At 40.1% G+C, this 500,751-nt stretch overlaps 1 protein-coding gene, 2 long non-coding RNA genes and 2 pseudogenes across 4 annotated transcripts; 3 read left to right on the top strand and 2 right to left on the bottom strand.

Moving 5' to 3' along the window:
- Positions 1-22,240: 22,240 nt before the first annotated feature.
- LOC101333563 (cytochrome b-c1 complex subunit 7 pseudogene) lies at positions 22,241-22,571 on the top strand (annotated as a pseudogene).
- A 13,006-nt stretch (positions 22,572-35,577) lies between these two features.
- NR4A3 (nuclear receptor subfamily 4 group A member 3) lies at positions 35,578-75,350 on the bottom strand. The gene is made up of 8 exons (XM_033858341.2): positions 74,789-75,350; positions 71,379-71,552; positions 68,155-69,119; positions 64,425-64,554; positions 63,790-63,962; positions 53,932-54,131; positions 51,531-51,709; positions 35,578-38,847 (listed from the first exon to the last, which is right to left on the bottom strand). The coding sequence occupies exons 3-8, from the start codon at positions 69,115-69,117 to the stop codon at positions 38,600-38,602; spliced, it is 1,893 nt and encodes a 630-aa protein (XP_033714232.1). The 5' UTR covers positions 69,118-69,119; positions 71,379-71,552; positions 74,789-75,350; the 3' UTR covers positions 35,578-38,599.
- A 1,879-nt stretch (positions 75,351-77,229) lies between these two features.
- LOC109552347 (uncharacterized) lies at positions 77,230-478,077 on the top strand. Of its 2 annotated transcripts, XR_012332608.1 has the most exons (8): positions 77,409-77,865; positions 98,565-98,681; positions 156,083-156,233; positions 379,685-379,747; positions 390,062-390,242; positions 443,167-443,371; positions 475,073-475,276; positions 477,975-478,077. It is a non-coding gene; the product is annotated as an uncharacterized lncRNA (long non-coding RNA). The 2 variants fall into 2 exon arrangements; XR_012332607.1 differs by lacking the exons at positions 77,409-77,865; positions 443,167-443,371; positions 475,073-475,276; positions 477,975-478,077 and adding exons at positions 77,230-77,359; positions 396,837-397,148.
- On the bottom strand, positions 94,186-94,778 carry LOC101333841 (transmembrane emp24 domain-containing protein 2 pseudogene; annotated as a pseudogene).
- On the top strand, positions 266,264-278,483 carry LOC141278894 (uncharacterized). Its single transcript, XR_012332295.1, has 3 exons — positions 266,264-266,344; positions 266,442-266,495; positions 278,445-278,483. It is a non-coding gene; the product is annotated as an uncharacterized lncRNA (long non-coding RNA).
- Positions 478,078-500,751: the final 22,674 nt, after the last annotated feature.

Here is a 500,751-nt window from a genome sequence, read left to right as displayed (position 1 = left end):
TAGCCCACTACATTTTGCAACTTTTTTGTCCATTTTCCTCTGTTCTTCTAGGAATTTTATTGGTGGGCTGGCCGGGTGTTCTTACCTCTTTACACCTGTAGAAACTGAAGCTCACAGAGGTTGTGCCTTCTCCATCTACACCCCCCTCTGAGGTAGACGGCACAAGTCTTAATTGTAACAGGCACAGAAACTGAAACTCAGACAAGTTGTGCTTTTTCCCAAAAACGGGTTGAACCAGTGTCAACCCAGTGCCAGTATCCTTATCCCAATTTTATAGATAATGATGCTAAGCCTCAACAAAGAGTTCTAGTGACTCACTAGCAGTTCAGCCATGTAGTGACACAGTTGGAACTTCAGCTGGGTTTCCTAATTCCCTTTTCAAGTTCTTCCAGCTGATACCAATGAACAAACGGTTGGCTTTGAAGCCCTGTCCAGGTCACAAGTCCTCCTCCCTGGATGGCCTGACTTCCAGATCCAGCCTTTTTAATATGCGTTTGTGAATATTCAGATGACTTGCTCAGAACGTATCCACTGATGGTACTATCCTTAGAAGTCATAAGGATATTCAAGCCATAGCTAAGGAAACTCAGCTCTTAGGGTCTTCCAGTGGAGTGCGAGTAGGGGTAGAAATTGTGGACCAATGAATATTAGGGGTCTGTAAGAATTGCCTTGAAAGGTAATTTCTAAAATAAAGCATAAAATCTGCTAAGCGTTTTGGATTTTCTTTGTGAGTATAATGAGTGCTGATTTCTTTTACTCTAGGAATGAGGTGTTTATAAGATTTTAATTCTAAGGAGAAAAATTAAAGTATTAGCCAATACCATGGGAAAAAATTTTTATGCAAGACAAGAGCTTACTGTTGTGGCCTCTCCCATTGCGGAGCACAGGCTCCGGATGCGCAGGCTCAGCGGCCATGGCTCACGGGCCCAGCCGCTCCGTGGCATGTGGGATCTTCCCAGACCGGGGCACGAACCCGCGCCCCCTGCATCGGCAGGCGTACTCTCAACCACTGCACCACCAGGGAAGCCCCAAAACAAGAGCTTTTGAAGTAAAGGTCATTCAAGTTAAGCTCTGAAAAAATCGACCTCAAGTACACTAGGGAGATGTGACACTCAAGGATTCTAAACTTGAACCTAGCCTTCTAGGTTATTATACATATGTTTGCTGTAAGTTAGGTGTGTTCAAGGTAGCTAAATAGAACGTTTTAATCTAACAGTTTGTTAGCTTTATAATCTTTAAATATTTAGATATATGGTGTGTGGACCTCTTTTTGTACTCTTGCCTGGGCACTGAAATTGTTAGGAGCAGGCCTGCTGCTACTAGCCAACATTTTCCTGAGGTCCTAACTGAACGAGGAAGGCCAAACAAAACAAACAGTAATAAATAAATAAATGGAGAAAAAGAAAAATATTCTTTTTGGATATTATGATTGCTTACTTGGAAAACCCAAGGAATGAATTGAAACACGTTCAGTAAAATGGCTAGAGCAATAGCTTTCCTAAACAGCGATCACCTATTTAAAATTGTAATGGGAGAAAAGATCACTTTCAAACAGCAGAATCTAATTTGTGTCTGTAAGGAATTGTGGGAGCTATTTGAAGAATTAAGAATAATAGCTAAATGGAGTAGGGGTGAAGGGAGGGATTTCCAAGAGGCACGAGGAAACTCTGGGGATAATGGATATGTTCATTATCTTGCTTGTGGTACTGGTTGCATGGGTGTATATATATGTTAAAACTTACCAAATTATACACTTTAAATATGGATGTTGTTTATGGTATATCAGTTATACCTGAATAAGGCTGTTTCTTGAGGAAAGGTGTATATTATCATTTGCTTAGAAAGTAGCAAATTCTTGGAACAGGCTAAGGAAACCATATATATTCACTCTATGAATTAAGACATAATTTTTCCAGTATTATAGAGCAAGTATATGGAGAACCTGAGAATCAAATTCAGATTTGGCGCAATAATATAGACCTCCTAGGTTGTCTTCCTGGTCCATTCCTCTTCTGGGAACTGCTTCTCCCCACCAGATCTGCAGGCTATCAGTTATGAGCCTCTGGCAGCCATTTTATACAGGCATGGACCCGTGCTCCTGACCATAGTGAATTGGTCCAGGAGCAGACCCCTGACCCAAGCTGGAACAATAAGATACCTGTTCCAGGAATCTGAGATTGGGACCAGGATTCTAGCTTTAATATGGCTTGTTTCTTGAATGGAGAAGGTGCTCACAGCAGAGCTCCTGGTGGCTGTGTTTTTGACTCCATAGACCCTTGAATCAGAGGAAGCCATGCTGCTCATGATCCCACTTGAAATTGTGGAGAGATGATTGTATGTATATCCTAGGCTATGTTGTTAAAAAATGTGGGGTTTTTTTTTTTGTTTTTTACTGTAGGTCATGTTCAAAAAATATGTAAAGCCACTACCTTCACTAAGTTCTTTCTCTAGCATATGAACTATTGAAATATCTACTGCAGTTCTGAATGCATTCTATCTTTGTGCATTCTAACATTCCAACAATCTGGTGAACTGAGATGAAGAAAGGTTAAAAATAAAGTGATAATAGTGGTTACCTTTAATGTGGGATTAACTGGGAGAGAGCATAAGTAGCTTTCTGGGGTGCTGGAAAGTTTCTGTGTATTGAACCGTTGTGATTACATATGTGAAAATTCATCGAGCTGTACACCTAAGATTTGTGTATATACTTTGTGTGAGTTACACCATAATAAAAAAGGAAAATAAAGAGCTAGTAATTCTTGATTTAAAACAAATAAAACCTCTTAGTAGACAAGGAATATATACTTCCTTAATAGCATTTCTCTCTACTACCTGTCTCTGAAATAGTGGTGAAATAGCAGCAGTAATCCCTACCCTTGTTAGAGACCTTCAACCTTTAGAATATAAAATGAAAAGCCATGATAGAAAGAGAGGTAGGTGAGAATGATTAGATGCACAAAAAAGAAACAGAGTTTGCAGCACATTCAAATTCCTGGTTCCAGCTCATTCCTGAGGCTTAGCTTAGACCTAGAGTGGCTTAGCATTAACCACTTAGGTCTGGTTAAACCCCAAAGCCTACTAATCCCCCACCCTACCCCAGCTCTCACCCTGCATTTTCTTTAATTGCTTAAACTAGCTCAGGTGAACTTCTACTTTCAATCAAGAGAGTTCTGTTATCAACACAAAATTCCATTTGTTTCTATTATCTTATGATATCATTTTAAACTTACACATAGTGTTCCCTGGCTTTAGTACTTAAACCTTTCCACTTTCTGCTTTAGTGGCTCCTGCCACCACACACTTACACCATTACCAAACAATCTGTTCATATATATTAAGATTATAGAGACCTTACATCAAACCAAAAGGAGTGAACTCTGCAGGCAAACAGTAACACTAGAATTCTCTGCTTATCAACCATTCACTACTTAGGAATTTGATAACCATTTAACACGTAGAATAGCTTAAATGCCCAGACATCTCTCTAAAGACTCCTTCCCCACCTTTTTGTTCTTTTAATTATCTTAATAATTCTCAGAACTTAGTGCTCCCAACAGTTATTGCACAAGGTAGTATTTATAAAACCATGCTTAAAAGACTTTATGGATGGGCTTCCCTGGTGGCGCAGTGGTTGAGAGTCCGCCTGCCGATGCAGGAGACACGGGTTTGTACCCCGGTCCGGGAAGATCCCACATGCCGCGGAGCGGCTGGGCCCGTGAGCCATGGCCGCTGAGCCTGAGCCTCCAGAGCCTGTGCTCCGCGACGGGAGAGGCCACAGCAGTGAGAGGCCCGTGTACCGCAAAAAAAAAAAAAAAAAAAAAAAAAAAAAGACCTTATGGGCAATTTAAGCAATTTTCAAGAGTAGTTTTAACATGGTAATTTTTGCTTTATCAATGACTTTAATTCATACCCACACCCCTTACCATCCAACTCACCTTCAACAAAAGATGCAATTTCATACTATGCTTGCAACTAAAACACAGTAAACTTACTTAGCATTAAAATCTTACTAAATATTGTTTAAACTTTGGCAATTTACAAGGCACCTTGAATTTTGTAGTACCTTAGTATTGTCATGAATATCAATTAATATCACATGATAAATATACAAATGTGCAAGTTGATATATTTCACATGCACCCAACCTTTCTTTCTGACTTTAGCTCCCATTATTCCTCTTCACTCATCCTCTGCTCTAACCAAATTGAACTCAGTGTTCTTCATCCCAATCCTATTCCCAATCCTACCTGCGCCTTACACCTGGAATATTCTCCATCGATTGCCCCTCCCTCTCTGCACATTCAAATCCTACTCATCTTCCCATGTTCACTCCAAATGTGACCTCTCGTAATTTTTCTAGAATTTCTAGATTTAAGGCCTCCCTCCTCTAAACACCCACCTTAATAATCCGATGTTTTTTTGATGCATCACTGTCTGCATTTTATTATAGTAATTTGGTGTGTGTTTTGTTGCCACCTCCAGTGTTTTTCACCCTTTTCCTTGTCATGACACAAATAGAAAATGGTATTTATAAGCAAAACTGAGAGAGAAAGCTGTTCTCAGCCTCTGCCACTGGCTCAGTTGCACTGGGAGCTTGGAAAGTTAACGCTTCCACACACCTATGACACAGTCAAGCACAGGGGTTGAGAAGCTGTCTTGTACCATCCCACGTTAGAATATAAGCTTCCTGAGGACCGGCTCCATGTTTGCTTATCTCAGTATCCACCTATAGATTCTAGTTCGATACCTTGTACCTGTAATAAATGAATAATTGGATAAATGACAAAGCACTATTTAAATTTGTTTTTACAGAGTTCTGAGGGCTTCCAGTTTCAGCTCTGACTTGTAAAGAACTTGAAGGTCATCACCCCCATCCGTACAACAAGAAAAAAGACGAACAAACTTAAAGTAAATTACCTTTCTTTGACTCATAAAAGAATTGAGGTTCAGGGCAAACTGCCCCTCTCCCCGAAATCTGGAGAGACAGGCAAATACAGAGAATCGCAACTAACATTAGCTTATCTGAAACAGAAGTCCCTGGAGCCTTAAGCTGGTGGAAACATTTACATGATAACTTTGACAAATCCTTGGAGGTGGAGTGTGGACTAGTGTGAGAGTGAGAAACTCTTGGGGCCTGCAGTCTTAGGGGGGAACTGCATACATTCATGAGCTTTACCTCCAGGAAGCTCACCAGGTTCTCATGGTGAAGAGCCAAGAAAAAAAACTCATGTTTCTGGCAGAGGAGGAGAAAATAAACTATGTTGAAATATATTGAGCCTTCTCTATAACAAAGGCCTACATAGCCAGAGACGAATGGCAGGGGAGAGTGGAGATGCTGAGAGAGGTTTGCATTACCCAACTGCAGCCCCTTCTAGACTTCCTGTCTCTCCTAGGGCAGGGAAGTGGCTGAGAAACACTTGTGAAGGTCAAAGCCCAAAGACACAAGACCACTGAAAGACTGAAAATTAATCATAGGTAAATCATAATTATTGAATGCTTCTGCACCCCCTACACCTTAGCACCATATCTGCAGGTCTTCAGAATAATCACAGCGGATTAGAACTGAAAGAACTGCAAGGTGCAGTCTCTATATAAGGAGTTTTTAGGAGAATCCAGACCACAAGGATGCTAGAGGAAATTGAATTCTTATACCTACTGCAAACATTAAACACAGCCCAGCTCCTAGCCAGATTAATGTAAAACCTCACACCAAAAGCCTGTTCACCTCAGTTCCCACTACCTGATACAACATGTTTGGCTTTCAACAAAAAATTACAAGGCCTATTAACAGACAAGAAAAGGCACTGACTAAAGAAACAAAGCATGGATCAGAATCAGACTCAGATATGACATAGATTTTTGTAATTATTAGACAGGGAATTTAAAATAACTGTGATTAATATGGTAAGGAGTCTAACGGAAAAAATTGACAACATACAAGAACAGATGGGTAATGGAAGGAGAGAGATGGAAACTCTAAGAAAGAATCAAAAGGAAATGCCGAGAACGAGAAACACTCTAATGAAGATGAAGAACACCTTTGATGGGCTTTTCAGTAGACTGGACATGGTCCCAAGGAAAGAATGAGTGTGTGTGAAGATATAGCAATAGAAACTGCCCAAATTAAAATGCAAAGGAAAAAAAAAAAAGAACAGAACACCTAAGAACTGTGGGACAATTTCAAAAGATGTAACGTATACATAATTGGCATACTAGAAGGAGAGGAGAAAGAAAATGGAACAGAAGAAATATTTGAAGTAAAAATGGATGAGAATTTTCCAAAATTAATGACCAAACCACAGATGCAGGAAACTCACAGAAAACCAAGCAAGATAAATGCCAAAAAAATCTACACCTAAGTATGTCATAGTCAAACTCAAAAAACGCAGAGACAATGGGAAAATCTTGAAAGAAGTCAGAGGGAAAGAACATCTTATGTATAGAGCAACAAGGATAAGAATTACATCTGAATTCTTGTCAGAAACCATGCAAGCAAGAAAAGAGTGGAGTGAAATATTCAAAGTGTTAGGAAAAAAAGAATCCGACAAAACACAAACCTAGAATTTGATATCCAGCAAATTTATCCTTTACAAGTGAAGGACAAATACTTTCTCAGATGACCAAAAAAAAAAAAAAAAAAAAAGTGAAAGAATTCATTTCCAGCAGACCTGCTCTGCAAGAAATGTTAAAAGAAATTCTTCCAGGGAGGAAGAAAATGTAATAGATTACAAATCTGGATATGTAAAGAAAGGATGAGCCCAGAAGAGGAATAAATAAATTTAAAATAAAATATTTTATTTTTCTTCTTCTTACTTGGTCTAATAGATAACTATTCAAAGTAATAATAGTAACAATACATTGGGTAAAATAAATGGTAGCAATGTTTTAAGGAATAGGAGGGAGGAATTGGGAAAACTCTGTTTAAGGTAACTGAACTACCCATAAAGTGATAAGTGTAATATGAAAGGGGACTTAGATTAGTTGAAATATACATTATAAACTCTAGAGAAATTACTAAAAAAAAGTTTAAAAAGAAGTATAATTGATACACCAGAGAGTGCAAAAAGGGGGCAGGAGAGAAACAAGTACAAACAGAAAAGAGTTATAAACATGGTAAATATTAAACCAACTATATTAATAACCACTTTAAATATGAATGCTCTGAATACACCAATTTTTTTTGTCAGCATGACTGTCTGAGTGAACAAACAAACATGACCCAGCTATATGTTTTCTGCAAGAAACCCACCTTAAATATAAAGACACAGAAAGGTTAAAAGTAAAGGAATGGAGAAAGATATACCATGCTAATGCTAATCAAGAGTAGCTATATAGAGACTTCCTTGGTGGTCCAGTGGTAAAGAATCCGCCCTACAATGCAGGGGACGTGGGTTCGATCCCTGGTCAGGGAACTAAGATCCCACATGCTGGGGCAACTAAGCCCGAGTGCCGCAACTACCGAGCTTGCATGCCTCAACTAGAGCCTGAGTGCCGCAAACTACAGAGCCCACGCACTCTGGAGCCTGCACACCACAACTAGAGAAGAGAAAATCCACACACCACAACTAGAGAGAAGCCCATGCACCGCAACAAAGGTCCTGTGTGCTGCAACTAAGACCAGACGCAGCCAAAAATAAATTAACTAACTAACTAAACAATAAATAAATCTTCAAAAAAAACGGAGTAGCTATATTAATTTCAGACAAAGCAGACTTGAGAACAAGGAAAATTATCAAGAATAAAGAGGGACACTTTGCCTAATGATAAAGGGGTTAATTCTCCATGAAGATGTAACAATCCTTAATGTGTATGTACCTAACAACAGAGCACCAAAATACATGAGGCAAAGCCTGATAGAACTGCAGGGAAAAATAAAGTGCCTTGCAAATAGAGTATGAGAGCAACAAAAATTAAGTTCATGAAAGTTGCCATTTCTTCCAGGGGCAAAAATGAAGTTCATGAAATTTGCCATTTCTTCCAGGAGCAGCAGGATTGTCATAGAAGAACTAAGAGAATATAACAACAGTGCAAAATGATTTCCAAGATACCAAATATTTCTAGATTCCTGTTGGAGAACCTGCCGAGGCTCTCTTTTACAGGATTATAGAATCTATCCTCAATCCTTTCATAACTGACACTCTCACCAGTAAACTTTTTAATCCTCCAACCAGCAGAAATACATTTAAGGGATTGGAAATCAACAAAATTCACAGAGTTCCACCCTCCCTCTTCTCAGCCCAGCAAGTGCCCAAATGTCATTGTCACACCCTTTAGGGGATTTTTTTCCCTTTTTTAGGCCTCAATGGATTACAGAAGCTTTTTGAATGGTATTTATATTTCCTCTAGCCAAAGACACTTAACTGTAATATTCCTTTGGTAGATTATTACTAAAGAAAGAAATATTGCTTGCTCCATGGAAATAAACTGATAGGTTCAGCAACTTTCACTTTGCTTATATAAATGAACGCTTCAGATGATAAATGTTTCAAGCCTGAGCAAAGGGTTTTAAATATGGAAAAAATGTTCCTGAATCCCTGTACTTTAACATTGCAGGACATAAATTGTAAGTTTGAATCTTTCTAACATCTGGTAAGTGCTTTCACATTCATTCAATCAGTCAGTCTGCACAGCCAATAGGCCAGCCACTGTGCTGAGTCCTGCTGATTGAAAGTTTAAAAAGATCTCATTTCTGTCTTCTAGGAGCTCACCTTCTGGAGGGAAAGACAGACATGTCAACGAATACAATACAGTTAACAAGCCCTTTTAAGCTATCCCTACACAAGTGCTATAGAAAGAAGCACAGAGAAGGTGACTTCAGAGTTTGGTCAATACATAGGAATTATTAAAGAAGGGAGGACAGAGCATTCTGAACAGACAGAAAATATGTAAAAGGCAGAAAGAATGAAACAAAGGTATGTTCAGGTCCCCAGAGTGCAGGTCCCAGGGGCAGATAAGCAGAGAAGGTTGCCTGAAGATAGGATGAGTAACTACCTCAAATGTATTTTCCAAAGTTCATGTTGATCATGTTCCTATATGTTTCAGATCTGGTCATGGCACTAGTTACTTTTAAACCTTTGTTGTGGCCCCCTCCTTCTCAGACACGCATCATACAATCTTACACACACTTATGATTTCTTGTGGGGGCTTCTGAGGCTCTCCAAGTTTTAATTTCAATTTCCAGCTTCATAGCCCACCATTTTCTGAAGCTCCATAAGGTTCCTCTAATTTCCTAATATCCCATCCACTTTCTTTCTTCTATGCCTTTGCTCAAGCTGTTCTTTTCTTTGGAATGTTTTCTGCTTCCTTTCCATTGATCAAAATTTTACTTCTCCCTGAAGACACACCTCAAATTTCTTCTCTCCAGAGAAACCTTCCTTTATCCCCCCCCACCACCTGTTCCCACAGTACCTTGATTTAATTTTACTCTGCAGTATAGTTGTTCACATATCTGTCCTTCCAACCAGAACAGAAACTTCTTGAGGGCAGGCACCTTGTGTCATTTATTGTGTGTTCCCAGCACATGCCCTGGAATGTGGCATTTGATAATATTTGTTTTCAATGACATGTGTGTCTCATCACCTTTGCAATCTGGTTAGTCTTCTCCAGTTTCAAAACTGAGTTCCTGCAGCCACAAGCCTTCTTAAAGCTATTTGTCACTGAGGGTGAGATCAGAGGAAGAATAAGAAAACCACCTGAGGCATACAACAAAGTCACTTGGGGATCTTTAAAAAATGTAATTGCCTGGTTCCCACCTTCAGAGATTATGATTTCATTGGGCTGAAGTGGAAACCAGGCATCAATATGTTTTTTAAAGTTCTCTGGATAATTCTTAAGTGTGGTCAGTTTTGAGAACCATAGACTTAAAGGGCAGGTGAGAAATAGTTACTAGGCCCCATATAGGAATTAGAATAATTTCTAATTCATTTTTCTCAGATGGTGATGCTTTTCCCAGAAAAAAACATAACTAAAGGAATGGGGCCACACAGTTTACGTGAAATTGACTTTTTTCCAGAGAAATCTTTGCCACAAGGAGTCTGAGTTTCTGTAGGAGGAATCACACGTTGGACATGATACTTGCCTACACGGTCCTGATCAACTTGTCTAGAGAATCCCGTTGAACTGAAATAAAAATGCCAGGCATCAAACCATCAAATGAGTAAGAAAACTTGAGAGTTCCCAGTTCTCATGAGAGTCCCCAACATGGATACCCCCTATAGCCCTCAGTGGAATGGGGAGGACAGAGCCAGGTACCATGGGGAGGATCGCATGTTGCACAACTCCAAGGGCACAATGCACATTGCATTCCAGATGAAGGGCGCTTCCTGGAATTGGGTAATGCCACATCTTGGAGCAGGGCTTTCCCTGTCCTCTCAGGAGATTTCCGGTGGTGGCCTCCATCTTGCTTCTTCTCCCCAGCCTTCTTCTGGCTTGGAACTGTTACTCTGAACCAACGTGAGGAATGAAGAGCCTCCTCACCAAAATACTTCTGCTGGAGTCTTTTCCTACCTGATGATGTCTTCATTGGAAATTCCCGTAAGTGGCAGCTCTTGTCAACACAGCCTTGATCCACCCAATGTGTTACACTATGCTGCTGAAATCCACAGAATTGGTCCCTAAATCAGCCACTGCAGGAAAGTTTTCAGAAAGGGTGTCAGTTCCTTCTCAGCTTTGCCACCCCTTTTCTTTTTCCTTATTAGAGTATCCACAGAGAAGGAAAGTACGTATTTTATTTCTAGATTTTGGCTGGGTTTTTTTTGGGAGGCAGGGAATCAAATTGAACAATCTAAAGGCAAAGAAGAGATAAATTGAAGCTGTACAGTCCTCTCGTGGAATCCAAGGGGGATTGGTTCCAGGACCCCCACAGATACCAAAATCCAAGCAGGCTCAAGTCCCTTATATAAAATGGCATAAATGTAAATGCTATAGAAATAATTTAAAATAGAATGTAAATGCTATGTAAATAGTTGCCAGTGTGCAGCAAATTCGAGTTTTGGTTTCTGGAATTTTCGGGAATTTTTTTCAAATATTTTCAATCCGTGGTTGGTTGAATCTTTGGATGCAGAACCTGAGGATACCAAAGGCCGACTTATTATTTATAAAAAATTATCCCAGCATCTGGCAGAGAATAGGGAGCTGAAAAAAAATGTTAGTTTCCGTTGGAGGATGGTATGGTGGTGGCAATGGGCAGTGTTAATCTACAGAATGGCTTTCACTTTTTATGTTTTTAGAGAGTGTGGGGAGAGCAGCAGGGTACTCAAGGTAAAGGATTATTTTCTCCTTAAATGAAATTGTTGTGAGAATGAAAAAAGAAACAGATACTTACCATAAGAAATTTTGCAAACTGTAACACCGGATATAAAACATATGGAGTTATTATTGTCATAAGAGATGTGCAAACCAAATGCCACCAGGATTTGAAGGGGAGGAAGAGACCACATCCTGCTGTGGAAATCAGGAGGAAATGGCATCTACCACTTAATAAAGACATACCTTCTACAAGACTTCGTTTCTGCATTGTAGGAAGGTCCATGATCCCTACTCAGACCAAAAAGCAAACTGGTTGTGAGAATACTTTTAAAATCTTTGTATCTGCACTTTGTTAACTGTAGAGCACTATACAAATGCAAAGTGATGTTACTGTAGCTGTTATTGGTGATGGAGATGCTATCATTATTATTGACTTTGAAGATATCGGTCAGCATTCAACAGGGAAAGCTATCAGAGGAAGGCCCTACAAGTACAGAAATGAGGGCTGGAGAGGTTTCTGCCAACTTTCTTGGCTGGTTTAGAGTTCCTCTACATAACATCGTTGAGTGTCTGTTGATACCTACTCTGTCACAAAGGCCTGTGACAATGTTGGTTAACACCATATTGAATAAGAAATGCTGTCTGCCTTCAGAGAGGTCACCTTGATTTGGTTTTGATATTTGGCCTCAAATATTAGATTAAGACATGTATAGTTAATTTATAGGCCTTGGAGAACTCCTGAACTTTTTAGAGCAGAGGAGTGACATGATGTGATTGCATTTCAGGTATTCCTGACAAAATGCCCAGTTTAGCTTTCAACCATCAGGAAATATTTTAGGTTAGCAGATGATTGAGCTCCTCCACCCCCAGGCTTCAGAATCTAGAATGTTGTCCCCCTCTAAATAGACCTTTCCCCCCTCCCAAACTTTATGAATTATGGAACTGATTGTTTCCTTCTTTGCAACGGCTGTTAAAAAGCCTAAGTCAAGTTTAGCAAGTGTATCGGACTTCAAATCATGAATGTGAATACTCACTTCAGCCTTTTCTTACTTTACCCACATTTGTTTTCTTTTTAATCCTTCCCTTGCTTTTAAAATTTTTTTGTTGAATTTAGAATGGATAAACGACAAAGTCCTATTGTATAGCACAGGAAAGTATATCCAATCTCCTGGGATAAACCATAATGGAAAAGAATATAAAAAAGAACGCATGTCTACATGTGTATAACTGAGTCACTTTGCTGCACAGCAGAGATGGGCACAACATGGTAAATCGAATAAATTGAATAAAAAATAAATTAAAAAAATAAAAATTTTAATTGAATTATATGTAGTTTTGTAAACCATCTTCAATCCTTTCTGGAATAAGGGTAAGTTATAAATAGATAAAGATCATTCTTATTTTTAAATTTCTTATTCAATTAACTTCTGGTGAAGAGTATTTGAAATGTCTCCTGGGGAAATTTGCATGGATCAGGCAGATTGGAAAAATAACATTTACAGGCGTTACTTTCTGGTTCTACTGCTGATCTCCTAACTTTTAAAATTTGGTTTAAGTCCTGTATAACATAGCACTTGAACATAATGTGAATCTATTGGTAGCTGAATATTTTTGCATTTAGAGTTAAAGTTTGAATTTTGTTTTCAAAAGAATTTAAGAAAAGATACAAACATAAGACTACCTAAATCTTTGTTCCTGTGTGTTTAAAAAATTCTATTTAAGTTTAAATAAAAGAGCTAAGATTTATAGCCTATCAGAGCATTAGAAGATAAAATCTGTTATCCCGATTAAAAAAAATCATACATATAAAAATGCATTTGAAATGGAATGAAACCTGTTCTGTTACTAAAAGATATTTGTAATGCTAGAATTACATTGCTAGATCAGAAGAAAGGAAGATATAGAAACGTCTGTATGTCTTCCTATATTCAATCTCCCTTATCATTTTAAACTTGCTTTTTTAAAAAAAAAATTTATTTATTTTGGCTGCATTGGGTCTTTGTTGCTGTGCGCAGGCTTTTCTCTAGTTGCAGCGAGCGGGGTCCACTCCTCGTTCCGGTGTGCGGGCCTCTCATTGTGGTGGCTTTTCTTGTTGTGGAGCACGGGCTCTAGGCACGCGGGCTTCAGTAGTTGTGGCTCAAAGGCTCTAGAGCACAGGCTCAGTAGTTTTGGTGCACGGGCTTTGTTGCTCCGTGGCATGTGAGATCTTCCCGGACCAGGGCTTGAACCTGTGTCCCCTGCATTGGCAGGCGGACTCTTAACCACTGCGCCACCAGGGAAGCCCTAAACTTGCATTTTTAAACGTTCAAAAGCAAGACAATCTTTAAGAATTTGAAAGTATTAAGGACATTTTCCTCCATTAAAAAAAACCCTGTTTACCTAGAGTCTGTCATACAGAGTGAAGTAAGTCAGAAAGAGAAAGACAAATACTGTATGCTAACACATATATATGGAATTTAAGGGAAAAAATGTCATGAAGAACCTAGGGGTAAGACAGGAATAAAGACACAGACCTACTAGAGAACGGACTTGAGGATATGGGGAGGGGGAAGGGTGAGCTGTGACAAAGTGCGAGAGAGGCATGGACATATATACACTACCAAACGTAAGGTAGATAGCTAGTGGGAAGCACCCGCATAGCACAGGGAGATCAGCTCGGTGCTTTGTGACTGCCTGGAGGGGTGGGATAGGGAGGGTGGGATAGGGAGGGTGGGAGGGAGGGAGACGCAAGAGGGAAGAGATATGGGAACATATGTATATGTATAACTGATTCACTTTGTTATAAAGCAGAAACGAACACACCATTGTAAAGCAATTATACCCCAATAAAGATGTTAAAAAAATAAAACCTTCAAAAAAAAAAAAAACCCTGTTTAGAGATTGCTTTCAGAACCAATTTACAAGACCCCTAACTAAATCAGTTTCCTTGGTTTATGTGTAGACCGTTAATCTCTGCATTCCTCACTTCCCTACCCCCTCATTCAATTGAGTAGGTGATCAAGGTTCATCCTTTTTTGTTTCTAATAGACTTGATTATTTCTGAAAACGTTAAAAACCCATTCTCCAAAGGGCAATGCCTTTCTACCTGTAAAGACAGAAAGTAAACTTCAGAAGAGAATTCTGAAAGTGGAATTAGAGATGTTCCAAATGCAGGCAATATTATTAGAACTAAAACATTACCTTCAGGGTGACTGCAGGAGGTAGACTGGGTGCATGGTCAGGATGGACTCACTACTGAGCTTTACCCAGACTTCTGATGAACGAATAACTGCTGCTACCTGAACTGATTTGGAACATAGAAAGAAAATTAAGTACCATCCGGTTGACTTTATGATCTAAATTTGGGTTTATCTTAAATCTGATAAACCAATACATAAATGTATCTACTAATAACGTAGCCTGGAACGTGAAGGATGAACTGGTTGAATGACTGATGCATTTGTAGTGAACTCATTTTACTTCCTGGTGATCACTGCGTTCTTTTCTATGCTCAATAATCTGCCTGAATTTTTCCAGAGGTTTTCGTTAGACTCACTTTTCCTGTCTTTGAAGGCTCAAATAATTTCTCTATTTAGAAAGTCAAAATATATGATTATTTCTGGTGTTCAAGCACCTCTTCTCATCTCTGTGACACCTCAGAGGATGATAAACAGTGTCTGTGTTTCTTGTACATTGTGGAATAGAATTTATCTCGGTCTAGAGATTTGAAGTCACACAGAGTATTTAGAGCACTCTTTCTTCCTCCTCATTTATCTCGAGCCACAGTTCTCTACTACTGTGGTTGGTCTTGACTCTTTTGATTTCCTATTATGCTTCCATTTGCACCAGAAGAAAATGGACATGAAGTTGAAAGTGAATATAAAATGTCAGAACTAGAAAAGCTATTAGATCAAATTAAGGTAAAGAAACAAGTGAAGGATTTGATGTGTCTTGTTCCTTGTGGAGACAAGTACATTGGACTTTATCAAAGTTAATGCTATTAAACATTTGAATCATGTGCTAATTCACCTTATGGTGAATCTATGCTTATGTGCAGCAGACTTTTGATAATAATTTGGCTTTCTGTGTAGATCTGTCTGTAGATCACAGGTAGAAATCAGAGGATCCAAGTTCCTAGTTATAAGTTAATAAACAAGCTTCCTGGTTTATATTTCAGATTTTGTTAGTAAGCATTCACCTGAGAGAGAGAGAGAAATCCTCTGTCACCATGCTACAAAATCAGGTTCCCGAGGTATAACCCTGGAACATGGAGGTACTGCCACTTTAAGGCTTCCCCAGGCACCTAGCAACTCTTCACCACGGGGCACTTTGATTCCTACTTGTTGCTAGTTGTCCACAAACACCTGCTCTATAAAGACAGTCCACCTCTTGGTTTGCAAGGCCAGAAATGAACACGGCTACTTCTTAAGAGGCAATTACTGACCACGATAGACCTTTTACTCTTACGAGCAAAAGCTGGAATCCTCCCATCTGTTAACACCTGTTAATCTTCTGAAATGCACCATGGAACAAAGACACTTGTTTTTTTCTTTAGACACATGATGTGAAAATCCATTTTTACAGCCATGCAATTGTGTGGGAAGCTTCAGAAATAAAGATTACAACAGAGTCCCTTCCAAACCTTTTAGAGATTCTTCAGACGATGATGAGAGTTTGATGAATGTTGATGAGAGTTTGATACATGTTCCAAGGACTGAACTGTGGGCCTTTTCAACAAGTAGGAAAAAGGATCAAAAATGCCTAAAAGCCCTAACACCCGTTTTTAAAAAACACTGGCAAAATATAACTATTGAAAAATACAACTTGGAACTTAATCATAATTAAGGAAGCACCTGAAAGGAAAGTTGCTTGACAATTTTGAGTTACTCTCCAACTAAAAAATCTGTTTAATGGACTTTAAAATGATTTTGTATTTGTGTTTAAGAAGTATGCATTTTTTTACAAAAAAAGAAGTATGCATTTCTACCTGGTTTGGCAGTTTAAGTACCAGGCCCTAGCCAGAAAAAAATCTGAAGTGACTAAGGCAGTGCTTCTTAAATAAGAGCAAATTTGAGCTGCCATCCCAAATCACTACCATCTCTTCTGGCAAGACTAGATTAGCACTGACTCTCATCTGATGAAGGAGTCACCTCAAGCTTGGAAACAGCCAGTCGGGATCATCCAGCAAGTACAGGGTAAAACTGAAAAAAGATCCCAGAATTCTGTTCTTTGGCCAGTCCATAGAGAATGGAGAATCTTGTAGAGTTGATGTCATTAACACTTGGATACATTTAAGAAGAGAGAATGACTCTAGTTTCTTCTCTGTCTCTTTAGCTTAGCTCAAAATAACCAAGCACTTGCCCTTACTGACCTCTAAAGATCAATTACTGTTATCTGTCTTACCTGCTCTTGCTTTACATCTCCTCTTTGTTTTATTCAGCTACCTGACTTTGGTTCTGCTTCTGGCCATTTGGAATTGGTGTTTGAGCTTAGCCTCTGTTCCTTTAGACCCTGGATTTTCCTAATGGATTCCAATTTGGTTTATTCTGCTGGCTTTCTATGCGCTGGGCTATCCTAGTTCTTGCCCTTCTGAATCTAATTTCCAGCACAGTCCACTCAGCTGGCTGACCGGCTGTTTTCTCTGTGTGTTCGAGAGTATAAGTGAGTGTAAGGGGGGCAGGGGGAGAGTGTGTGCACAATTTGGATAATCACTCACTAAAATGAGAGAGAGACAGAGAGAGAGAGAGACAGAGAGAGAGAGAGACAGAGAGAGAGAGAGAGAGAGAAGGAGCTCTAAACAGAAGCAAGGGGAGGGGGGAAGTTATGCATTTGTTACTCCTTATTAACCATCCTGAGGTTTGAGGCAAATTCTTAATTGTTTACTTTCCTGCCAAGAATTTTATCTCAGCTCTCAGATTTTGCTGCCACCTGGTGCTAAAATGTTCTAGGTAGTGATGCCTAAATAGTTTGACAAACTCCAGAAGTATAACCTAGACTCAGAGATAACACAAATTAGGATACTGGATGCTTAACATAATAAATAAAAGATATAACATTGAAAAATCCTTAATTCAATATCATATAATCATTTAAGAAATGAATGTAGTATACCTGTTAGAACAAATTTATAAGAAGCAATAGTAGTAATTACTATGTAGGTCTGAGATGTCACCATCTCTTAGAAGTATGGTCCCCATTTGAGCTGTCACTCCTGAATATGACAGAATACTTAGTGTTAATACACATTAACAACAAATAATTTCTCTCAGTTAATGTCCCCCCTAATTTAAAGTGGGAGGGGGCATTTAACTTATACTCTTTGTAAGTCAAGATTGGCTAAATTTGGGGCTTCCCTGGAGGCGCAGTGGTTGAGAATCTGCCTGCTAATGCAGGGGACACGGGTTCAAGACCTGGTCTGGGAGGATCCCACATGCCGAGGAGCAACTAGGCCCGTGAGCCACAAATACTGAGCCTGCAGGTCTGGAGCCTGTGCTCCGCAACAAGAGAGGCCGCGATGGTGAGAGGCCCGCGCACCGCGATGAAGAGCGGCCCCTGCTTGCCACAACTAGAGAAAGCCCTCGCGTAGAAACGAAGACCTAACACAGCAAAAATAAATAAATTAATTAATAAACTCCTACCCCCAACATCTTAAAAAAAAAAAAAAGATTGGCTAAATTTGCCCAAGATTTATTTGTTTCACAGAAACTATTCTCTCCTTTTATGGTCTTCACTGGTCTGCTCTTTCTCCCCATTCTTCATCCTGCTACTATGGTTCTCCATTGCTTCTCCAGGCAGGATTTGCTTCTGTTGCTCCTGCTTTTCCATAATTATGTTTGTCCCTGTTTTCCACTCACTGTTGAAAGTAGTTTTTCCTTCCAGCTGATAACATATCATGCAGCCAACTTTTCCAATTCTAACTTTTAAAGGAATGCTGTCCTATTGGACTGTCAAATAGAGCTTTGCTCATTTAGCTTTTGAGTCCCAGGTGTGAAGGGATGTTAAAAGAATTCCCCCAAAACCCAGGCAAGAGAGCAGTTTGGTAGTGTCATCCATCTGTGGCAGATTATATTTTCTAAATGTGACAAAAAGAATAACCCCCATTCCACATACTCTTATTTACAATGTGACTTTGACAGTCCTCCCATAGAGAAGTGGAATCTATGTTCCCTTCCCTAGAAACGGTGGATTTGTGGTTGAAAGAAGCGACACTATGTGACTTCCAAGTTTAGATTATAAAAAAGAATCATTTCCCTGCCCAGTTCTCTTGAGAGACTCACTTTTAGAACCCAACCACCAAGCTATGAGGAAGCCCAAACTATCTCACGCTGAGACACCACATGGAGAGATCACTTGTATTTTTTCCAGCCATCAGCCCGCCTGAGGTCCCAGCCACAGCCAGCATCAACTTTGAAGACACCTCTAGATGATCCCAAACCCCAGCTATCAAGTCACCTCAGCATTCAAGCCTTGCTAGATGAGGCCCCACACATCAGAGACCAAAAACAAGCCAGCCTTGCTGTTCTGTGTCAAAATTCCTGACCCACAGAAACCAAGAGTATAATACAATTATTGTTTTATGACACTGAGTTTTGGGGTGGTTTGTTATACAGCAATACTGACAGAAAAAGTATCCTCTTCAGTGTGTTCCTCATAAGTCGTGAGCGGGTACCCCAAGATGGGTGCAGATCCCAACTCCCCTTTATCTCATACATAAGTTTCTTATCATCTTGAAGCATCTTTCTTGACCAGAGCTTGACAGCCTTCATTTCTTGTTTTCGGGGGTCTTACTTCTGGTCAGAAGCCCCGCTATTAATTTCAGAGACTGTTTCTCCATTTCCCCCAGAAGATCTGGGCCTTCACTGTAAATCCTTTTGCCTCACTCCTTTCTGACCCATTTCTCATGTTACCTATCCTTGATTTCTCATTCCATCATCTACTCCTGGAATCCATATCTTCTTGGGATGAGTGCCAGTAGGAATTGTACCTTTACAGAAGAGACTCCAGCCTACCCAAAGGAGTGTGGCCTCACCTGCTGGTTCCTACAAAACAATCATAGCATTGATAGCCCAGTATCAGTATTTTCTTGATTGTTTTAAAATTTATTGAGATATTACTATATGCCAGGCATTGTGCTAAACTCTGTACATACTCATTTCAGTCCTCTCAACAACCTTATAGAGTAACAACTATTATCCCTCCAATTTTAAAATAAGGAAAATGAAGAACAGAGAAGTTAGGTAATTTGCTCAAGGCAAGACGGCCTGTAAATGGTAGAGGGGGGATTCAGATGAAGGTGATCTAACCCCAGAGCCCATGCTCTTAACCACATGTCCCATGTACAAGACATTAAACAGCTGGCATGCATCAAACCAAGCCCAGCTTTTAAGGACTATTCCAGGGTGAGGTGAAGACCTTACTTACATGTCCCTCCTGCCTTTCTCTTCCTCACAACTTCCTATTTCTGCACGTAAGGGCACATGCATCGCTACAGGAGTAAGCAACCACTGGATGTAAACATCCAGTTTAATTGTCTACAAAGAAAATAAACATTTCTCCAAAAAGAAGCAACAAAATCTGTAGATGCATAATTTTGGCTGCTAAAACCTAGCCAGGACAATTTATATTATACCACAGTCATTTAGCTTTTTAGGCTAAAATATCTGCATTCAGGTTACACAACAGATCTTCCCAAGAAAAACAGGTAGAAACTTTGGGTAACTAAAGGGCCAGTTCAGGACTTTAGCCTCCTGAGACAAAGGACAATCTGCCTCAAAGTGTATTCTTGCAGGGCAGAAACTGCTCACAGCAATTTAATAATAGTGCTTTGCATTGGTTTCCGCCAATATAACAGGGGTGTAGCAGGCTTCCTGGGAGCAGCTATAGCTGTTGCTCCAGGCCTACTATTGAGACTGCACTCAGCATTTTGATGTATTCCCACTGTAGGTCCACCTCTTTCATGCATGGATGAGAAATGAATATTTTACCGAAAATCCCGTGGGACTAGGGGAAGAGGTTCTATATTGAAAAATTATATTTTAAACATTAATAAAATCTGTTAAATATCTCTGTTCTTTCCCCAGTTTTCCATTGTGGACAGCAGCTCTCTTTTCTCTTCAAAATTCTTTCCCCTCCCTCCAGAATTATTCTCTAAGCTCACACCCCTCTTCAGTCTCTCATTCCAAATCAACACCAAAAATACTGGCAGAAGTTGAAATTGGATGCCTGCAGCACTATAGCTCCACTCAGTGTGACTGTGAAGGACAGCGTTGAAGAGAAATCTCTTCGGTGGTCAAAACTCCAAGCAGTACACCTGGTTGGTTAACTTGCCTGGAAGGAAGATGAACAAAAGTATTGCACTACATTAATTCATGAGCAAATCACTAAGAGTTTGGATTGGAAGGAAGATGACTGGAGAATTGGAGGCAGTGAGTTCTGGAGAAAAGGTATGAGGATAGACCTCTTTGAAAGAGCACAGAATATGATATTCGTGTCCCAGGTGAATGCTAACCAAAGAGCAAGATCTTAATCAGGTAGACAAGATGACCTGTTTTGTGGATGTCAGTCAGCCTCTTTCCCCAGTCACTCCTGTCCTTGACCAAGGCATTCATAAATAAAGTGGCCATGGCTACAGGGATAGAGGTTGTCCATGTTGCTGAGTAAAGAGCCAGTCTGGTTACCTCCACTACTGAGTCCCTAACTGCCAAAAGCAAAGACCAACACCAGTCAAATATATGACATTGTTTCTCAGTCCACATGGCATCAGGCTGAGTATACAGAGCCATTTCCATAATAGAAGGGAAAGTGTATTGTTCTTACTAGAATAGATACTTACTTTGCATATGGATTTGCTTTCCCCTCCTCAGTGATTCTTCCCTAAACACCCATCTATGTATGGACTTACAGAAAGCCCTATGCACCGTCATCGTATCCCACAGAGCATTATTGCTGACCAGGGAACTCACTTTACAGAAAACGAGGGCAATACTAGTCTTCCCATCACCTAGAAACAGCTCACTTGATTGAATTATGTAATAGCCTTTTGAAGGTTCAGTTTAGTGCCTGATGGATGGCAAAACTTTGCTCTTCAGGATAGATGAAGTGGACTTTGTGTATCTTTTGGTTAGGAGAGGGTTAACATGTTTTCAGTCATGTGAAGAGTAGTTTAATCATGTTATACGAAAGCATGGTCTCGTTGATGGTTTTATTTGGAAATTAAATATAGTTAAAGAGTGTGTGTAGACACCAAGTTGACAAGGGATGAACTATGCTGGATTGTGATATGTCAACCTGGATGAACTGAGAACTGCATTTCCTAGAATTCCATTTTTTGTAGGAGTTAGAGGTGGCTAAGAGAGGAACTTGTGCTAAAGGTCTGAAAGGCTGAAGTCAACACTTTCTGAGGGTTATTGTGGTCAAATGTGGTGATGAACAGATACAGAGGTGCCTTGCAGGTCCATCTTGTCTTTTCCCATTAACATTTAAACATGTCTTTCCAATCTTTAAAAATCTCTCCCTTAACCTCATGGCCCCTTCCACACTACTTTCTCTTCTTTCATGTTGTGTCCATTTTCACCTTTCTCCTCAATCCTCTGCTACTGGCCTATCACATCCTTCCCCTTAAAATTGCTCTCACTGTTCTTCTCTCTATACTCATTTTTTCCCCTGGATTTCTATAACTATTATATGCTGATAGTGCTCAAGAATATATCTATCCAGGTGTCTCCCAAGTTTCATACCTGCATATTCAGTGGTCTACCCAGCGCCGCCACCTGGATGATAGGCACCTACAACTCAGTGGGTCTATAACTAAATGTGTCCTATTTCCCCTCAAAACTATACCTCCTTCATATCTCAGTGAATAGCACTGTCATCCAGTCAGGTGCCCAAGTCAGAAAACTGTCACTCTCTTTGCTTAGGTTTCCTTTATCTTTTGCCTGCAATGATTATTGCAACAGTCATTCTTCCTCAAGTTGCGAAGCTCCAGTTCAATAATACAGCTAGGTCTCGGGTCAAAATGGCGAGCAAGCCTGCTGTTGCAGCGTCAAGCAAATGGCTGGAGGGTATTTGAAAATGGTATTACAATGCTGCCGGGTTCAATAAACTGGGCTTAATGTGAGATGATACAACATATGAGAATGACGATGTAAAAGAATCCATAAGAAGGCTTCCTGAGAACCTTTATAACAACAGGGTGTTCTGCGTTGAGAGCACTGGACCTGACCGTGAGGCAGCAGATCTTGCCTAAAGAGCAGTGGACAAAATATGAGGAGGATAAATTCTACCTTGAACCATATCTGAAAGAGGTTATTCGGGAAAGAAAAGAGAGAGAACAGGCAAAGAAATAATCATGTAATTTAAAAATCTGTGGATGCAACCATTCTCAAAGTATTTTTATGAAGTTGGTTAAACCTGGAATATACAATGTGGACCTATCTGGGCTGTAAATGTATTATTTTAAATAAATGTCTATAATAATTATAAAAAAGTAACACAACTATAATGTGCCATACAAACACTATGGTTTATTTTCAGTACAGATGCATCTTAACCCTGAGAATGTGGGGCAATAGATCTCCATTTTATGGGAGAAGTTGCAGCTGATAGTGGGCTGAGATGAACAAAAGGAAAACATGCTTGCACGATAGCGAACATTGTCAGTGTGTTAGACCTGGTGACAATGCTATTCTTTCCACAAATATTCATTAATTTCCTACCATGGACTAGGGACTGTGCCTACAGGTTATGCTTCCAGGGCATTGATTCACTGTGTACTTTTTCTGGGTCCTGCACATGTAGGGGATACCAAGATGAAAAAGTCATGGTCCCTGTGCTTAAGGGGCTCTCAGCTCTCTTCGTCATGACCCACGTCAAATGATATCTCAGATGGCCCTTTCTAATGCTGAGCTCCTCCCACAAAGAGTGCTGCAGTAAAATTCCTTCCAGGGCCTATTATTTTCAAAGAATAAATTAATTTCAGAGGAAAATAAAGTCAGTCTAGAGGCATAAGTAGGCTGTCGTCCAGATGCAAGGATTCTGGAAAACCACCACCAATTTAAAAAGCTATATGCAAGGATTCTTTCTTTGGTGACACATAGGGACCGCCTCATTGGGACCTAAGCTAAACTGCAAGCAATCTCAGTAGTGAATTCAGCCTTGTGCTCAGCCCTTTTCCAGAACCTCTGGCTTAATTATGAGAAGAAAACCTATTTATTCTGAGACATCACCACTTTGGGATAAATTCCTGGAAGCCATCATAAAAGCAAAGGGAAGATCTTTCTCAGAGTCTCTTCTCTGGATTTCTGAGAAAGAAGTGTTTCGTATTTAGCATGTCAAGTTGCTTTTCATTTCAGTCCATGAATTTGCCCCTTATTTAATTCGCTTTGAACTTAGTTCTCCCTGTCCATCCAGAGGCCTGGGTCTCCTATGGGAGGGTAATTCAACCTTTCTCGTGTCTTCCTCAGATATCATCTTTCTCTGAGCACATTCTTCACATTATTAGTTACAAAATAATAAAAATAATAATATTTATATAGTACCTTACATTTCACAAAGCTCTTTTCATGTGTTTTAGTTCATTTAATCCTAATAGATCACAGAAAGGCAGAGCCATGAGGAACCTGAGGTTCAGTGAAAAGTAACCTAAGATCACATAGCTGTTGGATGACAGACCTCACAAAGAACCCAGATATTCTAACTCACATCTTCTTTCAACTATTTCTCCCTATATTCATCCAGTGGCCAAAGTCATTTCTAGCCCTGATCCATTTCATTTCATCCTTCAACCATTTATTCTGAAATCTGAACAAAATTATGTTCATACTGGGAGCCAAGGAACACTGATGTCTCTCCTGGGGATGAGCTTGGTTGTAGGGACCCAGGAAGCCCCCCATAAGCCAGGACTACCAGGACCTACCAAGAACAAGAAAATGCAGGAGTTCTCCTGAGGCAGGGGTTCTCCACTTTGGCCACACATTGAAAACAGCTGGGGAGCTTTAAACACTACTGAAGCTTGGGTTCTAGCCCCAGAGATTTATATTGAATTGGTCTTGGGGGCAGCCAGGCCATTAGAGGTTTAAAAACTCCCCAGCTGATACTAATATGCAGCCAAGTTTGGAAACATTGCCTGAGGGCTTCCACGTGTTTACCTGTTCCTTGCAGGACCTGTGGACTCATTCTCTTTCTCCCTTTGCTAAATGCTTATTACACCAATCATATACCGTTGTTTAATAAAATCTAGAAAATGCAAGAGGCAGGATCAAGATGGTGGAATAGGAGGACCCTGAGCTCACCTCCCCACAACGAACCCATCAAAACTACAACTACATATTGAGCAACTCTCACTGAGAATGACATGAAAACTGGCAGAATGACTCTCCTACGACCTAGGCTGTAACGAAAGGACCACGCAGAGTCCGGTAGGAGGGAAGGAGAAGTGATCCAATGAGGACCTGCACCCCTCGCGGGTGACCCAGAACAGCACAGGGATATCACAGGTTTGGGGAATCCTCCCTAAGGAGTGAGGGGTTCGAGCCCCATATTAGGCACCCCAGCCCTGGGGTTCAACACTAGGAACATGAGCTGGTTTGAAAAGAAGTGGGGCTTACCGGAGGGCAGTAAGAAACAGAGACTCTGCTCTTGAAAGGTCACGTGCACAAACTTGCTTGCTCCCAGTCCCAGCGTGGAGGCAGCTGTCTGAAAACTGCCTGAGGGCCTGCCCCCCACCCCATGCCAGGCTCCTGTTCCGCCGCTGCTCCCCGCTAAGGCCGAGGCCACCACTGCCAGTGAGTGTGCTCACACTTGGAGGGAGATGAACCAGCTTGGTGTGGCCCTGCCTCTAGCCAGGCAGGAGCCCGCCACTGCCATCAGGAGCTCACACTGGGGAGGGAGCAGAACCAGATGAACAGCGTGTCTCCAACCCCTTCGGTTCCAACACCTCTGACCCCAGCCCAGCCTCTAACCAAGCTCCACACACTGGGGGAAAAGTGGAACCAGCTCAGAAGTGCAGCCCCAAGCCCTCAGGCTCTGACCATGCTCCCAACCAAGGTGGAGACTCCATCCCACTGGGGAGAAACCCAACTTCCTCAGGGCTCCTGCTCCAGCCCCTCTGGCCTTGGCCCCACCCACGATAGGGCGGTGACTGCCTTTGAGCCTAGGAGAAACTGGTGCTGGCACCTGGCTCTCTGCACCCAGCCCCGCTGATTCCAGCCCTACCTCCCATCAAGGTGGTGGCTGCCAGCGCAGGGGGGAAGACATGGCCCATGCTCACTTCAGATCCAGCTCTCCCACTAAAGCCGCTGGAGACACGCAGACTGCATAGGGACCCTCCCACACAAGGACATGCCTTCAAGACCAGGATAGGTAACTGTTTCACCTAATTTCATAGAGACAAACAGAGAAAGGTAAACAAAAATGAGAAAACAGAGGCAGATGTTTCAAATAAAAGACCAAGATAAGGTCCTTGAAAAAAAACCCTAATGAAACAGAGACAAATAATTTACCTGATAAAGAGTTCAAAGCAATAGTAATAAGAATGCTAACTAGACTTGGGAAAAGAATAGATGAACAGAGTGAGAAATTCAACAAAGTACTAGAAAATATAAAAAAGAACCAGTCAGAGGCTGAATACAATAACTGAAATGAAAAATAAGCTAGAAGGAATTAATAGCAGATTAGGTGATACAGAAGAATGCATAAGTGATCTCGAGGATAGAATAGTGGAAATCACCCAGTCGTAACAGCAAAAAGAAAAACAAATTTAAAAAAATGAGTCCCTCTGGGACAACATCAAGCATACCAACATTAACATTCAAAACATCATAGTGCTGGCACAAAAACAGACACATAGATCCTTGGAACAGAAGAGAGGGCCCAGAAATTAACCCATGTACCTATGGTCAATTAATCTATTACATAGAAGACAAGAATATGCAGTGGGGTAAAAACTGTCTCTTCAATAAGTGGTATTGGGAAAACTGTACAGCTACATGGAAAAGAATGAAATTAGAACATTTTCTCATACCATCTACAAAAATAAACTCAAAAGGAACTAACATGAACTAAAGACCCAAATGTAAGCCTGGAAACCATAAAACTCTTAGAAGAAAACATAGACAGTACACTCTTTGACGTCAGTCTTAGCAATATCTTTTTGGATCTGTCTCCTCAGACAATGAAAACAAAAGCAAAAATAAATAAATGGGACTTAATTAAACTTAAAGGCTGTTGCACAGCAAAGGAAACCATTGACAAAATGAAAATACAACATACTGAACAGGAGAAGATATTTGCAAATGATACGTCTGATAAGGGATTAATAACAAGCTCATACAACTCAATATCACAAAAACAAACAAGCTGATTAAAAAAATGGGCGGAGGACCCGAACAGGCATTTTTCCAAAGAAGATGTACAGATGGCCAACAGGTACATGAAGAGATGCTCAACATCACTAATCATCAGGGAAATGCAAATCAAAATCACAATGAGCTACCACCTCACACCTGTCAGAATTGCTATTCTCAAAAAGACAACAAATAACAAGTGTCAGTGAGAATGTGGAGAAAGGAAACCCTAGTATACTGTTTGTGAGAATGAAAATTGGTATAGCCACTATGGAAAACAGTATAGAGAATCCTCAATAAATGAAAAATAGAACTACCATACGACCCAGCAATTCCTCTACTGGGTATATATCTGAAGAAAACTAAAACACAAATTCAAAAAGATATATACACCCCAATGTTCATTGCAGCATTACTTACAATAGCCAAGTTTTCACCAATAAATGAGTGGATAAAGAAGCTATAATGGAATATATATTAATATATATATTATGGTATATCCTTAAAAAAGAATGAAATTTTGCCATTTGCAGCAACATGGATGGTCCTGAGGTTATTATGCTTAGTGAAATAAATCAGACAAATACTGTATGTTTTCACTCATATGTGGAGTCTAAAAATTAAAACAAATGAACGAATATAACAATACAGAAACAGACTCATAGTTATAGATAACAAACTAGTGGTTACCAGTGGGGAGAGGTGTGGGGGAAGGGGCAAGATAGAGAAACGGGAATAAGTGGTATAAACTTCTAGGTTAAAAAATAGGGGCTTCCCTGGTGGCGCAGTGGTTGAGAGTCCGCCTGCCGATGCAGGGGACGCGGGTTCGTGCCCTGGTCCGGGAAGATCCCACATGCCGTGGAGCGGCTGGGCCCGTGAGCCATGGCCGCTGAGCCTGCGCGTCCGGAGCCTGTGCTCCGCAACGGGAGAGGCCACAACAGTGAGAGGCCCGCGTACCGCAAAAAAAAAAAAAAAAAAGAATCCACCTGCCAATGCAGGGGACACAGGTTTGAACCCTGGTCCGGGAAGATCCCACATGCCGCAGAGCAACTAAGCCCACGCACCACAGCTACTGAGCTTGCGCTCTAGAGCCCGTGAGGTACAACTACTGAGCCTGCGTGCCTAGAGCCCATGCTCCGCAACAAAGACAAGCCACAGAAATGAGAAGCCTGCACGATGCAAGGAAGAGCAGCCCCCACTTACCGCAACTAGAGAAAGCCCGTGCGCAGCAATGAAGAGCCAACACTGCCATAAATAAATAAATAAATTTAGAAATAAATAAATAAGACACCGGGATGTAATGTACAGCACAGGGAATACAGCCAATATTTTATAATAACTTTATATGGAGTATAATCTATAAAAATACTGAATCACTATGTTGTACACCTAAACTAATATAATATTGTAAGTCAACTCTACTTCAATTTTTAAAAAGTAAGAAAAAGAGAAAGAAGTAAAAAAATCTAGAAAATGTAGATTAATCTTTGGAGATTAACCATAATTATTCCACAGAGAAATAAATATTGTTAACAATTTGTTATATATCTTTCCAGAACTTATTTATATGTATATGCACATAAGTAAATAAACCAATACTCTTTTTAAATCAAAAACTACCTGGGTAAACTCATTGAGGAGTCTATGAAATAATGCTAAAAATAATTACAACTAGCATTTGCATAGCACTTTAGAGTGGCTAATTCTCACATGAAAAAATAAGAACTAATTACCAATTATTCAGCATCCTTTTTGAGAATCAGTGTGCCAGGTGCTGAATTAGGCATTTACTTTAGTCCTCTATTTGATATCTCTCATAAAGTCTGTACAGTCCCCATTTTACAGATTATCTAAGTCTCAATGGAGTGCCTGAGTTCACCTGTTAAAACATGGATTGTGTCATGGTTTTACTCAGCACTGTATCTCAGAGAATAGCTCAGTGCCTTGCACTGTGCCTCGCAGAGAGTAGGCACTCATACATAGTTAATGGATGAAGGAATAATTAAATCACATGTCTTTTCATTAATTCATACTGCCTCTGATTGATGCAGAGAGGCTTTCTCCAGAGGAGATTTACTTCCTGGGCCTTCATTCTCTGGCAATGATTGCTCACTGAGTAGGGATTTGAAGGCTCATGGAAATGTGTCTATGTTATATTCATTATCTAGGGCAATGGTTCTCAAACTGTGGCCCCTGGTCCAACAGCGTTGGTGTCACATGTGACCTTGTTAGAAATGCAAATTCATGGATCCCATTCCAGACCGCTGAATTAGAATTTCTGGGCACGAGTCTCAGGAAGCTGTGCTTTAAATTAGCTTTCCAGATGATTCTAATGAACGTTAAAATGAATGTTAAATTTTGAGAACGATGGGGAATAAATGAATTTCTTCTTGTCCTGAGACTCACAATAATAGTATAGCTTGGCTGATTGGATGGATGGAGGAGGCATTTACAGAGATTGGGAAGACAGGAGGGGCATGTTTGGATGGAGATTGGGGTTTGGTATGTTAAATTTGGAGTACCTGTGGGATATACAGGTGAAGCTACATGGAGGCATCTGCAAGGACTGAGTTAGAGATATAGATTTGGGAGTGGTAGTTGAAGCCACAAATAAGAGTACCCAGGATGGTGGGAAGCACTGGAGAAGAGGAGGGCCATTGAGTAATAGCATTATTTAAGGGGAGGAGGGGAGAGGTGCTCAGAAAAAGAAGAATTTGAGGACAGTCATTCTTCCTTGTGAGTGACTTGCATCGGAATGTTTGTCTCATCTTCCCCTCTGGATTATAAGCTCTTTAAAGCCCGGAACTGTGTAAATTTTAATAGGTCCCTCAAACAAAAGTACATTGCTGCATAGCCTGTAAATAATCAATGAATTCCTACCAGGATTCTGCTTTGCAGAAATCCAATGTGATCAGAGCCATGAGCAAGATGTTTCCCCCAAAAGACACATATATAATTTCCCAATGGACAGTGTGGCAGATTAAAAATAAGTGAATAAATAGAGGGCATCATGTGTAATCCACTGATATCTATGCTAATCACATTAATCAGAGTGAATTAATTACACCTGAAAACATGAAAAGTTAAATTCCTTAGAAAATCAATTCATTAAACTCATATTGGAATGCACAGTCAACAACCTCCATGTTTAGAAACTATCAGCATGATTTGTGGCAACTTCTGATTTACTAACGAAACTGCTTAAAACATTTTTAAAGGCAATTGTAATTACTGTCTGGTATTTGATGGAAAGAAATCTTGTCAGCATTGTCCCTTGTGTGTCAACTGTCACAATTTTCTAAAAATTTTGAGGTGAAAAATAGGCAGGCTCTACTATTTGCTAGCCTCGATTAGGGTTAATTCAATGTGTGTCTGCAAATAATAGTGTTTAATGTAATCTCTCTAATTACAGATAAAACACATTTTCAGTCATGCTCATCACTGACAGTATTTTGGGATAAGTTAAACTGACAGCTGCTTTCTAAAGGGAAGGGAAAAAACAAACCTTCCTTGGGGTTGTGTTGATTTTCTCTCTCTCTCTCTCTCTCTCTCTCTCTTTGGATTGAAGTTCAGAAAAATGTGAGACTAGACACTTTGGCTCTAGATACCAACTTCAAAAATCATGACATAGTCTATCTCTTGGAAATTCGATGTGGTTTCCATCTCCCACCTCCATCAATGAATATCTAACTTGAATTCACTAAGTAAGCATTTCTAAGGGTTTCTGGTGAACCAGGCACTGTGCTAGGTACTAAGGATGATTCTACCAAAACTACCCTCCACAATGGCTTCATGAGCCAAGTCAAGCTTCCTACTACACTAGCCATGATAGTTACAGTGCCACTATATTTACAGCCCCTTCAGATTTAAACTATTCAGGTCACAATATTTTCTGAAGGGTCAATGCATGTTCCTCTTCAACCACAGTTAACTGATGGGGTAGAGAGATGGTTCTACTTCTAGAGCAACACCAGAAATAAGGATGACATCAGCAGTACAGCAAGACAGTCCATTAACAGAGCTAAGCAAACAGAACTGGGAACCTGAAACCAGAGCTAATGTAAAAATTGGCAGAATTGGCAGATATCTTGAGGAGGTCTTTGGACCTCACTATATGTGGAATAGGGAGTTCAAAACAATCCCTTCTAGATCCTAAGGAGAAGAGGCCCCAGCTAACATGTGGGTTACAATACCAATCAGACATATTCCAGGACCAGCCCTATGTACTAAAATATCACCTATTATGATACTACTCTTGATTCTTCTCCAAGCTGAAATTTCTACCCATAAAGCCACTTTCTGGGGCCAGACAATAATAAGGTTGTCTCTAGAAGGCCACTGTCAAATCCCATCTGGAAGGAGAGAGTGGCATATAGGACATAGTACCCAGACGACAATTTCACTTATATCCCATTGACCAGAACACAGTGCCAAGACCACCCCTAGCTGCAAGGAAATCTGAGAAATGTGTTTATCCTGAGTAGCTATGTGCCGGGCTAAATAGTCTATTCCTACGTAAAAAGGTTTGACAGTTTCTTATGAAGTTAAACCTACCCAGCAATTCCACTCCTAGGTATTTACTCTAGAAAAATGAAGCATGTTCACACAAAGGCCTGTAGGTAAATAGGCAGCTCTATTCATAATTGTATAAAGCACAGCATGGTGCCATTTTATAAACACTGAGTTAGCAAAAATAAAAAATCCTGATGAATTCAAGTGTTGGGGAAGTTGTAGAACAGATGGAACCCTCATACAGTGTTGGTCAGAGTGTAAATTGGTACAACCACTTTTGAAGAATATTGGTATATCCAGTAAAGGAGAAGATTTGCATACCTTATAACCTAGCAATTCTACTTCTTGGTAATCCTAGAGCAGTGATTCTCAAACTTTAGCATGCATCATAATCACCTGGAGGGCTTATTAAAGCACAGATTCTTAAGCCCTATCCCCAGAGTTTCTGATTCAGTAGGTCTGGGGTGGGACCTGAGAATTTACATTGCTAGCAAGTTCCCAAGTGATGCTGATGCTACTGGTCCTGGGACCACACTTTGAAAACCACTAGCCTAGAAAAATTCTCGCCTATGTTTATCAGGAGATGTGTACAAAAATATTCCTGATATTATAGCTTGTAATAGTAAATACATGGAAACTTAAATAACAACTTAAATAACAACTTAAAAACAACAACTTAAATAACCATTGAAAGGACAGTGAATAAAGAAATTATAATGTATTAAAAGAAGTACTACAAAGCAGTGAAAATTAATGAATTAGAGCCATATGATATCATGGATAAATATATTTAAAAAATTGAAGTATAGTTGATTTACAATGTTGTGTTAGTTTCTGGTGTAGAGCAAAGTGATTCAGTTATACATATACAGATTATTTTCCATTATAGTCTATTACAGTATACTGGATATAGTTCCCTGTGCTATACAGTAGGACCTTGTTGTTTATATATTTTACATATAGTAGTTTGTATCTGCTAATCCCAAATTCCTAATTTACCCCTACCCTCTTCGATAACCATAAGTTTGTTTTCTATGTCTGTGAGTCTACTTCTGTTTTGTAAATAAGTTCATTTGTGTCATTTTTTTTAGATTCTGCATACAAATGATATATATTTGTCTCTCTCTGTTTGACTTACTTCACTTAGTATGATAATCTCTAGGTCCATCTATGTTGCTACAAATGGCATTCTTTCATTCTTTTTTGTGGCTGAGTAATATTCCAGTGTGTGTGTGTGTGTGTGTGTGTGTGTGTGTGTGTGTGTATGTATATATATACCTCACATCTTCTTTATCCATTCATCTGTCGATAGATAAACATAATTTTGAGCAAAGAGAAAAACAAGTTGCAGAAGAATATATACCTTATGATACAACTAATATAAAATTTTAAAAGTGTAACTCTAAACAGTAAAATGTTTAGGAATATATACATATGCAATGATAAACCAAAATTCAGGCTGTTGGGGAGAAGAGGGCAATACGCTTAGGGAAGCACAGAGATTCCAACAGTTCTAGAGTTGGGTGGTAAGTTCATAGATGTTGGTTATAGTATTGTTTTGTATGTATAAATCATTTTATAATTATTTTTTGGTCTTAAGTCAGTTTCATTTTTTGTATATATGAATTATTTTACTTTTTTCTTTTCAATCGGTTTTATTTTTCCAATTTTATATTATTTTAGTTTCCCATAGAATCTCTTGGCAATGTAGGAAGCAAAAATGCAAATACATAAGGATGTACTCTTTATTTTTTTTTAAATAAGAAGAAAAACCTAAGTATGTTCACATGGACAATGAAACATATGAAAGCAGCTATGTTAGGTTAGTATATTTATGTGTCTTTTTCAATATATACTTAAAAACACCTTTGTATAATTCTGAACAATTGATTAGAAACTGGCAAGAAAAATGTTCAAGGATGAAATGATCAGGGGGAAGAAATTAGGATTTTAGGAATAAAAGGTGGAAAGTGTGTTAGGAGACTCATGTTCAATGGGCAAAATGAAGGCCAGGCTGCTGGGAAGAGAACAACCCTGAGATGGTCAAGGACTGTCTGGTTCTCTGCATTGCTCCAGCAACTCTCTGCAGGGACAAGGAAAGCAGATTATGGGGATGATGAGACTGGTCTTTGTGGGTTTACTGAACGTGGTCAGAAGGGAACAGAGAGGAGGTTGTAGAACCTGAAGGAGGACAACCTTTAAGCTGTTGACTATAGCGCCTCAGTGTAAGTTTTAAATCAGCTGGAAATTGGGAAGTTGGCTGGGGCAGGAAAGAGTTGTGAGGGGTTGAATGATTGCAGTCCACGCTGAGTATAGAGAAAGAACATTTGTGTTTAGAGGGGAAAGCACCAGAAAGGGATTCCAAAAGCGAAGCAGGGCTTCATTATTCCAAGGCTCTGTGGGTCTAAGGCTGGTGAGGGACAAAGTTAGAGTACCTGGAGAAAAAACGGTAGGGGACATGAGTCAAGGAATCTGAAGAATTAGTAGGACAGGTGATAAATTTGACAGAAAGAGAAAATGAGGTTGTGTCACTCTATAGGCTAGTAGCTCTGGTGCTTGGGTAGAGTTTCTTACCACTTGCTGATGAGCTGGGAACTGAGGGTAAATGCTCTCTCTGCTTCAGAGAGGAGCAGGGGTCTAAAGACCAAGCACCAGGAAGACTGCCAGGGGTTGCAGAGCCATATTGACATGTATTCAAATCCCATGGGCTCTTGGGCAAGGTACTCACCCTCTCCTAGCCTTTTTTCCCTATTTTCAGACAGGGAATAATGACACCTTCTCAGAAGTAGTGAGCATTAAGTGTGATCATGTATGAGCATATCTACTGGAGTATCTGGCACACATAATAGATGCCTAATAAATGTTGAGTCTCCTCTTCTCCTTGAATCAAATGCCCTTAGAGTGCCAGCCTGGAGGATGACCAGCATCATAGCAGTTAATCGGGTAAGGGGCCAGTGATCCTTGGCTCCCAGTTGGAGCCATGAAATGAGCAGAGTTAAAAAAATAAAACAGGAATGAGTGTGCTTGCAACACTAACCAAACAGAACACACAAACAAAAAGTATTGTCTGTTAGTGTCACAACTCAGCGATGACCCTGAGGAATAATTTTCTTAAATATCTTTTGAAGAATTTTGTTCATGGTGAGGGGTGTCACATAATAGAAGGTGCAAAAATCCTCTGACACATGCTCCAACATGGATAACTCTTGAGAACATTATGTTAGGTGAAATAAGCCAGACACAAGAGGACAAATACGGTGTGATTCCACTCATATGAGGTACCTAGGGTAGTGAAATTCACAGAGACAGAAAGAAGACTATTGGTTATAAGGGCTGAGGGAGGGAGGAATGGGGAGTTATTGTTAATCGGAACAGAGCTTCAGTTTTGCAAGCTGAAGAGTTCTGGAGATTGTTTGAACAATATGAATGTACTCAACATCACTGGATACTTAAAAATGGTTAAAATGATAAGTTTTATGTGTGTTTTACCGCAATTTTTTTAAAAGTCAACAATTAGCTTCTTGCGTTATCTTTGTGCATTTAACTTATGCAAATTCAACTGAAGGCAAATAAATGCCCCTTATCTAGAACTGATCTTCCTTGCCTCCCTCCCCATTCAAACCAAACTTTTGCCCCTAGAGTCCCCGAAAAAGGAGCTTCCCCAATCCCCCTTTCTTTTTTCCCTTTGGGCCAAGCACCTATATTTGAATTTGTATGCAAGACGGTGCTCCGCTGTATCTCTCATTCTCTTCTTACTGTATTTTATAGTTGAGGAAATGAAGGCACTGGCAAGAAGCAGGGAGAAGGGTTTGGCTCCTAGACCACACACAGCACTTAGAAAATACTTTATGCATGAACTAATGAAGAAAATCATGAGAGCTCCCACGTTTCTAGTTTTGAGCTATCAGTGCACACACAAAAAAATATTTGTACTAACTTGGAATATGTGTTTGGGGTAGAGCTGAATAAAAGTTGTATTTGCATTGCCCACAGAGGGGTTTCTAAGCAATGTAGTAGTAATGGCTTCAGCAAAAAGGCAGAGAGTACCAATCAATCTTTGCGAACTCTTTCACTGATTCTTGTAAATTCTGGTTCACAAACAACTGATATCCTGTCATCTTGATATAGAAATAAATCCTTCATACCCCTAAATGATAAGTTTAGGCAACAGATTGTTAGCTCCACTTATGTTATATACAGTTGAAAGCAAAAACTTCATACACTGTGCATGTTTGTATCTCCTCAAAGCACCCAACTGTGCTTTGCCTGCAGGAAGTAGTCAATAAATGGTTATTGAATTTAGAATGTCTTTCTTCCCAATCAGTGAGGTTTAATATGTTTCCAATTCAGAATGCCTATTAATTTTTCAGTATTAGTAAGCCTTTTAAAAAATCCATTTGGGATATGTTTAAGAGTTCACAGCAAATACCATTATATAAATGGTTAAGAAAATACTGTTAAATGAAGCGTGCTTATTCAACACACCAGCAGCCATTGATAAAATGTAATTTAATTTAATCATTTAACTTTACATCGTTAATGTACAAGAGCATTTCTTTCAAACACAGGTTAACACACACTAAAGAGCAATGCTGTTAGAGGAGCAGAGAAACTTTGGAAAACTCTGCTCTCTGAAATGAAAGCAAGGCACTCTCCATTAACAGCTGGTGGATTCCTGATTTCCGCCCACAGAAGGCATGTTCGCACTGAGAGAGCTCTCCCACAAGGGAAGAATCACCTGCTTTAATTCTTGCTGTCCTCATCTGAGCTAGTTTGGTCATCCACTCTGTATGAACTTGTGTGTCAACATTAAGGTAAAAAAAGAGACTTGAATTGACAGATGACTTGGTGGAGGGCGCTCATAGTTGTAATAACTATGGAAGACAGAAGAACACTAGCTATAATCTTTATTTTCAGCACTAGTGTCTGGACCTATCACTAAAAACCTTCATTCCTTCCAACCAATCAATATCGGCTAAAAAGTCTTTTCCTTAAATCTGATGGGTGTAAAAATGAAAAGTGACAGCATTTCTCTAGGGCTCTGTTTTTTTGTTTTGTTTTGTTTTTCCTTTACAGACATGACAAAAAAAACAAGGATTAACATTCCAAGACTAACAGTGCACAAAAGGGTTATATGTATGCACAGTATTTCTAATTTATCCAAATTCATTTTGAATTTGGTCTGAAGCTACCTTGTATGAAACGTTAGCTTTCCTGATATTTAATAATGTTTTTTATGTCTGCATATAAGCTAAAAAAATTACTGCAAAAGTACTACTTTTTCATGGTAAAATGTAAATAAATATTAGTGGTTATTTCTAAAAGCCTGTTTCCCTATAGGTGCAGTAAATTAAGTAAAAAGACCATGGAAAGAAGAATTAGGTCCTAGTCTCGATTCTGTTACCAGCTGTCTGACTTGGGTAACTCTTTGCCCTTTGCTGGGCCCCAGTTTTCTCCTCTATGAATTTCAGGGTGGGTGGACTAGTTGACAAGTCAGGCCCCTTCTAAGTCTAACATTCCAAGATCCTAACATTCCAGATCCTATCATCTTGATATAAAAATAATAATCTCTCACAAAAGCTCACACAAACATAATACATGATCAAATATCAGAATGACTCTTGGAAAAAAAACATATATGATTTGCTATCTCGGCTATCCTTTGCAGCAATTAGGCAATTCATTTGGCATTTGTTTGATTGTATAATTTAATGACAATATAAACAGCATAGTTTTGTTCTTTTTCCTTTAAAAAGACTAAAGCAAAAATGATTTAAAGCTAACAAAAACTACTGTGACATCAGTTTGACATTCAAAGTTTGTTTCTTAGCAAAATGGCCAAAGATATTTTGACTTGATACAGAGTATATAATATAAAGGCTTTTAGACCTAAAAATCTTCAAACATTATTTGAATTTAGCAAAACATAAGCAAAATTTTAATATCAAAGTGCTAAACAGTACTGCCTTAAAAGTCACTGCAAATGAACCATAAAATAACCGCATGGGAAGTAACATTTATTGTACAAATGGTTAATAAAAAGACACATTATAAATATATATATGTAACCTGCTATATTTATATATATATTTGTTTATTTAATTTCTAATTGGTGTATCCAAGTTCACTGTGAACACCCCATTTAAGTATTCTGTAACTCAGCTTCCAGGAGCTGGTGGTCTTGCAATAAATACAGGCAAAGCTATTACAATACAACGTGCATACAAATGTTTATACAAATAAGGACACTATGCAACAAATTATCTCATAATAATATGGCATTAACAGTATAAACATACAAAAGGGAGTACGAACACGGAATGTTGAAACGCAGCCCACTAATCCTTTCTAAGTACTTACATTCACACTATTTTTTTTTTTATAATAAGACTTGCTTTTTCTCCAAAATTGTCTCTTTAACCGATAACAAAAATTAAATTATATATATTTTAAAAACCTTATTATCCCTGGTGCTTACCCTGTATGATCCATTCCTACTCATTTGCATGTTCTCATCTAGGGTTCAAACGCTTAAAACTCATTGAATGCTCCTGGGCCTTCTGAATGAATGTGTCAGTCAGTTTCTATAATTGAAGAAAGTTTAGGGAACTCCGGCTGGATTTACCGAACATGACAAAAAAAGCTGTATTCAATCCATCTTATAATCTGAGCCCCCTTTAGGACAGTTGGACAGTCAGGGCAGGGATCTGTATCCATCAAGAATGGCCTAAATTCTTGGATGGACCATACCTCAGAAGGGTTCTAAAGGGCAGGTGGACAAAGCCTCTACTAGGAAAATTAGCATGTGTCATTTGCTAACATGACTGCCTCCTTTCAATTTCCATATAAAATAAAGGAGAGTTAATAAACAAGACTTAGTAAGACAGCACTTTAAAAATTGCACTTGTATATGGAAGCGAACAGCCATTATCATTTTGCTATGTCTGATTTATAGGTAATCCTCCATCTTTCACCATTTGTTAAAATAAAATAAGGAAGAAAGAAATTAGGAAGAGGGAATTTCTGCTTTGTTTGCACCACATACGTACCCTTGATACAAGAAGTGTACTCTAAAGGGATCAATCTCAAGACACATCCTACCCTGGCAAACAACCCTTGGTTGTTCTTGTTTTTAAATACAAACCAACTATAATTGTATTCCCCAGAAAGAGTTTTAAAACAGTTATTATTATTATTTTTTTTTCCTGCTGGGATAGCATTGTCCAAAAGTGCTTTGTTAGCAATTTCTTAGAAAACCCTCACGAACTATAACCCGCCACACCCCAACCCCAAAGCCTAAATATAAAACACAACCCCAACACAATACTCTGCAAGTTTTCTGGCTTTCAGTTGTAAGGAAAAGTGCCAGAAAAAAAAAAAAAAAAGTCTTTCATTTCTACAGGAGCTTGCTTTTTCTCTTAAGGAAGGACAGAAAATGGTAGGTGTCCAGACCCATCCCTCCGCTGCTTAGCAAGCGGCTGCTAGCGGATGAGGCAGCTCCCTGCTCAGGCTGCTCCTGTTCAGAAAGGCAGGGTATCCAGGAAGAGCTTGTCGATGATGGAAGGTGGAGACACCAAGTCTTCCAACTTCAGGTAGAAGATGCGCTGGAGGCCCAGGGTGCAGATCTTCCGCAGTTCTACCAGGGCACGTAGGACCTTGGGCTCAGTGGGCTCCAAAGCTTGTCCCTTACTCTGATGCTCTTTTAAGCTGCTTGTGATCTTGTTGCATAGCTCCTCCACTCTCTTTGGTTCTTTTAACCCATGTCGTTCTGCAGAGGGTTAGAAAAGGATAGAAAAATTTAGGAGGCAGTTACATCTTAAAAAACCCGGAATCCCTGGACTTCCCTGGTGGCGCAGTGGTTAAGAATCTGCCTGCCAATTCCGGGGACACAGGTTCGAGCCCTGGTCCAGGAAGATCCCACATGCCGTGGAGTAACTAAGCCCGTGAGCCACAACTACTGAGCCCGTGTGCCACAACTACTGAAGCCCGCGCACCTAGAGCCTGTGCTCCGCAACAAGAGAAGCCACCGCAATGAGAAGCCCACACACCGCAACGAAGAGTAGCCCCTGCTCAACACAATGAGAGAAAGCCCGCGTGCAGCAACAAAGACCCAACACAGCCAAAAATAAATTTAAAAAAAACCCAAACAAACAAACCCTGAATCCCTGAGGCCTGCGTCCTGTTCTGCCAGTTGGGATGGCATTTTACAGTCAAAGTGCCCTCCCTCTTAGAGGTAGTTCATGGCCTTTGGTATTAAACAACAACAGGGATTGAATCCCAGTCCTGTCACTTACTCACTGTGTCCCCTTGAGTAAGTCTCTTAACTTCTGAGCCCCAGTTTCCTTATAAAATGAAGATAATAATCATACCCAATTCAGGGTTTCTGGGAGGATCAGCTTGAGCGTATAATGCAGATGAAGTACACAGTTCCCGTCACAGAGCCACATTGAGTGAGTAACAGGGTGGTTACTATTTTGCACACATTATCTGACTGAGGTCTTACAAAAGCCCCATCAGGAAGCAACTCTTTTTCAGAGTGAAATGGAAACACATCCAGGCAAATGAAAAAATGTTCCCATCTTGACACACTGGGTTGGTAAGTGTGGCTGTAATTTCCATTTGTTAATGCAAAGGCTGCCCTGCAAGACCTGATACAAAGCGCATTCTTGTATTTTCATGCTAACCAGCTGGAGAAGAATCCAGATTTTCTTTTCCTTGTTCTCCCAGCCCCATACTCCTATTGACCTACACCTGGCACACACCTACACCTGACCTACACCTGGTACAAAACACACGTTCCTCTGCTGTGGAGACGGAAAAGTCAAAGAGAAGAGAGGAGGCCCAGAGGAGATGGTGCAAGCATTTTATAATGTGGCAAGACATGAACACCAGTATCTTATATTTTTATAAAATAATATATAAATAATCCCCATGTTAAATATTATGATCTCTTATTTTGTAAATAAGGTTAAATGGTTTTCCCAAAGTCACACAGCTGCTAAAAGCTGGGATTTGAACCCAGTCTCCTGAGGCAGACTCTGTCCTCTTGCTCCAGAGCAATGTTGCATCTCCTTGCAAACAGAAAGAAGCATGACATCCAGTACAAATCAATTTGCTCTCCCTCAGCATGTAGATATCAGAGTCTCTTTCTGAGAGAAGAGAAGGAGAGAAGACCTTGGCCCCTGTTATCTTAGTCAAAGTTTTCATCTCTTGGTATATTTACATGTAAAATAATAATTCTTGAGAGATGAAAGATCTCCATCCAATGGGAAATCAAGTACTAGTTTTTAATTTTTCCTACATTAATTTTTTTTTTAGTTGGGAATATTTTTGTTAGAAAAGTTAATTCCCCAAATCATCGGAAAAATGAAGCAACTATCTAGACACTTTTTTTTTCTCTTGCCCTAAATAAAAGGAGGCCCAGGAACCAGGAGATCTGCATTCTTCTCCAGCTTGGCTAGTTGTGTATGACTTGGGGAGCGCCTTTCTCTCTAGAGCCCCTATGAAAAGGAAGAGATTGGATTTAATGACCTCTAAGGTCCCTTCCAGCTCTGATGCACATTTGTATATATTTGTAATTATATTAAAGTACAACCATGAAAATTGCCAGCAGCATCTCAGTGGGCTGTAACTTACAGGTCTCTCATCTCAATGCAACATAATATAGAGAAAAGGTGACTGAACTTGGAGTCAGACAGACCTGGGTTCCATTTTTGGTTCTGTTACTTACTAATCATGTGACCTAATTGCTCTAAGGCTCAACATCCTCCTAGGAAAATGGAGATTAAAGGGTGGTAGGTACACAAGTCTTTGTTGTAGTCTTCTTCATTCTTTTCTGTGTTTCTTAAATATTACACAATGAATTGAAAGAAAAAGTATGATTATAATAAAGCTCGTCTCCATGGTTTATTGTGAGGTTCAGCTAAGAAGATGCTACATAAAAGTGTTCTGCCAACTGTAGAGTGCTACATGCGTGGCACAGTCAGCCCCTAAGACAATACCTGACACATGGCAAATGGCTGGCAGCTGCAGGGTCAAACAAAGGAGATAAAGTCCCCTGACTCCCAAGCTTTGCAGTGCAGGATTTTGCTTTCCCCTAGGAAGCTATTAACTAATCAGGCCAGGTGCAAAGCTGTCCTCTATGGTTTATCTTTACTAAATACATAGTCCCCTTGTTTTAGTCTCAGAAGAAGCACTCAAGAGTGAACTTCAACTGCAATGGTGCTCTGCCTAAAGTTTTATTTTCCCCCAAAAGCAAAAAAGCTGGCTGCAAATTTGGCAGTAAATTTCAAGAGCTATAAAATGTTCGTAGCCTCTGACCAAGTAATCCCATTCTTGGGAATTTATCTGAAGAAAACACTGAACAGAAGAATAAGACTATATGCATGAAGACATTTGGGGTAGCATTACCTATTTTAAAAAATGGAAAAAGATAAAGGGAAGAAGAATAGGGGAACTGTTAAGTGAAAAATGGTATGTTCTCATAACAGAAGATTCTGTAGACATCAAAAAGGACAAATATGAAGGCTGTGAAGCGACATGGCAAAATATATAATATCACATTAAATAAAGATTAGAATATAAAATGGTATCTAAGCTGTGATTCCATCCATGTAAAAAGTATTTCTGCATGTAGAGAAGGATGAAAGGAAACAGAAAAGTGAAAATATTCATGAGATTGTCAGATAATTCTTTTCCTTTCTTTTAAATATCCAGGTTAATGCTATTGGTATAATAAACAATGTTAAAATAGAACAAACTGGGATTTGGTCCTCTGAGAACCCCTCTAGTTGCTGTAACACGATCAGACAGTCATCTTGCTGATAGCAAATTCTATTAAATACTGAAATATATCAAATTAGGTTCATAATGCAGGGAGAGATGCTTTTCCCAGAATAAAATACCGATCCATTGATTTAAGCTTTCCCTTCCTTTCTGTGCCTCATGCCTTGCACTATATTCAAGATCCCATATTCATTATCAGGATAAAGAAACTGAGCAATGTGTGGGCTGGATTTCAGGAGTGGGTTGATTATGGAACCTTGTAACCAGACTTTCTCATGGCCAAACTCACAGAAGGTGCCTCGGAGTTTTCCCTGCTCTCCAACCAGTTGTGACTGCTCGATAACTATGGCAACCATTATTTATTCAGTGAATTCAAGTGGAGATCGATACCTCCTGCCAGCTGGATCAAGCCTAGGCCTGGAATTCCTTGAGGAATTCAGAGACACTCCTGTTAGAAGCCAAGGGCACCTTCTTTGTTGTTTTGAACAGCTACTGGATTTGTGGCTTCTTTACTCCTTCAAAAGGGCTGAGATAAAATTCAGTCTCCAGGCAAACTACTGCCAGCAGTCAGCAAGATTTTCAAATCTCTTGGGAGTCACTAAGTGTCTGGGACCTTCCGAGTAATTTGAAATTCCTTAAAACCCCAATCACTGGCATTTTAGTTTGAGGGACCCCCTTTCATCTTGCAGCTTGGTAAACATGGCTGCAGAGCTGACATACAGAGAGTTCATAAATTCTAGGGGAAATCAGACATTCGGATTTTCCCCCTCCCTAGAGAATTATATACAGATTTCAGCTTAAGATCTTTGTCCACCACTAAATAAAACAAACTTCTCAGTATTTTTTGCATTTTGATCTACAACATTTTTAGCCAATACTTCAGTATTTTAACTCAGCTTTATGTACTCAAAACTTTAAAATACAACTTATAGAAATGGTTACATAATGGATTTATATGTCATAACCGTAGAATACATGAATTGGAAAGAATTTGAGTTATTTAGTTCAAACTTTCTCCTAAGACAAGAATTCCCACTATGAGATACCACAAAGACAGTACCTGGCACCAGCTGGACTGGCAGTTCACTATTACACCCTGATAGTAAAAATATATTTAATAGCACTTTACATTACATTTTTACCTAGATTATTTTACTGCACCCTCACAATAACCCTGTGAATTAGGCAGGACAAAGATGATCTTTATTTAATGAGTAAGAAGGCTAAGGCACAGAGAGTTAAGTGATTTGCCCATTGGTCAAAATGAACCAGTGGCTAATTTCCTTCACACCAAGTCCAGAGATATTTCTATTGTACCTGGTTGCCTTGAGCACTGTTAGAATGTTCCTCCTCTTCCTGAGATTAACTCAGCCTCCCTGTAACTCCCTCCTACTTTCCGTGTACGTAATTAGCTAATTGACTAATTGCTTCTTTCCACAAATATTTGAGTATGTATTCTGTGCCACGCAATGTTACAGCCACTGGGGTTAGAGCAGTGAACAAAGCAGACAGACAACAGACCGCACTCCTACCCTGCGTGCTGTTAGTACTAAAGACAGTTAGTGTCTAAAGACACTGCTGGGTTCCTGTTCATTCTGGCTATCCAGGCCATAGACATCTCTGCTAGGAGAGAGAGGAAGGCAGGCAGGGGGGAGGAGGAGAGACGGGAGGAAGGGAGGGAGAAGGGAGGAAACAGAGAGAGAGCGATGGAGAGAGAGGGGGAGGGACTGACTGAGTGAAATAATAAAGCTATTTAGGTTTGTGTTCATGTTCTTCCCTCTTCACCTAGTTAACATCTATTCATCCTTTAGATTGCAGATCAAATAATTCTTCAGGGAAGCTTCCCTTTTTACTCCCAGTCTAGATCATGTTCTCCTATGGCATTTTCTCTATTTTTTCCCTTTGAATGATATCAGGTTGAAATCAGATATTTTTGCGACAATTGCCTCCTCCTGCATTAAATGTAAGCTCCATGGGGGCATAGACTGTACTTGCTCATCATTGCATCTCCAGCACCAAGCCTACTACATAGGAGATACCCAATAAATACCTGTTAAGTGCATATGTTAATGGAGGGACCCGTAAACTATATTAAATGAATACTAAACAGGTGGGTTGCTCAGAATAAATATGCAAGCTGGGAGTTATTAAGAAGCTAACAACAGGAAAGAACTTAACAAACTCTAAAACCTACCACATCAGAAGCTTTGGAACCAGGTTTCCTGGATGTAAAGCCTTGCTCTATCACTTATTCGCTGGGTGACTTTGGGTCTGTTTCCACATTCATAAAATAGAGCTAATAATGGTACCTGCCTCATGAGTCGTTGTGAAAATTAGATGAATTAGGACATGTGAAGTATTTGGAACAATGCCTGGCATACAGTAAGTACTTAATAAATATTAGCAAGTATCTTCCACATCCCCAGCTCAACTTTCCCTTCAACTTTCCTTCAAATCAGCCACTTCTGAGTTGGCCTACTAATGATTCCACAATCCTCCCCGTCACTCTCCCAATCATCTCTAACAATTTTTCTCCCCGGCTCATATTTAATCCACTGCAAGAACTCTGATTATTATCTCTGCAATGTTCCTTGCACCTATCTTCTCTCAGTCTCACTGCCTCTGGACCAGGTTTTCAATATCTGTTACCTATGTTGTTTTAATAGCTTTTGACTGGTCTCTCTGCTTCCCATCTCTGCTGTAACCCACCTCAGGTCCTTCCAAATCTATTTACTAAAGAACATTAAACAGATAACACAGGCAGAGGCCTTGGCACAGTGCCTCGCACTGAGTATTATAAAATGGTAGTTATTGTTAATTTCATGGAATCCTAATTACCAGTAGATTCCCTTGTCTTTGCTACCCAAGTGTGGTCCCTAGATCAGCAGCACCAACATCACCTGGGAGCTTGTTAGAGTCTCAGGCCTTGCAGAGACCTACCTAATCAGAATCCTCAGTTTAACAAGATGTCCAGTGATTTGCATGCACGTGAAAGCTGGAGAAGGTCTGTTATAGTCAACCCCAGTCCCCATAAGATGTTTGACCCAGTCTACAACTAACGTTCATTTAGTCTCTGTTTTGTAAACCTCACTCCCCAAGGCAGGAACTCACTGTCCATGGCTGCTTATTCCAATTTGAAATAGTTCTGTCTTTTAGAAAGTTTTTCTTATGTTGAGCTAAATTTTGCCTTCCTACAGTTTCCAGGTCTGCCTCTTAGACCCACACAAGAAATGCCAAATCCTCTTCCTCACGGCAAGGATCAGGGGATGAGGAAAGGGGTGATGATACCATCAGGAGCCTCAATAAGGAAAAGCAACTTCTGATTTTGAGCAGGTCTCCACACAGGCCAACCCAGCAACAGCAATAATACAGGTCCAGCCAAAGGAGAAGGAGAGGCGAGCAACTGGGGAGAGATGTGTGTGTAACTCAAACACCAACTAACAAACAGAACTTCCTGCTCGGAGCTCTACTTCTTTCTCTGGGAAGTCATCTCACTGCTACTTCTCATGTCATAATAACATCCTTTACTGACAGGCAGTCCCAGAGACACTGAGCCCACGCTGATCAGGAAACCACAAGTCGGTCAGCAACCTGTGCTCAGGCTGTGATAGTGCTTTTCAGTCAGTCTGTCTGTCTCTGATCTATTAGAGCAGGTGTCTGTCTCCCCAGGGAGACCACAAACTCTTGGAGGGTAAGGGATTTTATGCCTGGCACATAGAAGATGCTCATTAAATATTACTGAGTCAATCTGAATTGAAATAAGGTAGTTCTCAGGAATTCTAACTATTTTCTACTAACAAAGTGGTGGGCTAAAAATAAATAATTCAGATTTTCCTAATTTGGGAAACTTTCTGCTATTCACAATTAACCCATTCATTCAACCAATATTTGCTTTGTGCCAGACACCTTTCAACGCTAAAGTAATTTTAAAGATGAATAAGACTCTCCCTGCCCTCAAGAAACCCTGGGTCTAGCTGGAAAAGAAAGACACAAAGAAATTGCTTAATGTGATGTGCGTAAACAATTGTAGGGATGCATCAACATTTTTATGGATTCTTAGAACAGCTAGCTCTTCCTGGAAGTAAAACTCCTACCATTTAGGATAATAATAGTAAAGGTTTGTCTAATCTTTTTTTCTGCAAAGTATACATTAGCTCATTCAATCTTTACAAGAAACCTACAAGTAGACATTATCATCCCTGTGAAAAACGACAAAACTGAGATTCAGAGAGGGTAAGGAACTTGCCCAAACTTGCAGAGCTAGGAAGTAAGCAGGGTGAAGACTTGAACTCAGCTCTCCAATCTCCAAACCTCATGATAACCTTTCTCCACTACCTTTTAAAAAAAACAGTATGGCCCTGCCAAGTTTTACACTTAGTTTTCCTTGCAATGTAGCCGATGGCTATATGTGATATAAAAACAGAGTAACCAGGTAACCATTTAGAGAGAACAGTGGAGCTCTGGGAAGACAGGTGGTAGAGGGTGTGGCAGGGTCAGCCACCTGCCAGGTTCTGCCATGTCACTGTTTCATTGCTTTCTGCCTCCTCCTCAGTCTCAGAATTCATGTTCCAATAAGACAAAGAAAAAGACTACAGAAAGAAAAGAGCATTTTCTACCTGACGGAAGACATGAGTAGGGAAAGAAAGCCACGGGGAACATTCTTTTAGTGTAGTGTTTTGCAAAATGGCATTTGGGCACTCAAGTTCCCTCCACCATCTGGTCCAAAATTGCCTTTCCAAAATTATTTCCCTTTTTACTATATGGGAAATGCATTTTACTCTGAGGTTAGGTCATAATTCTAGGCCATAAGATAAATATTACATAGAATCAATATTTTCTCCTGAAAATTCTTTACATTTCCCCAAAGTGCAGGACACACTCTCAGCTCTCACCACCAGAAGCAGAGAGACCATGGCCTACAGTGGATTCATGTCTTCTCTCTCACGCTCATTCAAAGACATAAAATCATCAAATGTAATAACTTGTACTCTTTTAATGTTTCTGTTCTTTCTACTGAGATTATATATAGGATTTAAAAGATACATAATGCAACTCCACCCTACTTGCTTTTCCCCAAAATGTGTTGAAGTGTTCCGCTGCCATGCCCTTGCTATGCTGTTTCCTCCGTCTGGAATGTCCTTCCTCTAAATGGTCTCATTTCTTGATACCACCTCCTTGGGAAGCTATTCATGACCAGCACCTCCACTTTTCTTCACCTGCAAAGTGCTAGCAGTAGTCTGAACTTCCCCTGCACTTTTAAGGACCTGAGCACTCACCACCACACACTGAGTTCACTACATCATCATCATATATGACTTCCTAGCAGACCATACACTTTCTGACAGCAGAATTCACACATGACTCATCTTTGCATCCCTAGGGACTGCCACCATGCCCCACATATAGTAGGTCTTCAGTATTTACTCAGTGAATGGATACTTATAATATAGTAATTCCACACTAACTTTCTATTTGGGGGGCTTCTTACTTGTTATACATAATTAACTGCAACTAGATACCACCTCATTGATATTCCATCAGAAGCAAAGCATTTCCATTACTGCTATGTCAGGAATATGTCACTGGAAAAGGGTAGATGAACTGGGGACCTAAAAACACTTGACAACCACAACTGTGGGGAATTCCCTTTCACTGTGCGAAAGGAGAGTGATCTGAAAGAAACCATTTCCTGCCCCACCTCACCACCTAGTTTTTCACCAGGGCACATAAAGAGAGGTGGAGGAAGAGGAAAAAAAAGAATTAGGAAACAAAGTCATGTTTGTACAAACTACCAATATTGTCCAGATTCTCAGAACCTTCCTGGAAAGCAAGACTGGTTAAATGTTTAAGACCCCATTTCCTTTTCATGAGTTCTGTGTGGTTTGGAGCAGAAGATTTTGGGATGAATTTTCTGCTGTCAATAGCCCAACTGATATTTGACAAGCACCCTTTATGGTCAATGGAGCTTATTTAGAAGTCAAGATTTCAGGGTAGGCCATATTCAAATGAAAATTAATATCCACAACAATGTGCACTGCTGTTGCTCAGGCATTGCCTTTGCTGCCATTTCCTGATGCTTTCACACATTTCAAACCCCCTCCGAACCAGCAAATCACAAAGAGAGTTCTGCGAGATCCAGAAATGAGAGAAGAGGCCTTCTTTTTCTTGTGTGTTATAACCACAGCACCTGTAACACCCAGCTCTGCACAGGCTGCAGGACTGAGCACAGGATCTGGATACAGCCCATCAAGGACCGGGCCCATTGTAAGTGCCCAGTAACTGCAGCTGAATTCCTTTAATATCGCTGTCCTTCTTTGAGCCTCTCTCAAGCATCCAAAGAGATATTCACCAAACACACTGCTTCTAAGGCCACCACCTGATTCCTCATGACACTGAGTTTGATTTTGGACCACCTAGGGTTTGCAGAAGGGGCAGGCGTGTGCCTCATTTGAGGGAGTCCCTGTTACCATCCCTCCAGGGTAGTGGATAAGTGGATAAGTGGATAGTGGATAAGTGGATAAGAGTGCTTATTCTGAATCCAGTTTAGCTACATCACAAACCTAATTTTCTGTAATCCTTACTGCCACCAGAGGCAATAGATATTATTCCCCCCATTTTACAGATGGGGGAACTGAAGTTCAGAGAAATGCATTTCTCAATAGTACGTACTTATTAAATACGCGATCCCAGATTCTAACCTGGGGATGGTGGTCTCCAAAATCCTTGCAATTTCTGCCATGCCAAACTGCTTCCTCCCTGAGCATGCCTCTACATAGATAGGCAGTGGATGAGCATATAACTGCCGGACACACAGTAAACTGGAGGCAGAGACAAGACTAGCAACCACCTTCTCCTAATTCCTAGTTTGTATTCTGTGCACTGAACTGCCGATCTCTCCAGGTTGGGATTGCCTGGCACCCACCCGCATGCTGTGACCTCACTGTTGTCTATTAATTTCTACTTAAAGGGTAAAACAAAAAAAGATGTAGGCCTCGGGCCCTCCTCTTAAACCACAACTCTCACACCTGGACTGGCCTTTTCCCTCTTAGTCTCTTTCCTGCTAAAATCTGTGCTCAAAACCAGCCGTCAGGGTAGACCTTTCTAAAATGCAAGCCTGGCCATGACGCTCATCTCTGTGGATCCCCCACTGCTCTCAAGATAACCCCCAATCTTCTCACCTAAGTGTAAAAGCTTCTTCATGCCCTGCCCCACCCTAACCTATCACACCGGTCTCATTTCCCATCACTATTTTTTTACACATTTCCTTCCTGAAACGTGTGGCAGCCATATTTTCAATGGCTTTAGCACATTTTTATTTATGCCTAGAATTCTCACTCCTTCCATTTTAGCCTGGAGACATCCTAAGCTTTTATCAAAGACCAGCTCACATTACCTCTTTTTTTTTTCCCCTGGTTTGGACATATTTACTTCTTTTTAAAAAATTTTTATTGGAGTATAGTTGATTTACAGTGTTGTGTTAGTTTCAGGTGTAGAGCGAAGCAAATCGGTTATACATACACATATATCCACTCTTTTTTTAGACTCTTTTATGTTACCTCTTTTGAGAAGACCACCCCCTACCATGGGTCTCTTAGCACTTTGTACCCACTCTCACATCCCCACCACAGCACTCAGCACCTTGTATCACATGGATTCTTTTGCATCTTCTATCTCCTCTAGGGATGTGTGTGATCATCTCTGAAAGCCCACTGACTTGCAGCAGAGTACCTAGATCAGGGGACACTTGTTGATATACTAGACTCAAAACCCATTTCCATAGAGACATGGCAATGTGCTGGCTTTATTCACGGAAAGCAAAGGTTGGCTCTACTTTTTGTGTCTGTTTTTCTAAATTAACTAAATTTCATACTTTCTAGTTTTGAAGGTTTAACTGTCCTAGGAAGAGGTGAATGGTTTTAAAATTGAACTGAAGAGCTTTAGTTGAAAGGTAGCCTTTGAGCCAATTTCATTTCAGTACTGCTGGAGAAATATGTCTGTGCCTTAAATGGGTTTATTTTCTTCAGGTGCTCCCTTACGTTGCCATTTGAAAGCCCCCTTAATCAAATCCATACTCTTGGAGACAGAGTTTCTTTTTGTTTTGTTAATGGCTCCCTTGGAAGTCTCTGGAACCCTCACAAAAGAAGGGAGTTTCTCATCTAGCATCAAAGACCAGGAGGAGTCAGGTTCCACTTGGAATACTAAGGGAACATGCTAGTGTCCTATTCCTCCCACGGCGCATGCTTTTACTCTTCTTGACCTTCACGTAAACCATTAAATGATGAACCAGCTTAGCCTCTTAAGGTACTCAGACACATCTCACTTTAGCTAACAGATGTCCCAAGAAGGTGCATATAGACAATGCATCAGAAAGAAGGCCCATCTGTGCCACAGGATGCATCTGGTCCTCTGTGAAACTCATCACCTGCCTGAAAAACATGTTTTCCACGGCCAAGAGTGTAGCAAGAATCTGAAATTTAATCCTCAGTCCAACGGCCTAGCCCGTACTTGGGTCTGACGAAAAGGATGGGAGGTGTACCCCTGGTCTGGCTAGCCTCTTCTGGGGCCTCCATCTACTGTCACTGTCTCACCAGGCCCCTGTTTGATCAAGAAGGATGAGATCGAACAGGAAACTCTGAAAGGGTAAAGGGGCAAAGGGGAGCTGGGGCCTGCGGCCTCCAGCAGCCACAGGGAGATGGTATCCCCTCTCTTACCCACTGTGCCTTTCTCTTTCTCTCTCATTCTGCCTTGGAATCCTTTATCTCCCGAAGGATAGAGAGGGAGAGACACATAGGGGGAGAACGGCATAACAAAGAAGTTGAATATATTTTAGGCTTCTGCTATTAACCCTTCAAAATCGTTGAGTTAAACCATTTTTGCTTTATATGAATATCCATTTTCCTCAGTCCTCTGCCAATCAAACTTGCTAAATAAAGCTGTAAATAAATAAAGGTGTATTTTATGTGCGTGCAGTTCTTTGGTTTTACTTTGGGTTACTAGCCAAGGGCTGGGGAAAGGGGAAGACTTGCCCCTCTGCCCCACAGGAACAGGCTGGTTAAGGTAATCTTCCTTCAAAACTCCCTGTAAAAATAACCCTGAAGCAGCGAGTCCAACTGCCCACAGAGGTCCTGTGGAAACTTAGATTTTCATATATTGGGTTTGTTGACAATAACCAAATAGACTGGGAATCCTCTTTCCTGGAAGTTCATGACAATAAGTTGCAGGTGTATGTCTCTTGTTTTTTTTTAAATTAATTAATTAATTAATTTTTGGCTGCATTGGGTCTTCATTGTTGTGCACGGGCTTTCTCTTGTTGCGGAGCACAGGCTCTAGGCGCATGGGCTTCGGTAGTTGTGACTCGTGGGTCTAGAACGCAAGGCTCAGTAGTTGTGGCGCATGGGCTTAGTTGCTCCGCGGCATGTGGGATCTTCCCGGACCAGGGCTCGAACCCTTGTTCCCTGCATTAGCAGGCGGATTCTTAACCACTGCGCCACCACGGAAGTCCCTGTCTCTTGTTTTAAACTAGGGTAAACAGCAGATTTCAGCATAGTGGCAATCAGTTTCCTAATTTCTTGTGTGTGTGACAGCCAAAGCCAGAATCTACCATAAGCCAGGAAAGGAGAGAGAGGGGGACACAGTCCCTTCAAGTCACGGCAGGGTGGTGCTTACCTGTGATCATGCTCAGTGCTGACAGGCAGGCTAAGGCTTGGATATCAAGGTTCAGGCTCTGCAAACTTAAAGAAAAGTCTTTAATGGAGTCGAGCCACTCCCCAAATCCACGAAGGCACTGAAGTCGATGCAGGACAAGTCCATTGCAGAATACAAACTTATCTTCAGCAGTGTTTGACCTACGAGAGAAAGTCGTGGTGGGTGAGGGACAGAGACACATTAAATAGGTCTGTTCAGTCTGTCCAGTGGGATAACATCATAACACACAGGCACCCACACAGTCTTGGGGCAGCGTCCAAAACCCAGCGTGGTGCTGTGAAACCTGCCCAGACGCCCTCCATGAACAAGACTGTGCTCCTGGGATAAACAACCACCACCAGGTGCCTGCTGACTTCCCTGGGGAGCCTCAGCCCTGGGGATGCTCAGGGTAGGGCGTCTGCTCTCTTATGGCTACAAGCAGTTGCTGGCTCATCCTGGGACTCATGGATGGTGGGAGTGAAGCCCAGTGCCCAGTACTCTCTGCAGTGAACACGAGACTGTTCCCTTCAGTGCTCCTTCGCACTTCGCTCCTTCAACTTCCCTTTCCTGTCCTTAAATGTCAAAAACTGATAAGGCCCGAGGCTAGACACTAAAATTCCATTGTGCAGACTCTAAAAACACCAAGTTCCTGCAAGCGCCAGAAATCAATGACAAACTAACAGTGGTCTAAAATAAAAAGAGTCCTTATTTTGTATTACATTCTCTGCTTTAGACAGTGGGGCTGTAGAGGGTTGCTTCTCAACCCATCCAGATAGTTTATATTATGTCCATAGCCATCCCATTCTTTTCTAATGAAAGGTGCCCTGGAACTTCTAGTGAGCACCACTTCGCTGTGGGGCCTTGGGCACTCCTTTAATCTTTCTGAGTTTCCTCTTCCTTATCTATCAAACAGGAATTATAATTGCTACCTCCAAAGAATGTTGTGGGAATTGAATGAAATAAAGGATTTGAAAGCTCATGCACAATGCCTGGTATACAAGAGGCCAATGAGTGTTAGGTGTAACTAATTCTGAATTCTAGGTGGTCCTTACCTTACGCATAAATTCCTTTAATTTTCAAATCTCTTGCCACATATTTCTCTCTCTTGGCCTTCTTCATTAACAAGTTAATGTCTCTTTAATTGTGCTTCTTGGATGAACAGCTTTATTCGTTCATTCACTCAGGAAGTATTTCCTGAGCACAAAGCCTGTGCCGTTCCTTAGCCAGACACTGGAGAACACCTGGTAAATAGGGCCTCTATGATGCCTGCTCTCATGGAGCTTATCACCCACTTAATCCTTTGCTGCCTGCCTAATAGATGGTAGTCACATTGCTGGCTCAGCGTGGCTCCTGCACACACAGGACTGTAACTATGCTAACCACTGGCAGTCTGGTAGTAACTCCACCTCAGTCTCTCCCACAGATCCCTCCACAGAGGGAGGCACGGGAGCGAATGATTCACCCTCAGGGTTTAAAACCCAGACCTCAGAACACCGGCATGAGAATCGCTGGAGCATGACTTAAAAATGCAGATTTCTGGACTTCCTTCAAGGTAGATCCAATCCGAAATAGCTGGGAACGAGGCATGGGAATTTGCACTTTAAGTGAGAGTTTCTGGTAGTATGGTATGAAACTGGGGAGGGGGTGGTAGGGAAGACAAAGAGGGGAAAGGTGATGATTTTTCCTATAAAATTGGTAACATGTTGGTACCATCTCCTATAAATATATAACTAAAAGGAAGGAAGGAAGATGAAATTTAAAATGCTAATGTGGACTTTAAGAGAGAAGCTTAGATCCCAGGTTCTAGCTTTTAGAAAAATCAGTTCCTCTTTGTGTTTGGTGTCATTGAGTGTCATAAGTTGAACCAAATCTTTTGACCCAGAAGCTATTCTCTTGGAGTAAACACTGGGGGTTGAGAAGCTGTGGGAACTCTTCAGCACCCCATCTGGTGTATGAGAACAGCAACTTGTTAAATAGAAACTTGGGAGGTAAATGCAATGTTCAAAGCAAATACTTGCTCCCAGGAAATACTTTATGCACCATGAGAATCTTCCTGGAATCACAGAATGTGAGCTACAAGGGGCTTCAGAGAACACCAAATCCAACATTCTCATTTTACAAAGAAGGAAACTAAATTTCTGGTGAGGCAAGTGACCTGCTCAGGGTCTTAGAGCAAGTCTGTATTAAAACTGAGACTAGAACCCAGGAGTCCCGGCTGCCAGCCCAGGGCTCCACCCACTGCTCAGTTTTTTAATGCCTGGTCAATATTTCATATGTCCACCTTGAGCAAACTTTTCACTGCTGACTTAGTTACAAACACAGCAGGTTTCAAACTTCTTCAAAGGAAGGAGTGGACTGAGGAAGATAAAATAAAAGTAATTACCTGATGGAAAGTCTGAGAACAAACAGCTCCAAAAAGGCTGATTCTATAAGTAATGTCTGATCTTCTTTGGGGAGATCAGTAAATCCGGGAATCTTTTCTGCCCAGCTTCTAGATACGTCAATGGAGGCTGTTAGAAGGTTGTAGAACTGTTGTACATGCTCGGCATCTGTGCCTGCAGCGGCCTGGTCAGTGGGACAGTACTAGAATGCAAACCACAGATAGCGGCGTTATCTCAATCCAACAGGGATAACAGCATCATTTGCAGCTTGGCTCTTCCAAGATTTTCAACACCTAAATCCTTACTTTTAGGTGCCACAGTTTATAAAACCTTTTTGCATTCACAGTCTCATCGGATTCTCACAATAGCCCTGTGACATAGATAGAGTGGATTCTGTTACCACTTAATAGGCAATGAAATTTGCTTAAGTCCCATTAGTGCGGTGGTTTTCAATCCTGACTGCAATCATCTGGGGAGCTTTAAAAAAACACTCATGTCTGGGTCATATCCACAGAGATTCTAATTTAACTGGTCTGGGATCGGGACTGGTCATCAGGAATTTTAAAAGCTCCCCAGGTGATTCCAAAGGGCTGCTGTGTTGAGAACCATTACCCCAGGGGTTTGTGTCTGCATGGGCCTCCAGCATCCACAGATTCCCTAAGGCACAGCTGTCTCCAAACAAGATGCTTAATTAACCCCTGGTTCTCAAACTGTGGCCCCTGGCCCAGCAGCATCAGCAACACCTGGGAATGTGTTAGAAATGAAAATCTCCAGCTCTGCCCCAGACCTACAGAACCAGAAGCTCTGGGTAGGCTCAAGAAACTGTTTTATCAAGATCTCCACGTGAATCCTCATGCACAGTGAAGTTTGAGAATCACGGAATTAACCAATACGAGAAGATGGATGCTTGCTGCAGGTGGATTTCTGAGAGAGAAAACAGACAAGGAAGGGGTCGGGGAGGAGTGTGTCCTTGGCAGGGCCCAGGCAGCTGTGTGCCATCAGACTCAGGGCTCGCGGCTACTAAAATTCATCAAAATTAAATGCAATTTAAAATCCAGTTCTTCAGTCACACTGGCCATATTTCAAGTGCTCAATAGTCACATGTGTTTAGAACACTTCCATCACAGCAGAACACCCTATTGGACATCATTGATCTAGAGGGCCCCGGGAGAAGAAAGGTACAAACAGGGATAAAGTCTCGACACGGCTTTTAGATATGCTGGTAGAGTCTGGGTTTTGCTTGAGTCACTGGAGTCAGGCGGGAAAGATGGATACAGCGAGATAATAATCAAGGGACAACCAACAACACAGAGACTTAGGAGATGTGCAAAAACATTCATATAAATATGCACATCATTGCCTTCGCACGAAAACAGCTGAGTGTGCTTTTGTGTCTCTGTTGATATCCTCAAAGGGCATGGATTTTAATCCTTATTTTACAGATGAGGAAACTGAGGCTCAAAGAAGCTTGGAAAGGTTAATACACTTTCCCAAGCTACATAACCAACAGTGGTACAGCCAAGACTTAAACATGGCTCTGTGATTTCCAGTCCTACACCTCCTAGCTGTTAATAGGTCTGATGTTACTAGCTGGTGGCCTGTAGGATAGTTTTAAAAAGGATTTTGCTTTGCTTTAATTGGAGTTCTCCATGTATGTATTCATTTGGTCCCATATTTTGTCAACACAGTGACTGGCACATAATTGACGCTCAATAAACTGTTGTTGAATATTGTTCCATGAAAGAACAGTCAGGGGAGTGCCTAGGTTTGCAACAATACTCTAACCTGGCTGGAGGACAAACGGCCAATAAGCAGCCAAGTGCTCACTGTAGAACTACACAGGTGTGAGGAAATGAGGCACTTGTCTTAATTGGGTCTTTTTTTTTCTTTGTGTTTTCCCAAGAGGCATCATGAAATAACAAAAGAAACATCAGACAAGGAGCCAAGCTACTTTGATCCTAGATTTGTCTAGCCTCCTAATTTGTGAAATAATGTAGCTCTGCTGCTATAGTTATCTGGGGTAAATTACTTCATTTTTCTGAGCCTCAGTTTTCTCCTCTGTAAAATGGGGATAATATCTTCCTTAACATTTTGTTGTGATGATTAAATGTGATAATACATGCAGAGGACCTGACGCATAGAACGTGTTTAACACATGACGACAGTGATGATACTGATAACAGTTTTGATACTTGGAGTTATCACTGTCCCTCAGCTTCCATATTTATAAAATGGGGGAAGGGGTTGAATTGGAAGGTTTCTAATTTTCAGCCCTGACTTTTTCTAGGATCCCATAATATCAGGTCCAGTTCAAATCCCTGGCTCCTCTGTTCCCAATAATCTACCCAGGGCCTGGATTCTGTGAAGCCCTGGATGTTCTGTGTTGTAATGGACCATGGAAGCAAAGTCCAGGAGAAGGAAGCAGTCATCCTTCCCACAGATATTCAAGGATGACAGCATGATACTGGTGTCATAGACACTCCCCACCAGTTCCTTCCAGCACACATACTATTAACTGGAGGAGAGTGGAAAAAAAAAGATTTTATTTTTAAACTTTCTCTTCTTATATGAATCTAATTCCATATGCTCTCCAGGGGCAGGATGAAATTCAGGGCAGTACCACCTTTAGAAAGTTGACAGCACTACATGTGAAACTCCCAGGTAATTCAGAGTTGAGGAAAGAATGTTGGATCAGGCGGTAGGTCATGGGGACCTCCTCCAGACTCTGGCACTGACTTGCTGTGCAGCCCTAGACAAGGCACTTAACTTCTCTGGGTTTGTTTCTGCCTCTGAAGCTGGAAGTGACTAGACTAGCTGATTCCTTCTGGCTCTTGCATTCAGCTATCTTTCTGTTACTGATTTCTAGTTTAATTCCTTTGTGGGATTGACGGCAGACACCGTATGATTTCTATTCTTTTAAATGTGTTAAGGTGTGTTTTATGGCCCAGATCATCATCTATCCTGGTGAATGTTCCATGTGATGGCTTTTGCATTTGATGATTCTAAATGTTGCTAATCACACCAGGTGTGACGGTATTGCCTAGAATTTGATACTGATTCAGCATTGTTGTTTTAAAATAGTGTGTTAAATGGAGAAAAAAAGACTAAAGAATGTCAAGGAATGGGACCTAACAGCTAGCTCTCTCCTGCACTGAAGTCCCTGAAACCATGGCTCACAACTCAATAATCTCCCTGCTTCCAATATTTGCTCAGAATCCTCCAGAGCACTTAGCTTTCCCCCAGGGTCCTCTGCAGGCCTCCACCCCTGCTGGGCTCACATTTCATGCATCCTGCACACAGGGAAATGCAGTTGCTGCCTGTGTGTGCTGTTTTCTCTGATAGAGTCCAGCAGGGAGGAAAGCCAGCAGGCCCTGTGTGCCAGACTCCAGCCAGACCCTCTGAGCTTCACCTGCAGCGATTCTGGTTCATGTTTCAGAATTCTGGAGCCAAACTGGATTCAGCCTGAGCCACCAGTAACTTGGGGGTGACTGGAGGGTCAGCATCAACTGCTGGGGGGAAAAGACAAATCAAGTATCCCCTCTACTGAACATAAGATTTAAAGAAACGGAACAAAACATTTTAGAGTCTTTCTCTGCCTGGACTAGCAATTTATAAACACCTCGCTAAGGAATACTGTACGTGGAGTTGGAAGAACCAGACCCCTATCTCTGCTTCTGTGCTCCCCTACATCCCTCTGTCTCTGGGATAAGCAGCTTTGGGGTTCACCAAAGAAAAATCTAGAAATACTTGTTTATTGATCATTCTCATCAGACATAGGCCCAATAGAGAAAGACTTTAAAAATGAATCTTTTTTTCCTATTTATGCTTTTTATTCCAGCCTATATGAATAATCAATAATCAGGTTTTACCACTAGTCAAAGACACAATATTGCATTTACTGATAGCTAATGTCTAATGCAGATTTCTCCGAAGCACTTAGATTGAGAAGCTAGAGCTGCAAAAAGCAATGAATACTATTTAAACTAAATTGAGTTGGCACATTTCAAATGGCAATACCATGGCTATACAGGTCAGATTTCAGCCACAACCTAGGCCTAAAATAAGTTATTTGGGAATTACGTGAGACCCTTGGTGAACACCAGCCCTAAAATTTAGCAATGTGATGTTTCATCGCATTTCACAGAGTGGAATCTGCTATTTACTCTTCCTCGGTGTCAGTCCAGGCTAAATATGTAAAATGTCCTAAGAACACTTTGTTTCCACTTAGAATGTAACTTATCCCTGGGTCCTTATATTTCTTTATATTTTAGATGTTATCATTCTATGAGCCAAACTATGTATACATATTCTTAGGTTCTTACACTTTAAAAAGTGACACTTTAAAAAGTGGCAATGAATATATTTTATCCCCAATTTTTTCTTTTCTGATCTAATTGCCTCCCCTCTCTAAAAAACCAAACCAAAACCAAAAAACCCTCCTCTCCTCCCGTCAATGGCATCACTGCAGTTATATATTTGTTTACTTTCTGTCTCCTTCACTTGCCTGTAAGCTCCATGAGGGCAGGAGCTGCATCTTGTTCAATAACGTGTCCACTGCTCTGGAAGAATTGTTAAATGAATCAATGACTTTCTGTTAAACTTATCTCTATTGCTCATTCCTTCTCAACCCCAAGAAAGTTGGGATACAGGAGCTACGAGGTAAAATGGAATTGTTCTTATTAAACCATATCGATCGTCCTCAAGGCTTAGTGTGCCAAAGAATCCTCCAAGGTCCTCTTCAGAATACAGATTCCTGCCTGCCTTCCCCCGTCCCCCAATTCTGAGTCAGTAGGCCTGCCTGTGGCCCCGAGAATCTGCATTTGAAGCAAACACCCTGACTCCTTCTGATACATGCAGTCTGCGCACCACACTTTGGGAAATGCAGACCTGTACCCATAGGGGAATCAGAGGGTCAGGGAAGGAGAAGGCTGGAAGGGATCATGGCAGTGCATTTAGTCCAATCTCCTCGGCCTTCAGATGAGAAAACTGAGGCCTACAGCGGGGCAGAACTTGCCTGAAATCATCTAGTGAGCTGGTGGCAATTTGAGAGGGTCTTCTGAGTAGCTTCATGAAAGCACCCTCTTTGCAGAATCTTCATGTTGTTTATTTTGTAGGTTTAACACGTGTCAACCATGTTGTTTCTTAGGCTATCTTGTTAACATATTTAAATGCCACTTGCTGGTGCCTGGTTTTATCTGGGCAGTATCTCTTGTATTTGGAGTCTGTTACTATACTAAGTGACACCCATTACCAGAAAACATCCTAGTTTGCTGGAAAATACTTGAAATGACCAACTAATGAGGATGGGAAGTGCATTTTCTCATTAGTAATTATGCAGGCTCTGAAGACAAGCCCAGTATCTATATATACTTGTAATGCTCCATTAAAGGCAACTGTGGGGTACAGAATAGCAACATTTCAAGGAGAAACAAATCAAATGTGACGTGTTTTGACTGCACTGATATACAATGATCTGAGCTCACTTTTGAAGGAGAGAAGTTTGGCCCAAAGGAGAAGAAAAGTTCCCAGAGCCAGGAACGCTTCACAGAGTGAAGAGCCCTCTTTCTGGCCTTGAAAACCCCCTTCCCTCTGTGACTTGGAACAACTCCTCACCCCCCTTTCCCACAAACGAGGAAAATGCTCACTTACTACCTTAAAGGCACATAGGCAGGTACAAGATTAGAACATACCTGCCTGGAAAACATTTTCTCATTTCTCTGATTCACTGGGGGAAGGTAGCATCTTTAATAAATTGTTTTGGTCAAGCCAATTGTCTGACTCAAAACTGACAGGGCATATTCTTCTTTAAAAGGTAAAATTATGTATACCACTATGATATAGACTAGGCAGGAATAAATGAAGAAGAGACTTTCATTTTTCACTTTATTCACTTCTAAATGGTCTGCCTTTTATAAATTACTCTTATTGTAATTTTTAAAATCTAATAAAGCTTCTATTAAAAAAAACCTAGTATATTGCTATTAAACAGAAGTGGCAGTATGGTGAAAGAGAAACATATTACTTTGAGTGATGAGATTTGGGTCTAACCCTAGCTCTGCCACTGACCTTAGGCAAGCCACTTAGCCTTTTTAAGCCTTTATTTACTCTTCTGAAATATGGGTTTTGGATTAGATGACCTCAAGATCACCTCCAGTTCTATGAATTAATAAATAAAAAACTTTAAGGAGAAGGTAATATGAAAATTGAATTTCAATGAATGACATTAAAAAAATGACTGAAACCATAAATTGTACCACATAAACTGGGTTTAAGTGAAATTATGTAAGAATGTACGTGATGGTGCCTGGCTCAAAGTAGGCATTCAATAAATTCATTTTGCTTCATTCATTTTATGTTAATTTTTTTTTTTTAAAGAGAACGAAGCAAATTCAATCTTGTGAAGTAACAAGCTGTTTAACAACACATATTCTTATATGTATATGTATATATATTCACTTGCATTTAGGGACAGTAAGGTAAACCCTAGAATCATAAAATCTTAGCATTGGAAGGAAATTATTATCAGTCAAAATAACCTCTCTCCTTGTGAGGAACCCTGTTATGTGTTCTCCTTAGTTTCTTCTTGTGTTGATGAACTCACGCTTCCACAGCAGCTCTTGTAGCAAGGAGAGCTCTTCCTTGTCCTCAGAGTGAGCTGGACGGGCCCCCTCCTTCACTATCTAGTTCTGCCCTAGGGAGCAACAGTCCTCTTGGCAACAGGGCCAAAGTGTGACCTAATCCTGCCGAATCTTCTCCCTTTCTGTCTACGTATTTCCATTTCCTCCAACCATCCTTTTCGAGTTTCCAGAAACAGTGTATCCACATACACTGCATCCTCTTAAATCCCAGCTTGGAACTGAACTCCACCCTTGAAGTGTGGACTGACAGAGTCCGTGGGACACCATCAACTTGGCTCTAGTCCCATGCTTCTACTACTGAGGCCTAAGCTAATTTTGCATCCCTCCCTTCCACTGCACACTTGGTTGGTTCTTACTGAATGTGTATGGAATAAACTCCTGAGATCTTCTTAACATGAACCACTGACAGGCCAAGGCTCTCCCATTTAAAAATATTCTAAATGCTGAGCTTCACACTTATTTTTGTGACCTTTCTTCACGATGGTTTCAGCCCATCCTGTTCCAGCTTGTCGAAATCACTCTGAATGTTGACACTGACATCCATCATATTAGCGATCCCTCCCAGCTTTCTGTCATCTGCAAATGTGATCAGCATGCCTTCTCTGCCTTCATCCAAGTTTTTGATGAAAACTCACTGTATTTTATTAAAAAAAGACTTTTAATTTAATTGATTTGGGTCCAATTTTTGATAATTTTGTAAAGCTATCTAAAAGCAGGAGAATCCAAGCTATGAGGTTCAACCCAATTCCAAAACAATGCAATTAAAATAAATACGCTTTACAAAATTGAGCCAGGCCCCAAAGGTAGTATCAGTGTGACCCAGACTCTGGCATGGTCAATCTGTTATTTTGGGCAAAGCTAACAATTAAATTGGATAAATGTTTGTTGATGAGGATGATGACTCTAGCCTAACACCCTGAATGGTGCAGAAGCAAGCAAACACAGTGGATTGATTTTTCACGGTGAGGCAGTTCCCATCTGGGACAACTCAAAGTACGGGGTAGGGTTTGCTGCTGAATAACTAATTAGGCCATGTAGACCAATAATTGGATAATTTGGGCCCCCCCAACCCACCAAATCACTTCGTGGACTAAACCTCTGGACTGGCCATCAATAGTGATTTCAAATGCCCCAGAACAAGGTCAGATTGTGTGCTGTAGCCTCAGTGAAGGCAGTGCCAAGAAGCTTCATTAATTCAGATGAATTGCATAAGGGAAGGCCAGAGTTGGCTCATGGAAAAGTTTTTATTCCCAAATGCTTTTCTCTCACCCACTCTCACTGAAACCAGAGATGCAAGGAATTATGGTTTTAAGAGCACAGACTTTGGGGGCCAAATTGGGCCCACTTGGCTTCTAATTCTATCTCTGATACATATTACTAGGTGACCTTGGGAAAGTCAGTCCTTTAGCCTTTCTCAGTTTTAATCTCATCTATGAGAGATCATAACACTTACCTTAGTGGTTTTGCTACATAGCACCTGACATGTGTAGTGTTTATACTCATTAGAACATTCAACAAAGGATAGAATAAGAAGTTTTGGTCAAGGAGATAACATACAGGGCACTGTGCTAAAGCTTTGACAAGTATCATCTTATTTAAACTTCCCTGGGAAGTTAAACCCTGGGAAGTAGATATTATTATTATTACGCCACAACACAGATTAGGAAACTGATGCATTAAAAGATTTAATCAGTTGCTCAAGATCACCCAGCTAGTACATGATGGTGTTGGGATTTTAATCGAGGCCTGCATGGTTCCAAAACCTAAGCCCTTAATCACTGCATTATTCTGTTAGACTATTATTTGAGACTTGACTTCAGTCAAGAGATGCTACTTGTAATCAGAGTAAGAGTCCTCAACCTTTGATGCTAAGGGTCTACCATGCTTCTCATATGAAGTCTTGTGCTCAAGTGTGGAGAGGAGGCTTCACAACCTAAAATGAGGGAGGGGATGAGGGAAGGAAGATCACAGCAGATATACAAATCACCCCTTCACTTTCGTCAACATTGCAGCCTAAAAGAAGGGCATATGGCAGACACTCTCACACTCTTGGCCAGCTCTTCAACCAGAAGTTTGAAATACTGATTGGACCTGGAGAGGGCAATCTGGTAGCTGCTGCCAAGCCAAATCAACCAACTGGGGATCCCTGGACTGGTATCTCTCTTATCTGTGCGTAAACTGTATTTCTAAGTTTTCTTGTCTTACGGTGGGATTAACCATTCGTACAGTTCATGCTTCTTTCAATGGTTAGATGAGACAAAGTACCACAATGCCTAGCACATAGAAATTGCTCAATAATTGAGATCTTTTTCCTTTCTTTTCTTCTTGGGTGAGACCCTGTCTTACTAGAAGTCTGCTTTTCTAAGTCTCTTTTAAAACTGCCTTCCAGTAATGTTTATACCTTTGCTCCGAAAATCCTTCCTCATCATTCTTTGTGTTATCCAAATTTCTGGGAAATTGCAGGGTTTAAACTGATGATATTTTACTATATCCCATATGAAATAAAAGTGTTAATACATTTTGGTTGGCTTAAATAACAACACTGGTAATCATTTACAATTTTCAAATGTTTTCTCAACCGTCATTCCTGTGTGACTGATGTTCAAAACATCCCTCTGAGGTTAAATATTGTAATCATCTCCACTGTAAGGATGAGAAAGCCAAGAGCAGGAGCCAGGTGACACAGGCAGGAAGCAGCAGAGGCAGCATTCCATCCCAGTCCTCCTGACACCTCCCGATGTCAAGGCCAGTGTTTGCTCCTCTCCATCAATGGTTTAATCCCTCAGTATAAGCACTAGGTCAGTCAATGCCGGTGCAATTGGGTAAAATGTTTAAGGATAACTTGAAGCTTACCCAGATGGTTTGGTCACAATATGGAAAAAAAAAGTAGTCACTTTGTCTAAAGCATGAAAGAAATGTACAAATTGTAATTCACCTGTGCAAATTTTCGTTGGTACAACCATCAGGAATCCTGCAACAATGGGTATGACAGGTGCAGCACTGTCAGGGTCATTTGTTAAGGCATTTAGAGATTCAATAAGGCAAAAATTATTTGGTGCAATGGATGCACTGGAATTGTTAAGTGAAGTGAAAAATAGAGAAAAGGTATGAAAACGGTTGAGCACAGTGCCAGGCACAAAGTCATTCAATCCATTCTTATTACTATTATCATGAACAGAGACCCTGATCATTCATTCAAGAGCAAGACATCATAAAACTTACTCTGGAATAATCGAGATCTCTGGGCGTTGAGTCTGTTAAAGCTCGGACGAGGGCATTCATCATACAGATTGGAGGAGAAGGTGGAGAGGGCTGAGAGGCTTCCTGCTGTAATGGGCTCTTTGGTTTGGAAGGCAGCCGACCTCTCCTCCCTTTCAGACTATCTGTACGGACGACTGATACCGAGAGAAACAAACAAAAAATGTCTTCAAAGATATCCATGAACAGCCATAAATCACGAAAAGGAATCAAAACACTTTACAGTTGAGCAAATCATTAATGATACCAACCATTTAAAAGTGGCAATAAGTTTGGAGTAATAGCCACACAATGATTTAATGAGAGTTGAAACGAGCAGCATAAAAGCCACCCCATACTTACATTTGGTAATGAATTAGCCCTAAAAGTCTCCTTCTCAAATAGAACAAAGATGTATGTACACAGGCTCTCTATTGATTTTGAGAAATTAGAATAAGTAGACCTCAGCTATTTTTGAATGTAAATACACACCATAAAAATAAAATGTTGAAAAGAAAGGGAAACTAGGAAACTTCACCATTCTAATGTAAACATTAACTTTTTCAGTGATATCTGAGAATATTTATAAGCAAGCTGGACAAAAAGCATTATATCCATACCTTCTTTAACCATTCCGACACTGAGACACTTCTGAAATCGACAGTACTGACATCGGTTTCGACGTCTCTTGTCTACAGGGCAGTTTTTATTTGCCAGGCAAACATATTTTGCATTTTTCTGCACTGTTCTCTGAGGAAATACAATACAGAGATAGTCAACTAATAGTTTCTGGAAAGAGGTAGGACCTGACAAGATGTATTTTAATTACAATGTGAAAAGCGACAGTGCAATTTGTATAATTAGATAAATTTAATTTCCTAACACGCTAGCCTGCAGGAAAAACAATTTTATTAGTGTTAGCTGCTGACAATGAAAATCATCTCGGATTGTTCTGAAGCAAGTCTCAGGAGACACCCAAGTCTGAATGATAAAATCATATCTGAAATTACCAGGTCAACATATCATACCTTGGAGGATTAGATTATCTTCACTTTTAATATCCCTTTGGGAACAATTTTCTACTTGTTCCACTCCCCTGATTATTGCTGACCTTATTAAAATAAAATCAAAATGATCTGGGATGTACTTTGCTGGATATCACTATTGTAAGTCAAATATCACAGAAACTGGCTTTGTTCCCCAATAGAGATGAAATCATAAAAAGCAAAAACGAGGACTTGTCTAGTTATAACGTATAGGAAATAATGTTTTAATGCAAAAAAATCACTTAATCAGCTTGTATAGTGTATTTTATTTTTAAAAGAATGGTAAACTGTCCATTTCTCATTTTTGAAAGCAAAATCGTAAAACGGGATACTAAAAACCGCTATCACATCCAAGAAAGAAAAAAAAATACCAAACAAACAAAAAGAATGAGATAAAAGAAGGAATATGAGAGCCATATATTTTCAATGAAAATTCCCATTAATTGGTTATTTCATAAATGACTATTGACACAGACATCAAAATAGCCATACTGTAAAAGACGTATCATAAAACTTGGGCCTGGTTATAAAATAATGTTGTATTCTTCAGAATCATGTATAATTTTAAAATGAAACATGAAGAAATAATAAAGGATATTTTATGCTCCAAATATAAGAGAATGCTTGATTTTTTTAAAAAAATTAAAAACATTTGTGCAAATGGATGTGTATTTACCACTCATTCAGGAATTACCTGAATCTATTCAACTCCAAATAGAGCAGAAAGTTGGAATTTATTTGGTAAGCCTGGGCTGCATAAAAAAAAGAAATCCAGGTAATTTGGGACTGGTGATCTATTTTGTGTCTAAAATTCTAAATAGATTTACTTTCTATCTTTTTTAATTTTCAGCAGTTCTCAACCCCCTTGTATCAGTTTTCACTCTATCACCTTTTAATTTCATTTTAAGAGATCATTCCTAAACTGCTTATATAAAATTTAAAGCCAGATACATTTTCCCTGCTTTAGCAGGTGATTTTAGTTTAAAATGCAAAATTTCCAAAACACAAACATACTTCTGAGGTTTCCACCATTTAAATTCGCAGCAGTTTGTAAGGGTAGGAGACTTGTGTTTCCTAAATGAAGCTCTCTTTCATTGAACATGAAGTAATTAAAAAAACTCTATTTCTTGCCATCGTCCTCAAAGATATCCCAGTTTCAGTGCTGGTGGCATTTTGCTTCAGGTATACGTTTTCCCAATAACCTCAAACCTTCCTCACATTTGTGTATGCCTGCACAATAGTTTAAGGACAGGGAGAGATCGTTATGGTTCAATCACTGAATTCCCATCATTAACTGCACTTCATGTCACATTTTTAAAGAATTCAATTTAATGGTAGAAAGCCACTGGGTAAAACCTGCTCCCATTCCCTTAATTAACAGATCTGTGGGGTGGTTCTCCCTTATCCTACCCCTACCCTTTCGAGTATAGATTTGTTTTCAAGATATTGCTGCTGAAGAAGGATGCTGTTGGGGAACACTTAATTGACATTTGTAGATGAGGAATGTACCACCACTCCTGTATTTTGGTCAATTCAGGGGTGATTATATTTGTGGATTACTTATACTTCTCTTGTTTTTCTTTCTTTTTCCCCTTTCAGCTGCCCATTTCACTGCCTTTCAGCATTTCCGCTGAAATGCTGTAAAAAGCAAATCTGCTAAAGGAATGCAGTTACTTGAAAGTAAAGCTTGAGTAGTTAAGACAGAAAAAAACGGCTAAACCGATGGTTCTACATTTAAAACATCATAATCCTGCATACCTCCTGTATGGCATTTAACATACTGCAAAATCCTTCCACAAGCATTTTCTCATTTATCTGCAGAAATTAATCACATGATTCCTATCTCCAGATCAAAAATAACTGTTGCTTGTTGGTATGTATACCAATGCACACATGTGCATTTTTTTAATAAATGTTTCTATTTTCATTTATAATGAACTATTCTTTTATGGCCCTTTAAAGCTTATAAAGTGCTTTCATAAACATTTCTCTCATTTAATACTCACAGCCTTTCTCTGAAATTTATTCACCTGATAGGGAAACTGAGGCCTGGAAGGAAGTGTCATGCCCAACATCATAAAATTGGTAGGTGACAGATCAAGGACTCCTATTTGAGTGTTCTGACTCCAATTCCAGCATGCTCCCAGATACATCCTATTGGCCTCCCAAATCCTCATTATCCAATCAGCATCCAGCTTCTCCTCTCCCTCCACCCTGCCCAGCACTGAAGGCTAGGAAGTGATTATTGAGCATTCAGGGGTTTGCAAATGCCTGACATAATAGCCAGGGGAGTGAGGAGTGGGGAGGGTGGCACAGAATTAAGTGTCTGAAGAAGTCTGGGAGTCAGTAGCAAAAACAGAGCTGCAAGAGAACAAGGCCTGTTCCCCCTGAGTGGTGAGAAGAGCACTGAACTCAAGAGTCAGGAGAAACCAGCTGGAACTGTCCCCATGTGCAACTAAATCACCTCTCTAGACTTCAATATCCTCCTGGGCAAAATAAGGGGGAGGCTGAAGACCCTCCCACTATAAAATTCTCCTTTGGGTCTCTGAGATAATGAAGAGTGTCCCCACTCTGTGTGGTACAGAAGATGAGACCCCAGCTACTATCTTCTACAGAGCAAGCTGCCCCAAACTGCATCCACCAGCTGCCCCTGTCTATTCTGCAGCTGCAGAGCTGTGAAGAGGCATGCACGTTGAGGTCATGCAAACATGAGTTGGCATCCTGCCTCCATCTCACTCTCTGAGTGTGTGTCCAGGGGCAGTTAACCTCCCTGAGCCTCCATTTCCTCATCTATGAAACAAGGATAATTAAACATTCAAGACGCTGTTAGTAAAAATAGCTAGTGGGTGACCAAAATTCAATGTCAGTTCTGTTTGAGTCTAGAGTCCTAGCTCTTCCTAGGAGGATTAAATGAGATACAAATACCCAGGGCCTGGCACACAGACCCTATTCCCTCAGACATCCTGGATGGACAGAAGAGGAACACAGTGAGGTGTTTGCATTTTTGAGGTCACAGATCCCCTTGCGAATCTGCTGAAAGCTCTCTCCAGAAAAATAAGCAGGAGGTAACGCCAAGTCAGGAAGTTCACAGCCCCCTCAAGCCCGTCTGGGCCTCCTGTAATGGACGTCAAGTTAAAAAGCCCTGAGAAAGTGGGTGTGAGGGTGCTAGGAAAGGCTTCTGAAATGCACAGTATAACCAGTACACCTCTCAAACCGGGAAGGGCCCGCTTAGACGCTCACTTGAGCGGGTGTCTGGGGAGGCTGGCTGCTGAGGGGAGAGGGAGCCGGAGGGGCGAGTGCTCACCTTGAAGAAGCCCTTGCAGCCCTCGCAGGTGCGCACTCCGTAGTGCTGGCAGGCGGCGTTGTCCCCGCACACAGCGCACGTGCCCTCGCCCGACGCCGAGCTCCTGTTGGGCGGCGACGGCAGGCTGGGGCTCTCGCCCAGCAGGTTGGATGCGGTGGGGGAGGCCGTGAGGCCGAGCGGCGGGAAGGCCAGCGCGGCCGCCCTCTTGGCCAGCGGCAGCCCATACGGGTGGCCCTCGAGCGCAGCTGCCTGGCTGCCCGCGGCGGCGGCGGCGGCGGCGGCGGCTCCCAGCGGCAGGCTCAGCGCGGCGGCGGCCGTCGGGTCGTATCCGAGGTGGTGGCCGCCTGCGGGGCTGGGCGCGGGCGGGTGCGGCGGCGAGGGCTTGAAGGGGAAGAGCGGGAAGCGCGCGCCTGCCACCGTGGGCACCGCCTTCATCGGCTGGTCGAGCAACGGGCCGGGTGCGATGCAGCCCTGTGCCGAGGACAGCGTGTCCTCCCACATCGCCCCTGCCTGCTGGGGGAAGCCCGGCGTGGTGGGGGTGGACGGCGGGGACTGCTTAAAGTACATGGAGGTGCTGGGCAGCACCTCGTCCTCTGGGCCGGAGGGGGGTGGAATGGATGGCTGCTGCTGGTGGTGGTGGTGGTGGTGGTGGTCATGGTGGTGATGGTGGTAGCCGTGCGCGCGGCCCTCCTCCATCTTGATCAAAGGCCGGGGCCCCGACGGCTGCATCTGGTACAGGCAGGAGGGCTTGAGTTCGTAGTTGCTCGAGTAGCCCTCCATGAAGGTACTGAAGCTGGGCAGGGACGTGGTAGCCGTGGCCGTGATCTCGGTGCTGCCGAGGTCCATGGTCAGCTTGGAGTAATCAGGATTCATGATCTCCGTGGTGTATTCCGAGCCATATGTCTGTGCTGCATAACTGGAACCTGGCGGTGAAGGGCTATACTGGGCTTGCACACAGGGCATATCTGCAAGGGAGAGGAAAAAGGTCTCTCAGAAGCAAGTCGGCACTCTTGCTAGCTAATAGGTAGCAATGGACTTGTCGCTCTCCAATATGGGAAATAGAGAGGAAGTGACATTCTTTTCACCTTCTAGTATCATAGACTTAGAGTCCGTCCTTCCTTCCTCCCTCCCTCCCTTCCTTCCTTCTTTCCTTCCTTCCTCCCTTCCTTCCTTCCTTCTTCCCCTGGGAAGAAAGTTGAATCCCTGACAAACTGCCAAAGGGGCCACAGGTTGCCAAAACCCAGCCTCCTGAGGATTTCTGTGCTCACCTTCCCTCCCTTGCCCTGTCCTCCACTATATCTGTGAATTTTGATGTCTTCCCTCATAAGCCCAGTCGTGTTTTTAAAAGTGGTTTTGAGCCCTAGAGATTAAATGAAGTGACCTCGGCCACAAATTGGGAGGACAAGAAGAAATCCAGTGAATGCTGTGTTGGTTTCTTTTGGGTGAAAGAGACTACTCATCCCCCAAGTCACACGTTTTGATTTGTAAACCTATGAGTTAGTAAAAGAAAGAAAGAAAAAAAAAAGGTGTCCTACATGGGACTTACTGGCCCAGTGACATTCTAACATTTTATCAGTGCCAACTGAGGCTACCCACACACATTGTGGCTGCTTTCTCCCACCCTCTCCCTACTCCTCCAAGAAAGGCTAGCAGCCTGCTCAAACTGGACCCCTGTTGATGATTTCAGCCAGCTAGGTGGTGAGGTAGGAACGTAGGTCCAGGAAATGGACTCGGGGGAGTTTGCACCATCTGCAAAGAAAAAGATCAGCAGCTGCAACAGAACACCCACCAAACCTGCTCTCTGCCATGTATGCTATATATATATGTGTGTGTGTGTGTGTGTGTATTTTCCCCCCCATTCTAAGAAATAAAATATATCAGTGGCTGCTTTATAACAGTAGTTTACAGTTGTCATAATAGGTTAGTTATCTACATATTTTCTTATGACAGAAGAATTAGCACCCCTAGAAAAGAAAGCAGTTTCTTAATAGGTTTAGTTTCTCTCAGCCCCCAAAGCAATGATATCTGGAGTGCTTACTATTGTTCAGAGAGGTTGAACTGGATGAGAAAGCCCTAAGAAATATTGGATCTAGTGGATAATTTATCTAATTATTTCCCTTTCTTTATGGCTAAATATAAATAGTAAACTGGGCAGTTTCTGGTGGTTGGTTTTTCTGAGCCAAAGGAAAACCACGTGCTTAGCGTGTCTTTGGAGTCTATGGTGTAAAAGGTGTGACTAATAGAAAAGTGAATACTTAACATCTCCTTTGACATCTTTCTCTTACCCACATTTCCAAATCTGATTGAGTCATACATGTATGGGATGAAATCTTGACTTGTAGAAAGGTGTTGAAGGCCTGGTGGAAGAAGCAGTGATGAGGAGAGGCCAGTTCAAGCCTTTATTTTCCGAGCGCCCTACAAACACTCATTAGTTTGAAGTTAAAAGAGCACTTATCCTGCTGTCCAGTTGTTGGGGTAAAATGAAAGGCTAGTCATTTAAAAGAAAGAACACTGCCTGATGTTTCATTTGTTCTCCTCCCTTGAATTTCTCCATGAGTCTTTTCTATCATTCTTCTTTGCCAATCCCTACCTATTGCTCTTCTTTTTGTCTTTCTGAGGTTTCCAGATAGAAGATGAGCTTGCTGGGACTGAGTTCTATTTATCTGCATCTCTTTGGCCAGGCACCTGGTATCCCTTTACCAAATGCATAAAGAGGTATTACAAGCCAAACCTGCAATCCTTTCTTTTGCCCAAATCAAATTTACTCCTTGGTTTTCAGCTCAAATGCTTTCTCTCTTTCCCTTTGAGCTTCAATAATCCAAATGTCTGCACCCAAATGATTTGCGTTTTATACAAACAAAAATGCTTTGCATTGTTCGAAATGATCCCATAACTTAAATGCATTAGCATTAAAAATAGAGCAAATATGAAGACATTAAAATGTATAAAAGATCCAAATCTGTTGGTGTATTTGCATTTTTCTCAGGAAAAATATCTTTGAGCAATACGATTAATTTAATTTGGCTGCTCCACTAGGTAGCAACAGGGTGTGGTATCCATAGGAGATTCGTGCAAGGAAGCCACCTGTGCCGTGAAATTCGCGGCCAGCAGTCACTCGCTGTCCTGGCGCTGGGCAAGTCGACCAGCCTGCTTGCTGGGTATGTGGCTCCCCCACCCACATATCCCAGCCCGGGAGGAATAAGGGGTCGTGCCTTCAGACCTACCTGGAGGATATCTTGCGCGCTGAATGGTGGGGCTGGGGGTCTCTCCAGCGGAGGCTGAGAGTGGAGGAGGCGGGGACGTCCGGCGGGGCGAAGCGGCGGAGGTGCTGCCCGGCTCCGCTGAGGGTCCAGTCTCAGGGCTGGGGCTTGCCGGGCTGCGCTCTTCCGCAGTGGGCTCTGCGGGCACCAGGAGAGAAGACAAAGGTCACAGTGAGACCACGCTGGGTCACCGCGGCCTGGACTGGGCGTACGGCGGTGAGGGTTGAATAGATCTCTAGAAATGCATTAATTACAAAAGAATTAGAAGGGTAAGAAAGCAGTGCTTAAGGTGACCGGAGTCCCCGGGCAGCAAGCATCACAGCGCCTTGGGGGAGCCGAGGAAAGGCTGCCCGCGCTCACCGCGGTTTTGTGGTTCCCGAACCGAGGCTAAAAAAACGCGCAGCCAGTCGTCGCCCAGAAATTAATCTATCTGCCCCCACAATTGGTTCCAAGCTAACGATGTCATGAAAACCGAAGAATGGAGAACACTTGAGGAAGGAGTTCCGCCCGAATCGGAGTCTGTGAGTGTGCACGAGCGGAAAATATTTTCCAACTTCACCCGCCCCCACCCCTCAAATACAAATTTTACACGTTGCATAGGAAAGGCACAGGGTACGGAACGAATGCATGAATGCCCCGAGGAATTAAGAAAGTCTGCGCTTTTCATTCTAAATGCTAATGGAGCTTCGCCTCTATTAGCCGCGAGTTTCGGGGGCCAGGGGTCAAGCAAACAAAAGGACACAGTGGAAATAGGCCGGCGCTGGAAACGAGGCACAAGGCGGTTGGCGTTTGCCGCTGGTGGTGAGAGGGGAGGGAGGCCCCCTGCGCCCAGCGGGCGGTATCCCAGAGGGTGGGCGACTTCGAGGCTCGGGGCCATCCGGCGACCCGGAGGGGGGCACATTCCGGAGGGCGCCGAGAGCGGCTCTGGGGTGAGCGTCTCTGCGCAAAGCCTTAGCGAAACTTTGTAGCTAGAAGCTCATTTCGGCGGGCCTCGGGTAAGGATCCCACGGCCCCAAACTCCGGCCTATAGCGCCCCCTTTGCCCGCACCCACTCGCAGCTTAACGGATGGGAACGGGGACTCGAAAAATAAAAAACCCCAAACTACCAAAATTCCAAAAACCTCGGGGGTGCGCGGGCCGCGGGTGTCGGATAAGTTTCGTCTCCCGCCGCCCCTGGGCTTGCCTGAAAGGAAAGAGGGTATCGGAGCCCCCAGATCCGGGGAGCCCTCGACGGCCAGGAAATGGGGGATTCCCTTGCCATCCCCAACCCCAGCCCCAGCTGATACTACAGAAAGCCTGCGCTCGCCCTAGCGCAGTCAAGGGCGGATCTTCCCACGGCTGTAGCTTGCGCTTCCCGTCCCTCCCGCATCTTCAGTGGGAGTCTCTGGCAACCTCCCACCACCTCCTCCAGGTGCCCGCATTCCCGCCCTTCACCGCGGCCTTTCAAGCGGAGTCTTTCTCCAAGGATAGGCCTCTGACTGGGGTGGGCGAGGGTAGCGTCTTCCCAAGGAAGGGGCTCCCCTCGAGCGCCCGGCGTTCACGGGGAAGAGCCACACCGCACTTCCTACAGCCGCCGAGCCGAGCGCCCCTCGGCTCTCTCCGCCCCCTCTACCCCCCCGCCCCGAAACGACCGGTTACCTAGGCAAAGCCTCAGAGCCTGGAAACACGTTGCTCCGCTCCCGCTCGCGGCCGCCGCGGCCGGGAGCACGGAGCCTCGGGGTTGTAAATTAGGAAGAAATAACTACCTCTGTCAAAGCCCCTTTCTTTCTCGTGGGCAGACGAAAGGAACACCCCCGTGTTCCCCTCCCCGTGGTGAAGTGTGTGAAGGAAACCGTGAAACGCACCATTGTGACCGGGGCTCCTCCACGGAGTTTCCAACCCTGGGGAGCGGGGGCGGAGGTTGGGCGGGGGCAGGAGGAGTGGAGAAGAGACCGACAGAAAGGCAAAGACAGAGATTCTCAGAAAGACAGAGGGAGAGGAGACAAACCGCGGGGGAGAATTTCTGCGAGCGCACGGTCCCAGGGAAGCGGGGGTGGGGGTGGGGGGTGGGGGTGCGGGGGCAGGGAGCGGGTGTGGAGGCTGCTGTGGCCTAAGAGGTCTTTGATATTCACATTACGAGCGTCTTGCTCGGATAAGAGAACTCGAATAAACTCAAACTTCATTCATTGTGCTCAGCAGCCGCGTTAGGCAGCTGTTCCTTTCCCTAGCTCAGTTCTATAAAATATTTCTCCGTCGTGGGAAAAGAAGATTCAGGATTGGATTCGCGATGAAATGACTGAAGGGCGCCCTGTACCTCTCTCCTGGCACCCTAGGGCTCTGGGATAATAGCCCGAGATTTCTGATTACCCAACTCCTTGCAGCTCTTCCCTCTGGAGAATCCGTGGGCATAATAAATAAATGACAATCTCCAAGAACGTTCTTTGGAACGAAGGGACAAATGCTTTCTCCCTCACGACTGACCCAAGCTTCCAACAGGTTCGAGAGGTGCCTTTGGAAGTCAGCCTCCGCAGGCTGCGCCCGCTTGACCGCTCTCCTCTCACCACCGAGAACTTTCATTTCTATGAAGAGTAAAACACTACGAGCAACTTCTCCAAAAGCGCGAGTTCTGTCAGTTAAGAGTAAAACACGCCTCTCCCATACCGACTCAAGGCCCGGAGGAGAGGGACACCGTTCCCACGCGTGTCGGGGCACTGGGGTCGGCAATTACACCCGATTACCTCCGAAGGGAAAAGTGTAAACGGGCAAGTCGGCGACGCCAGGCAGACGTGCCTGGTGGAGCCCCAGGCTCATTTCAATACAATAAGCCACATTCCTACAATTACGCCCTCTTTCCTGAGATCCTCGGAGCGCCGCTGCAAACTCCGGCCGCTGCTGACCAGGCCCCTTCCCTCCCAAGCTTCCTCCCAGTCAACCGTCTCGGAGTCACCATTAGGCATATTAACTTGGACCCACCGGAGCCCCTATTTTCAATCCTAGTTAAAAGGCAGGAAAATTACTGCCGTTCATCACCGGAGCTGCAACTCCCTGCCGCTGCCGCCGCCTAGAGCATCATTACCATGACAACTAGAGCCGAAATACCCTGAATTACATCGCTGGAGCTGCTACTGCACAAATCCCGGTCCTCCTCTTTGTTAGAGGCTTTTCGCCTCTTTGGGTAGGGAGAGGAATCCCACAAGCTCCAGAGATCCCCGCAGGCCCGCTACGGGGGAAAAGTTTCAGATCAGAACCCACCGGCGACTCCGCGAGCAAAGCCTGAGCGAGGAGGCGAGGGGGGAAAACCCCACACTCAAAGTTGTCAATTTCAGAAGCTAAGCTTCCCAGCGCGCCAACTTTTTAGCAAGTCCCCCTATTAACTGAGCGAATCTCATACGTACTTGAGTGCTGTGGCGGTTCCGTCTTTAGAGCGAGTTTCTAGAAAGCTGCCCCGAAATCTGCACTGGGGGCGGCGGGGGGGGTGGGAGTCACAGTTGCTGTCCCGGAAGGGCTGCGGTGTAGAAGTCCAGCGGCTCCCAGAGGCAGTGAGCTGCTGGCAGGGGATGCTGCGATCCCGATTCATGGGAGAGCGCCGCCGAGGGGTTCCGCGGGCGTCCTGGCTCGGGCCGCGACCAGGGGGTAGGATGCCGCTTCTGTTCCCACCTCCACAGCCACCGCCGGCGCTGTCAGCGTTGCAAAGTGAGACCGGGAGGGGCGTCCGCCTGCCGCGCAGCGCTGCACCCGCGAGGGCGCAGGGTGAGAGGGGTGTGAGCGCGCGGGAGAGAGTGGAGTGTGTGTGAGGAGCGTATGTGCGCGCGTGTGTCTGTGTGTGCGAGTGAGGGAGCGGGTGTGAGCTTGTCTGTGTGTGGGGAGCGGAGGAGGAGCAGGAGCTGGAGGGGTGGGGGGCGGGAGGCAGGAGACTCCGCTCTCCCGGCTGCGCGTTCGCTCTCTCTCTCGGCACGTCATTTATGCCACAGGAGCCCTAGCGGCCTCTCCATAGAGTGCCTGGAATGCGAGACGTCAATGTGACGCCATGGGACGCTACGTCACCCTCCTCCTCCCTCCCCTGGCCCAGCCGGTTCCGCGTGTGCGAGGGAGGGGGTGTGTGTGCATGTGTGTGCGCGCGCGCGCGTTCCCCGGCCATTTGCAGGGTAGCGCAATGGAAACTATGCCGCGCGGCCAGTCCCGGCCCGGGGGCCTTTCGGACCCGCGCTGCCAACCCGTTTGCAACCGCGCTGCTTGCCCGGGCGCTATTCTGTAAGAGGGTGCAGCGGCCCGCCCGCGGGTCAGGCGGGACCGCCCAGCTGTCAGACTCGGGTGGAGTAGAGTTGGAGGAGTGCTACTGGCGCGCCTCCGAGGCTGCCCCGAGGCAGGGAGCCAGGGCGAGGGGGTAAGAGAGAGGACAGCTCTTCCGAAAGGGAAGGCTCAGCCAGCCAGCTTCTCCGAGTGACCTGGCAGCGGGTGCAGGAGTCAGGCACCAGTCCGAAGACTCCCCGAGGTGCTGCTCTTTCCCCAAGCAACAGTTCTAAAGCTGTTTACGTCTCTCTGGCTCCCTGCGCCTAGGCTAATCTCTCTCCTCCTCCCATCATTTGCTGGGTGCGTGTTTTGCACAGGGATACCGATGGCTCTGGGAAGATAAGGTTTTATTTCTTTACACTTAAATGTGGGTTTCCTAACTGGACTTTATAACCCAACTAAGTGCACATCCGTCATCCGCGCGCGCTGCAGCAGAAGCTACTTATTGTGTGTAAAACAAACACACGTGTTGAACAGCTGAGCGGGTCTGACTTGCAAATCACCCCCCTCCCATCAGAAATGTAACTCTCAGCTCGCACTTTCACTTTTTGATGGTTGTAGACGGGCCTACCCTCCCACCTCCCAAATTAAACATTTCGAAATCAGTCAACAGGATTTATTAGTCAGTCCCTCGCTACGGGATTTGCTCTGGTCTCCTGGGACACATTTGTTATGAAATGGTGAGCTGAAAGCCTGGGCGATTCTGTTAGGGAGAGCAATTTCTTCCTGGAAGTGATGAATTTAAGTGTGAATTTCTTGCTGAAAACAAAAACAAAATTTTATCAGAATTAAAGTCTCCTAGTTCCAAAGGTTGCAGCTGGGTGAAAACAACCTCTTTTAAAAATGATTTTTTTTGAGAAGGAGAAAGTATTTGAGTGAAACAATGCAGACAGACATGGTCCCCATGTGGTCCGCTTGAATCAGACGTGACATTTATGTCTTTGACCTGTTACAATCTTTGCGTGTGTGTGTGGGGCGGAGCACACAACTCAGAATTGAAGGTTCGAGCTACCACAAGAAACTTGGAAACAAAACTAGAATTATACATATGCTATGGGTATATATTTCTTCGCCTCCACTTCCGCTTCAGACAGGGTGGTGTGGAGAAGACCTGGAAGGGTACTACGAAAGTTGACCTAGCGGACAGGAACAGTGCCTCTGCACTGCCACGGGTTCCAATCCAGTCTCACAAAGAAGGAGGGCGCTGCTACATTGCATCCATTCAAAGGCGGGCGGGTGGGGGTAGCAGGACCTGGAGCCGCGCGGCACTGACGCACGCGAGGCGCGTGATTGACGCAGGCAATGTTACTAAATTCGGCGGTTGGCCGGGCCCCGCCGCCGCCGCGCGCGGCAGATAGCGGAGTAGGTTCCCCTCGATCACCCCCGCCCCTTCTCCATTCAGAGCAGCTCTCGGCCGGGCCGGGCGGGGCGGGGCGGGGCGGGGTGCGCGCGGGGCGGGGCGGGGTGCGCGCGGCCGCGCGGGGATCCGGCCGCACCAAATATAGTCGGGCCTGGCTATTTTTAGCCGGGCCTAGGGCGCCAGCTCGCCGCGTGAGGGGGCGCCCAGACCCCGCGGGGAGTGCGGAGGGGGCGGGGGCGGAGTCGCCATCTTGGACTCGGCTCGACCCAGTCTGGTGACCGGCGACGCTGGGCCGGGCTCGGCGCAGGGGGTCGGGGTGAGTGGGTGTGAGCTGTGGGATAGAGTGGGACGCGCGGGCTGTGACTTGAGCGGACGGCGAGTCAGGGCGCGGCGCCTGCCCTCAGTGGTGGCGCGGGGGAGGGCCCGGGACGCGCGGCCCACGGGGCGTGCGCGGGTGTGGGACGGCGATCCCCGCCAGCCGGCAGGCCCAGCCGTCCAGCCACCCCGCGGCCCGGCCAGCCCCGAGTCGTGTGGGGGCGGAGCCGCCCGCGGCCACCACTTCCTGAGAGCCGGGGATACCCCTCCCGGACGTCACGGAGGAGCCGAGGCGGCGGTGGCGGCCCGGGGCTCATCTTGCACTTGCATCACGGGTGCAGCAGCAGTTGCTCTGCTCCTTTGTGGCTTTTTCCCCTGTTGAGTAACTGCTTTGTTAAATGAAAATACCATGACGGGCCAGTGTGATCACCAGCTCCAGACCTCAAAGAAAGTGAAGCTGTCAGGCAAGAAGAGGGAGACTCCCCTAGCCGGCTGCGATGGTATCTGGTGGGTGGATGTGTAGAGAAGCACTTGACAGTTTCCACGTATTACTTCTTGCCTAACTTTTCACCCCCAAGAAGGTTTAAAAATAGTTTTATTTCCATGCTGTAAAAATTTCTTATGTCCTGCACCCCACCCATTCCCCCTTCAATTTGAAATCGCGTGCAGAACTGGAATCACTGAAAAGAACAGTTATTAGGTACAGTTTTTAGGAAACAGAACACCTTTCAGTGAATTTGTTGAGTAAACTACATTTTTAAATGTTAGTATGTAAAAGATCCTTGCCCACTGAAGGTACTTATAAAGCTTCTAGCTAAGTTTGTTTATATGAATTGGGTTTCCTCAGTGACCGTTTCAAACCGGTTTCCTTATTTATGTTACATTAAAAAAAAAATTCCATCCCTGTCTGAATATCTCCAGGTAAAGCATTTCTCCCTTTGACTCTTTGAGTGAATGTGACTTTCTGGACGTTTATGTTGATTATATGCTTCCCTCGCCTCTTTTTCCCCTCCTCTGCCTTTTACGTCCTTTTCTTCCTGAGTATCGGGTCACCAATCTTTGTTCCTTGACTACTGTGAGGCTGAGGGCTGTTGTCTGATTGCACTGAGCCAATCAGCTGGCTTAGTACTCCTCTGGGTAGGAAGCTGGACTGACTGTTGGAGAGGTTCCAGTGGTCACTGATAAGTGGCAACATTTTTGCACTCAAATGGAAAGTCATGGAAGCAGAGACAAGGCTCTCTTACAAACTGGGACACCATCCTCTGCTTAAACCTAGGGCTGTAGTCATATGCAGTTCTTTAGGTGACCTCAAACCAAGTGAATCGTTCTCTTTTTCAAATTAATATCTATTGTTCTATACTGTTTCAAAAGTCTGATTTACTAAAAGTCAGGCATAATTTTCTGTAAGGCTTATGTAATATGACCATTTCAGTAATATAAAATACCTTTTTGATGACAAATGAAACAATACTTTATAATTAAATCTCTTCTTTTGGGAAATCAAATAGAATAAGACTATCTTAATCTGTGAAATGTGGAAAACTTAACCTGGTTTGGTCCTTTTTCTAGAAGAGGGACATTCATGTGTGGCCTAGTTTACACCCAAAGCAAAGAAAGCAGTTAGTTTCTGCTTTCATGATACTTATGGCAGCCAATCTGTTAAAAATTCTTTCTATGAAGTAACTATTACAGATTCACTTGATAATTATCTTTCATTTTGTTTTGGTTTTGTAGGTGTAGTCTGTCTGCAAGAAAGAAAGTGCTCTTTCTCTTGGAAAATAAAATATAAATTTGGGGGAAATTTATTGTGTGTGATATAAAGCAGTTACTTTAACAAAATGGGATTTAGAATTGCTTTAAAGACTCTTCTGATTAATCACTGACATAAATCTTGTTGATTTTGCTAATATGTAAAGAATGATGATGAGTCTTGCTGATACAAAAATTGGGTGAGGAAAGGTGAAATGAAAATTCCAAGCCAGAAGTTGTTACCTAAGGTGAAGATAGGAAAGAAAATTAAAAGACTTGTGTGTAAGTCCATGTTTTCCTGAATCACTATAGAAGTTCTATACTACATTTAAGATATGTATATAAAATTTGGTAGCTTGGGCTGACATTGACTTATACACTTAAATTACTGGGCTTAGTAACATGGGACAATGGTAGTAGTTTTCTGTCTGACCTACCTGCATACTATCCCTTCCTTATCAATTCTATCATTGCCAGATTATTCTTCCTAAAATACGGCTTTTGTTATATCACTCCTGGGCTCAAAAGTCTTCAGCAGCTGGATATGTCTCCAAAATAAAACCCCAAAGCCTCCACATCCTGGCCTCTTTATTTCCACAGAATTTTCCTATCCTAGTCAAACTGTTATCCTCACTTTTCTTCAGACATCCTTTTACCCTTCCACATTTGTTCATAGTTTTCCTTTTTATGGCATTCCCTTCTCTGCTTATTGAAATCTTACCCTTCCTCTAAAACTAGTTCAAGAAATGAACTCAGATTGTGCTTTAGTCTTTCATAAAGTCCTTATTTTACTGCCTTCTTTTTGTGCTCTTGTGTCCGCAGCTTATTGCCCTGTTGAACTATAAGCTTCAAAAGCATGTCTCACATATCTTTGAAATTTCTGTGGCACCTAAGTTTAACAGAGATAGTAAATATCCATAAAATATTTCCCATCTAAATTTGAATATGAAGGAGAACAGGCATAATATAAGTTAACCAGTTATATGGATTAGGATATTTTTGACATGAGTGGTTTGTTTTCTTTACCTCAACTTTTAACACTCCTGATTGAGTATAGTGCCCACCACAAGCCCAGCCAGCCACATGGTGATACAAGGAAATTGCAGCTTGGCTTGTACCTATTATAGCCGTGTAGGAAGATTTGCTATGATTTTTTTTTTTTTTCCCTGACAGACTTTTGGTTTGACTTTTCTACAGTCTTTCCCCCTCTATGTGTACTTTCACTTATGCTGCTTCCTCTCAATGAAGAATGGGATGCTGTAGGCTAGGAAATGTTAATATCAACTTCTTTTGGGAAAATTTCTTAAGGTTTAAAAAATTGAGAACCATGGCACCTATGTATAACCAGTTCAACACATAAATTCTTGAGTTTCTTTTCTAAGATATGTTTAAATAGATTTGTATAACACTACATATATGCAGAAGTAAACTAGGCAAAGAGATTTTGGAATTATGATTTCTTAGAAGTTTTAGAAAAAGGCTCATGTGAATTAGAATATTAATATTTAACAAGGAAAAAGTAAATAATAGATCAGGAAAGACTTTCTGTGTTACAGAAAATTTTAGAAAAGAGTAAAAACCAGAGAAGGAAAGATTACCTAATAGTATAAGTGCTAATATTATTTTTTAATCTCATTAAATAATATTTTTCTATCCATTAATAAATAACAGGACAGGCTTGCAATCTGGTTAAAAAGATAGTTTATTTCTTAGTCCTGTTTCCCCCAGTCGTTGGTAAACTCTGGAAGGCCACAGTGATTTGGGAGAGAAAAGTTATTACGCATGTGTGATAAATTCAGGATATTATTTATGCCTATGAAATAAGATCTGCATTTTAGCTAGGGTTGATGGAGCAAGTAAATATCTCTCCACATATAACTACATAGCCCTTTCCTATCACCCAACTCTGGGAAAAAAAAAAAATTGCCTCACATGTACAAGATCAGTTCCTTCAGCATATTCTCCAGGAGTGGGATGCTGTATTTTACAGAAAGCACTAGATTGCTTCTCAGAGGCCTGAGGCTGGTTTTGCTGCCATGAAGCTGCCCAACCTTGGGTAAGTTAATTAATCTTTTGCGGGGGGCCTAAATATCATCTGTAAAAGGATAATGTTGGGCTGACTGTATGATCTTTAAGGATCCTTTCAGGTTCTAAAGTTGAATGCTTTTTAAGGCTGGTTAAATGTAAATCATGAGTCAGCTCTGGCCTGGTCTCCTGTCACTACTTGATTGCTGTAGTCAGGAGGTTCAGTAGCTCTTTTGTATACTATACAAATATTTGTATAGTATACAGATTTGTAATTTGTAGTAATATTATATTAAACTTCTTTGGCCTACTTGATAAATAACTGTAGCCACTGAGTGGGATCTTGGTGGCCTGAGAGTGTTAATGTATTGCCAGCATCACAGCCTTGTCTTGTCCAGAAAGTGGAAACAAGCAGAAACCTGGATAGTCCAAAAGTCATTTTATATTTAGCTTTGGAATTTGTTTTTGTTCATTCATTTGAATGTGGATGAGTCACAAATTGACTTCATACAAATTAATAAACTTTCATTGGAATGGATACTGTTGTTTGCTCCTCCTGCTCTTTTCTGATTCTCACTGCATGCTAAGCATGAATCATTTCTTCTTAAATGTAGCAGCTGAGGCAGAACTGTCCTTTTTGCTTTTTCCTAGAAAAGGACTGGTGATGGTGGGCTTGTAAGTCTTTACATCCTTTTAGAGTATGAACAGATAGAGAAAGTGAAATATTGAGAAGGCAGGTCAAAAGGAAAGTACCAAGTAGGTATTAAGTTGGAAATATGTTAGCAAATCAAACAGGAAGAATACAATAAATTCTGTTTGCAAACTTGCTGGTTTGCTGTTGGATACATTTTTATGGATAAATGAGAGCTGACTTTATAGGCATTGGGAAATACCCGAATCTTAACACATTGCAGATTTATGTATTATCTGAGTTAGGTTTGGATAGTAAAAACATGGTTTGTCCATTAATTTAGGGCTACTTTTTAAATGCCTCTTCTACGTATTTAGGTATCTGTTTTCTTACTTAGATCATGTAATTAGTAACTGATTCTAATTTTTTGCCATAATACGTTTTTCATTATTTGTTACTCATGTTTATAGTTCACTACTGGAAAAATTCTTCCCTGATATCTGTTCTGAATTAGTTCTCTTTTCCGGTTATGTTTTCCTGTTTTATCAATTGTAGTGATGAGAATAGAAAGCCATATTTTAAAGATTTATATTGATACTTTTTAAGTTTAGTAAAATTATTAAATTTTACTCATTATTTCTAATTTCTGAAAATGATTGTCTTATTTTAAATTCATGCTAAGTCATTAATTTCACTTTTTAAAAACAACAGGATAACCTGTATACAATTTGAAGTCCATTTACCATAGTTTCATGGCACTTTATAGTTGCCAGTTAACTTTTTAGCGACTTTTTATATTTAAATTTTTTGTGTGTGAGAAGCTTCTATTTATCTCAAAATCCTTTAAAATGCCTTTTTGTTTAAATTATCTTGGACATATTTATTTGGGAGGATGAATTTACTGAGCCCATGGAGCAGTTCTTGGCACAGAATAGGTGCTCTGTAAACATTTGATGAATGAATGAAAGCAGTTTTCAAGAAGCTTTATTCAAAATATTCTATTTTCTTTATCATAACCAGCCTTGTGGCCTTATTAACTTTTCTGAGAGAGTTTCACTCAGGGGTTCAGCATGAGAGAGCAGCAGAGAAGACCTGCTGTACATCACTGTGCTGCTGCTTCTGAACCGCCTGTCTCTCCATTGCGACTAGACTACAGACACATCTAGTTGTCCATATTGAGGGCAGTACCCCTGAGTCACAGCACTCTGATATCTGTGTTTGAACTAAAGAATTCAAGTATCCTAAGGAATTATATCACCTTTTGATCCTAAACCTCCTCAAGAGTTAATCTCTGGCTTATCTCTTTATTTCGATGTGGCACTTTTGCTCTGATACTTTCACAAGATGGTGTCCTTCCCTCTTTTCTTTACTGTCTCTACCCTGGGTCTGTACAACCTGTTCATTGGTAAGTTCTTCACTTCTAGTCATCAGATTTCCTATTGTAACCCTCACTTTGCTTTACAGTTCAAGGCCTCTTGTCACTTGTCTACAATCTATCACCCATAGACTGAGGGACATAAATGTAGAATATTATCTAGGAACTCAAATTATATTTTCTAAACATTTAATATATTAAATCTTAAGATTTAACTTTTGAAAAGGTAATGCGTTCACATGATTCAAACAACAAAATGTTCAGAAACAAAAAAGTTTCCCTTCCACTCCTGTCCACCATCTACTCAGTTCCTATCCTCCTAGAGTTTTAAAATGCATACCCAAGCCAATACAAATATAAATTCTGTTTTCCTTTCCTTTTTTATACAAATGGAAGCTTCTGCTTCCATTCTGCCTTTTTCACTCAACAGTGTATCTTGGTGTTCTTTCCATAACAGTGGAAAAATATATGAGGTATATTTCATTTTAACAGTGTGTCTTGGAGATCTCTTCCACATCATTGTGTGGCTATAGCATCATTTATTTAATCAGTACCATATTGATAGACATTTGGGAAATTTTCAATCTCTTGCTATTAGAAACAATGCTGCAGTAAATACTTTTGTTACATAGATTATTTCACACTTGTACAAATATATTTGTAGGGTAAATTCCTAAAAGTGGAATTGTGGTCAAAGAGTGTATCTCATAGTGATTTGACAGGTCCTACCCTTCATAGAGGCTGTATAATTTATACCCCCATCAGAAATGTATAAGAGTGCCTGACTACCCGTGTTCTTGCCAACAAAATGCGTTATTGAACTTTTGGATTTTTTCCAATCCAGTGGGTGAAAATTGTTATCTTAGTGTGGTTTTAATTTTTATTTCTTTTTAACAGTGAGTTTGAATATATTTTCATATGTTTAAAAGCCATTTGTATTTCCTTTTCTGTGAAGTATCTCTTATATTCTTTTCTTCTTTTGGGGGGGGGCGGTCATTTGAAAATCAACTTGTAGCTGATGTTTATAATATGGAGGTTTGCCCTCTGTAAAATGAGTTGCATCATCCCCCCCGACCCCAGTTTGTCATTTGTCTTTGCTTATAGTGTTTTGCCATGTAGATTTTCCCTAAAATGTAGTTGAATTTGTCAGTCTTCTCTTTTATGACTTCTGGGTTTTGTGTCATAGTTAGAAAAGCCTGCCCCACTACAAGGTTATAAAAGAATTCTCTCATATTCTACTACTACTTTTTTTTTTTTACTACTACTTTTATGGCTTCTATTTTACACTTAAGTTTTTTGATGCATTTTTCTTAGTGTATGGTGTGAGACATAGGTCCAAATTTAATTATTTTCCAAATGGCTACTCAGTTGCCCCAACACCATTTGTGAATAGTCCCTCTACATTGTTTTGCTTTTTAGTAGAGACAAATTGATTCATCTACCTTGTTTTTTCACACCTTCTTTGCTGTGACTGAATATAAATGCATTTCTCTGTTTTCCTTCCTATAGAATGCCTTCTTTAATGGCACAGGTGTCTTTGCCTTCTACCCTGCTACCTCTCTGCTTACCTCAGCAACACCAGCAGCCTGACAGCCAGTTAATATTTGAATGAATACAGGCTGCTCAGAAAGCTCTCCAGGATTTTCCATGGAGCAATAATGGGCTAAAAAGAAATCTTAACTGTAATCAGGTTCCTTCGAAGACTGTTCAAGCCAGAGATGTCTTCTAACTCTCTCTGGCCATGCTAACCAGCTATTCTAGAAGCTGAAACCCACTACCTGGGTCTTTTACTCCTGCGGCAATCCAGTTCAGATTGCTTCTTTCCGTGCAAATTCACATCATCTGCTACCTCTGCTTGTCTGACAATATGGGATATTACCCTCTATAATTTGGGGTGGGGAACCATAATATGCCCAAGAAGTGGTTTGGATTCCCCATCATGCAGTGGCCAGCTCCAGAACCTCATTTACTGGGAAAGTGATTGTGGATGAATGATTTGGGGAACATACATCCTCAATTTGAACTCCAAACAGATTAAGTTTTTCATCTAGGGAACCTGGAGAAAACCCAGCATTGTTCTACCTAGGGGAGAGTGTCCAAGCAGGCAGCTGAAACTGAATTTACTTGATATCCTTACTAGCACTTTCTAAGCTACTTGGGTTAGTTTTATAGCTCCTTGATAAACACTTCCTTCTACTTTGAAACATTGCCCCAGGTGATGTTTCTCTTTCAGACTTGCCTGTTGCTTATTATTGAACCTTTTTTTTTTGGGAGGGGTGCTATTTCTTATCTCTGCATTTAGACTTTCCTCTGATGCTGGTAGTATACTCCGTCCAATACCAATTTGACTTAAAGTTATTTTGGCCAAAATCAATTTTGTCCAAATACAATTTAGTTGAAAGTAAACTGGTCAACTGGACAATTTGGTTAAAACAATTATTTGGTGTGAATATCCTAAGTTATTAATTTTTGAGTAGTGATACTTTTAGTATATTATGGGGTGTTTAAACACTTTTGGTCCGTTTTCTAGAGATTTTTCTAATTTTTCTTCTTTTATATTTCAAATTAATTTTCAACTACAAGAGTACTTCGTTGCTTGTGATACCAAAAGGTTAAGACAACCTAGCTGCCCAACAATAGCATACTTGGACAAACTCGATCTTAACTACAAGGCAATAAGAGGTTAATTGGAATAACCAAAACATTGAGGGATGAGATAAAAACATGTTTCCATTATTGTTTTTTTTCCCCTCATTAAAAAGGCAGTGTATGTGCAGTACAGGACAGTCAGAAAAATGTAGACGAGTAGAAGGACAAAAGGAAAAAAAGCCATAAATTAATTTACCCAAGAATAACCACTGTTGTCCTTTTCTGTCTTTTCAAATGCATTTTATACACATAAACTCTGCATACTGTTTGTAATCTGCCATTATTTAAGCATTCTCCAATTATTGATTAATCACCTTTGTCCAGGTTTAGGCTTTGGTTCCTTTCTCCCTTTTGACCTGCAACTGTGGGCCAGTCCACTTTAATTGGGAATAGATTGCCATTCTCTTTTTCTTTCTGTCCCTGAAGCCTGCTGAGATCCACAACTAGCCTGGGCCCCAAAGACACCCCCCCTGCTTTATTTAAGTTAGACAGTTTGTAAATTAAGCCATTCTGCCAACCCTTTCTATATATTTACAAAAGGGTCCCTGTGGAACGCTCTGATTATCTATAGAATAATTTTTGGAGTTCATACTTGATGTATATTATGTGTATAAATATATAAATTAGATGGGAATAATAAAGAGAGGGTAGGAATTAGATTGGCTCCTGACTAAAATAAAAATAAGGCAGAGAGATCCATTGTCATTGGAGGGAAATTATTTAAATAGATTTTCTCTACATCAGAGTTGGCAGATATGTGCTATGTGTTGTGCGCAAACCTGAGTACATGGTAGACATCACTAATCAGTCATGGCACTATTACTTATTGGATCCAAACTCATCTTTGGATCTTTCTTGAAATGGGATTCTAAGTAGCTGTACCTATTGGAGTTGCTGTGACAAACCTATTTACCATTCTTGCTCTAAAATATTGCATTAAAGTTTTTTTTTTTAAAATAGTGGATTGGCCAAGAAAATTGTAATAAAATGTTTTATAACTGATAAAAAAGTTTATGATGGCAAATATGGAATGTCAGCAAAGAGTAATTATCTAAATTTTGGGCAAAGCACATGCCTCATCGTTAAAATCTTGGAAGCAACATAATAAATTATAGGTTTGTTATGGAGTGAAAACAATGTCACAATAATACTCAACATTATAACTTGCCCATGGTATGGTCATAGTGATTGACTACCCAGCGTTAATTCTACCCTAGATGATGAGTCTAAGCAGTCATGGTTAATCCCATTTCCTCTGCTAACGAAGGGTTAGGAATGGCCTGTAACCTATTTTGGCCAATGAGATGTGAAGGGAAGCCTGGTGGAGGGCCGGGGTGCTTCTGGGAAAGGTTTTCTTGACCCTAAAAAGAGATAAAAGAAAGAGATGGTGCCTCTTCTTCCTCTGATGCTGTTATGTCTGAATATGATAGCTAGAAAAGCTCAAGACATCTTAGGGTAATGAGAGAAACTAGCTTTGGAGGAAGCTGATCTAGAAGATGGCAGAACAGAGAGAGGAAACCTGAGCTCTTGATGACCTTGCTGAACTTCTGATTGTATTGTACTTGGTCTGCCTTACCTCTGAACTTCCAGGTCTGTGAGATAACACAGTTCCTTATTGTGTAAGCCAGCATTATCTGGGATTTTGTCACTTGCAGCGAAAAGCATTCTGAGTGGTATACTCACTTTGTCCCAAGCAGATTCATGTCAAACGGTTTTGATTTTATTATGATAGATTTCCTTTTATTGGGGCTCTTCCCTCCCCTTATGGCTTCAGAAAGTGGGTGCAGATTTTAACTGGCCAATTCTTGTCTCAGTCTTCTCTAAGGGCTTCTACCCTTAGAGGTTCTTCACAGAAGAACCAGGGTTCTTCACAGAAAGCAGCAAGGAATCAGCCAGCCGCCATCATCTCTTCTGGAGCCTTTTTTTAAAAAAACATTTATTTATTTATTTGGCTGTACCAGGTCCTAGTTGCAGCACATGGGATCTTCGTTGCTACATGCAGGATCTTTAGTTGCAGCATGCGGGCTCTTAGCTGCGGCATGTGGGTTCTAGTTACCTGACCAGGGATCGAACCTGGGCCCCCTGCACTGGGAGCATGGAGTCTTAACCACTGGACCACCAGAGAAGTCCCTCTTCTGGAGCCTTTTGGATCATTTGACTATCTGGTGGTGTGACTGCTTCTTTTTGTCATTCATTTGTTCTTTTCCTGATTCTGATTCCTCGATGCATCTTGGTCCCTGTTCTTGCATACTTAGCATCTTATGCCTGGCCTCAAAATTGTTTAATAGATTTATTTTCATCTCTTCCTTCTCCCCTGAGCCTCTCTTTTCCTTTATCTCTCTCATCTACTCCTGTCTCACTTTGTGAATTTATGGCCAGTGGGGGCTAGTCTAAGACGTGTATAATCTTTGCCAGAAATAATAGTGAGTTAAGTAGTCACACAGCTGTTTGCTCTAGACTGGTATGGCAAAAGTAAGAGTAGGTCAGTCCTCAGTCCATTTTCTCATCTAGTGCCTATAGAACAGGTAGCACCAGAAATGTCTAGGGGTCAGGGCACTTGAGTCTTCATTATGGCTTCACTATTGGCTACCTGAAATCTTGGGCAAGTCACTTAAAGACATAGAGTTTCTTCTTTGGAATTTGTTACTAATTGTTCAATTCTTTTCTGTAGTTTTGTTGTGATTCAAATGAAATAATGTAAACATGGAAAATGAAAAAAAGCCTTTTTCCTGAAAAAGAATAAGCGAGGTTGGTTGCATTTTCTGATTTTTTTCAGATGAACTAATGTCAAAGTCTCTAGAATCAGCTCTGTGTATCTTGTTTGTTGGTAAAAAGGCAATGAAATAGGACATGGGACATAATTGTACAGGTAATCAGGGATTGAAGTTGATATTTTAGTGGTGGCTTACAGCCTGAAATAAAAAGAAAGGGCCACACAGTATGAAGGGGAAATAAAGGTCAGGATGTTGATCTTGAGGCTAATTTCTAGTTGAACCAGAAATTCTGGTAAGCCAAATTAGGCGAAAGAGAAACCAATAGAAGAAACACCCCCCTCTAGTGGCGAGGAGCCAGGTTCTACACTTGGTTGCTAAGATGGGTGACTGGGGAATGGACAGCTTCTTAGGATGTTTTTTGTTTCTTAAGAAGTATGCTGAGGATCCAGAGTTAAAATTCTTAATGAAGATCGTTAGTTCCAGTTTTCATGATCAGGAGGATTAGCACATTTCACAGAATTAGTAGTATTTTGGCAGTCTCACGTGGGATCCGATTGTCTGAAAAATGTAGAGGCTAACGGTTGTTGGAAGAGGTTCGCAGTTTACTTTTATGTAGGTCATTTAGAGACCAGAGAGTTAGGAAACCATTGTTAGTAAATTTCTTATTGATCTGAAGTGATAATAGTAGGTACCTTTATAAACCCATTTGTAGGCAGGTAAAGCCTATATTTAAAGTTATGGATAATGCCATAGAGTAGTATTCATCTGTATTTCTACAAAATAATGGTTGTGGATTTCCTAAGTGTAACTTTTTTTTTTTTTTGCGGTATGCGGGCCTGTCACCGTTGTGGCCTCTCCCGTTGCGGAGCACAGGCTCAGCGGACATGGTTCACGGGCCCAGCCACTCCGCGGCATGTGGGATCTTCCCAGACCGGGGCACGGACCCGTGTCCCCTGCATCAGCAGGCGGACTCTCAACCACTGCGCCACCAGGGAAGTCCCCTAAGTGTAACTTTTGATTTGAAATTTTTAGTGATGATCCTGAGAACCAAGTGTTTAATTTACATCTTGGAAGTGATTTAATTTCTACTTATGGAAACGTAGTGAAGCATGTTAAAATAACTTACTGCCCACAATTCAGTGGCTTGGTAGGGACACCTAAAGGACATCTCATCTTAAGGATGTGTGTTATTGATAATAATAATTGCAAGTGATTATTACATTTACAAATCTCAAAAGCCCATTCAAGGTTTTACTGTTTTGAACTTCTGTTTGGGAAAAATTCTTTTAAGTTACTCTGAAGAGACAAAATTTCAAAGAATAAAATGTTTATGGTACTCTGTGTTAGATCTAAGGAAAATTTGAATATCTTTCAATTCTGATATAGAAAAGAATGATTATGGCACAAGAAAATAAAGACTGCATCATCAGAGTACTATTTATTTTTAATGTCAAACTCTTGCACTGAAGGAAAGAAATGTTTTTTTTTTGGTTGCGTTGGGTCTTTGTTGCTGCATGCAGGCTTTCTCTAGTTGCGGCGAGCGGGGGCTACTCTTCGTGGTGGTGCATGGGTTTCTCATTGCGGTGACTTCTCTTGTGGCGGAGCATGGGCCCTAGAGCACGTGGGTTTCAGTAGTTGTGGCGTGTGGGCTCAGTAGTTGTGGCGCACGGGCTCTAGGGCACATGGGCTTCATTAGTTGTGGCTCACAGGCTCAGTAGTTGTGGATTGCAGGCTCTAGAGCGCAGGCTTAGTAGTTGTGGTGCACAGGCTTAGTTGCTCTGTGGCATGTGGCATCTTCCTGGACCAGGGCTCGAACCCGTGTCCCATGCATTGCCAGGTGGATTCTCAACCACTGCGTCACCAGGAAAGTCCCCTGAAGGAAAGAAATTTGAAGCTTGCAGTAGAACTAGCCTCTCAATAGTTTGGAATATGTTTGATGATGTTTCTTGTGAAGTAAAAATGGAAAAATTCTCTAGAAAATATAAACTCGTACATGGATAAAGTGAGATTATAGAGTTATAAAACTTTTGTGCATAACTTGTGGAATGATATCCTTAGTTTATGGTTATACTTCATAAATATACTTGATTTCAGGAAAGGTGAAACTAGGTCTGGCAGTAGATCAGGATCCACCTATTGGGGAAAACCAGAAAATAGGAGGAAGAGGTTATTAATGATTCATTCTTAGCCAAGAAAAATTCAGTAAGGAATAATTAAGGTCAGCTAGAGAAAGAATTATGATTGTGTTAAGTGAGTTCACAGATATTATTGAAGGCAGATCAGTTAGAACTGATTTGTTAATGTATATGGGGGCAGTAAACCAATTAGATGGTCTCTTTTCTAAATAAGTGTGACAGTAGTAGAAGATATATGGAGGGAAGTGAAATGGATAAGGTTAGTGGTAATTAGACCTTCATTAAATCCTAACACTAAAGAGGTACTATGTATATTAGTGATAGTTTAATTCTATAAATAAAATTTAATATTAAAGATTGATATAGGGCTTCCCTGGTGGTGCAGTGGTTGAGAGTCCGCCTGCCGATGCAGGGGACATGGGTTCGTGCCCCCGTCCAGGAGGATCCCACATGCCGCTGAGCGGCTGGGCCCGTGAGCCATGGCCACTGAGCCTGCGCGTCCGGAGCCTGTGCTCCGCAACGGGAGAGGCCACAACAGTGAGAGACCCGCGTACCAAAAAAAAAAAAAGAAAAAAGAAAATTGATATAATGTTGGCATTGCTAAAATTAGACAAGTGCTGATTTATGTAAAGGGTTGCAGCAAGTGGGCTTGAATAAAGAGCCTGGGCTCCAAACCTCATTAAATTCCAGATAAAGTATAAGAATAATAATTCATATTTGTAAAGGATTTTACAGTATTCTGAATGTTTTCACCTATATGATCTCATCTGATTCTTATCAGAACCCTGGGGGATAGCAGCACAGGTTTGATTATCCCATTTTTTTTTTTTTTTTTTTTTTTTCGGTACGTGGGCTTCTCACTCTTGTGGCCTCTCCCGCTGCGGAGCACAGGCTCCGGACACGCAGACTCAGCGGCCATGGCTCACGGGCCCAGCCGTTCCACGGCATGTGGGATCTTCCCAGGCCGGGGCACGAACCCGTGTCCCCTGCATCGGCAGGCGGACTCTCAACCACTGCGCCACCAGGGAAGCCCTTGATTATCCCATTTTTACAAATAAGGTCATGGAGGCTCAGAGAGGCTAACCAACTTACTAAAGAACAAATAGGGACTGAATGACAGGAGTGGGACTTCAACCCATGATTCCTTACCAAAATGCCTTTGTTCACTGTATTAGCTTCCTATGGTTGCTGTAACAAATTGCCACAAATTGGGTGGCATAAACAACAGATATTTATTCTCTCATGGCTCTGGAGGCCAGAAGTCTGAAATCAAGGTGTTGTCAGGGCTTCACTCCCTCTGGAGGCTCTAGGGGAGAATTCATTCTTTGCCTCTTTCACCTTCTGATGGCTGTTGGCACTCCTTGGTTTATGGTCACCTCACTCCAGTCTCTGCCTTTGTGGTCACATAGCCTCCTCCTTCTCTATTCTGTGTCTTTTCCTCTTATGTCTGTCTCAAATCTCTCTTTGCCTTTCTCTTATAAGGACTGATTCTTATAAGGACTGACTTTAATACTCCACTTGTTATTGGATTTAGGACCCACCTAGTAAGCCAGGATGATTTCCTCATCTCAAGATCTTTAATTACACCTGCAAAGACTCTTTATTCAAATAAGGTAACATTCACAGTTTCCAGGCATTAGGACATGTACCTATCTTTTCAGGGACCACCAATTCAACCCACTATATTCATTGTATGCCATTTAATTTAATATCTTCCTTTTGGATTCAAGAAATAATCTTCTGTCTGAAGGTGGGCAAATGGGCTAGGGAATTTTTAGCTAGTATACAAAGAGGAACATTTAAAATATTTCTGGTTGGTGTTAAGTGCTTAGTAACTAGAGTTGAACTGATTAACACGAGTTCCACCGAATCGTTATGCTAGCTTTGCATTTGCAGAACTATAAAAAAAGGGACTAAATTAAGTTAAAGTAGCACATGACTATTCATGATTAACAATATTAAAAGTTAGCTTTTTTTGTTTCTTGTGTAATTGGACTAAAAGGTGTGTGTGTATGTTTTGGTAATGGCTTAAATCAGTAGGATAGGTTTCTTACCTTACGTGGGCATTCTCATTTGGGTCATATAAGTCAAGATCCATATATGTAAACTCTTTTTTTTTAGAGAATTGTTTACTTACTGAACCTGGGGCAGATTAGATACACAACCAATTGTAAATTTACATCTTTTAACTCAATTTTGAAGTGTTTTCACACGCGCACACAAACTGGAATGCAACAGTTGTCCTAAGGTAAAACACAGTCACCTGAAACTGTTGCAAGTATTTTCACCCAAGGTTGAAAAATTGTTTATCCTGAACATGAAAACCTGTAACAAATTTAAATTAATGATATAAAACTCATTACTTGTAGTTTTCCCCTTGCAAAGATCCAAAAAAAAAAAAAAAGCGCAAGTAACTAATATACATCGGTCACAACATAATTCTGGATCATCCCCACACCAAAACTAGATGCTCTTTTAATTTTAAACCCATCATCAGAGAAAGTCATTTCGTTTTATACAAAACAAAATTCAAAAGAAAAGAAAGACCCAAGTAAAACAAGAAAGAAAGAAAAACAAAAAATAGAAAGACCCAAGAAAAACAAAAACAAAAACCCTAGTACTGACAGTGATGTTCAGTACCCTAATTAAACAGTGACCAAAATGCCACTGATCAAAAGTGAAATAGTGGCTGTATATCACTGCAAAGAAATCCAAGAGGCTTTAGCCCTTTGGCATCAGAAATCCAGATTTTTTCCTAGTACTGAATGCATACCTCCTACGTGCCAAGAGTGGAGAAGTGGATGTGCCAGCACAGAAAGAAAAAGAGCTACCGTTCGCTGAAACACCTAGAGAATTGGTTTTAATAGAGACTTCTTACACGGTTAGGCAGAAACCAAAAAATGGTTATTAGCTGCTTGTGTCAACAATTTTAACTGGAGGTGACTGAGTTCTAAGGTTCAGAGTAAAACTTTAGCGGGAGGAAAGGTTGTTGGTTAAAGACTTATCTTTAATGCAAAAACAAGGTAGACAAAGTATGAAAATACCACCTGGTAGCATCCTCTAAGTCACAGGGCTCTGCCATTTTCGGCTGGACAGAAAATGTCAAGATTCAGATTGTTGTTTCTCATAAAGATTCAACAAAATGAATCTTTAATGACTTGAACTGCAGGATTAGGGATCCCAAGAATGCAGTCATTTTAGTAAAGTGCTATCAGTAAAGTACTATCCTGAACAAACTGTATTTTATTATGAAAGCAAAAGGAAAGAAGATATAATAAGGACTATACACCTATATTCAAATTACAGTGTCTGAGTTCTGGAAAGACCTGTATAATGGAGGAAGAATTCAAATACGAAATTATGCCAATCAAATTTTCACTATAATTTTCCTGAAAAAGTGTTTTTCCCCAATATCTATTAATCACAAAGAAACATAAGCTGTGAATGTACAGTTCAGAAAATAAAAACATAGAAACTAATGACATTATTATGCCCAAGATATTTGGTAAACAGTGAATTATGAGTTTGGGACCATCAGGAAAAGGCTTTTTAAACAACCCTCCGGACTACAAAAAATCTCTTCAGGTAGTAGATCCGTCCCAATGTCATGGCAACTAGAACAAGAGCTTCAAAGACGGACCAAAGGACCACTCTGCTGTTTGTGCTGTCATTGACTGCTCTGTGTATTCTCTCCCGAACTTCCATGTATAGGAATGCTTTACAGCTGTCATTGCCACTGTGAGCTCATTAATCATTTCTACTAGCTTGTTCTGGTGAGCTTCTGTTTCCATGTCTTGTCCTTTTGGGGCCTCCCCAATATCAACGGTGAACATCGCTATCTTTGGAGTCATGTTGGACATTCTATTGCTAAAACAAAACTTATATGTTCCATCCATGGGAGCAGCAAATGTGTATTTCCAACTGGACTCCCAGTCTCCTTTATAAATTCATTTATTATTAGGCCCTGTAATCTCCATGTCGATGTCCAGGAAGCTGCCATCAGCCACCTCGAAGATGAGGCCCATCTTGGTGCCCAAGGTGACCTGCTCAAAGAAGCACTCCTCGGCATGTGCGTCGATGCTGACAAAGTAACCCGAGGCTGTGGCCACGAGGGCGGCCAGGAGCTCAGCGAGTGCCACCATGATGGGACTGGGGCTGAAGCCAGGACCGGGACTGCATCTCCAGAGCTGCCGTTGCTGCTGCCACTGCTGCCTTCTCCACAATATTGTGGGGGTTTTTTTTCACATTTTTTTTAATTAAAAAAATTTTATACAGCAGGTTCTTATTAGTTATCTATTTTATATATATTAGTGTATATACGTGAATCCCAATCTCCCAATTCATCCCCCCCGCCCACACTTTCCCCCCTTGGTGTCCATACGTTTGTTCTCTACATCTGTGTCTCTATTTCTGCCCTGCACACTGGTTCATCTGTACCATTTTTCTAGATACCACATATATGCGTTAATATACGATATTTGCTTTTCTCTTTCTGACTAACTTCACTCTGTATGACAGTCTCTAGGTCCATCCACGTCTCTGCAAATGACACAATTTCATTCCTTTTTATGGCTGGGTAATATTCAATCATATATAGGTACCACATCTTCTTCATCCATTCCTCTGTCGATGGGCATTTAGGTTGCTTCAAAAGTAAATGGACTGGCTATTGTAAATAGTGCTGCAATGAACATTGGGGTGCATGTATCTTTTTGAATTATGGTTTTCTCTGGGTATATGCCCAGTAGTGGGATTGCTGGGTCATATGGTAATTCTATTTTTAGTTTTTTAAGGAACCTCCATACTGTTCTCCATAGTGGCTGTATCGATTTACATTCCCACCAACAGTGCAAGAGGGTTCCCTTTTCTCCACACCCTCTCCAGCATTTGTTGTTTGTAGATTTTCTTATGATGCCCATTCTAACTGGTGTGAGGTGATACCTCATTGTACTTTTGATTTGTATTTCTCTAATGATTAGTGATGTTGAGCAGCTTTTCATGTGCTTCTTGGCCATCTGTATGTCTTCTTTGGAGAAATGTCTATTTAGGTCTTCTGCCCATTTTTTCATTGGGTTGTTTGTTTTTTAATATTGAGCTGCATGAGCTGTTTATATATTTTGGAGATTAACCCTTGGTCCGATGATTTGTTTGCAAATATTTTCTCCCATTCTGAGGGTTGTCTTATCGTTTTGTTTATAGCTTTCTTTGCTGTGCAAAAGCTTTGAAGTTTCCTTAGGTCCCATTTGTTTATTTTTGTTTGTATTTCCATTAGTCTAGGAGGTGGGTCAAAAAAGATCTTGCTGTGATTTATGTCAAAGAGAGTTCTCCCTATGTTTTCCTCTAAGAGTTTGATAGTTTCTGGTCTTACATTTAGGTCTTTACTCCATTTTGAGTTTATTTTTGTGTCTGGTGTTAGGGAGTGTTCTAATTTCATTCTTTTACATGTAGCTGTCCAGTTTTCCCAGCACCACTAATTGAAGAGACTGTCTTTTCTCCATTGTATATCCTGGCCTCCTTTGTCATAGATTAGTTGACCACAGGTGCGTGGGTTTATCTCTGGGCTTTCTGTCCTGTTCCATTGATCTATATTTCTGTCTTTGTGTCAGTACCATATTGTCTTGATTACTGTAGCTTTGTAGTATAGTCTGAAGTCAGGGAGTCTGATTCCTCCAGCTCCTTTTTTTCCCTCAAGACTGCTTTGGCTATTCAGGGTCCTTTGTGTCTCCATACAGATTTTAAGATTTTTTGTTCTAGTTCTGTAAAAAATGCCTCTGGTAATTTGATAGGGATTGCACTGAATCTGTAGATTACTTCAGTAGTATAGTCATTTTCACAATATTGATTCTTCTAATCCAAGAACATAGTATATCTCTCCATCTGTTCGTGTCATCTTTGATTTCTTTCATCAGTGTCTTATAATTTTCTGAGTACAGGTCTTTTACCTCCTTAGGTAGGTTTATTCCTAGGCATTTTATTCATTTTGTTGCAATGGTGAGTGGGATTGTTTCCTTAATTTCTCTTTCTGATCTTTCATTGTTAGTGTATAGGAATGCAAGAGATTTCTGTGCATTAATTTTGTATCCTGCAACTTTACCAAATACATTGATTAGCTCTAGTAGTTTTCTGGTGGCATCTTTAGGATTCTCTATGCATGGTATCATGTCATCTGCAAACAGTGACAGTTTTACTTCTTTTCCAATTTGTATTCCTTTTATTTCTTTTTCTTCCCTGTTTGCCATGGCTAGAACTTCCAAAACTATGTTGAATAATAGTGGTGAGAGTGGACATCCTTGTCTTTTTCCTGATATTTGAGGAAATACTTTCAGTTTTTCACCATTGAGAATGATGTTTGCTGTGGATTTGTCATATATGGCCTTTATTATGTTGAGGTAGGTTCCCTCTATGCCCACTTTCTGGAGAGTTTTTGTAATAAATGGGTGTTGAATTTTGTCAAAAGCTTTTTCTGCGTCTTTTGAGATGATCATATGGTTTTTATTCTTCAATTTGTTAATATGGTGTAGCACATTGATTGATTTGCGTATATTGAAGAATTCTTGCATCCATGGGATAAATCCCACTTGATCATGGTGTATGATCCTTTTACTGTGCTGTTGGATTCTGTTTGCTATTATTTTGTTGAGGATTTTTGCATCTATATTTATCAGTGTTATTGGTCTGTAATTTTCTTTTTTTGTAGTATCTCTGGTTTTGGTATCAGGGTGATGGTGGCCTCGTAGAATGAGTTTGGGACTGTTCCTTCCTCTGCAATTTTTTGGAAGAGTTTGAGAAGGATGGGTGTTAGCTGTTCTCTAAATGTTTGATAGAATTCACCTGTGAAGCCATCTGGTCCTGGACTTTGTTTGTTGGAAGATTTAATAACAGTTTCAATTTCATTACTTGTGATTGGTCTGTTCATATTTTCTATTTCTTCTTGTTTTTTTAATTAAAAAAATTTTTTTGGCTCTGTTGGGTCTTTGTTGCTCCGTGCAGGCTTTCTCTAGTTGCAACCAGCGGGGTCTGCTCTTCGTTGTGGCGTGCAGGCTTCTCATTGTGGTGGTTTCTCTTGTTGTGGAGCAAAGGCTCTAGGTGTGTGGGCTTCAGTAGTTGTGGTGCATGGGCTCAGTAGTTGTGGCTCGCAGGCTCTAGAGCTCAGGCTTACTAGCTGTGGCACACGGGCTTAGTTGCCCCACGGCATGTGGGATCTTCCCAGACCAGGGGTCGAACCCACGTCCCCTGCGTTGGCAGGCGGATTCTTAACTACTGTGCCACCAGGGAAGTTCCCATGTATGTAAACTCTTTAAAGGAAGGGGCTTGGTGTGTCTTGTTCACAGTTAGATCCCCAGTGTAGTTCCTGACACATAGGTGTGCTCAAAGAATTTGCTGAATGAATGAAATAACTTTTTATGACACCCAAATCAGGCAGCCACAAGTCCTATACTGTTTCACTTTTTGTAGAGTCCTGAATAACAGTAATACTGTAGGAGAGTCCTCACTGACTTCAAGAGATTCTACTGTGAGTCCATTTACTTTTGACAGAGGCTACAACTTTTTCTTCTCTGATAATCTTCGCTCTAGGCCAAAAACCTGTTGTCATTGCTTTGTTCACATTAAACAATAATCAGTGAGATTCCTTTCACCCATCATTTCACTTCTCACTAGCATGGACCTCAGGTACCACTAGAGGCATTCTGGTGGGCTAGTCCAGCCAGCTCTTCAGGTCATTAGTGCCACACATTAAGCTCTGGGGAGGGGGCAGGCTTTTGTCCTCTCAAAAGTGTGCAGAGTTTTGAGTCTCTGATATAGCTTTCAGTGTTAACAGATAGGAATTGGGTGACTCAAATGATGTGCCAGACCTTCTGTGTGTTATCTCAAATACTGCTTCCAACCAACCTCAGAAGCTAAGTACTATCATCATCCCTGTTTTACAGAAGCGCAAAGAAGTTAAATACTTGACCAAGTTCACACCAAGATCTGAACCCAGGTAGTCTTACTTCAGAGCCTACGTTCTTATCCGTGCCCATTGCCAGCCTCGTGCTCATTCATTTGTAAGTAACCTGTGCTTTCTTTCTGAAAGCTTATATTTTTTCTTTATTCTTAAACTTCAGAAGTTTCATGAGGATATATCTATATGTATGCCTTTTTTCAATTATCCTGACTGGCAATCAGTGAATGCTTTTGTTCTGACAACTCTAGTCTCCTCCTGAGGGTAGTTTTCTTGTATTGTGTGGTTTTTTTGTTTTTTTTTTTAATTCTGTTGTACTGTGTTTTGATTATTGCTTTCTCCAGTATGGTCTTTGCTCTCCCTCTGGAACTTCTTTTATTTCCGCTTAGGCCTTCTAGGCCTGCCTTCTGTTTCTATTTTTTTTTTGTTTTTTTCATTCAGGAATTCCATTTCTTTTTATTTTTGCCCTGGATAGTGTGTTAACTCATTCACTTGCTTTTCCAGATAGCAAATTTGTTCTTCAGAAAGGTCTCTTCTACTTTTTACTTCCTTAATTGAAATTTAAAATTTATAAATCATGTTTAAAGAATTTCCCAGTATATTATTTTGTTCTGGTTATTTTTTGCATTCAATATCATATAAAAATACCATAACCAAGTAAACCCAATTTATTTTAGAAATGTGAGGCTATTTCCACATTAGGAAATATTAATGCAATATCTCACTTTAATATTTAAAAGGAAAAAATCTTAGGGTCATTTCCACAGACATTGTAAAGGTATTTGATAATCAATACCCATTCTTGATTTAAAAAAAAGAAGAAACAAAAAACAGCTCTTGGTAATCCAGGAAATGAAGGATACTTTCTTAATAGGCATTTTCATACTTAACGTTGAAATACTTAAGCAGCATTTCCCATGTGTATTCCTCTGGACTGTGGATCTGGTGTTTTATATAAAAAGGGGTTTCTTGGTATATTAGTTAGCATAAAGCAAGATATTATAACAAACACCAACATTTTAGAAGCTTAATGCAATAGAAATTTATTTCGCCCTCATGTAATAGTCCAATGTGGATGTTTCTGGTTGATAGACAGTTTTTCTCTGTATGGTGATTCAGGAACTTGGGTTCCTTGCATCATGTGACTCTCTCTTTCCCTAAGGCCTTGAAATCTTCTGTTTCCAGCTGGTAGAAAAGCAAAGAAAGGGTGGAAAATGCATATTCTCTTCTCAGTTTCTGTGGCCTGGATATGACACACATTTCTGTTCACATTCCTTATTCCATTTACCAGACAAGTGACCTCACCTGTCTGTGTGTGGTCAGGGAGGGGAATGGAAAATAGTATCTTGCTGGGCAGCCACAGGTAGGGAATAGCCACAGGTAGGCATTCTCATTTGTAACTGGCAGGAGTAGAAATTAGGACCGTCTGAATGGAGGACACTATGGTAATATCTATGAAATTAAAAATATACATATCCTTTGACCTTAAAACTCCACTTCTAGCAATTTTTCTGCAGATATATTCACAAATGTGTGCATGTTTACATTTAAAGGATATGTCTAGTAATACTCTAATAGCAAGAGGTTGGAAATATTCTGAATGTCCATCAAAGGGTACTAGATGAATAAGTTATTATATATCTGTATAATGGAACACTTTGCAGCCATTAGGAGGAACAAGGCAATGATAAGTATACTGCCTAAGGGGAGAAAAGCAAGGTACAAAGCTGAGTGCATTGCTGCCATTTATTTAAAAAGAGAAATATATACACTTATGCTCATATATTCATAGACTACTTGTGGAACCGTCACAAGAAACTGGTAACAGTGGTTGCTTCTGTTTAAAACTATAAGATAATGGGGGTGGGGTGGGAGGGAGACATGCTTTTACTGTGTACTCTTTTTGTGATATGCACCTTTTAAATATAAAAGTCAGTTGCAGAAGTATAGTAAATAACATGGAAAGATGGTTGTAATATATTGTTGCCTGAAGAAAGCTGCTTACTGAAAAGAATGTAAAATATCTTCTTATTTTTATAAATAAATTAAAATTTTAAATGGCATATACTAAAATATAGTGGTTTATTTGTGGTTTTTGCTTATCTGTATTTTTTGATTTTTTTAATAATGAACATATATCACTTTTGTAATTTTAAAAAATTATGAAAATAAAAAAAGAAATACAATGAAAACTTTTCATAGGAGTCCCAGTTAACCCTGCCATGAAATCTTCCTCCATTTTTCCTGTTAAGATTAATGAATGCTTCTTTTTTGCTTTCGTGCTACATTTTTCATAAATTTATGACACTTTGAATTGCATTATCATGTACACATTTGGCTCACCTACTCTGTGCATTCTTTAAGGGTCTGGATCATACCAGATTAATCCAGGTATCCCTGTCAGTGCCAACAACAGTGTCTTTCCCATTAACAGGTGTGCATTAAATATTGAGTTGGTGCTTAAAGCAGGGAATACAGTGAGTAAAGTGGTTGTGAATTTTGTTGCATGATGCAGCCTGTATTTAATACTGTATCAGATCCACTGACTCTTTAGTAATGTCAGTGGCTTATTGGGTGGAGTGCAGAGTACATGGGTCAAAAGGTTTCCTTTCTAAAATGATACTGGTTGCCTTCAGGGATCACTGTCTCTGCATCATAAGTTAGTGTGGGCCTGTTATAGAAATTTATGTAGTAAAAAAATGACATAAAGTTAAATAAATGTAAGAGTAATCAAACTGCTGATGACATAGTCCCTGATCTGATACAGGTGAGACACTCCTATCAGCTTGGTATTTTAATTTTAGTGCCGTTTCCTCCTACTTTTCAGACTATTTTCCTTTCCCCATTTCTATCCTTTTGCTACAATCCTCCTTGTACACATCCCTGTATTTTTGATGTGATCATCATGGTTTGGTTATGAATGAATGAGAAGAAATGCAAATAGAAGAACTGGGAGTGGATAACATTACTTGCAGCAGTAAGATTTTTTTTTTAAACATCTTTATTGGAGTATAACTGCTTTACAATGTTGTGTTAGTTTCTGCTGTATAACAAGGTGAATCAGCTATATGTATACATATATCCCCATATCCCCTCCCTCCCATCCTCCCTATCCCACCCCTCTAGGTGGTCACAGAGCACTGAGCTGATCTCCCTGTGCTATGTGGCTGCTTCCCACTAGCTATCTGTTTTACATTTGGTAGTGTATATATGTCCATGCTACTCTCTCACTTCGTCCCAGCTTACCCTTCCCCCTCCCTGTGTCCTCAAGTCCATTCTCTACGTCTGCGTCTTTGTTGCTGTCCTGCCCCTAGGTTCATCAGAAACTTTTTTTTTTTAGATTCCATATATATGTGTTAGCATATGGTATTTGTTTTTCTCTTTCTGACTTCACTCTGTATGACAGACTCTTAAGTCCATCCACCTCACTACAAATAACTCAATTTTGTTTCTTTTTATGGCTGAGTTATATTCCATTGTATATATGTATCACATCTTCTTTATCCACTCATCTGTTAGTGGACACTTAGGTTGCTTCCGTGTCCTGGCTATTGTAAATAGTGCTCTGATGATCATTGTAGTACATGTCTCTTTTTGAATTATGGTTTTCTCAGGGTATATGCCCAGTAGTGGGATTGCTTGGTCATGTGGTAGTTCTATTTTTAGTTTTTTAAGGGACTTCCATACTGTTCCCCATAGTGGCTGTATTAATTTACATTCCCACCAACAGTGCAAGAAGGTTCTTTTCTCCACACCGTCTCCAGCATTTATTGTTTGTAGATTTTTTGATGATGGCCATTCTGACTGGTGTGAGGTGATACCTCGTTGTGGTTTTGATTTGCATTTCTCTAATGATTAGTGATGTTGAGCATCCTTTCATGTGTTTGTTGGCAATCTGTATATTTTCTTTGGAGAAGCGTCTATATAGGTCTTCCACCCATTTTTGGATTGGGTTGTTTGTTTTTTTGATATGGGCTGCATGAGCTGCTTGTATATTTGGGAGATTAATTCTTTATCACTTGATTGGTTAGCAAATATTTTCTCCCATCTGAGGGCTGTCTTTTTGTCTTGTTTATGGTTTCCTTTGCTGTGCAAAAGCTTTAAAGTTTCATTAGGTCCCATTTGTTTATTTTTGTTTTTATTTCCATTTCTCTAGGAGGTGGGTCAAAAAGGATCTTGCTGTGATTTATGTCATAGAGCATTCCTATGTTTTCCTCTAAGAGTTTTATAGTACAGCAGTAAGATTTTTTTAATTGAAAATTTCTTGAGAATAGATTTGATGATCTGGGTTCTCTGCAATTCCCAGTTTTGTTGCCACAGTGACCTTATCCTCTCTGTTTGTTTCCTATGTTCTAGTTATAGAGGTTTACTTATTATGCTCCAAAGGTTCCTTCTAGGGCCTTTCCTCAAACCTTTTCTTATTGGGAGGTCCTCTGCATGTATCCACTGATCCAAGCATTACCTTCCCATGAAGAGCCAATTCAGATGCTGCCTCTTTAAAGAAGTCACTGCAGACCTTCCCAATGTGTTTCACTCTTTACTCACTCTACCATTAAATTGTTATACCTCCGTTAGAGCACTAATTATAGTTTACTAATGTGTTCATTCTATACACATTCATTGAATGCCTACCACACATATGTTGTTTTGGGAGCTAGGATAGGACACCACTACTGCAGTCTGTCCTCAGGAAGCTTACAGTATAGTGGAGGAGACAGATGAGCAGGACAGTTGCAGTACAATGTAATAAGTGCAGCGAGTGTGTGCAGGATTCTGTGGGAGCACAGAGAGGGAGCATCTAATCTAGCAGGGGATGGGGATTCCAGGTAGATTTGAGTTGGACAGCATGTTGTAGGTCATGGAGATATGAAATGTCTTGTACTTCTGAAGAATGATAAGTAGCTCAGTTAGGCTGAAGTGTGGATGGGGGAAGTGGCAGGAGATGAGGCCAGAGAGGCTAGAAGGGGTAGAATCCTGATGGGTCTTTTGTGCCAAGGTAGGGATATGAGCTTTCTGAAAGCAACTTAGAGCTCCTGAAGGATTTTATGTGGGGAACATGTGAGTAAGCCTTAAATTCTGTGAGTTTCTTGAGGGCAGGAATCAAGTCTTATACATCAGTATATCACTTTAGCATCTAATACAGAGCTTAATACATAATAGAGGCTCAGTAAGGTAGAATTGGATTTGCTGAGTATTGCTCCAGTTTTTTTTTTAAAGAATCGATTTATCTGAAATAATAATAGTGTTGAACACTTTTTGCACTCCATCAAGTCTGCAACCACTATCTTACTTAATCTTTACAACTATGGTCTGAGGTAGGTATAGTAGCTTAGAGGGTTTAAGTGAGGGAACTGTAGTATAGTAGTTAAAACTACTTAAGTTTGAATTTCAGCTCCTCAATTTACTAGTTTTGGACCTGAAAGTTACATACTTGCCTCAATTTCCTCATCTGATAATGATGATAATGATAATAATGTTACCTACCTCATACCTCATAGGGTATTGTGAGGATTCATGACACATGTAAATACATGTAAAGTGCTTGATTCTGTAGTTGCTAAGTGATTGCATGCTCAATAAATGTAATTCTTAGCTATTAAGAAACATACCCCAGAGTCACATGAGCAATTAGTGGTGAAGCCCACAGTGAACAAGGCAATCTTATTTCAGAATCTTTACTATACTATGTTATAACTGCTTTTGTGGTTATAGAGAGATGATTAAAGATGGGTTCTAAGCAGTGGAACAAAATGAATTTCATTCAACATGGGAAATACGATTTAGGGTAGGGAATTCTTCTTAGGGGCTCTTCACATTATCCCCACTTAAAGAACTCTTCTTTGCTACCTTGCCTGCATATAGGGACTTACGTGAGAAATACATCTCTATAATTTAGGTAAATGACATTAATTCCAGATTTATAATGCACATGGCTAATGAACCTGAAGAATATCTTACAAAGGTCTCACTCTCGGAGTTGACCTACTAGTGCTGACACCTGGAATACCATGTCAAGTCTTGTTGCTCTGTTCACCATCTCCATACTCCCTAGATTTTTCCAACTTTAGGAGCCAAGTGGGAGTCTTATGTTGGAGGATGTTGTGCAAACCACATGCGTAAAGAAAATAATTTACATTTTTCCTTTCTTAGCTTCTGGAACATCAGTGATTCCATCCTCCCACTTCTATTGGGCAGAAATTGAGGTATTCTCCTTATGGTCCCTCATCTTCTCCAAAATCCACCACCACCACCACACATACACACACACAAGCACACACACAAACACACACACACTCTCTCTCTCCTTGCTATACATGTCACAGGGATCCAGCGTAACTACTTTTTTCTGACTCAAGGACCCAAGAATATGCAAAGTCTTTGGTAATAAAGGAGCACACCAACATTCCACCTCCATTCCTACCCTTTCCACTCATGACTGTATTTTAGCTTTCTTTTCTCTGTTTCTTTGCTCACCATTGTATCCCTCTATCCCTTGCACAATGCCCAATGCCTGGTATATAGTAGGCATTCAATAAATAGTTTTTGAAAGAATAAAAAAAAACAAGATGCATTGTATATTCAGTATCTTAATGATATTCAATTACAGAAAAATGTGCAAAAATATTGCCTTGCTTTAAATGTTTTATGAGAGCAGACTGTTCTTAGCAAGTGGGCCCCACCTTCACCTCCACTGCCACATTAGAGCTCCCACAACTTCTAGATTTATTCAGTTACCCTGAATATAGCTCTGGTGGTAAAGAAACTGAATGGATGCCCCACAAATTTGGGAGGAGATCTCCGGGTTGGAGGCAGGTCTATCTCCAATGGGATTGGTTATTTTTTCCAGGTTCTTTTGCAATTTCATGACTTCACAATGGAAAAGTTTCCACAGATTTAAGTTCATCAGGGAAATAAACAGATCATAGGAAGACATACTACTTACTGTTAGAAAGGGGTAGGAGAAAATAATCTGAGGAAAGTAGAAGATGTCCAGAAAGCCCAAACAACCCACTTTTTAGGTCTAAAGCCTCCTTGGAAATCACTGGCTTCCACAGACTTCCATCCTGGAGGGCAGCATATCTAATTCTCTTAGTTTCCAGTTTTTGAACCCCTTGCTTACATCGTCAGTTATATTTGAAACTGTAATAATCTTTTCCCCTTGTTTTCTTTCACTTCAACCCTCGCATATACCTTTTCTCCCACCACCCTGATAACCTGATAACGTTTTAGAATTTTAATTAGTTCAAATTGGTTGACATCACTTGTTTATCAGGGTGCTAAAACCTGAAAAATTGTAGCTGTAGATATCTGGGACCACAGTCCAGAATAAATAACCTTCATAATTCTGGTACCTATAAAGAACTCAAATATAGGTAGACAGTGATACTGAGGCAACTCTCATTTCACTGGTTTCCTAGGAAAACCTTTAGAAATGCGAAACAGAGGCTTAAACTTTAGGACCTTATCCTTGCCTGAAAGTCCAGACTTATGTTAGTCTGGGCCATGATGATGCACCAGTAGACTGTCCAGACATGTTCAAAGCAGTCAAACTGGTCCTTCAGGACTTTGATTGGCCCTGGATTACAAACGATGTACTGCAATATGCAGAAACACTCAATCTGTGTCCAAAGATGAAGAACATCTGAATATCTGCTACTAGAGACCAAGTATCGTGTGTGTGTGTGTGTATGTGTGTGTGTGTGTGTGTGTGTGTGTGTCTGCCACGTGGAGGTCGTCTCCAAGACTTCAAGAGAAAGTGATACTCAGGCTTGAATTTGGTGTCCTTCACACATAAATCTCGTTCATAGCTTGCTCTGTCTCCAAACCTCCTTAAGAAATTAGAAAAAGAAGACCAATTAAACCCAAAGCAACTCAATAAAGAGCAGAAATAGAAAAATAGAAAAGAGACAATTAATAGAGAAAATTAACAAAGCCAAAAGTTTTTCCTTTGAAAGTACAATAAAATTGATGAACTCTTACCATGACTGATAAGGAGAGAAAACAGAAATTACCGTAATTAGGAATGAAAGCGGAATATCACTATAGATCATACTGACATCGAAAGATTAATAAAGAAATATTATGGAAATTTGATGCCAGTAAATTCAAGAAATTAGATGTTTTGAAATTTCTTTAAAACACAACTTACTAAAGCTAATACAAGATGGAATAGAAAATCTGAATAGTCCTATATGTATTTAAAATTTTGAATGTGTGGTAAAAAACGTTCCTGTGAAGAAAACTACAGGCCCAGATGGTCTCTCTGGTGAATACAATCAAACATTTAAAGAAGCAATAATATGAATGTTAAACAAATTCAGAAAATAGAGGAGGGAACATTTTCTAACTCATTTTATGAGGTGAGTATTATCCAGATACCAAAACAGAAATAAAAATCCTTAAAAAATATCATCAGGTTGAATCCAGGACTGTATAAAAATGTTAATACATCATGATCAAGTGGGATTAGTCCAGGAAACAAAATTGCTTAACCCAAAAATTAATGTATTTCACATTTTAACATAATAAAGGAGAAAACCTATATAATCCTTTCAATACATACAGAAAGAGCATTTCACAAAATTCAATAATTTTTGACTCAGCAAATCAGGAATAGAAAGAAATTTCTTTAACTTGTTGAAGAGCATCTATAAAACACCTGTAGCAGCCTCGTATTTAGCACTGAAATATTGAAAGCCTTTCCTCACGACTGAGAAAAAAGTATGGATGTCCTCTCTTAGTACTTCTATTTAATGTTGCACTGGAGCTCCTAGCCATTGCAATGAGGCAAGAAAAAGAAGTAAAAGATATAAAGCCTGCAAAAGGCATAATTCTGTACTTAGAAAATCTTAAGGAATCTGTAAAACAACTACTGGTACTTATAAATGCATTTAGAAAGACCACAGAAACAAGTTCAATTATATTTTTATAGATCAGTTGCAAACAATTGGAAAATGCAATTAAGAATATAATTCTATATCAGAAAACCCCGAAAACCATAAAATACTTAAGAAGTAGATCATCAACACCAATGTAAAATCAAAAACTATAAAGCTTCTAGAAGAAAACACACACTTGGGTTAGGCAAAGATTTCCCAGAGAGAGCATAAATAGCATTAAATAGAAAGGAAAAAAAATTGATAAATTGGAATTCAAACCTTTTGCTCATCAAAAGTTACCACAACAAGAAATGAAAAGGGAAGACACAGACTGGGTGAAAATGTTTACAATATACATATCTCCTGCAAATCAATAATAAATAGACAACTCCATACAAAATGGGCAAAAGACTTGAGCAGGTAGTTCATAAAGGAATGTGTACAAATAGCCATTAAGCACATTAAATTACTTATTACCATTAGTCTTCAGAGAAAATGCAAATTAAAATTACAATGAGGGGCTTCCCTGGTGGTACAGTGGTTGAGAGTCTGCCTGCCGATGCAGGGGACGCGGGTTCGTGCCCTGGTCCGGGGGGATCCCACATGCCACGGAGCGGCTGGGTCCGTGAGCCATGGCCGCTGAGCCTGCACATCCAGAGCCTGTGCTCCGCAACGGGAGAGGCCACAACAGTGAGAGGCCTGCGTACCGCAAAAAAAAAAAAAAAAAAAAAATTACAATGAGATACCATTTCATATCCATTATAATGGCTAAAATTAAAAAGATAGACAACACCAACTGTTGGTGAGAATGTGGAGAAACTGCCGTTAGGAGTACAAAATTATACAATCATTTGGAAAATATTTGGCAGTTTCTTGAAAAATTAATCATATACCTGTGCTGTGGCCCAGAAATTCCACTTCTAGGTATTTATCCAGAGGAAATGAAAACATATGCCCACAAAAGGACATGCAAAAGAATATTCACAGCAACTTTATTTATACTAGCTCCAAACTGGAAAGAACCCAAATATCCATCAACAGAAGGATAAATTATGGTATAATTCATATAAAAGAATACTACTCAGCAAGAAAAAAGAATGGACTACTGATATATGCAGCAATAAGAGCAAATCCCCCAAACATCATGTTCAGTGAAAGAAGCCAGACACAAAATAACATACTGAATGATTCTATTTATATAAAATTATAGAAGAGGGAAAATTTATGTTGATAGAAATAAGAACAGTGGTTGCCTGTGGGGGCATATGGTAACTTTCTGGAGTGATGGAAATGTTCAATATCTTGATTGGTGTGGTAGTTACATGGATTGGTACATTTATCAAAACTTATCAAGATGTAGACTTAAAAAAATAAAAAGATGTACACTTAAGGTTAGGCATTTCATTGTATGTATATTTTACCTCTATACAAACCAAACCAACAGTTAGCTGTATGCCATTATAACAGTGAGCAAGGGGTGTTAAATTTGAAGTTGGGCAAAAATTATAGTAAAGAACGAATGGGTGGTAGTACCATCAGACATAGATTTCAGGGCAAAAGCATTATGTGAAATATTAAATAAAACAAAGTAATGCATTTTGTAGTGATAAAAGGTAGAATTTATAAGAGATATTTATATCTGGAGGGTACAACACTGAACTATATAAACCAAAATATTGCAAATACTAGGGGGATTTGAGATGATCACAGTAACTGCAACTCAGTAATTGAGAAGATACATGGATAAAGAAATGAGGATATATAAAATTCAGTTGAGAAAAATTAATGATATATATTAAACTCTATGCCCTAACAAAGAGACAATATACATTGTTTCCCAGTGTCCATATTAAACATTTATAAAATGTGATTATATAATGGGCCAAATAGAAAACTTAAATTTCTAAAAGCAGAAAATGTATACGCCACAGTCTCTGACTACAATACCATAACAATGAAATTGATTAAAGCCAAAAAATCTAAACTCTTGAATAAATCAAAAAACATTCTCCTAAATCACTTTTGGGACAAAGAGAAAATGTATATATTAATGACAATGAAAACTGCTCCTAAAAACTTAAGGGTATGGCCAAAGCAGTACTTAGCAGATTTGTTGCCTTAAACATATAAATATATGAAAAAGGGAAGAATAAATGATTGATGAAATTAGAAATAGAACAATGAGGATGTTCTATTAAATGAGGATGTAGGAGATAGAAACAAAGTTAAATGCAAAAATTACAGAGTTGGCAAACATAAAGGGAAATGATAAATCCATTTAATCTACTGAGAAAAAGCAAACAAAACCTCTAACTAAGGCCAAAGAAGAAGAAAGGAAAACCAGCACCACAGAATTGTAAATGAGCATGAAACCACAGAGGTGAGGGAGATAAGTCACAAGTGAACATGATGCTCATTTTCAAGCTAATGGATCTGAAAGTCATGATAAAATGGATGGAAAAAAAAATCAAGTTTCCAAAATTAATTAAAGACCTGCATATACCAGGACCCGTAGAAGGAATTTTAAAGATTGTCAAAGATCTATTCCACCCAGAAAGCATGAGGCTTTGATGATTTTATGGGTAATTCCTGGAAATGTTCAAGGAAAAGATATTTCTTTTGTTAAGTAAGTATTTTAGATATTAGAAATGTATAGAAATCTCCTCAATTCATTTTTTGAAGCAGACATAATTCTGATACCTAAATCTGACAAAACTAATGTACACACACAACTGTATCAATCTAACCTATGAAAATCGATGTAATTAAACATATTATACTATAACCATGTAATGTAGGGCTTATTTGAGGAATTTATGGTTAGTTCAACATGAAATTTATTAATGTAATTCATTATATTAAATAGGCTAAAAGAGGAACAAACACGATGCCAGAAAGGCACTTAATACAATTTACTATCCATTATTGATAAAACTCTTAGTAAGGTAGGACTTACTAAGGAGATTTTCTTAACATACTAAAGCCTAATCATGAGAAACTAAGAATAAACATTTAATGATTAGAACTTAGAAACATTCAATTAAAGGTGCCATATACCACTGAAAATATTTAACATTATTATGGGGGTTCCTAGCCATTGTTTTAAACAGAAAAATAAGTATATATTTTGGAAAGGAAAAGACAAAATTATCATTACCCAGAAAATACTTAGGAAATATAAGCAAAACAAATGAAGAACTTTTAGAATTAATATGAATTTTTGATAGGCAGTCTGGTTAGTGTGTGTGTGCCCATATATATACATACATATCATATCATATATACACATGTATGTGTATACATATATACATAATGCATGTTGGTTTCCCATGCATATATGAACCAATACAAACTAATAAATGCCAACACAAACCAGCTAGAAAATTATATAGAAAAAAAAGATTTCTTTCACAATTGCAATAAAAAATAGAGACCAAGGAATTAATTTAACAAATATGCAGGACTGTATGAAGAAAGCAACAAAACTTCCCGAGGGCAGGAGAAGACTTGAATAAGTGGAGAGACAGACCATATTTCTGGATGAAAAGAGTCAAAATGATAAAAATGTGAATTTCCTCTAAATTACTCTATAACTTCTAACCAAAATAAAAAGGACAGGTTTTGGGAATTCAACAAAATGATTCTAAAGTTTAGATGGAATTACAAACATTTAAAAATATCTAAAAAATATTTTAAAAAAGTAATGAAGGGAGACTTGCCCTGTAAGTTATTAAAACATATGGTGAAGGTATGATTTGTTCTGTGTGGAACTGGTTCAGAAATAGATACGCAGATCACAAGAGTAGAATCAAAAGTCTAGAAACAGTCACAAGTGTATATAATTTATTAGCATATAATGAAGTTATAAATTCATTATAAATTCATGTAACAGGAAAGATGCTGTATTATAAAGAAATAGCATTGGGTGGGTACTAGTTAATTACCTAGGAAAAAGCATTTTGGAGCTTTCCTGTTCCAATTGCTCTGAAGATGTCAAATTCCTCCAACTTACAATATCTTTTCCATCCTCTGCAGTCGCTTCCAATTAGCTCCATTACCTCTTTGTCCAAAATTTCTTTCATATTTTTTCTTGGACTTTATCTTTACAAACCAAACCAGATATCTTTATCTTCTTCCTCACCATCTATCTTTCCCTTTCCTGGATCTATTTCCCAGCTGGCAATTCCCTCCCTTTCCATTGTAAGACCTCACAAGTCCTTTCGGCTTCACGCACCTATCTACCTTAAAAAGGCCTTATTGGAGGATTGGACAAAACAATCTTTTCTTGAGGCATGTTGAGGGATGTGAGTGAATGTGGTTGGTTCTCATTAGACAACTGCAGAACTTTCTTTGTGGTCTAAAGGAGAAGAAGTGGTAATACTCAGGTGTTATCACCATGTGAGTTACCAAAACTGTGGGTCATTCATGAATTGGAATGCATTCATTACAAATGGAACCAAGATAGTGATTTTCAGACTGCTGGGGTCCTATTAAGATGGCTTTGGGCTTCCCTGGTGGTGCAGTGGTTGGGAGTCCGCCTGCCGGTGCAGGGGATGCGGGTTCGTGCCCGGGTCCGGGAGGATCCCACTTGCCGCGGAGCGGTTGGGCCTGTGAGCCAGGGCCGCTGAGCCTGCGCGTCCAGAGCCTGTGCGGACCCGGGGCCACGGCAGTGGGAGGCGCGTGTAGCGCAAAAAAAAAAAAAAAAAGATGGCTACGAGGCTGCCAGAGGTGGACACAGAGTAGGACTCACAGACAGGTGTGACTCCTTAATTATCCTTTAAGCAGAGCAATATTTGTATATTGAGGGTTCACATAAAATTTTGTTTCAGGAAAGGTTTTTGCTACTAAAAAGTTTGAAGATCACTTCTCATAAAAACAATTAAATAATAAATATGTTCAATAGAAAACAACTGATTTAAAAAGCAGCATGATTTGTAAATTAAAAAAATACATAGGGCTTCCCTGGTGGTGCAGTGGTTGAGAATCCGCCTGCCGATGCAAGGGACACGGGTTCGTGCCTCGGTCTGGGAAGATCCCACATGCCGCGGAGCGGCTGGGCCCGTGAGCCATGGCCGCTGAGCCTGCACGTCCGGAGCCTGTGCTCCGCAATGGGAGAGGCCACAACAGTGAGAGACCCGCGTATGGCAAAAAAAAAAAAAAAAAAAAAAAAATACATGGCTACAAAAAGTACTTAACAGTAGCTATATCTGGTGGGAGTGAACAATTTTATTTACTCCTTTTGCTTATCTTTATTTAAAACATTCTATAATGATAACATATTACTGCTATTTGTTTTTATTTTCATACTTTTTGAGGTATAATTTAGACACAGTAAAATGCACAAATTTAAGTGTACAATTTTATGACTTTTCATATATGTATACACTCAGATCAAAATATAGAATATTTCTAAAACCCTAGAAAGTTCCCCCATTTCCTTTCCAGTCAATAACCCCATTCTCTATGTCCCATCAGAGATAACCACTATTTTGACCTTTTAGATTTGATTTTGCCCATTCTTAAACTTCTTGTAAATGTAATAATACAGTATATACCTTTTGGGTCTGGATTATTTTGCTGAACATAATATTTTGAGCTTCACTAATATTGTATATAAGTAAGCTTTCTTTAAATTCCTGGTTAATATTCTATTTTATGACTATCCTACAATTTGTTTATCCTTTCTTTTGTTAGACATTTGGGTTATTTACAGTTTTGCTATTGGGAATAAAGCGGCTCTGAAAAATCTTCCACTATTTTATTGGTGGGTCTATTATCCACTTCTCTCGGGCGTATACCTAGGGATAGGATTATAGGATATGTGCATCTTTACCTCTTCAAGATTTTGCCAAATTTCTCTTCAAAGTGGTTGCATGAATTTACATCTCAATGAGGAGTGCTTGAGAGTTGACCATTCTCTTTTCCCTCTACCACTATAAAATAAACAAACAAGGCAGACTTTTTAAATGGAAAAACCAAAGCTAAGCCTGGGGGAATGTGGTAAAACCAACTCGCATCTGATTCCCCGTTGAATCCAAGAGAAACATGCAGAGAGCAACAGCAGGTCTTTGGGTCAGTAATTGTTCTTGGTGTCTGTGTGTGTCTGGGTTGCAAGCCCAGGAAGAGTATGGGAGACAGAGTGAGGGGTGTAGAAAGCCAGTCTCAGGAAAGGACTACAGACATTAGAGAAGAGGTCATTAGTTCACAGAGGTTCCCCAGTGAACTGGTTAGGATTACAGCTCTGGCGGGAAACCAGAGGATCTAGTGTAGAGGGAGTATATTCCTGAACCAGCTGTGTGCTGAATGTTTGGGTGATTCAGGTTTCATTTGATGTTTACACCAGCATCAAGGTTGCTGTTGCTTTGCCTTTCTGGGCACACGGGGTAGGAAGCTCTTAATGTGCCACTAAATCTGGGCTGACTTGAACCTGCAAGTAGAAGAACTTACAAGCAGATAAGGCAGAGCTGATACAGACAGAGATGCCAGTACCCCAAACCCAGTGTACTGTTAAACCTAATCCTGGGGCACAGTCTGTGTATCAGTTTTCTAGTCAGGAACCTGTCTAAGTGCATGGGGGAAGCTGGGACTGTAAATGTGCTAGCCAGGTAGGTGCTGCTTGCCAAGACAAGTGGGACCATCTGAACTAAATAGCTGTTACTGGGTCCTAATAACAACAGTGAGAATAAGGCCAAGTTTTCACGTATGACCCCTCCTACAGGTTACTCACCTTGGTCTATTTCATGGTCAGAAATTTGTTACTGATGACCCAGATGACAGAGTTCAGCTGATTCTGACTGTACTTCCAACATATATCTTGAATCCTTTTGCTTCTTTCCACTTTTATCACCATCACTTTAGTTGAAACCACCATGATATATAGTCTTCAGTATATTCCAACAGCCTCTTTACTGGTCTCCTCCTATCAACGTCTGCCCCCCTCATATTTATTCCACACAGCATTACTCATCTGATCATATTATCCCCTTACTTAAAATCATGTTGGAATTTCCAGAGTATATATTTGAAGGTGGATAATATGGACACAAGAAAACATGCCAGTTTGGGAGATAGAAGACTTAGGTTCTAATCTTGGCACACCCGCTAGTTAGCTGTATGACTGAGCAGCCCTTTCCCTATCCCAGGTCTCAGGGTTGTTTTCATCTGTAAATAAAAGGATTGGACCAAACTAGGAAGTTTCTACGGGCCATTGTAGGTCTAACATTCTGTGATACTTTGTGGGACTGATTCAGAGGATTTTTCTTGAGTTCTTTCCTGGGATGGAGAGAAGTGAGACCTTAAGATTGTATTTCAGTCAGCTCTCCTATCTTTCTTCTCAGAGATGGCTGGCATCTTTGAAGTTGTCAGACAGTTCCCATACACTGAGCATAAACCGTTTGAAAATGTTTCAAGAGAATTTCCCCATTTCAGCAGGTATGCCTCAAGGACTGAGAGTTCCCTGTGGTTTCACACTGCTGATATAGGCTCTTGTCAAGTTCTCTGTGCTTCACTGCATACTATATCTTAGGGTTGTGTGGATTCGTAGAAGCCACCCGATCAAGGCCTGTTGGTAGGTAAGTCCTTCAATTCCATGCAGTGCTGCTGCCATCTTTGTAGGATTCTGACCAAGTGGTGGACACAGACATGTACATTTGTCTAGTTACATTTTTAAAGTGTAAATCTCATGACATAGAACTATAAACACTTCTCTGTTTAAATATGTTTATATTTGAAATTTCTCATTCTATCTTTGCAATTTCCTATGAATATTCAATTTTTTCAAAATTGAAAAATAAGTCTTTACAAGGTGGTTAATAGGACTCTCTAGGGCTGATTCCATAATGTCTTCCATAATTGTCTGAATTGGGACTTTTTTTTTCCTAAAGCAAATGTAGATTACCTGACAATGCAATGGCTTTCATAATTTTGACTATGAAGTCTGTTTCCAAGGAATTTTCAGTTGAAGGCTCAACCCACACATTCAGTGGCCTGTGTGTTTATGTTGTGTTTGATCAGCAGCAAGGCCAGCCTTAGCAATAGCACTGCGTGTGCTGGTCTTTCTGGGTCCTTGGATTCCATGCCAGGTCCTACCTTTCTTTTCTCCACTTCCAGGCTCAGCCCTCTGTAGCTCTATGCAGACAGAGGGTTGTGGAGTGCCCTGGCCAATGTCCCTCCCAGGTCTCTGAGGAAAGAATCCCCAAATGACCACTGGGAACATCTCTCTCCACAAGCCCCGGTGGTCATTTGGGGATTCAGTCGATTTAGAATCCATTCTTCTCTATATCAGGGTGGAGGGTGTCAAGGGATGAGGAGAGGTTGCTGAAGGGAAGAGGAAAGATTAATGGCCCCTCAAAGATGTCCATGTCCTCATGCCCAGAACCTGTGAATACATTAGGTTATGTGGCAAAGGGGAATTAAGGTTGCAGATGGAATTCAGGTTGCTCATCAGCTGACCTTAAAAAAGAGGGGTTATCCTGGGTTATTCTGGTTGGCCCAGTGCAATCAAAATTGTCCTTAAAAGTGGAAGAGGGTGGCAGAAGAGGGGAGTCAGGGAAGGAGATGTAATGATGGAAGCAGGATCAGAGAGGTGCTATGTTGCTGACTTTGAAGATGGAGGAGGAGTCCATGAGTCGATGAATGTGGGAGACCTCTAGAAGATGGAAAAAGCCAGAAAATGAATTCTCTCCAAAACTTTCAGAAGGGAATGCACCTTGAATTTAGTCCAGTGAGATCCATGTCAGAATGTCTGACCCATACAACTCTACAATAATAGATCCGTGTTGCTTTAAATCACTGACTTTGCAGTAATTTGCTATACCATAATAAAATACCAATATAATAGAAAACTAATATGCTACTGCAGGATACAAGGTCTCAGAGTAAGAATTGATTGAAGGATGCTTGGGGTTTAGGGATTAGAGAAAGAGTCCTGGGGCTGGGTGGAATGAAATCTGAGACAGGAGGTAGTCATTGGGAAGGACAAGTAGCCCAAGGTTTAGGGGCATGGTCTTAGGGAAAGGACAGTGCTACCAGGAGGGATTGAGTTAAGAATTGGGTAAAGAGAGTTTCAGCTCAAGCAGTCAGAGAAGCAGTTTTGGGGATTTGGAGTACATGGGTAGTAGCATAGAGGTGAGACTTGGATGGGCAAAGTGTATGTGGGAACAGTGGGTTTGTATTAGTCTGGGTAACAAAAAAAAAGGAGTTGAAAGGGTACAGGGCTTGGAATCTAGGAGTCTGGATTTTAGTCATTTTGCTATCTGAGCTGTTTGACACAAATCTCCTGGGTGTCAGTCTTCCCATGTGTAAGATGAGGGGCTCAGAATCTCAGATTGCTTCCCAGATTCAAATAAAAATTACACGATTTGGTGAAGGACCTTAGTGAGCTCTTTACGAGTAACCTGACTGTGGTTATGGCGTTTCAGCTCACTGTGTCACTAAGTCAATATCCTTGGACATAGCTCAGTGCAGTGCATGTAAATGACGGTGGATTTTGGCTTCCCCCTTAGCAGAATAACTTTGCTCCACTTCTGAGTGTTCATCGTGTTACTTCAAAACATAGAAATAATGACCTTGGCACACACACGTCTCCTCATGATCAAAATATCTTGTATTTACAGATTTGTATGTATATGATATTTTTTATGGGGCAGGTTCGAAGTCTTCTCAAACTGCCACCTCTGATTCCTTTTGGGGTAGGCAGGTAGTAGCCATTGTGAAGTTGACCAAATAGAGACTCACAGGGATATTGATCCCCAAATCTCTCTTAATTCTTAAGCATTAAGTATTCCAGAATCCTGAAGTACTGAATTCAGTAAAAATGTCTTTGCATTCTCTTTGATTTTGTACACTTTTCAGCTTCTCACAAACCTTTTACTGACAGAGCATCGTAGCATCTGCCAGTGATAGGGCAACCAGAGGGTTTGGCAGCTTGTGGGTGGGAGTTTCAGGGTTTGGGGACTTGGCGGCAGTTAGATTGGGCTGTTGGTGTGGGAGGATGGAACTGTGTATTGATGATGGTCTTGGCTTTTTCTAAATCACAATTGCATCATATGAGATAGCTGAATTTATGTTGAGCTTTACAAAAGTCTCCTGGGAAAAGGGCAAAACTGGTTTTAGTGCGTAAGAAATTTATTTATGGCAATTATGGTACCAAACTGAGACTGGAGACTGTTGAGAATCTGGACCAGTTTCTGGTGGAGAAAAAAAAAAGCCATTTTACTTTTTAAAGTAGGAATCATATAGTAGAATCACTTTGTAGTTACAGTGAATTTTGAAATTCTTCTTGTCCTTTCAATAGGGTGACAGGCTGGATATTCTTGTCATACTAATTCAGATAAGGATGGCTTCTGGAAAGAAATATGAGGGGAAAAAAAGGAGAGTGGAAATAAAATGGCCAGCTCCCAAGGAGGTAGTTTGAGGATGTCAAAGTACGGTTGGCCAGGTTTCTTATGACTCATCTGCGCAGCAGAGCCACATGACTGGTCCTCCTGGAAACACAAGGTCACAGCTTTCCGTAGTATTAAGATGACTCACAGAGAAGGGGGCTGTAGGTCCCATTGCAGGTTTATCTGATGTGCAAAAATGTGACTTATGTCTTTAGTTTGACTTGATTTTTTTAACTCCTGGTGCCCGGATTTCTAGTGATAGAATGCCATGGAAGGGAAATTGTATTAAGTGATTCTTTTTTAAACAAGAAGGTTAGAAAACTAGCGTTAGGTACTGGAGTACCTCAGGCATCCTTGCACATCGTGCTCTAAAGTGGTAAGAATCTGGCAGGAGTTCTTCCAGTACAGTGTGGTGTAATGTAATTGATCTATCAACAGCATAGGTGGGATATATTAAGCACTTTAACTTTTTTCCAGTCAATTCTTTCTACTAAACTCTGTAGAATCTTCTTTTCCCTTCCTTTAATGGCATCTTAGTTAAGTATCAAAACATTCTGATCATTTTTGATGCATAAGCTCTGTCCAGTGCAGTTTAAAACTCCAGTATCATATCCAATTTAAAACTTTCCCCATAACCATTGCTCAAGGGACCCAAAAAGTGGGCTGGAGGGGGATTGGAGAAAGAGAGAGGGAGAGAAGGAGAGGGGCAGAGTGAGAGTTCTAAGATATCTTCTCTTTTACTCTCTGTCAAGTAGACCATCTAGGATTGGGGCTAGGGGTGCTTGGATAGAGGATAGAGGAGGTAACAACAGTCCTCTCTACTTGACCACCTGCCAGTTGTGGGAAGGTGCCCATCCATACTCACTCTGGTCACTTTGGTCTTATCTGCTTCTCGCAGCCTCTGCTGACGAAATGGTCTCTACATGATGGTTTCTTGTTCAGGCCAGCCTGGTCCACTCTGTCAACGAGGACTTCCTTAGAGAGGGCAGCCCTCTTGCGGTCCATATCTTCAGTCCTCTCACTGGTAGAGTGTCACCTCACTTGTCCTGGGTATCTGGCTAGCCCTTTTAGTTTCTTTGTCCCTCCTCTGTTCTGTAGTCCTTTCTGTGGACCGATGGAAACCACTGAGGTTTTCTTCCATACATTCTGCTGTGAAAATGGGGTGGAGGTGCCACACATCCTTTCTTCCCAGGATTACTACTCCACTTTCTCGGTGTGCTGCTACACGGCTACTCCAGGAAGCCTCTTGCCTTCAGAACTCTACAGTGAGAAGTGAGCACAAGTCTCTGTGTTCAATTACACGCCCCCGTCTTCAGGCCAAGCCCTCCCTAGAACCCTCTCACCAGGCTCCCCTCTGCTCTACTCATGGCGCAGTGAGATGCCAGCAGTCTCCCTTTCTGCAAGTTACTCCCAACTCTTGGAGCAGCACATCCCTCCTCCCTCCAACAAACTTGGCATTTTAGGATAGGGAAAAGGCAGTTTCCTCACAATGAGTACTATACTCTCTGCAAGGATGGGGACCCTGATCACTCTGCTCTCCCTGCCCAGGCTTCTTACATGGACTGGGAAAAGGTGTGAGGGTCAGTGGATTGCTCTCTGTCATAGTGTTGGTTTTGGCTACTAGTAAGCCTCGAGGGAAGGTGTCTGCCCCGGAAGGTGTCTGCCCGTTTTTGATACGGAGACTCAGTGTCTGTAGATTTCGTCAGTAGATCGGTATCAGTTCTGGGCCACAGGAAAAGTTCCACTCAGCATCCCGGCATGCTAATATCTGATTTTATATAAGACTGTATTTTCCTGTCAGTCAGTGGCCTTTCAGTGTTATGTGATGGTATGGTGTTTTGGTTTTTCTTGTTTGTTTGTTTGTTTTGTACCTGTCAATTCTTTTTACTAGAAAAGACATAGAAAATAATGGTTTATAAAAAATAAGGCTCTATTTACTTCAGTAGTGACTTGTTTCCCAGGAGATATTTGATTTCCTTGGCTAGATGCCATACATACAGTAGGACTTTGCATTTACATTGTATTATAATAGGGGTTTATTCTGGAGGTCAAATCACGGTCTTCATGACGTGCTGTACGTCATAAAAGCCCAGGGAGGCAGTAGGGTGTGTGCTGGAGTCAGATCAGCTTGGCTAGAATCAGCAGCTTTGTGAGGCTGATGAGTCACTTAACATCTGCCTCATAAGCAAAATAAAAATACTGCTGCCTACCCACGTAAGAGGGTTATGAGGCCTCAATTGAATAATGTATGTAAAGCACTCATGATTGCCTGGATCATAGGAAGTATATAATAAGGTTAGCTACTTTTACTATCTTTATGGTATAGATAATGCCATGTTATCTTTATGAGTATATGATTCCACTATAATTTGAAGAAAAACGTATCAGCTTGGGTGTGGGGGCGCTGACACTGGGAATTCTGCTAGATATAAGGAAGTTTCACGTATATCATGTTAGAGGGAAAAGGAGTCAAGTTTAGAAGACTAGACAGCAGAGGTTAGGGACTCCATCTAAAAGACGGGGAGATACGAGATCAGGGAGTAAGGGCAAGGTGTGTGGAGAACTAAAATTTAGGCATAACACAGCAAGGATAAAGCTTGGTAGTTATGCATTTGAAAGATATAGTCCAGAACACATCTCAGAGGGTGGGCGACCTGGGATTGTAGGTTGGAACAAACCAGCTTGGGGTATGAGAGAAGGTAATTTCCTGTGGCATTTTTTTCTTTTTGCCAGAGGGATCCCTTAAATATTTTTTCCTGTGATCATCAGGTCTCATTTCCTCTGTTAATTTCTTTTCTACTAACTCTGGTAGGGGTGAAGTAGAATTGAGCATTAAAAAATTATTGCTAATTGGATAGGCAAAAAAAAATCGTATTCAAATTTCTACTTTTTGATAAATGGAGTTTAACATATAACCCCTTATATGTTAGTTGTTTGCATTTCTCCTTTTGTGAATTCTATATTAATGCCATTTGTAATTTATTGAAATTGTAGGGTTTTTCTTATTAATCTTTGCATGCTCTTGATAGATTGACTCAGTCATATTTGCTACAAGTATTTTTCTCCACTTGTATTTATCTTTTAACTTTTTAAAACTTTTTATTATGGTAAATTTCAAATGTATATATATATATATATATATATATATATTTTTTTTTTTTTTTTTTTTTTTTTTTGGCGGTACGCGGGCCTCTCACTGTTGTGGCCTCTCCCGTTGTGGAGCACAGGCTCCCGATGCTCAGGCTCAGCGCCCATGGCTCATGGGCCCAGCCGCTCCGCGGCATGTGGGATCTTCCCAGACCGGGGCATGAACCCATGTTCCCTGCACCGGCAGGCGGACTCTCAACTACTGAGCCACCAGGGAAGCCCTCAAATATATATTTAAAAAAACCCAGACTATAATGATTCCCCGCCATGCACCCATCACCCAGCTTCAGTACGTATCAATTTCTGACATTCTTGTTCATCTAACTCCACCCACTTCCCATTTACTTCCACCCACTCCTCCCCACTTGAAGTTGTTGTTCTTTATAGTTTTTAAATTTTTAGGTATAGTTTATATACATATGCACAGATCTTAACCATTCAAATTGGATAAATGGATGCATTTGAGTAAAACATTGACAGGGCTAAGAATCACACCCAGAGACTCTGGGGGAAAAAGGATAATGCCCCTGCCACTGCCACCTACAGAAAGAACAGAAAGAGCCAAGCAGGTGTCTCACATCCTGAGTCTCAGAGTCACTGAACCAGTGCTGCATAAAGTCACACTGGACCCAAGGAAGCAGGGGATCAACATGACTTGGGTTTGTCTTGGCTGGGACAGGGCCTGCGTCAAAGGACAGGTTCTTAAGTAAACCCGGATTTTGATTAAAGGCCTTGGGGTCTGGAGGAGGCCACCTTCTGCTCTTCCCCCAATTGCAGGTTCATTTCTTTCTTCTTTCACTGTGTGTGAAAAGCAGATCCTTTTGGGAGAATGTCAAGATGGGGGCGGGATAGGCCAGGCAAACACTCTGAGCTTGGTACAGTGGGGGCACTTTGCACTTGTCGGGTATATGGAATCAGCAAAATGAAAAGGCAGCCTATGGAATGGGAGAAAATATTTGTGAACCATATATCTGATAAGGGGTTAACATCTCCAATATATAAGGAACTCTTATAATGCAATAGCAAAACCAAATAACCTGATTAGAAAATGGGCTAAGGACTAAAGACATATAAATGACCCATATGTACATGAAAATATGCTCAATATCACTAATCATCAGGGCAGTACAAATCAGAACCACAATGAGATATCACCTCACACCTGTTAGGATGTGTTAAAGATAACAAGGATAAGTATGTGTTAGGATAACTTAAAAGATACAACTGTTTACAAGAACGTGGGAAAAGGGAATCCTTGTACACTGTTGGTGAGAATATAAATTGGTACAGTTACTACGGAAAACAGTGTAGAGGATCCTCAAAAAATTAAAATAGAACTACTATATGATCCAAAATTCCACTTAGGTATATAACCAAAGGAAATGAAATTAGTATCTTGAAGAGATATCTGTACTCCCATGTTCATTGCTGCATTATTCACAAGAGCAAAGATATGGAAACAACCAAATGTTTGTTGATTGATGAAAGGATAAAGAAAGTGTGATACATATAATGGAATATTATTCAGCCTTAAGAAAGAAGGAAATCCTGTCATTTGCAGCAACATGTATGAAACTGGAGGATCTTATGCTAAGTGAAAAAAGCCAGACACAGAAAGACAAATATTGTATGATCTCACTTAAGTCCAAAAAAACCCCACCAAAGCCAACAACAAACACAAAAAGCTGAATTCATACTGACAGGGAGTAGAATGGTGGTTACCAGAGGCTAGGGGGTGGGGGAAAGGGGAGATTTAAAAAAAAAAAAGTAAAGAAAGTAAAGAAAGTAAAATGGTGCTTGCCAAGGGCTGTGGAGAGGGGGTCATGGGCAGTTATTGTTTAATAAGTACAGTTTCAGAGTTGTAACATGAAAAGAGTTTGGGGGATGGATGGTGGTGATGGCTGTACAACAGTATGAATGCACTTAATATCACTGAACTGTATACTTAAAGATAGTTAAGATAATATATTTATGTTATATGTATTTTACCACCATAAAAAAATTGAAAAAAAGAAAAAGTTGACACAGACCTACTGGAGAACGGACTTGAGGATATGGGGAGGGGGAAGGGTGAGCTGTGACAGGGCGAGAGAGAATCATGGACATATACACACTAACAAACGTAAGGTAGATAGCTAGTGGGAAGCAGCCGCATGGCACAGGGATATCGGCTCGGTGCTTTGTGACCGCCTGGAGGGGTGGGATAGGGAGGGGGGGAGGGAGGGAGACGCAAGAGGGAAGAGATATGGGAACATATGTATATGTATAACTGATTCACTTTGTTATAAAGCAGAAACTAACACACCATTGTAAAGCAATTATACCCCAATAAAGATGTTAAAAAAAAAAAAAAGAAAAAGTTGGAAAAAAATGTGTTGAAACATAAAAAAGGGGCACCTATGTTCAGACATTGCAGAAATTAAACAGAAAACAGAAAGATATTATGGCAGAAAACAGTTTGGTGTTCCCTCAAAAAGTTAAACGTAAGTTACCATATGATCCAGCAATTCCACTCCTAGGTATATATGAAAAATAATTAAAAACAGGGACTCAATTCGGTATATGTACACCAATGTTATAGCAGCATTATTCACAATAGCCAAAAGGTGGAAACAACCCAAGTGTCCATCAACAGATGAATAGATAAAATTTGAAATGTACATAAAATGGAATATTATCCAGCCATAAAAGGAATGAAATTCTGACACTGTAACATGGATGAACCTTGAAAACATCATGCTCAGTGAAATAAGCCAGACAAAAAGGGACGATACTATATGACTCCATATATATAAGGTATACAGAATAGGCAAATTCATAGAGCTGAAAGTAGAATAGAGGTTACCAGGGGCTGGAGTGAGAGAAGGAAGGGCAGTTATTGCTTAATGGGTAGAGTTTCTGTTTGGTATAATGAAGAAGTTCTGGAAATAGTGGTGATGGTTATATAACATTGTGAATGTACTTAATTCCACTGAATTGTACACTTAAAAATGGTTAAAATGGTAAATTTTATGTTATTTATATTTTGCCACACTCAGATTTTTTTAAAAGAAAAAAGGTGTAAGAATCTATTACTTTAAAAACTCTTACATGATTTTTAAGATGACTTCCATGACTCTTTTCCAATGTACATTTTTTACATATAATTATATTTTCTTCTAGGTATTATAAAGTTCAATTTGTGCATATAACCGTTATTCATCTAAAATTTATTTATGGGCTACAGATATAAATTTATCACAGCATTATTTACTGTGTATTATTTCTCTTCTGCACTGATGAGTGGTCTTTATTATGTATTAAACTTATATATAATAAGCCCTTTTTATGTGTAAATTCTGTTGTTGATTTCAAGAATATCAAAGGGACTTTTACCTCATTGTGTTTTGAGTATGGAAATGTGGATGCTGAGCTTCTGGTTGTGTATTTACCTAAGACATCTCTTTTGGGTATCATGTTAGTGTAAACTCAGTGTTTTTAGAATATAATTATCAAGTGACACTCTAGCTCATTCAAATTTATTTATTAGGCTTTCTGCATATGGCCAAAACTCAACATCAGTGGTGTTGACAAGAAACAATACATATCATCTTCAGTTTCATTAGCAGGGAGAGATGAATTAAAAAAGAAAATCTGCTTCTATACCATTTGTAGAGCCATTAGTTGTTATTGTGTCATATTTGTTCTTATAAGTAATGCCCTTCTACACTATCCTTCCAACTGGGCAAATTTAATTTTCCAAGTGAGAAAAGTCACCCTCACATCAATCTCATGAATATAATGCCTAGTGGTGAATATAATTTTTCCATTATCAGCCTCATTCATCACACTAAGGTAAGTGGTCAGAATTGTGAGGTTGAACATGGCAAAGACTGGTAAAGATTCCTCTAGCTTAATTTCACTAACAGATTTTATTTTTTCACTTTAACTATGATATGTCTAGCTACATATAGGACTGTGTTTAGAGGGTATATATTTTCAATATTAAGCCACTTCAGATCTTTTTTAGAATACTTTAATTGAAACTGTTCATCAATTGTCCATTTGAGATGCTGGTCTCTGGGCTGCTTGCTTAATGATATTGCATCTGAGTTTAGTAACTGTTAGATCACCCTGGGGTGTTCAGGCTCATAGAATGGGGGGCTCTAGTACTATCATGTCTTTTTGGGGATTTGACCATCCTAGAGAATTTCTACTTCCCTTTGGATTCTTTTTCTCTTACATCTAAGGGATCCAAAGAAACATAGTCTCACTGTTTATTGCTACTGAGTACAGCATCAAAACTTAGTTGATTTTTTCTTAAATTTTTCTGAGCTTCCTTATTTTCCTGGTGTGGTGTGTACTGATTTTTCTGGACCTGACCAAGTGACCAAACCATTCTACCTCCTCTTTCATTCCAGTGAAAGAAGCATAATACTAGACAGAGCAGGAATCCCAGTCCCAGTAGGTTAGGAAATCTGGCTGAGGCTTGATTCATGGATTCTGTGGAGGAAGGATATTTTATTGGAGTCAGTGCCTACAGATTTGGTAGGTTACAGGAAAAGCAACAGAAGGTTTCTGCGTAAAACAGGCAGATTTTTATGGAGTTTAGGAATCAGACAGAATTGGTATTTGAGATAGAGCTGTTGAGTGTTCAGGGATTTAAGTAGAAATAGGCACATATTTATGGAGCTTTGGCTATTTTCTAGGATTCATGGAGCAGAGAGGTTTTTATAACTTCATCTATGTATCAAAGCCTCCTTTAGTAGGTTCAAGACAGAATGGAGAAACAGACAGAACCTAATGAGCAGTATGAGCTGTACTGTCCAAGCAGCCCAGGAGGAATGGTTCCCAGCTCTTGGGGATATAACTGTGATTGGGCTCCTAGGCTCTGGCAAAGAAATGGCCAGAAGGGCGGCTAAGCAAGTAATGAGAGGGATGCATTGCTTCATAAGTTCAAATCTTGCAATTATATTTGATCTAGTAAAGAAGAGTGTTTTTGTTTTGTTTTCTCCTTTGTTAAGGGCTTACTCAGCACTCTATTCCATTGAAAGAGTCATCAGTTGAAGCTGAAAGGATCAGGTCTCAGCAGGGTCAAATCCCAAGAAAGGGCAGTAGGGATGGGATCCCAGGATTAGAGACTGAAGAATAAGGGTTTGAAGTAGAAAGGACTGCAGTACTTACATTAAAGTGGGACCATCAGCAGAATTAAGCAAGGTTATGCCTAATAGGCATAGGGTAGTAGCAATAAGAAGACAGGACTTTGGGAGACATGGATCTTGTTCAAGGTTTTGATTTTTAGAAGAAAAGAGTAGTATGTATGATGTAACATATAACCCCATATAACATAAAAATTATCCGTTAGATTCATCTAATGGATAATTTAAAGTAAAATTCTGTCTCTATTCAGCCGGTAGCAGTCCTGTGCCAGTGGAAAAAAAATGGTCTCTAGAAGATTTAAGTATTAATAATACAGGTTAAAAGCTAAAAAAAAGCCCCTTCAATATCACAACATATTTGTGAATATTGTTTGTAAAAATTTATAAAATTATAAGTATGTATTACACGCTTAAGACACAATATCTCTCATCTGTGTATCTAACCATGGGTGTATGTATGCATGTATGTTTATGTATGTATGCATGTTTATAGTATGAATGTTTAGATGTATGTATGCACATACGTATGTATGTATGCACGTATGTTTATATATATGTATGTATCTAGCTATAATACAAAATTAGCTTGATTCCTTTCCTGATGTTGTGCTTTTATTTTTGGTTTGCTATTTGTGCTAAATGACTCAGAAACGGAAGTGAAAAATCATTTTACAGTTTGACTAGATTTTTTTTTTCTGTCAGGGTTATTGTAATTCTTACATAATATGAATACAAACCTCTGAATTCTTATTTGATGTCTGGTGCTAGCTTTCTGTGTAAAACAACAATACCAGCCCCCTAACTTCCATGCCTCTCTAATTATATGTAAACTAGTTTAAGATCATCAAGTACAATGATTCATCACTCCAAGGTGCTCTGCGAAAGCCTACATTGTTATGAGACTATTGTTCCCTACTGAATATATTTATTTTGAGCTTTGGTTAATTTTTTATTTTTAACATAAGCTCCAGATCTTTATCTGTACTTATTATGTAAGAAATAATAAACACTTGAATGCAGTTATCTACTTAAAAATTTTACTTCTTATGATAAAAAACAGAAGGCTACTGCATTCTTAGAAATGTAAGTTTAGATTTATTGCTATCATGATCTACAGCATCATCATCATCATCATCATCATTGTCATCGTCTGTTAATATTGGTTGTTAACCATTTAGTGCATGGATTATTGTAAGTTCCAACAGCATTTACAAATAATATATATCAAATAACAGAGCGCTTGTCCTTAGAAAAAAGAGAGAAAAATGAGTACTGGTCAAAATTATAAGAAGTTCTTAACTTTCAGATGGGTTGGTTGTCAAATTTTGTTTTTAAGGTAGTTTGTTTGAACTGGGAGCCCTTTTATTGATTGATCGGTGAACAATGTTATATGTGGGGTATATGTATCCAGTTTTGCTCCCCAAAACCGATTCAAGAATTGAAACTCTGTGTATTTAACCCTATGATAGAGTATCTGAATGTGGGTCTGTTGGTAAAAATTTATCAAAACTCAATACAGAGCCTTCTACCAGAGTTGGTGGAGAGTAATTCTTCTCTTTCTGCCATCTTTACCTACACCCCTAAGGAAGACATGAAAACTTATTTATGCCTTCTGTTGTGGGTTGAATTGTGTCCCCCCAAAAGATATGTTAAAATTCAGGTACCTATGAATGTAACTTTATTTGGAAATAGGGTCTTTGTAATCAATTTAAGGTGAGGTCATATTAGATTAGGATGAATTCTAGTCCACTGACTGGTGTCCATATTAGAAGAGGGAAATCTGGACACAGAGACAGGAAGAATACCATATGACAATGGAGGCAGACGTCGGAGTGATGCGTCTACCAACCATAGAGTGACAAAGATTGCCAGCAACCACTTGACACTAGGAAGAGGCAATGAAAGAACCTTCCCTAGAACCTTCAGATAGCACATAGCCCTGTTGACACCTTGATTTGGACACCTAACCTCCAGAGCTGTGGGACAATAAGTCTCTGCTGTTTTAAGTCATCCAAGTTTGTGGTAATTTGTTTTGGCAGCCATAGGAAACAAAAATACAACTTCTAAATAAATAAAACTTGACCATTAGAAATTTCTCTTTCTGCTCCACAGTAATTGAGAATGGACTTATTACTAAAACAAAACTTGACATGTGTTAAGGACCAAATGTTCGTGTCTCCGCAATATTCATATGATGAAATCATAACCTCCAGTGTGATGGCATTAGGAGGTGGGGCCTTCAGAAAGTAATTAGGTCATGAGAATGGAGCCCTCATGAATGGGTTCAGTTCCCTTATATAGGTACCCCAAAGAGCTTTCTCTCCCTCTTTTCACCAAGTGAGGATATATGAGAAGACGGCTGTTTATGAACGAGGAAGTGGGTCCCCACCCGACGTTGAATCTGCTAGTGCCTTGATCTTGTACTTCCAGCCTTCAGAACTGTGAAAAATGAATGTTGTTTTGGCCACCAGTCTATGGTATTTTTGTTATAGCAACCTGAACAGACTAGGCATGCTTAAGTTTGTGTGTGTGTGTGTGTTTGTGTGTGTTTTAACTTTTATTGGAGTATAGTTGATTTACAATGCTGTGTTAGTTTCTGCTGTACACCAAAGTGAATAAGTTATACATATACATATATCCACTCTTTTTTAGATTATTTTCCCACATAGGTCATTACAGAATATTGAGTAGAGTTCCCTGTGCTATACAGTAGGTTCTTATTAGTTATCTATTGAATATTTTATATACAGTAGTGTGTATATGTCAATCCCAACCTCCCAACTTATCCCTCCCCCTCCTATCTCCCCTGTTAACCATAAGTTTGTTTTCTACATCTGCGACTCTGTTTCTGTTTGGTAAATAAACTCATTTGTACCATTTTTTAAAATTCCACATGTAAGCGATATCATATGATATTTGTCTTTCTCTGTCTGACTTACTTCACTCAGTATGACAATCTCTAGGTCCATCCATGTTGCTGCAAATGGCATTATTTCATTCTTTTTTATGGCTGAGTAATATTCCAGTGTGTGTGTGTGTGTGTGTGTGTGTGTGTGTGTGTGTATCACATCTTCTTTATCTATTTGATATGTGGTTTAGATTGCCATCTTAAAATATAGTTGTGGTGATAATATTTAATTACTATATTGATAGTGCTTTTAAAATATAACTTATTTAGTTCATTGAGAATTTTAAGATATGGACAATACATAGTAAGTACTATAATTTGTAGAATTACTATGACAAGATATGAATATATGAAAAATACTACACACCCTGTACAACAGAAACCTGTACATGTCAATTCTTGCTTTAAGTAGAGAACACATACTAAGTAAGGATAGATTAGATATAGTTAAATTTTCAGAAGATTCTTACATTTACTCCTCTACTATTTTTTGCAGTTGAAACCTTCCTAAGCTCCAAATTTCCACAGTAGCAGGAGTCTATTGTATCTGTAGGGTTCCCCCTCCCTCCAAAATGATCTAAGAATCTAGGGACCTTAATGAGTTCAAAGAGGCCAGTCATCTTTCCAAATACCTCTCAGAGAAAGAAAGAGAAAGAATTGGAAAATATGATTAGTCTTCTGTTGGGTTCCAATTTTCGTCTGTCATTGTTTCTATTGTCTACAAGTTACTGGTAACAACAGGTCCTCATGGTCATATGCATCTTTTTCCACTCCTGTGATGATGCAGTTTCTGGTCAATAACCCAGTGTTGTGTTTCACACTTGGACCGCAGTACTTTAGTTCACACTCATTGGTTAAAAGCATGGGCTTGAAAGTCTGACAGTTCTGTGTATGAGTCCGAGATCTGCCACTTACTGTGTGGCCTTGGAAATTTACTTAAACTCACTAGGCCTCCATTTTCAGAATCATAAAGTGGTTATACTATTGTATCTTCCTCATACACTAGTTGTAAGAACTGAATGAGAAAATTGCATATAAAGTATTCAGTACTTAGGAAAGTGCCTGGCACACAGCATTATTGATAATAGTGAAACAATGACTAAGTAACAGAGGGTCATATCTATATGTTTATGAAGAGATTTAATGATGTGGAAAAATGCTTATAATTTTAAGGGCAAAGAGAGGAATAAACTTATATATAGTGTGTGATTTTTAATGTGACAAGGAGAGCGGTGGTCACCAAACATTCCATTTTATGTCCTTGACATTTCCATCCTTCTCCCTATAGCTGTGTAACTTGTTCCAGACAGTGGGCTGTGGGTAAAAGTTATGTGCCACTTCTGGGCTGAAGTATAGAAGATGTGGTGTAAAAGATTCCAGCTGTTGCTTTTTTCCCAAGGTGACTGAAGAGGTCATATGTTCCAGATGCAAATACAGGATGGTGGAGTTTCCTGATCAGCCTGGGTCCTTGATGGACAAAGGTCCTTGCTGACCCATGATGGACAGGTAGCTTGAGTGAGAAATAAGCTTTTGTTGAGTTAGGCTACTGGGATTTGGGGCTTAATTTGTTACCACAGCATAATCAGGCCTATCCTGCCCAATACTCTTTATTAAAATATTAAATGTTTAAATATAAAAGACTTGAAGGCAATTCATCAAAATTGTAAAAGTGGCTACTGTTAGATAGTATGATGTGGGTGATTTTAATTTTCTTTAAATTTTTTTATGTATAAAAAATCATTTTTTTTGAAGGGAGGCAGTGATGTACTTAGTTCATTTTAGAAAAATTTTGATCAAAACTGGTTAGATTAGAGCCACTGACTCAAAGGGTAAGTTTTAAATATTTAGAAACAACTTATCACTCTCTAGAATTGACAACTGAATGAGGATTTAGTATAGATTAAGGGTTAACAAGCTACAGCCTGTGGGACAAATACGATCTGCAGCCTGCTTTTGTAAATAAAGTTGTATTGGAATACAGTCACAAGCATTGTTTTAAGAACTATTGTCTGTGATATTTTAGCTATAGAATTGCAGAGTTGAGTAGTTGCAACAGAAAACACATGGCCCACAGAGCCTAAAATATTTACTATCTGGCCCTTTTCAGAAAAAAATTTCCAACCCTTTGTGTGGTTGTAAACTCTGAATAGGGCCAGAACTAGGATGAGGAGAGTGAGGAAGTTGCCTAAGGTGCAAAATTTAAAGGGGCACCAAAAAAATCAGTAATCAAGATTAAATAACATTTTAATGCAATTTAAAAAAATATTAATGAGAAAAATCCATGATGAACAAAATGTCAAAATTTTAAACAAAGTCAGAATCAGTAACAATACTATGCCGGGCCGCATTGGAGCCTGAGGCAATACTAATCCTGTCTTTATTTAGAATTTTGATATTTTGTTCATCATGTAGGGCGGAGGGGTGCCCTAAATTCCCTAGCACAAAGCTTAGCATATAGCAGGCTTGTAGTAAGTTTTTTCATTGATTATGAATTCATTAGCCCATGACACTACAGAAGAAGACTTAGGAAAACTGTGTTGAGTGAGAGCCATTTGACCTAGCTGTTCTGGTTCTTATGTACTTATGTGCTATGTCTGTTCAGCAGTTTGGTGCACCAGCAGATATTGGCCGATAGGTTTTGCCTTAGTCCTAGACCTGTGGGCGCCATCCTAATTTATATGACTGTTTTAAGGTGGTATTTGGGGGATTTATTATGCTTTAAGCATAATTTTGAACATACTTTTTTGAAATTTAGATTGTCTGTAAAGACTTGCATGTACAATCTAAATGCTTGACGTATTACTTTTTTTTTTTTTGCGGTATGCGGGCCTCTCACTGTTGTGGCCTCTCCTGTTGCGGAGCACAGGCTCCGGACGCGCAGGCTCAGCGGTCATGGCTCACGGGCCCAGCCGCTCCGCGGCATGTGGGATCTTCCCGGACCGGGGCACGAACCTGCGTCCCCTGCATTGGCAGGCGGACTCTCAACCACTGCACCACCAGGGAAGCCCTTGACGTATTACTTTTTAGCCAACCATTTCTGGCATCTTCTTCCATTTCTTAGCTGATGTATTCATCAGATAGACAAATCTCATCCTCTCCTTCCAGGCTTTTCTTGTAATATCTTCATTCTGACTGGAAATTGGAATGTCCATTCCAAAAGCCAGATTTATTGGGATTCTAAGCCACATTTTTCAGAGTTCACAGGTTCGAGTACTGTGTACACTTGAACTTTTCTCAATATGATATTTGGATGTAGCTGCTCCCAAGGAACGAACATTATACTGTTTACTCTTTGGCACAGAGACCTCCGTTGATCAGTTCAGAGGCTCGGACTAGGAGAGGGAATGTTCACCAAATACCCACTATTTGGGAGAGAGGGATAAATTTTGGTAAAGATTGGGGAAGGAAGCACTATGTGAGTGGATGCTGAAGTTACATGATGGTCATTAGACAAAACATTTTAAAGGGAGTATAATAAATGTAGAAAATGAAAACATACATTTAGCTTACCATTTAAAATCAAAATAAATATACCCAAATGGACTACCACTCAAATGCAAAGAGAAAATTATTCATGAAATTCTGATAAACTTACAAATAGTTTAGTCTGAAGTTACTTAAAATGTTAGCTGGCATTTTGTTAGATGTCTTTGTTACCAGACTTCTGTTACCTAGAGGTAGAATTTGTAGTTCTTCAAGTAAGGAAGCAGAGGAAGAACAAGAAACATACTCCTTCTTCACCTTAGTTCTTTTATGTGGATGGGGAAAGAGGCAGGAGAGTAGTAGGAGAGAGAGAGGGAAAACCCAGAAATGAAGTTTGAGGAAGGGAAGAAGTAGAGAGTGAGAGGGAGAGATTAAAGGAGAAATGTGGAGTGGAGAAGACGTAGAGGGTAGAAAGAGGTTGTGAGGAGGGAACAAGAGACAGGAGTCTGAGTGTAATAGCTCCATTTTGAGTAGTAGTCGGAGGTGATATGATGGAAACAGAGACTTAACCTTTGCCAGTGGAGACTCACCTGATTCACTATTTACTGTACAAGTGCCCTGCAAATCAGTGGTATAAAGAGGGGGAATAATTCAGGTCTGGTGCCATTATGATGATTTCTTCTAAAGGTACTATCTGAGGTTTGAGAAAATCCCTGGTCTTATAATAAAATGAACTAAGAAGAGCTAAACATTTATCAAGGACACATAGCAAGATCTGTGAGGAAGTTGCCTGAGAATTAAGACTTCTAACACTGCAGTTATTCCCACTATCCTAATTTTCCTTTTATTTTTCCAGTTTTCTGACATATATTTTGGTGAGGCCTGCCTGTAGCATATTCTGTGGTATGTGAAAAAGGGGAAGGGTTTTTCTGAGGAAAAATTCACTGTTCTTTTAAACTTTACCTTATGGAATTGGTATCTTAATTTTCTCTATTTTTAATTTTTTTTGAGAGAAAACTTGATCTTCTTTTATGCAGAGGCAGTTTTCTCACATTCTGAGTCATGTGGAGAGACTTTTTCTACTGTTGACATTATTTGTTTTCTTTATTATTATTATTTAGAAAGAATAAAAAGAATATTTCTTAGTACATCCTATAGCAGCTAGTCACATACTTTGTTTACAGAGGGTTCTCAATAAGAATTCACAAAATTTAAAATTTTAAGGTCTTTATAGACAATGGTATATACAAAAAGGTTGTTTTTCTACCTAAAATTTATAAGAATTGTTTGCATTTAAGTCAACCTGCGTATCTGTTATATATACATATATATATATATTTTAAAATATTTATTTATTTGGCTGCACTGGGTCTTAGTTGCAGCACACGGGATCTTTGCTGTGGCATGCGGGCTCTTAGTTGCGGAGTGCGGGATCTAGTTTCCTGACCAGGGATCGAACCTGGGCCTTGCATTGGGAGCATGTAGTCTTAACCACTGGACCACCAGGGAAGTCCCTCTGTTATATTTTTATTTTATTTATTTTTATTAATTTTATTTTTTTGCGGTACGCGGGCCTCTCACTGCTGTGGCCTCTCCCATTGCGGAGCACAGGCTCCGGACGCGCAGGCTCAGCGGCCATGGCTCACAGGCCTAGCCGCTCCGTGGCACGTGGGATCCTCCTGGACCGGGGCACGAACCCGCGTCCCCTGCATCGGCAGGCGGACTCTCAACCACTGCGCCACCAGGGAAGCCCTGTTATATTTTTATATCTGAATTTTACTGCTGTTTTTATCTTTATATATATATATTTATTTATTTATTTTTGGCTATATTAGGTCTTAGTTGCTGCAAGCAGGCTTTCTCTAGTTGCAGTGAGTGGGGGCTACTCTTCGTTGCGGTGCGCAGGCTTCTCATTGCAGTGGCTTTTCTTGTTGTAGAGCACGGACTCTAGGGGTGCAGGCTTCAGTAGTTGTGGCACGTGGGCTTAGTAATTGTGGCTCTCAGGCTCTAGAGTGCAGGCTCAGTAGTTGCGGTGCACGGGCTTAGTTGCTCCGCGGCATGTGGGATCTTCCCGGACCAAGACTCAAGGCGGATTCTTAAGCACTGCACCACCAAGGAAGCCCATGGTTTTATCTTTTTAATTTAATTTGTATCAAAAAAGGAATCTTCTCTGCCCACAGCCTTGCTCCCAAGGTGTCCCAAGGTGTCTCTGAACCTGCTGGCCTGCCCATCCCCCATGTGACTAGTTCATATCTGATTGGAATTGATGGGCATCTGATCCAAGTGTAGACAATCTATAGGTTGTTCTGTGGCATATCTGTGATCCAGCATGAAAAGGTGGACTAGGCCATCTGGACTCTGTAGGATTTGGAACTGGGAAATCAAGAGGTTGAACCAATTAGCAGTGGGGACAGAAACTGCAAGGACGTGTTGAGAGTTGCCAAGGTTTGGAAGGTATTGGGAGTGGTCGTATTGTGCTAGCTGAGACTATGACGGAATGGAAACTGAATAACTAGAGGAAGCAGGGCAATAGAGAGAAGGGAAACTGAAAAGAGAAGCAGAGACACTGACAGAAAGAGTGGTTGAGTGTTAGAGCTTTCTTGTTTTCTGACAACTCTCAGTTGATCAGTGAGTATCCTTTGAAATGTTTTCTTTTCTTGAGATAACTTGAGTAGATCTCTAGTCTTTCTAAGCATATAGGTATTTTGGGGGCCATATTATGAAGAACTTTGGATGCTAGGGCAACACGTTTTTAATTTTCTAGGCCAGGGATACATATTAACTATTTTTGAGATGCAGAACAGTGTCATTAGAAGTGTGTTAAATGAAGATTAATCTAGAAGGAGTATGTAAGAGAGATGGAGAAACTGATTTGGAAAGCTATTACAATAAGATATGTGGGAGGTAACTAAGGCCTTGGATTGAAGGTATGATAGAAAGAAGGTAAATGAGTAGACAGATATAAAAACATAACAAAGGAAGAGTCACTAACACATGGTAATTTATTGGCTGTAGGGGGCAAGGAGAAAGAACATGTCATAGTTGGAGCTGAGATCTTACGGCTTGGAGGTTAGAAGTGAGTAATGTGATTAAGGGAAATAGGGAAGTTAGGAGGCTGGCTTGTTTTGGGTTGTGGAGGCCCAGATAGCTGTTTAGTTTCGTGTCTGTTCAGTTTCAGGTGTTGATGGGAGGTACTGTTTAGTTCAGCTTAAATAAGTTTTATTGAGTTCCTACTACGCTGTTCCTGGCACTGATGGTGGAGGTGGGGGATTGAAGTTCAAGAATGTATAAAACATGGTTTATGCCTTTGAGGAGCTCCTAGTGTTATGAATGAGATTGTCTGTCAGGTAGAGACATATGTGTGGAGCAGCTTGAGAGAGAGCTTTTGGACTGGAGACCCAGATGTTAAAAGAGCCTCAAATACCTAGATTATCAAAAGATAGAGTAAGGGGATGTAAAGAGGAGGTCCAAGGGTAAAACCATGGGGAATACCTGGTGTCAGAGGGCAGGAGAAGGAAGAACAAGGGGGAGGCATGGCCAGGACGTTCTTAGGAGAAACAGGATAGTACAGGATCAGAAAACCAAGGGGAGAAAGGGTTTCAGGAGATTCAAAGTCATCCACGGTGTTAAATACTGCAAAAGCTTTAGAGAATGATGTTGGATTTGATGTGTAGGAGGTCATTGTGATCTTAGAAGGCATTTGAGAGTAAGGGCTAGTGAAGAAAAGTAGGAAGCAAATGTAGACCACTCTTCTAATAATTTGGGTATTGATGAGATGATAAGAGGAGGAAACCTGGGGGAAAAGGCAAGGTCAAGAGAAGAATTTTGTTTGTTTATTTTTAAAGACTAGGTCTATCTGAGTAGGCAGAATAAGACATGACTGGTCAGGAGAGATTAAAAAATTCAAGGAGGAGAAGTGAAGGAGCAAAGAAGTAAGGAAACGGCAGGAGGTTTGGGATCAAGTGTACAGGTGAAGAGGATAACCTTATCAGAAGGAGAGACATTTCATCCTGGAGCCAAAGATTAAAAGGAGGAATACAGTTTACAATACAAAGGAGTTCAGAGAGGAAGAGAAAGGAAGTAACAAGAAAAATACCTCAGCTGTATTCTATTTTCCTTGAATATTAACAGGCTAGAAGTAGAGTCTTGTGATTGGGGATTTTAGGAACAGAGAGGAAGAGAAAGTTTTTGGAAGGCCACTAAAGGGAATGGAACAGGGAATTGAGGTGAATGAGAGGATTTTTGAGTGGTAATAATGAGACGAATAAGGACGAGGAGGTGAGAGATGAATGAAGAAAATGAAAACTATTTCAAATAGTAGTACTCAAAGAATTTCAAAGAGTTCCTCCTGCCCCCACCCACACTATTTTACAAATAAAGAATTTAATTCCAAGCAACTTACTCATGGATCTGTTGGAGTTCCAACCCCCACTCCTTCTTTCTGCATGAAAAGAGATGTGACAATTGATTATAAGGTTAATTTAGGGAATTGGTTAAATGTGAAATCTGTCTAACTCTGGAAAAAATATAAAATTGACCCAATCAAAGATCAGTGCTTTTGTATGTTGAACAAATGTGATAACTGGTTAGTGAGTCACGGGAAGTGATTCAGGAATATTCCTTAAACTATAGTGTCTGTGCTGGGTAAGAATATTTTTTCAAAATTCTAAATAATTCTGATTTTGCATATAAATATTTAAATGTTTGATTTTATACAAAATGACTGCTAATTAACTTATTATCTAAAAGAAACTCAGTTGTCTTGGTGCCCATTCTATAATGAAAGACCAGTTTTCAGTGTGAAGGCTACAGTCGTAGAAGGTAGTCTGGAAAAGTATGATACATTCAGAAGTAATCAATCATCTTAAGCAATGGAACAAGAACATTATTTAAAATGTTTTAAAAATTATTTAATTTATTCCAGATCTCAAGACTTTAGTCCCTTAAGTTTCTATAAATCTTCTTAAAGATGAGACTGAATTTCTGAGGACTTGTGTTTTTCAGCAGAGCTCCAAGAAAGGTTGAATTCCCTTAAAGGTAGTAGTGAAGTAATATTCTTATTTGTCTTTGTGGACAGGATCAAATAATAACTTCATATTGAATTTCAATAGTCACCATCAGGGGGCCTGATAAAGTGATCACATCACAATTTTTCTGTGTCATTTTCCTGTGTAATTTTAATAGCCACAGACAGAACAGACAGAATTGCCACAGCAAAAGGTAGAATACTCCTGGCTAGAAATTCTCTAGACACGTTTTTTTGGTTGTTGAAACTAAAAGCGATTTTAGAAAAAGATGGAAGTTTTGTGTTTTCAAAGCGTGTTGTGATTGTTGGTTACACTTTATCCTGCTGTGACAGCAGATGGGAATGCCATCAGTGATGTCCATAGGCTTCAGCGTGAAGTGGGGTCAGTGATCGTTTTGGCCTCTTGCCCAGGAGATGGAATGGAATGACTCAGTTTTATTGGTTGAATTCCAAGGAGGCCTCAGAAGAGCCCTTCACACTGAACTGGTACTCAAACCTTTAACACTTTTCTGAATTGGTAGAACTTGTCCTTGGGGTAGAATCAAAGCCAGTGATATTACCTATCCCTAAGCGCGCACGCGTGTGTGTGTATGTGTATGTGTGTGTGTGTCTGTCTGTCTGTCTATCTGTCCACAGCTGTTGGCAGTCCATACTCATAACCCCACAGCGAGACAGCTGGCCTCTGACCCTTACTACCTCTTAGGTCTCACTTTAGGAGGGGTTTTTCTGCATTTCAGAGGTATTCCTAGCTAAAGAATCTGGCTTCTATGATGAAATATTGGGTGGTTCTGTGGATGAAGACTTGGTTTGGCAGGTCAGTCTCCCTATCTGACTCAAAAACTTGGACACTGTCCATGGATGTCCTTATTGGGCCACATTCTAAAAAGAGTGCCCCTCTTAAACCGTCTGAAGGGTAAGCCAAGATTGCCTGGGGGCTACTTTTCACTGGATCTCAAGTTACTTTAACTCCCCCCTAAATCTGCTCTAGACACCTTTTAGTTCACTTCAAATTTCTGCCATCAAGATTTCCTTGGTACCTGGCTTGTGCCATCCCATTTGCTACCTCTGTGCCAGGGATTCTGAACAACTTTACAACGTACAGGTAAGGATTCTCAAATGGGAAGGCAGAAGAGCTATCCTGGCCCCCATGTTCTGTGCCCATCACTAGGACGGCACATGGTGGAGCTGGAACTGGTGTTTCTACCGCCACAGAACCAAAGCTGTTCTTTCTTTTCAACCCAAGGCTGAAGTTCTTTTCGAGTATGACAACACTTATGGTGGTGGATTTATCAGCTTTCTACACCTCCTGCAGGAGCTATCTTGGTTCTCTTTAATGAGAAAAAGAGTGGTGTTTAATTTTTCTAGAATGACAGCTGTCACTTTAGCATGCTCATATACACAGCCTGTACCAGCCCTCAGTAGAAGAGGCAATATAGCATAAAGCAAAGACCACCACAGACAGGCACTGGAATCAATAAGATCTGGGTTTGACTTCTGGCTCTACCACTTTCTAACTATGTGACCTGGAAGAAGTTGCTATAAGCATTATTTATCCACCATAGGGCTGTTGTGAGAATTAAATGAACTAACGTATGTACAGGTCTTAGCATAGGGCCTGACACATGATAGGTACTCAATAAATGGTAGTTATTATTATCATTATCATTGATCTTCCTGAACATGGGGCATAAATCTTTCTGAAATTTGACAACCAGGACAGTTATAACTTTGTTTTTTGGAGAAATGGCAAGTAAACACTATCCTCCCAGGCATATTTTGATGAGTCTGAATATATTGCAAGGCTGTTTGGCATCTGCACTCCTTGGCCATCTTCCAACACCCATTGAACAACATCTTGGATGACTGCTGGGACTGAGGAATCAGTCTTCTTGGGTGACATGATATACTTCTATGATTTACTGTCAACAAAAGTCCGTTCTTTGGATAGTTTTTACAAGCCTCTTATAGTATCTCAAAGTCAACTATGAAAAATGTGTATTTGAGAACTCAAGGGTGAGACTCATTTTTCCCTTCAGAGATTTTCCAAGTCAGAGAGGTATATCATGTTAGTAAAAGGGTGGTTGGCTTTATGTCCATACCCAAATGTTACAACTATATAATGTAAACAATTCTACCTGTCATTGAAGCCACTGATATCAGTCCACAGGAAGTTTGGGGACCTACCTTTCTTACTGCCATAGAATTCTCATGCCAGAGTTTTTGTTACTCTTTATGGCATTCAGTTCCATAGTAGCCGTTACTTGCAGCCCTGCTAAGTCCCTTCAAATCACTGCAGCTCTCATATCATGGATGTCTTCCATGACCTGGGCAAAATGCGGGCCATTCAGAAGGGCCTTCAGGACACTCTCTAGCTATCAAAGAACTAGTACAAGAGGTTAGCCCTTGGCCTTCAAGAAAAATATCTGTGTGGGTTATGCCATCTGTCTATTTCTATACCCATTACCCACTTGAGCTGAAAGCAGAATATTTCCACTCAAGGTCCTTGGAGGGGGTTGCTCTGTGGAAGGTCATTACCCGCCTCTAAGTGAATCAACCGTATCTTCTACTGTATATGTGTGTGTGTGTATATATATCTATATCTATATATCTATATCTATCTATATATATACACACACATATATATACATATATTTAATGTTTAGCTATTTATATTTTTTCATATAAAAATTTTCCCTGTATGTCCTATGCCAATTTTTCAACTAAAGTACAATTTTTCTTATATTTTTAATTTTTATAAACCAGAGTATTTTCTAATTGAGAAATAGGCCAAAGTAAAAACAAGTTGGGTACAATCCAGGCCTCTGTCCTAGGGACTCCTCTTTTTTATTCTGCACACTCCCCTAGATTATTTCATCCAATTGCATGGCTTGAATTACCACCTTTCTTCTCATAGTTTCAAATCTCTTTCTCTAGCTCAGGCCTCTGTCCCAGATGATAAACATACAAGTTTGAGTGTTTCCTGGGCAGCTTCTCCTGGACTTACCACAGGAAACATACTATGTCCTAAACTGGGCTCATTGTTGCCCCCTTACAAACATTCTCCTTCTATATTCTTGATCTTGGATTGTGGCACCAACATATTCAGCTGGGAAATTGAAACCCTAGTCTCTGCCTTTTCCCTCATATCCAAGATTCAAATCCTATTATTTCTTTTGATGAAATATTTTAGAATGTCTCAATTTGGAGCATTCATTATTTACCCCATGAATTAATATAATATTCACCTATAATGGTTCTCCTTAGCTTCTGGCCCAGATCTCTTCATTTTATCTCCTCAGTGCTTTCAGCAAGATTATTATAAAATGTAAAAACTGCAAATATGATCATTTTTCTTCTCCCTCACCCATTCCCAACTAAAAAATCTTCAGTCTTCCCATGTTTTCAGAATGAACATCTAATTAGTTAGCATGAACTATAAAACCCTTTATGACTCAAGCTCTGCCAACTTTTTTTATTGCCTCTCTCACCGCTCTCCCATTTGTATTCTCCATTCTTCTAATAGTTAACTAATTGGCATTCTCCTGCTTGTTCAGACCTCTGTTTTTGCACATACTCTTCCCTTATCTACAATTCCTTTACTTACTCCATCCCCTTAGTGAGCTCATGATGCTCTTATTGACCTCCTCCCTAAAGGAAGAGTTAAGTTTTTCTTTCTTTCTGTGCCTATGGGTGCTGTATTACTTATATAATAAGCATTTATTGAGGATTTACAATACAGGAGAAATACAATGCAGTAAATCTATCCAGAATAGATTTATTTTGGATTAAAATTTAGTCTAACCACTTAAGAGTAGGATAGATTACTAAATTTTAGCCAAAATACCAACCTAATTCCTGTTTGATTCAACTGTTCCTACAAATTCAAATTTTTGATTTTGATTTAAAAAATCAAATTCCTGGTTGATACAACTATTTTCCTCCAAATCATTTATGATATGCTGATGTCGCTGTAGAATAAATATAACCCATCTTTAAGGTAGTTCTTTTTGTTTTAATCAAATAATGAGTTTTAAAGTTGTGACTAACTTCCGTCTTTTTACTTACTTATAATTTTCTCAGAAAGTGGGAGGTTGAGCTTGTTAGACTACACAAAATCTTGTGTGGTATTTTGGCATATTAGTTGAGGAGAAGAAGCATAAGGATAGACTGGATTAAGGGGATTAGGATTTGGTCTGTATTGCACTGGGTGCTTTGTTAGGTATGGGAAGTGAGGAGCTGGGACATTTTAGGACTAATATTACATATCTAAAAATCTTATCTAGAAGAAGGCAGTGGAAAGAAATCTGTTTCCACATAAATAAGCTTTTGCTCTCATCATCACATGTTAAGTGTTTTCCCTAAATCTTTCTCTTCCTTTTGGCCTCTTTCTCTTCCTTCACCGGAATAGGTATTTTGGGGCTCAGGTTATACTATTTGTAGTAAATGTCTGTTATTTTGTCTGCCCACCAGGTTTCCCTTTTCTCCTGGGAACATCATCCACCCTTTCTGGGACATACTCCTTTTTTCACTCTACGCAGTTGATTTGAATGTGAGCTGCTATGTTCTTACAGACCTTGCACCTGGTCACAGTTGACGGCAAATGGGTGGTCAGAGCTAATCATTTGGGTTTTTCAACTAGGGACTACTCAAAGTATGGGCTGTTCTTCTCTGGCTGTAAAGCCGAAATGAAGTATGGTAGCTGCTGGCAGCCATTTTCCTCATTATATTTTTGCAGCTAGTTTAAATGAATAAAATAAACTTGCAGAAAAAAGCAATGATGAGATAGAATATCCTGGTGGGACTCACGTTTCTGGTTCCAAGGTTGCTTATATTCAAGTCTCTGTCTTTGTGGTCCACCTGTAGTCCTGCCCTTCTTGTAGCACCCAAACCAATACATTCCTCCTTTTGCCTAATTGAATTTAAGCTGGGTTTCTGTTACCTTGCAACCTAAAGAGTTGCAACTTTTCTCATCCTTCCTCTCTATAATCTGTTCCATGCATTTTGTTAATATTATTTTATTAATGTCCTTAAGATGTTAGATGACTTGTATTGATAACACTTTTGCCGAGTGTACTATGAGTAGTCCAAGTTAACAATGTCATTAGAAAATCAGGTAGAACAAGTGAGATGATTTAAGAAGAGCTAGAAGATTGGTCAGGAGGGCTGATTCACATCTAAGGCTGGTCAAAATTTGTTCTCTAGAAGACAGAAGACCAGAATCTTGTCTAGAAAAAAATGGAAAGACCTGGGGTTTGAACTCTGAAGTTCAGATAATCTAGGGGAAAAAAAAAGATTGTCAGAAGATTATAAGCACTGATTTAGAATATGGGGAAGTGGTAAGTATTGTTTTATAGAAATGTTTACATAGACCAGGGGTTTTCACATTTGCCTAAGAGAGCTTACATCCCAGGCTCCAGTGTCACCACCTCTTTCTTTTGTCCCTCACCCAGGGGTGGTAGTGGCTTCCTGTTGTTGCTAAGCTCTGAGTTGCTTCACTGTCCTCTGGCTTATCGGCTCATCTGTCACTTGTATAACCAATTCACTGCATTGCCTTCCCTCTTCTTTAAGTACTTAGAGTGGCTCTGTTTTCCTGTTTGAGCCCTGTCTGTTACATAATATAATTGAGAGGGATCATGGATGGAACATTTTTATTCTTTAAACTGAGGACAGATGTCCATTTTCTGAAAGAAGGTAACTAAGATTCAGAAGCTGAAGTTTGCCTGGAAGTTGTGGGCATGTGGCAGGGGGATGACCCTGAGATTTCCTAGCCCTGAAATGAATGGGTTCAGGGCAAGGACACCCAGGCGACAAAGTGCAATGGAAAAAAATGTATATACGTTCATTACAGCACTTAGCATTATGGTAATACAGTCATCCCTCAGTATCAAGGGGAATTGGTTCCAGGAACCCCCCATGGATACCAAAATCTGCAGATGCTCAAGTCCCTTATAAAAAATGGTTTAGTATTTGCATATAACTTTTGCATATCCTCCCATATACTTTAAATCATCTCTAGTCTACTTATAATACCTAGTACCATGTAAATTCTATGTAAATAGTTGTAAATACAAGGAGGAACACCTCATAATGTTAAAAGTTTTAGTTAACCAGGAAGGTATATAAATCTAAATTTATATGCACATAATAACAGCCTCAAAATGTATAAAACAAAGAATGACATAACTAAAAGAATACACAAATTCAAATCAAAGATATTTGAAAACTCCCTTCTCAGTAAATGATAAGCCCTCAAAATTTTCAAGGCTATACTTGTACATCTTCTCTTCAGAATTTTAAGATCAGTTTATCATGCTCCAACTTGCTTTGGAAAAAATTTATTATCAGCAACTTTATTTCTACATCTGTTAAAGATCTGAGAGATTCTAGTGAGGGAGATGCTGAGCCCTGGCCTAATGGAGGTGGAGGTGCAGAAGGAAGGCACAGATAGACACAGTAGAGACACCCTGTCTTGAAGATGTCACAGTTTAAATGCCTAAAGATTTTGAAGGACCATTAAATTATCGGAATTATTTTCCTTGATGACTCAGGTGCCCCACCAAGGCTTGGATACCCCACCTGGCTTCCTTGTTTACTGACAGGTAATAAGTAGCTTGCCAAAGAAAGGAAAACAAAGTTTACTATTCCCAAACTGTGGTTTTTCTTCTCTCTCTCTCTCTCTATTTTTTATTTTTCGTATCTAAATCCTGTTTTTGCTGTGTTAAGAGGACATGAAAACAATCTTGATTGATTTCCCTTGTATACAAGCAAATTATAGGCTAATAATTATACTTCTTTGAGTTGACAGATCATTATAGCTTTAAGAAACTGCTGTGATTTCAACTGGAGCTGGTAACTGTTTCAATTAAAAATTATTTCAGTTATATAAAAAATACAATGTAAATGCTATATAAATAGTTGCTGGTGTGCAACAAATTCAAGTTTTGCTTTTTGGAACTTTCTGGAATTTTTTTTTGAATATTTTTGATCCAAAGTTGGTTTATCTGCGGATGCAAAACCCGTGGATGTGGTTGGCTGACTGTATAGTTATTTTAACTGCATAGTTCAAATGCAGCAGATTGAGATCCATCCAAAGCTCACAGTCAGCCAGAGCTGGTGAGTGGGACTCATCACCTTGTTTGCTTGTTCTTTCTATTATGATTTTCCTTTTCAACATTGTTTCCTTCTGGTAAGTAGGTTTGATCCATAAGGGTTGATAAAGGTGTGCAAGTAGAAGTGCTGGAGGTGCCACAAAAGTACTACGCTGGATGTGTAAAATGCTAATTCTCTGTAGTGGCTGATCTGATCAAGGAAATAAATGGTATAAGCCAGCAGTCCAGTAGGGATTGCTGGCAATCCTCTCAAAGGGAGGTGGTGAAGAGGAGAGGTTCTATAGCCAGCCTGCCTGGTTCCAGCCATGGCCCTGCTGCTTTCCTGCTGTGTGTCCTTGTGCAAGTTAAGTGACCTCTCTGCCTCACTTTCTTGATCCATAAAATGAGTGTAATCATAGTACCTACTTCATAGGGTAATTGTGAGAATAAAATGACTTAGTACCTGTAAAGCTCTTAGCACAGCTCTGGGCACTTAGTAAATGTAAACCATCATCACTGTCATTATGAAGGGCTTCAGAAGCCTCACTGTAGCCTAGGAGGAAGTAATCAACAAATGTCTGAACAGGTGTGGTAAGAAATTATGGCCACAGGCATGTCATAAGTTCAGGGACTTTGAAGGGAATGAAACCATAATTGTCAGTCTCTGATGCAGGAAATGTGCCTTCATGCAACCCCTGCGGTAATGTCCCTCTACAGTGCTGATAAAATCATGGTCCCTTTTCTAGGAATGCATTCCACTTCCTAAACAGGATTAACCTGGAGGTCGTTACTAGATTTTGGAGACCCCCTTAGCTAGAAGATTCTCAGGTTGTAATTTTGTAGTAAATACATCTTTTTTATTGTGGTCACCCAGCATTCAAATTCACTTTCTGTGTTTGTGGAATCTTGTGTAGACTTGGGGAGAAGCAGAGCCCACCCATGGCGGAGGCCAAAAAAGCCAGTTATTTTTTTCTCCCTTGCAGCTTAAGTTTAGACTGACTAACTTCAGCCATAGTCTCCTGCCCAAGAATTTGAATCTGCGGTGAGTTACCTAAAGAAGCAGGGACAGTTTAGCATTTCTTGTGGTGGTGGTGGTGGTGGTGGCTGTGGCGTCCAGTGTCCAGTCCAGTGATGACTGTCAGCAGTTTTAGCAGAGTTCCCTAAGCTGTAAGTGGTGGTGATCCAGCTGTGCCACCCAAAGTTCAGCGGTGGTGGCTGAGCACCTAACCAGGCTATTCCTGGCATGTGACCTTGTCAGTGGTTCTGGTTACCTATATTTTCCTGGTTTCTGCTTATATTTTGAGCCTAGTTCTTCCATCTTTGTGTTGATTCTGTGAATTACCCAGTAGTTTTCAGTGAATTCTCTTTTTTTTTTTTTCCAGTAGCCAATGTCAACCTTATTGTTTGCAACATGAAACTCTGCCTAATGCACTGATTTTCTGTGATCCACTGATACCTACAACTACAGTGGCTGTTTCTTTTTCTTTTTTTGAATACATCTTTGTTTATTTTATTTTATTATTTTATTTTTTTGACTGCACAGCACGTGGGATCTTAGTTCCCCGGCCAGGGATCATACCCACGCCCCCTGCAATGGGAGGGCGGATTCCTAACCACTGGACCACCAGGGAAGTCCTGTACAGTGGCTGTTTCTTTATGTCAGAGCCAACGTATTGATTGTAGGAAAATCTAACCTTTATCTGTTGCAGTCCTTTAAGTCTCAATTTTTAAAGTATAGACTTTGTGAACCCAGACATAACCAACTGTGTTTCTTGTCAGAAATTTGCCATGGTACTACAATATGCGTTACGTTTATCCAACTCATTTCAATTTATCAAACACCTACTGAACATTTACCTTGTGCTAAGCAATGGTTAGATTTTAGAGACACAAAGTCAAATATGACAAGGTCCCTCCTTGCACGTATTTAGAAACCTGGCTGTTTAATGTGTTACATCATGGTGAGATTTGGGCAAACCAATTCAGCTATATTCAAAGGGGGAAAAAAAAAGAAAGAAGGGGTAAGAGTAAGGCAGTGTGACGTGGTGGTTAAAATCTTGATATAGAAGTTTGACCAGCCTTGGTTCATATACAGGCTCTTATTTGCTGTGTTAAATAGGACACATTACTTAACCTATCTAAACTTCAGTCTGTTTATCTGTAGGGGTAATACCTATATCCTCATATTATTTTGAAGTTTAAATGAGATAATGGAATAAAGTGATTAGTCAGAAATGTATGTTTTCTTCCAGTATGGATAAACTAGTTTTAAATAGAAGTAGACAATGTTTTCTGCCTGTTTTTCTCTACTTGATGATGGTTAGCAGAATTTTAGTAAGAATTTTCACTATTTGCTATAGTAGAACTGACTTGTATGTTTCAAAAGTCATTTATGATGCATGAATCTCCCCTCTAGCATTTTTTTCCCCCCCGAAGACCAAGAAAAATGATTCATTTACTCAACTGCTGTCTGATCTTTTTCCCTGAGTGTACCTCTTTTAGACGCTGATCATTAAATTGTTACATAGATTCTTCAGCCCACTTAAAAAATGTGTTATAAAAAGGGTTTTATTGCCTTTGGAGTCCTTCTCAAAGTACTTTTCAAATTATATTTGGTCTAGTTTTCAGTTTATGGCTAACCTGCTATGTTTTGTGGGCTTCCTTGTTTTCCTTAAATGGGCTAATTTTCTATTATTAAAAATTGTTTTTTTAAAACCTCCGTAATTGTTGTGGCCATCAATCAGACAAGGTTGGAGTTTTGTTTGTTTATTCTTGGAAGAGTTTTTAATTGAAAAATTTTTTTTGTTGTACTCCTTTTCCAATCTTATATAAACTTTATTTTTGGCTTCTGATGAGGTGTTTGAAAATAGTCTCCAGACTTCTATTTTATTTTCACTTTTCATTCACTTCTGTCCCCACCTCAACATCTGCATTTGCTTCTGTTGAAATCAGCACAAATGATACCAAACGAGGGGTTATAGACTGAAGTTCTAAGTGCTGGGACAGCTTCAAAGTTACTGTGTGACCTTGGTTAGGTCATCTGACTGCTTTGGCCTCCAATTTCCTCATCAGTGTAATGAGGGGAGTTTATTCATTTATTACACAAGTATTTATTAGGCACATATTATATGGCAGACACTGTGCCAAATGCCGGAAAAATCTGCAATGAGCAAGAGTCGAGGTGCCTCCCCTCATGAAATGTACATTCTAGTGCTGTTAAATTATCAAAACTTCAAGGCCCTTTTGAGTTTACAGCACTGTAAGTATAATGATACTTCCACTTAGTTCCAGTTCTCTTTTGAATCAAATAGAAAAAAAAATTGATATGTGTGAAGTTCGTTTTGGCTTTTGGACATTCCTTTGACTTAAACACCTTTCAGTTTGTCCTACAGGGTGTTCCATGGAAACCAGATGAGATGCTCTCTCCAGAAAGGATTCAGGTCCAAAGCTGCCTACTACATCCCCCTCTTAAAGTGAATCTTAAAACGCTTTTGGAAATACACTTTAGATCTCTGCTTTCTGAAGCACGTTAAAAAAAAGAATTACTGGAATAGTGACCACTGACCTTTATTTAGTTGTGGGAGTCAGTCTCAGTCAAAGAGGAAATGAAACTTTTCTTGGTTGTGGCCAATATGAAAATACTTATTGAATTATAAAATTGTATGCAGTTATAAGACCATAAATCTCTTTACTGGGGATCAGTAATAATAATAAATAATAACGAATAGTAGAAAATATAAATTTTATTATTTGGCTGACAATATGGTATGTGACATATGCCTTGGAAAAATAGTGGACTGGTAAACTTTTAAACTTACTTGCCAATGGCTTATTAGTGTTACAGGAATTATCACAATAGGAGTCCTTAAAAGAATATTTAAGCCAAGTCTTCTTTCCCTTCATATTCCATTTAATTTAAAGTGGGCTATTTGTGGGATGATATATGCCAGGTAGTAAGAAAAGGTTGGAATTATATTGAGGTAATTTTGGAACTATTATCAAAATGGAGCCATCTGAAATGATTGTTTATAACAGATAATGGCTGTCAGGAAAAATAAAATAGAATGAAAGATGTAAGCAAAGTGACAGAAAATAACTGATGAGCTGGTGGAAAATCCAGAAACATCTTGCATGAAAATCAACTCATAACAGAGTTTTGCTTGATTTTATGGGAAGAAATTAAGTAGTAAATATTAACTTTTGTCTGTTTCTCAAATTCTATCTTAACCAGGATAATAATTCTTGTTTCAACTCTCAATTATCACACTTGTATCTTTTCCTGTTCATGAATTCATATTAAATTTTCTTAATATAATGGCTCTAATTTCATTTGTTTCCTTAGATTAATCTTCTTACAGTTCAGGAACAATAATCACAGTTACTGAATCATGGTTCATGTATATACATATTTACACACATACAAAAATAACCATAAAATAACCATAAAAGAAAATAGAAGTCGTGCCAAAAGAAAATTGGAGGTAAAGGGCTATTAAGATTTCAGAGGAAGGGGCTTCCCTGGTGGCGCAGTGGTTGAGAATATGCCTGCCAATGCAGGGGACACGGGTTCGAGCCCTGGTCTGGGAGGATCCCACATGCCGCGGAGCAACTGGGCCTGTGAGCCACAACTACTGAGCCTGCGCCTCTGGAGCCTGTGCTCCGCAACAAGAGGCCGCGATAGTGAGAGGCCCGCACACCGCGATGAAGAGTGGCCCCCGCTTGCCACAACTAGAGAAAGCCCTCGCACAGAAATGAAGACCCAACACAGCCATAAATAAATAAATAAATAAATATAAAAAAAAAAAAGATTTCAGAGGAGGGAAAGAGTACATCCAAATTGGAGGAAAAGGGGAAAATTTGTGCCTCAGATTTGTACTGGCCTTAAAAGGCAGTGAAATTAGGGCCTTCAGAGATGCAGGGAACACCTTCCAGGTGGAAGGAATAGTAGCGCTATACAGTGGAAATTATATTGGCTTGGAGTTAACTGAATTTTGGTTCAGTTTTCTCTCATTCCTAGTTTGACCGGTAAAAATTGGAATAATAACATCAAAACCTTGCTATAGGGTTGTTGTGAGGTTTAAATGGTATAATCCAGAGGAAATTCTTAGTAAAGTTCCCGGCAAAAAGTGGGTACTTGGGCAAAGACCCTCCCTTCCTTTTTCATGTGAATGCGGAGGCCATTCGATGCCAGGCTAAAGAGTTTGCTGCAGCTTTAATCCTGGTTCTACCATTTACCAGCTGCATGACCTTTGGCAAGTTATTTAACCTCGCTCAGTGTCCGTTTTCTCATCTCTAAAACTGAGCTAATAATAGTATCAATTTCACAGGGTTGATTAAGGAGTGAACAAGTTAATTAATGTAAAGGGTTTATGAAATATGTGGCACAAAGGATGTACTTGTTAACTATTGTTATTTTTCATTGGCCCTGAAAAGCAAGTGGAAGTTTTTGAGTTGGGGGTGGGGGAGAGTGACTCAATCTTTTCTTTAGAAAAGTCAATGTGTTGGTGGTTTATGAACAGGAATTGGGTGATGAGGGATTAGGGAGAGACCAAAACAGAGGAAGAGTAGTTAGGGGATTGGTAAACGCTCAGGATCAGAGACACTGAGAGCCTGATGAATAACGGTGGTAGCAGGAATGGAGAGGGGCTAGTCACTTAGACTAGAGATGTGCACATGAATTACCTAGGGATCTTATAAAAATGCAGGTTCTGGTTCAGTAGGTCTGGGTGGGGACTGGGATGCTGTGTTTATAATAAGATCCCAGGTGGTGCCAATGATGCTGGTTCATGACCACATTGAATAGCAAGGGTTTTGAAGGCAGGATAGGAGCCCTCAAAAATAGGAGGAGTTGACAGTTGATTGACCCTGGGGGGAGGAGACAGAGGGATGGTGAGTTTTCAATAGAAGGAGCTAAATCGGGAAGGAAAATGATGAACTTAGTTTATCATGCTTTTAGAAGTTTTAAGAGATAGAACAGTGTAATGCCCAAGAAGTAGATTTTTTGTCAGAAGACCTGAATTAAATCCTGACTTCAACAATTACTAGAAAGATGACTTTGAACTTCAGGTCTCCTTCTTCATCTCTAAATGGGAGACTACAATGACTACTTCAAAGGATTGTTGGATAGATGAAATACATTGTTGTGAAAACTTCTCTCATGGTGGCCAGCACCTAGGTGGCACCTACTGAATAAAAATGAAATTTATAGACTTTATGGAATTTATGGACTACTCCAGCTCCTCACAAGGCTGATCTAGGTTTTAACATATATGTTTTTTCCTACAATGTGCATACTGGTACTTCAAATTGTACAGTAATTTGACAGCCTTCTGAACTTTATGTTTTCTAAGTATTCATTAGATGACATAATTTCAGGGGATGTGAATGCCAGGATTGGCAGCGGGTCCACCAGAGCTACATCCATCAGAAACCTGCAATTGTCTAATTCTTCCTTTTAAGGCACTTCTCCAGGATAAACTGTCTGAATCAAAGAGGAAAATATCTTATCAAACCCATTTATAATCATAGTCCAATAATGGTAAATGGCAGGCTATGGGATAAATCCGTGGACTTTCTCTTAGTTTTCCAACCAGAGGCAGCATTATTGATGATTGAAGAATTAGTTCTTCAGAGCTTATCTACAACCTCGACTTGGATATTTTAGACTGGTTGAAAGTAAATATTTTTCTCTTAAACTTAATCTGAACTTTCAAAATGTCCTTGCATCTGTCCCTACATGTAACTCAATCAGTGAGATTTTAGGAATGAAGTTAAACTGAAGTGAAAAAATAAATGTATGACAACAAAGAATTTATGGCACATATTTTATTCTGGAAGTCTTCATGAATAACTATTTATAATATTAACAAATTGTGATTATACTACTATGTCGCTGGACTATTCAAAAAACAAGTGCTTTTATTTCTTGCTTTATAAGAGAGATCAGAAAGAAAAAAAGTTCCAGGCCATATTATCAAGATATTATCTCAAATATAACTGAGATCAAGTCATCCAAAGAGTCATTAAATTACAGTTCTTTTAAAAACAACTTGTCCTTTTCAAAAATTAAATTATTCTGGAATATTTTGGGCTTGACCACAGGGACACCAACATTCCACATTTGGGGACTTTATCTTCCTTGATATCACTTCAGGATGAAGAAATTCAGAATCATGTGCATGGGTTGATTACTAAACCAATCATTTCGATTACTACTTCGCCTCTCTGCATTTTGTTGTCCCCAGTGTTCTCCATAGCCAGAATCCATTATTTTCATCAGCTCTAAAAAATCCAGTCTTTCAAGGCTGAAAAGAGCTCCAGAAGAAAATTTCTGCTGCCAGAATTATTTTGATCTTGCTTGAGTAGTTGGCTGAAGCCCTTGCCAACCTATTTACCTTAATTAACTCCGCAGGTATGGTTCCCTCATGATGATCTCTAAGTGTAGTTGACTCTAGATTAAAAAGGGGAAACCCTCCATCTCCTGAAATCACAGAACCATTAAGGCTCTTGGAGACTTCCTCAAAATAACATCACATTTTTTTCCCTTAAATTGAAAGACTAAGTCTCAATCTAATAGCTTGCTTGCATAAGGAGCTAACCAGCTCTAGGTATAAACTAATTTTTTACAGATAATGGCTATTAAAATATTTGTTATATGAGTAGATTCTGTTATTTATCTCCTCCAGAGAATACCTAAGACTTTGTAAAACCTTTATATTTTATAGATATATTATTTTTTCCTCCTTAAATCTCTTTCTGTATCTAACCAGCATCCATCCAATAATCTGAACAAGGAACCTGGGAGTTATCCTGGAATCCTCCCTGCCCTTCCCACATCCATTCAATTCCCAACACTTGCTGACTTTTACACCCTAAATGTGTGTTGGCTGCCCTGTCGATCCCTCTGGCCATGTCTTGTCCAGGCCCTCACACTCCTCTCTGGGCTTTCACAGCAGCACCCTAAGGGCTTTCTCTGCCTTCAGTAACTGGCCTCCTCTGATTTACCCTTCAGGGCAATATATTTAAAATCCAAATTGATCAGGTAACTTCCTTTCATTGGCTCTCCATCATCCGCAGTAAAAAGAGACCCGAGCTCCTTGGCATAAAATATAAGGCCTCCCCCAATCTGGCTTTTTTTAAATGAGCTTCTCAGGTTTATTTCCTACAAGCTGCTCACTGCCTAGCACTGCATGCTACAGCCCGGGGCTCAGCCTCAGCACTACTGACATTTGGGGCTGGATAGTTCTTTGTTGGGGGGCGGGGCTATCCTGTGCCATGCTAATATGCTCAGCAGCATCCCTGGCCTCTACCCACTAGATGCCAGTGGTACTCTCTTCTCCCAGTTATGACAACCAAAAATAACCCCAGACATTGCTGAAATGTCCCCCAGGGGACAAAATTGCACCCTGGTTGGTAAGTAGGAGTTGGATAATGAATCACTAAATCTTTGAACACACCAACCTATGTAGTGCCTCCACTCCTTTGTTTTTCTTGTTATTTGTTCCTGGAAAGCCTTTCTCCTTCTTTGCCTAATGCAGGGAGAGAGGAAAAGATTCTGTCCTTAGATCCTCTCCCTCATTTGTTTCCTCTGAAGAGGAGGGACTAGTGATCTGATTCATCAGATTCCAGGACACATTGGAGAACAGGTGAGAGCATTCCTTTGAAAGGACTGCATATGGGTATAACCCACTCTTCAATTTTTAAAAAAAGAAATGAACCAATAATGCATGAATCCATGCTTATAAAAATTGAAACAGTATAGAACATAGAATTGAAAGTGAAAGCTTTCCAGGGTCAAAGCATTCTAATTAAAAAAAAGAAAAGATTTGATATATACTGCCCCAACACTATCAACACCAGACATCCTCCCCCTTTGTGGCTGTGGCCTCCTCAGGGTTCCAGGATTGTGTATGGAAGGCAGAGGCTAGGTCGGCTCACAAAAACACAAAACTATTACTTCTTCTTCTTTTTTTTTTAAGTTATTTGTCCAAGGTCAAATCACTAGGATCTCTCAGACACAGAGTGCTTTTTTTTTTTAAGAAGATGTTGGGGGTAGGAGTTTATTAATTAATTAATTTATTTTTGCTGTGTTGGGTCTTCGTTTCTGTGCAAGGGCTTTCTCTAGTTGTGGCAAGTGGGGGCCACTCTTCATCGCGGCGCACGGGCCTCTCACTATCGCGGCCTCTCTTGTTGCGGAGCACAGGCTCCAGACACGCAGGCTCAGTAGTTGTGGCTCACGGGCCTAGTTGCTCCGCGGCATGTGGGATCCTCCCAGACCAGGGCTCGAACCCGTGTCCCCTGCATTAGCAGGCAGATTCTCAACCACTGTGCCACCAGGGAAGCCCCAAAACTATTACTTCTTGATGCTTGCTAGGGTTATCCGAGCAGGTGATTCACATTTTGGGTCTACCTAACTCAAAGAAGGACATTTCAACAAAGCATCTATAGGCCGCATTCTTCTTCCATTCCTTATCCAAATCCTTATAGTCCTTTTCCCTACCATCCGTGTAAAAATCCACAAACCATAACAGTCAGAGCTGTTATCAAGAAAGACAGACACTTTTTGCCATTTTAAATGTACAGTGTTATAACCATCAGTCCAAAGACAGCCCCAGAGATTCTGCTTCACCTGATCAATGGTGAGCCCTGGGGTCTGTATTTTTTCTTTTTACTGATTCCCCACCCCCAGACGAGTGATGTGCAGCCTGGTGTGGAAGCCAGAGACTGAAGAATGCAAGTTAAAATGTAAAAAGATGCATCCAGGTATCCAGTGTTTTGACAGCTGCGTATATCACTTCATGTTCATGTGAATATAGCATGGAGTAGTAGCCACACTTAAAAAATTCCAAGTTTCATAAATTCTTATAGCAGTTGGAAGAAAAGATGTCTCTATATGCCTATGTCCTAAATACTGTGCAGGCCTTAAAAACAAACTAGGTAAAGAGAAAATACCTGCGAGGCCTCTTTATTAATATAATGAAAACATGCCTGATGGTGGGGAAATATAGCGATTTTCATAAAGGTTTCCAACTACGGGAACAAAGGGTGAAAGAAATCCTTTCCACACAAGTTTAATTCTAGAGACTCCATCCTTTACACAGGGAACTTAACCCTTTCCCCTAATTCTGTTGATTATTATTCTTTTTCAGCCTTCCTCAACACTTAAGATCCCACGGGAGGTCACTAGGAATGGTGGGGGTGAAGTGTTCCTAGTAGCAGAAATGAAGATGAGAGAGTGAACTGGAAAAACGCTTTAAAAACTCTAATTGAGACAAACCTGACTACAAAATTGTGTCTGTGCTATGATTACAACTGTAACAATTCTGTCTGCATATGGACAGGGACTGAAAGGGAGCATAAAAAAAATGTAAACAGTTTGGTTTGTAGGATGGCAGAATTTTGGGTGGATTTTTCTTTCTTTTGAGCTTTGTCAATGTTTTGGTAATGTTTTGCAATAAACAATACTAGAACAGAAGCAGCTGAACCTGCTGACTAATTATTGTTAGAAAGAGCAGCCTAGCCTCAACTCATCGGAGCTAAAATCGCTGCATTTGGCAGATGCTCTCCAACGTTAAAGTGGATCATATCAGCTAACCTTAACAAGCAGTCGACTCCTTCTGGTCCAAAGGAGCATTTTAAAAATCATTTTATTTTATTTATTGCAGCTAACTCATTCTGGCAGGCACACCAAGTATTAGTTCGGTGGGGCCCATAGGAGGGTGTTTCATTTTGTTGCTTTTCTTTTCTTTTTTAAAAATAGTTGAAATGGTTGATGGGTTACACCTGTCCTAAGAAAGGTCTTGGACCAAATCATCTGCAGTATAGTGAAAAACTCAGGGTCCTTAAGAGTGTCGAAGTATGTGAGTGGATTCAAACTCCACTTTAAGGGAAACGCTGATGTCACCTGCAGGAACCCCTGCAGCTTATCTTTGAGTAGAAATGGAATGGCAAGGATACAAGTCAGTTTCTTCAAAAATTGACAACAGAATGTCAGCCTGACTTCCTGCACATCTGGTGTTGAAAGCGTATGGATAATCAACATCAAAGACTATTGGCACTTCAGGCACTTGTCAGCGAATTCAGTCCTGAAGTGACTTTAACTGTGCACTTGCCAAAGGCTCACCTAAGACACCTAATATTGGAGAGAGACGATTTAATGAACGGGTGAGCTCTCCATCCCTCTTCTAGGGACTCTAATCTCTGTTCTTGTGATTCGTTGTAGTATCAGGAAGCAACATATCTGGGCTGGACAACCTCTGTTCCTGATAGAAATGCTCTCACCAAGTTAAAAATCTAGTGTTACGCTCTGCGCCTTTATGAGATTCAGTTTAAGAATTATCTATTGGAACATGCTTTTGCACTTTTTTCTTGCAAATATTGCTGAGGATGTTGTACCTCATGTTACCTAAAATCTGTTGTTAAAAAAATTAAGTGATAACATTCCTTCTGGATTTAGAACATTAGCTTTGCTTGTAACACAAGTTAGAAACCAGGTGTTTGTCTTTGTGCCTTAGGTACCGGGAAGCTCATGCTTTATCCCTAGAACTCCTCCAATGGCAGTTTTGTACAGATTGGAGGAAGTGGTGAACTCAGATAGCAGAGTCAGGCACAAGAAGGAGGATATTATTTGGTGCCCATTCAGTTGTTGTGCCTGTTACGGCTTAGGTAAGTACAACACTATCAATTTTAATGATCTCATTAGAATTTTTTTCTCCAAGAATTTGCTGTTCCTGAAGTGCTAGATTTTCAGAAAGGAAAAAATGCATTTCATTTTCTATAAATATCAAAATTAATTACTCATTGTTATAACTAATCATTAAAATTCAAAATTAGATGAGAACGTTCTTAATAGATTTTTTTAAGCCTTGAAGAGGTCCATTTTATTATAGCATCTACAGCTCTACTATTTGTGGAAATTATGACATAAGGTTCATAATTGAATTAAGCCAATACCTTTGCCCAAATCCTAAGAAGAAATTAATAAAAGATGGTGGGTAAAACTATGGTATCTTATTAGGAAAAGTGTAGGCAATTGAGTAGAATTGTTTTTGTAGATCTCACCCCAGTTTATCTAGTTGGAACATATTCATTCATTCACTCATTCGTTCTTTCAGTCATTCAACATGCGAGTCTAATATGTTCCAGGGGCCATTTTAGGTCCCAAGGATACATCAGTTAACAGAACAGATAGAATTCCCTGCCTTTATAGAATTTGCATTCTAATGGGGAGGGGGGAAGACAGTCAGTAAAACAAATAAAAAATATATGGTGTAACAGTTGGTATTAAGTGCTGTGACGAAAAGTCAAGAGGATAAGGGAGAGATAGGGTGCTCTGGGTGTGAGGGTGGAATTTGCTATTTTAAATAGTGTGACCAGGTGGCATCTGAGCATAGATCGGAAGGAGAGAGTGATGTCTCTCCAGGAAGAGTTTCCATGCAGAGGGAACAGTTTGTGCAGAAACTCCAAAGCAAGGTTGTGCTTGGAGTGTTTGAGGAAAGTGAGGCGACAGATGTGGCAGGAATGGAGGATGGGAGGAGAGTGGTGGGAGGCCATCGAGGGATGAGGGAGCCAGAGCATGCAGGCCGTTTTAAAGGGCTTTAAAAATGAGACGGGGAACAACTGGAGGGTTTTGAGTGGAGGAACAACATGGTCTGACATGTGTTAAGAGCATCATCTGGTTGCACTCTGGAGAACAGACTGCGATGGGGAGATGTGGGACCAGTGGGAGCAGGAAACCTAGCTGGGAGATGATGGTCATTTGGACTCAGGTTATAGTGGTGAAAGTGGGGAAAAGTGGTCAGATTCTGATTCTGTTTTGAAAGTAGAGCCACTAGGGTTGCTGAGTATTAGAGAAGGAGTTAACGAAAGAGAGATGAGTTTTTGGTCTGAGCCAGAGCTTCAAGAAATGCAGTCTGGAGTTTGCCGTACACTGGATGAGGAAGACTGTGGGAGGAAGATCAGGAGTTTGGTTTTGGACAGATTAAGTTTGAGACGGTCCAAGTGGTAATATCCAGTAGGTAGTTTGATAATATAAACATTAACTCAAAATTAATATTACAGTTACTAGAAATATTATATATACATATGTAGAAATAATATATTATTAATGATATTATTAACTTTTAATATGTTTGTGGTACTACATTTTAAGAGAGACACTAACAAGTTAAATATATTTTGAAGAGGATGACTGAGACGGCAATCACAGGAAACCATACTGGATAAGCAGCCTTTGAAGGAAATGGAGATGTTTAGCATGAAGAAGAGCGGTCCTAGGGTAGATGTGTTTCTTTACATGCTGGAAGGGCTACCTTGAAAAGGGAGAGCAAATGAACTTTACCTGTCATTCTCTGAGATGGATAGAAGTTATAGGAAGCCCGGTTTCGGGTCAATGTAAGATTATACACATGGACACATTTTTATGAGTAGAATTTCTGTGTTCTTCTGCAGCAGGATGGATTCTCTTCTGAAGTAGTGATGGCTTATTGCTGGAAGTATTTGACTGGAGAGCTGCTGAGGATATTGTAGAGGGGACTGGATGGAGGGTTAGATTAAGGTTCATTTCTTTTTGTTTCTGTGTATTTTTCCTAGGGACCAAAGTATGCCATGTACCAATGCACCATCATGAATATTTTTTCTTGTATTGTGTTTTAAGATTTCATGGGTCTATGAGTTTCTCCCAAATTAAACTATAAACCTCTTGAGGACCAGGACATGTTTTTATTCTCTTTGTATTCCCTGATGCACTTGGTACAAGATTTCGTATATAACGAGTACTCAGAAAAATACTTTTTGGTTGAATAATTTTGCTTCCAAGGCATCCTTATCCAAAATGCAAACACTACCGGGAAGGTGAGTTCATACCAGCCTACCACCTTATTGTGGCTGAATTGACAGGACCAGTTTAATCCTTGAAATTCTGAGGGTCTGGAGTGGAAGAAGGTTGTCAAATGAGGAAAAGAAAATTCACCAAAAATTCATCTTTGTCTATGGCTGATTCTGCCTGCGTATAAAGTCTACCTAAGATGTCAACTGTTGTGGTATTGGAGTATTAAGAATATGTATTCGAAAAATGGTACTGATGAACCTATTTGCAGGACAGGAAAAGAGATGCAGACATAGAAAATGGACTTGTGGACACAGGAGGGGAAGGGGTGGGGGGGACGAACTGAGAGAGTAGCATTGACATATATACACTACCATGTGTACAATAGATAGCTAGTGGGAAGCTGCTGTATAGCACAGGGAGCTCAGCTCGGTGCTCTGTGATGACCTAGAGGAATGGGATGAGGGTGGGTAGGAGGGAGGCTCAAGAGGGAGGGTATATATGTATACATATAGCTGATTAACTTTGTTCTACAGCAGAAACTAGCACAACATTGTAAAGCAATTATACTCCAATAAAAAAAAAGGAATGCATATTAGAGTCCAAAATATCTGAATGATATTTTAGAGGTTTGGAAGAAGTAAAGAATGTCCAAGACAGTTACGTCTTCTGCTTTCAGAGAGTACTTCCAACAGTGAGAAAATCTTGTTAATTCATGTCTCTTACTTCTATAGACTTCACAGAAAACTAGTAGCAGAGGTTCAATGAGTTCCTTGCCATAGAAGGTGTTAAATTACAGGATTAATAACCACTCTTAAGCCAGCCATCCATTCATCCACCCATCCAATGAACATTTATTGAACACATACTATGGGCTGAACAGTGAGGGGTTCCGTGAAGGACTGTAATCTTGAGGCGCTCACAGGTGAGTAGGAGAACCTATCTAACATTATGGTACACTGTGTTAAATACTGTGCATTGGAAAAACAAAGTTCCATGAGGTCAGAGAGGAAAGAGCAGCTAACTTCTCGGGGAAGTTGGGAAATTCTTCCTGCGGCAAATGCCATTTGAACTAGCAAAGGTTTTTTGTGATCCACCCTCAACGCCCCCAACCCAAGGCAGTGTATTTCTCTCTGCTGTCTTCCTGTGGCACTTGTTACCTGCTTCTGATTACAGCAGTGCCCTGTTTATTGCAATTATCTGTTTACTGTCTACTTCTCTGCCTGGCCAGTACTCTTTAGTGCCAGAGACTTTGTCTTATCATCTCTGTCCCTACCCAGTATCCGACACAGGTCGAAAGTTGTTTGTTAACAGACTCAAAATAAATGAATCTTGAAGAATAAGTTGAAATGTGCCAGGTCCAGGAGGAGGGAGAAGGGCGTTCAAGACAGAGGCATGAACCTGTGAGAAGTTATGGAGGCGTCTAAGGGTATAGTGTGTTAGGGAAATGGTGAGTGGGTTTGGAAGACTGACATGGAGGGAACATTCAGGGGAGGGTTGGGAGATGATGACTGAGGAGTGAAGCACGACATTCTCATGGCTCCACTGCAGGTGAAATGACTCAGTCAAAACATAAAGCATTTTAAAAACCATCAAGCAATATATGTTGCAGCTGTCCCTGACCCCATCTCCAGCCTCTGGACTCTGGTCTCTCTCCAACCTTCACTCTACTTTGAGCCTCACTATCCCTTGTGATCATGTTTGCTTTCTTCTGAGGGTTTGCAAAGCAAATTTTGCATTTTAGTTGTAGGTTTAACTACATTCTATTTATATCTTTTATCCCATGGACAGAGAAATATCCTTTGTTCCTTATTGAAATGACTTGATTGCATCTACTTTCTAAATTATTCCATGAGAAATTAAACAGTTCTTTTTTTTCAATCATTCATTGTTCCTAGTGACTGGCTTCATCACCATCCACCCAGTTTCCCCAGCTAGAAATCTGGACTCTATCCTAAGCCCTACTTTTCCCAAAGTGCTCTCTTCTGATCAGTATTAGGTCTTCCTAGTCTAATGTCCAAATGAATCTGAACTTTGTTTTCTTCTCTTTATTCACATAGCCTAAGTTCAGGCCACTTTATCTCTCACTGGATTATTGAAACAAACTCTTAAATGGTCTCCCTACCTCTACTTTTCTGTTTATCTCTGTCTATCTGTCTACCTATCTATCTATCTATCTATATCAATAAAAATCCAGCCACTGCAGTTATGTTTCTATTTTTTAATCTAAAAATTGTAAAATACACATAATGCAATATTTACCATTTTAACCATTTTTAAGTGTACAGTTCAGTGACATTAAGTACATTCATGTTGTTGTGTTACCATCATCACCATCCATTTCCGGAACTTTTTCATCACCCTAAACTGAAGTTCTAAACCCATTAAACACTAATTGTCCATCTTCCCCTTTCCCCAGGCCCTGGCAACTACCATTCTACTTTCTGTCTCTGTGAATTTCACTACTCTAGAAACCCCATATAAGTAGAGTCATACAGTACTTGTCCTTTTGTGATTGGCTTATTTCACTTAGTATAATTTCCTCAAGGTTCACCCATGTTGTAGCATGTGTCAACATTTTTGTCCTTTTTCAGGCTTAATAATATTCCACAGTATGTATATACCACATTTTGTTTATCCATTCATACACTGATGCCTATGATATTTATTAAATATTATTACTCTTAGAACTTTACTGTAACTTGTCCCTGTTACTCTCAGGATACAGCTAAAAGGCTTTACTATGGTTTACGGGGCCCCCACCTAACGCTGCAGCTTTCATTCTATTTATGTCCCCTTACACTCTCCACTTCAGTCAGGCGACCTGGCCTTTCCTCCATCTCTTTCACATCTGGGCCTTTGTCCCAGCTTCTTCCTCAGCTTACGATGCCATTTTTCAGGATGAGCCCAGCTTTTACCTCAGGACTCAGCTCAAGACATCACCTCCTCCAGGAAGCTTTCCTCCTCTCATCCAGGCTAGGTTAGGCATCTCCTTTTTTGTGCTCCTGGAATCCCCTGGAGTTCTCTCTACCAATACTCTTATCATACTTAGAGCAAAGACAGTGTCTTATTTCCCACTTCATTCCTGGAGTCTAGTATATTTTGAGCGCTCAGTTCATTTCTGTGGAACAAATGCATAACCGTGTGGGCAAGTATCTGGAGTCATGGAGGAGGTGGGCACTGAGGCAGAGGCCTGTGTGAGTGACTAACTCAAGGCCACCAAGTGTGAGGTCATTATCCCGTGCAGGCTGCCAAATGCTGACCGCCTTCATGCCCGTGGAGCCACTGGATGAGGCACTGGGTGCACACGGTAGAATGACGGGTATGCACTGAGATGAGCATTCCCAGCCCTTAACTGAGAAACCGGTTAGGTGTTTTGGTACTTTCGGCATAGTTTTAATCTTCTGCTCTTTTGGTCAATGTGCTTACACCCTTCCTGCCTCTATTCTCCACCAATTCTCCTCCTCACTCGCCTCCCCCTACTCTGAACTTGGAAATAAATTCATATGTTTAGGTCACTTAAACAGAAACGAGACTTTATTCTGTGAAGAAAGTGTTTAGTTTGTAAAAGGATCAATGGGCTATTTTGGATCAAATAACTGTGTTTTCTTTAGCCATTTAAAATGGTCTATTTTCATTTTTTAAGCCATTGCCTTGTGAAAGGACCCAAGAATATCCCCAACTTAGTGTTAGATCCCGTAATTACATTTTCCCATTTTGAAAGCAGTTATGCAGTCCTTACAATAGAGTCAACGCGGCTAAAAATAAACTCCAGGCAGTTCATATTAACTGGGTAATAATAACAGGCAACAAGGAGGCTCCCTGTCCAAATATGATGAAAACAGGAAGTTCATTACACAAGCTGTTCTTTCCTGATAGATCTGAATTCTTAAAGCCTTAACTCAAAAATAATCTCTTCAGGTTAAAAATAAAAGCAGAGAGTTGTCTCTTACTTGTGGCTCAATGGAGATGATAACATTGTAGCTAAATAAATCCACACAGCCATGGGTAGACTGTAACTCCAGATCGCCTGTTTGGAGGAGGAAGGAGGAAGTTTGCAGACCCCTCTCCTGGCAGACAGGCGGCTGGATGCATTTGCCCGGGGGTTTACTGTTTTCTTACCCTGGCACAAGCTGCCAAGGAGATATTGCTTTACTTTGGTACGGTGGCAGGAAGGCAGAAAGGCTTCCGGTGTGGAAAGCATTTTTATTTTTCCCTGGGGAGAAAATGGATGAACAGAACACCCCCAACTTTAAGTGTCTGCCAAGTATTGTAAATTTCAATCCTGGTTTCTCAGGGTGAAGTGGGAATGAGGCCCAAAGGAGGAGGATAAACCCCCTTCCTTATGGAACTCCTTTTCTCTAGTGAGTGTCACTGATTGTAAAGATTCAGATTTTCATGATTAAAACAAGGTGAGCGTGGAGGAAAATTTCAATTTATGCAACTAGAATGAACCCCACCAGCTCCCTTCCTGAAACCAAGTCCCAGTTCTGCAGGGTGTCACTGGACGCAGTGAGGGGGCCCGTGACCTTGCTACCCGCCTCCTCTTTGGGAATCTCACTACTTGTTACCACGGCCACCAGTAGGGTCACCCTGCTCCAAACAGTCATCACATCTTTCCTTAATTTCCTGTAACATAGTGGAGACCAGGTTGGAAGTTTCAATAAAGACTTGGCTATAGGATTGAGGTGGGGAAGAGAATGGGAGTAACAAAGGGTTGTCAATCACAGAGAGTGACAAGTGCACCGGTCTGGCTCAGCAGATGCAGTTTTCTCTCCCCAGGCTAGGTCAGTAGCATCTGCAGGGTTTGCCTTGAGCAAAAGAGCATGCTTGGGGAGTACTCACCTTGCGAATGTTCCCAGACCCTCCCAGCTATTCTTATTCCACTTCATGGTGGCTGTACTCCATCTTCCTGGAGAGTGATCTTTGTTTCTTCAACTGCACAACAAATCTCGGAATACGTGCATCCTGGGAAGGGGGTTCTTGCCACTTTTGAAGTGATAACAGATAGGGCCAGTCACAGTAGGCATCAGGAGGGCCGTATTGCCAAGGCCTCACATTTAAGAAGAGTCTTACATGTAAACTTTTGATGTTATTTCCAAATGGGATTAGCATAGCCACAGACATACACTGATCTAATTATATTTTTTAAAAGGTATCACACATGACTTTAAACTCTATTCTATGACCAGATCACATTGGCTATTGGGTACGATAAATTTTGTAAGTTGTAAACCTGCAGGTAGCACAATTATATTGGACTGTATATATTTATTGAGTGTAAACATTTAGAATATATCACAATTTTTGGAATGCTCTTTTGGAATTTCTTAATTTTTCTAAAATACTGCCATTCTCAGGAATTGGAAGTGGTCTGGCCTCTGAGAGGCCCTGACCATACACCTTCTCTACCTGCGATGCTGCCCATGGGGAGTGGTGGACTTCTGTAAGAGAAGGAGGGAGGTTTATAGAGATGCTCTCTCGTGGTGGATGAATGCAGTGGTTCTTAAACTTGACCTGTGCGACAAAATCTCCTAGGAAGCTCATTAGAAATGACATACGATGAACTGAGAATTTCTGGCCCAGACTCAGATCTTGACTCAGGGGGTTTGAGACTACTCCTTGAAAAGCCCTGCAACAGATTGTAGAGGAGCTTTTGGGGGAAGGTCAAAGGGTAAAAGAGGTCCCGTTTGGGAAATAAATAATGATTCCCTCTGGGGACAGTGAAGACTCTGTCAGAGAGAGAGGTTCCCCCGACTAGGATCAGTAAGGAAACAGAGCAAAGAACCTGGTAGTTGAGAGAGCAGAGGGTAGGCAGGGATGGCTGTTGAGCCTGGGTGCAGAGAGCATGGGGCACACTGGGGAGACGTTTGAATGGGCAGACCAAGGGATAGACAATTATGTCAGAGGGACATAGGAGGGAACAATTTCTGGAGACCTCACTGGAGAGAAGTGGTGAGAAGACCTCAGGGTAGAGCCAGCATGTCCCAGAGGGTTGGAAAGCTGAGCACGAATCTGAAGAAGGGAGTGGAGGCTCTGGGCTTGGTGTAGCAGGAAGCCTGGAACCAACCACTCCCTCCACTAACTGTGAACAAGCTGTAATCCTCCCCACAGTTCCCTTAGCTAATACATGGACAGTGAAGACCGACTTCTTATGACATTTTGATTGATTTATCTTTTGTAAAAACAAGAGAGTATTAAGAGTACTGAGATAGCGGAGGGAGCTGTCTTAAGCTGTGGGGTAAGGAGTGTTTTTATAGATACTTGAGTTATGGTTTGAGCTAAGTGAAGTGTGACATTCCTTCATAGATCAACCTGTGTCTCTCATACCATCAGCTTCTGCCACAGGGTCAATATTATACATTTAAAATTATAGTTTAAACATATCCATTTCATTTTCATGGTCAACTTACAGCTCACAGTGCTAACAAATCCAAAAATTCCTCTATGTTACTTTTGTCCATTCCAAGAACCTACCACAGAACCCTTCCTATGAGTAATAAGGGAAATATAGCCACTCTTCATATGATTAAATAATTATTGGGCTTTCTTTGGTTTTAAGTATCAGTGATCTTTGCTACATGTTTTTCTTAACTTTAAATTTCACTTCTTTAATTTTCACTGCTGATAGCAACTGTGCTCCATATTTTGAAGTTATCTGTGTAGCAACTTGACTATGAGCCATTTGAGCTAACAGTACAATTCTCAAGCTTTCTGGATTGCAAAGCTCTATTGTTTCTTGACTTCCACATATTATCCATTTTTTCCCTAGTGGAACAACATTAATAGATTACAGCGAAAAGCTGTAACAACACGACTTCTATTTTACTTCTGTTGTGGCCATCACAGGTAGTGGTCTCCAAGGTATAAAAAATAGAAACCAGAGTGTTAATAGGGCTTTGAAATCAAAGATAGTTGTTGGATATGTATGTGTGTTTGTGTGGTTTGTGTGCAGAAAGTCAAAAGATAGTCTACTTTAATTCAACAAATTTATTTATTGCCTGAAATATGCCGGACACTGTTTCAGTGCTGGGAATATAAGAGTGTACTAAGCACTGATCCCCATTCTCAGGGAACTTACATTCTCATAGGAGGAGACAGATAACAAAGGAAGTGACAGGAGGTGGGATATGTGTGCTGTTTTAAAATAGGGTAGTTAGAGAAGGCCTCTGTAATAAGTGACATTTGAACACAGACTTGAAAAGAGTAAGCAAGCCTAGTAGATATCTGGGGGAAGAGCTTTTTTCGTGGAGGAAACATAGGTACAAAGGCCTTGATATAGGAGATTGCAGAGCATTTGGAGGAATATCAAGGAGACAAGTGAGAGTGGAGTGGAATGGATAAGGGGGCAGTGAAAGAACTTAAATTCAGAAAGTTAGCTGGGGAAGATCATTTAGAGTCTTTGAGGCCATGGTAAAGACTTTGGAATTTTTTTTCCCTTGGTGAAATGCAAAGCCAATGGAGGGTTTTATTTATTTTATTTATTTATTTTTTGCGGTACGCGAGCCTCTCACTGCTGTGGCCTCTCCCGTTGCGGAGCACAGGCCCCGGACGTGCAGGCTCAGCAGCCATGGCTCACGGGCCCAGCCTTTCCGCAGCATGTGGGATCTTCCCAGACCGGGGCACGAACACATGTCCCCTGCATCAGCAGGTGGACCCTCAACCACTGCACCACCAGGGAAGCCCCAATGGAGGGTTTTGAGCAAAGGAATGACGTAAACATTTTAACAGGACCACTCTGTCCGCTATAATGGGACTGTGTTAGCCTGAGTTTCCTAGAAGCAGAGCCTGAGATGAGGATGTGCATGTGATTTCCAGAGAAATTGGTAGGGGGTGAGGGAGCGGGCTAGAAAGGAAGGAGAATGGCAAGAATGTGATTTTGGGTTCTGCATAGTAGCTTCAGCCTAATCCCATGGGGAGCTGTGGAGCATAAATATCACCTTAGAATTTTTCCCACTTGAGACAAGGGAGAGAGGCTTTTTACCTTCACCCTGGTTATTGAGTAAAGACTCTGGGGAAAGGTATGGACAGTGTAAATTCCAGGCACTTCCAGGTGTGGTAGCTTCCATTGCCCAAGTGCAATTCTCCCTGATGCGCCCACAGCAGCTGAGGGAAGGGCTCACCAACCAAACTGATAAAAAGGATTCCAGAGGGCCTGATTGAGCTATTAGCAACTTCTACATGGAATAAGGGTGGAGTAGAGATATCAATTAGGAAGCTAATGTAATACTCCAGAAGAGAGTTGAAGGTGGCTTGGACTAGAGTGTAGCAGTAGAGGTGTTGAGAAGTGGTTGGATTCCGGAAAACTTTGAAGGCAAAGCCCAAAAGATTTGCTAATGGATTACCTATAGCATGTGAGAGAAGGAGAAGAATCAGGGACGACTCTAAGATGTGTGGCCTAGCCATTTATTGAGATGAGGAAGATTGTGGGAGGAGCGGGTTTTAGAATGGGGTGACTAGAAGCTCCATTGGAGACATATTAAACTGAAGATGCCTCGTAGATGTCCAGATTAAAATATCAAGGAGGAAATTGGATATGAGAGTCTGAAGCTGTGGAAATATGTTTCAGTTCCTAGGTTCAGATGACCAGCTGCACATGATACTAAAAGAATGTGCATATTTGTTTGAGGTGGCACTGTTGGAAACTTTTATTGGGCTTCTAAGGATGGATGTGGAGTGAGAAAGCTGTAATTAGTTCCACTAAACCCCAAAAAGAACAAAAGGTAAATACTGGACATTATTGGTCAGTAAGCTTGATGACAACTTCAGCTACCATTTCTAAAACATATCATTAAAGAGATGATTTTTGAGTAATTTACCAAAAGCTCTGATGATTTAGAGGTAACATGGATTCACAAAGAACAAATCAGACCATACTAGCTTTACTTCCATTTTTGAAAGGTATACTTAGGCAGAGAGGTTTGGGAAATTCTGTTGTCTTAGTATATCCTGATTTTTATACAGTGTTTGTTAAATTTTGTTGTCATATCCTTTTGACAAAAATGAAGAAATGTGGGCCAGAAACTAGCTATAGTTATACAGCTTTCTAAGTGGCTAAGCAAGAACAAAGAAGGGTAAACCCTTAGATTTTTTTTGCTACCAATTAAGTTTTTATATTACTAGGCCCTTTGCTAAGTCATCACTTTTACCAGCAGCTTAAATAAAAAGCTAGAAAGCATATACATAATCAAATCTGAAGATGACATAACCTGAGGAAAACTAGCTAATATCTCGAATTACAGAATGGAAGCTTAAAAAAGGAGAAACCCAAACTCACAATCTGAAATTTAATAGAGATGGATGCAGAATAAAGCAAACACTCCATTTTACAGGTTGTGAAAGATCTCCCTTCACAGCAAAGAACAGAATTCATAACTTTTTATTCAGAGGTTTATTTTTCATTAAGTCATTTGTGGCATTAAGTTAAGACTGCAGGCTTTGGAGCCATCAGTCTGGGTGAGAGTCCTGGCTCTGCCATTTACCAGCAGTATGATCTAGGGTATGTTTCTTAAAATCTGTGTTTTATTTTCCTTACCTGGAAGAGGAAGATGGTGATATTAGTTCTAACTAATATTGTTAGAATTGTTGTAAGAATGAAACACATGTAAAGTACTTAGAACAGTGCCCGGGACGTATTAAGTGCTCAGTAAATAACTAATATAACTTGTTCAGCGGTGTGATCTGGTTGCTAAAAAGGTAAAGCCATTTCTCTGTACGATGGTAGAAATGAGGTGTCAAAGATAAAGGGAAGCTCATGGCCCACTGTACTCTTTACTGCTGGGATTTTGTTCAGTGCTGGGTGTCTCTAATTAAAAAAGTGTCTTCAACCTGTGGGAGAGTGAGTGCTAAAGGTGGTCAGGGTATAGAATCATGCCAAGTGAAGAAAAATTGAAAAGATGGGGGTAGAGAACGTGGCTTCTTCTTTTGGAGAAAGATTCAAAAGCTGAATTAAGGCTTTCTTGAAAAATTTGAAGGGTTGTCATGTGGAAAAGGAATTAGATAGAGTCCCTGTGGCTCTGGAGACAGAACCAGGAGCAAAGAGTAGGAATAAAAAGGGATAGGGTGGGGCACAGAAGTATTTTAACTTTTTTATGGGCTGAGGGATGACAGAAGCCTGTTTGAGCTCTGCCTCTAAGTTACTGTATGATGTCAAGTCTCTTCTGCTGCAGGCCTCAATTTCATAATCTGTGAAATCAGGGTTTGGATTAAAGTGCTGTAAAGGGGAAATTATAGTTGGTCTCTCAATGGGCTGTCTTCCTAGACAGTGGGTTTCCTGTCAGTGGAAATGTTTCAGTAGAGGCCACAAGATATATTAGACATTATTGTATTTGATTGGAATTCAATCTAAATGACATCAAAGATCTCTTGCAATTCTGATTCTAGGAAAAAAAATTTTTTTGTATGTTTAGATGGCCTATCCATCCCCATCCTCAGCCCTTAGCCCTACTTTCTTGATGGAGATATAGACTCTTAAATGATTATGTAAGAACTCTATTGATTAGACTGAAGTGTGATTCTACTCCATTCACATGAAAACTCACAGAGAATTGAATGACTTCCTGAAACAACTCTGTACTAATTCCCTTGGTGCCTAACATGTTGCAGCAGAATTTCTATCATTTCTCCCATTCTTTGTCCTGAAAGTGGAAAAAGTGAAAAGCACCCACAAGTCACAGGCTCCATATTGCACAGCCCCTAGATTCATGGCTTTGCCTTGAGAATTTGCTGCTGGGGGAGGCTGGGATGTGCAGCTGCGGGGTGGGTGCAGCAGGGAGGGAGAGGCTGAGCACAGCAATGGCAGACTTGACAGAAGCCGTGAGCAGCAGAGATGTGGGACACCATCATCTGTTGCCTGCAGCTGCCAGGCTGACTTCATTCTTTTACGGCAAATGTTTATTGACTACTTATCACGTGGAGGACACACGACTAGGCACTCTGAGGGACACCCAGGAGTAAGACACACAGCCACTTTCTGGCAAGGAGTTTCTAGTCTGTTTGGAAGATAATTACCAGCTAGCAGCAAACACTTTATATAGTACTTCATTGTTTGCAAAGTGCCTTCAGGCAAATCATTCTCTTTTCAAAAGCCTGTGGGATTAGACCCTTCAAGTACACTCACAACAACCTGTGGGGTACTGTTATTCCCACTTTTCAGACGGTAAATTGTGGCTCTGGACATTAAGCTATTTGTCTGAGATCACTCATTTGTGTTGTCTGAAGTGCCCTTGCTGTTGTTGAAGTAGACCTTGGCACATCTTCTGACTCTAATTCCAGTGTTCTTTCTACTACATTACACTAAAGAAATTTAAAAACCAATATATAGATTATAGTATATATCAAGGGAATTGCCTGGGTAAGATGTGTTATAGGAATTCAGGAATGCAGATCATTGTAACTGGGTACAGAAGGAAGATAGGACTATGGAGATGGGTTAGGGTTTGATTGGTGGAGAACAAGGGAGGGTATTCCAGACAAAGCAAATATTTTATCAAAGGTGGGAGGTAAGAGAGCAGAAATGTAAGGAGATGTTCATGGGGCTGACATGTTTTGCCACATATTTATGCTGTGCATAACTCCAGGGGTATCATTCACATAGACTGTGATATAGACAGAATTTCAGGGGTCGTTCAGTGCACAACCTGCACAGTAGTATGGGGACAGCCATGAATGTCTGTATCAGTGGAACTGAGTTGGAGAGTTTAGTCAAGAAGTCAGATAGAAACCTGGAGAGATGAAAAAAGACTGATCATGGAGAGATGAGAGGTTTAGGGTAAGGGTTTTCCATTTTAAGCTTTGAATAATTTTAAACCAGAGAAGAGCCACAATGAAAGCAATGTTTTGAGAGATTGATCTGAGGATATACAGATTAAATTTGAAAGAAGAGAAGTTGGGGATAGGAGACCCATATAATATTTTGGTCACCTAAACATGAGGTCAAAAAGGGTCTGAACAGTGGTGGTGGCAATGGGAAGACAAAGGAAATGGCAAACATGGAAGACCTTCTTTCATTAATTCCACAAATGTTCTCTGAGCTTTTAGTAAGTGTAAGGCAATGTGCTGCATGCCAGAGATTTAATAGTGAGCCAAATAGGCATGACTCTTGCCATTCTGGAGTTTATAGACCAGTGAGAGAGTCAGAGATTCATCAAATAATCACACAAAGATTAATTACGAGCTATAATAATGCTCTGAAGGAAAAGTATAAGATGATATGGGAATGTATAGCAGGGTGGAATCTGATCTAGTTTGGGCCACTAGAAATCAGGAACGTTTTCTCTGAATAAAATAAATTTTTTTTGAACTGAGGCTGAAGAGGAGTGAACTGCAAAGGGAGGTGAGGAAAGGGAGAAGAGCATTCTAGACAATGGGAACAGCATGTGCAAAGGCCCTGTGGTGGCAGGGGACATGCATCCAAAATGGTGAAATGTGATTAGTAGGGTTAGTCTATGGCAAGAAAGTAGAGTGCTGACATGAGACTGAAAAGAAAGGCAGGGGCAGATAGTATTGGATCCTTTGTTTTTATTTCAAGAACAGTAAGAAAACATTGGAATATTTTAACCTGGAGGTGACATGTTCAGTTTTGCATTTTGAAATGGATACTCTTGCTGCTGTGTGGAGAATAGATGGGGGATGGACACTCAGGGAAACTGGTAAGAGCCTACTGCAGTCATCCAAGAGAGAGATCCTGGTGGATTGGACAATGGAGATGTCAGTGGAGAGAGAACACTATGAAAGAGGACTTACCAGGACTTGACTGACAGGATGTGGATGAAAAAATGAGAAAAATAAATCAGCAGTCAAGGTTTTGGAAAGAGAGTCTTACAGCCTGGTGATACAGTTAAGGGATATTATAGAAAATGGGGGTGGTGATGCTGGCTTGATAGGCAGTGTTGGGGGCATGATGGGTTATCCAAGTGAAAAGTAAGCAGTAGGATCTGAATTTAAAAAAGAGAGAGAAAAGGATTGCAGTCATAAGATTGGGAACTATTGATAAAGTTGTGGTAGTTAAGATGTGAGTGGAGGGGTCTGCAAGTGGGTGGGGGATAGTGAAGGAAAGTAATAGAAGGTTCAGGAGTTGAATTGTGTAGAGCAGCACCACTGGGTAAGGCGAACCTACAAAGAAGTGGTCATCGAGATAGAAGGGTATGATTATAAGAACATCAGAAATTTAACCACTAAACATTATGCTTTTTTATTACAACCTCATATATACTTCCCTGAATTAAATAACAATAGACATCTACCAGGAAAAAAATTACTCTGTGCACCGCAATGCTATAGTCCCCATAATGTGGTTGCTTTCAGAGTATAATACTTGTTTAGGGATGGTTACAAATCAAGCTGAAGCCTAGGGCCTCCCCAGCCCTGCATCTACTCATCACAGGCAGAAAAACTACATTTAGGTTGTAGCTTTTGTTAGTGAGGATTGTGGTTCAGAATAGGATTCTGCAAGACCTATCCATTTGTAAAATAAATAGACCAAAGACCTAAAATCATCAAAACACTTTTCTTTGGCAAAAATAATAAGTAATCTGCTTCTATATTTAAGTCACAGTGTGTTCTTGTGACCAAAGAACACCAAACTTCCATTCTTATTCCAAATGTCTCTAAAATCCAGCAACACTAGTCTCAGCCCTAATAAGCACATTAAAAATGAAGTTACCAACTTTCTCTGCTGAACTTTTTCACTCACTTACACGTTTGCCCAAAGACTTCAGTTCTGAAGGATGGTAGCATGCTCAATTTGTGCCAGCTCTTGTCAGGAGTTATGGGCCAAACTGGTTATTTTTGGATATGAAATCAACTTTAGCCTGGCATCAGTGACTTAATGCACTTGCGAGACAAAACATTTAAGTGAAAGTCAATCGTGTTCCCTTTTTCAGAAAGTCTTTTGTGAGAGCAAAGATCAGGTGGCTTCTTCCAGCCAAGATTATATTCAAAGTTGAGTATTCGAAAGACAAAATGGAGAAGTTCAAGTCAATGAATTGGGTAATTCATTTATTTTATAGTTAGTTGAAAAATTAAGGTAAGACATCGTTATCGCCTCTCTGCTTCTATGCACAGAGGGGTGGGTGTGAAGAATCATTCCTTGATAACCCCCTTATAGAGTTTTGAACCTGGTGAGTCATCTCTGGATCACTGTCCCATAGTAAGGTGGTAAAGGTCCCTTTCTTCTTGTAGTGTCCCTGGGATTTGTCTCACTCTGTTCTCGGAGTTTATTCTGGAATGCTACTTCTCCCACTCCCCTGCCAAGATCTGAGGCCAGCGTTTCAGCTGGGTAGGGGTGACCGCTCCTCCAACCTAAGTGCAAGGGGTTCATGGAAGTATAAGGAGAATCAAGCTCTATGTATGCCAGAAGTCAGTGCAGAGCCAGGACTTTAGAAAAAGTTTACATTTTTATAAATTACATCTAGGGAGGTACCACCTGAAATATAAACCTTTAGCAGCATTTATTAACCTTTTAAAAAATTAAGGTATAATTTATATAATGAAATGCTCAGATCTTTAAGTTCAATCAGTTTTGACAACTGCCTACCAAGACATAAAATCTTATCATCAGCCCAGAATGTTCGCTCATGCCCCTTGCTGGTCAGTTCCTATACTCACCCTTCAACTATTGAGCTCCTTTCTATCACCATAGGTTAGTTTTGTCTGCTCTAGAATTTCTCATAAATGGAATCGTACAATATGTGCTCTTTTGTGTTTTGTTTCTTTTACTGAGCATAGTATTTTCAAGATTCATTCATGCCATGTGTATCACTAGTTCAGTCCTTTTTATTGCTGAGTAGTGTTCCATTCATTGAATGTACCACAGTTCTAAAAAACTTCCTTCCCCTGTTGATGGACATTTGGATTGTTTCCAGTTTGGGGCTACTATGAATAAAACTGCTATGAACATTCTTATATAAAGCTTCATCTAAACATACATTTTTTACTTCTCTTGGGAAAATAAAAATATCTCTGAGTAGTGTTTCTGGGTCGTAAGGTAGGTAAATGTATTTTTAACTTTTAAAGAAACCGCTAAGCACTTTTCCAAAGTTGTACTATTTTACTCTCCCACCAGAACAAATGAAAACTTAGGTTTCTCTACATCCTCTTCAACATCTGGCATTGTTGATGATTTTTTTTTTTTTTTTTTTTTTTTGGTACGTGGGCCTCTCACTGTTGTGGCCTCTCCCGTTGCGGAGCCCAGGCTCCGGACGCGCAGGCTCAGCGGCCATGGCTCACAGGCACAGCCGCTCCACGGCATGTGGGATCTTCCCGGAGCGGGGCACGAACCCGTGTCCCCTGCATCGGCAGGCGGACTCTCAACCACTGCGCCACCAGGGAAGCCCGATAATTTTTTTTTTTATTATTACAACCGTGTGTGTGTGTGTGTGTGTGTGTGTGTGTGTGTGTGTGTGTGTGGTCTCTCACTGTATTTTACTTTGCAGTGGTATCTCATTGTATTTTACTTTGCATTAACCTGATGACTAATGATGTTGAATATTTTTACATGTGTTTATGGGCCATTTGTGTGTCTTCTTTTGTAAGCTATCTGTTCAAGTTTTATGCCCATTTAAAAAATTGAGTTCTTTGTCTTTTTATTATTGATTTACAGGATTTATTTTTATGTTCTAAACATACTTTCAGATATATGTATTGTGAATATTTTTTCCAGTCTGTGGCTTGCCTGTTTACTGTCTTGATGGTGTCTTTTGAGGAGCAGTTTAAGGTAATACCATTTATCAATGTTTATCTTTCATGGTTCATGCTTTCTCTATCCTTCTTGAGAAGTTTTTGCCTACCGCAATGTTGTAAAGATTTTCTCCTAAGTTTTTTTTCCCCTAACTTTATTGTTTTACCTTTACATTTAAGTCTATGACCCATCTCTGCAATGATATTTGTGTATGGTGTGAGGTAGGAGTCAAGATTCATATTCATTCTCCTCTCTCTCTCTCTCTTTCATTTGCTGGCTCACACTTGCTCTCCCTCTCTCTCTCTCTCAGTTTTGGTATGGATATCCAGTTATTCTAACCCAGTTATTGAAGGTATTTTCCTTTCTCCACTGAATTGCTTTGGTGCCTTTTGATTATATGTGTCTATTTTTGGATTCTCTATTCTATTTCTAGTCTTGTTTACTTTTCTAAGTGTTGGTAATGATTTTGAAATAGGAATAGACTGAGATTCTTAGGTATATAGAGGTGTGTGTGAATTAGAGTACGAGTCCCATAGTAACCATCTTTTACCACTTGAAGATTTTGTGTGTGTGTATTTAGTGAACACAAGATCACTTATTTGATTCCCATGTGAGTGCCCAGGGGAAGTGGTTACAAAGAGCCAGAGTGTTGCTGTGTTTTGGCTTTTGTATACTTGCTGCTTACAGCAACATCTTTCAAGATTGAGATGAGTTCAGACAAAGATTAGCTGATTTGAGAGCAGAAACAGAGGGAATAGAGAGAGTCTAGAAATGTAGGGCCTGGCAGGGTTGGAAAAGCCAACTATTCCTGAACCCAAGTAAGCTGCTGTCTTTCTACTCAAGCCTATTATTTCAAATGTTTGCAGTGTAGCTGCCATGAGTTGAAAGAGGTAAAATCTAACCCATACGTGATCTTTTGCAATTAGTTTAAAAATTCAGCTGAATTCTTCTTATCCGTTACATGGTACCCAGTGTCTCTTCTTCTCTTGCCTTGGCTCAGATGAGGCAGTTCTCCTGTCCTGGCTCTCCTAGGAAGGTCCTGTCTTTCCTTAGAATTCAGGTTGCTTGTTTGTCTTGCAACTGCAGCTCTCTGTTGGTTCAAGAGAAGTTATGATTTGTAGCCTGTCCAGCTTTTTATTGTTGTTAGGGTTGGACTGAGCTCTTTCCAGCTTTTTATATCCCAGGTAGAAACAGAACTACCAAGAGGGTGATTTATAAATGTATTCTTCACTCTGTAAAATAACTTTTTGTAATATTCCTTTGAATCGCAATTCCTATTACCATTCCACTCCCCATTACCACTCCAGTGTCTTTCTCTATTGGATCTTACTCATCTGCCTCTATACCTCTGGACCACAGCTCCTGGAGGGTATGACTTGGCATTTATTTATATTCCCAGTCACTTGTACAGAACCTGGCACAACTAAAAGACCCTGTTTGTTGATTAACTGATGAATGGAATACCTTGACCAATCTCACTTCACAGATGCCTATCTGTCTTTCAAGACCAAAAGCCATGTCACCTCCTCTGAGAAAACTCTGTAAGTTCCCTTAGGAAGAGTTAGTTGCTCCTACTCTGTGTCTCTTAATACTTTGTACATTTCTCCACTGGCATTGTGTATGATGATAATTTTTATATCTTTTAGTCTAGATTGTGAATTTGTTGGGAGCACAAACCAGTTCTTAATCTATATCTTCAGGTACCTAGAACGATGTGTGGTACATATAACTATGACTCTATTAAATGTATACATAAAATGGGTTTTCTAAATGTCTTTGTTGAATGATTATACAAAATGGGTTTATATTTATGCAACTTTTCTTTACACGATTAATAGCATAAAGAAATGCACTTGTAACAGGATGCGTATATGTGTATGAGTATGTTTTACCTCCTAGTGATGTAGATAGTTGCAGAATTTGCTTAGGGCAAAGATGGAAATCATGTGACATCTCTGCCACCATTTTCTGCTTGTGTGCCTGTGGCAGACAAACCGTTTCAGGTTTGTTTTTCCTATTTGATCTCAGGTACAAACTCAACACCCTACCTTCCAATACCAGCTCCACCAATGGGTCAGATTTGGTGCATGAAGTAAAGATTATCTTCCCTTCCCTATTTTAAGGGGCTCCTGAGGCAACAAGCTGGGAGGTCACCTTTGATGCCCTTGCTGGATTGTACCTAGAGGAAAGATTCTAATAAGCTGCATACACTTTGCAGATTCCTGTCTCTCAGAACTTAATCACATTTGCATTTGGCTATGATCAGACAGTGGAAACACAAACTCCAAACTGTCAATCAACTTGGGCTTCTTTTCCAACTTTTCCTAAATCAATTTCTTTAAAAAAATCATTGAACACCAAAATTATACAGCTAGTTTTTAAACAATTACAATGTTTTATGTCTATATACTTCATTATAGTTGGTAACGTAGAATTGTTAACTGTTGAAAATATAGTTTAGGAGGTGTGCATATGAATATGTGTATGAGTTCATGCATACATGTGTGTAAACTGAGCTATTCATGAGATTTGGGGGAGAAAAGAGGGAAGATATTTACTGAAAATGTATTTTTTATATAGTCCGGTTTTTACCTTTAAATATCAGTAGAAAAATTTCTGAAGCATATAGATTCTGGCATGTAATTTATCTTCAAAACAGAAATTAAACCTAACCAGTTATAAATTTGAGTTTCTTTCTGAATTAACCATGTTGGCATTACCCCAGCTACCTCCTTATGTTCACATGGTTGCTTCCAGACTCTATGTAGAATTTTATGCCTCTGTAGTATCAAATTTGTTAAATGGCATATTTTTATATCAGTAATTTTTATAGCATATTGTTATTCCAGACTTTTACATGCCTCTAATTTATTCTTAACTTCAGTATAGCAGTATTGATTTTTTTTCTTCTAAGTTTGATGGTATGAGCACTTTAGTTGTGATTTAGAGTCATTTAAACACCATCACTAATTTGTACTTCATTTCCTATTCTTTCGCAAACTTTAGACATTTGAACAGGTACAACAGTAAATATTAATGCTCCTCAAGTTTCTCCTTTATATCTCTTTGGGAGACATTTAGATTATTTCTTAATATGATTGAAATAAATGTTTCTGATAACCTTGGATTGTTCATGATACTTAAATGCAGGATGGTAAGAACAGTTTTGATTGCAAATCAAATAGAACCCGGTGCAGTTTCCTTAAATGATATTCCCTCTTCTTAGTCCCCTAATAGTGAGTAAGTTGGTCATGATGTTTCTCTTCTGTAGAATTAATATCAATGCCTTTTATAAAATGAGGTCATTGGGTTACAGAGTTGGCCTTAAGAAAGATTTTGTGACAGTGTCCTTTCTCAGCTATCTGGGTACCATGTTTCTGTCAGGATTATGGTCAAAGGTAACATGGATGAAGAAGACTGGTGAGGCATGTTTTGGTTGCTATGTAAAGCAAGGTTCACAAGTGCAGCAATCATAAGATTGATTTTTTTCCTTGGATATTTTGTTTGCAGTTGAGATAAGCTGCCACCAGGTGAATAGTGGTATCTTGGTTATCTGGCCTATGGTCCAAATAGCTTTAAGGGAAGACCTGTTCATAGTATCCATTTTCTGTTTCAATTGTATCATTTTATTATTGGCACAAAATTATAACCACATTAATGAAAATAAAAATAAAGATGAAAAAAATTAAACTAAAAATCAAGTGTCTTTTCTTTTCCCTTGCTGGTATTTTGTTTGTATCCATTTAAAACTATAATTTGTGTGTAGTTGTAAACATAGTATTTTTTTTCTATCTATCTACCCACCCACTCTATCTATCTATCTATCTATTTATCTCTAATTGGTAAACATAGTTTTTGATATGTAATCTTCTATTCTAATTTTAAAATAACATATCAAAAGCGTGTTTACATGTTGCTACATAGTATAATTTATAATGGTAATTTCAATATGCATTTTCACATCAGTATATATTCTTTTACCTATTCAATGTTGACTATATACAGGGCTTCCCTGGTGGTGCAGTGGTTGGGGGTCCGCCTGCCGATGCAGGGGACACGGGTTTGTGCCCCGGTCCGGGAGGATCCCACATGCCGCGGAGCGGCTGGGCCCGTGGGCCATGGCCGCTGAGACTGCGCGTCTGGAGCCTGTGCTCCGCAACGGGAGAGGCCGCAACAGTGAGAGGCCCGCGTACCGCAAAAAAAAAAAAAAAAAAAAAAATGTTGACTATATACAAAAATTTATAAGTAACATATAAGCTATAAAGAATCGGCAAATAATGAACACCCATATGCCTATTATTCAGTTTAAGATAAAGAACATTACCATTATCTTTGAAGGTTCCTGTGTGCCTCTTTCTTATCCTGTTTATTACCTCCTGGAGGTCACATGACCACAATCCTAAAATTTGTGTTTATTGTAACTTTGATTTTATTTATAATTTTATCACATATTTGGTTGTATCCTTAAATAGCATATAGTTTTATGAATATTTTAATCTATATTTAAATAGACTCATACTGAATGAATTTTCTGTGTATTTTTTACACCCGATATTAAGCACCTATGTTTTTTTCCATGTCATTGTGTGTTACATTGCATTCATTTGCATGATGTAAATTATTCTATTATATGAATATACCACAACTTATTGGCCATGATGAACATCTGGGCTTATTCCAGTTTTTTCCCCATTATAAATGGTAATGTAAAAAATATTGTAATACACAATTTTTATTATAATTGTTCAAGAATTTCTTTATGGTGTATATCTAAGAGTGACTCTGATGTGTCATAGAGTGACAAATAATAGGTAATTCCAAATTGTTTTCCAAAGTGGTTGAACCAAATTACACTCCCACCAGCAATGTGTAAGAATTCTGGTTGTTTTACACCCTTGTCAAAATTTGATATTGGCAAACGGTATAATTTTTGCTACTCTGGTGAGTATAAAGTGCTTCTCATTGGGTTTAAATATGCAATTTTCAAATTGATGGTGAGGCAGAACATCTTTTCATATAGTGTATCTTCTAGTGAAGTGCTTTTTCAAATCTTTTGCTTGTATTTCTCTTGGGTTTTCTTTTCCTTATTGGTTTGTAGGAGTTCTTTATATGTTCTAGATATTAATTCTTTAGGTTACATGGGTTCAAATATCTTCTCCCATTCTGTTTTACTGTCTTTATGCTGTCTAGTGGTAAACAGATAATATTAATTTTAATGTAGTCAAATTTATCAAAATTTCTTTTAAGATTTGTTCTCTTTGTGTCTTGTTAAGTAAAATCTCCCCCCTCCAAGGTGTTAGGAGTATTCTCCTACATTGTCTTCTGAACATGTTATAGTTCTATCTTCCACAGTTATGTTTTTCATAGTTTTTTTTTTTTTTTTTTTTTTTTTTTTTTGCGGTACACGGGCCTCTCACTGCTGTGGCCTCTCCCGTTGCGGAGCACAGGCTCCGGACGCGCAGGCTCAGCGGCCATGGGTCACGGGTCCAGCCGCTCCACGGCATGTGGGATCTTCCCAGACCGGGCAACGAACCCGTGTCCCCTGCATCGGCAGGCGGACTCTAAAACACTGCACCACCAGGGAAGCCCCACAGTTACGTTTTTAACTCACCTGGAATTGACTTTGTGTGTGATGTGAGGCAAAAGTACATTTTCTTTCTTTCTTTTTTCTTTTAAATAAAGATAACCAATTGTCCCAGCACAATTTATTAAAAATTCATTCTTTTCCCACTGATTTGCAGTACTAGCCCTATCATAAACCAAGTTTCCATATATGTGTGGGTAAATTTCTGGGATATATAATCTGTTTCTTTAGCTAATTTGTCATTAGGCCAGTATCATATTTTCTTAATTATGTCAGCTTTATATGAAGTTTTCATATCTGGTAAAACAAATTTTGTTTTTCTTCAGGAATGTATTGGCTAATCATGCCCCTTTATTCTTCCATGTAATTTTTAGAAAAAGTTTGGCAAAGTCAATGAGAAAAAACCTGCTGGGATTTTATTTAGAACTTTATTGAATTTATAAATTAAATTAGGAGAAACGGACATCTCTGGAATACGGAGTTATCTAGTCCAATGAATGTGGAATATTGTTTTCATTATTTAGGTCTTCTTGAATGCTTTTTATAATTTTTTTGTTATAATTATTCACTTGTTTTATTTTTTCAATTCAACATATAGGTGATTATAACATAGAGTATGTCTTTGTCTGCCTGATATATTTCACTAAGCATAATACCCTCCAGGTCCATCTGTTTTGTTGCAAATGGCAAAATTTCATTCTTTTTTATGGCCAAGTAATATTCCATTGCATATATATACCACTTCCTTTTTAAATTTTAATTTATTTACTTTTTTACATCTTTATTGGAGTATAATTGCTTTACAATGGTGTGTTAGTTTCTGCTTTATAACAAAGTGAATCAGTTATACATATACATATGTTCCCATATCTCTCCCCTCTTGTGTCTCCCTCCCTCCCACCCTCCCTATCCCACCCCTCTAGGTGGTCACAAAGCACCGAGCTGATCTCCCTGTGCTATGCAGCTGCTTCCCACTAGCTATCTATTTTACGTTTAGTAGTGTATATATGTCCATGCCACTCTCTTGCTTTGTTACAGATTACCGTTCCCCCTCCCCATATCCTCAAGTCCATTCTCTAGTAGGTCTGTGTCTTTATTCCTGTCTTACCCCTAGGTTCTTTGTGACTTTTTTTTCCTTAAATTCCATATATATCTGTTAGCATATGGTATTTGTCTTTCTCTTTCTGACTTACTTCACTCTATATGACAGACTCTAGGTCCATCCACCTCATTACAAATAGCTCAATTTCGTTTCTTTCTATGGCTGAGTAATATTCCATTGTAATATGTACCTCATCTTCTTTATCCATTCATCTGTTGACAGACACTTAGGTTACTTCCATCTCCGGGCTATCGTAAATAGAGCTGCAATGAACATTTTGGTACATGACTCTTTTTGGATTATGGTTTTCTCAGGGTATATGCCCAGTAGTGGGATTGCTGGGTCATATGGTAGTTCTATTTGTAGTTTTTTAAGGAACCTCCATACTGTTCTCCATAGTGGCTGTACCAATTCACATTCCCACCAACAGTGCAATAGTGTTCCCTTTTCTCCACACCCTCTCCAGCATTTATTGTTTGTAGATTTTTTGATGATGGCCATTCTGACTGGTGTGAGATGATATCTCATTGTAGTTTTGATTTGCTTTTCTCTAATGATTAATGATGTTGAGCACTCTTTCATGTGTTTGTTGGCAGTCTGTATATCTCCTTTGGAGAAATGTCTATTTAGGTCTTCTGCCCATTTTTGGATTGAGTTGTTTGGTTTTTTCTTATTGAGCTGCATGAGCTGCTTATAAATTTTGGAGATGAATCCTTTGTCAGTTGCTTCATTTGCAAAAATTTTCTCCCATTCTGAGGGTTATGTTTTGGTCTTGTTTATGGTTTCCTTTGCTGTGCAAAAGCTTTGAAGTTTCATTAGGTCCCATTTATTTATTTATTTATTTTATTTCCATTTCTCTAGGAGGTGGGTCAAAAAGGATCTTGCTGTGATTTATGTCATAGAGTGTTCTGCCTATGTTTTCCTCTAAGAGTTTGATAGTTTCTGGCCTTACATTTAGGTCTTTACTCCATTTTGAGCTTATTTTTGTGTATGGTGTTAGGGAGTGATCTAATCTCATACTTTTACATGTAGCTGTCCAGTTTTCCCAGCACCACTTATTGAAGAGGCTGTCCTTTCTCCACTGTACATTCCTGCCTCCTTTATCAAAGATAAGGTGACCATATGTGCGTGGGTTTATCTCTGGGCTTTCTATCCTGTTCCATTGATCTATATTTCTGTTTTTGTGCCAGTACCATACTGTCTTGATAACTGTAGCTTTGCAGTATAGTCTGAAGTCAGGGAGCCTGATTCCTCCAGCTCCGTTTTTCGTTCTCAAGATTGCTTTGGCTATTTGGGGTCTTTTGTGTTTACATACAAATTGTGAAATTTTTTGTTCTAGTTCTGTGAAAAATGCCAGTGGTAGTTTGATAGGGATTGCATTGAATCTGTAGATTGCTTTGGGTAGTAGAGTCATTTTCACAATGCTGATTCTTCCAATCCAAGAACATGGTATATCTCTCCATTTACTTGTATCACCTTTAATTTCTTTCATCAGTGTCTTATCATTTTCTGCATATAGGTCTTCTGTCTCCTTAGGTAGGTTTATTTCTAGATATTTTATTCTTTTTGTTGCAATGGTAAATGGGAGTGTTTTCTTGATTTCACTTTCAGATTTTTCATCATTAGTGTATAGGAATGCCAGCGATATCTGTGCATTATATTTGTAACCTGTTACTTTACCAAAGTAATTGATTAGCCTAGTAGTTTTCTGGTAGCATCTTTAGGATTCTCTATGTATCGTATCATGTCATCTGCAAACAGTGACAGCTTTACTTCTTCTTTTCTGATTTGGATTCCTTTTTTTCCATTTTCTTCTCTGATTGCTGTGGCTAAAACTTCTAAAACTATGTTGAATAAGAGTGGTGAGCGTGGGCAACCTTGTCTTCTTCCTGATCTTAGTGGAAATGCTTTCAGTTTTTCACCATTGAGGACGATGTTGGCTGTGGTATATGGCCTTTATTATGTTGAGGAAAGTTCCCTCTATGCCTACTTTCTGCAGGGTTTTTATCATAAATGGGTGTTGAATTTTGTCGAAAGCTTTCTCTGCATCTATTGAGATGATCATATGGTTTTTCTCCTTCAGTTTGTTAATATGGTGTATCACGTCGATTGATTTGCGTATATTGAAGAATCCTTGCATTCCTGGAATAAACCCCACTTGATCATGGTGTATGATCCTTTTAATGTGCTGTTGGATTCTGTATGCTAGTATTTTGTTGAGGATTTTTGCATCTATGTTCATCAGTGATATTGGCCTGTAGTTTTCTTTCTTTGTGACATCCTTGTCTGGTTTTGGTATCAGGGTGATGGTGGCCTCGTAGAATGAGTTTGGGAGTGTTCCACCCTCTGCTATATTTTGGAAGAGTTTGAGAAGGATAGGTGTTAGCTCTTCTCTAAATGTTTGATAGAATTCGCCTGTGAAGCCATCTGGTCCTGGGCTTTTGTATGTTGGAAGATTTTTAATCACAGTTTCAATTTCAGTGCTTGTGATTGGTCTATTCATATTTTCTATTTCTTCCTGATTCAGTCTTGGCAGGTTGTGCATTTCTAAAAATTTGTCCATTTCTTCCAGGTTGTCCATTTTATTGGCATAGAGTTGCTTGTAGTAATCTCTCATGATCTTTTGTATTTGTGCAGTGTCAGTTGTTACTTCTCCTTTTTCATTTCTAATTCTATTGATTTGAGTCTTCTCTCTTTTTTTCTTGATGAGTCTGGATAATGGTTTATCAATTTTGTTTATCTTCTCAAAGAACCAGCTTTTAGTTTTATTGATTTTTGCGATCGTTTCCTTCTTTTCTTTTTCATTTATTTCTGATCTGATTTTTATGATTTCTTTCCTTCTGCTAACTTTGGGATTTTTTTATTCTTCCTTCTCTAATTGCTTTAGGTGCAAGGTTAGGTTGTTTATTCGAGATGTTTCCTGTTTCTTAAGGTAGGATTGTATTGCCATAAACTTCCCTCTTAGAACTGCTTTTGCCGCATTCCATAGGTTTTGTGTCGTCATGTCTCCATTGTCATTTGTTTCTAGGTAATTTTCTATTTCCTCTTTGATTTCTTCAGTGATCACTTTGTTATTAAGTAGTATATTGTTTATTCTCCATGTGTTTGTATTTTTTATAGATCTTTCCCTGTAATTGATATCTAGTCTCATAGTGTTGTGGTCTGAAAAGATACTTCATACAATTTCACATTTCTTAAATTTACCAAGGCTTGCTTTGTGACCAAAGATATGATCTATCCTGGAGAATGTTTCTGAGCACTTGAGAAAAATGTGTATTCTGTTGTTTTTGGATGGAGTGTCCTATAAATATCAATTAAGTCCATCTTGTTTAATGTATCATTTAAAGCTTGTGTTTCCTTATTTACTTTCATTTTGGATGATCTGTCCATTGGTGAAAGAGGGGTGTTAAAGTCCCCTACTGTGAATGTGTTACTGTCAATTTCCTCTTTTATGGCTGTTAGTATTTGCGTTATGTATTGAGGTGCTCCTATGTTGGGTGCATAAATATTTACAATTGTTATATCTTGTTCTTGGATCGATCCCTTGATCATTATGTATTGTCCTTCTTTGTCACTTGTAATAGTCTTTATTTTAAAGTCAGTTTTGTCTGATATGAGAATTGCTACTCCAGCTTTTTTTTGGTTTCCATTTGCATGGAATATATTTTTCCATCCCCTTACTTTCAGTCTGTATGTGTCTCTAGGTCTGAAGTGCGTCTCTTGTCGACAGCATATATATGGGTCTTGTTTTTGTATCCATTCAGCCAGTCTGTGTCTTTTGGTGGGAGCATTTAATCCATTTACATTTAAGGTAATTATCAATTTGTATGTTCCTATTCCCATTTTCTTAATTGTTTTGGGTTCGTTATTGTAGGTGTTTTCCTTCTATTGTGTTTCTTGCCTAGAGAAGTTCCTTTAGCATTTGTTGTAAAGCTGGTTTGGTGCTGCTGAAGTCTCTCAGCTTTTGCTTGTCTGTAAAGGTTTTAATTTCTCCATCAAATCTGAATGAGATCCTTGCTGGGTAGAGTAATCTTGGTTGCAGGTTTTTCTCCTTCATCAGTTTAACTATGTCCTGCCAGTCCCTTCTGGCTTGCAGAGTTTCTGCTGAAAGATCAGCTGTTAACCTTATGGGAATTCCCTTGTGTGTTATTTGTTGTTTTTCCCTTGCTGCTTTTAATATGTTTTCTTTGTATTTAATTTTTGACAGTTTGATTAATATGTGTCTTGGCATATTTCTCCTTGGATTTATCCTGTATGGGACTGTCTGTGCTTCCTGAACTTGTTTAACTATTTCTTTCCCCGTATTAGGGAAGTTTTCAACTATAATCTCTTCAAATATTTTCTCAGTCCCTTTCTTTTTCTCTTCTTCTTCTGGAACCTGTATAATTCAAATGTTGGTGCATTTAATGTTGTCCCAGAGGTCTCTGAGACTGTCCTCAGTCCTTTTATTCTTTTTTCTTTGTTCTGCTCTGCAGTAGTTATTTCCACTATTTTATCTTCCAGGTCACTTATCCGTTCTTCTGCCTCAGCTATTCTGCTATTGATCCCATCTAGAGTATTTTTAATTTCATTTATTGTGTTGTTCAGCATTGCTTGTTTCATCTTTAGTTCTTCTAGGTCCTTGTTAAATGTTTCTTGCATTTTGTCTATTCTATTTCCAAGATTTTGGATCATGTTTACTATCATTATTCTGAATTATTTTTCAGGTAAACTGCCTATTTCCTTTTCATTTGTTAGATCTGGTGAGTTTTTATCTTGCTCCTTCCTCTGCTGTGTGTTTTTCTGTCTTCTCATTTTGCTTATCTTACTGTGTTTGGGGTCTCCTTTTTGCAGTTTGCAGTTTCGTAGTTCCCGTTGTTTTTGGTGCCTGTCCCCAGCGGCTAAAGTTGGTTCAGTGGGTTGTGTAGGCTTCCTGGTGGAGGGGACTAGTGCCTGTGTTCTGGTGGATGAAGCTGGATCTTGTCTTTCTGGTGGGCAGGTCCACGTCTGGTGGTGTGTTTTGGGGTGTCTGTGGCCTTATTATGATTTCAGGCAGCCTCTCTGCTAATGGGTGGGGTTGTGTTCCTATCTTGCTAGTTGTTTGGCATGGGGTGTCCAGCACTGTAGCTTGCTGGTCGTTGAGTGAAGCTGGGTGCTGGTGTTGAGATGGAGTTCTCTGGGAGATTTTCGCCGTTTGATATTATGTGGAGCTGGGAGGTCTTTTGTGGACCAGTGTCCTGAAGTTGGGTCTCCCACCTCAGAGGCACAGCAGTGACTCCTGGCTGCAGCACCAAGAGCCCTTCATCCACACGGCTCAGAATAAAAGGGAGAAAAAGTAAAAGAAAGAAAGGAAGAAAGAAAGGAAGGAAGGAAGGAAGGAAGAAAGGAGGGAGGGAGGGAGGGAGGAAGGGAGGAGGAAAGGAAGGAAAGAAAGAAGATAAAATAAAATAAAGTAAAATAAAATAAAGTTATTGAAGTAAAAAATAATTATTAAGAAAATAATTTTTTTAAAAACAGAAAAAAAAAACTGGACAGATAGAACCCTAGGACAAATGGTGGAAGCAAAGCTATACAGACAAAATCTCACACAGAAGCATACACATACTCACAAAAAGAGGAAAAGGGGAAAAAATCATAAATCTTGCTCTCAAAGTCCACCTCCTCAATTTGGGATGATTCGTTGTCTATTCATGTATTCCACAGATGCAGGGTACATCAAGTTGATAATGAAGCTTTAATCTGCTGTTTCTGAGGCTGCTGGGAGAGATTTCCCTTTCTCTTCTTTGTTCTCACAGCTCCCGGGACTCAGCTTTGGATTTGGCCCCGCCTCTGCGTGTAGGTCACCGGAAGGCATCTGTTCTTCGCTCAGACAGGACGCAGTTAAAGGAGCAGCTGCTTCGGGGGCTCTGGCTCACTCAGGCCGGGGGGAGGGAGGGGTACGGAGTGCGGGGTGAGCCTGCGGCGGCACAGTCCACCGTGACGTTGCATCAGCCTGAGGCGCGCCGTGCGTTCTCCCGGGGAAGTTGTCCCTGGATCCCGGGACCCTGGCAGTGGCGAGCTGCACAGCCTCCTCATAAGGGGGGTGTGGATAGTGACCTGTGCTCGCACACAGGCTTCTTGGTGGCGGCAGCAGCAGCCTTAGCGTCTCATGCCCGTCTCTGGGGTCCGCGCTTTTAGCCGCGGCTCGTGCCCATCTCTGGAGCTCCTTTAAGCAGCGCTCTTAGCCCCTCTCTTCGCGCACCAGGAAACAAAGAGGGAAGAAAAAGTCTCTTGCCCCTTCGGCGGGTCCAGACTTTTCCCTGGACTCCCTCCCAGCTAGCCGTGGTGCACTAACCCCCTGCAGGCTGTGTTCACCCTGCCAACCCCAGTCCTCTCCCTGCGCTCCGACCGAAGCCCAAGCCTCAGCTCCCAGCACCGCCCGCCCCGGCTGGTGAGCAAAGCCTCTCGGGCTGGTGAGTGCCGGTGGGCACCAAACCTCTGTGCGGGAATCTCCCCACTTTGCCCCCCGCACCCCTGTTGCTGTGCTCTCCTCCGCGGCTCCAAAGCTTTCCCCCTCCGCCACCTGCAGTCTCCGCCCACGAAGGGGCTTCCTAGTGTGAGGAAACCTTTCCTCCTTCACAGCTCCCTCCCACTGGTGCAGGTCCCATCCCTATCCTTTAGTCTCTGTTTTTTCTTTTTTCTTTTGCCCTACCCAGGTATGTGGGAAGTTTCTTGCCTTTTGGGAGGTCTGAGGTCTTCTGCCAGCGTTCAGTAGGTGTTCTGTAGGAGTTATTCCACGTGTAGATGTATTTCTGGTGTATCTGTGGGGGGGAAGTGATCTCAACGTCTTAGTCTTCTGCCATCTTCCCTTCCTCCCCCACTTCTTCTTTATCCATTCATCTGATGGACACTTAGGTTGCTTCCATCTTGGCTATTGTAAATAATGCTGCTATGAATATTAGGGTGCATATATCTTTTCAAATTAGCGTTTTTGTTTTCTTCAGTTATACACCCAGGAGTGGGATTGCAGGATCATATGGTAGTTCTATTTTTAGTTTTTTGAGGAATCTCCATACTGTTTTTCACAGTGACTGCACCAGTTTACACTCATACTAACAGTGTATAAGTGTTCCCTTCTCTCCACATCCTCGCCAGCATTTGTTATCTCTGGTCTTTTTGAGGATAGTCATTCTGACAGGTGGGATACCTTACTGTGGTTTTGATTTGCATTTCTCTGATGATTAGCAATGTTGAGTATCTTTTCATGTGCCTACTGGCCATTTGTATGTCTTCTTTGGAAAGATGTCAGGTCTTCATTTTTTAATTGAGTTATTTTTGTAATTGAGTTGTATGAGCTGTTTATTTATTTTGAATATTAAACCCTTATCAGTCATAACATTTGCAAATATTTTCTCCCACTCAGTAGCTTGTCTTTTTGTTTGGTTGTTTCATTAAGTCCCATTTGTTTATTTTTGCTTTTATTTCCTTTGCCTTAGGAGACAGATCAAAAAAAAATTGCTATGGTTTATGTCAAACAGTGTTCTACCTCTGTTTTCTTCTGGGAGTTTTATAGTTTCTGGTCTTCTGTTTAGGTCTTTAATGCATTTTGAGTTTATTTTTGTTTATGGTATGAGAAGATGTTCTAATTTCATTCTTTTATGTGGTGCTGTCCACTTTTCCCAGTACCACTTATTGAAGAGATGGTTTTTTCTCCATTGTATATTCTTGCTTCCTTTGTCATAGATTAATTTACCATAGGGGATAAGTTTTCTGTGCTCTCCGTTCTGTTCCATTGATCTATGTGTCTGTTTTTGTGCCAGTACCGTATTGTTTTGACTAGTGTAGCTTTACAGTATAGCTTGAAGCCAGAGAGCACAATACCTCTGTTCTTACTTCTCAAGTTTGTTTTGGCTATTCAGGGTCTTTTGTGTCACTATTCAAACTTTAAACTTATTTGTTCTAGTTCTGTGAAAAAGGCCCTTGGTATTTTGATAGGAATTGAATTGAATCAGTAGATTTCCTTGGGTAGTAAGGTCATATTAACAATATTAATTCTTCCAATTCATGAACACAGTATATCTTTCCATCTGTTTTTGTCATCTTCAGTTTCTTTCATCAGTGTCTTATAGCTTTCTGAGTACAGGTCTTTTACCTCCTTAGGTAGGCTTATTCCTAGCAATTTTATTCTTTTTGATGTGATTTAAATAGGATTAATTTCTCTTTCTGAGAGTTCATTGTTAGTGTATAGAAATGCAACAGATTTCTGTATATTAATTTTGTATCCAACGACTTTACCAAATTCATTGATGAGCTCTAGTAGTTTTTTTGGTGGCATTTTTAGCATTTTTCATGTATAGTATTATGTCATCTGCAAATAGAGACAGTTTTATTTTTTCCTTTCTAATTTGGATTCCTTTTATTTCTTTTTATTGTCTGATTGCTGTGGCTAGGACTTCCAATACTATGTTGAATAAAAGTAGTGAGAGTGGGCATCCTTGTCTTGTTCCTGATCTTAGAGGAAATGCTATCAGCTTTTCACCATCGAGTATGATATTAGCTGTGGACTTATATATTACCTTTATTATGTTGAGGTATGTGCCCTCTATACCCACTTTCATTTTTTTCTTTCTTTCTTTTTCTTTTTTTTTTTTTTTTTTTTTTTGCAGTATGCAGGCCTCTCACTGTTGTGGCCTTTCCTGTTGTGGAGCACAGGCTCTAGAGGCGCAGGCTCCAGACGCGCAGGCTTAGCGGCCATGGCTCATGGGCCTAGCCGCTCCGCGGCATGTGGGATCCTCCCGGACCAGGGCATGAACCCATGTCCCCTGCATCAGCAGGCGGACTCTCAACCACTGCGCCACCAGGGAAGCCCTATACCCAGTTTCTGGAGAGTTTTTATCATAAATGGATGTTGAATTTTGTCTAAAGCTTTTTCTTCATCTGTTGAAATGACCACATGATTTTTATTCTTCAGTTTGTTAATGTGGTGTATTACATTGATTGATTTCCAGATATTGCACCATCCTTGCATCCCTGTGATAAATACCACTTGATCACGGTACTATGACCTTTTTAATGTATTGTTGGATTTGGCTTGCTCATATTTTGGGAGCATTTTTGCATCTATGTTCATCAATAATATTGGCCTATAATTTTCTTTTTTTTTTTTGTGATATCTTTGTCTGGTTTTGGTATCAGCATGGTGCTGGTTTCATAGAATGAGTTTGGAATTCTTGCTTCCTGTGCTATTTTTTGGACTAATTTGAGGATAGGTATAACTCCTCCAAATGTTTGATAGCATTCACCTGTGAAGCCATCTGGTCCTAGACTTTTTGTTGGGAGTTTTTAAATTACTCATTCAATTTCATTACTGGTAATTAGTCCATGTTTGTGGGGTTTTTTTGCAGTTGTTTTCTTGTTGTTGAGTTTTAGTCTCATAGCATTGTGATCAGAAAAGATGCTTGATATGATTTCAGTTTTCTTAAATTTATCGAGGCTTGTTTTGTGGCCTAGCATATGATCTATCCTGGAGAATATTCCATGTGCACTTGGAAAGTGTGTATTTTGCTGCTTTTGGTTGGAATGTTCTATATATATCTATTAAATCTGTTTGGTCTAGTGTATCATTTAAGGCCAGTGTTTCCTTATTGATTTTCTGTCTGAATGATCTTTCCATTGATGTAAGTGGGGTGTTAAATTCTTCTACTGTTATTGTGTTACTGTCAATTTCTCCCTTTATATATCTGTTAGTATTTGCTTTATGTATTTAGGTGGTCCCATATTTGGTACATATATGTTTACAATGATTATATCTTCTTCTTGGATTGATCCTTTGATCATTATGTAATGTCCTTCCTTGTCTCTTGTAACAGTCTTTGTTTTCAAGTCAGTTTTGTCTATTATAAATATTGCTACCCTGGCTTTCTTGTGATTTCCATTTGCATGGAATAACTTTTTCTATTCCCTTGCTTTCAGTCTGTGTGTGTCTTTTGATCTGAAGTGAGTCACTTGTAGGCAGCATATATACGAATCTTGTTTTTGTATCCATTCAGCTACTCTATGTATATTGATTGGAGCATTTAGTCCATTTGCATTTATTTATTTAAATTTATTTATTTAATTTATTTTTGACTGTGTTGGGTCTTTGTTGCTGAGTGCGGGCTTTCTCTAGTTGCGGTGAGTAGGGGCTACTCTTTGTTGCTGTGTGTGGGCTTCTCATTGCATTGTCTTCTTTTGTTGTGGAGCATGGGCTATAGGCATGTGGGCTTCAGTAATTGTGGCACGTGGGCTCAGTAGTTGTGGCTCATGGGCTCTAGAGCGCAGGCTCAGTAGTTGTGGTTCATGGGCTTAGTTGCTCCACAGCATGTGGGATCTTCCCAGACCAGGGATTGAACCTGTGTCTCCTGCATTGGCAGGTGGATTCTTAACCACTGCGCCACCAGGGAAGTCCCAGTCCATTTACATTTAAAGTAATTATCGATATATATGTATGTATGCCATTTTGTTAATTGCATTTGTTAATTGCTTTTGAGTTTTTTTTGTAGTTTTTTTTTTCCTTTTTTCTTTTCTTCTCTTCCCTTGTGACTTGATGACTGTCTTTAATGTTATGTTTGGTTTCCTTTCTCTTTTTTGCTATTATTAATCTATTATAGATGTTTGGTTTGTGGTTACCATATATATATATATATATATATGATTATATATAATATATATGTAATATATATGATTATTTTAAGTTACTGATCTGTTAATTTCAAACGTATTTATTCAAATGTATTTTAACAACATGCATTTTTACTTTCCTCCTCTCACAATTATTGTTTTTGACATCATATTTTACATCTCTTTGTTTTGTGTATCCCTTAACTGCTTATTGTGGATATAGATGATTTTACTGCATTTGTCTCTTAACCTTCCTACTAGCTTAGTACATGGTGATTTACTACCTTTACTGATGAGCTTTTTCCTTTTGTGATTTTCATGCTTCTGGTTGTGACCTTTTCTTTTTTGCTTTTTTTGCTTTTTTAACATTTCTTGTAAAGCTTTGATGGCGCTGAACTCTTTAAAATTTTTCTTGTCTGTAAAACTTTTGATCTCTCCATCAAGTCTGAATGAGAGCCTTGCTGGGTAGAGTATTCTTGGTTGTAGGTATTTCCCTTTCATCACTTTAAATATATCATGCCACTCCCTTCTGGCCTGCAGAGTTTCTGCTGAAAAGTCAGCAGATAGCCTTATGGGAATTCCCTTGTATACAACCTGCTTTACCTGCTGCTTTTAATATTCTTTCTTTATCTTTAATTTTTGCCATTTTAATTGCAATGTGTTTTGGTGTGGTCCTCTTTGAGTTGATCCTGTTTGGGATTCTCTGTACTTCCTTGGTTTGGAGGGCTTTTTCCTTTCCCAGGTTAGAGAAGTTTTCAGCTATTATGTCTTCAAATATTTTGTTTGCCCCTTTCTCTCTCTTCTGCTCCTGGGACCCCTATAATGTGAATGTTAGTATGCTTGACGTTGTCCTATAGGTCTCTTAAACTGTCCTCATTTCTTTTCATTCATTTTTTTTTCCTTTAGCTTCAGTGATTTCCACTGAAGTAAAATCTACTCTTGTCTTCTAGCTTGCTGATCCATTCCCCTGTATCATTCAGTCTACTGTCGATTCGTTCTAGTGTATTTTTCTTTTCAGTTATTGTAGTCTTCATCTCTGTTTGGTTGTTCTTTATATTTTCGAACTCTTTGTTAAAAAATACTAACTTCTCACTCTGTTCATCCATTTTTCTCCTGAGTTCTTGATCATCTTTGTGATTATTCCTTTGAGCTGTTGCTCACATAGATTGTTTGTCTCCACTTCAATTAGTTCTTCTTCTGGGGTTTTATCTTGTTCCTTCATTTGGAATATGTTCCTTTGTTGCCTCATTTTGCCTGACTTGCTTTTTTAATTTCTCTGTATCTGGTAGGTTGGTTATGTTTCCCTATCTTGGAGAAGTGGACTTCTGTAGGAGATGTCCTATGCGTCCCAGCAGTGCACTCCCCTCTGGTCACCAGAGCCATATGCTCTAGGGTGCCCCCTATGTGGTCTGTGTGGGTCCTTCTGTTGTGTCAGGCTGACTACTGTGGACGTTCTGGTAGGTGTAGCTGGCCCCTGGTCCTGTTGGTTGCCAGACCCTGCCTTGTGCAGAGGCTGCTGGCTGCTGGTTGGCAGGACTGGGTCATGAGGTGGCGTTTGTGGAACCCTAGGGGGCCCAGGGCTAGTGCTGGCTCACTGGGAGGCGGAGTTGGGGTCCAGAAGATCCTGGGGTTGGTGCTTGCCCACTGGTGGGTGAAGCCAGGTCCTGGGGCTAGTGCCGTCTCACAGATGAACAACGCCAAGACCTGGGGACTGGCTGCAGGGCCCAGGAGTCCCAGAGCTGGTGTTGGACCACTGGTGGGTGGGGCTGGTTTCTGACACAGCTGGCTGCAGAATCTGGGGTGTCCTGAAGCTCGTGTTGGCCCTCTGGTCAGTGGGGTTGGGGCCCAGTGTGTTCCAGGGCTGGTACTGGCCTGCTGGTTGTTGGGCTGGGTCCTGTCAGGGCAGGCTGCAGGGCTGCAGATATCTTGGGGCTGGTGTCTGCCCACTGGTAGATGAGGCTGGTCCCAAGGCTATAGTAGACTGGCTGGGTGGGGCCAGGGCCCAGGGGATTCTAGGGCTGGTGCCTGCCCACTGATTGACAGAGCTGGGTCCCAGGGTCTCTGGCTGCAGGGCCCTGGGGGTCCTGGATCTAGTGCCTGTGCACTGGTGTGTGGGGCTGGGTCCTGGGCCTTCTGGTCAGCAGGGCCATGTCCAGGGCAGCTGTGGGCTCAGGGTGCTTTAAATCAGCCTGTTTATTCTTATTTTATTATGCATTTTGTGAATTTTGACTCTGATTTGTGCCTTGGAACTTTGGGTAAACTCTGAGACTGTGATAAAGGTGGTTTCGTTCACAGAGGATTTTCATTTATTTTTGTCAGGTGGCTGGGGAGTAACAGGTGTTTGTATGGCAGGGACATTTTAAGGTAAATTCTCACCTTGAGATTTATAAATATTATTTCTTTGAAACCTATCAAGTAATATAAATTTAGGTTGCAAACGTGAGTAAATGCTGGTTGTAATTACCAGTTCTCAGGGGAGATTTAAGTTTTGTTACTCTACTCATAATGAAGGTCTCATACAAGAAAGTTTCTTTATATGTTCTTTGAAGGTGGGAGTCAGTTTATTTTGATTTATCCTTACCCTGGTGGCATAACCCTTTGAGATTTCAACTTTATGGGAAGAGTTGTCCATTAGATTTCCATCCTAGAACAATCCTCATGGGATTGTGAAAACCTAAAAGTCAAATTGAGCTGATTTGGCAAATATTGTCATGATGAAAATGAGCTTTAGCACTCTCTTTTCTTCTCTGAGTTTTTGCTTTCACTTAGTCCTTGGATTGGGTATCTTATTTTCTTATCATATCATAAATTAATTTAAGAAGATATAAACATTTTTACCTTTCAGTTTTAGTTTTATTTTTCTAAAACTGGTGGTCAGTTGTGGTAATTTTTTTAAAAAGTATTATTTTTAAATCTGATTTTATTTATTTATTTATTTTTTGCGGTACGCGGGCCTGTCACTGCTGTGGCCTCTCCCGCTGCGGAGCACAGGCTCCGGACACACAGGCCCAAGCGGCCATGGCCCACAGGCCCAGCCACTCCGCGGCATGTGGGATCCCCCCCGGACCGGGGCATGAACCCCTGTCCCCCACATCGGCAGGCGGACTCCCAACCACTGCGCCACCAGGGAAGCCCTATTTATTTATTTTTTATTTGTTTATTTTTGTTTTGTTTGTTGACTTTTGTTTGTTTGTTTGGCCATGCTGTGCAGCATGGGGATCTTAGTTCCTGGACCAGGGATTGAACCCATGCCGCCTGCATTGGAAACGTGGAGTCTTAACCACTGGACTGCCAGGGAAGTCCCTAAATCTGATTTTAAATGACTGCATCATATAATAAAGTAGCATGTGAACATATCATCATTTATTTTACAATTAATATTTTAACATTTTAAATGAACTCATTCATCATTGTGATGTACCACAATTTACTTAGCCACTCCTCTTTTATTGGGCATTTGCCTTGTTCCTCATGTTTCTCTACTATAAAAATATTATGACGAAAGTTAAAAAATACTATATGTGTGCATGGTTCTCGTATGCCATGATGATTTTCCATTTTATTATGTAGGTTATGGTGACACATATACCTATTTTGAGTCAGGGAGTGACATGGTCAGATTTGCATTTTAGCAAATCTGTGAAAAATGAAAGAGTGAAAGATGAACTGCAGGTGGTTGAGATTAAAGACAAAGAGATTCATAAGGAAGCCATTTGACTAGTCTAGGTAAGATTTGATGAGGATATGAACCAGCCCAGAAGCAGAGGAAATTTAAAAGAGGGTCTAGGGTAGAATATACTTGGGGTTTTAGAATTTAGTGAATCATTGAATGAAAGGGGTTGGGGAGAAATATCAAAAGGACTCCCATGTTTCTGGTTTGAGCAATTTAGTGGATGGTAATATTCTTCACTAAAATAGGAGATACAGAGAAGGAACAGATTATGGGTACATGTATATGTATGTTGAGTTTTAAGCGCCTGTGGAGATATTCACCGGGCCTTTGAATATTTGTGTATAGAGTGGTCTGGCCCGGAGATAAAGATTTGTGAGGCATGAAGGAGCATGTGGTAGCTGAAATTTGTATCTTGAATGAGACTGTGAGGAAAAATGGCTTAGGGTAAAACCAGGGGAAGCACCAATATTTAAGAGGTCAGAGGCACAGCCAACGTAAATGAAAATATAAGACTCATTGTTCAAAACACAGGAAAAAAGTGCTGCATAGCTTTTTCTTTCATCTGTGGTTTCTCTCTTGACATCATGGTGGCTTTTATTTGCTGTTTAATGTCATTCCAATAAAGAAAAATTAAAACTTTTAAATTATTAGCATGAATTTTATCATTCATCTTTACATTGTGCAATGCCAGTTTTTTTAACAGCTTTATTGAGGTGTACTTTGCGTACAATAAATTCACCCATTTAAAGTGTGCAGTTCCGTGGTTTTTAGTACTTTCACAGAGTTATGCAACCGCCACCACAATCTAATTTTAGAACATTTTTCATCATCCCAGAAAGAAATCCCCCACACCCATTAGCAGTCCCAATTACCCCCTCCCCTAGCCCTAGATAACCACTAATCTGCTTTCTGTCTATAGTCCTGTCTATTCTGTCTATTTAATACAAATGGAATCATATACTACGTGGTCTTTTGTGACTGGCTTCTTTCAGCAACGCCAATTTTAAATGCAAATATCAGAGCATTTAGCTTGTATGTAGAATTACTGAAATAATACATTTCATATTATTTCATGGCTCATTTATGGAGGGTGCCTTGAGCTGGGCAAAAGAGACAAATTCAAGCCAAACTCAGGAAGGTTGAATGAAGGAAGAGAGGGAATTCTCTTCCTTCCTCCCACCTTCCCATAGAGCTGGCTGAAGGAGTACTTCTGGGCAAGGGGATGCTTGTGTGTCAACTGCAGGCCCTGTCCCACGATATGGGTACTCATTTGCTTGGGCCTGAAGAATGCTAATTCCTTCTGTCAATGTGGACTTTCCACACCACGCCCTGGCCAATGGTGGGTTTTGGGAAGTTAAGCCAGTCATTTCCTTTATGCATGGTCTCCTGCCTCAACTCATGACAAATGGGTGGCCCCCAAGGATCTTCAGACCTCTGTGCCACAGCACAAAAAAAGACCTGGATGGGGGTACCAAGAGTTTCGTGGGCCAAGACTCAGCCTCCAGTTGGTCACCTGCCACACATGCCATGGTGCTGCTGGTGTGGCACAGGAATGGAATGTGTGCCCAACCCTGATCCTCCCAGTATGGTGCCCAGGCCTTTTCCAGGCTCAGGGAGTGGCAATGGTCATGGGATAGAGGTAGGGTGAGGGAGGCCACGCAAGGGGGCATGGCAGTGGGCGGGGAAAACCATCTCTGGGAGGTAGAAGGAGGCGGACGAACATGAGCTGAGACTCCAAGCCCAGTGCGTGTTCCATTGTCCCATTGGACTTAACTTACCAAACAGAAATTCCAAGAGAAAATTATTCAGAATTTCAAGACAGTGACTATAGTATATTAAGCTCCAAGCAGGGGCCCTTCTGAACACTGAGTTTTGTGCAACTGCATCAGTCTCACTCCATGAAGCTGGTCTTGGCCAGAGAAATGGAAAACTCAGAAGCAGCAGAAAGATAAGTATGACAGACGCTATGAGAGTGATGTCAAAGAAGCTGATGGAGGAAGATGTTCCAAAAAGATGATGAAACCAACAATCATTGCAAGAGAAAAGTGTAGGTAAGAAAAAGACTGAAAGCTATCATATGACAGTACTGATGACTTTGCTGAGATCAATTTCAGTGGAATGGAGTGGGTAGAAGCCAGATTACAAGGATTGCAGAGTAAATGGGAAGTGAAGCAGTGGAAACAATGAGTGGTGAATTGTTCAAGAAACTTTGTCTGTGAAAGGAAGGGATAAGAGTAAAACTCTGAGCAAGGGTCTAGAGCAGGGGGTTGTAAATGACAGCCTGCAGGCTCATCCATGGCCTGGTTTTGTAAATAAAGTTTTATTTGAACTCAGCCATATCCATTCATCTACATAGTGTCTTTGGCTGCCTTCACACTACAACAGCAGAATTGAGTAGTTGCAACAGAGACCATATGTCCTGAAAGCCTAACCTATTTACATCTGGCCCTTGACAGAAGGTTTTTCTCCCCTGATCTAGAGCAGTGGTTCTTAAAGTGTGGTTCCTGGACCAGCAGCAACAGCATAACCTGGGAATTTAGAAATGCAAATCCTTGGGTCATACCCCAGACCTTTTGAATCAGAACCTTTGGGGTGGTAAGCAGCAGTCTATGTTTTATTAAGCTTTCCAGGTAATTCTGATGTACCTTAAAGTTTGAGAACCACTGGGATAGAATGCAGATGGAAATATTAGCTTTTCATGGGAGGAGAAAACCTCTTATTCTGAGGCAAAGGGAAGGAAAAAAAGGATGGATGGGATGCATGAAGCTGAGTCCCGCTCATTGGGTTCCATTCACTCCCTGCACTATCTCAGGTTTGTAGCATCCTGCTTTTCCAGATCCCATATTAGACAGAAGCAACCAGGACTGATTTCCAAGTGACATGTGCAACACCACCTAAGTCTGAAGTTAAACTTACAGCAGGGGGTAGATTTCAGTTTAGGTTATTGAAGGCAGCTCTATTCAATTGTAAGGTGAGGCAGTCCCAGGAGAACTGCATGCACACCTATCTGGAATGCCGTAGAAGCCATTCATGCATTGTATAGGTACTTGGATCTTATGACAGCCTCTTAGGTCTTCTCCAATCTAAAATTATATGATTCTTGCCTATGGTGAGCACTGTTTTCTAATCCCTGATTACATAGTTTATCTAGAGTCAGAATCCCTTCTTGGAACACATTCTGGTCTCCAGAGCTCTTTCCTTCTTTCTAGGAGTCAGATCACCCCGAGTTGTTCTCAGCTGCCTAGGGTTTAATTAAACCAGCTAGTTGGGGAATCCATTGGCCACTTACAGACCAGTCAAAGGGCAAGGACAAATTGTTCTTTTCTAATTGACCTTCTGTTCTTTGCTAAGAATTCCTGTCACTATTTAGTGAACGATTCCTGTGTTCTGAAAAATTATGAAAGTGTGAAAGCCAGAGTAGGTCCTGGATCAGCAGTATACTTTCTACTTGCCTCAATGATTGTCTCTTACACTGCGTGAATTAGTAATTTAAACTCAGTTGAATCCTTAGGAAATCTGTTCACACAGTTCCAATCTCTTATACATTTGCTTTCTGCTATATGGTTAGAATTACTTTTTCTGAAAGAGCCAATGTGTTTTCAGGTATGAGATGCCTGATTTCCAGGCTTTTTTCCCTCTTGCTATGCTCATTATGAAAGAACACCAGAGAAAGAGATAGAGGGTATTCAGTGATGAAATAAAGTGGATAAACCTGATGTGTCCCGTTGGGACCTATGGGCTCTGAGGGTTTCCTGAGAGCTCGCTTCTAGCGTGGAGGGAGGGCTGGTGGCCCAAGAGGAAAAAGTAAAGCAGATAGTGATCTAGGGCCAGGAGAGGTAGTAGGGAGGCTCCAAGGGTCTCCAGTTGCTAATCAGTCACTAATCCCTTCTAAAGGAGCACACTCTGCCTCAATCCTAGCTGTTTTGGGAGACTTTAGAAGCTCCCTTGGAATGCTCAGGATGATTGAAATTATGGTTCTGAGGCTTTGAGAAACATCATTAAAAACATTTTGTTGAGAGGCCAAGAAATAAGTAAAATGTTATTGCTTGTCTGAATGAACATTTTTGATGGACAGGGTGTGTATGTGTGTGTGTGTGTTTTATAATAGTTGTATTTTCTATTTGGTTAATTGTCTTTTATGACTTTGTGTTTTCTTATCAATTAGTTTCTCAAACAACAATGATATGATCTTTCATTTTGCTGTAAATATTTTTCCCAGTTGGTTGTTTGCACTTTTATTTTGGCTATGATTTTATTTATAGAGTTAAATACCAAGTAGTCAAGTCAGTTTTTCTTAAATGTGAAGGTGGAGAAATATGCTCACCTGTAGGCTAAAGGAACTCCCTGTGTGCGGGAACTTCCCATGTTGTAGGAGTGCTGTAGTAAATGTATAGTATCCTGGCATGGGTAGAACTGCCATCTCTGGTTAGGGAGAATGGACTGAAGAGATCAGAGAGGGTCACATTAGCTGCTATTACTTGGATGTTAATCCCTTAGGTGCCCAGTTCTCAGAGGGTTTTGTCAGATCCTTCTTAAATAAGGTAGCATTGATGTCTTTCCAAGCTTGACTCCTTGTGTATGGTTATGGTTAAGAAGACAGAATGACCACTGTCCATTCCAACTTATCAGACCTGCTGAGGCCCTGGCACAGTCTGTGCCCTTGTATGAGGAAGAACCCTCCTTGCATGCTTAATGATGGGCAACTAGCATGATGCTCTGTCTAAGCTGCAGTAATCCTAAACTCCTTGACCACTTAGCTACAGATGCTGGGTAATTTCTGAATTGTCCTCTAAAGGGGAAACTGATCAGGTTTAGCTTTGTGCCCTCTCTTCTTTCATGGCTGACAACCTACTCTAGCGTGTTTCCACTGGCTTTGGAATGATGAGACTGCAACTTGCCCCCTGACCATGGCACTGATAGACTATAGCGTCTTGGACAGATTTTAAAAATTAAACTCTGTTCTTACCAGTATAGCTTCTGACATAGCTGAAATCCCATGGGGGTAAGTGAATGTATCAATGGACAGCTACTGCTGGGAAAGCTTGCCACGTAAATGACCTTGTTCCTGGATATCCAGGCAGAAGGTCACATGGAGCTGTTCATATTTGAATTCCCTGCTTCCCATATTACTTTGGGTATTGGGTCCAGCCTGGATTGAGGACTCTGGCCTGGACATGACTATTCTACCTCCAGAACTAACAGTAGGTCTTGAAGGCCACTACATGGCCTGCCTTCCAAGAAGGTGGACTTTGGGTAAGTGTTCTCAGAGCAAGAAGCCAGGAATGGGGTTGCCTCCCATTATGTGAGAGTGTGAAATTACCATTGCACATAGAATTGAATTCCAACCTAAAGGGGTATACTCCTCTTAAAACTAGAGCCCAAGGTCTCTGAAAACACATTGACAAAAGTTTGTGGTTAAAGTTCATTTGCCCTGCAATATCCCCAGGAGTTCTGTTACACTATTTGTAATAAGAAGTAGGATAAACGCAATTCTGGTGTGACTAACATCTGTCTCCTGAATATGGTAATTATTCAAGATTAGAATTCACTTCCACTCATCCCTGATTTTTTGAAGTAACTGTGAAGGGCTGGGCTATCAAGGAGCCTGCACCCTGGACCCCTGCTGTGGGCTGGGGTAGGATGGTTAGAATTTCATGTCTATCCATCTACAAGAGGGATGGATGGGAGGTCACCTTCAAATGATACCCAGACTAGCTTGAGACCTGTCTCAGGCTATTTGGTTTGTACAAAGCCCAGTTGTCATATTTTAACACCTAATAAATGGCAGTCTGCATTCTGTATCCTACACAGGCTTGTGTATCAGGGGGAATTCTTCAAATGTTTATAGTGTATAATCATTTCTCACCTGAGTTTTCTTTTCCTCAAGTTAAACAAACTTCTTTTCCTTCAGCTATTCCTTATGTGAAAAAGTCCAAGGAAACGTGGTGATTTCCACCTCACCAGCCATGAACGTGCCAATAGAAAAATGGGCAAAGGACGTAACTATCATAAAGAAAGAAATAATTAAAAATGCTTGATAGCCATGTGTGAAAAGTTTTAACTCGCTTGTAAGCAAAGAACTCCAAGTTAAACAGGTTTGCCTATCATTTTGGCAAACGTTAAGATTATTAACTCAGTGTTGATGAAACTATGGGAAATAGGCAGTCTCAAATGGGGCTAGTGGGAAAGCAAATTGTACTTCTGGAGACAGTCTGGCAAAAGTTGCCGCAAGCCGTAAATATGTGCTTACCAGAAATTCCACATAGAGGAATTTATCCTGAGGAAATAATCAAGCAAGCTGTACATTCAAAGATGTTCACCTCAGCAGTGTTTACAATAGCAAAATAATAACACATAATGTTCAGTACTAGGGAACTGGTCAAATAAATGATGATACAGCCACATAAAAGGATGATATAGCTATGTACTGAAATGAAAAAGTAAATCAGTAAACTGATTTACTCCCCAATATGTTTTGGGGAGTAAATCAGTTATGAAACCAAAAGAATAACATAGTGTTGTTTTTGAAGGACATACATGAAAATGTGAATGGTAGTTTTTTTTAATTGGTAAGATTATGGGTGGGATCTTTTCTGTATCACTAGTTCTAATTTTCTCTCTGTGAATGAGTGTTACTTGGATTTTAAAGAAATATTAAAGATATAAGCAACAGGATATATTGTATAGCACAGGGAATTATAGCCATTATCTTGTAATAACTAATATAATATTGTAAATCAACTATACTTCAATAAAAAAGGAATATTAAAAGTTAAAAACATTTGCTAATTTGATAGGTAAATTGGCCTCTTGATTTGACTTATGGTTTTGATGACTTTAAACAATTTCTAAATAATTTTTCATGTTTATTAATTAAAATAGTGAGTTTAAACAATTTTTCATATTTATTAATTATTTAATAAAGTGTAGTTAAATAGAGACTACATTAAAGTCTTGCATTTTCAGAAATAATGCTGAAGGGAATTCAGCACTAATCTAGTCTCAACCTTTCATTTCATAGATAAGGACCAGTAGTTAGTCCAGAGAGGTTATATGGTTTGACGAAAGGTAAGACAGAATTATCACTGATATCTGAGCCCCCAGGCCACTGAACTATCTGTTATAGTTGGCTGTAGTTATAGTTTGTTATAGTTCTCAGATTATGGTCTTGGTATTTCATATATGTTTCATGGCAGCATCAAGTGTTCTAGTGTATCAGTTCAGAGATTAATTTGCGATTCATGATTACTAATGATTTTATGATAGATGTTGCTTTACACAAGTTTGTGCAGGTTTTTGTTTGTTTTTGTGAGAAGAGTTTAAGAGGGGCATTCATTGTACAATTAAGTTTGTACAATTGAAGGAAGAATCTGGGATTTGGGTCAGAGGACCCCAGGTGTGACTCCATCAGTACCATTCCCTAGCTGTGGGCCTGGGTAAATTACTTATCCCCTTCTGAACTTTGTGGTCAAGAATAGCTACTTCACACATTTGTAAAGAGGATTAAATGGGGTTCTAAAGAGAATTAATGTATGGAAAAGACCACAAAATGTGCTAAACTGAATTTTATATAGCTATTTATTCTCATTTGCTTTGTAGGACCCCATTTGTTTTTCAAAAAGGATTTGAGAAGGCAGATATATATTACATTTGTTTTTGATGTCATGGTTTCCACTGCTATGCCAACTCAGTGGGAAGGTCGGTTGTTAGGATGGACTGCAGCAAGAAAGCATAAATATTTACATATAACCTCCTTCAGAGAACCGGGGATAGGGAGGACCTCCTTGGGTAGGAAAGTTAAGTTTCCACCAGCCAGGAATACGAGTGGGTCCATTAGTCATGATAGGGCAGGATGATAATCTGGACCAGGCTTCTGATTTACTAAGCGCCAAACACTCTTTTTTTTTTTTTTTTTTTTTTTTTTTTTTTTTGCGGTACGCGGGCCTCTCACTGTTGTGGCCTATCCCGTTGCGGAGCACAGGCTCCGGACGCGCAGGCTCAGCGGCCATGGCTCACGGGCCCAGCCGCTCCGCGGCATGTGGGATCTTCCCAGACCGGGGCACGAACCCGTGTCCCCTGCGTCGGCAGGTGGGGTCTCAACCACTGCGCCTCCAGGGAAGCCCCAAACACTCTTTACTATGGGAAAAATGTTTCTTTTAGTGGAGAGGATTTTTGGGGGGTACATGAAGGGGACTGATCCACCATTAGCATATAAACTTCCAAAGTCTGGGTTTATCTCTCTGTTTGCTGCAGAACCACCAATGCCTAGTCCAGGTTAATAAAGCTTAGTTGTCTGATTAACTTCTAACACTTGGGCTATAACTTGCCAAGGGGCTGTGCACATTGTGTTGCGTTCTTTTCAACCGGGAATCTAATTTTCTTCAGTTCTAAGAAATTTGCCTGTGTTATTTCTTAGATAATGTCCTCTTCTCCGTTATCTCCGTTCTTTCTTTGTAGAATTCCTATTAGTTATTTGTTAAATATTCTTTACTGATATTCTCACTTTTTCTTTTTGTTCTGCTTTCTGGATGACTTCCTCAATTTTATCTTCCAGTCTTTCTATTTACTTTTTCTTTTGTCATATTTTTAAATACTAACAACTTTTCCTTATTTTCTAAGTATTTGAATGTTCTTTTTTTTGTGGCATTTTATTCTTGCTTAGTAAATCTAATAGTTTTTTTTTAACAATGTCTCTGAAGGTATTAATTACAGATTTTGGGGGGAAGTTTCCATTTAAAATTCCTTGTATTTTTAAAATTTTTATTTATTATTTTTTTAACATCTTTATTGGAGTATAATTGCTTTACAATGGTGTGTTAGTTTCTGCTTTATAACAAAGTGAATCAGCTATTCATATACATATATCCCCATATCTCTTCCTTCTTGCATCTCCCTCCCTCCCACCCTCCCTATCCCACCACTCTAGGTGGTCACAAAGCACCGAGCTGATTTCCCTGTGCTATGTGGCTGCTTCCCACTAGCTATCTGTTTTACATTTGGTACTGTATATATGTCCATGCCACTCTCTCACTTTGTCACAGCTTACCCTTCCCTCTCCCCTTGTGCTCAAGTCCATTCTCTAGTAGGTCTGTGTCTTTATTCCTGTCCTGCCCCTACGTTCTTCATGACCAATTTTTTTTTTTTTTAGATTCCATATATATATGTTAGCATATGGTATTTGTTTTTCTCTTTCTGACTTACTTCACTCTGTATGACAGTCTCTAGGTCCATCCACCTCACTACAAATAACTCAATTTTGTTTCTTTTATATGGCTGAGTAATATTCCATTGTATATATGTGCCACATCTTCTTTATCCATTCATCTGTCAGTAGACACTTAGGTTGCTTCCATGTCCTGGCTATTGCAAATAGAGCTGCAGTGAACATTGTGGTACATGACTCTTTTTGAATTATGGTTTTCTCAGGGTATATGCCCAGTAGTGGGATTGCTGGGTCATATGGTAGTTCTATTTTTAGTTTTTTAAGGAACCTCCTTACTGTTCTCCATAGTAGCTATATCAGTTTACATTCCCACTGATAGTGCAAGTGGGTTCCCTTTTCTCCACAGCCTCTCCTGCATTTATTGTTTCTAGATTTTTTGATGATGGCCATTATGACCGGTGTGAGATGATATCTCATTGTAGTTTTGATTTGCATTTCTCTAATGATTAATGATGTTGAGCACTCTTTCATGTGTTTGTTGGCAATCTGTATATCTTCTTTGGAGAAACGTCTATTTAGGTCTTCTGCCCATTTTTGGATTGGGTTGTTTGTTTTTTTGATATTGCGCTGCATGAGCTGCTTGTAAATTTTGGAGATGAATCCTTTGTCAGTTGCTTCATTTGCAAATATTTTCTCCCGTTCTGAGGGTTGTCTTTTGGTCTTGTTTATGGTTTTCTTTGCTGTGCAAAAGCTTTGAAGTTTCATTAGGTCCCATTTGTTTATTTTCGTTTTTATTTCCATTTCCCTAGGAGGTGAGTCAAAAAGGATCTTGCTGTGATTTATGTCATACAGTGTTCTTCCTATGTTTTCCTCTAAGAGTTTGATAGTTTCTGGCCTTATATTTAGGTCTTAAATCCATTTTGAGTTTATTTTTGTGTATGGTGTTAGGGAGTGTTCTAATTTCATTCTTTTACATGTAGCTGTCCAGTTTTCCCAGCACCACTTATTGAAGAGACTGTCTTTTTTCCATTGTATATCCTTGCCTCCTTTATCAAAAACAAGGTGACCATATGTGCATGGGTTTATCTCTCGGCTTTCTATCCTGTTCCATTGATCTATATTTCTGTTTTTGTGCTAGTACCATACTGTCTTGATTACTGTAGCTTTGTAGTATAGTCTGAAGTCAGAGAGCCTGATTCCTCCAGGTCTGTTTTTCTTTCTCAATATTGCTTTGGCTATTTGGGGTCTTTTGTGTTTCCATACAAATTGAGAAATTTTTTGTTCTAGTTCTGTGAAAAATGCCATTGGTAGTTTGATAGGGATTACATTGAATCTGTAGATTGCTTTGGGTAGTATAGTCAATTTCACAATGCTGATTCTACCAATCCAAAAACATGATACCTCTCTCCATCTGTTTGTATCATCTTTAATTTCTTTCATCAGTGTCTTATAATTTTCTGCATGGAGGTCTTTTGTCTCCTTAGGTAAGTTTATTCCTAGGTATTTTATTCTTTTTGTTGCAATCGTAAATGGGAGTGTTTCCTTAATATTACTTTCAGATTTTTCATCATTAGTGTATAGGAATGCCAGAGATTTCTGTGCATTAATTTTGTATCCTGCTACTTTACCCAATTCATTGATTAGCTTGAGTAGTTTTCTGGTAGCATCTTTAGGATTTTCTGTGTATAGTATCATATCATCTGCCAACAGTGACAGCTTTACTTCTTTTTTTCTGATTTGGATTCCTTTTTTTTCTTTTTCTTCTCTGATTGCTGTGGCTAAAACTTCCAATAATAGTGGTGAGAGTGGGCAACCTTGTCTTGTTCCTGATCTTAGTGGAAATCCTTGTATTATTTTTAGTTCTTCAACTTTCATTCTTTATTCTTTCTTTCCTTCATTTCTTCCTTCCTTCCTTATTTCCTTCCTTCCTTTTTTTTTTTTTTCATGCTTATATTGGTCTCTGGCTTAAATATTGACTGGGGTTTTTTTCTGAAATGCCTGGTAATCCTTGGCTGTCTGTTCATATTTTAAAATGAGGCACTAAAAAGCCAACTGAAGACTACATATTTATGGGCAGAGCTTGACAATTGCTGAAGTGAATTTCACTCTCCAATCAGAAAGAACCCAGCTGTTTAGTTGGTGATTCTCAAATGGCAGTATTTTTTTTTTTTTTTTTAGGCATATTTCCCAAGAGGGTAATCCTTCAATCTTTTGCCCTTCTCAGGGGTAGGAGATTTAAGTCCCACTCTCAGAATTTTGAGGGATGATTAGTGAAAGGGGGGCTGGAGGTTGTGCACTATTTAGACTGTTGATCTTCACTTACTCCCTTTGTTTTAATAAAGACTTCATCCTATTCTCAAGATTTCTAATTGACCTTGAAACTAATACAAGCCAATAATGGGATGCAGTGAGTAAAATTAAATGAGAGTATTTCTGAAAGTACATTGTACACTAAAAATAAATTAATGTAAGTACTTATTTAAAAAAGTGACCATTTTGAACCACAACAATTGACTTATAGTATCCTATTCATGGTATTTAATAACCCTATTATATTTTTTACTGGTTCTGCCATCTTTAGAGCAGAGTGTTTAGCTTTCAATGACATATTTTAAAAGGGACATTGACAGGCTAAAGGAGGGTGGTTAGGACAGTGAAGCATCCAGTGCAGAGGTTGGCAAACTATGGCCTGTAGTGAAACCCAGCCAGCCCTCCTGTTATAAGTCAAGTTTTATTGGAGCACAGCCACACCATACCCATTTATTCATATATTCTCTGTGGCTGCTTTCATACTAGAAATGTAGAGTTGAGTAGTTGTGACAGAGATGTATGGCTTTCAAAGCCTGAAATATTTATGGTCTGGCCCTTTATAGAAAGTTTGCTGACCCTGATCTATAAGCCACATTCTATGCTGCATGCTTGAAAGAAGTGGAAATGTAGTCTGAACACAAGGTGATGAAAGAGCTATGTAATAGTTAATAAGAATGGTGTCTAATATTTATTGAGTGTTTACATGTGCTTGGCACTTGCGGCATTATCATATTTAATAGTAATTAAGGATCATCTCCCTGACTAGATTATGTGTTCTTCAATGTCAGCTTTATAATTCTAAGTCTATAGCTCCAGAATCTAGCAAGTATGGACTTTTAGTGAATGTTTGTTGAACTAAGTGAGCAGTGCTAACATGTAGAAGAGATAAAAACCCCTTCTTGGGGGTGAAAATAGAAGTTTCAGAGAAGCTTCAGAAGATTTCAGGTCATCGAGCACTATCAGCTCCCTCCCAGGTAGTGAGATATCCACCCCTGGGAGGTGTTCACAAGAGCTGGGTCACCCACCTAGTTGTTCATGGATATTATGTAGGGGTTTCTTTCTTTGAGTGGCAAGTTGAACTAAATGAAGTCTTGATTTCTAGGATTCTATTATTCAAACTAGGAGAGAGAAGACTAGAACTCAGAATTTATAGTTGATAAAGTTCTCTTTCCACTGTATCAGAATATATCTGATATATCTCTTTCCTCTCTTAGAATTTTCATAAAAAGAGCCATGAAGAGATTGTTGTTGTAGTGGAAAGAATATCTCAGTGAGCATCAGGAGGTTTGGGGTTATAATTCCACTTCTGCAACTAATTTACTGCATGAGCCCAGCAAGCCTTTTACTCTCTCAGGCGCTAAGTGTCCTCAAGTGAGGGGGCTGGACTAGATAATCTCCAAATTCTCTTTCAGTTCTAAAATAATTTTATCCAAGGATTAGCAGGGCCCCTCCTATTGAAAGACCAGGACAGACTAGTTCAGACAAGATGCTTCCTTGTTATGTGTTGCCAGAGTACTGAGATTCTGCTTTTAAATATATTTTGTGTACCTCCTGATCTCAGCTGCTCAGTTTCCATCCCCTTTCTATATCCCTGTTCCTATCTTGCTTTATGGTACTTCTTACTTGGGAAATTAGGCTTAAGCAGGCTGCAGATTTAGCCTTTCTTTAGCATGGTGAAGGCAAGCTCTTTCTTGGTAAATTCTGCTCATTTGGTTGGTGAGGAACTTGGAGGTATTCAACTCTTGGAAGGTTGGGGATATTAACATTGACCTCAGAAAGGTGATGGGGCCTTCTTTATTTAGGGCAGTAGACATGGGTACCTCATATTTCTCATAGGGGAACATTTTATTCTTTGTGGAAGCAGTTTCAACTCCCAAAATGACCCATCTACCCATTTCTTTATTAAGTTCTTTAACTAAAGAATTTAACCTAAATTCTTTTTTAAAATGACGACAAGATTCAACCTTAATCAGACCCTCATCTAGCAGCCTTTCCCCCACATTCCACTCAAATAGCCATCAACTGTTGATACTAACTGGTCTCCTATTACCTCTAGGCTTTTGTTTGAACAAGTTTTTAAAATTTCATTTGACTTAAGTGCTTAGTATTCAGCTGTTTTACAGTTGCCCATATATCACACTATTTTTGACCATATATCTCTTATCTCTGAATAGCTCTGAAAACTGCAGTGTCATGCTAAGTACTCCTTTTGGTCCAAGGCATGTCAATACATGTTGCCAACTTCCAGCTTATTCTCATCCAGAAGATTAGCAAGTCTGCCACATGGTGTTCTTTCTTACAAAATGTTATTGCCTGCATTATAGCTAGGGCTAGATGTGGCGACATTAATCCCAAATCTGCAGAACGGTACTCTTAATTCTACTTGGGTGGACAGCAACTTGAGCTCTCAGCATAAGCCTTTTATTTTGGGAATACCATTCTTTGTCATTATTTCTATAAGGAATCTTAGTCAGTTGTTAGGAATTTTATTTTGCTCCTAAAAAACAATATTTCCTCTCTTTTCATATTGAGATACCCAGATTTCACATCTTTAGTGAATAATCTCTAGCATTGATTTAGTTGCTGAATATCCTCCCCAGACATGTTTTAATTATTTATTAAGAAGCTACAGGAGTTCCAGCTAAAAATGGAGCCTGGCTAGAAGCCCCTGGTGAAGTCTTTCCCAATTTTTCTACTAAAATGCCTATGAAGACAAAGAAAAAAACATAATAAATTAAATATCAAAATAAAAACCATGGACAGCATAATCTCAAAATTGGGGAAGAATCTATACTAACTGTAAAGCAAGACTGAGATAAAACTACCCGTGTCTTTTTCTATGGTATACCTAATCAGCTTTACTACATGACACAAAAAAACTTTTGAAATGAGGAGGGAAGGCACTGAGTCCTCTCGTCTGTCCATTATCAAGACAACTGGGCAGGTGGGCTTTTACCCATGTGGGTTGAGAGTATTGTCACGTCATTCTACATCAGAGAAATTAAAATTCTCAGAAAACAGCTTGGCTTCTCAGAAAACAAGGTCAGCTTTGGCCGAGTCAGAGGACTGGTGGAGGCATATTGCATTTTCAGGGGAAAATGTATTACAGGTAAAGCTCCTTAGGTTTAGGTTGGGTCAGAAACAACCAAACCAACCAAAACAAAACAAAAAATAAAACCAAACCACCACCACCAAAACCCTGGTGACAGTGCATGCTGGGAATTGCCGATTTTCATGTACATTGCAGGTTCACAGGCCCAGGAAATTAGACGGTGTCATTGGAGCAGTATGGAACCTCAGTAGAAGAAGGGTGCATTAGAGGAAGTCATGCTGGAAACTAGGCCTCAGTCCAGAGGCTGTGCGCATCTAATAGTTAGAGTGGAGCTGAGAGTATTTCAACTTTCCTGTCTTTTGATAAATATCAAATATGAATAGATTTCCACTTGTACAAAGATCAATAAAGTGGGGAAAAACTACATGGAGTGTGTGAAAAAGACTTCAAGGGAAGAAAGAGTATCTAGGAGACCTAGAAGTCCTTCCTAGAGGGAGAACATGTTTCTGAAATGATTTACTGGAGTGTCCAGAAATTGGAGGATTTCAGGGAACTATTTGGATTCCTCCATAGATTACAAAATATAAGGATGTTAAAGAACAGAGAGTAAATATATAGATAATTGGTATTCTTGAAGAAGATACTTAAACTAATGGGAAAAAAAGCAATAATTAAAGATATAACAGGAAAAATTCATGAGCAGAAGTAAGACTCATACTGAAAAAATCATTGTGTTCCAGACAAGTCAATGCATGAAGACACACATAAGGATGTATCCTGGCAACAATTTTAATTCATAAGGATAAGAAAACTTCCACAAGCATATAAGAGGAAGAAAGAGACTACCTAAAAAAAAAGAAAAGAAAAGAAAAGAAAAACAAAAGTCTCACCATTTTCTGGGTTTTACTCTGAAAGCTTAAATTTAGAAGAAAATGGAGTATTACATACAGAGTTTTGAGAAACAAAGTTTGTAACATAATGCTTTTATACCCAGCCTAGTCATCTTTAACTAGTGAAATATCAAAAAGACATCTCAGATAGGCAAGGACTCAGAAATATATACCCTCCTTGAAAAAAATTACTTGAAGGAAAAGCTGAAGAATGGAAAACTTAGGCTAGAAAAGGGCTGTCCGTAGGTCTGAAACCAATTAAAATAGTGATATGTCCGAATCTGTGTTTATCAAATGTATTTTAGTATTTATCTGGAGATAAAAAATTTCTTCTTTGAAAACCCAAAATATGAGACACCCATAATTGTCATTCTCTGGTTAAAGAGGCATGAAGAACCAAGAGACCCAACCACAGGTAACCTGTGAGGGACCTCTCCAAAACCGGAGGACTCCATGGAACAAAGTTTGAAAACCACTGTTCAAAAATAAGTATTGTAAATCTGCCTATACAACTGAGGGCAGATGTCAAAAATTATTATCAAAGGAGATTTATAATGGATAAATAAATTTGATAATAATCTGGATGTAAAACTCCAGTTAATTTTAAAGTAATTTATAAACTGATAGATTTACTCTCACGCTACTTGTGAGAAGACGTACAGAGTAGAGAAAGGTAGCAGATACCATTTTATATTTGACTCTAGCAACTAGAGAATAGAGACTAAAACTAAAAGCAATAATTAGAATTAAAAAGCAGGAAAAAAAGGAACATGATCCATGTGAAAAACCCTACAAAAAAGGGAACACTATGGAAACATGAAAACAGAAAACATCAAACAAGATGAAAGAATAAAGATCTGATATATCAATTATAGCTGTAAATTACTGAGATAAAAACTACATAATGAAAGATTTGAACCTTCAGATTGCTTTAAAACATTCTATGAGATTCATCTAAATTCTGTTTGTAGGAAATATATCTGAAGCAATGCAATACAAGTTTAAAATGAAAAAAGTTATTTTAATAATGGGTATAATTCCAAATGAAAATATATTTAAGCAGACCAAATATCCCTTGAGATACGTAGTGCAAAATTTGTTCAAAATATAAAGAAAAATTAATCATTGACAGAATATAGAAAAATATTAAAAATGGAATATTTTCTATTTTCATTTCTATTATATTTTTCTATTTTCTATATCTTTTATAACTATTTGGATATTTCAGGTGTCCTTTTAAAAAAATGTTAATAAAACCTTTATGGAAATTCATCATCCATTCACTCCAAAAGAAAAACCTATATAAATATCAGTAGTAGAAATTATACAAATTACATTGTTGACCACAATATACTAAAAACTAGAAATTAACAACTGTATTTAAATAACAAATATTCATCTATTTGAGAACCACTAAAAAAATATAGTCTCCTAAATAAACGTGCGGCAAACAGGAAATTAAGAGGATAACTTCAGACCATACTGCTTAGAACAAGTTTCTGAAATTTGTAAGGTTAGGCCTCTTCAGCTAGAAAGATTTGGCCAACTTTTATTTAAAAAAATTTATATTGCACTATCCATGCAATAAAGTATGCAGATATTAAGTATAATTTGATGTATTCTGACAATTTATGTACCTGTGGTATATATTTAACTTTTTAAAAAATGGACAAAACCTTCAAAAGTAGTCTTTAAATTGCACCAGCAGTGAATAAGAATTCAGCTACTCCACATTTTTGCCAACATTGGCTATTTACTTAAAAAAACTTTAATTCCACTGGTTGTGATGTGGTATCCCGTTGTGGTTTTAATTCATATTTTCCCTGATAACTAATGATGTTGAACGTCTTTCCATGTGCTTATTAGCTATTCATGTATCTCTAAGTCTCAATTTTTATTTATTTCTTTTACTGCTGATTTACAGGAATTTAAAAATACATATCTATATTTTGGATATAAATCAATTTCCATATATAGATGTTGTAAATATTTTCTCCCAGTCTCTGGCTTCTATTTTTATTTAATGGTATCTTTTTTTAAAGATTTTTTTGATGTGGACCAATTTTTTAAAGTCTTTATTGAATTTGTTACAATATTGCTTCTGTTTTATGTTTTCATTTTTTGGCCATGAGACATTTGGGATCTTAGCTCCCTGACCAGGGATCAAACCTGCAACCCCGCATTGGCAGGTGAAGTCTTAACCACTGGACCACCAGGGAAGTCCCAATGGTATCTTTTGATAAGTATAAATTTTAATTTTGATAAAGTTCAATTTACTAATATTATATGGTTAGTGCTTTTTGTGTCTTGTGTGTTAGTCTATGCCAAAGTTGTGAAAATACTTTTCTATATTTTCTTCCAGAAGGGTTATTATTTTGTCTTTTGCATTAGGTATATTATCTATTTAATATAAATTTTTACATTTGGTGTGAGGTAGAGATTGAAGTTCAATTTATTTTTTAGTACACATATCTAGTTGTTTTTGCACCACTTGTGGAAAAGATTTTTCTTTTCCCAGTGATTTGCCTTGGCACTTTTGCTGAAAATGAATTGACTACACGTGTGGGTTTGTTTCTGGATTCTCTTTTCTGTTTCATTGATCTTTTTGGCTGCCTTTATACCAATGCCACATGCAGTCTTGATTACTGCAGCTTTATAATAAGTCTTGATATCTGATTTTATAATTTCTGACTTTGTTCTGCTTTTTCAACATTATTTTGACTATTCTAGGTTTATTGCAATTCTGTATAAACGTTAAGATCAGCTTGTCAATTTCTTTTTTTTTTTAAACATCTTTATTGGAGTATAATTGCTTTACAATGGTGTGTTACTTTATGCTTTCTTACAAAGTGAATCAGTTATACATATGTTCCCATATCTCTTCCCTCTTGCGTCTCCCTCCCTCCCACCCTCCCTATCCCACCCCTCTAGGTGGTCACAAAGCACTGAGCTGATCTCCCTGTGCTATGTGGCTGCTTCCCACTAGCTATCTATTTTACATTTGGTAGTGTATATATGTCCATGCCACTCTCTCACTTTGTCACAGCTTACCCTTTCCCCTCCCCATATCCTCAAGCCCATTCTCTAGTAGGTCTGTATCTTTATTCCCATCTTACCCCTAGGTTCTTCATGGCTTTTTTCTTTTTCTTAGATTCCATATATATGTGTTAGCATATGGTATTTGTTTTTCTCTTTCTGACTTCACTCTGTATGACAGACTCTAAGTCCATCCACCTCACTACAAATAACTCAGTTTCGTTTCTTTTTATGAGTAATATTCCATTGTATATATGTGCCAAATCTTCTTTATCCATTCATCCAATGATGGACACTTAGGTTGCTTCCATGTCCTGGCTATTGTAAATAGAGCTGCAATGAACATTTTGGTACATGACTCTTTTTGAATTATGGTTTTCTCAGGGTATATGCTCAGTAGTGGGATTGCTGGGTCGTATGGTAGTTCTATTTGTAGTTTTTAAGGAACCTCCATACTGTTCTCCATAGTGGCTGTATCAATTTACATTCCCACCAACAGTGCAAGAGGGTTCCCTTTTCTCCACAGCCTCTCCTGCATTTATTGTTTCTAGATTTTTTGATGATGACCATTCTCACCAGTGTGAGATAATATCTCATTGTAGTTTTGATTTGCATTTCTCTAATGATTAGTGATGTTGAGCATTCTTTCATGTGTTTGTTGGCAATCTGTATATCTTCTTTGGAGAAATGTCTATTTAGGTCTTCTGCTCATTTTTGGATTGGGTTGTTTGTTTTTTTGATATTGCGCTGCATGAGCTGCTTGTAAATTTTGGAGATGAATCCTTTGTCAGTTGCTTCATTTGCAAATATTTTCTCCCCTTCTGAGGGTTGTCTTTTGGTCTTGTTTATGGTTTCCTTTGCTGTGCAAAAGCTTTGAAGTTTCATTAGGTCCCATTTGTTTATTTTTGTTTTTATTTCCATTTCTCTAGGAGGTGGGTCAAAAAGGATCTTGCTGTGATTTATGTCATAGAGTGTTCTGCCTATGTTTTCCTCTAAGAGTTTGATAGTTTCTGGCCTTACATTTAGGTCTTTAATCCATTTTGAGCTTATTTTTGTGTATGGTGTTAGGGAGTGTTCTAATTTCATTCTTTTATATGTAGCTGTCCAGTTATCCCAGCACCACTTATTGAAGAGGCTGTCTTTTCTCCACTGTATATTCTTGCCGCCTTTATCAAAGATAATGTGACCATATGTGCGTGGGTTTATCTCTGGGCTTTCTATCCTGTTCCATTGATCTATCTTTCTGTTTTTGTGCCAGTACCATACTGTCTTGATTACTGTAGCTTTGTAGTAGTCTGAAGTCAGGGTGCCTGATTCCTCCAGCTCCGTTTTTCATTCTCAATATTGCTTTGGCTATTCGGGGTCTTTTGTGTTTCCATACAAATTGAGAAATTTTTTGTTCTAGTTCTGTGAAAAATGCCAGTGGCAGTTTAATAGGGATTGCATTGAATCTGTAGATTGTTTTGGGTAGTAGAGTCATTTTCACAATGTTGATTCTTCCAATCCAAGAGCATGGTATATCTCTCCATCTATTTGTATCATCTTTAATTTCTTTCATCAATGTCTTATAATTTTCTGCATACAGGTCTTTTGTCTCCTTAGGTAGGTTTATTCCTAGATATTTTATTCTTTTTGTTGCAATGGTAAATGGGAGTGTTTTCTTGATTTCACTTTCAGATTTTTCATCATTAGTGTATAGGAATGCCAGAGATTTCTGTGCATTAATTTTGTATCCTGCTACTTTACCAAATTCATTGATTAGCTCTAGTAGTTTTCTGGTAGCATCTTTAGGATTCTCTATGTATAGTATCATGTCATCTGCTAACAGTGACAGCTTTACTTCTTCTTTTCCGATTTGGATTCCTTTTTTTTCTTTTTCTTCTCTGATTGCTGTGGCTAAAACTTCCAAAACTATGTTGAATAAGAGTGGTGAGAGTGGGCAACCTTGTCTTGTTCCTAATCTTAGTGGAAATGCTTTCAGTTTTTCACCATTGAGGACGATGTTGGCTGTGGGTTTGTCATATATGGCCTTCATTATGTTGAGGAAAGTTCCCTCTATGCCTACTTTCTGCAGGGTTTTTATCATAAATGGGTGTTGAGTTTTGTCAAAAGCTTTCTCTGCATCTATTGAGATGATCATATGGTTTTTATTCTTCAATTTGTTAATATGGTGTTTCACATTGATTGATTTGTGTATATTGAAGAATCCTTGCATTCCTGGGATAAACCCCACTTGATCATGGTGTATGATCCTTTAAATGTGCTGTTGGATTCTGTTTGCTAGTATTTTGTTGAGGATTTTTGCATCTATGTTCATCAGTGATATTGGCCTGTAGTTTTCTTTCTTTGTGACATCTTTGTCTGATTTTGGTATCAGGGTGATGGTGGCCTCATAGAATGAGTTTGGGAGTGTTCCTCCCTCTGCTGTATTTTGGAAGACTTTGGGAAAAGTAGGTGTTGGCTCTTCTCTAAATGTTTGATAGAATTTGCCTGTGAAGCCTTCTGTTCCTGGGCTTTTGTTTGTTGGAAGATTTTTAATCACAGTTTCAATTTCAGTGCTTGTGATTGGTCTGTTCATATTTTCTATTTCTTCCTGATTCAGTCTCAGCAGGTTGTGCAATTCTAAGAATGTGTTCTTTTCTTCCAGGTTGTCCATTATATTGGCATAGAGTTGCTTGTAGTAATCTCTCATGATCCTTTGTATTTCTGCAGTGTCAGTTGTTACTTCTCCTTTTTCATTTCTAATTCTATTGATGTGAGTCTTCTCCCGTTTTTCTTGATGAGTCTGGCTAATGGTTTATCAATTTTGTTTATATTCTCAAAGAACCAGCTTTTAGTTTTATTGCTCTTTGCTATCTTTTCCTTTATTTCTTTTTCATTCATTTCTGATCTGATCTTTTTTTTTTTTTTTTTTGTGGTACGCAGCCCTCTCACTCTTGTGGCCTCTCCCATTGCTGAGCATAGGCTCCGGACATGCAGGTTCAGTGGCCATGTTTCATGGGCCCAGCCGCTCCATGGCATGTGGGATCTACCCAGACTGGGACACGAACCCATGTCCCATGCATTGGCAGGTGGACTCTCAACCAGTGCGCCATCAGAGAAGCCCTCTGATCTGATCTTTATGATTTATTTCCTTCTGCTAACTTTGTTTTTTTTTGTTCTTGTTTCTCTAATTGCTTTAGGTGCAAGGTTAGGTTTTTTATTCAAGATGTTTCCTGTTTCTTAAGGTAGGATTGTATTGCTATAAACTTCCCTCTTAGAACTGCTTTTGCTGCATCCCATAGGTTTTGGGTCATCGTGTCTCCACTGTCATTTGTTTCTAGGTATTTTTTGATTTCCTCTTTGATTTCTTCAGTGATCACTTCGTTATTAAGTAGTGTCTTGTTTAGCTTCCATGTGTTTGTATTTTTTACAGATCTTTTCCTGTAATTGATATCTATTCTCATAGCATTGTGGTCAGAGAAGATACTTGATATGATTTCAGTTTTCTTAAATTTACCACGGCTTGCTTTGTGACCAAAGATATGATCTATCCTGGAGAATGTTCCATGAGCACTTGAGAAAAATGTGTATTCTGTTGTTTTTGGATGGAATGTCCTATAAATATCAATTAAGTCCATCTTGTTTAATGTATCATTTAAAGCTTGTGTTTCCTTATTTATTTTCATTTTGGATGATCTGTCCATTGGTGGAAGAGGGGTATTAAAGTCCCCTACTATGATTGTGTTACTGTCAATTTCCCCTTTTATGGCTGTTAGTATTTGCGTTATGTATTGAGGTGCTCCTATGTCGGGTGCATAAATATTTACAATTGTTATATCTTCTTCTTGGATTGATCCCTTGATCATTATGTAGTGTCCTTCTTTGTCTCTTATAATAGTCTTTATTTTAAAGTCTATTTTGTCTCATATGAGAATTGTTACTCCAGCTTTCTTTTGATTTCCATTTTATGGAATATCTTTTTCCATCCCCTCACTTTCAGTCTGTATGTGTCCCTAGGTCTGAAGTGGGTCTCTTGTAGACAGCATTTATATAGGTCTTGGTTTTGTATCCATTCAGCCAGTCTGTGTTTTTTGGTGGGAGCATTTAATCCATTTACATTTAAGGTAATTATCGATATGTATGTTCCTATTCCCATTTTCTTAATTGTTTTGCGTTTGTTATTGTAGGTGTTTTCCTTCTATTGTGTTTCTTGCCTAGAGAAGTTCCTTTAGCATTTGTTGTAAAGCTGGTTTGGTGCTGCTGAAGTCTCTCAGCTTTTGCTTGTCTGTAAAGGTTTTAATTTCTCCATCAATTCTGAATGAGATCCTTGCTGGGTAGCGTAATCTTGGTTGTAGGTTTTTCTCCTTCATCACTTTAAATATGTCCTGCCAGTCCCTTCTGGCTTGCAGAGTTTCTGCTGAAAGATCAGCTGTTAACCTTATGGCGATTCCCTTGTGTGTTATTTGTTGTTTTTCCCTTGCTGCTTTTAATATGTTTTCTTTGTATTTAATTTTTGACAGTTTGATCAATATGTATCTTGGAGTGTTCCTCCTTGGATTTATCCTGTATGGGACTCTCTGTGCTTCCTGGACTTGATTAACTATTTCCTTTCCCATATTAGGGAAATTTTCATCTATAATCTCTTCAAATATTTTCTCAGCCCTTTCTTTTTCTCTTCTTCTTCTGGGACCCCCTATAATTTGAATGTTGGTGCATTTAATGTTGTCCCAGAAGTCTCTGAGACTGTCCTCAGTTCTTTTCATTCTTTTTTCTTTATTCTGCTCTTCAGTAATTATTTCCACTATTTTATCTTCCAGGTCACTTATCCGTTCTTCTGCCTCAGTTATTCTGCTATTGATTCCTTCTAGAGTATTTTTAATTTCATTTATTGTGTTGTTCAGCATTGCTTGTTTCCTCTTTAGTTCTTCTAGGTCCTTGTTAAATGTTTCTTGCATTTTGTCTATTCTATTTCCAAGATTTTGGATCATCTTTACTATCATTATTCTGAATTCTTTTTCAGGTAGACTGCTGATTTCCTCTTCATTTGTTAAGTCTGGTGGGTTTTTACCTTGCTCCTTCATCTGCTGTGTGTTATTCTGTCTTCTCATTTTGCTTATGTTACCATGTTTGGGGTCTCCATTTTGCAGGCTGCAGGTTCATAATTCAATTTCTTTAAAAAAACAAAACAAACATGCCTGCCAGGTTTTTATTGGAATTGCATTAAACCTAGTTGTTATTTTGGAGAGAATTGACAACTTAACAATATTTATTGTCTTCCAAATCATGAATGTAATCTATCTTTTCATACTTTTAGCTCTTCTTTAATTTTTCTTAGGTGTATTTTTTACTATTCAGTGTAGATGTCTTGCATGTCTTTTGTTAACACTATATGTTTTTGACACTATTGCAAAAGATACTATTTTGGTTTTATTTTCAATTGCTAATATATAGAAATATGATTGATTTTGTATCTTGTTTTTATAAAATATAATTTCCCAACTGCTGTTGTATGGAAATGAGATCACTCTGTTTATATTTACTTAGTATACTGTGATCTTGGTAAATTCACTTCTTAGTTCCAGTAGCTTTTTGGGAGATTTCTTAGCATTTTCTAATATACAGTCATGTCATCTGTAAATAAATACAGTACAGTATAAATTCATTAATACAATTGTATACTACTTTCTTCTTTTTCACTATTGCAACCAAATTTTTAATTTGAGCCAGCTTCACACTCAGTCTGAAATCCCTCCTGCATCTCTTTTTGCAGCCTTCAGTTTTATCTAACATTATGGTGACACACTCCTTTTCATTCCCGTTCTTCTGAACATAACCACTATTCACCTTCAGAGTTGACAGTTTAATTTGAAAGCATACTGAAAGGGGTTTACTTGCTTTTCCACTGGGTTAAACTAATAATTTTTTTCCCTTAATTGAAGTACATATAGCTGGATGACAATTAGCATCACTAGAAATCAGCCAGCATTGATCACACTCCTGTTCCTAGCTTTGGACATCTTATTATCTACCTGAAAAATTTGTCGTTTTCTACTACCTTTAATTGTATTGCTTTGTATGAGACAGAAAATCATCTGCATACACAAAAATTTTCCTTTCGACTGTGCTACATGGTGTGATTTTGGATTGCATTTTAAGTAAAATGCAGAAATCATTTTTAAGCTAAAATTTAACCCCATGTTGGCTATCAATGTAAATAACTCATCTGAAGTGACAATGGATGATTATACCTTCCATGCACAGTTAAGATCATGTGTATGTAGCAAGTACAACTGTGCCTCAACTTGCTCCTCTAATTGGCCATTACCAAATGTCTTTGACATCTCTTGAAAGATATATTCAAATTTTAGAAAAGTTAAAATTTGAAAATAACACTAGTGAATTGTAAAATGGAAAATTATTGAATTGCTTAATAAATTAAAGAGCTCTTTTTAAAGAAACAATCAATAAATACACTTGCATCTTTGGCAAGTGTATTCAAGGAAAAGCAAAAACTCCTAAACCACTATAAAATGTAAAATGGTGCAGCCACTGTAGAAAACATTTTGGGGGTGTCTCAAAAAGTTAAACATAGAGTTACTGTATCACAAAGCAAAGACTTGAAAACAGGTGTTCAAACAAAAACTCGCACACAAATATTCATAGCAGCACTATTCACAAGAGTCAAAAGTTAGAAACAATCCAAATATCCATCAAATAGTGAATAAACAAAGTGGATAAACAAAATGGATAATATCCATACAATAGAATATTACTCAGCCATAAAAAGAATAAAGGTTGATACATGCTGTAAGATGGATGAACCTTGAAAATATCATGCTAAGTGAAAGAAGTCACAAACAAAAGGCCATGTATCATATGATTCGATCTACGTGAAAAGTCCAGAATAAGCAAATTGATAGAGACAGAAGCAGATTAATATTCGCTAGAGGTAGGGAAGAATGGGGTTTCCTTTTGAGATGATGAAAATATTCTGGAACTTGATAGTGGCTATGGTTACACAACATTGTGAATGTACTAAATGTCACTGAATTGTATACTTTAAAATAGCTAAAGTGGCAAATTTTTATGTTATATGTATTTTAGCACAATAAACAAGGAAATTTACCCAAGATCACACAGCTGGTAAGTGGTGGAGCCAGGTTTTTGTTATTTTTTTAACATCTTTATTGGAGTATAATTGCTTTACACTGTTGTGTTAGTTTCTGCTGTATAAAGTGAATCAGCTATATGTATACATATATCCCCATATCCCCTCCATCTTGCGCCTCCCTATCCCACCCCTCTAGGTGGTCACAAAGCACTGAGCTGATCTCCCTGTGCTATGCGGCTGCTTCCCATTAGCTATCTATTTTACGTTTGGTAGTGTGTATATGTCAATACTACTCTCTCACTTCGTCCCAGCTTACCTTTCCCCCTCCCCGTGTTCTCAAGTCCATTCTCTACGTCTGCATCTTTATTCCTGTCCTGCCCCTAGGTTCATCAGAACCTTTTTTTTTTTTTTAGATTCCATATATATGTGTTAGCATACGGTATTTTTTTTTTCTCTTTCTGACTTACTTCACTCTGTATGACAGACTGTAGGTCCATCCACCTCACTACAAATAACTCAATTTCATTTCTTTTTATGGCTGAGTAATATTCCATTGTATATATGTGCCACATCTTCTTTATCCATTCATCTGTTGATGGACACTTAGGTTGCTTCCATGTCCTGGCTATTGTAAATAGTGCTGCAGTGAACATCGTGGTACATGACTCCTTTTGAATTATGGTTTTCTCAGGGTATATGCCTAGTTGTAGGATTGCTGGGTCATATGGTAGTTATATTTTTAGTTTTTTAAGGAACCCCCTTACTGTTCTCCATAGTTGGAGCCAGGTTTTTAACCCCAAGTCATCTGGCTCCAAAGTCTGGGTACATAAGCCTACTCTATTCCGCCTCTCAAACATTTAATGAGGGTATTCTAGCAAGTATTATATACTTAATATTACCTCCAAGTTTTCTACCAAGTTGTGTTGTGTCTGGCATGTTCTTCCAACTCCAGCTCACTGTATGACTGTCAACTAAAAAAATATTGAAAATATTTTCATCCATTGGAAATCTCAAAGTGCAACTTTTGAAACTCTTCTTCACCCTTACCAATCCTTCTATAATAGTCAGTATTCTTAACTTCATGTGATGGAAGCTCATCTAGATTAGATGAAAAGAGAAATTTATTGGAAGACTCACAAAACTGCAAGATGGGCAGGGGTAGAGCTGGGCCTTTGGGACCCCTTGAATCAGGGACTTGAACATCTGAGGGGCTTCCATGTTTCTTTCTCTTTGTCTACTGTCTTTGCTTCTCACTATGTATTGAATTTATTCTCTCACTCTTAATTTTTTCCACTAGGCTTGAAACATAGCTACTAGCAGCTTCCATGCTCATGCCCCAACTTTGCTTGTAGAGAGGGACTCAATCTCTTCTGCTAGCTCCTGTTTGAAAAATCCCGAGTTGGTCACATGCCTGTCATTTGATCCAAAAACTGCATGGGCACGTGTGTGTATGTGTGTGTGCATTAAGGTTGGTAGCCCTCGCTAAACCTGTATTACTAGAGCAGGTTCAGTTCACCAAAAGAAGAGCCAGGCAAAGGAAACAATAACAACATACAACACTTATTAAAACCATAAACCCATAACTCATACATAAGGTCCATAAATAACTTATGCATTTGTATTACACTCTCTCTCGGACTATAAACCCTAATTTCTTGGTTCAACTAAGTCATATAGTACCTAACCAATGCTACTAGCAAAATCCTTTTCTTGATCCAGTTTTATATTCAAGTTGCCATCTCCCCTTTACGCCACTTACTGAAAAAGAAGAGCTCTGAATATTCCCTTACCTCCCTTTCATTTCTCAGTGCATTTCAATCAGACTTCCACACTCCCTGCTCTACTGGAGCTACTCTAATGAGGGTTGAGAATGGCGTCTAAATATCAAATCCTACAGCCTCTTCTCAGTCTTGATCCTATGAGATATATTTTTCAGAGGCCCTTGTCTGTTGACATGCTGATAATTTTCTGTTCCCTTGAGACCACTGCTTCTCAGCCCATGTTGCTGGCTCCACTTTTGTCTCTGCCTCAGTCTCAGGTATTCCCCAAGGTTCCACACTCAGTTTTCTCTTCCAGCTGTCCGCTTCTGCCCTGTCAAATGGACCTCCATGGCTTTGCTTATCTCCATAGGTATGTGGCTTTCATGTCTATACTTACAATCCTGAATTGCTAGCTGCCTCCTAGACATCTTCATGTAGACACCTGCAAACACAACAATTTGAATGTTTATTTTATTTTGTATTCATATCACACCTCATTTCTAAAGGAATCTCAGAGGACTCAAACCATTTTCAATTCTGGTTGAAATCTTACTCCACCTTCAGAGTTAAGTTGAGAGTTGCCTCCAGTAGGAAGCCTCCCCACATTCCTGCAGCATAATGAATTGCATCACCACTGAGACCTTATGTCATTTTAATTGTGCCATGGTCACAGGTTTGTATTATAAAAAGTTGTGTCTGCATTCCCGATGATTTGGGAGTTGCTTGAAGGCAAGAACCAACGTTTTAATCCTTTTCCTTTTACCTGCCTAACTCTGAGCATAAGCTCTTGCAGATGGGGAGCATTCAGAAGCTGTTCTAATTCTGGCCTTTCTGAACTGAACTAGAACAGGAGGGCAGGGATCGATGCATCAAATAGGTAGTTTTAAAGCAAATAAAAGGGAAGCGTTCTTTTACACAGCAGGGAGCAAACCTGTTATTCATCTAGGTAGAAGAATGTAGAAGATGAAAATACACATAGATTCTACAAGAATTTAACCAAACTTAAATTTCAGTTTAGAGAGATGCATAATGTGTTACCAGGGGAAAGGAGGGACATGCCTTACCTTTCAAGTGTAGGCCATGCTTGACAATTACCATGATTTCTCAGGACTTTCCAGGCTCACACAGGACATCTAGTCATCCACAGATTTGGCAGCAGTTCAATTATTCTGTTCAATTCAGATCACCAAGCTGTCTAATGCATGCTTTCCACTTCACTGCAAGCTCTGGAGACACAAACGCTTGTCCACACCCCAGAATGAATCCAAACTGAGGTTCAGCACAATTAGTTATTTGTTTCCTCTAATATCTGAACCTTGTGAGATTCAGCCACCTCCTGGGAACCAGCCGTCTGCCAACGAGGCATGAATAAAACAGAGAAGGTTCCAGCTGGCATCACCTGCTGTGTTTTGCCTTATTTCTCTATACACATTTATAGACTTCTGAAATCCAGGGGCCTCTCTCAAGAGGATGAGACCTTGATTCTGTTGTTGAATTTAAAAATTTTTGAGTCTCAGTCTGACTCAGGTATTAGACAATGGATCTGGCCCCTCATCCTCAGATTCTCACATGTTTCTGACCTCAGCTACCCTCACATTCAGACTCTTTCTAGGTAGCCCCCTGGTTACTATTAATCTTCAGATCATATAAAATCTCTGTTTAAAAGCTCATCTTTTAAGGTACCTATACCCTGCCAAGATTTCTCTCTTGTCCTATAATATGGCGGTTGGGTTCATTTTCACTATTGTAAGCCAACGTATTGCTGAGTTTCCACTGCTCTTCTTTCATTTATAGTATCTCTCTGTGAATACACAGATGACCCTGTCTCTTCATTTCCACTGATGTCATCTTAGTTTAGCCTCTTGTGACACCTTGCTTGCTCTCTTAATGACTGTGAAAGTTGTAGCGGTTAAATGCCTGGATTCTGGAGTCAGATGTCTAAGGCTTAAATCCTTGGTTTGCCATTCACTAATTGTGTGGCTTTGCGTAAGTCACATAGTTTTTGTGCCTCAGTTTTCCCGTCTGGGAGCGTGGTAATCATACTCATACCCATCTCTTATTGGGATGATTAAATGAGTTAATATGTAACATATAAAGTGCTAAGAGCAGTACCTTGCTTATACAGGAGCTGCAAAAGTATTAGTTGTTAGGATTATTTTTAGTGTTGTTATTATTATCCTTCATACAATTCAAGATTCTGCTTTGGACGGAACATCAGTTCAATTTTTAATGAAAATAGGGTTATTTTATAGCCATTCTCTATGTTGGCAAAGAGAAAAAATTAAAGAGAGCACCTCTTGTAGATAGGATGCATTTGAGAGGAATTCGTTATCATGAGGTTTTCTAAGTACAGGTGATTCTCAGAGATGATACTGGAGAGGAAGAGGCAGGATAAACTGTAGGGGACCTTTAACACATGGCAAAGTTGCTGGAGGTGATGATGAAGGCAGAGGAGAACCCCAAGAGTTTTGAGCTGGGGAGAGATAATGAACACTGAGAGATTAATCTTCAGGAGATGCCTGATTCATTTAAAGGAGAATAGGGCTCCTTTGCAAGGCCAGCTCAATAGAGTCTGAGTTTCATTCATTCATTAAAAAGTTTTAGTGGGCATTTACTACTAGATGCCAGGTATTTTCTAGGTCCTGGGGATCCAGTGACGAGTAATACTGGCCCAGTTTATGTCCCCATGGATTTATGGTCTAGAGGGGAAGAGACAATTAAAATAAGCAGCTACAACAGCATGGTAAGTGCTGTAAAGGGCATGGAGACTGCCTCTTCCCCATTCATCTCACCCATTCCTCTTCACCCTAGAGGAATTACTGGTGTGGGTGGGATTGACTCTACTCTTAACTCCAGGAGTGTGGTTTGATTAATGTAAACCAGGTGCTTCTAACTCTGATGCACATTCCAGTTACTGGGGGAATTTAATAAAATTACACATTGATCGAGGGTGGGGCCTGAGAATTGGTAGTGCATACACAGCTCACTAGATGATGTGGATATGCAGCCAGGGCTGAGGGCCATTGGTCTAACCAAGCTGGACATTCTTATCTCTCTTGCTAGGATGTTTTGCTCAGGCATTTTTCTGGCGATGAAGAACAGAGACCTAAGATAGCCATAGCATATTATCACCCTTGGTCATTGAGACTGGTTTAAAGGGAGTCATCAGAGTGAACCTTCGTAATTTTGTTTGGTGTTCTCTGAAGTGGCACTTTCTTTTCCCTGGATGTGAGTAACGACACAATTGCTTGTAACCACTTTGCAAAGCCAACTCACAGAGTAAAACATAGCCAACAGAATGTCAGAGCAATGGGGCTGGAGTCCTGAGCAGAGCATACTTGCTCCTTCCCTACCTCTGAACTTTCTAGTTGCATGAACAGAACAAACTTCCTTGAAGGTTTAAGCCAGTTTGAGTTAGGTTTACTACTACTTGGAACAGTAGCGTAACAGCAAAAGCATCCTAAGTCATTACAGAGATACATTATGGAAAATTCAGGGTGCTTAACACTGAGAAAAGATCAGAGAAAGGAGTGGGTATTGGAGAGGAAGAGGATACTCTGTAGTTAGAGGGACAATGTGACACATTGGAAGGAGTATGGGCTTTAGAATTGGACCTATCTGGGTTTCAATTGTAGTTCTGCTACATACTAGCTCTCTGACCTTGTTTCCTCATCTTTAACTTGAGGGTATTAATAGAACTTGTATGATTGTGATGAGCTCTAATTGAGATTATGAAACTGGCTGAGCCCACTGCCTGCCTGGTACATTGTAGATACTCAGAATATGAAGGCTGTTGCTTTTGTAGTGGTAGCTGCTGCCAAAAAAAAAAAAAAAAAAAAAAAAATGGTGATGAAAGGTACCAAGTTCTAGGGCTAGAGACTGAATGACATACAGTAGGGTTCCATAGGTACTATAGCCAATGGGATGAGGCTCCTGAAGTCTCAATAGGCTTGGGTCTGATTGGGTGCAGCCATTATTATGAATAGCTGGAATAAGAAGGACAAGACAAAAATGGAATGGAAAGTTGGATGCTTTAAAGGGCTATTTCTGTTAGGCAGAATTATCTGACTGGATTGCCCCTTTTGTGGTAGGTATTCTGTTGCTTGGGATGGCTTCTCCATTCATAAAAATAACATTCCTTACCTGGTTCTGTGTAAGGAATCAAAGTGGCTCATCTATAATGCAAACACCCTCTTCCTTGTATACTGCTGGATAAAAATTGATAAATTGATGTTTGTTATCTAGTTCATTCTTTTATCACTTCTCTGAAGTAACCTGTGCAAAGCAAGTAATAATATGATCAGATATCACTGCTATCTTCACCTCTGGTGCATTCCAGTCATGTCTTCCTAGAAATGTAGTCTAGTCATCATGAATGAGTTGGTGAAATACTTTGGTATCTGATGGAGACTTGGGAAGTCACTCTTCTTAGCAACATATTTATAAACATTTTCTTAGGATGGGTTACTTCTACAGAAAGTTATATTATCTATTACATATTAATTATTTACTAATCTCAATTTTATTTTTTAATTTTTTTAAAAAGATTTTTTTGATGTGGACCATTTTAAGTCTTTATTGAATTTGTTACAATATTGCTTTTGTTTTAAGTTTTGGTTTTTTGGCTGTGCAGCATGTGGGATCTTAGCTCCCTGATGATTGAACCTGCACCCCCTGCATTGGAGTGCGAAGTCCTAACCACTGGACCACCAGGAAAGGCCCACTAGTCTCAATTTTAGAAGACATCTTTGCTTTGTTTTTTTTTCCTAGATGCTGGGACAGCATTCTGTGCAAAATCAATGGCCCAAACTTCTCACCTGTGTTTGGGCACTAGAGTTAGCTTGAGAGAATTATGAAAGGAGAGATATCTGGAACCTACCCCAGCCTCCTGGATCAGTCTCTCCTATACACCCTACTGTTATGGCTTCAGCTGCAATTTAAAGTAAATGTAAAGGGACATAAGCAGCTAAGTATAGATACTAATTTTTCTTAACTAAGCTTTAATTGTAATGTCATTGCCTGATCTAACTTTTAATCGTTTTTTTCTTTTCTTCACTCTGCTCTAAGGACACTTTTTGTCTTATTTTCTCATATTTAGACAAGAGGGCTTAACTCTTAGTAAGAGAGTTTTCCCCTCAGGCTTTGGTATGAATCACCTTGCCAGCTCTTAGTATCCTGGTAAGAGAATATTTTCTTTGACATATACTAATCTTAGGGACACAAAATTCTTCTTTCATATAGGTGTTCTTAGCTCCAGGCTTGACTTTTGTGCTGAAGGAACAAGATTACTAAGGAAGGCACAGAGCTCCTGGCTGTCATTTTTCAATCAGATAAAGGTTATGTCTGGCTAACCATTTTTATGTTATTCCTCCCAATTTCACATGTCTGATATGGGGGAAAGATATGGGCTTTGGGTTCAAGACCCACCATTGCAATTTATCTTTGTGATCTAGGGCAGCTACTTAACCTCTCAAAAACCTAGTTTTCTTATCTCTAAAATGGACAATAACTAAAATCATACGATTATTATGAATGTAAAGTAAGAAAACATGTAAACCGCCTAGCATGGTACCTATACATAGTGAGTACTCTATAAATGTTAATTCCCTAATATCCCTTATTCCTCTCTTTTGAAGCTTATAATTGAGGTAAAATTATTTGCACAAAATATTAATTATTATATTTTAATTGGTCTAACAGCTTGTAACATACTTCAAACTTTATTCTCAAAAGAATGATGCCTAATTTTTCTTGGACTTAAGTATATAGTTCACTGCATTTATTACTTGCCCCAGAATACTGAGAGAACTGGCAGTTAAGAATTCACAGCTATTATCAGTGATTTCTGATAAGACATGGAGGATAGGAGGGATTCCAGAAAACTTGGAATGAGCAAATATTCCAAATTTCTAAAGGAAGAACAAAATATGTATCTCCCCACCCCAGTCTCACCAAATGACAGAGTAGCCAGCTTGATATCATCCCTGGAAAAATTCTAAAAATGCAACTATGCTTACAATTTGTAAGCATTTAGAAAAGAAAGCAGTGATTGTTAGGAGCTAGTGTTTCACTAGAATTCAGTAGGACTAGGACATTTCCTCTTTCTTTTAAATGACCGTTAAGTCCTGTGGATCACATTAATGCTGTAGACATAGTGTATTTTGATTCAGCAAAGTATCTAAAAAAATTCTCATGATATCCTTGTGGATAAAATACTTAGAGAAATGTGATCTGGATTATCTACCCATCTATGTTCCATCTTTATTTTTGTTCTAACAAGATTTTTTGGTGGCTTTAAGAGTATGTAAATTTTAATCAAATGAAGGAGAGAGAGCAAGAGAGAGGAGGGGAGGAGAGGGAAGGGGAGGGAAGGGGAAGGAAGGAGAGAGGAGAGGAGAGGAGAGGAGAGGAGAGGAGAGGAGAGGAGAGGAGAGGTGAGGTGAGGTGAGGTGAGGAAGTTAGGATAAAGGAAAAACAAGGTTAGGGAGAACAAGATGAAACCGTGAGTGTGTGGTTGGTCCATAAAACGTATGCCATGTGATTCTGTTATTCCATGCTCTGTACTTTTTCTAGAGGTGGCTTACAGGTTTTGCTGTGGGCTTCCTAACAGTCCAAGCAAAGAGAAAACATCATAAATAAAAGTGTCTATAAGAAAGAAAAACACTGAGAGCAGGAAGAAACTTCTATGGGTTCTTCCTAAAGATGACATATGTCATATAGTAAACCACCTGCTCAGTACATCCTTACATGAAATGCAGTGGTGAGTTTCAAGGGCTGCTCCTTATGAAGTACCTTTGTGTAGGCCAAAGCACCATCTTATAAAAAAAATTTTATGGAAAATTGGGGGTGAGGGGTCTTGAGAATTCCATCAAGACACACAATTCTCTGGCAGTTGGGGACTGCTTTTACCACTAGGCTCTAGTTCAATAGCTGATTTATAAAACTCCAAAAATCATCGATTAAAGGATTGATGTCTCTCCCCCTCTGCTCTATCCTTGTATACCCAGAACTATCATCAAGATGAAGCCATTGAAGACACTCCTCACATTTTCAGAGAATGAGAATTTGGGAGGGACAGTGGGTATAGTTAAATGGTCTTAATACCTGAAATGTTGGGCCTACAAAAATAAAACTTGTACAAAGCCTGAAAGATAAACACTAGATAGCTATAAATATATAAAATACTGGATTTAGGTTAAAAAGCAAATCCTTGAGTTGTAGAACCAGGGACATCCTGAAAGCAAAGCAGACTTTGCTTTCTGAAAAGAAAGCAAAGATTTTCAGATTCTGAAAAGAATCCCAGGAGCTTCTGTGACCGTAAACTTAGATGGGCCTATAGTGTAACATGGTTTCCAAAAAACCTAAATTTGCATCTGTAGAAACATTCTGCCCACATAGTCCTTTCATACTGTGCCCTGACTAGATTGCATCTGGAACCTTGTGTTAAATTCTTACACCATTGTACACTATTTTCCAAGAGAGACATTCAATCAAAGGAGAGTGTCTGAGATACTGAGGATGATAAAGTAAAATTTAGAGAAACTGCAAATGCTTATCCCAGAAATGAGTAGATGAAGCAAAACAAAATCTGCCTTTGGTGAAGATGTATTATGTGGATAAGAGCATAATTTCTTCCTGGATTAATCTATAAGGAAATATAAAAAAATGATTCATATAGGAACACATTAAAGAAAATAGTCTAATGAGAGATATCTGAAAAATCAAAATGTCCTCTCATATGAGTAGTGAGCTTCCCATCACTGGGAGAAATCAAGGACCGTCTGTATAGTTGCTAGGAATATTATAATAGAGAATAGTTTGATGAGGGTGAGAGATTGTTCTAAGTGACCTCCATGTTCTCTTCCACTTCTAAGATTTTATGTATCTTTATCTGAAATGGCAGAAATTTCAACAGTTAAAAAAAATCCACAAGTTATTTAAGGAAGAAAATCAATCTAGTCTCAGACTATTGTTAGTGCTTCAGAAGATCAGCCCCCAAATGACTAAGTTAAAATAACACAAGCAGAAGATGATGAATCATGCTGCTTTTCCTAATGGTCTCTAATGTGCAAAGCCCAAGATCACAGCTGCCACTCTGAGTGACTTCGTGGGGAGGGAGAACTAAATTATGGTAGGTATAACACTGTAATGTTCCCAGTTGGTATCTTGTGTGGATGTGATTACCTAGTATTCCTTAACAGCTGTTTTTTAACATTAGTCATACTGATTTAAAACAACCACCTCTTTTCATTTATCTCAATAAGCACTGTTCTTTTAGAAGGAGTAAGACAATTCATTTAAAAGTGGAAGCTTTTCTTAAGTGTACATGATGTGATTGGATATATATGTACTTCACAGGGGTCATTGTGAGTCTCAGGTGAGGTTAATTATTGAGGCTCCACTCTCTTCTTATGCTTGACCCACGTCATTGAGGTTGGGCAGGGTCACCGGAGTGGGAAAATCAGTCTCTTCTTCTTGGGCCAGAATAAAGGAAGGCTTTAGTGGGTGGACAAGCTTTTGGAAGGGGCCCATGGAAGGTGAGAAACCAGGACAGTTGGTCTCCAACTACCTCTCCCTGTTCCCAATGGGAGGGGTCTTAGACAGGTGAGTTTTCTTTCTTGGTGCTCCTGAGCTTGAATGAGGGAAAACTCTGACGTGTGCTGGACAGATAATAGGGATTTGATTGCGCCAGAGTCTGGAATGGGGATTGGGTAACCAAAGGTAAGCAGGTTTAGGGACTGGAAAGAACCCTGAAGCAATTTAATCAGGAGTGGAGGGGAAAGGAGTCTCTGAAAACCTAATTCCAAGGTCTAAAGCCAGAGTAAGAACCAATGGGGTGTCTGGATGTTAGAAGCTAGAAAAAATATCAGATGAAGGCTGTTCCTACAGATTCTGCTAAAAGGGGTTGTTTACTTCACAGGCTAGCTTTGTTATGTCTCTCATAAGACACTTATACTCTATTAATGAGAATGTAAATTGGTACAGCCTTTATGGAGGCTAATCTGGAAATATATATTAAAAATGTGCGTCACCTTTAGTCTAGTAATTATACTTATAGAAATGTATTCTGGGCTTCCCTGGTGGCGCAGTGGTTGGGAGTTCGCCTGCCAGTGCAGGGGACACGGGTTCGTGCCCCAGTCCGGGAGGATCCCACGTGCCGCGGAGCGGCTGGGCCCGTGAGCCGTGGCCGCTGAGCCTGCACGTCCGGAGCCTGTGCTCTGCAACGGGAGAGGCCACAGCAGTGAGAGGCCCGTGTACCGAAATAAAAAAAAAAAAAAAAAAAAAAAAAAGAAATGTATTCTAAGAAAACAATTGTCTTCAACTGTTTACAAGGATGTGTTTAGAAGGATGTTTATTAAAGTCTTATTTAAAATAGCCAAGAGATATAAAAACATAAATTCCAGAAATAGGAAATTGTTTAAATAAATAATTTTATATTCATATAATGGAATATTAAGTGATTATTTAAATTACAATATAGTTGAGTATTGTTAGAAGTGGCTTTAGTTGGAATTAACGGAGTTGTTCTGAAGTCACTGTTAAGTGATAGGGATGAGGTCTTTTCTGGTCAGTGTTTCTTTTCTTGTCCAGGATCAGACACTGTTACAGTCCTGTATCATTATGTGTATCTCAGGGTCACTAAGCTGATAACGTGTAATTTCCTTTTTCTTAGGAACTTTTCACTTAGACCTTTCCTAGAGTTAGCATAAAGGTGTTGTGCATATTGGTATGTGACGCTTTTTCCCCCTTACTCGTTCTGCCACATGGGCTCTGCCCTCTCAACATTGGCATGTCCTCATGTTTGGTTCTCGGACCTGTTTGTTTTCTATCTACACTTACTACCTTGGTAGTCTTTTCTAGTCTATGGCTCCTGATACCATCTATGTGCTGATAACTCCCAAATTTCTAACCTGGACCTCTCCCCTAGACTCAGACTAACATATCCAACTATTTATTTGACATCTCCACTTTGATGGCTAATCAACTCAAATGTCCAAAGCTGAATTCCTAATTACCTCTGCTGCAAACCTGCTCTTTCCACAGTGTTCCCCTTTTAAGTAAACAATAACTCTATTTTTTCAGTTTCAGGGACAAAACTTGGGTGACATCCTTGACTCTCCTCTCTTTCTCAAAACTGTCACCATATGCTAAGACTGCAGCTTCAAAATCTATGCAGAATCTGACTGCCTCTTCCCACCCACACTGCCATTCTCTGGCCCCAGCCACCATCTCCTGGATTGTTCCAGTCTCCTACGTGGTCTCCCTGCTTCCACTCTTGCCATCTATAATCTATTCTCAACAAGATGATGTTCCAAAAACTCCAGTCATGTCATGTCCCTCTTCTCTGCTCAACACTCACCAATGGTTACCACCTCCTGCAGAGAAAAGTTCAAGATGTTCCATGATCCACAAGGCCCCATGTGATCTTGCCTCTGGCTACCTTTTCTGACCTCATCTTCTATTACTTTTCTCCTCACCCTGTTCCACCCACGTTGGCCTCCATTCTGATCCTAGAACATGCCCGCCCAAGTACTTTCCCACCTCAGGGCCACTGTCTGAAAAGCTCTTCACTTACTGCCCTTATGGTACACTCCCTTCCTTCTTCAGTCTTTGTTCTAAAGCCACCTTTTGTGTCAAGGACTTTCCTGACCATGCTATTTAAAATCATAGTCCCCTTCCTCCTTCATGTCACTACCTATCCTCCTTCCTTGCTTTTTTTGATAGTAGCTATCACCATCTAACATATTTAATTACTTTTTATTGTTCATTTCCTCCAAAAAGAATAAAAGCTCCACAGAGATTTTTTCCTCTTTTGTTCACTGCTTTATCCCAAATGTTGAGAACAGTGCCTGGTACATAGTAGATACTCAATAAATATTTGCTGTTGAATGAATCTACAGATGCTGTATCTGAGGAAATACTAAGGTATTACCTTTGGTGCTAAGGTGGTGAATAAAGCTCAGAGTCATTTGGAAACTTTTAAGTGCTCATGGAATGAATGACTGCTGAAATATAAGATGCCCAGAGGTAACAAGGGAAAAGTAAGATGAGACCTCTGTGGCTCAATTAGGATGACAGGTGTTTTTTCACTCTTTTCTGATTATGTTCCTGTCTTTTGACTTGGGATGTAACTTGTTATGATGATGGAGGGAAGGGTGCTGAAACTGGCAGTGGATTGTGAAATATTATATGGGAGATGGTTCAAAATATGCCTTTTAGAGCCAGGTGGGAGACACTCATGAGGAAGACATTATCTCATTACTTAAATCTCCTATGTGTATCCTGCCAGTTTCTCGCTTATTTACATTACTCATTACTTCAAGGCTGTTATAGGGGCTGTCTATAGGGGGTTTCTGATTCTGGCAGAATATATAAAGTGACAGCAGAATATATTCACTGTACACTGAATTTTAAAAGAAGATTATAAAATACTATAAAGATGGTAATCTTGTCTAGTTAGAAAAAAACCTGCTTTTTATTATTTATCTATCTAAAGATATATGTGCCAAGAAAATGTGATGGAAAAATATATACCATGGCCCTAACCATGAGTATCTCTGGATGTTAGGACTATATTTTCATTGCTTTTCCTTTTGCTTACCTGTATCTCTATTTTCTAATTTCCTACTGTGAATATATTATGCTTTTATAATAAAAATAAATTGTTAACATGGTTATGGAGTTATTAAGCTGTCTGAAGGTATGGGTAGCTTGTAGGCAATGACCGTGGAGTCTCAATTTTGGAAATGACTTTTAAGTTATAAAGCGAACCGCTGCAATATACTTGCCAAGTGGTTTTCTACTTGTACGCTTTTGACGGCTGAGAGCGCACTGCCTTCTGAGTCAGCCTATACAAGATGCCTGCCTATGACTTCCACGCAATGGAGGTTCCACCCTTTGGAGTCATGGATTCTGCATTTTTGCAATAGCCACCTACTTGGTCTTCCTGCTTCCACTCTTGCCTCTTGATAATCTATTCTCAGCAAATTGATCCCCGCAAAACCCAAGTCATATTATGTCACTCTTCTGCTCAAAACCCACTTGCCAGCTCCTTCAGAGAAAAGTCAAGGACTTCCCATGACTTACCAGGCCCTACATCATCTAATCCTTCTCCTATATGAAAACCAGCTCCCTTAATAATTGCGTATGTTTTTGACACCCATCACTTCTCTGGGCATTTCATTGGGATATTATTCTCCTTTTAGTTTTCTTTTATAGTGTTTGTTTTTTGAGATGAACACAGTATTCCTGGGATTACTGAACATCACAGAGCAGAGGATAATGTTTTCTTCCTTGTTCTGGGTATTTTACCTCTTTTAATTCAGCCCAAATTTGAATTATCCTGTTTTGATGACTTGTCAAGAGTACAAAGAAAGAAAGATCATTACAAAGTTCTAGTTTCTCATTTATACATGGTTCATGGCTAGAGAATTTTCTAGATCTATCACTCTCTCTCTCTCTCACACACACACACACACACACACACACACACCCCTGTATATAGTACTGGAAGCGGAAGAAGGGCAGAAAGAAAGCATAAGGAGGATTTGATAATAGGGATTGAAACTTCGGAAAAAACAAAAGCTGTCTTGGTGCTAGAAGTATCACTGATACAATTAAATGTATTCTAGTTCTTTGAATTTTTTATAGCTATAATCTATCTTTAATTTAATGAGACTAAATTGTCTTCTGTGGAAGGAACACTGTGGTAGGCATTGTTGGTGAAGATGGAAAGCAAAAAATATGAGAGGAGTTAAAGAACTTTTCCCCCAGAAAACACTTTGTCTAGTGAGGGGTAGCATAAATGCTTGAAACAGATATTATAAAGCATCCTGAGAACAGACACAATGTACCATAAAATTAACCATAGACATAGGGCTTCAGAGGATTAGTAAATTAAGGGGTGATGAGAGGGCACTGGTGTTCATATTCCACTCAATAAATATTTTTTGAATACCTCCTCTGCAAATGACTATGCTGAGTTCTACGGAAATATATAAAAAAGAATAAAACATTGACCTTACCCTTGGTGTCTGTGGCTCAGTGGAATGCAAGCTTAAACAGATATAGGAGTTTTTAAAGGCTGGGGCAAATGTTCACGATAACTTTAAATAAATGGCACACAAAATTGCATATTCAGTATGATTTCAACTGTATAAAAAGTTCCGAGAAGATTAGAAGAAACTATGCTGAAATGTTAAAATTAAAAAATAAATCACATCAGGGTGGAATTATGGTGATTTCCCAGCCCCACCCCACCCAAGTTCTTTATACTTTTATGTACTTACCAATTTTCTGTTGTAAAATGTGTCCTTATGTTTTGCAATCATTAAAAAAAGTTAATTCCACCCAATTTACTGACATTTTTGTTTTGTACTTATTGTCATAGCTTTTGACCAACTATTCTTTTTTAACAAATACTTGATTTGTGCTTTTCTAATTCTTTCACATCTTGTGTTTCTCTTTCTGCCCCCCTAGCTCCCAACTTTGTGTTTCTAAGACTCCATCCTTAGCCCTTACCTCTCTCTGGGACTACTCTGTACAGAGGCTAAGGGGTCTCTCTCTCTGGGACTACTCTGTACCATCTGTGACCTTGGCAGTACGTCCAATTCCTGAATCATGACACTGGAATCCTGACCTCTCTAAGGGGTATCAGGAGCCAAAGTGCTCCCCTGTCACATACACGTGCTCTGGCCCTTCCACAACAGATCATTTCAAAGATAATGTGAGGCAGTGGGACAAAGAGATGGAACTGGGTCTTAACTGATCTGAGTGTTTCTTCGTTTGTAAAATTGTAGTGAGGGTTATTATGAAGCTTCAAAGAGTTAAAACATGTGACGCACCCAGCATGGTGCCCACATGCAACAGCTGCTCTAGGAAAGTTCTTTCCCATCTCTTCCCCCTTCCTCCATTTCTACCATCTGCCTAAAGACAAGAATGACGATCTTCAGGGCATACTGTCTGCAATTCTTACTATATACATCTATTAAAGATCCAGTTAATCTGTCTTGGTTGCCATCAAAGCAAAGGATTGCCATCAAAATGTCTATTTATGCAAACAAAATGGAGTACTTTATTGATCCGCCAATTAGTAGTGTTCTACTGTTTTGGTCTAGTCTCAGCTTTTGGGAGTTTCTTCTGCAGTTAGCAGAATGTCAGTGAATAAACAAATAAAATAAGTGTATTTATGTGTGGGATTTATGTATTAATTTATGTATTAATGTGTGGGATTAAAACAGTAACAAAAAGGATTATTGAAATTACTTAGTCTCATTTTTTTTTTTAACATCCTTATTAGAGTATAATTGCTTTACTATGGTGTGTTAGTTTCTGCTGTATAACAAAGTGAATCACCTATATGTATACATATATCCCCATATCCCCTCCCTCTTGTGTCTCCCTCCCACCCTCCCTACCCCGCCCCTCTAGGTGGACACAAAGCACCGAGCTGATCTCCCTGTGCTATGTGGCTGCTTCCCACTAGCTATCTGTTTTACATTTGGTAGTGTATATATGTCCATGCCACTCTCTTACTTCGTCCCAGCTTACCCTTCCCTCTCCCCATGTCCTCAGGTCCATTCTCTACGTCTGCGTCTTTATTCCTGTCCTGCCCCTAGTTCTTCAGACCATTTTTTTTCTTTTTTTGTAGGTTCCATATATATGTGTTAGCATATGGTATTTGTTTTTCTCTTTCTGACTTACTTCACTCTGTATGACAGTCTCTAGGTCCATCCACCTCACTACAAATAACTCAATTTTGTTTCTTTTTATGGCTGAGTAATATTCCATTGTATATATGTGCCACATCTTCTTTATCCATTCATCTGTCGATGGACACTTAGGTTGCTTCCATGTCCTGGCTACTGTAAATAGAGCTGCCATGAGCATTGTGGTACATGACTCTTTTTGAATTATGGTTTTCTCAGGGTATATGCCCAGTAGTGGGATTGTTGGGTTTTATGGTAGTTCTATTTTTAGTTTTTATTTTATTTTATTTTATTTATTTATTTTTTGTGGTAAGCGGGCCTCTCCCGTTGCGGAGCACAGGCTCTGGACACGCAGGCTCAGCAGCCATGACTCACGGGCCCAGCCGCTCTGAGGCATGTGGGATCTTCCCGGACCAGGGCACGAACCCATGTCCCCTGCATCGGCAGGCGGACTCTCAACCACTGCACCACCAGGGAAGTCCTATTTTTAGTTTTTTAAGGAACCTCCATACTGTTCTCCACAGTGGCTGTATCAATTTACATTCCCACCAACAATGCAAGAGGGTTCCCTTTTCTCTACACCCTCTCCAGTGTTTATTGTTTGTAGATTTTTTGATGATGACCATTCTTAGTCTCATTTTAATCGTTTTCTTAGTGCCTGTTTTACCTGTTTTTCTCTATCATTTATGAAGTCTGAGGATAGTAAAGTTCTGGGAAACTGCCCCAACAATATCCACTAGAGTGTTGAAAATAATTATGATTTATCTTGCCAGAGGAGACTTTTCTTTTCCCCACCCTTAGGTCCCTTGGCATTAAAGTGAGAGGCGGTGTGGTATAGTGGGGGATGTTTTGTACTTGAAGTCAGAGTAGCTAGATTTGCATTCAGGCTGCAAAGAGTGGGAAATAATTCCTGCTTCACAGAGCCACTGTGAGAGTTAAAAGTTTACATCTATGAAATCATTTTTTTTAACCCTAGGAATGTAAGTCATTATTATTTCTTAAGCTGATACACAGATCATCCAGAAATGTCTGTCTCTAGACTTCCTGATGTAGTTAAATATTTTTTCCCCGCCATGCTTACCCTGTAAGCAATAGCAACAAAAGAAAGAGAGATAATTATCTTTAAAAAAAATTAGCAGCCAAAGAGCCTCAGCTACCATATGTTTCGTCATGTATGACTTAGCGTGGATGCTCAATAAATGTTTATTAAATGAGTAATGAATGAAACAGATTTAACCCTCTCTTGTAATAAGAATTAAGTCATGGTGACTTTTCAACACAGAGACCACCAAAATTCACTGAAGCTGTGATCAACTAGGACTAGAGCTCTTTGAATACTGCATACAATATATGCCATTAGATTTCAGCTTGGCTTCTAACTAATCTGTATTTTTTAACTAACGAGCTTTAACATTTGTTGAGTACTTTGTAGTTCTTGATGCACTTTCATTTCAATATCTCCTTTAACTTTATAGTGTTGTCTTATTCGTGTATTAGAGATGAGAAAATACAATTTAAAGAAATTAAATAACTTGTTTAAGGTAATGTGGAAGGTAAGAAGAAGAATCTGGCTGTGAACATAGGTCCTTTGGGTCCAAGCCCAGGGCACTGTGACCTAGGACTTCTTTTGCCATGGCTGCTGCTAATATGGTACTGGAGTGTTTTGCCTCTGAGTTTCCCCAGGGCCTGGGATGAGACACTGGGAGGCAATTTGGTTCTGGAGGTGTGGAGGGGGAAGCTGGCTGTTCTACAATTGCTTGCTGAGCCATCTGTTCTCTCTTCCTCTTCAGAAATGATGCAGTTGTTACTGTGGGCTGCTTTTGCTGAATACTTGGATTATGTCATTTTCCTTGTATGTCACATGTGGGGCATTTTGTGACATGCAACTCAACCTACATTGGTTTCCCTACATAATGTGATAGGTACACACATTTGCTTTCATTTCAGTGTCTGAGCAATTTTAATGCCATTTTGACAAGAGTCACATTTCTGTGCAACAATAGAAGCCTTCACATTTCCAACTTCCCTTTTTATATGATACTCACAGAAACTGGAGGAAAAAAATAAAACACACAAATGCACACACACACGCAACAAAAACAAATGAAAGAAACCTATCGATTAGGTAGAACACTGGTCCACCATGTATCATTAGCAATAATTGTGTGTGTGGTGCTGTCTGTTGTTTTACAGCTTAGTATCGAAACCTACTGATGTTTGGTAATAATTATTACCAATGGTCCTGGAACAGTTTTTAAGTGAACCAGTGGATGAAAGGCTTATGTGTGGGTGGGAGAATTAATTTTTATCACTGTAGGAATATTTGGTAAGATGATTAGAAATCAACAGACTTTGGTTAACAGACTTTGGTTAACAGACTTTGTTGCTAATTTGCTTTATGAACTTAAGGGAAGTGATTTCACCTCTCTAGGCCTCAGTTGTCCCATCTATAAGATAATGATTGCAAAAAATTTCTGATAGTTTTAACTCTGTGGCTCTATGATCAATCAATTTTGTGATATACAGGAATTAGGAATGACATGCGTGGGGCATGTTTTCAGGGAATAGAGAAATGGCTCCAAACATTCTGTTTTATCCTTTGTGATTAGAAGGAAGTGTTACAAAAGTGTTGTCAGGTTGTGAAGATATCTCTAAGCTTAGAGTATGGAATTTATTGTTTATATATAAAGCCTACATGAGGCAACATTTTGGCAACAAAAGATTGGAAAGATTCCACTTCTGAGAATGTATTTAATGGCCTCCTGGTTTATTAGGGTATTCAGAATCCCTGAATATTACCTGACCTTCATTACCTGACCTCAAGGAAGAAACTGTGTGGGGAGAGGGGTGAAAGGTGAGAGATATATGGGAACTCTCTGTACTTTCTGTGCAATTTTTCTGTAAACCTAAAACTGCTCTTTAAAAAAGTCTATTAAAAAACTGATGGAGATTTATCAAAAGGACAGAGGTACCAGCTTGAAGGGACTCCCATTCTGGGACAATTAGAGCATCAAAATAGTGACTTTGATTGATTATAATCCCTTGAATAAAATAGAAATCCATGAGTCCATACTGATTAGATAAATGAATAATTAAATGAGCAGGTGGAGATTGAAAAGCTCTCCCTTATATGCCAAGTAATAAATTTAGAAAGAATTATGTAATTAAAAGATCACCATTTGGCAATTATCAAAAAAAAATGGGAGATGGAAACTCATGTGCACTACTGGTTGGAATTTACCTTTGTCAGCCATTCCACAAAGCAATGTAACAGTGTTTATTGTACATATGTACTATGGCCCAGCAATCCCACTCCTGGATAAATTCCTAAAAAGATAAAAAAGGGTTGATGTAAAAGGATGTAGTAAACAATTGAAGATAAAGTTCACTTTCTTCCTGCAGAGAATGGATAAATAAGTTGAAAGTAAACTTGACTTTCTTCCTGCAGAGGATGGATAGGTATCATGGAATACTATGTGGTAAAAAAATCAATAAACTTAAACATATACAGCATAGAAATAGATTTTACACACACACAGACAATACATAGTGTTGAGTGAGAAGCTTCCAAACTGTTTTCCAAAGTGGTTTTGCCATTTTACATTCCAATCAGCAGGATGTATGAGTTCCAGTTCCTCCACATCCTTACCCACAGTTGATATGGTCATTTTATTTAATTTTAGCCTTTCTAATAGGCAAGGAATGGTATGTCATTGTGGTTTTCATTAGCATTTCTCTAATAACTGATTATGTTGAGGATTTTTTTTGTGTGCTTATTTTCCCTCTATATATCTTTTTTAATTGTTCAGATCTTTTGTGCACTTTTAATTGGGTTATTTTCTTATTGAATTCTGAATGTTCTTTATATATTTTAGATTTAAGACCTTGATCATATATTGTATTTGTATAAATACTTGTATTTATATATCCTATGTATACTTGTATTTATGTGTTTGTATTCCTATATACTTGTATGTCCTAAATACAAGTACTTTGCAAGTATGTTTTTGTAGTCTGTGATTTGTCTTTTCACTGTCTTAACAATGTCTTTCAAAGAGCAGAAGTTTTAAATTTTGATGAAGTCTAAGTTATCATTATTTTCTTTTATGGATTGTGCTTTTGTTTTCCTATATAAGAAATTTTTGCATAACTCAAGATCACAAAGATTTTCTCCTATCTTTTCTTCTCCAAGTTTTATAGTTTTGGGTTTTACATTTATGTCTATGATCCATTTTGGGTTAATTTTTGTAGAAGGTGCAAAATATGGATCAAAGATTATTTTAAAAATATATAAGCTAACTTTTGTAGCACCATTGGTTGAAAATGATTTTTTTCTCCAGTGAATTACCTTTGCATCTGTTAAAAAATTAGTTGTCCATATTCATGTTGGTCCATTTCTGGACTCTTTATTCTGCTCCATTGATCTACTTTTCTATCTTTTCATCAATAAACACCATTTTGATTGCTGTGGCTTTGTAATAAGTCTTTAAATTAGGCAATGTTAAATCCTCAAATTTTCTTTCTCTTTTTAAAATTTGTTTTGGCTATCCTAGGTCCTTTGCATTTTTATATGAACTTTAGAATTGGTTTTGTCAATAACTAGAAAAAAGCACACTAGAATTTTCATTGTGAGTATGTGAAGTCTACAGATCAATTTAGGAAGAGTTGATCTTAACAATGTTGAGTCTTCCAATTTATGGACAAGGTATACCTCTCCATTTATTTAAATTTTCCTTAATTTCTCTCAACAATATTTTTTATAATTATTGCTCATATTTTTTTTTCAGATTTATCTGTAAGTAAGAAATCCGTTTTTTGACATAGTAAAGCCATCAATATATTTTTTTAATCTTATGGTTTGTGCATTTTGGATCTTATTTAAGAAAGCATTTCATATCTCTAGGTCACAAAGATATTCTCATATTTTATTCTGTTAGCTTTATAACTTTATATTTTGTAGGACGGTCTTTAATTCATCTTGAGTTCACTTTTGCATATGGTGTAAGGCAGGGAGTCCAACTTTATTTTTATTGATATAGTGAGCCAGTCTTTCCAGTGTCACCTAGACAATTATTTTCCCCTTGTTTTGAAATGCACCTTTATCATATATCAAGTTTCCATACAAATATAAATTTATTTCTGAGCTCTCTGTTTGATTCCATTGACCTAATTGACCTTCACCAGTACCATATTGTTTTAATTCCGTTATCTTTTTAGAATGTCATAATATCTGGTTAGAGGGAATCACTCCCTCTCTTCTCCTTTTCTTCAAAAATTTATAAGCTATTTGGGGACTTTTATAACCCCTTATAGAGTTTGGATTATTTGTTTAAATGTTTTTAAAATGCTGATGTTTTCTTTGTGACTGCATTGACTTTGCAGATTAAGTGGGAAGAACTGACTAAGTTAATCATCTCTCCATGAATCTGATATATCATTCCATTTACTGAAATTGTTGATGTTTTTATTGGAGTTTTCCTTTGTTCTTTGTTAGGTTGACTGCTAGATACCGTTTAGCTCTTTTGTTGCAACTATGTTGCATTATTATCTAACACATAGTTGGTATTTGAATGCTATTGATTTTTATAGGGGTCTTGTTTCTGACAACCTTGATGAATTCTCCATTTAGTTATATTTATCTATTTCATTCCATTGTGGTCAGAGAACATAATTTGTATTATTTCAATCCTTTTGCATTTGTTGAGATTTTTTTTTGTAGCCTCATATATGGTCTATCCTGGAGAAAGTTTAATTTGTGCTTGAGAAGAATATATATCCTGCTGTCATTGGGTGGAGTATATTCTGTTGATGTCTTTTAGGTGTAGTTGGTTGATAGTGTTGCTCAAGTCTTCTCTTTCCTTTTTGGTCTTGTGTCTAGTTGTTGTATCCATTATTAAAACTGAAATACAGAATTCTCCAACTAATACTGTTGAATTGTCTATTTCTTCCTTTAACTTTGTCAGTTATTGCCTCATGTATTCATTGTTAGGTTCATTTGTATTTATAATTGTTATGTCTTTCTGATGAATTGACCCCTTTCCCATTTAAAAATGTTTTTCTCTGTCTCTATTAACTATTTTTGACTTAAAGTCTAGTAGCTGTTGTTTTTATTTTTCTTTCTGATACTAGTATAGCCACTCCAGGTCTACTTTGTTTACATGGCATGCTGCTTTCTATCCTTGTCTCTTCAACCTATTTGTCTTTGAATCTTTGCATGTATCTTGTAGAGAACACATATAGTAGGCTCATGTTTTTGTTTTTAACCATTTTGCTGATCCCAGCTTTTTAATTGGAGTGTTTAATCTATATATAGTTACTGTAATTACTCACACAGTAGTATTTGTGTCTGCCATTTTATGTTTGCTATTTGTTTTCTACATGGTTTAAGTCTTTTTCTCCATCTGTTTTTCTATTACGGCTTTCTTTTGTGTTAAATAGATATTTTTAAATGTACCATTTTAATTCCTTTGTCATTTCTTTTACTGCATATTTTTTATTAGTTTCTTACTGGTTGCCCTGGGGATTAACATGTTATAACAGTCCATGCTGGATTAATACCCACTTAATTTCAATTGTATAAATTTTTTTTCTCCCATATAGTTTCATTCCTCACCCCCACCTCCTATGTGCTATTATGATCATACAAACTACATCTTTATACACTATAAGCCTATCAACACAGTTTTCAAATTACTGCTTTGTGCAGTTGTCTTTCATTTTTATTTTATATAGCAGGTTCTTATTAGTCATCAATTTTATACACATCAGTGTATACATGTTAATCCAAATCGCCCAGTTCATCACACCACCCCCCCACACCCCCGCTGCTGTCCCCCCTTGGTGTCCATACGTTTGTTCTCTACATATGTGTCTCAATTTCTGCCCTGCAAACTGGTTCATCTGTACCATTTTTCTAGGTTCCACATATATGTGTTAATATACGATATTTGTTTTTCTCTTTCTGACTTAACTTCACTCTGTATGACAGTCTCTAGATCTATCCACGACTCAACAAATGACTGAATTTCGTTCCTTTTTATGGCTGAGTAATATTCCATTGTATATATGTACCAATCTTCTTTATCCATTCATCTGTCAATGGACACTTAGGTTGCTTCCATGACCTGGCTATTGTAAATAGTGCTGCAATGAACATTGGGGGTGCATGTGTCTTTTTATATATATATATACATTTTAAAGTAATAACTAGAATTATGACTTATAACATTATACCAGAACATATAAGATTTTTAGAAATTTCATGTTATGTCTGAAACATTTATATTAACATATTTGCATGCAAATAACCTAAAGAAAGTTTAGTTTAAATTTTTTTTTTGTTTTTTTGTTTTTTTATACTGCAGGCTCTTATTAGTCATCAATTTTATGCACATCAGTGTATACATGTCAATCCCAATCACCCAATTCGGCACACCACCATCCCCACCCTTCCGTGGTTTTCCCCCCTTGGTGTCCATACGTTTGTTCTCTACATATGTGTCTCAACTTCTGCCCTGCAAACCGGTTCGTCTGTACCATTTTTCTAGGTTCCACATACATGCATTAATATACAATATTTGTTTTTCTCTGTCTGACATACTTCACTCTGTATGACAGTCTCTAGGTCCATCCATGTCTCAACAAATGACTCAATTTCGTTCATTTTTATGGCTGAGTAATATTCCATTGTATATATGTAGCACATCTTCTTTATCCATTCATCTGTTGATGGGCATTTAGGTTGCTTCCGTGACCTGGCTGTTGTAAATAGTGCTGCAATGAACATTGGGGTACATGTGTCTTTTTGAACTATGGTTTTCTCTGGGTATATGCCCAGTAGTGGGATTGCTGGGTCATATGGTAATTCTATTTTTAGTTTTTTAAGGAACCTGCATACTGTTCTCCATAGTGGCTGTATCAATTTACATTCCCACCAACAGTGCAAGAGGGTTCCCTTTTCTCCACGCCCTCTCCAGCATTTGTTGTTTGTAGATTTTCTGGTGATGCCCATTCTAACTGGTGTGAGGTGATACCTCATTGCACTTTTGATTTGCATTTCTCTAATGATTAGTGATGTTGAGCAGCTTTTCATGTGCTTCTTGGCCATCTTTATGTCTTCTTTGTAGAAATGTCTGTTTACGTCTTCTGCCCATTTTTGGATTGGGTTGTTTGTTTTTTTAATATTGAGCTGCATGAACTGTTTATATAATTTGGAGATTAATCCTTTGTCCGTTGATACTTTTTGCAAATATATTCTCCCATTCTGAGGGTTGTCTTTTCATCTTGTTTATGGTTTCCTTTGCTGTGCAAAAGCTTTTCAGTTTCATTAGGTCCCATTTGTTTATTTTTGCTTTTATTTCCATTACTCTAGGAGGTGGATCAAAAAAGATCTTGCTGTGATTTATGTCAAAGAGTGTTCTTCCTATGTTTTCCTCTAAGAGTTTTATAGTGTCCAGTCTTACATTTAGGTCTCAAATCCATTTGAGTTTATTTTTGTATAAGGTGTTAGGGAGTGTTCTAATTTCATTCTTTTACATGTAGCTGTCCAATTTTCCCAGCACTACTTATTGCATAGACTGTCTTTTCTCCATTGTATATCCTTGCCTCCTTTGTCATAGATTAGTTGACCATAGGTGCGTGGGTTTATCTCTGGGCTTTCTATCTTGTTCCATTGATCTATGTTTCTGTTTTTGTGCCAGTATCATATTGTCTTGATTACTGTAGCTTTGTAGTATAGTCTGAAGTCAGGGAGTCTGATTCCTCCAGCTCTGTTTTTTTCCCTCCTGACTGCTTTGGCTATTCGGGGTCTTTTGTGTCTCCATACAAATTTTTAAGATTTTTTTGTTCTACCTCTGTGAAAAATGCCAGTGGTATTTTGGTAGGGATTGCGTTGAATCTGTAGATTGCTTTGGGTAGTATAGTCATTTTCACAATATTGATTCTTCCAACCCAAGAACATGGTATATCTCTCCATCTGTTGGTATCATTTTTAATTTCTTTCATCAATGTCTTATAATTTTCTGCATACAGGTCTTTTGTCTCCCTAGGTAGGTTTATTCCTAGGTATTTTATTCTTTTTGTTGCAGTGGTAAATGGGAATGTTTCCTTAATTTCTCTTTCAGATTTTTCATCATTAGTGTATAGGAATGCAAGAGATTTCTGTGCATTAATTTTGTATCCTGCAACTTTACCAAATTCATTGATTAGCTCTAGTAGTTTTCTGGTGGCATCTTTAGGATTCTCTATGTATAGTATCATGTCATCTGCAAACAGTGACAGTTTTACTTCTTCTTTTCCAATTTGGAGTCGTTTTATTTCTTTTTCTTCTCTGATTGCCGTGGCTAGGACTTCCAAAGCTATGTTGAATAATAGTGGTGAGAGTGGACATCCTTGTCTTGCTCCTGATCTTAGTGGAAATGCTTTCAGATTTTCATGATTGAGAATGATGTTTCCTGTGGGTTTGTCATATATGACCTTTATTATGTTGAGGGAGGTTCCCTCTATGCTCACTTTCTGGAGAGTTTTTATCATAAATGGGTGTTGAATTTTGTCAAAAGCTTTTTCTGCGTCTATTGAGATGATCATATGGTTTTTATTTTTCAATTTGTTAATATGGTGTAGCACATTGATTGATTTGTGTATATTGAAGAATTTTTGCATCCCTGGGATAAATCCCACTTGATCATGGTCTATGATCCTTTTAATGTGTTGTTGGATTCTGTTTGGTAGTATTTTGTTGAGCATTTTTGCATCTATATTCATCAGTGATGTTGGTCTGTAATTTTCTTTTTTTGTAGTATCTTTGTCTGGTTTTGGTATCAGGGTGATGGTGGCCTCATAGAATGAGTTTGGGAGTGTTCCTTCCTCCTCAATTTTTTGGAAGAGTTTGAGAAGGATGGGTGTTAGCTCTTCTCTAAATTGTGCAGTTGGTCTTTTAACTCAGATTGGAGAAGAAAAGATTTACAAACAATATACATTTATGTTATCTTATATATTTACCTCTGTAGTTACCTTTACCTGTGTCCTTTTTTCTTCTTGTGGATTCAATTTATGGTCTAGTGTCCTTTCATTTTAGTCTGAAGGACTGACTCTTTAGTATTTCTTGTAAGGTAGGTCTGCTTATGACCAATTCTCTGTTTTTGTTAATTTGGGAGTGTTTTAATTTCCCCTTCATTTTTGAAGAATAGTTTTGCTGGATATAGAATTCTTGACAGTCTTTCAGCACTTGAAAATGTCATACCACTGCCTTCTGTCCTCCCTAGTTTCTGATGAGAAATCAGCTGTTAGTTTTACTGAGAATATTTTGAATGTGATAGTTTCTTCTCTCTGCTGTTTTCAAGATATCCTCTTTGACTTTTCTTTGACAGTTTGATTATAATGCAACTTAGTGTGGATCTCTTTATTCTACTTGGAGTCCATTGAGCTCCATGGATGTGTAAATTATCGTTTTTCGCTATTTCTTCAAATATTCTTTCTACTCTTTTCTGTCTCTTCTCTCCTTCTGGGAGTCTCATATGTGTATATTGGTAGGCTAGATGGTATTCCACAGGTCTCTGAAATTCTACTTATTTTTCCTCATTCTTTTTTTTTTCTTTTTTTGCCTGTCGCTCTCTTACTTTATTTTTTCATTTTTATTTTTATTTTTTACATCTTTATTGGAGTATAATTGCTTTACAATGGTGTGTTAGTTTCTGATTTATAACAAAGTGAATCAGTTATACATATACATATGTTCCCATATCTCTTCCTTCTTGCGTCCCCCTCCCTCCCGCTCTCCCTATCCCACCCCTCCAGGCAGTCACAAAGCACAGAGCTGATCTCCCTCTGCTGTGCAGCTGCTTCCCACTAGCTATCTACCTTATGTTTGGTAGTGTATATATGTCCATGCCCGTATCTTGCTTTGTCACAGCTTACCCTTCCCCCTCCCCATATCCTCAAGTCCATTATCTACTAGGTCTGTGTCTTTATTCCTGTCTTACTCCTAGGTTCTTCATGACATTTTTTTTTCTTAAATTCCATATATATGTGTTAGCATACGGTATTTGTCTTTCTCTTTCTGACTTACTTCATTCTGTATGACAGACTCTAGGTCTATCCACCTCATTACAAATAGCTCAATTTCGTTTCTTTTTATGGCTGAGTAATATTCCATTGTATATATGTGCCACATCTTCTTTATTCATTCATCCAATGATGGACACTTAGGTTGCTTCCATGTCCTGGCTATTGTAAATAAAGCTGCAATGAACATTTTGGTGCATGACTCTTACTGAATTATGGTTTTCTTAGGGTATATGCCCAATAGTGGGATTGCTGGGTCACATGGTAGTTGTATTTGTAGTTTTTTAAGGAACCTCCATACTGTTCTTCACAGTGGCTGTATCAATTTACATTCCCACCAACAGTGCAAGAGGGTTCCCTTTTCTCCACAGCCTCTCCAGCATTTATTGTTTCTAGATTTTTTGATGATGGCCATTCTGACTGGTGTGAGATGATATCTCATTGTAGTTTTGATTTGCATTTCTCTAATGATTAATGAAGTTGAGCATTCTTTCATGTGTTTGTTGGCAGTCTGTATATCTTATTTGGAGAAATGTCTATTTAGGTCTTCTGCCCATTTTTGGATTGGGTTTTTGTTTTTTTGTTATTGAGCTGCATGAGCTGCTTATAAATTTTGGAGATTAATCCTTTGTCAGTTGCTTCATTTGCAAATATTTTCTCCCATTCTGAGGGTTGTCTTTTCATCTTGTTTATAGTTTCCTTGGCTGTGCAAAAGCTTTTAAGTTTCATTAGGTCCCATTTGTTTATTTTTGTTTTTATTTCCATTTCTGTAGGATGTGGGTCAAAAAGGATCTTGCTGTGATTTATGTCATAGAGTGTTCTGCATATGTTTTCCTCTAAGAGTTTGATAGTTTCTGGCCTTACGTTTAGGTCTTTAATCCATTTTGAGCTTATTTTTGTGTATGGTGTTAGGGAGTGATCTAATCTCATACTTTTACATGTAGCTGTCCAGTTTTCCCAGCACCACTTACTGAAGAGGCTGTCCTTTCTCCAGTGTACATTCCTGCCTCCTTTATCAAAGATAAGGTGACCATATGTGCGTGGGTTTATCTCTGGGCTTTCTATCCTGTTCCATTGATCTGTCTTTCTGTTTTTGTGCCAGTACCATACTGTCTTGATTACTGTAGCTTTGTAGTATAGTCTGAAGTCAGGGAGCCTGATTCCTCCAGCTCCATTTTTCTTTCTCAAGATTGCTTTGGCTATTAGGGGTCTTTTGTTTTTCCATACAAATTGTGAAATTTTTTGTTCTAGTTCTGTGAAAAATGCCAGTGGTAGTTTGACAGGGATTGCATTGAATCTGTAGATTGCTTTGGGTAGTAGAGTCATTTTCACAATGTTGATTCTTCCAATCCAGGAACATGGTATATCTCTCTATCTGTTTGTATCATCTTTAATTTCTTTCATCAGTGTCTTATAGTTTTCTGCATACAGGTCTTTTGTCTCCTTAGGTAAGTTTATTCCTAGGTATTTTATTCTTTTTGTTGCAATGGTAAATGGGAGTGTTTCCTTAATTTCACTTTCAGATTTTTCATCATTAGTGTATAGGAATGCCAGAGATTTCTGTGCATTAATTTTGTATCCTGCTACTTTACCCAATTCATTGATTAGCTCAAGTAGTTTTCTGGTAGCATCTTTAGGATTTTCTGTGTATAGTATCATATCATCTGCAAACAGTGACAGCTTTACTTCTTCTTTTCTCATTTGGATTCCTTTTATTTCATATAATCATTTTCACAATGTTGATTCTTCCAATCCAAGAACATGGTATCTTTCCATCTACTTGTATCATCTTTGATTTCTTTCATCAGTGTCTTATAATTTTCTGCATACAGGTCTTTTGTCTCCTTAGGTAGGTTTATTCCTAGATATTTTATTCCTCATTCTTTTTTCATTCAATTCCTCAGACCAATTTCAATCAACATAACTTCAAGTTCACTGATCATTTCTTCTGCTAGTTCAAATATGCTGTTAAGCCCCTTTAGTGAAATTTCATTTCAGTTATTTTACTTTACAAAGCCAGAATTTCTATTTGTTTTTTAAAATAATTTCTATTTTTTTATATTCTCTAGTTTATGAGACATTTTTTCATACTTTAGTTCTTTAGACATGGCTTCCTTTGGTTCTTTGAATGTATTCATAATAGTTGATATAAAGTCTTTTTCTAGAAAGACCAACATCCATGCTTCCTCAGGACAGTTTCTATTGACAGTTTGTGTGTGTGTGTGTGTATGTGTATGGATCATACTTTCTTAGCATGTAGTATAATTATTTTTGTTAAAGCTAGACATTTATAATAATATAATGTGGCAACTTTGGAAATCAAATCCCTCCTCCCCCAGAGTTTATTGTTGCTGTTTGCTTACTTAGTGACTTTCCTGAACTAATTCTGTGAAGTCTGTATTCTTTGTTTTATGTGGCCACTAAAGTCTCTGCTTAGTTAGCTTAATGATCAGATAATGTTTGGACAGATATTTCCTTAAATGTTTTGCCAATAATTTTCCAAGCCTTGGCTGAGTGACTCAGTTTGTGTGTTGAGCACACTTTTAACACAGCCAGACAGTTTACAATTCTGCCTTAGCCTTCACCTCCTGCTTGCACAGAACCTCAAGTTCAGAGGTGATAAATTACGGACTTCTTAGGTCTTTTCTGGATATGTGCATTGCTCTGTGTGTGCATGTAGCTTCTGGATTCCAGGAATATGTTGTAGCTTTTCAAAGCCCCTTATGGATATCTTATTTCCCAGATTTTCCTTTTATGTCTTTTTAATTGATTTATAATTAATGTACAATATTATATTAGTTTCAGATGTACAACATAGTGATTCAATATTTTTATACATTGTGAAATGATTACCACAATAAGTCCAGGGACCATCTGTCACCATACAAAGTTGTTACAATATTACTGACTATATTGCCTATGATTATGTTATACCCTCATAACTTATTTATTTTATAGCTGGAAGCTTATACCTCTTAATCCCCTTCTCCTATTTTGTTCATCCCTTCATCCCCCTCCCCTCTGACAACCAGCAATTTGTTGTCTGTATCTATGATTCTGTTTTATTTTGTTTGTTCATTGGTTTTGTCTTTAGAATTCCACATATAAGTGAAATCATACAGTATTTGTTTTTCTCTGTCTGACTTATTCCATTTAGCACTAGAATAATACCCTCCAGGTCCATCCATGTTGCCACAAATGGCAAGATTTCATTTCATATATATCTCACATCTTTTTTATCCATTTGTCTATCAATGGACACATGTTGCTTTCATATCTGGCTGTAATAAATAGTGCTGCAATTAACATAGGGGTACATATATCTTTTCAAATTAAAGTTTTTTGTTTTCTTCTGATAAATACCCAGAAGTAGAATTGCTGGATTTTATGGTAGTTCTATTTTTATTTTTGGGAAACGTCCGTATCATTTTCCATAGTGACTGCACCAATTTACATTTCTACCAACAGTGCACAAGTGTTTCCTATTCTCCACATCCTTGGCAACACTTGCTGTTTCTTGCTTTTTTTGTTTGTTTGTTTGTTTGTTTTAAGAAGATGTTGGGGGTAGGAGTTTATTAATTAATTAATTTATTTTTGCTGTGTTGGGTCTTTGTTTCTGTGTGAGGGCTTTCTCTAGTTGTAGCAAGCAGGGGCCACTCTTCATCGCGGTAAACGGGCTTCTCACTATTGCGGCCTCTCTTGTTGCGGAGCACAGGCTCCAGATGTGCAGGCTCAGTAGTTGTGGCTCATGGGCCTAGTTGCTCCGCGGCATGTGGGATCCTCCCAGACCAGGGCTCGAACCCATGTCCCCTGCATTAGCAGGCAGATTCTCAACCACTGCGCTACCAGGGAAGCCCCTGTTTGGCTTTTTTGGTAACAGCCATTCTGATATGTGTGAGGTGGTATCTTAGTGTAGTTTTTATTTGTATTTACCTGATGATTAGTGATACTGAGCAACTTTTTCATGTGCCTGTTGACCATCTGTATGTTTTCTTTGGAAAAATGTCTATTCAGGTCCTCTGCTCATTTTTTAATTGGGTTGCTTGTTTTTTGATATTGAGTTGTATGAGTTCTTTATATATGTTAGATATCAACCTATTATTGGATATATCATTTGCAAATAGCTTCTTTTATTCAGTAGGTTGCCTTTTCTTTTTCTTGGCAGTTTCCATCACTATGCAAAAGCTTATTAGTCTGATGTAGTCCCATTTGTTTGTTTTTACTTTTGTTTCCCTTGGCTGAGGAGACATATCCAAAAAAATATCGTTAAGACTAATGTCAAAGAGCTTACTGCCTATGTTTTATTCTAGGAGTTTTATGGTTTCAGATCTTACATTGAAGTCTTAAATCCATTTTGAGTTTATTTTTGTGTGTATATGGTTGTCTAGAAAGTGTTCTAGTTTCATTCTTTTGCATGTAGCTGACCAGCGAGCAGGGGCTACTCTTCGTTGTGGTGCGCAGGCTTCTTATTGTGGTGGCTTCTCTTTGTTGTGGATCATGGGCTCTAGGCACGTGGGCTTCAGTAGTTATGACACATGGGCTCAGTAGTTGTGGCTCGCAGGCTCTAGAGTACAGGCTCAGTAGTTTTGGTACATGGGCTTAGTTGCTCCATGGCAATGGGATCTTCCCGGACCAGGGCTCAAACCCATGTCCCCTGCATTGGCAGGCAGTTTCTTAACAACTGCACCACCAGGGAAGCCCCTGCAATAGATTTCTGTATATTAATTTTATATTCTACAACTTTACTGAGTTCATTTATTAGTTCTAATAGTTTTGTGTGTGTGTGTGTGCGTGTATGTGTGTAGTCTTTAGGGTTTTCCATATACAGTATAATGTCATCTGCAAATAGTGACAGTTTAACATCTTCCTTTCCAATTTAGATGCCCTTTATTTTTTTTCTTGCCTAATTACTGTGGCTAGGACTTCCAATAATATGTTGAATAAAAGTGGTGAAAATGGGCTTCCTTGTCTTGTTCCTGATATTACAGGAAAAGCTTTCATCTTTTCAACATTGACTATGATGTTAACTGTGGATTTGTCATATATGACCTTCATTGTGCTGAGGTATGTTCCCTCTATACTGACTCTGTTGAGGGTTTTTATCAGGTGTATCACTTTGATTGATTCGTGGATGTTAAACCATTCTTACATCTCTGGAATGAATCCCTCTTGATCATGGTGTATGATCCTTTTAATGTGTTGTTGAATTAGATTTGGTAATATTTTGTTAAGGATGTTTGCATCTATGTTTATTAGGGATATTGGCCTGCAATTTGTGTGTGTGTGTGATGTCTTTCACTGGCTTTGGTATCAGGGTAATGCTGGCTTTGCAAAATAAATTTGGAAATGTTCTTTCCTCTTCAATTTTTTGGAATAATTTGAGAAGGATAGGTATTAACTCTTCTTTAAATGTTTGGTAGAATTCACCTGTGAAGCCATCTAGACCCAACTTCTGCTTTTGGGGAGTTTTAAAATTACTGATTCAATTTTACTAGTAATTGGTCTATTTAGATTTTATATTTCTTCAGTCTTGGAAGATTATGTTTCTAGAAATGTATCCATTTCTTCTAAGTTGTCTAATTTGTTGGCACGTAATTGTTCATAGTATTTTCCTATGACCTGTTGTATATCTGTGCTGTTGATTGTAATTTCTCCTCTTTCATTTCTGATTTTATTTATTTGGGGTCTCTCTCTTTTTTTCTTGATAACTCTGGCTAAATGTTGTCAATTTTGTTTATCTTTTCAAAGAACCAACTTTCAATTTCAATGATCTTTTCTGGTTTTTTTGTCTCCATTTCATTTATTTCCACCTGATCTTCATTATTTTCTTTCTTCTACTAACTTTAGTCTTTGCTTTTTCTTCATTTTCTAGTTCCTTTAAATGTACATCTAGACTGTTCAATTGAGATCTTTCTTGTTTCTTGAAGTAGGCCTGTATTGCTATACATTTCCCTCTTAGGATGCTCTTGATACATCCCATAGATTTTGGAAATTTCTATTTCCATTTTCATTTGTCTCAAGGTATTCTTTAATTTCCTCTTTGATTTCTTCAGTGACCCATTAGTTGTTTAGTAGCATGTGGTTTTATCGCCATGTGTTTGTGCTTTTTCAGTTTTCTTCTTACAGTTGATTTCTAAGTTTCATACCATTGTGGTTGGAAAAGATCTTAAATTTATTGAGATTGCATGTTAGGCCACTTGTTTTGTGGCCTAACATGTGATCTATCTGGAGAATGGTCCATGTGCACTTGGAAGGAATGTGTGTTCTGCTGCTTTTGGATGGAATCTTCCGTATATATCTAGGAAGTCTATCTGATCCAATGTGTCCTTATTAATTTTCTGTCTGTGATCTATCCATTGATGTACATGGGGTATTAAAGTCCCTTGCTATTATTGTATTGCTGTCTATTTCAACCTTTATTTCTGTTAGTATTTGCTTTACATAGTTAAGTGCTCCTATGTTGGGTGCATAAATGTTTACAAATGCTGTATCCTTTTGTTAGACTGACACCTTTATCATTACATAATGCCCTTGTCTTTTGTTATAGTCTTTGTTTTAAAGTCTATTTTGTCTGATATGAGTGTTGCTACCTCAGCTTTCTTTTTTGTTCCATTTGCATGGAATACCTTTTTCCATCCTTTTACTTTCAGTCTATGTGTGCCTTTAGATCTGTGGTGAGTCTCTTATAGGCAGCATATAGATGGGTCTTATTTTTTTATCCATTTAGCTACCCTATGTCTTTTGATTGGAGCATTTACTCCATTTACATTTAAATAAATTATCAATACGTATGTACTTATTGCCATTTTGTTAATTGTATTCTGGTTGTTTTTGTAGGTCTTCTCAGTTCCTGTCTTCTTCTCTTGGTTTCTTCCCTTGTAGTTTGATGAATTATTTTAGTGTAGTGCTCGGACTCTTTCTCCTTATTTTTTGTGTATGCATTGTAGGTTTTTGGTTTGTGGTTACCATGAGGTTTATATATATAGACCTGTATATATAGCCATTGATTTTAAGCTGATAGTCACTTAAGTTTGAAAGCATTTTAAAAGCACTACATTTTACCCACCCCCACCAGTGTTTTTTGATGTCACATTTTACATCTTATAATTTTGTGTGTCCTCTGACTGGTTATTGTAGTTATAATTGATTGTACTACTTCTGTCTTTTAAACCTCATACTAGCTTTTAAGTGGGTGGTCCACTGTCTTTACTATATATTTACCTTTACCAGTGAGATTTTTTTCTTTCATATATCTTCTTGTTTCTAGTTGTGGCCTTTCTTTTCTGCTTAAAAAAGACCCTTTAACATTTTTTGTAAGGCTGGTTTAGTGGTGATGAACTCCTTTAGTTTTTACTTATGTGGGAAACTCTTTATTTCTCCTTCAAATCTAAATGACAACCTTGCCAGATAGATTATTCTAGGTTTTAAGTTTTTTTTTTTTTCTTTCTTTCAGCCCTTTAAATATATCCTTTCACTCCTTTCTGGCCTATAAAGTTTCTGCTGAAAAATCAGCTAAAAATTGTGTAGGGCTTCCCTTGTATGTGATTTATCTTTAATTTTGCCATTTTAATTATAATATGTCTTGGTGTGGGTCTCTTTGGGTTCTTCTTGGTTGAAACTCTTTATGCTTTCTTACCTGAATGTCTGTTTCCTTCCCTAGGTTAGGGCAATTTTCTGCCATTATTTCTTCAAATAAGTTTTCTGTCCCTTTCTCTCTCTTCTCCTTCTGAGACCTTTGTAATGCAAATGTTAGTATGCTTGATGTTGTCTCAGAGGCCCCTTAAACTCTTCTCATTAAAAACAAATCTTTTCTTTTTGCTGTTCTGATTGGGCGATATCCACCATTTCATCATCCAGATTTCTTATTCATTGTTCTATATCATCTAATCTGCTGTTGCTTCCGTCTAGTATATTTTCATTTCAGATATTGTATTCTTCAGTTCCGATTGATTTTTACTTACATTTTCTAAGTCTTTGCAGGCGTTCTCATTGAGTTCCTCCATTCTGCTCCCAAGTTCAGTGAGCATCCTTATGACCATTTCTTTGAACTCTTTATCATGTAAATTACTTATTTCCATTTCATTAGGGGTTTTTTCCTGGTGTTTTATTTTATTCTTTCATTTGGTACTCATTCCACTGTCTCCTCATTTTGTTTGACTTTTGGTGTTTGTTTCTATGAATTAGGTGAAACACTACTTCTCCCAGTCTTGAAGAAGTGGTTTGTGTGGGAGAGTCCCCTGTGTAGACTGCTTGGGCTTTTTTGCTTTGTCAGGCTGGCTGCAGCTGGGACAGGTGCAGGCCAGGGGCAGTCCCTGGGAGTGCTGTGCTGAGGTTGCCTTGGTGGAGCTGGAGTGGGCATGGGCTGGAGGCAGTCTTGGGAGCATCACGTCAAGGCAGCCATGGCAGGACAGCTGGAGCTGGAGTGGATGCAAGCTACAGGGAGTCCAGGGAGAAATCCAACAATGGTGCTTGCTAGTGCCTCTGACCCTGAAGAGGACTTCAGCAGTTCACTATCCATTTGACAGAAGCCCTAAAGTTAGTAAATGGATTTCCTTGCCGTATAGTCTAGGTACCCTTTAAACTGCTGTTTTTCACTGTTTCCCAGAGTGAGCAAGTCTGTGCTAAAGTTCCTCAGCAATATCCCTCCCTACTGCAGGTCAGTGTGTTGGGGGTGGGGTTCCCATGGATATTGTGTCTGCATCTTTCTTACCATTTCTACATGGTCCTTCTATGTGTAGAAGCTGTTCAATCAGGCCTTGGGTCTCCTTTAGGAGGAATTCTTCTGTGTGTAGGTATAGATTTGGTGTTTCTGTGGAAGGAGGTGCACTCACAGTCTTCTTATACTGCCATCTTGCACCTCTTCCTTCCTTTGACTTTTTTCAGGTCAACTTCTTTTTGGCCCCAACTTTTATCAACATTACAGGCAGCCATTGTGTTAAATGATGGTCAGTTGATACTTTTTGACAAATGGCTCAGGTAAAAGTTTGTTCTCATTGAGCAAGCCCTGAATCAAGTTGTATAAAGATGAGCTTTGAAAATGGGGGTTACTACGGAAACGGCTAGACATGGCCAATAGCAACAGTTCTCTGGAGTTGGGACTTTTGGGCAGCTTCAAACATGTCAGCCTTCTCCAGTGGCTGCAAAGCTGCTGTTTTTCACAGCTACCATGATTATGAGGTTGTTGGTTTTCAAGACTACCATGGAGATGGGAGAGGAGGATGAGAATAGAGCAAGGTAAAAACTCACTGTTTTTATTAAGCCTCAGCCATTTTGCTTGAATAAATGATCTTCAGATTGTTGCAAATCTTTGGTTAATCTCCAGAGTTCTGAAAAAGTTGATTTTGACTTTTTTTCCTGGTTTTCTTGTTGCTTTTAAAATGGAGGAGCAGATTTTCAGAGGTCCTTACTTCGTCATTCTGGAAGTCAGTCTCTTCCAAATGCATTTTAAATACTCATGATTTTTCTCTTTTACTTATTTAGTATTTTGAATTACAATGACAGATTTCCTTTGAATTCCTAGGGGAAAATTCATATAATCATGATGTATAATTTTTAAATATATTTTTGAATTCAGGTTGGTTAATATTTCACTTAGGACTGTTTGCATCTGTTATTTGTAGAGGTACTGGGCCAACATTTTTATTTTCTTGTTCCAATCTTATCCAGTTTCGAAAGTTTGATTATATTGGGTTGGCCAAAAGGTTCACTCATCTTTTTCCATAAGATGGCTCTAGTAGCACTTAGCTGTCTTTAACTTCATTCGAAACAATTTTGTTAGATTGTGTATGACAGCTGTCATATCAGTATGCACTTAAAAAAAGACATCAAAATAGGTGAGTTTTTGTGTAGCCATTTTAATATTGAAGATGGAAGACAAAAAGCAACATTTTTGGTATATTATGCTTTATTATTTCAAGAAAGGTAAAAAAGCAACTGAAACGCAAAAAAAGATTTGTGCATTTTATGGAGAAGGTGCTGTGACTGATCGAACGTGTCAAAAGTGGTTTGTGAAGTTTTGTGCTGGAAATTTCTTGCTGGATGATGCTCCACAGTCAGGTAGACCAGTTGAAGTTGATAGCGATCAAATCCTGACATTAGTTGAGAACAATCAACATCATATCATGCAGAAGATAGCTGACATACTCAAAATATCCAAATCAAGCACTGGAAATCATTTACACCAGCTTGGTTCTGTTCATCACTTTGATGTTTGGGTTCCACATAAGTTAAGCAAAAAAACCCTCTTGACGATATTTCCGCATGCAATTCTCTACTTAAACGTAATGAAAACGTTCCTTTTTTAAAACAAATTGTGGATACTGTACAATAACGTGGCATGGAAGAGATCATGGGGCAAGCGAAATGAACCACCACCAACCACACCAAAGGCCAGTCTTCATCCAAAGAAGGTGATGTTGTGTATATGGTGGGATTGGAAGTGAGTCCTCGATTATGAGCTCCTTCCGGTAAACCAAACGATTAATTCCAACAAGTACTGCTCCTAATTAGACCAACTGAAAGCAGCAGTCAACGAAAAGCATCCAGAATTAGTCAACAGAAAATGCATAATCTTCCATCAGGATAACACAAGACCACGTGTTTCTTTGATGACAAGGCAAAAACTGTTACAGCTTTGGCTGGGAAATTATGATTCATCTGCCATATTCACCATACATTGCACCTTTGGATTTCCATTTATTTAGGTCTTTAAAAAATTCTCTTAATGGAAAAAATTTCAATCCCCTGGAAGACTGTAAAAGGCACCTGGAACAGTTCTTTGCTCAAAAAGATAAAATGTTTTGGGAAGATGAAATTATGAAGTTGCCTGAAAAAAATGGTAGAGGGTAGTGGAACAAAACAGTGAACATGTTGTTCAATAAAGTTCTTGGTGAAAATGAAAAATGTGCCTTCTATTTTTACTTAAAAGCCAAAGGCACTTTTTGGCCCACCCAATATTACTGTTAGAAAATGAGTTAGACTGTTTTATCTCATTTTCTGTATTTTTTGAAAAAACTTGTATGAGATATAGATGATCTGTTCCTTGAAGGTTTGGCAAAATGTACCTATAAGTTCAACTGAACTGGGCAATATTTGGGGAAATATGTTAATGTCCTTAATGGTTTTCATGAAATTTAGGTTTATTTCTCATTCTTTTGTAACGTTTTACTTTTTCCCTCCCTTTTTTATTGCTCTCTGATCCTCCTTCATGGAGACCCAGTTTTTGCATCTGAGCAAATATCACACAAAAATTTCTGATGATGTCTTCTGCTTCCTACAGAGGATTATTTTCAGAAAATTCCTTTTTCTTTTCATTTTTAGGATGATGGACTTCTTCCCTTCTTCTGCATTATTTTTTTACAGTCCTCATTGTGTGTGTGTGTGTGTGTGTGCATGTGTGTGTGTGTGTATGTGTGTGATTTACTCATTTTCAAATGAGAGAGTTATCCATATGGAAGTTTTTACAAAAGAGAGATGGCATGGCTTCTCCTTCTTCTGTCTTCTGTGCCAAATCCCTTCATAGTTCTACAGTTTGTTGCATGCAATTTTGAGCCCAATTCTAAGTATTTATTCAGAATTCATGTAGTGTGGCTTTGCTCACCAGAGGTGCTATCTTCTGTTCTCTCTTTCAAGTTTTCTAATGTTCTTAAACAATGGAATAAATGAAAAATTGTAGTTCCCCAAATGAACTGTACTGTACCAGGCCTCTTTCTTTTTTGCACCTCCATATAATCCTTTTCTTGAGAAGAATTTCCATTTCAGCATATAATCCCTGTTAGTTTTTTCTTTTTTTGTGAAACATTACTCCCCCTTTTAACAATCTGTTCCTAGAAGTACCTCCTTTGAATGAATGTAGAAAGAAGAGAGGGTTGAAAGAAAAGTCATAAAATAGGAATATCATGATATCAGAAGGATGGATGCTCAACAATCGGGTTGGCCCTGATCCTAGTTTTCTGAGGCAGGGAGGAGATTGTGAATGAGAGACAAGTGTCTTCACATTTTATTTCATGTTGTTTGAACTTTTAAGAACTATTATGTTGTTGTAAAGCAAAAGGAAGTCACCAGTTGTTTTTTCTCAATCCAGCTCCATAGGTCTTATAGATAATGAAAATTCCTCCCAGATTCTGGCATCCAGCTTGTCTGCATGTCTCAGTTTTCAGAGTTGTTTTTAATTTTGGACTTATCCTCCTTTTCGGTAATTTAACTGGGCTGCTAGAAGTAACTGCATCAAGGATTGCTAATTTGATTCCATTTTAAAAAGGAATTCCATTGCAAATGAATTTAAAAATATTTTTCAAGTTATATTAGGAATAGTTGAAGTTCACTTTGAAGTTGTTTTAATTTACAAATTAACCTATGAAGGATTTTCATTTCTGTGATATTTATATTTATTTTTCTATTCACAATTTAGCATAAATTTTGCATTCCTTTAAAACATCTCTATTCTACATTTTCATTGTTGGAATTAATAAATTGTTTTTAATTTTAATTTCTGACTACTTTTAATGATATGGAAATGGTGTAGAGCAATACTATGGATTTATATATTTATATTATCACTGACTATTTTGCTAAACTCTTTTAATAACTGATAATTTTATAGCTGATTTTAAAATATTGGTATACAATACTTCTGAAATTAACATTTTCTTTTTTTCTCTCTAATTTAAAATTATTTCCTTAAGTGTCATTGCATTTGTAAGAATCTGAAATGCAGTATTAATTAGTAAACAATGACAATGGGCATTTGCACTTTGTTTCTGTTGTTAATGAGAACATATTTAATGTTTTCCTCCTTTATGTAGAAAGCTAGTTCATGGGTTTAAGTAGATCCTCCTTTCAATATCTTTTCACATAGTAAGGATTTAATAGCATTTTTGTGAGGTTATAATGAAATATCTTTCTATTCCGGTATTTTCTGTTTAAGTAAATAAATTCTGATTTTTTTTTTGAAAACCCTTTGAGCATATGTTTAAGTATGGGTTTTTATTGTTTTGTTTTGTTTTTTAATTTAATTTAATTTTTTTGAATTTTATTTTAATACAGCATGTTCTTATTAGTTATCTATTTTACACATATCAATGTATATATGTCAATCCCAATCTCCCAGTTCATACCACCACCACCACCCCACCGCCACTTTCCCCCCTTGATGTCCATACATTTGTTCTCTACATCTGTGTCTCTATTTCTGCCCTACAAACTGGTTCATCTGTACCATTTTTCTAGGTTCCACATATATGCATTAATATACGATATTTATTTTTCTCTTTCTGACTTACTTCAATTCACTCTGTATGACAGTCTTTAGGTCCACCCACGTCTCTATAAATGACCCAATTTCGTTCCTTTTTATGGCTGAGTAATATTCCATTGTATATATGTACCACATCTTCTTTATCCATTCGTCTGTCGATGGGCATTTAGGTTGCTTCCATGACCTGTAAATAGTACTGCAATGAACATTGGGGTGCATGTGTCTTTTTGAATTATGGTTTTCTCTGGGTATATGCCCAGTAGTGGGATTGCTGGGTCATATGGTAATTCTATTTTTAGTTTTTTAAGGAACCTCCATACTGTTCTCCATAGTGGCTGTATCGATTTACATTCCCACCAACAGTGCAAGAGGGTTCCCTTTTCTCCACACCCTCTCCAGCATTTGTTGTTTGTAGATTTTCTGATGATGCCCATTCTAACTGGTGTGAGGTGATACCTCATGGTAGTTTTGATTTGCGTTTCTCTAATAATTAGTGATGTTGAGCAGCTTTTCATGTGCTTCTTGGCCATCTGCATGTCTTCTTTGGAGAAATGTCTATTTAGGTCTTCTGCCCATTTTTTGATTGAGTTTTTTTTTTTTTAATATTGAGCTGCATGAGCTGTTTATATATTTTAAGTACTTTTTTTTGGTTTGTTTATACTATTAATGTGATATATTGTTTTGGTAATTTTTCTTATGTTGAATATTCCTTAAATTTCTGTGACAAATCCCACTTGTTCATAGTGTATTATTTTTTAGTAAATAGCTGAATTCTCTCTGTTACTATTTTGTTTAACATTTTTACATGTTTATTAATAAATAAAATTGGCTTATAGTGGGGTTTTTTTGTACTATCTTTATCAGGTTTTATAGCCAAGATCAGAGTTTACTTATAGTTTTACCATTTTTGCTATGCTTGAAAGTGGTTTATAATAATTGATATTATTCCCTGATCATTTTATATAATTTATCTATGAACTCATATAATCCCTCTGCTTTCTTTGATATTATCTCCAATTTATTTTTCAGTTTTTGTTTATCATATTTTGTAAAAATAAATTATTCATTACGTAGAATTCATTTTCATACAACTGTGTATTTACTCTATTTTGTATTTTGATTTTATATTCTTTCTCACTTCTATTTAATTTATTTGCAGTTTACTCTTGATTTACTTCTTGCTGTTGGTCTATCTGTTTTTAGCAAGTAGGATCATGGTTTCATTTTTCAATTACATTTCTGTTCAATTTTCCAACTTGGCTATTTAATTTTATTTTTCTCTTTTCTTTCCTTTTTTTTTTTTTTGGTTTGAGTTGCCTTTTATCCTTTAAAATGTTCAGCTGATTTTCTTTAACTTTTACAAAAAGATGACTAACATCATGACTTTTTTCTCTGCAAGTTACTTTTGCTGCATTCAGTAGACACATTGAGTTTTCAACAGCATCATTTTCTATATTGTCTGATATTGTCTTCTTAATTATTGTTCTATAAATACATTGTGTTTATGGGATTTTTAAAATATTCAATGGTGTTCACATTCTTGCTATTAACTTCATAATAGCAATTTTTGTGGCTTGTTCTATATACAACTTTGTCAGAGCACCTAAAGTTTGTATGACTTGGGGATGGTAAGCTCTCTTCAAAAACTGTAGAGAGCAATGATGGATGAAGAGCCTATTTAGCTCTCTCCTTTAGCTGATTTATTAAGGTCAAGGTCAATAACCTTGTTATTATTTTTTTCGTAACCTTGTTATTAAAGTTAATGTGTGAAAAACAGAATTACCAATGTATCTCTGTGGGTTACACATACAATAAACTGTGGTAAATGGCTATATTATGCTGTAGGAGCTTTCATGTAAACCTCATTTTCTTAATTCTTTATTTCTGTACACCATTTCATAGTTTTACAGAGACATTTTCATAGATACTTTCATTTGATCCCCGTAAGAACCCTATGAAACAGGCAAGTAGGCATGTGGTGTTAATGTATTTTACACATGAGAGAATTAAGGCGTATGGAAGCCAATGCTTTACTCAAGTCAGTAGGTTAATTAGTGGAATATCTGGATGTAGAACTCAAATCTCTTGCCTCCTAGTCCTATGCTTATTGCACAATGTCACAGTGCTCCAAGTTGATCCTAAACTTAAACACTGCAGTGTGGATTCTTTTCTAGTAGTTGGCTACAAATGGTATATAATTTTAATAACATATGCTTATTTCCAGAGAAAGGGTTTTACTCTCATTCTATGCCAATGTTATTTTAATGTGTGACATTACATAGCAGGCTGCATACTCTTACATGAAAAAATTCTAGGAAAAAATGTTTGCCTGTATCTATTTTTGCAGATCTATTCTAATTTAAGGAATCATGATGATTGAAAACCCACACTTCAGAACAATTTAGAATAAAAATTTTTGTTACATCTTGACTTCTACCTCCTTTGAAGCCAATGTAATTCTAATGGAAATCTAGGGAGATATTTTAAATTTCCACCCTGAATTTCATGAATGAAGTCACAGGACAGGTGTGTGTTGGAATCCTATAATTTCCTTCCTGTCTCACCATACCAGAGAACTCATCAGTGGAGCTGCTTCTCAGGCATGAGACCTACTTTAACAATTGTAGCTGTAATAATACCTATTCATTCCTCTACTCAGCACTTCAAAGTTTACAAAGCCCATTCCCAGATGCTCTTTTTAAACTCCTATGTGAAAGATTGGTCAAGGGTTATTAGCTCCATTTTACAGATGAGAAAATAGACTCAGGGGTATGAAAGGTCCTGCCTAAATTCATAATGGGTGGAGTTCTGGCTTAAACCCATGTCCTTTGGCTCACTGTTTGGGACCCTTTGTACCATGCCATACCTCCTTCAGTGTGGTCAATAGGGAGATCTCTTTGAGAACTGGAATGCTAAAGGTTTAAATTGTTCCAGACTATAGTAGCAAAGTCAGTGAGAACTTTGTAAGACTGAAGAACAGAAGGAAACAATTTTTTTACAAGATGTTATGAAATACCTTAGGATGAAAATGTAAAAGATTATGCAGTTCAATATCAGGACTTAAAAAACAAAAATGAGACACATGTATCTACCTGACTCTATTGGCATTATTTTGATAGGGAATAGTCCATTTTGATTTTTTTTGTATGTAATGTTTTTAAGTATCTATTGCATTACATCAGCTAATGTGTCCACATGCATAAACACATGCACACACATAAGATAGATGCATATGTACACATACTCAGATATGCATGTGCTCATATGTACTAAAACACTTTCTGTTGCCATTCCCCAGCAGCCCAAGAGAATTAGAACTGCCTCTAAAACAGAGTCAGAGGCTCATCTCCCAGGCCATGTCCATAGGCAACATGAGCACAAAGACTGCCCTCCAGAGTTTTAGAAAAAATCTGGCCAGTTCCCTGGACAGGCAAATAAATCAGGGCGTACTCAGCTTTGTTTGCATGAGGGTGAAGTGATTTGCGGAGGTGTCTTTCTCACTTCTGAATTCAGTCCTAGGGCTGCAAAGTTATTTCTTTTCTTTTTAAACTTATTGCTATCCCTAGCTGTCTAGCTGGGTGCTTTTTTAAAGTGTACACTTGGCAACACTCTACTTCACAATAATAAATGACAGAGAGGAGGCCCTCCACTCTCGAAATCTTGGCTACACCAGCAGACAAAGACTGTCAACGATGTGCAAGTGCTTTTGTCATCGTTGTTGTACCATTGTAATAGGCGCCATTGTGTTCTTCTTCTGGTCTTTATGCCCATGAGATCATTGATGTGGCAATCCTGACAGCTACTCAGTTGTCCACTCAAACAGCTGATAAGGTCATTCTCTTGAAGGTCCATAATGATCCCCTAATTACCAAATCCAGCTCCCTATTCTTAATCTCCATACTCCTGGAAGTCTCTGTTTCTCCAGAGGAAGCAAACTGTAACCAAGAGGAGGAACTTGGGTTTGGGAATGATGGAAAGTGAGAGGGAAGGCAAATCTCTAAAGAGCCCGTAATCTGAACCTTAAACATTATAAGGCAGAAAGCAAGGACTCCAGACCATGTCCCAAGGTGGAGAAAGAAGAATGTGACAAAGATTCCCTATTTAAAATCAGATACTCAGTAAGAGGAATGTGATTCCCAAAGCGTTGAGCACCAAAATTGTTAGCAGAAGTTTTTAGTTCCTTAATAAGAGTCTTTCCAAAGCATTCAATTTAATTTGCATGGAAACAACAACTCTCTTTTCATATTCATATTGGTTTGTGTAGTATTTAATTAAATTATGTATTACAGTGACAAATGCAACTGGCCTAAATAGGTGGCAGAAAAAACCCAGCTGGCTCTTCCTAAGCATACAGTTCATCTGGCGGAAGTACATGTAGGCAGGTGTCCTAGAGAGGCCTATCAGCCCTGAGTAGTCAGCATATATTACAATATGTCTTAGAGATGAAATAGAGAACACAGGCTACCTGGGTGAGCTGGTTAACAGATTGTAGTGATTGTCCTGTCAATCCTTATTGGTCTGTCTTGCTCCTGGCCTGTACCTCCTCCTGGAACCCTTTTCTTTTCACCTCTTGCTATGGGCAATCTTTGGTGGGCAGAAGACGGGGCCCCAGCAACATCCACATCCTAATCTCTGGAACCTGTTACTATGTTACCTTACATGGCAAAAGGGACTTTGCAGGTGTGATTAAGTTAAAGATCTTGAGATGGAGAGATTAATCCTAGATAAGCCAGGTAAGCTGATGTAATCACAGAGAACCTTTTCTAGCTGTGGTCAAAGGAATATAAAAAGAGATACTATATTGCTGGCTTTGCAGATGGATGAAGAGGGCCATGAGGGTGGTCTCTAGAAGCTGGAAAGGCGAGGAAGTGGATTTTCCCCTACGGCCTCCAGAAAGGAATGGAGTCCTGCTCACACCTTGATTCTAGCCCAGGGAGAGCCATGTTGGTCTTCTAACCTACAAAACTGTAAGATAATAAATTTGTGTTGCTTTTAAGCCACTAAGCATGTGATAGTTTGTTAGCAAAAATAGAAAACTAATACAAAATCTATTCAATTGTCCAGGCTCATCTTAAATTCAAAATCCTCCGTGAAGATTTCCTTAATACCTGTGATTTGGTACGAATTTTTCCTCTTTTTGACTTTGTGTCCTTTTTATTGTACTTCCCATAATTTTCCTTATAGTATAGTAATCACTGGCCTTCTCTTAACACTCTTTGACTATAGGCTTTTATCAGCAGGGACTATACTTATTTTTGTACATAAATTCGGATAGTCTGTAGGTTTTGTCCTTGGATTAATGTAGACTTGTGCTGTACAGTAGTATAGCCACTAGCCACATGTAGCTATGTAAGTATAAATTAATTTAACTGAAATAAAATAAAAAATTCAGTTTCTTAGTCTCATTACGCACATTTCAGGAGCTCAACAGCTACATATAGTTAATGGCGACTATATTGGGCAACACATATATGAAGCATTTTCATCATTTCAGAAAGTTCTATTGGATAGCACTGTTCTAGACTGTTTCTGTATACTTGAACAATATTTCTCACCTCTTACAGAGGTGTTTTTATTGGGATGTAGCTGAGGGCTATTGTTATGCTCTGACTTTTCTTTTGAGAAGTAAGCTTTTGAAATGAGGCATTGCTGTAGGAATTCATCTGTATCAATCAGGGTCCTGGTAGGAAAGCCACACCATTCTTTCAAAGGAAGTCTTCAAGGACAAGTGTGGATAGAGTTAAGAGAACTAACAAAAAATGTTGAGGTGGCTAGAGGTTGGCAAAGTGGGAGGCTGTTACCAATTTGGACTGAAGGGTTATTGGAGTTGTGAGAAGTGCCACGCAGCATAGCTTGTGGTCCTGAAGGAATGCAGCCTCTCACAGAAACATGGCCAAAGCAGAGAGGAGCAGGGAAGGAATCTCTAACCTCTCTCTTCTCCTGACCTCCAGTCTCCAGCCAAACCCAACCTGAAGCCAACCAGCAAGGAGCCTGGGAGGGACAGTGTCCTGCAGTACAGAACAGAGAGAAAGGCAGAGAGCGAATTTGGGGTGGAGGAAGAACTGGAAAGTAGCTAGCACCATGGTTAAGGGCATTACATCACATTCCTCAACCGCATTTAGAGATATTTATTTTAGAGGTAAGTGATAAAAAAAGATAGCTACATTTTAGCATCATGAATAATAAAAATAATGCTTCCCTTTTGCCGTGGCATTCCGGAAGATTAGAGTGAACTTTATAGTTCACAGTGTGGGAGGGCATCGTGATTGCCTATCTGAGCTTGTTTTTCCCTAGCCTATAGCTCTTATTTGTATTTTATTTTGTCCTGTTGTTTTATTTTTATATTTTTCAATGCTATTGTAAGCATTTCTCTGTGTTTCCATTGTGAAATGAGGCAAAAATAAAATAGACAAATAGATAAATGCCTGTTTTTTTTAATTCTCAGAATCATGTAGCATTGTCTTGCCTAGAATTGGCATGTTTAGTTACATGTGGAGTCAACCAGGCAGATAAATAATTTACATGGTAATTTCTATTTCTACCCATAGCTAATGCTGATTATTTTATTCCACATCTATTTCTTCTACCTGAAATGTCTGGATAACTTCTAACTATCTACATCCTCAGAGGAAAAAATAAAAGGAACTTAAACTGAAACTCTGATACTTCAAGTGAAGTTTTAACTATATGAGTCACAAACTCAAAAAAAGAGTTCTTCCATCATGTCCTGACTGTTTTGGTGAGAGTCAGGGACTTTTATGAGAGAATTTTACAGAACTAGGCAAGATGAAATAACATCTGCCTAAAATATATATCATTGTAGCTTAACACTAGTTATTTCAACTATTTTCACATTCATTTTTTGTTTCACGATGAACTGTTCTGCTTAAGTAATGGATTCTTAGATATAAAAGAATAAAATAGATATCCATTCACCTTCCGCCCATCTCTTCACTCCTAAGTGTTCTACAGATTCATTAAATTATGCTTTCATATTTTTTTGATGTTAAGAAACAACAAAAGTTATCAAATTCAGAAATTTAGTAAAAATTATCAAAATCTCCCTTTAGTCATTTTTTTTTGGGCAACATATTCTCAGTTCCCCTTTCCCATTTTTTTAATTGGTCATATATTATAAATAGGTTAGCATTTTAGACATTTACATTTTATTCCATCTGGTCACAATTTTTTCTTTATTAAAAATTTGAGGGAAAATTATATTTGAAATACTTAATGGCAAGGCACATTCTATAATAATTCAGGTCCATCTTTTGGGAACTCATTGAAGGATTATTATGAACTATAATTCAGGTTTGTGAGATGGAGTATTTGTAACACCTTGAATCTATACATAAGATAAATATATATTTTTTAATTACAAAAATACTTTACTTTGAAAAAAAGCAGTTATATTTTAGAAAATGGACTCAATAAATACTCTTTCCAGATTACAAAGTTACTTTTGTTTACAAATATAAAATATTTTATGCATAATTTCATTTATAATTTTACTTGATATATTTGTGTTAAATGTTTCTATTAAGAATTTAAAATGGAACGATTAAACTCCCTTTTATATGTTTTCAATTTTGCTCTAAATGGAATTTCTAGCTGTTGAATTCTAAGGAAGAGGGTATTTCTTTGTTTTCCCTTGTTTATAGGAAGCCTTAAAAATTGAGGACAGTGAAAATCATCAACACTACAGTACAGCATGGTAAATTCTTAAGTTTGCTGGAAGTAGTGACCTTCATGGTATCAAGCAGAGAGAGAAAATTTTCATCTTCAGGAATAGAGTTGTAAAGAGAAGGAGAAAAATGTGCTTGAAGCTCATTGAAATTTGTCCAATTAATGTTTTTTCTGAGCTGACATTAGTGGTAATATCTACTTCTTCAAATGCTTGCCTATATCATCTTCACAGATGTCTATAAATTGCAGTGCCCGCTCCCTCAGATTGTGATGAATTGCAATGAATTTTCAGCAGAAGACTTTGGATTTGGTTTCCTATGTAGAGCTGTATGAAATTGCTGATATTTGACCATTTCTTTTGATTTTCAAAAGTGGTTCAAACTAATATTGCAAAGTATCTCTTATAAAGACATGGAAGAAATAGTGCTTTTTTTGGTGGGAGACTTACCTACAAAGAGGGATTTTAACTAAATATTGTAGAGGAGAATAAAAATGCTAAATGTAAGAGCAACACAGATTCTAGTAGGTGGGACCTAGAAGAAGCCAGTGGGAGACAGTGCAGAAATTCTCAGGGGAAAATGACAGGTCAGGTACTCAAATATTTCCATACACATGCACAGAAAATGTGTAACTAATATACTAACCTTGAAAGACAATACATAGTGATTCTATAAACATCCCTCCAGGTTGGTATCACATTTTTAGGGACTGAGAGAACTGTTAGGAGTTGAAGCTAGTTAAACAACCTTTTACACCAATGGAGCTATCTCTTCTGGTTGACCTTAGTACACTAAACAAGACTCATTGGGCAACTATATGATCATTCAATCTGTATTTCTTCTTCCGATATATAAGTATATTATGAGACACTTGGTCAGATATAATACTGGTTGAGATATAATATTTTATATCTGTGGTCTTCTTCTGTATCAAAAAAGTAGGTGAGATTTTCTGTGTCTTGTTCTTGGTGAACTTATGCCAGCTGTGTTCCACAGAGGGGACTCTGCTCAAAGTACAGTTGCCATCTTCTAACTCTTTCCTGGCTGCTAAGGGAGTAAACCCTAGCCATAGCATTTGACAAATTTGTCTTCCCCTGAGACCACCTAGCCTTTTGCTCTTTTGGAGTTTGCAATATCAAAACAATTTTCAAAGTAATAACGTAAACCAAGGAAGATGTAGTACTTTTAATCCAAAGGATACTTGCTACAGAGGTGAGAAAATGCTGCGTAAGGTAAAGATAAGGTCTCAGCAATGTCTCAGTGGATGCTCAGGAACCCTTGATGATTTCCCCTTTCTTTCCCATAGTACCACAAAAGTGAGACTGGCATCAGCGTGCAGTTAAGGAAAGGACAGCAGGGATGGTACTATGCTTTGTTGATGAAGTGGTTAGTAGATCTCTACTTCCTAGAGCCAGGCAAGCCAGCAAATTTCTTTATGTGACTTGGTTTTATAGTTTCTGCAGAGTTGGAGGGTTTTCATCTGAGTAGCTTGAAATACAATGGCTCTTCTAATTGTTCAAAATGAAGAGAGGGGAGTAAAGGCAGCTGCAGGTTGGCCTCAGAGAGCAGAGAAAGTGGCCACTTGCCACTGCTAGTACAATTCATTGGAGTCACAAGTGTGTGCAGAAAGTAACTTTTATTCTATGAATAAAAGTTTTAAGGAATCAACACATCCTTTTTTATTTTTTTGAGACTCCTTCTTCACCCAGTTATATTTTCGAATTGATATCTATGGTTTTGCTGATCACATAGGCCCATTTACTAGGGAAAAGGGTAGGATGAACATATCATAGGCATTCAAAATGCCAAATTGCCGTGTGTGTGTGTGTGTGTGTGTGTGTGTGTGTGTGTGTGAGTGAGTGTGATAGATATGCATGTGCTGCATTTTAAACATGGCTTCAGAACTTTTATGGAACTCACACTAGTTGCTGATGATCACACTTTTCTAGTACTTTCAAACAAAAATATATGTAGTGATCCTTTGTGGGAGCTGATTACCTTTATTCTGTTTCTCTTCTCTCTTTCATTTTAGCCAGTTCATGTGATTAAAACGCTTTATTTTCTGTCCCCATGTCCTTACAGAAAGGCAGATGCCAATGTTTACAAGCTTGTATGATCTTGTATACCCTTGTTCAGTGCCTTCCTCCAAATAAGATACCTGTTGCCTTGACATCTTTCTTCATTAGAGAAGTTGAATTAGTGGGAAATAGGGCAAAGAGAAGTCCTACTGGCTCAACTTGCCTTGCTGCTACTGGGGAGGAATAACTTGGACCACCTCCATTTAGCTGTGTTGATTCCAGTGGGGATCACCAGTATTTTCCGGATAGGATCACTTTGTCAGAAATGGTCTATTTGCTGAATGAAAATGCAGCTCTGTTTTTATAGCAACCATGTTTAGTTTTCTGAAAGTGATTTACTTTGAAAAGAATCCTTGATCCATATTTCTTAATAAGCTATGCTGTGTTTTAAAATATTCACCATCAATCTTACCTATTCAAGATACTAGCTTTCTATTCTTAATTTTGTACCCAGATAAATGTTTTCTTTCCCGCTTTGTACCTACAGTGTTGCATGAGGTTGAGAAAGGATCTAGTATCTCAACAAAAAGAAACCCCTTCTGCAAATAAAGGAGATACAAAAAGGCATTTTATTAAACAAACAAAAATGCCATTGCACAATTGTGATTCTCCCTGGGAAACTTGTATTTTCTAGGTGCACTCTCTTGAAAATGGCATTAAAGAGGGTTCACACATAAGCCCCAGTAGTTCAAGTGGGACTTAGTTCTTGGCATGATTAGCAAAGTGGGTTTTCCAACACATTTATTTGGGGGACTTTTTTGCCCTGTGAGTCTTTAATTTGGTTGCCAGACCTTTCATTAATTTTATTGTTCTGTGTTTTTTCTCATTGAGGATGTTATTGGGTAAAACTTACAGGCACATTACTCAGCCTGGCAAGAGTGAGGGATAATGACCATTTCCTGACATTCACTATTTAAGGAGATTTGCTTGTTTCCCTGTTTGATCGAGTGCACTGACATTCTTCCTATGTGTTGCTACATAGTCTAACATTTAAGGAAGACTTCATTCTAAAACATGATATTTCATCCAAACACTCGCTTGGTGTAGCTATGTAAGTAAAACCTTAGGGCCCCTGCCATGGTACCACTCTTGAGATAAGAGCAAACTTCCTACCCTTGTCCTCCCTCACCGTTTTCAGCGACCACCCCCCCCCCACCTTTTTGGTAGAAACTTCCCCTTCTGAGGCTAAATTAAAATCTTTATGTATTTTTCTTCTGAATCCAGGTTCATGTGACTGACCATAGATGGAAAAAGGCTCATGGGTTAGTGCAGAGCCTACACCGAGTATCAATACAAACTACTTCCTCCCTGTAGGGCAGATCCCCTAAATAGATCACCTTTCATTGGCTTCACCTTGCCCTCAAACTCCCTCAGCCAAACTAGTCTTGAGTCTTGTCTTTTGGCTCAAAGGATTGACCATTTTTGCTCCTCTCCAAATCTGCACGTCTACAAGCTTTTATCTCCATGACCAGCTAAGTGCTACTTTATCCACAGAGCCTCTCATGAGCCTCCTTGTTCCTCATATGAAAGTAATCTCTTTCTTTTTAAAATTTTTAGCACTTAACAATTTCCTCATCTGTCTCTGAGTGTTTTCTCCTTGTTCTTGTAGTTATTTTACTGCATTATTTCCATATTAGAAACTAAGGTACTCAAGCAGGAATCATGCGTGATTCTCTGTGTCAGTCCTGGTCTCTGGCACAGACCCTGATACGTAGAAAGTGCTCAGATGTGTTGAATGCTGATGAAGAGATGAATACAAGGAGCAGGTCAGACCTTCCCTCAAAAATAATATTAGGTTTGATTAGTCATGAAGGGGTGGATCAGGATCAGCTGTCTTCATTGAAGTCTTGTGAAGAGGGAGGAACTTAAGCCATGCTGGAAGGATTCTGATGCAAAATTCAAGCTGTGGAAGCCCATCAACCAAGGCCCAAGATCCTTTACTAGAGAGGCTTGGAATTGCCTTTGTTAAAGTGTTTAAGGTAGGCTTTGGAGCTTTGGATGTGGACAGATGAAGCTGGGGTGAGGAAATTAGAACTATCTTCCGGTTTTATTGTTGTTTCTAGGAAATCAGTCCAATTCAGAACAGAGATTTCCACAAATCAAAAATCATGGCCCAAATAGTCATAGAGGGCTCCCAAGGATGAATGGGAAGCTTGATTCTACTTTGAGGAGATAGCTGCATGTGTGCTCTCTTAAACACTGAATGAGATGAATGATGACAATTATTAACGACACTAGAACAGCAACCCAGTTATAGTATTTCCAGAAGTCTCCACCAGAGTCATCTGTTTCATCAAACCCATTATCTTTTTCCTCAAATCTATCTTGTTGGTAGAATTGCTACTTTCCCCCCAAACAAACACAAATCCTGGCCTTCTTTGAGTCCTCCTCCCAACCATGTGCCTCCCAACCAAAGATTTCCAGATCCAGGTCCTACTTCTTTACCACTTTCTGTAGCAGTGAGGCCCTATATGCTGGGACTCTAAATCTGGACACTATATTTACCTCCTTCCTGATGGGTTTCCCTCCCTCCTATCTCTCCTCCCCTCTCTTCAATGCAGCATTCCTAAAGTCTACATTCATTGTTGCATTCCCATGCTCAGTAACTTTTAGTAGTTCTCCATTGCTTACAAGATCAATTCTAAACTCACTAAAATGGCATGCAAAAACCATCTGCAATTTGTCCCTTTGCTCTTTTTCTTTCCTATCAAAATTTTATCCATTCTTCAGGATCCACATCTCTATGCAAATTTAATTACAAAAATAAAGGCAGTACCCAGCACAAAGAAACACTTATGAGGGTAGACTATGTCTTATTCACCAGGCACTCACACAGGGTCTAGCTCTGACAAACATGTGTCGAATTATGAATGAATGAAAAACAATGAATTTCCAAGAAGGAAGGTGTAGTCCATCCTGCTCCCAGTTCCTCTTCAGAGAAGAGGCAGTATGGAGTCAAATGGTTGGCTAAAATGTTGACTCTTCTGTTGTCGCCTATTGACCTTGGGCTTATCACTATTCTCTGGATCTCAGTTTTTGTTGCTTTCATAAGAAGTTAAGTCATATCTAATTGTGTGTGTGTGTGTGAGAGAGAGAGAGAGACAGAGAGAGAGAGACAGAGACAGAGACAGAGAGACAGAGACAGAGAGAGAAAGAGAGAGGGAGAGGAAGAGAGAGAGAGAGAGAGAGAGAGGGAGAGGAAGAGAGAGAGAGAGAGAGAGAGAATGGTGTGGGGGGTAGAATGCCATTGGTATTTCCTTGGGGAAAGAGAAATAATCTTCCTCGCAATTAGGCTTCATTTATATAAATTACCACAGGGTGATACCAAGGCCAAGAGAAGTTGAAGTTTAGAGTTCAAAGAGGTTCTTTTATCTCCTGAAGCTGGACAAAGCATTGATTTATGTTTGCAGCCTTGACTTGGCTCCACAATCTTGGGACCTAATAATGATAAATCACATCAACAACTAAACTCATCCTCTGTAGTTTACAGAGTACCTTTGTTGCCAGCTTCTTTCTGTCTTTCTGTTTTTCTTTCTTGTTTTGCTACAGATATTTTCCAAGCCCTTTCAAATGTTGAATCATTTCATTGGAGCTTCTTAAACACCTTATGAAGTAACTTGGGAAGATATGAAAATGATCCTTTTTAATTGTATTTTGGCTTTAGAATTAGTCTTTTAATTTTTAAAAATCTTTTTATTATGAAATATTCTAACCAACCTTGGTTGGGGATGCTAGTTTATTTCTTACTAGGAGAATGACCTGTGGCAGATCACTTAATCTCTCTGAAACCCTGTCCCTCATCTGTAAAATGGAGTTATCAGCCGTACCTACTACACAGGTTTGTTGTGAGGATAGCCCCTGGAATTTTTTTGTTCTTGTTTTACTTTCTTCTTGGAGTTGCTGTTAAGCAGAAACTCAGAGCCAAGTCACCTTAAAGAGCTGAATCTCTTTATGTTGTTTTCAAGGTTCATGCATTTTTATGTCACTACGTGCACCCTAGATCACTCTCTAAATAAGGAGTTCAAAGAGGTCCTTCTACTTTTTCTATAGATCCTGATTTCCTTGAGGACACAGAGTATTTCTTGCCTGGCAGATCCTGGCCCTTGTCCAAATCCAGTCTTGTCCCATTCTTTACCCAAGTATGATTCCTAAAGAGCATTGATTAAAAAGTTTTTTTTAGGGCTTCCCTGGTGGCGCAGTGGTTGAGAGTCCGCCTGCCGATACAGGGGACACGAGTTCGTGCCCCGGTCCGGGAAGATCCCACATGCCGTGGAGTGGCTGGGCCCGTGAGCCATGGCCGCTGAGCCTGCACGTCCGGAGCCTGTGCTCCGCAACGGGAGAAGCCACAACAGTGAGAGGCCGGCGTACAGCAAAAAACAACAACAAAAAAGTTTTTTTTAGAAAAAATCGCTTCTAAGAAATAGGATTTTGTAAAACAAAGGTGGAAAATGTTACTGCTGCAGTCATTATTGACGTATGACAAGATTCTGTCCTTGCTACTTGCTACTCAGAATTCGGCCCTTAGACCAGCAGCATCAACATCACTTGGGAGTTTGTTGGAAATACAGAGTCTCTACCTGGCCTCAGATCATTTTAACAAGTTTCCCATGGAAATCTACACACATTAAAGTTTGGAAAATGCTGCTCTAAAAACATGCTCTTATCCGACCCAGTGATAGGTCCTACCTGAAGGACACAATGCTCACCAGGTTAGTTCCCATACGGGCTATTATTAACTCACCTGATTCTTGATCTTATCTCATTTTGCTCTGTTTTGATACCTGCTCATTTCTTTGTCTTTCTATTTACACTAATTTGGCAACCCACTCAAATTTAACTTTGGGGGTGCATGGCCTATCTGCTTTGCTTCCCATTTAACAAAAAGCATTCCCATTTCTGGCATGGTTTTCGTGCAGATTGCTAGTCCTAAACCCTCCATATCTATCTGTTCTCATGGGCTACTCTCATTAGGCAATCCCTCAGGACTTCCTTGCTCAGACCTTAGTCAACAGGACCTTTCAAAAGGCATCTATTAAGAATTATTTGTGTTGTTTGTGTAGTGCAAATGCAGCCAGATATACTGAGCCCCAAAGGAAAGGTGCAGATATTAGTGAGACAATTTATGAAAGTGGTGATAACTGTTTCAAGAGATGGTGACTATCCTGTACCAGCTAGACTTTCTAAAATGCAGGTGCTACATTTGTCATACAGAATTTTTATTAAAGAGGACTTATATGATTGATGCTGTTACACTGAATTTTGAACATTCCATTCTGTTTTACTTAAATCAAGCCTCTGGGGAAGTATATGATTTTTAAAGATTTTATTTTGGGGGAGAGAGACTTTGAATTTCTTCTCATTGAAATTTTTTTGTGTGCACAGCAAACTACCAAAAGGAAAAAAATTCAGTGCAAAAAAAAAAAAGTTAATTGACCATTAAAAAAAAAGGAAATGAGGAGCTTAGTGGCCTTGGATGTTTTCATCATATTTTTTGAAATATTGTTCCTCCCTTTTGTAAGGTTTCAGAGTGAAATAACACCCTTGTCAAAATGTCTAAGCACTTCAATAATAGGTGATGGAGAAATGGTGACAGAGAGAAAATGGGTGTTTTAGCTCACTAATGTAGCATGCAGGCAAAGATTTCCATTTTTACCTGCTCCACAGAGTAAATACTTTAGAACTACAGTCTTGATGAGAGCAAAAATACTGTGAATAATGCCCACTTTCTGTGAAGGAGAATCTTAACCTTAATATTACTACTTAAAATGAGATTTCACCTATTTTTAACCTTCTCTTTGGTTACCAAGTCTGTAAAAAAAAGAATCTATTAATGACTATGTTAACACGTGCTAATGAGCTAAGAAATATTTTCTTCCCTCTAATATGGAAACCTCAATAAATATATGAGAAAAAGTTTTATATTAATGATGGTTTATGTTTCTGTCATTTAATTAGAATTAGGTGATATAAAGTGATCTGGTGATCCTATCAAAACTTACAGATTTCTTTTTCCTTTCCTCAGTGCAATGATATATAATTATATTAGATAAATATAATAAGATAACAACAGAAAAATACTTGCAAACTCTACATTGTCATACAATGATATTCTGTTCTGTAAAACTGAATGCATGATCTGATGAGGAAATTTAAACAAATGCCTTATTAGCTGAGGATGGCTTAATATATTAGAGTTGGGTAAGAGTTGCTTTGTGACAGCCTCTTGCAATCTCTTACCCTAGAGAAGTGAGTAGTGTGGAGGTTTTAAGCCAAGGCACTCTAATTAGGAGTTGCTTTTTGTTCCGGGCAGCCTGTCTTATCATCCCTAAAGTCAGGACTACTGCAGTCACACAGCTCCACACATCAGCATGGTCTCCCAGATTCGGAGAGACCATGGTGGCATGGCCTGAAAGCCCACCACCTAGCAGGGGACATTTTTTGCCCTGGTGAGAGGGCCCACATTTTCCTGTGAACCAGACTTTCAATATGCCGCTTTAAAGAAGCCAGTTCATCTTTTTGTTTAAAAATCTTGATGCATTTGACTTCTAGAGTTTTCAAGAGTATACAAGTAAGCTACAGGTTAGAACTGTGCTGTCCAATATGATATAACCTCTAGCCACAGGTGGCAGTTGAGGACTTGATGTGTGGCTAGTCCCAACTGAGACGTGCTGTTATTGAAAAATTCAAACTGGATTTCAAAGAGTTAGAAAAAAAAGAATGCAAATATTTCATTAATAGTTTCTTTATGTTGATTAATGTTGAAATGATATTTGAATATTTCAAATGATATTTCAACTATGGTTGTCATAGTTCTTTCAGGCTGCTATAACAAAATACCATAGACCAGGTAGCTTATAAACAGAAATTTATTTCTCACAGTTCTGGAAGTTGTGAAGTCCAAGATCAAAATGCCAGCAGATTTGGTATCTGGTGAGAATTCACTTCCTTGTTCATAGACAGCTGTCTTTTCACTATAACTTCACATGGCAGAAGGGGCAAGGCAGCTCTCTCGGGTCTCTTTTATAAAGGCACTAATCCCATTCATGGAGGCTCTGCCCTCATGGACTTAATTACCTCTCAAAGGCCCCATCTCCTAACACCAACACATTAGGTATTAGGTTTCAATATATGAAATTTGAGGGGGCACGATATTTCAAAGTTTTTCATTATTATGATATTTATTGTAGTATCTGTGATCAGTTAGCTTTGGTGTTACTACTATGACTCACTGAAAGCTCAGATGATGGTTAGCATTTTTTAGCAATGAAGTATTTTAAAATTAGGTATGTACATTGTTTTTTCAGACGCAATGCTATTGTACACTTGAGACTACCGTATAGTGTGAACATAACTTTTATATGCACCAGAAGATTTGTGTGATTCGATTTACTGCTACATTCACTTTATTGTGGTGGTCTGGAACCAAAATCACATTATCTCTGAGGTACGCCTGTATTGCTCCTGACTTGCTTTATTATCAAAGATGATTTTGTAAGTCTATTGGCTTCCTACTGCTGCTGTAACAAGTTACCACAAACTTGGTGGCTTAATACAACACACTTTTATTTTCTTACAGTTCTAGAGGTCATAAGTCTGAAAATCAGCTACACTGGGCTGAAATCGAGGCTTTAGGGGGTAGCCCATTTCCTTGGCTTTTCCTACTTTCTAGTGGCAGCCAGCATTCCTTGGCTCATGGCCCCTTCAGAGCCAGCAGTATAGCATCTTGCTTCGCTTGTCACACTGCCCTCTTTTTCTGTGTCTTTTTCTCTGCCTTCCTCATAATCTCCCTATTTTAATATCCTTAACTTAATCACAAAGTCCCTTTAGCCGTGTAAGGTAACATTCACAGGTTCCAGAGATTAGGACATGGATATCTTTGGGGACCATTATTCAACCTACCACCATGAGAAAAACAGAAGACCAAATTTTAACTTCATATGATGAAGTCACCTGTCACCTAGTTTTGTTGTAAATGTTGTCTATGGATTTTGGTTTTGCTGTCTAGTTTCTCTGTTTTTATGTAGAGATTTGGGTATATCCAAAAATGATCCTACCATTGTCATCTTCATCTCCCCAGAATCCTCCCTTGCTTTCTAAGTTACATGTTGAAGCTTGTTTACATTATTGCTGTGTTCAAAGACCAGCTCTTGGGTTTATTTACCAATTCTGAGTACTGGGTATTTAGGGGTTTTTTTATCATTTTACCTTTTTTTATGCTCTTTTATGTTTATTCATTCCTTTTATTTTTCAAATATAAAAAGTTTACTATTTTTATACTGTTATACTATTTTTCTTTTTCTAGATTTTAATTAACAGATTAGTTCATTTTTCCCCATCATGTTACACACTGAAATATTTAAGACTATGGACTCCTTTCACTGAGAACTGTTTGGGTATTTCATATAAATTTTTATATATAGTTTTCTCATCTTCATTTAAAAATTATCTACATTTATGATTTCTATTTCCTCTTTAACAATTGTTTAGTAGAGTGATTTTTAAATTTCTAAGGGGCTGGGATTTTCTTTAAACTTTCATCATTAATTTAAAATTTTATGAAATCATATTCAGAGATACAGCTTGTGAAACTTTGGCTTTGGAACTTTGAAAGTTCCTCTATATCCTAATATGTGATAAATTATTGTAAATAGACTATAGGTCTTGGAAAAGAAAGTGTATTTTCTGTTTGTGCAATATTGTTCACTTTTATAAAATCGTATATTGTCAGTTTTAATAAATAGATTAATCAGCACCTTTATATCCTATATTTTCATTTATTTTGTCTGTCAAAGACAGATGTATTAGCATTTCTGAATATAATCATATTTCTGTCATCTTTCTCATTGTATTTCTAACAATTTTTGCTTTACATTTGCTAATGCAGTGTTATTTGACATATAAATGTTCAAGACAATTATATTTTCACTGTAAATTGAACCCTTCACCAATATAAAATGATGGTTTCTTTTGCACTTGCCTGGTATTCAATGTTATGTGATAGTACTATTGTAGTGATGCTTTATGATTTTTTTAGCATTTACATAATATTCCTTCACCTTTTCTTTATATTTTTGTGCTGATTTGTATTAAGGTGTATTTGGTAAGCAACAAATAGTTAGGTTTTGTTATTTGCCCCAATCTGAGGATTTTTGAATAGGGCATTGTAACTCCTTTACATATTCTTGTTAAAACAGATATATTTTATATATTTTTTTTATCATCTTGTTTCATTAACTTTCCTTTTTCTACTTTTTCTTACCTTTTAGGGGGTCCTTTTCTATTTATGGTATATTGTTTCTTTCTTCTTAGCTTCTCCATTGTTTCGGGAAGTATGTATTTATTTTAAATTCTACATTGCTTTTGTAACAAAAAGCATTTTCTAACTTGTTTTGTCTAAGTTTTAGAGAAGGGAGTAAACAATATCTTTTGACTTTTTCTTCCTGGAGTCAAGGAACTTCACTCCTTAACTCATCTTTTATTCCTGGCTTCCATTCTCCAGTCTTATTATAGATGTTATTTCAGGTTTTGATCCAGATTTTAACTGTAAGATATTCTTACATTACATATTTCTCTTAAATAATAATAAATATTTATTAATTAAAAATTTTTGATGTCAATAATTTAAAAAAATGTTCAGCCCTGACACAAAGGACTGGATAAACATCCATGAAGAAGATTCTAAACTTTATAATCTAGTAGGTGTTGGAGACAAGTAAGTAGGTGATCATAATATATCAACTAGTGGCCTAAGTTCTGTGATTGGGTTGGTAAGAAGGTGCTGTAGGGGCACCTGGGAGAGACCCTAACCCGCTTTTGATGGGTCAAAGAAGGTATTCTTAATCCTCACAACCTTCAATTAGGAGAAGAAATGGCTCCCCACATTTTTTAGTTTCCTTTACCTAATGGAGACATTCTCCAGATTTCTTCTGACTTCTTTGTTCTCAAGTAAACCTACAGGAATAGAGGAAGAACTCAGAACATCTTTGAGGCACAACTGTTTCAGAGGCATTATGCCAAGTGCTTTACATTAGTCATATCTTTTGAAGGTCATAACAACCCTGTGTGAAAGATACTCTTTTTCCACTTCACAGATAAAGTAACTGAGGCTCAGAAAGGTTAGGTAATTTGCTTTTCAATGCATGACTGGAAAGTGATTCCGATCCAAGCCTGGATGGCCTCAGAGCCCCTTCCGCTATAAGCTGCTGAGACTGAGTGTTTGAGTCTTGACAGGGTTCTTATTTTTGGAGGTAGGGCCCAGGAGTTTGATGCATCAGTTTCGGTATAGGAAGCACTTCTTGTTTTGTGGGGGAGGAGTTTTGTGTGTGTGTGTGTGTGTGTGTGTGTGTGTGTGTGTGTGTGTGTGTGTGTGTATGTGTGTGTGTGTTAGAGGGGATGGTAACAAGATTCTTCCTATCTCCTGGTGCCTGAGACTCATTGAATTTGATATGAGGAATATAGATTGTTGCCTTTTTTAGAAAACTGGGACATTCCCATCATGGTAAGAATTGGTGGGAGTTTCATTCCTTTCTTCACCACTTTTTAGGCTACCAACATTGGTTTTGAGTCCCTGCCTCTTTGGAATAATTTTGTTTCCAACTCAGCTGTTTTCTTGACCATAATTTCCCTTACAGGCCAGATATGCAGGAAGGTATTTCTTTGAGAGCCTTCACTGTGACTCCTGGGGATGGTGGGGGGAGACCATTTGTGGTATGGACCACAACAGAACACTTCTCTTCTGGCTTCACAGTGAGCTGGCCAACTTCTATGCCCTCCCCCCACCAAAAATGTCCCTGTGTGTTGCCACAGAAAACTGCTCTGTCAGTTCAGTTCCTTGTCTTACAGAAGGGCTGATTTTAACCCTGCCTGGAGACTCTCCTTTCTTTGCTGTTATTCCTGTTAACCTGATGGTTTGCTAGTAATCAATTCTAATGAGTCCAACAGCAATCTCACCTTCCCTCCTCTGGTAAACATGGCCCTGGGTGTAAGTGTTACATTGCAGTATCTTTCTTTCTCCACTGGAGACCAGTACCTTTGTAATGAGTTGATAGGCAGCTGAGCTGTCATAGGAAGAACCTGGGCATCCTACTCCTTCAGATCCTCCATCATAAAGGCTTTCTGGAAGAACTGACCTTTGAGCTCAGATCGGATCTGAAAGGTGAACTGAGGAAGCAGAAGAGCTGGGGAGTGGGGTGGGTGGCACAGGGAGGCAGGTAGGAGCAGAGAAGAGTGTGTCAGACCAAGGCAGCTCCTGCCCCACAGGATTTTTGGAGGGATTCATGAGGAACATGCCATGCACTTGTCAGTGGCTAGGTCCCCACCTGGGTATCTATTGCGACTAGTGCTCCTGTGCCTGGCATCTGTGTATCTAGAGAAAATTGCAATTGTTTTGAAATTTTACCTCTAGAATTTTGGGGATGAAAAGGTCCTCTTTGGGGAGGGATCATTTGTTCGTTCATGCATTCGTGGAGAGTGTGTGGGACACAAAGAAAGGAGGGCCAGTCCTGCCAGGAAGGCAACGACTCTTCAGTGTGTAACACATTTTGCTCCAATCTGATAGGGCACTATCATGCTTCTATACACAGGGGGTAAATGTCATCCTGGCACACTAGTTTATCACTTACAAGCATCTTTCAGATCCATTTTCTCATTTGAATGATTATAGCAGTCATTTTATAGACAATGAAGCAGATATTGAGATGTTAAACAATGTGCTGGGGGCGCACAGCAAGAAAATGGCAGAGACGGGACTGAAATTCAAGACTCCTGACTGCCAGTCTTATCTTTTTGGCCGCTGGAAGGATCAAACTCTTTTGATCTGGGGGGGTCTTCACTGCCCCGGAGGATTCATTCATTCATTCCTGCCTCCATATTCCAGGCATCACACTTGGCTTTGAGGAGCCTGCCGGTCTTCAGTCAGGTGGTCAGGCTTGGTGGGGGCTGCACACCCCGTGCCTTGAGAAAGGCATGCAAACTGCTGGAAAGGCATGAGGCAGTGGGGGCAGTAGAGGAGCAAGGAGAGCGCCTGGCAGTGGGTGATGGGCCGGGCTGAGCCAACTCCCAACAGCGCTCAGGCTGAGCGCTTCTCCTTGGCTCCCTTAATCACTGGGGCCGAAGCACCGTGGCTTCTGGGGGCCAGCTTCAGCGCTTCCCCAAATCTACCCTCTCCCCTCCCCAACCCATCCAACTGGGCAGAGGCTGCAGTCTTCTCACAACCGCTCTGAGCTCAGCAGTGGCAGCCTGCTCTGGTCCCCTGTGACTGCCCTGTCTCCAATTTGGTAGAATATGCTGTCCCGAAAGAGTATCTGGAACTTCAGCATCTGGCTTTGGGCGAGGTAGTTAACCACTCTAGCCCTCTGTTTCCTCATCTGAAAGGTAGAGGATTATTAGTGCCATGTCATGGGACTAAATGAGATAATACACATAAAAGGCTTAGCTCAGAGGCTAGCATATAGATGGTAAGAACTGGTGGGAGTTTCATTCCTTTCTTCACCACTTTTTATCCTAGATAACTAAAATAAATAAATAAATAAATAAATAAAAAATACAGGTTCCTGGGCCCACTTTTACTGATTTTGACTTAGTTATACTAATAGTTAACAATTATCAGTGTCTTACTGTGTCCCAGGAAGGCCCCATTCTAAGTACTTTGCATGGGTTATCTCACTTCCTCTTCACAACAACCCTATAAAGTAGGTACTATTATAATATGATGTTCAGTTTACATGCCAGGAAACTCAGGCTAAAATAGATGAGGCAGTTTGCCTGAGTTCACGTAGCTAGTAAGTGTGTGGCGTCAGGATTTGAAACCATTAGTCTGACTTCAGGACCTGGATCCTGCTCTCCACCTCTATACTACTTACGAGGGCTGCTTCTGAGGCTGGGGGATCTACTTTTGTCACCATATCCTTTTGATTCAGAAACATATGGTCTGTGGATAATGCTTTAAGAAACACTGTGAAGGCTATTAATCTGTCTCCTTCAGCCTCAGCCTCTAGCATCCCCCATGTGCTCAGGGAGCTGGCTTCCTATGACCCATCTCTGGCTACTGCCTCTCACCTGACAGGCATTTGTGCCCACAAGTGCTTGACGACAGTTTATGCAGAGGCTTCTGGGAGCGGGAGTTGACAACTCCATTTGTCTGTGGCCAGAGCCTGCAGGTGTCTTTTCTTTCTACACCCTTTCCTGTGTTTCCACTTTACTTTGTGCTGTGGCCTTTGGGGTTCCCTGCTTATCACTTCCTGTCCTGCTGTTTCCCTTTGGAGTTGGGTCCCTCCTGTTTACCTATCCCAACTACCTGGTACACCTGAGGGAGGAGAGCTGGAGGGAGGGTGGGTGGAGGGCTACCTAAGGTCTCTGCTGAAATCTCTTCCCATAGTGAGAATGGTTACCAAAGCATTATTTGTGGATTCATGTTTCTTGGATACTTGGAATATTTGGTTGCTTTGGTACCCTGGGATACCCTTTTCCCTTGGGGCATGGTATATATATGTGGCCCTGGGAGGGAATGGAAGAGAGATACAGGGGTTCTGACAAGTCCCTTAGAAACCTAACTTTAGACACAACAATTGAGGGAGGTTGATACCACCCTTCTGTCTGGTCACATCTCTTCTCCATTTAAAATGGATTAATGGCTTCCAATTGCCTTGAGGCAGAGTCCAAAAATCCTAATCAGTCCTCCAGAGTCCTACATGAGTTGGCCCTGCCTACCTCTCTGGTCTTTGTTTGCCCATTCTCTGTTTATTCAAAGTCTTCTGGCACTTCGACCTTCCTTCCAGTCTTTGGATGTGCTGGACTCCTTACCCCAGCAATGTTGTGTATTGTTTCCTCAGCTTGTAATCTCCTCCTCCCATGACCAGCTTACTTCTACTTTAGCCCTTAATGAAAATGTCACTCAGGATGGCCTTTCTTGACCATCCAGGGTAAGTGAGGACCCCCATCATGACACGACATATTTTTGCCATTTAGCACTTACCACGTCGTTATTTAGGATAATTATTTGTTTGACATCTGAGTTCCCCGTTAGATAGTCAGTTCCATGCAAGCATGGCCTATGTTTGCCTTGCACAATTCTGTGTTCCTAGTATTTAGCATTGTGCCTCGCACACAGTGGGTGCTCAAGAGCTGAAAAAATGAGTCACAGGGAGGTCGGGGTCCTGGAGCATCTTCAGAGCTACTGAGTGGGTCTGAGGACAGCTGGAGGCATGTGATATTGTGGTGCTGCCAGAAGGCTTTCTTCCAGGGATCTTCGGTGAGTTCCTCAAAAAGAGCTGGGCAGAACCATAGCAGCCAGGGTAGGGGAAAACCTAGGAGCTAGGAAGCCAGGCCTTTTCCAAGAATGTACTTTTGTAAGTTGGTTTCAGAACAACAAAGGTTATCCCAAGAAATAGAAACTTATTTCTCTGTAGGAGCAGTAGGTATACTCCTCGGGCTTATACTATGATGGTCAAAGCTGAAAGGAAACTTAGAGATGTCTAATTTCACAGATACTGAGCCCGGAACTCAGAGAGGGAAAGCACCTCATTCAAGAGAGACCATAACCAGATTTCTTGTCTTTCAGACCAGTTCTTATTTCATTACAACATACTGCACTTTGATTTGGGACCACTGTTGGAGGTGAAAAGAAATCATTAGAAAATGAATGTTTCCTGAAATATCACCTGCAATTTATTGCACTCAGAATTTCACACTGATAAATAACCTCTTTCTCATTAACATGCAGGCTCCCTACAATTAGCACTCTCATTTGCACTATGTAAACAGCTTCTAACTGTGCCTTTTACCTCTTTGTTCAAACAAAGATTTCTGTTAGCCAAGAAACAAGAAGGAAATTAGTAGCAGGTGAGAGCTTATTTTTAATTATATTGAGATTGACTGTTGTTCTCCAAATCTTCTCTAATTCCCCCAAGATATTTATTTGCAGACCAAATAATCTATTTCAATCTATTAAAGCAGCAGCCATTTCTGATCTTTATTTACTAAATGAAAACACAAATGGCAGCAGTAGATTTCTGGCTTGGTGCCAAGAGAGGCAGCTTTGGGGGATGGAGCTTGCATCAAGCTTTGATCTGAGAAGTGTAGCAATCACAGTGCAGTAGTAAGTACAGAAGACGTAGAAGAGCACCAGTTGGGCATGGGATGGGCTTAGAGTCCCAAAGTCAAGGCTTTCTCAGTGGTAACTCCCAAGGTCTACGAAGTCAAGTTTATGTTCTTTAGCAGAAGAATTTTAGCCTGTCACCAAGAATGAGAAACTTTGTGTCTGCCAGTGATGAAGGGACTGGCTTATAGCCAGTCAGTCTTACGGTCAGAACATTTCAAAGAATATCTATTGCAGCTTCTCACTAAGGGCAAGAATCCCTTTTGAAATATCTGGCCACTGATGTTGCAGCAGCTCACCGTTTCACTTGTTAATGTATTCTGTTCTGAAATTTGTCTTCCCCTAATTGACGTCTTGTCTCCAGTAACTTTCACACGTTGGGGAATCCATACTGAAAGAAATAAACTTCTCTTTTACATGACAATTCTGTGTTACCTTGTACATCTGAAGACCGGGGCCTGTCCCTTGAACTTGCTCCAGTCTGCGTTTACCATTGTTTCCAGGCCCCTTATACTCTGGTTGGTTTCCTTTGGACATGCTATAGGTGGTGAAGGCCTCCTACAGTGAGCTGTCAAGGATTGAAAACAGTGCACCAAGCATTATCTGATCAGTGCACAGACAGTGTAAAGCTGGACACCCTGACAGCCAAAGGCCATGCTTCTCGCTGGGGTCTCACTCTGCACACTGCCCTCTTGCAAGTTTTCATCTGTTTGAGGAGCGCATTAGAATACTCTAGATTTCTTTTTAAAACCTACCGTTCCTTCCTTGAAATGGGAAAGCACTCTCTGATGAAGAGTCAGTTATCACATCTGAGTATATTTTATTTAGCATTTCTGAGCTATTTCCATTAGTTGTTAAATAATTTACATCTTATAAAACATTTCATTTTACAAAGAACTTTCGCAATAACCCCAAGAGACGCGGAAGGTCAGGATTGTTACCCCCTTTTCACAAATCAGGAAACTAGACCCACAGAGGTAATGACTTATGGAATGCCATACAGAGTTGGGATTCCAACCCCCATTCTCTGGCTGTAGGTTCACGCCTTGTTGTCACTACATCACAGCTGGCTCTCTTTAGCAGATAATTGGGTTGAGAGGGAACAAGTGAGCTCATAAAGCAGCTGAACACGCCTTGGTTCCTCCACTTTGTCAAGTTTAGCAGTCCTTCTGGGCCCTTTATCCTCTGTCATTTGTCCAATGAGTAGGTGGACGGAAGCCCCATCATTGATATGAAGTTGTAAAATGCGAGATTCGCCCCCATTTATAAGCTGAATAGAGAAGGTGACTTTCTGAAATTTAAGGTAAAGTTTGAATTGGAATTATTTATATTGCACTAATTTGTAATTTATGCGTTGACTATTTCTATGTGACTTAATTTGAAGTTACATTTGAAAAGAATACTTCGAGAACCTAATAATAGAAAGGGAAACAATTGTACCTAGAAATCTAAACCAGGAAGAGTTACTATCAGCTTTCAGTTTCCTGGTGTCCACAGCGAGAATGGAAACACAGTGGGTTACTAAACTCTCCTTTTCTTGTAAAAGGAAGCAAAGAGTTAGAAAGAAGTGACACCTACACCAACTGGAATCTCTCCCTTTCATCATTATATAAACAATTCTGAACAGCAGAATGATCCATGACTTCAATCGCAATTTACAAACTGCTGGAGATTCCATTCAGGTGGTCTGAGAATCTACCCTTTGAAACCGCTCCCAGATGCTTCTGGTAATCAACCAAGTTAGGGAACTACTTAGGGATGCTCATTAGAAATGCAGATTTCTGGCTCTGCCCCAAAGATCCATGTGCCCCGGATTCTTACCTCTCTTGCTAGGCTTTTGATTAGAGCAGTAGTTTGTAAAGCTAATAATTGAGGCTCTTTAAGTGAGGTCTAGAAGGCAGGGCATTCTTTCTTTCTTTTTTTTTTTTTTAAAGATTTTTTTTGATGTGGACTAGACCTTTTTTTTTTGTTTTGTTAAAGTCTTTATTGAATTTGTCACAATATTGCTTCTGTTTTATGTTTTGGTTTTTTGGCCACGAGACATTTGGGATCTTAGCTCCCCGACCAGGGATCAAACCCTCACCCCCTGCATTGAAAGGCGAAGTCTTAACCACTGGACCGCCAGGGAAATCCCAAGGGCGTTCTTCAGAGCAGCAAGGAAGCAGCAGCAATGACGTTTTCATCTGACAGTTAGGGATTTGGATTTGTAACCTCACCAAGACAGAGGATCACTCCTCCTTTTCGTGGACCAGTAAGGATTACCTAAAACATGTCTTACTTAGGTAGCAGTTTGGATTCTGATCAGTTGCTCAAGGCTTTTACGGCTGAAGGGTTTTATACCACAAGGCACAGGAGAAACAGTTTCATCCAGGAGGATTTTGGAAGAGGGTCTTGTCAGTCACCTGGCTGTTGACAGAAGAAGCTTATTAGGGATCCTATGGAGTGTTTGATACTGTGTAGTACTGTAGTTATACGGTCCCTCTGTACAGCTCAATGCAGCTCTGCATAGCGCGATAAATTTACCTGTTGGAGTTATTTAATGTTGTGCATCTGAATGCTGAAGAATGTCTGCACATAAGAATTAACGTCAGTCTTGGACATGATAAATATGATTCTAGTGGCTCCTCTGAGAAGCTTCACTAGGGTACCGTTTTATTGTCTGCTGTCTCAAAGGCTTAAATCTTTTTTTCTGTCTTCAGTTCATAGGATAAAAACATGTGACATCTCTGGGATTTATATAGGCAGATTTGGCAGCTCTTTCACTTTTTACTTGGACTGTCAGATATAAATCAACGTTACAGCACTCTTTCCAAGAATGTGTTAGAATGTGCATGTGTTTGGGGAGCAGACATGGTATTTCTATTATAATTTTGTTTGTTAGGTGTGATCGGAATTGTTTGGCTTTGTTTTATAACATTCACAATTTGTGGTTATTTAATTGGTTCTCTTCTGTTATCCCTACCCAGTGACTGTCGAGTTCTTTTTTTGTGTGCCTCTGTGTCATTCCTGCCCGGAAGTCCCACCCCTCCCTCCCATCCATTAAGACTAACTTTGGCACCACTTTCTTTCTTTTTTTTTTGCGGTACGCGGGCCTCTCACTGGTGTGGCCTCTCCCGTTGCGGAGCAACAGGCTCCGGACGCGCAGGCTCAGCGGCCATGGCTCACGGGCCCAGCCACTCCATGGCATGTGGGATCTTCCCGGACCGGGGCACAAACCCGCGTCTCCTGCATCGGCAGGCGGACTCTCAACCACTGCGCCACCAGGGAAGCCCACCGTTTTCTTGATAAAGGCTTTTCTAGTATCTCTACCCTATATTGATCTTTCCTTAAACTTCTTCATAATTTGTTGTCCTTATCATTTTACTGTACATTTTCTAGTTATTAACCATCAATCCAGCACTTTATTTTAAATTGCTGTTGGCCAACAGTTTCACATGTGTGTCTCATTTTCCCAAATAGATTTTGAGCTCACTGTGGATAGAGTCCATATCTTATGTATCTTTTTTTATATCACTCCCTCCCCAGTTGTATGTACCCATGCTGGGCACATGCAGATGTGACTTAGTTCAGGCTGCTTTGAAAAAAATACCATACACTGTATAGTTAAAACAATAGAAATTTATTTCTCACAGTTCTAGAGGGTGGGAAGTCCAAGATCAAGGTGCTGGGTGATTTGGTTCTGCATGAGGGTCTGCTTCCTGGCTGTCTTTTTCTTGTATCCTCAGATGTTGGAAAGCAAAGAGAGGACGCAAGTCCTCTTGTGTCTCTTCTTATATGTGTACCAACCCCACCATGAGGACTCCACTCTCAAAGGCCCCATCTCCAAATACCATCACATTGGGGGTTAGAGTTTCAAGATACGAATTTTGAGGAAACATAAACATTCAGTCCATAGCAAGATGCTTAGCAGGATGATTGATTGTTTTACAACCTCACCACTACAGTTGGTGAAGATTTCTATTTTCAAAATCAATTGAAGGAGCAACAAGGACCATTTGATTATGAGCCCCACAAAGGCAAGAACCATGTATGCTCTATTTGTCATGGCATCTCCAGTATACATCCTCAACAACTTGAACAGTTGCTGAATTAATCACTTGAATGACTTTTGTCTAAATCTGATCTCACATTTCACATGAATCTTATGTGCAGAAATGGAAAGCAAGGTATTTATTTCTGTCAAGGTAGACGCTCCTGGAGTTTGAGATGAGCTGGAGCCTATTCTTCTCTTGCCACTTTCTAAGCCCATCCCTCCCTGACACATCCCCAAATGGACAAAACAAAAGAGGCAAAGGGGAAGCTTTGATTCTATGCCATTATGAGGACAGTATCTTGTGCCTTGACGAAACCCCCAATAAAGTCTCTAAACATTTGGACTTTCCTGCACCCCATAGAATGTTAAATCCTTTTATATCCTCCCAGTATACAGTATTAAAGTAACAATATGAAAGACGAAAGTAGTCAGCTACATCTTTGGTTTCTATGGCAAAGGCTTAAGAAGTGACAATGACAAGAGTGGGGGTAAACCTTTCCCCTTTCAGAGCCTCAGTTTCCTTCCTTTCAAAATGAGAAGGCTGGGCCACGGACCTTCGAAGTGCAGGTGGGCCCTCCATTCTGTGCTAATGATAACAATCCAGGTAATTTACCATTCAGTTTTGAGGTCACATTGCTAAGAGCACATCCAGGTGGTGTGTCAGGTTCTTAAGTTCTTAATTCTTGTCCTTTGGGAGACGAGAGGGAGAAAGTTCAGCCTTGTTCCCATGACCTCATACGCTGTGTATCAAAGGCCTCAGAGACTTTTTTGGCTGCCTGCCAATTTTCTTGGTCGTTTTTACTTCCCAGCTTTGTCTGTGTGCACAAGGACCTCAGTGAAGCCCCAAGAGACATCATTGCCCAACATGAGGGAGCGAAAGTCTTCTCTGAAGCCATCGAGGACTGGCTCTGTTCTAATAGTGCTGGGATTTTGCCTCTGATCATTTGACATGTTCTTAAATTGGAATTTATAGGAGCTCCTTTCCCCAGTCCTAGGATCCAGAGGTAGAAATGGATGAAAGAGAAGGCCCACTCTCTTTTCTTAAAATCTCAGTGCTGGCAGATTACTCAAGCACACCTTTGCTTATTAAACTTCTTTTTTAAAGGTCCTCAAAAAATTAATCACAGAAATGCAGGATGTGGGACATATACAATCCTCATTCACTCATTCATTCAATCAATACCTGAGCGCTCACCATGTGCCAGTTGTTGAGATAAGCATTCTATTGGTTTGCCAGGGCTGCCATAACAAAATACCACAGACTGGATGGCTTAAACAACAGAAAGTTATTTTCTCACAGTTTTGGAGGCAGGGAAGTTCAAGATCAAGGTGCCAGCTGCGTTGCTTTCTTCTGAGGTCTCTCTCCTAGGCTAGCAGACAACCACCTTCTTGTCCTCACTCAGTTGTCCCTTAGTCTGTGTGTTGCCTGTGTTCTAATCTCCCCTTCTTATAAAAACTCCAGTCATATTGGATTAGGGTCCACTCATATGACCTAATTTTATCTTAATTTCTTCTTTAAAAGCTCTAACTTCAAATAAAGTCACATCGTGAGGTACTGGGGATTCGTACTTCAGCATGCAAATTTGGGAGGGAACACACCGCAACACAACACAAAATTGTGACTTAGTGGCAGATATAATAATAATGAAAATAAGATTTCAGCTGACAGGGAAGTCAACATGATTTAACTGACTGCCTAACGTTATGGCAATCTCAAGCTGTGTGACCAGATATATGACACAATATATGTTCTGTTAATCAGTTTCCACTTAATTGACTTCTTGGATTCATGTATTCTCTTGATTACTTTGGTGGCTATGCCAACCAAGGCCCACAGCATGCTGCATGCTGGTAGCCGGGGGGGGGGGGGGGTTCTTTTTTTTTTTTTGAATTTTATTTTATTTATTTTTTTATACAGCAGATACTTATTAGTCATCCATTTTATATACCTCAGTGTATACATATCAATCCCAATTTCGCAATTCATACCACCACCACCACCACCTCCATGCTGCTTTCCCCCTTTGGTGTCCGTAAGTTTGTTCTCTACATCTGTGTCTCAATTTCTATCCTGCAAACCAGTTCATCTGTACCATTTTTCTAGGTTCCACATATATGTGTTAATATACGATATTTGTTTTTCTCTTTCTGACTTACTTCACTCTGTATGACAGTCTCTAGATCCACCCACGTCTCAACAAATGACTGAATTTCGTTCCTTTTTATGGCTGAGTAATATTCCATTGTATATATGTACCACATCTTCTTTATCCATACATCTGTCAATGGACACTTAGGTTGCTTCCATGACCTGGCTATTGTAAATAGTGCTGCAATGAACATTGGGATGCATGTGTCTTTTTGAATTATGGTTTTCTCTGGGTATATGCCCAGTAGTGGGATTGCTGAATCATATGGTAATTCTGTTTTTAGTTTTTTAAGGAACCTCCATACTGCTCTCCATAGTGGCTATATCAATTTACATTCCCACCAACAGTGCAAGAGGGTTCCCTTTTCTCCACACCCTCTCCAGCATTTGTTGTTTGTAGATTTTCTGATGATGCCCATTCTAACTGGTGTGAGGTGATACCTCATGGTAGTTTTGATTTGCATTTCTCTAATAATTAGTGATATTGAGCAGCTTTTCATGTGCTTCTTGGCCATCTGTATGTCTTCTTTGGAGAAATGTCTATTTAGGTCTTCTGCCCATGTTTTGATTGGGTTGTTTATTTTTTTAATATTGAGCTGCATGAGCTGTTTATATAATTTGGAGATTAATCCTTTGTCCGTTGATTCATTTGCAAATATATTCTCCCATTCTGAGGGTTGTCTTTTCGTCTTGTTTATGGTTTCCTTTGCTGTGCAAAAGCTTTGCAGTTTCATTAGGTCCCATTTGTTCATTTTTGTTTTTATTTCCATTACTCTAGGAGGTGGATCAAAAAAGATCTTGCTGTGATGTATGTCAAAGAGTGTTCTTCCTATGTTTTCCTTTAAGAGTTTGATAGTGTCCGGTCTTACATTTAGGTCTCAAATCCCTTTTGAGTTTATTTTTGTCTATGGTGTTAGGGAGTGTTCTAATTTCATTCTTTTACATGTAGCTGTCCAGTTTTCCCAGCACCACTTATTGAAGAGACTGTCTTTTCTCCATTGTATATCCTTGCCTCCTTTGTCATAGATTAGTTGACCATAGGTGTGTGGGTTTATCTCTGGGCTTTCTATCCTGTTCCATAAATCTATATTTCTGTTTTTGCGCCAGTATCATATTGTCTTGATTACTGTAGCTTTGTAGTATAGTCTGAAGTCAGGGAGTCTGATTCCTCCAGCTCTGCTTTTTTCCCTCAAGACTGCTTTGGCTATTCGGGGTCTTTTGTGTCTCCATACAAATTTTAAGATTTTTTGTTCTAGTTCCATAAAACATGCCATTGGTAATTTGATAGGGATTGCATTGAATCTGTAGACTGCTTTGGGTAGTATAGTCATTTTCACAATGTTGATTCTTCCAACCCAAGAACATGGTATATCTCTCCATCTGTTGGTATCATCTTTAATTACTTTCATCAGTGTCTTATAGTTTTCTGCATACAGGTCTTTGTCTCCCTAGGTAAGTTTATTCCTAGGTATTTTATTCTTTTTGTTGCAATGGTAAATGAGAGTGTTTCCTTAATTTCTCTTTCAGATTTTTCATCATTAGTATATAGGAATGCAAGAGATTTCTGTGCATTAATTTTGTTTCCTGCTACTTTGCCAAATTCATTGATTAGCTCTAGTAGTTTTCTGGTGGCATCTTTAGGATTCTCTATGTATAGTATCATGTCATCTGCCAACAGTGACAGTTTTAGTTCTTCTTTTCCAATTTGAATTCCTTTTATTTCTTTTTCTTCTCTGATTGCCATGGCTAGGACTTCCAAAACTATGTTGAATAATAGTGGTGTAAGTGGACATCCTTGTCTTGTTCCTGATTTTAGAGGAAATGCTTTCAGTTTTTCACCATTGAGAATGATGTTTGTTGTGGGTTTGTCATATATGGCCTTTATTATGTTCAGGTAGGTCCCCTCTATGCCCACTTTCTGGAGAGTTTTTATCTTAAATCAGTGTTGAATTATGTCAAAAGCTTTTTCTGCATCTGTTGAGATGATCATATGGTTTTTATTCTTCAATTAGTTAATATGGTGTATCACATTGACTGATTTGCGTATATTGAAGAATCCTTGCATCCCTGGGATAAATCCCACTTGATCATGGTGTATGGTCCTTTTAATGTGTTGTTCGATTCTGTTTGCTAGTATTTTGTTGAGCATTTTTGCATCTATGTTCATCAGATATATTGGTCTGTAATTTTCTTTTTTTGTAGTATCTTTGTCTGGTTTTGGTATCAGGGTGATGGTGGCCTCCTATATTGTGTTCGGGAGTGTTCCTTCCTCTGCAATTTTTTGGAAGAGTTTGAGAAGGATGGGTGTTAGCTCTTCTCTAAATGTTTGATAGAATTCACCTGTGAGCCATCTGGTCCTGGGCTTTTGTTTGTTGGAAGATTTTTAATCATAGTTTCAATTTCATTACTTGTGATTGGTCTGTTCATATTTTCTGTTTCTTTCTGGCTCAGTCTTGGAAGTTTATACCTTTCTAAGAATTTGTCCATTTCTTCCAGGTTGTCCATTTTACTGACATAGAGTTGCTTGTAGTAGTCTCTTAAGATGCTTTGTATTTCTGCAGTGTCTGTTGTAAATTCTCCTTTTTCATTTCTAGTTTTATTGATTTGAGTCCTCTCCCTGTTTTACTTGATGAGTCTGGCTAATGGTTTATCAATTTTTTTAATCTTCTCAAAGAACCACCTTTTAGTTTTATTGATTTTTGCTATTGTTTTCTTTGATTCTATTTCATTTATTTCTGCTCTGATCTTTATGATTTCTTTCCTTCTGCTAACTTTGGGTTTTCTTTGTTCTTCTTTTTCTAGTTCCTTTAGGTGTAAGGTTTGATTGTTTATTTGAGATTTTGCTCGTTTCTTGAGGTAGGATTGTATTACTATAAACTTCCCTCTTAGAACTGCTTTTGCTGCATCCTGTAGGTTTTGGATCATCGTGTTTTCATTGTAATTTGTCTCCAGGTATTTTTTGATTTCCTCTTTGATTTCTTCAGTGATCTCTTGGTTATTTAGTAACGTATTGTTTAGCCTCCATGTGTTTGTGTTTTTTACGTTTTTTTCTCTAATTGATTTCTAATCTCATAGCGTTGTGTTCAGAAAAGATGCTTGATATGATTTCAGTTTTCTTAAATTTACCATGGCTTGATTTGTGACCCAAGATGTGATCTATTCTGGAGAATGTTCCGTGTGCACTTGAGAAGAAAGTGTAATCTGCTGTTTGGGGATGGAATGTCCTATAAATATCACTTAAATCTACCTGGTCTATTGTGTCATTTAAACATTGTTTTTCCTTATTAATTTTCTGTTTGGGTGATCTGTCCATTGGTGTAAGTGAGGTGTTAAAGTCCCCCACTATTATTGTGTTACTGTCAATTTCCTCTTTTATAGCTGTTAGCAGTTGCCTTATATATTGAGGTGCTCCTATGTTGGGTGCATATATATTTATAATGTTATATCTTCTTCTTGGATTGATCCCTTGATCATTATGTAGTGTCCTTCTTTGTCTCTTGTAACATTCTTTATTTTAAAGTCTATCTTATCAGATATGAGTATTGCTACTCCAGCCTTCTTTTGATTTCCATTTGCATGGAATATCTTTTTCCATCCCCTCACTTTCAGTCTGTATGTGTCCCTAGGTCTGAAGTGGGTCTCTTGTAGACAGCATATATATGAGTCTTGTTTTTGTATCCATTCATCAAGCCTGTGTCTTTTGGTTGGAGCATTTAATCCATTCACGTTTAGGGTAATTATCAATATGCATGTTCCTATGACCATTTTCTTAATTGTTTTGGGGTTTTTATTGTAGGTCCTTTTCTTCTCTGGTGTTTCCCACTTAGAGAAGTTCCTGCAGCATTTGTTGTAGAGCTGATTTGGTGGTGCTGAATTCCCTTAGCTTTTGTTGTCTGTAAAGCTCTTGATTTCTCCATCGAATCTGAATGAGATCCTTGCCAGCTAGAGAAATCTTGGTTGTAACTTCTTCCCTTTCATCACTTTAAGTATCTCATGCCACTCCATTCTGGCTTGTAGAGTTTGTGCTGAGAAATCAGCTGTTAACCTTATGGGAGTTCCCTTGTATGTTATTTGTTGTTTTTCCCTTGCTGCTTTCAATAATTTTTCTTTGTCTTTAATTTTTGCCAATTTGATTACTATGTGTCTTGGCATGTTTCTCCTTGGGTTTATCTTGCATGGGACTCTCTGCACTTCCTGGACTTGGGTGGCTATTTCCTTTCCCGTGTTAGGGAAGTTTTCAACTATAATCTCTTCAAATATTTTCTCTGGTACTTTCTCTCTCTCTTCTCCTTCTGGGACCCCTATAATGCGAATGTTGTTGCGTTTCATGTTGTCCCAGAGGTCTCTTAGGCTGTCTTCATTTCTTTTCATTCTTTTTTCTTTATTCTGTTCCGCAACAGTGAATTCCACCATTCTGTCTTCCAAGTCAGTTACCTGTTCTTTTGCCTCAGTTACTCTGCTATTGGTTCCTTGTAGTGTATTTTTCATTTCAGTTATTGTATTGTTCATCTCTTTTTGTTTATTCTTCTAGGTTTTTGTTAAACATTTATTGCATCTTCTTGATCTTTGTCTCCATTTTTTTTCTGAGGTCCTGGATCATCTTCACTATCATTATTCTGAATTCTTTTCCTGGAAGGTTGCCTATCTCCACTTCATTTAGTTGTTTTTCTGGGGTTTTATCTTGTTCCTTCATCTGGTACATAGCCTTCTGCCTTTTCATCTTGTCTATCTTTCTGTGAATGTGGTTTTTGTTCCACAGGCTGCAGGATTGTAGTTCTACTTGCTTCTGCTGTCTGCCTTCTCTTGGGGGTTCTTCTCTAGTGTGTTCAGGCACTTGTGCCCCATCCAGATGGGCCCATACCCACCAAGAATCACTTGCATTTATTCACAAATATGGAAATGCCATTTATACTTTTTATTGTAATTATAGAATTTAATCGTATATTATGTAAACAAATGAAACATGAGAGCAAAAGAGAGTTGTTTCTATTGGAAATGTTTTAGAAACACTTGATAATGTTTAGCCACTAAAAGAATTGGTGTCAGTGAGGGTGTGGAACAGATGTGGTTCAAGCCCTGGCTCTGCTCCTTTCTAGCTGGTAATTTTGAACATTTTACTTTACTCCTGCAGGACAGTAACATGATTGTTGAGAGCAAGGACTCAGTCAACTATAAAAGACTAGAAGGATTTTGTACTCAGAATCTGTACACTTGCTTCATAAGTATCTTTAAGTTCTTAGCTTAGATTAGTTCCCTAACCTGTGAGCTGTATGAGGGCATCAAATAGGTCCATTTTTCTTACCATACCTAATGAATAGCACAGTGCCTGGCATATGACAGGTGCTCAATAAAGATTTCCTTAATGAAGGACCTCTGTTAACATTTTGGTGCATTTCCTTCCTGTATTTTTTCTATGTGTGTTATATACATGTATTATATTTTTTGAATATATTATATGTATTTTTGTTTTGTTTTTTTCCACTTAGCCTGATTACATCCTAAAAATTTTCCTAAGTCACCAGAAATTCTTAAGGAAAAAACTTTGTGATTTGGAATGATAGCTGGTCCTCTGGGAATTGTACACAGTATATACTACCTGTCTCCCTTAAGTTGAGGATTCTAAGACATCGTGGGTGTGGTTAAAGGGTTGCTGTGTCCGTGAATGGCATCCCTCATATGTATTGCTGCAGAAAAGAGGCTGCAATAGAATAGAACTGTTCTATTGGCTAGAACACTTTACAAAGAGCAGATTGGTTTACTCAGTCCTGAAGGCTACTTAGGAAGGTCACTGCCAGAGACCAGGAAACTAAATAATTCTTACCTCCTGAAATGACTCTCTCCTATTTAGCTTCACAGAGGGGTTTACATGTACCAGAAACTTGACATGTCTAAAACTTTCTTATCCCTCTGTGTTACCCCGGGCATTTAAGAGCACCACCAGTCTCTTAGTCATTCAAGCTACAAACTTCAGGTTCCTCTGTGACTTGTCCTTTTCCCTCCACACTGGATAGGTCCTGCCAGTGCAGTCTCTGAGAACTCTCTTGAATCCCCCGCCCCCACCATCATCACCACCATTCTCTATTAACCATGACCTTGTCCTCTCTCAGACCTTCATCACTGGGACTTTTGCAGCATCCTCTTCATTGGGTTGGTTACTTCCTGCCTCACCCACTTGTCATTCATTCTTTACATTCTAGTGAGTTTTTTCCTACTCAATGCAGATTGATTCATATTGTTTTTTAAATTTTCTGCTCAAAATCCTTTGAGGGTTTCCCTTGCCATGGAACAGAGTTCTAACTCTTTACGTTCAGGGCATTTTACTCCAATTTATATTTCCACTCTATTTTTCTAATATAAAAAATTTTAAATAATTTTTTAAAAGGGCATTTTTTTTATTACGGAAAGGCAGACATAGACAAACTCCTGCTCTGCCCCTTTCTGGGTGGTAATTTTGGGCACATTACTTAACCCCTACAGAGCAGTAACATGATGAACTCAAGAGCCCCTCCACCCTGCTTCACCGCTTAGTGGTGGTAAGACCTTAGGCAAATGACTTAAACACTCTAGAACTCAGGTTCCTTTTCTCTGAAATGGGCTTTGCACCTGAACAGTTGAATTGTTTTGAAGAGTAAGTGAACTAATGAATGTGTAGGTTTTAGAATAGCATCCAACACATGGTAAGTACTAGATAGGTGTTTGCTATTATCTTGTGAGACCTGGTTTCCACATCTGTAAAATGGGGATAGCATTACCCATGTATCCCACAGGAGTATTTTATAATTAAATAAAATGATATGAGATCGTCTATGTGAAAACACCTAGAACAACCTCTGGAAGATGTTCAGTTCTCTCTCTTGTCCAGACCTCAACTTAGAATTTAGTTCCACCTCTTGGGGTCTGCTACAGCCCTTTTTAAATGGTGCTAATACAGCACCAATCACTCTGTATTATAATTATATAATTTTATATACAGGCATACCTCAGAGATATTGTGGGTTTGGTTCTAGACCACCATAGTACAGTGATTATTGCAATAAAGTGAATCACAAGATTTTTATGGTTTCACCGTGCAGATAAGAGTTGTGTTTCCACTAAACTGTAGTCTATTAAGAATGCAATAGCATTATGTCTTAAAAAACAATATACATATCTTAGTTAAAAATACAAAACAGAAAAACAATTAAAATAGTAACATCAAAGATCACTTATCACAGATCACCATAACGAATATAATAATAATGTTGTGAGAATTACCAAATGTGGCACAGACACAAAGTAAGAAAATGCTCTTGGGAAGATGGAGCTGATAGACTTGTTCCCCGCAGGGTTGCCACAAAACTTCAATTTGTAAAAAACGCAGTATCTGCAAAACTCAATAAAACAAAGTGCAATAAAAGAAGGCATGCATATATATATTCTCTCTATGTAAAGAATATATATGTAGAGGAGGCTGTGTATCATTAATTTCCATATTACTAACTCGTGACTCAATACCAGGCGCAGAAGGATGAGGCAGTATAGGTAATGATTCCAAATGCAGCCTCTTGAGTCAGACAAATGTAGGTCCAAATCTCAGCTCTGCTTCTTGCTAGCTGTATGTAGGATCCTGGACAGGTTACTTGCCTCTCTGCTGATACTACCCTCCATATAGGGCTGGTTGAGGACTGGGCAAAGTAATTGAACATACAGCACAGTGACCTGATCCTAACAAGAACTCAATAAATCCTGTCTGGTCATAATAATTTATAGACATTTGTTAATTTTAATTATGTTAGGAATAGCATAGGTATCAATACTCTAATCAAAAATTTTTTGTTTGTTTTTTTAATTATTTTATATTATGACATTAGATAGATGTGATCCGTGAATTTACCGTTTAAGTTTCAGTTACTGGCTTTTGCCTCTTCTAGAAAGTTGAGACAAGAGGTAAGTGCTGAAATGGGAAGCTCTGTAGTGAAGGCCACAGTGAGGAGAACCTTCCCTATTTTCCTTAATAAACAACAGAGAGAGGCCACCCATGTGATAAAGGAACAACCTTTCCTATAATCTCTTTGTTGAAATTGAAGAAACGAAATGAGCACTGACGGAGATGGGTGACATCACCTTGTCATCTGCCATTCCTGAAGTACCACTTCCTCTTCTTGGGGGCATGACGACCCAACACAGAAGTGCAGCTCAGTCACTCATGGAGGGGGTGTCAGCTCTTCAGAGGTTCACTTTTAATGGAAGGGCGTCATTGCCAAACACCTGGCCCCCTGCTCTTGTGGGAGGAACAGACATAAGATTAAGAAACACATGACACCAGCATAGGAGCGGTTACTTTTCAGACAAGTTATCCGAAAGGCCTGTTACATTATGTGCTCCCTCCGTCACCCCCACACACATACACTTCAATTCAATTCTACAAAAATAAATTCTGTGTGCCACATTCGTGCTAAGCATCATTCTGGATGCTGTGGGAAGTCGTGATGGGGCAAATGCGAAGATTTCTCTGATACAGTAATGCCCTCAAGAAAGTTTATGATCTAGTAGGAAAACAGAAGTATTCTAAGGTCATGCGTACTTTGTAAAATAATGCATAATAAACTAGTGAAGGGTAAATAGAAGCCACGGACACTGAGAGGGGAGGGGTCTCCCAGGAAAAGGGAGTTAACATTTGTTAGGCAGCTATCGTGCAGCACATGTTGTGCTAGGAATTTTACATATATTATATTATTTCCTCCACCGAAAAATCCAATGAGGTCAATATTATTAACTCTTTTACAACTGGCTGAGTTAAATCTCAGTGAGGTTAAGTAACTCGTCCACACCATACAGTTAGCGTTAGTCAGGGTAGCATCTAGATCCAAGGTTGCTTGATGCCAGAGTTTTGGCAGTTCCCTTTCTGCTAAAGAGGACAAGAGGTGGCTTTTGATTGGTGCTTGAAAATCATTTCAACAGGTAGAAAAAAATGGGGGAGAGGGAACAAGAAGAGATGGCTTTCACCTGAGAAAAGGGTGGTGTGTCATGAGAGAACTTAATAACCATGTTAGAAGCCCACCTGTCTCACCTGTCCCATCCAAAGCATCCATTCCGTCAAACAAATCATGCATACATTCTATGAGACAGGCGATTCGTACTAGTTACAAAGAGATATAGGTGCATGACACAGAAACCCGTGACCTCACTCATGTCATTAGTCAAAATATACCCTGTGAAATGTGCAAACAATACATAGTACAGCCAATGCCAATGTGGCACTGGTGTGTTATCGCTCATGATTATTTTACCTAAAAAGAATGACAGAGACTGAGATGACATATCATGAAAAGGCACTGGACTGGGATTTGGAGGATCTGAGTCTAGTCTTGACCCTGCTACTTCTCAACTTTGTGACTTTGGACAAGTCACATCCATTCCCTGGGCCTGAATTTCTTCATGGAAGGAGTAAAGGTTTAGTTTACATGGTTTTGAACATCTTCCTTCCAGCTCAAAGCATACACTGAGAAGCTTTGCTAAATTTACTTTGCTCTAGCAGGTTCCTTCTTCTCTTTGAAGTTTTCTCCTCCATGTCTTCCCTGAGATGGCTGATGCTCCAGTTATTGTAACCCCTCTCGGATGAGGGAGCAGAAGGTGAGGAGGGGGCAGGGAGCCAAACATAAGCTCTGTCTCTGAGAAGGAAGGTGCAGTTGGACACTGGCTCAGGGAGGCCAGTTCACTGTGGCTGGGAAACCCGAGACTGGAAGAGCTCTACGGCCCCTTGAGCTCTGACCATCTGTGTCTCCATGGATGAAAGTGACACTATGGGCCTACCTTATTCATCCAGCCAGTAACTGTGCTTACAAAACGTGACTGGTTGACCACTCCTGGGTAAGATAGAAAAGCCACTATGTCATTGTGCTTCAGCCCAGTGGAGATGACAGAGGTGGAAAACAGATTCATTTGAGGCTAAATTTAAGCATTTATTTAAATTTAGGTCATTTATTACCACCGAATCTCCAATTCTTCCCCTTTCTGTGTTTATAATAAATGTCAACTTATTCTTGGACTCCTAAATACACAAACTAAATGATATCTTCCCAGGTACTCTTTTGGAAGGCTGGTTCCCTATGTGTGTTTGCATAGCATTCCACGCTTACCTTGGACACTGGCTCTCTGTGTCATTTTGGACAAGCTACTAGCCTTGTAGTGCCAAGGTTTCCTCATGGTAAGATGAGGAGGTTTGGTTTCATTCATTAGCCTTGATTACCTCTTTTTCTTGCCATTGACCCCACATTTTAAAACATTCTCACTCTCAAAAATTTACATAAGTAACAATCTGGTTTTCCTAGTGCTTTCACATATCATAGATTGTATACCATTTCTTTTTTTTTTAATTAATTTATTCACTTATTTTTTTCTGTGTTGGGTCTTCGTTGCTGTGTGTGGGCTTTTCTCTAGTTGTGGTGAGCGAGGGCTACTCTTTGTTGCGGTGCGCGGGCTTCTCATTGTGGTGGCTTCTCTTGTTGTGGAGCACGGGCTCTAGGCTCGCAGGCTTCAGTAGTTGTGGCATGCGGGCTTCAGTAGTTGTGGCTTGCAGGCTCTAGAGCACAGGCTCAGTAGTTGTGGCACATGGGCATAGTTGCTCCATGGCATGTGAGGTCTTCCCAGACCAGGACTCGAACCCATGTCTGCTGAATTGGCAGGTGGATTCTTAACCACTGCATCACCAGGAAAGTCCCTTGTATACCATTTCTAGACAGAACTTCTGGTCACAATGAAGTACCCAGTGTGACCACACTGAGATGATACGATTCCAGATGTCAGAGAAGAAACTTAGCTTTTGACCTCACCTGGGGAACCTTACCACAGGAACACTGGTGATTTCTGGAAAGATGTTGAAAGGTTGAAAAGAGCTGGGAGAACCAAATTGCCAAAAGCATAAACAGAGCTGGGTTTAGATCCTCATTTTACCCTTTGTTAGCTATGTGACTTTGGGAAAATTACTTAACCTCTCTGAACCTCATTATTCTCATTTATAAAACGGAGATAATCATGGAATTGTATCTACCCTGCCAACCTCACAAGTGTTTTTCTTCCCTATGAATTTAAATAATACACTGGGAAATTTGTTCAAAACTGCAAAACCTGATACAAATATAAGTTGTTATTCCTAGTATTATAAATCTTCCAATTCCATATATTATTAGAATGTTTTATTGCAACTGACAGCTTTTCAGACTTAGATTCCACCATCCATCTTGTTAGATATATGAGATGATTTGCCTCATCTTTTTCTTTCCCGCATTCACAAGTGGTTCTTTTTTTAAAAAATTGTGGTAAGGTACGTATAACATAAATTTACTATTTTAACTATTTTAAAGTGTACAGTTCAGGGGCATTTCATATATTCATAATGTTGTAAAACCATCAACACTAGTTCCAGAACATTTTCATGACTCCAAGAGAAACCCCATATCCATTAAACAGCCTCCTCGCGTTATGCTTCCCCCTCCTCCTCCAGCCCCTGACAACCACTAACCTGTTTTCTGTCTGTTTAGGTTTGCCTATTCTGGATATTTCATATAAATGGAATCATACAATATGTTGCCTTTTGTGTCTGGCTTCTTTCACTTAGCGTAATGTTTCCAAGTTTCATCCATGTTGTAGCATGTAACAGTACTTCATTTCTTTTTATGGCTGAATAATATCCCATTGTATGGATGGATATATCACACAAAGTGTTTTTTAACCTTTGAGTTGTTGCCTTCTTTGAGATGCAGACTATACACATAAATACATTTTTCTCCCCACACAACTGCATGCAATTTTAAGGCATTAACAGACACCCCTGGGCCTGTTCATGTATCCCAGATTGAGAACTCTTGCTCTGGTGGGTAAAATGAAGGGAGTCAAGAGGTACAAACTTCCAGTTATAGAATAAATAAGTCATGGGAATGTAATATACAGCATGGTGAATATAGTCAACAATATGGTATTGCGTACTTGAAAGTTGCCAAGAGAGTATATCTTAAAAGTTTTCATCACAAGCAAAAGTTTTTGTAACTCTATATGGTGGTGGATGGGTAACTAGACTTATTGTGGTGATCATTTTGCAGTGTATACAAATATTGAGTCCTTATACTGTATACCTGAAACTAATATAATATTATATGTCATTTCTACTTCAATTTAAAAAAGGACTCTTGCTTGAGTAAGAGACCATTCTCTGAATCCTTCCATTCATTCATTCATTTTGATCATTCATAATTACTAATTGAGTGTAAGGCACTTTTCTATGCTCTGGGGGAAATAAAAGTAATTAACAAAGCAGACAAGAATTTCCTTTACTATGGGGCTTACTTTCTAGTGGTGGGTGACAAGCAGTGAACAAATAAATCATATGGTTTATAAGAAGGTCATAAATGCCAGAGGAGAAAGGTCACAAAGCCAGAGGAGAGGAAGGTAGGAAGTGCCGAGGAGGAGTCACTGCAATTTTAAATAGGATAGTATGGAAAACTTCACTGAGAAGGTGATCTTTGGATGAGTATTTGAAGGTGTGAGGAAGTAGCCATGGGTTCACTCTTACCTGTAGGAAGACCTGATTACCATTTGCAGATGTCTTAGCAAAGAGGCCTAAGTAATGTTCCCGTTTCCTATTACACGGGCAATTCCATCTTTAAATTATCAAGTAAGAATTCACATGGATATGGATTTCCACAAGTTTTCCTTCCAAAAAGTCTAAAGTTTACTATGTTTCATGGTAATTTAGAGCGCAGGCTTGGGAGTCAGACTCCATCTTTCCCACAGAAAATCTCTACTCCTTTCCAGAAAGTCAGTTACCACTCTTTTTTTTTTTTTTTTTTTTTTTTTTGCGGTGTGTGGGCCTCTCACTGTTGTGGCCTATCCCGTTGCGGAGCACAGGCTCCGGACGCGCAGGCTCAGCGGCCATGGCTCATGGGCCTAGCCGCTCCGCAGCATGTGGGATCTTTCCGGACCAAGGCACGAACCCATGTCCCCTGCCTCGGCAGGCGGACTCTCAACCACTGTGCCACCAGGGAAGCCCTCAGTTACCACTCTTGACAGCCTTTTCATTCGTGAAATGGTAATACTAATCCTATACATCTTATCCTTTTCTACAACACCCTATTCAATGAAATAAGGTATCTAAAATACCTAAGACACTTCCTGGAGCATAAATTTTGCTCAGTAAATGGTGGATAATTTTATTTGTTTATAGAACACTTGCTGATTGCTCTTCTCTCCTGCAGTAAAACACTTTTGCATGTTGCTTGACGATGGCGAAAAAAGGAAGTGTTTGTTGCATGAGTTGTTTCAGTCAGAAAAAGAAGGAAGTGGGGCAGTGTATTACCAGGCTTGAAGAGAAAGAGCCCAACTATTTCAGCCCCACAGATTCAAACTGTTGATGTCTCACTCTCTGTCTCTATTTTAGGAATCCTTGTGGATTTTCCTGGGATTTGAGTTCCCTGTGTCTTGCTTTGGACTCAAAAGCAGAATCTCACTTACCCTGCTCTCTCCCATAATCATTCCAGGCCTCTCATTCAGAGACTCCTTCCCTGGACTTACTTTTCACCTCCTCCTCCCCAACCTAATTGCTCACCACCCTTTACGCTCGTTTACTTTTCTTCATAGCATTCAGTACAGTTTTTTTTTTAATCCCCAGTATATAGAACAGAGCTTAGCACTAGCAGGCACTCAAGAAAGTATTTATTGAATAGGGAAATTTATTCAAAATCTCAGAAGTTATGAATTTTGTTCTTGCTGCCCATTTGATGTTAGGTGTGACTAAATGACTTACTTTGACCTGTGGACTGTGTGAGTGGAAGTGACAACAAAGGACGAGCTTGGGTAGAAGCTTAAAGAGCCAGTGCATGCTCTGTTACCTTCTCTTTCCTTCTGTCAGGCAACTGGCAATGTTTGAGAGAGTGGCTGCATTGTCATCCTGGGTCCCAGAGTGATAACCTTGAATAGAGCCCCTCCGGATTTCTCCTGATGGGCATGTAATATGAGCAAGAAACAAACCTTTGTTATTTTAAGCCACAGAGAATTGTGGGTTGTTTGTTACTGCAGCATAACCTAGACTATCCTTACTGATAAAAGTACCAACGTTATAATTTAGTCTTATTATTCTCTCTCCCCAAGAGTGGGATCTGGGTATCATTTACCTTCACATAAAAGACCCATGATTAAAAAAAAATGCATGTTGTATTATAATATTGTGTTGGGTCACATCTGACTTATTCAAAGACACCTACAGGACAACCCTTGGTCAGCTCCTATTTCACATGCATTTGAAATGGCACTGGAGAATGAGATTGAGTTTCAGAACTCAATCCCCTTCAAGGAACAGAGGTCTCACCATGTGAGACAACCCTCACCTAGCTCCAGACCCTATGCCGTTTGTTCTTCCCCAGTTTCTGCTTCACTGACCAAGTGTGTGCTGCCTCTGATCCTTTTACTTCTTTTATGTTAATAAGATAAACAATGATCTTAATACTCAGTTTCAGATTAATTGAAGTTTTAGTGTAGTGGGGAAAATAAAACCCAAAAGATGTGTAAGCAGAGAATTTTGGTTTAAGTATATACTTACTAGCACTGTGATATTGGCTAAATTGCTTAGCTTTCCTGAGCTAATAAAATTGGGATGACAATGTGAGTCCATGATCTTTTCAACCAAAATTCTTGGGGCAAGATGTATCTTAGAATCCTGAATTTTTCAGAATTTTTAGGAAGGTAATATGTTGTATATGTTACATAGATTAACACAAACCCAGCAGGACCTGCTCAACCCTCCAAAAGCAATCATATTAATATTTATGCAGCAAAATATATCGATATTTAAGTAAATAGCATAAAGACTATGAGTAGGCTCATTTTAGATAAAATCAGGCTTTGTCGTCATATGAGTTTTCCCAAACTTTTGGTATTTAGAGTTTTTAAAAAATTATGGATAATGTGTTGTGGACCTGTACCTATTTTTCATGTTGTTTTAAGGAATAGATTTTAAAAAGTGGATAAAAAAGACACTGTACAATATCACCATAAAATGAGAATTGTTATGTCCTCACAGCACAGAACTGGTAGTTCATTCAACAACGTTCAACATAACATTCAACAATAAAAATAATATTCAGTGAGCATCTACTGTGTGCTTGTCATTGTTCTAGGTACTGGTACTGATGTCATTAATGAATCAAGGATCATTTCTTCCATTCAGCCTTTCCCAGAAGGAAGTGCATGTTTCTATGCAATTCTTTCTCAAATGTGTGGGTGCATAGAGTCAGTCTTTTGATAATTTCTTAGGCTCATTAAAACACTTCATTATTTGGGGCTTTAAAAATATGTCAGATAAATTAAATTTTCTACTTTTCAGAACAACTTAGCCCTAGAAGGTCTTCTGGTGAGTCACGTTCTGAGCGGGGAAATCTGGCATTGAGGCATAATTAACATTCTGGGTTGCCCCCAGTTTCTATGGAGATAAATGTAGCCCCTCAGGGGAGGAGTGATGGATGTGTAACCTCCAAGATAACTAACTGACAGGTAAGAAATTTTCCTTTCTCAGATGCATTAATTATTCACATTCATTATGCATCAAACACTGTGAGTTTCCATTTAGAAATTGGACCAAATAGAGAAATTGCCCCCTCTCCATCCCCTGTAATCAAATCATTCCAGGGACTGCTGAGCATCTGAGTAGGTCTGCTGTTTGGTCCAGTTTAACAGCAAATGTTTGTCTATTGTCTCTGGGACATGGAATAAAGATTAAACACCTTATTGACTGCAGTAGCAAAAACTTTTGGGGCTCTCAACTTTCACAGTCCCTGATATTTTCTTATTATCGTTTCTTCCTTCTAGAATTTAAGCTTGGTAAGCACCCGGACCTTGCCTGTCTTGTTCATTACTGTGTTCTTAGCCCCTCGGACAGGATATGGACACTTGATAAGTATTTATTAAATGAGAGAATGAGTGAGTGAAGTTTAGGTCTGGGGATGGCAGAACCCATCAGAGTAACTGCAAATGTGAACTGTAATATGGGCGATCCAGCCTTAGTTCTTTGAGGAGGCTTGTTGTCCACATCTTCCTCTCTGTGGCTAATTGATAACCTACAGTGAGGCACAGAGAGAAGGCAGTTGGGGCAATACCCTCAACCCATTCCAGGAGAGGTACTCCTTGGCACATCCTTTAAATCCTTTCTTATTGAGAACACTGCCTTTTAATCAACTTACTTGAACCTAGACCAGTTATTTGCCTGAAGTGTATCCCAGAACCATGGTCAATCAAGAACTATGGGTTAACTCCATGGGCCAGGCTGTGAAACCCTGCACAGTGCCTAGTCCCAGTGTCCAGCCTTGGCTCAAGGTCAATTTTTCAAGAATTAGTTCACAAAAAAAGAATTGCTAAAGGCTGATTTGTCAATGACTAATTTTCCAAAAACATGTTTTCTATGATCAGCTTATAAAGTGGATAGCCACTGGCACTCGATGGGATGGTTTCAAAGCCCTTGAGTTTTTCGATGGTGTCTTTTTGTTCCAAGTTACTGTTAGTTTCATCAGAGCCATTTATCTATGGCAAGTCAAGGTTTCTTGCTTTGTAGATTTTCTGTTCTTTGGATCTGTGGCTTTTGGGTATATTTCAAATCAGGCATTGTACATGTCTTAAATGTTAAAGATAGTATAGAAGATAGAGCAGGTGTTTGCTGTCTAAATCCAGTTTACTGCCTAAATATTGCTGACCTGTTCAAAAAAATGAATATTTTGATTGGGTTTTGAGCATTAGACACATGCCTCAGGATCTGAATTACTTAATGCTTAAGAAACTGAAGTTCAGTTCCCCTGAACTCAAAGGGCCAAGTGGCCGAGGAGAAACAGTTGCAGGAAAGCTAAAAACTAATTGTGCTTTGTAATGGCATCTCCTTTCATTCATTCATTAATTCGGCATGTATTGAGTCCTTTTTTAGTTCCAGGCTTTATTCTAGACACTTGGAATAAGAGAAAAAATAAGACATGGTTCCCTGATTTAGAGACTGGTCTGCTATTTGGGAATCTCTTGGTGAGATGTAGGGCTCACTGTGTTGAATTCATCTGACATTAAAAAAAATTTTTGTGGTTATTCTTTTAATCCATTCTACCTTCTACTTTAACAGGTATAACTTAAGTGTCTTAACCTCACTGAATTAGATCTTCATGGCCTATCTTAATTCTCATGAAAATGGCCTTTCTCATCTTGTAAATGCTGACTGTATTGTTAGAGACTTCAGTTTTATCCCCTCAGCCTTCTTTTGCCCTCCCTTGCCCTGATAGCCCTGTCCTTTCAGAGGCCACATGATCTGAAGACCCGTGTTCAAGTCCTGCTCTTTCACTTATCAACTGTGAATTTAGCAAATCGGTTGACCTTTGGAAGCTCAGACTTTGCATCTGTTAAGTGGGCTAATTAAGATTCACAGTGTTATTGCAAATATAATGGAGCTAAGTGGACTTGGTAAGCAATATAGCATTAATGTGAGAGACTGAAATAGATTAGTGCAAGTCAGCTTCTAATGCATTAAATAAGGAAAACACCACAGGGACACAGAGGAGAAAGCAATTAGGGAGATCAACAAGGTTTTACAAAGCAGGTATGGTGGACTGGGCCTGAGATTAGGGGCTCTCTAGGTGAAAAAGATCATTCCAGGAAGAAGAAACAAACTCTCGGAGGCACCAAAAGCTTCCTGTGTTTTGGGCGACTAGTGAACAAGAGTAACTGTAGATTAGGTGGGACGTCATAGGTGTTGATAAATTAGGTCCAGACCAGTTCTATGCACCACATTAAAGAGTTTGAGCTTTCTTTAGGGAGCCACTGAAAAGTTTCATCCTACGACAATTTCTTGTGTGAGTCAGTATGTGCCAAGCACTGTTGTAAGCACTTGTGAAACATCAGAAGAATAATAAAAAGAACATCCATGTACCCAATTTAAGAAATAGCTTAGGGACTGCCCTGGTGGCACAGTGGTTAAGAATCTGCCTGCCAATTCAGGGAACAAGGGTTCGAGCCCTGGTCCAGGAAGATCCCACATGCCACAGAGCAACTAAGCCCATGCACCACAACTACTGAGCCTGCGCTCTAGAGCCTGCGAGCCACAACTACTGAGCTCGCATGCCACAACTACTGAAGCCCATGCACCTAGAGCCCGTGCTCCACAACAAGAGAAGCCACCACAATGAGAAGCCCGCGCACCGCAACAAAGAGTAGCCCCTGCTCTCCACAACTAGAGAAAGCCCGCACACAGCAATGAAGACCCAATGCAGCCAAAAAAAGAAATAGCTTAAAAAATTACCAATCCTTATGAAACTCTCTGGGTTCCCCTCCTCAATAGAATTTGCCTAATTCCCCAAGAGTAACTCAAACTCTAAATTTTACGTTTGTCATTCCTCATTTTTCATTACAGTTTTATTCATATGTGAGGAAACAGGCTCAATAAATATTTGCGGGATAGATGAATGAAAATACATATCCCTGTGTGGGTGGTCTCACGTGTCCTTTCTTGCAGATATTGCTTCTATTTCTGTTATCATTGTTATTCCAGTGCTTTTTTTTTTTTTTTTTTTTTAGTGCTCTTAACCAGTCTTTATTCTTCAGGTTTCTTGATTTACATGCCATTGTGTGTTTTTATCAGATAGTCGTATTTACTATCAAAACAACCTTATACAAATTACACTCAGAACCTCTTTTCTTTAACATAGTAACTACTTATAATTCCTATCTCTTTTCCCCATCTTTATCCACATGTAATTGGAGTTATTATAATTGTAAACGTTGTGTTTTTTGCTTGAGCTTTTCACTTTGCATTATTCTGTAGTTTCTGTATTCCTAGATAGTCTTTGTATTAATTATTTTTATGACTTCCCAAATAGTCTATCAAGCAAATATATTATAATTTGCTTTATCATAATGAAATTGCTGGATATTCAGGTGGCTTTCAATTTTAAACTCTTATAAGTAACATTGCTGTGAAAGCCTTTTTACTTATAAGATTCTTTTCTTCTTTTGAATTATTTCCTTAGGATACATTTTCGTGAATGAGAATACTCAGTCAAAAGCATGATTAATTTTGTGGTTCTTGTTGCTTGAGGGGCTTGCTTTATATAAGAAAATTGCTTATTTTTCTGATTGTAAAAGTAATTCAAGTTCATAACAACTGGAAGATACAAAAATGTATAAATAGAAAAACAAAAATTTCCCCTAATCTTATTCCACAAAGATTACTATCACTAACATTAAAATATTTTTTAATCCATCGTTAACATTTTCTTCAACTTTTACAGTATTGGTATCATATATTGTTTTGTATCCTGCATTTTGAACTTGATCATCAGCTTTTCCCATGTTGCTGAATAATTTTCAAAGAAGTGATATTTTTTAATGGCCGCATAATACTGTGTTGTGTGGCTAGCTATTAGTTCCTTCTTACTGGCCTTTTTACTGGCATAAATAATGCTGTAAATGAACATCCTGATATTAACCTTCATGACAATTCTGATTGTTCTCATAGGACAAATGTTTGGAGGTCAAGTGCTAGATGAAGAATACAAATACTGTCAGTTTTTGATCCATGCAAAACTCATGCATCTTGACCTCTGATATTCTTTTGCCACTCTGTGTTGCTGCTGTAAAAAATCACCACAATTTAATGGCTAAACAAGTGCAGATTTATTATCTTATAGTTCTGGGAGTCAGAAGTCCAAAATGGGTCTCATTGGGTTAAAATCAAAGTATCAGCAGGGCTGCTCTTGATAGACAGAGGTTCTAAGAAGGATTCGTTTCCTTGCCTTTTCTTGCTTCTAGAGGTTGCCCACATTCTCTGGCTTATGACCCCTTCTTCGGTTTTCAAAGGCAGTAATGTTTGGCCAAATCCTTACACTACCATCTGTCTGGCTCTCTCTCTTCCACCTCCCTTTTCCACTCTTAAGGACTGCTGTGAGTCCTTTGGGCCCAGCTGGACAATCCAGGATAGTCTCCTTATTTTAGAGTCAGCTGATTAGCAACCTGAATGCCATCTGCAGCCTTAATTCCCCCTGTGTCATGTAACCTAATATATTTACAGGTTCTGGGGATGAGGTCATGAACATCTTTGGGGGTGGGGCCATTATTCTGCCTACCACTCATTTCTTCCTCTGGGTATTGTCATTCTCTTTCCCATTGCTTTGTTTTAGTCAGGAGTCAGTTCAGCCAGGATTTAACAGAAAGCCAAAAGTTTTTTGGTCCTTAACTATGTGTAAGACTCTTTACCAGATACAAAGCCCTAAAAGAACATTTTTCTCTGTTGGAGGAAACAGTTACTTACGCAAGGACCTTAGTTCAAGGCAGAGTATGATTAATGACAAAACAGTGGTTCCATGTAACTCGAAGGAACACAGAGGACAGCAGTTAATTTTTACTTAGGAAATCTTCCTGGAGGAAGTGGCATTTGAATGGAAAATTTAACAACGTCTAGAATTCTTTTAGATAGAGATGGGGAATGGCATTTTAGACAGAAGGATCAGAATGACTAAAGGCACAGAAGTGAGGAATCAAAGAATGTGTTCAGAGACTGGTGATTAGTCTAGAAGGGTGTTGTCTGATAGAACTTTCGATGATGATGGATATGTTCTATATCTGTACTGTTCAACATGGTAGCCACTAGCTACATGTGGCCATTGGGCACTTTAAATGTGGCCAATACTACTGAGGAATTGGATCTTTAATTTAATTTTAATGAATTTAAATTGAAATAGTCACATGTGGCTAGAGGCTACCATATTGGACAACACAGATCTAGAATGAATGGAGCAAGGGATCTTTGGGGGATAGGGTTTTTGGAAGAATGCACTGGAATATTTATTGAGGCCACATAACAGAGGGCCTTGAAAAACATGCACTAGGTAATGGGGAGTCACTAAAATGTTTTGAGCAAGAGAGTGACGTGATCACAACTATGTTAGAGTTAAGATACTATTCTGATGGCCTTTGGAGGATGGGAAGGATGGAAGTTTAAAGCCAGTTGATACTAGGACTGATATATGAATCCTATTAAGTTCTACATATTTCCTAGTCAATGTTAACATTTTAGGGTGACTTTGGTTATGTCCATACTCTGGGCACTGGTATGTAGATAGGCAAGGATACCTGGGTTGCCTCTCCTATTGGATTCTCAGCACTATTGGATACTTCCTATATCTTCTATGTAAAACTCTGTTATGATCCGATTTAGAATTTTCCTGGCATTTTTCTTCCTTTTCTTTGAAATTTTAGCTTAAAGCAAGTGATTGTTAGGGCTGTGAGGGCATAGTCCATGTTATTCACTATTGTATCTCTAGCTCCTTGAAGGATACTTGACACAGCTTAACTGCTCAGTAATTATTGTATGAACTAATGTTTTATCAGGTTGATGAAGAATCTTGTGGTTTTGATAGGATTCCCTTGTACCTTTCCAAAAGCTCATTATCAGCCAGATAATTAGAGTTATTATCAGAGTTAGGTCCTGAACACCTAACTCTTCACCCCTCTTATGTATCTAAATGTCCACCCCTATAGTTGCTTGTCTTTCATGGTTACACATTTCAACCGGAAGAAGACGTGGGCCCTCTAGTCTTTCAGTTTTTATCCAGCACTTAAAAGTGACAGGAGAAATATCCATGGTCTTTTCGATACTTTGTGGATCTATAGACATGCATAGTAGTCGGTGAGCCTAGGAAGCCTGGTCATCTCTGTGACATCTCGTGACTGGGTATTCCTCACACCCTGTCCATCCAGGCCACCTCTATACCCCTTACCAGAGACAAGTCAACTTTGGTCATAGAATACTTCCTCCAGGCCGCTATGACTGATTTCTTTGCACTACTAGTACTTAAGAATCCTTGTTTTATCAAGCAATTGACCATTCATTTTGTCAGTGTTTTGTAACTCTTGTTTTGTTTCCTATGTATATATCTTGTTCTTTCTTCTCTCCTCACTGTAGTATAAGTGCTTTAAACACAAGTGTACAGACAAAGAAAGACCACCCCACCCAAATGAGAATAAGAAAAGCTATTTATTCAGAGTTTTCAATAGCAAGGGAGACAGCCGCCATCACTTGGGTTTAGCAGAGATTCAAAGGCAGGCAGGGAAGTGGAAAAGCTTTATAGTGGAAAGAAGAAAAGGCTTGAAGCATGTCCTGATTGGAGGCTGTTGGCATGGGAAAGCTGGAGGCAGGCTAACTAGGGGTGAGGCTAGTAGGACATATTTGGCTTTTTCTGGTTGATCCTAAGTTGGAAGTCAGAACAAAACTTAGGGAAGCCGTCAGTTATCAATCAGTTCCTGCCATTTGGGGCTGATTACTACAGGAGTTGTTGTTTGACTTCCTAGTCTGATGGCTGCAGATTGTGGGTCAGAGTTCTATCTATATTTGTGGTCTGGCCGTTGTCCATTTGTATATTCAGTTTCTCACAGGAACCATGTCTTATGCTTCTTTTATACCTGGCCTTCTTCCACGCTCTTCTGATCCTCCAATGTTTATCACATGCCCAGGTACAAAACAGGTGCATGGTAAACATTTGGTTGAATGATGTCACGCACATCAGGTAACGTGTACCGAGCTATGAGTTCTGTTGTTGTTACTTTCTGGCTTGGGTGAGTCACTCAGTTCTACTCCAATGTATTCCATTCCATTCACATTTATAGTGTCCTTGTGATATGTCAGGCCCTAGGAAACATGCTGATGGCACACAGAAGAGTGATACAACATTCCTGTTCTCAAACAATCCTCAAAATATACCTCTCTAATGGCAACAGTAATCACATGGAGTTGTTGTGAGGGTAAGATCAGATAAAGTACATGAAAGCATGCACTAAATTGTAAAGAGCTATAAAATGTGAGGAATTTTTGCTATTTTAAATGTTTAACAATTGTTTTCCTGAAAACACAAAGTAACTCCAGAAAATGATGCATCTTGATAAACTTTTCCTTCATCTTCTCTGAGTATAATTTATGATACAACCACACCATTTACAGAAAACCTCTGCATTGCTTTTTCAAGATGTTTACTGAGGAATCTGGGGTATAATTATTATACTTCTGTCTTTTTAGAGGGTAATACACTTTCAAAAGCCTGTTTCAAGGATTTCTAGTTGCCAAGCTGTCCTGTGAACCGGCCAATACAATTTCTTGAATCTTCGCCCAGTGCGGACCCAATCTATATTTGGAATTTCATGCCATCTTGAAGGAACATCATCCAGTGCCAGGGTCTTCTCTAAGCTAATTGGGCTTTGGCAGTGATGTCATTCCATAGTGGGCGTTTGTCGAGACTATGGCAATGATAACTCAAATCTCGTTTTCAGCAGCGTGTGCCCATGTGTGCAAAGAGGCTGCTCCCTCCCTTACATGCAATTACTCCTCCTGCTGAAGTTTCACTTCTGGTCTCTTTCTGAAGATGGGAGATCAGTAGGCTATTTACACTCCATGGCTTTAAGCATTCCTCTCCTTCTATTCTGTGTACAACTATTTCTCCGGTCATTAATATGGCTTAAAATAAAATTAGGGAGAGCAGTAACCTTATAAAAGCAGTAAACTTATCAAACTTTTGATAGGTAGGAAACAGTCATCAAACCATAGAGGGAAGTGTCTCCTAGGGTTAAACATTATAGGCATTGGAATTAAGCAGTTGTGTTTTGAATGGCTGCCCAACCACTTTTAGCTGTATATGTTGGATAAGTTTGTTAATCTATATGAGCCTCGGTTTCCTCAACTGTAAGATGAGGGCGATACTTTTTGCCTCATGGGGTTGTGGATTAAACGTAACCAGATTTATGACTATTCCCCTATGTCTGCTGACTTTCTGACCTCAGATTCTCTTTCTAGCCTGTCAAATAATCCTCGTGTCCCAAGAGCATTGGGAAATAAGGAAGAATTTTCTGGTGATTTCCCAGGAGAGATGGGAAATCCCACAGTCCCCAAGATTCCTCCAGAACACTGTCTTCAGCCTCTTCTCTATGATTTCTGAACAATTCAGTTCTGCCCCAAACTTGCACACCATTACACAGTCCAGAGTCATCTTGCTACTCAGCAGTTCAAAAGCCCTGACATTAAGTGAACATCTGACTGTTCATCAGAAGAAAGTTTTAGCACTCATCTGTTGTTACTTCAGTATGTCTTTTGGGGTCTCATCTCTCACTCAAATTGTCCATCAAAATATTGCTTACAATTATATTCAAGTTTTCTCTCTGAGAGGTGTCCCAAGGGGGGATATAAAAACAACTTCCCTCAGGATTGGGAGTTTAGGATTAGCAGATGCAAATTACTATATATAGGACGGATAAACAACAAGGTCCTATTGTATTGCACAGGGAACTATATTCAATATCCTGCAATAAACCATAATGGAAAAGAATACGAAAGAGAATATATATATGTATAATGGAATCACTTTGCTGTACAGCAGAAACTAACACAACATTGTAAATCAACTATACTTCAATAAAATTAAAAAAAACAAAATGAACAACTTCCTTCATTTCACTACATTGGTTTTATATAATACACATAAAACACTTAGCACAATGCCTGCACAGAGTAGTACTCGACAAACAAAAGTTTGTTTTTTAGACAAAGTGAAAGCAATATAGTGAGATAACATAGTTTTGATATATGTGGAACAACTGCTCGATTTAAGAATTTGTGGACCTCCCTGGTGGTGCAGTGGTTGAGAGTCTGCCTGCCGATGCAGGGGACATGGGTTTGTGCCCCGGTCCGGGAAGATCCCACATGCTGCGGAGTGGCGAGGCCTGTGAGCCACGGCGGCTGAGCCTGCGTGTCCGGAGCCTGTGCTCCGCAACGGGAGAGGCCCACACACTGCAAAAAAAAAAAAAAAGGAAAAAAAAAAAAGAATTTGTGTCTTGTATTTGTCCCTTAATTAGTAACATTAGAAAAGGTATTAGCATCCCTAAGCCAGAGATGCCCAAGGCCTGAAAGGCATCAAGGGTGTCAAACTCCCATCTGGAGACCTGGCACATCCCCACACAGATGGCTAAGTAAGCTGCTGTCATCTTTTCCTCCTTATACGGAGAGGCTAAATGATATTCTTGGCCGGTTTAGTTGAGAAGTCTCTTTCTGGTTATGGTAAGTCTGTTTGAACTTCTTCCTATCCCAGCATGGTTTGTCAGCTATTCTGCTGGCCTGGTGGTTTTTTACCCATGGAGCTATAGAGAATGTTGCTCTGGGTCAGACACTTAGCCAAAGGCTGGGGCAGTAGGGGAGAAAGCACCGCTCTCAGATGAACCCAACTATAAGTCACAAGGAGTGGTCAGCTGTATAACACCCGATGAACTGAGTGTTCAAAGTGGGGCAGGATGGCAGGGATTTATGGAGTAGGGAGCCAGGGAAGGTGTCAAGAGCTCTGACATTTGATGTGGGCCTTGAGGAGTAAGTAGGGATTTTGCTAGGCCACAAAGCAAATGCTGACAACAATTCTAGACTTTTTGGGTGTGCCAGCCAGAATCAAAGAGGGAAAGGAAACTCAAGGGACAGAATTAAGGGCTTTTATTATATCATCTCTTTCCATATAGAGACCCAGCTCAAGTACCGGAGGGCTTTGTACTTCCCTTTAATAGGGATGACCATTCCCTTAAAAATGAGGGCTGTTTTCCTTCTTATATGGAGAGGTTAAATGACTTGTCCAAGTTTGTATATTTTGTAGGTAACAAACAAAGCCTAAATCCAATGCCTGTCCAAGGCCTAGCCCCTAATTTGTGGTCAATAATCAGTATTTATTGCAAGAACAATGAATGAGTGAATGAATAAACCCAGTTCTCCTGACTGCCATAAAGTATAACTTCCGCTACTTGGTACTTGTTTTTGTTGTTTGGTACATTACTAGCTGATTATTATCGCCATCCACAGAGGAATCCCATGGGATATACCTTGAGGCCTTTGTGAGTCCTCAGATTCATGAAAGCATCTATAACATATATTTTTTTCTTAATATGAGAATTTTACACAGGGCAGGGAGTCCACCAAACAGTTTTAAAAATGGATTTCTATTCTTTTTACCTTCAGTCTCAATACCTTTCCATCTCTCCTGCTCATAGCCATCAGGAGCTTGGCCTAGTTGTACCTTGAACCACACCCCTCATATGCTTTCCATGTGGCCTTTTTGTGGTTTAAGGCCTAAATTGCTCCCCAGCCCAGGGTTAGAAGCTCCAACTGCCTTCTCATCCTTATCTTTCACTTATTTATTCTTACATGCATTCAACAAATATTTATTGAGTACTTCTTAAGAATCAGACCCTGTGCTGGGTGCTGAAGATACAGGGGTGAAGAGGAAAGACACACAATTTCTCTTCATGGAGCTGACTATCTAGTGGAAGAAACAGTAATAAATGAAAGTTATATTATGTAATGGTTTATATTATGTAATGGTAGTTTTGCTAAGTGCCACAAAAGGGAAGTATAGAATGGTGAGGTTGTTCAGCAGGGGAATCTAATCTATTTGGGAGGGTCAGGACCAGCTTCCCTGAGGGACTGAATTTAGGGGAATAGGAAATGGCTCAGCAAAGAGATAGGAGAGGATATTCCTGGCAGGGGGCAGAGCATGGGTAAAGGTCCTGAGGTAGGACAGAACTTGGCTTTGCACGGAGATTTAGAAAGGTTCAAGTGACTGTAATGGCTTGGCCCACAACAGCTTGTAATGCTTCCTTTTGCGAGAGCAAAATCCAAAGTCCTTATTCTAGTGAACAAGACCCTACATGGTCCAGAGCCCTACTACAGCTCAGATCTCATTTCCTCACCCTTCCCCTCTCCTGCCAACCTCATTTTGCTATTCTTCAAAATGGTAAACATAGTTCATTTTCTGGGCACCTGCATTTTTTCTCCCTCCTACCTATGACACCATCATACCAGGTATTTTCATAGCTCACTCCTTCATTCCATCTGAGTTTCTGCTAAATGTTATCCTATCAAAGTGGCCTTCTCTGATCACTCTTCCTATAACAGTGACCCTCCACCACTCTCGGTCCCATTACTCTGCATGTTCTTCATCACACTTACCACCATGTGGCATATAATTTTTATTTGTTAATGAACTCTATCTCTCCATTACCTTGTAGGGGTCATGAATGAAGCTGTCTTCTTGATTGCTGTATCCTCAGCACCTAGAACAAAACCTGACTAATAGTTGGCACTCAATAAATATGTATTAAAAACAGTTGAACGGGAAGAGTGATACAAGACCAGACTGGAGAGAAAGCCAAGAGCCAGACCCTGGGACACATACCATGTACTTTCATGCCCAGAGCGGCCTTGTTCATGCTTTTCCCTCCACCTGCAATGCTCTTCTCCACCCCCTTCCATCACCATCTCCACCAAGGGAAGTGCCATTGACATAGCCCATTGCCAGAGCTTCCACATAGCGTTTATTTAATTCCTCTTTGGATTCTGGTGAGTGAGGTGTATGTTTGACTCCTGTCCCCAGTGCAGCATAGAGCATGACCAAGAGTAGGTACTCAGAAAAATCTTTGCTTAATTGGGTGGCAGGAGGGCAATAATCCAGGAGAGCTAATAATCCAGGTTAGGAATTTTAATAAGGTAAGGGAGCTGAGCCAAAGTCATGACTGGATTTGAAGGAGTATATAGTTAAGAGCACGAACTCAGAGCTTAGTTTCCTGGGTTTTGAATCTGGCTCTGTCAATTACGAGTGACTTTTTGTCTGTAAAGGCCTCGGTTTTTCTCTCTTTATAATGGGCATAAAGAGTACCTCTGTCATAAAATCATTATGAAATTTACATTAATCACTATATTACAGTATTCAAAATAGTGCAAGAAACATAATGAATACTATATACATGTATTGTTTAAAAAAATAAATAAGAAGCCTAGGATGTTGTTTATGGGCAGGAAACCTCAAAGTCCAGGGAAGGCCTGAACTTGGCAGAGAGACAGCATTTGGAGATGCACTTGGGAACCTGGGCAGGGCACTAGGAGAAGGAGATCTTGGGAGCCAAAGCCCAATCCCAGCCAGTGCTTCAGCCCATTTTACAGAAAGTGAGACTGAGTTTAGGAAACACCTTAACTTCACTCCCACCACAGCACAAGAATGTTGACAACTCAAGTGGCTCCCAGATTAATGCTCCCTGTGCTGTTTCCTCACAATTTATCAGTGGAATACAATAACTGGCATCCCAGATGGTGGTTTATTATGTATTTTATTATTTATTTCCTTCCTTGTTTCTCAGAGCAGTTGAGGTAGTTTATAGGAAGCAACAGAATGTAAACCATGGATTAAAAACAATATTAGGGCGACTTCCCTGGTGGTCCAGTGGCTAAGACTCTGTTCTCCCAACGCAGGGGGCACGAGTTCAATCCCTGGTCAGGGAACTAAATCCCACACGCATGTTGCAACTAGGAGTTCGCATGCCACAACTGAAGATCTCACACGCTGCAACAAAGATCCCGCATGCCACAACTAAGACCCGGCACAGCCAAAATAAATAAATAAATAAATATTAAAAAACAAACAATCAGTATTAGGTCTAGGAAAGGTATACATTAAAATAAGAGGCCAGCATGGTGGTAAGGTAGGATAGGAGAGAGCACTGATGACAGACTAATACAAGGGTCTGCACTGTTGTTATTTTCATGTGCAAATTAAGTTCTGAGCTTCCTAGTGGCAAAAGTGAAAAGACACACCTGGTTAGTTACATAGAAGAGAAAACCAGTGTTTTCCTAGTTCTTATCCCTAAAAGAAATTTCTCATTTGTTCCAGGCTCTTTAGGAATGACACTGAACGCTGACGTTTCCATTCTTATGCCCTAGGGCTATCTTGGCCCATGGGTTGGCCAGATTTCTTCCCTAAGGTGGTTATAACTTATGAATTTGCTTGAAAAGTCTTAGATCCTCATTCTGACTCTGCTGTGATTATGGGCTTCCCCTAATCAGCCAAGAACTACATTTGTGATTCAACCTCTTAGAATGTCATGGTTCTTAAAGACCTTAAAGGTCATCAGGTCTAACATCCCCATCCCACTCACCTTCTGATGTTTGAATCTTCTCTGCAACTACTCCATCAAGTGGCCATCCAGCTTTTTCTTGAATGCTTCCAGTGACAGGGAGCTTGTTACCTTCAAAGACCTCTCATTCCATCTGTCCATGAAGTTTCCTGTTCTATTGAGTTGACATCTGAATCCTAGACATACTTATTGAAAGAGACATTTCATTGCTGAGGAAAGACATCAAGTCAAATTGGCCAGCAGGAAGCAACTCTGGGAATCCTAAGCTTCATTAGAAGTAGACTTTTGTTCAAATAAAGTGTTAAAATTAAAGCTGTATATATCTGAGTGGGGCCAATTGGCATAAACTCATCACAGCATATGGTGTGCTTCCTTTTATATGCACGTTTAGCAGCTAGTGGGTACCAAACCTCACACAGCTCCCAATTGCTAGCACTAATGAAGGATCTGTTTGCTTTAGGGGATAAAGATGGTATCACTGATTCACAGTTGTTTTTCCAGGAGTGATGAACATATTTCACTTCCCCATCTGCACTCTCTTGCGTGGTCCTTTCTTGGCCTCACTGCCACTGCCCTACTTCAGACCTCATTGTCTCTTGCCAGGACTGTTCACTTGTCTCTAACTGGCCTCCCTGCCTCAAGTCTGGCCCTTTCTGGCCTAAGATCACACCGCCAGAGAGGTCTTCATCAAGCATGGATTTGCCATATCACTTTCAGCTTGAAATCCTCAGTGGCTCCTGTTAGCTCCAGCATGGAGTCCAAGCTTCTTGGCATGTAAGATGGGCAGGGCAGGGGCAGGGGTTACTTGTGGCCATGAATAGGACAAAGATAACTGTCCCTCATTCAGGGACAGTTGAGACCCCAAAGTAGTATAAGGCCTTCTGGAACAATAATAGCTCACATTCATATAGCTTCAGAACAGTCACAGTCTCTTCACTGACAAAAATTAATTTCATCTCTAGTTAACACAGGAAGAAACAGAGATTCTCTCAACACTACTCCTACTAGTGCTACTACTAGTGTTAACAATAGTGAATGGTTTTATAGCACTATCTGTGTGCCAGGTTCTGTTTCTAAACACTTTATTTCATTTAATCCTCATAACAAGGTAATTGCGTGACCCTGAAAGTGAGCACCTCCTTAAGTTTGTGCCCTGCTGCCTCTCCCTCCTTGCCCTAGCCCCAGCTCTGGTAGGACTCTTGTGTCATGACACAGGGAGCAGAATTTGGGGGTACCCAGTAGGGGGATCTCAGACAGAAAGTCTGGTCCTAGCAGAGGTCCAGCCTCACTGCTGGCACTGGGATCAGAAGGAACAGCCTAGAGTTTTGTAGTCAGGGTTGGAGAGCCAGGAGGCCATTACTACAGTGGGCAGCGTGGTGAAGAAAAACACCGCAGGGCCTGGAGCCACGTTCCCATATGTGTGTGCCACTGGTGGGAGCTCGCGTGCAGTGTTTCCTTTCTGGACCTCGGTTTCCTCCTCTGCACAATCAGAGTGTTCAGATCCCCGTCTCCTTCCCAGGTTCAGTGGGATGATGGCAGTGAAGGTGTCTGATGGACAGTAAGGTACCGACACAGCATGGGGTGGGGAGACGATAGCCACGTGGGTGTCAGGAGCTTGGGGCTCAAGCTCGTCCCCACACAGCTTCCCCTTTCTGGGGAAGACTTCATATTTCAGTAAGGTGGATGACACAACTCAGCCTGATGAAGTCAGCTGTGCTGCATGCCCACTGTTAAGAGAATAGCTCCTATCCTACCATCCCAGCCCATAGACAGCCTGAAGCCGGAAACAGCATGGCCTTCAAATCCCAGCCCCAGCTCTGCCCTCGTGCTGAACACCTCTTCCAGCTCAGTCACAACAAAACGTCTCCTTCTTCCTTATAAACCCAGGGCTCTGTCCCCACCAGCCTACCCCATCACCCACACTTCCCCTGGGTCTTAAAACATGCCACTGCCTCAAGACTTGGAGGCCCATCTTAGGATGTGTGAGATCCATGTTGATAACTAGCTAGGAGGCTAATTGAAAATATTTTGGAGTTTTCATGTTAGCTCCGTCAAATCAAGTAAAAAATCATTCTTATCTACTACAACCAGCAGTTATGCAAATCTGCCAATGGCATTAATTAAAGGACTTCCTTACTTCTCAGAGCATTTATCATAAATGAGGAACAGGAACATTCAGGGGCCCATGTCATTCTCTCCCGCAGACACAGCCCCATCTGAATTAATGTCGTATGCAGAGAATCTGCCCTGGGGGGCAGGGTGGAGTTGGATTCCTTATGGGCAGATATTTGAGTTCTGTATTTGTGTAGCACTGTATGTTTACCAGGTGTCAGCTTAGATGGGATGGGCCATCCCTTAAGTGAATCTTCACACTTCTCACATCATCTCTTGAGATTTCCAGCCTCATCTTGACCCCGTGTGGTGGGCAGTGTGGATGCCCTCTACAGAACAATTTTACCTCCACTATCCCTTTTGATCTTCACACAGCTCTGTGATGTTGGTGGTTGTTCTTTTTTTTTGCGGTACGCGGGCCTCTCACTGTTGTGGCCTCTCCCGTTGCAGAGCACAGGCTCCGGACGCGCAGGCTCAGTGGCCATGGCTCACGGGCCCAGCCGCTCCGCGGCATGTGGGATCTTCCCGGACCGGGGCACGAACCCGTGTCCCCTGCATCGGCAGGCGGACTCCCAACCACTGCGCCACCAGGGAAGCCCGGTTGTTGTTCTTGTTGCTATTATTCCTGTGTTGTAGATGAGAAAATTTGGACTTCCTTGCTGTAAGACAGGGGTGACCAAAATTATTATAAAGGGCCAGATAGTAAATATTTTAGGCTTTGCAGTCTGTGAGGTCTCTGTCATGATTCTCAGCTCTGCCACTGTAGCATGAAAACAGAAATAGACACTGAATAAACAGACATGGCTGTGTCCCAATAAAACTTTATTTACAAAAGCAGGTGGTGGGTCTTGCTTTCTTGACCTCTGCTATAAAGCACTGACATTGTGGCAGGGAAAAGATACCTTTGGTAAATAGGAAACCTTAATGAGGGGATTTGTTATTATCTCAATAAACTTTACTGAGCATCCACTGTATGTCCAGCACTGTGAAGGATACCTTTGTAAATCATAGATAAATCAAGGAGTGCACGGTAGGGCAGGAGAAATATCTATACAAATTCACATCATTATCATTTAAGGCCCAGAGTTCTCAGGACCATTAGAGGAAGCAGACGAGACTCAGAATTCAGAACATCTGGAACATCAAGGAGCTTTCTGGAGGAGGTTATATGCTAGCTGGGCTTTGAAGAACAACCAGGATGAAACATGAAGCCTTGTCCATGGGGGCATACTTGGTGAAGGGTCATTGTGATCGCGTTTCCCCTCCTCATTCTGCTCCTCCCACCAATAGAGACCAGGTATGTTCACAGTCAGTGCCCAAGCGAGGGACCTTGTAGGACAGCTATGGCGGTGAAAGGGGACCTGGGCTCAGGATGGTGCTCCAGTCATATATATGGAAAAACAGATCCAAATTAGGCCATGCAAGAGCCAGTTGGAGTGAAACAGGTAGTTACGGGCCTCAGAGAAAGAGAAGTTGGGGTGAAAGGTGTCTCATGGCACTGAGTCACAGGGAGGGAGCTATGGCTGCTTGGAACCTTAGGCTGCAAGTTATGATGCTGTGGCTACAGCCCCTGACTCCCCGCCTTGGGCCGGGGGACTTCCCCACACCAATTACAAAAAGCATGTGCCTGTGATGCTTTGCGATCACAAGGCACCTTCACAACCGTTATCTGTTTATCTTCGCAACAAATCCTATGCGGTTACTACTATCATCCCCATTTTACAAGTAGAGAAACCAAGGCTCAGAATAATGCACTACTGTGCCCAAGAATTTGAAGCTAGATCTGTGTGACCTCGAAGCCAGTGCTTTTCTCACCGCTCTCCACTGCCCCATCGTACATGTGCCGGGAGTTAGAGATAGAAGATAAGAGAATAAGCAAATATAGATCAGAATCCTAATCAAGAAAGGCCACTCTAGTGGACTTAAGTCTCAAAAGAGTACTATGGGATGGGGAGACAAATTCCCACCTGATCAGAAGCTCTGCGTTCCTATGAAATGTGCTTTTATTCTTGCCCAGTTGGCTGGAGGGACTAAGTGATTCAGCTCCAGGCTGTCTCCTTAAAGTCTCAGAGCATATCCCCACCCATGTGGCTGCCAGCTGGTGGGTCTTGGGGTGCTTCTGGGCTCTACCCCCTTGGCTTCTTGCTTTTACTCTCAGCCTGGTCTCTCTGGCTTCTAGGTCTTTCCAGCCAGCACCTTTGGATTAATTATTTCTTTGGGCGGTTTTTCAGGATTCGACATCCACATGCAGGCCCCCGTGTCTATCCAGAGGACTGCACGCCTAGGTCTCACATTCATGTCGAGCCCCCCCATGTCTATTTTTAACCTCATCTCTAATCGGGGTTATGCACACAGTCTCAGCAAGACACTGCCAAGACTGAGAGAAGACTCTGATTGTACAACTGAAAATTGCATCTCTTTATGAGACCAAAGCCCTGATGGTATAATGAATAAACTGATCATTTCTATGATTGCCTTTGAAGAGTAAACAAACATGCCTTGCATCGTGCATGCAGTTTAAAAGCCATAATTTTTTTTTTTTTTTTTTTTTGCGGTACGCGGGCCTCTCACTCTTGTGGCCTCTCCCATTGCGGAGCACAGGGTCCGGACGCGCAGGCTCAGCGGCCATGGCTCACGGGCCCAGCTGCTCCGCGGCATGTGGGATCTTCCTGACCGGGGCACGAACTCGTGTCCCCTGCATCGGCAGGCGGACTCTCAACCACTGCGCCACCAGGGAAGCCCCAAGCCATAATTTTTAAAAAGGAAATATTTCAGAGGTACCATGGTTTATTTGGCCCTGTTTTTGCATTTCTATCTTTTTATTTAAAGCACCAAAAGCCTCAAACACAGAAGTGCCCAGGATTTCTCTTGACCCCTGAGGAGCCCTGGTGTTCCAACAGCCCAGTTTTCTGGGAATAGGGATCAGGTGGAGAATCCTGCCACTCGCCTCTGTCCACATCTTGGTTAACAGAACAGCTCTCAGCTCAGTCTCCCAAGTTAGGGCCCCCTCTTCTGTGTGCGCTTCTGCCCACACTGCCACTGCCTTCATCTGGTCGTCTTCATCCTTCTCTTGGACTGTTATTTAAACATTCTGGAATGTGATCTTTCTGTTACCAGTTTCTTCCCATGCACTCCATTTTCCACACTGCTCTTAGAGTGATTGCTATATAAAGCAAATCTAATCATGGCTGGAAAACCTCAGTACCTTGGTTTTACTCCCAGCTTAGTTGGGGAGGGGTTTCTTTGCTGCTGTCATCACCCAAGGTGACTTCTCTCACATAGGAACTTGGGCGGGGAGGTGGGGAAGGTGGGGTGGTGCAAGACACAGTGCCCCTCCCGTCCCAGAGAATAGAGGCACCGAAGGCCTTCACCAGACCCCGGGTTCCCCTCCCCAGCCTGCCCCACCAGCCTTCACCAGACCTGTCAGCCAGACAGTGGACAATGGTGCCATTCTATGAGGTTCTTTCCCAGATCTAAGAAGGGACATACAGTATCAAGCCACAAAATCTGGATACTGATTCCTTGTTCTTTTACGCCACACAGGGGGCCTTAAAGTCCTCCTGGACGATGTCTCCTTTCCACTGATGGGTTCCTGTCTCTGTGGAGTCCCCTTTCCCCACATGCTTTCCTCTGTGGCCTGGTGCCCTCACTGCACACCTCTGCCCAACAACCTGCTCCACCTCTCTCTGATCTCACAAATTTGAGTGACACCTCAGGTTTCAGCAGGTCCCAGAGTGAGAGGTAAGGGTGGCTCTGGTCCCCTGGGTGATTGCGAGTCCACAGTTACAGTTCAGATCATCTTTGCTGAGAGCGGTGGCTGATTTCTTTATGCTTACCTACCAGGCAGATATGCCTCACCCAGGCAGTAGTGGGTTTTTGATCTGTTTTTAAATGAGTCCGCCCCATTCGAAGTCCTATAGAGGAAAGGATTTTCCCTTCCATTAGCATATTTTGGCCTTGCCTCTTTTAGAAACCTAGGTGTCCTCACTGTTATGTCTGGTTTTGACTAACAGGCCTTGGCTTTCCTTGTAAAGAAGCCAGGCTAGCTGTAAGTGGCTGCTTTCTTTGCTACCCAGGAAGGAGAGCATGGCTCAGATCCACATCTGATAGAAAAGTGTAACAGAAGGGTCGCTGGGCACCCAGAAAAACATCCTGAACGCCTGCCACAATGAACTTCTGTCTATCTGTATTAGGTTCCTAGGGCTGCTGAGGCAAATTATCACAAACTTGGTGGCTTAAAAGAACAGAAATATACTCTTTCATACTTTTAGAAGCTAGAAGTCTGAAGTCAAGGTTGAAAGGCCTGTGCTTCCTTTGAAGGCTCTAGGAGAGAATCCGTCCCTGCCTCTTCTAGCTTCCATGGCTCTGCAGTGGTGGCATCCCTCCCATCTCTGCCTCCATCCTCAATTCGCCTTTGTGGGTCTTCCCCCTCTCTCCTGTCTCCAATCTCCCTCTGCCTTTCTCTCACAAGGATACTTGTCATAATAATCCAGGGTAATCCAGGATGAAGTCATTTCAAGATCCTTAATTACATCAGCAGAGACCCCTTTTCCAAATGAGATCACATTCACAGGTTCCAGGTGTTAGGATATAGACATATTATTTGGGGGCCACCGTTCACCCACTGCACCATCCCAAGGCATATAAGTCCTTTCACAATTGTTTCTTCACATAGGTTTTCTTCCCTCTACTTTTGATGTCCTTCACCATCCTCCCACCTGTCTGCCACCCCCATGCTTTCCTCACTCTGTAAACGCATTTGCACCTTAAAGTAAGAGCTCAGACATCCCTTGTGCATAAAGCTTTCTCCTCCAGGAGGTACTGTCATGTGTCCTTTCATCCAGGACCCTGTAGCATGTGCTCACTAGCCTGGAAGGCATCTGCCAGCCCCAGTCTGGGCTGTGAGTGCCGTGCCAGGCAGGAGTGAGTCATCCCACTGAAACCTCTCCTCTCAAGGTCACCAGGGATTTCCATTTTGCTAAAGCCACTGATCACTTCTCTTCCTTTTTTTTTTTTTTTTTAAACTAAACTGCTTAGCAACACTTGACACAGTTAATTGCTCCCTCCTTCTTGATCACTTTCTTTTCCTGGCTCTTTGTGTGGCATTGCCCTTGTTTTCCTCCCACCTCACTGGCCACCCTCTCTTACTGTCCTTTGCTGGTCCTCCTCCACTGCTAGACCTCTGGATATTGGAGTGCCCTAGGGCTCTGCTCTTCCCTCTTTTTATCCTTTCTCCCCAGGAATTTCACTGCTGCAAGTAACAAGGATATATGCCAATGACACTTACATTTATGTTTCCCCCAGACTGTTTACCTCTGGATTTGTGTATCCAGCTATTGACTTGATACTTTCACTTGAATGTCTAGTGGACATTTTACACGTAACACAGACAAAGCAAAACACTTGTTTTCCTCCCAACTTTGTTCCCTTCTTGTCCCCACTCAAAATGTCACCACCATCCACTCAGCTGCTCAAACCCCAAAACACAGAGTCATCGTTGATTATGTTTTTCCTATGTCCCATGTCAAATCAATCAGAAAGTGCTATGAGGTCTACCTCCAAGCTATGTCTTGAGCCTACCTATGTATTTGCTTTTCTACCACTACTGTCCCAGCCTCTCTTCTCTTGCCTCAACTCCCACTACTTTCCCTTTACTTGTATCTTCCAGCCTCCTGGCCCTTCTTTGTGTTCTGCAAACAACCATGTTCATTTCTACCTTTTGGATTTCCTCCTTCCTTTGTCTGGAATGCTATTCTCTTAGATCTTGGCATAATTTCCTTCTTGTCTCTGAGCCCTTGGTTCAAATGTGACTTACCCCCAAAGTATCACTCCACCCATGTCACTTTCTATCCCAAGACTTACTTTGATTTTTTTCTATTACTATCTGATTAATCTTGTTTATCTGTTTACTTGATTAACATTGTCTCCTTTCTCTAGACAAACACAGGTACTTGCCTGCCTTGATCACTCACCATACCTAGGTAAGTGCCTGGCACCTAATAGCAACTGAATATATACTTGTGGAATAAATGAGTGTATGTTTTAGAAAAATCACTCTGGAGACAATTCAGAGAACAGACTTGACGGAGAAATCTGTGCTTTAGAAAATTCTCTCTGGCTAGAGTATGCAGTGTGGATTGGACTTAGAAACCCCCGAGTCGCTTAGAACACCAAACCTTGTAGGATGTTTGGTGAGGTGAATTCAGTATGATTATAGCCTAGAAATGAATTGGAAGATTTCTTCATTGATTCTGACAAGTGGGCTTCTTTCCCTGCACTGTTGCCTTTGAGTAGTGAAAATGCGATTAAAATAGACCTCCATATTTGGGTTGCTGACACCACAAGTGTGTGAAAGTGGAATTAGATACTTTTCCCGTGGCAGCTCCTGACCCCAAAGCCATGGAGAATTGCTGTGGGGACAGAGTTCTCTGAGAGTGTCATCTGGCAGCGAAGATGCAAGGGGAATGAGCCTGTAGTGGGTATGGTTCACTCCTTGAGTCAGAGGTCCTTTTGGCTGGCCTAGTGGCGGATAATGTGGGGACAATTCTTTTCTTCCCATCTCTTCATTACTGCACAAAGGAGCACACAGAGCTTCACAGAAAAGGGGTTAGCCAGGCTCCGTAACTCTAGGATTCTTCTTTCTCTCTTTATCCCAGAGCCTGAGTCCTCTTGCACTCTTTTCAAAGCACAGTGGAAATAGAAAGGATGCTTAGAAAAGTGGATAAAAAGAAAACAGAATAGAAATCTCCTAAACCTGTTAAATTCTTCCCCTGAATCTCTTGCAGAATTTATATTCAGTAAAAATATTATTTTTCAGGGCAAATAAAAACCCTCCCAATGGCAATTGTTCCTTCTTCCCCGCTCCCCCACTTGTTTTTTGGGTAGATTTTATGGAGTGATTTGAATTCATAGGGCCTCTCTTTCATTGTGCAGACTGAGAAATTGTAAACCTCGTGATCGGGAGGGCTGGGTGATCTGAGTGGGTAAACCAGATTTGAGGAACTGGCACAGTCCCCGCGAATCCGCATGGACGCTGAGCTTTGCCAGTCTGCATGGGCAGTCCCCGTTCTAAAAGGCATATGATGTTCTACTTGGCAGCACAATACAGCAGAAAAGTGTGGAGTTAGAAGGAGGAAATCTGGACTGCGGTCCTCACTACTTGGATGACCTTGGGCAAGCTATGTAGGTTTTCTGAGTCTAAGCTTTCATATCATGAAGTGGGAGTAATAATATGTTCTTCCCCTACGTACAATGCCATTCTGAGAGTTAAATATATATGTGAGTGTGCTTAGGGAACTGGGAAGACCTCTGTGTATCTTAGTCATTATTTTCTAGTTTGTCAAATCAAAGCCTTAATCTAGAATGGATAAATCTATTCACAGTGAATGTTCATTCATTAGACAGACTGATTGATGATGAGTTGGGATTCTGGATTCAGACCAGAAGACAGAAATAATCCTACTCTTGATGATATTTTAGAGCCTCTCCAATTCAATATGACTTAATTTGCACATTTAGTATAGAGCTTGAGTATTAGATAGGGCTAAAAATGAGATTTAGTGCGAAAAGATGGTTTTATCCACAAAACATGCACTCAACAAACATTTTGGGGTGCAGATAAAATGTTTATAACAGTGCTTGGCACATGTCAAGTGCTCAGTACATTCCCACTGTTATTACCGTTGTTGCTCTTGTTGCTGTTTGCCAGGTCCTGGGCTGAGCTTTGGGGTTGCAAATATGCAAAGCCATGGTCTCTGCCCTCTAGCATCTCTGAGTCTAGTGCGGGAGATCGAGTTGACGATTACAGGAAAATGAAGCAAGTGGGGGCAGTCAGAGACTGATTCAAGTCAGCCTGTCTATACTTGAAATTCTGTTTCGTTATTTATTAGCTAGGTGAACTAGCTAAGTGCAAGTGACTTAACATTTCAGGCTTTATTTCCTTCATCTGTAAAAAGGGAGAATAATAGCACTGATTTTAAGGGATTGCTGAATGAGTGAAACTAGATAATTAAGCATTCATTTATTTATAAAATATTTATTGAGTGTTGAGGTTGGCTGAATATTGGCACCCCTGGAGGTATCCATGTCCTTATCCCCAGAACCTGTGAATATGTTAGGTTGTGTGGCAAAAGGGCAGTGAGGTTGCAGACAGAATTAAGGTTGCTGATCAGCTGGCCTTAAAATAGGAAGATTATCCTGGATTAATGGGGTGGGCCAAGTGTAGTCACAAAAGTCCTTAGAAGTGGAAGAAGGAGGCAGGAGGCAGGGTGGGGGGCGGGCAGGAACGAGTCAGAGACAGATTTGAAGATGCTTTGCTGCTGACTTTGAAGATGGAGAAACAGGGCCACAAACCGAGGAATACAGGAGGCCTCTAGAAACTGGAAAAAGCAAGGAAATCCATTTCAAACTTCTGACCTCCAGAGCTGCACAATAACAAATTTGTGTTGTTTAAGCCACTAGGTTTGTGGTACTTTATTACAGCCACAAGAGGAAACCGATACAAACGTCTACCATGTGCCACCAGACTCTGTTCTTGGTGCTGGGGCTAAGCAGTCGCCAGTGCACACAGACAGACACACGTACCCCCAGTATTTGGAGCTTAAATTCTAGAACAATAAATAAATAGACAAATAAATATGGGTTGGAGGCTGAGACCTGCTATGAAGAAAAGTTAAAGCAGAGTCAGGGAGCCAGAGAATAAAGGGGATATTATTTTGCATACGAGTAGTCAGAGGGCCTTCGTAATGAGATAGCATTTGAACAGACATCTGGATTAAATGAGGGCTTGACCCAGGTGGATATCTGGGGAGAAAAGCAACCTTGGGTGAAGCAGCTCCTTTCTGAGGGCCATTCCCAAAGAGGGATGCAACTCTGAGACTTCAGCAGCCAGAACCCCCAGCAGCTGGGGGAACAAATGCCTCAGTCCTGAAGGGGGACCTGATTAGTGCATCACAGAATCCATGACAGGGGCCTGTTACAATAGGCTGGCCAAGAAGTGATGATAATCTGTATGGGGAGAATTCAAGGAGGGAAGGTGAGAAATAATCTGTTGCTTATTGAGTTATAATTGACATACAATATATTAGTTTCAGTTGCGCTACATAGTGATGCAATATTTTTATACATTACAAAATGATCAAGATGATAAGTCTAGTTACAATGCTAACATATAAAGTTGTTACAATATTATTGACTATATTCCCTATGCAGTACATTATATTCCCTGTGATTTATTTATTTTATAACTAGAAGTTTGTACCTCTTTTTTTTATTTATTTACTTATTTTTATTTTTGACTGCGTTGGGTCTTCGTTGCTACACGCGGTCTTTCTCTAGTTGCGGCGAGCGGGGGCTACTCTTCGCTGTGGTGCACGGGCTTCTCATTGCCGTGGCTTTTCTTGTTGTGGAGTATTGGCTCTAGGCACGCGGGCTTCAGTAGTTGTGGTGCATGGGCTCAGTAGTTGTGGCACATGGGCTCAGTAGTTGTGGCTCCCGGGCTCTAGAGCTCAGGCTCAGTAGTTGTGAGGCGCGGGCTTAGTTGCTCTGTGACATGTCGGATCTTCCTGGGCCAGAGCTCGAACCCATATCCCCTGCATTGGCAGGTGGATTCTCAACCACTGTGCCACCAGAGAAGCCCGGAAGTTTGTACCTCTTAATCCCCATCACCTATTTAACCTGTCCCCCCACCCCCTCCCCTGTGGTAACTACCAGTTTGTTCTCTGTATCTATGAGTCTGTTTCTGTTTTGTTTTGTTTGTTCATTTGTTTGGTTTTTTTAGAGTCCACGTATAAAGGAAATAACACAGTATTTGTCTTTCTCTGTTTGCTTTATTTCACTTTGCATAATACCATGAAGGTCCATCCATGTTGTTGCAAATGGCAAGATTCATTCTTTTTTATGGCTGAGGAATATGTTCTTTCTCCATTCATCTATCAATGGACACTTAGGTTGCTTCTATATTGTAGCAATTGCAAATAAAGCTGCGATGAACATAGGGGTGTATATATATATTTTAAATTAATGTTTCCATTTTCTTCGGGAAAATACCCAGAATTAGAATTGAGAAATACTCATTTTAATGCAGAGCTCACAGGATTTGCAAATGGATTTCCTGGAATGGAAAGAGAAATGTCAAAGGCTGACTTCGAGCAAGTGGAATAGGGTTGCTAAAATGGGGAAAAATGAACGAGGGACAAGTTTGGGGGAGAACAATCAAGAGTTTAGTTTTAGATATAAATCTAAGATGCATTAGCATCTTCACATAAGGAAATGTTGAGTTCATTGGAGAGATCAGGACTGGAGACATAACTGTGAGAAGGCTGTGGAACTGACCTCAGTCACTTCAGGTAGTGGATATAGGCAAAGAAGAGAGCCAAGATTGAGTCCAGGGGCACTCCACCAGTGAAAGATTGGAAAGACGAGAGGAGGCTCTGGCAAAAGCACAAGGCCTGGCATGTGGTAAGTGCCTAGTGTTAGCTGCTATGGTCTGAATTGTTTCCCTCAAAATCCATGTGTTGAAGCCCTAACCACCCTTCCCCCAAGTGACTGCATTTGTAGATAGGGCTTTCAGGAGGTGATTAAGGTTAAATGAAGTCATAGGAGTGGGGCCCTGAACTGATAGGATTGGTGGACTTATAAGAGGAGGAGGAGAGAGAGATATCTCTCTCTTTCTGCCATGTGAGGACACAGCTAGAAGGTGGCCATCAGCAAGCCAGGAAGAGGGTTCTCACCAGGAGCTGAATTGGCTGGCACGTTGATCTTGGACTTCCAGCCTCCAGAACTGTGAGAAAATACATTTCTGTTGTTTAAACTCCCCAGTCTGTGGCATTGTGTTACGGCAGCCCAAGTGTCTGACTGAGACACTAGCCATGGAGGTTTGAGAACAGGCAGAGGTGACTTAGGCCAGAAAGCACTGGGAGAGCTAGGAGGACATGCTCTGCTCCTAACCTCCTGACTGACCCACATTCATCAGTGGCCCTCTTTGGGCCTCAGTTTCCTCTTCCGTAAACTAAGAGCTCCTTTCAGTTCCAGCATTCTACAAACTATGATTTAGAAATAGAATTGTTAGAAGACAGGTAATACTGCATTTATGTGGATTTTGAAAAAATATTTTTTAATTTTATCTTTTACTGTGGTAAAGTATACACATAAAATTTACCATTTTAACCACTATCCATCCCTGGGACTTCTTCATATTCCCAACTGACACTCTGTACCCCTTAAACAATAGTTATTCCCCTCGTCCTCCCAACCCCTGGCAGCCACCACATTACTTTCCATCTCTATGAATTTGACTGCTCAAGGTAACTCCTATAAGTGGGATCATACAGTATTTTTGTCCTTTTGTGTCTGGCTTATTTCCCTTAGTATAATGTCTTCAAGGTTCATCCATGTTGTAACCTGTGTCAGAATTTCATTCCTTTTTAAGGTTAAATAATATTAGTCATGTGGATTTGAAATCATAAGACCTGTGCCCAAATTCCAACTCTTCTATTTACGAGTTCATGTGACCTTGAGTGTGCCCTCTGTTTCTCATTTCCTCATCCTTAAATAGTGAAAATAGTACCTACCCACAGACGTGTTGGGTGGTGAATTTGATATAATGGATGTGAAACCACTTTAGAAAGATTATGATGCTATGGCTATTTTTAGCTGTAAGAGGCCACTAGGTTGACTGCCAGGGGTGATTTTTTTCTCTTGGTCACTCTAATGACATCTTTCTGAGCAATTCCTTGGCCCGGCTGCACAGCTGATCCAGTTCACTTATCATGGCAGTCAAATAAATGGACTTGGTTGTTTTCCTGTCAACTTCTTGATGTGTCACATCAGCACAGCCAAAGATAAGGAGCCTCTGTCTCTGACCCAGACGCTTTGGACCTGGGTGCTTCCATTGTAAGCCAGGGAAAGTATAACCCCGATGGCTGGAGAAAACCCTCCTCCCCTTGGCTTTTTGTTACATTCTACAGCAACATCAGGCTCCCTGTTTCTGGGCCTGACTCCATGAGGTCATTCCACCCTAGGAAGGGTGGGAGGATGGATTAGAGGGAAGTGAGATGAGGCAGCACAGCCTGGGAGTCTGGGGTCTGAGGGCCAGGCTGGATCTCCTACGGACTACCTGTGGGACCAAGCGCAACGCACTTTCCCTTTCTGGGTTGGTTACCCTCCTCTGTGTAGTAAGGGGTGGGACTTGAGGACCTCCAAGGTCCTTTTCAGCTCTGGCCTTCTGTGAATGATGAATGATATGTGAATTACCATTCCACTTTCTGTCAATGACTCTAGATCTTTCCTTCACCCCCACTATTCATGTACTTGTCCCCAAGAGCTACTCACTTCAGGTTCAGACTTAAACTTGATCCTTACTGCTAGCACTGAGCCTATCTCTTCCCTCCTCCCTCTTCACTTTGATTCCTTTCTGGTCCAATTTTCTGCTGTCTAGAGGAGCTGGTTTTAGAAACATCTGCTTTCCTAATGCATGCTGAAAGATTAATGGCAGATTATAGCTTCAGTTCTCATTTCACTTGCATTTTGGGAGAGGAGCAATACTTCAACCTCAAAAGAACGGCCCTCTCACAACAGAGTCTAGACACAGAGTGGGGAGACATGCTCAAAAATTAAACAGGGGGCCATATTATGTAGACTTCCAAAGAGAAGTGAAGAGGTTTGGACTTCATCCAGTGGCAGTGGGGAGCCACTGAGGGTTTTTGAGCTGTATCTGAGCTATATCTTCAAGTGATCATTCAGGCAGCTTTTTGAAGACTGGATTAAAGTGGGAAGAGAACAGAGGCAGGCAAGAGAGTGAATCCCAGATCCAAGTGAAAGAGACCAAGAAGAGTGGTAATAGAGATGGAAAGGAAGAGACCCACCTGAGAGGTTTTAGAAGAATCACCTGGATTTCAGCCCCAGTGAATCTGGGGATAAGAGAGAGAGAGGAATTGAGGATGACATTGACATTTCTAGCTTGCAAGTTTGATGCCCAGTTTTGTCTGTGGCTAATAAAGAAAACACGCTTTGCCATTCTCCCCCAGCTCACTATGCTGCAGCCATGCCCAAATCTGCTCCTGCCTCAGGGCTTTTGCACTTGTGGGTCTCTGTGCCCAAGTTTAGCTCAAATGTCCTCTCTTTCAAGGGGCTTCTTTGATGGCCAATCTAAGGCAGTCTCTCTGCCCTGCTCATCTCCCACCTCAGTCCTTATTCACCTCACCCTTTATCCCAAGCTAAAATGAGCTCCTTCATCTATTAGCTTAGTTCCACTAGAATTTAAGTTCCGCCTGGGTAGGGGTCTCATGTGTCTCATTCATGAGTGCATCCCTGGCACCTAGAAGAGGGCTTGGCTCATAGCAGGTGCTTAGTAATTATAAGTTTAATGAACAGGAAGGATGGAAAGAAGGAAGAAGTCTGGAATCAGATGTGGCAAATTATTTCCAAAGATGGCTGCAACATCTCCCATCTTGTGTGCCTTTTGCAGTGAGACTTGCTGCTTCTCTCATCAGGTGGAGCCTGTTTCCTCTCTCTCTTGGACCTGGGCTGGCCCTATGACTTGCTTTGACCTGTAGAATGCAGCTGAAGTGACACTGTATGGCTTCAGAGTCTAGGCTTTCAGAAGTCCCTGTGGCCTCCATTTTCACACCCTTGCAATGCTTCTTCTTCTTGTGTCTTGAGACACATCAGAAAGCCCAAGGCCCTGTGGAGGGAAAGGGAGGCCTCCAGTCAACAGCAACTGCTGAGCCCAGCCCGCAGCAGATCTGCCAGCTGAGCGTGGCCACATGAATAATCCCAGGCAGGAAGAGCCATCCAGACAAGCCACAGAGTTGTGAGAAACAATACATTGTCTTAAACCACTAAGTTTCATTCTCCACTTCGGGCTTTGAGTTTAAGGAACTGGTGGGCATCCAGATGGAGATGTACAGCAGGAATTAAATATATAATTATATAATTGTATATGTATACATATGTGTATATTTACATATGTATCTGTGTATATATACTTATATGTGTATGTATAAATACATATATGTAATATTGGTATGTGTTTCTGGCAGAAACAGCTTTGATGACCTTTGAATTATGTATATGAACCTTTAATGTGATTAAGAAAAAAAGCTCTATTATTTCTTGACTAGATTGTGAAGAAAATTGTAACAACTGTGTATTTTCTTACTCTTACTCTGAAAATTTTTCAAATGGATGAATCAGGGCAGTTCTAGGCAGATAAAGGAATGGTTCCCATCAGTGTGATTCAAAAAGCATTCAGGATCCTGCCTGCCCAAAGTTTCTACCCCACTGCATTCTGCTCACTGCTTTGGCCAAGAGTTAGACAGTAGATGCAGAAGCATTAGTTCCAGCCCACCCTAGTATAGACAAATATGCATCTGGTGCTTTCCATCTTACAAAGCAATTTTCCCATCATCATCTTATTTAATCCTCATAGCAACTCTGTGGCATAGGTTCTGATATATTTTTTTTTTTTTTTGAAAATGAGGAAACAGGGTCTAACTGAAAAGTTACACAATGCGTAGGTAGTGGAGTGAAGACAGACCCAGCAGACCCCCTAAACTCCTGGGTCAGCATGCTTTCAGCACCATCACACTTATTCCAATAGAACAGATTATGAGCTTCTTGGAAACTATTTACATAATAAAGAGAATGCCCTTGGTCTTGAAAGCCATTCATTGTCTGTCACAGGAGACAGGGAGATAGCATCTTTGGGCAAGGTCTCCACCCATCTTGTAATTTAAGTAAAACTTTCATGCTAATTTCCTCTCCCTCCTAGAGTTAGCCCTAGCTCCTGGGAAGGAAAGGAAGTGCTTTCACACTTTATAGACAACCTTGGCTTCAATCACATCATTTGCTCCATTTTTTTTCTCCTGTGAAATATGAAAAAGCAGATGTAAAGGCTTCTCTGTTTCTCTTTAAAAGAAGAAGATAATAGTTGTTTTGCACATTTTAACTGAACATATTTAAAAAGATTGAGAGTTGATTTTTTTAATTGCAAAATTTATTCTGGATAAAACATTAATGTGAGATGAGTTAAGAATACTTTTTTTTTTTTTTCCTCCAAGTATTAGGAGACAAGAGGAAGGCTCTGGAAATCTGTTTGCAAACCTTTAGCAGTCCTCATGGGCTCCCTGAGACTAGGCAGACACTACCTGAGATGCTCACCCAGTCTGGGCCACAGTTAGAATATTTGATGGGGGGTGGGGTGGGGGAGTATCTTCTAAGCAGGCTTCTCATCTCTGCAATTCTCTATCACAGGGTGAAAGGCCACACCTGACTCTCCTTTTCTCCTGTTGGTGTCCCTCTAATTACTTGAATGATCCAATCTTCCTCTCACTATTGACGTCCCACTTCTCTCCTCTGTGCCCTGGGTCCCTGCTTCCCGGTGGACGGCTCCCCATCCACCCCCCTCATTTGCTGAGATCTGGATTGCCCTCTGCGGATTTCCCCAGGGGAAGCTACTCATTCTTCCATTTTTCATGCCCTATGAAACTGGGAAGGGGGTTGACAGACTCCCGGATTTTTTCTTACATTTATAGACATTACACTTTCACCCTAGTGAAAACTGCAATTTATTTTGTTTCATTCTATTTGGCTATATAACCCACTATTGTTACTGGCCCTTTCCAGTTGGGCCCCAACAAGAGTCCTCCTGCCTGGTGTCGTTCAAACCAACAGAAGGAGAAGGAGTTTGGTTCAGAAGCAAACAAACGTTTAATTCTTTGATGAAAGAATAGAGAGTTGCAAGCTCACGCTGTAGAGTACAAGCTCACCCTAACAGGCAGTCAGCAGGCCGGCTTTATAGGGTTCTTGACAGCGGGGAGGGGGCGGAGTCCACTGGGGCAGGCGCAGCTGTGCTGCTTAGGCTCCAGATCGCAGTGCCGGGTGCAGCGTCTCTGCACACGGCCCGCCGCCGCCATCTTGAATTGACGTGCCGTGCGGCGTCTCTGCACACGGCCCGCCGCCGCCATCTTGAATTGATGTTCTGTGTAGCGTCTCTGCTCACGGCACGCGGCCGCCGTCTTGAATTGAGCTTCCTGTGCAGCGTCTCTGTTCGCGGCCGGAGCTGAGGTGACCGCACAGCCGTCTCACACTAACTCTGGTGGGAAGTGCCTGGTGCAAGGCCTCTGCCCCGAGGACCCTGTGAGCAAGTGAAAGTGGACTAAGCACAAAGGTAAAAAAAATGTTAGACTTTATTATTATTATTTTAAACTTTTTTTTTTAATCTTTACTGAAGTATAATTGCTTCACAATATTGTGTTAGTTTCTGTTGTACAACAAAGTGAGTCAGCCATAAGCACGCATATATCCCCATATCTCTTCCCTCTTGTGTCTCCCTCCCTCCCACCCTCCCTATCCCACCCCTCTAGGTCGTCAAAAACACCGAGGTGATTTCCCTGTGCTATGCGGCTGCTTCCCACCAGCTATCTGTTTTACATTTGGTAGTGTATATATGGCAGTGCCACTGTCTCACTTTGCCCCAGCTTATCCTTCCCCCTCCCCGTGTCCTCAAGTCCATTCTCTACGTCTGCGTCTTTATTCCCGTCTTGCCTCTAGGTTCTTCAGAACCTTTTTTTTTTTTTTTTTTTTAGATTCCATATATATGTGTTAGCATGTGGTATTTGTTTTTCTCTTTCTGACTTACTTCACTCCGTATGAAAGTCTGTAGGTCCATCCACCTCACTACAAATAACTCAATTTTGTTTCTTTTTATGGCTGAGTAATATTCCATTGTATATATGTGCCACATCTTCTTTATCCATTCATCTGTTGATGGACACTTAGGTTGCTTCCATGTCCTGGCTATTGTAAAGAGTGCTGCAGTGAACATTGTGGTGCATGTCTCTTTTTGAATTATGGTTTTCTCAAGGTATATGCCCAGTAGTGGGATTGCTGGGTCGTATGGAAGTTCTATTTTTAGTTTTTTAAGGAACCTCCATACTGTTCTCCATAGTGACTGTTTCAATTTACATTCCCACCAACTGTGCAGGAGGGTTCCCTTTTCACCACACCCTTTCCAGTACTTATGGTTTCTAAATTTTTTGATAATGGCCCTTCTGACTGGTGTGAAGTGATACTTCATTGTAGGTTTGATTTGCATTTCTCTAATAATTAGTGATGTTGAGCATCTTTTCATGTGCCTCTTGGCCATCTGTATGTCTTCTTTGGTGAAATGTCTGTTTAGGTTTTCCACCCATTTTTAAATTGAATGGTTTTTTGATATTGGGCTGCATGAGCTGTTTGTATATTTTGGAGACTAATCCTTTGTCTGTTGTTTCATTTGCAAAAATTTTCTCCCATTCTGAGGGTTGTCTGTTCATCTTGTTTACGGTTTCCTTTGCTGTGCAAAAGCTTTTTTCATTAGGTCCCATTTGTTTATTTTTGTTTTTATTTCCATTTCTCTAGGAGGTAGGTCAAAAAAGATCTTGCCGTGGTTTATGTCAAAGAGTGTTTTTCCTATGTTTTCCTCTAAGAATTTTATAGTGTCTGGCCTTACATTTAGGTCTTTAATCCATTTGGAGTTTACTTTTCTGTATGGTGTTAGGAAGTGTTCTAATTTCATTCTTTTACATGTAGGTGTCCAGTTTTCCCAGCACCACTTATTGAAGAGGCTGTCTTTTCTCCATTGTATCTTCTTGCCTCCTTTGTCGTAAATTAAGTGACCGTATGTGCATGGGTTTATCTCTGGGATTTCTATCCTGTACCACTGATCTATCTTTCTGTTTTTGTGCCAGTACCATACTGTCTTGATTACTGCAGGTTTGTAGTATAGTTTGAAGTCAGGGAGCCTGATTCCTCCAGCTCCATTTTTCTTTCTCAAGATTGCTTTGGTTATTCTGGGTATTTTGTGTTTCCATACAAATTGTAAAATTTTTTGTTCTAATTCTGTGAAGAATGCCATTGGTAGTTTGATAGGGATTGCATTGAATCTGTAGATTGCTTTGGGTAGTATAGTCATTTTCACAATATTGATTCTTCCAATCCAAGAACATGGTATATTTCTCCATGTGTTTATGTCATCTTTAATTTCTTTCATCAGTGTTCTATAGTTTTCTGAGTACAAGTCTTTGGCCTCCTTATGTAGGTTTATTCCTAGGTATTTTATTCTTTTTGTTGCAATGGTAAATGGGATTGTTTCTTTAATTTCTCTTTCTGATTTTTCTTTTTTGTGTATAGGAATATCAGAGATTTCTGTGAATTAATTTTGTACCCTGCAACCTTACCAAATTCATTGATTAGTTCTAGTAGTTTTCTGGTGGTATCTTCAGGATTTTCTATGTATAGTATGATGCCCTTTGCAGACAGTGACAGTTTTACTTCTTATTTTCCAATTTGTATTCCTTTTATTTCTTTTACTTCTCTGATTGCCATGGCTGGGACTTCCAAAACTATGTTGAATAAGTGCGGCAAGAGTGGACATCCTGGGTTTCCCTGGTGGTGCAGTGGTTGAGAGTCTGCCTGCCGATTCAGGGGACGCGGGTTCGTGCCCCGGTCCGGGAAGATCCCACATGCTGTGGAGCGGCTAGACCCGTGAGCCATGGCCTCTGAGCCTGCGCGTCAGGAGACTGTGCTCTGCAACGGGAGAGGCCACAACAGTGAGAGGCCCGCGTAACGCGAAAAAAAAGAGTGGACATCCTTGTCTTGTTCCTGATCTTAGTGGAAATGATTTCAGTTTTTCACCATTGAGTATATTTGCTGTGGGTTTGTCAATATATCACCTTTATTATGTTGAGGTAGGTTCCCTCTATGCCCATTTTCTGGAGAGTTTGTATCATAAATGGGTGTTGAATTTTGTCAAAAGTGGTTTCTGCTTCCACTGAGATGATCATATGGCTTTTATTATTCAATTTGTTAATATGATATATCACATTGATTGATTTGCATATATTGCAGAATCCTTGCATCCTGGGGATAAATCCCACTTGATCATGGTGTCTGAGCCTTTTAATATGTTGTTGGGTTCTGTTTGCTATTATTTTGTTCAGGATTTTTGCATCTATGTTCATCAGTGATATTGGTCTATAATTTTGTTTTTTTGTGATACCTTTTTCTGGTTTTGGTATCAGGGTGATGGTGGCTTTGTAGAATGAATTTGAGAGTGTTCCTCCCTCTGCAATTTTTTGGAAGAGTATGGGAAGGATCTGTGTTAGCTCTTCTTTAAATATTTGATAGAATTCTCCTGTGAAGCCATCTGGTCCTGGACTTTTGTTTGTTGGAAGATTTTTAATTACAGTTTCAATTTCATTACCTGTGATAGGTCTGTTTATATTTTCTAATTCTTCCTGGTTCAGTCTTGGAAACTTGTACCTTTCCAAGAATTTGTCCATTTCTTCCAGGTTGTCCATTTTATTGGCATATAGTTGTTTGTAGTAGTCTCTTATAATCCTTTGTATTTCTGTGGTGTCAGTTGTGATCTCTCCTTTTTCATTTCTCATTTTACTGATTTGCATAATCTCCCTTTTTTTCTTGATGAGTCTGGCTAAGGGTTTATCAATTTTTTTTATCTTCTCAAAGAACCAGCTTTTAGTTTTATGGATCTTTGCTATTGCTTTCTTCGTTTCTGTTTCATTTATTTCTGCTCTGATCCTTATGATTTCTTTCCTACTACTGACTTCGGGTTTTCTTTGTTCTTCTTTCTCTAGTTGCTTTATGTTTAGGGTTAGATTGTTTATTTGAGATTTTTCTTGTTTCTTGAGCTGAGATTGAATTGCTATAAACTTCCCTCTTACAACTGTTTTTGCTGCATCCCATAGTTTTTGGGTCTTTGTGTTTTCATTGTCACTTGTTTCAATGTATTTTTTTAATTTCTTCTTTGATTTCTCAGTGATCTCTTGTTTATTTAGTAGTGCACTGTTTAGCCTTTATGTATTTATGGTTTTTACAGTTTTTTTCCTGTAATTAATTTCCAATCTCATAGTGTTGTGGTCAGAAAAGATGCTTGATATGATTTCAATTTTCTTAAATTTCCTGAGGCTTGTTTTGTGACTCAAGATGTGATCTGTCCTGGAGAATGTTCCGTGTGCGCTTGAGAAGAAAGTGTATTCTGCCACTTTCGGGTAGAATGTTCTGTAAATATCAATTAAATCTATTTGGTCTGTTGTGTCATTTAAAGCTGTGTTTCCTTATTTATTTTCTGGTTGAATGACCTGTCAGTTGGTGTGGGGTGGTCAATAAGTGGGGTGTTAAAGTCCCCTACTATTATTGTGTCACTGTCGATTTCCCCTTTCATGGTTGTTAGCATTTGCCATATGTATTGAGGTGTTCCTATCTTGGGTGCATAAACATTTATAATTGTTATTTCTTCTTCTTGGATTGATCCCTTGATCATTATGTAGTGTCCATCTGTATCTCTTGTAACAGTCTTTATTTTAAAGTCTATTTTATCTGATAGAGTATTGCTACTCCAGCTTTCTTTTGATTTCCATTTGCATGGAATATCTTTTTCCATCCCTTCACTTTCAGTCTGTATGTGTCCCTAGGTCTGCAGTGGGTCTCTTGTAGACAGCATATATATGGGTCTTGTTTTTGTATCCATTCAGCCAGACTGTGTCTTTTCGTTGGGGCATTTGATCCATTTATATTCAAGATTATTATCAATATGTATGTTCCTATTACCGTTTTCTTAATTGTTTTGGGTTTGTTTTTCTGGGTCTTTTTCTTCTCTTGTATTTCCCACCTAGAGAAGTTTCTTTTGCATTTGTTGTAAAGCTGATTTTGGTGGTGCTGAATTCTCTTAGCTTTTGCTTGTCTGAAAAGCTTTTGATTTCTCTGTTGAATCTGAATGAGATCCTTGCTGGGTAGAGTAATCTTGCTTGTACGTTTTTCTCTTTCATCACTTTAAGTATATCCTGCTACTCCCTTCTGGCCTGCAGAGTTTCTGCTGAAAAATCAGCTGATCAACTTATGGGGATTCCTTTTATGTTATTTTTTGTTTTTCCCTTGCTGCTTGTAATGCTTTTTCTTTGAATTTAATTTTTGTTAGTTTGATTAATATGTGTCTTGGTGTGTTTCTCCCAGGGTTTATCCTGTATGGGATTCTCTGTGCCTCCTGGACTTGGGTGACTATATCCTTTCCCATGTTAGGGAAGTTTTCAGCTATAATCTCTTCAAATATTTTCTCAGACCCTTTCTTTTTCTCTTCTTCTTCTGGGACCCCTGTAATTCGAATGTTTGTGCATTTAGTGTTGTCCCAGAGGTCTCTGAGGTTGTCTTCAATTCTTTTCATTCTTTTTTCTTTATTCTGCTCCTCGGCAGTTATTTCTAGCATTTTGTCTTCCAGCTCACTTATTCGTTCTTCTGCCTCAGTTATTCTGTTATTGATTCCTTGTAGTGTATTTTTCATTTCAGTTATTGTGTTGTTCATCTCTGTTTTTTTGTTCTTTAGTTCTTCTAGATCTTTGTTGGACATTTCTTGTATTTTCTCAATCCATGCCTCCATTCTGTTTCTGAGATTCTGGATCATCTTTACTATAATTACTCCAAATTCTTTTTCAGGTAGATTGCCTCTTTCCTTTTCATTTATTTGGTCTTGTAGGTTTTTACCTTGCTGCTTCATCCGTGACATATTTTTTTGCCATCTCATTGATTTTTTTCCTTTTTTTTGAATGAGTGGGATTGTGTTCCTATCTTACTGGTTGTTTGGCCTGAGGCTTCCAATACTGGAGTTTGTAGGCTGTTGGGTAGAGCTGGGTCTTGGCACTGAGATGAGGACCTCTGGGAGACCTCTGATGAATATTCCCTGGGATCTGAGGTTCTCTGTTATTCCAGTGGTTTGGAGTTGGAGCTCCCACCGCAGGAGCTTCAGCCCAACCCCTGGCTCATGAACCAAGATCCTGCAAGCCGTGTGGAGCGGCAAAAAAAAGAAAAGAAAGAGAAAAAAAGGAGAACAACAAAGTAAAAAATAAAATTAGACTAGGAAACTAACAGATATGTTAGAAAAAATGTAAAAATAAAAATATAGATGAAACAACAACTGGAAGGTAAAACAGAACCACAACAGTGAAAAAGAGGAGAGGAAAAAAAAAAAAGGTGGAAAAGGCCTTGGCTGTGGAGGGTGGGGGTTAAGCAGGGGTGAGGTTTGAATGGTGGGCGGGGCCTATGCTTAGGACCCACAGGGCTGGAAAAGACCCTGGGGAGTGTGAGGGGTGGGCCTTAGACTAAACAGAACAGAAGGAGCCCAGGCGTACCTCCCACCTCTGGTATCAGAGGGTGGGGGACCCCACCTGGGAGCCCAGCAGGCTTCCTGTGCTTGAGTGGGCAGGGCAAATGCCCTTCTCTCACACTCCTGCAGTCCAGGAGGGCCCCTCCGGCCTGCCTCTCCTGTTCTCTCTTGGGCCTCCCTCCTACACCCCCTCGACCAACCCAGCCCGGAGGGGACCTCTGAGGGCATAGGACCTGGCCCGAGCGCTGGTCAGACTTCCCTGCCTAATTGGTCAGGGAAAACACTGGGTGCGCTCCACCCTGATCCAAGCCCCTGAGGGTCCCTCCAGGCGAGGGAACCGCTCCTCCCTCTCAGCCACTCCTCACGGCCACCAGTCCTGTCCAGCTTCCACTTCTCCCCCTTCAGTCCCCCCACGTCCTACCGGTTCGCTTGGGGGTTCTTCCTGTCTCCTTGGGTGTCGAGGTCCCCCACCAGTATCCAGCAGGTGCCCTAGTTGTGGGGAGATGCAAACTCTGCGTCTTCCCACACCGCCATCTTGACTCTACCCACTAGACTTTATTTTATTACCCAGGTTCTATTTTTATTTCCTAGGAATTGTTAAGGAGCTTTGCCAGTGACACTATCTCTTCTGTATCACTGTCCTCTACTAGCCTCCCAGTCACTGTTGTTCATTTATTGAAGACTTTGGCACCAGATTCATGATCTTTCTCTCCATCTCAACAATTGCCATCACCATCCTAGGAGATTTCAGTGACAAGAATTGCACTATTCAACATCCTAGTCAGATAATTCTGGAACTCCCATTTCCAGAGACCATCACCTTGCCTCAACTTCAGTCACTCAAGGACCATCACCAAGAAGGGCTTCCCCTTTGAAGTCTTCAACTCCCTTCTGGTAGCCTCATGCCATGCCTTTGCCTCCTCTAGGCTCTTGATCCCTCCATTTTTTCCTCATCAGTTGGCTCTCTCCCAATATTTATTTCTGCTTTTTTCTTCTTGGGAGTCCATGATTAATCACCCTTTTCTTCTCAGTAACTCTCTGAACATTTACCACTCTCCTTGAGTTCCATACACGATGCCCCGACCCTACATTTCTAGCAGAATATCATGTCTCTTACTCCACTGAGAAAATTGATCCCTCAGGTATGATCTCTCTCAACTTTCAGTAGCTTACCATTTATTGCCTCTTCCTTCCTCAGCCTCAAAGGATGTGTATCCTTGATGCTACTTTCTCCTCTTATACATTTTTTACTAGTCACCACCTCTTATTCCTTTCCATGAAATCTTTTTCCTCAGAATATGAAAATGGTCAAGTTTTTCCAATCCTAAAAAAGAAACAAACTAAACAGAACAAAAAATCTCACCAAAACATAAATGCCTTTACTCCATGTTCACCTGTAACTGGATCGCATCTTATCCAAATATCTCAAAAAGCTTGCCTGCATTCACTGCCTCCAGTTTCCTACCTCTCATTCACTCCTTAACCTGCTGCCATCTGGCTTCTTGCCCAGTTGCTCCCCTGAAACAGCTGTCCCTGAAATCAATAATAACTTCCTAATTGCCAAATCCAATAGATGTTTTTTTAGTTTTTACCTCACTGAATCTCTTTCTAGTATTTGATATTATTAATCATTTTTTTCTTTCTTGAAACTCTGAATTCCCTTGCATCATCCTTCTGGTTTTCCTAGTATATGGCAATTCTGTCCCTGCTTCTTTGTAGGTTTCTCTTCCTTTCACATATTGGAAGTCACGAGAGTTGCCCACTGTTTCACACTCTCCCAAGGTGAGCTCTTCTACCTGCATTACTTCTATTGATACCTATAAGTCTCCCTCAACTTCTCTTTCTCCTTTGCCAGCCACATGATATCATTGGTCAAATCCTGCCCAATTAAGTCAGGCTTCATCTCTCTTCTCCTGGACTGCTGCAATGGCCTTCGTACAAGGCTCCCTGCTTTCATTTCTGTTTACTTCCTGTATATCCTCATCCCATAGTCAACACAATCTAATGAAATATAAATCTGACCAGGCCAAGCCCATGCTTAAAACATTTAAAAAAATTCCCTGGTATCTATAGAAACATGTCCAGGCTCTTCCCATACAAGAGCTCCCATGACCTAATATCTGCAGATGTCTTTGGCCTCACTGATCAGGCCTCCCTGCCTGATCGTTTTTGCTTCTGCAGCAATTAACTGCACAGAGTCCACACCTGACACCACCCCAACCATGCAGGCCTCGGTGCCTTTGCTTGTGTTCTTCCCTTGCCTGGAATTCCTATCATTTTTTGCCTATCCTTTGCTTGGCTGAATCCCACTCATTCTTTAAGGCTCAGCTCACAAGTCCTCCACAAGCCCGCTGGCTGATATATAAGCCTTTCCTCAGAGCTTCCATAACACCCTATGTATTATATCTTCTCAGATTGCTTTACATTGGCTTCTCTGCCCATCCATCCACTCTACTGTAAGCTTCTTGAGGTCTCATTCAGCCTTCTGTCCCTCTTGACCAGTCAAGTGCCAGGTGTCTAGAAGGTGCTTGGGAAGAGCTTTGAATTTGGAATTAAGAACCAGGGATCAAATCCTTTCTTTTCCATGCATTCTCCCTGTTGCATAGATAAGTCTCCTTCCCTGTCTGTCACACTTCCTTATCTATAATTATTCTACTTACCTTTCAAGGAAAAATTAAAAATCAAATGAGATAACATAAATTTTCTTTGTAAACTACAAAGTACTATGAAAATGTTTTATTATTGATACATATAATTTGCAGAGATACATAGTGAAGAAAAGATCTAACACAACATTATGGATCCTGTACAAATGTTAACAAGATTTCATATTCATTCAAAAATCTACATAAGCATTTTTATGTCAGTGTGGTAGTCTGCAAAGAACAGTGAGGGGATTATCTCTGTTTTAAAAACCTGTACAATGTGCCTAGAGGTGCTAGAATTGGACTTACGAAAATAATCAGCTAATATTACTTAAGCTTGACAAGAGCACTAATTTAGCTTCAACATTAGCAGGTCATGAATCTCCTGACAATCTTAAGAACTTACAGCATCACATCTTCTTTCCTCTGTGCCTTCAGACTGTGCCTTCTGCCCAACTCTTCCAACTCTTTACATGCTTCTCAATTCTCTGTGAAAATCAGGCCATGGGGAAGGGATGATTCAGATGAGATTTCACACACCGACCTGACTTACCTTAAGTGAATACATGTCATTTATCCAATTCTTTCTTTATTGCTTAGCAAAAGAGAAGGAAAAATTGTTCCACTCTGCAAGAACAACTCCCAGTTCAGATAAATAGAATTAGAAATAAATGACAAAGCAATCATTAGGAGTGATCTGTTCTAATGGGTCAAATCCTTTATAGAAAATTGGAGCTGAAAAACTCCTAGTTCCAGGTTGTGCAACAAAAAACTTCAAGGAAGTAAAAGCATCAGCCAAGAGGAATATAAACATTTCACCTTCATGAGGAAGAGGGGGCAGTGCAGGTGCTCCCAGAAAAGGGCTAAGTTCTATGGGGGACAGGCAGAACCCCAAACCTGGGCTTTGCAGGTAGTGACCTGGCTCTGCCACCTACCAATCAGACAGTCTTTAGCAGGTTATTTTATCTGTTCGGACTTCAGTTTCCTCATATGTCCCATGGGGATCAATCATAAGGCATCTCATAGAGTGGTTGAAAGAGAGAGAGAGAGGGAGGGAGAAAACCATGCCTATATTCAATAAATAGTAGATATTATTTTAATTAAAGTTAAATTTATTTGAGGGAAAGTGAAAATACAGGGGAATAACAAAATATTAAATAGATATGTTAGGCCCAGATTATGCCACTCTCGAATTCCAGGTTACAAAGTTTAGATTTTGTTAAGACAATGGGGAGACTTTGAAGGTTTTGAGGAGTGTGTTGTGACACAATGACAGATGTGCTTTTTGAAGATTGATCTGGAAGAAGTGTATAGAGGGAGATTAAAGGGAAATATCAGGAGGCAGAAGAACCAGCTAGGAAGCTATCATTTTAATCCAGTGAGACCTGATGAAATCTGGCCTAGGGCAGTGGTAATGGGGATGGAGAAGAAGGATGTTACTGGGATAGAACTGGCAAAAGAGAGTTGTTAAAGATGGCTCCCGTGTTTCACACCTTTGTGACTGGGAGGACAGTGGTGCTCTTTATTTCAGAAACAGGAAACATAGGCAGGGGAGTGGGTTCGGGAGGGTCTGTAATTTAGCATTGGTCTTAGGTGTTGTAGGTGCTGGTAATCTATCAAGAAAGAAAGAGCTAATAGGCATTTGGGTATAATAACTCTCTAGTGCCCTATGATCAATAGTTAAGTATACTTCATTGGACTATTTGTTCCTATTTCAAAAGAATCCATATCTGATTTTTTTTAAGTACAATCAGTAGGAATGTAGGATTCACCAACAGAAACACCCACTGTAGAAAACCTGGCTGGAAGTGACTGCTTAGGACTTTCCAGCTCACTGCTGTGCCACCCAGGTTAATCACATTTGTTTGCTGCTAAAAAGATGTTTGAATCCAGGCAGGATCCCATGCAAACTCTTCTGTCTCTTCTTCCTAGAGTGTCTGTGTTCTACTCCCCACCCAAACTGGCTGAAAACATGAGCAAATCTGATCCTCGTACAACCTTGTTGAACAGTCTGTTCCTTCGTTCTCCTTATCAAAGAACTCAGCCTGGTTATAGAGGCTCAGGCTCCCCAGGGAAAGCCATGCTGAGACCTAGTGTCACATCCACCTTATCTGTGTTGTACTGTTCTGTCTTTCTTTAAACTCTTCATCTGTTTTCCTGATACCGAGGTGAGGCTTAATGGTCTGTAATCCCCAGGTTCCCAGCGGTGCCTCTGGGAGAGTTTGGGCCCATATTAACAACTTTCCAATTTTTGGCAAAAGTGTCTCTTGTAACCCCATTTCTCTGTTGACCATTTCACACTTCATATCCATCCAAACCCCAGAGTCCCACTGTCCTTGCTGGTCATGTCCAGCTCCCAAGGATATATATATATTGAAATATATATATATAAATATTTTTGAGAGAAGCTTAGTGTATTAATCAAGTTATTTTAAAACGTGTATTTGGATTTATTGTGTGCACAGCATTGAACTAGACAATGCTGGAGGCCTCCTCAAGATGAAGGAAACATATAGTTTCTGGTTTTGCAATGACGTTAAGATCCAGATTGACATGTACACAAATGAGACAAGTGAGGCTGGGTAGGGGTAGTATGAGGAGGAGGAGGGTGGAAAGCTAAGCATGAGTTAAATCTGCAATGTATCAGCTACAAGACTTAAATTTTATATTGAAGATAGGGTACTTATAGAGAAAGGCTGATGGTAATGTCCAAGAAGGCTCTAGGGACAGGCAAAGGGCCCATTTCAATGCTATCTCTGAGACCTATTAAGTGTAGAGTGTCCTCTTAGGCTAGGAGAGTAGTCCAGAGTTCTGGTCGAAAGGGACATTTTGCGTAAGTGAAAACAGGGCAAACACATAAAAAAGTAGCTGAAATACAATCTTTAATGATATATAAAGGAGATCAAGACAGTGCACTGCTTAAGTAATTGTTTTTAGTTTAAATCTAGAACTCAAGTAAGGTTTCTGCTAATTAAGTTTTTGTACTTTGTTTTCAGACTGAGGATCTCATTAATGCATCCTCTAATGGAAGACACATTTTATGTAATATTCCTTGTGTGCAGAATGTGTGTGACTTTATTGCACATGTAGTTTACGCTTTCTTTTTTGATCCTCATACCCACCTTGTCAACAGGGCAGGTCTCAGCTCAAAAAATTATGAGACTTGTTCCAGTTTCTCCCTAACCAGAGGGTAATTATCTGGAAGTTAAGGAACATTTTGTGTCTCTAAGGGCCATAAAAGGGCTGAACTGAAAAGTTTGAAACAGAGATGCTGCAAAAATCTCAAAAGCTTTCCTCAGTTCTGTGCTCTTATTAAAGAACAGAATAGCAACCAATGTTTGGGTAAAGCAGGTCACCTGGGACTACATCCAAAGTAACACCTCTGATGCTAAAGACATTTCTAGAGCCCTGAGGTTCTGAGAGGAGGTTTCAGCATGATCAGAAATTCAGAAATTGCTGAGTTCATGAAGAAGAATGAAGACTCAAGTCCACAGGTCCAGGGCTAATGAGGGACGAAGCCAGAGGTAGGGTCAAGGTTTTCATAGCTGTGAGACCACCGATGTGTGCTCTTCCTTCAAAGGATGTCTTTAGCCTCAACTGCTTTTATCTTTAGATTTTTATGACCCATCTCATTGTCCTGACCCTGAGGACAGGGATTCAGAGACCTTATGGGAGCTTAAAGCAGTTAAAACATCTCTGAGTCCTCTAAGTAGAGGCATATCTTTATCAATGTCCATGCCCTCATAAGCCCAGGCTGGATTCTTTAGTGGGACTTGAGGTTCAGTAATGGGGACAGTATCCACAGCAATCCTGATATACTGTATTCCAAAGGTGACAGTGAGGGTTATGCAAGGCACATCTTCTTGGAAAGAGTTCTCCTTCTCCAGGACAGGGTAAAAAAAGGTGGCAGCCAATTAATTAAGTTTAAGGATTCTAAGGTAACTTAAGACACTGGCTCTTAAAACAGATGGGACAAAGCATGGCAACAGTACCTGAAGCCTGTACTAAGCATGGACCATTGACGGTGTTAGATGTTATTTTGGCCTAGGTCCCAGGAAAGCATAAATTTTGTCTTAGCTTAGCCTCTTCTTTTTCTTATGTATTTACAAAGATATACATTTATAAAGAACAAAGGCAAACTTACATTTTACTGTTTGATGGGATTGAGACCCAATCCAGCACAGAGAGCTTTGGCAGGCTGGGCTGGAGCACTTTTCCTCAAGCCATATAGAACTCAGGAGTTTCAGCCAAAGGTCAATTCAACATGCATGTTAACACAGGGCAAAAATAAGCAGAGGGAAATAGACTTATCTAGGTGCCAAGCTAAACCACCTGGGAAGTAGCCTCAGGACTCTTGCTATTAAATTTATTAGTTTTTTTATTCTATGTTTCAAGCCTTTGTCTTGAAAAAAAATCATTGCCTACTTCAAGGTCTCAAAGGTTTTTGTTGTTGTTGTTGTTTTGGTTTTTTTGGTTTTTTTAGAGCATCTGAATTTGGAACCTCTGGAATAACACCATTATTTATTTATTTATTTATTTATTTTTGGCTGTGTTAGGTCCTCGCCGCTGCGTGCAGGCCCCCTCCAGTTGCGGCAAGCCGGGGTCACTCTTTGTTGAGGTGCACGGGCTTCTCATTGTTGTGGCCTCTCCCGCTGTGGAACACGGGCTCTAGGCGCGTGGGCTTCAGTAGTTGCAGCACGTGGGCTCAGTAGTTGTGGCTCACAGTCTCTAGAGTGCAGGCTCAGCAGCCCTGGCGCACGGGCCTAGTTGCTCCACGGCATGTGGGATCTTCCCGGACCAGGGCTCGAACCCGTGTCCCCTGCATTGGCAGGCGGACTCTCAATCACTGCACCACCAGAGAAGCCCTCAAAGGTTTTTTCTTATGTTTTCCTCTAGGAGTTTTATAGTTTTAGTCTTATGTTTTGTTCTGTGATCTATTTCTAGTTAATTTTTGGTATGATATGAGGTAAGGGTTGAGGTTAATTATTTTCCTGTATAGATATTCAGTAATTCCTGCAACATTTGTTGAAGATTGCCCTTTCCTCATTGAATTACCTTGTCACCTTTTTGAAAATATATATGTGTGAGCTGTCTAATCTGGTCCGTTGATCCATTTTTCTATCCTTACATCGGTATCACAGAGTCTTGATTACTATAGTTTTTTTTTTTTTTTTTTTTTTGCGATACGCGGGCCTCTCACCGTTGCGGCCTCTCCCGCTGCGGAGCACAGGCTCCGGACGCGCAGGCCCAGCGGCCACGGCCCACGGGCCCAGCCGCTCCGCGGCACGCGGGATCCTCCCAGACCGGGGCACGAACCCACGCCCCCCGCATCGGCAGGCGGACTCTCAACCACTGCGCCACCAGGGAAGCCCTACTATAGTTTTACAGTAAGTCTTGAGCTTACTGTAAAGTAAGACTTTACAGTAAGTCTTGATTACTATAGTTTTACAGTAAGTCTTGATTACTATAGTTTTACAGTAAGTCTTGAACTCAGGTAGGGTAAGTCTTCCAACTTTGTACTTCTTTTTCAAAATTGTTTTGAATATTCTAGATCATTTGCAATTCCATATACATTTTAGAATTAGTGTGTCAATTTCTGCAAAAAAAGACTGCTGGGGTTTTGACAGGGATAACACTGAATCCACAATCAATCTGGAGAAAACTGATACCTTAACAATGTTGAGACTGCAATTCATGAACGTATATATATATCTCAATTTAGGTATTCTCAATTTATCATAGCAACATTTTGTAGTTTTCAATGTACAGGTCTTGCATATATGTATTAAATATATTCCTATTTCATTTTTTCAACTGTAAGTGATACTGTTTTTGTTTTCTAATTTTTCACTGATAGTCTATAAAAATACAATTGATTTTATATATTTTCCTTATAACCATGACCTTGCTAGATTTGTTTATTAGCTCTAGAAGACTTTTTTATAGATTTCTTAGGATTTTCTGCATACATAATTATGTTGTATTTCACATGGCGTTTTTTAAAGCAATGATATTGCCTGCTTGAAAAAGTGGCCCAATTCTTGTGTTAGGAACTGACCAATAATTACTATTTCTTCATCTTTGGGAAAGTCATAGAAGATATCCATGGATGAGGGCATGTTGATTACACAATGACTCAGTAACCAGCAGTCACTGATTTCCCTGACTGAGGAGAATGTGAAAGAGCTTGGGAAATGCCTGTTGGTGTACCTCCTTAAGAAAGAGGTAGACAGGGTGGGAGAATAAAGACCAAAGAGAAAATCAAAGAGTAAAGGATTTTAAGGGACTGTGGGTTGTGCCAGTCCTCCAATCAGAAGAGGACTGACTTCTTGAAGCATGTGTCTGGGCTGTGGCAGAGTCTGCTCAGATATCCCACTCTTAATGAATCATTTGTGTGGGCAAATGTTACCATAAGTATCTCCAGGGATTCTTCTATGCTGAATAGGACACTGCAGAACTTATGGGTGCTGGCACAGCTCTCTCCTCTGCTTCTTCAGGTCATTATTTGCAAGAATAACTTGGAAGAAGTAGGGTTACCTGGGAGGTGAATGACTGCCTAAGACATGTCTGAGAATGGAATTTGGATTTGGAGATCTACTATTAGAAATCATGAGCTCTTAGTTTGAGATACAGTTGTCATGGCATTTTGCAAAGATCAAGGGCTTTGGAGTTAGACAAACCAGGGTTCAAATCTCACTTCTGATGGATGTTCTCCATTTTCCTTCAGACCCACTTTCCACCCTTCACCTTGCTCTGTGTGCTGAAAGGCTGACCCAAAGTTTATTCTTTTGCTTCTTGTTGGGTTTAGCCAGTGGGAGGTTCTGGCAGGTAGTTTGAGGGTGGGAAGTGAGGTCAGGATATTTATTATCCCAGCTCCCCCTCTGCTGGATTGCTGTTTGGCTGTGGCTGCTCCTGACAGGTGTCCCTCTCCTACAGCTTTCGCTCCAGCTTCTAGTAACCACTGACCCTTCTTTCCCTTCATGCCCAAGGATAGTGAAAGCTTTCTGCTATTTCTGTCCATGGTTTGCTTTATCACCCCTTGCAGATTTTCTGTAACTCTGCTCACACCTTAAAATTGTTCCTTCATTAAACTTTCTTTAATCATCTCTTTTGAGGATGTCATCTGGGCCCTGTTATACCACCCCAGCTCCTTAATAGCTCTGGAACTTTGAGAAAGTTATTTAGGCTCCTGAGTGTCAGTGTTTTCATCTATAAAGTGAGGATGAAAATACATATATGAGAGAATACATGTAAACAGCACATAGTAGCTACCTAGTAAGTGGTACCTGTCATCATCATTGGTAGTAACTATGATCACATGAGGACTGGCAAGCTCATGATGTCCCTATGACTATTCAGATAAAATTGTAGAGCTGTTTATTACTTATCCAGAAGCGTAAGACTGAAGGGAGGAATCTCAGGGAATGAAAGGTGAAGACTGGGCAAGGGGTTGGAAAGACTTTTTAGTACTATGAAATAGAATAATTTTGATATTTTAATACCAGAAGGGATATAGCTTTAGGGTCTCAGAGACTTGATGGGAGGATCCTCATACCTGAATATGGCAATGGAGGTGTTCACTTTGTTGAAGAGTCATGGTAGTGCCACATATCACAAGACAAATCATGGAACAGAGATGCATTGAGCTCTGAGTCAAATCTTGAGAAAGGCAGGAGTATGAAAGAAAAGAAGTTATTATTGACACGGGGCATCCTGTAGATCTTCCAGCCAGATGGAAGAAATGAGTCCCTGACCCAGATTGCAGGTCTGTTGTATCTTGATTGTCCCTGCTTATATATATATCATCACTTGATGCCCACTGCTACTCCACTGGCTGATCCTTTCCTTTCTCCTTGTCTCAGTCTCTTAGAGGAGCCCACAACCCATTTTTGCCGAAAGCTCTTTGAGTTGACTCAGTGTTCCCTTCTTTCCAGGCCACACATGTCTGCCTGGATAGAGGGGTCAGAGTGGATTGAAGTAAAAACTCCCCGTCTTGGTACTTGGAACCTCTCTCCTCACAGACCCTCAGGCTCCATCACTGAGTCTGACAAGTCATGCAAGGCTTCTCTTCTTTTGAAGTAAATGATCTCCAAGAGATCCTGCAAGTCCTCTTACAATTAACTTTCTGTTGAGTGCCCCTACCTCACCAGTTATTCTGACATAACCCAAATATCTGAGCTCTTCTCCCCAGGAGGCTCCTCAATTCCCATATAATTCAAAGGATACAGTTAGAAACCAGACAGTTTCAGAGCTAAGCAAATCTCAGATTCTACCCAGCTTCTAGTAAATACTTACTTGCCCTACAATTTTTTCCCTCCCAGCAGGTAGATAAAGGGATGAGACCCTCTTCTGTATTTAATTGTGATCAGAAAGGAGAGAAAATTGAGAGAAAGAGCTTGTGTTAACCAAGGGGAAAAAAGAAATCTAGAGAAAAGATTTGGCTAGCTTGAAATTATAAAGTGATAGATGTCTCACAAGAGTTGGGAAGGTCCCTGTGTGGACATTTTGTCTATGAAATTGCATACAATCCTGATGAAGAAGAAACAGAGTGGTTCCTGAATAGAAAGAATCCTCTGGCTTCACAGCAACTCTCTGTGTGAGCTCAGATATTCAAAGGACATGACTAGAAACCAAAGAATGAGCACAGAGGTTGATGAAGATTTGTGCAAATGACGTTAGAAAAGCAAAAGCTCAGGATAAACTGTGACTTGTGGACAATGGTCAGTACGTCATAAAAGACACAAAATTCTGTTTGGAGCAAACTGAAGAGTTAAAAAAAAAAAATGGCAAAAGCAAATGCCTTGGGTAAATGCTTTCAAAGCCGTTTAAAAACTCTTGGCCTTTGTTCGCTCTGTCAAGGACAATGGCCTTATGAATGGACAGGGTAGAACAAACAGGAGCATAAAAAAGATCAATGAAGGCCAAACTGGTGAAGAGACTGTTAATGAGCCCAAAGCTGATTCAAACCTCCTGCCCAGGAACATCGTATTTTAGGGAACTGCGAGACCTTGCAAATGAGATTACTGGGCCATTTTCGGTTATCCTGGAGAAGCTGAAAAATGGAGTGAAATGAATGAAAAATGGAGTGAAAAATGGGGGATGTGTGTCAGGAGACTGGAATCAGCTAAGCACAGTCATGATTCTCTAAAAGGGGAAAAAGTGGGTTATGTAGAGAGATTGTAAACTTAAATGTTTATGGAGACCAGAAAATAACTAAAAAGAGTCAAGTAGGGCAGTTGGAGACTCTAGGGAGCGGGAAAGGGCAGGCTCCCTCTTAAAAGGGCAGCTGTTACTGAGCATCAGCTGGCTGTTGCCATGCCCAGAAGTGCTAGATCTTCAACATTTTTATGTTAACTTTTGTTATTTTTCAAATGGGAATAGCTATTTAAAGGGGAAAAATGTATCTCATGGGCTAAATGAAAGATATCTGCAGACAGATAGGGCCAACAGGCTACCAGTTTGTGACCTTTGCCCATAGATGTGCCATCTTGCAGCTAAGAAGCTAGGATAGTCTATTAAAAGATCACCTGGTAAACATTGTAAAGGAACTGATGGTCTTCAGAAGCTGCGTGGGTTTACTAGGACTAACATGCCACATGCTAACCTCTCTCACTTCTTAGATTGGCAGAGGGCTGTGGTATCCTTGGGTGCTCTGATTTCAGCAAGGCTCTGACAAGGAGAGCCATATTCTCCTTGGGAACCAGATGGGGCAGTTCAAATGGAATGTCAGTACTTCTAGGTAGATTCTTAGCTGACTTGAAAAATTATGCTCGAGGTTAATGGACTAATAAGCCAGTACTGACCAATAGGAACGGCTCTATTCTCTTGTCTTTTTTTTTTTTTCCCTCTCTCTTTGGAGGAAGTGATCATAATTTATTTTTTTTTATACAGCAGGTTCTTATTAGTTATCTATTTTATACATATTAATGTATATATGTCAGTCCCAACCTCTATTCTCTTATCTTTGACCAATTAAATTTTAGAGCCCAGAAATAAACTCAAGAATTGGCTTATAGCTTGATGCCTGCAGGGTACTGTGAGAATATCAGCTACTTGATCGTGGCTCAGTATTTTGTAGCCCAGGGGTCAGCAAACTGACCCAGTTTGTATAAATACTGGTTTTTGTTAATTGAAGTATAGTTGACTTAAAATATTGTATTGGTTTCAGGTATACAACATAGTTATTCAATATTTTTATAGATTATATACCATTAAAGTTATCACAAAATAATGGCTGTATTTCCCTGTGCTATACAATATATTCGTGTTGCTTATTTATTTTATACATAGTATTTTCTATCTCTTAATATCCTATCCCTAACCATAAAAAAGAATGAAATTCTGCCTTTTGTAATTAAAGTTTTATTGGAACACAGCCACACCCATTATTTTACACACTTTTTCTGGCTGCTTTTGATAGACAACAACAGATGAGTAATTGTGACAGAGACTGGATGGCTAGCAAAATCTAATATACTTACTATCCGTCCCTTCACTAAAAAACTTTGCTGAGTTTCTGATGTAGCTAACATCATATTAGTAATCTTAGTGACCTTCTTTTTTTTAATTTTTAAAATTTTTATTAGAGTATAGCTGCTTTACAACATTATGTTAGTTTCTACTGTACAGCAAGTGAATCAGCTATACGTATGCATATATCTCCTCTTTTCTGGATTTCCTTCCCATTTAGGTCACCACAGAGCATTGAGTAGAGTTCCCTGTGCTATACAGTAGGTTCTCATCAGTTATCTATTTTATACATAGTATTAATAGTGTATATATGTCAATTCCAATCTCCCAATTTGTTCCATCACCTCTTCCCCCCTTGGTATCCATACGTTTGTTCTCTACCTCTGTGTCTCTATTTCTGCTTTGTAAGTAAGATTGTCTATACCAGCAAAATCTAATACACTTACTATCTGTCCCTTCACTAAAAAACTTTGCTGACTTTCTGATGTAGCTAACATCATATTAGTAATCTTAGTGACCTTTTACACTGTTGAATAATGTTGATTAACATTGGATTTGTCAGTAATGGTCAATAAAAGCCCAAAGTCTATGTCATATGAACTGCTATCAAGCCACATCTTTTTTTTTTAACATCTTTATTAGAGTATAATTGCTTTACAATGGTGTGTTATTTTCTGCTTTATAACAAAGTGAATCAGCTATACATACACATATATCCCCATATCTCTTCCCTCTTGCTTCTCCCTCCCTCTCACTCTCCCTATCCCACCCCTCTAAGTGGTCACAAAGCACAGAGCTGATCTCCCTGTGCTATGTGGCTGCTTCCCACTGCTATCTGTTTTACATTTGGTAGTGTATGTATGTCCATGCCACTCTCTCACTTTGTCCCAGCTTACCCTTCCCCCTCCCTGTGTCCTCAAGTCCATTCTCTAGTAGGTCTGTGTCTTTATTCCCACCTTGACCCTAGGTTCTTCATGACCATTTTTTTTTCTTTTTTTTAGATTCCATATATATGTGTTAGCATACAGTATTTGTTTTTCTCTTACTTACTTCACTATGTATTACAGATTCTAGGTCCATCCACCTCACTACAAATAACTCAGTTTCGTTTCTTTTTATAAGCCACATCTTCTTGACTCTTAGATTGAAACAATCAATATAGTGTGAATCAAAGAGCAGAGTTTAAATTTATTCTTGATAAAATTCAGCTTGTCATTTCATAATTTTTTGTCCAGTGTGTTGATAATGCCTTTGTCTTCATGTCCAATGCATCCCACTTTTGAGGTGGGCCAGGGTGAGCCCTCATGTGAGGTAAGATTCAAAAGCCTGGGCCCAGATTATAGAGTGGTCAGAAGTAGATCTAACCTGAGGACAAGTTCAACATGAGGACCCATGAGAAGAGTTAAGGGTCAAGGTCAAAGAAATCATGTCCATCATCATTGTGATGGACAAAGGCAGAGCAAGAGGTCAGAGGATGAATTAATGCAGAAGTAGGACTAGAAGTGAGGTTAACATGAGGGCAAGGCAAGAGTTCTGGATTTTGTCTGTTAAGAGGACAAGGGTGCCCAGAGCGCTCTCTTCCTGGATGCTGGCTACAAGAAGTAATTACATTTAGATGCGTTCTTGAGGGTGGGGCCTCCATGATGGGATTAGTATATTTACAGGAAGAGGAAGAGACCAGAGTTCACTCTCTCTGTCTGAGAGAGTGTGAAGGCAGACATCTGCAAGCCAAGAAAAGGGATCTTACCAGGAATGGAATCTGCCGGCACCTTGATCTTGGAACCCCTTAGCCTCCAGCACTGTGAGACATAAATGTCTGTTGTGTAACCCACTTAGTCAATAGTATTTTGTTATAGCAACCTGAGTTAAGACAAATGTCATCAATTTTACCTTTTTAAAAAATGTGATAAAAATCACATAACATAAAATTTACCATCTTAACCATTTTTAAGTGTACAGTTCAGTAGTATTAAGTTCATTCACATTGTTGTCCAACAGATCTCCAAATCTTTTTGATCTTTCAAAACCGAAATTATATACCCATTAAACAACTCATTTCCTCTCAGTTTTACTTTTTAAAACAAAAAATTATCAAAGCAGCTAAAGAGAAACACCACCAGATATTTAAGAAACTGTACTTCAAAAGCAAAAAATAAAGTAGATGCAATTTGGCATATTTTCATTGCTTGCTAATTAGTATCCTCTTTTCCACTTAAGTCTTTGAAGAGAAAGAATGTAATTCCTTCTTCCATTTACATATTTGAGCGTTGAGAGCTTCAGGGGCTGGGACCCAGAATTTTGACTCTTGGTAGAAGGATCCCACTTAGTGTCCTTCACAGCTATGACTGGCACGTGGAAGAAACCTCAGAGGAGGACGTGTCTCTTCTCTGGTGGCATGCCCCAAAGGCTTATTTTTAAAGAACTGATTCCTAATGTCTTCCTTCTTGCTACTGAAGAAATTCCCTAGGGTTTTAGAATTCTTTCTTCCCAGAAAAGGATTTTTTCATACTTTTTTCATATTCTTTCTTACTCACACTCTTTTTTTTTTCATATTTCTTCCATACGGCTTGACCAAAGCCCATAGAGGAGATTGCTATCACATGCATTCCACATTTTCAAGCATGAAACCTGGTCAGTATATTTGCCCTGATGAGAAAGGACTCTCCAGTTCCTAAAAGTTATTTGCAGTTCTCCAGTTTATCTACTAAACAATTTCTCCATATGTACAATTCTCCTGTAAATTTTGGTATTTTTAAAAAAATTATTTTTAAATATTTATTTATTTTGGCTGCTCTGGGTCTTAGTTGCGGCATGTGGGATCTTCATTACGGCATGTGGACTCCTAGTTGCAGTATGCAAACTCTTAGCTGTGGCATGCATGCGGGATCTAGTTCCCTGATCAGGGATAGAACCCGGGCCCCCTGCATTGGGAGCAAGGAGTCTTACCCACTGGACCAGCAGGGAAGTCCCAGTGGTTGTTTTTTTAAAATATAGATTGCTCTTTGAAAGTGCTAGGAGTTATTGATCTTTACATACACACTGCAACTTTTTAAAGTGGAAATAGTTTTATATTCTCTGAAAATATATGATGTAAAAAAATTCAGAGGTTAGAATCCAAATAAAAGTCCTACTGCAATCATACTCTGAGATTATCCTTTATGCCTTAAAAACGAAAGCAACAGGGCTTCCCTGGTAGCGCAGTGGTTGAGAGTCCGCCTGCCGATGCAGGGGACACGGGTTCGTGCCCCGGTCTGGGAAGATCCCACATGCCGCTCTCTGGAGCCTGTGCTCCGCAACGGGAGAGGCCACAACAGTGAGAGGCCTGTGTACCGCAAAAAACAAAAAACAAAAAACGAAAGCAACAAATATTTAAAGAGAATTTAACAAGAGCCTTTTTGTATCAGTTCAACAGAATGTGTTTACCATATCCATGAGCTGCTGTAGAATGTGACATTGTTTTTGAAGTTGTGTGGTTGAGGACCAAGATTCCAGAGTCAGAGAGACGTGGACTTGACTGAAGTCTCTACCACTTACTAGCTGTGTACCCTGGAGCAACTTACTTTATTTCTCTTATGCTCAGTGTCCTCATCTTTGATGTAAGGATGATAATAATCTTCGGTGTAGGGATAATTACTCACAGGCTTGTGGGATGATGTGATGTAGAACATCTGAGTGCCTAGCATTAGTGCCTGTGATATAGCAGATGCTCAATATTGGTGGTATCATAATTACTGTATCAGTTTTTAATTTTTAGTTGTGGTAAAATACATATAACAAAATTTACACTTAACAGTTTTTAAGTGTACAGTTCAGTGGTATTAAGAACATTCACATTATTATATAACCATCACCACCATCCCTATACTAATTGTTAATATGGTTTTAATGCCCTCTCCTGAAGAAAAAAAAAAAAAAGCATGAATTTACCTCTTCTGTGTGAGGCTTTGTCAGAATAGACTCCTTCCTAGTCTCTCAAAATCTTTTGAAACATGGTCAAATCTGTCTGTGTCTGTATTTTGAAAACCCCTTCGTGTGAAGTGTTCAAGGCATTGGACTGATTCTGGTGTTACCTTGTATTTGTAGCTTTAGAGGTGGGGGCTAAACAGACCTGCTCAGCTACTCTAGGGTAAAAGTAATTCCCAGATGCCCTCACTGACACTTTGCAGTATCTTCCTCAGCTGATGTTTCTGACTGCTGCCGGCCTAGGCTGTGCTAATGGAGGTTTATAAAGGCCTTCACAATTCCTATGGTAACCCAGGAGAAAGGCTGTTGCCATGGGGACTAGTCAAGCCTATATAAACCTTCCATCCCCATCAGACAGATGAGAATGATGTGAGAATGAATCCTTTACTAGTTCACCTTCTGAAATTGCTAACAATTACCTCTGTTTTAGGAAAAGGATTCATCATTTCTTTCAGGTGGAAACTCATTCACATTTTCAGCTTGAAAGAAGTATTATTTAAAAGCTTTCTTGATCTTGGTTTCAACCAAAGTCACCCAGAGAATGAAATGGCTGGTGATGAAACCACTTCAAAATTTCTGCACTGTTATCAGCCACTAAATAACATTTGTCACAAGCATGTGAACTCCATTTTGTTTTAAAATAATAATATGTATTTTTGAAATATATTAACCCTAAGCATATGTCTATTAATGCATTTTCACATTGTTTTATAATTGATTCTAGAAGAATCTGAGCTCCCCAAAGACAGGGTCTATGCTTTATTTACCTCCATGACCCCAACATCTAACCCGTTATGTTGCAATATGAGGGATTCAGCAAATGAATGAATGAATCAGTCTATCAATGTACACCCTCATGTTGATGATGGTAGAGATAGTGGGTATTGGTGTTCAAGTGTGTAATAGAAGCTACCTGTAAAACATTTATTCATTTATTAAAAGACAGTTTGTTAATGCTTCCCAGTTTCATTTATTCAACAATGGCACAGTTCCTGCTTTTAATTCATGGAGCTAATCTTTAGGTATATAACACTGAACAGGACAAAGTCCCCATCTTCCTGGAGCTCCTGGTCTGCAGGCAGAGACAGACATAAACTGCTGTCAGAGTAAAATGAGATTGGTGTTAGAGTAGAAGCATAATCACCAAAACCATATTTAATTAAGACTGGGGCTCACGGAGAGAGAAGATGAAGTTTGAGCTGGACCTTGATGGATCAGTAGGAGTTTTATAGGGAGATGAGGCAGGTAAAAGGTGGTTGTGTGGGAAGGATGAGATGAACCATTTAAGGCAGCAGGAAGAGCATATGTTTAAGAACATAGCACATTGAGGGAGTGGTAAAAATTCTGAGGTGACTGAAATATAGATTTTATGAAGGATGAGGCAGGAGGCTGACCTGTAGCCAGATTATTATGAGTCTAATATGCTATTCTTACCCGCATCCTCCTCGTGGGAAAGTGGGCACTGAGAGCCTGGGCCTGGTGTGGGGATCTGGATGTCAGAGCTGCATGAGGACCTTCCCCCAGATATTGGGCGGAGAGGGCCCACAGAGTACTTCCAGGAAGTAAGGCAGGCCCAAGCCCAGAGTTACAGCATGAGAAGGTCCACCATTCAGAGGGTCAAAGGACCAGACCTGACTTTGGCATAGCCAAGAGGAGTGGCAGCGTTGGAGAAGGTGGCCAGGAGGTTGGGTCTGATGTTAGAGCCAGTTCTCTTTTAGAGGGTGCTTATGCTCCTGCCTGCAGCTGGCCTGAATTGGGACAACACTAAGGACTTTAAAGATTTTTTTCAGTAGAGATCAGACATATTCACAGAATTCATATCTGTGTTTTACAGACATCCTTCTAATGCAGACAATAAGTAAGATGGGCAGAAGGGGAAAACCTGGAGCTAGGAGCAGAGGTCCAGGGAGAAATCAGCAAATAGCTCTAGCATGGAGAAGGGAGACGAGTTCTCTCCTTCTTTTCTTTCAAATATTTACTGATCACTTATTTGCTGTGGGTTGTGCTAAGTTCTAGGAATACAGAGATATATAAGATACGGGCCTGCCCAGGAGTTTCTCTGAGTCTGCTGAGAGAGATGCTCACGTAAAATACGAATCATTATGTAGTCTGGTATATCAAGAAGTGTATCAGGTAGGCTTGGCACATGGCTGGCTTTTAAACCCTTATTGAAAGAATGAATTGATTAGAATTGGCAGTTGTTTAATGTTTGCTGTAGAGGGCAAGAGAGAGGAAGTGGTTGAAGATAATCTGATGTAGTTTCTGTAACAGAGCAGATGGTGAGCCAAGAAGGCAGAACTATAGGAAGAATATTGGGCAGCAGGGAAGACCATGCTTCCAGTGCTATCATAATAAGGAAGCAAATTTCAGGCTGGTGGGAAAGATATCTTGGAGGCCGAGGTTCTTATATGCTTACTTTTTGAAGTGTAAGTTAATCTGGGTCTTGCCTATATGAAGGACACATGCAGAAGGTGGCTACTAGCCATTCTGTCAGCAAGAGATAATAATTTTGCTTTGGCTTCTCTCAGTCTATCCCTCTTTAGCGTTCATCTTTCCAGTTTGTATAACCCTGGATAGTTAAAGCATTCCCATATGCATCACTTTCATTACTTAGCCGTTTGAGGGTTGTGTGGTATTGTGGAAAGTGCGTAAAATTAGGGATCAAAGGCATTAAGTTCAAAACCCACCTTATCACTCATTACCTGTGTGACTTGGGCCAATATTTAATCCTTTCTGAGTTCAACTTTCTTCCATGTAAAGTGGGAATAATAAGTGCCCTGCTTCCCTCCCAGGATTCTTATAAATAACAAATGAAAAATGTTTTGTGAAGTGTAAAGTTCAGTGCAGCCAAGAGTTGCCATCATTACTTGGGAAGCTCTTTCCTTACTTTCTTTAGTTGTGCTGCATCTTTCTCAAGTAATACGTAAAACAGACACCATGAGCTTTTTCCTTACCTTAAGCTGACACTGTAAGAGTCAGGGATTGGTGATGGTGTAAAGCTCAGGGATTGAGTAAAGACATCTATGGTCTGTTTTGCACATTACTTGACCCTCCTCTCCAAAAAGGGCAGAAAATTTGTTTTTTTTTAAACTACATTAAACTGTGCCCAATTTAAACTGCTTCATCCAAATGTCACACATTTAGGGTAGAAATAGGAATGATGGAAGGAAGCTACACAAAGGAAGATTTTATTCAATAATAAAAAAAAAAGTCCTCACAATTAGGGTAGCAAAAAACTTGGAGGGACTTCCTGAAGTGGCACTGAGTGGTTCCTGGCATATCATGGAGAGTTCTTAATAAATTATTACCTATCATTTATCTTACAGTTATTTCATAGAATTCCAGAGTAAGAAGGTACCAAGGATGCACTGCCCTTATCAAAATGATTTAGAAAGTGTTATCTCTTTTTCTACACCCCAGAAGAAATTATATAAAATTGGTGTCATTTCTTTCTTAAATGTTTAGGATAATTTATATCTGGGCATGGAGTTTTCTTTGTGGAATATTTTTTAATAGCATATTCAATTTATTTAATAGAAATAGAATTTTCACATTTCTAAAATTCATTTTGTTTCTGTTTTAGAAAGCTGTGCTCTAGGAGTTTATCTATTTCATCAAAGTTTTCAGATTTATTGGCACAAAATTTTTCATAATACCTTGTTCCTATCATTTTTATTCCTGTAGGTTCAGTAGTGATGTACTCTCTTTTGTTCCTGATACAGCAAATTTGTCCATACTTCTTTTTACTTAATGAATCTTGCCAGGAGTTTATCAATTTTATCAGTCTTTTCAAGGAAACATACTTTGGTTTTGTTCATTCTGTTTTTTGTGTATTTGTTTTCTATTTCATTTATTTCTCCTCTTTATTGTTTTCTTCTTTTTAGAGTTTACTTTGCTGTTCTTTATTCTAAGTTCTTCAGATAGATACAAAGGTCATTGATTTTTAGTTATTATTTTCTAATATAAGCTTTTAGATTTATTTTCCTCTCAGTACAGTTATTTTTTCTTTTTCAGTACAGTTTTAACTTAACCTCTCCCAAGTTTTCATATGCTGTATAATTTTTATCATTCAATTAAACATACGTTTTAATTTCCATTATCATTACTTCTTTGACCCATGAGTGTTATAAGAATTATATTGCTTAATTTCCAAATATAGGGGAATTTTTGAGTCATCTTTTCATAACTGATATCTAAATTCCACTGTGGTCAGAAAACATGCTTTATTTCAATTATTTGAAATTTGTTAAAGCTTATGGTTTAGCATATGTCAATTTTAGTAACTGCTCCTCATGCACTTCAAAAGAGCGTATATTCCATCTTTGTCTGCAGTGTTCTATATATTTCAATTAGGTTAAATTTGTTAATTGCATTAGTTAGGTCTTCTTTGTTTTTACTGATTTTTTCCTGCTATTTGTTATTCTGAGAAGTATATTAAGTTTTCCATAATGATGCACATTTAGCTATTTATTTTCATTCTGTAAAATTTAGCCTTATTTTGAAACTATATTATTGGGTGCATACAAATTTAGAAATTGTTATATCTTCCTGGTATAACAAACTTTTATTATTATCAAAAGTATCTGTTATTTCTGGCAATGATTTTTTTCTAAAAATTTACTTTGTCTGATATTTACATAGCTGTATCAACTATCTTTTGGTTAGTGTTTGTATGATATAGCTTCTCTATCCTTTTACCTTTAATCTTTCTCTGTACCTATATTTAAAACTCTTATAAGCACCTATGAATAAGTTTTATATTTTGTTTTTATTGTTTCTAATCTTTGTCTTCTAATAAAAGTATTTAGTATTTATATTTATGTAAATTATATATTTATATATATTTTAGTTTATGCCTATAATTAAAATTTTTTTCTATTCTCCGTTTTATGGTTTTTTTTTCTTTTTCCCCACTTTTGGATTAGCAAACTTCTTTTATTGTTACTGTTACATTTTCACTCTCTATTAGTTTGTATGTAGGATACTCTTCTACATACCCTCAAAACAAACATCAAAATCCATAGGCTCCTTTAGAAATTTTCTAATTGTCTTAATAATGTCTTTTACAGATCCAGGATACAATCAAGGTCTTGTGTTGCATTTAGTCATCTTGTCACTTTAGTCTGGAATAGTTCTTTACTCTTCCCTTATCTTTCATGACATTGGCATTTTTGAAGAGTTTAGTCCCATAATTTTGTAGAATGTTTCCCAATTTGGATTTCTCTAATTCTTCTAATGATTAGATTCAGGTTATGTATGTTTGTCAGGAAAATCATAAAAGCGTTGACATGTTTGTTCTGTTCCATGCATCACACATCAGGTGGCATGTAATGTTGATTTATTCCATTACTGGTGATATTTGGTTTTGTCACTTGGTTAAGATGGTGTCTGCAAGGTTATCCACTCTAAGATTGATTAATAGTGAGGGACCTTCAAGATGGTGGAGGAGTAAGACGTGGAGATCACCTACCTCCCCACAAATACATCAGAAATACATCTACATGTGGAACAACTCTTACAGAACACCTACTGAACACTGGCAGAAGACCTCAGACTTCCCAAAAGGCAAGAAACTCCCCATGTACCTGGGTAGGGCAAAAGAAAAAAGAAAAAACAGAGACAACAGGATAGGGACGGGACGTGCACCTCTGGGAGAGAGCTGTGAAGGAGGAAAAGTTTCCACACACTAGGAAGCCCCTTCACTGGCAGAGATGGGGGATGGGCGGGGGGGAGAAGCTTCAGAGCCACGGAGGAGAGCACAGCAACAGGGGTGCAGGGCGCAAAGTGGAGAGAATCCCGCACAGAGGATCGGTGCCGACCAGCACTCACTAGCCGGAGAGGCCTGTCTGCTCGGCAGCCAGGGTGGGTGGGGGCTAGGAGCTGAGGCTCGGGCTTCAGAGGTCAGATCCCAGGGAGAGGACTGGAGTTGGCTGCATGAACACAGCCGGAAGAGGGCTACTGCACCACAGCTAGCTGGGAGGGAGTACAAGAAAAGGTCTGGAGCTGCCTAAGAGGCAAGAACCATTGTTTGGGGATGCACGAGGAGAGGGGATTCAGAGCACCGCCTAAATGAGCTCCAGAGACAGGTGTGAGCCGCGGCTATCAGCATGGACACCTGGCATGAAACGCTCAGGCTGCTACTGCAGCCACCAAGAAGACTGTGTGCAAGCACAGGTCACTATCCACGCCTCCCCTCCCGGGAGCCTGTGCACCCCGCCACTGCCAGGGTCCCGTGATCCAGGGATAGCTTCCCTGGGAGAACACACTGTGTGCCTCAGGCTGTTGAAACATCATGCTGGCCTCTGCCACTGCAGGCTCGCCCCTCCCTCCCCCCAGCCTGAGTGAGCCAGAGACCCCTAATCAGCTGCTACTTTAACCCTGTCCTGTCTGGGCAGGGGAACAGACACCCTCAGGCAACCTACATGCAGAGGAGGGGCAAAATCCAAAGCCGAACCCCAGGAGCTGTGCAAACAAAGAAGAGAAAGGGAAACTTCTCCCAGCAGCCTCAGGAGCAGCAGATTAAATCTTGACAATCAACTTGATGTACCCTGCACCTATGGAATACCTGAAGAGACAAGGAATCATCCAAAATTGAGGTGGTGGACTTTGGGAGCAACTATAGACTTGGGGTTTGCTTTCTGAATCTAAATTGTTTCTGGTTTTATGTTTATCTTAGTCTAGTATTTAGAGCTTATTATCATTGGTAGATTTGTTTATTGATTTGGTTGCTCTCTTTATTTTATATATATATATTTTTTTTTCCTTTTTCTCTTTTTCTGAGTATGTATGTGTATGCTTCTTTGTATGGTTTTGTCTGTATACCTTTGCTTTTACCATTTGTCCTAGGGTTCTGCCTGTCCGTTTTCTTGGGGTTTTGGGGGTTAGTTTTCAGCGCTTGTTACCATTGGTGGATTTGTTTTTTCGTTTGGTTGCTCTCTTCTTTCTTTCTTTTTTTAAATAACTTTTTTATTTTTAATATTTTTAAAAATTCTTTATTTTAATAACTTTATTTTATTTTTTCTTTCTTTCTTTCTTTTTCTCACTTTTCTTCTGAGCCGTGTGGCTGACAGGGTCTTGGTGCTCCAGCTGGGTGTCAATCCTGAGCCTCTGAAGTGGGAGAACCAATTTCAGGACATTTATCCACCAGAGACCTCCCAGCCCCATGTAATATCAAACAGTAAAAGGTCTCCCAGAGATCTCCATCTCAACGCTATGACCCAGCTCCACTCAATGACCAGCAAGCTACAGTGCTGGATACCCCATGCCAAACAACTAGCAAGACAGGAACACAACCCCATCCATTAGCAGGGAGGTTGCCTAAAATCATAATAAGTTCACAGACACCTCAAAACACACCACCAAATGCACTCTTGCCCACCAGAAAGACAAGATCCAGCCTCATCCACCAGAGCACAGGCACCAGTCCCCTCCACCAGGAACGCTACACAACCAACTGAGCCAACCTTACCCACTGGGGGCAGACACCAAAAACAATGGGAACTATGAACCTGCAGCCTGCGAAAAGGAGACGCCACACACAGTAAGATAAGCAAAATGAGAAGACAGAGAAATGGCGCAGCAGATGAGGGAGCAAGGTAAAAACCCAACAGACCAAACAAATGAAGAGGAAATAGGCAGTCTGCCTGCAAAAGAATTCAGAGTAATGATAGTAAAGATGATCCAAAATCTTGGAAATACAATGGAGAAAATACAAGAAACGTTTAACAAGGACCTAGAAGAACTAAAGAGCAAACAAACAATGATGAACAACACAGTAAATGAAATTAAAAATTCTCTAGAATCAACAGCAGAATAACTGAGGCAGAAGAACGGATAAGTGACCGGGCAGATAAAATAGTAGAAATAACTACCACAGAGCAGAATAAAGAAAAAAGAATGAAAAGAAATGAGGACAGTCTCAGAGACCTCTGGGACAGCATTAAACGCACTATCGTTCAAATTACAGGGGTCCCAGAAGAAGAAGAGAAAAAGAAAGGGACTGAGAAAATATTTGAAGAGATTATAGTTGAAACTTCCCTAATATGGGAAACGAAATAGTCAATCAAGTCCAGGAAGCTCAGAGGGTCCCATACAGGATAAACTCAAGGAGAAACATGCCAAGACACATATTAATCAAACTATCAAAAATAAATACAAAGAAAACATATTAAAAGCAGCAAGGGAAAAACAACAAATAACACACAAGGGAATCCCCATAAGGTTAACAGCTGAACTTTCAGCAGAACCTCTGCAAGCCAGAAGGGAGTGGCAGGACATATTTAAAGTGATGAAAGGGAAAAAACTACAACCAAGATTACTGTACCCAGCAAGGATCTCATTCAGATTTGACGGAGAAATTAAAATCTTAACAGGCAAGCAAAAGCTAAGAGAATTCAGTGCCACCAAACCAGCTTTACAACAAATGCTAAAGGAATTCTCTAGGCAGGAAACACAGGAGAAGGAAAAGACCTACATTAACAAACCCAAAACAATTAAGAAAATGGTAACAGGTACATACATATGGATAACAACCTTAAATGTAAATGGATTAAGTGCTCCAACCAAAAGACATAGACGGGCTCAATGGATACAAAAACTAGACCCGTACATATGCTGTCTACAAGAGACCCACTTGAGACCTAGGGACATACAGACTGAAAGTGAGGGGATGGAAAAAGATATTTTGTGCAAATGGAAATCAAAAGAAAGCTGGAGTAGCAATTCTCATATCAGACAAAATAGACTTTAAAATAAAGACTATTGCAAGAGACAAAGAAGGACACTACATAATGATCAAGGGATCAATCCAAGAAGAAAATATAACAATTGTGAATATTTATGCACCCAACATAGGAGCACCTCAATACATAAGGCAAATGCTAACAGCCATAAAAGGGGAAAGAGACAGTAACACATTCATAGTAGGGGACTTTAACACCCCACTTTCACCAATGGACAGATCATCCAAAATGAAACTAAATAAGGAAACACAAGCTTTAAATGATGCATTAAACAAGATGGACTTAATTGATATTTATAAGACATTCCATCCAAAAACAACAGAATACACTTTCTTCTCAACTGCTCATGGAACATTCTCCAGGACAGATCATATCTTGGGTCACAAATCAAGCCTTGGTAAATTTAAGGAAATTGAAATCGTATCAGGAATCTTTTCTGAGAACAACGCTATGAGACTAGATATCAATTACAGGAAAAAACATCTGTAAAAAACACAAACACATGGAGGCTAAACAGTACACTATTAAATAACCAAGAGATCACTGAAGAAATCAAAGAGGAAATCAAAAATACCTAGAAACAAATGACAATGAAAACACAGTGAACCAAAACCTATGGGATGCAGCAAAAGCATTCTAAGAGGGAAGTTTATAGCAATACAATCCTACCTCAAGAAACAAGAAACATCTCAAACAACCTAACCTTACACCTAAAGCAGTTAGAGAAAGAAGAACAAAAAAACCCCAAAGTTAGCAGAAGGAAAGAAATCATAAAGATCAGATCAGAAATAAATGAAGGAAATGATAGCAAAGATCAGTGAAACTAAAAGCTGGTTCTTTGAGAAGATAAACAAAATTGATAAACCATTAGCCAGACTAATCAAGAAAAAAAGGGAGAAGACTCAAATCAATAGAATTAGAAATGAAAACAAAGTAACAACTGACACTGCAGAAATACATAGGATCATGAGAGATTACTACAAGCAACTCTATGCCAATAAAATGGACAACCAGGAAGAAATGGACAAATTCTTAGAAAAGCACAACCTTCCAAGACTGAACCAGGAAGAAAAAGAAAATATAAACAGACCAATCACAAGCACTAAAATTGAAACTGTGATTGAAAATCTTTCAACAAACAAAAGCCCAGAACCAGATGGCTTCACAGGTGAATTCTATCAACATTTAGAGAAGAGCTAACACCTATCCTTCTCAAAGTCTTCCAAAATATAGCAGAGGGAGGAACACTCCCAAACTCATCCTATGTGGCCACATCACCCTGATACCAAAACCAGACAAAGATGTCAGAAAAAAGGAAAACTACAGGCCAATATCACTGATGAACATAGATGCAAATATCCTCAACCAAATAGTAGCAAACGGAATTGAACAGCACATTAAAAGGATCAAACACCTTGATCAAGTGGGGTTTATCCCAGGAATGCAAGAATTCTTCAATATATGCAAATGAATCAATGTGATACACCATATTAACAAATTGAAGGATAAAAACCATATGATCATCTCAAGAGATGCAGAGAAAGCTTTCGACAAAATTCAACACCGATTTATGATAAAAACCCTGCAGAAAGTAGGTATAGAGGGAACTTTCCTCAACATAATGAAGGCCATATATGACAAACCCACATCCAACATCGTTCTCAGTGGAGGAAAACTGAAACCATTTCCACTAAGATCAGGAACAAGACAAGGTTGCCCACTCTCACCACTATTATTCAACATAGTTTTGGAAGTTTTAGCCACAGCAATCAGAGATGAAAAAGAAATAAAAGGAATCCAAATAGAAAAAAAACAAGTAAGGCTGTCACTGTTTACAAATGACATGATACTATACATAGAGAATCCTAAATATGCTACCAGAAAACTACTAGAGCTAATCAAAGAATTTGGTAAAGTAGCAGGATACAAAATTAATGCACAGAAATCTCTGGCATTCCTATACACTAAGGATGAAAAATCTGAAAGTGAAATCAAGAAAACACTCCCATTTACCACTGCAACAAAAAGAATAAAATACCTAGGAGTAAACTTACCTAAGGAGACAAAAGACCTGTATGCAGAATTCTATAAGACACTGATGAAAGAAATTAAAGATGATACAAACAGATGGAGAGACACACCATGTTCTTGGATTTGAAGAAGGAATGTTGTGAAAATGACTATACTACCCAAAGCAATCTACAGATTCAATGCAATCCCTGTCAAACTACCAATGGCATTTTTCACAGAACTAGAACAAAAAATTTCTCAATTTGTATGGAAACACAAAAGACCCAGAATAGCCAAAGCAATCTTGAGAACAAAAAACAGACCTGGAGGAATCAGGCTCCCTGACTTCAGACTATACTACAAAGCTACACTAATCAAGACAGTATGGTACTGGCACAAAAACAGAAATATAGATCAATGGAACAGGATAGAAAGCTCAGAGATAAACCCACGCACATATGGTCACCTTATCTTTGATAAAGGAGGTAAAAATATACAATGGGGAAAAGACAGCCTCTTCAATAAGTGGTGCTGGGAAAACTGAACAGCAACCTGCAAAATATTGAAATTAGAACACTCCCTAACACAAACACAAAAATAAACTCAAAATGGATTAAAGACCTAAATGTAAGGCCAGACACTGTAAACCTCTTAGAGGAAAACATAGGCAGAACACTCTATGACATATATCACAGCAAGGTCCTTTTTGACGCACCGCCTAGAGAAATAGAAATACAAACAAAAGTAAACAAATGGGACCTAATGAAACTTAAAAGCTTTTGCACAGCAAAAGAAAGCATAAAGAAGATGAAAAGGCAACTCTCAGAGTGGGAGAATATATTTGCAAATGAAGCAACTGACAAAGGATTAATCTCCAAAATTTACAAGAAGTTCATGCAGCTCAATATCAACAACACAAACAACCCAATCCAAAAATGTGCAGAAGACCTAAATAGACGTTTCTCCAAAGAAGATATACAGATTGCCAACAAACACATGAAAGGATGCTCAACATCACTAATCATTAGAGAAATGCAAATCAAAACTACAATGAAGTATCACCTCACACTAGTCAGAATGGCCATCATCAGAAAATCTACAAACAGTAAATGCTGGAGAGGGTGTGGAGAAAAAGAAACTGACTTGCACTGTTTGTGGGAATGTAAATGGATACAGCCACTATGGAGAACAGTATGGAGTTTCCTCAAAAAACTAAAAATAGAACTACTGTATGACCCAGCAAATCCCACTACTGGGCATATACCCTGAGAAAACCATAATTCAAAAAGAGTCATGTATCACAATGTTCATTGCAGCTCTATTTACAATAGCCAGGACATGGAAGCAACCTAAGTGTCTGTCGACAGATGAATGGATAAGGAAAATGTGGCACATATATACAATGGAATATTACTCAACCATAAAAAGAAACGAAATTGAGTTATTTGTAGTGAGGTGGATTGACTTGGAGTCTGTCATACAGAGTGAAGTAAGTTAGGAAGAGAAAAACAAATACCACATGCTAACACATATATATGGAATCTAAAAAAAAAAAAAGTTCTGAAGAACCTAAGGGCAGGACAGGAATAAAGATGCAGACGTAGAGAGTGGACTTGAGGACGGGGGGACGGGGAAGTGTAAGCTTGGACGAAGTGAGAGAGTCGCATGGATATATATACACCACCAAATGTAGAACAGCTAGTGAGAAGCAGTTGCATAGCACAGGGAGATCAGCTCGGTGCTTTGTGACCACCTAGGGTGGTCGGATTGGGAGGATAGCGTGGAGACGCAGGAGGCAGGAGATATGGGGATATATGTATATGTATAGCTGATTCACTATGTTATAAAGCAGAAAGTAACCCACCATTGTAAAGGAATTATACTCCAATAAAGATGTTAAAAAAAAGATTAATAGTGATTTTGTCGTTAATGAATAAGTATTTTGTATTCACTAATTGATAAATATTTTATGGGGTTATACCTTGGGATGAAATATCCTGTTCCCGTTAAATTTTTACCCATTAATGTAAGCATCCATTGATCATTTTGCCTGAATTATTACTCTGATAGTTACCAAATGACAATTTTCTAACTTTTATTATTCTGTATTTATTAGTTGGTATTCTAAGGTACAGTTTTTCCCTCTCTCCCATTTATTTTTTATTCATTCGTTTGTGTCAGTATGAATTACTAGATTATAATTTTATTTAATGAGTTATAATCTATGATTGTCAATAGTTATTTTGATTCTCATATTTTCCCTGATTTTGGCAAGCATGGGTATGGGTGTTTGGGAGACTAGAGACAGGTGGAAGGAGGGAACCCTTTCAAGCTAGCCTTCTGTAATTTTGACACGTTCCCAAGATTTTTGAGCACTTTCTTACTTTCTAGAACCACAAGATGTTCCTGACTCATCTTGTATTTTCGTTGTCCTAGCCCTGGAATCCTCTATCTTTCCAATGGGCTCTGATTCCTTTTATCAGAGAATATTAATATGATCATTGCTACTGGTATATCATGGATTCTAGACCCACTTGGTGGAAGTAGCTAGGAAATGTATTCATGTACACACCTTCACAGACTCACATAAATTATATCGATCTGTATGAAATGTCATGAGTTCACATTGATACATCCACCAACCCAACATCCTTTCCATATTTGAAACTCTTTTCTCTGACAGTGAGAAATCTGGGTCCCGTTATCCTCAATATATTTGCTTATTTACTAAATAACCCTGTATGTAACCACTCCTAGCCCATATGGTGTCTTTGTATGAAGTAGAAAAATATGTCCCTTCTGAGTAAATTCCACGTGTCCCAGGATGCATGGCTTTTTGAGTGAGAAGCTGGATTTCAGGCCCCGCTAACCCCTCAGCTGGTTGCCTTTGTGCAGTGAACAACATTCATAACCTACAGCAACCCTGTCACTTTCAGTCTGTCTGCCTGACAGTTGTTCCTTAATTCTTCTTTTAGTATAATTAAAATTTATGTGTGACACTGACAGAAATGGCACAAATAAAAAGCAATTTGAGTCCAATAAGCTATTTTATTTTATTTTTAGCTAACTAGTATTTATAGGTATTTACTTTTACCTAGTCTAGTGTGTGGTTTCTTCAAAGTTACTCGTATTCTTAGGAATAGAGGGCTCTATAACTCCTCTCCGCTAAGCCCTGATGTTACTGTAGCTGGCACATGGCATACGTTTGGGCTGAGAAGGTTTAGAAAAGATAAAGTTAGGGGGAAAGCTCTGACAAATAAACAAGGTTGGGAAGATGTGACATATTGGGATGGGGAGAGAGAGTACTAAATATACCCATCTGATAATATATAGATGGAAGTTGAAGGGACCGTGATTGGTCTATAGAGAATTTTAAGGGGATTATGCAATTCTTTAATTTCTTCCTTTTCCAGTTTTCTGATAAGCACTCAAATAGAGGGAAAGAAATTTTTTATTGTCCAACTTTAATGTTATTGCCTTCTTGAAATCTTCCGTAATGTCTACTGTATCTCCATAGTCCTAGCCTCAAATCATGGCAGAAATTTGGTTATGAGGTGACACAAACCTGAGATAGAGTGGAGAGGAAAGAGTCATCTAGGATCAAAGAGGGCACAGTGACAACAGTAAAAAATAGCTAGTACGTATTGGGCACTTACTTTGTGCCAAGCACTGTTCTATATGCTTTCCACGTGTTCCCTCATTTTAGCTCATAACTGCACGATAAGTAAGGTATTATGACTGTCATCCCTGTGGCACAGAGGAGGTAAAAGACTCAGAGATGTTGAGTAACTTGCTCAGGGTCAGATGGTTATTGAGGGGTGACGTGCATTCTCCAACCAGCAAGTAAACCCAGGTAGCCTGACCCTGGGGCTTAATAAGTGTACTGTGCTGCCTCTGCCAATGGGCAGGGGAACTGAGGTCACCCAGTAGTTACCTTTCCTCCAGGAATCCTTGACTGTCTAGAAGCAAAGTTGGTTTTTAGAGGCCGACCAAGCATGGGTATGGATGTTTGGGGGGCTGGAGGCAGGTAATGAGAGGGTGTTTCCAATGACAGAACGAGGGCTAGACAGAGACAAGTGGGTGCTTTTGAAGAGGAGAATCTCTAAATATTTAATATTTTAGAAGGTTCAGGGAGAAACTGATTTTCTGGTAGTAAAAATGGTGTGCCTCTTTATGTTAAAAATGAGACTACTCAGTGTATCCTAACAATTTTATTTATTTAGAATTGTCTAGGAATTATGATTGTTCAGAATCAGATCAGCTTTGGGGGAGGTATATTAAAGTGTTCATATTTTTTTTTGATAGGTAAGAAGTGGATTTATTTAGAGAGAAACACACTCCACAGACAGAGTGTGGGCCATCTCAGAAAGTGAGAAAGGCACCAGGGTATGGGGTTGTCAGTTTTTATAGAACTGGGTAATTTCATAGGCTAATGAGTGCTATTTTCATAGGCTAAAATTGCTGGAGGAGTATTCCAGCTATTTTAGGAAGGGGCAGGGATTTCCAGGAATTGGGCCACCGCCCACTTTTTGATCCTTATGGTTGGTCTTGGAACTGTCATGGCACCTGTGGGTGTGTCATTTAGCTTGTTGATGTGAGTGTATACTGAGGCTCAAGGTCTAGTGGAAGTTGACTTGTCCGCCATCTTGGACCCATTTGGTTCTGATCAGTTTATGTCATGTCCTCGGGCTATGTCATTCTTTCAAAGGTTGTGCCCTGCCTCCTTCCCTCCTGTTTTATTTCCCCCTCAGAGAGTTTACTCCCATATTCTTATGGGAAGCAGAAGGGTGATGGTCTGTCTTCGGTAACTGCTTCAAGGCTGAGTAGGGGCATCAACCTTGTCTGTCAGGGAGTAAAAATCTCCGATGCCTGATCTAGGGGCTCCAGGGGCAGGGCAGCTCCTTGTTTTAAGTCAGTATGGGCTGGAATCCTCACATAGCCATCATCTTGGTGTGGAACTGTTGTAATTGTTTCCATAGCCTTTCTGTGAATCTCTTTGATGATGAAGCACTTTTTGTAACAGCATCAGAGTACAAAAATATCTATAAATGACAAAAGACTTAAAAGTCATGGTTAAACATCTGATTACAGTGTAATCGATAAAGAAACTTGGTCACAATAACCAGAATTACGAATTATTACATTTAACTTAACATACCAAATAATCCTAGTTATATATTTCTCTTTAAGATACCTCAGGGGACCTATAAAGTACCCTAAAGTTAGCTGGAAATCAAAAGAAACTTAATTAAAATTTGATATTTGGGAAGTTTGTCAAAAAGTTTTAAAATACTTGATCAAATAAGATCATAGGTCACTGTGAGACAATACTTACTCCTTAACCAAAGTTACAAAAGATCTCAAAAGCAAATACAAGTCACTTAAAGGCAAAGAAACTCACACAATCTGTTGTCAAAAGCAGCATTTCAAGAATACTTTGGAGGAAGAAACCAAATCCAGTCTTGTGCTGGCCCATTCCTAACAAAATCCATTTACCCAACTAAATTCAATCCAGTCTTAGAAAATTCTGATCATGCGTAACTCTTTTCAGTATTTTTCATTCTTCACACCTTCTCTTACTAAAAACACATATCTTACTTTTCTTAAAAGTTTTTTTCACATTGAATTACTTCTCTTGTTGACAAATTTGTAACAGATAGAATAAGGTCTTATTTGACCTCTAATAAACCTAGGTACAACAGAAGTAATATAGTTAGCATTGATGACTCTAACACGCCTATATTAATCAAACCAACAAGTTTAAGCCACCTTCAATAGCAGATATCAGTTTAGTATTAAATATTTTCCAGATGACATGAACCTGAAATTTATTCTGGCCAGATTGTTTTCTATTTCTGAGTATTTCCATAAGGGCTTAATTTTAAAAAAACAATTAAGTAGAGCTCTTTTACGATTAATTTTTGGCAATACCATATACCTACAACGCACATATAGATACATATGAACACACAAACAAACACAGAGGCCTCATAGTTCCCATTCCAAAATTTCAGCCCTAAGTCAGGTACAACATAAAAGCCATCAGTTACAAGGGGTTGGATTCAAATTGGGCTTCTAGCAGATGGAACAGATCAATCTAGCAGATGGAACTAGTGTTTACAGACAAGACACTTAAGATTTCTATTTATCCTTGACAAGTCAAGTTCTAAATTACTTTACCCTCTTCTTAAAATTTGCAGTTTAAAAAGATGGCAGAGAGAAGAGTTCCTGAGAAGACCAGATAGGACATTTGCATCTCAAAGGTACAGGCAAGTTCCTCCTGAGATGACTTTGTTTCCCCTTTGTTTAATATTTACAAGCCTCTTAAGATAAATAGGGGAGGTTTGAGGAGTGGTAAAAGGATTCCTGGGTTTTGGATTATTTTTGGAGCCACACCTCTGGCCCTATAAAGACTACATTTGTAAGACAAGGACAGTTTTGTTTTCTTTGTCAAAGAATTGGGTGGTTACCTCAAGGATACTGAAGGACTGACATACCCATTCACCTAAGTTGGAAAGTTTTACTTTTCCTCATTTAGCTGAGGGGAGAAGGCCTCTTCCAGAATTCCTGTCAGGCTCTGAATATCAGCTATGGTCAGTTTAGTCAGACCAGTGGCCTCCTATTTTGATAATCTACTTACAAACATTTTTGAGGATCTTCCCTAGGTTTAAGAAATTTGTACCTTATATTTAGACACTGTGTAACCCTTTTTACTTAATAATCACCAGCTGGATATCTTTGGCTAAGCCCAGAACCTCGATATTCCACATTCCAGGGTCTACTATGGCTTCTATTTTAGCTTCAGATTTTATCTGTTCTTTTTTGCTTTTTGTTAGAACCATTTGGTGATGAGGGTGGTTCCCTTGCCCCTCGAGAAACAGAGTGACCCCTAACATAGTTAATAAATCACTTCCCACTAAAGGGATGGGACAGTCAGGCACAAACAGAAAGGCATGTAATAACAGCTGGCCGTTGATCTTGCACAAAAGGAGTTCCAGGGAAGTGTGCCTGTGTCTCTTCCCTGACAACCCAATTACATATTCCTTATGATTGCCAGAGTTTCCAGTCCTTTGGGTTAAGATCAAGAAGGTTGCACCAGTGTCTATAAGAAATTCTATCAAGTGGCCCGCCACATCAATGACCACCCAAGGCTCGACATTAGTTATGTAGTTGGTATCTCTAGGCAGAGCCACTTTCGGCTTTGGGCCCCTTCAGTCTTCTGATTGCAAAACCATCAATAGCCGAGGGGCCCCCTTCGCTCTCTGGCATCTGGGGCATTCCCTCTTCCAATGCCCTGGCTGTATGCAAAGGGCACATCGATCACAATCCTCACTCCAGTGCCCTTTTTGTCCACACAGGGTATGCTGGCCTTGTGTGGGTACCCATGGGCCTTGTGGTCTGCCAGGGCCAGATTGGTCCAGAAAAACCGGCTTCCCCTTTAGTGGTCTCTGAGTGGACAAAGCCACTGCAATCATTTGGGCCTTTTTCATATTTCTCTGGGTGCGTTCAGTCTTTTTGGCCATATCCCTATTACTGAAAACCAAATAAGCCAATTGGGACAAAACAATCACTGGAGTCTGAGGACCAGCAGTTGCTTTCTGAATTTCACGCCTGATGTCTGGGGCAGACTGAGCTATGAAATGCATAGTCAAAAGGACCTGTACCTAGCAGGAGGAGGGATCCACGTTTGTTCAGGATCCATGGCCCTGTAGGGTGGGTCAGTTAAAATGTCCTCTGTGTCCTTCCTAGAGTTATCCCTCTGAGCTATACACACCTTAAATTCCTTTTGGATTTCATTGCCTAGATGCAAGGCCATGAAAATTTGAATATACGGTACTTCACTTCATTTTAAATTTCCTAACTCATATTGTGGCCAAACCTGATTACATAACCTAATAAGTTTTTTCCTTTTAATTCCTGTTGTCCACATCTTTCCCAATCCCAGAGTATATGGCCCAGAGGGGTATTGGTTGGGATTGATGCAGCCTGACCCACTTCATACAAGCCTGAGGTGACGTCTCTAACTCCCAGGCTATCCAAAATTCCACTCTTAAGTCAAAATCCACTGCGCAATTTGGTCAGAAGATTTGCACTTATGATTTTAGACACTATCCTTTCCAAGGTAGTCTCCCAGCCAGTGTTAGTTCCCAAAAAGTCGCAAAAAAAATGTCACAGAAGACATCCCCAACAGTGTTGACGATGAGCAGGAGTTGGTCTAGCTATCAGTTGGGAATAAAGGGTCAGCATTTGTAAGGGTCAGAGGGAGAGGAGTAAAAGCAATAAAGAGTACACCTTGGTGGTCACACAGGTCTTCTGGGGTTAACAGAAGAAAGAAAGAAATAGAGCAGGAATGAATAAGAACACAAGAATGTAGGAGAAAAACCTCAGAGTCAAGGAGAAGAGTATAGAGATTAACAATTCTGTCCTGGACCTGCTGTTGGATGTGCATAAGTATATGGGGTTGACCTGCCAGTCAAAAATGAGCAGACAGCAGCAGAGCTTCCTCCCCAGTGTGCCTGGTTTGTGGCATCCCATGGGCCTCTGTAGGACCAAGACCTAACTCTCAAACATTTTCTTACCTTATCACTGTCCCTTCGTGGTCACCAGCTGAAATCGTGCACCTCAGATTGAGACTTGAACCCACACGGCCGGGACTCAAACCCGGCCAAAACCCAGACTGGGATTCAAACCCACACTGCTGGGACTCGAACCCAGCCAAAACCCAGATTGGGACTTGAACCCACGCTGCCAGGACTCAAACCCAGCCAAAACCCACAGTCTTCCAACTGAGATCACACACCTGGTTTCAGGACTTAATGAAGCTCAGGTTCTTGATGTCTCATCGCAGAAAGAATTCAGTGAGAGGCAAAGTAATAGGTAAGAAGTGGATTTATTTAGAGAGAAACACACTCCACAGACAGAGGGCGGGCCATCTCAGAAGGTGAGAAAGGCCAAGTGTTTACATTTGAAATAATAAAACGAATCCCTCATTCCCAGTGAACGGCACTGCACCGTGAACTATTTGGTTTTAACTGGCTGGTCTCAGAGTTGGTGGTGTATCCAGTAGTTTCACCGTATACTTTGCACATGCAAAAAATGAAAATGCTCACCTTGGATTGGCTAACGCCAGTTGAGAACACTTTTTAAATTTCTATTCCAATGTGTTAACGTTGTTTTCAGCGGGTCCCACTTACATTTTGCCAGTTATTTAAAGGATTCATGTAGAAACCTGAGTTTTCAGGTGCCATATTACTATTTTTCTAATGTTTTATCATCCCTTATAGATTGGTATCCCAAGCAGCTAGAGCTAGAACAGGTTATAGCAGGCTGTAAGAAGTCTCAATGTTAATCTCTTCTAACAAACTCATGAAAGTTTGAATCCTTTCCTTAGATATGATCAGTAGGCTGAGCAACCTTAGCAGCTGTGGTGAGCAGTGAAGTGAAACACTGGCTGAGAGTTTGAACTTCTTGACATGTTATGTCTCTTCTAAACATTAGAGTCTGTGAGTTTACAACTTTGTATATGGATGACCCAGGACCAGGAAAAAGTGCCTCAGGGAAATTTCTGGGACTAGTTTAGTGTATGAAATCCAGTGATCATGTGATGAACAGGTGAGATAGAGATGAGCTAGGCAGCTCCACATTCATGGATGTTGAAATCTATTTGGTAAATATGTGGGTGATATTTATCACAGACAAAAGCAGGGAGAATGAATTCCCATGTAGTTGGTCTAGGAAGATTGTGCCCCGTAATTCTTCTCAAGACTTATCTTCATCCAGCCGTCATCTTCAGGCAGCTGCATCAACATCATCACCATCATCACCACCACCATCATTAGAATTGGCAATTTTTGAGACTTCTAATGTGCCAGCTTCTGCTTACACTTATACTTGTGATTTCTTTCCTTGATTTTTCAGTATCTGAGGATTTATCTTTATTTTGAGACCATAGATGTATTTTTAAATGTTTATTTATATTTCTCAACATATATGTGTTGAAAGTGAGGAGAAGAATCAGTTAATTACAGCTCAGTTTGCCATGTTGATGGCAATCTCCCACAGAAATTCGTTTATCCATTCAACAATTATTTAGTAATTGCCTCCTATGTGGCGGGTACCACTTTACGTGTTAGGGATAAAAGGGACAAAGATCCTGGCCTTCATGAAGCTTAGATTCCTATAGAAATCTACTCAGCACTTACTATGTGCCAGGAGACTATTCCAGGCTTTACATCTATTAACTCATTGGATCATCACAGTCATCCTGTGAGAGAAGTGTCATTATTGTATCCATTTTACAGATGAGGAAACTGAGACATACAAAGGTTAAGTCACTTGCCCAAGGTCATGCTGATAGTATAAGAGCTAGGCAGTGCAGATGCCATGTCCATGGCTTAACCACTATACCGTACAGCCTTTCTGTATGTGAATCTATGCCTAGAATATGGTGGGCTCTTGATATTTATTTGGTGAATGATGAAATGATTGAATGACCACACTGTACTATATCACCTGTAGTTTGTCTATCCCCTAGCAGATTCTGAGTTCTTTGAGGATAGGAACAATGTCTTCTTTTACTTTGTCTATAGTGCCAAAGACAGGGCCTGCATGGAGTACCTGCTCAGTAAAATATTGAACACTGGAATGAATGAACTGCCAGATGGTTCCTGGAATGACAATGATTCTCAACTTTAACATGCATAAGAGTAACCTGGGAGTCTGGCAAAATGGAGGCTGCAGGATTGACCTCAGGTCTTGGAATCTTCATTTTTAATGGGCCCCAGAGGTGGTCTGAGTACCTTCCTCTGACCACACTGTGTAGGGGCTGTCAGTGAATAACTGAGAGCCATGGAGCACCACGGTTGGTTGGTAGGTCACTGAAGTCTTGACAGTTTGGAAGCTTTGAAGCCTCATTTTAGAGAAAACCCTTGAAAACCAGCAAGGAGTGATTTAGTCCCCAGGGAACCCAGGGAAATTGCCTTCGATACATAGTGACTCAGACCTGTGGAGTGTCAAGTCTAAGATTTGATGTTCCACAGATTGTCATAAAGAGATACATTCTGCCCATGTAACATTGCTGAGCAAGGCACCTACAGGTTTATCAGAACACATCCCAATTCTTGTCATAAGTGATGGTTTGAACAGCAATGTTGATATTTGGAAGTCTTGGTGTAGGCAACATCAGAGAACAGAAGTTTAAATCGTGGAAGGCTATTATATAATAAAATGAACCATGGGTAAAGAATCCTTTCTCTTAACTGGTCCCCATTGTTTTCATCTGCTAAATGAGGTTGAATTAAATGATCTCTGAAGGTCTTTCCATAATATTTGTAATAATATTTGTCATTTATTGCATGCCTACTGTGTGCCATGTGCTATTTTGGGACTTTACTTTTTTTTTTTTTTTTTTTTCCTGTACGCGGGCCTCTCACTGTTGTGCCCTCTCCCATTGCGGAGCACAGACTCCGGACGCGCAGGCTCAGCGGCCATGGCTCACGGGCCCAGCTGCTCCGCGGCGTGTGGGATCTTCCTGGACTGGGGTACGAACCGGTGTCCCCTGCCTCGGCAGGCGGACTCTTAACCACTGCGCCACCAGGGAAGCCCGGGACTTTACCTTTATTGTTTCTAGTAGCTAATTCTCAGACTAATGTAACAATATTGTCATTACGCTCCCAGAGAGATGTGTTATTTTTTAATCTAATATTTATTGATAGCTTCCTGTGTGCCAGGCATCAGGCTAGACACTGAGTACTTTGCCAGGCACTGAAGCATAAGGTGCCCAGTGTCACAAAGCTAGGAAGTAGTAGGGTGGGAATCCACCTCAGGTATGTTAAACTGAAGTCTAAGCTCTTTCTTGTTGCTCTCACACATTTCTTCTAAGACTCCATGTCTATAAAGTATGTGTGAGATCACTGACATTTTTTTCCTAATTCCTGTGCTATAGTGATTCCTGTAGGTACACATTAGAATCATCCACAACTCTACTTCAAACTGATGAGATAACTATCTCTAGGGGAGGAGAAAGGGAGGGGAGGGAAAAATCAATGTCTTGTTTTAACAATTCCCCAGGTGATTCAAATGTGCTTCCAGAATTGAACACCAAATACTATACATTCTAATTTTTAAAAAACACATTTATTTTTAATTGATGTAAAGTACACAACATAAAATTTACCATCTTAACCATTTTTAAGTGTACAGTTTAGTAGTGTTAAGTACATTCACATTGTTATGCAGCTAATCTCCAGAACTCTTTTAATCTTCCCAAACAGAAGCTCTGAACCCACTAAACGATAATTGCTCATTCCCCCGCCTAGCCCCTAGCAACCACCATTCTATTTTCTGTCTCTATTAATTTACCCATTCTAGGTACTTGATATAAGTGGATTACACTATTTGTCTTTTTGTGACTGATTTATTTCACTTAACCTAGTGTCCTCAAGGTTCATCCGTGTTGTATCATGTGTCAGAACTTCCTTTTTAAGACTGGATAATACTCCATTGTATGTATATTCCACATTTTGTTTAGCTATTCATCCATCAATGGACATTTCCAACTTTTGGCTATTGTGAACAAATGCTACTATGAACATGGGTGTATAAATATCTGTTCAAAACCCTGATTTCAATTCTTTTGAATACATACCCAGAAGTGGAATTGCTGGATCATATGGTAATTCTATTTTTAATTTTTTGAGGAACTGCCACATTGTTTTCCACAGCGGCGGCACCATTTTACATTCCCAACAGTGCCCAAGGGCTCCAATTTCTCCACACCCTCATCAACACTTGTAAGTTTCTATTTTTTGATGGTAACCATCCTAAAGGGTATGAGGTGGTAGATTCTAGTTTTTAAATCCAATTATATTTATGTGGGAGAGCCTATCACTTAGTTTTAGTTTTAGTTATTTGTCTCTAAATCTTTAAATGATTTCACTTTCATTTTGCATTATTTTTCTTCCCACATTTGGAGAATCTCTCCAGATTCAGTATTGACCACTTTTCTCAGAACTACGGGAAGGGGTTGATGTTGAGGAGGTACTGGATGGGATCTCTGCTTTCTAGTTGCTTATGATATCTGGCTGGGAGCTTGCCTGTAGCCTTACTGGATTTTTGTCCTGGTTCAAGTCATACCTGCTCCTAACTGGTGGCTAATTTGTTCAAGTCCTTGAAAGATGGAGATAGCTAAATACACACTGTAGCCAAGTGAAGTGTGAGAAGCTATTCCATGTAGAATAAGTAGAGTGAATTGTGGAGCTCAGAATGGGTATAGTATTTTGGAAGGAAGACTGGTCTGATTAGAACTAAAATTCATGTCGGTAAAAGGTGGGAAATAATGTCAGATCAGTCAAAGCCAGATTTGGCAGGATCTTGAAAGTCAGGTGGGGCATTTGGAATTGTTGGGGCAGGTTGCAGGGCTGTCAATCAGGGCAGTGTACGACAGGCCATTAGCAGTGTCTGCATTGGTGGGATGGAGAGGAGGATGCTGTACCAGGTGAGTGGTCACATAGACAAGAGCATCATCAAGAATGCTAGACTAGAAAGGCAAATCTAAAAGTTATCTTCAAAGGAGAAATTGTAAGCTTTGACGATAGGTTGAATATGAGAACTCTGAGAGGGAGAAGCAGCTTCTTTTAAAACTATGAACATTCTGGGGATGAAGTGTTATCTTTTCAAAGGAGATTGTAGTTGTGGGGAAAGAGCCCCAATATTGATATTAGGCTTATATTTGACTGCAAGAGACAGAAACTCCAAAATATCAATGACTTAAATAAGATGGGAGTTTATATTTCTGTCGCTAAAACAAAGTCCAGAAATGAGAAGACCACAATTCAAATAACTGGCCAGGGTTCCCATGGTCACATCAGCCTCCTTGTTGACAAAACCAGACTCATCCTCCTGCCTACCTTTGCTCCTTCTCCTCCTTTCACTTTCATTGACTGTTAAAATCCAGGCTTTATCCCATTTGATTCCCCACAATCAGCCATGAGTAAATGCCATTGTACATCTGCCATGTGTCTTTTTTTTTTTTTTTTTTTTGCGATACGCGGGCCTCTCACTGTTGTGGCCTCTCCCGTTGTGGAGCACAGGCTCTGGACGCACAGGCTCAGCGGCCATGGCTCACGGGCCCAGCTGCTCCGCGGCGTGTGGGATCTTCCCGGACCGGGGCACAAACCGGTGTCCCCTGCATCGGCAGGCGGACTCTCAACCACTGTGCCACCAGGGAAGCCCAGCCATGTGTCTTTGATCTCCGCTTTCATTCATCCTCTCCCACTTCAGCCCTGGCTTCAGCTCTCTCCTTTGGACCTTTACCACAACCTCCTCAAATTGTCTTCCAGTCTCTCCTCTAATCCATCCTTCTCATGGCTGCCAAGTTAGCCTTTCCAGAGCGCACATCACTCCTGACTCACAGCCCTTCGATGATCTCTGCTGTAGCTTCTAGAATAGTTAGAAAATTTCAGCTTGACATTCAAGGCTCCAGGTCAGTTAGCTAAAATCTTGCCTCCTAAAACAATGGCTTAATTTCATTTTAACATCCTTGTTTTAATCTCATCTAATTTTCAAAACACTTTAAGGGAGATGACTTTTAGGTAAATTTCTCTTTAAGAGAATTAATGATAAGGAGAAACCACTTTTGTTGAAGTGTTTTCACATTCAAGGCCAAATAACAAGCTGACTGCGCTCTACTTTTTTCAAATGTAGTCCAATTTTGTCTTATTAGATCAAGTCTATGTTCCTAGTTTACCAAAGATCTGTGAGTTTTTTGGATTCTCTTTTGGTCCCTGCAAGTCAGAATTAGGAAGTTAGATCTAAGAAGGGTGGGCCTGCCACCCAGAAACAGGCCTGGCTGAGGGGCTGGAGGAGCCTGAGAGCTCATGCTTTTGTGAAGTGTGCCCTGCCCCAGATGATGCTGGGAAAGAGATATGATCTTCCCCCTCTGTTCGGAGGAGGGAGCAAAGGATGGGCAATGGGAAGGGTATTTGTGTTTTAGGGCAGCATCTCTCTGGGCCTGACTTGAAATGGATGTCTCAGCTGTAATGCTTACTCTTATGTGACTGTGGCGTTTTGTCTTACATCTCTGGCCTCAGTTGCCTAATCCATGAAATGGAGACTAATCATAGGAATCCCCCCCGCTTCCTTCTACTGTTGTTACCAAGTTCAAAGATGCTGGATTTGAAACACTTTCTAACTTTATCTAGGTTGTGGGAGTTTTAATACTTCCTCTGTTCATTTTCTATTGCTTCTGTTACAAGCTACCACCAAGTAGATGGTTTAAAACAACGGCAGTTTCTTCTCTCTCAGTTTGGGAGGCTAGCAGTACAAAATCAAGGTGTCAGCAGGCCCGTACGCTCTCCAAAGGCTCTTGAGAACTGTTCTCCCTTTCTTCTTCCTGGCTTCTGGCAGGTGCCAGAAATCTTTGGCATTCCTTGGCTGGTAGAAGGATCGCTCCAGTCTCTGCCTCTGTAGTCATATGCTGTTCTTCCTGTGTGTCTGTGTCTCTGTTTTCTCTTCTTTTACAGTATGATCTCATCTTAGCTAATTACATCTCTAAGGACCCTATTTCCAAATAAGGTCACATTCCGAGGTTCCAAGTGGACATGAATTTAAGGGGGGCAGTATTCAACATAGTACACCCCGTTACTGTCTGTTTTTAGAACAAAAATAGCACAGGCTAAGGGCTTAGCACAGCACTGCTATAGAAAGTGCAATGAATGGGTGCCATTACTTCGGTTGGTGTTGTTGCACTATTTACCCTTCCTCCTTCGTGATCCCCCTCTCCCCGTCCCTACCTCAGCACCACACACTTGGGCTTTGATCTGCTAAGACTCCTCTCCCCAGGCATGAAATGATCAGGTAACAGTGAATCTAAAATTCTCTTCTATAGAGGAAAAATGTGTTTATTTTTGCAGGGAGAGAGTAAGAGGGGATGCTGGTAAGGTGCCTCATTAAAATAATCAGTGAATTGAAAATGGGAGGGGTATTAAGGATCAAGCTGGCCTAGGCAAAAATATTTTGGGCCCTCTAACAACTATACATCCCAACTAAACTCATGTTTAACAAACAGTTGAGCTGGCACCTTTGTGTATCTGTAGTCTGTGTAGTGAGGGTAGGAATGGTTTCAAAAGGGGCAGAAGGAGCCATCCAGGGGTATGGAAATTGACTCAAGGAGACATGGGAAGGAGGCAGCCCAAGGTGGATAGGTGGAAAGGACACAGATGCCCAGGGTCTAGTCCTGGCTCTGCCTCTGACTCCATGTCAGATTTTGGGCAGGTCACTTCTTCCTCTGTCTGGGTTGCAGTTTCCTCATCTGTAAAATAAGGGGGTAGGCCATGAGAGCTCTGGGAACACACACCTGTGAGGGGCTTGGAGAGGAGGAGGTGATAAAGAGAGCCACAAGAGAGCTCTGCTGTGGGGGTTAGGAGAAGTCACCTTCCTCTCATGCCACTTGTAAAAATTGGGCATTCACGGCAAGATGCTGCATGATATAGAAACTTCTCTCATTTATTTTTCTCATGTGATCTTCAGAACAACTCTGTGAGGTAGGTGTATTAGGTGTTTATATTCCTATTTTACAGATGGGGAAACAAGTTTGAAGCAGGGTGTCCTGACTACAAATGCAGTGTTGTTTCCAAGATGCCGCAATGGTGCCTCTTGGCTCAGTGCCAGCTCACTCCGGGAGTGAAGATGAGTTCCTGGGCTCCAAGTCACCCAACACGATGCCACACGTCATGCATGCCCTGTGAATAGCTCTTGGTGGTGAGTGATTCAGACCTTGGGGTGGAAGGAGAAACCAATGAACAGGGCGCAGTTCAGCTAACACCTACTGCTGGGTGCCAGGTACTGCCCTTGGCTCTGTGGACTCAGGAGTGAACAAAACAGATACGGTCACTGTCCTCAAGAAGTTCAGAGTCTCTCAGGAAGACAGACACTCAACCAATAATTACCAAAATTTAATGGAACAAGTAGAAGCGTGAGATATGCTGTAGAGGAGAGATTCCTGGTGCTTTGGGTGGGAACACTGAATAGGTCCCCTGACTCTGGGTGCAGCCAGGGAAGGCTTCCCTTAGGAGGTGAGGCTGTGACTGAGACTTGTCAGAGGAAAGGAGGTTGGGCTGTTGCTGGCACTGAGGGTGGACCCAGAAGTTACAGGAAAGCTGGAAAGAAGACCAAAGCAAACTTTTACTTCTTTTGTTGTAACTCCAACTTCCCTAAAGGACACCTTGAAAAAAAGAGAAAATGGTTTCAGGAGCTGTTATTTTTTGCTACCTCACACTCAAAACTGGGCTCAGTGAAGTTTAATGTGAGACTTTTAATGCTCTGTGCATTAATTAATTACTCACCTCACAGTACATTAAATGTAAAATGCATTTAACGTAAAATCAAAGGCTCTAGTTCCTTGAATGGACTCCAGGCCTTTGTTTCTACTTGTGAGGCACGTCCATTTGCATTGGTCCTCAGAGATTTAGGGACTGGTCTTTTCCTCACCTTAGAAGCCAGAGAGTGTATCCAAGGGGTAAGAGCATGAGTGGACTTGAGTGTTGGGTGGATAAGCAGTAGCTTCGCTGCCATTCTTTCCCCTCTCTGCTAACACCCCTTCCTGGGCTTCTCACGCTGTGAAGTCCACTCCTGATCACTCCTTCTCCTTCTTGGTCAAGGCCAGCTCAGGAAATCATGGTGTAGACAGACACTAGAAACGTAATCTAAAAAATCTTACGTTGCCTAGGTTCTTTTCCTTATTAACTGTGTGGCCACAGTTTCCTCACCTGTAACATGGAGATGATAATGCCTACTTCATAAGATTAGTCCTTTATATTTTCCAGGTTTTGCATTCTATAGATGTAGCAACAAGACTAAGAGAATTAGGTGATTTGTGCAAAGTTATGCAGCTAGTAGCCACAATCAGGAATACAGCCCAGGTCTCCTATCTCTAAATCTAGTGCTCTTTCCACTAGCAAAACTTCAGCCATGGCTCATTAATGTGTCATGAATGTGTAGTCTTTGCTATGCTAAAATGTCGATCTCCTGGAGTGACCAGGTAAGGCCTAGGCTGGAGGAAAAAAAAATTCAGAAGCCCTGCACATAGGGCACTATAGTAAAAAAAAAAAAAAAACAACCTTCGGACTTGCTTGTTTTGCTGTTATGTGACATCGTTGGTCATAGCTTTAATTTTTTTGTTTTGTGCCAGTTCATTGGTTGGAAGCAGAATTTTCTATGAGAACGTTGCCCTAGGAGTGTCATGCTCTGCATGTTAAATGACACAGACTAGGTCTGTGGTATGCTCAGAACTCCCCTTCCCTTTGTGCCGGGCAGCTGAAGGTCACGTGCCCCTGATCTCAACTCTTGCCTCCTGAAGTTGCCATGCAGTCACCACGCTGGCCATCCTAGTGTCAGATTCAGATTATAACATGGTCTCAAGGAGTCACTGCCATCTCTCTTATTTCCATGACCTCAATTCCAAATTCATCAGGAATAGCCACTTGGCTTCCACTGTCCTTGCATGGACTCTGTTACATTTCATGGAAATGTATGGATGAGTGAGTCGGTATATTCTTATTTTTTCTCTTCACTGTTAATTCCCTTAAAAAAATAAAAGGGTAGGAGAAGTGTAAGCATTTTGAAAGAGACAGCTAATCAATACACATTATTCTCCAAACATTCTAGGAAATTCAAGGAAATTATAAAGTACCTCCTAAAGGCTCTTCAGTTATCTGTATGCCTGCCCTTCAGATAGAAAGTTTCCTCTTGGCACATAAAGAAGTCAAATTAGGCCCAGAAGAGACTATCCTTGTTGGAGCGTGAATGTCAAAGAAACAATCTTCAGCAAAATAGCTTTTTCTCTCAGCATGCCCGGGAGAGAACAATATCGTTGGTTATTGGTAATGCCTGTGCAAAGCACAGTGAGAGAGTTTTGGAGATCATCAGAACTGATATTTGTATGAGATCAAAACGTCTTGATGAGGATTTTTACTTATTCTGCCCTTGGTGAAGACAGTTCACTTCAGAGTGTGCTAGGATTTGGGAGCTACAGAAGGGACAGGACCCAGCCTCTTACAAGACAGGCGAGAAGTGCCTTTATCGAGGTTTAGTGGTGCCTGCATGAAAACATCTCCTTCCTTAGATATGTGGACAAACATTGACCCATCTCCTCTGCCAACTTCAGAGGACCTGGTAAGCCTCTGGAGTCAGGACGTTGTCTCTAGCCCAGAGGACAGCCCCCTTGAGGGATATTTACAAACATCTTCCTGGTGACCAGCTTTCATAGCTGAGAGATTTCAAGAGAATTAGAGGAAAGAAGCAGTCGCTAGGAACCAAACGCCAGAATTTCACAATCATTAATGAAGCTAAAGTTCACCTTTTCTCTGGGTGAATTCCATGATACCTGCTCAGGCTGGACCAATAGGCTGGAATCTTCTTTTTGGAGACCCTCCTAGGGCCTGAGAGGAGGCTACACTTCTCACAGCTTCCTGGGTGTCAGAGGTAGCAGCCACCAGAGGTCCCTGGAGTGGCCATCGTTGTCCAGGCTCAATGTCTCTGCTTATCAGCTCTAGAAATTCTATGGTATCTTTTCAGACTGCAGGAACTAACTCAGAGGTCCAACTCACCTACATCTGGGGGCTACTGCAGGAACGTTCAATTCAGTTTAAATGCATTAGGGAGGTAGCATTGTCTACAGTATTGTTCTATAGGAGAGGAAAAATTTTTCCTTTATCCTCTTAGGTTTTGTGGCTGGACCTGAGAATTAAACTTTCATAAGACAGGTTAACAGGAGAAAAGCATACAAATTTTATTTAATATTTTTACATGTACATAGGAGCCTCCATAAGAAAAATGAAAACCCTAAGAAGCTCTTAGAACCAAGAGCTTATATACCCTTTTAAACAAGGAATGATAAATTTGTGGAAAAGTGACAAAACAAAGGAAAAGGCATTTAAGCTTCTAGGGGCAGTGAGTTGTGGAAAAGTGACTAGGAAATATATTGGGGAAACTAATGGAATATAAGGATTATTTTAATAGGTTTGTTTGTACAGATACATTTTGGTGTCAACTCACCTGGTGATAAGAATGTTCTTTTCCTGGTGCAGGGAGGTCACCTTGCTTACAGGAAACTTTATAACCTGTTTTTAGGTCAAAAGGGGGAGGTCAGAGAACCCCTCCTGCATGTGCCTTCAGCTCAAAATAATCAATATGCCAAAGTGGCATATTTTGGGGTGGCATGTTCTCAGCCCCTTCAGTTCAAATACTAATTTTTCTATATTTTATCTGTAAGTTTGGGCAAGTTACTTAACTCCTGTGAGCTAGGACTTTTGTGCTCTTCAATCACTCCTTATTTCTCAGCTCCAGGCAGGATACCTTTTGGTTGATACATGGTTCTTTCTAAACTCGATTATACCATCGACCAAGCTGGATCAAGTATGCCCACAATTGAAAGGCAGCCCTGGTCTCCTGATGGTTTCAAGGATGTGTCACACAGCCTCTGAAAGCATCTACAATGTACTGATTTAATCTAAATGCTGGTGATACGGCAACAAATGAAAGAGACCAAATATCTGCCCCTGTGGGGCTTATATTCCAGTAGGGAGACAAACAATAAACAATAATATAATACAGTATGGTGTGGCATAATATAATACGGTATAATATAACAATATAATATAAGTCAGTGCTAAGAAGAACAATAAGCAGCAGAAGAGATCAGGAGATTATTTCTCCAAGGAAATGATGTTTGTTGCAGAATCTTGGGTAAAGTGAAAAAAATGAAGCGTGAGCATCTGGGATAAAAATAATCCATGCAAGGGGAATGACAAGCACAAATTTTTCCCAAAGCAAGAGGGTATTGGTGGACTAGAGCACCAAAGTGGCTGGATTAACTGAGCAGACGGAAGGAAATGAAGTTGAGAGGTAGTGGGAAGCCAGATCAGCTCAGCTGGGGTCTTGTAGACCGTGGTTAAGACTTTGGCCCTTATTCTTAATGAGCTAGGAAAGGGTCTCTGTGATTGGCCTAACTTATATCTTTAAAGGGTCACTCTGGTTGCTGCAGGAATAATAGACTGTAAAGGGGTAAGGGTGGAAAAGACCAGTGAAGACTGGCAGTATTCCAGACCAAGGGTACTTGGGGGGTGGAGTAGGGTGGCCCTGGGGGAGGAGGCAAGAAGAGCTTGTATGAGTGATGTATTTCAAGACAGCAGTGACAGGACTGGGGGATGGATTGGACATGGACGGGGAAAAGTGAATGGAGTTGCTGTCTGCTGAGGTGCGAGGAACTAGTGAAGAAACAGGCTGGAGAGGTTAGAAATCAAGAGTCAAGCTCAAGATGGCCGTCAGACATCTGAATGTAGTCTCTGTGTGGCCTTTTGTATAATGGTGCTTAGAAAACTAATCGAAGGGCTTGCTTTCTCAAATCAGAGATGCAGCAAACATTCTCAGGCTTGTGATCACAGAACTGAAGCCTTGGGAAACACCCACAGAAGGCACTCTGAATATACATTCTTAGGACAGATGCAGCACGAGTGTGACCAAGGCTGGGGCAGCTGGAAGTTAGAGTGCATTGGTGATGAATAATATTTGAGCACAGAGAGATGTTCAACACTGTATTTGGATTTGAATTTCTCTTGTAAATAAAAAAGGAAAACTTGGATTCACATACTGTTTTATCATTTAAAAAGTGCTTTCAAATCCTTCATCATCCTATGAGATAGGATTGATTATCTTCATTTTGGAGATGAGGAAATGGAAGTTCAGAGTTGTTCAGAGATTTGCCCAAAGTCACACAACTAACAGGTAAGGGAATCCTCCAATTTAGGTTTTTCTCACCCCAAAATCATTTCCATTTTATTGTGTTGTTTCCATTTCATCATGGTTATTTTGGAGTAGTTACATATTGATTCTGCCAGTATAAAAAAACCAAATCATTTGTACCTAATAAGGCTATAAAATGTCCTCTTTGCCCCCTACTGACTGCAAATGACCCGTGTACTCAGGCCCCCACCCACCGTGTTCATCTTCAATCCAGGCTTTTCTGGCAGCTTCACTTCCCTGGCAACCAAGTGGCTAATGAGCTTCACCCCAACTCCTGTCTCTCTTAACAAATTCCTTTTTATCAATGGCTCATTTGTGTTGAAAGAGGTTGTCATGCCAAGCAATATTTTGGGGAATATTTTACAACTCCTGTTGCTTAAATTCTGAGAGAAACTGCTTCAAAAAGGTCCAAACACTTTCCCCCGCTGGATCATTTCAAAATGCAATTAGAATAGTTTTTCAATGAGCATTTCAGTAATTCCTGAAAAGTATCACTTAGTCATGATTGAGACCATAGCTGTGTCTACACGGTGCTAAACATCTGGATAAAAAATGAAAATGGAATGCACTGGGATGTTAATACTGGGTCAAAAGCCAGTTTTGATGTCCTCAGGCACTGAGGTTGCCCTCAGTGGTTGCCCTTGGGTCATCCAAACCCCCTTTGGATCTCATCTCAATCATGCCAGTGTGTGAGGGAGTGGGCAGAGCACTGGATTTGAAGAAAGAAGGTTGGGGTACCAGTCTTGACTTTGGTACTTCCTCGTATGTGACCTCACCAAGCCTCAGCTTCCTCATCTATGAAATGGACATGCTTATGCCTGCACAGCTTCCTAAGATGTTTGTAAAAAGTAAATAAAGCAAATTTGAACTAAGCAGACATCATATTGTATTTATCTTTGCATCTCCAGAGCTGAACACAGGAATGTAGTAGAGCCTGGATACATTTTTGTTGATTAATTTATGAATGAGTATAGTATAGGCAATTCTAGTGCTCTAGCACCTATTATTATGTAGCTCTATTTACATTCGCCAATTCCCTCTGGTACTTAAGCAAACTTACCCTCCCTAGAATATGAGGACACATAGCCCAGAAAAAATATTTACTAAAAGCATAAAATGTACTGTGCTAGATGTAAATAATGTTTTCCAGTTAGTCCAAGCGGTGAATAACCCCAGCTTTTGTTCTCTTTGGAGCACCTGTTTGTAATCCATGTCATAAATTTTTTCATGATTATTGCTTAGTAGTCAATGAGTTTCTTTGTTGGCACAGAATTTAAGATATTTCCCTAATAAGGACACCCAATGTTAAAGCAAAGAATTTCTATAGCTGTGCAGTTCAGAGAGTTACCTAGGAGATGAAAAGCTAATCTGTCTGGAATTTCTGCCCTTGAGACCAAAGATACTATAAATTTGCTCGGGAGGAAAATAATCATGGTAAGCATCTTAATTTCTTCCATCTCGTTTCCAAGCAGATGTCGCCGTGTTTTAGCCTGGAATTCATCATCTCTCTGATACATCAACATTGACATATTACATCTTCATCTCTTATTATAGAAAATGGAAATTAAACCAGAATGTGAACATGCTGAATGAATCGGACTCCCCAGAGATTTGGAGGAGAAGAAAACCTCCCACTCGCCTTTGACTTTTGGATTTCTTGTTTCCCTCATGTTTGGATTGCACTTTAAGAAGTCCATCTGGAAGTTCACTTTTTATGTTTTGCAAATGCAAGTAGAGCTTATTATCAAAAGACAAACCCCTAAAGGAAGAAAAACAGTGGGCAGGGATTGGGGGGGCCAGAGAATCACCTAAAAAATCCAGTGACGGTATTTCAAGTTAAATTCCAGAGATTAAACTCCATTTATTGCTGGGCCTGACTTTGCCAGTCTGCTGGTTTGGATGAATGCGTGGATATGTTTAGCTGCTTGCTTCTACCTGTTAAGCTAGAAGATGAGTTTGGGTAGGTGTCAACACCTGCAAATGTCATCAACCCTTGCAATACCCCTGTAGCACTGAGTTATCAAAGTAGCACTGCCACAGTCTGCTTGAGCCTTCAGTCATCCCACAGTGGGCACCAGTACACTTCTTGCCTTTTTCTGCCCTCAGGAAAACATTCTTCAGATTTCAGGATCCTATTATATGTTGAGCGAATTGCGTTCTTCTTGAATTCCTTACGAAGTCACTCTGGTCCGTGGAGATTAGAAGTTTAAACTTTGTAGGCCATACCTCATCGAGTTCTCTTCACTTTGGCTTCCCAGCCATTTCTGTTGCAGCCAGACTTAATCCTCTTCAGACGTATCAAGCCAGCCATCAGTCAAGGTGGTCTTTATTTCTTCACACGTGCTGCAGGGATTAAGGCTGCCTGGTTTTCTCATATATTCCCTGGCACCCCAGCTACAGATTCAGCTACTGTCTGAGGTTGATGTAAATAATGTTTACAACTTGGCCCCAGCTTGTTGGCCATTTACGGGAAGAATCCATCTTATTCTAGAGTCACAAAGGCTAATGCCATCTTGGTCATAACAGGATAGCTGGATAGAGCATTAGCATCCTAGAATCTCTTTGTAAATTTCCAGACCAGGGAAGATAAAGAGTAGTTTGCTTCTGTAGGTCTGGGTAAAACTGTCAGCATTAGGCAGAGAGGCCCACGAAAATAGCATTGGATTTAGAGTTGCGACCCAAGTTAGAAGTAGCTGTACTACCTTCTAGCTGTGTGGTCTTGGACAAGTAACATAATCTCCCTGGACCCATGTTCTCATCTGGAAGATAGGAACCCTATCATGGACCCTGCACATACCCCTGGATGATTGGAATACAGGATATGAGACTGTCTTGAAAACAACAAAGTGCTATTTAAGTGAGAGCTACCACCATTGTCACCTATAGCACATTGCAGGTTGTCTGATGACCATTTATTGCAAGTTTTATAACTCCTAAAATACATCAAGAAGTTTCTCATCTTTTCTCCGAACCTCAGTTTTCTTATTATAGAATGAGGTGAAAATGATACTGCGTAACTCACAGATGCAGTGAGATAATAATTGTGTGTGGGCCTGGAGTGCACAGGATGGTGGTCTTCTTTCTCTCTTGGTACTACCCTGAAACCTGGTAGAGCAGCTGTGCACTATGTATTTTTGAATCCACGTCTCCCAAAAACACCTTCTTGGAAGCTTTCTGGTGATAGGGTCAATGACCTTGGTTCTCCACTGCTGAAGGCATCTGAGGACTTAGCAAACATTGAAGCAGGGAGAACTCCTGCCTGTCTTCCTGCCCCAACGTGTGTATTGTACCCTGGTCCCCCAGTCCTGTCCTAGCTGGGAGGTTCTGCGCCTTCCATTTCAAGAGGAACATTCAAGAGAGAGCCTAGTCAGAGAAGAGAGACCAAAGTAGGGAATGGACTAGAAACAAATGGACAAGTACTGAAGAATACTGGGATATTGAATCTGGAGAACAGAGACATAGGGGTCCATGACACAGATGTCTTAACCTATCTGAAGGAATTGGTGTTTTTCAGACTTTTCGGTGGCAACCCATAGCAAGAAAGACATTTTATATCAAACCTAGCGCACATTTACATCTATAAACAACTGAAACAAAACCTTGAAAAAAAACCTGTCTCTCACATGCTATAACTCTAATATTTTCTATTCTACTCTTCTATTATTCTGTCCTATCCTATTCTATCCTATTCAGTTGCATTAAATATAATGCTGGATGTAATTCCAAAATTTATTTTATGACCTGTTAATTTAAAATATTGATGTAGAAGACATGTATTGTCCCAGAAGATGGAATTAGGACTTTAAGGTGAAAATTAGAGCAAATTTTAGCTCAAAACAAGGAAGAAACAGCTAATAATTAGACCCACTCAAATATAGAATGGATCTCTCAAGGTAGTAAGACTCTTGTCCTTGGGTATTTTCAAGATTATACCTAATTTATGTGTCGTGTCTGTAGATTAGGGACCTTCCCACTTCAAAGATTCCAAGAGCCCACAATTCACACTAAGCTAAAAGAAAAACTATAGAACATAAAGAGATTTTTTAAATTTCAGTTCAAAAAACCTGAAAATAAAGAGGCAGGGAGGGTGCGGGTGGGGCTGTTGGGAGATGATCTTTCCTTAGCTTCGGTCCAGTTAAAGAGAAAACATTCTCTGTCACGTTTCTGTGCCCTACTGAGTGATCGCCCTTCCTCAGAACAATTTTTGTTGTTTTTGACAGTAGCAGATCTTGAAGCTGTTGCTGCTAAGCTTCTGGGATGTTCCTTTTTCAGATTTTATGGTCACTTTAGGGTCACTACCTAAGCCTTCATCACAGCTTAGGTAGTTGTCTTTTGAATGATCTCACAGTCTGTGTGTCTCTGTACCCTGGGCTTAGTAATGTCAAATGTAGAGTCAGTACAAATGACTGCCTCTTGCGTAAATGAATGCATGCATGCATGAATGAATGAAGATTCCACTAGCCTCCTTAAAAGGAGCATCTTTGAGTCACTGATACTTATCTTGATTGGGAAAGTAGTATGTTCAGGAATAAGTAAGAATGATAACAATTGTTGAAATGTTGGCCAGCACATGATTCTTAGGCCTTGTAGAAATTTTTAGAGACACGGACTCTTTTGAGGATCTCATGAAAGTTATGGCTTCTATCCTCAGAAAAACAAACGTATGCAATTACGTATACAATTTCAACAGTGCAGTTACTCACTCTCTGGCCTAATGTTAGACTTAACAATTGGGTCTGACTCAAATGAGAATTCTTTGTAGTTTTGTCTTTGCTTAAGCAAGTAGGATTTTGGAGAGAGCAGAATGCACCATTACTATGTACCAGGTACATGCTCAGTGTTTTATTTACATTAGTTCATTTACTTTTCATAGTAATCGTATGAGATATTGTATTATATATATATATATATATATATATATATGATCTTCATATATGTGTTATAGAATATATGTGCACATATACATATATATTATCTCCACATATGGAGCTAATATGCATATGCACACACACATACGCCTGTGCAAAGAATGTCACATTTGTGCCACCCTATCTTCTTCCCTGTCCTTCCCTTCCCTTTAGCCTTCAATAAATAGCTTCCATCCCCTCTTCCCTTTCAGGTTCAGAATTTAAAACACGAAAATATTGTTTAGCACTCATCTTTAGAGAAGCTCACTCACCTGGTGACTTCTCTGAAACAAAAGGCTGGTTAACTTCATGGGGCAGGAACATAGACTTTTTCTATTTTTTTCTGATGGGTTTGGGTACTGAGATTGACACAAGTCAATTTTTTAACTGGTTATTCTGTTATATTCTCAAAAAAGTGTCCTGAATAAGTGAGGGCACAGAAATAAAAAGACCCAGTTCCTGCTCTCAGGAAGTTCACCATGTAGTTTGAGTTAAATTACAGTGTTTGTTTAGCTTAATAAATAGCTCTGGACCACTGGATCCTAAGTAAGAATATATTTATTAATATCCTTCATGAATAAATGGGTTACATCATTGGGTCTATTGAGTGTTGTGTGCTGATGAGTGCTACCAGTCCTGGGGAATGTGGTCTGGTGTACAGGGTTTCAAGTCATTGACATAGACTGCTTAAACCAGGGTTATGGGGGAAATAACCCAGGAACACTTTGGAGAGTGAGAAGAGTTGACTGAAGCCAGAATACTGAGCAATACCACCATTTATCCAGTGGGAAAGGAAGAGGATCAACAGCGGGACACTGAAAGGGAGCAACCAGAGTGAATGTAGGAGGAGAACAAAAAGAGAATGTTGTTAAAAGCCAGGGGGATTTTAAGAAGCAGGGTGAGGCCAGCAACATCATGCCATAGGGAGAAAGTAAGAGAAGTCTAGAATAATTAATGGACTTGTCTCTCAGGAGTTCATGGTGATGTTAGCAAGAGCAATTTCTGTGAAGTGGTTAAGTGGCAACCATTGCTGTGGGCTGTGGACTAAATGGGAGGTGAAGCAGTTGAGAACTGAAATATGCACCAGTGGTTCCCAAGTGCTGAGCCATGGACTCAGCTGCATCAGAGTCACTTGTGGGGCATTAGGAAATGTAAATTCCTCACCTCAATCCCACATTTCCTGATTCAGTAAGTCTAGGGTGGGTCGTAAGGATCCATATTTCTAAAAAGCCAGGTTTGAGAACCATTAGAATATAAAGTTCATGAGAGGAAAGATCTTGCCTGTCTCATTCACAACTATACCTCCAGGAGCTAGATGAGTTTCTGCCCATAGAAGTTTCTCAGTAACTGTGTAGAATAGCAGCTCACTAAATTAACTGTTGGCATCAACTACTTTGTATAGAGTAGTATTGACGGTAAGAGCATTAACCATGTAGATCAGTAAGGAGGCAACAGACCAATAGCTTCAAGTAGAGACTATCAAAAGTTGGGGGACTAAAATCATAAATAAGCTTAAGACACTGTTCCTTTAGGGTCATTGCTTCAGGACTGTAATGTATGACAGAAGCCTCTGACTGGCAAATCGGAACTGATTCGTTAGAATTGTTCTTTTAACAGAAGGGCTGTTTCTATGTCTGATAATAAGACATACTGAAAGGCAGTATGCTATAATAAAAAGGACTCTTGGCATCTACTAGAGTTATTGTCATACCTAGCTTGTTCAGTGATTAAGTTTCTGAGGTTTAGACCCCTGTGGGTTTATGCAATTAATTCTAGAAAGATGGAGGATAAGCATGAATCCATTTTCCACCAAGCATTGTCCAAAGACTAAATAAATAACATACCTCCAACTATAAATATTAACATTTTCCCAATGAACACATATGCTATTATAATTAATAAAGTACAACTTAATCAAAAAGTGTTAGTAAATATCTGAGAACTTCTAGAGGTTAAAAATTAGGCTGAACCATATGAAATTACCAGTTTTGTGAGTCACAAATAGTCAAATCTGAGCAATTTCATGTAGTTTAATATTTTATCAATTAAACAGATGATACAAAAATTATGATCTTGATCTCATGAGAGTCAACAAAGATTTTAGAATTATAAAGGTATCTTATGGTAACCGGTTTCCAAAATGGCCCTCATGCTCCTGATCTCATGATATTCATGTGTATGGGTGTAATCCTCTCCCCTTGAGTGTAGGTTGGACTTAGAGAATAGAAAAGTGCAGAAGTGATGGTATGTCACTCTTAAAATTAGGTTATAAAGAGACTGTGGTTTCCATGTTGGGTGTGCTCTGTCTCGCTCTTGGATCACTCAGTCTGAGGGAAGCCAGCTGCCACATCATGAGGACACTCAGGCAGCCTATGGAGATGGCTCCCCGACCCCCATGGGGAGGAATGGTGGCCTCCAGCCACCAACCACAGGAGACAGCCTGGAAGAGGATTCCAGCTCCAGTCAAGTCTTGAGATGACTGCAACTTTGCCAAAGTCTCCCAACTAAGCTGCTGCCATGTTCCTGACCCTCTGAAACTGGATGAGAACATAAATGTTGTTATAAACTGCTACGTTTAGGGGTGGTTTATTTCCCAGCAATAGATAGCTAATATAAGCCCTCATTTTCAAGATGCTGGGAACCGATGGTCGAGTAGTTTTTAGTTCAGCATACTTTCATATATATCCTGTAAGTTTTTCAAGGCAAGTTTTAATTCTGTTTCATTACTGAGTAATTTGAGCCATATGAATTGGTAGAGAAAATATTTTATTTGGATCCAGAAGATGCCACTTATTAGTAATGTAACTTTGCAAATCACTTAGTTTCTCTGAACTTCTCTTTCCTCTTAGACAAAATGCAGATTACCACAATGCCTACCTTATTGTAAGGATTACATTGTGAATACAGTTGATCAACCCTAAAGCGCTATTGAAATGCTAGATGATAGAATTAATCACCTTTCACCAATGATAAGTCGACCAAGGTCACATAGCTAGTCGGTTGCAGAATAGGAACTTACACCAAAGTCTCCTAATGCTAAGACAAGGGCTTACATAACTTGGAGCAGGTCACCTTTACCATATGAGCCTCAATTTCCCCATAAGTAAAATGAATAAATTGTACCAAGTGAGGCAGGGTTAACAGGCACTGATCAGAACCTAAGGAGAGGATGCTTGTCTAGGTGACTGAGTCCCCAGAGAGCCGGGGTGAGGTGTGTATCTGACATCCCTGGGGTTTCAGGGCCCAGCCATGCTGAGAGTTGATGCTGTAGGAAGCTTTGCGATGTGCTCAGTGTAGGCGGCAGCCTTGGTGCTGTGCAGAGGTTGTTGATGCCACTGCCAAGGAAGATGGGGCTTGCTCCTCTGCTTGTGCTGCCAGCCCCCACAAGCCCCTGCAATAACATCCTATCATTTGTCACTTCAGACCCGTATACTTTGGATTTGTGCTGGTGCCAATAGAATTCATAATGAATTCAGTTTCCCATTCATTCAAGAAATCAAGTAATGCTTGAGGGGAAAAAAAAATCTGAAAACATTGCCTTGGAGCTTCTGTAGAAGATGACAAACATCACCTTTCAAATAGGGCTGAGAAAATCATGATTCAAGATAGTGTTTGGAGTAGTAAAAGCCTGATAATAGTATTGGTAACTAAAGTTTGTATAACACTCAACAGTTTACAAAGCACACTACATATATGTTCTCATTTGAAGCTAATTATCCTCATTTTCAGCTAAGAAACTAAACCTCAGGGTGATGAGATAATTCATGGCAGAATCAACTCTTGAACTTTGGTGATCGTTTTACAAATTGTGTTCTCTTTCCACTGACCTAGCCCTGTTCCTGTCGTAGTATCATTTCTTGTTTCCAACAGAGGTGATTTTGTTATTGTTGCTGGCCTTGTCCTCCAAGAGTATAGAACTTCTCAAAAGCAGACTAAAAAGAAGGATGTGGTAATGGTCACACATCATGAGAGAAAAGATTTATAATCTGAGATACCTGACAAGCGAGTGAGTGCAGAACGTGGCAGGCAGATTTGAACTCTGTCTGTATACCACTAAACATCTCCGTGAATGTGGAAAGCTGGTGCTTGATTCCTGCAAATACATGGCTCTGTGGTTGGAGAATCAAGGGCCTCTTTGTAGAAGCCAAAAGAGCTAGGTATGCTCTTTCTCTCTTAAATTCTGATGCTGCCATGGCAGTCCCTGGCCTTGGGTGGGGGCATTGTGGAGCAGGCTTAGGAAGGAGGTGAGGTCAGGAATAGGTTCTGGCAGGAAAGAGTTGGCCCAGGGCTAGAATCACTGACTGGGGAGGTAGCTGCTACAGTAGACATTGCTTGGGGGTTTGGAATCAGGCAGATCTGATTGAAATCCCAGTTCCGCCTCTGAAGGGCTGTGTGGCTTTGGGCAAGTCACTCCACCTTCTTTGTCCCTTGTTTTCACAACGAAAAGTCCTGTTCTATCTACCTATTTGTTTTGACTGTCCCATGAGATCTCATGCTGTTGGATAGGGCTTTAGAGCAGAGGTTGGCAAACTACAGGCTGTGGGCCAAATCCAGCCTGCTGCCTGTTTTTGTATAGAGCATGAGCAAAGAATGGTTTTACATTTTACACTTTCAAATGGTTGAAAAAAATCAAAAGAAGAACAATATTTTGTGATACATGAAAATTTTATAAAATTATACATTTATATATAATTATATGTAATTATATAACATTTAAATGTAAGTATATTATATATAACATGTAAAATGTTATATATAATATGTTATAACATACATTATATGCAACTTACTAAAATGTAAATTTATTTACATACATAAATATATCTACATATAAATGATATGTTTCTATACAAATATAAAATTAAATATCAATATTCATAAAAAACCTTTGATGGACCACAGGCATACTCATTCATAGACTATCATTGTCTATGCTACTTTCATGCTACAATAGCAGAGTTGAGTAGGTGTGACAGAGACCATATGATCTATAAGCCCAAAATAGTTACCATATGGCCCTTTATAGAAAAAGTTGTCTGACCCTGCTTTTACAAGGCTCACAATTCTCATATAACACTGTGGGGTAAGCGGATAAGTGGTGTTACTCTTTTCTCCAAGTGAGAAAAGGGAGGCTCTAAGAGAAAAAGTGAATCAGTTAATGCCATATAGTTTAAAAAACAAAAAACACCAGAGTTTATACTGGAGCCCAAACTTCTAACTGCAAGTGACATTGTCTTAATCCATGATTAGAAGTCCCTACCCAAGTCTGTAGACTTTGGTTAAACAGTAGACAAATATCGGATCAAGTGGTATCAGGGAAATTAGCATATAGGTTATAAAGCCAGAGCCAGGGAGAACAGTTTATAAATGCAGGAACCCAAACATCTAGACCACTAGAGCAAAAATTCTTGTGCTGTTAAAATATACAAGTTGCAATGTGGTTAGTTACAAACATAAAGGAAACCTTCCAACTCACCAGTAATTAAAGAAGTACAAAAAAATTTTAATGAGATACTACTATATATTCTAAATTAGTAAAAATGTTAAATAATCATGATACCTGATAAAGGTAATGCTGTGCTAAAACTGAAATACTTATTTACATATTGCTTATAGTAATGTAAAGTCTTTAAAAATACCCTACTATTTTTGTGTATGGTGTAAGGAAGTGTCCTAATTTAATTCTTTTACATGTAGCTGTCCAGTTTTCATAGCACCACTTATTGAAGAGGCTGTCTTTTCTCCATTGTATATTCTTGCCTCCTTGTCAAAGATAAGGTGACCATATGTGCTTGGGTTTATCTCTGGGCTTTCTGTCCTCTTCCATTGATCTATATTTCTGTTTTTGTGCCAGTACCATACTGTCTTGATTACTGTAGTTTTGTAGTATAGTCTGAAGTCTGGGAGCCTGATTCCTCCAGCTCCGTTTTTCATTCTCAAGATTGCTTTGGCTATTTGGGGTCTTTTGTGTTTCCATACAAATTGTGAAATTTTTTGTTCCTGTTCTGTGAAAAATGCCATTGGTAGTTTGATAGGGATTGCATTGCATCTGTAGATTGCTTTGGTTAGTATAGTCATTTCCACAATGTTGATTCTTCCAATCCAAGAACATGGTATATCTCTCCATGGATTAAAGACCTAAATGTAAGGCCAGACACTATAAAACTCTTAGAGGAAAACATAGGCAGAACACTCTATGACATAAATCACAGCAAGATCCTTTTTGACCCACCTCCTAGAGAAATGGAAATAAAAACAAAAATAAACAAATGGGACCTAATGAAACTTAAAAGCTTTTGCACACCAAAGGAAACCATAAACACGACGAAAAGGCAACCCTCAGAATGGGAGAAAATATTTGCAAATGAAGCAACTGACAAAGGATTAATCTCCAAAATATACAAGCAGCTCACACAGCTCAATATCTAAAAAACAAACAACCCAATCCAAAAATGGGCAGAAGACCTAAATAGACATTTCTCCAAAGAAGTTATACAGATTGCCAACAAACACATGAAAGAATGCTCAACATCACTAATCATTAGAGAAATGCAAATCAAAACCACAGTGAGGTATCACCTCACACAATGGCTATCATCAAAAAGTCTTCAAACAATAAATGCTGGAGAGAGTGTGGAGAAAAGGGAACCGTCTTGCACTGTTTGTGGGAATGTAAATTGACACAGCCACTATGAAGAACAGTATGGAGGTTCCTTAAAGAACTAAAAATAGAATTACCATAAAACCCAGCAATCCCACTACTGGGCATATACCCTGAGAAAACCATAATTCAAAAAGAGTCATGTACCACAATGTTCATTGCAGCACTCTTTACAATAGCCAGGACATGGAAGCAACCTACGTGTCCATTGACAGATGAATGGATAAAGAAGATGTGGCACATATATACAATGGACTATTACTCAACCATGAAAAGAAATGAAATTGAATTATTTGTAGTGAAGTGGATGGACCTAGAGTCTGTCATACAGAGTGAAGTAAGTCAGAAAGAGAAAAGCAAATACCATATGCTAACATATCTATGGAATGTAAAAAAAAAAAAAAAAGAAATGGTTCTAAAGAACCTAAGGGCAGGACAGGAATAAAGACACAGACGTAGAGAATGGACTTGAGGACACGGGGAGGGGGAAGGGTAAGCTGAGAGAGAGGCACTGACATATATACACTACCAAATATAAAATAACTAGTGGGAAGCAGCTGCATAGCACAGGGAGATCAGCTCAGTGTGTTGTGACCACCTAGAGGGGTGGGATAGGGAGGGTGAGAGGGAGACGCAAGAGGGAGGAGATATGGGGATATATGTATACATATTTCACTTTGTTATACAGCATAAACTAATACAACATTGTAAAGCAATTATACTCCAATAAAGATGTTAAAAAAAATGACCCACTAACTTTAAATACTCCGTATTGTCTTTGAAAGCTTTTATTCTTTGAATCATTGATTCCATTCCTGAAAAATCTATCCTTGAAAAAAATTTAAATTCAGAGAAAGATATTCATTGCAGTATTGTTTATTTTAAATTTGGAAGTAACTAATTGTCCCAAAATAGAGAGCTGGTTAAGTAAATTGTGGTATATCAACCTGATGAAATATTATGCAGCCACTAGACCACTAGAGACTAGGTAACAAGATGGAAACAAATTTTTATAATGTGAAGCAAAATAAAACTTGTAATTTTTCTTTGGTTTTTGCTATGCAAAAGTTATGTGTATACTAGAACAAGGAAAGATGAAAACAGGTGATTTCTTAAGGTGATAGCACTCCGAATCCATTGTTGTTACAGCATTGACTAGATGGTAAAAACACTGGAGGTCTTGTCTCCTGGATATTAAGTCTGAGTTGGCTCAGTCACCGTGTGTTGGCTTACGCTTACACCGAGGCCTCATGCTTCCCTTTACCTCAGGACAAGATAGAGGTAAAGAGCTAGGGGCCAGGCTGAGCCCACAGGTAGGGTTGAGGAGGCATTCCTGCCAGGGTTAGACAGGTAAGGGAAGAGGGGGCCAGGAGGTGGGCAGGTCTCTGTCAGCAGTTATTCATGGTGGTCTCTCAGCTAGCATGGTGGTTGCATTGTCTTGTAAAGATACTGGACTCAGAATCAATCAAATTTCTGCATCTCAAGCCCTGACCCTGAGGCTTACTCAGATGTGAGGAAATGTGGTCCATCACCCAGTTATAGAGGAGGATTCTGTGGCTGACCTTCTGCTGGTTACCAAGAAGACAGGCCGGAATCAGACTCAGCTTTGACCCTGAGGAGCCTGAGAAGGGGACAGCTACAAAACATGGGATCCTGCAGGGAAAAGGAATATTAAACACACTAAAAGTATTCAGAGGAGGAGAGACCTCTAGCACAGTTTGAACATCTCTACAGTTCTGAGACTCTCCAGTTGGCCTAATTGATGATAATTTCTGCACTGATTGAACAATAATGTGTATTCTGTGTTCACATCTACCTTCTCATTATTTATGGATTTTAATCATGGCCTTCCAGAACATTGTATGTGGAAAGCCCTGTGAGGATATTTTGCATTTTTCCAGGGTAAAGAGTCCCCATAGCTCTTCTCTCATTCGGTTTCTCACACTAGACTGCATTTTCCCATCATGAACATCCTGTCTGAACATAGGATAACTCTTGGGTTCAAATTCTCCCTGACTTCAGTAATTGATCTTTCTACTTCCTGTATAGGTCATTGGTACCATCTTCCCCATCTCCTCTTCCCCTTAAGCCCCACTCTGAACTTCCCCAATGAGATGGTAGCAGGGTCTCTGCCCTCTGGGAGGTATCAAGACAGAGAAAGAGATAAGACATGTTATCCAAGAACACCAGGGGGAGCAGAGAGTGTGAGACTTGGAAGATGGGCAGGATTTGGGCAAGAATATAAGGGGCTTATTTGGGGAACAGTGAGTGGTTCAGTTTGGAATTAATCCAAGAGTTATATTTGTCTTATTTCCATTTTCTGGCGATATGGAGCATGGTATGAGAAATGGGATTTATCTTGGCAGATGTCCTAGGAGAAAAATTGGTCATCTAGGGGGATGCTGGAGGGTTTCCCTCCTTGGGCCTATGAATGGCACAGTGGTTTCAGGAAACCTTGGGACTTGGTTAACCAATTATTAAGAAGTATGAACAATCCCAGTAAAAGTAGCAGTAAAACTAGATGCTCCTTAAATTCCTCACATTTCTGTAATATAAATCATCATCGTAATGATTACTATCGAGTGCCTATGTGAGATATTATTGTCTCCATTTTATAGATGAGAAAACTGAGGCTCACAGAGTTAAGAGACTTGCCAGGATCACACAGCTAGTAAGGGTTGATGGTAGAATTCAAACCCAGGCCCATCAAACCTCAAAGCCTGTGCCCTTTCAACACCGTTCTGTTGCCCCTAGACATGTGTGAAATGGCAAGGTGGTGAGGATGGCTCGGATTAACCACTTACCAGGTGCTTTTCTCCAAGGACTGAGAAGGAATAAGATGTGCCATGGGGACGTTTTAAGAAATTACCTGTGTGGCAGACCACTAGCAAACTTAGAGCCTTGCTGCAATGGATGAGGACCCAGCTGCACCTTCTATGAAACTAAAACTGGGGTCATTGGGACGGGCCTCCCTGGAGTAAGTTTTCAAGAGAAGAGATGAGAACATTGGGTCCTGTGGCTGGAAGAATTATACAGCTGCTAACAGCTGCAGGGATGTTGCTAGGGGAATAACAGTTTACTTCTGGACAGTTCTTTGTGATTTGTGGAGCTCCTTCCCTTTCATCATTTCATGATCATCGTATTCCAACCCTGGTTAATTGGGGTGATAATCTCCCTTTTACAGACCAGCAGATAGAGGCTCAGAGATGCTATGTGATTTTCCTTAGGTCACACAGCTTGTTAGCAATGCCATTTGCATTCAGGTTTTCAAAAGCCATCCTTCCTGAAACTCCACCCTCCTTTCCATTATATTTCTAAAGGAGTTTGGTGATTGATGGAGAAACCAAAATGATGCTTGTCAAGAGGAGTTGGGGGAAGTGAATAGAATGAGATGAAACACACAAAGAAAATCATTAAGACTAAATACCAGATACAGCAAGGAGACAGCAGAATCAAAGGAGTCCTTTCTGAGGACAGTCTGCCAGAATGGGCTTAGATGTGTCAGCTGCATCTGAAGTCCACAGAGGAAATGAGGATGTGGGTGGGAGATACGTAGAGAAATGAGTGGAGGACTCATCTAGAGGATGGGGTAGCAAGTCTGCTTTAGGTGGAACCCACTTTGGAGGGACTAGGAAGGGAATGGCAGTGTTTAACAGAGCAGGGAGGTAAAAGGAGAGGCTGCCTGGAGATCAGGGACTCTCATTCATTTGTGAGTAAAATAGAGGTTCAGCACATGTTTTGAAAGATAGAAATTACTACCAAAAATGGGTGAAACTCAACTGTGTAATAGAGATCACATAAAAACAGAAAGTGGGGAAGTATTCTTAAATAAGGCACAAGAGCATCAAAACTGGATTACTTTATTATAATAATTAAGCCTGACATTTTTTAAAAGGCACTATTGGGAATGAAAAATTGAATTTTAGGGTCACTTGAGCCAGATGACCATCTTTGGGATGCTGTGGGAAGTATTTACTCCCATGCCCCCTTGAGTTCTATCCACTCCTTGCTTGGACTGTTGACGCCACAGACCAGACTGCCAGGTCTGGCTGTTTCTGGATATCAACCAGGTGTTGGTCCCTTGGCTGTGATTTGGTTGAATTCCACAAGCTGCGATGAGTAATATTCATGAATCCTATTCTAAAGATGCTAATTATTCTTTAAGAGTACTATTACTGGATATCACAAACCTTTTTATAGAAGTAGCCAAGTAACACTTGCAATCAGTGCCCTAAGCCCCATAACCTGGAAGAGGATGTTTTAAAAGTAAATTTGCTTTTTATATTCCATGAGAAGTTTAGCAGTTTCAGTATCAGGGAGCATTAGTTGATTAATCTTCAAATTTGTTCTTTAAGACATCCCAAAATAAATTTGTTACAACTAATGAATGTAATCATTTAAGGAACTCTAATTCATAATGATATTTGGAAAGAGTGCTAACTTGATATAGATTTTCTTTTTTATAAATTTATTTTTATTTATTTATTTTTGGCTGCATTGGATCTTTTTTGCTGTGAGTGGGCTTTCTCTAGTTGCGACAAGCGGGAGCTACACTTCGTTGTGGTGCACAGGCTTCTCACTGTGGTGGCTTCTCTTGTTGCGGAGCATGGTCTCTAGGCTCGCAGGCTTCAGTAGTGGTGGCACGCAGGCTCAGTAGTTGCGGCTCATGGGCTCCAGAGCACAGGCTCAGTAGTTGTGGCGCACAGGCTTAGTTACTCCGCAGCATGTGGGATCTTCCCGAACCAGGGCTCGAACCCATGTCCCCTGCGTTGGCAGGCGGATTCTTAACCACTGTGCCACCAGGGAAGTCCCGATATTTTTAAATTCAGCTTAATTAATGGCTTTTACTAAGGGTCCACTTTTACTCAATGGGGGTTCTATGCATTATGGACTTTCAGATAAATGGATGACATTATTCTTTAAAGTGTCTTATCTGGGGTTGAGTTCACTACAGACTATAGGTATCAAGATATCTGGGAAGGAGTATGGTCAGATTATAGGGAGTATGCTGCACAGTGTCCAGATCTGGTTTGGAGGCCAGAGAGGAATCATTAATGGGCCCCAGCCCAGGAGAACTTAGGTTGGGGATCAGCATGGGAGTTGTAGTCATAGGGCAAATCCAGCCTCAAAGTGGGAGGGACCGGCAGGGGGACAAGAAATAGGAGGGAGGGCAGGAAATTGCTTTGTATGGATGGGGAGCTGGGCAGGGTTCTGTAGCCTCACTGCCTCTTTTGAATGATTCCCACCCCCAAGAGTCTTAGATGGAGATCATTTGGACCCAGAGCCTAGTATTTACATGTGGCCGGGAGCTGATATCTATCTGTGTGTAGGAAGCCTTGGACTGCAATTACATCATGTTTAGGGGCCCATGGAAAGGGGTCTTAAAAATAAGTTTAATTATAGGCAGTCATTCAACATTTCTCCGTGTTAATCTCATGTGTTTACCTTTTTTGGTTGTGTTTTATGGAAGTCATAGTAAAAGAAAACAATTTTAGGACAAAATATTTAGCAGGTGTGTGTCAGTGTGCTGTGGTACAGAGAGCGCAGAGCAGAGAGTCTGGGTTCCAGCCCCAGAACCACTGATTGCCAACTGTGGACAGGGGCAGGCCACTCAATCTCTGTGAGGCTCACATTCTTCACCCGCACCTGGGGAATGAGAGAATTCACAGAGTTAATGACAGTGATAATCAGTGAGCTGTGAAAGGTCCTGCATGTGTGAGGTAGTGATATTGGTACTAAATGACAGGCCGGGGTTCAAAATCCTGGCTATAGAATTTACCAGGTCTGTAACCTTTGGCAAGTAAATTAGCCTCTCTTAGACTCAGTTTTCTCAACTGTTAAGTGGAAATAGTCATCTAACATCTAAGTCCTAGGGTTCCTGTGAAGGGTAAATGAAATAATGCACATGACATATGTGGCCCATAATATGTGCTTAGTAAGTGTGACTATAATTATATACATATTATAAAAACCACTTTATTGAGGTACGATTGACATATAAAAAGCTGTACCCATGAAACCATCAAGGCGGTAAACATATCCATCCTCTCCAAAGTTTTCTTCCACCTCCATTCTTATTATTGTTATTATTATTATTTTGCAGTAAGAACACTTAACATAAGATCTACCCCCTTAGCAAATTTTAAGTATACAAAAGAGTATTGTTAACTAAGTCACTATGCTATATAGTAAATCTCCAGAACTTACTTATCCTGTGTAACTGAAACTTTGTACCCTTTAACCTTCACATCCCCATTTCCTCCTCTTCCCAGCCCCTGGCAGCCACCATTCTACTCTGCTTCTATGACTGATTATTTTAGATTCCACATATAAGTGATATCATAAAGTATTTGTCTTTCTGTGTCTGGCTTATTTCACTTAGGATAATGTCCTCCATATCTATCCATGTTTTTGCAAATGGCTGGATTTGCTTCTTTTTAAAGGCTGAATAATATTCCATTGTATGTATATACCACATTTTTTTAAACATATTCATCCATCAGTGAACATTTATGTTATTTCCACATCTTGGCTACTATGAACAAGGCTGCAGTGAATGTGGAAGTGCAGGTATCTCTCCAAGATCTTGATTTCTGTTCCTTTGGATAAATACCCAAAAGTAAAATTGCTGGATCATATGGAAGTCCTATTTTTTAATATTTTGAGGAAACTCCTCTCTGTTTTCCATAATGGCGGCACCAATTTACATTCACACCAACAGTGGACCAGGGTTCCCTTTTCTCCACATACTTGCCAGCATTTATCTTATTTTTTTTTAATAATCATCCTAATAGGTATGAGGTGATATCTCATTGTGGTTTTCATTTCCATTTCCATAATTAGTGATGTCGAGCAATTTTTCATGAATTTGTTGGTGATTTGTATGTCTTCTTTGGAAAAATGTCTATTCAAGCCCTTTGCTTATTATTATTTTTAATTGTCCATTTGTTTTTTATTATTCTCCATAGGCACAGAAAACCATTACTTTGAATCTCTCACATAAAGTCCTCTGAAATATTTGAAAATAGGTCATTCCCTAAATTTCTCTTCTCTGGGCTAAATAGCCGCAATTCTCTTAACCTTTTTTTTTTTTTTTTACATCTTTATTGGAGTATAATTGCTTTACAATGGTGTGTTAATTTCTGCTTTATAACAAAGTGAATCAGTTACACATATACATATGTTCCCATAACTCTTCCCTCTTACATCTCCCTCCCTCCCACCCTCCCTATCCCACAAAGCACTGAGCTGATCTCCCTGTGCTATGCGGCTGCTTCCCACTAGCTATCTATTTTACATTTGGTAGTGTATATATGTCCCTGCCTCTCTCTCACTTCCTCCCAGCTTACCCTTCCCCCTCCCCATATCCTCAAGTCTGTTCTCTAGTAGGTCTGTGTCTTTATTCTTGTCTTACCCCTAGGTTCTTCATGACATTTTTTTTCTAAAATTCCATATATATGTGTTAGCATACGGTATTTGTCTTTCTCTTTCTGACTTACTTCACTCTGTATGACAGACTCTAGGTCCATCCACCTCACTACAAATAACTCAATTTCGTTTCTTTTTATGGCTGAGTAATATTCCATTGTATATATGTGCCACATCTTCTTTATCCATTTATCCGATGATGGACACTTAGGTTGTTTCCATCTCCTGGCTATTGTAAATAAAGCTGCAATGAACATTTTGGTACATGACTCTTTTTGAATTATGGTTTTCTCAGGGTATATGCCACGTAGTGGGATTGCTGGGTCATATGGTAGTTCTATTTGTAGTTTTTTAAGGAACCTCCATACTGTTCTCCATAGTGGCTGTACCAATTCACATTCCCACCAGCAGTGCAAGAGTGTTCCCTTTTCTATACACCCTCTCCAGCATTTATTGTTTCTAGATTTTTTGATGATGGCCATTCTGACTGGTGTGAGATGATATCTCAATGTAGTTTTGATTTGCATTTCTCTAATGATTAATGAAGTTGAGCATTGTTTCATGTGTTTGTTGGCAGTCTGTATATCTTCTTTGGAGAAATGTCTATTTAGGTCTTCTGCCCATTTTTGGATTGGGCTGTTTGTTTTTTTGTTATTGAGCTGTTATAAATTTTGGAGATTAATCCTTTGTCAGTTGCTTCATTTGCAAATATTCTCTCCCATTCTGAGGGTTGTCTTTTAGTCTTGTTTATTGTTTCCTTTGCTGTGCAAAAGCTTTGCAGTTTCATTAGGTCCCACTCGTTTATTTTTGTTTTTATTTCCATTTCTCTACGAGGTGGGTCATAAAGAATCTTGCTGTGATTTATGTCATAGAGTGTTCTGCCTATGTTTTCCTCTAAGAGTTTGATAGTTTCTGGCCTTACGTTTAGGTCTTTAATCCATTTTGAGCTTATTTTTGTGTATGGTGTTAGGGAGTGATCTAATCTCATACTTTTACATGTAGCTGTCCAGTTTTGCCAGCACCACTTACTGAAGAGGCTGTCCTTTCTCCACTGTACATTCCTGCCTCCATTATCAAAGATAAGGTGACCATATGTGCATGGGTTTGTCTCTGGGCTTTCTGTCCTGTTCCATTGATCCATATTTCTGTTTTTGTGCCAGTACCATACTGTCTTGATTACTGTAGCTTTGTAGTATAGTCTGAAGTCAGGGAGCCTTATTCCTCCAGCTCCATTTTTCATTCTCAAGATTGCTTTGGCTATTAGGGGTCTTTTGTTTTTCCATACAAATTGTGAAATTTTTTGTTCTAGTTCTGTAATAAATGCCAATGGTAGTTTGATAGGGATTGCATTGAATCTGTAGATTGCTTTGGGTAGTAGAGTCATTTTCACAATGTTGATTCTTCCAATCCAAGAACATGGTATACCTCTCCATCTATTTATATCATCTTTAATTTCTTTCATCAGTGTCTTACAATTTTCTGCATACAGGTCTTTTGTCTCCTTAGGTAGGTTTATTCTTAGGTATTTTATTCTTTTTGTTACAATGGTAAATGGGAGTGTTTTCTTGATTTCACTTGCAGATTTTTCATCATTAGTGTATACGAATGCCAGAGATTTCTCTGCATTAATTTTGTATCCTGCTACTTTACAGAATTCATTGATTAGCTCCAGCAGTTTTCTAGTAGCATCTTTAGGATTCTCTATGTATAGTATCATGTCATCTGCTAACAGTGACAGCTTTACTTCTTCTTTTCTGATTTGGATTCCTTTTATTTCCTTTTCTTCTCTTGTTGCTGTGGCTAAAACTTCTAAAACTATGTTGAATAAGAGTGGTGAGAGTGGGCAACCTTGTCTTGTTCCTGATCTTAGTGGAAATGGTTTCAGTTTTTCACCATTGAGGACAATGTTGGCTGTGGGTTTGTCATACATGGCCTTTATTATGTTGAGGAAAGTTCCCTCTATGCCTACTTTCTGGAGGGTTTTTATCATAAATGGGTGTTGAATTTTGTCAAAAGCTTTCTCTGCATCTATTGAGATGATCATATGGTTTTCCTCCTTCAATTTGTTAATATGGTGAATCACATTGATTGATTTGCGTATACTGAAGAATCCTTGCATTCCTGGAATAAACCCCACTTGATCATGGTGTATGATCCTCTTAACGTGCTGTTGGATTCTGTTTGCTAGTATTTTGTAGAGGATTTTTACATCTATGTTCATCAGTGATATTGGCCTGTAGTTTTCTTTCTTTGTGACATCTTTGTCTGGTTTTGGTATCAGGGTGATGGTGGCCTCATAGAATGAGTTTGGGAGTGTTCCTCCCTCTGCTATATTTTGGAAGAGTTTGAGAAGGATAGGTGATAGCTCTTCTCTAAATGTTTGATAGAATTCGCCTGTGAAGCCATCTGGTCCTGGGCTTTTGTTTGTTGGAAGATCTTTAATCACAGTTTCAATTTCAGTGCTTGTGATTGGTCTGTTCATATTTTCTATTTCTTCCTGATTCAGTCTTGGCAGGTTGTGCATTTCTAATAATTTGTCCATTTCTACCAGGTTGTCCATTTTATTGGCATAGAGTTGCTTGTAGTAATCACTCATGATCTTTTGTATTTCTGCAGTGTCAGTTGTTACTTCTCCTTTTTCATTTCTAATTCTATTGATTTGAGACTCCTCCCTTTTATTCTTGATGAGTCTGGCAGTGGTTTATCAATTTTGTTTATCTTCTCAAAGAACCAGCTTTTGGTTTTGTTGATCTTTGCTATCATCTCCTTCATTTCTTTTTCATTTACTTCTAATCTGATCTTTATGATTTCTTTCCTTCTGCTAACTTTGGGGTTTTCTTGTTCTTCTTTCTCTAATTGCTTTAGGTGCACGGTTAGGTTGTTTATTCGAGATGTTTCCTATTTCTTAAGGTAGGATTGTATTGCCATAAACTTCCCTCTTAGAACTGCTTTGGCTGCATCCCATAGGTTTTGGGTCATCGTGTCTCCATTGTCATTTGTTTCTAGGTAGTTTTTGATTTCCTCTTTGATTTCTTCAGTGATCACTTCGTTATTAAGTAGTGTATTTTTTAGCCTCCATGTGTTTGTATTTTTTACAGATTTTTTCCCGTAATTGATATCTAGTCTCATAGCGTTGTGGTCGGAAAAGATACTTGATACAATTTCAATTTTCTTAAATTTACCAAGGCTTGATTTGTGACCCAAGATATGATCTATCCTGGAGAATGTTCCATGAGCACTTGAGAAAAATGTGTATTCTGTTGTTTTTGGATGGAATGTCCTATAAATATCAATTAAGTCCATCTTGTTTAATGCATCATTTAAAGCTTCTGTTTCCTTATTTATTTTCATTTTGGATGATCTGTGCATTGGTGAATGTACGGTGTTAAAGTCCCCTACTATGAATGTGTTACTGTCGATTTCCCCTTTTATGGCTGTTAGTATTTGCCTTATGTATTAGGTGCTCCCATGTTGGGTGCATAAATATTTACAATTTTTATATCTTCTTCTTCGTTCGATCCCTTGATCATTATGTAGTGTCCTTCTTTGTCTCTTCTAATAGTCTTTATTTTAAAGTCTATTTTGTCTGATATGAGAATTGCTACTCTAGCTTTCTTTTGGTTTCCATTTGCATGGAATATCTTTTTCCATCCCCTTACTTTTAGTCTGTATGTATCTCTAGGTCTGAAGTGGGTCTCTTGTAGACAGCATATATATGGGTCTTGTTTTTGTATCCATTCAGCCAGTCTGTGTCTTTTGGTGGGAGCATTTAATCCATTTACATTTAAGGTAATTGTTGATATGTATGTTCCTATTTCCATTTTCTTAATTATTTGGGTTTGATATTGTAGGTCTTTTCCTTCTCTTGTGTTTCTTGCCTAGAGAAGATCCTTTAGCATTTATTGTAAAGCTAGTTTGGTGGTGCTGAACGCTCTCAGCTTTTGCTTGTCTGTAAAGGTTTTAATTTCTCCATCAAATCTGAATGAGATCGTTGCTGGGTAGAGTAATCTTGGTTGTAGGTTTTTCTCCTTCATCACTTTAAATATGTCCTGCCAGTCCCTTCTGGCTTGCAGAGTTTCTGCTGAAAGATGTTAACCTTATGGGGATTCCCTTGTGTGTTATTTGTTGTTTTTCCCTTGCTGCTTTTAATATGTTTTCTTTGTATTTAATTTTTGAGAGTTTGATTAACATGTGTCTTGGCGTGTTTCTCCTTGGATTTATACTGTATGGGACTCTCTGTGCTTCCTGGACTTGATTAACTATTTCGTTTCCCATATTAGGGAAATTTTCATCTATAATCTCTTCAAATATTTTCTCAGTCCCTTTCTTTTTCTCCTCTTCTTCTGGAACCCCTATAATTCGAATGTTGGTGCATTTAATGTTGTCCCAGAGGTCTCTGAGACTGTCCTCAGTTGTTTTCATTCTTTTTTCTTTATTCTGCTCTTCAGTAATTATTTCCACTATTTTATCTTCCAGGTCACTTATCCGTTCTTCTGCCTCAGCTATTCTGCTATTGATCCCATCTAGAGTATTTTTAATTTCATTTATTGTGTTGTTCACCGTTGCTTGTTTCCTCTTTAGTTCTTCTAGGTCCTTGTTAAATGTTTCTTGCATTTTCTCTATTCTATTTCCGAGATTTTGGATCACCTTTACTATCATTATTCTGAATTCTTTTTCAGGTAGACTGCCTATTTCCTCTTCATTTTTTAGGTCTGGTGGGTTTTTATCTTGCTCCTTCATCTGCTGTGCGTTTTTCTGTCTTCTCATCTTGCTTATCTTACTGTGTTTGGGGTCTCCTTTTTGCAGGCTGCAGGTTCGTAGTTCCCGTTGTTTTTGGTGTCTGTCCCCAGTGGCTAAAGTTGGTTCAGTGGGTTGTGTAGGCTTCCTGGTGGAGGGGACTAGTGCCTGTGTTCTGGTGGATGAGGCTGGATCTTGTCTTTCTGGTGGGCAGTTCCACCTCTGGTGGTGTGTTTTGGGGTGTCTGTGGACTTATTATGATTTTAGGCAGCCTCTCTGCTAATGGGTGTGGTTGTGTTCCTGTCTTGCTAGTTGTTTGGCATAGGGTGTCCAGCACTGTAGCTTGCTGGTCATTGAGTGAAGCTGGGTGTTGGTGTTGAGATGGAGATCTCTTGGAGATTTTCGCCATTTGATATTATGTGGATCTGGGAGGTCTCCTGTGGACCAGTGTCCTGAAGTTGGCTCTCACACCTCAGAGGCACAGCACTGACTCCTGGCTGCAGCACCAAGAGCCTTTCATCCATACGGCTCTGAATAAAAGGGAGAAAAAGTAGAAAGAAGGAAGGAAGGAAGGAAGGAAGAAAGAAAGAAAGAAAGAAAGAAAGAGAGGGAGAGAGAGAGGGAGGGAGGGAGGAAGGAAGGAAGGGGATAAAAGAAAAAAAATAAAGTAAGGTAAAATTAAGTTATTAAAAAAAAATTTTTCAAGTAAAAAAAAAGCGGACGGATAGAACCCTAGGACAAATGGTGAAAGCAAAGCTACACAGACAAAATCTCACACAGAAGCATACACATACACACTCACAAAAAGAGGAAAAGGGGGAAAAATAATAAATCTTGCTCTCAAAGTCCACCTCCTCAATTTGGGATGATTCGTTGTCTATTCAGGTATGCCACAGATGCAGGGTACATCAAGTTGATTGTGGAGGTTTAATCCGCTGCTCCTGAGGCTGCTGGGAGAGATTTCCCTTTCCCTTCTTTGTTCGCAGAGCTCCTGGGGCTCAGCTTTGGATTTGGCCCTGCCTCTGCGTGTAGGTCGCCAGAGGGTGTCTGTTCTTCACTCAGACGGGAGGGGGTTACAGGAGCCGCTGATTCGGGGGCTCTGGCTCACTCAGGCCGGGGGGAGGAAGAGGTACGGAGTGCGGGGAGAGCCTGCGGCGGCAGAGGCACGTGTGACGTTGTAGCAGCCTGAGGCGCGCCGTGCGTTCTCCCGGAGTAGTTGTCCCTGGATCCCGGGACCCTGGCAGTGACGGGCTGCACAGGATCCCCGGACGGGAGGTGTGGAGAGTGACCTGTGCTCGCACACAGGCTTCTTGGTGGCGGCAGCAGCAGCCTTAGCGTCTCATGCCCGTCTCTGGGGTCCGCGCTGTTAGCCGCGGCTCGCGCCCGTCTCTGGAGCTCCTTTAAGCAGCGTTCTTAATCCCCTCTCCTCGCGTACCAGGAAACAAAGAGGGAAGAAAAAGTCTCTTGCCTCTTCAGCAGGTCCAGACTTTTTCCTGGACTCCCTCCCGGCTATCAGTGGTGCACTAACCCCTTCAGGCTGTGTTCATGCCGCCAGTCCTCTCCCTGCTCTCTGATTGAAGCCCGAGCCTCAGCTCCCAGCCCCCGCCCGCCCCGGCGGGTGAGCAGACAAGCCTCTCGGGCTGGTGAGTGCCAGTCGGCACCGATCCTCTGGGCGGAAATCTCTCCGCTTTGCCCTCCGCACCCCTGTTGCTGTGCTCTCCTCTGCGGCTCTGAAGCTCCCCGCTCCGCCCTCCGCAGTCTCCGCCCGCGAAGGGGCTTCTAGTGTGTGGAAACCTTTCCTCCTTCACAGCTCCCTTCACTGGTGCAGGTCCCGTCCCTATTCTTTTTTTTTTTTTTGCGGTTCTTGGGCCTCCCACAGTTGTGGCCTCTCCCGTTGTGGAGCACAGGCTCCGGATGCGCAGGCTCAGCGACCATGGCTCACGGGCCCAGCTGCTCCGCAGCATGTGGGATCTTTCCGGAACGGGGCACGAACCTGTGTCCCCTGTATCGGCAGGTGGATTCCCAACTAGTGCGCCACCAGGGCAGCCCCCGTCCCTATTCTTTTGTCTCTGTTTATTCTTTTTTCTTTTGCCCTACCCAGGTACGTGGGGAGTTTCTTGCCTTTTGGGAGGTCTGAGGTCTTCCTGCAGCGTTCAGTAGGTGTCCTGTAGGAGTTGTTCCACATCTAGATGTACTTCTGATGTATCCAGGACTCTCCAAGGCTGTTCTGTGAATGCAAGTGCTTCCCCACTGACAACACGTTACAGTAGATTTCCCTGTTCATTGGACCCAGGACGCTGGCAGCTCCAGGTTAGAGGGGCTCACAGTATTTCGCCAGCAACCTCCAGTAGCTCCTCTCAACCTGCAGCACCCGGCCAGCCCCCCCTTTGCTTATTTTTAAAGCAAGTTATTTGGTATATATGTATATCGTGAAGTGATTACCTTATCAAGCTACTTAACACATCCATCACCTACCTTAGTTACCTTTTTTTTTTTTTAATTCTGGTGGGAACATTTAAGATTTACTCTCTTAGAAAATATCAAGTGTACAATACAGTATTGTTAAGTATAAACACCATTCGGTACATTAGATCCCCAGAATTTATTCATCTTCTAACTGAAAGTTTATATCCTTTGACCAACATCTCCCCATTTTCCCCAGCCGACAGCCCCTGGCAATTACTGTTATACTCTCTGTTTCTATGAGTTTGACTTTTTTAGATTCCACATGTAAATGAGATCATACAGTATTTGTCTTTCTGTGTCTGGTTTATTTCACTTAGTATAATGTCATCCAGGTTCATCCATGTTGTCACAAATGGCAGGATTTCCTTCTTTTCTATGTCTGAATAATATTCCATTTGTATGTATATACATATATACATCACATTTTCTTTATCCATTCACCTGTCAATGGAACGTAGGTTGTTTCCATATCTTGTCTACTATGAATAATGCTCTAATGAACTTGGGAGTGCAGATGTCTCAAGAGACTTATTTCATACCCAGAAGTGGGTTTGCTGGATCTTTCATCAATGTTTTGTAGTTTTCAGTGTATAGATTTTTTTAATCTCCTTTGGTAAGTTTATTCCTAAGTTTCTTCCTTTTTGATTTGGATGCATTTTATTTCTTTTTCTTGCCTAATTACTCTGTCTAGGGCTTCCAGGACTAGGTTGAATAGGTGTGGCAAGAGTGGACATCCTCATCTTGTTCCCGATCTTGGAGGAAAACTTTCACCTTTTCACCACTGAGTTTGATGTTAGCTATGGGCTTGTCATACATGGCCTTTACTAGGTTGAGGTACGTTCCTTCTGTACCTAATTTCTTGAGAGCTTTTATCATGAAAGGATGTTGAACTTTGTCAAATGCTTTTTCTGCATCTATTGAGATGACCATATGATTTTTATCTTTCATTCTGTTAATGTGGTATAGTACATTTACTGATTTGCATACATTGAACTAATCTTTATTCTAGGGAGAAATCTCACTTGATCATGGTGTATGGTCCTTTTGATGTGTTGTTGAATGGGTGTGCTATTATCTTGTTGAGGATTTTTGCATCAATGTTCACCAGGAATATTGGCCTGTAATTTTCTTTTTTTGTAATGTTTTCTGTCTGGCTTTGGTATAATGCTGGCATTGTAAAATGAGTTTGGAAGTGTTCCCTTCTCTTCAAATTTTTGGAAGAGTTTGAGAAGGATTGGCATTAGTTCCTTAAATGTTTGGTAGAATTCACCAGTGAAGCTGTCTGGTCCCGGACTTTTCTTAGTTGAGAGGTTTTTGATTACTGATTTAATCTCATTGCTTGTTATTGGTCTGTTCAGCTTTTCTGTTCCTCCATGATTCAATCTTGGTAGGTTGTATGTGTCTAGGAATTTACCTGTTTCTTCTAGGTTATCCAATTTATTGGTATACAATTGTTCATAGTAGTCTCATGATCCTTTGTGTTTCTGTGGAATCAGTTTTAATGTCTCATCTTTCATTTATAATTTTAATTATTTGAGTCTTCTCGGTTTTTTTTAGTCTAACTAAAGGTTTGTCAATTTTGTCTTTTCAAAAAACCAACTTTTAGCTTTGTTGATGTGTTCTAGGGCTCTTAATGGAGACTGCAAACTAGTTAGTAGAATCTGTGGGTGGTTGTTGAGAGATGCATGCTGGTTGCTCTGAGCCCTCACCCCTTTTCTCTGCTTCTAGCTCTTCCCAGATGATTCAGCTGTGTCCATCCCCTCAGTGTTCTGGGTGGGACGAGACAGAAGTGGGCATCTTGGGCAGCGTCCTGCAAGGCTGGGGAAGCTGGATACTCACTTTGCTCTCACTTTCCCTTGTGGGAGAAATCATGGGTCAGGGGGTTCTCTCTTGGACTTGAGCTGGGCCACCTTGGGGAAAGGTTGGCATAGGTAAAGGGAAACTGCTCTTCTGACACTCTTCAATGCACCTATTCTTGGATTTTATGCTCCACCCAGGTGCTGGAACATCTCTGCTATACTCTTAGACTCTAATAAAGGTATTCTCATCCACGAGTAGTTGTTAAAATCAGTGTTTCTATGGGAGTCATGAGGGTTAGAAATTCATATTCTGCCTTCTTGCTGACATACTATAATTATATTTTAAAGAAAATAAAACTAAAAGAGAGATTTCCCAAGGCCAGGCTGAGTTCTGGAAGCTTCCAGAAGGCTCTAAACCTAAGTGGATCACATTGATCTTGGTAGGGAAGGCCAAGGGGGCTAGAACAGTCCAGAGAGGTGAAGGGAGGATGTTTGATAGGGTAAGCAGGCCAGCTGCCAAGTGGACTCATGGCCTGATTCACAAATTACTTCAAGTCACAGTAGGCTTGTCCTGGGCAGAGGGAGGGAAAGTGTGCTCAGGGGCTCAAGAGGGCACAATGAGGACCAGTGGCGGGAGCTGCAGAGCTTAGAGTCCTGCACAGTATAGGGAGACCCTTTCCAAGTACTGGAGGGCTCCTCAGAGAAGCCAAGCCAGCCATGGGGGTGATGGTGTGCAGACACAACATGAAGCCTGCCTCTTGGGGCTTTTCAGGGCACAAAGGCAATGATAGGCCTAATCGCCTGAAATGGCCCCTGTGATTTGAGTCAGCTGATCCCCTCTTGCAAACTTACAGCCCTTTTTTCTTTTTCAGGTAGGTTCATAAATTCATAAACTTTTATCCTTTCTATGGCAGCAAATGATATTAGGAAGCTAATTAGCTACAGAGCTAATTTTCATGTCAGAGTTAAATTATAGGTTTCAAGGTATAGAACAAAATTATCTTTCTGTCCCTCCTCATCCTCCACTCGCGAACCCACTCCGGTTTCTTCTTCCAGCATATGTATACACTCCCCTCTTCTGTCTGGTCACAGATGTCAGCAGAGAGGGGTGGCCACTCAGGAGTCCCTTTCTCTTCTGTGTCAGGCATATTTGCATTTGCAGACAGCTTTAATTGAGTAGAGTTTTCATTGCTCTTTTTCCTGCTTCTGTTTTTAAATGCAAATGTTAATGTTTGGTTAGCATGGGTTCAGAATTAAGCCCCTGCTACCTGTGGCTGCCTCCTTCCCTGGGTTCTAAATAAGCACCAGTGGAGTATCACGACCTGCTGAGAGCTTGTGAGTCCTGGAAGGCTGGAGTCCAGCTAATTGCCAATCATGCTGAGAGGGCTGGGCAGAGCCTTGTCTCACTTACCACCTCTCATGGAGTCCTGCTTCCTACCAGCACCGAAGGAGAGAAAATTAGTGTGCTGGGAACAGAAAGGGAGGTGCAGGGAAACACTGCTCTTTGGAATTAGGTTCTGTACTCTCTCTTGGCATCAGAAGTTTGTGGAATTGAGAAGGCCATTGGATGCCATTAGGTTTGAGTCCCAAAAGTTGGAATCTCATAGACCATGCTCTTAATGGCTTATTATCGAATCTCTACTTGAACACTCCCACTGGTAGGGGCCTCCTTTCTTCACAAGGCAGTCTTTTCCACCGATAGCCAGCTCTGTTTGTTAGGAAAGGGGTACTTAACACTGAGCCCAAATTAACTTATCTTCCGCTGTTGGTTTTAGTTTTCACATAGAACATGGTTGATCTCATTTCCAAATGACAACCTTTCAGATATTTGGAGGCAGCTCTTAAAGAGCCTCACATGCCTTCTTCCCTAGAAGCTAAAGATTCCCAGTTTCTTCAGATCTGTTATATATCCCACCCTTCAGCCACCCTGCTCTTCTTCCCATTGTGGACTCAGGTTCTCTGTCTTCTACGAAGGGACTTGTAATGGGGAGTGTGGTAATCCAGCTATGGAATGACCAGCAAAGGCTAGAATGGGGCTGCCCTCTTCCCTCCCATTCATTTGACCTCTTCTCATTTACCAAGGCTGCCCATGTTGCTGGAGACTTGCTAAGCAGCCATGTCACTGTCCACCCTTGCTGAGCCTATAGCCAGTTCCAACTCCAGCCTCTTCTCAACTGCACTCCTTATTTAGTGACAAAGAAAGTATATTCTTCTAAAGTATCAGACTGAGCCCTGATCCAATGAGAGAATCTCACAGGGAATTATAAACGTATTGCAGAGGATATGTGTGTCCAGTTTTCTCTTTCAGAAATCAGGGACCTGGATACTCAGAAGTCTTAGCAAGGGCAGTGTCCCAGGAACCTGGGTGCCTCCCTTGCCTTAGGCCTGCAGTGCATTATTTGATAGAGGAGAGAAGTCAAATCTAAAATCTGTAGCTAATCCTAAGAAGTTATCAGTCTGAAAGGAACCAATTGGAGAACAAGCATCTGTAAGTGAGCTACTGGGTAGAAATGTGGGGAAGGGGTTGCAATGACTCTAAGATAGAAGGCTCATGGCTGTTCAAGGTTGACTTGGCAGACTGTGGTTAAGAAGAGAGAAGTGAAAAAGACATGGCAGGAGAGCAGAGAAGCCATAGCCTATAGCAAAATTTCCTGTTTCCCTCTAGGTTCAATGCCACTCCACCCATGAGACATAGTAATTGTAGGAGAAACAGGAAGAACAAGCTGTCACTGTGACCTTTGCCCCCAGTTCAGAGGTGTTTGTCTTTCAAGGTCTCACCCGATAATATTTTCTTCTGGACTCTGGGTGCATTGCATTATACAAAAGCCCCAGGAAAGCTCCACATAGATCTGGCCCTCCTGACATCTTGGCACGAAGGATATTTCTCTTAGACGCATATATGAGCTCTCACATATCTAGAATCAAGAGATAAGATGAACACTCACATTATATAAATTCTGCATATCAAATGGTGGAAAGATGAAGGATCCATGCTCTGTTTGTATGACCAGGCCCTATTTACTTAGCCATAGGTAAGGAAATGTGGGATGCTGGTGTGCTGGCAGCACTGTGAACCAAGGGAGATAAATAAACACTGGATCTTCACATAGGATACCCAGTATAATTTGCACCAGTTCCATTTGCACATTCCCTTTTATTGTTACCACCTAGACATTCCTACTGCTAAGATAAATCCCTTCAGGGCATATTGACTCTCTATAACAATACAGAGGTCATTTGATTTTTATCACTCCTTCTGGACCCTCATTGTAGATGCCAGCCGTGGCCCTGACCCTGGTATTTTTGAATGACTCCATTTGCAGTTATAAAATTTGAACTTCTAGAGACTGCTGTTTGCTATAGGCAAGAGCATCTTGTGCTAGGGTGAATTTTGTGAATAGAAATGTTGTGGATAGGTCAGACATGGATGGAAAGAGAACAGAAAAATAGTGATGCCTGTAAATAGAGAAGGAAAAAGGTAATATTTACACAAGCACAAAGTAAGCATTTTGTGTTTTAACTTGCCTACAAGCTCTTTTGGGTATACTACTTCATTGAATCCTTAGAACCTATGAAGTGCAACAACAACTATTTTACAGTTGGAAAAAACAAACAAACAATTTTTGCAAGAGATGAAATGACTCATTCAATTAGCAATGAATGAGATTGGAGTTGCACCCAGGACTCCTCCCCATCGGTTCCACACTCCTTTTTCTACTTTCCCTCAATATGAGGGTCTAGAATGGTGACTTGTTTCAGAAGATCTATGGATAATAGCTGGATGCTCTGGGTTAGCTGCAAAAGAACTCTTGACTCAAATCCCAGAGTAAAGCTGCCCTCAAGGCTTGGATCTTGGCTGATCTTATTGATTCAACCAGAATTTCCTGAGTGCTTAGTGAATGCAAGTCACTAAAGAAATGGAGATGAATCAGACATGGCCCTTGCCTCAAGGAAAGCACACCTGTGGAGAAACACAGCAGATTCACATGAAAAATTTTATTACAACCTAAGGTATATATGAGAAGTGCAAAAGAAGTGGCATATGTACATAGACCATGAGCTAGGAGTTCTGAGACAAGTGAGACCAGAGAGAGCCAGGAAGATCAAGAAGGGTTCCTGGAGGAGGCAGAACCATTGGGTTTGGAGGTTGGGAGAGAGAATTCAAGGGACAGAGGAAGCTGTGAGAAAAGATGCTGAGCTAGGCATGTTCATGGTGTGCCTACGCTGAGGAAGGCGTGCTCCCAGAGCATGGCATACAAGAAAGAGATGGAAAGACAAGCCTCCAGTTCTCCTTGAATTTGTTCAGTTTTAAACTATTTTAAAAAATGACTTGCCCCTCTGTGCCCTCTATATGCCTGCATAACCAATGGGTAAAGAGCTAAGTGGAAAGAAGAATAAACTCATATATATTTTTAATCACCACAAAATGGCCTTCACAATCACGTCAAAAAAGAAATACATCTGGCCAGAGGCCTCTTCTTAGAAAAGCTGCAGACAAATGGCCTTGTCTTAGGATGCTGTGATGGGGTGGCATCTGTAATAGGCCACTAGGGCATTTCATCATTTATTTCCAATGAGCTGGCCAAGGCACCAAATTGAGCCATGCACACAGTGGGATGCATTGTTTCTAGACTAGCAGTTCATCATGACTGAAAATGAGAACAATTGAAATTTTAAAATATCAATCAAAGGCATTCCCTACAGAATAAAACCAAGCCTTATACATCCAGAGCCATAAGTTAATCAGCTTAAACTAATAAATGAATTAACTAAATTTACAGGATACAAAATCAACATACAAAATCAGTTTCATTTCTACATATTAACAGCAAATTATCCAAAAAAAAAATTTGTTAAACAATCCTATTTACTATAGAAGGAAAAAGAATAAAATACTTAGGAATAAACTTAACCAAAGAAGTGAACGACTTGTACACTGAAAACTATAAAACGTTGATGAAAAAAATTAAAGAAGACACAAATAAGTGGAAAGATATTCTGTATTCATGGTTTGGAAGACTTAATACTGTTAAAGTATCCATATTACCCAAAGTGATCTACAGATTCAATGAAATCCCAATCAAAATTCCAATGACATTTTTTTTTGAAATAGAAAAAACAATCCTAAAATTCATGTGGAACCACAAAAGACCCTGAAAAGCCAAAGCAATCCTGAGAAAGAAGAACAAAGCTAGAGACCTCACACTTCCTGATTTCAAAATATATCACAAATCTATGGTAATTAAAACTGTAAGGTACTGGCATAAAAACAGACACATAGACCAATGGAACAGAATAGAGAGCCCAGAAATAAACCCACACACATATAGTAAACTGATCTTCAACAAGGGTGCCATTCTTTCCATAATGGGGAAAGAATAGTCTCTTCGGTAAATGTGTTGGGGAAACTGGATATTCGTATGCAAAAAAATGAAATTAGTCCCTTATCTTACACCATACACAAAAATCAACTCAAAATGGATTAAAGGTGTAGATATAAAATATGAATTTTTAGAAATCTCCTAGAAGAAAACATAGGGGAAAAGCTCATGATATTGGTCTAGACAATGATTTCTTGGATATGACACCAAAAGCACAGGCAACAAAAGCAAAAATAAACAAGTGGGATTACATCAAACTTAAAAGCTTTGGCACAGCAAAGGAAACAATCAACAGAGGGAAAAGGTAACCTACAGAATGGGAGAAAATATTTTTAAACCGTATCTCTGATAAGGGGTTAATATCCAAAATATATAAGGAACACCTACAGCTCAATAGCAAAAAACAAAACCAAAAAAACTGATTAAAAAATGGGCAGAGGGCTTGAATAGACATTTCTCAAAAGAAGGCTTACAGATGGGCAATGGGCACATGAAAAGATGTTCAACATTACTAAACATCAAGGAAATGCAAATCAAAACCACAATGAGATATCACCCCATACCTGTTTGGATGGCTATTAACAACAACAACAAAAAAAAGGTAATGAGTTCTGGTGAGGATGTGAAGAAATTGAAACCCTAGTACACTGTTGGTGGGAATGTAAAATGGTGCAGCTTCTATGGAAAATAATATGGAGGTCCCTCAAAAAACTAAAAATAGAGCTACTGTATGATCCAGGAATCTCTCTTCTCGGTATATATTCAAAAAACTTGAAATCAGGATCTCTCAGAGATTTTAGCATACCCGTATTCATTGCAGCACTATTCACAGTAACCAAGATATGGAAACAACCTAAATGTCCAGCATAAACATAAAGAAAATGTGGTCTGTACACACGAGATATTATTCAGCCTGAAAGACGAAAATTCTGCCAGTTGCCACAAGATGGATGAAACCGAAGGACATTGCGCTAAATGAAATTAACCAGCCATGGAAAAACAACTAATACATGATTCCACTTACAGGAGGTATATAAAGTAGTCAAACTCATAGAAACAGAGAGTAGAAAGATGGTTGCCAGGGGCTAAGGGGAGGGGGAAATGAGTTGCTATTCAGTGAGTGTAAAGTTTCAAGTACACAAGATGAATAAGTTCTAGAGCTCCGCTGTACAACATTGTGCCTATAGTCAACAATACTTAAAAGTGTGCACTTGAGGGCTTCCCTGGTGGCGCAGTGGTTGAGAATCTGCCTGCTAATGCAGGGGACACGTGTTCAAGCCCTGGTCTGGGAAGATCCCGCATGTCGCGGAGCGACTAGGCCCGTGAGCCACAACTACTGAGCCTGCACGTTTGGAGCCTGTGCTTCGCAATAGGAGAGGCCACGATAGTGAAAGGCCCACGCACTGCGATGAAGAGTGGCCCCTACTTGCCACAACTAGGGAAAGCCCTCACATAGAAACGAAGACCCAACACAGCCAAAAGTAAATAAATAAATAAAAAAAATTAAAAAGTAACTGTACCATTAAAAAAAAAATTTTTGTGACTTGAATAGATCTCACATTGAGTGTTCTTACCACAATAATTTTAAAAAGACCATATACATGGAGGCATCTTCTTCTCCCTGGACCTTTTTTTTTCCCACCTATAAAATGACCAGGCTGGACTTGGTGATTGTTAACTCTAAATGTTAACCTAAAAAAAATTCATCCCAAGTTGGCACCTTGGTGTTTTGGAAGAACAATGGCTCAAAAGCAGTATAAGTATCATTCTTAAGTGAGACTTATAGGGATCTTAGTATGAATTAAAAGGAGCAAAATGTCCCCCTTTGTTTTTTGTGGGTTTTTTTTGCAGTACGCAGGCCTCTCACTGTTGTGGCCTTTCCCGTTTCAGAGCACAGGCTCCAGACGCGCAGGCTCAGCGGCCATGGCTCACGGGCCCAGCCGCTCCGCGGCATGTGGGATCCTCCCAGACCGGGGCACGAACCCATGTCCCCTGCATCGGCAGGCGGACTCTCAACCACTGCGCCACCAGGGAAGCCCCCCGCTTTGTTTTTAATGTTATTTTCCCCCCAATTAAAGTAATATTACTAGAAGCAGAAAGAAACCACCATAACCTTGTTGCCTATAAGCAACCTCTGTTAACATTTTGACATGTTTCCATTCAAGACTCTTTTTATGTTGGTGTTTATATTTGTTTGGTTTGGTGGGGTTTTTTCCATAGTTAAGTTCATACTGTGTATATATAATTTGAGTCCTAATTTTAGTTTAATTTTTTTCCATTAATCCAACCAACAAATATTTATAACCTGTTATGCAGGAGGCATTATGCTAGGCATCAAGGAAACAAAGATGAACAAGATGCAGTGGGAAAACAGGTAAACAATTAAAATCGGCTATAGCAAGTTCTTTGGGAGAAGACACCATCCTGTGGGAAGAGAAAAGCTTCTCAGTGGTTACAAAATCTTAAGTCAAAACAAGAACGAGTCAGCACGTGGCTACTCAGCAAAATACCGCATCTCATAGCTACCCTTGAAGCCAAGTGTAGGTAACTAACTTAATAATGGCCAATGGGATGTGGTTGGGTGTAATATATTACCTCTTCTGGATCCTACCCTTGTCCCTTTAGCCCTTCACTGTTGGTTGAAAAGGGAAGCGATGGTAAGAACAAGATCAGCCACCTTAGATGGAAGCTGCATAGTGAGGATAGTAGGATAGTAGAGCAATGGGATAGAAGAAATCGGGATTCCTGTATCAGTCCTGAATTGCTTATGCTTGGATTGCTATGTAACAGAGAGAAAATTGCCTAACTTGTTTAAAAGCAACTGTGATATTTGTGTCTTTGTTTTAGCAGCTGGGACCTCAATCTTAACTAATACAGATGGCAGTAGATGGAGTCTAGAGAAGTAGGCAGAGAGGTGGGTGTTGGAGACAGAGAAGCTTGTAAGACATTCTCAGATGTTTGAACCTTATCCTGAAGGCACTGGTGAGCCATTGAAGAGTTGTAGACAGACTGACATGATCTAGTTTGCATTTTGGGAAAATCACTCTGGCTGCTGCATAGATATCAACTGCTCAAAGCAGGCAAGAATGGAGGCAAAGAGACCTGTTAGAATGCTGTTGTCCTCATGCAGGTGAGCGAAGTTAGTAGAATAACCAAGGTATTTGAAGGTTACTGAAGGTGCTGAGGAAGAACCGACATGTATAAGATCACTGGATGTAACAGTAGGAAAGATATCCCTGGGTCTTGCTTGGATTCAATAGTAGAAGGCACAAGAGGAAAATCATGATTTGGAGGTGGGTTGACCTTGGGGATAAGAAGTTCATCTTCGGACATGTCGAGTTTGAATGTCTGTGTCTGTGGGACCTTCAGATGGAGGCGTCCAGTAGGAGGTTGGCTTTATAGATCAAAAATTCTTTCAAGATATCTGGGCTAAGTTTACAGATTTGGGAATCATCAGGATAGAAATGGTAAACAAAGTTGTGCAAGCCAATGAAATCATCAGGGAGATAGCCAGCCAGATAACAAGGGGCAGGTGGGTAGAGCCAATATCTATGGAGAAGGCAGAGGAAGAAGAACCTGCACAAGAATGTGCACAAGGAACCCACGGGTAGTCAGAGAAGTGTGTGTCACCAAGACCAAGGGAAGGTGGTGGTGTAGATGACAAGAGGCCAGCCATGCTAAGTGTTGCACGGAGGCCAATTAAACTAGAAGCACTAAGCATGGTGTTCTGTGAGCTCAGCGTTTACTCAGTACATGTTGGAGTGAATTGCTAATTGGCAAACTACTAAATTGTTGCTGTTATTCTTAACTTAATTATTTGTTCTGCTTTGGTTTTCATTAGGAACAGCACATCTAAATTGTGTTTGCTGAGACAAAGTGGTAAACCCTGCTTATGTTAACTCTTGTTTCTTGGGTTAAGTAATGGACTTAAAACTTAAGAAAAAAAAAAACTTTGTTGTTTCAAGTGACTATAAAGGTATTCTCTATTCACTATAGTAAATTTGGTAAATATAAACAAGAAGAAAATAAAGGCCATGCCAGGCCAGGCAAACAGAGGGTGGCTGTTTCTTTTGGTCATGGTCATGGTTCACAGAAGCCACCCCCAGGGAACAGGACTTGGAAGAGGGTAATTCAGTGTGGAAGTCAAAGTGGCAGCTTATAACAACTGTTCTTTCCCTTCTGTGGATCAGGGATGCTTCTGAGAATCTGATAAAAGCATTGGACCTTCTACCCAGAAAAAAAACACGGCGCACTTATGCATATGATTTTGCATTCAATTTCTGTGGGACCCTGAAATGTCTGAGGACTTCCAAGCTCTGCAGGAATTGTTTTCACTGAGAGCCATGTCCCTGCCAGAAATTATCCTCAAGGGCCTCTAGTTGCCTGGGATGGGCCTCCATTTATAGAGCAGCCATGGAGACTCCGGACTCACTCAGGGCCCCGCGACATTCACCCACTGTCAAACACCACTGGCCACACAGATGGGATTCCTTTTCAGGCCAAAGGACCAACTTGGAGGGGTTGGCTCTGGCAGTGGCCTCTCAGCAGCTTCTTAAAGGGGAAAAAACACTGGGCTTAGAGGAGAAAGATCTGGGTTTAAGTTTCATCTCCACTACTTATTCACCATGTGACCTCGAGTAAGTCACTCCACAATTCCAAGCCTCCATTTCTTTGTTGAATAGGAATAATAATTCTTGCCCTGTCTGCCTCACAGAGTATAAATACGAAGAGTTGACAGATGTGGAAGTGCTTCATATGTGAAAAACATGACACAAATATGAGGGGTGATAAAAAACCATTAAAGCAACGAATATTCATTGAGAATTTACTATGTGTGGCCATTGAATTAAGCACTTTTTCTCCATCTCATTTCATTCCCACAACTCTATGAGGTCATCTCTCATTGTTTTACCTTATTTAAAAAAAAGTGAGGTTCAGAGTGGTTAAGTAACTACAATACATAGGCTACACAGCTGCTAAGTGGTGGAGCTGGATTCACAAAGAATAAAGAAATTGCTGCACTAGAGCAGTAGGGTTTTGTGCAACATAAGGATACGGGGTGCAGAGAGGAAGCTCATCTTTGTCGAGTGCCTATTAGCCTATCAGGTACTTTAGCCAGTTGCCTTGAAAGAATCCTGAGAAGCAGGTTGCATGTGTTATACCCACGGAGGACATGAAACAACAGTGCCTGACACATAATATACCTTTAATAAATATTAGCTACTGGAATATTATTATTGAAATACCCATCGTACAACAAGAAAACCAAGGCTCAGAGAAGTGAAGTGCTCTGGCCAAGGATACATAGCCAGTAAAGAGCAGAGCGGAGCTTGGTATTCCAGTGTTCTGGGACTCAAAGTTTCAACACACTGTCTCCTGCACAAGGAATGGCGTGCTCTTTCCGCAGATCCACCTGCTTTCCATAATACTCCATGGCCTTGAAGTTCTAAGGTTTGTGGTCCACCAGACCTCTGGCATTTAGTATTGCCTCTTACCCCTTTGGATTCACTGCACTGAATCACCAGGTTTGAGAATTGGTACCATCCCGCCTAGACATTTATTGGCCAGATTCCTTGTCTGTCAATGTGCCAGCTGATAGGCTGACAGGCACAGGCCTCCAACCCTGGGGACTGTCTGGTCTGAGCAGTAAGCCATCCTGTTAGTGGCTGGCTGGCCCCACAGCCAAGCCCGGAAGGCTGGAGGGGAGGGTTGGGGGAATCGCCAGATGACCCATAGGAGACAGCAAGTCTGCACAGAGCCTAGAGAGGCTTTCTCTCCAGCTCTGGTTTTATTAATGGATCATTTAGACCCCAACAATTTCCCAAAATAATTGGACATGGCTAATGGCTTAGGTCTATCTGGTGTTTCCGTTTACAGAGCACAGCTATTTAGTGATCTGATTTGAATCATGGAAATATCTCTGGAGGTGGGTGATATAATTTCCATTTTACACATGAAGAACATTGAGGTTTACGTAGGGAAGAGAATCTACCCAAGGTCACATAAATGCACAGCAGTCAGGGCTGAGGCTCAAATCCATGGCTTTAGACTCTAAAGTTGCTGTATGTCTACCACGTGCGCTGCTCTCTAATGACGCATACACTTGAGGGAGGGGAGGACGGGGCAGAGCTTAAAAGGAGGTGAGAAATGCCTGTCTTGCCCCTGGCATTCTTTCGTGGATTACTCTGTGCAGCTCAGAGGGCCTCTGAAGGCCTTTCCCTGGGCAAATATATTTCCTCTAAGCAGGTAGCTTGTTAGCTGGCCTGGGAAACCTGGCCGATTCAGGAGCCAGCTTCCCTGAGGCTTACTGGAGCAGGGAGCTTCAGGAGCCATCCAAGAAGCCCTGGGGGCTGCTCTTACCTTGTGTCCTTCTCTAGCTCAGCATGAAGTCCAGCTCACCATGAATTCTGAGCTGCCTTGCCCACTGCTCCTGCCCGACCTTGCTTGTGACCAAGCCATTTTACCTACACCAGGGTCAAGAAGGGAGCCTTAGAAATCACTGGTTCTAATCCTCCATCTTTGACAGGGAAATTGAGGATGAGCGATGTGACAGCACATGTTCCTATGCCAGTCTTCTTCTCAGATAGTGTGTTCATGAGTGGTGTTGCCAAGGCCCCCGAGCCATGTTCCCATGCCCTCAGCCTTGGCCTTGCCATCACTTGCATCCTATCCAGACCTCTAGAAATCTGCCCACAACCCCAGCTCCAGGCAGACTCTTGTCTAGCCTTGACTCAGACAAATGTGACAACAAGGGTGGCAGCTCTCCTTGCAGACCCAGCCTGCTACAGTCTCATTGGAGGCAAGGGTTCATCCCAGCAGTTGCCAAAATCCCTGCCTGAAACAGCCAGATGTCTTTGACCTATCCTGTTACTGGAGCCAGGGAATGAGATCAGCTTTGGTGAATACAGAATACAGGGATTGGAAATCCCTCCCTCCAATCCCTTCAGATCCCTTAGTATTTGAGCAAGGCACATGGGTTTTACTGTAAACACTAGTCTGAGATTCTTGCAGCAATGTATCACAGTCCCTTTAAGAGAGTCTGTGTGGCCTACCTATATCTCTCCCTTTGCTTTCAGGTGCAGGATAAGCCCCAGCTGAAGTCAAAAGCACTTGTCCTCTTAAGTATAAGGGACTGCAGTAATTAGGAATTACTCCATAAAGGTGTGGCAAGCTTATTTACACCAGTACTTGAAAATGAGAAGGAAATTGACTAAAACGAGATATGGAAATATCTTGTAAAACATGCTATAGAATGGATTGCTGCTGACTATCCTCTTAATATATGAAATTGTTCCCAAGTAGTAACAAAATGTTGGAAAAGGGAAAATGATTATGTTGTTAGGGAATTTTTTTTTCTTGGAAAAATGCCCTCTTATTCAAAGACATAATTAGTGATTTAGTTTGCCTAATCAGAAAAAAAAAACACCCAAAAAACATGAGTTGTTTAAAATTATTTAAGGTCTACAAATATTTATTGAGTGCAGGATTATGTACCCAACACTGTGCTGAGTTCTAAGGATTCAGAAGCAAATAAGAACACTCAGTATCTACCCTCCGGGAGCTCAGTTTAATGGGGTGATAATGGGATGAGTGGTACATTGGTACACATTCACAGTCCAGCATCATGGGGGTGGTCATAGAAATAAGCACAATTTGTACCAGGAGTCAGGGAAGCCTTTCCCAAGAAGCTGATGGCTGAGTTGGGTTTTGAAGGCTGAAGGGTTTTCAGGGTTGATGGAGGGAGATGAGAGGGCAAAGGCGTTACCAGTTAAGAGTTTGTGCAAAGGCACAGGAGCAAGAAACAACCTGATATATTTATGACTGGGAATGTGAAGTGAGAGGAAAGAGCAATGACTAGAGATGAAACTGAGAGGCAGGGAGCAGAAGATGACATGATGTATATTTCCAATCAGCTATTTCAGCTCCAACACTGAAGAAATCAGAGAAATTTTACCTTTTCAATGGTAAATACACTGTTGAACTGAGGAGTTACCATTCATTTTTGTATGTATTATTAATATTATCATTTATTAATATTACTATAGATATTAGGATGTCAAAATGACAAAGCAAGGTTTTTTTAAATTTATTTTAAAGTTTACAGACAGTAAAAATCATACTTTTATGGTTTATCGTTCTATGGGTTTTGAAATGCATAGTATCTACCACCACAATCATGACACAGAGGGTTTCATCTTCCAAAAATATTCATTCATGCTGCTGCTTTGTAGTCAATCCCTCCTCCCACCCCTAACCCTTATTCTCTATCTCTATAGTTTTACCTTTTCCAGAACATCCTATAAATGGAATCATAAAGTATGTAGGTATGCAGAAAGGCAAGTTGTTAACGTAGAAAAGAAATGATCCAGTCCATACCTTTTCAAGTTCAGAAATTGGAATGCTTTCACAAAATGGGAGGAAAAGGAAAATTAGTGTGATAGGTGAAAAGCTAGTGAAGATTAAAAACCTGGCTTTCCAGTCTTCTTCCAAATCACTGATAAACAGATTGAGCAAGAAAAGCACCCCCCAAATTATTTGTTAAAATACCTCTCCTCGCCAACAAAAGAAAGAAAAGGCCCAAATCTGGACTACTTTGTAGACATTTAGGTGCCTCTATACAGGTTGCCATCATCAGTAATCTATACCTTGTGGACATTTTTGTTAAATCTGTAGCTCTGTCCCCTTCAGTCCACTCTATGTAGGTCCACGAGTATGTTGCAGATACTTGGGCAAATGCCTTGCTGCAGTTCACTGGCACCCACTAAGGAAATTCCCTGATCTGTACTTTTACCAAAAAGGAGAATAAGGATGATCTGGTTGGACTTGCTGGAGCATCTGTGCCATAGCTTTGTGATCATAGCTTTCTGGGCTCTGACCAGAGAAAGGAAGTTCCACGTTCTAGCTCTAGGTATCACAACGAGGTCCAACAAGTAGTCAAAGGCTGGTGGCTGATGTAGAATGAATCAAGGGTGTGTGCAAGAGGCCAACAAAGCATGTGATTGTGGAATTTTACGTGGTGTCAGCCTTCCAAGTTGCACATGGTGATGGCAAGGATGGAGAGGATAAAGGGCTAAAGTCTTCAGGAAGGAAGAAAAAGAGGAATTCGGTGAAGAGCTCTGGATAGTTCTCTTACATTCATTATTTCTTATGTTGTGGAAGAGTTATTAATAAATTAAAATTTATGAGAAAAAAGTCAATTCTGGATGATTTTTGTGGTTTTTAAAAAATATTAGATTTTTGTGGTTTATAGAAAAGATATTAGAAGGAATCTATTCTCATGGTAAAAGCTTAACATCAAAAGGTTGAAAGATGACTAATAAAAGCCTCTCATTCTCTTTCTCTTCCTATTAGCATTTCCCGGCAAATAATTTTCTTGCATATTCTTCTAGAAGTTTTCTGCTCGTATACAAATGTATACATTTTCTGTTAGATCAAATGGGATCATACTATATAATACTGTGACTTATTTTTTACTGTGTAGTATCTTAATGTATGTTGGACACCATTCTATGTTAGAACATATAGCTTAACCTTCTGTTTCTAAACAGCTTCATGATATTCCTCAGTAGGGAGGCACTGTAATTTATTCTAACCAGTCTCTTGTGGAAGGAGATATAGATTATTTCCATTTCTTTCTATTACAGATAGTGCTGCAATGAGTACCCTTGTACATATAGCTCCATGTACTCTTTCCATTTTGCTGCCAAGTATCAGCATGAAGGAAAACAGTTTCTCAAATTCAACTTCCATCTCTGTTCAAATGCTCTTGTCTTTTGTTTCTAGGATGCTTCTCTCTTAGGATCCAGCCACCATTTGAAATTAATCTTTTAATAAGTCCAACTTCTTTTTAGCCTTTCCTCTTTGGAGAAAGACCTCATGCAGCCACATAGGTTTCCCTTGAAGACTTCATGTTTTTCTTCATCATTAGTCTGGGTCTTTTTAAAATATAAATATTCACAATTGTTTCATATATTTCAAATTTATAGAATCTAAAACAGGGGACTGTGTTTATCTGATGATCTATCTAATCCCTCCTCTCTGAATAGTGGATCCTCAGTGGTCTTTGAACCTGGTTGGGCAGTGGGATTTAGAGATAAGAAAGAATAAAGGAGAAATAATTTTCAAATTTCTAGCAAGAGTGTTATGGAGCTTCAACTTCTCATCAGCTGGGGGAGGAGGAGAGTGAGGCTGGGAAGTCTGCCACAATATTTGGCATGGCTGGGCTTCCAGATTGTATCTATTTTTGTAGCTGCACAAGTTGGGAGGAGATTAGAAGGATAGTCAAATTTCCTGCTCCAGGTTGTAAATTGATCAAGAGGTGGAAGGAGCACTAGATTAGGAGTCAGAGGACCTGGTTCATGGTCCCAGATTTCCCAGATATTAGTCACAGGATCTCGGAAGTGTCCCTTCCGTTCTCCAAACCCTCTTTTCCTCAGCTCTGAACAAAGGAGGTTGGATTAATTGGCTCGAATATCCCTCCATCTCTAAAATTTTATTGTTCTGAAGTTCTAAATATTTATCCATTTTAAAAAACTTTATGAACTGTGATAATGTTTACCCATTTATAAAAAAGATTAATTAGGAATAGCTTTGTTAGCAAATAAATGCAGAGGTGAATTGGAAGTTAAATCTTCCTCCCTGTGTCCTCTGTTTCAAAGCTTTGATTCCAGCAATAAAGATTGGGCTGAGATGATGTGCAAACTTATGGAAGAAGGTCCTGGAGCCATGTAGGAGTGTCCAGATGAAACTGTCCATATGCCTTAGAAGCAGAGAAGTCTGCTTGGGTCCCAAAGAGAAGCTGTGGGGTGGGTGGGTCTATGCAAGCCTGCATAGGTGAGTGGTCAGTCTACCTTTTGAGGGTCCCTCTCAGAGTAGACAACTGGAGAAGGCCACCGCAAGCACGTGTACATGTCATGTTCCTGGAGGTTCTCCTCAGCTACACGTGTCTGAGGGCACCTCTAGGCCTGGCCCTTCCTAAGCATATCCATCTAAGTCTCTTCAGAGGCCACAGCCACAGGGCCCCTTGATGCTTCCAGAATCCTTTCTACTCAAAGCACTCCCTGTGCACTCAGTAATAAGCATGCTTTCTTCAGAGATTGTTCTAAGAAGACCTCATACCTCTCCAGTATTCTTCGACCTCAGGAAATTGCCAGGCCTGGCCTGCACAGAAAATTTCACCTTTTTTTTTTTGTCTATAAGGCAACTCATACCCATTACTTTTAGCAACAGTTAAAAAAAAATTCACTATCTAAGCAAGAAAAAGATTTCTATTGAAAAAGACAGAATCTTTTCTAAGGAAAAAATGATATGGAAAAATAGGACCAAATTCCAATCAACAAAAAATATAAATAACAGTAATAATATAATTATGAACAATTTATTGAGTACTTCTATAACATAAGCTCCATAGGATTAAGGGCCTTGACTGTCTTGTTATATGCTGCATCTCCAGCTTTCTACCAGTATCTGATGTATGGTAGTTGCTATGATCCAGTTGGTATTATTACTGTCTCCATTTTACAGATAAGGTAACTGAGGCTTAAGGGTTAAAGAGATGGTCTTGCCTAAAATTACAGAGCTAGTAAGTGTCAGAGCGCCATACTCCAAAATGTTGATATTATGCTAAGTGGGATAAGTCAGACAGAGAAGATAAGTACCGTATGATCTCACTTTTATGTGGAATCTAAAAAAGAAAAAAAGGCAAACTCATAGAAACAGAGAGTAGAATGGTGGTTGCCAGGGGCTAGGAGGTAGAGGGAAATGAGAGAGGTCAAAGGATATAAACTTTCAGTTATAAGATTAATAAGTTCTGGGGATCTAGTATTCAGGGTGAATATAGTTAACAATATTGTATTGTATATGTAAATGTTCTCACCACACACACAAAAATTATAGTATGTGAGGTGAAGGTTGTGTTAAGTAACCTTACTGTGGTAATCATTTCGCAATATATATGTGAGTCAAGTCATCACATTCAACACCTTAAACTTATACAATGCTATATGTCAATTATATCTCAATAAAGCTGGAAAAAGTCAAGCACTATAAAAATAATTTTAAAATTTTACCCTAATTACAAGAGAAGAATAAAAGTTGAATGGAGGGGCTTCCCTGGCGGCGCAGTGGTTGAGAGTCCGCCTGCTGATGCAAGGGACACGGGTTCGTGCCCCGGTCTGGGAAGATCCCACATGCCGCAGAGCGGCTGGGCCCGTGAGCCATGGCCGCTGGGCCTGCGCGTCCGGAGTTGAATCGACAAGAAAAAGACGGCCTCTATCGCTACCACATGTCCTTCCATGTTTCTGGCTCATTTTAACGGTCATACTCAAGGTGAAAGGTCATATCTTGCTTTCTTATGTCTGTGGTGAATGATGGCTTATTGAGTTCACTGAGTAATCATCTTTTGTAAGTTTCCACCCTTGTAAAAATTCCACCGGTTAAAGCAAGCTTTTTCTTTAGAAATCAACAACATCCCGCGTATGACCACTGTGGGGTATGTGAAACTGGAAAATAAAGAAGTGAACTTTACTGCTTTCTTCAGAATTATTATTGTTACAATTTCTAAGAGAAAACACTGTTAGCCTAGGAGAGTTTTAGGATTACTAACTTTCTTGTGAAAATCCTATGAATGTTAGATGTTAGAAATGTCTTTGAAAGCTGGTATATGTTTTGGAGAGAGACTTATTAGAAATCTCATTCTCCGCCTCACTCCTAAAATGCTAATTTGATGTGCGCACTTACCCAGAAGATGACTGATTTGTTCGTCGCCTGATTGATATTTGGCATCACCCCCACACTGCTGCTCCTCACTGAAAATGCAGGAACAATAATCAAATGTTAAGTTTCTCAAGAACCTTTCTTCCAAAGAAAATCAAACCACTTGCCCTTTGTTATCTCAATTATCTCCAGAGCACCTTGAAAAGAGCTTGTTTTTACCTTTATTATGAGAGAGGGAAGAGAACCAGACTGAGGTTAGAAGAACTGATGTGAGTCCTGCTCTGTTAACTGTCCGGATTAATAAAAATCACTTTACTGCTCCTTTCCAGTATAATGGAATTACCTGCCTTGTAGAGCTATTGTGATGGTTGAATGACATGGCATATGTAAATAAAAATGAAATAGATGCTACAAGCTTAGCATGTTGCAACATGTTAACAAGCTTAACATGTTGTAAAGGGCATAATCTCTGGAGCCAGCCACCCTGGGAGTGCATCCCAGTTCTGTCACTTATTTACTGTGTGACCTTGGGCAAGTTCCCTAACCTCTCTGTGCTCCAACTTTCCCATTTAGGGAGGAGTAAGGAGATAATAATGATACATTTGCCTCATGGAGTTATTGTGATGAGTAAATGAGATAATGCACAGAAAATTGCTAATAGCAGTGCTTAGCCCATAGTTAGTGCTCACTAGAAAGGGTTATGATCAACATTGGGTTTTTGTGAGGAATAAATGATATGGTTTACATGAAAATATGTATAGACTGTCAAACACTGCACAAACATTCATTCAAGTACGAGTCATTGAGCTAATGAGGATATAAAAATGCTCAAAGTCCCCTGCCTTCCAGTACCACTGATTGCAGCTGGAGTTGGAAGTGAGAGAGCAAGGAGTCTCCTGGGACAGTGAATGAGAAGATAAGAGAATCCAGCTTCCTGGGGAGATATTCTAGTCTGGCTAAGCAACCTTCCTTCTGGCTACAGTAATCTTCATTGTCCTTGAAGCACTTTCACAAACTGTCTCGGTATTACTCCTTACCTAGCTCTGTAACATGGCAGGGCAGATGGAAATATTTTGTAGTTGAGGGCATGAAGGCTGGGAGGTGAAGTGGCTTTCATGAGGGCTCTCTGCTGATAAGTGATGGAGCCTGGGCTCCCTCTTCCTCCTCCTCCCCAAGCTGTGCCTGGTGGCCATCTGTCCCAAGCCAGATCTTGTCAGTGTTCTAGGGTATTATTTTCTCTTGTTCTCTGCTGTACAGTAGTGACTATTAGGTCCAGAGGTCTGCTCAAGGAAAGCTGTGTGTATGGTGGGAGAAAAGGGAGCTGGCAGAAAGTAGGTAGGGATTGGAATCCCATTGCTCTGGGAACTGCCCGGGTGGGAGCGATGCTTCACAGAGAGGTCGGAAGTCTCTGGACATGATGGATATTCACCTCTGCAACCCTCCATTTCAGTGAAATGGGCTAATGAAGATCTCCTTACTACTCCAATCTATTGTAAGGATTAAAAGAGATAAACTACAAAGGGAGCTTCACACTTGGGGTCCCTGAAATGATTGAGTCCTTCTACATTCTCATCTTTCATGGTATTCAGGAACTTCGCTCCTATCCCCACAGTCACCACATGGGCTCCATCTGCTGAAGGGAATGAGAGTGGAGAAGAGCGTCTGTCTGGTCTCTCTGATCCCATAAAACACCCACCTGGGTTCATGTCTGGGATCTCATGAAGAAAGAGGAACCGGACTCTCTAATTTTTTCTTGACCTCTGGTTCCTTCTTGCTCTCTGTTTCTTTCAGCCAGGGTAACACACCTAGAGGTTACCTGCACCAGCTGCCCTTACATCTACCTTCTACACACTCAGATGATCCTTCCATGTATCTGGGAGCTCAGGAAATGCTGGTCGCTTATAAGAAAACCTCTGGGGTCAGACACCAGGGTGAAGAAATCCTTTCTATATCATCTTGAGGGAGTGGCTGCTTGAATAACTCAAATGATAAAGAGGTGAGTACAAATTTTAGTTCTATTATTTTACATAGATTTCTTTGTTTAAGAATAGCACTAAGACATTGTGTAGATAAGATATCAGGGAAACAGCTTCCTTCTCCAGGAATTTGGATTTACTGAGACAAGTCTTTGTGTCAACTTCCAGCCCCACCCACAGCTTCTTCAGGAGGAAGCAGGTAGGCCTACCCCCATTTCTCTCTGCTGTGGTCCTGGGCACTTCCTCGTGCATTCGTGGCCAAGCAGCCTGGCTACTGCAGTCATAGCTGATTGGATCAGGGATGGGCACTTGACCCATAGACAGGCAGCCAATATTTAGGCTGGCCAGTGACAAATGAGGAGGATGGTGAAGAATTGGACCAATCAGATTTTCTCTCTTGGGGAGTTTCATGAAAGAGTTTAGCATAGTAAGCCATTGGTATTTGGAGCCAAGGCAGAAAGACACATGGAGAAAACCGAAGACAGAGACGGAAGTCAGCTAAATGGGGAGACTTAGGCTAAGGATCCTCTATTCCACTAGTGACCGTGTCAATCCTGCTCTGGATTCTGAGCAACTTTCCATTTCTGAACAACTCTCATCCCATCTCAATAATGCAATTCCTCTTCTGTCTGGGAGTCTGGCTGGGAGTCTTCTCCCTCCATTTCCTTGCAACTTGGCCAAGGGTGATAATCTTGGTATCTTTGCTTCTACATGTATCCTTTCAATAAGCAGTTCATCCCTTAAAGTGACTTGAGTGAGTCTTTGTTCTTTGGACCAACAGTGTCAAACGGTCAAATGCCAGTGAGCCCCCTTTTCCTTTCTGGAGGGGACACGGCAACAGAGAAGCTGAATTGCGCTATCTTGTGTACACTGTCAACTGACACCCTTCGGAGTGGCCTTCCCTGACCACCCAGTTGAAAGCAGAAGCCTGTTCTCACCCCAGCTATTCACACTATCAGGTCCCCTTGTATTTTCTTCACAGAACTTATCATCAGCTAATATGATCTCTGTATTAGCTGTCTGTTGCTACCATAACAAATTACCACAAACTTAGTGGCTTAAAACAACATACAGCTCTTCCTCGACTTTCAGTGGGGGTATGTCCCAAAGAATCCATCGTAAGTTGAAGATATCCTAAGTCAAAAGGCATTTCAGACTTCCCCGGTGGTCCAGTGGGTAAGACTCCACGCTCCCAATGCAGGGGGCCTGGGCTCGATCCCTGGTCGGGGAGCTAGATGCTGCATGCCGCAACTAAGAGACCCGGCACAGCCAAAATAAATAAATAAATATAAAAGGCATTTAATACACCTAACCTACCAAACATCATAGCTTAGCCTAGCCTACCTTAAACATGCTCAGAACACCTACAGTTATCCTACAGTTGGGCACAATCATGTAACACAAAGCCTATTCTATATTTTAAAAAAAGTATTCAGTATCTCATGGAATTTAATGAATACTGAAAGTGGAAAACACAATGGTTGGGTACAGGATGGTAGTAAATGTCTTGGTTGTTTACCCTCATGATCACGTGGCTGACTGGGAGGTGGGGCTGCCACTGCCCAGGATCGTGAGACAGTATCATATTGCATATCACTAGCCGGGAAAAGATCAAAATTCAAAATGCAAAGTACAGTTTCTATTGAATTCGTATCACTTTTGCGCCATCATAAAGTCGAAAAATCGTTAAGTCGAACTGTTATAATTTGGGGGCTGTCTGTAACTTTTATTCTCTTATAGTTCTGGAGGTCAGAAGTCTTAAATGAGACTGTGGAATGTTGGCAGGGCTGGTTCATTCTAGGGACTGTAGTGGAGAATCCATTCCTTGCCTTTTCCAGAGGCTGCCTGAATCCTTGGTTTGGGTCCCTTCATCACATAGCCTTTTCTCCCTCTGTTTCTATCGTCCCATCACCATCTCCCATCTGACATTCCTGAACCCCTCTTATAAGAAGGCTTGTGTTTACATTTAGGGCTCACCTAGAAAATCCAGGATAATCTCCCCATCTCAAAATTCTTAATTCAGTCAAATCTGTAAAGTCTCTCTTGCCATATAAGGTAACATTCACCAGGTCCAGGGATTAGGACATGGACTTCCTTAGGGGCCATTATCCAGTCTATCATAGTCTTGTTCATATATTTGTTTACTTGTTTATGTTTTTACTCTCCTTTCCATCCTCAGTAAACAGACCCTCCACTGGAGCAGGGACTTCATCTGCCTTGCTCACCACTGTGTTCCCAGGGCCTGGGATAGGGCCTAGCACACAGTAGGTGCTGAGAAATATTTCTGGAATGAACACATAAATGAACTAATGGAATGGCAAAATCTCTAATGTTCCAGAGACTCCTTTGGTCTGGAATCATATTCTCTTTTGGATCTTCTAAGCCAGTGTTTCCTAAGCCAAACTTTTATATGGGGTTCTATTTCTGTAAGATGCCTTATGGAAAAAAAAAAATCCTGTGGTCATATAAGTCTGGGAAATACACTCACTATATCTTCTTAGAGATATTCAGTGCACATTAGCATTAAATTCTCTGGGAAGTCCCTCAATAAAGAAACTTCATTAATCGATTGCACAATCCAACATCTTTGACCACAGTTTTTCTTTTCTTTTTTATATCCTTTAATATCGTTTCACGAAATTAATTTTCAGGAACTCATGTTGGAAAATGCTGCTCTCACTGTTGGATTACACCTTTTTTTTTTTCTCTGAGTTTGTTGAAATCTTTTTTTCTCTCTCTTCTTCTCCTTCTCCTTCTTTTAAATTTTATCTCTCACCTTATTTGATCTTAGCATTCCTAACTCTGTTCTTGCAAGTTCCTCTTCCCATTCACTTTTCCATCCTTCCTTACAGGTCCTTAGTGGAGAACACTCTATACTTCTGGGCTCAGGCCTATGGACACTGTTCTTAAGTGTCCCCACCACACTTTTGTATTCATCTTTGGTTATGTGACCTTACTTCTATCTTGTGGACATTTTCTTTTAAGTCCAAGTTTTTCAACGATAAAAGGAAGGTTTATCCTATGACTTTTAGCTATTTCACAGATAAGGGTTAAAAAATGTTGTCAATCCATTGACAATTTACCTACCAAATGTCCTTACCTGAGCCCTGGAGTAGTTACATTTTATGGGTTGGAGTGTGCTTTATCTTCCAGAAAGACTAATCCTGGAGGCCTGGACACTCAACCTGGTGTTCTAGCCATGTGGTAGCCTGAGCTGGACTCCACCACCAGAATGAATTCAGAGAAACTATTACTTGGATAGACATTCGTTCTGTTGGAACCCCGTATCTGTTGAAATGTTTGTTCTCCCCAAATTAAACTACTGGCTTTGAACTAACTTTCCGTTCCTGGTATATCTCCAGGATCCAACCTGTATAATTTAAGTCCCACAGTAAGCATGTTTTGGCATAATCATCTCTGTCTATTATTTCATTTTTCATAGTGCTTTCACATCCATTATCTTATCCAGTTCTCTCAACAACTCTATGAGGCAGTACTACACCCATTTTACATAGAGGAAACAAAAATGCAGTTTCGTGTGGCCAGTGAATAGTGATATTCAAGACTCAACTTCAGATCTTCACTCTTTTGTAGCTACATTTATACAAAAATAAAGAAATGAGCAAATATTTGTAAAGTGCTTTCATGTTTGCAGTGCATTTTTATATACGCTATATAGGATATAAAAATATATATATAATTATATATAGTATATATATATAAAATATATAGGGTAAAATATATAGGATATATGTAAAATACATATGATAGTTTATATACTTGCAAGGATCTTATTTAATTCTTGCAAGTATTCTATACAATAGGCAGAGCAGATATTTTAATCCTCATTTTATGAGTGACAAAAACTGAACTCCTGAGGCTCAGGTCATATAACTAGTCAAGGGATTAGATATAAAAACAAGAGCTTCCAAATTCATGTGTCAAATACTTTCAGGTACCCCAAACTCCCTCGTATCCCAGAGCTCTTGGAGGCCACATTACCAGGCGAAAAGATACAAAATATGTGGAAAATTGAATCTAACCAACAAGCTAGGGGTAACAACTGGCTGAGATATTTACGGTATTAGAATTAAATGTTAGAGACCTTCATTTTGTTACCTGAGGGCACTAGCTTTTACAGATGGATGGTGTGTGGAAACACCCGCAGTGTATTCCAAGGGCAGAGTCAATGAGTCAAGGAGATTTTACCCCTTATCTCGGTTCCCTATTCACTGTCTATCCTCATTGTCAGGAAGCTCTTTTTTATTTGTAAACAAATTCCCTCTTGCTGCAATTTGAATCTTTCTCCTCTTGTTCTGCCCCAGGGGAGAGGAACCTGGTTTGTCTCAAACCTTTCTTTTCTGTTTCGCTCTGGCTAGAACAGAGTTGTCTGGGTTTTAGTTCCCCTATTACCTGCGTCCTTGCCTTGAATAGTTCAGTAGAGGAAGCTCTCTCCCTTTAGCCTTTGAGAATCACAGTAATGAATATGAAAGCCATCCTTTTTTTTAAAAAAAAGTTATTTACTACCACTCCAGGCCAGGCTGGAAGAACTCCAGTTAGTGACGGGGTATAGGTTTAAGGTGATGCCAGGACACAGAGCAGGGCTGGGGGTCTTTTCCCTCCCAGAGCTGGATTCTGACAAGGTCTTGGACAAGGCCATGTGGTCATGTCTCTGTCAGTGTGCAAGGTACACTTGGACCTGGCCAAGCATGCCTGTCTCAGACCCTGGAGGGGCTAGCCCCCTCCGCCTCCGTGAGGATTTGTTCCTGAAGGGAAGTCACCTGGCAACTCATGATTTGGAATTTTCTCCCCTCCCCACATGGAGTAATTTATGGCAAGCCCCAAAATAAGCTCCTTAAAATATCAAAACGTTGTTGTTGTTGGGTTTTTTCCTCCCCCGCCCCCCCGAAGCGTTTTTCATCCAGGCCTCCATCAGGCAAATTTCGGATAAAAGGTGATTAGTGTTTTGGCAGGATTTTCATGAGGCTTTCTCTTGTATTCCTGCCAAAGAGCTTGCCAGGCCCAGATTTGATTAAAATGGCAGTGGGCTCTGCTACTTGAATGTAATTAGAACCATTCATTAAAGCTTTTGCTGACAGTTTGGCAACCTGTGCATTTTTTCAGAGTATGGCCAGCAGCCCATGGAAACAGCTCAGGGGAGGAGCAAGGGCCCAACAGCCCAGGCCGAGCTCGAGGAACAGAACATCCTCGATGGCCAGGAACTTTCTGCATGGCCAGGCTAGCATTCACAGTGACGGAGAGCTCCTTTAATTGGATTAAGGGGGCTGGGAGGGCTGCCTCTTTATGGAAACCAAAGCTAAACAGTAGATTTTGCAGTGCATTTCGCAGAGAATTTAGTGTGCTTAAGTTCTAATGACATGCACTCTTGGACAAACCCATCACACAAGCACGTAGCTTCCCCGGGCAGTCAAGGCAAATACCCTATTCTTTTTACCTCTGGTGCCTCATACAAGGTCTGACACTTGGTAGATACTCCATAAATGTTAATGAATAAGGAACAGAGGAGAAGTAGGAAAAGAAAATTATTTATTTTGACATCAGTTTTCAGGGGTGTGGCCTCCCTGCCTCCAGCCTTGCCTTCTCCAGTCCATTTGCCACAGTGAGCTTTCTAAAATTGCCAGTCTGGCCATCTTTCTGCTTAAACATTTCAGTGGGTCTCATTATCCTTGGCATGGTGTATGAGGTCCTACATGGCCCAGACCAACCTACCTCCCTGGCTCTAGCTCTCACCACCTCCCCTGCCTTCTCTGCTTTGGTCACTACAAATTCAAGCAGTTCCTGACTTAATCTGTTAAGCCCTCACTTTTGTATGAGCTGCTGCCTCTACCTGAACACTCTCGTGCCATTCTATCTTCATCTGATTCACTTCTGCATATTTGGAGTTCTTTACTTTAACATCACTTCCTCTATGTAATCTTCCATGTGCTGCTCAAAAGTATTCCAGAACAACTTTTCTGGTCCCTATCACTGTGACCAGCACAATCTACTAAAATAGTCTTGTGTGTGTCTCAGTCCCACTAAGACAGGGACTATGCTTTATTCACCTCTGAATCCTCAGAGCCTGGCTCAGGACTTCAATATGGTTAACTCTCAGTAAGAATTTTTAAATGAATGAACAAATGTGGTTGAATAGAGTGAATCTCATTGATTTGATTTCTAGGTCTTATGCAAAATGACTCTGATGTCATAGTTTGGCTCGCAGATGGTTGGTTCTACCCTTAGCAGGTGGTGCCTTTAAGACAGTTCACAGAATAATCAGGGAGGTATGTGCTTGGCTCCACAAGGAGGCTTCATGCCAGGGAACCACAGCCCAGTGGGATGATTTGGTTGGCAGTGCAAATCCTCCAGCGCCCATTCCCTGACTCATCACTGCATTGCCATTGACTCTTGTGCTTGGTTCTGCCCTTGGCATTGTCCATCCTGACTCCAGAAAATGGTTTTGGCTTTACTCTGCCACTCTAATCTGACCTCTCAGAATGCTGTTTGTCCATTTCAGTCACGCTATATCACACCCTGCAGTCCCGTTTCGCAGGTTGCATAATCAGGTAACGTAGAGGTTGGATGACAGCACTGAGAAAGTCAGTGATACAGCCAAATCTTCCGATACTATATGATGTTGCATGTACCATGGCAACGAGGAGAAAGGTGGAGGTGGTGCCCAGTCATTCTCAGGTGCAAAGAACAAGAAACCTGAAAGATTTTAAAGAGTGGTTCACAGTGGAATTGCAGTGGACTAACGTGTTTGAAGTCACCTGCCTCTGGCAATCATTTTAATTACCTTTTGTGCCCCACTGATATCCTTGTTGGCAGCAGTTGGGTTGCTTGCCCTGCTTTGAAAGCATAACCCCATCCAGTTTCAATAGCAAGATGGGATTGTCGATGGGACAATGTGACATGCAGTACTCAGAAATCTTCATACCAGCACCACAGATGTATTGTTCCTGTGAAAAACAAATTATCTAAATATATATATATATATTTGTATATTTGTACGTATATATAAATATATCTATTGAATTATATAAATAGATAAATTATACAAATAGATACTTGTATATCTAGACATATGTCTAAATAGATATTAAATAGATACTATAAAGGCTTTGAAAAAATGTAGAATGGAGAACTCACATGAAGGGGACACTTTCACTTAGTTATATACTTACTTCGTTAAGAGAATTTGAAATGATTTTTGGTTTTGTTTTTGTTTTTGTTTTTGCGGTACGCGGGCCTCTCACTGTTGTGGCCTCTCCCGTTGTGGAGCACAGGCTCCGGACGCACAGGCTCAGCGGCCTTGGCTCACGGGCCCAGCTGCTCTGCGGCATGTGGGATCTTCCCGGACCGGGACACGAACCCGTGTCCCCTGCATCGGCAGGTGGACTCTCAACCACTGCGCCACCAGGGAAGCCCTGAAATGATTTTTAAAAAAATTTTAACGTTATTCTACCTTTGTTTAGCAATTTTACTTCCAGTATTCTATTCTAAAATGATAACTGAACAATGTATGTAGATTGTTATTATGTATAAGGGTGTTCATTGCAGCAGCATCTGTGTACATAATAGCAAACATTGGAAATAATATAAACATTCAATAATGGGCACTGGTCAAGTAAATTGTGATATTTCCTTAGAATGAAATTCATGGAGCCATTAAAAATAATCTTGTAGAAAAATATTTACTGATATGAGAAGTCATTCACCATATATTGCTGAGTGAAAAAAAGATGAAACAATATATACATCATGATATAATTTTCATTTACTAAATGTATATGCATAGAGAGAAACAAAGTCTGGAAGGGATACAACAAAATGTTATCTGTGATTTAGAGATAGGTTGAAAAGTATCTTAATTTTCTTTTTGTTATATGTATTTTCCAATTTTCCTACAATGGAAAGAAATCACATTTATAATAATTTAAAAAGTTATAAATCAGAATTGTGCCGCCTGGAGTTTAGCACAAACATGGGGCTCCAACTGGGGCTTTGCCATTGCCAAGGAAAGCGGAGAAACCAACTGTTTGGTTTCACACATGATGTTGGCGAGACTGCAGCCAAGGGCAGCATTTGTGTTTGAGTGTGACCATTGAGACCAATGCCCGGGAACTTGATCATCACTCACGCCCACGTCCTTTCCATATTGTTCCCAGTCTGGTTAAGATGCTGCTCAGAAGATTCATATTTCGCTCAGGAGAGAGAAGTCTGAATCAAATTGGTTTTTTGCTAGCTACACCACGTATTTGCACCAATATTTATCCCATCTGTTCTGAGAGTCTGCTCCCCACTACTTACCAAAACTTTCACGAGCTCCCCAACATTTATAAATTCTTTGGCCTGGCATGTAAGGTCTTATCAGGTCTGCCCCCAGCCTGCTTTCCCACCCATCTCTCCCTCAAGTTCCTTTCAGGTAACTTCTGCTCTAACCAGTCATGACTGCTCACCATTTTCTAAGGGCTCAGAATGCTTTCAGCTGCTGTGATCAGAAACCCAAACTGACTTCTAGAAAAAGGAAGTATATTCTCTCACATAACAGGGATTCCAGAGATTGGGTGGGCTACAGGGATGATTGACTTAGCAGCTCAGCGATGTGATCAAGGACCCCACCTCTCTGCTCTGCCAGTCTTGGTATTGGATTCAACCTCAGACCAGAAGCAATTGGCTGCAGCAGTTCCAAGCATCATATCCAAACATGGTGACATCTTGAAGAGAGAGGAACACCATCTTTCCTGTGGTTTTCTCTTGGGATAAGAAGACTATTTAGCCCTCCTAGAAAATTCCCCTCGTATCTCATTGGCCAGAAACAGAACACATGCTGTTCCCAGACTGATCACTGACATCAGGAGTGGCATTACTCTTCAGCCAGTCAGGGCCATGCTTAGAGCTGGGAGAGGAGTCAGTCTTTCTGACACATGCGGCTGCGTGATGGAAGGGTGGAAATCTGAAAGAAATCTGGGGCCCTTTTAGGAAGAAGGGAAATGCTGGATGGCCACTCCATCAAACTGACCTTTCTATCTCATGTGTTTGTTCACACTGGTTCCCCTGCCTAGAATGCCCTTCTTGCTAATTCTTCTTGTTCAGATTTTAGCATTTTGTCCATCTTTCACAGCTTGACTTAGTCTACGTCTTCCATGAAGACTCTGGTCTCCCTAGCTAATTATAATGTCTTTTCCTTTGGAATTAAAACTGCAGTATGTTTTATTTTTTCCTAATCGCCTTTAACATAGTCTGCTATATATTGTGGTTGTATGTGAGTGTGTCTGTTTTTTAAACATGCTAGGGATTATGAGTCAATGTATTTGATAGAATAATTATTACTCAAGGTCAGTGTGACCAACGTATAGTTTCCTATGCAAGGCATGGCATATGTGCCTCTATTCTCCTCTCCCATGTGTACAGCAGATAGAATTAATTGTAGCACTATTTTTAACTAAGCCTGCACTCCGCCTCAGAATCATTCTCAACATGGTGCTCCAGGAAGCCATTATTAAATGATTAGGGCTAATGCTGCAAACAAAACCTATTTGCCGTTTTTGGCCTAGTGTGTGTAAGGTACAGGTCAGTCTTCAGGAGCAAAGGTAAGAGTCATGGTGGAATAGATACAGGGATAAGCAGTACGTGGTCCCCTGGATCCAGGAACTTACAGCCTAGGGAAGAAACATACAGACTCTTCAAAAGCAAGGCATGAGGTGAAGAGTGCCATAGAGAGGTCCTCACAATGAGCTGTGTGAATGTGGGATATTAGGGAAGACTTCTTGGAGGAGGGATCTCTCCAGTTATTCTGTGTTCAGTATGCACACTTAATCAATCCCCTGTTCTGAACATTTAGATTATGTCTTTAAAGAAATTTTTTTTATTTTGACCTTTTAATTTTACTGCACTCTTGTCAAAGCCCTGAGATAGAGGTGAGACAAGTATTTGTTCAATATGATTAATAATACCAGAATGAATAAAGTAGTCAAATTTTCATATATTTTAAATTATTCATGTAGTATAAATTCCTAGAAATAGAATGGCTAAGACAAAGAGTATGTACATCTTAGGGATGTACATATATATTATTAGGGATATACATATATATTCATTCCTTGTGGGGTCTCAATTATGTAAATATATCATAGTTTATTCAATTGATTCTTGGGCAGTATGCAGTGAGTAGCCTTGTACCTATATCTTTTTCTATTTTTTCCAGTGTGTCTTTGGGTTAGAGTCCTAGAATTGGGATTTTAGGTGAAAGGGTAAACACATACATGTTAATATTTATAGATATTAACAAATTCCCCTCAATAGAGGTGGTATCATTTTACATTCCCACCAGCAATGTATGACAATGTCTGTTTCCTAAATCTTGCCAATAGTCAAACTTTTAGAATGGCATTTCAATGTCCTTTGCATTTGTTTCCTTTAATTCGAGTTATATTAAGCATCTTTCATATGGTTAGGAACCATTTGCATTTTTTCCATGCCAGTCTTGCTCATTTTCCTATAAGTCATTTCTTTTTTTATTTCTATTTATGGTTTTTTATATTTAGGAATATTAACTTGTTTCTGTGATATAAGTTCATATTTTTTCAGCTTGTCATTTGTCTTTTACTATATTTTGGTGTGTTTTTGCTCTGTAAAAGTTTTATATGGACAAATATATCAATCATTTTCTTATGGCCTCTAGACTTTGAATTGATCCATGCCTTCTTACATATGGTTTGTCTCTTTTTTCTTCCTTCCTTTGTTTCTTCCTTTGTTTCTTTCTTTGTTTCTCTCTCTCTCTCTCTCTCTCTCTCTCTCTCTCTCTCTTTCTTTCTTCATCTAAAACTCTGATTCAATTAGAATTTATCCTGGTATATGATGTGAGGAATGGACCAAATTTTATCTTTTCCATCTGGCTGTCCTTTATCCCAGATCATCTTTTCTCTATGATTTGTTTTATCATATAATAAATTTTCTTTTAAACTGGGGCTATTTCTAGATTTTCTATTATCTTCTGTTGGCCTATTTATATGCCAATACCACAATTTAATTATCAAACTTTTAAAATATATCTAATACCTGATAGGGGTCTCCCCAATCCCCAACTGCTCTTATTTTACAGAGATTTCCTAATTACTTTTGCCTGCTTATTTTTTAAATGAACTGTATAATCAACTTGTCAAGGTTTGGGGGAATAAAACACCTGATGATATTTTTATTAGGATCATGATAAATTTGTAGTTTAACTTAGGGATAACTGACTTTTCTGAATTTGAGGCTTTCTAACCAAGAACATCTTTCTGTTTACAAAAATATATTTTTGTGTCTTTGGGGAATGTGTTTTTTGTTTTTTTTTCATTTTTCTCATAAAGTTTTAGACATTTCTGATTAGGTTTATGCTAGGTACTTGTTTGTATAAACAGGCTTTGTCTTCCCTTTTATGTTCTAACTAGTTGGTGTTTATAAATATGAAGGTTCTTATTTTTATATATATGTTTTTACTTTGATGTAATTTCAGACTTACAGAAAACATGAAAGAATAGTACAAGGAACTTCCATATACGTTTTCCCCATTTGCCCCATTTGCTTTATCGTTCTGTCTCTGTCTCTCTCTCTGCCTCCCTACCCTCCCCCCCCATATATATGGTTTTGTTTTTGTTTTCCTGAAATTATTTTGAGAGTAAGTTGGAGATATCATGATCTTTTACCACTAAATATTCAGTGTTTCCTAAGAACGAGGACATTTCTTTTCATAACAACAGTCTGGTTATCAAGTTCAGAAAATTTAACATCACAATACTACTATTTAATCTACAACTGATATTTAATTACTTGAGTCAATAATGTCCTTTATATTTTTTGCCCCTTCCTTTCCATCCTCCTCACCCCCCCCCTTCCAGTCTAGGACCTAGTACAGGATCACACAATGCAGCAGTGCATTCAGTTGTGTGTTTCTTTAATCTCTTTATTCTAGAACAGTTCCTTGGGCTTTTGTTGTTGTTGTTGTCTTTTGTCTTTCTTGATCTTGGCATTTTTGAAGAGAACAAGACAGTTATTTTGTAAAATGAAAATTGTCAATTTGATTGACATTCAGTTTATTTATGATTAGATTCAGGGAAAGACAGCTATTGATTTTCATATGTTGAGTTTTATAATGTGCTACTGTACTACATTCTCCTATTATTTGTGGTAGTTTTTTTCTGAAATCTCTTGGATTTTCCAGATACAGAACCAGACCAGCTGCATATACATAGAGGTAGTTTTATCTCTTCCTTTCCAATTCTCATTCCTCTGTTGTCAGAGACACAGGAGGGCATTTGGACCTTGCCTTCTGAACAATGCTTAAATCTTTTCTGACTGCCTCCGACTGTAGATTCACAACTTGGGAAGGACTAACATTTCCAAGAGTAATTTGCTTTTCCCAAAGTATATATATGTGGATAGGCGGTGATGGTGGGTGGCAGGATGGAGAGCACTTGTGCTCCTCAAATCCCCAAGTAAAACAGGGTCAGTGAGGGAAGAGGAGAGTTATTTGCTACAGAGTACAGAGATGCGTTCATTGATTTTAAAAAATTTAGTAAGAATACACTGTGTGTCACAGCTTGTGCTGGGTGATAGGACTATAAAAAAGGTTGATTAGCAGTTGGGAAAAAAATTCATTTAGACTCTATTTTATATCACAGGTGAATTATTCCAGGTATAATAAAAGGTCAAATATAAAAGAAAGCCAAATCCAAACAAAAACCATAAAACTTCCAGAAAAAAACTCCCAGGGAAAAGCAAGGAAGATTACAAAGGATTAAAGAAGTCACAAAGAACAAAGACTGGCAGATTGACTATGTAAAAATTAAAACACTTTGGCATAACCAAAATTAAAAGGCAAACTATCAGAATAGAAAGTTAACATTTACTTGGAAAATACACATGAGTGGAAACAAAAAAAACCCCACTAAGTACCTCAGTACCTAAATGAACAAAGAAATGCAAACTAGAACCATAATGAGGTGTGGACTTTTTTGCTTATTAAAGTTAATTGTGTGTGTGTGTGTTACGGTAGAGAGAAATATTTTCATTTTAAAGTTAGATGCCGAAATCCCATAAATGGGAAAGTCATCTTTGTTGGAAAAATAAGTCACTTTGGTAGGAAGGGAAACCCCCAGGGCATGGTCTGAATGGGCCTGGGTGAGAGAAAGAGATGAATTGCTCTGTAGAGCAAAGTGGGAAGGACTTTGAGTTTAGGGGACAGTGGGTATCGGTGTGTGTTCGGGTGGGGAGTGGTTCTGAAGGGGGTGGGGTAAGAAAGACTGAAGAATGAAAGTCATAAGGAGAGAATAGGGAAGCAATTTGGTCTCTGTGGGAATGGCTTATGAAATTTGGGGACAGAGATGTGGTGTCTTCTGTTAAATTTTAAGTTATCTGCTGAGCTATGCTAGAATCCTCAGTAAACATCTACTTCACACAGCTGCCTCATGAGAAATTACATTGCTTTAAGGAAATCAAGGAAAAGGGACTGTTTTCCCATTTGGGCCGAGACATAACTAAAAGAAGGAAATAGCCCCAAGAGGTGAGAGGCAGCTGAGATTCAGTGGCAAAACTGGCTGCTTCAAACAAAAAGAGATAACAGATAAAATAATTTTTAGATTAAAAAAAAAAAACAATAGATGGCTATAGTAGAAACCAAAAGGGAAAGTTTTAAGGGGCAGAAATAAGGGCACCCAGAGTGGTCAGGAATGGTTGAAGCCGCTTGGCCCGTGGAAGCTGATACACATGGGAGCACAATGCACAAAAGGCAGGAGTTCACCGTGCTTCAGGCTTGGCAGGGATGTGCCCACCGTCAAGCACGTCAGTACAGCAGTCAAGCTCGTGGTTCTCGAAGTGTGGTCCCTGAGCCAGCGGCCGCTGCCTCCCCTGGGGAATGTGTGATGAATGCCAATTCTTAGGTCCCATCCCAGAACTACTGGATCAAAACTCTGGGAATGAGCCCCCAAATCTGTCATAACACAGTGATTCTGTTGCACATGAGAGTTTGAGAACTGGTTTAAACTATAGCTCAGAGTGGAGATTCCAGTAGTTATTATTTATTCATTCATCAATTTATTTAACGTACATTTATTGAGTGCCTGTTGTGTGCCAGACATGGAGTACAGAGAAGAACAAGGATAAAGTCCCAGTTCTGGTACCATCCTGTAAAGATTTTAGCATTTTCTTTGTCATTCTCACATGCCCCACATTATGTTAATTATCAATTCTCCTTCCAGTGGGTCAAGGCTGAAATCCTCAGTGCCATTCTTTTCTTCTCATACTCCACCTCAGGAAATCTTGTTGACTCTACCTTCAGAATATATCCATAATTCAGCCTCTTATTATCACCTCCACTCTCCTTATCTTGGCCCAAGCCACTATCATCTACAATAATTGAGGTGAGAGATGATGAAGGTTTGAGCCAGGGTCAGAGAGAAGGTAGAGCAGTAATCAAGTACAGCATTGCCTCAACACATCACCTGAGTGATATACATACAGTTCAAGTCACACTCTTCTGCTAAATAACCACATGACTTTGTATCTCACTCAGAGCAAAAGCCCGTGTTCTTAGAATACTAGACAAGGGTCTCCAAGGCTATGCGTGATTATCCACCACTCCCACTTCAGTGTTAATTCAGCAGCTATGTTGGTCGCCTTGCTGTGCTGTTTCTCTAACACAACAGAGAGACCCCTACTTCATGGCCTTGGCACTAGCTGGTTCCTCTGTCTTGAACACTCTTCTCTCAAATATTTGCATGGCTAATTCACTCACCTCCTTCGGGTCTTGACCCAGATGTTACCTTCTCAATGGCCTTGACTATCTTACTTAAAAGTATAACCCCATGCTTACTGCTTGTAGTCCTGATTCCCTTCCTCCTGCTCTCCATTGTTCCCACAGCACTAGCTTCAAAGGTGTGATACTATTTACTTACGCCTTGTCTGTATCCCCCATTAAAACAGAAGCTCCCTGAGGCCAAGATCTTTGTCTATTCATTCTCTGCTGTAAACCAAGTACCCAGAATATTGTTTGGCAAGTAGTGGGCACTGAATAAATATTTACTGAATTAATAAATAAAATGTTTAATGTTTGTTGCTATTATAAATCAGCTTTCTTTTATGATAGTTTATGGCTATTTATCTCACGTTCTCAGGAATTAGTTATTATGTATCTATTTGACATTCTGCCACTTTGTTTACCTTACTTAGATTTTAGGTGGATTCCCTTGGATTCTTAGAAGGTGATTTTTCTATTTTCCTTTTCTACGTGAATTCCCTTTTGTGGGCATCTCTATAGAGCATCTCTAATGTAATTAAAAACTATAATATCCTGTTCTTTCAGGGGGCATGGCTTTCTGTGGTTTCTCCATCGAGAATGATATTAACTTGCTTGTATATGTATTTTATCTGTGTGTGCATGTATGTGTTGTGTGTGTGTGTATAAGCCATTTTTGCTCTTCAGAAATGCACAAAGATTTTTACCAAGTACATGGTTTTGTGTGTCTCCTGAGAAGCACTGTTGTCTACTAGAAATATACAAGCTAGTCAGTTTACAGCTGCTTCTGTCTCACTGAATGTTTGAGCTATTTCCCACCCCCATGCCAGATTTCCCTCATCTGTAAAATGTGAACTGGATGAGCTATTCCAAAGAGAGCTGCTTCTTACCACTCTCATGGCAGCCACAAAACCTAATTTTTGCTTTGTCTATTGAAGTGATAGATTAAGCTAATAATTTTCCTTGTGTTGAACCAATTTTGCACTTTTGATGGAATCGTTCCTTACTACAGTCTCTGGCATGTAAACAATGGTCCATGAATGTGTGTTGAAGGCGGGAGGAAGAAAGAAATGGCAATGAACAGATCATGAGATTTTCGAATAGAAAGAAGTTAGGTTGAAGTCTAATTTCTCCCAATAATATGCTGTGAGATTTAGAGTCTCAGTGTCATTTTTTGAAAAGGAAGATACTTATCTAAAATATTTATTGTGACAATTAGATGAGATTATAGAAGTGAAAGCTTTGCAAACTGTAAGATGCCATGAAAATATTATTATTATTATTGTAACAAAAATATAAGGGCTTACTAAATTCAGTACACCCTATCAGTATTACCAATTGAAAGAGCACATCAGATTTCTTCTGCTACTCTTAGCTCATGATGTGTAATCCAAATATATCTGGCTTCCAAGCACTACCCCCCCAATATCCACTGCCTGATCTGGTTTACCAGTATTATAGATATGCTTTCTAGGACTTCATATCTCCTGTGGCCCTATCACGAGAACCAAAGACTTCCACATTTTGGCAGATGTTGCGCCTGACATATAGAAGGACTTAATACTAATTAACCATTGATTGACTGTTTGACATGGGTATTGGCATTTCTTGGGACTTGGGTGAGGAATTGACAAAAATCACAAAAATCACATTAACTCTAGTTATAATTCACTGCCTTTGTCTTTTTCATACAAGTTGGCATATGTATTTTCATCAAAGGCAGTGGTAGTGACTCTCAGAGTAAGGTACTAAGCTGGTGAAAATATCTTAAAAGGATAAGCAGCTGTAGTGGAAATACCTTTTAATTGAGGGTTAGGAAACCTGATTTTTCTCGCCCCCAACTCCACCTCTGGCTCTGAGAATCTGAGCAAGTGTCTTAACATCTTTACATCAGTTTCTTCACCTTTATAAGAAGAGATTTAACAAAGATCTCAGGGGCCTTCCCGGCTCTGAAAGTCTATGACTCTAGGTAACGGAATGAAATCTCAACACTGAAAACTCTTAAAACCACTCAAATAAAAGTTAATAAAATTTAAAAGATAAAATGGTAATATCACGCTAAAGCAGATTAAAGTTAAAAAGGAGTCTTAACACATTTAAAAAGTAATTAGTTGAAAAAAAGCAACCACATGCAAAAACTAAGACCCAGCCACAACCTGAGAGCTATCAAAACAATGAAAAACTTCCCTAAGCTTCAGTTGACTTTCAATTGCATAAAGAGCTGAAAAGAAAAAGAAAGAAAAAGTTAATTAAATTCTTAGTTTTTTAAAACCAGGTAAAACAAATTTAGTATCACAGTAAACCACATTTTAAATAGTACACATGTACTATTAAATGTACTAGAATTAATCTAGTACAGTCCATGGACTGCTGGCAGTGGAGGCTACCGGAGCTAAGCCTGCCCTTGGAATCATACATGTCATCTCAAATGACAAGGCACTGGGTGGGGGGCGGGGGTCTACGTGCAGCTGGCGAGCCAGGCACTTCTTGGCGGAAGTCCCCAGGCTGAGCCCCTTCCACGGCAATTCCCCAGTTCAGCAGGAGCCTGGAGCTTTCACGAACTCCTGCTGGTCAGAGGGGAGGGGTATCAGACACGGCTGACCCCGGCACAACTTCTCCTCTCCAGTTGATCAGAATTGAACATGCTGACAGCTCCACATACCTGTTAGGTTTGGAACTCACAGCTGCTCATTTCCTGGCAGTTGATAAAAGCCTGGAGCAAATATGTCTGAGAAGAGCTTTGGCAATGTGTGAGAACACTTGATCTAAGCCCTCTGACAGCCTGGAGAAATGCTGAGAATGCCTTACGCAGCTTGTTTGCAGAAATCTGCAGGACTTCCATCTTGCATCTAGGTTTACAAAGTGGTTACCTATGAACAGGAAGTATGAAAACAGTGAGGCAAGCTGGCAGAACAACTTGAATAAACACCCTGATTTATCCTGCACTATTCTCTCTTCTACCTGAACAGAACCTCCTGTCTCTGAATTACCTTTTATTTGGATAGAGATGGACCATACTGTGTAGGAACATAAACCTCAAGAGTACACCAATCATTCATTTGTTCAACAAAACATTTATTGAGCACCTTCTGCGTGCCAGGCACTGACCTACGCACCAGTGAATGTTTTGATACAGATTTCCAGAACATCCTTTTTTATTACATATCTTCATTATACTATTTGTGTTCTAGCACGAATATCCGTAACAGACACAAACACACAATACTTCAAAATCAATTCACAATGTGTATGTAGTTTGACGCTAATATATCCAGTCTAGATTAGAGAATATTCACTTGAAAACTGCAGTTGTAAATTTGAATTCATTATTTGTTGTCCAATCAACATTATAACAACATTAAGAGAAATTAAGATGTTATTGTGGGAACTGCTAACCAAATATGAAGGGAGATTTGACACCCCAAGTGCAGGAAAATGGTGTGGATATAAACTTAGAGTGTTCAAAAAAGCGTCCTTTCATAAGTGGTGTTTAAACTGAGACTGGAGTATAAGAGGAGCTGGCCACGCAAAGGGAGTGGAAGAGAGAGAGCATTCCAGGTAGAGAGGACAAAAGGTACAAGGGGACAGATTTCAGGGGGAGAACAAGTGAATGATGTCACGTGATGCAGAAGGGTGAAGGAGGAAAAAGTGCAGGAAGAGGCTGGAGGTGTAGATGGGGAGCAGAAAAAGGGGGTGATGTCATCAGATTTTTATCTTAAAAATGCTACATTGGACTTCTGGTAAAAAGCCTGTTTACTATAGTGCCCAGTTCGTAACCTATTAAAATAATCCAAAGAACATAAATAGTGAAGAAAACTGCATCTCCAACAAATATAGTTAGAGCTACAACTTCCAACTCATAGGCAAAAGAGAATATCTGCCAAATCAGTGAATTCGGGATCAGTTTCAAGAAGGATGCTGAGAGATGATATGTAACCCCGCAGACCTCAGCATGGTCCAGATTTCTCTAAAAGTAAATGAGATGGACATCAGTTGTGAGTTAGGGATTTTGTTGTGAGCCAGACCTACCTCCTATCTGGGTTATCTGCTCAGCTGAAATGGGCAAACAGTGAAAATTAAGAAAAAGATTCTCTTAATATCTTCAGAAACAATGTGTCTGGACCAAAGCTGTCAGCTGCTCCAGATCACTCCTCTGCCCCAACCATACACATCACTTTTGAGCAAACAGAAGACTAGGTAGAACTACCCCCTTCTCAAAGGACAGGTGAATAAAAGAGACCCATTGTGGGTCCTATGCATAGACACTACAAAAAATAAAAGAACAAGGAAAGTGAAGAAGTGAAAAGCAGCTGAGAAATTCACATCTGACCTAATCATTGCAGCTATAAGAGAAAATTACTCCAGAACGTAGAAAAAAGTCAGATACTTTTTCATCCCTCAGAGAAGTTTAAAGAGAACACAGCCCAGTTGAAAAGGAAGGCACAACAGAGAGATAAGGAGCTCAAGGAAGAGATTCTAAGATGGCCAAAGGAGAAAAAGTGAGCTAACAATGTTAGGAAAGAAACTGAACACACAGTAACACTACTATGGAAAGATAAGTCGCCTTTGAAACTGCAATAACTAGAGCATGAGTAAATTCAGGAAAATGGAAAGAAGATATTTATAAATTGTTAGAAGGAAAAACTATGGACATGGAAGAGAAACACCAACCAACATAAGCATATTAGAGTTTCTGGAAAAGAGAACATGAGACAAACATGCATTGCAAGATATCACAGAAGAAAACTTCTATAAACCAAGAGCTGAACCTGCAGGAAAACAGAGCACTCATTCCAGAAAACAAAAACAAAAAAACCCAAAATACTAAGAACAATAAAACCTTGAAGCATATATTGAGTTACTGCGACGATAGAGAGTGTTGTCTCTGTAATTTTTATTCTATGTAAAGTATTACAAGTAAAAAAAAATCAACTGGCCTCTGATTTCTCCATCATGACATTCAGTGTCAGAAAACTGGTACACTGTGTGCACAGCTATAGAGAATGTTCTACACAAACATTTTATATCCATCAAATTATTATTTACATATGAAGGTAATAGGCAGATATCCTTTAAAAAAAACAAACAAAAAGGATTCAAGGAATGTAGCAGCCATGAGCCCTTCTTGAGAAAAAATATCAAACAAAATCCAGTGGATTGTCCTGGGACATAGACCACAGTACTGATTTTTTCCCATGTGTCCTTGCGTTCATTTATTTAATAATAGTAATATAAAAGCAGTGGGAGAAGCACTAGTAATAATAATAGCAGCTACCATTTATTTGATGCTTCCTAAATGCTAGGCACTTTACACTCATTATCTTACTCAATCGTTACAGGGTCCTAAGGAGCAGTAGTATTATCACCCCATTTAGGTGTTAGAGAAACACCTAAAACTCAGGAGAAACAGTTTCAGAGCTAGTAAGCAGCAGACCCACACGTTGATGCTTCATTTTCTGACTCTTCCATTTATATCTTTTATCACTTCAACCTCTGTGACTTTTTCTTGTGCGTTCTGAGAGATTGCCCCAAGTTTACCCTCCACATTACAGATCTGATTTTCTGAAGTTAGTTCTGTCCTTTACTGCCTTTGCCAATTATCAAATTACTGTAGCACTGCCTTTACATATATTATTTAATTAACTATTTCATTACATATATATTATCTTACCATCTCAACTTTCATCTCTTCTTTCTTAGAATCTTTGCTCTTATTTCCTCAAGGGTATAAGGCAGACTATCTCTAAAATTTACTTCCATGACCTGAATGAAATATACATTTTAAGAATGGCCCTTCTGTATCTCTGAGTGCTACATTTATCTTCTATGTTGTAGAAAGTTTTTTAATAGTCCCTCTGTGGTGTGTGCATGTGTGTTTATATCTGAGTATTTTGTCCTGTATTTGCCCAAAATTAAGGTGGATGAATTCTTAGATCTTACTTGGATGGACTTAATCTTTAAGTCGACTTATTCAACTGGAGGGCTGGTTGACCATGTAATCCTAGCTCAGGGATGCAGCTATCAGGAGAGATCTTGTACCAGGGGAGCTTTATGTTGACAAAACTTTCTGTACCCAGATCTGTTTCTGTCTTGGCCTCCATTCCACATAGGTAGAGTGTCTGTGTCTGACACGCTTCCTGTCTTACACATCAGGGAATGTCTGGCCATATCAGAGAAGAGCAGAGAGGTACCTGATCAGGGAGAAACCCTGCTCCTTTGGGCTTTGTGCTGGGTGCCGCAGGTTTCCTCTGGGCTGCCAGCACAGGTGATTCTCAAATATTTTTGTTTTCCAGTGAAGAGGTCCCTGATCTCTCATGGCCCAGTCTGGCCTCTAGCTTGAACCCCTCAGGAATTGGGGGTGCCCTTTGCCTTGGAGATTTCCTTCAGTCAGATGCCCAGTTGTTCAATTTGAAGATCAGAAACTCCTCAAAATTTGTGATATGTGCTTGAGATTCTACTCTATCATCACAAACGATGTTAAAAATTTGTCATTAGATAATTTCAGCTGGTTTCTTAAAGGATCTCCATGTCTATATACCCAGCAATATATTTCTCTCCAACATCCTTCCAATATTTTAGCTTTTGACATCTGCTCCTGGTCCCTCAGTTGGGGCAACCTCATCAGATGTTCTTCTCTGGCTTACTGGATTCAAATCCGCACGCGACTCCTGGCTCAGTACAGCCTCCTAAGGCCACTGTTTGTTGCACTTGTGGAGAGAGCTCTGCCAAGGAGAGTTCAGTGGCACCTCTAACTGGATAGTTCTGTCGTCGCTTCCATTCAGGCTTGGAAAGTTTGGACAGATCTCAATTATTTACTAAGATCTTAATTTATATTACATTTTGGATAAGATTTTATTTGAGCTAGATCTTAATTCTTTGTCATATTTGCTTCAATTATTTCTCACTTATCTGTTTTCCTTTTTTCTTCCTTTTCTTTTTTTAAATTAATTCATTTATTTATTTTTAAATTTATTTATTTATTTATCTTTGGCTGCGTTGGCTCTTCACTGCAGCGCACAGGCTTCTCATTGTGGTGGCTTCTCTTGTTGCGGAGTGCGGGCTCTAGGCGCAGGGGCTTCAGTAGTTGTGGCGCGTGGGCTCTGTAGTTGTGCCTCATGGGCTCTAGAGCACAGACTCAGTAGTTGTGGCACGCAGACTTAGTTGTTCCACAGCATGTGGGATCTTCCTGGACCAGGAATCGAACCCGTGTCCCCTGCACTGGCAGGCGGATTCTCAACCACTGCGCCACCAGGGAAGTCCCCTTCCTTTTCTTTTAAATGAAAGTGTTCAGCTCAGTTTTAAGATGCTTTGTGACCTAAAAGGGATCAGGGTCTGGAGGGAATCAAAGTTAATTTAGAAGTTGAAAGCCCATGTCTATGTTTCCTTGGCAGAATTGAAAGTGACTAAAAGGTTCTGTCAGTGTGATTCAACCCAGCTATTTTGTAAAGCCCCAGGCAGGGTGATGATGGGAGAGGACACCCAGAAATAGCAGCCTCGTCAATCATGAGTACAACTTATCAAGGCCACAGTCAATTGAATAAACCTGTTCTACTTAAGTCTAGTTGTGCTAGGGTTGTGACATGCCCATGGATAAGGAGAGAATTTTCTCAGTAAATGATCAGGGTGGAACAGTCTCTACCAAAGGAAAAGCTGATTCCCAAGAAGGGGAAAAAAAACAGGCTAACGTTTTATGTAAAGGCAAAACTGGAAGTTACTGGGCCCTTTATATAGCTGTTTCTCTATTAGAATTGGATTCTAAAGAAAAGTGATTCAACCATTCTGGTGGCCTGAGGCCTCTGAACCAATTATCAAGGCAGGAATGTAATGAGTGATCAAGCACTCTATAGTTCCCTGCTTCTCTACCAGGAAGCTTTGGCTGGGCTCCCAGCAGAAGGTTCTGCATGTTTGACAGGATGAAGTGTCTTGTGAGCACCAAAGGGCTGTTCTGTTCAGCTAGCAGAGAGAAGCAGCTATTTGGAGTATAAGGAGGACAGTGATGGGGGCAGCTGATGTGACATCAGCTTTGGCAGGGGAGGTGCTGATAGCAGTGGTTGGGATATGGAGTTGTGTTGACAGAAGTCTCATCAGCAGACACCAGAGCAGCAGGCAGGCGCTTGTGTGAGTTGCCCCGGATAACATGCTCCTCTCCCAGTGAACTTCCAACATGCATGACATCTAGGTAGAAGTCAAGCGAAAATGCACTGATGCTGCCCACTACCAGTGGAGAAACAGCAACTGGCTGTTTTGCTTTGCTACTTGCAAACAGTCTTTCAGAATCCAGCCATTCATAAGTAGTAGAATTTCTGTACTCAGGCAAAAAACCAAATAACTGAAGGCTTTTTATTACAGGTAGTCATTCATGTGGCAACCACCATATTTCTTCAAATGTAAGATAATATTGGTTGTATGATACACAATTATTCCACTTACACTAAGAAAGAAAAATACTGCCATTTAAACTATGACATACTAGTGATTGAAAGTTGCATCCTGATTTCAGAGATGTTTAAAAGTAAAAAAAAAAAAAGTGCATCTGAGAACTGGTGAAATACTGTGTATGTCAGGCACTGTGCTAGGCATTGAACTTAGGGCTACAGACAAGATAGATTTCAAGAAACTTAGAGTCTGGGGGGAAGATAGATGCTGAAAAAGCAATTACATGTGTGATTGCACTTGCTGGAGGAGTACAGGAGTCTTCTCCAAGAAAATGACACTAAAGTTGAGCCCTGATGGGGGAGCAGGAATTAGCAAAATGAAGGCAAAGGTAGAACTTTCTAGGAAGAGGTATTAGCATGTGCAAAGGCTCTGAGATGGGGAAGGTACAATGTGAGCAAGGGTGAAGGTAACTGGAAAGAGAGTCAGGCAAGGACAAATCACGTGGGGCATCAAACCCACAATAAGGAGTTAGGTTTATCTAAGAGCAGTGGGAGACCACAGAGAGGGTTTAAAAGTACAACAAGATCAGATTGTGTTTTGTAAAAATCACTTTACTTGTGATGTTGATATGAGAGAAGCATAAGAACAGGTACAGGGAGATGAGCTGGGAGATTTTTGCAGCACTTTAGATAAGAACAGGTAATGGTTTATAATGGCATGCTGGCAGTGTGGATGGAAAGTAATGAGGACTCGAGCATATTTTAAAGGGACCAACAACTGCTCTGTTTTGCTTGATTTTTTTTGGGCAAGGGGGAGGGGAGTCCAGCTGGCATCCAGGGAAACAAGAATATGGACTAAAGAAAATTCCAGCTGCAGACGGAGTCAGCTTCTGATTTTCCAGTGTTAATTATGACTTGCTTGGAAAACAAAGGTTCTTTACATTTGGATTTTTAGTAAACCAAGATACACTGCTCTACTGGGGCAAAAATGATTCCAGTGTTTCAATCAGAAATCAGCCTCCTCAGATTTATTTAATTACTTCTCTAGAAATTATTGCCATGACCTTAGATAACTTCATGTTTATGACCATAAATTGTGAAGTTTTATATATTGAATTATGTTTTAAAAATTTTAGAAGCATCCTAACAGAAGCAGTCACTTAAGGAAGCTTTTAGCCAGGAAGTATTTCTAATTTGTATGGGAGTATTAAGAACATGTTTATAAAATGAGAGACGATTGTAGTGTCCTCAGAAAGCACTGCCCTAGCAATAAGAAGGTCTGGTTGAGTCCCAGTTTTCTTAACTCACTACCTGTGTGACATTGAGCAAGCCATCCAAACACATTTCATCTGTGAAAGAAAGGAAGCGGATCTCTCTACCTGCCTTGCAGGGTTATATGAACACCAAATGAGATTCATAGCAAATAATCATTGGGCTCCTATTTTGTACCAGAGACTATGCCAGGCAGAAGGGATACAATGCAATGGTGCACAAGACAGCCAGCCTCCGTCCTCAAGAAGCTTCTCATTGCAGAAAGGAAGTTGCACACTATAAACTGCTATAGACATGTAAGGTAGTACTATCATCAAATAGTAGTAGTAGTAGAATTTCTTAGCAGAGAGTGTTGGACTTCAATCTTGTTAAGGAATAATTTTCAAAGAGATAAAATTATGACTCTCTTTCAAATATGAAATAAACACAAGTCAAATATCTTATTCAACTCGCTAATTAATGAGGGAGCCACTAAGATGTTAAAACCATTTAGAAGAGCATTTGAGAAGTATTTATAGCAATGTTAAGATTGCTGGGTTAGATACAAAATCTGTCAGTATTCCAACAGGACCATAAATCATAACCCATTGAGGTATCTGTTCCACCAAACAAAAGTCATTTGCATTTCTGTCAGACAAAAATCAGACCAAAAATTGGTCTAAAAACAATCCATAGGCAAGACCCTGCTAAAAGGGTCTGTGGCCACAAAGTGGAGACTATGTCAGGAGCAAACAGTGAGCACTGGGGCAGTGGCTGGATGAGGATATTTCAGAGACCAGATATGGCCACAGTAGGAAGCAGGAAGAGGAGTTAGCCTGGTGTCATCTTGGATTCCCCCAGGGAAGACTGCCTGGAAATATAATGGGAAGGGCCTCCAGATACTCAGGAGCTGAAGTGGTCTTCACTCACATCAAGGGACCACAGTATAGGCCGCAGAGAGGATGTCTCTGAGTCACTCTTGAAAGCATCACTCAGGAGGCAGAATTACCTATGGGACTCCACCCTGCCCAAAGGACACCACGGCTGATTGCATCTACACAGTTAGGGAACACCTTCCCTGCCCCCTCACTTCTTCTCTCTCTACCCCTCTCTCCACTTGCCCTCATCTTATTTCCAACCCCATGGAAGCTAGAGACAGCCCAGGGAGTGGCTAAGAAGTAGAAGAGCCAGGTGGGGAAAGACTAGGAATGAAGCTGATCTACCACAGCCCTCAGGCCTGAGGCAGGCCAGGACTGGGGGGAAGTGGAGAGCTTTCACTCTGAATGAAGCAATGTTTTGACAGTTACACGTCAACTGGTCATTTTATTGGCTGAAAGGAGAACATCTTTGTGATTAAAAATATCAGGATTTTTTGTTACCTGAGAGTGCCCAGGAAGGCTGAGGGACTTACTTAGATTTTCATCCAGGGACAGAGAAGGGGTAGCCCTCACACAGGCCAGCGCCTTGGCCCTGAATGCTCGGGACACAGTGGAGGGAGGCTGGATGTGGCTTCAGACGCCTTCCCTTCCAGCTTCTGGGTGCTGAGAACTTTTGGTGTGGGCAAGGGAGGAAGGAGAAGGAAAGGGCAGATGTCTCTTTATATGACTGGGTACAGTTGTGGCCTTCTGGGCTGGCTGTCTGCCAGTCTATCTCATTTTCTATGGTTTTGGTGAGGACAGTAGCGGCTCCAACATGTCAGCTGGAGAGGGACTCATGCCCAAGCAGCAACCTTGTACATTAAAGATCTTTTGAAAGATTTGACAGAAAATTCCAACTGAATCCCAGCTGGTGGCTTTCCTACTATGTTCCTCTGATGCAGATGCCTCTGTAGCCCCCAGTTACACCTACACAGATGGGGAGACTGTCTCTGTCTTTTTCTCATTCAGGTTACACAGCCTAAGCAGTGATAAAGTAATGAGATGCCAGCCCCTCTTCTTGTAGGCACCTCCTACCTTCGTGAATAATTAGAGAGGGGAAGCACATTACTTCAAGATGGTCTGAGAACAGGAAGGACATCCTTAACCTTACTCAGGAAAGGGAATAGCCTCTCTCTGTGAATGCAGCGCCTCCCACAAGGCTGACCCTCTCTCACCTCCAGGTCCTTTTGCCTTGTGAGGCAGGGGTATGGATGGAATGGGGATGGGTGGGACAGCGGATTGTGGAATTAGCACTCTCAATAAGCCCATGTTGCTGTGGCTGCACCCCACCACCCAAAGCCTCCTTGGAGAGATTGGGACTGAGAAAGTGGGACACGAAGTGCCTTTTGCTCACCACTCAGAGCCTTAGTTGCAATGCTGGGGCAACTTGCCAGTCCTGTTCCAGTTGCCAATGAAGACTCCCAGAGACAGCTGTAAAAAGCCCTGCCTTAATAGTCACGTCTATACCGCCCTTTGCCAGCAGTACCTGTAGCCCTTCATTCATAAAACCATCCAAACACTTTAAAAGTCCTTTTATATTTCTTGTTAGTAGTCACTCTTGAGTTAGCATGCACTGTACATTTATCATCTACTGGGTGAAATAAGAGCTACTGAGAAATAACCACGAAAAGAAATGATGGAGAGAATTCATCTTCTGGACAGTTCCTTTATATAAAGGTCACTTACCTATCTCCTGTGCCCTCCCTTTGCAGGTAGGAGCTGCTTGTTTTAAGAGGGCAACAATTCTTATGTTTGTATGTATGCAACTCGAACAATAATGATTTCTTGGATTAGCTTAAATGTGCCTATTTCTCCTCTGTGACTAATTAAGCTGAATTCTGTGCATACAGGAAGCTGTTTGGCATTTGCCTGTATCTGTGCAGACCTGCTGTGTTTGATTACCCACCATTAGTTCATAGTGGTTGGACAGACCAGCCAACTTCCAAGATTGTCTCCATTATCAAGATACACTGTCACCTTTCTGGCCAAGTTTTAACATCTTTACATAATCCTTATAGAGAGCGTGTGTTTTAAACTTGGCCTCATCCGGAGGATTAGTGAAAACATTGGGTTCCTCCTTAGGTGGCTAACGAAGGCCCCAGAAATGACAATAGTACAAATTACTTTAAAAGAGTTCCTATTTTTGTGAATTCTAAAAATACTCTTTCATTTATATTTTCTTCCAGATTTACTATGTCCCTTTCCAAAGTGAAGATGAGAAAAAGAAAGGTTTTAAATACCAACCTTATTAGACTAACAATGTAACATTTAAGAAGATGGGTTAAAAATGCATCTATGAGTTATAAATAATGTATAATATGGCTGTATAATATAGTGCATACTATAAAAATGCTGCTTTTTTCTCAGGGGGTAATTTTTTTTCCACTTGTGGATACATATTAAAGTCCTAAATCCTGGTGGTGAGATCGATGGTCAGAGCTCTAATTGGGGCTCTCTGGTGATTATCTAGATTGGCAGCTGCTGTCAGTCAGCTTCTAAAGAAGTTTCTGAGCCAATGATTAGGCTGCTCCTGGAGATGTTAGCCCCCTAGAGACAATGTTAAGGCTCCCACTCACAGGGGAACCCTTAAGAAGAGCAGAGCTGTCATTTTCCAAGTTGCTGGCTTACCTGGCAACATACATGCCCCAGCTTTCTGGCTGAGTCAACTCAGAAAGATGATATCATAGCATAGAGTGGATCCACGTTATTTTATAAGCAAAACAATGCTGCAAGTCCCATGATGGCTTCCATTAAAGTAAAACAGTAATACCCTATGCATTTTTATAGAGTACATCACAGTTTTATTTTATATCATTGAATCCCACTGATAAAATAACAATGTATTGCTGTTCTTTTCTGGGTGGAAATATACAAACTTCACAAAATTTCTCTCCCCTTGGTGCATATCATACTCTTTTAGAACCACTCTTTTCATATGAATTAAAAATCCAAACCATTTTTGGATTAATTTGACATTTATAATGGCTTAATCTCATTAATTCAGATCCCACTAATTTAAACTTTATGATAACTCAAGCAGGATTGGGCTAAATTTATTTTTCCTTCATCCTTGAATTATGGTGAATAATGATAAGAAGTGTTCTGTTGGTTAACAAATGAGCTTCCAGCTTCCTATAATGTTAAATGTACATGTACTTTCCATATGACCTAGCAATTCCACTCATAGGTATTTCCCTAAGAAAATAGAAATATATGTTCACCCAAAAACTTGCATACAAATGTTGAGAACAGCTTTATTTGTAATAGCTAAAAACTGAAAACAACCCAAACGTCCATCAGTAGGTGAATGGATGAACAAATTGTGGTATATCTGAAAGGTGGAATATTACTTAGCAATAAAATAAAATGATACATGGGGATGAATCTCAAAAACAATGCTAAATGAAAGAAGACTGGACACAAAAGATTATATGTGTTTTCATTTACATGAAATTCTAGAACGTACACCATTAATTTCTAGTCACAGAAAGCTGATCAGTGGTTGCCTAGGGATGGAGGTGGAGCTATTGACTGGACAGGACACAAGGGGAGATTTTGAGGTGGTGGAAATGTGCTATATGTTGACTGAGGTGGTAGTTATATGGGTGTATGCATTTGTCAAAACTCAACTGTACACTTAATATGTGGAAACTTTATTGTATGTAAATTACACCTTAATAAATCACACTTTAAAGAAGCTACATGCCATTACATATATCTTCATTAATAACAAAAGTTCTGTTCTACCCCTTGTGCTTTCTGTGCTTCCCCTCTTTCCAATTCTTTTTTTAGCAATATCATTTCCAGCATTCAAAAGGTATAGGGAATTCCAGCTTAAATTTAACAGATATCTTATAAGGCAAGAAAAAGAAGATTCAACCCCTTCCACCCTATACCTAATAGGTCCCCAAATTCTACTTATTCTGATTCCTAAATATTTCTTACATTTCTACCCTATTGCCTGGCTTCACCTCCACTGCCTTAATTTAGCTTTCCATTATCTCCTGACTGGTCTCCTTCCTGCCATCATTTGATTTGAACAAAAGTGTCCTCCACACCATCTTCCAGGTTCCAGAAAACACAATGGTACCTAGAGGCCTTATGGTTGCGAAGGGCAGCAAACTTGTAGGGGGAGAAACAAGATAAGGGTAGAACTGGATAGGGTGTTGGGGGAAGCTTGATGAAGTTCTTTTATGCTTGCTTCTAGGATTCCTAGGATCAAGATGTGATCCTGAGTAAGCTGGATGGTTTTCAATGCTGTTCATGTTTTCCGAGTTTGTTTTCTTTAGTGTGTCAGTGAAGCCCCTTTGGAAAGTATTAGCCTATTTTAGTATGTTCAAGAGAAACGGGGAAAGGGCTTGTGCTCCCTGTGGGGCTGGTAGGGAAGGGCCACAGGAATCAAAGTCAGAGAACCCCAAGAGAGAGAAGATACTCGGAGGGGCAGAACCAAAGCCCAAAGGTGCAGCATCCACCCACCCTTCATAAGTTTCTTCCAAGTCTCTGCTTTTCTGCCTGTCCCTAAGAACATTCTGTCCTGTATGTATTAAGGGAGAGATTTCTTTTCTGTCTGCATCCTCACTTTCTTCTCCAATTGCCAGAAAGGTTGGGGATAGTGAATGCCACCCAGGAGGAAAAAGGTGACGATTCTAGCCCAGCTCAGTCCATTGTAAAAGGTCTCTAAGAGCACTTCCCATCGCTGAAAGTGCCTTTTAGCAAGACTCAGGAAAGGATAGCCTCCAGTGAGAGACTTCCCATCGATTACACACCTGTCAGAAGAAGCACGGGCCCAGCTCAGAGATTTCCACCTTAAACTTTCAAAAGAAGCCACTTGCTAAAGGTCCTGGAGCTGGGGGTGCCAGAGGAGCCACTAAAAATCAAAACAGTGAGCAGAAACTGAATTTGACTTTTGGCCCCAGGGGTAAGAGAGATGGAGATGAAAGTTGACAGCCTCCTACTTGACAAGGCCTCTGTGGAGTGGAAATGGGTGACTCACAAATCAGAATGGCACTTCCTCTCCACAGGCCATCCTGTGAGCAAAGCCGAAAGATCTCCACCAAGCCCCTGTATGCAGACACTCCCAGGCCCACTGACTGGAGTATTAGCAGGCAGGCTCTCCACCCCCAATGCAGGACAGGTCTTTGGGGGTACAGCTTTAACCTCAAAGACAACCATGCATTCAGCCCAGCAGATACTTCTCCATAGCCAAGGAAGCAGTGTACGTTTTATCACAGGGAGTCCTTGGGCGTGAGCCCTATTTTTAGAATATCTTCTAGACCTGGCTCTGCTATTGATAAACTGAATGAACCTGAACTTGAGTAAGTCACTTAGACTTTGGGGACCAGAGTTTCCCTAAGTATAAAATAAAAGGAGCTCTTTATTTTGTGTAAGAGGCGGACATGTTAGAATGATGTTAGAAGTCAGTGATAATGTGCAGGGAATCCAGAGGAAGAATAGGCTAATTCCATAGAGAGGAGGTGACATATGAACAGGGTCTTGAGAAAATTGTAAAAGCTTTCCAGACAGGCAGAGAGAATATTCTGGGCAAGGTAACACATTCCTAAAGAACTGGAGGTAGGGGGGAGGGGAAGCTTTGATGGGGGGGTTGGTGGGGAGAAGCAGTCAATTCGAGAGCACTGAGAGTAGGGGGGAAGCTAGAGGTATATTAGATGTAGAATCAGTAGGTGGTACCCAGTTGAATATGGCTTCTCACATTCAAGAGAGGATGGCCTACTGGCTCCTGCCTGAGTGACTGAGCAAATGATGGTTTAATTAAATAAAACACCCAAAGCAAAAGGGGGTGGAAAAATGATGAATCCAATTCCTGACAGGTTGAAATAAGAGTATCCATAGTTCAACCAACTGCCAGGTCCAGCAGACGGCTTGATAAACAGGTGTAAAGAGCAGAGGTGTGGTTGAAGCTGGAGATGTAGGTCTGGGTGTCATCAGCTTACGTCAATCTAGATCATTTCAAAGTTCCTTTCTAAACCTAAAGTCATAGGACCTGTGATTGTAAATTTTGTAAAAGGGAAAGTCCAAAAGTAAACCTTTCTTCTCTTCCTGGAATATTGTTCTAATGAGATACTGGGTATGAGTTTCCCTGCCTCCCTTTTTGTGGTGTTTATGTGCCACAACAGGGTATTCATAGGATTCTTGCTACTGAGTTTTGTTTTCTTGAGTTTCTTTCAGCTGTTAGTTACAGGATTTTAGACAACATAGAATGGTTTCGGCCCAGATAATTAAACAGCAATTGACATCAACGATGAGTCCCAAAAAGGCTTTGGAGAAGTCTCAGCAATTGTCATTGGTTATCAATAACTCCTCATTTTATGTGAAATAAAGTTCAGGCTCTTCAGTTTGGCATTCAGGTCTCTTCCTCTTTTTCTCTCCCTCTCTGGTCAGTGGCCTTGTCATGAGCAGCCCTCTGGAGAGGCCCAGGTGAATTCCAGCCCCCGAGCCACATGAATGAGCATGGATGCAAATTCTCCAACCCAGTCAGCCTTCAGGTGACTGAAGCCCTGGCCAGCATCTTATCTGCAGTCGTGAGAAACCCTGAGCCAGAAATACCCAGCTAACCAACTCCTGGATTCCTGACCCACAGAAACTGTGAGTTCAATGTTTACTGCTTTAACCTCTACATTTTGGGGTAATTTGTTAAGGTCTGATCAGGAAAAGGAGAAATGTGCTCTTCTGATAATATGTGGGAGATGGGCCAGGAAAGGCCTGGAATGATTTCAGCAGTTTGGAAGGAGAGCCCGGCAGAGTGCTGAGAGCCTGGGTCTCCTCCTGATTCTTTTGCCTATTCAATGACCTTGAAAACATCCCATCTCCTGTTTGGGCCTCAGTTTCCTTACTTGTAAATGGAGATGGGAAGTTTAGTTCCAGGCTCCATTCTAAAACCCCTACATACGTGCAGCACTTTACAGTTTGCAAAATGTTTTTGTATGTTCAGGACCTGGAAATGACAAAGACTTGAAAAACTTGAAAAAAAGGAAATAAGACTGGCTTTTAGGAGTTAAACTTCAAAATCGGCACATATGGATTAGGACAGAGATATACAAAATTACCTTAAAGCAATGTTTGTGTCCTTCTGACTTGCTATAAACTGAACCAAAAATACAATTACTTTCTTCTTATCAATGAATGATGGGAAATACCATGAATGCTCATTTTTTGATGCATGGAAAGCTCTTAGAAGTCTTCCTGGAATAGTAGTAAGTATTTTATTTATAACCAAAGGAAACTTAGTAAACTAATAAATGGATTATTAAAAGATATCAAGATTTGACAGTCATAACTAAAGGAGCATATTACCAGAGTTTATTAAGAACTCCAACTGGTGTCCTAATAAGATACCAAAGGCTGAGGTAGGGAAGGGAATGCGGTGGATCGTGAGCTCATTCCTGAAACTTCACTTCCGGTTGCATTTCATTGACAAAAGCACATCGTTTGACCACATCTAAGTTCAAGAGCTCACTGTATATTTATGGACAGTCCTAGTGACTCCCTTTAAAATGCATAAACATCCTTTAAAATGTCTACATCCTTTAAAATTGAACAGTTGGCTTTGCCATGAGAAATTGCAGTGCCCTGCTCCACTCCAAAGGGCTGCTCTCAAGCAGCAAGCACTTTGAATTATTATAGTGATTTTTTTTCAATGTATTTGTGGGGAGGAAGGTGATCTCCACGTCTTACTCCTCTGCCATCCTGAAGGTCTCCGAGGCATTTTTTTTTTAAACATCTTTATTGGAGTATAATTGCTTTACAATGGTGTGTTAGTTTCTGTTTTATAACAAAGTGAATCAGCTATACATATACATATATCCCCATATCTCCTCCCTCTTGCGTCTCCCTCCCACCCTCCCTATCCCACGCCTCTAGGTGGTCACAAACCACCGAGCTGATCTCCCTGTGCTATGCGGCTGCTTCCTACTAGCTGTCTACTTTACATTTGGTAGTGTATATATGTCCATGCCACTCTCTCCCCCACGTTTGTAAATAACACGTGTATAGTTCTATTTCCTGATTTTTACATTTTAGCCACCATTTATTAAATTCCTACTAAGGAAGATTCAACTTACCTCTCTTCCTCACATACAATGTTTACGACATCATGATCCTATAAATATTACCTACAGCAGAACTATGTAGTGTCAAAGTTTCATTTTCTTTCTTGTACATTGTTTTCTTAGAGTGAATAGAGCCCTCTTTTTTTTTTCATTTGCTTAGTTTTCTGTGTACCTATTATTAATTTTTCCCTGAGCTCTCAGACCAAGCTGTAAAATTCCTCTCAACACATCCAGACACACCAAGCCCTTCATGAGTTTCTTTCTGTTCTCAGAAATATCCCTCGGCCCTCAGTCCTCCTGTTCCAGCTTTGTGACAGGTCACTTTCTAGTTCTGTTTACATCTACAATTCCTATTTCTTAAAAGCTGCAGGTTTCCAATCAAGAAGAGAAAAAAAAAGACTAGATGATTCTCTGTTGTAAAACTGTGATACAGAGATGAAGCGTTGTGAGAAACCCAAAGTTCCAAGGACTGGCTGTGCTTCATGCCCTTCAGCCAAGGCTGCTCACTCACCCCAGCATGGCCACTGGGTCTGCGTCCTTGCTGGTCCAGCTCAGCTTCAGATAAACTCCTTTGACTTCTTGTCTCTGCTGCTTTCCAGATCTTGATGATCTGCTGATCTCCACTATCCTGAAACCCATAATAAAAGAAGAAGAGGAAGGGTCAGCCTTTTTTGTGGGGATTCCTAAATTCCCGAGCTCTAGCCCTAGAAGCACCTCCATGTTTCTTGCTCCTCCTTTGTCCCATTAGAAGCAAAATTACTAGACTTTACTCAAAAAGTGGAAAATCCAAATCCTAGAGGAAAACAGTGTGAAACTTAATATCTTACACTCCTATCTGGGAACTGATTGAATTTCTGAAAGCCCTTGAGGTGCTCCTGCTGGCAGCTGGGACTGAGGGTTCAAAGCAGAGAAACAGAGCATGTGGGGAAATGCTTTTACTTCATGATTTTCTTCTCATACCTGGCGATGGGATGCAATAGGCAAGGGGGTAGTGGAATGGGAATATAAATCTTGCAATAACGATGATAATACTTTCATATATGGTGTGGGAATGAGTTTGGTTAGGGTGAGGCAGGGAGAATGATGAAAATGATTCTGAGATGCTGATGAAACCCAGAGCAGTGTCGTTCTGAGTGGAAAGCGTGTTAAGAAACCTGAGAAATTTCTGCCTGCTTTAGTCTACCATCAAGGAAATTATCTTATCCTTTGTTCCTCTTGTTTTCTGTTTTGTGTAGCACAACTGGAGATTAGAGTAGAAAAGATGTTCCTGGGGCTTTCTCTGAAAACAATGGCCCTACCCCACCAACAGGGAAAGGATTGATGCTAGGAATTACCAACTTGTAAATGAAAATTAATACTGCAATTAGCAAGGTAGGAAAATCCATCTCATTGTAAATAGTGATACTTATAGATTGTGATATTCCCCCTGGGATCACCAGGTTATTTAAAAGGAATAAATCAGGAACCACATTCAAGCCCATGAAGAATGCCAGAAATATTCAGAGCAGACGTACACCTAAAACACATAATATTTTCGCCAGGGTTGTAAAACAGTTGATAAAGTCAGTTTTTAAAAAAGACACACATTTGTGATTTTTGACACTTCTTAGATAGAAAGTGTTTTCAGATTGGCTTTTGAATATCAACATTGTCACCTAAACAGCTTTCTAGCAAACAGACTGAAGACATTGGATAAAAAGATTAGTCCCACAAAAAAACGATGAGATGAATACTGCATTTCAAATAAAAGCAAGGGTCTCCAAGGATGAAATATAAACATTCGATAAACCTGCAGTCTGATAAAAATCTATATAATGGCCTTACGTTTCTATAGCTGTCTAAAATATGGAGCCTGCCTTCACATCCGTTAACTCATTTGATTCTCAAGTGTGTGTGGGAAGAGGTAAACGAGAGAGAGATGTAAAAAAAGAAAGATCCTCATTTTACAGATAAGGAAGTAGAGCCAGAAAGATTCAAGCTCACACTACCTCCCAGGTATTAACAGACTGTGTGTATTTAATGTTAGCTGCCCCTGAATCAGAGTTAAAATGCAGCTATACTTCTCTAGGCAGCCAAAATGGGATGCCAACACAGGGATGGCATTCTAGCCATAGTAGGGTTGTGACTTCAAGTTTATGGGTTCAAGAATGAACCAATGCAAGAGGTGTAGGAAAACTACTTCCCCTCCCCCCATGAATATGGATTTAGGGATAGCAGAATTTCATCCTATTGTCCCATTATTACACCCATATTTGACAGATTGGTTAGGGCTCTGCTAGTTACAGTGCATCATAGCCTGCCTTGAATTGAGGCTCTACATTTATACGTGTCTTCCTTTCTGCACCACAAGAACCCACAGACCAGCAACCAAATCCTTAATGTGTTGTTTCCATCCAGTGCCCAACCCAGTGTCAGTGCTTCATAAACCTGTAGAGTTGAATAAACCATGAGAACAGATACTTTGCAACACCACCAGTTGGGTCATAATGTAGGCATGCAGACTGGAAGACACAGTCGAATCCACTCAAGGGTTAGAATTATCAGATGCCTCCCTTTTGAACCATGTGACCTGATTCCTCTCCTTTCCCATAGTTTGGTTCCATTTCTTGGGATGAAGTCAATTATAGATGACCCCCTACTTTCAAACAGATTGAAAGTGTGTCTGAAAGTCAAGTAACAAACTCATATGCTAAAAGGGAGTTTCCATTCACCAAAACTTTAAATCCTTTATCAGGAATGCCAGGCCCTGTGGCAGGGTTGGGGGAACCCTGCAAACCCCCATAAGTGGTGGCCCATGTGATATGATAGCTGCCACCCCCACCCCTGGTCCACACCCTAGACCCCGTCCCCAGCCAGACTCTCACGGAAGGGCAGGACCGTCAGGGATTGGTGCAGGAGCTTCAGGAGCTTCCATGGAGAAAATCTTGGCAAACTTTTAAGGGAAAAGGCATCATGTAATAATTCCTATTTTGTGTAAAAAGGGAAGAAAAAGATTAAAATAAATATATATGCAAGTATAGACGAAAGACAGGAAGGAATAGACAAAACAAATTTTAATGGCTTTTTCTAGCTGGTTGGATTATGATTTCGGTTTTTTCTTTTCTATTTTTGTATGGTTTAATGTACTCATTTTTTTTAACGTCTATAAATACTTTAAAATTTATTTTTTAATCTACTTGTAAGATATTAAAGTCATTGCTATTAAAGCTAAAATCCTTTTTGACCACCATGCCTAAATTCCCTGAGCTAATCACATCACTTTGGCATGCCTCTTTCTGGATTTTTTTCAATATATTTAAACATATGTATGTATGCACATAGAAATACAAAGTATTGTTTTGTTTCTACATGGATGGCATCATACAATACATATTCTGCAATTTTCTTTCCTTGTCAGTTACATATAAATCTACCTCATTAAAAAAAAACAAAACTATTCCATCAAATAGAGACTGAAGCATATTTAGTCCAGTGGTTCTGCACTGGAATCATGTAAGGGGCTTTAATCAAACCAGTGCCCAGGCCCCATACCTGGAAATTCTGATGCAACTTTTTTTGCTTCCCCTACCACCCAGGTGACTTTAATTTTTTTGCTGTTTTAGAACAGTATCATATTGTGTAACCTTGCACATATATGTGGGTGGTACTCCAGGAAGATTTTTTTTTAAAGCACTTATATTGCAGTACCAATTTATACTCTTACCAGAGTATATGAAAATACCCATATGCTTCTTTACCTTGGATATTATCTAATTTTAAAATTTTTAAACTTTTTGCTACTTTGATGGATTAAAAAATAGTATGTTATTTATTTTCATTTTACTGATCGTTTGTAAGATTTATATCTTTTCATATGTACAGCGAGGGATTGAGGATACAAGGTACCAGTTTTGTATCCCAGCTCTGCCACCAATGGGCTATATGCCTTCAGGCCAGTTGTTAACCTCTCCGTGCCTCAGTTTTCTCATTTCTAACATGAAGAGAATAATAGTGCCTAGTTCAGAAGCTTACTGTAAGACTGACATGATTTAACATAGATAAGGTTTTAGAAGAGTATCATCACAGAGCAAGCACACCATAGATGTTAGTTATTCTTTTTTTGTCATTTGTGCTTTTTAACTATTACTGCTTAATCAGAAAACAAAATTAATTTTTAAATATTGACCCATTCAGAGAAAGCTACCCAGGCAGGCCTCAAATCTCTCATGGTTAGAGACCTTACATACTTTGTTCCTACTCTCTGAAATCTGAAAATCTGAAAATTCAGATTTTCAGTTGATGTAGTAAAATGGGGATGGTAACTCTCCACCTGTTTGAAGACCAAGGAGGTGAAATGTGCCTTTTGGGGGCTTTAACAGGTCAGAGGTGATGTAAGTCTATCTGTTTCGTATCGGGAAGCAGAGTACTTTCGTCGCTATCACCAGACAAGTCTGCAATGCTTCACTAGAAGCCTAGAAAGTTAGGCCTGGAAGGACGAACCAAAGGACTCTAGAGACCATCCACCAGGCACTGTATGTTATAGACGAGGACACTGAGTCCTGAAGAATTCGAGTAATTGGATAAACTCCCACAACTACCCAGGGACAGAATCAGACTAGAGCCTAATGCCCTGGAACTTCAGGAAGCTTTGAGCTGATGTTCTCTGCTGCCCATTTGGGCCTGGGTGAAAATGTTTGGGGGGCAGGCTCCGATATTAATATGTATGTGAGAAATAAACTGAAGAAAAACTTTAATTGTACATAATTAAGGCAATAGGTAAGAATAATTAGGATCTGCTATTTTAGATACACTAAAAATACAAAAATATTTTTTAACTGTAACACTACTGGTTTCTTAGCCTTAGGACAAGTTCCCAAGTAATATATCACCTAGAAAATTTTTCATACCACAAGATAATTCTTTTTTTAAAAAAGGCCCAACAAATCCATCCATATAATTCACACTGAGATATTTGGATAAACACACACATACAAATTTGGAGAAATATCATGATTTAAATAACCAGCTAATGTTTGGGGTCCCAATGTGATTTTTAAAAAATCTCATTCTGACCCAAGGATGAAGGGGTGTGAAAAGCTCTTAACCCTTAAAAAAGAATGATAATTCAAAATAATTTTTCCCAAATGCCTGTGAAAGCAATTAATTTTATAAAAATGTTAGCTCTAACAAAGAATTATATATCCATGTCTGATTTTGAAGGAAAGGAATGATAAAAACCAACAAGAAATAAGACATATATTAGCTTGTTTGATATGACTAATCATGTGAAATACTGACATAAAGTCATAAAGTTTTTTTGGTAATACCTGAAGCAGGTGAAAAAATGTGTATCTATTATTTTCTCTCCTAAAGTAAAGCCTTCAATTAGTGTATGCAAAAGTCATCAAGGTGATTCAGCAGGCTTAGGGTGAAATGTTAACAAGAAGCTGACCAGTCTGGATGCTAATATAGGCAATAAGGTCTCAGGGGTGTCATCCTGGAGCACACCATCTCAAATCCTAATTTCCATATACCACGGGTAGGGGAGACAGTGCTGGCTTCAGCCCTTTGCATTTCATTTCTGGGACTTGAGATTTTACATCTTCTGTTAGTAATGACTTACAGTGCTGGATTAATTCCACCACTCCCCACTTGCAGGAGAAACCAAGGGGAAAGGTCAAGTGACTTGTACAAAATAAAGTAGAAATGCAGTGACCTGAAATTCAGATTTTCAGTTGATATCAAAATTTTCCCTAAGATATATAAAGAGATAGCACTTTACAGTTATTATCTTATTTACATTGATATTAGTTCTCTAATGCTGCTTAACAAATTAGTCCCAAAAGTTAGTGGCTTAAAACGACAAACATTATCTCACAGTGTCTTTGGGTCAGGAACTCAGAAGAAGCTTAGCTGGGTGGTTCTAGTTTGTCATTTCTCATGGGGTTGCTGTTAAGATATTAGCTAGAGGTACTGTCATCGTAAGGCATGACTTGCTCTGGAAGATCTGCTTTCAAGATGACTTACTTATTTGGATGGCAGATTGGCGGGCCTCTCCATAACATCGCTTGAGTGTCTCACAGCACAGCACTGGCTTCCCCCGGAGGGAGTGATACAAGAGAGAACAAGGAAAAGACAGGCCTCAGAATGTCTTCTGAGGCTTGATCATACCTTCTGTGATCAAGCCTCAGAAGACATACACCATAATTATTCTGATGCTCTATGGTTACCAAGTCAGCCCTGTTCAGTGTGCAAGGGAACTATTACAGGGCATGAATACTCATCACTGAGCATCATTGGGGACCATCTTGGAGGCTGCCTACCTAACTTTTTTTATAAGAAGCTGTGAGTACACAGTAGAAGCATTGACATTCTGTTCTGAAGACAAGGAAACTATTTTTTATCCCTAGAGAATGAAAGCTACATTCACAAGAATGGGGATGTGAACCCAGGTCCTCTGAGGTGGGTTGTGTGTCCACACCTCGCAAAATGGTGGTGGTAGGTCTCAGTGCAGCACAAATTCACTCCCCTCTGTGGCACTTTCCTAACTTCATAGGAAACTTTTTGATAGAGGTGGATGTATGTAGCGTAGAATGCAAGCCCTGACATGCTTTAGAGCTCCCAGTTATTCGGGGGGAGCTCATGTCCAGTCCCTGTTTCCATGGCCCCACTTCAATTCCTAAATATTACTAAATAGATAAATAGGTTTTCTCTTTCCTCCTGACCCACAAAGGTATTCCCTTTATTTCCAGTGTATTTTAAGCATTTCAAGTATTGTATTAGCTTTCCTATGAATTCAAAGACGAGAAAGGGATTTCATGTGCGCCTACTCCAACATCCCGACAAGGAGAGCAGTATTTGACCTGACTCTGATTCCTCATTTTTTAAATAGGAACAAAAATTGCCTCTATAAGATTGTTGTGAGGTCAAGTGGGATGACTCACGCAAGGTGCTTAGCACAGTGCCAGGCACACAGTAAATAAATATTTATCGAGCATTTAGTAAACATTTATAGAGCAGAACATTATGATCGGTATCACTGGACACTTTATTCTCCTTGGGCCTCCGTCTCTTCATCTGAAAAATAAATGAGTTGGATGAGATCAGGGAAGGGGAAAAGGCTCCCACATACCCAGTCTGTCATGAGCAAGCAGCATGGGGCTGTCTGGAGAAGAATTCTAAGACTAAACCTCTGGTAGCAGGAATGATTCCAGAATAGGTTCGTGCTGTCTGTTGAGGTCTGGGAACAGAAAATGCTGACACTCATTCATTTCTTTGCTATCTGTGGACTAGATAATCAATTAAGTCTATTGAACTTGGGGAGTATAAGATCCCATAACCCACCAACACCTTCTCACACACAGGAGAAATGTTCTTAAACTGATCTCTGGATTATCCGGAGTTTTCGGTGACCAGCTCGATCATAGTCAGTATGCCTTTAAAGGTTTTAACCTCTTTTGTAAATAGCCAGCGGGTCACTTAATTGAATTCACCCAGTTATTTTCAAAACAACCAGGAGTATGACCAAATTCAGTCTTTCCTTCAAACTAGTTTTTTGTGTCTCTGTGAGTCGCTACATGACGATATATGTTATTTTAAACTCTCCTTATTTTTAATGATATAAACAATGAAAGCCCAAGTAAGAGAAAGGAGCTAACACATTTATTCCCATTCTGCCATCTGTTTAAAGCTGCTGATGTAATTCCAGTTTGAAATTGCATTAGCGCTTGCCTCCTGGACTTCTTCCTTATTTCCTTTTGTGTTTCAGGCCTCCTGTACTTAAGAGAAAGCACTGCCTCTAGGATGTTGGTCAATTAATGCACAGCTACAGGATAGCTCTGGCCATTTTCAAACTGGTCTCCAATTTGGATTTCCTTCACGATTAGCTAGAATGACTGTAACTGGAGTGTTATTCGCTTAAATGTATTTGGTATTTAAGGTTTGATTAGTGATGTTTTCAGCAATACCATCAACAATCAGCAGGTTTGTTTACACTGCAGAGAATGGCAGAGATTACGGGTTGTGGTCATGCATACTCAATCATGATATATTGGCTTTTTTTGACTTTTATCTCTTGGATATGCCTCAGAATTCAATTTTCATTTTTTAAAAATGCAGCTGCTTTACACTGGTTTGAATAATACTACGATAGAGGGTTTCGTTGAATTGTGTGATGTTTCTTGGTGTGTGTGTGTGTGTGTCTTTTATGAGGCTGGGTGTCATTTAAAATTATGTTTTACTGGATAAACAGAGTGTAATTTCTTTGCTTGGATATAAACTGTGTGCGTGGGTCAAGCCCTTTTTCTTTTCACTTTCAAATGAAGGTGAATGCCACCCTAGGGACTTGGCATTGGGTGAGGTGGACAAGGTATGTGAGGGCACAAGGGATAGGGGCAGGAAAACCGGAAACTTGGTCAGCTTCCTTCACTTTTCTGAGCCTTAATTTCCCCACCTGGGTTTATACTAGAGAATTCTAAAGTCTTTCTCCTCTAAACAACTTCTAAAATAGGCACCTTTCCCTCTTCCTGATATCACTGTAGTAGGGGCTGCTCCTTTGGGTGCATGAAATTGAATCTCATGTCAAAAATGTCATCAGAATAATAGAAAGTTGGATTGGAAGTGACCTTAAGGGCTCTCCCCAAAGCTCTTTCAGGCTCTCAGTCATAACCACCCTTAAGGGCGCAGCCAACAGAGAGGAGTGTATTCACTAGGTATCAAGAATGGAGCTCAACTTCAGCACGCTTATGTAGCGTGTCACTTCTACTCAGAATCCTGGCTCTGAACCATGGCTCATCGCTGTGGCTCAGAACTATCTGTGGATTTCTTTTTTAATATTGGTGTCTGGATCCTACAACCAACATGCCAAATCAGAAATCTAGGGAGTGGGAACCCAGTATTCGTATATTACCAAGCTCCCTGGCTGATTCAGAGCCTCAGTCAAGGTGGAGAAGCTCTGTTCCAGAGAAATATTTCATTGAGATAGAGTCGAGACAGCAGAAGGAGATCTGATTTGGGAATCCAGAGACCAGGGGTTAAGCCTGACCCAAGTACCAAAGGAGCACAGAAGGAGGGAGGACTAACACAACCAGGGAAAATCAGGGGAACCTTCACAGAGGAGGTGACATTTGAGTTAAATCTTGAAGAATGAGTAGGAATTTTCCTTTTGGAGAAGAAAGAATGGGTTGAGAGAAATAATGTATTTGCTGTGTGTCACAGAGTGTGTGCCAAAGCAGTAGCAGTAAACGGCAAGATTTCTGAGTTTCTATTCATTCCTTCCAGAGACCATGTGAAATGCTAGCACTAGACAGAACCTCTCCTCCCACAGGGAGGTTCACTGGAGCATACGTGGGGAAGGGGAATATCCGGAGTTGGGTGTGTAAAAGTAAGCTGCATCAGCTTACAAAAAGTCATGACTCCCAGAAAATGAATTTGGAATTGATTCTGTAGGCCGCTGCTCACAGATGTAAGGTCACAGCACACTGGTATGTTAACAATAAGCTGTGAGGGGCTGTGAGTAGTGTGTTAGTACTGGCTATCAAAGATGCAGTAGAAGAGAGTGGTTGAGAAGGCAGGCTCTGAAGCCAGACTGTGGGAATTCAATCCCAGCTCTGCCACTTACTGACTACAAGCAACCTACCTGCCAACTGAGCAAATTATTTAAGTGTTCAGTGCCTCAGTTTCTTCATTTGTACAGTCTTTTCCCAGTATCCATGGGGGACTTGGTTCCAGGATACCCAAATCCACCGATGCTCAAGTCCCTTATGTAAAATGGTGTAGCAGTCAGTCCTCCATATCTGTGGATACAGAACCCACAGACATAGAGGACCAACTGTATAACAGAGACAATAATGTTGCCTACCTCATAAGGTTGTTATGAAGATGAACATGCATCTGTAAAACACTTGAAAGTGTGCCTGGCAGTACAGATATAATTATTATTATTACTATTGCTGTTATTTTTAAAATTTTCTACAGTAGTTTGAAAGTCACACACATGTTCGAGGAGACTCAATTTTATGTACAATTTATACTCATTTGTTTTACTAAATGGCAGAGATCAAGGCGGAGGTGAGCCATCATTCAGCAAGCGGCATATAGCCTGGGCTATGCCCAGACCAGTGAGACCTGCAAATGTCCTCCAATAGGAACCACTGCCACAGGCATGCCACCTGAGTAGGGTTGCCAGGAAAAACACAGGGAACCCAGCTAAATCTGAATCTCAGATAAATCATGAAGAATCGTTTTAGTATCCTAAGGATACCCCAACTATTCCATGGGACATACTTATGCTAAAAAAAAAAAAAAATTATAAGTATGGTGGGAGGGTCCATGTGCCTTCCAGAGCCCCTTCCAGAGAGGCTGGATCTCCATGGCCTCTCCGAAAATGGATCCCCCACAAGTAGGGTGGGAGCATCATCCCTGAGAAATCTTCAGGGAAGCTGGTGTTAGACCCTGAAGGCTGGAAAGGATTTTGATAGGTGGGGAAACAGCAGTCAGTGTTGCAGCCTGAAGCCTAATTTGCTCTAAGGCACAGAGGCATGGGAGTGTGTGCCATGTCTGAGACCATTGAAAAGACAATGGCAGCAGGGGCATAGGGATGTGTGTGTGTGTGCGTGTGTGTGTGTGTGTGTGTGTGTGTGTGTGTGTGTGTGTCTGCATGGGGTGGTGCTCAGGAGGACATATGGTCCGGGAAGTGTTTGGGGGCCAGGAGTTCAGGAGTTTAAGAAATTAGATTGAATGAGTTACTACCCAGTTCCTGAATTAGTCATTTTGCTTCCTTTCTTAATGGATTTCATTACAGACATTCCAGTTTCCCTAAGCATTGCCATTTTTTTCTTATTATGATTAGTTTGTTTGTTTGTTTATTTGTTTTACAATTCTTCTGTGTTTAGTTAGTGAAAGGTTGTAAGATGGATAGGAACAGCAAGGCTCAATGATTATTTAACAAGTAATAAACTGACTGCAGTCAAACATGCTTGTCATGGAAGCGTTATTCTGTTATCTGAAGCAAACATGGCAGAGCTCGTTTATTTAATTAGAAGCTGTTTTTACTGGAATCCTTCCAGGAGGACAGTGGGTGTATTCTATGGCTTTTTCAGGGCTCTTCAGATTTCAGAGGTCTCACAGATAGAAATTAAATAAAAGGGGACAGTTAAAATAAAACTCTGTGAACTGTTATTTCTCCAAGAGTGTCTGTTGACTGCTTCCTTCCTCTTCAGCTGTTCGGGGATGGAGACCTTTATCCTCAGACCTAGGCAGATAAAAATTACATAAAAATGTACTGAGCTCTTTTGGTGTTTTTCCCAGATTTAGAAGACACACATCTTGCCATTTCTTGATTAATTACTACATGGAAGTTGTTGAGAGGCAAGCTTGGCGCAACATAACGAAGGACTCGCGTATGATTGTGGAAACGCCGCCAGGCTGGCTGAGGAGGATTTGGGTTCTCGTCTTACGAGCAGCAATAATTCTTTGTGAGATCCTGGGCAAGTTGTTTCCCTTCTTGGGGCTTCAGTCTCCTCATCTGGGGAATGAGAAGTGGATCTTAATATTTCCTTTTAGCAGCCCCATTCTGAAATGTTGGGACATGCTCGCAAGAAGACTGTCCGAAGAGGAGCAGCCAGGCAAGATAGAGCAGCAAGGAAAGGCCTGCTGAACGAAGGAGCTCTGCACGGAGCCTTAAAAGCAGGACAAGGGAGGGACAGGGGAGAACTTTACACATTTATTCTAAACAAATAATCATAGATGCCTACAAAGTCTTATGTTGACAAAGGAGATAATGCTAGGAGGTTCTTTGGATATTACTATTTCAAGAGAATTAAGGAGTTCATGAGTGTGAAGATGTGAAGTGCTTGGCGTAATAGACCTTCTTGTTTCTAGGAACAGTGGAGTAGGTTATTTAGACCAATCCTCCCACTGAAAGCAACTAAAAATGTACGTTTAAAAAAATCTTCTTAAAAGCATCAAAGAGATGACAAGAAAATAAAGGATTACTGGATTAAAAATAAACGGAAAATGAAAACTTAGTAAGATAAGCAAGCACTGTAACTGCTTTTGATCTGAACACACTACTCCCTCAAAATTAAACCTTTGTTCTGGCAGTCTCAAGAGGTGAGAGAGACAGAAAGCAAAGCACAGGCCACACACAGTGAGGCATCTCCTAGGAGACCCTTCCCACAATAAGCTGGGACCAGAAGGGATACAGTCCCAAGAATTACACCCTGGTTCTAAACCTTTGGGTCCTGTTCCAGTCCCTTGCTTCTCAAAGTGTGGTCCATGGATCCAGGACATCAGTGGCACCAGGGAGCTTATTAAGAATATGGATTCCTGAGTCTCACCCCAGACTAACTGCTTATTCAGTATATATACTTTAATAAGGTTCTTGTTAGAAGCAAACATGAATCCTCTCAGGAGAAATGTACTTTCATTCTAGGCCTCAAACTATTCCTGACAATAGCTTTTCTAATACAATTTTCAGTAAATTGTCCAAGATAAGAAGTCACAAAAGGAAATTCACCTCCACAAGAGAGAACGAGCAGAAACAACAGACAATAGAAACATAACTACAGAGACTTTACATGGTGGAATTATTGGATGTAGTCTGTAAAACAATAATTTATATTCATAATAGCTATGTGTGAAAGGGATCATAAAAAATTTGAAAATCAAACTTGAAAGTGTCTGCAGTGAATATATGCAGTGAATATATGCAGAAAATATGAACTATCAAAAGTTCATAACAAATTTGAAAAAGGACCTTAGAAATTCTAGACATAAGTTTTTATCATGATTTCTGGAGCTCATCCATTTGTGGAGGACTGGCTTGGGGCAGTGAGCTACCTGTCACTGAAAATGTGTGAACAGGCTGGACAACTGGCTATCTCTCCACTGAAATGCGGACAGTAGTATTGACTAAGCATTAGCCAGGTCATCCTCAAGTCTCTTTCTGGTGCAGATACTATAAGATATTTTTCTAAGACGGGACATCCTCCAATTGGCCAGGGCCCTTGGAATTCCTTCTAACTTGACTTTTCCTTGTGTGGGATTGAGAATCCTCCCCAAGGTTGCTATATCACCCATTGCCTTGGGGTAAATAACACCACAACTGTGTAATACTTGCAGAGAGGTAAGGATCATCAGTAGAACCTCCAGATGAAACAGAGGGAGACTATCTAGGGGACACATCAGGGGCCGTGGACCCAGGAGGACTTTATGAACTGTGATCCAGACTGATTATTTGCACATATCTGCATGAAGCTTCACAAGCCCTCCCCACTTTCAAACATTCTCAGAACTTCATAATCTTCAAAAATAAAAGGAGGGACTTCCCTGGTGGCGCAGTGGTTAAGAATCCTCCGGCCAATGCAAGGGACACGGGTTTCGATCCCTGGTCTGGGAAGATCCCACGTGCCATGGAGCAACAAGGCCCTTGTACCACAGCTGCTGAGCCTGTGCTGTAGAGCCCATGAGCCACAACTACTGAGCCCATGAGCCACAACTACTGAGCCCACGTGCCACAACTACTGAAGCCTGCACACCTAGAGCCCATGCTTCACAACAAGAGAAGCCACCGCAATGAGAAGCCTGCGCACCACAACATAGAGTGGCCCCCACTCGCTGCAACTAAAGAAAGCCCGCGTACAGCAATGAAGACCCAATGCAGCCAAAACTAAATAAATAAATTTTCAGAAAAGGAGAAAACAGTAGGGTCCTTCTCTTGACCCTCTTCCCTTCTTGGTTCTGTTTATCCTCTCTCCTTGTTCTACTCTATCAAACTCTCCAAAGGTAGGTCTGTGGCCATATTTTCTGTCCACTCTCACATTTTATGTCTCCTTCACCCTAATTTCTCTGCATGCCATGAGCTTATTCAAGTTTGTTTTTCCTTTGGTTCATCCTCCCCAACTTCTCTGATCATCTCCTTCTTGGGGCTCTCTCTTTGGAAATCACAGTTAGCATCTGAGGGGTACCTAAACCACTTTCTATATCATTTAATCCCCACACTAATCATGAAAGATAAGATAAGCATTTCTGTTATTCCTATTTTATAATATGTATTCATTATAGAAAAATTAGAGATTATCTGTAAACAAAAAGCAAATAGAAAGCTCCTCTAATTTTACTATCCAGAGATAACTTTACCACTGTTAATATTTGGTATATTTTATCCAGACTTTCTTTCCATGATTTTTTTGGAAAAAATGAGATTTTGTATGCTGAGCATATGTTTTTATAAGCTATTTTTATTTACTAACAAGAGATAGTAACCTCTTTCCATATTTGTAAATACACACCTACAACATAATTGTTTAATGTTTGCATAGTGTGGATGTATGATAACTTATTTAGCAAACCTGCAATCGTTGGGCATTTGAATTAATTCCAATCTTCACTATTAAAATAGCACCTTATAGTAATATCTTTGTACGTATCCTTAATTATTTCTCCAAGATAGAATCCTTGATGTGGAAATGGATTCATGCTTCTGATTTTGACAAATTTCCCCTGCAGAAAGTTTATACTAATTTAGACTCTCAACAGCAATGTGTGAAGGTGAGCATTTTCCTGCACCCTAACTAACATTTAGGTATTATTGTTTTATTGTCTTGATTAATTTCACAAGCAGCCTTTTATTGCTGTTTTAATTTGATTATAAATAAGATGGAATACAGCCGTCCTTTGGTATCCATGGGCGATTGGTTCCACGACCCCCACGGATACCAAAATCTGCAGGTACTCAAGTGCCTCATATAAGATGGCATAGTACAGTATTTTCCCTTATGCTTCTTTACCATTTAGTTTTTTTCCTTTGTGAATTAAACTGTTAGTATTGTGTATATATTTACACACTGGCACATAGAAATGAATGTTAGCATCATCATTATTGTAGGTAGCAGCCAAAGTATATTGCAAATAGTTTCCCCCAATTTGTCATTTTCTTTTGTTCTAATTCAATTTCATTTTACAATTTAGGCCATACAAGGGTTTAATTTTTTTTTAAATTTGTACTTGATTGTTTTTTTATTCCTTGTTTGTTTTGTTTTGTTTTTAATTTTTTATTATTTATTTTACTTATTTATTTTTGGCTGTGTTGGATCTTCGCTGCTGCGTGCAGGCTTTCTCTAGCTGCAGAGAGCGGGGGCTACTCTTCATTGTGGTGTGCAGGTTTCTCATTGCAGTGGCTTCTCTTGTTGCAGAGCACGGGCTCTAGGTGCCAGACTTCAGGAGTTGTGGTTCACGGGCTCTGGAGCGCAGGCTCAGTAGTTGTGGCGCACAGGCTTAGTTGCTCCGCGGCATGTGGGATCCTTCCGGACCAGGGCTCGAACCCGTGTCCCCTGCATTGGCAAGCAGACTCTTAACCACTGCGCCACCAGGGAAGCCCCCAGGTTTAAATTTTTGATGTGAACAAACTTATGAACCTCTATCTTTATGGTTTCTGCCTATGGTTGCCTGCTTAGAAAGAACTCTCCCACCCTAAGATTATATAAATGTTCACCTTAGAGTATTTTTATGGCTTCATATGTTACATTTAGATCATTAACACATCTGGAATTTATTTTCATTTAAGGATGGGATAGAGATCAGTGGCTTTTCACAAAAGGCCAAACAGTTTTCCTACTCAACATTTTAAGTGTTTTTCAAATGGAACAGAGCAGAGACATTTTTGAATCAAGACCTGTGAATGGCTATATCTCTGAGTGGAAAGGAATTAATTACTGCATGTCAGAAATCAGCATGGGGCCAGAGCTATTAAACATACTAATGGCTTGGATGGAAGGAGAGCTGCAAAGCAGGCTGTGAGCCTCTCCCTGTCCAATGGTGATTTAAGTGGGTTACTTACAGCCCAAGATGACAGAGTGAAGAAAGCCAGACGGCCTTTGGTGTCGGGGAAGGGAGCAGCCATGGTGTCAACAGACAGAACTGGGTCTGGTTGTAATCTGCCTGCAAAGCTCACCCGACTCCTTGGCCCTCCTTTTGAAGACTGGAAATGGAGCAGAAGGCCTGAGAAAGGCCTTCCAAAGCAGCATCCCTTCGTGGCCAGGCCTGGAAAGACCGCACGTAAAGGTTTTTCCAGCTAGAACCTCAGCAGCCGCCTGTGCTCACGATTCCTCTCCAGCACGGCCATGCTCTCTGGTTTCGCTCCACGAACTTCTGGCTTTTAGTTCTGCTCTCCCACATCCCCCCACTGCATTGTTTTCTTCAAAGCACATATTTCATAATAAAGTCATTTTTCTCTAGACTGTTTTTTATGCTGTACGGCAGTCCCATCATTGCATGAGTTTTTCACCTTTAAACTTTTTTCATAATGCTATATCTTCTGAAAGTGGACCTTGGTTATTCTATGGGCAAGTAACATAATGATACTAGTTGACAATTACACCTTGCTCCCACATGTTTTAAGGCACACCTCAGAGTAATCCTGACAGATAGGTGGGCACGATGGGGTGTTCAAAGCCTAAATTTGAGAAGGGATTTTTCTGAGGGACACAGTGGATCAGGAGCAGATCTGGAACTCCACACTAGGACTATGGGCCCAGCTTCAGAACTCCACCTACTCAGCTTGATGGCTCTTGGGAGTCCTGTGATCCAACAGAACTCTGAGAAGCCCTGTTGCAGCCCTGTGCTAGGGTACCCAGATAATAGATTCACACCCAGTCTCTCAGCAGTTTCACTCCAGGAGTGATTTTTGTGTATTTCCTGTATACAAAATGAGAGATGGACAAAGAAAGAGTGTTAACCGCAGTCAGGCTGTCAGGGAAGGCTTCACAGAATACTGTGTTTGGGCAGTTGGGTGGTGGCATGTTGGATTAAATGAGCTTCGGGGTCTTTAAAGGAGATCTGTTGTCCTGGCACCCATTCCACACCCCCGCAAAGCTTTCCCCTCTTCTACTCTCAGTTCGTGCAATTTTATCCTCTGACCACAGGTCTAGGTTCAGGTCAGGACCCACACTATTCCAGTGACACTCAGCCCTGGAGTTTTTGTTATTATGCTATTGGAGGAAAAGATGCTGGTCTTTCCTTAGGGGTAGCTGAGAGGCTGATGACCCTCTTACCTCTGTGAGGGGAGAACCTGCCTGAGGGGAGCCCACAAAGGAGAACAGAGCTGAGAGAGGGAGAGGGTAAGACAGAGTCTTCAGGACAGTGTCTGGGCTCTGAATCCAGTCACCCCTGGAAGCAAATACCTTGAATTTTACCGTCATGTGAGACTAGCGATTCCTTTTCTTATGTGTGTATACCAGTTTGAGTTGGGCTTCTGTCACTTGCAACCCAAAGATCTTTGACTAATACAGAGTCCTGTCCAAATCCAAGGCTGTGAGTCTTTGGCAGACTTAACGTGGGGTGGGGGGCAGAAATGGTGTCCGCGCTGCCTCAGCATCTAGCTCCTCTGCCTTGCAGGTCCTGCTGCTCAGCATTCATGAAATGACTGGGTCCAGGGTTGTCCTGCTTTCAAAGCTGTTGATTTTTGCTCCTTGGTGGTGTGAGGTTCCAGACCAGGGCAGGACGTTCAGGTCAACTACTGAAGGATTTGCTTTCGAGTGAGCAATCCAGCTGTAGGAATCCTATATGGAGGTCACAGATGATGGCTAGGGAAACTCTCTTGTAGATCTTTCTAGAATAGTACCCCCTCCTTCTTCTGAAAAATAACCCCTTCCCCCACCCTGGCCATGTGGTTTGAACGGGGGCTGCCAGCATCTTAGTGACACAGCCATGTGACCAAAGCGATTGGCCTGGAGTGGGCACCTGCCCGAGGATGGGGGAGAAAGAAGTCGCAGATCTTCTCCAACAGTGGAGATGTCTAGAGTCGGCAGTGACCAGCTCCCTTGTACTGGGGAAGAAACAGCCTGAGAAGGGAGAGAATGAAGTGGGAACACAGAACTTGGCATGAGGGAAAGGGGGCGTGGAGATGGGTGAGGTGAGATTAGGCAGTTTTCTACTCCCACATACCATTTGTCTTTGAGATCCCACTTTATTCCCTATGTGCCTCTTGATTAAATGAGCCTTCTAGTAAATCCCCCTGCAAATAACCAAACCTAGTTAGCTGAATTAGGTGTCTGTCATTTGCAACCCATAGGGCCTTATACAACTGCTGAATTCCCCAAGGCCGTCCAGGCTACACTTACCTAACTAGCCACCCATTAGATCAGTGGTTCACAGCCCAGGCTCACATTAGAATTACTTCAGGGGCTTTTAAAACACAATGGGACCCCTGCCCAACTCCAGAAACTCTTACTTAACTGAATCTAGAGAACGGCCCAAGCAACAGGTACGTTTTTAATCTCCCCAGGTGATTTTAACATGTATCTTGGCTTGCAAACCACTGTAGAGATGACCAATTCACTCTACTTGCCTACGGAGTGGGACATGTTGCAATAACGTTGTGGTCCTTATTTGGTGGTCTTGGCATCTGAAGGGCTTGGTCCCAGCCCCATCTTAGTCACTAATTCTGTGAGTGTAGGCAAATCTGTTGACCGAGCTTCAGGGTCCCCACTTGTTAGATGGAACTAATAACTACTGCTCTGACCTCCTCACAGAGGTCTCATAGGGACCAGATGTGAAGGAACCTAGAATTCTTGGAATCCAAAACCTCCTGGAGCGGAGACTGTACGTCCACACACTCCTCACACAGTGAAGGGGATGCTGTGGCGTCTTCTTATCTTTACTGGAGTCAGGACTGAAGCCTCAGGAGGGACAGAGGGCAACTCCACCTCAGCAGAGGAACACAACATAAATGGGTCTCTAACCTGCAGTTTACACAGTGTCTGTGTCCTCATTTCCTGCTTCACCCCCTGCCTACCCCACCCCCACTCTGCCTCACCGCCCGCCCCCCGCCCATCAAAGTTCCTGTAGGAACACCTCAAAGATTCCTTGTCAACAGCCAGCCACCCATCAAGGCTACTTAATGATCAAATCAGCCTTTCTAGGCCTTTTCCTAAAGGATTTTTATCTCTGTCCTTGTTCTCCCCTGGATTTTTTTTCCACCACTCTTTGGCTTAATAAATGCCTTTCCAGAAGGCTTCAACCCGGCTGGAAGTACACTTGAACAGCAATTCTAAGTCCTTATTAGCTCTATAGTGATCAGGTGAAGGAATAATTGATCTCAATCAGGAACACCTGGTTTCATAATTGCACAAATGATTATAATCCAATAATAAAAGTCAATTTAACTAACTTAATTCAGATTGCTTTAACCTCTCGCAGACAGTTAAGAAGTAAAGAAGCAAACAGAGGAAAAAAGGAAAAAGAAAAGAAAAAAGAAAAACAAAGCTCTGTCTAAACTGCCTGACCCAGTAGGGCCCAAATGTAACGGATTCATTTTCCCCTACCACAGTATACATTATCGCTTCTGGGCCTTTGTTCACTATATTCTTTCTTTGTAGATTATCCTTTCCCCATTTCCATGCTTCCAAACTCTATGCATTTTTTCCAGATCAAACTCAAATAACACCTCCTTCACCTCTATAAGGTTTTATAAAGTTTTGGGGTCTCAGAGTTGGGAAGATACCCAGTTCCCCTGTGGGCCTTGAGCAAGATAGTGACCAAGGGAAGGAAAGTAATATTTATTGAGCAGCTTTTGCAAGTCACTCTGGTATTTCACGTAGTACCCATAGAGCTTAACAATTTGCTCAAATTCAAATAGCTGGAGAGCAAGCAGAGACAGAATCTGAACTCAGATCTCCCTGATTTCAGATCCAGGTCAGGGCTAATGGCCACCAAGACTTGGTCATTCATGTCACCAGAACTTCACTTACATCCCCAAGCTGCTGAGGCCTGAGAATATTTGAGCTCTAAGGCATCCTCAGAACATGAAAAAAACCCTCACACTTCAAAGAATGCTGCACCTCGGGCGATCACTGGCAGTACGAAATAAGTTGAAAGTGTCCAATTTTAAAAGGAAGGAATAGGTCATCTTTACAATGTAAAAAAAAAAAAAAAAGTCAATGGATGGATTCATTATCAGGTTAGTTGACCATGGAGCCATGTTAGCCCTCAGCCATGCACAGTGCCCCCTTGGTCAAAGCTCGGTCAAACCTCTCAAACAGGCAGAAAGAGGGACCCAGGAAACAGGCGCTCCCATCTGGTCTCTGCATTGCCAAGAAGAGGTCCAGCTGCTCATGGCAACCTCCCCTCGGGGATGGAAGAGCTGAGGCTGGGCCAGGGCAGCCTCCCCATGACAGCGGAGAGCAAACAAAAGCAGCCAGGATGCTGAAGGGGCGCAGGGCTCAGCTCCTGATGCCGCTGGCTGACCCTCCTCCTGCACTGGGACTCAGGGCAGAGACCTAGCACGTAGGCTGGGAGAGAATCTCTATGCTCCTAGGAGCCTTGGCTTGGGGCGGGGTGGGGGGGTCGGTCGTCAAAACCTCCAGCTATGAAGACCCTAAGGGATTATCTAGTCCAACCCCCTCATTTTCCAGATCGAGTTGCTGGGGCCCAGAGAGGGGAAGGAATTTGTTCAGTGTCACTGAGAATGTCAGTGACGCAGGCTTCCTGTGCGGGATTCAGCGTAGGACACTGAACCCTGACAAGCGACCCTGGGTTTCCATTGGGTTCATCAGAAAAATCAAAATAATCACATTGCTCAGTATTTTCCAGCCACTGGAAAAGTCTAACTTTGTTAAATCGACGAAGCATAAACATTTGCTAATCAAACTATTTACCCAAGTGATACTCAATTAAAGCAATATTAAGGGAAATAAAATGTGTACATGCTACTGACTATTCAGGATTTATATCACATTCTCTCTTTTTTTTAACATTTTTATTGAAGTATAATTGCTTTACAATGGTGTGTTAGTTTCTGCTTTATAACAAAGTGAATCAGCTATACCTATACATATATCCCCACATCTCCTCCCTCTTGAATCTCCCTCCCACCCTCCCTATCCCACCTCTCTAGATGGTCACAAACAACCAAACTGATCTCCCTGTGCTATGCGGCTGCTTCCCACTAGCTACCTATTTTACATTTGGTAGTATTTATAAGTCCATGCCACTCTCTCACTTGGTCCCAGCTTCCCTTCCCCCTCCCCGTGTCCTCAAGTCCATTCTGTTCCTCTGCATCTTTATTCCTGTCCTAACCCTAGGTTCTTCAGAACCCTTTTTTTTTTAGACTCCATATATATGTGTTAGCATATGGTATTTGTTTTTCTCTTTCTGACTTACTTCACTCTGTGTGACAGACTCCAAGTCCATCCACCTCACTACAAATAACTCAATTTCGTTTCTTTTTATGGCTGAGTAATATTCCATTGTATATATGTACCACATCTTTATCCATTCGTCTGTCAATGGGCATTTAGGTTGCTACCATGTCCTGGCTATTGTAAATAGAGCTGCAGTGAACATTGTGTTACATGACTCTTTTTGAATTATGGTTTTCTCTGGGTATATGCCCAGTAGTGGGATTGCTGGGTCATATGGTAGTTCTATTTGTAGTTTTTTAAGGAACCTCCATACTGTTCTCCACAGTGGCTGTAAAAATTCACATTCCCACCAGCAGTGCAAGAGTGTTCCCTTTTCTCCACACCCTCTCCAGCATTTACTGTTTCTAGATTTTTTGATGATGGCCATTCTGACTGGTGTGAGGTGATACCTCATTGTAGTTTTGATTTGCATTTCTCTAATGATCAGTGATGCTGAGCATTCTTTCTGTGTTTGTTGGCAATCTGTATATCTTCTTTGGAGAAATGTCTATTTAGGTCTTCTGCACATTTTTGGATTGGGTTGTTTGTTTCTTTGATATTGAGTGCATGAGCTGCTTGTAAATTTTGGAGGTTAATCCTTTGTCAGTTGCGTCATTTGCAAATATTTTCTCCCATTCTGAGGCTTGTCTTTTGGTTTTGTTTATGGTTTCCTTTGCTGTGCAAAAGCTTTTAAGTTTCATTAGGTCCCTGTTGTTTATTTTTGTTTTTATTTCCATTTCTCTAGGAGGTGGGTCATAAAGGATCTTGCTGTGATTTATGTCATAGAGTGTTCTGCCTATGCTTTCCTCTAAGGGTTTGCTAGTGTCTGGCCTTACATTTAGGTCTTTAATCCATTTTGAGTTTATTTTTGTGTATGGTGTTAGGGAGTGTTCTAATTTCATTCTTTTCCATGTAGCTGTCCAGTTTTTCCAGCACCACTTATTGAAGAGGCTATCTTTTCTCCATTGTATATTCTTGCCTCCTTTATCAAAGATAAGGTGACCATATGTGCATGGGTTTATCTCTGGGCTTCCTATCCTGTTCCATTGATCTGTATTTCTGTTTTTGTGCCAGTATCATACTGTCTTGATTACTGTAGCTTTGTAGTACAGTCTGAAGTCTGGGAGCCTGATTCCTCCAGCTCTGGTTTTCTTTCTCAAGATTGCTTTGGCTATTCGGGGTCTTTTGTGTTTCCACACAAATTGTATCACATTCTCTTAAATGAGCATGAAATCAATGGCAGTTCTCACTGGCTGGGATTTGAATAGCAGGAAATTAGCAGGAGCCTTTAGAAGGATTCGACAGGCAGCAGGAAAGGCTCAGAATCAGGAGCCAGGAGATCCACCTCAGCTCTGCCTCTCAGGGGCCCATTGACTTTGGGCAAGTCCTCTAACCTCTCTCAACCTCAGTTTCTTCATCCCCGAATGGGGAGTGCTACTCCCTGTCCAGCCCAACTGCCGCTCCTCACAACTGGAGTTGTTGCAAGGGTAATGTGAGGTGGCCCTTTAGGCATCTGATGCAAATCATAGTATTTTCTAGCCACCTTCAGTCTGAGCTGGTGATCAGCTACCGAAAGGAGAGTAGCTGAGCAGAGCAGGTCAGAAGCGGGGTAGGTAAGGGGACTGAAGACCAAGTTCTTGTTGGGACAGTTGCACTCCATCTGCAACTGGGCAGATGGAACTGAGGGCTCTGACTCTTCCTAACTCTGTGGCCTTGGGCAACTCATGTGAGTTCTCTGAGCATGTAAAATAAGCCTGTATTAACTCATGTAAGCCTCACAACAACCCTGAGTCAGATGTTATTACTATCCTCATTTTACTGATGAGGACATGCAGGCAAAGAGGGGTTAAATAACTTGCTCAAGGTCACACAGCTGCTAAGTGATAGGATCAGGCTTTGAATTTGGGCATTCTGGCTCCAGAATCTCTATACTTAACCTCTACATCGAGTGTATTAGTTTCCTATGGCTGTTGTAACAAATTACCACAAACTTAGTGGCTTAAAACAATACAGATTTATTACAATTCTAGAGGTCAGAAGTTCTAGATTCAACTTGTTGACGGGCTGCTTTCCTTCTGGAGGCTTTAAGGGAAAAGCTTTTTCCTTGCCTTTTCCAGCTTCTAAAGGCCACCTGCAATTCCTTGGTTCATGGTTCCTTCCTCACATCACTCCAACATCTGCTTCCATTGTTACATTTCCTTCTCTCTACTCTGACTTCCTCTTATAAGGACCCAGATGATAGTCCAGGATAATCTCCTCACCTCAACGTCCTTAATCATATCTACAGAGTCTCTCTTTCCATGTAAGGTAACATATTCACAGGTTACAGGGATTGGGATATGGACATCTTCGGGGGGCCACTATCCCATCTACCACACAGGGCCTCTTGCACAAATAAGAAAATGTTTGTAAAGTGCTTAGCCCAGAGCTGGGACATAGTAGGTCTGGATGCTGGTGATATTGAAGATGTGATTAACTGGCAAAGACTGGCTGCCCAGTGTCACAGCTGTCAGGAACCACTCTCCACTGACGTGCAAGGAGCTTCACATGCACTGGGTCAGACAATCCCTCTCACTTCGTTTAGGTTGCCCCTGAGACCCTGAGAAAAGGATTCCAGTGCAAGTCATTTATTTGGGAGGTAATCCCAAGAAACAGCGAAAGTAAGACAGGCAAGGAAAGGAAAGCAATAAAGGGTGTTATCAAGTTACTTACCACTGTGGACACCTGGAGCTCGGTCTTGCTGGGACTGTGGGTGACAATGCAGAGCCTCGCCTCACAGTTCTCCTGCCCAGCAGGTGACAGAGCTGGGGTGTGGATACACCAGCTCCCTACAGTCTTCGCTGAGGGTTAGTCT

This window comes from Tursiops truncatus, chromosome 6 (genome assembly GCF_011762595.2).
Source record: "Tursiops truncatus isolate mTurTru1 chromosome 6, mTurTru1.mat.Y, whole genome shotgun sequence".
Lineage (NCBI taxonomy): Eukaryota > Metazoa > Chordata > Mammalia > Artiodactyla > Delphinidae > Tursiops > Tursiops truncatus.
Note: the sequence above shows the minus strand (reverse complement) of the source record. Positions and strands in the feature narration are given on the sequence as shown.

Coding starts and splice junctions, on each gene's coding strand:
- NR4A3 (XM_033858341.2), bottom strand. CDS start 69,117: ATGCCCTGTGTGCAAGCCCAGTATAGCCCTTCACCGCCAGGTTCCAGT. Junction 63,963..64,424: donor TGTCGGAATGGTTAAAGAAG/GTATGGATATAA, acceptor TCTCGGTATCAG/TCGTCCGTACAGATAGTCTG. Junction 51,710..53,931: donor GTTCTCAGACTTTCCATCAG/GTAATTACTTTT, acceptor TTTCTCTCGTAG/GTCAAACACTGCTGAAGATA.